Source organism: Lepidochelys kempii, chromosome 5, assembly GCF_965140285.1.
Source record: "Lepidochelys kempii isolate rLepKem1 chromosome 5, rLepKem1.hap1, whole genome shotgun sequence".
NCBI lineage: Eukaryota > Metazoa > Chordata > Testudines > Cheloniidae > Lepidochelys > Lepidochelys kempii.
This window is the reverse complement of record NC_136384.1, coordinates 81,506,723-82,083,438: the sequence shown is the minus strand read 5'-3', so window position 1 is coordinate 82,083,438 and position 576,716 is coordinate 81,506,723. Positions and strand designations below refer to the sequence as shown.

Here is a 576,716-nt window from a genome sequence, read left to right as displayed (position 1 = left end):
AAAATCACTTCAAGAAAAACCTGTTCAACTTCAGGGAATTTAACAAAAGGCCTCATCCAAACCCCATTTAAGTTAATGGAAAGTCTCCTACTGAGATTGTTATTTGACCAGGCCCCCAGTATACTAACATGATGTTAGTGAGGGAAAGCCTCACTGCTGTCAGATAATGAAGAAAGTCTTCATTTCTTGGCAAACAACATTCAAGATAAAGCTAGACAACAAAGAAAAGAAATCCAGAGTTTGTGAGTATTCTTACTCACAATATTTGTTAAAGCTATGATTAGAGGAAGAATATTGATTCTGCTTCAAAAAGAAAACACAGACTTGCTGTCCATTTCTAAATGGTGTGCTATTCATTACTGGAACACAAATCTTAAATATTTAAGATTCTCACAATAATTTCAAATTACATTTCCATATATCCCAAAAGTAGTGCAAGTCAGTTGGGTATAGTTGTTTGGTTTAGGCTTTCCTGTCTTCATCCTTGGTCCCACAAAGTTAAAATTGCTTAAAGAGCCAAACTATTATATATTCTATTATTCTGATGGTGGGAAGGCTTTTATGGCATCCCAAATTAAAAACAGAGCACATCATCCTGGAAATCATTAATCTAGTTCTGGTATCAATGGAGCTGATTCTTTACTATCACATTTTTTGAAGTATTTGATTGCACTTTAGTTTTGTGTTTCATATCGGTCTTTATGCCGATAAGAATAGTGGTTGAGATTTTTCAATGCATTATTGTTAATGGAAGATGTGTGGCTATATCCCCTGCACTGCTTTGAAAAAGACAACCGGTACCCTAGTATATGAGATTTTATGTGGAAAATATTTTGAGATTTACATTTTTCTCTTTTTTCTCAAAGAGTTTGAGGACCTTCTGGGTCTGGTGGTGGTTGTTATTTTCTTTGGAGCAGGGGGAAATAAGGCACAAAATAATTAAGTGATTTTATCAAAAGTCAAACAACAAATCAGTGTATAAGGTAGCTCTAGACCTATATCTCCAGATTTCCAAACCTGTGCACCAACCAAAAGTCTGCTCTGCTCATTATTTAATCTTACACTGGGTATCAGGCTTTTATCAAATAAAGTAGCATGTACTCCATGTGAAAATCACCTTGAGCGGATCTTGTGCATAGGCACTTCTACAGAACAAGGATATTTTTGCATATTTTAGTCCAAATTCATCTCTCAGTGACATCAGTGAAATCCTGTTGACTTCAATGGGATTACACTGGTGTGAATAAGATGAGAATTTGCCTTGGAATGGTTGTGGGAAGTTTTTTTCGTAAATCAAACTTTGTCATAGCTATGCTATAGCCATAATAAGTGTGACCTGCATGTAACCCCCTCTTTTCTTTACTATTTGTGCCTTTGGGAAAGGAGAAAGTTTGGCAGTCTAGAGGGAATGTGTCTTTTTGCCTTTGAGAAGATGCTAAGACAAGCCCCTGCACCTGTTTTATTTGTGTAGCTGACCAAAATAATATTTCCTTTTGTGGAGCCATGGAATTCAAATTTTTAAGTTGGCCAAACCTCATCAGAAATTCTTTCCAGACATCTTAGGCTATTTCCTGCAGTAATGTGCACTTGGAGATTTCTTTCATCTTCTGCCTATGAACAGCCAAAGAGAAACATTCTGAAACTTTGATCATTGGTCCTATCACATTATTTTAGAGAACAGATGAAAACAGAAGTGATAATTCATGACCAACTCTGCAATTTATGAGACTTAGATACTACAGTAACAGACATTACAAATCTGAAAATTTGTATTCAAGAAGTTGGGGAAGCAGCAGAATGGCTTTTAGCTTCTTAACATACCCAATGTGATGAGATGCAGTTTTCAGCTCTAGGCCCCAGTTCAGCAAAGCACTTAATCATGTGAATAATTTTAAGTATTCCGAGTATCCTATTGTCATCTGAGGGATTATGAACATGCTTGAAATTAAGCAAGTGATTTCCTGAACCAGGTCATAGTGCTGCTCAGCACTTTGCAGGATTGAGCCCTAACACATTTCTCATTTTAATTTTGAGGTCAGGAGACTGACCACAAAAGGGCATTGTGGTTACATATGGAATGGGATTCCCTATAGTGAGGGCACCATCAGTCTTCCTCACTGCTAATACTGGTGATAAGTATTAGGAGTGCATGCTTCCCTACTTTGTTCAACCAGCTCTGTTCTCTTCTTCATTTCTAGTTTTTAGATGTGTAGCAACCCAGCACACATAGATGTGATCAAACACAATTATGAGCCATTTGGTGGTCAAGATGGGGAGGAGTTCATATAAATATATATATATAATTACTCATGGCTCCTCTCTATCACATGGTCTCCAGTGGTAAAATTTCAGAGTAACAGCCGTGTTAGTCTGTATTCGCAAAAAGAAAAGGAGTACTTGTGGCACCTTAGAGACTAACCAATTTATCTGAGCATAAACTTTCGTGAGCTACAGCTCACTTCATTGGATGCAGTGGTAAAATTGTGTTAGAACACTCCTACAAAAGTGTCCAGTGCAACAACAGTAGAACATGTCAGACACAGTAGGTTTCTGAAGTTTAGCTCATTCAGAAAACATTCCCAAGTCCTTTCTAGTTTCAGTCACTTAGTCTTTGGTGTTACAGGCGAGCTCTATTCTACCCTTATTCATTCTGATCGGCGCATAGATGCTGTGTAAGCTTCTTGTAGACTAGTGCTGTCCCACAGAGTTCTCTGTCTAGTTTGTTAGGCTGACCTGGTCTGGTTTCTACATGGAACCAGGCCTATTCCATGGGTCTATTCTTTACTCTTCAGATTCCTATATTGTGCCCATCAGCATAGTTTCTGAGTTTTGTCTGGAAGCTGGGACTGCTGGTACGAGTTTCACTCAGAGGCATGGTACTAGTCTAATCCACCCTTTCCTGAAACACTCCACATTCCTGCTTGCTGGGCCACCTACCTTTCTGCATTCCACTCCAGTTCATGATGCATCAGCTACCATTTAGTATCTCATCCGATAGGTTTCTTTATTGTAGGGCCAGGTTAAGATACTTTCTCCTTATTCTCTAATACAAAAAGCCCCTTTGGTCCACTAGTCTGGACTAGTTGGTTACTCCCTTTTCTTTGGTGCCTGGACATCTGGGCTTACTGAAGACCCATCTGCTCAGGCTTGAGTTTGGGACAGCTGCTATCTCGATTTACATGCTCTTCTCCCTTTTTTGCTTGACCCCTCTTCTACATTGGGACCACACAGTCAGACATGTCAGCTAGTGGGCTGGCCTAGTTGCTCCTTTGTCTCCAGTACTTGGGCCAATGTCTGAGCTCTTCCAAGGAGCCCACACAATCTGTTAGGTTAAAGAAACAATAGAACATATTTAAATAGTTATAATTGAGGCCCAGATCATCCACCTTAGAACTGTATACCCTAGATCTTTACACAGTCAATCCACTTCAGTGGTAGAGATGACCTAGATGACCCTGGATTGCAAAACCCAGCCAGATGGTCTGATGGAACTCACCAGGAGGGGAATAAGGGAGCAAAGGAGCTGGGGGAAAAGCAGGAGCCATGAACACCAAGGTGGGGAGCAATAGCATCAGAACCTGAAGAGGCTCATTTGGAGAGAATAACCGGTACTGAGGTTTGGGAGGAAAGATTAATTAATTTGGAAGGTTTGTGGGGGGACAGAGTATTTAATGCATCAGGTGGTATCACAAGGTTGTCCCCTGAGAGTCTTTTCCAGCCTTAGTCACTGGCCACCACAACTCCAAATGATCTTAACTATGGTGCTTCATTATATCCCTTCAGCATGCCACAGTGTTATTTACACAATGTTTACAGTCAGTTACCCACTTCCCTACTTGCTTCTAGGAAGGGCAGTATAGCTAGTACTCCCTTCTTTCTAGCCCCCTACTCTTTTCCCTACCAGTTCCTTCCTGTCTACTTATATAGTCCCAGCTTTGGGACAGAGAGGGGGGCATTACTTCTACCCGGTCAGTCCCTCAGCTGTATTATCTACTCAGTTAATTGGCACTCTCTGACAACTGCCTGTCTTTTAATTAAGGCCCCAGTTAATGAACAGTGGTGGTGATTTGAGTGACAGAGTGTTCTGAGTCAGTACCTGACTCAGCACAAGCAGTTACAGGTGAGTTTATGTTTGAACTGGAAGCCAATTAATTCATAAGAGAAGAAGGAAGCCAACACTGAGAGGTAGTATTAGGAGTCAGAGTATTTGGTGATATGCAGAAGCTGACAGTTTTCTGTCTTAGTGTGGATATCGGTCACGGTATTATACAGGGTGTATAAAAGTTCCCCTGTCAGTGAGCTAAGGACCCCCAATTACAGCGACTAGCTGTCAGTAGAGCAGTCCTGGCACAGCCCTTAGCACAGGCAGGGAAAGCTATTGTTTACAGTGTGAGAGTTAATTGCTGCTTGAATCCCTGGGATAAGTTCCAATGGTAGAAATAGAAGTTTTGCCTGTTTACATGAGGGGCTCCACTGGTCCAGCTTTACGAATGGTTGTAATTGGGGCAAATCCCCAGTCTAGGCAAGGTCTAATTTAATGTATGTAGACTTCTGCAAATTTAAAATCCACCTTTTTTTGGATAAAGAATTGGAAGATCTAGCAAGGTGAAGTTGCAACTGAATTGTAATCACCCTGGTCCTGTGATGTCTTTTTATAATGCAACCCAAAGCTGCTCTGCCTTTTTTTTTTTATGCATAAACCAGTAAAGAAGTGTGAAAATTAACAACTCACAAATTACACAGGAATTACCTGCTTCTATTGTAATGATTTTGTGCTACAGTTGTAAACATAGTGCAGGAGACACCTGGCGTGGATATTGAAGTTGAGGAAAGCCACCACACTGCCCATCTTAACAACACAGAAATGAAATCAGGTTCATTACTCAACATGTCCCTCTTTTTTAGAGCTTCCTGTTGCAGGAAGACCTGAGCTACCCTGTTACTCCTCCTGTCCAAATCCTGGTAGGTGTGAACATTCCCTTCATAGATGATGAATGGCTTGTGGGAACACTTCCCCACTTGCTGCATAAAAATATCAGTGAAATACTCCCTGTCCTTTCCCTGCTCTTATGTTTAATCTCATCTGCCTCCTGAAGAAGATCAGGTCTGCCCAGAAATATAGAAAAAATAACTTGAGTGACATACAGTGTTACAGCTCATGTGCCAGTTGGTGAAAGCCACATGCATAACATAGTGCTGGTAAAAAAACAATAGCTATAAATATATTACTGATACACAATGATACATTAGTATAGTCAATAAAGGGTTTTAAAAGAGAGGTAGACTGAAACAGTCCGAAAAATTAGTTAATTGTAATCCATCAAGTCAACATGAAGGCTACTTCTAAATGCCATATGAGAATTTACAGAAAGTAGAAATACCAAGAACAAAAATGTAAAAAGGCAGAAAGGAAAGGAATAAAATTGCACAGTTGAATAAATCATGCAGGCCAAAAACTTGTCTTCTGAAAATGAAAGTATAACCAAAGTGATACTAACAGAATGAACAAAGACTTTGAAAAGTAAATGTAAAATGGAAATTAAGAAACAAGAATTTGAAGAAGAAATAACAAAATATAAAGACATACCATTTGTATTCTGAAACAAAACATTTTAAAATTGAGTCAAGGTTGCTGCTTGGCTGCATTTTCCAACAACACAAACCCTAGAAAGCAAGGGAATAAGGGGAAAGTCATTGGGCACCACATTTACACTCAGCTCTTATTCTCATCCTTAACTACTTCCATTCTACCTTACAGTCTACATATCCCTACTCTCATCCTGAATAACTTATAAGTACTCTGGGACTCTGACTATTCAGATTAGTCATCAGTTCATGTGTGTGGCTTTAATTAATTATATTGGAAGTAGTTCTGTAGGTGGTTTTGTATTGGTGTGTGAAAAGTAAGTGAGGTACAGTATCAGACTGCAAATGATAAATGTGAGAAAGGTTTTCCAAAATATTTTGGAAAACCTATGTGAATGGTTGATCTCTTAGTTATTCTAAATTTATTATGTTTTATGCAGAAATAAAACATTAAAACTACATATGAATATGCATTGGTATATTATGTTTATTGCTGGAATTCAGGCAGCACATTTTTGTTCAGTATAAAGGTGGATGTATTTATTATAAGAGTTCAGTTTCTCTCCCTGAGATGCCTGTCTATACCTGCTCCATCTTAGGGCCTGATTCATATCTCAGTTACTCCAGTGTAAATCCAGAGAAACTCAGTTGAAGTCAGATTAGAATCTGATTCTAAGATTTCATATTCCTAGTTCAAGTATATTTAAATGAAATAACATATTGGCACACTATAGAGATAAAGATAAAATAAAAGGCAAGTAGAAATTAACATGTTTGCTGGAATACTATTGAAAGCATCTCTAGGCTGGACCTAAATTTATATTCTAATGTATATTCTACAAGGTATTTTTTTATAGTTGATCAGTCATTTGTATGAAAAAAATTTAAGATGTGGCTGAAATGTGGCCCCTGTCGAGCTCCTAGCTCTCCAAGAAGAAAAGGAGTACTTGTGGCACCTTAGAGACTGACCAATTTATTAGAGCATAAGCTTTCGTGAGCTACAGCTCACTTCATCAGATGCATATCGTGGAAACTGCAGCAGACTTTATATATACACAGAGAATATGAACCAATACCTCCTCCCACCCCACTGTCCTGCTGGTAATAGCTTATCTAAAGTGATCATCAGGTGGGCCATTTCCAGCACAAATCCAGGTTTTCTCACCCTCCACCCCCCCACACAAATTCACTCTCCTGCTGGTGATAGCCCATTACCATTAAGCTATTACCAGCAGGACAGTGGGGTGGGAGGAGGTATTGGTTCATATTCTCTGTGTATATATAAAGTCTGCTGCAGTTTCCACGATATGCATCTGATGAAGTGAGCTGTAGCTCACGAAAGCTTATGCTCTAATAAATTGGTCAGTCTCTAAGGTGCCACAAGTACTCCTTTTCTTTTTGCGAATACAGACTAACACGGCTGTTACTCTGAAACCTGTCATATAGCTCTCCAAGGTAATTGCAAAGCATTTATATTCTTTAATGACCAGATTGGTGACTAGTGGCTATATAGAATTGCTATTATTTTTTATTTAAATTATAGTAATTCCCAGGAGCCTCAGCCAAGACCATGAACCCTATCTGCCCCTAAGCATTTATTATTTGGCAGATTTTTTTATATGATCATGGTTGATTGAGGAGTTTTGAAGACTGATAAAGGTTATTGCAGAGCTTAGAGTGTGAAGATAACCACTGTGCAGTTTAGAAGTTCCACATGGACTGCTACAAAATTTACCATCTAGCCACCAAAACAGTCAATATGGAGTTTTAATATCTATAGCACAGGCACAGACTGTGTTTGTGGACTCCTCGGACAACAGGGTTAGCTAGCAGAGTTTTCAGATCTTACAATATCTGCAGAGCACACTTGCAGTAAATTCCACACCAGAAAGGAAAGCTCTTACATACAACATACAGAATACATATTTGTAGAAAAAAATAAGGATTCTGAACATGAAAATGTTCAGGCTTTCACTGCACACATATATATAACAAGTAAGTACATAGGCCAAAACATTTTCAAGTTATGAGTGGATTTTTAAAACCCCACAATTTTCAAAAAGTAAAACTGCTATTTTTCTAAGCCCTTTAATTTGTAAATGGCTTGCCTGGTTAACCTCAAATTTCCCAAAATGATTCTCCTCAGTTTTGAAACTAACCATGTAAAATTTCAGGCCACATTTTTAGTTATTTATTTATTTTTAGTTGGAAGGGACTCAAAATCAGGCCTAGAATGCCTTAGCATTTCAGTCACTTCTGTAATTCCACAAGACTCTACTTTCTGGTTCTCTCCTTAATGCTTCAATGGCATTTTGCTTGTGCGTTTATCTAGATTTGATCTGCTGCATTGACAGAAATAAACTAATGTGGTATTCCTAAGAGTCAATGAGCTCTGAGGTATTGTCCCTGGAGCCTAGGATTGGGCATTTTAGCAACTAATACAGACTAATCAAGTCATTCTTTTGTCATTTTATTAATTCACGGCCAAACTGATATTTTTGGTTCTTAAATTAAATGTATCTATATTTGTATATTTGCATTATTTTTTAAAAGAAAAATTATTGGTATTTTTGTCCTCTCTGAAACCTCTTAGGTGTGCAGGAATCTGATACACAGAGGACTGTAAAAAGATCTAGTTCACATTGGTCATGTCTAACTCATTCTATGAAAGTTCTATGTATTATATTGACCGGTTTCAGAGTAGCAGCCGTGTTAGTCTGTGTTCGCAAAAAGGAGTACTTGTGGCACCTTAGAGACTAACAAATTTTATTTTTATATGGCTAAATTTGTTAGTCTCTAGGGTGCCACAAGTACTCCTTTTCTTTTTATGTATTATACTGTGGATTTTACATTGACATTAGAAATTAAACATCAGACTGAGCATTATTGGCCTAAACATTTGAAGCATAAAACACTGGTGATCAGCCCAGTTACCTAAATTTAATTTGTTAAGTGGAAAAATAATAATTACTAGGCAGAAGTCTCTCCCAGTTCACAATTGGAACAGCTGCTACACAGGCTATGTTTGAAATATTACTCTATTTTTTAAAATTTTTGTTTTTTAACCCAGGCACTGCCAACAAAAAATAAGAGATTTCAAATAAATCATTGGTAGCTTAGTTACTAGAACTGATAACATTAGTTATTGTGAATACACTATCTGATTGATTTAGTATATTCCTTCTATACATAAATTGATGGTAAGCTATCCTGATTCTTGAGAATGTATTTCTTATTCCTAAGCAATCGCCATATGGTTTAGACAAACAATTTTCAACCTGTGTGCTATTCTCACTTTGACTACTTGCTATTACTTATTTGTGGTAAGTAATTGGCCACCAAATTTACATGCTATTATTTCTATTTCCGGTTTATTTTTTAAACTAGGAAATAATGTGCAAGGGAAAATGAATAGTGAATAAAGAAGAGCAAGTAATAAATATGAGTACTGATGACTCTTGTACACACACAAATACCCAGATGTGAATACATATATATGTATAGTATGGCTTACTCCAAGCATTCAGATATTGTGAGTCAGGCTCTCCAAAATAATGAAATTGTGTTTACTCCACAATATTCATGCAAATACAGTAGTATTCACATGAGCGCCCATGAACAACAAATAAAACATGGTGAAACTAACCATCTAAGCAGAATTCAAATGAATGTTTTGTCTTTGCAATATTCAGTCAGCTCACCTGTCTTCACTGCATGCTGCTTTTGCTTAGTAGAAATCTAACTAGTTAGTAGTAGGAATGTATTTTTAAATCACATATACTGATTTTCAATTCTCACGAAGGGATTCAAACTTTCATCCCCCACTAGGCACAAGAATCATCTTTAGAAAATTGTATAAATTCAAACAAAGGAATGTTCAGATTCATATATCAAACACTAAGCTGTTTGTTTATATAGATTTAAGCAACAGTAAAAAATGCCTCTAGAAGAGCTCTATGCACCCTGAAATTTACTTAATCTTACAACAAATAATACATAATACACCAATGCACACTAAATGGTAGACAGTATCACCAAACTAGCATTTCCTCACCATTACTTTGATTATTTCTTGATTAGTTTCTGGGATTAGGTTAGATACTTCCTGGATCTGCTCATAACTTCACAAGAAAGATGCATAGATAATCTGCATATGCTTATTTTATCCCACAGTGGAGATTCTCCAGTAGCTCCACTCCCACATGACACTGTAGGGAAGAGTGCATGGGCAGGCACATATAAATGTTTATACCTGTTCTCAACAAGTCCCAAATCTTCAGGCCTGTATTTCCCCAGCTTTGTCTCTGACTCTGAGTGTGTGATAAAAGAATACTGGAATGTTGTATGGAGGAATTTAAAGGATTTGTTTTGTACAGACACATCAAAATGGGCCAGAACTCCAGCTTCTGAAAGTGAACATTCCAAATGGATTGTAAATTGAACTTGTCTAATTGGAAAATAAATGTGTAAAATTTGGTGATATGCATGTATCTTTCAGTTCATTTTTAATAAACATACATAGGGTGACCAGATGTATGTTTATTAAAGGGACAGTCCTGTATTTAAGTCATCCTGCAGATGTCCCGACTTTTTCTTAAAAACTGGCAAATTGTCTCATATTTTCTGTCGTTCACCCGCCCATCACCTGCCGCTGGCCGGATCCCTGCTTGCAAGCCACCTGCCCACCAGTGGTGAGTGGTGGGGGTGCAGTCCAGAGGCCGACGATGGGGGCGGGTGTTCAAGGATGGTGGCGGGGCAAAGATGCAGTGCATGGGCCGGCCACTCCTCCTGCTGGTCCATCAGCACAGGCCCCACTACATGCCAGCTCTTGGCCAGCAAGGCTCTGAAACCCATTCCTGCCGGCACTGGCTGCACACTGCAAGCTGCGGTGGCTGGTCAGTGCGGGCAGGTGCCAGGAGGCAGCCAGTGATGTATCGTCTCTGCTGCCCACCCATCGGCCCTTTATGTGCTTTCCCTCTGGCTGTCCTCTCCCTGCTTTGCCCCTTCATCCCCACAGCCCCGCTGCTCCTTCATATCCCCCATAGCAGGGTGCGTCCCGCTCTCAGCCCTGTGCAGAGAACCAGCCCCTGGTCGGAGTGCTCAGCTTACAAACAGCCTGGCTGGCAGGCTCTTTCCTTCCCCCACTGCCTCTGACTGGGCCGGCGCCCCGGGAAAGCCCAAAACCCTCTGGCCTTGGGCACTGGCCAGGAGAAGCCAAGCCCTGCATGTGCCAAAGCCCTGCACAGCACTGGCACGGGGAAGCCTCTCCTCCCCTCAGATAAGCTCTTCAGTGTGTGGTGGGGAGCAATTTCCAGTCTGTTCATGCCCCAAACCTGCAGGCTCCACAGCAGCCCCCAGGGCAGGGGCTTAGCACCCTCTTCGCCTGTTCCCCACCCAGGTTCTGCCCCTACGGAGCACAGGGCTGCTCTGTCTCCTAGGCACCCTCCCCTGCTGAGCCACCTCTCTGGCCGATTTCGCTGAAGCCCCTGCAGACAGGTTCGTTGGGCCCTGGTGCACAATGCATCCTTGGGCTTAATTCCTTCCTGCCCACGCTGTAGCCCAGGGACAGAAGACAGCCGGGTTATATTAGTGACCCGCAGCGCCTGGAGGTGCTAGCTGCCTTTTGACACTGTGCGCATAGGAAGGGACAAGTTGCTTCCAGCCACATGGGAGCGGTGCAGAGGGGAAAAGATGAGCGCTACAAAGATGCAGGCCAGGTCATCCCTTCCCCACATCCTGCTCCCCTGCAGATGGAAGCAGTTCCCATTCCTTCCCTCCCACCCTGTGCTGAAAGGCTGCTGCTGGCCACATTCTGGTGTGAATCCTGGGGTCCCAGCCAGGCATGGAAGGTGGACAGCACCAGGCATGGAGGGTCGGGTCTGTCAGTCATCTCCTCTGTATGAGAGGTGTATGGGAGTGTGTGTGTTACCCCTCCCCATGTGAACCCTGAAGCCTTAAAGATAAGAAGGTAAATAAAAAGAATCCAACTACGTAGTATTTCTTTTTAACACGGCCACAGTCAACTTGATGTTAATTTGAACATTTGTATGATTGATTGCCATTGAACTCACTTGTATGTGAGTAATTTTACCAGGTGTCTTGTATTCAGCATAGGGAAATATGGTCACCCTAAACATACATGACCTGTGTTTGTACAAATACGCGTTGAGGAACAGTTATTCATATGAATACCTATGTTCACAAGCAAACAAGCACATTTATGCACAAAGAAGATTATTTGTTATTTTCCTGTTTCAAATGTGTAATCAAATGATAGAATGAAACCACACCATGTAACTTAGGTGGTCAATCACCCAAAAAATAATGAATATTAAATAGTAGCAGAGCTCAATTTGCAGATAATCTGTAGGGTGTAATTTGTTGAGACAAATGATTTAATTAATAATGGACAGATCTGGCAAAATGGTTATTGACTCACAGATAGCCTTTTGTCCTGTTCAAAAGCTAAATTTGTCAAATTGTTGATTTATGAATTGTTCATCCTATTCTAATTAGTGGACTTGTCTGGTTGTGGCACACAAATCTGGAATGTTACATTGGCCCAGTCACAGGGTGTGTTGGCCCTTGATGGAGGTTGGGTTCAGCTGCAACTTTGACAGGCTTAGCTCCTCTTCCCAAGTGAAGGGCAAAGATCATATATGTGGCACATGTGAAAACGAATCGGGCCTACTGGGGGCTATGAAGGCTGCTTGTGTTCTGCTGAAGAGAGCTATTGCAGGAAGGCAGACTTGTAAGCAAATGGTCCATTAAAGGGTGGGAAGAATGTTAAGCTAGAGCCTGTGAGGAAACTTAGGAACTTTCTAGAGCTTGTAGGTAGAAGGGCTGAGAGAGACCTGCAGGGAGCAGGAACCAACTAAAAAGGTAAGAGAAGAAAGAAGTATGTGAGGAGGAAAGCCTCACCGAGGATAGGATTAAGAACCCTACATTAGGATGTGAGCCATCTACGAAGGCTGAGTGGAAGATTTGTATTGTTTTGAAGTTTAAGGAACCAGCTTCCTGAAAAAGGGGGAGTTACTGAGGAAAAAAAACTGCACTATGAAAGTTAATTCCCTGAGAAGGGGCAGGGACAGAGCTTGAAGCCAGACCAGGTAAGTCCTTGCTGTAGAGCGAAATTTCCAACTGTCAATTATGTAGGCAACTGAGTTGAGCCCATTGAGCCCATTGCCCAGGGTGAATTTGCCCCCCTGAGTTTATCTCAAAGTTATCTATAATGATCAGAAATTAATAAAAATCCAATAATTACTGCAAAAACTCTGAGATGAAGAAACTGACAAACATTTACACAGCATGACATCCTGTTAAACCCCGTAGGATGCAGTTAAGGAATGGCCATGACAAAAACCGAAAACCAAACCAAACAAACAAACACACCCTGCTGCTAACATTGGGTACTCAAGGCAGGCACATGGACTCCACATTTACATTCCATTAGCAAAGAGCTCAGTATCCCATTACGGAGTATTAGTGTAATACCGTGGTTCCCAAACTTGTTCTGCCACTTGTGCAGGGAAAGCCCCTGGCGGGCCACGCCGGTTTGTTTATCTGCCACGTCCGCAGGTTCGGCCGATTGCAGCTCCCAGTGGCTGTGGTTCACTGCTCAAGGCCAATGGGAGCTGCTGGAAGCAGCGGTCAGTACATCCCTCGGCCCACACCACTTCCAGCAGCTCCCATTGGCCTGGAGCAGTGAACCACGGCCACTGGGAGCCGCGATTGGCCGAACCTGCGGACGCGGCAGGTAAACAAACAGTCCCGGCCTACCAGGGGCTTTCCCTGCACAAGGGCAGAACAAGTTTGGGAACCACTGGTGTAGTATCTTGAGCCAAGATACAAAATCAGGACCGAATATAATGGAAAAAAGTCCGTCCGCCCCCCGACCCCCGCATCCTTGACAATAGCAAGCATTAGAATGTTACTCTTTCTGTCCTTTTGCATGCAACTAATCATTCTATCATCACATACAAAATCATTTTAAGTGACATGTTTATGAAAGAATGTATAGCTAAGTGAAAGATAATTTTTATTCCTAATAAATTATGTTAGTAAAAGAGTGCATTATCACTGATCCAAAACACTTCACCTAAATTGGCTACTTAGCAACTAATCTTTTTCTACTGAATGTAGTCTAAAGAGACTATGGGCTGGATTCTGCTTTTATTCATACCAGGGTAACTAAGGATAGAATGTAGCTTTACATCTTTATATATTTGAACTGTTGTTTTTTATAACTTTTTCAATGCATATGAAGACTGTTGGATAACACTTACATTTCTAGAATCTCTCAAGTGATTTATAAACCGGTAATGCATCTATCTCCTTCACATAGCCTACAGATAAGTGCTGCTCCTGTTTTAATGTATGTATTCATGCTGTAACTACAGATACATCATTTATTTTTTCACCATAACTTAACAATAGAAACAGTCACAACATCTGTGAGCAATTTAACATTTGAGAGAGAATACCATGGAATATCAAGGTCAATAACAAAAACACATACTGGATGGCTACTAGTCAGCAATCATATCCTGAACATGGCAGATGACTGGGAAGCTTTAATCCAAAATGCAGCAAAATACTGAGTTCATTTATATTATTATAGTACTAACAATGAACAAAAAAGTACAAACATTATTTTAAGTTAACTATAACTGTAAGCAGTGATGAGCTCCCAAAATCTTAACAACTGGTTCCCTCCTCACCCCACAAGGGCGTCGTGGCCCGCCCCCAACCCCCAGGACTCCTGCGCCATCCAACCCCCCACGTTCCTTAATGTGTCCCCCCCCAGGACCCCTGCCCCATCCACACCCCTCCCCTGTCCCCTGACTGCCCCCAGAACTGGGCAGGAGGGTCTCATGGGCCACCGTAGTGGGTGCCCACCCCTCCCTGCTCTGCCCCTAAGAGCCAGAGGGACCTGCCGGGGGCAAGGTGGGGAGTCCCAGTGATGCTTACCTGGGGCGGCTTCCGGGAAGCATCCGGCAGGTCCCTCTGGCTCCTAGGGGTGGGGTAGCATAGCTGGGGGGGGGAGCAGGGGGAGCGGCCGCTCCCCCCACTGATCACATCAAAAGTGGCGCCTTAGGTGCTGACTCCGTGGGTGCCCTGGGGCTGGAGCCCCTACGGGGAAAATTTGGTGGGTGTAGAGTACCCACTGGCAGCTCCCCGGCCCAGCTCACCTCTGCTTCACCTCCTCCCCTGAACACGCCGCCCGACCCTGCTTCTCTGCCTCCCAGCTTCCCGTGAATCAGGTGTTCGCGCGGGAAGCTGGGGAGGGCTGAGAAGTAGGCAGCAGCTTCGCACTCAGGCCCAGGGAGGCGGATGTGAGCTGGGGAGGGGAACGGTTCCCCTGCATGCCCCCCGGGTTACCTGCTGTGGCCCGGGAAGCCCTCCTCACGCTCCCCTGCCCCAGCTCACTGCCGCTTCGCCTCTGCCTCTGCTCCACCTCTGCCTCCTTGGGCCTGAGCGCAAAGCCACCGCCTGCTTCTCAGCCCTCCCTGGCTTCCCGTGAATCAGCTGTTCGCACAGGAAGCTGGGGGGAGGGGGGGCGGGAGGCGGGTGGAGAAGTAGAGTGGGGCGGTGCATTCAGGGGCGGAGGCAGAGCAGAGATGAGCTGGGGCAGGGCGGGGAGCTGCCGTGAGTGCTCCAGCCCCGGAGCACCCATGGAGTCGGCACCTAAGGCGCCACTTTTGGCTGGTTGTTAAATTTAAAAGCACTTTTAGAATAACCGGTTCTAAAAGGGCTTCTAAATGTAACAACCGGTTCCAGTGAACCAGTGCAAACCGGCTCCAGCTCACCATTGACTGTAAGTGGTTAGTCATGGAGCTGGTTGAATAATATTAAAGAATGACCTATAATTAGATACATTTTGCAATGTCATTCAAACTATTTCTTCCTGTTCACTCATTCTACTTATGCAAACCTGAAATACTTATTTGGGGTTAGCTTCTGCTTGGTTTTCATGTGGATGCACAGTGGTGAAGAGGAAATTACGAGCCTCCCCAATTTTTGCACAGCTCATGTAAGAGCTGGCCAGAATTGCAGTCCATACTCCTAGGGATTACTTCCTCACTTCTCTTCAGAGGTTCCCAGTGCCCCAAAGGGGAAGGGAGAGAAGTAGAGAGAAGTCAGAGCCATGTTTCAGCTCCCATCGCACCCATACTCTCTGGCAAGCGGAGGTGGCAAGCCACATGAAAAGAAATATGCTACACCTCAGGAAGGCCTAGATCTGTGTGGGAGCTCTAGATATGACCATTGAGGAGCTCCACGAGACATTTGTGCTCCACACTGCCACAGCAAAGGGCTATTAGGGTCTATATAGGTTCTTGTACATGCTCATCACCGTAGTGTATTGTGCAGCATGACCAACATCTGTCACAAGTTGTTTGACTCATTCTCTCCTCAGGGGGAGTAGTATGCACAGTGGAGTGTCTTATTTTAGTAGGGTTTTTTAAATCTACATGTTATGCATTTATGTTAGAGAAGACAAGCCCAAATAAATGCACCTTGCACTTGGAAAGAAGGTGGGGAGTTTTGTGATGGTCCTTAGTTCCTGGGGGAGTTCATTCCACAGTCATGGACTGACCCTGAGAAAGTTCTGTCTCCCACACAGACAAGTTTACCCTTATTGTAGAGAGTTCCATTATGCCAGAGGAGCAAAGTTGTTAATTATGGTCTTCATCCTGTAGTTTTGGATAGTCTTTGAGAAATCTTGGGCTTAGGCCATGAAGCACTTTGAATATAAGAATCAAGATCTGAAACTTGATTAAATATTCTATAGGGAGCTAGAGTAGAAAGTAAAGGACAGTTTTAATTTGCTCACAGTAACCTCTGTTGCTGAGCAGATGTACAGAATGTTTCAGTGTTAGTTGGAGTTTCCCATGGGTTGACGGCTTCATGCTCAGGTATACTGCATTGTTGTAGTCCATAGGTGTCAACTCCATGGGTGCTCCGGGGCTGGAGCACCCACGGGGAAAAATTAGTGGGTGCTGTGCACCCACCAGTATCCAAGCATCAACCGCCACCCCACCTCCTCCTTCTTCCCCTCTGCCTCCCCTACCGCGCTGCATCCCCACTCCTTCACCTACCTCCCACTGTTTCCCACCTGGCCACCTCCAAACAGCTTTAGCAAGCTCTGGGAGGGAGGGGGAGGAGTGGGAATGTGGCGCGCTCAGGGGAGGAAGTGGGGAAGAGGCGGGGCCGGGGCCGGGGATTTGGGGAAGGAGTTGGAATATTGCCAGGGAGGGGGCGGAGTTGGGACGGGGACTTTGAGGCTAGTTTAATGTAATGGCTCCTGTCATATCTGAAATATATAACATAATCGGAAAGTTCTTGGAGAATAGGTAGTTGCTGCTATAGTTTAGATAGCATAAACATCTCCACTATAAACCTTTTTTTCACCTTTTGGACAGAAATTTTCCCAGTTCCAATGTCTGCTTGAGTTTTGGGGGGTTTTTTGTTTGTTTTTTATGAAGTTAGAAAGAATATACTTCATCCATTTTAAGTATGAGCAGAAAAGTATACTATTCTAATATTTCAACCTTATTCCAACAGCTCTGCAGCTGAATCAGTTGGGGTAAGAAAGTTAAAATCTGGTATGTATCCCAAATACATAATGAAGAAGGAAGGTGGGGGGAATTCCCATGAAGGAAGTGGGATTGAGCTGTAATAGTGAGGCCCTGTATCATAGAATCATAGAATATCAGGGTTGGAAGGGACCTCAGGAGGTCATCTAGTCCAAACCCCTACTCAAAGCAGGACCAAACCCCAACTAAATCATCCCAGCCAGGACTTTGTCAAACCTGACCTTAAAAACCTCTAAGGAAGGAGATTCTACCACCTCCCTAAGTAACCCATTTCAGTGCTTCATCACTCTCCTAGTGAAAAAGTTTTTCCTAATATCCAACATAAACCTCCCCCACTGCAACTTGAGACCATTACTCCTTGTTCTTTCATCTGCCACCACTGAGAACAGTCTAGATCCATCCGCTCTGGAACCCCCTTTCAGGTAGTTGAAAGCAGCTATCAAATCCCCGCTCATTCTTCTCTTCTGCAGACTAAATAATCCCAGTTCCCTCAGCCTCTCCTCATAAATCTTGCACTCCAGCCCCCTAATCATTTTTGTTGCCCTCCACTGGACTCTTTCCAATATTTCTACATTCTTCTTGTAGTGTGGAGTCCAAAACTGGACACAGTACTCTAGATGAGGCCTCACCAATGCTGAAAAGAGGGGAATGATCACGTCCCTCGATCTGCTGGCAATGCCCCTACTTATACATCCCAAAATGCCATTATCCTTCTTGGCAACAAGGGCACAGTGTTGACTCATATCCAGCTTCTCGTCCACTGTAATCCCTAGGTCCTTTTCTGCAGAACTGCTGCCTAGCCCCTCGGTCCCTAGTCTGTAGCAGTGCATGGGATTCTTCCGTCCTAAGTGCAGGACTCCACACTTGTCCTTGTTGAACCTCATCAGATTTCTTTTGGCCCAATCCTCTCATTTGTCTAGGTCCCTCTGTATCCTATCCCTACCCTCCAGTGTATCTACCACTCCTCCCAGTTTAGTGTCATCTGCAGACTTGCTGAGGGTGCAGTCCACGCCATCCTCCAGATCATTAATGAAGATATTGAACAAAACCAGCCCCAGGACCAACCCTTGGGGCACTTCGCTTGATACCGGCTGCCAACTAGACATGGAGCCATTGATCACTACCCATTGAGCCTGATGATCTAGCCAGCTCTCTATTCACCTTACAGTCCATTCATCCAGCCCATATGTCTTGCTGGCAAGAATACTGTGGGACACTGTATCAAAAGCTTTGCTAAAGTCAAGGAAATACATGTCCACTACTTTCCACTCATCCACAGAGCCAGTTATCTCATCATAGAAGGCAATTAGGTTAGTCAGGCATGACTTGCCCTTGGTGAATCCATGCTGACTGTTCCTGATCACTTTCCTCTCCTCTAAGTGCTTCAGAATTGATTCCTTGAGGACCTGCTCCATGATTTTTCCAGAGACTGAGTTGAGGCCGGCTGGCCTGTAGTTCCCCAGATCCTCTTCCTTCCCTTTTTAAAAGATTTGCACTACATTAGCCTTTTTCCAGTCGTCCGTGACCTCCCCCAATCACCATGAGTTTTCAAAGATAATGGCCAATGGCTCTGCAATCACATCCGCCAATTCCTTTAGCACCCTCGGATGCAGCGCATCCAGCCCCATGGACTTGTGCTCATCCAGCTTTTCTAAATACTCCTGAACCACTTCTTTCTCCACAGAGGGCTGGTCACCTCCTCCAAATGCTGTGCTGCCCAGTGCAGTAGTCTGGGAGCTGAGCTTTTTCGTGAAGACAGAGTCAAAAAAAGCATTGAGTACATTAGCTTTTTCCACATCCTCTGTCACTACGTTGCCTCCCTCATTCAGTAAGAGGCCCACACTTCCCTTGACCTTTTTCTTGTTGCTAACAAACCCAAAGAAACCCTTTTTGTTATTCTTAACATCTCTTGCTAGCTGCAACTCCAAGTGTGATTTGGCCTTCCTGATTTCACTCCTGCATGCCCGAGCAATATTTTTATACTCATCCTTGGTCATTTGTCCAATCTTCCACTTCTTGGAAGCTTCTTTTTTGTATTTAAGATCAGCAAGGATTTCACTGTTAAGCCAAGCTGGTCGCCTGCCATATTTACTATTCTTTCTACACATCAGGATGGTTTGTTCCTGCAACCTCAATAAGGATTCTTTAAAATACAGCCAGCTCTCCTGAACTCCTTTCCCCATCATTTTATTCTCCCAGGGGATCGTGCCCATCAGTTTCCTAAGGGAGTCAAAGTCTGCTTTTCTGAAGTCCAGGGTCCATATTCTGCTGCTCTCCTTTCTTCCTTGTGTCCGGATCCTGAACTCGACCATCTCATGGTCACTGACTTCCAGGTTCCCATCCACTTTTGTTTCCCCTACTAATTCTTCCCAGTTTGTGAGTAGCAGGTCAAGAAGAGCTCTTCCCCTAGTTGGTTCCTCCAGCACTTTTACCAGGAAATTGTCCCCTACACTTCCCAAAAACTTCCTGGATTGTCTGTGCACTGTTATATTGCTCTCCCAGCAGATATCGAAGTCCCCCATGAGAACCAGGGCCCTTGATCTCGTAACTTCTGTTAGTTGCTGGAAGAAAGCCTCGTCCACTTCATCCCCCTGGTCTGGTGGTCTATAGCAGACTCCCACCACGACATCACCCTTGTTGCTCATACTTCTAAACTTAATCCAGAGACTCTCAGGTTTCATACCGGAGCTCTGAGCAGTCATACTGCTCTTTTATATACAATGCAACTCCCCCACCTTTTCTGCCCTGCCCGTCCTTCCTGAACAGTCTATATCCATCCATGACAGTACTCCAGTCATGTGAATTATCCCACCAAGTCTCTGTTATTCCAATCACATCATAATTCCTTGATTGTGCCAGGACTTCCAGTTCTCCCTGCTTGTTTCCCAGGCTTCTTGCATTTGTGTATAGGCACTTAAGATAACTCACTGATTGTCCTGCTTTCTCAGTATGAGGCAGGAGTCCTCCTGTCTTGTGCTCTCCTGCTCATGCTTCCTCCCAGTATTCCACTTCCCCTCTTACCTCAGGGCTTTGGTCTTCTTCCCCCAGTGAACCTAGTTTGAAGCCCTCCTCACTAGGTTAGCCAGCCTGCTTACGAAGATGCACTTCCCTCTCTTCGTTAGGTGGAGCCTGTCTCTGCCTAGCACTCCTTCTTGGAACACCATCCCATGGTCAAAGAATCCAAAGCCTTCTCTCTGACACCACCTGCGTAGCCATTCATTGACTTCCGTGATTCAACAGTCTCTACCCGGGCCTTTTCCTTCCACAGGGAGGATGGACGAGAACACCACTTGCGCCTCAAACTCCTTTATCTTTCTTTCCAGAGCCACGTAGTCTGCAGTGATCTGCTCAAAGTCATTCTTGGCAGTATCATTGGTGCCCACATGGAGAAGCAGGAAGTTGTAGCGATCTGAGGGCTTGATGAGTCTCGGCAGTCTCTCCGTCACATCGTGAATCCTAGCTCCTGGCAAGCAGCACACTTCTCGGTTTTCCTGGTCGGGATGGCTGATAGATGACTCAGTCCCCCTAAAGAGGGAGTCCCTGACCACCACCAGGAAACACAGGACAAACTTTTGAAGTAGCCTCAACTCAGTGTTAACTTATGAATGCACAAGTACTAGGCAAACACAAAGCTTGTGCTCAGTAATGCTTAGTTCTAGGGCTATCAATTAATCGCAGTTAACTCAGACAATTAATGCAAAACAACTTAACTAGATTTAAAAAATTAGTTGTGAATAATCAGTTTAAATTGCACTGTTAAACAATAATAGAATACCAATTTAAAATTTATTATAAATATTTTTGGGTGTTTTTCCTACATTTTCAAATATATTGATTTCAATTACAAAACCGAATACAAAGTGTACAGTGCTAAATTTATATTATTTTTATTACAAATATTTGCACTGTAAAAAGATAAACTAGTATTTTTCAATTCACCTCAGACAAGTACTATAGTGTAATCTCTTTATCATGAAAGTGCAACTTACAAATGTAGAATTTTTTTTATATAACTGCATTCAAAAACAAAACAATGTAAAACTTTAGAGCCAACAAGTCCACTCAGTTCTATTTCTTGTTCAGCCGAGTGCTAAGTCAAACAAGTTTGGTTAAATTTGATTTAAATTGTGGTTAATTGTAACTTTTTTATAATCTTGTGATTAATTGTGATTATTTTTTAATTGTTTGACAGCCCTACTTAGTTCATTGCCACCTGCATTTGCTAATGCCATCTGCACTCCATTTGTGCACAGTTATATTATGTATATGTAAATTCTGTCATTTCTCCAAATGTGGTTGTCTGCAAAATGTTGCATATGTAGCTATTTATTTATTTTATGCAAAGTAGTATACATGCATACAGAGGCCATATTTTGAAATTTTGGCCTACATGTCCATCCTGGAGACATGTCGGTTATTCATGGGGAGCAAGCAAGCGTACAAAAATAAAACCAGAATTAATTTTTTAAATAGCTAACAACTTAAAAGTCACAACAATTATTTAACCAAGGAAGCCAGAGTAAACAGCAACCAGGACACCAATTATTGAACCACACAGTCCAGAATCAATTAACCTCTGTAGATAATCCACTTTGTATAGTCAACAATATTAATTTAATGTTAGTACCCAGTATTGCTGGAAACTAGGAGATAAGCCAAGAATCTGGTATCACTCACAGTAAATGGCAGTGAAGCTTTCTTCCTTTGGCTTACAGCTTGCAAATAAAGTCCAATTTGGTTCTGATTCTTTTATTTCTCTTTGAACTTCCTTAGCTTTTTTTCTAATTTTGAATTCTTCTGACTTTGTCTCAGATCATGGTCTGAAATTCAGAGATGTCTCCCAATTGCAGCATTTAAAAAACAAACTCTCACATAGTTTAGCTATCTGCTCTACAGTAAGAGTAATGAAATTCTACCATGTTTTTCCTACGTTTCTGCGGCCTGATCCAAAGCCTTCAGAAGTCAGTTTAAACCACTGTTGAATCAAGACTATAGTGCTCTGGGATCTCCTTTAGGAAGACTTGAGAGTTTCTAATAAATGAAATCTAGGTTTATATTCTAAACTGTTCTTTTAAGATAAATTATTGGAAAACTGATGAGTGTTTCCCTGGATAAAGTCTGCAGGATTTGTCCATTAACTGTGGAGTTATCAACATAGCTACATATTTACTTGACGAAGTCAATATTCTGAAAAGCAGAGCCATTTTTATATAATCATTTTTCAGATTGTAACAATTATCCATTTTATAAAAAAAATACGCTGGGAAGTTAATTTTTCCATGCATATGAAGTATAAATGCTGAACGTTGCATGTATACATATACATATGCCTAACAAAGAGCCATCCAGTCAGATCCCAACAGCACATTACTAATTTACAAAAATGTATATACATGTGTGTCAAGTGCATTAAAATGCCATATGAAGTGTCTCAGGAGGGAGGGGAGACAAAATATACTATAGTCAGCAATGAATAAGCCAATGAGAAATCTTTCACATGGGCTATATTTCAAATAGGAATGGTAATACAATCTGTATTTTTGGATTAAATGTTACACATTTTATGAGGGTTACAGATTCTGTACATAGTTTGGTAAAGGGAGGATTAACCACTTTCTCCCTCAGCAAGGAACATTACACATCTGTATGCCCTTATTTTCCAGAAAGCCCAGCCACAAGGGGTAATATGGCTGGGTACAGTTGTAGTAAATGTTCCATCAACAGAGACTATAAAATGAGTGAGTTTGAATGCATTGATAGTTTTGTGTTAATTGAATCTAGAAACATATTGAATTTGGGATTATGTTTAAAGTCATTGATTAAGTGTAGGCTTTGCTAAACTATTTTGGACCATCTTTATTATATTATTACTTTGCATTGTGCTAGGGCCTAGTCATGGACAAGGTCCTATCATGCTGAGTGCTGTACAAACATAGAATGAGAAGATGGTCCCTATTTCAAAGAGTTTACAGACAGGGCCAGCCTTAGGGGTGAATGACCACCTGGGGTGCTATGGCCCATGCGATGTCCAAGCTCAGTGGAGGGGATGGGTGGAGTGGGCTGGCTCCCAGTCGGGGGAAGGGCTGAAGTTGCAGGGGGCATCATGCTCTGCGTGGTGTCCTGGCTCAGCAAAGGGGGCAGGTGGGTCAGGCCAGCCCCCGCCCGGAGGAGGGGCTGAAGTTGCAGGGGGTTGCCATGGTGTCCTGGATTGGCAGAGAGGGTAGGTGGGGTGGACCAGTTCCCAGGTGGGGCAGTCTGCACAGGGTGCCATTTTCCCTAAATTCAGCCCTGTTTATAGTTGTTGAACTTTGTTTTCATGAAAACCGTTTTTTCATGTAGAGAAATTCTAGCTATGACCATGACAAGTCTTTCTACTTTAACATCTGGCCTTTTACACCCTGAGTTTAGTAAATTAAAACAAAGGGTTGCTTAGTTTAAATGAAGGGGAAAAGGGCTTTTCGTAGCTCACTAATTTCTATGCTGACCCTTGATTTGTTGATTTTTTGCTCAGTCATGGCTCCTTTGACCTGTCACAAGACAATATTTTGATTTATTTTTAATCCACTTAAAATATCAAAATTAATCTTTTTTTTTCTGAAGCTGGTGAACTGTGGTGTTAGTGCTATGGGATGCGTATAAAGTTAAGAGCCCTCAGATGTTTCTCTTTTTATATCCTCCATAAGCATAACAAGCTGCAGTGGCACAGGAGCCAGCAAACAAAGCTGTAAACAGGGGAGTTTCAGTGGGAGTTTGAAAGGGGAGTTTGTATTGTGGTGTTTGTTTGGGATTTGTTTTTGCTGTGGGTGGTGGTCTTGTGGTGTGGTTTGTGTTTCCCAGAATAACAGGATGTAGGTGGGAAGGCTATGACCGATACAGAGGCAGCAGTGGGAGTGACCCATGTAGTGGAAGACACAATGAGGATGACTGAATGTGGAAGCTGCGGTATGTACATGATCCTGGAGGGGGTACCTGGTAAGAGTTTTGTCTGCATGAAATGCCGTCTGATAGAGCTGATGGAGGAAAAGATGTGAGGTTTGGAGATACAGGTGGAAAGTCTGGTTGAGTTTAGGAAGGGGTTTGAGCAGATTATGGAGCAAAGACATGAGGTATCTGAAGGGAAAAGCTCAGACTTGCAGATGGAAGCAGGACTGGGGAATTCTGAGGGGAGACTGGGTGAGGAAAGTGGTCAGTGGAAGCATGTGACTAAAAGAACCAGGCAGAGGGCTAGTGAAGGAGAAATAGAGCTCAAGAACAGGTTTGCAGAGTTGGAAAATGAAGAAGGGGCTCAGCAGGTAGTCAGTGAAGGTGGAAGGGCAAGGAAGAAGAGAAGAGTGGCTAGTCCTATAGGAAAAGGGGAAGAGTCAATGGAGACTGCACCAAATACGAGCCCCAGGAGGATATAGGATGGGTTGAAGAGGATTACAAGGGAGAATAGGAATGGAAAGAACTTGCAGCCAGAGGGAACAGGGGATAGACTGGAGAATAGCACCGTCACCAGGAAAAGGCAGGTCTTCGTGATCGGGGACTCTTTACTGAGAGGAATAGACAGGCCTGTAACCAGAGCTGATTCAGAGAATAGAAGGGTGTGCTGTCTTCCAGGTGCTAAGATACAGGATGTAGACCTGAGGTTGAAAAGGATCCTGAAGGGAGCAGGAAAGAATCCCCTAATTATCCTTCATGTGGGAACAAATGATACGGCTAGATTCTCACTGGAAAGTATTAAGGGAGACTATGCTAGGCTGTGGAAGTCGCTTAAGGAAATCGAGGCTCAGGTGATCTTTAGTGGGATTCTGCCTCTTCCTAGAGAAGGACAACAAAGATGTGACAAGATTATGACTATCAACAGATGGCTTAGGCAGTGGTGCTATAAGGAGGGCTTTGGGATGTCTGGCCATTGGGAGGCATTCATGGACAGAGGACAGTTCTCTCGGGATGGACTTCATCTGAGTAGGGAAGGAAATAGACTTCTAGGATGGAGGCTGGCACAACTGATTAAGAGAGCTTTAAGCTAGGAATTTGGGGGAGATGGTTGGGAGCTGTCTAGATAATCTCCACGCTGGATTTTAGCATTGAGAGGGAAGAAAACGATACAGCCATGGGTAGGAGAATGTATATAAGGAGGAAGGGCAATGTGGATACCAGTCTAACAGGTTATACTGGCTGTAGAATGACCGTGCTAATAGGGTACAGAATGTGAGCGAGGCCAAACAGCAAAAATTAAGATGTTTGTACACCAACGCGAGGAGCCTAGGTAACAAAATGGAGGAACTAGAGCTACTGGTGCAGGAAGTGAAACCAGATATTATAGGGATACAGAAACATGGTGGAATAGTAGTCATGACTGGACTACGGGTATTGAAGGGTATGTGCTGTTTCGGAAAGACCGAAATAAAGGTATAGGTGGTGGAGTAGCACTGTATATCAATGATGAGGTAGAATGTAAAGAAATAGGAAGCGATGGGATGGATAAGACAGAGTCCGTCTGGGCAAAAATTACATTGGGGAAGAAAACTATTAGAGCCTCCCCTGGGATAGTGCTTGGGGTGCGCTATAGACCTCTGGAATCTAATCTGGATATGGATAGAGCCCTCTTTAATGTTTTTAATAAAGTAAATATTAATGGAAACTGCGTGATCATGGGAGACTTTAACTTCCCAGATATAGACTGGACAACGAGTGCTAGTAATAATAATAGGGCTCAAATTTTCCTAGATGCGATAGCTGATGGATTCCTTCATCAAGTAGTTGCTGAACCAACTAGAGGGAATGCTATTTTAGATTTGGTTTTGGTATGTAGTGAAGACCTCACAGAAGAAATGGTTGTAGGGGATAATCTTGGTTCAAGTGATCATGAGCTAATTCAGTTCAAACTGAACGGAAGGATTAACAAAAATAAATCTGCAAGTAGGTTTTTTGATTTCAAAAGGGATGACTTTCAAAAATTAAGGAAATTAGTTAGGGAAGTCGATTGGACTGAAGAACTTATGGTTCTAAAGGCAGAGGAGGCTTGGGATTACTTTAAATCAAAGCTGCAGAAGCTATCGGAAGCCTGCATCCCAAGAAAGGGGGAAAAATTCATAGGCAGGAGTTGTAGACCAAGCTGGATGAGCAAGCATCTCAGAGAGGTGATTAAGAAAAAACAGAAAGCATACAGGGAGTGGAAGATGGGAGGGATCAGCAAGGAAAGCTACCTTACTTGAGGTCAGAACATGTAGGGATAAAGTGAGACAGGCTAAAAGTCAAGTAGAGTTGGACCTTGCAAAGGGAATTAAAACCAACAGTAAAAGGTTCTATAGCCATATAAATAAGAAGAAAACAAAGAAAGAAGAAGTGGGACTGCTAAACACTGAGGATGGAGTGGAGGTCAAGGATAATCTAGGCATGGCCCAATATCTAAACAAATACTTTGCCTCAGTCTTTAATAAGGCTCAAGAGGATCTTAGGGATAATGGTAGCATGACAAATGGGAATGAGGATATGAAGGTAGATATTACCACATCTGATGTAGAAGCGAAACTCAAACAGCTTAATGGAACTAAATCGGGGGTCCCAGATAACCTTCATCCAAGAATATTAAAGGAATTGGCACCCGAAATTGCAAGCCCATTAGCAAGAATTTTTAATGAATCTGTAAACTCAGGGGTTGTACCATATGATTGGAGAATTGCTAACACAGTTCCTATTTTTAAGAAAGGGAAAAATAGTGATCTGGGTACCAACAGGCCTGTTAGTTGACATCTGTAGTATGTAAGGTCTTGGAAAAAATTTTGAAGGAGAAAGTAGTTAAGGACATTGAGGTAAATGGGACAAAATTCAACATTGTTTTACAAAAGGTAGATCGTGCCAAACCAACCTGATCTCCTTCTTTGAGAAAGTAACAGATTTTTTAGACAAAGGAAACGCAGTGGATGTAATGTACCTAGATTTCAGTAAGGTGTTTGATACCGTGCCACATAGGGAATTATTAGTTAAATTGGAAAAGATGGGGATCAATATGAAAATTGAAAGATGGATAAGGAATTGGTTAAAGGGGAGACTACAATGGGTCCTACTCAAGGTGAACTGTCAGGCTGGAGGGAGGTTACCAGTGGAGTTCCTCAAGGATCAGTTTTGGGACCAATCTTATTTAATCTTTTTATTACTGACCTCAGCACAAAAAGTGGGAGTGTGCTAATAAAGTTTGCGGATGATACAAAGCTGGGAGGTATTTCCAATTTAGAGAAGGACCGGGATATCATACAGGAGGATCTGGATGACCTTGTAAACTGGATTAATAGTAATAGGATGATATTTAATAGTGAGAAGTGTAAGGTTATGCATGTAGGGATTAATAACAAGAATTTTAGTTATAAGCTGGGGGCGCATCAATTAGAAGTAACGGAGGAGGAGAAGGACCTTGTAGTACTGGTTGATCATAGGATGACTATGAGCCGCCAATGTGATATGGCTGTGAAAAAAGGTAATGCGGTCTTGGGATGCATCAGGAGAGCTATTTCCAGCGGGGATAAGGAGGTTTTAGTACCTTTATACAAGGCACTGGTGAGACCTCACCTGGAATACTGTGTGCAGTTCTGGTCTCCCATGTTTAAGGAGGATGAATTCAAACTGGAACAGGTACAGAGAAGGGCTACTAGGACAATCTGAGGAATGGAAAACTTGTCTTATGAAAGGAGACTCAAGGAGCTTGGCTTGTTTAGCCTAACTAAAAGAAGGTTGAGGGGAGATATGATTGCTCTCTGTAAATATATCAGAGGGATAAATACCGGAGAGGGAGAGGAATTATTTAAACTCAGTACCAATGTGGACACAAGAACAAATGGATATAAACTGGCCACCACGAAGTTTAGACTTGAAATTAGACGAAGGTTTCTAACCATCAGAGGAGTGAAGTTTTGGAATAGCCTTCCAAGGGAAGTAGTGGGTGCAAAAGACCTATTTGGCTTTAAGATTAAACTCGATAAGTTTATCGAAGAGATGGTATGATGGGATAACATGATTTTGGTAATTAATTGATCTTTAAATATTCATGGTAAATAGGCCTAATGGCCTGTGATGGGATGTTAGATGGGGTGGGATCTGAGTTACCCAGGAAAGAATTTTCTGTAGTATCTGGCTGGTGAATCTTGCCCATATGCTCAGGGTTTAGCTGCTTGCCATATTTGGGGACGGGAAGGAATTTTCCACAAGGGCAGATTGGAAGAGGCCCTGGAGGTTTTTCGCCTTCCTCTGTAACATGGGGCAGGGTCACTTGCTGAAGGATTCTCTGCTCCTTGAAGTCTTTAAACCACAATTTGAGGACTGCAATTGCTCAGACATAGGTGAGAGGTTTTTCACAGGAGTGGGTGGGTGAGATTCTGTGGCCTGCGTTGTGCAGGAGGTCAGACTAGATGATCATAATGGTCCCTTCTGACCTTAGTATCTATGAATCTATAAGCTCAATAAGCAAATTGCACACAGTAAAAGGGTGTGAATTCAGTAACTGCTTGCTGCTCTGAACTTAGAACACCAAAGCAGCTGCAAATCAGAGTCTTGCTGAGGTTAAGGGGGCTTTCCTTATGTTTGGAGCAAGCAGCAATAGCTTGAGACAAAGCTTCGTTTATGTCAGGATACATGAAAGGTTTGTTTTAGTCCATAATAATAATAAACATAAGAAGTTGTAGTTATGGGAATTAATCCTAAATTATTAACATTAAAAAAATTGATAAATCTGTCCTACAGTAAATTATGGCCTCTTGATGATTTCAATGGATAATGCAAATGTCAGCTCCTTTGTATTTGCCTGTCCTAATATTCAGAGCTCTGTAGTCTGGCACAGCTCTGTCCTATCTATCCTCCCCGAAGAGTTAAAAGGAAGAAAATTGATTACAGCTGCGCTAACCAGCGATTGACTCACACCAAAAATCCAGATCTAAGCAAATTGGAGCATGTTTGGTGTGAAGTTGAGCTTCATGGTTGGGCCTTTATTTCTCTACTAGGCTGATGCAAAATTCCAGTTTGAATCATGACCTGAACTTGAGAAAAACATGAGTCTACTCTTGTATTAGAACTTGATGGTTTAGGTCTGTGTCTGAGGGGATGGGCTGGACTGCCAAAAATGATCCCGGCCCACAACATCAGGGTTATCACTATTTTTACTCCCCAAGTAAGAGCTGGATTTTGTGTGGTGCTAGTGTGTGGGAGGGAGGCAGTAGTGACTCATTGATTAATGCGCGAAGCCTTCCTCCTGCCCTTGCATCTGTCTTGCTGAGGCCATGCACAATAGAAATGAAGTGCAGGGATTACTCCTGGGGATACAATCCGTCCCAAAAGAGATGGGAAGGAAATGGGCATTTCTAGACACTCCTCCATATGCAAAAGGATAATGAAGTGTATGCACTTCTGCTCATTGGAGAGGTATGGGGAGAGACTGTGCTCTAGGATACACAGTTGTGTCTTGGAGTGGGGTGATACAGTTCAGCACCTTACTCAATCTGTTTCTGTCGAGCACAAGAGAAACCTTTTTGTATCCAGGGCATAGATGTTACAACAATCCACAAGCTCAGGGTTTATTTTTTTTAAACACTTTGGTAATAAGCAAGCCAAATTAGTCGCAAATTCAGTGTTGAAAGCTAAACTGGAATTATACATTATCCCCTCTAGTAGCAATCTTCTGACTAAAAAGGAATAAAAACTTGTCTTTATTGCACTGTGAACTTGCTCTCTCTCTCATTTCCCCCTAACTACAGCAACTGGTATATAAGGCAGATGGATCCTCCCAGAGTCATACACATCTGACAGAGATTTGTTTGGTAAATGCCAAGTAACCAAGAACAGACATTTCTGAATGGGGGATAAACTGGGGTGGACTAAAAGGAGCAGACAGAACAGCCATATTGGCCTGAGGAAAAATAGAGTACTAGTAGTAGTAGTCCACTGGCACATCTCCCCGCTGACGGTCTGAGCTTAAGCCAAAGCTCTCACTCTGCTCCTCCACCACCTTCCAAAAATCTAAGGTGAGTGTATTCTGTACCCATCACATATGAGTACAAGAACATCTAAGAAAAGGTGATTCAGTTCAGCTTGGTATTTCCCTAGTAACACCAGCTGTAACTGTTTAAATTCTTATCTTTTCTCTTTTCAAAGATCATTCAGTGGACATTGACTAGTTCAGAGAAGTAACGGGACTTTGGTTTTGTTCAACTGTGTTATTGGTGTTCGTGACAGCCACCTGGTAACAGATTTAGTATTAGCAGCTTCAGAGGACTAACATGATGACATGGACTCCATGTCTGCCATCATGTACCTTTCAGTTGCAAATGTATCAAGTCCACTGGGACATATCTGTCTTGCCAGGGTGGGAAAAGACTCACAAATCAATTGGTGACCTCTTAGGATGGTGAAGAGGTTTTCACACATCCAGATGCAAGAAGTTTTTTAGATAAGTCAGTACCTGTCTTCTTGTGTGGCTTTACTTTCTATCTTTCTAAAATATTTCATTTCTTTGGAGAGATTGGTACTATAAATCTTTTGCTAAAACTTTTAGCTGTACTGTTTTACTTGATTTTGAGCACAAAATCAAGGTTTCTTTCCTTGGACTCCCTTCTTGAGTTATCTTCATTTTAATATAAAATAAATGGGAAAAAAACTAAATGTTTTGATTTCCTCTCTAGCTCCACCTTTCTCTGTTTCTTTCTGTGACTCTGATTATTTTACTGTACACTTAGGAATGACATAGGTAAAACTGATTTAGGAAAGCTACTGCCTTTCAAATCCTGGGATGTCTTATAAATATTTTTCCTGCTCTATTTAGCAGTCTGCCAGAATGTTAGGTTTTTTTGACTACCTTATTTCCTGTACCTCAGAACTGATGGTCTGTGTTATGTTTGGGTGATCTAATTTCTGGAGGCAAAAGATATATGTCACAGCTCTGGAAAATATTGATGTTTTTTTTCTCCTTGCTACGCTTCATACTAAACCATTCTAGCCCAAAACATACAAGCTTGCTCCAAAGACACAGCACCAAACAAGCTAGGAATGCAATTGTGCATGATGCAGTGATCTCATGCTGAATGTTATCTATGACTTCAGCAATTCTGCTGTCTCCATTCCTTGTATACTAATGGATTTCATTATGAATCAGTGGAAGTCTACTACTATGTTTTTAGATTTGCAGCTTTAGGTATCTATATACCCTTTTTTTAAATGCACATGCATAACTGTCAGTGATGCTAACAAGTGAAATGTACATTTATCAAGGGAAATATAGATTTAGTACTCTCCCTCTCAAACACTTTTAAGTTCATAATGAAGCCCAAGCCTACCAAGTGAATAGCTGCAACCTTTGGGCCTGATCCTGCAAATTGTTAAATATATTCTGTGAAGTCCTGAGGGTAGGTTCCACTAAGATACTTAAGCACCTAAACCCAAGAGTTAGGTAACTAAGCCCCAATTTTAGACTCCACTGCAATCCACAAAATTCCCATTGAACTCTGTAGGCACCTCAACTCATTTGGTGCCTACATTTTCCAGGTGAAAGTTCCCTAGGTGCCTAAGTTTTGGCCTCTGGTCATTTGTGTTGCTGCCCCCTTCTAGGCATCCAGATGCCTATCTCCTGCCTAAAGCTCAGAGTGATCCATGAACCAGGGGAAGACAGACCTGAAGTCAGGTGGCTTAGGCACCTAAGGTGTTTCTTGAAGGAATGAGTTAGGGACTCGCCTTGCTTTACACAAATCATCAGGAAGAGGAGATGGTAGTGGTGTTACCACTACACACTTATAACTTTTAGCTCAGAGTTCAGTGCACTCTCCTGCTAGGATTTGAACAGGGGTGTCTCACTTTTCTCTGCTTCTGCCAGGGAGTAGGAAAACTGAACCTGGATCTTCCACATCCCAGTTGAGTGCTGTAACCACTGGGATAAAAGTTATAAGGTGGGTACTGGTAGCAAAACCACCTCCTCTTCCTCCAGCTGCCTTCTGGGGAGCAAGGCCTGGAGCAGTGAACTGCGGCCACTGGGAGCCCTGATTGGCTGAACCTGCTGACGCAGCAGGTAAATAAACTGGCCCAGCACGCCAGGGGCTTTCCCTGCACAAGCGGCGGAACAAGTCTGGGAACCACTGCACTAGAATATGCATCTTTAACAAACTATTTGTAATAATTTTTCTAGGCTGTCTTAATGTGGATGGTCACCTGTTGTCTAGTGAAATACAGTTTTATACGTATCACTGCAAGAGAAGTACAAAGGGAGAAGAAAACTTAACTTGGTTTAATATTGATCTTCCCTGGTTGAGTTTGCCATGTCCTGTGTATCTCTAGTCTCTGACAAAAGTTATGAAGTGATTGCTTTAGGCAGCCTCTTACTGCTGTTCCAGTGCAGTGTTAATTAAGGAAAGAAGAAAAGCTGTCATGTCAGCTGCTGTCAAAGTGTTGTGAGATCTGGAGGGATGGTGTCTTGTGTGGCTTCCCTCTGCTTGTGTCCCTTTTCATCTGACCTAGATTGTAGGTACGAATATTTACTGTTGAAATAAAGGAAATGGAAAACCACTTTTACTCACTGGTGTTAAGTGACTATTTATGGTTTCCACCTCTTTAATATCTAGACTTATGTTTATCTTTTCCTTTTTGTGGCTGGTTGTATGCTCTGCTAAGCACCTAACTATTTTGAATGCTGGAATTGTTTTCATTATTTTATGTTACCTTTTTCCTACCCAGTGCTAGGTCCTTACTCTTTACATCATTTCCTGCTCATAATCCCTTTCGTCTGTAAATTTACACTGAAAGCACTAGAGATCTGGATGATTCCTGTTCATTTAAAATTATGTTCCAGCTATGTTCTCCTTTCCCTTCAGGGGATATTGTGGGGTTTTAAATTGAAATTTAACTTATCATTTTGTAATATCATATGCAGTCTTACTTTTTGAATGGAATGATTAGATGTAAAGCAGTGACTAATTACATCACATGAAGATGTTTTCACTCTGATGGTTTTATTACCACAACAATGGTAGTAACCCAGCAGCTCTATCATTTTTCTGTATCATTTGTATCACTCATGATAAAACAAACCAAATATTTTTGGTGCATGCTACTTTACGTAAAGTATGAACAGGGGTGATGCTAAGTGCTCTAAGGATTCAATTAAGGGTTTTTTCCAAGTAGTCTTCTTTTCATTAAATATTTAAGATTATTCAAACATGCAAACAAAAAATCTTACTTAGAAAAACATCACACATACTTTGCAAAGGTTCCATTTAAAAAAAAAAAACAGGTTGCTTTGAAGGACTTTCTTGTGATGCAGACCAATATAAACACAAATCCAGATGTGTTAGCACAGTGATGTGAAGAAAAACTCTCTAGTCTTTATTTACAGATTACAGCAAATATTTTAATAAGAGAGAGTGAAGAATGTTGACATTTCACCACTTAGGCCTCCATCAGAACAATGTCCTGAATGCCAAAATGTCAACATTCCTTGCAAATTTTTCTTCACATCAGTGGGCTGGGACAAACATCTGGCATCTTTTTTTCATCCTTCATTGCTGTTAGCTATTGTGTATATGAAAATGGGGAGGTGTGGCATCACAAGCACAGATGAACTTCTTTCAATAGGTCCTCTTTATTCAGGTGTATCCTCAACTGGTAGGAAAAGTTGAGTCTAACCAAACTCCTTAGATTAAAAACAATTTTTTCTTAGTTGTCTATCACTGTTTTAATATACTGTAATATCATAATATAGGATGAACACGGTTTAATTAAGTCCTCAACTGTTGTGTATATGACAGTGCTATAAATGAAACAGTTCCACTGTGCCCAAGCAAAGCAGCACTCACCCCTCTTGGGGACAGGTACTAGAAAATTAAGCCTGTTTTGCTTGATCTAAATTCTCTTTTGAGAATAGCAAATAGCCTGCCTGACATGCTCCAGTCCTTCTGCAAGAGTTTCAGAACGCTGTACCAGATCCTGTTACTACCTCTGGAGAGGGCTTCACCTTAATCTGAACCTGAGATGCTCAAGAGAAGATCATAGCAATACCAAAAAGGAATGGAAGTCAGAACTCTGAGTTCTAACATTAGATTAAAAAAATACATAAAGAATAGTAAAAACATAAGTTATCAAATGAGGCTACTGAAAAAGAATGTCAAAGCAGTTGTCCATGCTAGAAAAGTGAGTGGAGGTTAGGTCAGTATGTAGTGATTAACTGTTGCAAACACTCCAGCCATCGGGGTGGTGTATTGGTCAAGTGAAGTTACCATCAGAAGTGAAGTGAAGTTACCTTCAGAGTATGCAGCGGATGTTGGGCACATGAAAGACAGAGAATGGACAGCAGAGCTACCTGTATCGCTCAGTTACTTCTCGGGCTTCCATGAAAACCATCTTCATTCCCCAAGCTTTCCTTTTGTTTTCTTGATGTGATCAGCTGGTATACCTACCCTGTTCCAAAACAAAGTCTGCATGCACTGTATAGGTTCAAAACTCATTCTTATCCTGGGGTTTAATGTTATTAATAGGGTAACTCAAAAATAAAATGAACTTCAGCCCAAATTTTGTCCTAGCATTCCTTCCTTAGGCCTGCTCATCCCATAGGAAAAGGCTTCTATTTATTTGAAGGAGGCTTTGATTTTTTGTATAGGTGTATGATGGGGTGTTCCAAGCTCCCACTAGACCTGAATGGGTTAAGGAGAGCCTATGGGTGCAATCAGCCTTGCCCTGATACACCTGCAGTAGGTGTCAAGCCTAAAGGGAGTAGTTCAAAAGGGCTGAACTCTAACTCAGTTGGAGGTTGACTAGTAATGAGAGTAGATGGTTGGCTTTGAGTATTCAGTAGGTTAGCTTTCTGCTGAGCCTCAGGACTAACTGGGGGTAAAGGAGTCAGCTGAAGGGGAAGCTTACTAAGGCCCTAGAGATAGCCTAAACTACAAATCCAGCTCCAAGGAGGAGAGCTGAGGAATTCTTGTCATAAGGTAGGAAAGCAGGACTGTTTGAAATACAGTTTAGCTGCTTCTAGAGAGGGTTGGAGTGACTTTGAGAAAACACCTCAGTAACCACCTGGGAAGAAACCATGATGAGCCATAAATCCACAGCAACATTCACAGTTAATCATAACTGTGTTTCCATTTGCAATCCCAAATTTGAAAATGTATCCCAAGGTTATTAATGGACATATAAATAGTCCTGAACTGGAACTTAGGATCCAAACCCCCCTAGAGAAGAAGACCTGAAACCAAACTTGGCAGCTCAGGCCTATTTTTACTGTATAGGTGACTTAAATGATAGTGATCTACCACTTTCTCCATCACAACAAAACTAATGCTTGGTTTGCTTTGTGAGCTATTGTTTGTAGAGTATATTACGTAAAGTACCTTTCCCTGTGCCTAACTCTCTGTGTGTACTAGTTGGACTAGCACAAAACTGAAATCAAAATTTAAAAAACACATAACTTCATACTACATTATAGCAGTGTGAGTTACATTTATGACTTGGCCTAAAATGTATCCTGTGAATGCTGAGTACTAAAATCAAATGATTACTGTCCTGTGAAAAAGCTGAACTGTTACATTTTCCCTTTAAATAAATAACAACTGTCTGGATGCCTGAAGAGGATGTATCCCATCTGGCCCAGAACCCAGGGAATAGAGATGTAATGTATATTGTGGCACATCGGCCCACATAAAACTGTTATTCTGTAACACAAAGACGCTTTCAGAAAAGTGAAATTCAGCTGAATTATGTACTTTAAAAGCCTACCATGCTTTATAGTGTGGAAAGAAAACAGACCATCCCAGGATGGGTTTAATAAGCCAGTTACAATACCAGCAGGAATAATACTAACATTTACTCACCACTGTGTTTCACAGGCAAAAAAACTTTTATGGGCGGGGGGAGCATGTACTCCTCTAGCCCCCTACTTCAGTCACATGCATTACAAATGTAGGTCGATTACTAATCAGCATCAGTATCTGCAATGGACTCACTCACTTTCAGCAACCTCTGACCTTTACATGTTGTAATATAATTTTAACTAAAAATGGGAGAAGGGCTATAATCAATAAAAGGGATTGTTTTAGAAATAAGAGGTTCAAATTAAGAAAAATGCAGATATTCTGCCTTGTAGAGGACTTGCTTACAGTTTTTGAACTGTGGGTACAAAAAGCATGATGTAATTTCACTAGACCTTTAAACAGTGTAAAACTGTTTGACTGGTTGTGTGAATATCAGAAGAATTTATTATGAAACAGGCATAAAGAAAAAGTTGCTCTTATGGCAGTATATAGAATGTGGTCACTTTCTTTATACTGACATTTTGTCACTCTCATTGACATCAGCCCACGATTAAATAAACTCTAGGGCAACATTGTCCATGAGCAAATACATTCTTAAATGAAAACATGTAGCACTGAAATTCTTTTTATAAAAACATATTGAACATAATAGAAGTTTTCTTGGCCAAAAGCAGCCTCCAGTGGAGCTTTGGTTCTCTAATTTGGAGGCCTCTAACACGACCAGTTTGTGGGAAATAATTTCTGCATTTTGTTCACCTTGATATAAATGTAAAGGTACTTGGAATAACTGAAATCTGAAAAGAATGATCTTTTTGATAAATTAGGGAAAAGTTCCTCTTTATAAATCTGGGATTTTGTTATGTGTTCAACAGCCCACAAGGAATGAGGCTATGGCCACATCTACCCAAAGCTAAGGAGCTTTGGCAGAATTACAAGAACACTAGAGACTAGTAATACTACCAGTATATGCACTTACTGAGGAGCTGGACTGCATTTTTAACACCGATCAACCCCCATACATGCTGAACAGTCTGCCCACAGAAGGCACCCAGTCAGTTGTCTTCCCTGGAGTGGAAATTCCCGCAGACCATCATAATCTCTCCAGCCTACCCCCTAACTGAGTGACCCAGGTAGAGATAGTACTACAGGTGACCCTAGAGATCCAGCTTGTGAGTGTTGCAGAAGGGATAAAAAAGGCACTAGGTGGAAATACTGGGTTGTCTCTTGTCACAGTGCACAAAAGCATCCAATAAATAATCTAATCAAATGAAAGAACAGCTTTGACCCCATCTGCATAAATGTGCACTTTGCACTTCCACCTGATTTTTATTTGCTTTAACTTTGCACTGTAAAACCAATAAAAAATATATACAGAATTCCTGTTAGATGAAAAACTTCTTAAGTTGCAGATCTGTCTCAGCATACATTTATAATAAAATAATTACAGAAAACATAGTCCAGTCATTCAATAAATTTCATTGGTTACATAATATTCCTTTCCCTCCACCAAGCCCTGGTCTCAAGGTAGGAACTCAGTTATTCCTAATCCTGCTTCCCTGCCCTGTTGGGGCATTGTGTAGAGGTACCCTCTGTGGCTGTTAACATTTAGAATGTGTGTCTACTTCTGCATCCCACCCAGTAGTATGACGCTTTCCCTTACTCACAGATGTTGTGCAAAACACCCCTTATGCATGTTATAGGTATTTACTGTATGTCTATGTAGCAATCAGAGGTTTGATTGCAGTGTGTGTAGACATACTTAAGATAGCTCAAACAACAATAGCAGTGATATGTAGCCTCACAGACAGCTGCTCAGGCTGCACAACCCTGCCTGGGATCCTGCATATGTACTCAAGAGGTTAACTCATGCTGCTGCAGCTTCACTGCTATTCTTATTCAAGATAGCTAGATCAAAACTAGCTTGGGTGCATGTAATGGAATGCTAAATTGTATTAAAAGAAAAGGAGGTGGCACCTTAGAGACTAACCAATTTATTGAGCATAAGCTTTCGTGAGCTACAGCTCACTTCATCGGATGCATTCAGTGGAAAATACAGTGGGGAAATTTATATACATAGGGAACATGAAACAATGGGTGTTACCATACACACTGTAATGGGAGTGATCACTTAAGGTGAGCTATTACCAGCAGGAGAGCGCGGGGCCATTTCCAGCAGTTGACAAGAACGTCTGAGGAACAGTGGAGGATGGGGTGGGGAAATAAACAAGGGGAAATAGTTTTACTTTGTGTAATGACCCATCCACTCCCAGTCTCTATTAAAACCTAAGTTAATTGTATCCAGTTTGCAAATTAATTCCAATTCAGCAGTCGTTTCATGTTCTTTATGTATATAAATCTCCCCACTGTATTTTCCACTGAATGCATCCGATGAAGTGAGCTGTAGCTCACGAAAGCTTATGTTCAAATAAATTTGTTAGTCTCTAAGGTGCCACAAGTACTCCTTTGCTTTTGTGAATACAGACTAACACAGCTGCTACTCTGAAAATTGTATTATATTATTCAACCACGAGGTGGTGATGTGTATAACATACCTTTAGCTCACAAAAGCCATTCCTGGCTGTGCATTAAAGGATCTTATCATGAATACAGCTGGTGATCCCTCTGGGAGGGAAGCTTTGTAGCCAATCTGTCTGGTAAAGGAGCCTGATCTGCTAGTAGCAGTCCTGCAAGGAGTATATGGCATAATGTCAGAAGTACAGGCTGCCTAACTGGTACTAAAATAGAACAGAAGGAGCAAAGCAACAAAGGTTGCAGGATGGATCTCATCAACATGCCAATCTTCATTGTATCAAAGAACTTCAGCTTTGACAGACCTTCAGAACGGACACACTTGAAGCAGTATTTTTGCAGCATTTTGCATTACTACCAAACTCCATCAGAAAACTGGAGATACCCAGGTATCAACTTTAATGTAATCTATGGGGAAGCAGGCAGCATAGGGACCTTTTCAGCTGATTCCTATTTTTGCTAGTAAATCTAGCCTCATAGCACCATGGAAAAATACCCCTTTCTGTTAATGAACTCTGCAGCCTGGAGGGTGAGTTTGGAGGTGGGGGCAAATGATAAGCATGTGGGGCTGATCAATGACCCTTAGATTTGCATGGGTGGGATTCCCAAATTGTATATCAGTAACCTCCTATGCACTGCCTAGCTTTGCACCCAGCCAGCGGCATCCTCTCCATAGCAGTCCACACTTCAATAACAGCAGCCCTGACAGAAGATTTATCAACACTAAGCTAGTTAGTTACCAAGTGGTAGATATTGGGGATGGAAGCTTCCAGATGGTCATGACCACATACTACTTGATACTGATGGGAACTCTCATGCTGGTGTTCTGCTTCTGAAACTCTGGGGTGAGCTATGCACAGTTCTCCAGGATGAGGAGTTATATAGCCACTGCTGGTCATCCCAGTTTTGCAGCACTATCCTTTCCACCAGTTGATGGTGCTGGTTGACTGACCCCCACGAGGAGCACTCCAGGGAGTGAAGCTGTTCCAGGAAAGAGTCATGCAGAGTGGAGTGAAGCTGCTCCAGGAAAGAGTCATGCAGAGTTAGCTAGGCAATTTAGTCCTCTTCCTCCTCCAGTAGTACCTGCACAGCATCATGGTGGTAATGCAGGTGGCTGTCTGCCAACTCCTCCAAAGCCACCGTCCTGCATTTCTGTCAATACACCTGGAGGACCCTGTTCATATTAATGATGGTCAGGATTCCCCTGTTCGGTAGTGCCTCCTCCATGCCACCTGAAAGCAGTCTGAAAATGGTTCTGGCCTACTAAAATCACATGAATTATGGAATACCAGAAAAGGAATCATGAGAGTTTGTTTTTCTCAAAGTCCCAAATTCCATAAGTTTCTGATAGGTATCACACAAAGCCCCATGAGAAAAATTCCAGAATACATTGAGCCTGGTTGTGGAACTTTGCTCCAGGGGGGATCTGTCCCAAATGCTGAATGATTATCTGAAAAAGAGCTCAGAGGTGCATGGACCAGAAATTTTCCAGGGAAGCATATTAAGCTGGCATAAGCAAACTGGTGCAGATGCACTTTTTCATTATAGTTATACTAGTGTAATTAATTATAGCAGAAAAACTTCCCTGGGTAGTCAAGCCTTTGCAGGATCCAGGCCTAGTTGTGCCAGTCAGTGAATAAACTGTCAGAAATGACAGTTTAGTGTAGTATAATTTATATTTATATTCCATGCAAAAAACTACCCTGCTAAACTGGAATAAAGTTAAGAGTACAGTACCTTTGTGATTTTTTCTCCTTGTTGCCCCTCATGCTTGCAAAACTAATTCATTATCCTCCTTCAAAACCCTCCTTAAAACTTCCCTCTGCCATGAAACATACAAAAAACTTGGCAACGACTAGGCTGCTGGTGTGGTGAAGCCACAGCTTAATGTTCTGACCAATATTGTTTAATTTTTTGCTTGTACTTCTCCATCTGTCGCATCCAACTGTTGTCTCTTGTTTTATAGTTAGATTGTAAGCTTTTTGTGGTATGGACCATCTTTCTGTTCTGTGTTTGTACAGCATCTAGCACAATGGGATCTGGTCTGACTGGGGCTCAGAGCCACAGTGGTAAAACAAATATAATTAATAATAATGTATTGTAAAAACCCTGTATTATTAGCTGTAAATGCGTCTTAACCAAGATTTTTTTTCTGGGAATTTACTTACTTCTTAAAATACTCTTACTTCCTGGGCTGCATGCAGTGCAGAACAGGCCAGGGGTTCCAAAATAGCTGAGCCCCCCTGCCTGGGTTTTTTGGAGAAGCTGGATGTATGTATCAATAGCTATTAGCCAGGATGGGCAGAAATGGTGTCCCTAGTCGCCGTTTGCCAGAAACTGGGAATGGGCAACAGGGAATGGATCACTTGATGATTACCTGTTCTTTTCATTCCCTCTGGGGCACCTGGCATTGGCCACTGTCAGAAGACAGGATACTGGGCTAGATGGACCTTTGGTCTGACCCAGTATGGCCGTTCTTATGTTTTTATGTGTGGTAGGGGAAAGGGGACATGGGTTCTTCCCCCCATGGCAATGACTGTCCTCCCATATTCCTTTTTCCAAGCCCCATGTTCTACTCCTCTGTTCCTCTGGGTTGTACTCTCCAGTCACCTGCTTCCCTCTAGTTTGCATTACTGGAAGATGAGTGTGCTTGACACTTTGCAGGGGATAGTCAATACCTCCAAGGATCAGGCACTTAGTCCATCTGAGTTTCAGTTTCTCCATCAGTTAAATGGGGATAATGATATTTTGCTACTTCATAACTAATGTTTATAAAGTGCTTTATATCTGCAAAGTATTAAGTCCTCCTGGCTCCCAGCCCTGTGCTTTATCCACTAGACTATGTGGCTTTTGGGAGAGTGCCACCACCACCACCTCCTTTTCTAGTAGCTTTTCCAAATGTCACAAGTATGCATCTCTGACTAAAATTTCCTTTTTTGAAGGCACATTTTGTACAGAAAATTTTCCACAACCTCCATGGGTATGCTTTTCAGGCTTAGTGTTGGTAATTTTCTGACCTCCTTAAGCAATTTAAAATCAATACTTTAAATGACTTTCAAAATCAGGGAATATATATAGTGAAAAATATTTCACCAATTCTTTTCCACCTCTATCAGGTATCTAAATGTGATTCTACATGCTTAACCATAGACTTGGGGCCTTATATCTGCTTTGTAATTTATGACTACATAAAGTACAGGGAGTCTATTATAAGTCAGTAAACTAAAGGGGAACTTTGTTGTTATGTCTGTCTTTAAAGTAAAAGAATAAACCTTAAAACTTTAAGGTTCTTGGTATTTAATCTCCAGAATTACCTAGCATCTTCAGGTGTATCACTAAGGAAAAAATCCAGTAATTTTTTTCTATCAAAGAAATCTGAGCCAAAACATGCAAACCTGGAGAATATATGATATTTGAGAGAGGGTTTTGTGTCATCATTAATGGCTTGGAAGTGGGATGGCATTTTACTGAAGTCAGTTTTAAGTAATCTACTTGAATATTTACTGTGATTACTGCGAAGGTGTATGTGGAACAGTTAAGCAGTGAGGACTCTATCCTTTCTGTAGCATGAATTGCAGACTTACAAATACAAAATTAGCAACTCTACCATTTGAACTAAATGAGACTCCCCATTAACTGCGAGTATATTTGAAGTATTTGTATCTCTGGATGAACAGACTGACTTGGATAAAGATCTGATTTGAGCAATCACACAAAATGCAGTCTGAAAACAAACATATCAGGATTTAAAAAAATTGGTAACCTTTTCTTTTCAATTTTTCTGTGCTTCCTGATTTTGGCCACAACAAGAAATAGAAATGTACTGCAAGAAAAGTTATCCCCTCCAAACCAAAGTGGTTTGGATAAGCAACTTTTGGACAGTTATCCCAACTGAATTTCCCAGTCTTGTGATGTTTATGCAGAACTAGACATCCACTTTTCATACTTGCAATCACAAATGAGCAAGACCATGAATGCTCTGTAAAATAAAGAGACAGTTTTTCTTTTCAAATCCCATTTTTCTATCCTTTCTGCAAAACTCTTTATATTTAAGTTTCTTGCAACTTTTCATTTACCACCTCTCTCCATTCCCATTCCCATCCCAACAAAATACCTATTATCTTCTTCAAAGCTTCTCCTTTCCCATTTAGTTTTATATTTTTTACTTTCTTGGGAAGGACAGGAAATATTAATAAATATTTTAGTAATCCTTCCCCACTCCAAAAAAAAAAAAAGGAAAAGAAAGAGAGAAAGGCTTGTGTGTATAACATTTTCCTAGAGAGCCTCTTTTTTTTCTGGGAGCCAATCCTCCATCTCAGTAGAAAACAAGGAATGTGGGTTTGTGTTTTTTTCCCCCTCATCTATTTTTATTCCTTTCCTCCAGAAGATATTTATTTATACTTCCCTCTTTCTGTTCTCAAAAGATACATTGCCTTCCATGCCCCGTCCCACTTACAGATTTCTATTTCCATTTTCTTTATCTATCATTTATTTCCTCCTCCTTTGTTCATTTTTGAGAGTTGTGGCTAATTAGCCAATTACATTGATGAAAACATTTCCCAGTTTTCTTCTACAAAAGATTGAGGAGTTGATGCATAAGTTTCAGTCTGTCTCACATGGGAAATGGAGCAACACCACCACGGGCTGTATTCCAGGGAAAGTGAAAGTGTGAGAATTTTCAAAACTGAGCCAGAGGTATTCAAGTTTGTGGCCACTGCCTAGGCTAAGCTATGGATGTTCTTATGGAAACTTATAAGAAAGTTACTTTATAGCTGGAAACTGGAATAAACAAACACATTATGAACTATTGTGGCTTGCAACCACGGCCCTGAATTGAGGCAGCCTAGAACATATTACTCTAGCCCATTTCCTACTTGCTTACCCCACCCTTTTTGGGGGGGAGGGGGTGCTTACCCCAGGGACTCAAGAAGGGAGTAGTCGGTGTTGCCTACCACTAAGAGACTCAGGAGAGTACTTGGACTGCCCCATGAATTGCAGGTGCAAGGAGGGATTCTTGAGAACTTCTTCCCTATTGCACTACACCACAAAAATCTGGACAACATCTTTCCTCTAACAGTCTCTCAGCTTTGTGACTCAAAGCCATATGTGTTGCTTTGCTTTTTGTTACCTAACAATCTTTTAAGAAATCCATTCTTGAGGAAATGGACAGAAAGCTTGTCTGGATGTTTCTTTTTGTATAATGTAGTGACTATTCCGTTTACCTGTCAGTGAGAGAAGGGATTTAATGAATCTGTGACCCACACAACAGTGTGGGAGGAACTTAAATTGGTTTGCTCTGTGTATTTGAACAGTCTAGGCAAATATGGAACTTCCTCCTCCTTCACCACAAAAGGGCCCTGAAAATGGATCTGAGAAAAAGTGTTTCTAGAAACTTGTTCTTCAACGTATAAAAAGGAGAACATTCTTCACAGTGAAGGGGAAATTGAAGGATTATGGCATCCTGAGAGTTAGGACCGTTAAACCAGACTTATTTTCATGCCAGCACCGCTGGCACTTCCTACAGTAGTTTCAGCAGCCGAGTGTGGAGCCAGCCAGAAGAACAGAGGAATCCATCCAGGAAGACAGCTACAGTCCCAGATATTGATGCTGGAAAAAATACATGCCAGAACTTGGCGTCCAGGTCTTGACTCTTGCCAAGCACACCCTATGAGTGGCCACACATGTATTTGGCTTCCACAGCAATGCACACTGAGGAGTAGAATGAAAACAGGAGTACCGTAAAATCCATACTACCAGCAGTAAAAGGGGGGCTATCAAAGAGTCACAATTCTAAAAATGGCACATGTGGACCACTTTTCTTACCTGATGAACTTGCTATCAATTCTTTCAGTAGTTTGAATACAGAAAATGTTTTGGATAATCCAGGTAGGGCACACACATTACTAATATATTTGAGGAGCATTGTTTTGTAGGTAAATCCCAGGATGGGGAGTCAGGACTACAGCTGGTCAGGAATTTTGACACTATTTTTTTTTAAATGCTGACTCAACATTGACAGGAACATATAAATCTTCATGAAACTTTTAAGGGAAGTATGGATGGAATTTCTGGTCAAAACCAGAGACAGACAGACAGACACGCACACACACATATACATACTTTAATGGAAGTTAGGCACCTAGGCAATTTTCAAAAGTGTCTATGTGCCTGTCTACATTTTAGCACCTAAATACCTTTAAAAACCTGGTCCAAAATCTGGCCCAAATTAACATGTAATCCATTTGAAGTCAGACTCATTATAACTCCAGGCCATACTTTGAGTGGCAAGCATATAGGCAGCTCAACTGCACTGCCACCATATGCAAGTAGCTACAGACAAGATCAGAGGTGCTATTTATATTTGTCCTCCACTTTACTGCACCTGCAACAGGTTTATATTGTGAAAATGAGCACCTGTATTGGTGGAATGGATCTTTTAATACTTTGAACTCTAAATGGTCCCAGACCAAAACCCAAAATCCAACTTGAGAGATTTCAAAACAAGAACCCAAATCCAAATTTTGCATCCTGGACTCATAACTACTTTAAGTTTAAAAGTTGTAGATTTCTGAAGTCCCTCTCTCTGAACATGACTTAATCTCATTTGTCATCACCTATTCATCCCATACCCTTGATACCCATGTCCTTAACTCCACTCTAAAGCCTGTCCCCCTAACCCTCTGCCCTGGCCTATTGCTATGTGCTTCCTCCACTCCTGTTGCTGTGCTCCCATACGCTTTTGGATGAAGTCCCACACTGACTTCCTGCACTACAGGCTTCTAAACAAGTCCTTAAGAGCTTTCCAATCAAGCGTATATATGTATATCAGTCAAAAGTTATGGGACTTCAATCCTGAATGATTCAGATTCTGAATGATTCAAGACTATTTCTGATATATTGGGAAGTTCACCAGCAGACACCACCACAGATAACATCAGCAACATTTTTTCATCTCTTTCTCCTGATGCAACAAGGTGTGACATAACAGCAACTTTAAAGTGATAGTCTGAAACTATATAATGTCAGCTAGCAGAAAACCTCATGCTTAGGTGAATGGTTGTATGTTTATATAAAAAATCCATTTAAAGAAAACCAATTCCAGACTTCAAGATCTCATCTGCGAAGGGCCCTCTCCTCATCCACTCATAATCATAGAGTCATAGAAGTATAGGACTGGAAGGGACTTCTAGGTCATCTAGTCTAGTCCTCTGCACTCATGGCTGGACTAAGTAATAACTAGAGCATTCCTGACAGGTGTTTGTCTAACCTGTTCTTAAAAACTTCCAGTGATGGAGATTCTACAACCTCCTTAGGCAATTTGTTCCAGTGCTTATCTACCCTGACAGTTAGGACTTTTTCCTAATGTCTGACCTTGTGATCCAGTATGACCCCCAGATCCCTTTCCGCAGTACTCCTTCCGAGGCAGTCATTTCCCATTTTGTATGTGTGCAATTGATTGTTCTTTCCTAAATAGAGTGCTTTGCATTTGTCCTTATTGAATTTCATCCTATTTACTTCAGACCATTTTTCCAATTTGTCCAGATAATGTTGAACTTTAATTCTATCCTCCAAAGCACTTCCAACCCCTCCCAGCTTGGTATAGTACACAAACTTTATAAGCATACTCTCTATGCCATCTAAACCATTGATGAAGATATTAAACAGAACCAGGCCCAGGACTGATCCCTATGGGACCCCACTCAATATTCTCTTCCAGCGTGACTGTGAACCATTGATAACTACTCTCTGGGAATGGTTTTCCAACCAGCTGTGCACTCACCTTAAAGTAGCTCAATCTAGGATGTATTTCCCTAGTTTGTTTATGAAAAGGTCATGCAAGACCATATTAAAAGCCTTACTAAAGTCAAGATATAACACATCTACCACTTCCCCCTATCAACAAGGCTTGTTACCCTGTCAAAGAAAGCTATTAGGTTGGTTTGACAAGATTTGTTCTTGACAAATCCAGGTTGACTGTTGTTTATCATGTTACTATCTTCTAAGTGTTTGCAAATTGATTGCTTGATTATTTGCTCCATTATCTTTCCAGGTTCTGAAGTTAAGCTGTCTGGTCTGTGATTCCCTGGGTTGTCCTTCTCCCCATTTTTATAGATTGGCACTATATGTGCCTTCTTCCAGTCCTCTGGAATCTCTTCCATATTCTGTGAGTTTTTTAAGATTATTGCTAATACCTCAAATATCTCCTCAGTCAGCTCTTGGATATTCTAGGATATATTTCATCAAGCCCTGCGGATTTGAAGACATGTAACCTGTTGAAGTAATTTTTAACTTCTTTCCCTATTTTAGCCTCAGATCCTACCTCATTTTTACTGGTGTTCACTGTGTTAGATGTTCAATCGCTATTAACATTTTTGGTGAAAACTGAAACAAGAAAGACACTTAGCACTTCTTCTGTTTCAATGTTTTCTATTATTGTCTTTCCTCCCTCATTGAGTAATGGGCTGACCCTGTCCTTGGTCTTCCTCTTGCTTCTAATGTATTTGTAGAATGTTTTCTTGTTATCCTTTATGTCTCTAGCTAGTTTAATTTCTTTTTGTGGCTTGGTCTTTCTAATTTTGTCCCTACATATTTGTGTTTTTTTTATATTCATCCTTTGTAATTTGACCTAGTTTCCACTTTTTTGTAGGATTCTGTACTGAGTTTCAGATAATTGAAGATCTCCTGGTTAAGACAGGATGGTCTCTTGCCATACTTCCTATCTTTCCTACACAGTGTGATTGTTTTCTCTTGTACCCTTAGTAATGTTTCTTTAAAAAATTGCCAACTCTCAAACTATTTTCCTGCTTTGACTTGCTTCCCAGGATAGAATCCCCCCATTGTGTAAGTATGGCCTATGTTTTTTGTTCCTAGATGTATTAACCATATTAAAATGCATATTATTTGGTTTTTGCCCAGTTTACCAAGTGATCCAGATCTCTCTGAAGCAGTCACCTGTCCTCTTCATTATTTACCATTCCCCTAATTTTTGTCATCTGCAACTTGATCAGTGATAATTTTATGTTTTCTTCCAGATCACTGATATATGGTTCAATAGCATACAGTTAAGAAACATGGGATCCCACAGGAAACATACCTGATTGATGATAATTCTCCATTTACAATTACATCTTGAGACCTATCAGTTTAATCCATTTAATATTCTAGTTTTTTAATCAAAATGTTAATGTGATACCAATTCAAACGCCTTACATAAGTCTAAGTATATTACAACAACACTATTACCTTTATCAACCAAACATATAACCTTCAAAATAAAAAAAAAACCAACTCCACCAAGAATGGTTTAACCATATCTATCTTCATAAACCCTGTTGGTCTGAATTAATTACATTACCCCCCTTTAAATCTTTATTAATAAAGTCCCATATCAGCCATTCCTCTCTCTTGCCTGGGACTGATGTTAGGGTGACAGGCCTGTAGATATCCAGGTCATTCCATTATTTTTTTTTAGAAATTGTCACAACATTAGCTTTCTTCCAGTCTTCAGGAGCTTCCCCAGTGCTCCGTGTATTGAAAATCAATATTAATGGGTCAGCAAGCTCCTCATCCAGCTCTTTTAAAACTCTTGGATAAAAGTTATCTGGATCTGTTGATTTTAAAATGTCTAACTTTAGTAGCTTCTGTTTAACATCATACAGAGATACTAGTGGAATGGAAAGAGTGTTTTCTTCACCATATGATGAGACTGTATCTCCTTTCCCCCAGATACAGAACAGAAATATTTATTGAACACTTTTACCTTATCTGCATTATTAATAATATAATTATTATTTATACAATTAATAATATAATTATACCATTTTCATCTGGTAAAGGACCAGTACTATTGTCAGAATACTTTTCGTTCCCTATATATTTTTAAAACTCCTTATAGTCCTTAATTCTGCTGGCCAGAGATTTCTCCTTGTGTCACTTCACTTCCCTCATCAATTTTCTACAATTCCTAACATTCATTACTATCAGCATCCCCTTTTTTCCATTTGTTTATATAGTTATTTATTTTTTTATTATATTACAGCTGCATTTACTTCTTCTCTAAGCCAGGTCAATTTTTTTTTAACCAGCACGGCCTTCTTCCTTGATTATGGGTTTGTGACTTTGGGGACATTTAGTAAGGTGTTCTTAAATGATTCCCAATTATCAGTTATACTTTTGAATTAAATTCTTTCTCCCACCTGATTTGACTCAGTAGTTTTTAGCTTTGCAAAATTGGTCCTATTAAAGCACTGTGTGTGTGTGAGAGAGAGAGAGAAAGAAAGAGAGATAGAGAGAGAGAAATAACCGGTTTAGACTTTATTATGCTTGCACATTATAAATGTGATGATCACTTGTACTTAAGCTACCATTAATTTTTAGTTCTGTGATCAGTTCCTCTTTATCTGTTAGAGGAAGGTCGAATAAAGAATTTCCCTGTGTTGACTGCCACACTTTTTGAGTTAGGTAGTTGTCATCTATAATATTTAGAAATTCCAAGGATGTTTTCATACTGGAAGCATGAGACCTCCAGCGTATGTAACTCAGACTGAAGTCCCCCCATGACCATGCAACTTTTCCCCCAGCACATTATAGATAGGTGCATAAGGAGGCAGTCATTCTGTTCTCTAGTGTGACTTGTGGATCTGTAGCAGACACTAGAAAGTACCACATGTTATGCTTTATCTGTGATGGACAGTGTTTTCTGATGTTATCAGCTAGTGTTTAGGAGACGTCACCTCTGCTCACCCTTTGTCCAATATTTCCCCTGGGCCACAGTCACACCCTGGAGTGGTCTGCCTTTTGGTGGGTGTTGACTCAACCCTCTGATCAGGTCACCAGCCTCTACTCTCTCCAGGGTCACAGAGTCCCAAGGAAGACATGGGGTCCCCCACCCTTTTGATTTGCGATGGGACCTTGAGTCCATCTATTGACCCATGTGGGTGTCCAATACCAGCCTCAGGATTCTAAAGATTTTTACCCTCTCCTTCCTTTCCCAAAGGGGAGAGTCTGGAAGTGAAGGTTTTCATGTCATTCTTAACAAGGGGTGGGGACCAGAGGTAGGGAGGAGAGGCTAGGCCCTTCCATTCCACTGAGCTCCATCCCAGGGCCCTGTAAGATGCACCAATATCCAGCACTCAAGAGTGCTTTATGGCTGTCTCCATGGGCCACTTCCTACAAGCCACTCTCTTGCCAAAGTCTTACAGTTTGCCTCAAAGAAGTAAAAGAAAAAGAGAATAACTAACCCTTCAGTCCCTTTGGGCTTAGCAGGCAGGCTCTTTCTCTTAGGAAAAAGGCCTCTGTAGCACATTTCTTCAAGACCTTTCAGGGTAGGTGTCTCTCCCTGTCCTGTCAGGACCCTTCTGAACTATCTGACTCCTTTTTAAGCTCCACCTCCATCTACAGCATGCTCTCCAGATGGGGCTAGGTGAGGTCACCTGGGCCCAGGGTTGCTCCTTAACCACTTCAGTTCCAGGGCCAGGTTTATATACCCCCTGAGGACATTGATCCATAAGCTTCAAAATCATTTTCTTCTGAGTTATCAGTGACTTGGAAACAGATAATGCTATTTTTGACAGTGATACTCTCCCTCCACTTTTGCCTACTCAATCCTTCCTAAATAACCATTGATTTTAACATTCCAATCATGCAACTCATCCCACCAGTTTTCAGTAATACTAACTAGATTCAATTTATGCTAATATGTGAGCAATTCCAATTGCTCATTAGATTCCCAGGCTCCTAGCATTGCTGTATAAACAATCCAAGAATTTCTTCTCTTCGTGCCCTTTGGTTCCTTGATTACTGTTTTCTCAACATCCCAATTTTTTGCTAACAGTGTTCATATCTTCCATCTTCTTACCCTCCCCTCTTGGCATTAGTTTAATTCCTTCCTGATTATCCTAGCCAGCTTGTCCCCAAAGAGATTGGCCCACTTTGTATGGGGAGAGAAGGCTGAATGGTTTGAATGGCCTCCACCACCAGGGCCAGCTCTAGGATTTTTGCCACCCCAAGCAAAGAAATTTTTGGCCGACCCTGCTTTTTTTTCCATGCTCCCCCACCCCCAGCTCTGCCCCAACTCCTCCCCTTCCCAACCCATTCCCCAAATCCCCGGCCCTGCCTCCTCCCCCGGGCATGCCGCATTTCCCCCCCACCAGTGCTTCCTGCGGCTTCCCCCCTACCCCCCGCAACCCACCGCCCTAGCTCATCTCCACTCCACCCACTCCCTTCAACATGCCATCGCTCTGCTTCTCCCCTCTCCCTCTTAGGTGAGGGAGAGGCAGCGTGTTCAGGGGAGCAGGCGGAGCGGAGGTGAGCGAGGGTGGGGGGGAGTGCAGGAAGTAACGGGGGAGGGTAGAGGAACGGTTTCCTGACCCAGCTCACCTCTGCTCCACCACCACCATCTCCCCCGAGCGTGCTGCTGCTCAGCTTCTCCCTCCCTCCCTCCCTCCCTCCCAGGCTTGCCGTGCGAAACAGCTGTTTCACGTGCGGCAAGCCTGGGAGGGATTGGGGAGAAGTGGAGCAGCGGCAGCATGCTCAGGGGAGCAGGCAGAGCGGAGGTGAGCTGGGGCAGCGGGGGCACATTTTCTAGGGGCGGCATGGCCGGCGCCGGAATGCTGCCCCTAGAAATGTGCCACCCCAAGCACCTGCTTATTTTGCTGGTGCCTAGAGCCAGCCCTGTCCACCACTATTAAAGGGGAACAAATGTTCCACAAAAGCCAAACTCTACACCACTTATCTAGCCAATGATTCACTTCCAGAATCTTCTGCTTTCTGTCCTCCTTTACTTGTGGGACAGGAAGGATCTCAGAGAAGATCACATGGAGTTTTCTTCAGCACACTTCTGAGTTCCCTGAAATCCTCTATTATCTGCAAGATGTCCTGCAACACAGTGTTGTTGGTGATGGTTCAAATCAGCACTAATGGATCCTTACCTGTCAGCTTCAGAAGCCTATTCAATCAGAGTGACATCTCATGTTTTGGCTCCAGGAAGGCAGCACACTGTCCTGTTATCCACCTCTCCCTTATAGAATGTTCTTTCCATTCTTCTACTATTGGATCTCCAACACAGATTGTCTGTCTACCTTGGACCATTAAAGAATGATTTGCAGGCAAGCTTGATTTTCTAGAGGTTGGGCCATGCTGTAATCAACATGTGTCCTGTACATCTCTCTGTTCCTTTAGACCTCCTGGATCTTCAGAGACATCTTCCATAGTTTCCATGTTGAGGATCTGGTATTGATTTGAAACTTCTAGCTGTGTGGAATTCATCCTGCTTCATTTCTCTCTGGTGGCCACAGCTTATCTACCCTCAACTGTCTCCAACCATGAAGGATGATGCTGTGACCTTTTGGTCCTTCATCCTTATTCATTAAATTAACATACCCCCTACCCTGTCCCTTCAATCCACTGAATCATGTAATTGCTACACAGTCAATTCACTTCTACCCATTAAATCAGTACACACATCAGCTTAACTTTGGTTCACATTTGGAATATTGTTTTTATTTTATTTATGTGCAACCAGAAGGGCTAGAAACATTTTTTGTTTATGTAACCGTTCTGCCCGTCAGAGTTGGCAGCAACAAGGGCCAGGTTCAGTATCTAGGGGTTCCATTCCAATAACACAATGCAAAACTGGCTTGAGCCCCCACCCAGTGACCTGGGACAAATATATACCACCCCCGCTGGGCGCCTCTAAGAGGCAATACTTCCCCTCTCACAAGCACAGAGTCTGAGTGTAGCAAAAGCCTTTTAATAACAGAGAGAAACAATGTGGCATTATGTTGGGGAAACACCACAAACAGAATTCATAACACAACCCATGAGCAAAAAACCCACCCCAAGCAATTTGGGGCATGTCCTTTCCCTTTGGTTCTTGAGTCCAGCAACCCAAAGTTGCCCAAAGTCCCAAAAGTCTTTGTCCCTGGTCAGTGCAGCACCAGAGCTCAAAAGTTTATCTGCAGAGTTTTACCTCCCAACCTGGGTGGAGATGGGGGGGGGGCTTAAGGGGCACCTTACGTGGTCCAAAGCCGATTGCCCCGCTGGAATGTTTAGAATGTAGATAAGTTAGGTTTGAAAATGAAGTCACCCAAGTGCCAGCCACTTCAGATTGACCACTTTTGGTAGTTTTTGTGTGATCTCAGAGAGGCATAAGTGCTGATCCAGACCAAAATTGCAGTAGACACTCAAACATGCAAACTAGAAGATGTGACTGTTTTCTGGAATTTAGCTTGTTGTACATAAAGTTTATTTCCAATTATTCAGTAGCTGTTGGTAGCTATTTATTGCCAATTATTCAGTAGTTGGTAAATGCGTTTTTTTTCATGGACAAATGCTGCTCAGTAACCAAAGGCCTGATTGCTAAAAACAGAGTGCCATTTTTGCTCCCGGTTTGCCTACAATCCTATCTACAGATATTTTGACTATCGACTTGGCGTAAGGTTCCTTCTGTTCAATGAAGATAAGTCAAAAGAAAAGGTGTTTTTGCATCAAGGGTACTACTTGACCAAAACAAATATTCTTTATTGTTGGGAACGAAGCCCTTGCCTATGTCTGGGAAGTAAAAAAATAGTATATCTACCACTGTAGGATTTATCTTCACTGTACAAAATTCTCACTGATAACATTATTGGTCGAGGGACAGAGGCAAGCCAAAATACACAGTTTGAGTCTTGGCTTACTTATTGCCTCTTACATATATTGAGTCTAATAAAGGATGTGAAAATATAGCTAGAAATGTACCTCCTTTACTTTTGTAAAGAACTGACACTTACCTGAAAGAGGATGTAAAATTATTGTTATAACAGGACTGTGTCTATTCAGATCAGGTTGTTAAACAAATCCATACAGAAAGTGTGAGATTACCTACCTAGAAAATTGTTTAAGTGCAATTTAACTTCTGCATCAGTGATGTTGTCTCAATATGATACTATATTGAAATGAGACATAGCACTCATTGTCTGAGCATTCCAGTTAAACCTACAAACCTTGTTTGTTTGTCTGGCTCATGAGTCATTGGGGACATGTTTCAGCCAACCAGACTCAGATCTCTGTGAATGTCCAGGGATGGTTTCACAAAATAAGAGTGATATAAAATGTTGTGTTACTTGTCAGATGCATGACAAAAAAGTGGTAATGTGGCACTGTTGGTACCCAATTATTTTACCTAATTGTGCATGAGGAAAGATTGCTATAGACTGTGACCACTAATGGGACACTTCTCTCCTGAGCGCCTCCTAGCAGCTGGGTGTGGCACTGCAAAACTTTTCCTTGCTCCTGGTGCAGCATGTAGCTTGCTGACCTGACTAGGTGGCTCTTCAAGGGCTCAGCCCTCTGCCGAGTCACACAGTCAAAAACAGACCCCTTCCAGGGTAGCAAAGAGTTCAAACTGTCAGCCCTCAATAGAGTCTTCATCTCCATCTCTGGGCCTTTAAATCCCACCCTTCACTTAGACTTCTAAAAAAACCTTGTCCCCTTCTCAGGACTTAGGCCATTTTTAGGGGCGGGGTTGGGAGGGTTACTCAGGCCCACCACTACTTCAGGTCCCAACTCGGGGACCCTATGAAGAGCAGCCATCTACTGCTTCTTCAATTAGTTGCTGCTGTATTTCCTTAGCCCCTTGATTCTTACCACCTGGTCCCATTCCTCTTACCCATTACTTTAGGGTTAAAATTCTCAAGTCCTCTCACTCCCATGTCCAATAAATGCAATCCATGAAGCACTTGTGGCCAGAGAGGTGGCACTCTTTCTCACCCCTCTGGTCCCAGCCAGGAACTGCCCTCCTTTCATCTGAGCCTGCTGGACTCTGATTGGCTGCTTTCACATGACCTCTCTAAGCAGGCATGGAGGCCCACCTGCTCCTTTCTGGGGCAGGGTGGATTAGGACTGTAGGGCCAGGTACACTCTGTCACATGGACCTTTTGAAATAGCACTAGTGAACTGCCATTATGTATCACTGAAATTGGTTACTTGAGCTACAGGCCAGAAGCAACCTTTATTTTCTAGGTTATTTCCAAACGGTTCTTTTAAATAGTTTCCATCATAAAGGAAATCTGAAAGAACATCTCTGACAACTGACATCAGTTCACATCTATGGCATCTAGAGAATTTCTGAAGGAGAGGATATATTAAGTACAGGCATTCTTCTATTTACTTTCCTCAAACCAACAAGGAAATAGAACATTTTAATTAAGTTTCGAAAGATTGTTTGAAAATTGCTAACCTAGAAGGAAAGCCCTGAAATAATTTGCTATAGATTACTTACAGAACTACAAGCAATCCAGATGCCTCTATTAGGAATCAGGGTCTCTGGGCAACTTAATGAGCACAGCTGACCTGCAGTAGACTGCCTGCTTGGCTACATCACCTGACTGGTGGGAAGAGTCAGCAGACCGGCTCTTAAGCCCAGCACCAGAAGTTTGGTAGCCATTCAAAGCATTTGCCCACAGCTGTGATAGTGCCTTTACTTGCTTGTTCCAGCCCTGCTCCTGCCTAGTCTTGCTCAAGTCTCTGACCCTTGGCTCTGATTCCAGACTTCTGACTCTGGCTCTGACCCGTGGGTCCTCCTATTCCTGGCTACCGACTCTTGCTCTAGCCGCTGAGCACAACCATCCTGATCTCTGATACTCTAGCTCTCTTTCAAATCTGTTGTACATGGAGAATGCGAAGAATATGTTAAATTATATTCTCAAGTTTAAGACTGATACAAATATACAGCACAATTTAGTATAGCAGAATGTACAAAGCAGCTAAATGGGATGAAACTGCCCTACAACCAGACAGATAATAACTGGCATGGTGGGATTTTACATCCATATTCTGTGAATAATTAAGGGTGTGTTAGTCTTCAAATGCCCCCACCTTCTGCATAATCCTCAAAGATCTCTGTGACTTGACAATGTCTGAGCAAAAAGATGAAGTAAGAAGGAAGGAAATTGAAGTATTGCTGTCAGGGGCCCGGGGCTGAATGCCACTGATGCAAAACGTGACTTTCTTGTGTTCACATGCCACAGATACAGCAAAAACTAAGAAATTCTATTCTGCTCTAGCACCTACACAGTCCCACCAGCCAAACTCTTCATGGTACATTATCTGATTAACCTGGATTTCATCCATTAGATAGCCGAGCTGACCATTTCTTGCTTTGAAACGCTTTCAGTATACTTTGCAAATAATATTGGTCAGATACAATGCAGTCTTTCTGGAGCTTTGGTAGAAGGATAAAGGCTTCAACTTGTAAAGAGTGTCCAGATACTGTAGTGATGTGTGTATCTTAAATTCTAAGAATAATAGTGATTTAATGGAACAAAAATTAAGATATAATAAAGAGTGTACAGACACATGCTATACATAACTATCTAGCATTCCAGTGTGTATCTTTGGAAAGAGTTCATAAATCTGGATTAATAAGAAAAATACAATCTATGTCTAGTGATCCACTTCATTACAACTCTGCCTGCTCCTGATAGATCTCTCAGGTGAGTCGACAGTATCACATCATCTCAGCATCAGTAAAATATTACTGATAAGTCTAACAGGATGAGCAAATACCATGGGCATGAGAGCAATATAAACGCTAAGAGAGAGTGAGAGCAAACATGGACACTTGCCCATTGTCCAAGGGGAAGAGGAGATAGTATAAACCAAAGGTAGTCAATGTCTGTGTCACAACAAGGTTTAAAGCTCCATTGCAAGGGATCTAGGCTGTTGGCAGAATGTGGTGCTGTTCGAGATGGTTCTTCATCTTTCCCAGGAATGAAATGTTAGACACAAGGTGGTGATTGGCAAGATAGTTTATGTCAAGTGATGTCTTTTGAGTACTGGGTGGACTATTGAGGTTTGGAGTACCTTGCTGTTTTGTGGTCTCTCACCACTCCTCACACTTCCCCAAAAAATCTCTAGAACTATAACAAATTCCTTTTTGATGTCTCCCTGTAAAACACTTTGACTGTCTGTATCCTTTGATATAATCTTCCACTAAAAAATGTAGTTCAGTATTTAAAACTTTTGCTAATCAACATTCCCAGAATGCAGAGGTACGGTGTATAGGTGTTTCCTTTTGTTAGTGTTCACATCTAAGGATGGTCCCTTAGAATTCAGTGCATCAGACTAACATTTTCTATACCCGAGTTTCCTTTTTTTTTTAATGAATGGTTACAAATAATGAAAATATGCATAAGTATATTAGAGCACAGACAATATGGTCTTCTATTGGAAGAGGTGAAGAGTCTCAGGAATTAGAATAGTGGATGATCTTGCAGGTATCATAGGACTAATTCAGGGTGAGATTGGGATGTTGTGACAGTAAGTTTCAATTCTAGAGATGGTCAGATATTGTAAATACATTATAATGAATATTCCATTGAATTTGTAAGTGAATTTGCTTTGATTGTGTCCTCCTCCCTCCCACCCAGTGCCTTTTTGCATTTGCTTTCTTATTTTTATTCAAATTATTCTATGAATTTTATAGGAAGAAAGTTTACAGGCAGAAATGTTTTAAAAAATAGTAGATGTAAAGTGAATATTTGTAGACAATAGCTCTTAAATTTGAAGTTGCGAATATACACAGAGAAAACCTGAATTTTAAGAGTTACACTCATGCCATCAGTAACAGAAACATATTATGTAGCATATATATCAAAATTAACCTACATGGTTGGAATTTGATTTTGAATACCAAATACTCACAATAAACTCATGAATGAACTACAGATGAGGAGACCAAGGCAAATATGTTACATGATTATTTCCCTAAGACCACAAAGGATTTCAGTATCAGATCTAGAATTAAAATTCAAGAATTCTTGTTCTCAAACTTCGGGATCATATCACTTATGTATGATGGTCTAATATTAATGGACTTTTAATTAAATACTCATTTTTGCTGTATAAAATAAACTAATTCTCCATTTCAGTTCATTAAGCAAAAGATATTTTAAAGGACATGGGGTTCTGGAGCTCTGTTTCATACTACTAGATAACACACAGATCATCCAGTCTTAGCAGTCAGTCATGGTGCAGAATCCACCTGCTATTTTATAGCTCTGATAACTAACATTTATCAATATTGTTTAAGATGTCTCTGTATATGGTAGAGGGATCAGTTAGAAACCACTGCAGCAATGACAGTTTGCAAGCAGAATGAAATAAGAATCGGCTCTAGTTTTAATGCCTTAAGTTTTGCTTTGGCAGGTGGTCTGACCATCATGAGACAACTATTTCATGGTAACAATGTAAATGAGAGACACTTTTTCTAGCCCATTCAACAATTTCATGGTAACAATGTAAATGAGAGACACTTTTTCTAGCCCATTCATCCCTAATGGGATGTTTGTACCTTTATGAGCACTTTACAGTACAAGAGAACCATAGTGTAAACACACCTTTAGAGTCTTGCTTGTGCTTATGGATGTTTTGTAAACTGTTGACCATATTTAGTTGCAGTTGATTTATACAGCATTATACTGCATGATCTGTCCCACGACAGAACCTCCCTGGGAGGATCAAAAGTTTTAGCGTTTGGTCTAAAAGACAGATGTTACCAGGAAGGTGCTGCAATAAGTCTTAACCCTTAAACAAAGAATGATATAACCTTTCCTTATATTTTCTTAGGAATGAAAACAGCAATTATTTTTACCTTTGCAAGCACAGATGTCTGTAAATAATGCAATGCTTGTTTCCTGCGAGAAAGAGAAGATCAGTCCATCTGGAGCTGAGGGGGAATGAAACTATGAGACTATGTAAATCTGTAGTTAAGTAAATGTAAATTATATGAAAAAGAATGTTATTACCGCTCTGCAGCTGCAGTTGTGGTCAATTGCTGCATTAACCTTTCCTGTGTGTTTACAGGATGATAATATGGGAATTGATTGTTAGCAGATATGAAGTACATTTCATGATCCTTCTCCAACAGATAACAGAAACTAAAAGAAGATAAAGTAGAAATTATATTGAAACCATGTAGCTATCTCTTGTCTGAATGGGTGGGAGGATAAATTTGGAATACATGTATGCTACAATAAGCACAGTGGCATAGGAGGTAATTGTCCATTACCACATGATAACGCAACATAATCCATGTACTTTATTGTGCTTGAAAATAATAGCTCAAGTACCTCAAACTGTTTTGTTGTAGATATTACAATAGGTGTAAAAGTGCACTAGACATTTCCTCTGCAGCATCCTGAGCCAAAACTGGCTAATTTTACAAGCAAAATATTGTTTGGGTGGCTCCACACTAGTTACTAGCGTACATTTGTCTACAACACAGAATCACCAAACAATTTGGGTCAGTTGAATGACTCTGCTGAAGACTGGAACAGCCAAGCTGTTGCAAGTCAGGATATAAAGGCATAGTTGTAGTGAGTTACTTGCATAGTCCATGTCTGCATGCCAGACACTAGCCAATACTCTGTATGCTTCATAGTCAGGAAAACTACCAAAATTCACACCGAAATTCTGGTTAATAAAATTCCTCCCCAACAAAAAGGAAATTAATTAAATTCACCAGGTGAGTCTGATTTTCTTTCTTCTTGTATTTTTTTTCCTTTTGAAATAACTGCTTACATCTAAACTTAAACACCACTGGCAAACAAGGCCTTACCTCTACCTAGAAATATCTGTAGCAGCTGTGTCTAATGATTAATGGGAGACTGCATAAACTGTAAATGACCACGGGGTTCTTTTACTTCTCTGTAACCAAAGACATGTGGGTTAATAGTTCTCATTGATACCAAAATTAAATTGAATTGTAATGAACCTATTCTGGCAAAACAGCTCTTGTAAACCCATCTTGCTTCCTCAACATATTCTGGAAAATCCAAAAAAAAGAAAGTGAGACAACCCTATTTTAAGTAGTTTTAGTAAATGCACAGTAGTTATCTCAGAACTGGATCCAATATTTATCTTTTCCACTGTGCCCCATTCTAGAAGCCTACCAAGGAGTTCTTGTGTTAGGTCTTCAGTGCCAAACATGAAATTAATAGATTTTAATCTGGAAGGGTCAATTGTGATAATCTAGTCTGTCGTCCTGCATAACACAGGCCATAGGACTTCCCTCTACTAATTCCTGTTTCAAGTCAAATAGTGTGCTTGAACTGGAGTGTGTCTTTCAGAAAAACATCCACTCTTGATTTTAAAATGTCAAGTGATGGAAAATCCACCACAGCCCTTGGTTAATTCTTCAGATTGTTAATTACCCTTATTGTTAAAAACTGTGCACCTTGTTTTTAGACTGCATTTGTCTAGCTTCAACTTCCCCATATTGGATCTTGTTATACCTTTGTTTGCTAGACAAAGAGTCGTGTATTTGTTCCCCACATAGATAATGATAGACTGTGATGAATTCACACCTTAACCTTCTCTTCGTTAAGTTAAATAAATTGAGCTCCTTGAGTCTATCACTGTATAAGGCATGGACAGATTCTCCCCTTCCTTAACAGTGTAATTAGTAGAATCACCATTGAAATCCTGGGCAATAATGTAAATCAGAGGTGCAAACAGAACTAGTCACATAATGTTTCCAGGAACAATTACAGAATTCAGTTTTGTTCTGGTTTAGTCATATCAGAAATATGAATCAAAATGAGCCATCAGATCATCTCTTTTCACCTTTCAGGTGAAATAATTAACGTGTTTGATTTAAAATTCCCAAGCCTTTGGGGAATTCTTCACAATAATGTTCTCATCTCTGGTCACCGCTATTTTCTCTCAAATTTCATTCACCTTTACACAAACACATAATGAAAGAAAGTAAGTACCATCTGAGGAACAAAGAAAGTTATGCTGTTCTATATATGCTAGATAAAAGATATCTGAATTAATTGTACCATGGATTATACAACAAAATATCACTTTATATTGAGCTGGGTAACCCCAGAAACATCTGGGTTCATTTTTGAGGTATGCACCCAGTCCCATATTTTGCATATCTTTTTGCTAAAATTATTTTTTGCTTTGGCATTAGACTAATAGTGTTAAAACAATACTTTAATTAGATGACTATTTTGGCATGCACAGCTCTGCTTACGTCAGAAGCTCTTTGCCAACTTTTTAGCACAGCACAAAACTTATAAATAACATTGCGCTCTCTCATTCTGCTCTCTCATAATATAATTCTGAAGAGAAACATAAACAATCTGTACATGTTTATTAATGTAGTAATTAAATAAGATAAATGTTAGTAAGCAGATCTTTTACAAACATGCCGAGTCTCTCATGCTGAGCATGGGACAGATGAACTCTGCCTCTGTCCCACAGCCCATGCAAACCATGAAAGTCTTCCAGAAATGTACAGCTAAAATGTAAAGCACACACAGCCATAAAAAGCAGTAAAATGTACAAACTGTCTAGCTGTAAGAGCTAAAGATAGCTGGAAAGATGTTTTTAACATACAGGTCTACTTATAGTCATGGCCAATAGAAAATGACAAATGTAATAAATTGTGGAGTCTGTCATTTTCTTTCTATGGCAAGGCCATTGTTTGTATGTGTATTTGGGCCTCTGGCAGCTTACCACTCGAAACCAGTACAGGCATGCACTTAAGGCAAATCCACCTATTCGATTCATAGATGTAAGAAAGGAAAAGGACATATTTGATCATGGAGTTCATCTCCCTGCCAACACAGGACTGTTCTCTACACTACATTTTCTAGAGTTTTGTCCAGTCTAGTTTAAAAGGGCTTAGATAGTGAGGCTTCTACCACTTCCATAGGGAGATTATTCCCCAGCCTAACACTTCTTCTTGCCAAAAAGCTTTTCTTAGTGTTCAACCTACATTTTCCCTTTCTTAGCTGTATCCTGTTATTTCTAGTTATGCCCTTGTGTATCGCAGTAAATAATTCCTCTCTCTTGGCATTTACATGCTTCAGCTATTTACAGACTGTTACCATGTCCTCATTTAGTTATCACTTAATCAAGCTATACATACATATTTCACATTTAGCTCTTCATATTTTTCCTCATAAATCACAACTTCCTTTGTAATTTTTGTTTTTCTTCTTTGTAATGCCTTCAGTTTATCAAAAAGAAAAGGAGGACTTGTGGCACCTTAGAGACTAATCAATTTATTTGAGCATAAGCTTTCGTGAGCTACAGCTCACTTGCATCCGATGAAGTGAGCTGTAGCTCACGAAAGCTTATGCTCAAATAAATTGGTTAGTCTCTAAGGTGCCACAAGTACTCCTTTTCTTTTTGCGAATACAGACTAACATGGCTGCTACTCTGAAACCTTCAGTTTATCAGTAACTTTTGGTAATGTAGTGCCTAGAACTGATTGCAGTCTTCAAGGTGTGGTTGTACTAGAACCATGTAGAGAGAAACTATTACTCCCAGACTTGCAGTGAGATTAATGCCTTCACATATGTGGCTCATAACTGCGTAAGCCTATTTTGATAGTAGTCTTATTTAAATATCTATATAGTACGTACATAAGATGGGGTGGAGTTTAATATTATTTCAAAGAAGAAAGGAAAAGTGGGCTGAGAAAGCAGAACAGAGGGAACAGAATGAAAGAAGAACAAAAGACAAGGAGAGGTTTAAAGTTAGACATAATAGAGAAATAAGCTATTGAGTTAAGAGAGTCTCCATCTTACCAATCTCCAGCATTCACTCATTGCAAAGTATTTGAAATCAGGGGACTGATCCTGCAAATACTAAACATCACATATAGCTGAACTCATGGTAGTGAAGACTGTACTTATTAGTAGGTGTTTGGAGGATCAGACTTAACACAGTAACTGTAGAAACTTGTACTAAAGAGCTCTATACAGAAATATGCATGGGATCAGTTTAATGTACAATTAACCATCTTCCCCTACCAAATAGCATCAAGGCAACTCATATTGTACATTGGACTACACATGTAAAACATTCTAGCTAGGATTTTCAAAAGCACTCATCGTTGGTCTAACTCTGCTGCCATTGAAGACAATGGAAGTTTTACTGTGCACTTTTTGAAATCCCACCCACCACCTACATTTTAAGTATAGTGGCTAACACCATAATATTAAAACAGTGACCTTATTGTAAAGTCAGTGTGAAGCAGACCAGCACAAAAAGGAATCTAGTGTTTAAGAATCTGCCCTGAAATCTTAATTTTATTCCTACTTTCAGATATACAAATATAAGAAGCACAATTCACTTTTAGACAGTATTTTAAAATGTGGCTAACATGGAATGGCCATCAGGTATCATTTCTATTTTTCTCCAAGATTGAAGTTAGAGTAAAGTATCGTAGGTGCAAATGGAATAGCTGAAAACAGCAGAAAAACTGTGACAGTATTAAGTCTTCCAAGTGTTAGGTGTTGTTTAAGTTATACAAAGTGCCAAACAGGAGAAAATCAAACAACAGCTGTATGAGGTTGTGATGGACTCACCATGAAGGAGAGTTGCCCTAACAAAACAAAGTTTCCAGTTCAAATGATGAAAGAATCATAGAAATTAGAGATGGAAAAGATCTATTAGGTAAGCTTTTCCTTTACCCTGCCAGTGATTTCTTCGGTCCACTTCTAAATTACTCAAGCAATAAGGCTTCCACCACTTTCTTGAGCAAACTCTTCCACATCAAACTGTATTATACACTAAACTGGCAGGAAATATTACTTGATATATTCTTCTCCTTGCTCTGAATTTATGGTTTTGTCAATCTGTCCATGTATCCTTATTTAATCTTTCCTAATATATCATTCCCTGCAGTCACTTAATGATTTATGAATGCACCTCTCTGAATCCTCTGCAGTTTGTTGCTGTTTTTCTGTTGTTGAGGAGTTTAGGGCTGTATTTTCTATGTGTGGTCTGTGCAGTGCCATGGAAAGAGGATCTGTTACTTCCATAGGTCTGGATATGATGCCTCTGTGAGTGAAGCTCTATATGAGCGGGTGATTACAATGTTTAACTGCAAGGATAAAAATTGTCCACGGTATGGAGGGTCAGTATAATATCCCTCATAGTACCTGAGCCCTGCATTGAGGCTGTACAAGGGACCCCAGGCAACGTGGTCCAATGAGTTGCCTGCACACTCTCTGCATACTATAGAAGAGGGATCTGTGCAGAGTGCGATGAGAGGGGTGGGATAAGAGAGGTGCCATAGGAACTGTGACTGCATGGTGGTGATGGGGAGCTTTCATTTTCCCAGTTGTTTGTCTGGACAAATTTGGATACATTTATCAGAGTCCATACAAATAACATAAAAACTGTAACAAGAAGACATCCTATAAAACCCAATTTTTGTTACAGTATTTAGATACTCTGCTTATAAATGTCGTCTTATCTACATTTATACATGTGTCTTTTATTAGCAAAATGCTGACTAGCACTACTTTTGAATGACTGAGTGTTGAGATTGCTTGGCATCTCTCTCAATTCAATTTTGGTTCAGATGAACAGTGTTCAAAAGTTACCACAATCTGATGGGTGTTCAGCAGCCTATGTGAAATATTGCTCATTCCAGCTCTCAGGTTCATGAACACCCTTGACACTGACTCCTCTGGAAGTCTTAACAGATAAGCTAACGATCCAACTGCATGACACTAAAGTAATTTCTCATCCACCATTCATGATTTTATAGACCTCTATTATATCTCCCCTTAGTTGTCTCTTTTCTAAGATGAACAGCTGTATTCTATTTAGTCTGTCCATGTATGGAAGCTGTTCCATACCCTTGCTCATCTTTGTTGCCCTTCTCTGAAACTTTTCCAGTTCTACTATATCCTTTTTGAGATGGGGTGACAAGAACTGGACACAGAATTCAAGGTCTGGGCAGACCATGTATTTACATAGTGATATTTTGATATCTTCTGTCCTATTTTCTATCTCTTTCCTAATAGTTCTTAACATTCTGTTATCCTTTTGACCACTGCTGCACACTGAGTTGAAGTTTTCAGAGAAATGTCCGTGTTGACTCCAAGATCTCTTTCTTGAGTGGTAACAACTAATTTAGAACCAATCATTGTATACGTATAATTTGGATTATTTTTTTCCAATATGCATTACTTTGCACATATCAATGTTGAATTTCATCTGCCATTTTGTTGTCCCATTACCCAATTTTGTGAACTCCCTCTGTAACTCTTTGCAGTCAGCTTTGGACTTAATATGATTTTTTTCAAGATAGTTATCTGCAAACTTTTCCACTTAACTGTTGACTCCCTTTTACATTGTTCATTAATGAATATGTTGAACAACAAAGGTCCAAGTACAGATCTTTGGAGGATCCCACTGTTTAGCTCTCTCCAGTGTGGGACAGGACAGTATAAATCATTCTCCGCAGTGATGAATGATGCAAATAATTCATTTAGCTTCTCTGTAATAGTCTTCTCTTCTTACGGTTAGTTTTTTCATCTTCAGCAAATTGCTTCTCAAACTCTTTCTTGGCCTGCCTTATTATACTTAATCTGTGCTCCTTCCTATTATTCTCAATAGGATTTGACTTCCACGTTTTAAAGGATGCCTTTTTGCCTCCAATGACCTCCAGTACTCTGCTGTTTAGCCATAGTGGCATTCTTTTGGTGCTCTTATTGTCTTTTCTGATTTGGGGTATGCATTTAGTCTGAGTCTTTATTACGGTGCTTTTAAATAGTCCCCATGCTGCTTGCACGCATTTAACCTTTATGACAGCTTGTGATGGGGTGTCCACCCACACTTGCCCTGAAGGAATTAATGTAGGCTAGGAAGGGGGCCAGTTAACCAGGCCATAGCTGAGGGAAATCAGGTGTTTTAAAGAATCCCCTGACTGAACAATGAGGAGGAACGAGCTGGGCTGGGTTTATAAAGACAGGAAGATGGTAGTAGAAAGGAGGCTGCAAGGAAGTGGTCTGCAGTCCCTCCCTGGGAGAAGGGGAGGTGTGTTGGGGCTACAGAGGGAAATAGCCTACAGTTACTCCCTGGGAGGAGGGAGTTTGGGGGCTGGCAAACCCAGAAAAGAGGAGAAAGCAAGAGAGTTAGGAAAGGCTCAGGGAAAAGGCAGTAAGGTTTGGGATGGAACAGACCTTGGCTGCTGACTAGAGGGTCCCTGAGCAAGAACCCAGAATAGAGGGCAAGCCCAGATTAGCCTACCAACTACTGAGAAAGTGGCACCACTGGGCACTGAAGGGAAAGACACCCGAGCCCATTCCTAAGAAGAGACTTTGATACCCTGGAAAGGGATTGGTTGGAGGGCTGAGCCACAAACACAGAGCATCTTCCCTCACTGAGAGCCAGGAAGAGAAGGTAGGTCATGTGGTGAGAGGCAGAAAGGAGGTGTTGGACCTAGAATCAGATAATCCCCAGAGGAGGCTCACTAGTGGTGGGCAGACCACATGACCCAGCTCCTTCTAATTTCTGGCTAACAAGCATCTTCATTTTTGTGTAGTTCCCCTTTTTAAAGCTACATGTTACCATGTTTATAACCTTTTCCAGTCTTTCCATGTAGGAAAATTGACTGCTAGCTAAAAAGCTAACCTATTGGAATGTCTCCTATTCTCACAGCTTCCCCATACACACACACACACACACACACACTCTTTCTCCCTCTCAAACCATGTCTCTCTCTTTTTCTTCCCATCTATAAAATTTAATTGTAAGATATGTACTGTGTACATGTATAAGTAAAAAGATGTCTGGGAACCAAAATGAAGAAAATAAGAGCATTAGTGTCTGGGCAGCAAAAAAACCAAAAGGCTATTTTGAGTACACACTGAAAATAAAGCAAGCATCATCAATCTTTCAGCCCTGCCAAGATGCGGCAAGAGCAAAACATCCTAGCAAACTTTATTTTCTCTGTTTAGGGAATATTGTCAATAGTTCTCATGGTCCATTAGTAGGAAAGTATTTTATCATACTCTATCTTCAGGGTGGTTGCAAAATGTAGTGGGCACCATTCAATCTTGGAGCCTCATTCTCCCCTAGTCAGGCATAGCCCATGTTGTTTATACTACAGGCTTCATTTCTGTGTTTTCCAGATCAGTGTTCCAAAGGGGTTTCTGGTTTGACCCACCACTCTTCCCCACATTGTCAGAAGCTATGAATTCCACCCTCAGAACCTGTGGATCCCCCAAGATCTACTAGAATTACAGGTCATCTATCCATATAACTTGTGCCTCCATACTTAGTCTGGGGTACCAGAGACTTCCTGACTCCATCTGCCCCTCGAACCCCATAATATAGAGGGGCATTCCACCACCCATAATTGTAAAGAAGGGTAACATACAGGAACCTGCAAATCCCTGCTAAATTATATGTAAACCAGTTCAGCCTAACAAAACTACATGTAAAAGCATACTGGAAACCAACCTCCACACAGAAAACGTCATAGAAATCTAAATTCAGAAATTTGATGCCTATCCAAGTATACAAGGGACTCCAGGAAGTAGGGTGACCAGATGTCCTGATTTTATAGGGACTGTCCCAATTTTTGGGTCTTTTGTTTTATATAGGCTCCTATTACCCCCCCACCCCCACCCCGTCCTGATTTCTCACATTTGCCATCTGGTCACCCTACAAGGAAGCCACATGGCTCAATCTCCCTCCTCCTTTTTACCTGGTGGTATTTTCTTGTGGAGAAGGACTGGTAACCTGCTACCAGCCTCAGTGGCATATTTGGTGGGTGTCCTCACCTTCAGTGTCTTTGGAAAGATGAAAGGCAGAGCTAGTAAACACTAAAATTCTGGGTGGTATTCAAGGGATGTGATAAGCAATCTTCCTCCGACATGGGAGCAAGGAGTAGCACAGAGCTGCTCCCAAAAGGCTTTTTTCTAAATGACTGAAAGAAGGCATCTACTCCCTCTGAGTAAACAAGTCAAATTGACTCCTTACAATCCTTTTGAGACTAGACCACATGTGGTAGGCTTAGCAAGTCAGAGAATCAGAACCGATACCTTGTGTAACCAGTCACAGCCAGCAAATCCATCACAATATTTGATAAAGGAATGTGAAAATTTATCAATATATTTTCACTAATTTTAATAGCAACAAAAATGTTTAATGAAAAAGCTAGATTTCATAAAATTGTTCCAATTATGTTAAAGCTTTGCAAACTCAAAAACAAGAAAATTGACCAATATCTACATTATGAATATTTAGCCAGCTTTAAACAGGCAAAGCCATAGATAAAATTCAGGGGCCTGATTCCTCAATTTACCTGTCTGATTTAACCCTTCCTTTGTAAAGCACGTTGAGATTGATCAAGGAAAAGGCGTAGATTACCATTTTTTATTGTTCCCTAGAATTCTGCAGTAGAGGCAGTCTAGGGAAGAATATTACTTTTTCCTCAACACTGGCAAAGGTCAAATTTCAAATAAAAGAAAGAAACAGTCCATTAAGAAATTACAAATAACAAAACAATAATTTCTAGGCCTGTCTGGCACCTACATATAGTGACTGGCGCTCTCTAAATATGATAGAGTAGATGTAGTCATGCAATGTTTATGCTACTCAGTAAATAATAATTTTAAAATTTCCATTTTCTCGGATCCAATTTTTGAAAGGATTTTGGCATGAAGTCATAGGCTTTATGTGTCTTGTTTTTGTTCACATATTAGGGACTTATATATTCTTTCACAGATAGCACTACAGGATATATGGGGAAAAGATTTGGGTGATTCATTAAATGCAGGAGTTTGGCAGCACATATGGGGAAATATTTATAAAGCAGCTCAAGGAATAAGAGTGCAACAAATTCAGGTTAATATTCTTCACAGAACCTGTTGTTCACTATCCACATTTTATGGGGTTGGATTACAGACAGATGCTACATGTTGGAAATACAGCAAATTCATAGGTGCTTTTTTTAATTGCATTGAGTTGTCATAACTTTAATAATGATGCTGTAATTTTCTCAGTTCCAAGTCTTTGATGGAATAAGCATTCATAGAGATGCAGCTTTATAAAAAATATTTGAAAGCAGCTTATTTTTAACTTCACAATTTAGAAGCATACTTAAAGAGCAGGAACTGCACTCCAGCCATTAAGAAAAAATGTCAGGACTTGATTTCTAACGAGAGCTGTAATATCTTTTGGGTCAGTAAAGAAGTCTCTTCTCCAGGGTGGAATTTTTACCCCTCATGATTCCTGACAAGTGATCTTTGCCAAAAAACAGCATGGCTCTGGATTTTCTCTGAGTTAATTCATATCATGCATATCATAGACATAATAGTATTACCATTTACAAATTATTTGGTTCCCTCACAGTCAAAGTGATGACAACAGTAAAGCATGGCCATGTCATTAGTGTTAATGAGAGAACAGGTTTGTTTAATGTGAGCATCCAGTTAGACATTTTTGAGTCAAAACAGATAATGAACAATATTTTTCTTTGAAAAAGCTCTATTAACCCCTTCTGTGCTGATCTTCTGATCCAGCTGTTGCACTCCATTGACATTCATGGAATGTTAGCATATACCTTGTGCTATCAGAATACAGGAGCATAAGGAATGCTATGCCATGTTTAAATAACAGAATAGTATCTGACAGTTACTATTAGCAGATTCTTCAAAGAAAGAATCAGTTCTTACCCGTGGTAGAGAATTATGCCAAAACGTCAGAGAAGTACTTATGTCGCACTGCAGACATTACTTTGTATTTAATTAAAAAGAGAGAGCCCAGGTTTCCAGTGACTCTATTCCCATTCCTTTATTCAACAAGAAGAAGATGTGCTTTTATTGCCTTCTTTTAAGTAAAATCCTAAAGATTTGTTTTTGTTAGTCAAACCTTTTACCTTTGCAAACTCTCTCATTTCTGATTCAGTGGTGTCACAATAATTTTAGTTTTACTTTAGGAAATGTAAATTTTATGGCTTGCCCTAACTAGCAGTGTAAGTATTTTAAAATGATATTGGAGAACTGATAATCCTTTTTATTTATTTATACTGTATAAAAAGAGAATTAATTAGGCATTTGCCTGTTTGTTCTCAAATAGACTGAAGCCATTACAGTAAATTCCTCAGAATCAAATGCAAGTGACATAAAAATAGATCCCAAGAGGATGAGTGAAAAGAGATGGCCCGCCTGTAGCCAACCTACACAGCATGCATAAATAGTCTTGGAGCCATCAGTGGGTCAGAACAGTTAGTGGAGATGTTTGCCAAAGAGCCAGATGCTGCTGTTGGAAAGATATCAGCAACGTCTCATGTGTAGGGCCATGGGTACTGAAGAAGGAGACAAGACAGCAAATAAGAAAGAGTTCCTGGAGCTTTGATCCCTTTCAGAACTGTAATTCACATGACAATACTTGGTAGATAAAAACTGGGTCTTTGTTTTCTTATTCTGTGGACCCAAAGATTACTCAGTGTTAAGAGGTAGAGATCATATTTGCAGGAGGCTTGGAATTTTGAGAAGGTAGGAAAAAATGTGAAATTAAACAACTGAAACTGATTTGCACTGAATATGAGAACACATTCCCAGCACTTTCAGAATAAAATGTGTTAATATTCTGACTGCAAGTACGCTTCAGCAATGACAATAAGCCAAAAAAGCTACACTCAACATCAATAATATTTTCCTTTGAGTTATTTTCTACACGATAGTCTGCATATAAACACTATTTGCTGCAAACCAAACTCTACATTCATATGATGTATCCATTGAAGATAGGCAATATAGCTGAAGTTCACTGGTGAATAAGTCTTGATTTTAAGTCCCAAAACTTCTTATAGACAGAGCTGGTGGAGAGGCCAATAGTAAAGATTGCCTAACAATTTCCATAATAAGCCTCTGTTTTCAGTTGCTTATAACTTTGCCAGTATTTAACTCACTTGACTGACATTTCCAATGCTTGGTCCCTGGCTGGTTTTATTATTTTTAAAATTTTCATCAAAATGGATCAGCTATTTCTGAGAATGAGTTTAGGAAAAATAGCTAGTTTTGCTAATGTTAACTCCAAATGTTTCACTGAAGACCTCTGTTGGCTCCATGGTTTAGGGCAAGAACTTGAAATTGGAAGTGGGAAAGGTAGTACTAGGGTCAGAGAGCTGACTTCACTGTCTCAATGAAATCCATCCACATTTACAAATCTCTGAATATTGTCATTTGCACATGCTCAGTAGAGCTTCAGAGAGGTTGCAACTATGTGTGATCATGCTTCTTGTCTCCATTGACCTTCCCTCTACATTGAGCATACTCCAGATCCCACGAATCTGAACTCCTTCAGATGGGACATGGCAGCAGCCACCACCCCTTTGTTCTGTGAGAAGAAGTGCTATACTGGGAGCCAGGAGTTCATGTCCCAGCTCTTGTACTTACTGTTATCGATAATTTTATGCACTTCACTGCCCTTATTATTAAGCAAGACCTCATATCCCTGATCCCCATTTTTACAGATGAAGTAATTGAGATGTTGCACAAGGTTATAGCAGGCAGAGCTGGGAATGGAATAGAACTATGTCTCTAATATGGCACACCAATGTCTCACTCACTTAGCTATACTTCCTTTCAGAATTAATGTGTAAGATCTATGTACTTGCCTGTGCTGTCTGTAACTGCTAAACCACCCTCCTCTCCAAAGCCTGGAATAGATATCAAGAATCCTGAGTCCCTGCTATCTAACAAAGAATTGCATAATCCACTGGGAAAGCATATGTGTCACCCTCCTCAAGTGATTGGTCCACACAGAAGATGACAACCTCCTACTATTGTCAGCTACTCCATTAGTGCAAGTGGTAGAGGTCTGTGAAAGAGATCTAAGATCATGGACCCAGAGCCTGCTAATGGCCCATGTGAAGTTCAGTATAATTTCACATAATGGCATTTCTGTTTTTTAAATTTTCTTTTTCAAGAAAAAATAGGAAATTGTATAAGAAACACTATGTTTAAAGAACATTAAGTTTGCAAAATCAAGCACTGAGAATTAGGAAATGTTAGAAATATGGGACTCCATGCGACCTTATTTCTGCTGTCTTGTTGAGGCAGAAGATTATAAGAAGAGGCAGAGGTTATAAGGAGAGCAAGGGTGTTCTGTTGTTTTGGGGCACTAACCATAAACCCAGGAGAGCTGAGCTGTACTCCTGTGTCTCTCAGAGACTTCCTATGTGATTTTCGGCAAATCTGTCACAGTGAAAATGTATAAAGTGGCTGAATTAAGATTGCATGGGCAACATTCATTCTGTCATTTCCTGACTTTTGGTTGCTAGACTTCGAAATCTTAACATTCTATAGAAGTAGTTTTTTGTATGTTATTCACAATTCTCCCAATCCTAGAAACAATCCACCCACAGAATTCCCATTGACTTCTTCAACTGGAGTTCAACATGTTAAGTATATTCAGGTCTGGGCTCTTTACTTTGTAATAATAGCAGAGATTTTTGAAAGGTTTTTTGGTTCTTCTCTTTTTCTAAACAATAATTGCAGTTCAGTTAGTATTTTCATCATAGCTGAAACTACTAGATTACTTTTTTGTTTGACTGATAAAAATGTATACCCTCCGATAGAAGTATACTGTGCTACTACAACAGAGAGAATCTAGGAAAACCAAGTAAGTCAATCCTTGTGTGTTGGATCTCTGTTTATTTTCTTCATGTTTAAGATTAGTTGGGGTGTTGTTTTACTGTTACTAAAGACTGGTCTTGGCACTTGCATTTTCCCAAACTAAATTAAGATTATTTTACAACAGTGAGAGCAGAGATTGAGGAAACTGCTAAATTAATTCACTGATTTTTTTTAAACAACTTTGGGTTAAGGCACAAATCCAGGACTTCCACTGAAAAGGAAGGCAACTTCTGAAAATGTGTCCCCAGGTGTTTATTAAATATGTGTAAACTATGTTTGCAGAACAGTATACACACAAGATACTAAACCATGTAATCTTTCAAATTATCTGTTAACACAAATGTTAATATAAACCTGACATCAGCACTAGTCTAAAACTTTAGTCACTGAGAGAAGACTGATTTACATTACTGTCTAAATCATGTATCACTAAATTATGGTTTGAAAAACATTACACAACCAAGAGTGTGTCTGTGTCTCTCTGTGTGTAGAAAAGACCTAGGTAACATTTTTCATGCCGTGAATATCTATTTTTAGTTATTAACCTGATAAATAAGCTGCTCCTACAGGTCATGCTCCTACCCTGTGTCATGTAGCTGGATCTCCCATCTCAGGTAGTTTCAATGCCTGTTACTTTGATAATTATAGAAGTGTCACTTATTCATGTGTTACTTTTAGCCCATAGCAATGTTGTCCACACTAGTACTATGAATTTACTTATCCAGGACTAAGACATTCTGAATTGTCTGTTCAGAATAGTTCTCAAATGCAGAATCACTATGGGCTATGTCTACGCTTGGGAGCTGGCAGGTGCAATTCACAGCTCACATAGACATACCTGTGCTAGCTCTGCTCCAGCTAGTGCACTTAAAAATAGCAGTATACCCAAGGTAGCACAGGCAGTGGCTCAGATTAGCCACCCAAATATATAGCCGGGGAGTCCATTCCAGGCAGGTGTGTAGTTGGATGGTTAGCCCAAGCTGACACCCGTGCTACTCCAGTTACACTAATCTTTTTAGTGCCCTAGCTCAAACAGAGCTAGTATGTTACATCTACATGAGATGGGAATTACCCCTCCAGCTTCAAGTGTAGATGTAGCAAGACGTAGCAAGTTCTGTATGGGAAAACACGAGGCCATAAGTGTTGCTATGACATACGTTGTCCGTACCTTTCAAATTGCTGTCATTTAAACTGGATACTACACACAATTAAGTTTTTACTGTTACTGAGTCAGGCTTCCACATTTTCCTCATGCTGTAGCTTGTGTGTGTCTATGTCATAACTCAGACTGAAAAATCTCATTCTCCTTGTCTTGTGCACATATGTTGCTATGGACAGTGCCAGGGTTTTAAAAGAAAGGTGAGGGGATCACTGATAGGCAGCTCACAGAACATTAGGGAGGCCCTGTATTCTTTGGTCAACCTTTTTTGAGGCCCTTGCTACAGTGATACATTATACAATGCACAAGTACATACCTAGAGTCAGCTTCCTCCTCCCGGTCCCCTAGGAGAGGAGGAAGCTGACCCCACATAAGGGACAAAAATGAATCATACCCTGCAGTTCTTAAACAAGTGTTTGAAACAGTCCTGTCTCTGTAAGGAAATAATAGGGAATAGTACTTCTCCAGCTTCCTCACACAACTTCTAGTGTGAACTGGGAGTGCTATGAACAGCTGCTTTCCCTTTTCTGTTGCAGCTGCGCAGCTTCTTGCCTGGCCAGCTGCATCACTCCAGAGAGAAAGTAGCTTTGGCTCTTCTATTGTCTGCTTTCCTAAAGCATTGTGAGACCCCCAAGGAGTGGAGCATTAACTACTACTGCCACATCAGGAGAATTCCTGGCAGGGGGAATTGTAGATGGTTTCTTCCCTCTCTGTGCCACCAAAGCAATGCAAAAGAAAGCACAGTATCTACTCCAAAATATTGACCTCTTCATCTTTTTGACATAATGTGTTTGGCCCTCAGGACACCATGAGGTTAGCAGTATCCCCAGGAGTGAACTTCAGTAGAGACAAGGGAATAGCACCAATTCTTTTCTTCAGTTTTGTACCAGAATTTTAACAAGGAGCTCTCCTATAGGGTTTGTTGTTAGAGGGAAGTCCCTGGTCCTGCTCCAATCTCTCACAAGTAGGATTCCAGTCTTTTATAATTTCTTTCCTTAACCGTGTTGCCACTGATGTCAAATCCTATGTATCTCTCTTTGGTAAAGAGATGTTTTATACAAAAGAATATCCAATGGACTGCTCTATTTCTAGTTTCATTAATGAAGGAAATTTCTTTCTTTTTCAACGTAAAACATTCATTACAAAATAACTTTTTGGTGCTTTATATTTCTGGGAATCTCTCTAGCTGATTCTTTCTGGCCTTCACTCATTGTTTGGGTGAGACTAACTACCCCTTCCTACTGTTTGTGGTAATTAGCATTGTCCAAACAGTGCTTAAGAACGCTTTATAACGTCTGGCCAGAGAACCCTTACCTTGGCTAAAATTTACTTACATAAATTAATAGGCAAATACTTATAAATAACTAATTAATTAAAATCAGTTTGTGAATATTTTCAAATTGTAACTGTATGTGATGGCATTATAACCCTATGGGGTACGTGGGGAGACATTTTAGACCAGAAACAACCCGTTTCTGCTTTACAGTTTTTTTAAAAAAGTGGTTCTAGGAAGAGTATAGGCATGAGTACAGGCAATGGTCAAGAAGGAACAGCTGTTTTCCTCCCTTCAGTGATTGTCTGACGTGAAGGAAGGCAGGTGTGCTTCTGATCCAGTCAGTTGGAGCAGATGGACTTCCTTAGGGTATGTCTACACTAAGAAATTAGGTCGAATTTATAGAAGTCAGTTTTTTAGAAATCGGTTTTATATATTCGAGTGTGTGTGTCCCCACAGAAAATGCTCTAAGTGCATTAAGTGCATTAACTCGGCGGAGTGCTTCCACAGTACCGAGGCTAGAGTCGACTTCCGGAGTGTTGCACTGTGGGTAGCTATCCCACAGTTCCCGCAGTCTCCGCTGCCCATTGGAATTCTGGGTTGAGATCCCAATGCCTGATGGGGCTAAAACATTGTCGTGGGTGGTTCTGGGTACATATCGTCAGGCCCCCGTTCCCTCCCTCCCTCCATGAAAGCAAGGGCAGACAATCGTTTCACGCCTTTTTTCCTGAGTTACCTGTGCAGACGCCATACCACGGCAAGCATGGAGCCTGCTCAGCTCACTGTCACCGTATGTCTCCTGGGTGCTGGCAGACGCAGTACTGCATTGCTATACAGCAGCAGCAACCCATTGCCTTGTGGCAGCAGACAGTGCAATAGGACTGGTAGCCTTCATCATCATGTCCGAGGTGCTCCTGGTCGCCTCTGTGAGGTCGATCAGGAGCACCTGGGCAGACATGGGCGCAGGGACTTAATTTGGAGTGACTTGATCAAGTCATTCTCTTTAGTCCTGCAGTCAGTCCTATTGAACCATCTTATGGTGAGCAGGCAGGTGATATGGATTGCTAGCAGTCCTATTGCATCATGTTCTGCCGGGCAGGCAAGAGATGAGGATGGCTAGCAGTCCTATTGTACCATCTTCTGCCGAGCAGCTATGAGATGTGGACCATCTGCTGCCAGTGAAAGATGTAAAAGATAGATGGAGTGTATCAAAACAAGAAATAGACCAGATTTGTTTTGTACTCATTTGCAAACCACCCGTCCCCCGTCTAGGGGACTCATTCCTCCAGGTCACACTGCAATCACTTACAGAGAAGGTGCAGCGAGATAAATCTAGCCATGTATCAATCAGAGGCTAGACTAACCTCCTTGTTCCAATAAGAACAATAACGTAGGTGCACCATTTCTTATTGGAACCCTCTGTGAAGTCCTGCCTGAAATACTCCTTGATGTAAAGCCACCCCCTTTGTTGATTTTAGCTCCCTGTAAGCCAACCCTGTAAGCCGTGTCGTCAGTCGCCCCTCCCTGCGTCAGAGCAACGGCAAACAATCGTGCATCTGAGTTGAGAGTGCTGTCCAAAGCAGTCACAGTGGAGCACTCTGGGATAGCTCCCGGAGGCCAATACCATCAAATTGTGTCCACAGTACCCCAAATTCGACCCGGCAAGGCTGATTTAAGCGCTAATCCACTTGTCAGGGGTGGAGTAAGGAAATCGAGCCCTTTAAGTCGAAATAAAGGGCTTCATTGTGTGGACAGGTGCAGGTTTACATCGATTTAACACTGCTAAATTCGACCTAAAGTCCTAGTGTAGACCAGGGCTTAGTCTGATAAGGGGATGTTAATGGTTGTTCTCCATACAAAAGAAAGAGAGATGTAGTTAGAGGAGGAAGTGCTCTTAACACCACATGCTGGGGAAGGTATAGACTCAATTATCTGTTTAATCCATTTAATGTTCTGAATTTGTTTTATGCTTACTAGCTATAAAAAGGAAGCAGTATGATTCAGTCACTTGGGATATAAATACTGTTTGTCTAAGTAACTAGAGGGGGAGTAAAAATATCAAATTGAAGAAAGGGTATTTTTACAAAATAGAACTGTTGCGAGCTGTCTTTCTCATTGCCAGACCCTGAGACTTCAATGCTGTGTTGTGAAACAGATTGGAATGTGTATGTCCTTTTGGCACTACCTCTGGTTGGCAGTCAGACTGCTCCATTATTTTCTCCTTCTGTCTGTAGCTATAACTATTAAAGAGTGCGTGCTTAGGAGTGAAGAGACCAGATACCGATTTGTAAACTTTACTCCCTCTACACAGTATCATTAGGTGTCTTGGAATTGTTTCTTTGATGTTGACTGCAGGACACTAGCAGCCATGAAATGTCCGATCAGGCTGTTTGTAGAGTCAGTGGAATGCCTCAGCTCCCTGATATTCTGGTCACTTTATAACTTCCCCTCCCTCTGGCTTCAAAGAGAACTGTGGACTACTAAATCTGCAGAGAGCCTGCGTACTTGTAACCAATCCTCATGTTCTAAAAGGTCACTCAGAATGGCAACCTTTATATATGATCCACTTCATAATGCCATAATAAAAATTATTACTATTGCTTGTGAAACAAAAGTAAAAAATGTGTACAGCTTCCCTACCTCCCACAAACATGCAAACACAATCTACTTATCACATCATTGGGATTCCTTGAAGAACACCCGAAGAAGACCTTATTAGACATATTGAAGGGAAGCCATGGAGGGACCATTTGGAGTTTGGGAGATTAGTGTAGCTGAAGATATTACTCAGATAATGCTCATTTCTTTCAGATGCTAGTGATCCATACATCACTGACTCTTATTTGTATTCATGGAGCATGTATTTTGAGGTAGTGGTTTTTACTGATTGGATTCACAGCATATGCCTGTGCTGTACAGCTGAGTGTCATGTTGCTACAAAGTAGGAGGTAGGTAGCAACAATGGGTGGGATATGGGAATTTTTTCTTCAAAAAATCACACAATATAATTTTCAGATAAAGAAGAGCCCTTTGTACTCCAGCTGTGCCAGTGATATAAGCACAAAAGTAAATGTTTGGTTTTGAAATAGAAAGTGGGTGTGGTGTTAATGACTTGAGTGGAATGTGAATGTAGAGTTTTCCCAGGGACCTAGGGATTGAATCTGATCTTGCTTATGCCAGTGTAAATTAGAAGTAATTCCACTGAAGTCCACACAATTATAGTGTAAAACCGGTCTAAGTGAGATCAGAATTCAGACTCAAGTCCCTACATACTGAAGGGGAAATCTTTTTATTTTTGGCTGCAGTTTTCCAGACAAACACAGCTGCTCTTTTATCCTCTTCAATGTGATAAAACTGTAGCCAAGCAAAGAAATACGCTGTCCAAAGACTTGATTTTTTTTTAAATAATTGAATGCGATTAAGATAGTAAATTAATTATGTCAGCTCTTGCAAAGCAAATTCTTGCACTTGCAGCTTTGACATTCCAGAGATGAATGGTACAACAAATATCCATAGCCTATGTGTATCCAGCAAATACAGTGCCTCTGTGAAGAAAAGCTACATGTGACATCAGTCCAACAATAGAGTACCATCAGCTAGAAGGTGGGACTTTAGTGGTGAGATCACAGTATCTATCAGTCAGTTTTCTCCAGCACAAGTATCATTCTGAAAGCTGTGCTAGTTTTGATAGCTGCATTTTTGAGAATGGAGTGGGGGTGATGGGGAGCCACATTAGCACTCAGTGTTTCACAGTTTAGAAAGCTGTAAATGTAGCAAGATAGCTAAGCTTGAGTCTCAACAAACTTTCCTTAAAATTGAGATTCTGGAAATCCAGCAGGCTGAGCTGATCTCTTGTTCCCTCATGAAATCAAAAACTAAAACCTGGAAATTAGAGATAAAATGTGAGTTGAGAAAGAGATCATCGTAACTCACATAGAAAAAAATTAATCACTATTGGTCACGATGCTGCTCTGGGTCTCTTAGATCTCTGCATATTCCCCACACCCCACTGAACAATATTTCTAAGGATAACATGGTACCCTTAGATAACCCCTTCATGTTGTTTGCCCACAAACCTATCGCTATGAAACAATTTTTTAAACAATATGTACCTCCTGATATATGTCAGCTTTTTGTGTAGCAGTAGGAACTAGTGCAGGGTTGGTATTAATTAACCTTTGTTTCTGTGTAGGGTATATAGACAGCCAGTGAAAAGAAAGAAGAGCTGAATGATTACATTTACCAGTTTTCTTGGGGCTGCAATTTTATGGCTATTTTGGGAATGAAGATAGAAGTGGCTGCTATTTATTTAATAAAGATTCTAGTAAATTCCAGCAGCTGAACATGTAATTAGTCCATCTGAGATAAAAGTGGATATTTTCCCATGTCCATACTTTTTTTACTACATTTATACCCATCTCAATTCAATGCAAAGCTAACATAAGAATACAGCCATATTTCATTTTTTAATTGCACATGGACTTCACATTTTGACTTTTAAAAAAATTGTAAAAATATGTAATAGTATGCTGTTCTCAGAGGACATTTATAATTGAATTATAGAGTCTTGTTTCTGATCCAAGCTGCAAGAAAAACATTCTCATTTGCAGTTCTTTAACTGCCAAGCACTCAAATGGAATAAGAAACCAACTGGAATAAGAGTGACTAATTTAGTAAGTACTTTCTGGGAATAATTATGACATTTTGCAAGCAACAATTCTATATTTTTTTTAATTGGGTTCTTTAATTCCCCCAATAGAAACATCCTTGCTGGAGTTCCTAGACAACTTGCATTTTTTGTTTACAATATTTTTTTGTTTGCTGTTGGTACTCTGGACTCTATCCTATATGTGAGAAACTGAGAGCCCTCAGCTCCCATTGACTCCAGTGGGAACTGATGATGTTCAGCATCTTGTGGTTTGGAGCGTTAGATGAATTATACTACCCGTGAGCACCTTTTGGCAAACTATAACAGAAATGCAGTACATACATCTAAGTGGGTATTCACCCACAAAAGCTTATGCTCCAATACATCTGTTAGTCTATAAGGTGTCACAGGACTCTTTGCCGCTATAACAGAGATGTGTTTTAAATGTTTTCTTAATAAAATGTCTGATCTGCTGAATAATAAAACTAGGGTGACATCATGAAAAAAAGACTTCTTCTCAGAGGTAGTCATGTAACTTAATTGGCTCAATGCAATTTGCTCATTCATATTTAGCCTGAGACTTACCCTGAGAAATTTCAGCCCCTCCAAATTTTTTTAAGAGTTACATATTAGTGATGATAGGGGATGAGAATGAAATGGCTCTTTCAACTTTATCTGTAGTGTTGTGGTGCTATTATAGTTGTTATGTCCCATTTCCCATGGCAATAATCTAATGCCTTTAGAGGAACAGTTTTGTATTGATTCACTCAATTACTGTGTGGAAAAATTGGGTGTTCTTTCTTAGTATCCCTTAATTACAGAATGTTAAGCCAATCTTTGACTACAAAGGGCCTGATTCTGCCACCTTCGTTCATGTTGAGTAGTACCTTACTCTGTGAACTGTCCCTTAATGGAGTAAGGAGCTACTCAGTCTGAGGAAGCATAGCAGAAATGAGCTGCTTTGGTGCATTTCATTGATGTTTATTAGACCAAAAGATACAAGGATTATTCAGAGTACCTTCAGGTAGGAAAGGAAGTATCTTTCTGGCTAGTGAAAAGATTACCTTGACCTCTTAGATTTCCCTCTATTACTTATCCTCTGTGATACCCCAGTACTGCTTGCAGCCATTGCTATTTATCTGCGCAAGCAGGGTGGACTGTGAGTGCGCCTGAGAGTTGGGAAATTGGCCAGAATGGGAATAGTAGTTATAATCTTCATTAATTTACTGTAGTTTACAGAGGACTTTTTCTTATGCTTGCTGTTTTAAGGGTTAAACTACCTCTATACTTTTAATTAACTTCGTTTATCTTCAACGAGCAAATTAACTTCTGCAGTGAATGTAACTACCACAACGAAAAAACCCTCTAATGAAAATCAGATATCAGCTTAGAGGTGTGTCTGTTCAATGTAGAGATCTTAGTTCCATTTAGTACAAGTTCCAACAGGGCATGAATGTTAGGAAATAATTTTGTTTGTTTGTTGCCTGCTGGCACCCTGCTCAAAGCTATAGTGTGCATACAGCTACTTTTATTTTCATTTTGGATTAACTACTTATCAGAAGGTGGAAGAGCAACAAAACTGATCTAAGGCTGGGATTCACTGAGGGACTTAAGCCTTTATAATGCTGAGCAAAATTTAAGTGCCGAGGAAGTTTCAATGCCTACTGGGTTAGGTGGCAGTCAAGCAGTGGACCTAAATTTGGGACTTGGGTGCCTAAATCCCTTTGTGAATCAGGACCTACGTGTTTTGTTCAGTTAAAATGTCTGCTGAGAGCATAATATATAGTCTGCTGTGCTGGGCCAATATTGGCATTATGAAGACATCATATAGTTATGTAACATTGGGTATGTCTATGTTGGAGGGGCTAATGGAACATACGTAGAGCTTGCTCTGTAAAGTGCTTCTTAGTGTCCTGGACTCCCTCTGAAGTCTGTGGAAGTTAATGGTACTGAGTACCCTTCAGGGTCAGGCCCATTCTTTATTTGCATATCTCTGTACCTACAGAAATATTCAAAGGATAATTGAAAGTTTGATGAAAAAGCAAATGGCAAATTCTATAAGCATGAAGAGAGGGGAGAATGGTATGTATGAGACTATGCATATGTCTAAGCAATTTTAGAATCCAAGTTGCGGCCCTACAGGGCATAGTCTGTGCAATGTGGATACCCTCAAGAGTATTGTTAAAATTCTAGGCTATTTAAAAATTACTCAGGCCGGGAAAGATAGACATGCACACAGACCTCAAAGTGCTGTTCAATCTCAAGGGCATTTAAAACTATCTTATGGTAAAAAACCTTGTTATGACTAAACAAAATAAACTTGAAACATGCCTGGGAGCAGAAGGAAGAAAAGAATGGAAAGGGGTAGGTGACCTGGCTAAGTGAATTAATGTAGAACAGTGATGTCAGCCTAATGACTGCAATTGACAGGATCAGCCAATTAAGCTATGAGATCTTTCTTACTCATTTCTGTAACTTCAACAACCTGTAGTCCCATTAACTTCTCTGGCACCTCTCAGATAGCCCAATGAGAGTGGGGAGAAAATATAGCATGGGAAAGACCTCTCTGCAATTTCTTCTTCAGTGATGGGTCAGAACTTGTGGTCCTTGAAACTCCAGGCCCTGTGTAGCAGGGACAGTCACAGGCCCCTATATAGCTTGAGAGGAAACCTTTTTAAAACTGACTACCATGGGAAGAGAATGAGGAGAAAAACAATGATAACAAGGGCAGGATTGATGAGGAGACTTAAACTTCAATATATAATAATAAAAATCTTGAATCACAGAAAAAAGTTAAGACCCTTATTCTGAGCCTTTGAAGTTCTCCTGTCCTCAACTGAGAATTCATTTTGCTGAAAGTAAGCTGTGTTTAGTTCTCCAGATGAACTAAACAGCATATTGATTTGAATGACAATTATTGTATGGTATTGTTTTGTTTAAAAACTTCAGTAAGTGTATATATTTTAAGTGTCCATGAAAGGAGCCAGATTGACAGCATGAGAAATTAACGTATGAAGAGATGCTGGCCTCATTCCAGGATTAGAATGTGAATGAATAGCTGAATAAGAGCTCTGTGGAAGTGCAACAGCTTCTCTTTCTCACCAACAGAAGTTGGTCCAACAAAAGATATTATCTAACCCACCTTGTCTCTCTAGCTTTCCATTCTTAACCTTAATTTGTTACATGCAAAACCTTAACTAACTTTGACAAAACAAAATCAATCCAACTAAAAATGTCTCATAGTGTTCCTTTTGAGGGATTTTTTTTAAATCTGAGAGTAGGTACTTATCAGATACAACAGTTTGTGTTATAAGAATTTTTCACTTTTGCAAGAAAAACTCCAAACTGGATTTATTTTTAGTCCCAGGTCATAGATTCATAAAATCATAGACAGGTAGAGCTGGGAGGGATCTCAGGAGGTCATCTAGGCCATCCCCCCATCCCCATGCAGAGGCAGAATTAAGTGTAGTTCATCTAACCTGGTTTAAAAAAACTCCAATGATGGGAATTCTACAACCTATGTTTAGAAGGCTTGGACTGTGTGTGTTTAACCTATGAGAAATCAGTGATATTACGTGAATTCTGCACGTTTCTAGTTAAGACTTGAGCAATCTCTTCTTAGCAATCCATGAATAAAAACCAGCCACCTGGAGTCAAGCAGATTAACCACCTGAGGTGTTTCTTGTGAGAATGAGTTGGCTACCTGCTTCATTCCACAGAAGACAATGGGAGGGGAGAGGATGTGGTGGTGTAGTCTAGTGGTTAGCACACCCACCTAGGAGATGGGAAATCCTGGGCCCAGTTCTCCTTCTTCAATCACTCTCATTATTTATCAACAGTGGAACAGCTTCATCAGGACAGACTGAGGGTATCCCATATCAGAATGTCCCATAATTCAGTGGTTAAAGAGGTGTGGAAGACCCCTGCTTGAATCTTCTTTCTGGAAGAGAGGGAGAAATTGAACCTTGGTTTCCCACATCTGAGGCAAGTGCTCTAATCTCTGGCCAAAAAGTATAAAGCCACCACTACCAACTCCTCCTCTGGCAGCCAGATTTTGACTGGGACCAGATCCAGTGGGCAGACTCTAAGTGGTTTTACCAGATTAGGCCCTGCTTGTTACTTAGGTGTTTGGCAACCTATCTTTCCCCAGTTCATGAATCACTCTGTGGATTAGGCAATAGGCAACCAAACAGCTAGAGTAAGGCAGCAGTGAGCATTCTCAAAGATAGAAACATAGGCGCCTAGGGAATTTTTACCCTGAAAATGCAGGCACCCAGTGATTTTTGGTGCCTACAGCATTCAGCAGGAGTTTTGTAAATCACAGAGGAGCCAAAATTGTGACTTAAGTGCTTAAGTACCTTTGCAGATCTGGGCCCTAGATCTTAATGGCATCACCAGTCCCCTGAGACATCCCAGAATCACCTACGTGTCAAGGATCTAATAAGAATGATTTTTCATTAGTTTATAGACTAAAAAGCAAAATTAGATTTGATTTGTCTTTAGCTCACTTTATAAAGTGGGGTTTAGTCTATGAGATAAGAAAATAACTATTTCTCTTTACACATAACTAACCTGAGATTTTTCATTCCTTTGCAGGCCAGAACAAAAGTTTCAAACCCTTATTTTTAGACTGTACTACTAGTCAATGGTAAGTAGAGGCTCTTTCCAGCTGTTAAATTAATGATAGTTCATATTTTGTGCTTTTGAGACAAGGCTAAGTCATACTGTCACTCTTAACTAGTGCAAGTGCTGATAAAACTCCCATCAGGCTTGCCTGAAAGAAATTATGATGACATTTATCGTTTTTAATCTAAACCAAAGAAGCTTTATTAAAAAAACAGCTCTTTAGGAAGGGTAAATTTAACTTTGCATACAGAATTTGACTTGCTCTTTTGTTCACAGAGTAATGTATTCTCATACATTCAAGGAAATTAAAGTCTAGATAAGATTTCAGAATTAAAGGCCCTATCCAGCAGCAAATATTCACTGCCTTCCCAAACTTCTAAACCCCAGATAGTCTAAGATCCTGGCTCAGTGGGAGTTGAATAGGCAGGTGGATTTAATTAGAGACCTACAGTGAAATCCAGTTTAAACAGAAACACCTCCAGATTTGCAAGTGATGGATGTGGCTGGGAGGTAGAGAGCTACTGCGTTGTATACCTACCATGCTGAAAAACTACTTCAAAGCTCCCTCTCTCCATTTGCAGCAGTGAAGCAAGTGAGTTTCTGTGTGATCAAGGTCTATCTTTAGTCTACAGCTGGCAGTGCAGTTCATCCCAAATTTATCTTCATAAATGATCTGGAGGATGGTGTGGATTGCACTCTCAGCAAATTTGCGGATGATACTAAACTGGGAGGAGTGGTAGATACGCTGGAGGGGAGGGATAGGATACAGAAGGACCTAGACCAATTGGAAGATTGGGCCAAAAGGAATCTGATGAGGTTCAATAAGGATAAGTGCAGGGTCCTGCACTTAGGACGGAAGAACCCAATGCACAGCTACAGACTAGGGACCGAATGGCTAGGCAGCAGTTCTGCAGAAAAGGACCTAGGGGTGACAGTGGACGAGAAGCTGGATATGAGTCAGCAGTGTGCCCTTGTTGCCAAGAAGGCCAATGGCATTTTGGGATGTATAAGTAGGGGCATAGCGAGCAGATCAAGGGACGTGATCGTTCCCCTCTATTCGACATTGGTGAGGCCTCATCTGGAGTAGTGTGTCCAGTTTTGGGCCCCACACTTCAAGAAGGATGTGGATAAATTGGAGAGAGTCCAGCGAAGGGCAACAAAAATGATTAGGGGACTGGAACACATGAGTTATGAGGAGAGGCTGAGGGAGCTGGGATTGTTTAGCCTGCAGAAGAGAAGAATTAGGGGGGATTTGATAGCTGCTTTCAACTACCTGAAAGGGGGTTCCAAAGAGGATGGCTCTAGACTGTTCTCAATGGTAGCAGATGACAGAACGAGGAGTAATGGTCTCAAGTTGCAGTGGGGGAGGTTTAGATTGGATATTAGGAAAAACTTTTTCACTAAGAGGGTGGTGAAACACTGGAATGCGTTACCTAGGGAGGTGGTAGAATCTCCTTCCTTAGAGGTTTTTAAGGTCAGGCTTGACAAAGCCCTGGCTGGGATGATTTAACTGGGAATTGGTCCTGCTTTGAGCAGGGGGTTGGACTAGATGACCTTCTGGGGTCCCTTCCAACCCTGATATTCTATGATTCTATGATTCTATGACAGCCAGGGAGAATCCGACTGCCCATTATACAAGAGGAAGCAGGGGCTTTTATAAATATCTTTCCCTTGCCGTCTTCTGGAATGGACCTGACACCCATTATGGCACAATATTGTGATGAACATCAGTCCAGTTTGCACAATCCTACTCTATGCCAAGGAATCTAACCAATTACCTAAAGAGGTACAATGCTATGTACCCCTATTGCCAGTCTTTAGAGCCATCCATTAACCCTGCTGTTTACCAAATTTTATTTTCTAATGGAATGAAAGGAAGAAATCTTATTCTGAATCCCAGAGCATGACAAGTGACTTTTAGCAGGCAGTTTAGTCTTCCTGTAAAATGAAACCAATAGTCTCATAAATTTAGCTGCCTGATTATTTTGCCTTCTTGGCAGAATCGTAGCGGAATAATCAAAACCTTTTATTCTTACAACAAAGTCTCTACTTTGTAGAAAGAGCTGGATGGAAGTTTTGTTTTATCTAGGTTAACTTGTAAATTCTTCTTACATTTTTCATTTTTATTACTTGCCCAAACATTGTACTGAAAATAAGGAAATCTGCTATTATTATTAAAGGCACTGATAAAATTGGATAGAGTAGAATATAAATGTTGTTCTTGGTTCTGTAAAAATGGCCACTATATTCAGCTACTTTAAAACAAAACAAAAAAAAATACATTGATTGTATTTCACGTCCTGGACTTGTTCAGACCAGAGTGAGAAATGAAATTGGAATAAAATGGTACGAGATAAGGTATGTTCTGGGTGACTCCAGAGAACTACAGCTACAGTAAGCACGTGCAATTTAGCTACAGTTAATGTCAGGGAGCTAACTGGTTAGAACAGTGAAAATCCAGAATTCCCAAAGGTGCTTCACAGTATTGGTTACACAAGGTATTTTTAGGCAGACTTTGGCCTTTTCCTTAAAGAGTTCATACCAGGCATTTATTGGAACAAAGGGGAAGAGAAACTGGACAGGCTGAGAAGTCCGTGGGAGGGTGAGGAATTAAGATGATTTTCACATTTTTTCTGGCAGTTGGATGGAACAAGTTATCTCTTTAACTAGTTTTTATCTTGTGGTTGTATAAGCATCTATCACTATAGTATCTGCATATCTCCCAAGTGTGTGTATTTTTTTAAAAAAAAGACCATAATCTCCCTCTTTTCTTTCCCACCAAGTAGGAGTAAAATGCTTGAACAGAGTTAAGGGTGGACATTTGAGTGAGTGTATAATGTGTATAAGATGTTCAGTTTTGAACACAATGCTGTTATTAATCTTACTTCTTTTGGGAGTTAGTTCCTTAGTATCAACTCAGTAAAAGATTTGTTTCCTCCATTCAGGAGTCCCAACTAATGTCTGATCTACACTAATGTTGTAAGTTGATCTAAGTCACATTACTTCAGTTACATAAGTCGACTTATGTGACTTCACCAGGCCCGCTAAATCAACACCGCTGCATCGATCGCAGCAGTGCTGATTTAGCTGATAATGTAGACATGGCCTTATTGATCAACAATTTCATTATTCCAATGCAATGTTAGTTGTCATTGGTTGTTCACGGTCATCAAAGGAGAGAAGGCAATTGGGGCCAGTCCTATGGTGGGCTTTGAATATGAGGACAGAAACCTTGAACTGGACACCATATTCAGAGTGTCCTTGTGATATGCTCATGTTCTGTTGTTTAGAAGCTGGACTACAACATTTTGTGCTATTAGGAGGGTTTTTTTAAGGGCATATAGCTGATTTCTAGATTGCAATGATCAAGCTGGAAGGTAGCAAATACATAGATCATGGTGGCTAAATCTGAATCCAGTAATACAGTGCACACTCTTCTGGCCAGTTGTAGATGGAAATGGACCTTTTTGGGATCCAGTAGTAATGAAAAGTCCAAAGGAAGCCAAAGAGTGTGGCCCAGCAAACTGATCATGGTGCCATTTATCGTGGAAGGTGCAATGGAAAAAGTGACTTTCAAGGTACATCCCTTGCTCACCAGTGTCATTTCCAAATTGCCTATTATCTTTAGTTAGCTGGTCTTAATTCATTGACAAAGCCAGGAGATGGTGGTGTTTATATTTGAAATCAGAGATATAGAGCCGGTTGTTGTCTCCTAACCCCTTACTCTTCATCTCATGTTTTCTGAACTTCTCCAACAGCTACATATAGATGCTGAGTAGCAGTAATTGCTTTGCTGCATTGTTTTCATCATGACCCCAATATCTTCAAGCTCAGATAAGGTGTAGCATACAGCATTTCAGCAGTTTATCTATCTTTGCTGTAGAAAACATTGGCAAATAAGCATCTGCTCACATTGTGTGAGGGGTATAGCCAATTGATTATCAGCTATAGTCATTCTCATTCTGTTTCTAAATATTTTTAGTACAGTTACAGACAAAGGTAGAGCCTGAGGTAAGTATTTAATGCCTCTTGACACCCCTCATCCAGCTAGAAACTCAACATTTTGAAAACAGTTTTTGTTCTGAGCCAAGCAAAATCTATTCCTGTAAGATTCTGCAAAGCTTTAATTATTTTACCTAGACCATTTACAACCCACAACAAGAATAAAACAGCAGGAAGTTAGTTTTCTTTTGGCTTGGCCAAACTCCAAGGTGATGAATTTTTTGTTAAAATTGGTCTATTTTCCTAGCTAGTCAGCCTGAATTTGGAAAAGCATCCTTACTTTCACCATAAAACAGCAGAAAGGATGTTGTTAAAATTATATTTGTGATGCTCAGTAGCAACTTTGTTATAGGGCCTCAGATTAGGCAACTAATCTCTATAATTTGGTCTGATACTAAAAATCTGACAATATTTTAACAAACAGAAGTTGCTGACTTATCCCTCTGTAAGTACTTTTCCAGCTATATCTTTTGAAATATGGAAGCAAAATAAATAAATACAAATTTATATTAGCTTTTAACATTTAAGTACCTGTTTTGTTTTATTGTTAATGAGTTACAAAGAACTGAGTAAGAAGCACTCTATGATTTTTTGGCCAAAAAACCCCCTCTGATTTAAAAAAAATTCTGTTTAAAATAAACAGACAAACATAGCATATGTAATGAGCTCAGTTAGAGATTGGCTTGGGACCCAAATATCTGTCAGTACCACCAAGCATTTTCTCATCAACAGGGTACACTACTGCTGAAGCGTGAAGGGGGGGGGAACAAACATTAAGGAGGGAGAAATAAAACTACATTGTATGTTAAATGTTCTGGGAACTGGGGAGGAAAATGTCATGGTGTGTAGAGCTGTTTATGAATCATCCTCCTTGGATGTATTGTATGTTTACATATTAGGTGAAAGTATGGTATCAAGTGTGTATATATGTTCTAAATTTTTGGGCGGATTTTTGTTTTGTTTTTGTTTGGGTTTTTCTTCCTCCAGAAGAAGTTACTTCCTATGCTGTGGTATGTTAACTTCTCAACATTAGTGAGACCCAGGAACCAGTGTCATTAAGCCAATGCCAGATCGCAGATGCTAGGTATTACAACATATATCATAAATAATGGCAGAACCAAACTACAGGGATACTTTATGAGCCATATCCAACCCAACAGAGAGGATTCAAAGGACTAACAGATGGTGAAGACATCTGAGATAAAAAAACAAAAGGTAAATTCATTTTTAAATACTAACATTGTTTCTGTCCTTTAGATAGAAAATTGACAGTATTATTTAACATTTTAACAATCTGAATTTATTTTGAAGACTTGAGTAGGAAAAAGACAAGCATGTTTGTTAATGTATTGATTATGTTAGAGCTACGCAACTGGTTTCAGAAACAGTTGGCCGTGATTGTAGCAGCACAACAATCTTCACCCATGTGGAAAATCTGTTTAAATTAACATGAAATTATGTTTACGTATGCTTGAGCCCTTTATTTTCCTGAATGAGAACTTTTCTTTCTCTTCTATATATAAAAATGCTGTGTGATGACAAGATTGTGATGGACTGGGGACAGTAAGACTTTATGGCCTTAAGTAAGACTATAAAGACAGTAAGACTATAAAGAGATTGGTGATTAAATATATTTGCTTTCATCTTCAAATCTAGCCCAGGCCAACAATTATTTCAATTGATGTTACCAGTAGGCAGTCCAGTGTTCAGAATTAATTCAGTTCAAATGGAAAGAGATTCACATAGAACACTACTACAACTGAAAAGAATGAACACACTTCTTGGTGACCTCAACAAAGAGGCTGTGGATTGAACGGACATGGAGACTGAACTACATTTTTTGTATCTTTTATATCGTTATGCCTAAAAAGAACAGGAGGACTTGTGGCACCTTAGAGACTAACCAATTTATTTGAGCATAAGCTTTCGTGAGCTACAGCTCAAAGCTTACGCTCAAATAAATTGGTTAGTCTCTAAGGTGCCACAAGTCCTCCTTTTCTTTTTGCGGATACAGACTAACACAGCTGCTACTCTGAAACCTATCCTTATGCCTAGAGAGTTTGGGTCCTTTTTGGAATAGAATTAAAGTGCATTAGTACATTCTTTGTCAAGAATTTGGCACTTCTGCTGCCCATGATGTACCAACTTTGTGACTGAATAGAGAATTTCATCTCTAGAAATATTATTAATCCAGGAACAAAGTAAAGTTTAACATATATAAATTACCTGGTCTGGATGACATGCATCCTAAGGTACTGGAGAAATCAGTTAATGCAATCACTTTAGCAGAGATAACTATTTCTGAAAAATTACAGACAATTGGGGGAATGTCACAGGATGAGCTGGCCCTTTAACAGTGTTGGGACTCAGCTTCACCTGTGCCAGATGTAGCTCACCTCCCTGGGTGGAGGGGATGAACACAAAGATCATGTAATAGGCCTACTGAGAGATATAATGGCAGCCTGTAGTCATTCAGGCTCAAGGAGTTGCTCCATTAAAAACTGGTTGCACAGCTGGGATAGGCAATAGTGAGGTGGCCAAGGCTGGGTATGTAGGAAGAGGCCCTGGGAAAGAAAGACAAGGCATTTGGGGCTAGAGGGAAGAGTGCTCAATTATTTAGAGTTCCAGGGCCAGAAACTCATAATACTGGGTGGACGCACTTGCATCTGTGCTGCCAGCTTGTGGGGTGGTACAGCCACCTTGTCAACAGTGGGAAGAATTGATTAGAACCAAGGAGGACTGGAAGCTGAGTCCAGATAAGAGCTAAGAATTGCTAAGGAAGGCTTGTGCCTGGCTAGAATCTAGGTGAAAGACTATGTTGTGTTTCTTTTTAATTGACTCTGGAAGGAGTGGACCTTTGTGACTTAGATGGGGGGAGGGAGGGGTAAGAAATCATAGAATCCTAAAAATGTGGAAGCTGGTGGCTGACTATCTAAGAGGGGAAACTGAGATAACACACACAGAAAAACTGAGACAGTGGACAAACCTGCAGCTGGACTGGCTAATTCCCTGCCATAGGGAGATACCAAGAGATTGCAGAAATGAAAATATAGCACTGATTTTTTTTTCTAGAAAAGTCAGTTTTCCCTGCTTTTTGGTCAAAAAATATTTTGGTGGGAATTTTATGCTTTACTGGTGATGGTGTAAAGCGCTTAGGTTGACTTCAAACTGTAAGTAAGGGGAAAAAACCCTAAAATGATAGGGAAACATTTATGGAGAGTCCCATAACAAATAAGAGAAAGAATAGGAGAATTCTTGTGTAGAAACACAAAATATAGCAATAAGTACAACATTTTATGTGCAACTGTATTTCTTGATCTTTATTGCACCCCAAAAAATGGAATCGTTGACATATCAGATAAACAAATTTGGAGATATACTGTCAAGGTTCCTCCCCCACTCTGAACTCTAGGGTACAGATGTGGGGACCTGCATGAAAAACCTCCTAAGCTTATCTTTACCAGCTTAGGTCAAAACTTCCCCAAGGTACAAAATATTCCACCCGTCGTCCTTGGATTGGCCGCTACCACCACCAAACTAATACTGGTTACTGGGGAAGAGCTGTTTGGACGCGTCTTTCCCCCCCAAAATACTTCCCAAAACCTTGCACCCCACTTCCTGGACAAGGTTTGGTAAAAAGCCTCACCAATTTGCCTAGGTGACTACAGACCCAGACCCTTGGATCTTAAGAACAATGAACAATCCTCCCAACACTTGCACCCCCCCCTTCCTGAGAAATGTTGGATAAAAAGCCTCACCAATTTGCATAGGTGACCACAGACCCAAACCCTTGGATCTGAGAACAATGAAAAAGCATTCAGTTTCTTACAAGAAGACTTTTAATAAAAATAGAAGTAAATAGAAATAAAGAAATCCCCCCTGTAAAATCAGGATGGTAGATATCTTACAGGGTAATTAGATTCAAAAACATAGAGAACCCCTCTAGGCAAAACCTTAAGTTACAAAAAAGATACACAGTCAGAAATAGTTATTCTATTCAGCACAATTCTTTTCTCAGCCATTTAAAGAAATCATAATCTAACACATACCTAGCTAGATTACTTACTAAAAGTTCTAAGACTCCATTCCTGGTCTATCCCCTGCAGAAACCAGCATATAGACAGACACACAGACCCTTTGTTTCTCTCCCTCCTCCCAGCTTTTGAAAGTATCTTGTCTCCTCATTGGTCATTTTGGTCAGGTGCCAGCGAGGTTACCTTTAGCTTCTTAACCCTTTACAGGTGAGAGGAGCTTTCCCCTGGCCAGGAGGGATTTCAAAGGGGTTTACCCTTCCCTTTATATTTATGACAAATACAGACAATGCATGCTTAATATTTACATCTAGTATAAAGAACTAAAACTTCATAAAATGGGAAGGAGATAAAGATTGATAGAAAGTACAGAAGAAGTGAGAGCACACAGCATTGAGAGAAGTACTAAAAGACAAGAAAGAAAGTTACACAGCAGTAAACCGAAGAAAGAGAAGAAAAAATGGAGTGAAGGAAGATAAAGAAAAGAATCTCACATTAAATGTACATAAAGTTTGATATGTTTGTGTGCACACAATGCTATTAAATTGAAAGGAAATATGAATTGGTATGAATTTTGTTTTTCAGCTCAAAAAACCCCCACTCATATAAGTCAATCCAGTTCTGACTGAGACTGCCATCAAGGTTGTCAATTAGTTTAAATTCTTATGGTGTTTTTGTTTTATTTTTAATAAAGACAGTTTTGTCCATTGGGAACTGTTCCAAGAATGGGGCCACCAGTATCGTATACATTACTAACAAGCCCATCAGACTGTAACAACTCTCAGTCACTACTCATCTAGGCTTACTCATATTAAGAACCTTTTGCTTTCACATGCTGTCATGTGCAGTTCTTACTGACAAAGAATACTGTAGCTGTATCCTACTATATAGCACTGTGGACTTTTTTCTTCCATCAAATTAACTTTCTGTTACTCTTTTAACCTGAATGGCATTCTTATCTGTCACCCACTTATTCAAACAGGTCTTTTTGTAAAGTATATCACACTGTCTGAAGAAATCATCAGTTCCATGGGCTTCTGAAAATAGTCCTTTTGAATAAACTGTGACATTTTAATAATTTTCAGAGTCTGTCAAGTCTTTAGGCATCTCTTTCTTGCCTGTCCAAGAATAAATCTAGTAGTAATACCTCTCACTTCTGACAAGCCTCACCAATTTCTTTGACACTTCATGGAACTAGATTTCTTTATAGAAGAACAATGTTTCTTGAGACACTTCATCAGTAACTACTGGTTTCCATGTGTTATCTTTGACAGTATCACCCTGTTGAGTTAAATATTTGACATTTGTGTTTATAATATTGTCTTTATTATGGCTTTTACTGCTTCTCTCGCCTTCAAACTTGATCTGGTGCTGGCACCAATAGAAATATTTTCATTCTGAAAAAGGGTTCTGGTTCTTCTTACCAGTAGTAGTTAGTTCCTTCAACAGGAGTGTTTCTTAAGTCCTGTAAAGCTGAATAAACTCACAAACGTGTGTATTGTTGGTAATACTCACCACAGTTTTGGATTCTCCGATGCTGAGTGTAAATGATTCCTTACAGCTTTTTTGAAAGCCAAAAACCCCATCTTGTGAACAGAGAAGGCCAAGAACATATCCAGCACTGACCAATGAGTTAACTCCTGTCTGGAGTTAATGACATTTTGAAAAAAATGACTTTGAGATCCAGTAGATTCTGGTACATGTTTATGATGGATTTGGTAACTGTTTTGAAATTAAAATGCCTATTAAATATTTTAAAACTAAATAGTTTGCAAATGTACTAATTGTGGTGACATTGTCCCCAACCTTATTTGCATATCTTAAATATATCGCTAATAGCATCTCTGAAGCTAAAAAAAATGGTATTGTGAATCATCCAGTAATTCTACGTAGATTTCATAGATTTTAGGGCCAAAATAAACCATTATGATTATTTAGTGTAATCTGCATAGCTACAGGATTTTCCCTGTTTATTTTATATCACCTGTAAGTATACTAGGCTTTTCAGAGTAAGTGCTGGTCCCTGCCCCGAAAGTTTATAAACTACTGATGGATTTAAAAGACAAGTGTGTGTAGGTCGGTAGGTATGGGAGCAAGCAAATATATTGGTTACAGATGTATAATTACATGGATACTCAGTACACACATAATTACATCTTGGTGGTTCAAATGTGTTTATATTTTTAACATTTCTGTGTGAGGATGAACTTATTCCAGAATCTTCTCCTTTCCTTCCCTCCCCTTCTCTTTTCTTCTTCTTCTCTTTTTCCATATTCAACTTTTGTTTTTTTATCTCATTTTAGTTCTTTTTGTCTTCCAAGTATTGTCATATCTAACTTACACGTCCAACAACAAATTATATATAATGTATGTGCCCAAACTGAGTCACTGTATACCTTATTACTGTAACTCTTGTCCTTCACCCCATCTCTCCACCATTTATGACCCTCTTGTTGCAACACATCTAAAATTAGATTGCAAGCTTTTTGTGTCACATTTTGTCAGAAGAACTGAACACCTGGAACTCCAACTAAAGTTAATAGAAACCTTCTGGAAACGTTTATGTATTTCTGTAAAGTGCCTAACACAGGTTTAACCACACACAGACAGCCACAAAAAGACAAAGCAGAGTAAACATTTTATATAGACACTCATCTTTTATGGATTGCTAATAAGGAATAATCATCAATTTGTCAATCAATAACCAATAATTAATTAACAACTTGTAGTTGAAAGGGGTCAAAATTACAACTATATGTTGAACATAGAGTTTCTATGAGTTTCAATCAGTTCAATAATTAAAACCTTGAATAAGTCAGTTTTGATTGGATTTATTAAATAATCAGTTAGTTACAGCACATAATTGAAAGAGGCACATAGTTACCTACAATCTGAGTTCCTGCAGTCTCCGACAGTCTGCTCCTACTCTGTTATAGAAGTTCTAACTACCTGCTGTTAGCCTGTCATAATTATACCCCTAGGTTTTTGGGGTGTCTGCAGTTTTTGATTTCTAGTGATTCTGTATTCTTACCCAAATATATCTTGTTTTTAAATACACTTCAAGACTTCTATCATACTGCGTAAAGTCCTAACTGTGTAACAAATGCTGCTTACTAATTTTGTCAGTATGTTATATTTATATATATTCCTGTCTATTGCAGTTAGGACATTGCTTGGTCAGTCAGAAGAGCATGGCACTACATTAAAAGGTCACTATATCTTAGCAAGCTTGTATTTTTCCTTTCTTAGTATAACCATAGATGATTATCAGAGTCTGGTTCATGATCAAGCTATAGGCCTTCTAAAAGTCTGGTTCATAGGCCAACAGGCTTAATTCTGCAAACTCATACCTTCACTCACATAAGTGCAGTTGGACTATTCAGGTGAGTAAAATTATCTATTTCTGTACTATGACCCTGATCACCATAACAGCATCTAATGCATAAAGACAAAGTTCTTAGGCCCTGGTCCTGCAATAAGCAATGTCCGTGCAGACTCCTGTACCTAATGCAAAGCCCCTTGAAGTCAAGGGGGGCTCTACATAAAGCTCATTCCAGAATCAGGGCCTTAGTTTGTATATGTCTAGTGCTTGTACTGTTTAACAGACTCTTTTAGTATGTGCTTAAAATAAGTGTAATTCAGACAAAAAGCTAAAGACACACATGGATTTCTTTAAAACATTCTTTAGTCAGTACTATATACTGACAATGCTATTGCTATATGGGTATGTAACAAGTTTCAAGCCATGGCTTCCTGGAAAAGCCTGGAATAGTTTGTTCAGGGAAGTGTTGATTCAGGAACCAGCAGTGGTTGAGGTTGTCATTTTGTTAAATATCCCAAGGCAAACATAAAGAGGTTCTCTGAACTTAAACTGCTACATGGTGGTCTGTTTTACGTGTGTGCTTTATATTATGTCCCAAATAGGAAATTTTACTTTGAATTTCTTCAGAGTATTCTCTATCACTATGCTTTAGAATTTAGGGGTAGTCAATAGGCGTACCATGGGCCCAATCCGAACCACCACATGCTTTTGAACGGACCCCCCAAATCTTTTTTTCACTTATTTTTATCATTATTTTTATTATTATTTTCTCTGGAGTCTGGACCTTAACGATACCTTGACCAAGGAATTTGGACCTTGGCAAAAATAATTTATTACCCAGGTGTTGAGTTACCTGGTGCCTTATTTCAATTTCTCCAGTTTGGTGTTAAGTTAATTTGATTTTCTATTCTTTCTTAAGGTGGCATGGGGAACATTGCATATTATGGAGGCACCTGTCATGGTTCCATAGTTAAGGCTGAGTTTTGCACTTGAACCAGGGGTTCAACCTGTTTGATTTATATGAAAAATACAGTTTATTCTCCCCAAATTACCGCACCTACTCTGTGGGCGCAGAAAGTTTTTTTTTTTTTTGAGAATCAAAAGCAAATCAATCGACTTAGACTTGCAATTAATTAAAAAGGGTCCTTTAAGAAATTTAGCCATCTTGTCAGAATTTTTTTGATCCTGAATAGTCTTAATAATGGAATAATTCAGACTTCAAACTTTCCACATAGTTAAAACTCACTCAAATATTGCGCATATGCATTTTGAAGAAAAAAATTAGGATTAATGGTCACTTTTTTTCCATTATTCTTCATTAGAGAGTTTTGTTCTTCAGCAGACCTGTTAGTAGATTCCACAAAGAATTGGCTCTTCAGCATGGCTGCTGGCCTTATTAAGTCCTTGTTTCTCTCAGTGACTTATCTTATTTTGTTAATGTATCCCTTGACTCTAGTAACCAAAACCACACTGCGAGCATCAGCAGATTCAAGAATACTCTTCTTTTGATTCTTGTGATGTAGGCTTATACCTGTTCAAGGACAGTTAACATTCTGACAAGGGGTCTCTGTGACTTGTGTGACTATCTGCAGGTACTGTACATGGACTCAATTCCTCCCTACAAAACTAAGGACTATAGTGTATGGTATCTGATTATTGGTGAACATGGAGTATCAGGGAGTCTTTGTCTAGTGGTTTATCATACAGGCCAGTGGAGTCCACATTTTCAGCATATAGGGTAAATGTACTATTTCAAAAAAGTCAAAGGCTAGAAGCAGTACTTGAAGTCAAATTCTCTTTCCTGTTGAGAAGTACAATGGGAGGAGAGACCTCTTACAAATTCCCTGCTGGAAATTCCCCTGGACCAGGAGAGTCACTAGCAGTCACAGTGCCGGCATAGCTGATTCCTGCACATCTCTCCACACAGCCTATGGTGCAGGAGGTGTATCAAGCATAGATAGGAGTGTCAAGGAGTGGCTGGTGTGCACTACACCCTGGTTATCCTTAACTGGCATATCATCCCTTGTGAACCTTAGCCAGCTGGCAAAGTCCCAGGGAAGGAACAGCAGATGCTCCGAATGATGCTGGGCCATTTCAGAGCTTCTTCTGTGACTGCAGGGAAAAAGTTGGAGACGTGTCATCCTTTACCACCTCTCTGTAATGGCAGGGCTGATTCCAACATTTTGGTTTAAAAGTTGCAAATTGGGGCTTAGGGAACACATTTGTAATTTGCAATCAAATATGTTTTCTTCTTAGCACAGTTCTTTTAAGAGCTACAATTTAGAGCAAACAGGAATATATTTTGAGTTGACCAGGATATATGAGGTTGCATAGTTAACAGATGCAGTAAAAATAAACCTTCTGACACATTAGGAAATAAAAACAACAGCAAGGAGTCCGGTGGCACCTTAAAGACTACCAGATTTATTTGGGCATAAGCTTTCTTGGGTAAAAAGCTTATGCCCAAATAAATCTGTTAGTTTTTGTGGATACAGACTAACACGGCTACCCGCTGATTCTTGACACCATTAGGAAATAAAGTGCTGACTGGTGAAATGAGCCTCATGGATACAAGTGGAAATTCCTAGGTGTCTAGCTGAAAAATCTATGAATTCCTGCTCCTGCCCTATAAGGGATAAGCAAAGGGCACTAATTTGCAGCAATTGGAACTGTCTATTATCTGTTTTCATTGTAACAAATTTTACAATTATACACAGAACCATTATATTTCATATTTGTATTATAGCATAGCAAATAAGTTATTGGGGACATTGCTAGAACTTTCCTATAATTTTTACCTTACAATAATATTTGCTAATTTTCTCTTCCCTGACATATTTTTTAAATGATGTAAATGTTTCATTGCCATGCCATGTTTAAAAAAAAATGAAAACGCAATAGTCCATAGAAATTAATTAGGAAACTTCTTTTCACTAGCTCTGCCACACTTTTGCCTTGACACTGCATCATATATTTGTTAAAGAACCATCCAGAGAATATAACATTGCTTGGTGTTGTGTGGCTCTCTGAAAGAGAATTGTATGTGCGGAAATGGCAAAAACAATCTGGTGCATAATTAGGACCATAACTCAGAATTTATTCTGTATGTGTGTGGATTTTGTATGTAAAATTCTAAGTGTTATTTTAACATTGAGGTTTTTCTGTTTAATACAGAGACTTTTACGAGTTTTGGAAAGTACTTCGGCATTGAATTAGGTAATTCATTTGTGAAAACACAGGAGGCAGGGAAAGAGAGAGAGGTTTAAATAATGTACCCTCATTGGCACCATACGGAGGCCAAAAAACGCAGTATACTTAATGGTAGGTGACTTGGCCGTTGATTCTCCTGGAAAATTGTAGGTGTGGAGTCAATTCTGGTAATGTGCCATGAAATCAATTCCAGTATACCAGCTACCATTGATGGTCCAGCATAGACACAACAGGAAGCAAACCAATATGACTTTTTTTCAAAGTATGCTTGGAATACTTTGAAAGTACTAAAAAACACAATCTGCTAAAAACTTTTTGGAAGGGCACATTGCTGACCCTGCAAATCCTCAGCACTGGATTGTTTGAGTATTTTGAATATCACAATTTACTTGCCTATCAAGACATGGTAGGTGAGATGAAATTCAGTCACTAGTCTAGTAAATATTTTAGAAGGGAATTAATATGGAAAGAATGTCATCTGGTGAGAAGTGGGGAAGAGACAAAGATGAAGTCTAGATTGTCTGCTGTAGCCAGTTTCTGGTGATCACACAAGAATGTGGGGCAGACATTCAGGAAGCCAGTTATAGCATTCTGATTCTCTAGTGGATCTATGCCATCCCTGACCCCTGGAATAGTTATCACAGTCTGAGAACAGCTGTTTAGTTTTTCGGGAGCCACCTGCCAGCTAGGGATTTCCAGAGCACAGCAGCAGCACTCCAGCCATGCTCCTTCCCCTCCTTGTTATTCCATGAATGTTTAGGGGCTGACTGTGTTATCTCCACGCTGACAGGGACTCCCTGGAGGAATCTATAGCTATGGAGGTCTGGCCAGTTTCTGGCCCCTTTGTTCCGAGTGATTCAAGAGGGCTGGACTGGACAAGAGACTCTGGCTCAAAGTGAATAAATAGACTCTGCACTGGGAACCTGTTGTCAAAATTGAAGATATCTTCTGCTGACCTCAGAGCACCAGTTTAGCTTGCTCACATTCCCTTCACCTCATCCTGTTTTTGGTCAGTAAATCTATATCATTTCACATCCACTGGTTACACTCTACCCTTTGCTTTGACTCACACCCAGCCCTTCTTCCTTCTGTTGCTACACAGACAGCTCCCAGAAAGCAGTGTTTTGCAGCATGCAAGGATATAGGATCTCCAAGCAAATCTCCTCTGTAGCTTTCCCCCATCCTGTTGAGTGGAATCATGAAAGTCCTATTGCTTTTAGGGCTTTCTGAGCTTGTACACGCAGGGTGAATGGTAGGCGCTGACTCTCAGTAACTGTCTTGGCTGAATAATGGTGATTATGCAATAAGAAATTTTGTAAGTTAGTAATTTTGTGCTTTAACTATAACAATTTAGTGGAGCAAGAACTGGAAGTTTTACCAGTCCTGGACCTAAGCAACTTGATTTCAGACATTGCTTGACCTCTGATATTTAATTGCAAGAATTCAGACCTGTTGTAACTATGTATGAAATAAGGGGTTGTCTACATTTCCCACTGGATCGACTGGCAGCAATCGATCCAGCGGGGGTCGATTTATCGCATCTAGTCTAGACACGATAATCGACTGCCGAGCGCTCTCCCGTTGACTCCGGTATTCCACCAGGGTGAGAGGCGCAGGCAGAGTCAACGGGAGAGCATCATCCGTCAACTTACCGCAGTGAAGACACCGTGGTAAGTAGATCTAAGTAAGTTGACTTCAGCTACATAGCTGAAGTTGCGAAACTTAGATTAACCCCCAGCGTAAACCAGGCCTAAAACTTCAGCAGCAGATCACAGAATGAACAATGTACCATACTGTTGTTTTTTCTGTATGTAATTTATGGTTTCCCTTGTAGCATCTCGAATGCCTAGGTATAAAAAATTCAGATCTGATATTTTTATGATGTCATGATGAGACCAAATAGCTCAAGGGTAGTTCTCATAAAGAATTATTTCAGAAATCTGCTTCATATTACGTTTCATGGTATAGTTAGAGGTGGGCTTTTTGTGTGTGTGTTGATAATATAGATGTGAAATACCAAAGTTTTAAAATATATCCCAATTGCTAAACTATGATATTGTAATATTAAAAAGAGAAAAGAACATTTACCTAAAGGAAAAATAAAATGAAATATCTATTGCCCCCATTAAAATCTACAATTTGTGGGTGAAAAGAAAAGGAGTACTTGTGGCATCTTAGAGACTAACCAATTTATTTGAGCATCAGCTTTCATGAGCTACAGCTCACTTCATCAGATTCATACTGTGGAAAGTATAGAAGATCTTTTTATACACACAAAGCATGAAAAAATGGGTGTTTACCACTACAAAAGGTTTTCTCTCCCCCATTTTCTTTCCACCATGATTTCAACAATTTCCATCCCACCATCAACCTCAGCCTGGTCCAGTGCACACAAGAGATCCACTTCCTGGACACTACAGTGCTAATAAACGATGGTCACATAAACACCACCCTATACCGGAAACCTACTGAATGCTATTCCTACCTACATGCCTCCAGCTTTCACCCTGACCACACCACACGATCCATTGTCTACAGCCAAGCTCTGAGATACAACTGCATTTGCTCCAACCCCTCAGACAGAGACGAACACCTACAAGATCTCTATCAAGCATTCTTACAACTACAATACCCACCTGCGGAAGTGAAGAAACAGATTGATAGAGCCAGAAGAGTTCCCAGAAGTCACCTACTACAGGACAGGCCTAACAAAGAAAATAACAGAATACCACTAGCCGTCACCTTCAGCCCCCAACTAAAACCCCTCCAACGCATTATTAAGGATCTACAACCTATCCTGAAGGATGACCCAACACTCTCAAAATCTTGGGAGACAGGCCAGTCCTTGCCTACAGACAGCCCCCCAATCTGAAGCAAATACTCACCAGCAACCACATACCACACAACAGAACCACTAACCCAGGAACCTATCCTTGCAACAAATCCCGTTGCCAACTGTGCCCACATATCTATTCAGGGGACACCATCACAGGGCCTAATAACATCAGCCACACTATCAGAGGCTCGTTCACCTGCACATCCACCAATGTGATATATGCCATCATGTGCCAGCAATGCCCCTCTGCCATGTACATTGATCAAACTGGACAGTTTCTACGTAAAAGAATAAATGGACATGAATCGGAGGTCAAGAATTATAACATTCATAAACCAGTCGGAGAACACTTCAATCTCTCTGGTCACGCGATTACAGACATGAAAGTTGCGATATTACAACAAAAAAACTGAAAAACCAGACTCCAGTGAGAGACTGTTGAATTGGAATTCATTTGCAAATTGGATACAATTAACTTAGGCTTGAATAGAGACTGGGAGTGGCTAAGTCATTATGCAAGGTAACCTATTTCCCCTTGTTTTTTCCTATCCCCTCCCCCCCCCCCCCCCCGAGGTTCTTGTTAAACCCTGGATTTGTGCTGGAAATGGCCCATCTTGATTATCATACACATTGTAAGGAGAGTGATCACTTTAGATAAGCTATTACCAGCAGGAGAGTGGGGTGGGGGGAGAGAAAACCTTTTGTAGTGGTAAACACCCATTTTTTCATGCTTTGTGTGTATAAAAAGATCTTCTATACTTTCCACAGTATGCATCCGATGAAGTGAGCTGTAGCTCATGAAAGCTTATGCTCAAATAAATTGGTTAGTCTCTAAGGTGCCACAAGTACTCCTTTTCTTTTTGTGAATACAGACTAACACGGCTGTTACTCTGAAATTTGTGGGTGGTAGTCCAGGGATAAAATTAATACAAACAATGTTTTTCAGTTTTTAACACATAAGTCCCATCGAAATCTTCCAGTAAATAGCTAATTAATTATTAATTAAAAAGGACAATACCTAAGAACTAACCCCAGATCCCTAGAATAATAAAGTAGAACTATCCTCAGGATCAGAACTGGGTGAATACTGCATAAAAGTACTTGCAGACATTCCAAATATTCCTTGATATTATTCACAAACCTTCTTGTTTGTTGTCTGTAAACATTCACCAGAGTAATTTTGACTGCAAGAATGTTCATGAAAACAAAATTTTCACAAATATATGTGTGTTGATGCAAAGGTTTGTGCCAAGAGACTTATTCAATCCCTTTTGTTTATAAGTCTTAGCCATCTCATCAGGGAGCAGAAACATTATTATATAGCAAATACATAACACAGGGCAAATTGCAAATTATGAACTGCAGTTTTTCAGAGAATATTACAAAGAAACTCTATGCTGAAATTTTCATAATAAATGCATTGAGTTATTTCTAATTTGTAAAAATCAGCCTAATTTATGATTTATGAACAAAAAATGCTAGTTTTTCTATGAATAGTTTGCCTCGCTCAGTTCAGCATATGTTCTGAAACAATAAATCCAACTTTGCCATATATAAAATTTATTTAAGCAATGACTCCAATTAACAGGCTTTAGACAAATTCTCTCCATTTTCCTCAGTTGCTCCCACAATACATAGTTTTCTATTGTATTTTATCTGAAATTTTGGTAGGTACAAAAGTGCCACTGCTGTACTTTATACCAAAAAAAGCCCCATTTTCAAGATGGACTGTGCAACACTACTAACTGGTCAATCATTGTTCTGGCCCATTCACCCACTGTGGATGGAGACCTGGTCTTATCTTGCACTTTCCTCAGTGCAGTATACCAGCTGCTCTCCCAGCCTTTAAAGAGATGTTATTACATGTTTTAGCCCATTTTATGATCCCACCATAACATCTGGCCTGTTGGGAGATGGGAATACTGCAGCTCAGGTTTCAGCCGATTTTGATATATCACTACCACATGCTCATCTGTCAGACAGCCCACCAAGAATGAAAGAAAATCATTATCTAATATTCCTGTTTTTTCTAATGTGAAAAAGAGAAGTAGATAACTTCTGTGCAGAAAAAAATTAAGGCCGTCGTAAAAGTATTTTAATTTTCTAGTTCACTTTTAGACTTAGGTTATGATGGAGAAATCACATCTTTTCTGGGGTCCGGGGAGGGAGGGGAAGCTAAGGAGGGGAGCTTGTCCTGCTGTGAAATCACAGCACCTGATTCTGATCATAGTTACACCGGCATAAATCAAGAACAACATTGACCTAATTTCAGTTGCTCTAGATTTACACTGTATGTGAGAACAGAATTTGTCCCATAATGCTGATCTGAAGGAGAACTCCTAATAAAGAATTTCTGTAATTGTAATAACTTCTGTGGCATACTCTGATGTCACAAAAGGTATGATACCTTTGCTCAGTCTGTACATGATCCAGTAAAAAATGCAGTTGGGTTGTGAGGGTGCAAGCTTTTATTTGAAATCTAATATCTGAAATAATAGTAAACAATACAGAACATTACTGGTTAAGTACATTTTCTTATTTATTTTAGTTGTCGGCATATTTTTCCTTTTCACATTTTCTACAATGCACATAAGTACAGGCAGTCCTCGGACTTACAACACAATTGGTTCCTGAAAATTGCATTGTAAGTCGAAACGTCATAACTCAGAACCACAATCCACTCCATTGCAGGACCGAGCATTGTAAAGTCGAAACCAATGTCGTAAGTTGAATCAGGATGTCAGTTCAGAAACATTGTAAGTGCTGTTTGTCATAAGTCGAACATCGTAATGTCGAGGACTGCCTGTATTTTTTTAGAATCTTTTTTTTTTTAAATTCAAATACAAATGGATCCCTACCTGGACACTTTACCAGCTACAACATGTATTTAGTGAACCTAATGAACCCCCCAAATACACATCCCCCTTATCAACAATAATATTTCATGTCTGAGTAATATCCTTTTTTAAAAAAAGTCTTAAAATAACTTGACAGTGTTAGTCTTGAATTTTTATAGTACAAAGCGGGTTTTGACAAGAAAACTATGTGTTACAGCAAATTGATGTGAATGAGCACTGATATGAAAGATAGCAAGAAACATTACATGAGGCAGCTGAATGAAGAAAAAAAGTGAAGAAATAGGGCTTTAAGAAACTATTACAAAAAGAAAAGAGGCAACAAGAAGTAGGAGTATATAGTTTTGCTAGCTTCCATGATTTTATCATGTTTCACAATATTTAATGTTTTTCTTAAAGCTCCAGCTGCTGGAATCAAGAGATTGCATAAAAATTGCAACTTTCTTTTTAAAAATAAAAAAAGTTTCTGTCCTCATGGTTACAGAGAAAAGCTTGAAAATAGGAAGTTGCTGCACCCTAAAGTCTCAGAAACCAGAGGACTAATAAATTTAGGGTTCTTTCATTTTTATTTTCTAAATTTTATGTTTTAAGACAATTTTGTGAGTTTTGTGTCCTCACTCAAGATTTCTGAATATTTGGAGTTAAGAACATAAAAATGGCCAGACTGGGTCAAACCAATGGGTCATCTAACCCAATATACTGTCTTCTGACAGTGGCCAATGCCAGAAGCTTCAGAGGGAATGAATGTTACAGGGCAAATATTGAGTGATCTATCCCCTGTTGTCCAGTTACAGCATCTGGCATTTAGCGGCTTAGAGACACCTAGAGTGTGGGGTTGCATCCCTGACCATCTTGGCTAATAGCCATTCATGGACCTATCATTCATGAATTTATCTAATTCTTTTTTTGAGCCCAGTTATACTTTTGGCCTTCACAACAGCCCCGGTAATGAGTTCCACAGGTTGAATATGCGTTGTGTGAAGAAGCACTTCCTTATGTTTGTTTCAAATCTGCTGCCTATTAATTTCATTGGGTGACACCTGGTTCTTGTGTTATGTGAAGGGCTAACTAACACTTTCTCCACACCATTTATGATTTTAAGGGCTTCTATCATATCTCTCCTCAGTCACCAAGCTGAAAAGTCCTAGTCTTTTAAATCTCTCCTCATGGAAGATGTTCCATACCCCTAATCATTTGTGTTCCCCTACTCTGTACCTTTTCCAGTTCTAATATATCTTTATTGACATGGGGCAACAAGAACTGCATGCAATATTCAAGGTATGGGTTTGATAGTGGCATTATGGTATTTACTGTTGTCTTATCTATCTTTTTCCTAATGGTTCTGAACATTGTTAGCTTTTTTGAATTCTTCTGTACAGTGAATGGATGTTTTCAAAGAACCATCCACAGTGTCTCCAAGATCTCTTTCCTCAGTGGTAATAGCTAATTTAAACCCCATCATTTTGTATGGATAGTTGGGATTATGTTTTCCAATGCATTACTTTGCATTTATCAACATTGAACTTCATTTGCCATTTTGTTGCCCATTCACCCAGTTTTGTGAGATCCTTTGTAATTCTTTGCAGTCTAGTCTGGACTTAACTATCTTGAATAATTTTGTATCATCTGCAAATTTTGACACCCTAATTACCCCTTTTCCCAGATCATTTATAAATATGTTGAACAGCACTGATCCCAATACAGATCACTGAGGGACACCACTATTTAAGTGTCTCCAACTGTGAAAACTGACCATTTATTCCTACCCTTTGCCCTGGTCTACACTACGAGTTTAGGTCAAATTTAGCAGCATTAGATCAATTTAACCCTGCACCTGTACACAACCAAGCCATTTTTGACGACTTAATGGGCTCTTAAAATCGATTTCTGTACTCCTCCCCGACAAGGGGATTAGTGCTGAAATCGACATCGCCGGGTCGAATTTGGATTAGTGTGGATGCAATTTGACGGTATTGGCCTCTGTGAGCTATCCCACAGTGCTCCATTGTGACCACTCTGGACAGCACTCTCAACTCGGATCCACTGGCCAGGTAGACAGGAAAAGCCCCGTGAACTTTTGAATTTCATTTCTTGTTTGGTCAACGTGGCAAGCTGATCAGCACAGGTGACCATGCAGATCTCATCAGCAGAGGTGACCATGGAGTCCAAGAATCTCAAAAGAGCTCCAGCATGGACCAAACGGGAGGTACTGGATCTGATCACTGTATGGGGAGATGAATCCATGCTATCAGAACTCCGTTCCAAAAGACGAAATGCCAAAATATTTGAAAAAATCTCCAAGGGCATGAAGGACAGAGGCTATAACAGGGACCCACAGCAGTGCTGCATTAAACTTAAGGAGCTCAGGCAAGCCTACCAAAAAACCCAAGAGGCAAATGCCCGCTCGGGGGCAGAGCCCCAGGCATGCCGCTTCTATGATGAACTGCATGCAATTCTAGGGGGTGCCACTACAACTACCCAATACCTATACGTGGATGCCTGCAAGGGATGAGGATTTTGGGGATGAGGAAGATGATCGCGTACACCAGGCAAGCGGAGAAACCGTTCTCCCCAACAGCTAGGAACTGTTTATCAAGCTAGAGACAGTACCCTCCCAACGCAGGCTCCCAGACCTTGAAGGCGGAGAAGGCACCTCTGGTGAGTGTACCTTTGTAAATATAATACATGGTTTAAAAACAAGCATGTTTAATGATTAATTTGCCCTGAAGACCTGGGATGCATTCGCAGCCAGTACTGCAACTGGAAAGTCTGTTAACATGTCTGGGGATGGAGTGGAAATCCTCCAGGGACATCTCAATGAAGCTGTCCTGGAGGTACTCCCATAGCCTTTGCAAAAGGTTTCTGGGGAGGGCAGCCTTATTGCGTCCTCCATGGTAGGACACTTTACCAGAGCAGGCCAATAGCATGTAGTCTGGAATCATTGCATAAGAAAGCATGGCAGCATGTGGTCCTGGTGTTTGCTGGCATTCAAGCAACATCTGTTCTTTATCTCTCTGTGTTATCCTCAGGAGAGTGATCTCATTCATGGTCACCTGGTTGAAATAGGGGGATTTTATTAAGGGGACCATTCAGAGGTGGCCGTTCCTGCTGGGCTGTTTCCCTGTGGCTGAAAAGAAATCATCCCCACTGTTAGCCATGCCGTGGGGGCTGTGAAGCGATCATCCCAGAGAATTGGGTGTGTGTGGGGGGGGGTTAGTTGGGCTTGTGCTGCACGTTAACCCGAAAACATCAGCCCCTCCTTTTAAATGGCCAATGTGTCTTTTTCAGTTTGAATCTCCCTTTTTTTCCTCCTGCAGCTGCAAATGTTTCAATGCTTTAACTAGCATCTCCGTCCCAGAGGCTAGCGCAGATAAGAAGGCAAAAAAAAAATGCACTCGCGATGAAATGTTCTCTGAGCTCATGCAGTCCACCTAAACTGAAAGAGCCCAGCAGAATGCGTGGAGGCAGACAATGGCAGACTCCAGGAAAGCACAAAATGAACGCGAGGACAGGAGGGACGCATGAGAGGACAAGTGGCAGGAGCAACAGGAGAGGTGGCGGGATCAAGAGGAAAGGTGGCGGCAGCAGCATGATGCAAGAGGCAGGATGCAACATTGAGGCTACTGGAGAATCAAACTGATATGCTCTGGCATATGGTTGAGATGCAGAAAAGCCACAGATCGCCACCGCAGCCCCTGTGTAACCAACTGCCCTCCTCCCCAAGTTCCATAGCCTCCTCACCCAGATGCCCAAGAACATGGGGGAGGGGAGGGGGCACCCCGGGCACCCAACCACTCCACCCCAGAGGACTGCCCAAGCAACAGAAGGCTGGCATTCAATAAGTTTTGAAGTGCAGTGTGGCCTTGTCTTTCCCTCCTCCCCCACCCCACCCAGTGCTTCCCTTCTCCCCCACCCCTCCCAGGCTACCTTGGCAGTTATCCCCCTATTTGTGTGATGGATTAATAAAGAATGCATGAATTTGAAACAACAGTGACTTTATTGCCTCTGCAAGTGGTGATCGAAGGGGGGAGGGGAGGGTGGTTAGCTTACAGGGAAGTAGAGTGAACCAAGCTGGGGGGGGGGGAGGGAGGGAGGGGTTCATCAAGGAGAAACAAACAGAACTGTCACACCATAGCCTGGCCAGTCATGAAACTGGTTTTCAAAGCTTCTCTGATGCGCAGCGCACCCTGCTGTGCTCTTGTAACCACCCTGGTGTCTGGCTGCACGTAACCAGCAGCTAGGCGATTTGCCTCAACCTCCCACCCCGCCATAAACGTCTCCCCCTTACTCTCATGGATATTGTGGAGCACACAGCAAGCAGTAATAACAATTGGAATATTGGTTTCGCTGAGGTCTAACCGAATCAGTAAACTGTGCTAGCGAGCTTTTAAATGCCCAAATGCACATTCTATCACCATTCTACACTTGCTCAGCCTATAGCTGAACAGCTCCTGACTACTGTCCAGGCTGCCTGTGTACGGCTTCATGAGCCATGGCATTAAGGGGTAGGCTGGGTCCCCAAGGATAACTATAGACATTTCAACATCCCCAGTGGTTATTTTCTGGTCTGGGAATAAAGTCCCTTCCTGCAGCTTTTGAAACAGACCAGAGTTCCTGAAGACGCGAGCGTCATGTACCTTTCCCGGCCATCCCACGTTGATGTTCGTGAAATGTCCCTTGTGATCCACCAGTGCTAGCAGCACCATTGAAAAGTACCCCTTGCGGTTTATGTACTGGCTGCCTTGATAGGGTCCCAAGATAGGGATATGCATTCCGTCTATTGCCCCACCACAGTTAGGGAATCCCATTACAGCAAAGCCATCCACTATGACCTGCACATTTCCCAGCGTCACTACTCTTGATAGCAGCAGCTCAGTGATTGCACTGGCTACTTGGATCACAGCAGCCCCCACAGTAGATTTGCCCACTCCAAATTGATTCCCAACTGACCAGTAGCTGTCTGGTGTTGCAAGCTTCCAGAGGGCTATTGCCACTCACTTGTGAACTGTGAGGGCTGCTCTCATCTTGGTATTCTTGTGCTTCAGGGCAGGGGAAAGCAAGTCACAAAGTTCCATGAAAGTGCCCTTATGCATGCGAAAGTTTCGCAGCCACTGGGAATCATCCCAGACCTGCAACACCAGTCTGTGCTTGTTTCCCGGGCCCAGAATCGGTGTTCCATGGCATGAGCCTGCCCCATTGCCACCAGGATGGCCAAATTGCCGGGGCCCGTGCTTTGAGAGAAGTCTGTGTCTATGTCCTCATCACTCTCGTCACTGCGCTGCCATCGCCTCCTCGCCTGCTTTTGAAGGTTCTGGTTCTGCATATACTGCATGATAATGCGTGAGGTGTTTACAATGCTCGTAACTGCCGCGGTGATCTGAGTGGGCTCCATGCTTGCCGTGGTATGGCGTCTGCAGGAGAGCAGAGTTTCAGGGGAAGCGGTGGCTGGGTGACCACTTTTGCAGACCTACTGCACCGTCTGCTGCCAGGACACAATAGCTGAGTGGGCTGCATGCTTGCTGTGGTATGGCAAGACAAGAGCAGCCAAGCAGAGTTGCAGCGGAAGTGGCCCTGCGAGACCACCAGGAGAGCAGAGTGGCAGCGGAATCAGTCGTTCAATGACGGTGGTTTGCAGACCTATTGCACAGTCTGCTGCCAGGACACCACAGCTGAGCGGGCTGCACACTTGCCATGTTATGGTGAGACAAGAGCAGCCGAGCAGAGTTGCAGCGGAAGCGGCCCTGCGAGACCACCAGGAGAGCAGTGGCAGTGGAAGTGGTGGATGACGAAGGTCATATGGAGGACCTGCGAGGTGGATTCATAGCATCAGGAGAACAGGAGAGCAGAGTGGCAGCGGAAGCGGTTGTTCGATGACAACAGTTTGCAGACCTACTACACCGTCTGCTGAAAGCAGAAGGACGCCCGCATGGAAAAAAAGCACGAAACGATTGTCTGCCGTTGCTTTCATGGAGGGAGGGGCAACTGACGACATAAACCCAAAACCACCTGCAACAATGTTTTTGCCCCATCGGGCATTGGGAGCTTAACCCAGAATTCCAGTGGGCGGCGGAGACTGCGGGAACTGTGGGATAGCTACCCACAGTGCAACTGCTCCGAAAGTCGACGCTAGCCTCGGTACTGTGAACGCACTCCGCCGACTTAACGCGCTTAGTGAGGACACACACAATCGACTGTATAAAATCACTTTCTAAAAAATTAACTTCTATAAATTTGACCAAATTTCGTAGTCAGTGGCAGATTAATGATTTTGCCACCCCTAAGCCCTGAAATAATTGCCTCCCCAGCCCCATATGAACTTGTTTTAGTTTTTTTACAAATTCGTTTGAACCCACCAGCAGCTCCCAGCGGCCCCCACCCCAGCTCACCTCCGCTCTGCCTCTGCCTCCTCCCCGAGTGCGCCGCCGCTCTTCCACTTCTACCCCCTCCCTCCCAGGCTTGCCAGAAACAGCTGTTTCCTGCGGCAAGCCTGGGAGGGAGGGGGTAGAAGCAGAGCGGTGGCACGCTTGGGGGGAGGAGGCGGCAGTGGAGCAGAGATGAGCTGGGGTGGGGAGCAGTTCCTCTGCCCCCCCCAAGGGTTACTTCTTGCAGCCCTCCCCACACACACCCCCACCCAAGCTCACCTCCACTCCACTGTCACCTCCTCCCCAGAGCGCACCACCACCCCTCCACTTCTCCCCCCTTCCTCCCAGTGCTTTCACGTGGCAAGCCTGGAAGGGAGGGGGAAGGAGGGGAAACGCAGTGCGCCTGGGGGAGGAGGTGGGGCCGGGGATTTGGGGAAAGGGGTGGAATAGGAGTGGGGGGGCAGAGTTGGAGCGGGGGCTGGGGCTGCAAGCACTCACCAGCGCTGGGTAAAGTCGGCACCTATGGGTATTATAAATTTTCTGCCCCTGCAAATTTGCCGCCCTAGGCCTAGGCATTGTCAGCCTAGGTGATAATACGCTGCTGTTCGTAGCATAGATGTACCCTGTTTCATGTCTTTTAACCAGTTACTGATCCATGAGAAGACCATCCCTCTTATCCAATGACTGCTTACTTTGTTTAAGAGCCTTTGGTGAGGGACCTTGCTAAAGGTTTTCTGAAAGTCCAAGTACACTAGATTTACTGGATCACCCTTATAGACATGATTGATGACCTCCTCAAAGACTTCTAATAGATCTGTGAAGCATGATTATCGTTTACAAAAGCTGTGTTGACTCTTCCCCAAATTACTGTTTTCATCTGTGTCTGATAATTCTGTTCTTTACTATAGTTTCAGCTAACATGCCTGGTACTTACCACCCTTTAATTGCCAGGATTGCCGCGGGAGTTTTTTTGAAAAATTTGTGTTAAAGGTTCTCCACGGGGGGGAGTAGAGAAGCAGAGTGGGGCGGTGCATTCAGGGGAGGAGGTGGAGGCGGAGCGGAGGGGAGCTGGGGCGTGGTGGGCATGGAGCGGGGAGCTGCCACACCCACCAAATTTTCCCCTTGGATGCTCCAGCCCCACCTGAGTCAGCGCCTAAGGCTCCACTTTTTGCCGGTTGTTAAATTTAGAAGCCCTCATGGGACAACCGGTTCTAAAAGGGCTTCTAAATTTAACAACCGGTTCCAGCAAACCGGTGCGAACTGGCTCCAGCTCACTACTGGATGACCTTGAAAACTGGAGTAGTAGAAATGTGATAAAATTTAATAGTGCAAGGTCATGCACTTAGCGACTAACAAGAATCTTTGTTATAAGATGGAAGCAATTGAGGAGAAAAAAGATTGGTGTGTATTGGTCAATCACAGGATGACTATGAGCTGCCAAGGTGATGTGGCCGTGAAAAAGGCTAATGCAATTCTAGGATGCTTCAGGTGAGGTATTTCCAGTCGAGCTAGAAAAGTAGTATTACCATTATACAAGGTACTGCTGAAACCTCACCTGGAATACTATGTGCAATTCTGATCTCCCATGTTTAAGAAAGATGAGTTCAAACTGGAATAGGGACTGAGAAGGGCTGTTAGGATGATCAGAGAAATAGAGAACCTACCTTATGAAAAGAGATTTAAGAAGCTTGGCTTGTTTAACCTAACAAAATCAGTGATGGGGGGGGCGGGATTTGATTGTTCTCTATAGATTCATTGAAGGGTTAAACACCAGGGAGGGAGAGGTATTATTGAAGTTAGCAGCCAGTGTTGGCACAAGAATGAATGGGTAAACTGGACATCAATAAGTTTAGGCTTGAAATTAGATGAAGTTTTCTAGTTTCAGAGGAGTGAAATTCTAAAATAGCCTGCTAGAGGGAGCAGTGGGAGCAAAAAACCTAACTTGTTTTTAAGACTGAGCTAGATAAATTTATGGAGGGGATGGTATGATGGGATTGCCAGCAATGGCAAATGGCCCATCCACAACTGCTATTAGCAAATATCTCCAATGGCTGGAGATGGGATGCTAGGTGGGGAAGTCTGTGAGTTACTACAGAGAATTCTTTCCCAGGCGTCTGGCTGGTGGGTTTTACCCACATGGAAGGGTCTAAACTATTGCTATATTTGGGAATCAGAAACACATTTTCCCTGAGCTCAGATTGTCAGAGATCCTAGGGAGTTGTCACCTTCTGCTGTAGCATGTGGCTTGCATCACTTGAACTAAAGTAAATGGTGGATTGTCTGTAATTTGAAGTCTTTAAATCATCATTTGACGACTTCTGTAAGTCAGCCAGAGGTTAGGGGTCTATTGCAGGAGTGAGTGGGTGAGGATCTGAGGCCTGCAATGTGCAAAATGTCAGACTTAGATGATCATGATGGCCCCTCTGGCTTTAAAATCTGAGTCTAAATAATCTCGCTCAGATCATGCACCTTTAACTTTACTGCTTAATTGTCCTGCTAAAGGCAATATAAAATTCCTTTCAAGAGGAAAAATTATGAATGGCATTAATTCTAATGTATGGTAACACACTTTGGCAGTATCACTATCTTCTTACTGCGCTCTACTTGAAGTTGTTGCATAATGGACTTTGTACAGACTAGTCTTACACCTCTTTTTTTCACCATTCAGGATAGCGTTTGCCTTGCTGGTTGTGAAGGAGTGGGGGGGGGGAACTTCCTAAAGAAACATATTTATAGTTATGTAGGGAGCCAGGGTGGCTCCCCTCCGAATCAGAGGGTAAAGAGCCAGCCTCTGAGCCTGAGTGAGCGGGGCCAGGCCAAGCTTCCGCCAATCCCCAGAAGGGGAAGGGTGGGACAGGAAGTACAAAGGGCGGGGCCCTCTGCCCAGTGTGGGGAGCACCAGGGAGGGAGACAGACACAGGCTGCTGGCTGCTCCCTCGTGATCCTGCTGCTGACCCAGGCGAAGGCCTGGGCAAGGAGGAGCCTGACCGGGGGGAAGGCCTGTGGCAACCAGGGCTGCCGGCCGCTGAATACCCAGAGGACCTGGAGGGGCCCGGGCCAGCATGAGTCCAATACCGAGGGGGTGCGGGGGTGGCCCGCAGCGAAATATCTGGAGGATCCGGAGCTGCCCGCAGCGGATTACCCGGAGGAGATGGAGGGACCGGAGCGGCCCACCTGAGAGAGACCGGGTAGGAAGTAGCCCAGGGGCCCAACTACACCGTGGGGTGGGTGTGTTTGGTCAGCGGGTGCGGATTGCCCCGCTGACCCAGCGGCAGGACCTTCGCCTCCTGCCACTGTCAGGGCCCTGGGCTGGAATGCAGTGGAGTTGGGTGGGCCTGCGTTCCCCTACCCCGGCGCTCCCCTGCCGGAGGGGTGCACTACGGACTCCGGCCGGCGCTCCCCTGCCTGAGGGGCGCGCTACGGACTCTGGTCGGCACCCCTTCCCGCTAATTCCCCAACGCCCGGGAGGTGGGGCCGAGGCCTGCCACGGAGACCATTGCTCTCCATCGCCCCTAGGGGCTCGGAGGACCGACCGACGCCTGTCACAAGTTATAACACATTTACAAATTCTAGCCATGTCAATATCAGATACAATACAATAATCATTATAAAAGTGAGTTTTGTTTATTTTTAACTTCTAGAGAGAAAAGGTGGCTATGATTAAAATATTGGAGTGGAATTTGGGAGTGTAACGGGACAATAAAATTGGACAAATAGTTTATTCCCCGAAAAATGCATTTTTGGTCCACCCAAAAATATTGATGAAGTAGACCCATAGTTTCAGGTGATGAAACATTTTTCATGGTCAGCTTGTGTGTGTTCTCTCCCTTTATAACCTTTAGCCCAGTGATTAGGGCATTTTCCTAGGATATTGGAGACCCAGGTTTGAATCCCCTCTCTGGAGCAGAGGCTTGATCTCAGGTCTCCTTCCTCCCAGGTGATCATCCTAACCATAAGACTCGAGGCTATTCCCGTGTGGTTTACTCTCAACCTCTCCTATTAAAGTTGTTCCAGTTTGTATAAATACTTAAATATTCATGGGGCAGGGGGAGGGAATGCTGTGAAAATGACTCTAGCCTGGTAACTAAGGTACCTCACCTGGGAGGTAGGAGAGGTGGAGTCAAATCTTCTCTGTGCCTAATTCAGAGCAGGGATTTGAAGCCACATCTCCCAGGTGCATGCCTTAATCACCAGGCTATTGAGTGTCTCTCTCTCTCTCTCTCTCTCTCTGGCCCAATGAATATCTGAGTCTTGACACAGAGTGGACAACGTCAACAGGAGAGAGAGTGAGAGTGATCCACACTGGAATAGCCTCTAGTCTTGTGATTAGGATGCTCACCTGGGAGGAAGGAGACCTGTATACCTGCACACATTATCCCATCCCTCCAGTTCGAGTCTTGTACAATATCTGATAACTTTATATGCAGTATTATCATATGAACCTAAAATGTGTATATGCACACACCTCTGCAAAGCCTTAGCTTTTATTTCCTAAAACAGTCATGTGTAGCCAAATAATAAGCTTTCTGTTAAGAGTTCTCTTAATTCACCTCATGAGCTCAACTGTGCTAATTTATACACAAAATCCCTTAGGGAGTTTTTAGTTTTTTGGAAAGTACCCTTCAAACATGGACAGTTTGGCTGTTTGTTATTTCCTGCATATTTGATAGCAATATACAGTCTGTTTATTCAACAACAACAAAAAACATTAACAGCACTTATTATTATCAAGCATACTTCATAATGCACTCATGGAAATATGTCAGTAGTAGAATACATTTTAGGTATTTTTAAACCGTGGACATTTTAGAAACCACTTTTTATATAAAAACATAACTTCCCACTAACCAATAAAAAAAAAGATAAACAGCACATGCATAATAACACACTTGGAATAGATTTTAGCTTTTTCTAAGAGTTTAAAGAAACTCCTTAAACTCTTCTTGGAAAACACAGTTCATACACCATATAAAATGTTCCTTTACATAAGAGAATGATGCTCAAGACTTGGATTGCCATTTAGGACTGAGGTCATCTATCAGACAAATATTAGATATGGCCAAACCTCCTGGAATGAGATTCTCCAAATGTCTGGAACTATAGCATTTTGAGTCCCCAAAGTTAGTTTGAGTTGGTAAACAGTTCTTGCTTTAGTTTAAGCCCATGTCTTATTACAAAGAGTGATCAAGCTTTTTTTTTTAAGTTATGTACTTATAGCTGAAATTTTGAACAATTTATCAGCATTGATCAACATTCTTAAGATAGTATTTGAGAACACATTGTTACAATCGTACCACCAAGGTTGGGACCCTGATAAATACATTTTCCCTGGTTTAGAGACAAAGACTTCCTATATTCCTTCTGTTTGCTACTTCTGTTACTATAGGAGCCCTGCAGATTTGGAGGTGCCTTTGCCCCTTGGATCATATAAACCCTCCGGGCTGGGAAGTCTTGCTCAGTGATGAATCTACATTCCTATAAATTATTGCTGAGGAACTCATAGGGTGAGCCTGGTGGACATGACCTCCTTTCATGATTTATGCATTTGTACTCAATGATATGATTTGTGAGTACAAATAGAGAACAAAATGGCTGTGGGCAGAGGGTGGGGAGCCTATCCAGGTGTCCAGTGTGCTGCCCAAAAAAGTTAACCTACTCCCCAGAGCAGGACTGGAACCCTGTTTTTCCTCTTTCCACATGAGTTCCCTAACCACCAGGCTGTAGAGTCATTCTCTTCCCACTTAACCATGATGAGTATTCAAGCATTTTATTCAAAGTGGAACAGTTTTGACAAAAAGTCTTTTCCTGAATACCCTAGTGGCTAGGGCACTCACCTGAGATGGTGGAGATGCAGGTTCAAGTCGCTGCTCCAAAGTGGGGATTTGAACCTCCATTTCTGACCTCCCAGTTGAGTACCCTAGCTCTTGGGTGTAAAGGGGGGAAGCATCACCCCCCCTTTTGCAAATGGCGTCTCAATCACTTTATAGCTCTAATCCCAAAATGGAAACATTTTGTTTTGAAAATGTTTAAGTTGTTTGTTTTGTCATTTAGACTGAAACAATTCTCTGAAACCAACCTGCATTTGTAGAAAAAAAGTTCTCTGAAAATGTTCTCCTGTCTCTAGTACTGAGCTCATTCCAGAAGCCAATGGCTAGAGGAATAGGGTTGCCTCAGTTAGCAACCCTCAGGGTGTGTTTCCATTACAGGTGCTACAGCAGCATAGCTGCAATGCTGGAGACTAGTCTCCTGCTACACTGACAGAAGGGGTGTTTCCATTGCTAATAAATCCATCCCCTCCAGAGGCAGTAGCTAGGCTGATGGAAGAATTCTTCCATTGACCTAGCGGTGTCTAAACCAGAGCTTAGTTTGGCTTAACTATGTGAATTTTTCAACCCCCTGAGAGACTAGCTAGATGAGCTTAAATTTTAAGTGTCGTCCTGGCCTCAGTCGCCTCTTTCCAGTCTCAGGGTGGGGAAATGAAGGCAGCAATGGCTTTTTTTTTCTTTTTCTTTTTCTTTTTTAAATCTAAGGCACCAACATATGGCTGGCCCTGTTTGTGGGAAAGGGGGTAATTTGGCCCACTGTATTTATTTTTCATTATAATTTGTCTTTTGTTTTCTTTCTTTCTTTCTTTCAAAGTGGGGTGGCGTGGAAGGAGGGAACAAGGCTTTTGCTGTCTCATTCCCAGCTTTTCCCAGATCCCCAGAAGCTGTCCACAGGTCCTCCCTGTGAATCAGGATCTGCAGCTTCAGAAGGAAGGAGCTAGAGTGGGGCTGGGACAACTCTATGTACCACCATCGCACATTCAATCCCATCGGGATTCCCGATCTAAGACTATGCTAATGCGGTCAGCATTAATTTAGGCAGACTCTCCACCCACAATGTCCTCTGGTTGATTAAAAAAATTATGTGGTTCATAAATTATTTTGAAGGTAGCATTTTAAAATAATTAAAAAGGAATTTTAAAAGAGTAGGATTAAAAAGCTCTTGAAATGAAAGGGGAGAGAGAATGAGCTATATCAATATAACTGTGCAGATCTGTGATCCAGTTGTCTCTGACAACTGCAAAATTGTGAAAAAAAAATGTCAGTCAGAATTACAAATTATAGTTGGCAGCATTACTATACAACATTTAAAATGTTATGCTTCATTCCACAATTAATTCCTGTGACATAATTTATGAGAGGGACTTTGTCATCATCTTTGCTCTTCTGTGAATGATTAGAAGACTTTTTTTGGCACATCTCATAGACTGTAGCTGTTGATACTATAAACAAGAGATACTTAAAGACAGATGTCCAAAGACTCCACAAAAAAAGAAAAATTCCCCTTACATTCTTCAAGTACATCTTAGCAGCTGCAGTAGTTGGCATTGGCTATGAGATCTGTGCAACATTAAACTTTATGGTTTTCTAAGCATTTCAGGTACTATTTTATACCATTCCGTTGTATCAAGCTTTCCATTATTTTTGGCAGTACATCCTTAGGAATGTCTGCTTCATTCAAAGGCAGTGCTGGTGCCAGCCTTGCATTGGGAAAAGAAACTGAGATCGAAGAAAAATATTATAAAAAAGGGACAACAAAAAATCTTTCACAAATTCACCCTCTCTTTCAGAAGATGGCAGTTCTTGTGGTATATTTGAATACTTGGGAAATGCAGTGACTACATTGTATTTGCCAGCATTAGAAGCTTTTCAGCAAGCTTCATTCACGTAGGTGCTTTATTTAGTTGGCTAAAATACTGAGAAAAATCTGAACAGTTCTCAGAGACAGAAAACAGTCTTCATTCAGTCTAAAGAAAGCAAAAAAAAAAATAATAATAATTGGACATCTGTCACTGAAGCACCTGCTTTGGGCCCATCCCTTAGAAGAATGTTTTGGCTTAATAAATTGTGTGATGAACTAAACTACTGATAGTTTGGATGATGTTTAAAGTACTCTGTTTCTTAGCTTGATGTCTAGACTTATAGTCTGAGGTCAGCAAACAGACTTATTTAGCAGCAATGGGTTAGATTGTGCTTTTAGGAACAGGCCTGAGTGAGAGGTGGTGTAGGCAATAATACCCCAGGAGTAGCCCCAGACTGCACTGTGTCCCGACACCACTCTCTGACACAATTACCTCACCATTTATCCCTTGCTTTTGGTAGGGAAAGGGTAGTAACTTGCAGGTATACATGAGAAGCAAATTGCAACACCCCTGCACTACCTCAGCTGCACCACTGTAGTGGTCTGGTTGGGAAGTAACAGGAACATCACACCTTCATACACCTGTGTGCTCAGACCCAAGGTCCAGGGAGACCATTAAGGATGTAACTATGTGTGTGCAATTTCATCAGCTATGGGGACGTGTTCTTTCTCCATAATCACAGTCATAATCTAGCCTTAGATGGCTATTAGCAACCAGCGAAGGCCAGATTCTGCCACCCTTCCACATGTTAAATATTAGCTTACTCCATGAGTAATTATGTTGAAACAGTAGGACTACTCATGTAGTTATGTGTACTTGTCAGTTTGAATAAGGGTGGCAGAATCTGGCCCAGAATGAAGCAGTGAAATCTGAAAGCTGCAGGTAATAGTTCAGATGGGCCTCATTAGGGGTATGATATTTATTCTTCATGGAGGGCAGAAACTCCCATTAAAGCTAATAAGTGTCATGCAGGATGAGAACTGGGTCCTGTGTTATGCACTAGATTGAACAGATCCTGAACAGAGATTACGTGGACCTGATTCTCTTCTCATTGAAGCCAGTTCTACACCAGTATAATTCTACTCACTTTGGTGAAGTTTCTTCAGATTTATACATGGAAGGGGAGAACCAGTTCTGACATAAATTGTTATCCTGTGACAAGTGGATCTTTGAGATTTTGGTGTAAAAAGGAGCTTACTCAAAATTTCTGAAAAACTAGATAAATTAGCTACCAGCAAGAGATTTACAGGGCTCGCCTATATTCTGTCCACCCATAATGAATATTCATGTAGTGTATGGGAAAGCAGGATCTGGGACTAAAACGATTCAGTCACCTTTCCTCTTTAATTTATTTTTATAACTTCAGAACCTATCTATGTCACATTCCTCTGCGAGCATTTGTTATTAATCACATTTGTTATGGTAGTGCCTAAAGACCAGCCAAGAACGGGGCTCCATGAAACATAGTAGATAGTCCCTGTCCCAAACAACTACAATCTATCTAGACAAGATAGACACAGGGTGCAGAAAGAGGTATAACACACAAGCAAAGTGAACAATGTGATGACAGCAAATGTCATGTTAGGTCCATGATTTTTAAAATTTTGTTTATTTGTTTTGGGTGTGTTTAGTTAAGAGGGGATAAGCTAAATGGAAAGAAAGAGGAGACACTGAAGGAAAGAGGGTGAAGAAGGGCAGGTCTGAAGAGAAGCTGAGGTGAAGAGACTGTGAGGGAGGTCAAAGGAGATGGTTGGAGCAAACAGTTAATCAGCGCAGGGCAAAGAAAGTCCAGTCAAAACTATAGAAAGTTCTCCAAATGTGCAGAGGTCCCTGCTTTGGATGCTTCTGGTCCTACAGGCTGGAGTCTCTGGTTGGCTCCACTCAGTAGATTTCACCCTAGATTTCACATGACAAGCAGGAGGGGAGTCACTACCTGGGTCCTTGTGCCTCCGGAGTGTGTGTGGGAGGTCTTCCACACACAGTTTTGTATCCTGTGGGTCCCTAGACTGACTTTAACATGATTTCCATGCTTCAGCTATAATGAGCTATTGTATTTTTATAAAACAAGTGTTTTTTTAGACATTGAATTGGATGTAATTTCTGTACATTTATTACTCATTGTTAGGATTCATCATCTACCCTTGAGAAGCCAGGGATCTAACATTGGGGATTTGTCCAGCTAACAGATGTAAATTGTAACAGCGATATTTAAAAAAAAATCATGCTATATAATATTAACAGATTTATTTAGAAAAACATTCATGTTTCAGACACATTGGCCTTGTCTGCATAATTTAAATTCTCTGAGATTGGTTTTTCATGTGGTTCCCTTCTGACTGGAAGCATTACTCTTTACGATAACTAATAGTTTGTTATGCTCACTTGCTGCATCATGTCTTATTTAGTTGCAATGTGTAGAGTGCCCAACCATCCCTTATACAAACAAACAGAAAGGGGTATGGAGACATCTTTCACACTCAGAGATGTCATATCATCTGCTTACCCCTATCAAAGTGGAACAGATGGTCCCATTTGTTTATCTGAAACAATGCTGCAATAAAAGATAAATTGAAAGTTTGTAAACATACTATAACCATTGAAATACGGTACAGTATAATAAAGATCACTGCTCCCTTCGGGCCAAATTCTTTCCCCTTACATCAAATAATATCTTATTCAACAAGTAGTTCTAGGGAAATGAACCGGACTACTGAATATGAATAAGAATAGCAGAATCAGACCCTTGATAGGTATGGAAGTATCCAAGGAAAGACAACACTGTCATTTAGGGCTGGACAAAATTTTCCACTGAATATGTTTTTCAACAGAAAATTGGGGTTTTGAGGAAATGACAGTTTTAGCAAAAAGTATTTGCTTCTGCAATTTTGGGTTTTGTCAAAAAACACACACACATATTTACTCTGAAAAACAAAATATTTTTATTTGGAATGCTACTGCAGTACCTTATAGGAGTTGTAGTTTGGTTTGCTCATGTCCCCATTCTCCTCTATCTGCCAGGCTTCCCTGACAAACTACATCTCTCGTCTCTCTTTTTTCCACTCCAAGAAAGGTGACTATGGGACAATCACAGTAGATGTAGTTCATTGAAGGAGGCTGTTCTATAAAGGAGAATGGGAGCCTGGCATGAGGCACCATGCAGCATTTCCAAATTGAAATAGTTTCAATTTCAGAATTTGAATTTCTACCGAAAATTTGAAATTTTCCATGCGAAACTTAGACACTTTTTTTTCATTTTTGTCTAAATCTTCTGCAGGTGAAAACAGGACAAAACCAGCTCTACTTAGTTGAGGGTCATATTTTCCAATCTTGTGCTCCAACATATTTGTGTGTGTAAAATCCAGAACACTTGTATGGAATATATAGATGTGTATTTTCCCATCTTGCAGGTAAATGAGTGCTCAGTTACAAATACAAAATGTGTAGGCCAATCTGGAGGCCATTTTTAAAACGTAAAATATGTCCAGGATCATTAGAGGATGTGAAATGCTGCTTGTCCATGATACCTGAATGCATAATTGTACTTGGTTTAGCAAGAATTTTTATGCTAAGATTTTTCCATAAGCTTTTGTGTTTATTATTTGGAAGTATTTTGTTAACTTGATTCAAAAGAAGTAATAGAACTCTTAATCTCAGGCAAGTCTACCATGGTACAAACTTGAGGATATGCAAGTATTTTATGGAGTATTATGTACAGCAATGAAAAATGGCAAAGGTCAAATGACTCCCTACACATATTGGATTGCTCTGTGTTTAACAGTGTACATATATGGATCTCTGTGCAAAGAAACAGCAAGAGTGAACTTCTGCTATTTTTAAGGACTTGAAGGATCAGCTATATTCCATTTTTCACATGTATCCTTCATATGAAACTTTTTATCCCTTTCTTAAGACATAGGCATATTAGTTCTTAAGAGACAACAAAAATGTGAAGAAAAAGATGGGGAAAAAAGAAGAAAACAAATTCCAGACAATTCATCTGGCTAAAAAAATGGAATGCATCAAAAATGTAAAAATTCTACATGGCTCAGATGCATGAGGGGCTGCTTATACACACAGGAGTTTTAAAGTCACCTATACTTTGCAGGAACTGAACTCCAGACGAGCAGCATAAAAAGCATTTCCAGAACTTTAAGCCTCAGTGGATGAATCCCCACCTCTAAAACACAATGTTGCAACTGTCCTTGATTAGACTAGAGTCTAGACTTACCCTTGACCATACCTTAGAAACCAAGTTAGGGAACTGTAGTTAAACTCTGCTTTTAATACATTCCCAGGTAACATGCTTCTAACATGGTTTTGCAGCCCAGTGTTGGTGAGACTAAACTATGGCAATATTCAGTTTCACACCAAACTGATTGTCCAAACAATGTTAGAAACTAGCTGAGACTATGTTTAAACATGAGCCCCTTAACTCAGTTTCTAGACCTGTCTAGATGGAGCCTTTCTTCCTAAGGTCTCATACCCATTAAGTATTAAGGTCAGGCACGAGGATTTCCCAAAATATCTGAGTGGTTCTGGATTGTAACCTCACATACCACCACCATCTGATGAAGACCACCAAGATAAAGGCTAGGAATTATGTAATCCACAGTTATGTAATCCCCAAATTAACTAGAGCCAGTTGGAGAGCAGATGTTCACACCTTGCAGACAGCTCCCTCAGCCCTTATCTTCTCAGCAGCTGAACGCTGCACTCCACTATGATCAGGTAATGAATATATGAAACTTCTTGACATGCAATTGAATGCTGCTATGAGAATTGTCACAGGAGTGATGAAGTCAACACTGACAGGCTGGTCCCATCCTCATGCATATCTTACTACCATCTCTCTGAAGAGAAGAAGCAATAATAGGAGAATACAACAGCACAATAATGAATGCAGACTTGCTCATCTATGAAGATTTCCAGTGCTCCCCAAGATGTCTCCATACATCCAAGAATTCCTTCTGGTAATAGAGCTCTCAAAACCTCTGGACTGTCACCGAAAGAAAAGTAGCAGAGACTACGGGAAAACAGGGGGGTCAAGAGTCAGGACTTTATAACAGATCCTACACCAACTACCTACCTTCACTATGCTATTATAATATGGACCACAGTGAACCACATAAGAGGTGCATGTGGGCAATTACCTACTAGACAAGTAGAAAATTAAGGACAGCTCAATATGTGAATGTGGAGAAGACATCCAAATCATGGAACAATTAGTGAACCACTGCCCTCTAAGATCTTTCTCTGGAGGGTCAGGCTTGATTTATTCCATTGTACTGAAAGCCGTAGAGAAGATGACAAACTTGAATGTCAACCTTTAATGTTGCTTTTAAAATTCATCATACAAAAGAAGAAACCCATTAAATATAACCCTTTGTGATATGAGACCACATCTTAACTATCCAGGTGATTTTTCATTATTACCGTCTAAAAACATACCTCCCCCCAAGGGCTAGATAATGCATGTGTTGGAGGCAGTATGGAGGCATCTCCTGCAGTTCCTCAATGAACAGAGGTCATGCTATACTATTACATTCCTGTTGAGGAGTTCAGCATATTCCCATTTCAGCCAACATTGTCAGACAGCTCTACTGGCCAACATGTGGCGGGACAAACCCATTACTTTATGTACTCTTTTCTTTCAATGGGTTTGAATTCAGCCCAAAATAAGTCTTCTTAGAAATGTTAATCTTCAGTACACAGAAAACAGAGACATAAAATTACATAAATACATTTATCACACAGAGTTTGGTCTCATAAAAGCCAGGAGTGGAATCTTGGTCCACTGAGGTCAATCACAAAACTCCCATAGACTTCAATGGAGCCAGGATTACATCCCAGAAGTCTATGGATCATCAAGGGAATCTCCTCATAGACTCACACTGAAGTGTATTTATGAAAAAGTTTTATGGAAAACTATAATACCTCTTTGGCAATATCCATGCTAACATAATTTGGTGCTTTACTTATGGACACACTCTTTTTATTGGAAAAATTCATACCAAACATTTAACCAGTGACAAAGAGGTAGCAATGGTCAAACATAAGCCAGAATGGTGAATAAATAAGGTGTTTTACTTAGCTATTGATAATTCTCTTTAAACTCTCTTTTCAGCTGGTACTCTACCTTTCCCTATCAATGCAATAAGCCAATGCTTCTGCACCTGGGGAATGATCTATTTGGATGAATATCAATTATATGTAAACTGTATACAATAGTTATTGGAGAATAAACCCCAAAGAAAGGTCTTGGGTTAATAGTATCTTTACAGTGGTAATCACTGTATATCTCCTTTCATGCAGTTGGATATGCTTGGGAAGAATACTGACAAGCAGCTGAGAAAATAGAAGACTAAATTTTCTTTGCCTGTTTCTGTAAAAATATAGCTCTTTGTGTATGGTTTTTTTTAAATGTAGGCTTAATAAATGACCAGATAAATGACTGGATGTGCTGCTGTAAATTGATAGAAGACTCTGAGCCAGATTCTCTCCCCTCCCATTCCAGCAGCACAAAGAGACAAGAACCTGGCAATTTGAGAATTTCCCAAGCATGGGAGAGTTCTCATATGACATAAAGCTGGCTTAACCAGCATTTACTCATCCTGCACTGGTCTTGATGTAGGGAGCATGCTGGGTTGGGAGGGAGCAAGGCTGAACCATTGCGGTGTTTTGGTTAACCTCAGCTGGTGAACGGTTTCCCGACAGCATTTAGAGGAGTCTCCTGGCTGCTTTAATCTGAACTGAGATCAAGCCAGACAGAGAATCAGGTAGTTCTCACCAACTGCATAACAGTCTTACATCTCTGATATGCTATCTGGGTCTCACCCACCACAGAGGATCTGGCTGTCTCTGTTCAGAATTTATCCTTCAGTGGGCAATTATTGCATTCATTTACATTTTAAAAAGTGAGTCATTGAGAGTGATGGAAAGCATTAAATGTCAGAAGTCACTGACTTTAAACAACTGAAATGGGATACAAATGTTTCAATGAGAACAAAAAACAAACAAAAACAAAAGCTTTTCCTGCATTTTGTTTAATTACATTTCACAACACATTCTTTAACTACTTCTTTTTGTTTGGATAAAGTAGATTTTTCACAAATTTTTAGTTATAGGGAAAATAACTTGGTGAGTGTGTGCATATCCCTGCAATGGCTTATTTACAACTGGCATTGTATGCTTTTATTGTGACACTATGATTTTTCCCTGCGTTTTTTTATTTAGTTTCAACATTTTTTCTACCGTTTGAGAACTAAATGGATTGTAATATTTTGAATGTGAGAATAAGGGAGGGGGGAAAGGATTGTTACTTACTTGATCAGAGGAGTTTTCATGAGGTGGGTCTTGTGTCTCTCAGGTTGCGAGAAACTGAGTTTTCAATCTGCAATAAAGGCAAAAAAAAAAAATCTTTGACCGGACTCTCCCAAGAGGCTAGGCTTTTCAAAGATTCAGCAATATTTTTTTGGCTCTCCTTCTCCAACTCAGGGAGGAATTTCATGCAAATTTCCTGAGTTCATGTTGAAGAAGTCAGTTATTGGTGATCATATAAATTTGTAAACTCTGAATGTATGATATATTTTAAATGAACCTACCAGGTTGGCCAAGTAATGGTGCTGACCACAATTGTACGAAACTCAATGGATTCTATTTACGTGAATTCTCCTAACCCAAAACAAGTGGCTTAGGCTTGCACAAACCTCCAAATTCCAATCATCTCTGAACCTATCATGAACCTCTGTGATATTCACCAATCACTGTACCCTTATGGTATGGGATCTTCTTTCCTTTCGTACACAACCCATCCTCCTAACAGACTTCAGGGCTTCTTACATTTGATGTTTTTTGGAAGGCAATGAAACCATCTGCTTCCTTCCTCCTCCCAGGATCTTTAATGGGCATCAGTTGGACACTTATCCCATACTGTATCTTTGTAAAGGAGCCATGCTGTAGGCCCACCTAGTCAGTGAACGCTCTTACTCTCACTTCTGCAACAAGCTAAATGAGCTTGGGACCTGAAAGACACCTCAGAAGTCCCTAAAGGGTAGCTAAGAAAATCTTCTCTACTCCTGTGAAGCTTGAACTGGCAAATTGATTTGCCTACTTATGTCATTATGTTAGGGTCTCTTGAAAACATTCTGAGTGTGAAATTAGGATTTTCTATCCTGTGATAAGGGGATGCAGTGAGAGCCAAGAATTTTGGCAGTGTTGTTAGAAGAGTACATTAGAGTCACTGTTTCTACAAGGGATTGTCTGGGATTTGAAAGACTTTAAATTTGCAAAATAGGCCTGGAACCGTACAGGGATTCTAGATTGATTCTAGATTGATGGGTCTGATTCTGCAAACCAACTTCCAGGAGCATCAGATGTGCATCTGACAAGGCCCTGCTCCCTCCTCATGTCCAGGCCACCTGGCCAGTGGCTTGGCATGAGCAACTCTAAGGCTGGCACTGCATTTAGCCGTATGGAGTGAAAATCTATCAACTGCATGAAAAAACTTGTACAGATATAGACAGACATCTTCCTTTCCAAATGCAAACAGATGGACATCGTACCAAAAGGACTGAAGTATGCATCCGATTAAGTGAGCTGTAGCTCACGAAAGCTTATGCTCAAATAAATTGGTTAGTCTCTAAGGTGCCACAAGTACTCCTTTTTTTTTTAGATTGATGGTGTGCATTTTGCTTTCAGCAGATAATATACTCTCAATGCCTGGGAGAATCATGTTCAACATCATCCCAGAATCTATCAAGAAACAAACAGATCTCCAAATTAGAGAGGAACAAAAAGATTTTAGATCTTTGAGATCATGCACAGACAATATTGTTGTTCTCAGAACACACTGTGGAGTTGCAAGCACCTCTTGTGAGAAATATTTTTGATCTCCTGAAGGCTTTTCACAGCATACGCAGAGACAGATTTTGGAGAATTATGGCAAGTTATAGAGTACCAGGAAAAATAATTAGAATCAAGGATCTCTATGATAATGCCAAATGTGCAGTCAGAGATCGTAACAACATCAGCCAATGGTTTGTAGTGACAACTGAAGTAAGTCAAGGGTATAGTATGTTCCTACTATTGTTTGCACTGGTCATGGACTATGTCAAGAGGAAAGTAACACAAGAAGGCAACCTAGGAATTGTAAAGATAAATGAATAAAGCACAGTTGGATGACCTTCTTTTTGCTAATGACATAGTCCCCCTTAGTTCAACATAGCGCTTAATGGAAGAAAAGACCCAGCTTTTGGCAGACACAGTAAAACAAGTTGATTTGTTCATCAACAAGGGGAAGACAAAATATATGGCTATCAATGTCCCAAAATAAGCCATCAGAGTAGATGGAGAAACACTAGAAGTAAGTCATTTAATTTTTCTAGGCAGTGAGATGTACAATAATGATACCATGCTAGATGTCAAACAACTAATATCAAAAACAGCAAACAACTTGCATAAACTTGAAAGTATTTGGAAAAGTCACATGACTCGTGCTTACACCAAAATATGTGTTCTATTGAAACGTGAGCAATAGAGAAAGAAGCCAGGTTCTTCAACATTACACTCAGAAGCCTGAACAGACCCGTACAATAGCCTGTGCACCAGAGAGCAAGGGAGGATAAAATAAAGAAAGAAATCAAGAATAGATAGTCAAGTGACCTTGAAGCATCTTGAGTCAGTGCTCGTGATCAGAACTTGCATTCACTAGTCAGGTGCCTGTATAATCAATATATGTGGCAGGCATAGGTTTATTCAAACATCAAGCAAAAAAATAAGATGTGTCAAGGGCAGGAACATGCATCATGTGACATTGGAATAAGAACTTTAATTGAAAAAGACTGAGTGAAGGTACTGAATTAACAGTCTCCTGGAAAACAAATTACAGAATTAGAGAGTCAGCCAAATTGTTTGTTAGGGTGGTATAAGTAACATTGGATAAATCCTTAATTTTTATCTCATTCATGATGTAGCATGATATAGTGCTTGTTAATCATTTGTAGTGTTTTTTTACTCAGAAAACCATAAAGAGTATTTAGAAATCCTCAACTCTTTTTGGTTAATTACTCAAAAATACATTTAACTTGTTCAGCAAACTACAATCCAGACTTAAAACCCATTTTATAAATAATTGGAAATTGAGATGAAGCTAAATAATCACCATATGTCTGGTCTTCAAGTTCTCACTTGAGCATGGATCATGCCTATTACATACAGGCCAAAGTAAGCGGTGGAGTGAAGCCAGAGGGTATGTCAACACTGCAGTTAACACCTGCTGCTGGTCCATGTCTGCTGTCTCAGGCTCATGGGGCTTGGGCTACGGGGCTGTAAAATTGTGGTATAGACGTTCAGGCTACAATGCAATTTTACAGCTGACATGGACCAGCCACAGGTGTAGAATAGACTAGGGTGACCAGATGTCCTGATTTTATAGGGACAGTCCCGATTTTTGGGTTTTTTTTCTTACATAGGCACCTATTACCCCCCACCCCCGTCCTGATTTTTTACACTTGCTTATCTGGTCACCCTAGTATAGACATACTGTCACTGATCCCTGGGGAGCAACACAATGCAGTCTGCCTCAGAGGCAGAATGCCTTTCAGCTCTCCTGCAACAAAAGTCAGCATGACTGCTGCTGCCCCTTTCAGGGGGGCAGTTTGTTTCCCCCTGTTGTGATGGTCTTGGTCCTAAGGCTGGTGAATAGAAGTGGGTGAATCCCTAGGAATTAGGAACAGAGTAATTCCTGCATTCCTCAAATACAGGAACTATGTTTCTACCTAGACTGCAAGGATTCTTTTGTCCTCCCCCACCTGCCCCATATTCACCTATGAACCAGGCACAATCTGGCCCTGAAGGAAAAATCCCATGCAGTACAGAGAAATAGAAAGTACAGAAATGGCCAAAACCAACTGCATAAAGGGGGAAAAAAACCCAAACAGATTGATTATGCATGAAAGAGAAATTCAGGGTAAGAAAATGAGGCAAGAACAGAATAAGCTAACAAATAAGAAACAAAATTAACCTCGCATATTTTTTTTCTTTCAATCACTTTTGCATGAGCAAAGGCTGCAGATTGTTTTCTTCAGTTATAATTTTCTCTCTTTTTCTGTTTTAATTGCATTCATTGTTTTTTCTTTCTTTTGTTCATTTGGTTTTATGCGCTTTTTTGTTTCTTTATTAATCTAGCCTACTTCTCTGATGTCTCCTTTGATTTATTTTATTGGTTTAGTTATCTCTTTCTAACTCATTTGTTCTGTTCTGTCTATTCTGTTTCTTAGGCTATGTCTACACTACAAAGATAAGTCAACCTATGTTAGGTCGACTTACAGCCAACATATTCATTACTGCAGTGGCTGATGTCCACGCTACCCTTCTTCTGTCGGTGGTGCGTATCCTCACCAGGAGCAGTTCTACCTACTGAAGAGGGACGGTGTGGGGACTGAGAGCCAGGGCTCTCAGCTCCACATAGCTCCTCACCGGGAGCCCACCTACTCCCCAGGGCTTCTCACCTCCACATTCCCAGTCAGAAGTGTAGGGGAGCAGCCCAGGCTTCTTGCCTCTGTGATCCCAGCAACCCAGAAGCTGGCTCTCTTGTCAAATTGACAAGAATTACAGCCAATATCAGGAACTCAGTGTGTACACAGACACTGCGTTGCCCCTAACTACACTGACATAAGCCCTACACCTCTTGCTGAGGTAGTTTTATTATGTCAACATAGCAGGGGAGTTATGTCGATGGGAAGAGCATTTCAGCGTGTTCGCCACTGTTGTGTTCACAAAAGCTGACTTTTGTCAACAAAAGTGTGTAGTGTAGATAAAACCTTACTTTCATTTTCTTTTGCATCAGTTTTGTCTGCTGACAGTTCGGTCCACTTCCCCAAGCCAACTAATCAAGTTCAAGCAAAAGGGCAGAGACAGTAGCAGGCAAGGAGCAAATACTATTAAAGTTTTTAGAGAGGAAACCAAAGTATTTAAACCTGGGAGAACCAGGATCGAATCAAATAAACTGTGTCTACATTTTTAATACTTTCTTCTATTAAAATTTGAGCATAAACTAATAAAATTCTGCTTTTCAAAGGGCACAGTAGCAAAGGGAATATTGAAATCAAATCCAGCAAGACAAATAAATCAGATACCCCAGAACCAGAGTTTAGACATAAACACATTATGTTGGTGGAGAACATGTTCAGCCGGATCAGTTTGTCATATTACAAACAAAAAGACATTCCAAAAGGTCAGAAAAGTTTTATACAATAAACCAGGGAAATTTAACAAAATGACAGAACCCTAAAACTGCTTGTTTATGAATAAATAATTGGCATACTAGAAAAAAAAATCATTTAAGCAAATGTGTGATTCTCTTAAATAGACTCTGTTTTCTAGGGCTTTTCTACATGTTGTTTTTAAATTTGTTTTTGCATCCTGCATTGTTTATGTTACCTTCTGGGGAGAATGAAAATCTTGACTTTTTTTTTTGCCCTTTTCTGTTTTTAATAAAAACATATCTTTCTCAATTCTGTTCCTCATGTAGCATGACCCAGTGTTTGTGTGAGGCTTGTAATTTCCAAATTGTCCAGCTTCAGACTTAAATATTTGCTTCTATCAGGAGCTCTGACCCGACTTCACAGGGAATATTCATCTAATTCAAGATATATTTAGTGGCAGCCTGAAAGTGGAGCCACAGCAGGAAAAGATAATCGTGTTACCTTCCGTAACATCTCATCGGTGGAGGTTCTGAAGGCAGTAAGGGCAGTACGTAACATCATGTGTTAAAGGGAACCTTACTGCTATTGGTTGGTTACAGCCTGTGCAGTGTGCTTGGCCTCACTTTTTCTAGATAGTAATAATGGTTTTTATAGGGAGGGAAAGCTTTCAATAACCCTTAAATATGCAGTAATCAGCCCTTTCCTCAGGAAACCATCTCTGGGCACCAGCAATCTCTGTAACCCCAGCCCTGTCTCTAAACTTCTCTTCATGGGGAAAAGTCAATTGCAGAAACCTCAGTTCAATATCCCTGATCTTTTCTGTGTTGGCAACTGCATCGATACAATAAAGTTGGCAGACTCAGTAAAAAGCCAAGACCAACCGTAATGCTAGGAGGAAGGGCAAGTTTAGAACCAGAGCTCCACATACACCTTTCTACATTAGCCAGCAGAGTGTGTAGCCAGTGTCATTCTGTCCCATACGGCACCTCAGTCACACACAAAAATGAGGAATCCCCTTTGATACAGTGCACTTCTGCACCTCCCCTTTTCATGGCTGGTGGCTGAAGAGCCACAATCTGGGCATTATATTTGCTTGTGTACTTTAATGTATGTATTTTATATTTATGAAAGGAAGGAAGAAGAGGGATATTTTACCAAACTCACATAATCTATCATGTACTTCCTATATCTGTCGTAAGGCAAAACCTGGCCTCCTGAAATAGAAAATAAAAAACAAAAATAGCACTCAACAGGAGTACTATGGTGTCTATACACAAATGCAAGAAGCATGGGAAATCAGCAAGCAGTACCGTTAAATGATGAAGATTATGATCTACTGAGCACAATAGAAACCTGGTGGAAATAGTCTCATAATTGGATTGTCAATGTAATTAGACAGAAAGGAAAGAACAGGTGGAAGGATTGTACTATACATGAGATTTTCAAACAAGGAAGGAGCCTCAGCCACACATCTCCCATTAAAATTAAGTCAGTGAGATCTGCTGGGTGTTCAGCACTTTTAAAATTCAGATCACTTATTTAGATGCCTAAAAATGAATTTAGGAGCCTAACTATAGGCACTCATTTTTCAAAATCTTGGGCACAGCTTGCGCCTTAAACTCAGACATTACATAGCAAGTGAGGACTTTCTGAGTGACAAAAATAGAGAGGGACGAGTGAGAACAAGAGTAATGATAAAGTTAAGCACATCTTAGCGGTTATGCTAAATTAGTTTTGGTTGGTTTGTATTTCAAAGATCACTTCTCACAGGTTACACAACATTAGTGGATTTTGAGGAAGAATTTGAATGAGGATAAAAAGGTGGTTTAGCACAGAGTATTTGTGCATATTTGTGGGGAGACATGGGAGAAAGTGCAAATGAGGGAGTGGGAGGAGGTACTAAAGGGAATGTGGGGAATACAAAAAAAAAACAAGGTCAGAGTTATAGATTGAAGCAGAGTGGCCTTTCAACCAAGCATAAAGAATTTACAATGGTGAGCCAATGGAGGGCTGCAAATGGAGGAGTGACACAGTGTGAACAATGAGTATAAAGATGATTTATTTTGGACAAACTGAAGCTCGGCAGGGGAAATGCCTAGACGACCTGAGAGGAGGAAGTTATAGTAGTCAATGCTTGAGATGTTCAGGGTGTGGGCAAATGATTTAGGATGGGAAGGAAAACAGATATTTTTAAATGTTGTGGAAGAAGAAGTGAAAAAACATTTGGTCACTTCCTAATGTGGGGGCAGGAGTAGAGGGAGGAGTATGATAAACCATAGTTGCCTTGAACTGGGTGACCAAGAAGATGGGGATGCTATCAACAGCAATGAAAAATGGAAATAGAGGTGAGGATTGGGAGGGAAAATTGTGAGCTTGGTTTTGGTGATGTTGAACTTGAGATGTCAATGAGTCATCCACATGAAATGTAATTAGATGCAGGGATTAAGAGAAACAAAAAGAGCTTTAAAAATATATAAGAGGAAAAGAAGTATTAGAAAGAAAATAGGTGTAGTAAAAAGAGAAGAAATTCTAAAAATAACTTTTAAAAGTAGGCTTGTCTGTTTGATACTTCTAATGTACAGTAAGTAAAGTACTGAATAGGATTTTAAGAAAAATATTAAAGTAAGTCAAATTTGGGGCTTAAGGTATTTGATGGTTTCTCCCTAAGTAAGAATATAATGTGGCCTTAATATATCAGTTCATTTTCCATCCCACAAAGTTTACTAATCTATGATGCTAGGAAATGACATTTTTATTGCAAAACCTCTGCTACATGTGGGGTTTTTTTCCAACTTCCGGACATGTAGGGGTTGAGTCTCCATTCTGTTACAGGTTTCAGAGTAACAGCTGTGTTAGTCTGTATTCGCAAAAAGAAAAGGAGTACTAGTGGCACCTTAGAGACTAACCAATTTATTTGGGCATAAGCTTTCGTGAGCTACAGCTCACTTCATTTCCACCAGAATGAACTCCATTAGCAGAGTTTCACAGGCATAAATGTGGTATAATGAAGTGCAGACTTAGAAGCTCAGATTGCCACACTATGAGATTCTTCTCATTTAAGTATGGCTAATACCCACTAAATGCATAGCCGCAGTGTGACAATAACAATTACTTCAGCATGTTTATGATATCAGATTCTCATTTGAGAAAGGTTTCAGGGTAGCAGCCGTGTTAGTCTGTATTCACAAAAAGAAAAAGGAGTACTTGTGGCACCTTAGAGACTAACAAATTTATTTGAGCATAAGCTTTCGTGAGCTACAGCTCACTTCATCGGATGCATCACAAAAGCTTATGCTCAAATAAATTTGTTAGTCTCTAAGGTGCCACAAGTACTCCTTTTCTTCATTGGAGAAAGTATTTCATTGTGTACTATAGCATGTTTTCAGCTACATAAACGCAGTAATGTATTTTAGAAGTTCCTTATGTCTGATCATCATTATCTTTCAGCATTTCCTGTCGCATGTTTATATTCATTTAGCAGGTTTATTTTGTTTAGACCAGAGCCAGATCTTGTCCCATTGAAGCCAACAGGAATTTCACCAACAATTTCAGTGGGAGCAGGACTCAGTACTATATATGTATGGATAGAAAAAGTCAAACTTCTGGCTGAGAGGAACTGGATAACTCAGTGGATTCCCAGTCCTGCAAAGTGCTGAGGGCTTCCTGGAAGGTGATGAGGTTGCTTAGCATCTCAGCTAAGGCTCTGAGCATCTCACAAGCTCAGACTCATAGTCATTTCCTTTTTTTTCTAGGTCATGATTCAAATCAATCCATGACAGTAAAGAATGAAAATTGCTACCATTGGAAAATATTTGGTGGCTTTTGTGACTTACATTACAGTAACTTGTACCAATATATAAATTGCTCAAAGTACCTTCCAAAGGTGGAGAGTATTATTCTCATATTGCCAGTGGGGTTGCTGAGGCACACAGCTGGTTAAGTGACATCCACGATTCACGCAGGAGGAGTCTGTGGCAGAATCTGGAATAGACCCCTAATCTCCTGACACACTGTTCACTTCTTCAGCCATCAGACCATGTTGCCTCCCTGGTGTAGTTCATTCTAGTGTGGTGTCCACATCACAGAAAACACCCTTTATTAGAACTGCCATTAACTGACAACCTTGTTTGCAGTCTCAGTAGAAACACTCAAAACAGAAACACTGAAGACATTAAAACCAGACTCAACAAAGTACAAGAAAATATTTAGTAAGGAGTAATCCTGCTTTGCCAGAGGAATGGACTTGGTGACCTAATCATCCTCTTTCTATTGTTAATCTTTGATTCTCTGCATGGAACTGAATTACTTTCTCACCATGAGAAATGGTACCTTCAGGTGAAGGCTGCCTGAGTCACAATAATAGGGTAGTATGCGGAAACTTGAACTGGTCTTGAAATTGCTGTGGCTAAATGGAGGACTGTGGTCTCCAGAGCTGTCGATTTGGAACATACACCAGCACTACGTTTAAAAAACAAACAAATGCTACTCTGTGTGATAAAGTAAATCTATAATGTAGGCTAAGTTTAGCATCCCCTAATATATAAATATTCTTCAATTTTGAAACTGCTTAAAATGTAGATTTATAGCTGTTAATGCTGGTGTATGATTGCCACTCCTCACTACTTACAGCTCAGAGCTGTAAGGTGTTGAGCTCCTTTAGCACCTTCAGCTTTAGTAGGAGTTGAAGACGTTCAGCACTTTGCTAGATTGGGCCATAAGACAATTCTTTCTCCAACACTTGAGAAAATGCAATCCTACAGGATTGACTCCCTGTATTTTACTTATTTAAAACTTTGGCTCACTGAGAGAGTCTCAAGAGAAACATTTTTGGATCTTGGGAAACAGGAATGAGACAGTCAATATAATGCAGGGCACTCAGTCTAAAATAGCAGACGTCACTGAGCAATCAAAATCTCAGTTCTTTACACTGACGAGGCTTCTCAAGATCAGAGATCAAAAGCTTTTTAAAACTAGACAATGTTGGTGTCCAGTTTAATAGAACAGATAGTTTACTGCAGCTGTTGGGCACTGCAGCTCAAAAACATAGCCTCCCATAGACAGCTTTAACCCTAGGAATGCTGAAGATTTTGAATTCTCCAATGTGAATGAATGTCTCCCCTCCTTAACAAGTTTACATTTCCAGGACAGTTATTCACGGTTTTTGAATACAGTAACTGGAGACAGAAACACTAACAAAATCTCATCTAAATTGGCTGTGCACTCACTATCTTGGATGATTTCAGGGTCAGTAAGACAGAGGTGATAAATGAGCTACAATGCTTGAAAACCAATACATTCTGAGGCCCAGATGGGATTTAGCCAAGGTTCTTAAAAGATAATAAGGAGGAAAAATGTAGTCTGGTGGCAGTAATCCTGGAAAACTAGATTATTATGAAAGCAATTTTGGAAGTCTACAGGAGGAATAAAACTGACACATGCAACATGAGGTAAGCAATGTAACAGAAACTAAATTAAAAAGCAAGTGTAAGAATACTAATAACAACTAGCCCCAAGTATAAGAGCACCTGCTGAATGACCACTCTGGGTAATAAATACACCTCTCTAAGGGACCCGTCTCATCTTTGATTCTTCAGTGGTAGTTTTCCTAATTTGAAAATCAGATGTTCATTTTTAGTTTATTTTTTTCAGTTTCAATCATTATCATCAACAGCTTCAGGAAGGGTAGATTAAAGCCTGTCATTGAGCCTAAAACTTAGCTAACCTGGGACTTTCAAGATATCTCAGCCAGAACATATGGAAAGAGAAGGGAAAAAATTAAAATTGCAATACAGTGTGCAACTCGCCATACAGACTGATACTGGACTTCCAAGAAAAAGAGCTCTTTTCATGGTCCCAGGATGTATTCTGATTAATGGTGATGACTGTATACAGGAGCTCTAATTAATAGTAGTGGAAAATCACAGTTGAAATATAATTCTGAAACTCAAAATGTTTTTAGTGCGCTCTATACCACTGACCTCTCAAAGTCATTAGTAGAGCTGAGTGGTAATGGGATTTTCCATTCTGTGACAAATTGTGAGATTTTGAAAAAAAAAATTCATTCTGTAGAAGAACAAAAACAACAAATCTCAGAACTATGAGCAGAATGGTTCCAGGAGAATGAGCTGCCTAGTAGCTCAGAAGACAAGCTGGCAAGAAACCAGGCAGGGTTCCGTCAGAATTTTGTTAAAATTGAAATTTAGGTGCAATGTTTCAACAAAATGACATTTCAACAAAATGACATTTTCTCACAGAAAAATATTATGTTGGAAAATTTCCAACCAACTCTAGTCATTGGGTCTATGTGGTTTCAGAGCACCACACAATCATTATTGGGTTTTATCATTGTACACCTGTATGAGGTAGGGAAATATTATCCCCAATTTACAGACAAGGAACTTGGTAAGGGGTCAGATTGTGACTTGCCCAACACCACACAGCAAGTCTGGAATTGAACCCAGATCTCCTGACTCCCAGACCAGGGCCTTCCTTCCCAAATTGTTGCTTCCTCCAGCCTAAGTTGTTGGTTTAAATTTTCTTAATGCAATAAAATATAGAGAGAATATTAACAAATAGAATAAAGGGGAAGTGGATAGCAGTGATGATAAATTCGTAGTTAAAATGCAAATAATTGATAAGGAATGCTAAAGATATTAATGAAAAATCCATCACTGGTAGGGTTTAAGAACAATAAGAATGTTTTTTTAACATCAGAAATGAGAAGAACCCTATCAATGGTTATAGATCCATCACTGGATGGAGATGATAAAGTTGTCATAATGATGTAGACACGGCAGAAGTATTCAATAAATATTTCTGTTCTGTATTTGGAAAGAAGCCAGATGACTTATTCAGAGACCACAATGATGATGAAATACTTTCCATTACAGCGATAACTAGGGAGAATGTTAAACATCATCTACTAAAGTTAAACCATTTAAATCAGTTGTTCCAGATCATTTTTACCCAAAAGTTTTTAAAGAGTTGGCTAAAGAGCTCTCTTGATCATTGAGGTCATTTTTCAACAAATCTTAAAACACTGGAGGAGTTCCAGGGGACTGGAAGAAAAATAAAGTTGTGTCGATATTTTAAAAATTATAGGTCTGTTAGCTTGACTTTGATCCCTGGCAAAATTGTACCACACAACATTTGGAATAAAAAATTAGCATGCTACAAAATCAGTGTAACATGGATTTAAAATGACATCTCAAAATGTAATTGTTAATGGGGAATCATTTTTGAATAGATGTTTCTAATGAGATTCTGCAAGAATGGATGCTTGGCACAATGCTATTTAATATCTTTATGCATGATCTAAAAGAGAATGTAAAATAATTTCATATAGGGTTTTTAGATGACCTGAGGACTTGTAGAGTGGTGAATAGTGATATGGACAAGTCACTTAAAAAGGATGATCTGGATTACTTGGTAAAATGGGCTGAAACAATGTGGTAAAATGGGCTCAAACAAACAATGGGGTCAAACAAACAGTTTTAATGTGCCAAATTTAGTCATACTTCTAGGAATAAAGAATGTAGGTCATACTTACAGGATGGGGAATTGTATCCTAGAAAGCAGGGACTGTGAACAGGACAAGGGTTGATGATGGACAACCAAATGTATATCAGATCTAATGTATTGTCAAAGAGTTAAAGGTGTTTATAAACTCTCCAATATTCTTTGCTTTGGGTTATGTTTCTACTGAGACCCTGGTTCTACTTGATTCTATGACAAATGCCCAAAAGCATTAATTTTAAACTTGAAAGTTCATTGATAAAACACAAAAAAGAACAAGAGATTAAAACAAGCATTTATACTGAAACTGAAATTGAGTGATCATGCAAAACAATCAAAACCTTTAAAGTTTTGCCTTTTGGGGGCAGAATATTAGTCTCTTATTTTCAGAGCTACCTTTCCTTGATGAAAAGGAAAGGATTAATTTTACATTCAGTCCTGGTGTGCAAAGGGTATTTACTTCTCTATTTCTAATAGACAGATACAAGGAAGGGGAGAGAGAGGATAGAAAACGTGGGGGAAATATGATTTTTGTTGTCTCTGGAACACTGGATGGCTGGACAGTCACAAATAGATGCTTTGGCTGGCAGGTCAACCATGATACCTGCTGCTTGGATCCTGGATCATTCTTTTTGTCAGGGACATCGTCTGTTTGGATCCTTTCTTCTTAGACAAGGCAGGTTTGGATGAATGCACTATAGTCGATTTTGGGATTCAATGAAAAGCGAAGAGAGTGAAAGAGATGATCAGAGGCAAGTGGGGGAGGGCATAAAGCAACGCAACAAGAGAAGGGAAAACAATACAGGATTTTAAGTGCCTCTGCGGTGTAGGGAATTAGTGGTCCCCACTGAAGGACTGAGGACCGGATGTCATGGTAATTTGATGACTTTCAGCACTGACAGGTGAATACAAAGTTCCTTACGCAAGAGCAAAGCCAGCTGGCCTTCCTCTTGTGAAGAAAGTCCTTAGCTTGGTCTGCTCCATCAGTCTTGAGGGCAAGGAAGCTGCAATGAGATGCAGTGCTGCCAGGCTGGGATATGAGCTGGAGGAAGATGATCCTTTTTTTTCCAGTCTCTTTATAAGAGCCCCCAAAAGGGTAAAAGTGGACAACATATTTTATCCTCATTATTTTGTACCAATTAAATCCATTTCCATAAGGCCAAATTTGGCATAAGTAACTTTTTTCCCACATTTGCTTGTTTACCAAGTATGATCTCACATAGTCCTTGAATTATGTCAGTAGGTCCTGGTTGTTTAGACTAATATAGTTTCTCTGTCTGGTTTTCTTTCAACTATTATAACATTCATCATCAAAAACAACTTGACCTATTTTTCATGGTTATAGTAACATCTTATGAACTTTCACATACTTTTTACAGTTGAATTTAGGGTAACTTTGTAGGGTCCAATAATCACAAAACATCCCAGTGTGTGATGCTATGGCCAAAAAGGTTCATACTTTTCATGGATGCATAAACAAGGATATAGCGAGCAGGGAGATAGTATTACCTCAGTATTTGGCACAAGTGAAACCACTGCTGGGATACTGTGTCAGTTCTGATGTCTACATTTCAAAAAGTGTGTTGAAAAGTTGGAGATTGTACAGAGAATAGTTACAAGTGTAACCCTTCTGCCAGGCCGAGTTGATAGCAGCAAGGGCCAGGTTCAGTACATAGGGGTTCCCTCTCAACAACACAATGCAAAACTATCTCAAGCCCCCACCCAGTGACCTGGGAAAATCTTACACACACCCCAGATGCCTCAAAGAGGCAATACTTCCCCTCTCGCAAGCACAGAGTCTTGGTGTAGCAGAAAATCTTTAATAACATGAGGCAAACGACATCAGCATTAAATTGGGAAAACACCACAACTAGGGTTCATAAACCAAACCATGAGCAAAGACCCGTCCCAGCAAATTGGGCCATGTCTTTTCCCTTTGGTTCTTGAGTCCAGCAACACAAAAATCACCCAAAGTCCCAAAAGTTCAACAACCCAAAAATCACTCAAAGTCTCAACCCAAAGGTCTCTGTCCCTGGTCAGTGCAGCCCCAGAGTTCAAAAGTTTATCTGCAAAGTTTTACCTCCCAGCCTGGGTGGAAATGGGGGGGGTGGTGTTAAGGGGGACGTTACATGGTCCGAGGCCGACTGCCCCACCTCTCCTTGGGTTCTGCTGCAGCCTTCACCACAAGCCACTCCGCTCTGCTCCGCAGCCGTCCCGCCAGCCGCTCCGCTCCACCAGCCAGGATGGGCCACTCCAGCCATCCTGCAAACTGCTCTGCTCCACCAGCCGCTCAGGAATATAGCTTCAGGTCCCCCCACTACTTAGCACAGCACTCAGTGATTTCAGCTCTTAGTAATTTTAGCTCTTTAGTGATTTCAGCTTGTAGTAGGGAAGCCTCAGTGGTGGTGCACCATTAGCCCAAAGCGAATTCAACTCAGCAGCCTGTAACTAGACTCCTAATGAAATCAAAATTAGCTCTGATATTCCACAGTGGAGAGAGGTGGTGGTGGTGGTGGTGGAATTGGTGTTTCAGACCCTCAAAACAGGCCCATACCACCAAGTACAAATGCCTGTCCCCAGCCTCTCTCAATTCACTGGGTTTTTTGAACCCATGTACCTTGTCTAGCGAGTGCTACTTAGTTGATGGCAAGTCCCTCCGTCATAAAACGGTTTCACTGTCCTTGATTCACATAATCAGGGTAACAACAGCATTATTCTTCCTGCCCCAATAATAGAGAAACTGGGGATCCCACAGCAGCCAAAGTGACCATTTGGGCTGCTGTGGGCTCATGCTAGGCGGGGTGGGTGTGCCTATGTAAACAAGATCAGCCCCTGAAGTTCTTTTCCACAACTTGCAACAATTCACCACCAGATGTCAGGGTAGAGCTCATCCTGACTCTGCTTACACAAGTATGATTCAAAGACTGGAATACATGCCTTACAGTAACAGATTTAAGGAGCTCAATCTGTTTAGTTTGTCAAAGAGAAAGTTACAGTGTGACTTGATCATCGTCTATAAGTACCTACAGAGTAAAAGGTACCTGTAGAAGAAGGCTCTTTAGTAGACAAAGGCATAAGAGGATCCAGTGACTGGAAGTTGAAGCTTGACAAGTTTATACTGGAGAAGAGTTGCAAATTTATCAGTTCTCCATCATTTGAAATCTTTAAAACCAGGTTTGGATATCTTCCAAAAAGATACGCTCAGGTTCAACCACAAGTCATTGGCCTTGACGCTGGAATCATGGAATGAATTTCTGTGGCTTCTATTATGCAGCAGGTCAGACTGGATGATCATATTGGTCCCTTTTGGCCTTACAATCTATGAATATTTATGCTATAGCATATGTAGCATCATCTTAACTTCACAATATTTGCCCTTGCTTCTCTAAATTAAGGGACAACACCCTGTCTCTTCTTGGAATATAAGTATTGTCAAATCAGTAAGAGGAGTGACCTGAAGCTAACATGAGTACAAATTATAGCCACAATTTTCTGTTGTTCCCAGCGTGACACTCCAGTGTGTTCAGAATCTGCTGTAATTAGTGGGAGTTTTGCCAATTTAATGACTACAGTATCAGTCCCAAAAATAATGATTCCAAGAGAGGGACTTGTAGGGAATGAAAAAGAAACAGAAGAAAGATAAAGGTATACAGAGGAGAAGAGAAAATGAATAAATAAATGGAAGCTGAGAGCAATGAGAGGGTTCATCCAAAACATTTTGACAGGTTTCAGAGGAACAGCCGTGTTAGTCTGTATTCGCAAAAAGAAAAGGAGTACTTGTGGCACCTTAGAGACTAACCAATTTATTTGAGCATGAGCTTTCGTGAGCTACAGCTCACTTCATCAGATGTTTACCGTGGAAACTGCAGCAGACTTTATATACACACAGAAATCATGAAACAATACCTCCTCCCACCCCACTGTCCTGCTGGTAATAGCTTATCTAAAGTGATCAACAGGTGGGCCATTTCCAGCACAAATCCAGGTTTTCTCACCCTCCACCCCCCCACACAAATTCACTCTCCTGCTGGTGCTAGCCCATCCAAAGTGACAACTCTTTACATAATCAAGTCGGGCTATTTCCTGCATAGATCAAGGTTTTCTCACATCCCCCCCACCCCCATACACACACAAACTCACTCTCCTGCTGGTAATAGCTCATCTAAACTGACCATTCTCCAGGTTTAAATCCAAGTTAAACCAGAACATCTGGGGGGGGGGGTAGGAAAAAACAAGAGGAAACAGGCTACCTTGCATAATGACTTAGCCACTCCCAGTCTCTATTTAAGCCTAAATTAATAGTATCCAATTTGCAAATGAATTCCAATTCAGCAGTTTCTCGCTGGAGTCTGGATTTGAAGTTTTTTTGTTTTAAGATAGCGACCTTCATGTCTGTGATTGCGTGACCAGAGAGATTGAAGTGTTCTCCGACTGGTTTATGAATGTTATAATTCTTGACATCTGATTTGTGTCCATTTATTCTTTTACGTAGAGACTGTCCAGTTTGACCAATGTACATGGCAGAGGGGCATTGCTGGCACATGATGGCATAGATCACATTGGTGGATGTGCAGGTGAACGAGCCTCTGATAGTGTGGCTGATGTTATTAGGCCCTGTGATGGTGTCCCCTGAATAGATATGTGGGCACAATTGGCAACGGGCTTTGTTGCAAGGATAAGTTCCTGGGTTAGTGGTTCTGTTGTGTGGTATGTGGTTGTTGGTGAGTATTTGCTTCAGGTTGCGGGGCTGTCTGTAGGCAAGGACTGGCCTGTCTCCCAAGACTTGTGAGAGTGTTGGGTCATCCTTTAGGATAGGTTGTAGATCCTTAATAATGCGTTGGAGGGGTTTTAGTTGGGGGCTGAAGGTGACGGCTAGTGGCGTTCTGTTATTTTCTTTGTTAGGCCTGTCCTGTAGTAGGTAACTTCTGGGAAATCTTCTGGCTCTATCAATCTGTTTCTTTACTTCTGCAGGTGGGTATTGTAGTTGTAAGAAAGCTTGACAGAGATCTTGTAGGTGTTTGTCTCTGTCTGAGGGGTTGGAGCAAATGCGGTTGTATCGCAGAGCTTGGCTGTAGACGATGGATCGTGTGGTGTGGTCAGGGTGAAAGCTGGAGGCATGCAGGTAGGAATAGCGGTCAGTAGGTTTACGGTATAGGGTGGTGTTTATGTGGCCATTGTTTATTAGCACTGTAGTGTCCAGGAAGTGGATCTCTTGTGTGGACTGGACCAGGCTGAGGTTGGTGGTGGGATGGAAATTGTTGAAATCATGGTGGAATTCCTCAAGGGCTTCTTTTCCATGGGTCCAGATGATGAAGATGTCATCAATATAGCGCAAGTAGAGTAGGGGCTTTAGGGGACGAGAGCTGAGGAAGCGTTGTTCTAAATCAGCCATAAAAATGTTGGCATACTGTGGGGCCATGCGGGTACCCATAGCAGTGCCGCTGATCTGAAGGTATACATTGTCCCCAAATGTGATGGAACCCCGACCTGGGATATTCTATCTACTACCCAAGATCCATAAACCTGGAAATCCTGGGCGCCCCATCATCTCAGGCATTGGCACCCTGACAGCAGGATTGTCTGGCTATGTAGACTCCCTCCTCAGGCCCTACGCTACCAGCACTCCCAGCTACCTTCGAGACACCACTGACTTCTTGAGGAAACTTCAATCCATCGGTGATCTTCCTGATAACACCATCCTGGCTACTATGGATGTAGAAGCCCTCTACACCAACATTCCACACAAAGATGGACTACAAGCCATCAAGAACACTATCCCCGATAATGTCACGGCTAACCTGGTGGCTGAACTTTGTGACTTTGTCCTTACCCATAACTATTTCACATTTGGGGACAATGTATACCTTCAGATCAGCGGCACTGCTATGGGTACCCGCATGGCCCCACAGTATGCCAACATTTTTATGGCTGATTTAGAACAACGCTTCCTCAGCTCTCGTCCCCTAAAGCCCCTACTCTACTTGCGCTATATTGATGACATCTTCATCATCTGGACCCATGGAAAAGAAGCCCTTGAGGAATTCCACCATGATTTCAACAATTTCCATCCCACCACCAACCTCAGCCTGGTCCAGTCCACACAAGAGATCCACTTCCTGGACACTACAGTGCTAATAAACAATGGCCACATAAACACCACCCTATACCGTAAACCTACTGACCGCTATTCCTACCTGCATGCCTCCAGCTTTCACCCTGACCACACCACACGATCCATCGTCTACAGCCAAGCTCTGCGATACAACCGCATTTGCTCCAACCCCTCAGACAGAGACAAACACCTACAAGATCTCTGTCAAGCTTTCTTACAACTACAATACCCACCTGCAGAAGTAAAGAAACAGATTGATAGAGCCAGAAGAGTTCCCAGAAGTTACCTACTACAGGACAGGCCTAACAAAGAAAATAACAGAACGCCACTAGCCGTCACCTTCAGCCCCCAACTAAAACCCCTCCAACGCATTATTAAGGATCTACAACCTATCCTAAAGGATGACCCAACACTCTCACAAGTCTTGGGAGACAGGCCAGTCCTTGCCTACAGACAGCCCCGCAACCTGAAGCAAATACTCACCAACAACCACATACCACACAACAGAACCACTAACCCAGGAACTTATCCTTGCAACAAAGCCCGTTGCCAATTGTGCCCACATATCTATTCAGGGGACACCATCACAGGGCCTAATAACATCAGCCACACTATCAGAGGCTCGTTCACCTGCACATCCACCAATGTGATCTATGCCATCATGTGCCAGCAATGCCCCTCTGCCATGTACATTGGTCAAACTGGACAGTCTCTACGTAAAAGAATAAATGGACACAAATCAGATGTCAAGAATTATAACATTCATAAACCAGTCGGAGAACACTTCAATCTCTCTGGTCACGCAATCACAGACATGAAGGTCGCTATCTTAAAACAAAAAAACTTCAAATCCAGACTCCAGCGAGAAACTGCTGAATTGGAATTCATTTGCAAATTGGATACTATTAATTTAGGCTTAAATAGAGACTGGGAGTGGCTAAGTCATTATGCAAGGTAGCCTGTTTCCTCTTGTTTTTTCCTACCCTCTCCCCCCCAGATGTTCTGGTTTAACTTGGATTTAAACCTGGAGAATGGTCAGTTTAGATGAGCTATTACCAGCAGGAGAGTGAGTTTGTGTGTGTATGGGGGTGGGGGGGATGTGAGAAAACCTTGATCTATGCAGGAAATAGCCCGACTTGATTATGTAAAGAGTTGTCACTTTGGATGGGCTAGCACCAGCAGGAGAGTGAATTTGTGTGGGGGGGTGGAGGGTGAGAAAACCTGGATTTGTGCTGGAAATGGCCCACCTGTTGATCACTTTAGATAAGCTATTACCAGCAGGACAGTGGGGTGGGAGGAGGTATTGTTTCATGATTTCTGTGTGTATATAAAGTCTGCTGCAGTTTCCACGGTAAACATCTGATGAAGTGAGCTGTAGCTCACGAAAGCTCATGCTCAAATAAATTGGTTAGTCTCTAAGGTGCCACAAGTACTCCTTTTCTTTTTCCAAAACATTTTATAAAACTTAGTAGATTCCAATCTTGCAATGAAAGAAAAGAAGAGCTCAACCCAGGCTGCAGTTTGGATCAGGACATAAGCTTCTGCAAAGTTCAGGTGTGAGCCAGATCAGAAATTCCCCCGTTTCAAAGTGATCAGATCCAGGGGTTTTGTATGGTCCACTTCTTTACATAGATCACATATGATAAAGCATTGAAAAAGAAAAGCCCAGAGAACTTGTGTAACTTGCTAAAACAAACTAGTGGAGGAAGAGCACCACTTAAAGTAATCTAAGGGATTATTGTTCCCAGAGTAAATAAATCATAGAACTCCTATGATCAGTAATGAGAGTTATCCATTTAAATCCCTCTGCATAACCATAGGATAATAGCCTCTTTGATATGCAGTGACAGTAAATCCATCCCATAATGTTTCATGCCTCTTTTCAAAAGCCCCGCCAACCCGCATGTCTGCCATCTGTGACAGAAGCATGGATCCTGCACAGCTCTGCACTATTGTGATGAGCATTGCGAGCATGGGTGCCTGATCCTGCAGTATTTGCAGAGCTGCCAGAGGAGCCACGGGGAACATGACAATTCCTTCCAGGCTAGCTAGAATTGCATCGTTATGCAGGTATAGGATGATGAACAGTGGCTAGAGGACTTTCAGATGTGCATGGCCACATTCCTGGATGTGTGTGCAGAGCTTGCCCCAGCCCTCCAGCGCCATAACACTAGAATGAGAGCTGCACTGATTGGCAATTGCTATGTGCAGGCTTGCAATGTCAGATTGCTACCGATCAGTCAGGAATCAATCTGAAGTTGAGAAATCCACCAGGGGGTTTGCTGTGATGCAAGTGTGCAGGGCCATTAATTGCATCCTGCTACAAAGGACGGTGACTCTGGGCAATGTGCAGGACATAGTGGATAGTTCTGCAGCAATGGGGTTCCTGAACTGTGGTGGAGTGCAAATCCCTATTTTGACACCAGACCACTTTGCCCCTAAGTACATCAACATAAGGAGTTACTTTTCTATTATATTGCAAGCGCTGGTGGATCACAGGTCTGTTTTACCAACATCAACACAGGATGGTCAGGGAAGGTGCATCTTTAAGAACACAGGCCTGTTCCGAAAGCGGCAAGCAGGGACTTTCTTTCCAGACTGGCAGATTACCACTGGGGATATTGAAATGCCAACAGTGACCCTGGAAGACCCAGCCTACCTCTTATTCCCATGGCTCATGGAGCCGCACACTGGTTACCGCAACAGCAGCAAGGAGCACTTCAGCTACAAGGCTCAGCAGGTGCAGAATGACTGTTGAATGTGCCTTTGGCCATTTGAAAGGCTGCTGTGCCGTCTACTCATGAGATTAGATCTCAGTGAAAAAAATATCCAAATGGTTATAGCTGCTGCTGTGTGCTTCATAATATCCGTGAAGCAAAAGTTTCCGTCCAGATGGAGGTCAGAGGTGGAATGGCTGTCTGCTGATTTTGAGCAGGCAGATACCAGGGCTATAAAAAGAGCTCAACAGGGAGCTATATGGCTCAGGAAGGCTTTGCAAGACTATTTTAACAGTGAGCCACAGTAATGTGTGTTGCTGTAGTGTGTTCTGCCTGGGTTTTTTTGTTTTGTTTTTTTGCATCCCGGTACGAACCTTGTAACGAGTGCTCTGTGTGTAGTAATATAACATTGCAAATGCATCGATTGCTATTATCTGTGAACAATATCAGCCCTGACCAGCCTATGTTGTGAACTAGATGAATTAAGTTTCCATAAATAGACTTTTATTCCAAACCCATGCAAATAGACACATTTATAACTAAATGAAACTTTATTAATACAGGGAAAGGAACCTTTGAAGGGGAAAGAACAGTCATTTTCATTTCACAAACACATACACCAACCATATGTCTCACAGGTCAGTGTATGTGCGGCTGTGATTGTTTGTACTCTCCCCCAGGGTGGAGTGATAGGGCTAATGCAGTGGCCCCGGATACCACTGGGAATGTGGAAGGGGCGGGGTAAGTAGGGAGGTCCCAGAATGCTGTTCTCTATGGGCTGCAGATGGAGGCGAACACAGGTCTATTGAACCTGAAGGTCAACCAGAGTTTCTAGCATGTCTGCTTGCTGCTTGAGAAGTGGTAGCATCTCCTGCTGCACATCTCTCTCCTTTTTCTGTGCTTTTCTCCTCTCCACTCTATCCCTGTCCATTCTGTCCACGAGGGTGATCCTCCAAGCCCTGTGCTTGGTATCTGAAGCACCAGAAGCTTGCAGGATCTCTTGGAACATGTCACCCTGCGTCCTCTTCCTTCTCCTCCTCATTTGGCTGATCCGCTTCACTGATGTAGACAGAGGGACCCTCCAGGCCATTTTTTGCTGCAAAAGATAAAATGCACAGAGGTACTATTGTGAGTGTATTCACAAGATAAATGGGTGTACTGAACTCACTCCCCTTGATCCACACAAGTTACAAGCACTACATAGAGCAGAGCAGTAGTCCCAGCCATGGTGCGTATGGCCCGGGGGAAGAGGAGGAAGGAGGCAAGTTGGGACAATAAGGGCTGGGGGGTAGCTCAAGGATATGAGTATATGTGGATAGAACAATTGAACTAAATACTGGCACCGTTTTGCACAGGTGGTACTGATTTTAGCTGATATCTCACTCCTGAGGATAACAGAGACTGAAAGGGAACAGCTCTTGCAGGCGCCTGGCTGCAGACTGGGTCCGTATGCTGCTAGCCTGTGTGCTGCAAGGGTGCCTGCTGAAGTAATTGCTGAGTGGCATGGGAAAGTGTCCTCCTACAGCAGAAGAAATAAGGCAGCTCTCCCAGAAACCTTCGGCAGAGGATGCAGACTACCTACAGGAAAATTTCCTTGAGATCTCTATGGAGGATTCATGGGACATCCCAATGCACATAAACAAACTGTTCTGCAGGGCCCCCTCTGCCTAACTGAAGAGGGGAATGAGAAGCAGAGAACAACTCTGCCTCTACTGGTTATTTCACTACCTCTTCTAGCATGGTTAAAAAGCATAAATGAATAGATGTGTCCATCAGTTCATTATCAATATCAAAGCAAACTGCAAACTTCCCAGAGGTTCCTTCCCCCTGCATTTAGCTCACCTGTGCTGGACATTATAGGGTCTGGCTCGACTGCTCTGGAGTCAAAAACAGGTCCTGGCTTGCTGTGCCACTGGATCCCCTGATTGCCTGTCCCCCATACTCCTCCTTCTCTTCTTCCTCTTCCAACACCTCCTCCTCACTGTTCATGCCAGAGACCTGTGACTCTGGCTTGTCCGAAGTATCCACGGGGTTCTTGGGAGTGGTGGTGGGCGCTCCGCTGAGGATGGCATGCAGCTCTTTGTAAATAAGAGGGTTAAAAGGTGTTGAGTTAGCTGTCATTATATCACTGTTCAAAAAGGTTTGAAACTTCTCTTTTTTGACTCAATGTAGCTGTAATAAATTCTTTAGCATTAATGAAAATTAAGTGCATCCAAGGAGAGAACCAAATTCTGCTCTGAGTTTTTCCATGTGCAAATCAGGAGTAACTCTATTAAAGTCAGTATTGACTCATTTTTATTCACATTGCCATTTTCCACTACATATGCTTTCAGTGTATCATACCTGCTTGCCCTTATTTATTTATTTTGGATGGATGGAGCTGGCAAGATGATAAAACCTATTGGTACCCAGTGAAAGTAAATTGAGTTAACTGCATTTACAGTACTTTGAGAGTAGGATTTGAACCAGTTAAAGCTTTTAGTCATTTGTGTGTGTGTGTGTGTGTGTGTGTGTGTATAGAAAATTAATATCCCCCTTCTGCAAAAATAAGGTTTAAATAATTTAACAGTTAATGGGAACTACTTCAGCTCTTAATAGCATGAAGTCCAAATTTTGATTGCTATTTTCCTTCAGTGGTTCAAAGCTATCCAATGGTTCAAAGCAGGAGATGTCATTCTGAATGAAAATCTCTTACCTCAAATTAAAAAGTTTTGTGTAGTCACCTAAATTGTTAGTATGGTGCTCTTCCTTGCTTTATCATATTCATTATATTTGCCAATCAGGTTTGAATATGGGACTGTAGTTGTGTATTGGGGGATGTTACTGAGCTTACATTAAAAGAGGCTGAACTTAGCTCTAACTGGCTGACGTAAAATATTTGCACATAGAAGTTTCACATTACAGATTTTAAGCTGATCACTCTTAAAGGACTCAGTGAGTACTAACATACATAAAACTTCAGGAAAGGCTAAAATTAAGGTTAATGAAGTCTTCCAAAGAAACCTGTTATATCTGAGCTTGTGAAGAGAAAAGAAGGGAAGTTCATTCATCATCGCTCATCAAATGCAATGGCTGAAGAATAAATCTTAAATCGGTTTTTTGTTTCAAGGATTGTCTTTCCAGCAAGACAAGTAACTATGTTTAGACAAGGTGATATTGTGCTTTTTTTCATATTTCCATGTAAGGGGAAACAATTATTTCGGTTGTGGATGAAAAAAGATATTATCTCTTCATGGACCTATTCCTATGTAGCTTAAAACTTGGTTTTAAAATCCTAGGTAATCAATGTCTTGAAAGTAAATCAACTGAAAAAGTTGTCCTCTCTTCCTTTGTTTCTTAGTATTGGTCAATTTCTCTACACAATGTTAAAATGTACTTATGGCAATGGATATTAATTAGTGTGATGGGGCATCTGCCCCATACTGGTGAAGAAAGGGTTAAAAGCGGCCCTGGGAAGGCTGCGCAGCAGACAGCCAATCAGTGAGAGGCTGCAAGGAACAGCCAATCAGGGCAGAGCAGGCCCATTTATAAAGAGAGCTGCGGGACTTAGAAGGTAGTTTTCTCTTGGGAGCCTATGGAGAAAGGACTGGATTTCTGAAGGGTGGATGGAACTGCCAACACCCTGGATGGAGCAGAGGTGGGTTGGGGTGAGTGCTTGAGCTCTAGCCTGACTGGCTGAAAGACTGAAGCCCTGATACATGGGCAGAGAAGGTGCCTAGGGCTACAAGGAAGTGTCCCAGGGAAATGGATGGCTGGGGTTGAAGGAGATACAATGTGTGGCTACTGTATAGAGGGCCGCTGGGTTAGAACCTGGAGTAATGGATGGGCCTGGGTCTTCTCCCTTCCCATGCCACTGAGAGGAGTGGCCAGTGAAGGGCTGCAGTTTGCCACTGAGGCAAGTGGCGAGAACCTTGGGCTGCAGTTGGCCAGGGAGGCGAGTGGCTGGACAGAGGACTGCTGCTCACCTCCCCCCCAGAATTGGGGGAGAATGGAATTGGTCATGGCTGTGTCCTGAAGAGGATGCTGCAATCCTTGAGGTGACACAGGTCTGGAGAAGACTTTATGGCAATGAGACACCACCAGAGGAGGATGCCCTGTGAAAAGACTGAGTTAATTGCCAGCATACCCAGCAGGAGGCACCATGGTGGTGAGTCCCGGCCCTGTTACAATTAGTGAAGAAATTTGTCTTGGGGCTTATCATCTGGGCATCTTCTACCAATCAGACTTAATTACAGAATATAATTAAACTAATTTCTCAATAACCACTCCTAACCCCTATTCCCTAATATCACTAGGGTCTATCAAAACTAGACCAAAGAAATAGGTTTTATATTGTCCTCTGAGGCATGCCAACCCAGGCTGTATTGATCTACCAGAGGAAGCAGGTTCCAGAAACCAGCCTCTTGTCCTGAGAATACCGTGCTACCCATTATTGAAGGTTTGGTCTCTGGAAATGGCAGTGAGGTACTTACAGGATTATAAATATTATGATTGGACATAGGGAGAGTGACAATTCTTCAACTGGCAATGCAAATAATTGGCAATAGTGCCAATGTGCACAGTTTTTTATTGCAAGTCTCATGATATTTTTTGTTTTTAAGCCCAGAAACTTGAGCTCTATGATTATATAGGGATTTCAGCTTTCATTTTTTAAGTACATTTCTAACACTGGTAAAAATGTATAAACAGGAATCTTTCTGACTCAGAAATCAGAAGGCAAATAAAAAAACCCAAAATTAATTTTAAAAACCACTGATTTTAAAAACTGAAATAATCTCAGGATTTTAGGGGCCTGATTCATGAATGCTTAAGGGTGGGTACTGGAACTGCATCCAAAATTATTTGGATCCTATGATGGAATGTTTACCCCACACAGACCCTGAATGGGTGAATGTGGACCTGAGGGGTGAATTATGTTACTTGGCTGCACCTGAAGGGAGAGCCAGGCTTAGCTGGTCATGAAGCCCAGCTAGCAGGAGCAGGCTGGTTTGTATACAGAGTGAAAGTATGTAGCAGAAGGGGTGCTGCAGGTACAGAGGCCCCAGTTCTCTGGGAATAAAGAGGTGGTGGGGAAGAAGCCCTGGGATCCTCGCCTGACTAGAGAAGGTTGATGAGCACCCTGAAAGAAGAGGAGGATTTGGATTGCCATGGAGTGAGAACCCTAGGAGGTGTTCTGTGGTAGCACAAAGCAAGGGGAACTTAAAAGGTGCACGCTTGACAAAACTGTGCTCTAATATATTTTAAGTGCAACAAAATACTTTAGTGGAGATGATCAGAAAATGATGTTTTGAAATTTCTGAGAAATGGAAAATATTGACATGGAAAATTTTCCATGTCCATCTCTATACCAGACTATAACAAATGAGAGAACCTAATGAACAAATATACAATTTAGTCAAGAGATTGCAAAAATATCCAAACATGCCTGAGCTATCCAGAATAGACTCTTCAGCAGAGATATGTTGGGCTTGAGGGCTTTACAACAGACTCTTTCACAGACTACTCAATATTAGTGAGGTGTAATTCTCTTCAGTGAGAATTGAAACTCCTCTGGTTCAGTGTCCCCTAGGGACAAGTGGGAACTCACATCAGTAGCAAAAAATTGTTTTTGTAGGTTGTTGCTCTCCAGAAACAACTGGTGAGCTTTGTTGCCAACAAAGATTGTGCAATTAGAACCTGACTAACTATTCTATAGATTTCACTGTATTCCCCCATAGCTGCATAAACTCTACAATGATAAGCAAAAATTAGTGAAATATTCTTGTCTGTAATATAAGAAGATATGAGTCAGAATACACAGGTGGAGGGAAACTGAGTGAGAAGGTGACTTTCTAACCACAACCACATTTTAAGTGACCTAAGTAGCCCCGTGGTTTTAGTACAGGGTTGGGGTTTTTTGTTTGTGTTTTTTTTTGTTTACTTTAAGTCAATGACCACTTCTGTTTGGCAACTGATTTTTGTGAGTCCCTTGAGCAGTAATTTAAGAGAGGTTTCACCATACTATATTTACAAACAGGAATCCTGTTACTGGCTGCTGAAAAACAGATCTGGGGTGGAAAGAATCATCCAGTGCACAGCACAATTCACCACACTGAGAATAGAAATTTTGGCCGATGAAACAATGATAAGCCCCTTACAATTATGAAAAATGCTACATAATATTCTATATCCTTATAGAGCAAACAGGATCTTGGTTTTAAGAGGTTGGGTCAGATTCACCCAAACTGGTGCAAGGTTATATGGGTAAATATCACCACCCCTATACTAGCTAGTCCCCTGAACTCCACAAAGAATCCACCTTGAGGAAGAGAATGTGAGGCCACTATTCTTGCTTAATTTCTACTGGATCAGGACAGAAAAGTTTCCATCTGTCTCCTGGTGGAGGCTGCAAAGATGACCTGCTGAACCAGAACATCCCCAGTTGCTCTGGACATTCCACTCCCTGACCTTGAAAGATGCAAGGGACTGGGCAGGAAGCTGGGTTGTGGCTGATTTGCCCCACCACAGTCTTACCGCTGGTTGTACTTTACACTGATCAAGGGTTTATACCAACAGAAATTGGTATAGAGCCTGGCATTAATTTAGCCTCTTGTCTGAAAGACTCGCATAGTAATCTTATTCTCTGCACTTATTCAGTGCTTGTCATACATAGATTTAAATCACTTTCCAGAGCTGGATGAGAATTATTACAGAACTCTTTACTAAAAATCCTACTTACTGTTCTGATGAAGGAATATGATTGAATGATACTGAGTCTCTGCACACACACACACACCCACCACTTCCTACCTATAGGATGAACTTCAAAGGACAGGACAGTGTTTTTATACGGTTGCAATAAACTCAGTGGGGCTAGATTCTCATCCTAGTTATACTGATATACGTTCAGAGTCACTTCATTGACACTAGTGCAACTGAGATCAGACTGACTCAGTGACGGTTCCATTGTTACCACTTCATAACAGTCCTCTTTAAAATATATATATATATATATATATATATATATATATAAAGATGGATGTGATGTTCATATCTGCACTTTAATCAGAGAATGAAGGCATTTGATTTAAGTGTAGCAGTGAAATGTTAAAACTGGGTCAAAGAAGCCTAAGATCTTTCTCTGAATTCAAAACACACAGTACGTGAAACGTTCTATCCTAATCTGTAAGGGGGAAGGGGTGTAACTAGCATTTCCTCTTCTGTAAATTTTCAGACTGGAATGCAATAGCACATCTGTATGGAATTAACATGGCATCTCTCCCTGGTACACACAGATTCATGTGACTGCACAGCTAAAGGCTGTGATCTTGAGTCCTGATTTGTTTTACCTAGTAAAAACATCACAATTGATTGTACCTATTGGGTACAATAATTAACAAAGATATGATCTTTCTTAAAAAAAAGAGAAGTTGTCAGCCAGCCATGTACTAGTTTCAGCACTTACATCCTGTATTTGTGCTTCAGAGATGCTCTTCAGCAGGCTAAACACCAAACCAAACATTTACAGTTTTAGTCACTGCTAATAGATTCAGGACAATCAAGAAAATAGTGTTATACTTTATCTAAATCATATCTTGGAACACTTCTGATTTTCCAACATCCCAGTTGGTATTCAACTGGTATAAGCGAGTTGCTTTAAAAGTACAGGTTTCAGAGTAGCAGCCGTGTTAGTCTGTATTTGCAAAAAGAAAAGGAGTAGTACTTGTGGCACCTTAGAGACTAACCAATTTATCTGAGCATAAGCTTTTGTGAGCTACAGCTCACTTCATAGTGAGCTGTAGCTCACGAAAGCTTATGCTCAGATAAATTGGTTAGTCTCTAAGGTGCCACAAGTACTACTCCTTTTCTTTAAAAGGACAGTTGGTATGTCTGATAGAAACATTCCCCACAGATCTTTGGGTGTGATTTCATCATTGCATTATACCAGTTTGACACTGGTCAAGCAATATTGAAATCAATGGAATTACACTAGCATAAAACTGAATTAATGCAATGGCAGAACAGTCATATGTTGTACCATTAAAAGTTAATAATGTATTCCGTAGAGATTGAGGAAAAAATAATAAATGTATTTATGCAATCTTTTTAAAAAGTCACATCAACTACCAATTGGACTTCACATGTTGAGTACTTGCAGATTTGAACCCTATATAAATTTACTATCTGACAATATTTAAATGTGCAAGTGGGTCAGAAGTTAGATTTAATCTTCCTTGGGAATGTGTTCATCTGTGTACCCAGGGACTGTCACCATAGTATTTGTGTACTTCAGTTTGTCCTCAAGATATTAAACAATCAGATTCTGCCCAGAATTATATCCCATACACACCTACTGCAGTCAATGAGGCTGCAGTGTGTATAAGTTAGGGCAGAATTTGGCCCTAAAATGCCAAAATCCTGACAATTTTCACCTCATATTGTACTAGGAAAAGGTAAATTTAAGACATTACTATTTTATTTGTTCAAAATCCTCCTAATTACATCATGTTACTACCTAGCCTTGGGCTTACAGAGGATTTTCTGGACTGCCTCCAAGATCTTAGATCTGTGACACCACAGAGTCTAAACAGGCAGAATAGTGTTTGTGTGATACAGCTGCTGGGACAATGAATGCAACAGTGACATTCAGTGAAATAATGGGGGAAATAGAGTTCAGGCTATTACTCCGCATCATGTTATCTAAACTTGTGTAAAGTCAGGGGTATATTATTTCCTTGATTCTTTCAATTGAAACTTTTATGTATTTTTAGCTTCATGCAGCATAGAAAAGCCATGGAGTGTGGCGCTGAGGAAATTCTCAAGTTTTTCAGATGCCCAGTGCAGTCAATACATTGGAACATGTGACTTGTAACAATAATTTCCAGAACTCTTCTGCTGATCTAATTTTACCCAACATCAAGGATTATCTTGAAATTACAAGACTTGGCCTGAATGCAAAAGGTGATTATTGAGCTGATTTTAAAAATGCTGTAGAGTAAGTAATAGGCATAACTCTGTATGGATACACCACTAAAAATATAGGTTTGAACCCCATGGTCTCAATTCAATGAGATTTAGAACATTTACATTCTTTTTTAAGAGTATAACAATGAGAAATTGAGTTAGCAAGCAGTAACTACAAGAAGCTCACTATTATTTGATTAAAACCTGATCAGGCAAATTCACTGCCCCATTTCACTCCTGTTGCACCACTCAGGGACTAAAAACACCCATAGCACCCAAGAGGGGGAGTCCCACACTGTGAGGGAGTCTCCAGAGGGGGAGAAGTCAGTGCAGCCAGACCTACATCACCCATCCCCATTTTTTTGTGTGCAAACGATTGATTATGGACTTTACCCTTAGATAGAGGCACTACAGCTGAGCAACTCCTTTGTGTATTCTACTTTTTTGTAGAACTTGACTCCTTTCAAAATAGACAACTCTGTAAAGTATTTGAGTATTTAATGGGATGCTGCTAGCTGCCTGTTTCACTTGAGTAAGTATAAGCACACAGTATCCCTATAGCAATTCCCATTTTGTGCATTTAAAATCTGTTAACTCTTAATGGAAAGATGTGCTGCATTTCTTTCAGCAGCACATATGAAGGGCAACTATTTCCATCAACTGATGGACTTCTAAATTAAGAACATTACACATTTGATCTCTCACTTACAATTACTCTGCACACACAAACACTTATAAATGTCAGGTTTTTATTTTCATCTCTAAAAAAGTGTGGAGTGTTCATATGCAAAGTAACCAGTCAGTGCAGGACAGATTCAGTATGCAGTAGGATATGTTAGTACCTAATGTACATTAAGCTGTCACCCTCCTGTTTATCATAAACAGGACCTGTGTGCAGTTGCATTAAGGATATGCATAAATGATCTGGAAAGGGGTAAACAGGGATATGGCAAAACTTGCAGATGATACAAAATTACTCAAGATAGCTAAGTCCCAGCCAGACTGTGAAGAGCTACGAAAAGACCTCACAAACTTGGGTGACTGGGCAACAAATTGCAGATGAAATTCAATATTGATAAATGCAAAGTAATACACATTGGAAAACATAATTCCAACTATACATATAAAATGATGGGGTCTAAATTAGCTGTTGGAATCATTGTGGATAGTTCTCTGAAAACATCCACTCAATGAGCAGCAGCAGTCAAAAACAAAGAATCATTAAGTGACTAGATAGAAAATATATTACCTCTACATAAATCTGTGATATGCCCACATCTTGAATACTGCGTGCAGATGTGGTTGCCCCATCTCAAAAAAGATATATTGGACTTGGAAAAGGTTCCAAAAGGGCAATAAAAATGATTAGGGGTATGGAATGGCTTCCGTATAAGAAGAGATTAATAAATTGGACTTTTCAGCTTGGAAAAGATGACTAAGGGAGAATGATTGTGGTCTATAAAATTATGACTGGTATAGAGAAAGTAAATAACGAAGTGTTTACTCCATCTTATAACACCAGAACTAGGGGTCACCAAATGAAATTAATAGGCAGCAGGTTACAAACAAAAGGAAGTATTTCTTCACACAATGCACCATCAACCTGTGAACCCTTTGCCAGAGGATGTTGTGGCCAAGAATATAATAGGGTTCAAAAAAGAACTAGGTAAGTTCATGGAGGATAGATCCACAAATGGCTATTATCCCTGCCCATCCTGGTTGGTGTTCCTAACCTCTGTTTGCTAGAAGCTGGGAATGGGTGACAGGGAATGGATCACTTGACAATTTCCTGTTCTGTTCATTCTCTCTGGGGCACCTGGCATTGGCCACTGTTGGAAGACAGGATACCGGGCTAGATGGATCTTTGGTCTGACCAAGTGTGGCTGTTTTATGTTCTTATCTAAGGTGCTTGAAAATATTATGCATCACAAAACTCGATTATCTCTCTTGGTAACTGGCAGGACTGTGGAACAGTCCTTCAATATACTACACACTTATTTATTATTATGATGTATTGACTTATATCTTTTTCTATTGTAGAAAAATGCCTAGAGGCCTCAATGACAAGGCCCCATTTTGATAGGCACTGTGTAAACAATTAGTAAGGTGGTATCCTTTCTCTGAAGACTTGTGCTAAGATGACACATACCCAGGATAGAGAAGAGAGGCAGTCAACATATATAAAAATTGTATACACATGTATAATACATTGTTTAATTTAATACATGCACATCAAATACAACTGGCTACCTCTAACCCTATACATTTTTTCTGTTTTTTAATTGTATTTATTTAGGACTGCATCCACTCTGCCACTGGAGAGGTTCCAAAACAGGTAACGGAAATGGTGTGGTTCTGTTGCACTGGGGCAGGAAGGGGAGCAGGGGCAGGAGTCCAAGGGGCCATGTGGGGTGGCATAGAGTTCAGTTCTGTATAGGGTTATCACATCATCTCAGTGCCTTTTCCTCACACAACACAATGGTTTCCAACAGATTTTAACCCAGTGGCCCCCAACTTTTTACCTTGTGCCCCTTCTCCCCTCTATCTGTGCCCTTCCCCAGCCATGGTTGGGAGCGGTGCCAAGGTTGGAGCCAAAGCTGATGCTGGGGCTGGAGTTGTGGCTGGGTGGGAGTCAGAAGCCAAGGCCAGGAGCAGGGGCTGAAGCCAGGGATGGGGCCATGGCTGGGAGCAGAGTCGCAGACAGGCAGGGGCTGAGACTGGGGCTGCAGCTGGGAGCTGGGGCCATGCCTTGTGGGGGGGAGCCAGGAGCTGGGTGGCACTCCCTCCCAGCTTCCAATGGAGGCTGGCCTGGGCCGTGCTATGCCCCCTGAACTTTCCTCTATGCACACCTAGTAGGGTGCACCCTACAGTTTGGGGACCACTGTTTTAACCATAGTATCTTCTAGTCCTATAGGAGCAGCTGTTTAGTGAACGTTCTGGGGTATATGTATGTGGATCTGGTCCCTTTTGGTTATGCTAGATACTGGCCCGATTGGTCATGGTGTCTTTTCAGCACATGCTAGTAATTTTGAATCTTTGTTTTATCTGGAGGCAGACTGTATAACTGAAAGTAGCCATTTTCCAATGCATTCAGTTTCCATGTCATTAGCATTTGCGCCAGTTTTGGCTGCCACATTATAAAATAAAGAGGTATGGGTTATGGCCTTCCATTTTAGCTCCAGTAACTTGTCATTGTAACATCATCTTTGCCAAGTTACTGACTTCTGGATAGGCTAATGACATATTTTATTCCCAGTCCTTGTAAATTTGGGAGAATGTTCACTGATGAACTGAAGTGTGCAGTTTAATTTGATCTGAAAAGTCCATGTGTGGTGAATATAGAAACTGATGATTACAGATTTACTTTGTATCCTCTTGTTTGATGTCTGAAGTACATGGAACAGCTGTGTTATCAACTATCCACAAATATTAATTTCTATTCCTCTACAATAAACCCACTACTTGATGCTGCTGTGATCTGTGCTACTACTAAGATTTCCTTGTGGAGACTCTGTGGCATTAGCAGATCTCACACTTTGCTACGCTTTAATTTTTTTTCTCATGCCAACCTAGGCTATCACTTCCTTTTGCCACTTTTAACATTTTTCTTTCTCACAATCTTACCTGTATTCAGTGTTTTTGTTTTGTTTAATTATCTGGGATAGTACTATCTTTCCTTTGATCGTGAATCCACCCATTTCAGTTTTAGTGGTTTCTTTATGGCTGAGTTTGAGTTGCATTGTCCTGAGGCCATGCTTATTACTATATTATCCTCACTGTATCTTCCTTTATGGTATCGTCTTTTTGCTTTGTCCATAGGTAGATACTCATTGCTTAGATGCCTTTGTGCTTCTATCTCATCTTTCCTCTTCTGCCTCTTGAAAGGAAAGCATATCCACAACTTCTTTTTCTGGCTTATAGTTGGTTTTCAGTTTACACTGTTGCAGTTTAAGCAACAGCCTCAGAATCACTGGTGTACAATACAGCAGCTTGCTATTATCACTGCTAAAGTCTTTTCATTTTGCATAAATCTAGTGTGTACTTCTGCAAGTACTTTAGATCCATATGTGTTCCCCTATTTCCCTTTTCAGCAGCTCCACCTTTAGTCCTGATTGCAGTGTATCTCCAGGTAATTTAACCAGATGGATGCATCACAATGGCATTGAGGAACAGTAGATAAGACACTAGGACTCAGAGGTAGGTTCTCTATTGCTGATCTTGGGCAAATTTAAGCTTTGTACCTTGTTTTCTCTCTGTAAAATGGAAATTATGATCATGTTTAATGTGATTGTAAGTCTACAGAAGAAACTTACTGTACAAGATTGTTACTAAAAAGAAAAGGAGTACTTGTGGCACCTTAGAGACTAACCAATTTATTAGAGCATAAGCTTTCGTGAGCTACAGCTCACTTTGCGAATACAGACTAACACGGCTGTTACTCTGAAGATTGTTACTGTTTACTCTAGCTTAGAACTGCTTCCCTATCTCTTTTCTCCACCCTCCCACCCCATTCATTGGGTGAGTCTCACTTTTTCTCCTAGGAAAAACAAACATTTTGTTTCAAAGGATTAGTTACAACCCACTAGACAATTAAATTAATTTAAAGTATATTCTTTAAGTTTTACTTTTAAATGATTTAAACATGTACACAGCAGCTATGCAGACAAATGATATATATAAATATCCTGTTATATATATATATCTGTTATAATAAGAGATAGAAATCCAGTATTTTGTGCTCCAAATGTATTTGTAAACTAGATACTGTATAGGATAGCTCTCTTTACATGAGTGGAGTATCTCCCCTATCTGTGGTGATCAATGTAGCTTCACTGAAGTAAAGAGAGCTATGTCATTTCACACCAATTTAGGATCTGGCCCAGAGTGTGATGTAGCAGCATTATACACAAGTAGGCATTTACGTTGGATATGGTTAAGTCAGCTCCAAATACCAGTGATGTAGGCAGGTGCATGACACTGACCATGCATATGTAACATCTAATTTATTTTATCACTTTAACATATACTATTTTCAAACTTAGTCTAAGTTTTGTGTTATGCTCCTAGTATACTTTAATGAATAAATATTGGAAGATCAAAGTAGTGCAGACCTGCTGTAGCATTAGCAAAGTGGGAGCAAGGCCAGGCCATGGGTAGATCTTTGAAGCCGCAAGCTTTTTTAAAAAAATTATTATACAGTGAGGACCAACCAGATCTCATTCATTTGGGCAACTTTTTAAAGCAAGTTTTAAAGATCCCATATGGCAATGAAGAATTTGCAAAGTACTAGTACAGTGGTGACAAACAGTGTGATATATGAAAATGGGTAGGAAAACCTAACGTAACAGTGGAATTGGCAAGTTCATTTGACAGCAAGGGTAAAACAAATCATGAATTCTGAGGAAATGGTCCTGCAGAAATGTTTAGATATTGGTGAAAAGGGGTAAATTGACTCACTTTAATACCACATTATTTTTATGTCACTGTTTTATAATTCTTGTGAATGTAAAGTTACATGTGTGTAAATGGATAACTAAGCAATAAGGTGTTGCTTTCTCAAGTATCACCACATCTATACTGCCACTAATACCACCACACCAGTTACCAGTTTTAACAAACATGTCAGTGCTCCAAGACTGTTAACAGGGACAGAGATTGATTGCAAGAAACAATGGCAACATCACCACAGATGAGTGCAAGGGAGAGGAGAAGGGATAAAGTGAACTTAAGGAAAAGATATCTGCAAAATCAAGCTGGGTTTATAAAGAGACTAGTCAATTAAGTTGATTGGTCGAAGACACACCTCACCTCTGTTTACCAGAGCTGTATGTATAATCAAACATTCATGTATATTAAACATGAAGATCCCAATTCTGCCACTCTTACTTGCATTGAGGAATTGCCTTGCTCTGCAAGTAGCTCCACTGCAATCAATAGAAGGTTGTAGTCTGGTTCTGATCTTTTATATAACGTTGTATTTTTGTTATTTCACTGTCTCTTTTGTTCTGTGTCCCTTCATTGGTTCTTTCTACTATATACACCAATCCTCATGTGTATATAGCAGAATCTTTTCAGTGTCTTTTTCTCTTTTTTTTTTTCTATTAATCTCCTTTCCTTCCTGTTTTGATTAATGTCTACCTTCTTGTCTCTTTTTCTCACTTCCCTCTTCTGATGTTTTACTAGCTCCAGGGCAGAGTGGGGTTAAATCATGAAAGACTCAAAGCTTGAATCAGGTATTTGAGGTGAAGGGGGAACCAGTGGAGGGACTCCAAGGGTATATCTACATGGCAATTAAAAACCCACAGCTGGCCTGTGCCTGCTGACCCAGGCTCACATTAAGGAGCTGTTTATTTACAGCATAAATAGCTTGGAATCAGGCTGCAGCCCAAGCACCGGGACCCTCCTGTCTCACAGGGCCCTGGAGCCCAGGCTTGAGCCTAAGCGTGAACATCTACACCACAATTAAACAGCCCCTTACCCGAGCCCCATAAGTCTGAGTCAGCTGGCATAGGCCAATGTTGGGTTTTTAACAGCAGTGTAGACATACCCCAAGGAGGCTGCTGCTGCGCTCAGGAGTGTGAGCCAGGAAAATATTCAAAATGCTGTTGTCAAGCAAGGTTGCAGTACACAAGGTCCTAAATGAGGACGTTGCAGCAGTTAAAATGGAAATTGTGTGGTGAATGAGTTCCAGCTGTGTGGACAGAGAAGAAAAGGCCCAAATGTGTGGATCCAGCTAGAAGAGACAGATGACATCTAAGTTACAGGCTTGAGTAACCGCAAGACTGGTGTCTATAGTCTTGGAGAAGGAAGGGGATGGGCAGGAAAAGTTCAAGAGCCAAATTTTGGCCATGTTGATTTTAACACCTGGACATTGACAAAGGGATGTCAGAAAGACAGGCTGAGAACTCATTTTGGGCGGGGGGGAGGGGGAACTAGATTTCTGAGTCCTTGACACACTGATAGAAAAGAAAAAGAAGGCGGAGAACCAGCTGAGCAGCGGGGACAGCAGAGCAGCACACAGCAGGAGTTTGCCTGGGAGTTCGCCTGGAGGGAGCCCAGTGAGGCTTACGTCTTGCAAACTGCTCTGAGGAAGCTCACAGTAGGAAGGTGATATGGAAGGGGGGGGTTCAGCTGTTGTGACCTGCACTGAATGTGCCATGTTTGTCTTTCTTCCACAGGACAGAAGCGACTTTGTCTGTACAAAGTGCAAGCTGGTCTCCATATTGGAAGAGAAGATTGAAGGTCTGGAGCAACAGATAACAACCCTGCGTTGCATACGGGAAACTGAGGATTTCCTGGACGAAACTCAGGATAGGCTTCTAGGGGCACAAAGCTCTACAGATATAGAGCAGGTTGCACAGAGGAGCCAAGAGACCAGTGAAGAAGCTTGGCAACATGTGACCTCCAGAAGAGGTAAGCGGAATGTCCGGGTTCCAGTAACACAGACACAGGTAACTAACCGCTTTCATGTTCTCTCCACAGGTATCGTTGCGGAGAGTGGACCAGATGATATGTCTGGGGCGAGAAAGCAGAAGGAGACTCCGCTGGTTGGAAGGCATGAGATGCGCTGTCCTGAGGTTGGGGGTTCCACGACCACCACCCCCAAGAGGAGAAGGCGGGTGGTGGTGGTCGGGGACTCTCTCCTCCGGGGGACTGAGTCATCTATCTGCCGCCCTGACCGGGAAAACCGAGAAGTCTGCTGCTTGCCAGGGGCTAAGATTCGTGATGTGACGGAGAGACTGCCGAGACTCATCAAGCCCTCGGATCGCTACCCCTTCCTGCTTCTCCACGTGGGCACCAATGATACTGCCAAGAATGACCTTGAGCGGATCACTGCGGACTATGTGGCTCTAGGAAGAAGAATAAAGGAGTTGGAGGCGCAAGTGGTGTTCTCGTCCATCCTCCCCGTGGAAGGAAAAGGCCTAGGTAGGGAGCATCGAATCGTGGAAGTCAACGAATGGCTACGCAGATGGTGTCGGAGAGAAGGCTTTGGTTTCTTTGACCATGGGATGGTGTTCCATGAAGGAGGAGTGCTGGGTAGAGACGGGCTCCATCTTACGAAGAGAGGGAAGAGCATCTTTGCCAGCAGGCTGGCTAACCTAGTGAGGAGGGCTTTAAACTAGGTTCACCGGGGGAAGGAGACCAAAGCCCTGAGGTAAGTGGGAAAGCGGGATACCGGGAGGAAGCACAGGCAGGAATGTCTGTGAGGGGAGGGCTCCGGCCTCATACTGGCAATGAGGGGCGATCAACAGGTTATCTCAAGTGCTTATATACAAATGCACAAAGCCTTGGAAACAAGCAGGGAGAACTGGAGGTCCTGGTGATGTCAAGGAACTATGACGTGATCGGAATAACAGAGACTTGGTGGGATAACTCATATGACTGGAGTACTGTCATGGATGGTTATAAACTGTTCAGGAAGGACAGGCAGGGCAGAAAAGGTGGGGGAGTAGCACTGTATGTAAGGGAGCAGTATGACTGCTCAGAGCTCCGGTACGAAACTGCAGAAAAACCTGAGTGTCTCTGGATTAAGTTTAGAAGTGTGTGCAACAAGAGTGATGTAGTGGTGGGAGTCTGCTATCGACCACCGGACCAGGGGGATGAGGTGGATGAGGCTTTCTTCCGGCAGCTCACGGAAGCTACTAGATCGCATGCCCTGATTCTCATGGGTGACTTTAATTTTCCTGATATCTGCTGGGAGAGCAATACAGCGGTGCATAGACAATCCAGGAAGTTTTTGGAAAGCGTAGGGGACAATTTCCTGGCGCAAGTGCTAGAGGAGCCAACTAGGGGGGGTGCTTTTCTTGACCTGCTGCTCACAAACCGGGTAGAATTAGTGGGGGAAGCAAAAGTGGATGGGAATCTGGGAGGCAGTGACCATGAGTTGGTTGAGTTCAGGATCCTGACGCAGGGAACAAAGGTAAGCAGCAGGATACGGACCCTGGACTTCAGGAAAGCAGACTTCGACTCCCTCAGGGAACGGATGGCCAGGATCCCCTGGGGGACTAACTTGAAGGGGAAAGGAGTCCAGGAGAGCTGGCTGTATTTCAAGGAATCCCTGTTGAGGTTACAGGGACAAACCATCCCGATGAGTCGAAAGAATAGTAAATATGGCAGGCGACCAACTTGGCTTAATGGTGAAATCCTAGCGGATCTTAAACATAAAAAAGAAGCTTACAAGAAGTGGAAGGTTGGACATATGACCAGGGAAGAGTATAAAAATATTGCTCGGGCATGTAGGAATGTTATCAGGAGGGCCAAATCGCACCTGGAGCTGCAGCTAGCCAGAGATGTCAAGAGTAACAAGAAGGGTTTCTTCAGGTATGTTGGCAACAAGAAGAAAGCCAAGGAATGTGTGGGCCCCTTACTGAATGAGGGAGGCAACCTAGTGACAGAGGATGTGGAAAAAGCTAATGTACTCAATGCTTTTTTTGCCTCTGTTTTCACTAACAAGGTCAGCTCCCAGACTGCTGCGCTGGGCATCACAAAATGCGGAAGAGATGGCCAGCCCTCTGTGGAGATAGAGGCGGTTAGGGACTATTTAGAAAAGCTGGACGTGCACAAGTCCATGGGGCCGGACGAGTTGCATCCGAGAGTGCTGAAGGAATTGGCGGCTGTGATTGCAGAGCCACTGGCCATTATCTTTGAAAACTCGTGGCGAACCGGGGAAGTCCCGGATGACTGGAAAAAGGCTAATGTAGTGCCAATCTTTAAAAAAGGGAAGAAGGAAGATCCTGGGAACTACAGGCCAGTCAGCCTCACCTCAGTCCCTGGAAAAATCATGGAGCAGGTCCTCAAAGAATCAATCCTGAAGCACTTGCATGAGAGGAAAGTGATCAGGAACAGCCAGCATGGATTCACCAAGGGAAGGTCATGCCTGACTAATCTAATCGCCTTTTATGATGAGATTACTGGTTCTGTGGATGAAGGGAAAGCAGTGGATGTATTGTTTCTTGACTTTAGCAAAGCTTTTGACACGGTCTCCCATAGTATTCTTGTCAGCAAGTTAAGGAAGTATGGGCTGGATGAATGCACTATAAGGTGGGTAGAAAATTGGCTAAATTGTCGGGCTCAACGGGTAGTGATCAATGGCTCCATGTCTAGTTGGCAGCCGGTATCAAGTGGAGTGCCCCAAGGGTCGGTCCTGGGGCCGGTTTTATTCAATATCTTCATAAATGATCTGGAGGATGGTGTGGATTGCACTCTCAGCAAATTTGCGGATGATACTAAACTGGGAGGAGTGGTAGATACGCTGGAGGGGAGGGATAGGATACAGAAGGACCTAGACCAATTGGAAGATTGGGCCAAAAGGAATCTGATGAGGTTCAATAAGGATAAGTGCAGGGTCCTGCACTTAGGACGGAAGAACCGAATGCACAGCTACAGACTAGGGACCGAATGGCTAGGCAGCAGTTCTGCAGAAAAGGACCTAGGGGTGACAGTGGACGAGAAGCTGGATATGAGTCAGCAGTGTGCCCTTGTTGCCAAGAAGGCCAATGGCATTTTGGGATGTATAAGTAGGGGCATAGCGAGCAGATCAAGGGACGTGATCGTTCCCCTCTATTCGACATTGGTGAGGCCTCATCTGGAGTACTGTGTGCAGTTTTGGGCCCCACACTTCAAGAAGGATGTGGATAAATTGGAGAGAGTCCAGCGAAGGGCAACAAAAATGATTAGGGGTCTGGAACACATGAGTTATGAGGAGAGGCTGAGGGAGCTGGGATTGTTTAGCCTGCAGAAGAGAAGAATGAGGGGGGATTTGATAGCTGCTTTCAACTACCTGAAAGGGGGTTCCAAAGAGGATGGCTCTAGACTGTTCTCAATGGTAGCAGATGACAGAACGAGGAGTAATGGTCTCAAGTTGCAGTGGGGGAGGTTTAGATTGGATATTAGGAAAAACTTTTTCACTAAGAGGGTGGTGAAACACTGGAATGCGTTACCTAGGGAGGTGGTAGAATCTCCTTCCTTAGAGGTTTTTAAGGTCAGGCTTGACAAAGCCCTGGCTGGGATGATTTAACTGGGAATTGGTCCTGCTTTGAGCAGGGGGTTGGACTAGATGACCTTCTGGGGTCCCTTCCAACCCTGATATTCTATGATTCTATGACTTGTGGCACCTTAGACTAAAATTTATTTGAGCATCTGATGAAGTGAGCTGTAGCTCACAAAAGCTTCTGCTCAAATTTGTTGACTTGTGGCACCTTAGACTAACAAATTTATTTGAGCATAAGCTTTCGTGAGCTACAGCTCACTTCATCAGATGCTCAAATAAATTTTAGTCTCTAAGGTGCCACAAGTCCTCCTTTTCGTTTTGCAGATACAGACTAACACGGCTGCTACTCTGAAACCTAATAGTAGTCATGCTTCCACATAAGAGCACTTAGGGGCTTCTGAAAATTCAAGCCTAAAGGTATGTCTACACTAAAACTTATGGCTGACCTGTATCAGCTAGCTCAGGCTGCAGGGTTATAAAACAGTGTAGACATCTGAGCTTGGGCTGAAGCCCAGACTCTTGAACCTGGAGTTCCAGAGCCTGGGCTCCAGCCTGAGCCCAAACATGTATGTTGCAATTGTATAGCTCCACAAGCCAGCTGATACCACCCACTTGTGGGTATTTTTTATTGCAGGGTAGATGTACCCTGTGTGACTTTGGAGCCTAAATCCAACATTCAAAGGCACTTAGCACCTAAGTCTCATTGAGAATCAATAGATAATTCCTAATTTGCTCTATTGAAAGTGGGAGTAATCCACCAAAAACAACCTGACAGACTTTCTGGGACTGAAATATAAATCTCTAATTTTGATGTGTTTGAAATATAATTTCACAATTTACCTCTTTCAGTATTTTTCTTTTGCTCAGTACCTTGCACCCTATTTTAAAAATACTTAGGCTTCCCCTCATACAGTATAAGAGTCCTTTTAGGGAAGGGAAACTTTGAGTCACTGACAGTCTACTTTGATAGTCATCATCAGCGTGTTCCTGTTACACCTCTGGTGGCTAGGACAGTGATGAAGCTCCTCCACTCCTGTCTGCTTCAGGCAGTCTTTCAATGGTTCCCCAGCTGTGCCCCAGGTTTTTCAGCTTGGCTTCCACAGCTCTTGATATAATCATATCAAAGACTGTCAGTGACTCAAAGATTCTCTTTCCCAGCTTCAGCAATGGTATACTGATATCCTGTAACAGATGAATCTGGAAGGAAAAGAGCTAGACAAGTAGTAGCTGAAGTTCTATGCCATATCTTACCAATGGTGACACAGTTCATGAAATCTTATTTCCTCTCTGAGCAGAAAACAGACAAGTGTAAACTTAGATATATCAAACATTTCCAGTTGAAACTGTTCCATTTAAAACTGACTATTTTAGGGATGTACTCCCCCCCCCCACCTACTTGACTTTTTCCAAAAAAGGATCCTTTACTGGGGAAAAGAGTGGGAGGCGTTAAGTGTGTATATATAGTCCTAGTTTATCACCACTCTGAGAAGAGTGGAAAGTTTAATTTGTCATACTATTACTTTGCCATGTTATTTTCAGGTAGCCTCATTTTCACTTGCCTTCAAGTGTCCATCTTACTACTACTCTGGTGATGGAATCAGTTTCCATCCAAAGCACATGACTGATCCATCTCCAGTGCCTCCTGGAAATGATGGTGCTCAGATCCTCTTGGCTGCACTGTCAGTGGAGGACATAATTATAATGTCCTAGCTCCAGAAGAACTAGACCTTTGACAGTATTTGGTTAGCAGCACGGTATTCTTCCCTACATTAATTTGAAACAGCAGTGATTCTTTCTGTCTCTGAAGGCAGACATTGTCTCCAAAGGTCCCTTTCTCCACTTGGAAAGGTGTGACCTAACCTCATACTGAAAGACAGTTTTTACTGCAAGGGAATAATCCTCATCCCTTCCATGGGCCACCAGCCTGTATAATTCTTGGTGGTGCCCCAAATGGGTCCAAGCAGAGCCACCCCCTCCATAGGAGGGATTGGGGCAACCAGTCTGGGCCCTGCACTTTGGGGGGAAGGGGGTGCCCATGCTTCAGGGGGCCTGGCACTGGTAGCAGTGAGCAATCCAGCCCCAGCCTGCTCTGTTCTGGGCTGGATTGCTGGAAAGAGGCAGGGCAGGACCAAGCACTTGGGGGACTAGATGGGAGGGAGGGCTGGAGTAGAGGCAGGGGTTTGGGGGAAGGGGCTGAGTCACTTGCTGCTGCCAGCACCAGCCCTCCACCTCCCAGGCCACTGTGGACCCTGCATCCCCATGAAGCACAGGGCCCCACAAACTGCAGAGCCTGATGCCCCAGTCCATCCTAGGGACAGGATGGCTCTGAAAATTTAAGCCGAAATATTGGTGGAGCTGGGCCCATGTTCCTGACTATTGGTGGAGCACAGGCCCATATAAGTTGCTGCCTATGATCCCTTCTCCATCTCATCCCCACCTGAAAACAGAAGTAAAAATTTTCAGCTCTGTGCAGGTAGCCAGAAGCTACTTGGAAAAAATCCCAAGGATATAGCAGTAGCCATGATAGTGTGAGAAGTCTCCTCAATAGCATTTTAATCACTCAAGACTGTCATAATAAATTAAGAAAACAGCATATCCCCCTTTTACTATCAGAGCAATGACAAATGTTTGTAAACAAAAAGAACAACCCCCCCCCCCCGTTTTAGGTTGGTCAGACTCACAAACCTTTAAGGTGAATCTAGGCTAGTTTTTGAGCACTTGTTCAATTTTCAACAAATTTATGGTTTTGGGTGGAAACCAAGCAAACAGACAAGAAATCAGGTAAACAAGCTGATTCTTGTTTTGATGTTTGAGATGTATTTGAAAGCAACCTCAACAAGCAGGAAAATCCAAGCAAAGTAAAGAAAGTTTTGCAAATCTTAACTTATTATCCAGGCCTTCCAGAGAAGTCACCAAACTCTCATATAAATACACAAGGTTAAAAAAAGACAAAAGATGAAAATCTGATTCGCCTCTAGAGCGCTACAGTCCTGGTGTCCTCATTTAACTGCCAAGGTTTAGCTACTCAACCGCACGCCTCCTGGAAGAATAAACATTCATTGTCTGGGCTCCTCAACGCAACCGCTCCTCCCGCTGGACTGAAATTAGAACAAAGTCAGGCAAAAGGTCACGAGTGGAAAGAGAGCAATTACATGCCCTTTTCACCGCGGGTAACTGTCCAATTTCCTCAACAGACCTCAGCTGCAGGATATCTCCCACCACTGAAGGGGCTGCACTGCAGTTCCCGCCTTGCTGGCCAGATAACTAACCCCAGCTGCCCACCTCCCCCAATGGCAATGCCCCTTATGTGATCAGGTCTGTGGTCTTGCTTGGGAGGGTCGGTGCGTTCGAGATCCACTTCTGTGCCTCAGCGAGAAATCAATCCCCTTCGGGGGCAATTCTGCACCGACTAACTCTGCACACGTCGCTCTAACTCCGCGGCACCCCCACCCCGGCACGTGGCAGCAGAGGGTCCTCGCTACGAGAGCTTGCTTAGGAAAGAAAGCGAGGGACCAAGGCAGCTCTTGCAAAAGCAAAAGAGCCCCCGCCACAGCGCCGTCTCCTGAGTGCCCGCGGCACCGCCCCGAGACACTGGGGGAGGGGGGCGAAGTTATGGAACCGGGGAGCAAGGGGCCTGAATGAAACGACTGACACCCCACGAACCCCTCTCCTGCCTCCCCGCCCCTCCTCCTTCGCATAACCTCATCCTCGCCCATCCCTCCCCCTACGACTTCCTCTCCCCCACAGCCCCTCCTCCTTCTCCCCGTCTCTTCCCGCTGCGCCTCTTCCCCCACCCTGTTCTCAGCCCCTCCTTCTCCTCCCCCTGGCTGCAGCCCCCGCCCATCTCCGGTCTCACCCGCCCAGGCCCGCGCCCTCCTTGCTGCGCTCCCACGTGCTGGGAGCTGCGAGGCTCCCCACTGACTGACAGGCAGGCAGGCGGCCGCCCTGCCTCAAAACCCTCCAGCGCCTCGCATCCTTCAGCTCGCTCCTCCGCAGAGCGGCTCTCCGGTCCGCGGCTGCAGCGTCCGGGGGCCCCTTCGCCTCCCTGGCCTCGCCGCCTCTCCAGGATCCGTCTCTCAAACCGCCTGCTCCTCGGCCGGGATTGCTCTGCCCTCGGCACAGCTCCGGCGCAGCCTGCCTGTGCCTTAGTGACTCCTCGGGGTGCCGGGAGCTTCGCGGGGCCGGTCTGAAGCTCACCTCGGTCCCTGCTCTTTTGTAAATACAAAGCACGTTGCGGAGCGATGCAGCGTGGAGCCCAGGGCGCCCCGGCGCGTGCTCCCGCCGCGGCTTGCTGAAGGCGCTGTGGAAGAGGCGGCTGCGGTACAGTCCCTCCCGGGCAGGGAAAGAGGCAGCAGCGGCCCCCTGGCCCCCCAGCTGCCGAGTGCTGCGCTCTGAAGACGCCCCCGGAGTGGAAGTTTCAGTGCTTTGCACCCGGCCTCCCTCCTGGTCGGGGTTTCGAGCTGTCCAGTCGCAGGATGGGGAGACAGCGGGGGCTTTGCCCGCAGCTTTATTGCTTGTGGCTGGGCTGTGTCGCGCTGTGGGCGCAGGGAGCAGCCGGGCAGCAAAAGCAACAGCAGGTCCGGCCCGTGGGGGGAACAGACGCCATCTACCCAGCCTCGGAGAATCGGGAGGACGGGGCAGGGGCCGCCACCAGCCGGGTCCGCAGGAGAGGACAGCAGGATGTGCTCAGGGGGTAGGGAAGCACTTCACCGCAAACGCGCTTCCATGCAGCTCACAGCTACTGCACACAATGCAGCACAGCCACCCCCGGGCAGCCCCTTCCCGCTCACCTCCCTGCAGTCCACAAGCAGCGCCGTGTAACCCCTTTCGTTCAGTCCACAACTACATCGATACACCTCGCAATCCCGCCCGGCAGTCCACGCAGCCCCAGCCATGCAAGCCCCAATCCCCACCACCTCAGTGGAATCCATTACCAATCTGTGTAATCCCCACACAGCTACCTTCGCGCAGTTCACAGCGGTCTCCGTGTAACCTCTCCCCGCTTCAAAACCGCTGCTGGTGGCTCTCGTGTTTGTCTTCATCACACATGACATTTCCTTTCAAACTCACTTATTAGTCCAATTTAATGTTGTTGTTTTAATTCTCAATTGTGGCCACGATTTTAAAAAAAAGTACCCTCAGATACTGTGATTATGTTTGAAAAAATAGTTGTTTGCTTGTAAAGGTAAACGTGAAAAGGTGGTGCTAATAACAAGTAACAAATAGGGCTTCAATTTTGTGATCCTGGGTATTACAGCCTTAAAAAAAACTTTGAGGTAGACTTTGTTTTGCACGTTAAACGATGTGCTTGCAAAAGAGGATGGTTTTGTTTGGTTTGAGGAAGAATTTGAAGGGGGAGGGCTAGCTCAGTGGTTTTAAGCATTGGCCTGCTAAACCCTGGGTTGTGAGTTCAATCCTTGAGGGGGCCATTTAGGGATATGGGCAAAAATTGGGGACTGGTCCTGCTTTGAGCAGGGGGTTGGACTAGACGACCTCCTGAGGTTCTTTCCAACCTGATATTCTATGATTAATTTCGGTTTAAGGTGGTGGTGGAAGGTGCTTTTTCTTTGTTTGATTTTTTTTTTATTTTGGGTTGGAGGAAGGGGAGTTTGTTTGCTTTTGTTTGGCAGTTCATACAGTTTTTGTTTTGTTGTACCTGGACTGTAGATTCTTTCCCTTCTGCATATCTAAAAAACCTGGATGTGCCTTTACATTGACCGACATTTTTGTGTGCACATTTATTTGTATGTGTGTGACAGACCAAACGTGTGTGGCTCTAGATTCCACTCCTACTGTTGCCCTGGATGGAAAACGCTCCCTGGAGGAAATCAGTGTATTGTTCGTAAGTGTCTGACTTTAGGTTTTTACAGTCTCATGGGAAATAATCTTCTCTGAATTTTTCTGCTGCATCCAGTATAAGATAGTGGAATATATCTTGTAATTCATTTTGGCAAGTTCAGTCTTCTAGGTTACACTTCAAAAACGAAATGGTAGATTTAGTGGCTCAGAGTTCCCATAACCAAAACCTTAGGAATACCCTAAACAAAATACAGTGATGCATGGATCAATTTAGTTTAAAAAAAATAAAAATCATTAATTGAGTGATCAATACCGAAAAAAGAAAAATGTCAAGCAAATGGGATCTGAAGTTTTCTAAAACTTCTGTGGTAAATTCGGTATTGCAATATAATGATATAATAGGAAACTTTTTAATGTGTAGGGGTGTTCACTTATTTTCCTCCTTGTCATTTTTAGTTGTGTTTTAATTGCTATAAAGCATGGAGGCTCAATAATTATTGCACTGGCCATGCTAAATTTTGTACTGATAGATCTGGCTATTGTTGACATGGCTTGGCAAAAAAAGGAGAGTCTGCTGAGCAGTCTACTTAAGAAAAATTGTCTACCTAAAAAGGAAATTTAAGGGTTTTTGTCTGTTAAATTACTGTCAATTTCAGAAGTGTGCTTTTTGTTCTTTGAACTTCAGCTTTAATGAAAACTTCACCTACTCATCCTACCCTTTGACTAACCTGTGTTATTTTCTTACCTAATAAATATGTCAAATTTGCAATTCAAGAACACATTGCTCTCCAGTTCTGCTGTGATGTGCTTTGTAATGCCTCCTCTGACAAATCAAACATTCAGTGGGGGATGGGAGGAAAATATGTTGGCTTGTAGAAGTTAGAGATGGAAAAACCTGCCATGTCATTGAGGCCACTGCCTGGCAGCACATGACTACTGGTGTTTTCACTTTTGTTTATTTTACATAGTTAAGTCAGTCTTGTTAACATTATCTCCAACTATGCCAGATATCCTTGATCTTAGGTTCATAGAGTCATAGACTTTAAGGTCAGAAGGGACCATTATGATCATCTAATCTGACTTCCTGCGCAACACAGGCCACAGAATCTCACCCACCAACTCCTGTAACAATCCCCTAACTTATGTCTGAGCTATTGAAGTCCTCAGATTGTGGTTTAAAAACTTCAGAGTGCAGAGAATCCTCCAGCAAGTGACCTTAATGTTTTACAGGCAAAGGATAATTAGAAATTCAGAAAACAGCAATACCAAACTAGCTGTTGAATAATGGGAGCACCTGAGTGTGCTTAATTTAATGTATAATTTATGTACGGTATATAGGGACAAATTTTAAAGGTATTTGGGTGCCTAAAGATGTATCTGTGGTGCCCCATGAGATTTTCAAAGCCCCCGAAAGCCTAATTCTCATTTGTAATCTTCAAAAATCTGGCCAGTAGTGCATACTAAGGGCCTGAGCCTAGAATCTGTTCACATGCTAAACTCGAATTTGACTTTTATGTGACTCATTTGCTCAAAGGGCCCTATCCTGCTCCCAGTAAACTCAGCGATAAAAGTCCTGTTGACCTCAGTGGTGCAGAAATTGGGCCAAAATGACTACGCGATTGGGTAAATGGTTAGCACATGATGCTGTTTTTATAGATGTTTTTGATAGTTTAGGAACATATTTCTACATTCATACTCATACTTTTGTTGTGATCAGAGACTCCTTTAGAACACTTTGTAGTTACAGCCTTTTCTGGCCAAACTAAATGGCTATCTCCACTAGCAGTACCCCAGTGGAGATTCATCTTATACCAGCAAAGAGTTCTTTTGCTCATATAGCTTATACCAGTTCCCCAAATGAAATGAGCATTGTTAGGTTTTTGTTTGTTTGTTTTTGTGTCCCCGTCGCCCCCCACCCCCCCAACTCTAAATGCGTCTACATTGGGGCTTTTTGCCAGTTTTAAAAATATAAAGAATTATGCCCCTAACCAACCAACATTATACTGGCAAAAGTTTTTAGTGTAGACCTGGCCTTGCTCAGGAAATTGAGCTGGCCCATTTTTCTGTGGGTTAATGAATGACTTAAAAAATCAACTCTGGGTCTCTGGTATTGGCCATGTGTTGTAATTCAGATGCCTGACTCTTACTTTTCAGTTAGCCAATGAAAAAGGATTATGTTTTTTGCATTAATCAAGGCGATATTACTAATTTTAACAAAACAGTGAATTAAAGTGAATTCTCTCTTCCTCTCCCCTCCAATGGGAATTTCTTCAATGATTTTTGTTTCCAAATCTGCTCCCTTAGATAGTGATATTTGTTCAGCTTCTCCACCCTCAACTCCTATAAAAGAGTTGGTATCTATATAGTCTGATTTTTGAGTATCATCAGACTGAAAATGTCATCTTTCTGAGTCTACTGGAGTGATAAAGATGAATAAGTTTTCTGTGAAGAAAATCTCTTCAAGGTTTTTGTTGTGGTAACTGTCTGAGGACAGTAAAAAAGAAGAAGCACAAGCATGTGTTTATGGCTCAAATGGCACAAGAAGACTCCTTTTCCAACAAGGTCTTCTTTCAGCTTTCTTTTTATTTGGCTTTGCTGTTATATTACCAACATGTCAGGTTAGGAGCTGATTTCTCTCTGCTTAGATAGCTTGGAAAAGAGTCTCATGAGGTGGAACTATTTAATTTACCCATCCCAATTCTTGGGAAACCATGAGAAACCTATTTACTGATAATATGTCGGGTGGAATTTAGCATGGGGGTTATAATATACGTGAGGATTAGTTGAATTTTTGGTAGGCTATATTAACAATGTCTTATGTATTCCTTGAAAAGAGTTAATTTCAGCACGTATTACACCAAGACATCACACTGCATTGCAACTTCTATCTAAAAGTGTTCATCGGTTTAGAAACTATAATCCGGTTATTTGGTTAGAAGGTCTGAGTATTTCCATTATTTTGTAATGAATACATCCAATTACAGAGGAGACGCTGTACGTAACATTTTTCTGATTCAAATTCATTGAAGCTTAGGTCAGCAGAGGGTAATGATGTGCAGGGACAGTATATTCATAGATGGAAGTGGGAGGTTTTTGACGTCCCCCTGTGGTGCACCAGGTAACCAACTGAAGAAAGGTGTCCATGGGCTGAAAATGTGAGCTAGGGGTTGTGTGACTTTAATGGAGAATTTCAGGGGGCACACGTCAAGCTAGGCAGGATTTTTCACATTGATAAGGAGCTTCTGTTTTGAGGGGAAAGTTGGTAAGTCTCCTAGAGAGAACATTTTTACTTGGCTAATGGAGCAAGAAAACAATATACTTTATTTTTGCTTTGATAAGTTAGATTTCTTATTTCATTAACACTTTTTTTTTTAAGTCAGAATCCAGGATACAAAATAAATTTCCTTTGCTTTCTTCCATCTGGAAGAACAGAGTTTCTGTTTCTTTCCCACTCCCACAAAACTAATGGAGAGGTTAGGCCTTCGGAGATGTGGGTCTCCAAAGAACCATGGGAGCTGAGGTCATCCACATGTGGACTCTACGTGTGTAGTGTCTCTCACAAGAACTTGTTCTTCAATGGTATTTGTGTAGGGTGCTGCTCCGCTAATGTGCTGGGGCTCATATTCCGTCCCTTGTACAAAACCCCCCACAACATTTACTTTGTCTTAATCAGGACAGAGATCATGATTGGGCCCTTAGCATTTTCATGCTTGTTTAGTTCTGTGAGTGGAACATCCATTAGAGTCGGTGAGGAAATATGCATGCATGAAGATGGCAATAGATGGTTAATATTAGCACAGCCCATTACATAACATTTACGTACTTCCCAGAGAATTTCATAAAACTACCATCCAAATGACAATATGGAAGTGTTTGCATGTTTGTCTGATTTCATTAATTCTTTACAGGAAGGTTTATTTAAAGAGATAATACCACATCTGATAGACCCCAAATACGAACGCTGTCCTCCCTCAAAAGGTCAGCTTGACTTTTAAAATCCATCCTTAATCAGGAAAAAATAAGTAATTCTCCAAAATAAGGTCTGAAATCATTTTAAAATTAACATTTGTTTTAAATACATGACCCAAACAAAACCCATCCAATAACCTGAATTTGTAATATGTATTGCTTTTGTATTTAGTGAGCGTGAAGTGCAGTCAAATCTCAGTTTCCTACTTGGATTGTCTTTAGGTCATTCTGTCTAAAACTTATAGTTTTTACTCTATTCCATTGCTTGTTTTGGAGGCTATTGTTTCTAATTAGGAAAAAAAAGTGTGTTCCTCCTCCCAATTTTGGAGAGTTCTATTTTGGCCCTTTCCATCTTCAGAGTGTTGCTTTGCATTTGATCACAGAAATGATTTACCACAAATCAACTCTTTGTACTATGTTTGAGTTTTATTTTGGCATATATCTAACATTGTTTAACTGCATCTCTGAATTGAGCAATTTTCTGGCTTGGTTCAAGGCATTCATGTTTTCTGACTTCTCTTTCAAACAGTAAGTTACGAGTTTAGTTCATTAACAAGCATTTCTTTTGTAATTTAATTCTGAAAACATTCTTATTCACTGTTTTCTTAAATGCTTTCTTCCCCAGCAATTTGTAGAAATAGTTGTGGTGATGGATTTTGTTCCCGTCCTAATATGTGCACGTGCTCCAGTGGACAAATATCACCTACCTGTGGATCAAAATCTAGTAAGGACTTACAATATTTGCATTGCTTTTAGAGATCTCTCTTAAATTGATCTATAATAAGCATCCATTTTTCAAAAATACTTCAATGTATAGAACAAATACCTTATAAAATACATAGTCATCACTATATACAGACATGTAATTTATACTTACTGCTTTAGTTCTATCAATAGGCATTGCTCTGAGTGATATGACAAAAAGTGGGCATATTTAAACACACACAGATACCTTGAGTACATGCACATCTTGTAATACAATTTTCTAATTCTGAATTTTTGCATGAAAAGTTGGTTGCAAAATCCCTCTAGATGTTTAGGAGTTGCAAGTTGTGCCATATATTATTGGAGAAGTTATTTTCCCTAGATTTTGTTTTAAATGTCTTGATAATTTGTCACACAAATGTAGGCATATATACAAATTCTTTAAATGGCTATGTGTACATGTTTTTGAATGACACTGCTGTTAGCCACTTTTGGAAACCCATTATAATATTAAAATTAATCTGTATATATGTGTTCCATTGTAGTACAACAGTGCAGTATCAGATGTATGAATGGTGGTACTTGTGCAGATGACCAATGCCAGTGCCAGAAGGGGTACATTGGAACTTACTGTGGACAACGTAAGTAACTTCTCTGTTTCATGCTTAAATTTGACAAGCAGGGACCAATCCAACAGTCCTGGCTTATGTGTGTAGCTTGGAGTTTATAGGAGAGCAAAATAATCTAATTCTATGCATAAGGTTACATATGCAGAGATATTGTGCCATGTCTGAGGATGTAATACAGAAGTCCCTTGCTACATGGACCAGGTTGAGCTGCATCTACACTCCTGTCACGAGTCCTTTGCACCTCCCACAGAAAGATGTCAAAAATTACATTAATTTGGAAAACAATAAAATGATTAAAGAGAGATTGATTTGTGAGGAAAGATTAGAAGAACTGAATTTGGCCAACTGATTACTAATTAGCAGAGAATCTGATAACAGGTTACAAGTATTTGAGAAGTGAGACTGTTAATAAAAGAGGAGAATTGTATAAGGTGGTCTGTGGGTATGCAAGTAGAGGTAAACCAATGAAGTAAAAAGAAAAAGTAGTTTGAATAGCAGGAAAAAAATCTATGATGGAGACATAAGTGGAAGAGCATCCTAAAGAAATAGTGACAGCCCCATTGTAAGCCTGGGCAAAGCTCTGGAGAACATTTTGTGGGCAGCCTTGCATGTGTCATGTGATATGTTGGATGAATTTTCACATTTTTGATGATGATGATTTTGGGGTACTTTTCCCTTGAGAATTAGATAGTTCTAAAGGATCGTTGGTGGCAAAAAGTGCTTTGTTTGTTGCTTTAAAACCTAGGGCTTAAACCCTAGAGAGTCTTACTCAGGCCAGTCAATGGGAGTAAGCTTGGATCCTTAAGCACTGATCCTACAAAGAGCTGTGCATGGGCAGACCTCTGGGATTGCACAGAGCACACTGGAGGATCAGTGCTTTAGTTAGGGCTTGAGGATTTGGCTTCTAGACATAGGATTGAAAGTCATGTTTAAATTATAACATGAATATATTTAATTTAAACCATCATTGTGTTTTGAGATTTTAAAAAACCTTCTTGTTCCACAAAATATTGTAATTCATCCACTACGTGCTATAACAGCAACATAGAAGTTGCTTCATTTAATACATGGGACTGACATCTTGAGTGAAAAGTAATTCAGTTTAGGCCTTGATAAGAAATACAAGCTTTATCACGCTTCTAGATAATAGTACATTTTTATGTGTTTCCCTTTGTGATGTAGTGGTCAATCAAAGTGTACTATATGTGCATTTTTTCCAATTTAAAAGATTTAACAAAGAGTTGTTTTGGCACAGGGTAGTCAAGTGCTTTTATAACCTGTCCTAAGCTGTGGGGACCTGAGTTGGAAGACTGCCTAGAAACTTTAAGACCAAAATCTCTCTTTGCTGTTGCTCAGGCATGTTGTAAAGACAGTGGAACTGTCCTGTAGTTGCAATCTGTTCTTTCAGAGTACGTGATATTTCTGCGCAAAGCTGTACAGCCTTGGAAATAAGTGAGGCCTGATTTAAGCAGAATTGCTTTAAGGCACTAAAATTAATAATCTTTTCAGTATAACAGGTGAACTCTCTCTTTCACAGTCATATTCTGTTTATAAATGCTTGCTTTCCTAGAGGCCCAGTGAAAATTCTTGAGGGCTTAAAAAGGAAAGGTTGCTCTGAGGGAATTGCTGTATACCAGCAATATCACGCATTTTGCTAGGAAGTTCATACTTCATTGTTTCAAGAATATATATGACATTGATTGGATTCAGATGGATTTATAGGACACTCATTGTTTGATTCACACAAATTTTGTACATGGTGTGCATGTGCAAATTGTAACCCATCAGTAGATTTACTACTGGAGAAGGCAGATGATATTTCTTCTGCATTCCATTCTAGTGATCTACACCAAAAGTAGATCGCTTTAATTTCTGACCAGGACACCTTAGGTGACTCACTAGTGGAGGCTACCTGGAGATATGATGAATCATTGGATCTCCCTGGTGTCCTAGCCATGCCCACTTCTGGCCAGCACTACCTACTTTTGGGGTTGCACTGTCTGTCTGCATACTTGCTGGTAAAGTCGGAGTTTCTGATACCTTTGCCATTATAAGCACCACATCCTAGCAAACTTGCTGATGTTGGGACCCCACAGGCCTGGGATAACCGACGTATCCCAGGATGAAATATAATTATTATAGCTTTAGTTTTTGGGAAACTAGTTTATTTTTTTCCAGAAAAATCATTTTTTTAAATATATGAAGACTGAATGAATATATAGAGGTTATGCAATTAGCTTAATTGGGAAGGATTCCCTTTCTAACTTTATATTGGTGTCTAACAAATGGTACACCATGATTCTGTGGTGCAGTAAAACTGCTTTGATTGGTCCAGCCACTTGAGGCCTCGGCTTATGTAAGGGGATCCTGTAGTGCTGTGGAACTGCAGTAGCGGTTTGTACTCCACCTCTTTGCCTCCCCTCAGTTGCCTGTACAGGAGTGTTGCTGGGGAAATGGGATGGCTCAGGAAGAAACTTGTGCTCTAGCAATCCCGGACTGCCAGAAGGGCTCCTGGGAACCATTAGCAACCAGTGGAATTTACAACAGCTTTCAGGCTGCTTTAAGTCTTGCCTGAGAATAAACTTTATTTGTCAGCCTCAGAAGTGGGGAAACCCAAAGTCGACTTTAAGCCACCTTTGCCCACATACCTCCCATGCTGCCCAGGAGTTGAACTAAAGACAGAGTTCCAAGCATTAAAATATGGTTCTACTCTAAAACCAAAATATGTAAAAGGTGGCATCTTTTCATTGAAAAAATGAGATTGTTATGTGTTTTCAAGTTGTCTACTAATTTTATGGCAGAAATAAATTCTTACTACTATTTGTGCCTGTTAGTGCTGCACAGCCAGGCCCATTATTTAGCAAAGCACTTAAGCCTGTGCTTAATTTTAAGTAGCTACTTAATTCCATCCCCATTCAGCAGAGCTTTTTAGCATGTGCTTAAAATTAAGCACATTTAAACAGGTGCAAACAAAGGTGGAATTTGGCCTGCAAAATCTTTATTACTAGGGACGACATGTAAGAAGAAAAGAACCCAACATGGATTTCAGGTCCAGATTGAGTTTGTAGGGCAGTTAGAAAATCATTTTTACTTGTAAATTGAAAGAACTTTAACATTAGAGCTCATCAGAAACCAATAAAAAAGATCAAAAATTTTTTCATTGAAATTTGATTTTCATCAAGGATTTCCTACCATCTCTAATAAACATGGACCCCCCCATATGCTATTTTTACAATGGCACTTTTCAGATTTGATCAATATTTTAAAGAATTTTACTTTTTAAAAAAACTTGCGAAACTAATCCTAATTATAAATTCTTGTTTGGGATTAATGGGTAAACCCAATTTGATCTTTGTATAGCTAATAGTTTTTGAGTTCTGAATGAACAAAACATCTCCCTTAGCTTTATAGTAATTATGAAAAGTTTTAGTCTAAAGTTTTTGAGCAGATTTGACTGAAAACTGTCTTTGAGCCTTGACTATCTGCTGTTCTGTACTAATGCCAATGAGGTATATTTATTTGTTAATTTATTTTAAATAGATTACAAAGATATACTATTAATATTACATCAGAATTTCAACTTTTTTCAAACACAGCTGTCTGTGAAAATGGTTGCCAGAATGGAGGACGTTGTATTGGACCCAATCGCTGTGCATGCGTGTATGGATTTACTGGCCCTCAGTGCGAAAGAGGTAAGAAAAATAAGGAGAGAAAGGAATAAACAAATTTGAAAGCAAGTTTATAATAAGCCTTTTGTTCAAAATATTTTTCTTTCCTTTGTGACTGTAGCATATCTGGTTGGCAAACGGAAAATTACAATGCTTTTGTTGTGATTGAGAAAAAGCTGTGTTCTTATAGATTTCTCATTATCTTTTATCTAAATTCAATAGACAGTGGGCCAAACCCTACTGTCAGTTACCCTGAGTGCGCTGGGTCAGATCTGTTGATTGAACTGGAACCATAGAATTGTTACTGAGCAGAATTTGGCCCAGTTTTCCATACAGTAATTGTTTAAAGAAAATATATAGAGCTATTTATGCTGATGTGAGAGTGCCTTAAAGAAACATTTAAAATAAGAAAAAATGGATAAATTATAATAACTGTCTAAGGCCATGATTCTAGAAAGCATATCTATCCAGGAAAGCACCTCTTTAGGTGCTTTTCTGAATTAGGACCTAATTTAGTAATTTTATCATTTTACTATTATTACTGAAGAAGCCATCAGCTTATTTATTACAAGGATAGAAACGTCAGTCCTAGCCATGTCACTAGCAACAATGCTGGAAGTATTTAGTACTAAACATAAACAAAATTGTTTTTGGTTGAATTTGAACTATAATTGTCATGTTAATCTTGAAAGACAATAGTTCCATATATAAAAATTTAGAATAACGGGAATCAGGTGATCAGTTAACAGGTTTACAATATATTTCCCTCTCAAAATATGTTATACTTCAGTTTACGTTGCAGATGACAGCTAGGAGTATTCTCTTTATTTTTAAACCACAAGGCCTTCAAATGAACAATGTCAAATATCCCTGCCAAATACTTCTGATCTGTCAGGCAAACAAAAAGAACGCTAATACTAAATTGAGCTAAAAGTGAAATGTCACTCAACATACTTTCTAATTTAAAATGTTCTTGAAGACTGCTTTTCAAAATAATCACTAGAATTGTACGTCCTTTAATGTTATCCTGTCAGCATTCATTTAAGTTGATGCTGGTTTGCTTGGCAAAAATAATGTTCTTTGTCTTTCTCTGGCCCAGTTTATTTTCAGTGTGTTTGCAAATAACTTTTCTCATCAAAAAGCATAATGAAGAAGAGAGCAACAGAGATGTGAAAAGCTAATGGCTAGAATGCATTATCCTACCCCCTCATTAAAATACTCAATAGGATTGCCCTTTATAAAGTAGTGGCATTGTGCCTCAAGAATCTTTGATCATCCTATGTTGTTTTAAACACCTAAATTTAGGAGTTTGCTCTCCTGTAGAGGCAAGTACTTAGTTCCATTTGCGCAAGGGAGATGTACGTGCATTGATGGGGAAAATAGACTTCTTAACTTTGAGGTTCATACTGGGTTAAATTCAGACCTAGTATAAGGAGGAACAGCTTCCAGGGAACTATTTGTTTCAGCTTCAGTATATATATAGTGTTCAAATGTGATTAGAAAACACAGTATTTTACCACTTTTATATATCTTACACTTATTTGACACACACTGCATGTGTAACTTACATGCTAAATGGGTAGAAGTGTAGCAGGAAAAGAAACTGACACAAGGGGAGTAATATAGAGCAAGCCCTGATTCCTGCTATTCCTGACTTGTTTTATATACCCACTGAAAGGCAAATTACTAGAGGTTACAATACTTTGCCACAAGCAGCAGAGTGACATAAGTGATGAATTTGGCTCTTTGTGTCTAACTGCCTGTTGCTGTCAATCTGAATATCAGATTTTAAGAGTTACCACTATTAGATTAGTGTTTGGTATTATAATACATTACTTATCCAGTAAATCCCATGGGGACTATGAACTCCAGACCTAATTCTGGTATATTTTTGCTTTAGACTAATTAATGTGGAAAGTAATATGAAGCAGCAGTCTGTTGGGAATTATATTGATATATGTACAAATATGTGGAAATCCTCTTCATTGGGTAAAATGTGTGCACTTAATTTATATTGGATTTTCAAAGGAGCCTAAGGGAGCTGAGCATCTCAGCTTTAGTTCAGAGTGGAGAAAACTCATATACAAATTTAATGGTTCAGGTTATACCCAAGGGACATGAAGCTGTTATCTGAATAATAAAACATTGTTTTTGTTGCATTGGGGGGGAGGGGTGCTTGTGTGTGAATGTTGTTGTTTGGTTTCTCTTGAATGTAATAGCCTTGATTCTGATCTTTCTTATGCTGGTTTCAGTAGAATGCCAATGCCTTCAAAGGAATTACTCCTGATTCTCACCAGTGTGAGATCAGACTAAGACGTTCTGAGGACCAGATTCTGCTATCCTTACTCGGAAAATAGTCCCATTGACTTCCGTGGGATCCTTCATGGAGTAAATGGGCCAAAATCTGGCTGTGAAGATGGTTTTGGATTTTTTTTTGTATAGATTCTATGAGAGGAAGATGCTCCAGCTTATGTATTTACAGTTTTTGTTGAGTTTTAGATGTCAGTCCCAGAATCTGCTTTCTGACAATTCATTAGAAACTTTAGATTCAGATTTTCAAAGCCACCTGCGGGATTTGGATGGATAAAATTTAGACATCCAAATCTTTTAGGTGGCTTTCAAAGTCTTAGCCTGAGTGTACAGGAACAGAGAGTGACATGCCAGATAGGGATGACAATATCACCTGAGGTTTTAGCCTGCAGTATATAACTGACCAGCAAGAAAATTAGCTTAATTAAAAATTTCAACCATAGTAATTGTGTCCAAATTCTGCATTCTGTTACACTGCTGAAAGTACAAAGCAACTCCATTTAAATCAATGGAAGGAACTCTGAGCAGAATTTTGCAACATTGTTATATATTCTGGAAGTCATGAAGACTTTCTTCTAGCCTGATGCTGAAAGCAGAACCAGTATCATACTATTACACACTTTCCTTTGCTCATTTAATATCAACAAAGGTCTGACTGTGTGATCCTAATCTGACATTAATTGCTCAGTCTAAATGCATGCTTTCTGAGTAATATAATATCCTTATGTGAACAGGCAATATACCTTATAGGTGTGGTGGCATATTTTTGATCTGTGGTTTAAAGCAATCCTGGTAGATGTTTCTGAAATAATTAAAGATGGAAAAAACAATTGTGTATCGGTCTCAAGGTTTATTTTAAACAATGTATGTCTATGGATTAATGTACTTTATATTAGTAAAATTAAACTGGGGGGTGGGGGAAGAAACACTTCCTGAGGAAAGGGGAGAGAACAATGTTTTCAGGCACAACTTTAAAAATACTTGGAAGATATTTAGAATTTGTAAGTCTTCTCATTATGGGTGAAATTCATCAAACCGTGCCTAGAGCCTGGGTACAGTAGGGATTGATGGGAGTGGACAGAATCCAACCCCCAACTCAGTGAGCAGATTGCATGGCAGAAGTGCAACCACTGTGTGGCCAATATTCTAGCCTATGGGCTGGGATAGCAGTTCATTCTCCTAGTGCCCCCTTGTATGGATGTTTCTGACCATGTTGTATACAGATGCCATGGGCACATAGCTCACCCTCCATGCTCACCTTCAGGCTGATAAATCTGGCATTGGCAATGAGCCCACCTCTGTAGCATGCAAGAGGCATCTAGCTCTCCCTGTTGGTCTGCTCAGTCTGAGCCACTGTTATTTAGGGGGTATTGGAGAACTTAAGTGGTACGTGAGGACCGTCTGGAAAAGGGGAATTTCAGCCTGTGTTAATGGTAGATATGCTTGCTGTCTTTCAAAAAGGTTTTCCATGAAATATGAATATTGAATCATCTATTCCTGTAAAATAAATAAATAAGGATGAAGTCATGAGCAACAGTATTGCTCATTAAAAATAGTATCCCCAACATATATTTTGGTCATTTTAAAATTATGGGAAACATTAATCTCATGTGGTTTCTGTAAGCTAGCATACACAGAACTCTGTAAAATATAATGCGTGTCTGTTCTTTTCAATGGCAATTTGCAATTTTACATTTTTTCCTTTAGTAATAAAATAAGATTGCTTTACAACATGATGAAAAAGGCCTGATTCTTATGTACAGTGGTGGTAGTAGGCACCTTAATAATAGTTCACAGTAAAACAAACAAAACAAAACTCTGTAGTTTGCTTCTGAAACAAGCTTTTAAGCAACAGTCCTTAATTTTTAAACTAAAATGTTATAGTTAAAGTTTAGATGAACTTCCCTTGTAAATCACATTAGAGTTTTAAAAGACTTTGTCTTGTTTACTTTTTACATTACTGTATTTTCAAATGCATAGTTTTTATTGTTCTGTAAATTAAGGTCTTTTAAATTAGGTATTTTCCCCCTAATATATAACACATGTAGCTTTCCTTCAGATTGGCCTCCCAGACTCAGTTATATGATAAAACGTGACTGCTTGTTCAGCTATCTGGGCTCCTAGCAGACTAATTTCCGGGCTGGAGACAGGAGGCTAAGCAGTAACTAATGACTGGCATGATTACAGTATTTAACTTGAGACTAGCTGCTGGGATAACAAGAAAGCAGAACCTGTTTTGGAGAGCCTGCCTTATTTTCTTCTGATATATACAATGACCTTTTGTACTTACTATCAAAAGCTGTTCTTGTGGTCAACTCCTCCTCTTTGGTTTGAAGACACATTATGTTCAATCTGTTGGAAAGTTAAGGCACTTGATTTTGTCTGTTGCTTAAAATTGAATGAGTTATGAAAAGGTTATATACTGAAATAAATATTCTGCCCCCAGTCTCGTGTGTGTGTGTGTGTGTGTGTATGTATGTGTAAAATAATCCCCCCCCCCATTCAAAGCCCCAATCCTTATTGTATGCACACAAGTGGTTTTTACTCATGTCAATAGCCGCACTTACTTCTGTGAGACTACTTGAGAAAGGATTACTTGTATGAGTAAAGGTTTCTAGGGCCAGGCCCTTCATTCAAAGGAAGCTTGCATCCTTGTATTTCTGCATGCAGTGCTGTCTTTTAAAATTAATTATCTGGGAGGTATACAGGCCCAAATCGAAACTCAGAGAGTCTGAGGGAAAGAAGAGATGCTGGTTCCACTGTGGGCTACAGGGAGAAGGAAAGTGTGCTGGCCCCCTACCAGAGCACTGAAGAAAGAGAATCCTCAGGCTATGGTGCTGTTATGGAGGCTCACTGTGTGTGGACATGGTGGTGTTGGAAGGGATTGGGGAGTGGGAGTCAGTGGAATAGGATAGAAGTAAATGCCTCTTGATTCTTATGTGGTAGGTCGGACTGAAGTCTTCTATGAAAGCTCCTGCTTGTCCTACAAAAGGTATATCAAAGAGAGGGTCACACACCAGTATTCCTGATGTCTTTTATGGTAGCAACAGCATGGGAAAGAGAAGCAGTTCAACAGTGTCAGTGGATGTGGTGAAAAGTCCTTTTGGAACCGTTTAGAGGTCTTGGACTTTGGACTTGTTTAGTGCCTCAGAGATCAACAATTCTGGAGAGCCTGCAGCCACACAGATGGCAAAAGGTTAATTTTCAAGATACTTGTGTTAAATGCTAGTCAGCAATGCTATTGTACTACAGCTCAAGAAGGATATGTACTTTATAAAGTCATTTGCTTTATCTAAGTTGCCCACCATTGATCTGTCTCGCACGCATATGGCATCTGCAGAGCAACATTCTAGAGATGCAGTGGTAAGTCCATAAGCCATTTCAAGGTCTCCTCTGTGGTGCTGGGGATAACATCCATTTCACCTTTGAATCCATATTTGCAGCACTGCATTATGATGTGTTTGACGGTGTGGGTGTTCTCACCGCAGTCGCACAAAGGGGAATCTTTGATTTTCCACATGTGCGTGAACTAGCTGGGTCTTCCATGGTTTGTTTGGATGCAGTTCAGCGTGTTCCAGAGTCTGCATGGCAGGTTGAAACCAGGAGGGCAGCTGGATGGATCAGTAATAATATGCTTGTTTGGAATGGTGGATGAGTTTCAGGTACTTTGCCATTGCCTGGCCGGATCCAGAGACATGAAGTGGTCGTATGTGGTCCATAGAGATTTTAGCAGTTTCAGGAATTGTTGGGATATGTTGTCCATAACCTGCCAGATGGAAAGCTCAGGTAGTCTTTGGCATGTTTAAGTTCTCATGCTGTGCCTATATCTTGACAGATAGCTGGAGTTTTGATGCTTGCTAATACAGAAAGCCACAGAAGTGGTGCTGATTTTATAGTTTCTGTGAAGATTCACATGGTCTAATTCAAATACCTGTCCACAAGTTGGGTATGGCAGCTTCTTGTCCACACCAGTGCACAGTACTGTGCAACTGAGTACACCAGTAAAGGCTGATGTTTGTAGTAGTGGGGCAGTTGATCCCCAGCTTGTTCCTGCTAACTTTTGGATAATGTTGATGCAAGTCTTCACTTTGGAGGCTACTTTTCTTGAGGTGGTCAGTGTGCAGTCAAGAATGACACTGAGATATGTTGACTTTGGGCATACTGCACAGTTTCACTACAAAACGTAACAATTAGAGTGTTTGTGCAATTCTGTTGTCAAGGTGGAAAGAAGAGACTAATGATTTGCTTGAATTTGATCTCAACTTCCATTTTTGCAAGCACTCCACCATGATCTTAAGGTCAGATGTAAGGGTTACTTCAAATTCTTTAAAACTATGGGCCTCATTTGTGAGCGCCAAATCAGCAGCATACGCAAACTTCTGCACTGTCACTTCAGGCATATCTCTTGTGCAGACATTGAAAAGTGTGGGAGCAAGTACAGAGTCTTGCGATAGCCCATTACTCAGTGTGTGGCTTGCTGGTTTGATCTCTGAGGTATATGTACATCCTTCGGCTGCTAAGCATGGGATTCAGCCACTGGAGAATCCTCATGCATTGGAGAATTTTGGCCAGTTTCAGTAGCAACTTCTGTGCAGCTGGAAACTAGCTTCCTCCTTGGGTTGGCTGGCTTCCACAGCAGGGCCGAGTTGGTTCGGAATCATAATCTCCATCATTTTATAGGTTGTGCTCAAGAGGGAGATTCTCCTATAACTAGAAGGGTCATCTGCAGGTTTTCCAGGCCTTAGGTGTGCAATGAGCTTGGTTTTTCTCTACACACAGGGATTTTTTTCAGGATGCTGGTGAAAAGCTGCATCATCCAGTTCAATGGCAGTGGACCCAGAATATATGAGAACTTGGGATCGATGCAGTCTTTTCCCAGTTTTGTGACTGCAATGGTTGCATCAATCTCTTGTGAATGGTCCAGACCAGGGGGATGATGGAGTGCATGTGGATGTCACCTGCAGGAGTTGATGCCAGGCTTGTCTGTGATATTGATTATCTATTGGCTGTTTTGAGGTCTAAAGATGTTTAGCAATGATGCCATTAACTTTCACGTGTGGCCTAGTGGCATGTGCAGGATTTGTAGGCCCCCGGTGTCCTGGCAGGTTCCAGGTGCATTGTCTTGAGCGTGTGAAGTTTAGACCTTCTACACATTCAAGCCACCATTTCCAACAGTGATGCCAGGAGGGCTTGTCCAATTTCTGGGTCTCTACAGTCATCATATTTGTGCAGGAGCTCTTGGTTCTCTGCAGTCCGTACAATGGCCTGTGTCCCTAGGGGATGTTATCCTTTGTAGTGGTGATTAGGAGCTCAGTAAAATGGTCAAAAGTTTTCAGCATTGGGGGAATGTGGGAGATTGTATTTTCAACAATTGTAGTGAAGGTGGCCTGGTCTGCTTTTTGAGGTTCCAGTGCAGTGCCAGTTTTGAGTAGAGAACTGGGGTTTGAATGTCACTAGGGATTAGTACTGGTCTGTGCTGGTTGTTTGGAAAATTGTCAAGGGCCATCTGTGAAGCAGGTATTGGTGTGCCTATATCGTCTTTAGAGATGAACATCAGGTCAGGGCAGCTCCCACCATCCATTATGAACTATGAGCAGGTTTAGCACAACCAATGTTATAATTACCAATAGGCTAATTCTCTGTGCAACAGGAGGCACTTTTTATTTGCATTACTGTAGCACCTACCAACCTTACTTGAGATAGGAGTCTCATTGTGCTAGGTCAGGGGTCGGCAACCTTTCAGAAGTGGTGTGCTGAGTCTTCATTTATTCACTCTAATTTAAGGTTTTGCGTGCCAGTAATACATTTTAATGTTTTTAGAAGGTCTCTTTCTACAAGTATAATATAGAACTAAACTATTGTTGTATGTAAAGTAAATAAGGTTTTAAAAATGTTTAAGAAGCTTCATTTAAAATTAAATTAAAATGCAGAGCCCCCGGGCCAGTGGCCAGGACCCAGGCAGTGTGAGTGCTACTGAAAAACGGCTCTCGTGGGCACGCGTGCCGTAGGTTGCCTACCCCTGTGCTAGGTGCTGTAAATACACATAGTAAGAGTCAGTCTCTGGCCCAAAGAGCTTATCATCTAAATAGATTAGACAGGCAAAGGAAGTATTATTTTTTTCCATGTTACAGATGGGGTCCTGAGGCACAGAGATTGGAACTTGCCCAAGGTCTGTGGTAGAGCAAGGAATCAAACCCAAATTTCTCTAGTCCCAGCTCAGTGCTTTAAACACAAGGCCATTCTTCCGTTCTTCTTAGAATGAATAATATTTGCTGGCACAAATATGCTCCATGAGCGACCGTGTGACCAGTAGTGAAAGACCGTTTGAGCAGAAAAGGAGGAGAGGATAATATGGAAGACTTTTTTGTACTCAATGATGTCGTCATGTGCACCATGCTGCCCACCAGCCAGCAGTAATATTGTGACGGCTGCATACTTGCCTCTGGTGTTCCACTGACTTTTTTTTTTTAAATGACTTCTGTGTGTGTGTGTGTGTGAGAGAGAGATGGTGATTTCAGTGCATAATAAGCAGAACATTTACCAGCTGTAGTACAGTGACAGTTAACATACCAGAAAGAAAAGGAGTACTTGTGGCACCTTAGAGACTAACCAATTTATTTGAGCATAAGCTTTAGTGAGCTACAGCTCACTTCATCGGATGCATACTGTGGAAAATACAGAAGATGTTTGTTTTTATACACACAAATCATGAAAAAATGGGTGTTTATCACTACAAAAGGTTTTCTCTCCCCCCACCCCACTCTCCTGCTGTTAATAGCTTATGTAAAGAGATCACTCTCCTTACATTGTGTATGATAATCAAGGTGGGCCATTTCCAGCACAAATCCAGGGTTTAACAAGAACGTCTGAGGAAGGGGGGGTTAGGAAAACAAGGGGAAATAGGTTACCTTGCATAATGACTTAGCCACTCCCAGTCTCTATTCAAGCCTAAGTTAATTGTATCCAATTTGCAAATGAATTCCAATTCAGCAGTCTCTCGCTGGAGTCTGGATTTGAAGTTTTTCTGTTGTAATATCGCAGCTTTCATGTCTGTAATCGCATGACCAAAGAGATTGAAGTGTTCTCCGACTGGTTTATGAATGTTATAATTCTTGACATCCGATTTGTGTCCATTTATTCTTTTACGTAGAGACTGTCCAGTTTGATCAATGTACATGGCAGAGGGGCATTGCTGGCACATGATGGCATATATCACTTTGGTAGATGTGCAGGTGAACGAGCCTCTGATAGCATGGCTGACGTTATTAGGCCCTGTGATGGTGTCCCCTGAATAGATATGTGGGCACAGTTGGCACAGTTAGTCTCTAAGGTGCCACAAGTACTCCTTTTCTTTTTGCGAATACAGACTAACACGGCTGTTACTCTGAAACTTAACATACCAGGTTTATCTCTTTCAAGTTCGTTTTATTTGCATCTAGCTGACAAACATTTGTATTCAGCTGCTCAGTGGCTGAAGCTCTCACCACCTCAACAAGGGAAGAAGAGGGTGCTCTCTAACTCTGCTTTTACCAGAGGAAGGGGAGCTGTGCTCTTTCCTTTATTTTATTCTTTGCAACTGCTCCAATCTTTGAATGGCTGGAAGGTTTCAAGACCAGGCTGGGAGGTCTGTGTAACTGCTGCTGATACTGCTGGCAAAGTTTATTAATTTCTTACACTATAATTTTCTCCTTTTGTAGTCCTGTGACTGGATATGTGCAGGGCTTTTGCTTTATTCAGCAGTGTTTTCTATGTGAAGGACTATGTTTAGAGTTCTTTGTATAGCTGCTTCTGGAACAATTAATTCATTTTTTTCTTGAACTATGGTTAATTTATTTTGGAATACCATGACTGCTGATCTCTGAGAAAGTGGAACCTCTTTTCTACTCTTCTTTGTGAACATGCATTAGACAGCACCTTAATTCTTTTGTCAATACAGAGCTTGCCAGAGATGCCAGATTAACACTCCTGGAGACCTAACTCCTCTGTCTATCAATGGAATTGGTACAGAATAGGAAATGGGAGAGCAAGATTTTCTACTCTTTTCAATCTGTGTGCCTCAATTCTGACTTTGAGGGACTACCTCTGAGGGTAGTTTAGTCTCCATCCCCATTTAGTCCTTGGCCTCTGTGCTGAGAATGCCAAAAATGTCATAGTTTTCATTAGAACATCACTTGTTCAGCAGGAACTGTACAGAGGACCCCAATTAATATTGTCCACAGAATAACCACCACAATGATAGCCTCAATGAATTGGATTCATTTTAGTGACCTAGGACCAGATTTTTAAAGACATGTTTAAGTATCTGACTCAATCAGTGGGAATTAAGTTCCTATATAATGGGGCTGTCGATTAATCGCGATTAACTCACACGATTAACTCAAAAAATTTATCACGATTAAAAACATTGTGATTTTAATCATGCTGTTAAACAATAGAATACCAATTGAAATTTATTATATATTTTGGATGTTTTTCTGCATTTTCATATATATTGTATTCTGTGTTGTAATTGAAATCCGTGTGTATTAATTTTGATAAATATTTGCACTGTAAAAATGATAAACAAAAGAAATAATATTTTTCAATTCACCTCATACAAGTACCGTAGTGCAATCTTTGTCGTGAAAGTGCAACTCGCAGATGTAGGGGTTTGGGTTTTTTTGGTTACATAACCGCACTCACAAACAAAACAATGTAAAACTTCAGAGCCTACAAGTCCTCTCAGTCCTCTTGTTCAGTCAATCGCTAAGAGAAAAAAGTTTGTTTACATTTACAGGAGATAATGCTGCCCTCTTGTTTACAATGTCACCAGAAAGTGAGAACAGGCATTCACATGACACTTTTGTAGCTGGCATTACAAGATACTTACGTGCCAGATATGCTAAACATTCGTAGGCCCCTTCATGCTTCGGCCTCTATTCCAGAGGACATGCCTCCATGCTGATGACACTCGTTTAAAAAAAATGCGTTAATTAAATCTGTGACTGAACTCCTTGGGGGAGAATTGTATGTTCCCTGCTCTGTTTTACCCACATTCTGCCGTATATTTCATATTATAGAGGTCTTGGATGATGACCTAGCACATGTTGTTTGTTTTAAGAACACTTTTTTGCTGCAGATTTGACAAAACGCAAAGGAGGTACCAATGTGAGATTTCTAAAGATAGCTACAGCACTAGACATAAAGTTTAAGAATCTGAAGTGCCTTCCAAAATCTGAAAGGGATGAGGTGTGGAGCATGCTTTCAGAAGTCTTAAAAGAGCAAAACTCCGATGTGGAAGCTACAGAACCCGAACCACCAAAAAATAAAATCAACCTTCTGCTGGTGGCACCTGACTCAGATGATGAAAATGAACATGCATCGATCCGCTCTGCTTTGGATTGTTGTTGAGCAGAAACAGTCATCAGCATGGACATATGTATTCTGGAATGGTGGTTGAAGCATGAAAGGACATGTGAATATTTAGCACATCTGGAACATAAATATCTTGCGATGCCGACTACAACTGTGCCATGAGAACGCCTGTTCTCACTTTCAGGTGATCTTGTAAACAAGAAGCAGGCAGCTTTATCTCCTGCAAATGTAAACAAACTTGTTTGAGCAACTGGCTGAATAAGAAGTAGGACTGAGTGGACTTGCAGTCTCTCAAAATTTTACAGTTTTATTTTTGAATGCAGTTTTTTGTACAGAATTCTACATTTGTAAATTCAACTTTTATAATAATGAGATTGCACTACAGTACTTGTGTTAGATGAATTTAAAAATACTATTTCTTTTTTACAGTGCAAATACTTGTAAACAAAAATAAATATAAAGTGAGCACTGTACGCTTTGTATTGTGTTGTAATTGAAATCAATATATTTGAAAATGTAGAAAACATAAAAAATGTTTAAATGGTATTCTGTTATTGTTTAACAGTGCGATTAATTGTTTACTTTTTTAATCGCTTGACAGCCCTACAAAATACCTTTAAAATATGGCCCCTAAATGTGGAAATTGACCTTATCTCCTTGATTATTCCCTGAAAAATTATAGTTCCAGTGTTTCTGAATTTATTTAGCATGTGCTCTATAGAAACTTACCTCCTGTTTCAGGCACTTTGAGAGATTTTATGAAAAACAGAGTAACAAAAGAGAGCAAATGAGTGTAACCCACTCCCAAAGTCTAATATTTTCTGTACTCCATGTATTTTTCCTGTATTGGCACAAATATATCAAAATGCTGAAAGAGAGGGGGAAATAGGGGAAAGAGAACAAAGGAATGGAATGAAGATAAGGAGAGAATTTAACTGAGGGGATAAAAAGGAGGAAAGGCGGCAGGAGAGAGGAAGAGCAGAAAAAAAAAGGCTAGAATACCAGAATGTAGGGAAAAATCAGAGCAATCAAGGGAATATGTGTTTCCCCATTGTCCTTCAGCAAAAGGATGAGATTTCCACACCGGCTGTAACTCCACTGATGACTCTTGAGAGATCTTTCATGAAATTATTGCATTGTTTTCCTGGTCTTTAAGGGATTAGAAATTTGTAAGAAAAGGGACCCAGGTATTTCAAAGATCCAGTTGAGGCTTTTCCCTGTTATAAAATGTCATAGATTCATTGATTTCAATGCAGCTATGACAGTTTACACCAGCTGAAGCTCTGCCTCACAATAGATAGGAGTGTGTCTCCTTTGTCCTCTTACTTTCTTCTGAGAGTTGCTTTTTCTATCAGCAGCAAGAGCAAGTAGAAAATCACAGGTGTCAAGAGAAGAAGAAACAGGCAGGAATTGAATTTAATGGTATAAGCATGTCAAATTAAAAAAAAAATTGAAGAGCTGCCTTGATATAATGTATCTAAGTTTTATACAACATAAAAATAATCTGCAATGATAGAATATTCTTTCTGCTGGTTTCTTTCATAGTTTCATCATGTCAAGCATCACGTGATGCCACTGGCTTCTATTAATTGATGATTTCAAGATGTCTCAACTTATAAAGACTATAAGAGTTCGTGTAAATTTAACATTTGTTTTCCGTTTTCCCTGTACCAGAACAGAATGAGAGAAAAATTACATAACCTAGCTACAGTAAACTATAGAGTAATACTATACAGATTTCCAACATACACCCAATGAACCACCTACAGCCCCTACATATGGACATTCATGGGGGAACACTTTACCATACAGTAAGGCTTGTTATTCCGATTGTGACCACACAGTATTATATTTAGTATCAAGTATCTGAATTCTTCCACAGTAATTGGAGGCCAGAACAGTATGAGTACAAAGTAGGAGTGAAACACTACCATTTTGATTTAGTAGTGTTTTATGCCCACAACTTTGTACAGGTGTGGATGGCTATACATGATGCAAGATAGTGGAGAATCATGTGTGTTTTCTCTCCTAACCCAAATTTGTCGACCAGTATCCAAGACGTTCCTAGCATAACCCCATCTAGATGATTTGTTAAGACACTCACTATAATATGCACTTATTAGATAGTTATGTTAACCTCTTTGATAATATTATTATTTATGGAAATGATGACAGAACATTTTTCTGTTGCTTTAGGTATGGTTGGATAACTTACTAACAGTATTTTAGGCCTCCTTCACATTCTCTTTTTGGTACTTCTGAATAATGTGATGAAATATCCAGTCACAACCAGATCGGATGTGAAGTACACATTTGCCTTTTTAAAACATACCTATTCTAGTTCCTCGCTTATTTTGACATAGATGTAGGCAAGATATTTGGCAGAACTGGTTGAATAATAAAAACAGACCCAGTAATATTTTGAGAATAAAAACACAGAATTGGTCATTATTTGTTATTTGTGGATATTCAGATGAATCCTGGTCATTTATGAAAATATCTGAATATCAAATGTTTCATGAATCTTAGCAAAGTTGATTATGCATCTGAAAATGTGTTATTCATAATTTGTTACTCTCCTGTTAAAAAAGAAATTTGAAGTATCCAGGCAATATCATGTGACCAATCATATGACAAAAACAAAGACTAAATACTCAAAGTAAGCAGTTTATATAAACTAGTAAATTGAAAGTTATTATATGAAGTGATTTAGTGAATGAATAATTAATATATTTATAGAAATCAGGATTGTTTCAAAAACTATTCTATAACCAAAAAGGGGCTAAATTTATTCCATAGCACATATTAGTCTTACTGCAGTAGTGTCTATTGGAGGTGAGGGGGGAGCTAAAACCTGGTCAAAATAAACCAGAACTTTCAGACTGTGGTCCAGCAACCTATGTAGAGACAGGAAATTCCCTTCCAGTGTGAGCCTCAAAAAGGATGTTTGAGATGGAACAGATTGGCGGGAGTCCTTTTGGGAAGAGGTACTGGAAGAGCCAAATGTATTGGTCTTTTTGCTCCCTAGAGAGAACTGTATGCTCAGGCTGTCTCTTTTTGTGACTTGTCTGGAATTTAGAGAAGTCAATGCAGGGCCAGATTACTTGACTTCCTGGCTTTTCTGAATTTTAAATGTCATTGGTTATTTGCTCCAGATTTTTATTCTGTAAGTTTAGCAGCTGTAAATGATAGGAATATCACTGAAAACCTGAAAGTTCAGGGCTATCAGAAATGTAAAAAATGTCTCCTGCAACACACAAAGCATGCTATTAGTAGGATTCCTGCTGCAATTGCTATAGCTCTTGTTAGTCTATGCATAACTTCAATAAACGAGAATATTGCAGATCAAGTAATGTGTTTAAGAAAAATGGTTATTTAAAAATGCTTAGTTAGCTTCTCATGTGAGTCTTTTTGTATAGTGGATTTTTGAAACATCTGATCCCCTTGTCAGGATTAGCTGGGCAGTTTAAATTAGCCAATAGAATTTAATAATACCAAAGCAGCTTGAAGGATGAAAAGCTAAACAGATGTAATACATGCAAAGAGATGAGTAGAGCCCTTCATGGATTCAAAATTTGTATCTGCGTTCGATCTGAGATCTGCAAATACGGTCTGTGGATATGAAGTGGATATCTGCAGATTTGCTGGGCTCTAGAGATGAGAGATGAAATACTCCATTATACAGCAATGAGCTGTTAAAATGGGAAGAAAATGAGGTCTAGAATCAGACTGAATAGAATGAAAGCAGGCAAGATAAAGAATAAGGAGCTAGATGAAGTAGGAACCGACAGAGAGAGAGAAGGTCTTGACAAGTCCTTTGGCAAATGAAGGCTTCAGCATTTAAAGCCAGTTCACGATCAACTTTCAGAACATTAAGGACTGAGTAGGGTAATATTAACCATCAACACATTTTAGAAAGTTGTAGTGATGTATTGGGTGAAAACATAGAGATACTGCTAACCTCTTTGAGGTGTTAAAAGAAGAGGAGCAAGAACTTCAGATAAGAAATTGCAGAAGAAAGGAGAACAAGGGATAAACAGGACTAATGCTTATTAGATTTTTAATGGACAGTGACAAACCAGTATGAAGTAAGAATGCGGCACAGGAAATATTCTTGGAAAAGCATCTTCTTAACTAGCAATTGAGTGACCCAAAATAAGTGGGTATTTTTTTCTAAAGAGATCTTGATGGTTTAAGAGGGAAAATATGCAGATTGTTGTTGAATGTCCTTCAGATAAGACATAAGTAAATTAAAATGAGGAAGCTTGAGTGAGTGTGTATGTGGTATGTTAAAGAACAAAGGGGGTATAACAATGCTTTTGCCAAACAGATGAGCCCACTTAATATAAAAAATTCTGGATATTTGTTTTGCAGAATTAACAGATTTACTTGTAAATTCTCAAAGAATACATTCTGTACCTGGAGAGCAAGTGCTGCAGTTTGCAGGATGATTTGCTGTATTTTCCAATACATAACACAGAAGCTGAATCCCTTCTTTAAGTGCACAGTTCATCCCAGTCGTAATTATGGAGCCATGATTGGAGTCCATAGTGAAAGAGAGAAATACACACAGTAAAAAGTGCTTTGCTAGCCAGTGCTCATGAGTTTAATTCACAACAACCTCACTATTTTACAAGAAAATCAAGTTTAAAGGACTGTTTAGACTGCTGACTTTGTTAGCCTGGTGGTCATGAACATTCAGTTTCTTTACCTCAAATATAGTAGGCATCCAGTAGGAATTGTAAAGCTACAGCCAACTGTTAAGAAGTTTGTGTACCAGCTAGTCAACTTGTCATACTTCTAAAACTCACACATGAATTTATTTTTACTTTCTAATATTAATATTTGTATTACAATAGTGCCGAAAGACCTTGACCAAATTGGGGCACCATTATTGTTGGGCTGCACATATACACAGTAAGAGACTGTCCCTGCCCTGAAGAGCTTACAATCTTAATAGACAATGACAGATACAGCAAGTATTGTTATCCTCACTTTACAGGTGGAGAACCAAGGCACACTGAGATTTAGTGACTTGCCCAAGACCCCCCCCCCATTTCTCCCCCCAAGTCGGCGACACAGCTGGGAATTGACCCTGCTCTTCTGAGTCCCATTCTAGTGCTTTAAACACAAGCCACCCTTCTTCATACAAAATGCCTGTCTGACTCTCTATTGCATAAGTACAGCAATGGAATAGTTGCTTGACAATGTATTGTAAACATAATGGTGCTTTTAAAATTCTAGTTTGGCCTTGATGCTAAATATAAAAGTGTTGCTGTTATGCACAGATTTCTTGTGCATACAGGTTAATACTGTATCATAGAATCATAGAATATCAGGGTTGGAAGGGACCTCAGGAGGTCATCTAGTCCAACCCCCAGCTCAAAGCAGGACCAATCCCCAATTAAATCATCCCAGCTCATCGTCATCCCAACCATCCCATCTCATCATGGTTGTGTTTGGACATCTTTCTTGAGTTACAGAAATGTATGGCTAGAACAGACATTGAGGTCATCTAGTCCATCCCCCTCTCTGAGGCAGGACCAAGTAAACCTCGACCATCCCTGACTGGAATTTGTCTAAGCTGTTCTTAAAAACTTCCACATCCAGGGTTTCCACAATCTCCCAGTCCATAGGTAACCTGTTCCAGTGCTCAACTATCCTTATAGTAAGAAAACTTTTCCTAATATCTAACTTAAATCTCCCTTGTTGCAAATTCAGCTGATTACTTCTTGTCCTACCCTCAGTGGACGTGGAGAACAATTGTGCACAATCCTTTTTGTAACCTTTTACATATTTGAAGACTTATCATGTCCTCTCCCTGTCTTTTCTCTTCTCTAGACTAAACATGCCCAATTCTTTCAACCTTTCCTCAAAAGTTATGTTTTCTAAATCTCATAATTTTTGTTCTCTTCTGAGCTTCTTCCAATTTGTTCACGTTTTTCTTAAAATATGGTGGCCAAAACTGGACACACTACTCCAGCTGAGGTGTCACCAGTTGTGACTAGAGTGGAACAGTTACCTCTTGTGTCTTACATACCACCCTCCTATTCATAATCTCGTAATGACATACATTGGAAGACACAGAATCATAGATCTGGAAGGGACCTTGAGAGGTCATCTAGTCCAGTCCCCTGCACTCAAGGCAGGACTAAATATTATCTAGACCATCACTGAAAGGTGTTTGCCAACCTGCTCTTAAAAATCCCCAATGATGGAGATTCTACAGCCTCCCTAGGCAATTTATTCCGGTGCCTAACGACCCTGACAGGAAGTTTTTCCTAATGTCCAATTTAAACCACCCTTGCTGCAATTTAAGCCCATTGCTTCTTGTCCTATCCTCAGAGGTTAAGAAGAACAATTTTTCTCCCTCCTCCTTGTAACAACCTTTTATGTACAATAACTCCTTGCTTAACGTTGTAGTTATGTTCCTGAAAAATGCAACTTTAAGCGAAATGATGTTAAGTGAATCCAATTTCCCCGTAAGAATTTATGTAAATGAGGGGCGGGAGGTAGGTTCCAGGGAAATTTTTTTCACCAGACAAAAGACGTGTGTGTGTGTGTATACACACACGTGCACACACAAGTTTTAAACAATTTAATACTGTACACAGCAATGATGATTGTGAAGCTTGGTTGAGATGAAGTCAGAGGGTGGGATATTTCCCAAGGAATCCCTTACTGCTAAATGATTAACTGTCACTCAGCTGAGCCCTTAAGGGTTAACCAGTTGTTAATGTAGCCTCACACTCTACAAGGCAGCACGAATGAAGGGAGGGGAGACAGTGTGGCAGACAGAATCACACACCCTGTGTGTGTGTGTTTGAGATGCTCATTGTCCCTTTAAGTACATTGCCTTTTTGAGTAGATCAGCAAGTTGAGACAGTAGCTGCTGCCAGCAAGCTCCCTCCATCCTGAGGCCTGTCATGTGTCCCCCCTTCTCTATGGAGATGGGGTAAGCTGGGGGGAGGGGGACACCCTGACATTAGCCCCCCCATCCTTCTCCCCACACAGCGAGCAGGATGCTCCCGGGAGCGACTCCAAGGCAGAGGGCAGGAGGAGCACATGGCAGTGGGGGAAGGGACAGCTGACAATTGATAGACTGCTGGGCGGCTGCCGCACAGGGAACTTAAGGGAGTGGGGAGCTGCCGGTCCACCCTGGTTCCAAGTCCCCACCAGCTAGCTCCAACGGGCTGCTCTTTCTGCAAGTAGTGGACAAAGCAGGCGGCTGCCAAACAACGTTATAAGGGACGTTATAACGTTGTCATTGCGCAACTTTAAACGAACATGTTCCCTAATTAATCAGCAACATAACAACGTTAACTGGGACGACTTCAAGTGAGGAGTTACTGTACTTGAAAACTGTTATGTCCCCTCTCAGTCTTTTCTTTTCCAGACTAAACAAACCCAATTTTTTCAATCTTCCCTCATAGTCATGTTTTCTAGACCTTTAATAATTTTTGTTGCTCTTCGGTGGATTTTCTCCAATTTGTCCACATCTTTCCTGAAATGTGTGCCCAGAACTGGACACAATTAGGTGAGGCCTAATCAGCACGGATTAGAGCGGAAGAATTACTTCTTGTGTCTTGCTTACAATACTCCTGCTAATACATCCCAGAATGATGGTTTGTTTTTGTTTTTGTTTTTTTTGCAATGGCGTTACACTGTTGACTCATATTTAGTTTGTGAACCACTCTGACCCCCAGATCCCTTTCCGCAGTACTCCTTCCTGGGCAGTCATTTCCCGTGTATTAGATGACTTCTGAAGTGTGTTCTATTTGACCCTGTTCTTGAGATGTGAATGTCTTTCGTATCATTTGCTCAACAACTATTTTTAGCGTGCTAGCTCAAGCAGAGTTAGAGTGAGTCTGTCCATCCATGCTGGAAATCATACCTCCCAGCTGCAGTTTAGGCATACCCTTGGGGTTTGATTTTTTTTCCTGGGTATTGGGTACCCTAATTCCAACTGATGTCAAGGCAAACAGCAAGTGCCCAGTACTGCTGAAAGTCAGGCCAAGTGTCTCAAACTGAGCACCCAAAAATGGAAGCACCCAGAATAAGTGACCACTTCTAAAAATTTTGGCCCTCCTGTTTGTTTGTTCTTTCAAGTTTACTTGAAACTTCCGGGTTAGTACATTAGGGCATTAAAAGATGCATGATTAAGCCCTACATTCTGAGCTTGTAAGATCTTTCTTCAGACTTCTTCCCACAACGATGATGGATAGACTTGTATGCTATCACTTTAGGTGCGGTTAACTTAGAGTTGCTGTTGTTGTGCATCTATGTTATGAGGCAAAAGCAGCAGTTTCACCATTAGCGTGGGGTCAAAGCAATTCTATCAGTACTGTGGATACTTCATCGTCAGTGGATTTATAAAAACGTTTCCCTATGATCATAATTTAACTTCACAGTTTAATGCATGAAAATTTTTCCCACGTGTTCACAGCTTTATGTTTATGTAAGTCTTCATTTCATTTTCAAGTGTGGTATGGTAATATTACATGTCCTATACAAGTGGATGATGACAAAAGCATTCATCACTCTAGTCAGTGGATGAATAAATATATCCACTACACTTACTCAGAGTTCAGGCAGCATAGATTTGGTAATCAGTAGTTTAGTATAGCCTTGCAATGAACACGGGTGAACGCCTTTTTCTCTTCTTAGGAAACAGGTGGTTAACGTCTGTTAGGACTAGTAGCATATTTGAACAGATAACAGTAACTACATAATTTTACATTTCTCCCATACTGTACTGATTCTTAACTTGTCAGAACTAATTAGGATTAAGTGGCCCAGTTTTCAAAGGTGCTGCATACCTGCACCTCCCATTGACTTTAATGGGAGCTGCTGAGCACCTTTGAAAATCAGGGCATAATATAACTACCAGGCTATTCTTAGGCCTTTCATTTCCCTCAGGAAGGCCTAGAGAATCTCTTCAATTCACTGGACTTTCAAAGAGTTTGAGTTCAACTCAAAAGAGAAAAATCCATGCAGAGCTGATCTCCAAGCTTTCCCTTACATCAGGGCATAGGTGCTGGGGGTGCTACCACATCCCCTGTCTTGAAGTGGTTATCATCATATACAGGGGTTTACAGTTTGGTTCAATGGCTCTCAGCACCTCTACTATACAAATTGTTCCAGCACCCCTGCATCAGGGAAATCCTGAGTCAGAAAACCAGGAAGCTTAGTCTACAGATTACTCCTCAGAGAAGTCTTGCTGCTCTCTCTCTTTTTTTGGACAGGCTACAATTCTCAGGCCTCTGGGAGCCACTGCCTTCCAGGCCTACACTAAACATCTTCCTTTTGTTAGGAAGACTGTCACCCTGAATCCTGCTTCTTCCTTTCCATTCTTCTATTCCCTTCATAATTAATCCTTTATATGGGTTGGGCAGGATTGTCTCTGCTTCCATCCCCATACAGTATGCAATTTGCAGCATCTACTCTAGTTTAGGGATGAGTAATTCCATTCCTCGGTTCACTTTGCATTACTGAGTCCTGTTCCATGGGTTGTTCACTGCTTACCAGAACTTGGCCTTATAGTCATATTTTTGAGGATCGCATCTGATGTACAGCTTTGATCTAAAATGCTACTTTCAATAGCCAGGATATGAAACTGCGTCTGCTCTTTCCGTAATGTTCTAAATCTAAGTTGCCCTGCCATATCTGATAAGACTTTGAGAGAGTATTTAATCTGTTTCATTTTTTCATACCTTGAACATAAAATCTAGAAGAAAATTAAAATGAGATCTCTGTTAATTTTATGACCTAATTTCAACCTATTAGTAAGGTAAGCGGTAGATCATACTTCAATACATATTTTAAAACATTTATAACAACTGTCACATCATATCTATATCTCACATAGCAGTGCATTGCCCAAAAAGTTGACTGCTTCTAAGTATTTGCCTAATTCCCTCTTAATCTGGAATATCTGTAGTAAATGGAGAGTTAAGAAAGGCCTCCCAACTTAACTAAAAACATCTGATTATAAGAAAATGTAACAATGGAAGAGACATTTTCCAGTATAAAAATTCTACCATTTGAAACTTGAAAATGTTTTCTTTTCTGAGAAACTACTACTTTCTGAACTTTGGCAGACTGAAAACCTGAAGATTAGTATCCCAAACAGAAAAAAAATGCTGTTAAAACTTATACTGTACAGGTATTTCTTATTGACTGCTGTATGAAAAAAATACTACATTTTAAAGCACCTATTAAAAGAAAAAGTTCAAGCTCCATTTCAGAACTAGAATAAGTTATACAAATTTGTCAGTTGATAGAAATCTAATTTTCTATTTACTTGTCATTTAATTCTTTAACTTCCTTGAACATTGGTAGAACAGTAATTTATGTTCATACTTTTTTTTTATAGTACCCATGTGATAATCAGCCTCTTTATTTTTCTTATTGTAAGGACATATTCTGCTGTGCAACTTTGTAGCACTCTGATGTAAAGCTCCATAATGCCTCCATAGTCCTGCCATTGGAAGTGTCCTGGCATGGCTTAGAGCTGCTTTAGTTGCTCCCATGCTACTACACATCCCACTTCCCAACTAGGGATTGTGCCTGGAATGGAGGAAACAGTATAGCCATGGCATTCCTGTGTGCTGGCAATCCCCAACTGCTGGATCTTTATGACAAGTGGCTTTCACCAGTCATTGGCCCGATCCCAGCTAACCCTAGGATCAGGGGTGATGCAAAGCGCTCTCTTGCTTTCTTGTGCTCTCATGCCAAATGCAATTCAGACATAGCCTAGGATTGGAGTCACACTGTTACATATATTTGCCTAAATGATAGTTCAATTCATGTCTATTTGCATAAACTGAATTGATGTGGACAATCTACGTTCAGTAAGCATTCTTACAATCTATAGTAAAATAAAGACCATTGAAAACTAGAGAGCTTCTTATTAGTCACTTGATTGAGCAAATATAATTTAAATTTACTGGTCAAACAACGCTTGTTAATTTTAATTATTTGAGCTTTTTAAACTAAAAGGTGAAACTGCTCTGCTTATGTAAATAACAGTTCAAGAGCGTTCAGCTCGTTAAAACCAGAAGAGTATTTGGTCCACAAGAGTTTATCTCCAAAGCAAGCTTCTCTTTATCCATGTATATTTTTTACTAGTCTATCTCATATACCCACTCCCAGCCAGTTATGTGGGGGTAGTTTTCTCATAATCTAAATTAAGTATATTTGCCTATAATTATAATAGTTGAATCATGACACCCTGAGCACAATATCTTTAGAGCTACATAGAGATTTGCATATAATGTGTGAAAACTGTTATAGGTCTTTATTGTTATAAAACATTTCTATACTGCCGTAAATTCCCAGGGTGCTTTAAAAACACAAATAATCCATGTTTCCTGCCCCAAAGTGCTTACATTTTGAAGAAGACAAATACAAGAAAAGATATACAAGGACATGTCAGGGGAGGAAGGATGTGGGGTTTACTGAGGGGGGGGGAATGAGAAAACTGAGAACAGAAGCTTGGACACAATCTACCTTTATTTAAGTCCTATGGAAAGATTCTTACTCACTTCAGTGGAGTTGGATCAGGCCTCCTGTGAAATACCAATGGGGGAAGGGAGGCGGGAAGGGAGAAAGAGCATTTGGATTTGGGAGGTATTGTTTCACCTTTGTATTGGCTTATAATGGAACTTTATATCTCTGTAGAAATACTGATGCACCGATACGAAGCTTTAAACATGTTCAGGCTGCTATTCTACTAAGTTACTATTCTAACTGAATGAGTAATTCCATGCTTGTCAGCAGTGCCCGATTCTATTACAAAGTTGTAAAGTGGAAGTGGAAAAAGTATAGCCAACAGCGTTATGAACTGTGAGTGTGCGCGTGTCTTGTGGCGTGTTTGAGTCTGAGTGAAGTCACTTTATGCTCTCTAGTCTTTGCTTTACAGTTATTTTCAATATCAGTAAATAGAGGATTTTGGACTATCATTGGAAAATCCAAGATAATTGTAAAGCTCAAATTGTCTTTTAGCAGAAGGGGGTTTCTGAGGAAAAGTGTCTCAAAGAATTCAAACAAAGTAATGTATTAGTAGTGCACCGATTGGAATTTCAAATTATATACCAAAGACTAACTTTTACTTAATCTGACCAAAATCCCAGTGAAGCTACTGGGAGTTTTGCTTTAGTAGAAAATGCAGATTTAGGGCCACTGTTTGGATTTAAACACTTGTCTATATTTTTGCAACCCAAATGTTGTAGCATTGCGCTAGTACATGAGAACCAGAAAGGGAAACTGACAAGTACAACATAAAAAGTGAAAATGATTAGTTTGTTTTTGTTGTTGAAGTTGGGGGGAAAAAGTGTGAAAAGTGAATCGAGTATAATGACGAACAATTATATTGGATTTTAAAATGTCTTTCAGTTTTCATAATTTTGGCAGTGAGCAGTAACCTATGTCTCTTTAGTTTATTATTTTAACTGTACCTCACTTTAAATTTGAAGTTTAATCAAGGCATTAAAAGTTTTTTAAATTTGGTCCATTTTAAATTCTTGAATTTAAGAATGTCTCTTCCTTTACCACTGGTTAGAAAGCTATCATTACTTTTTAGAAATTTAGAAAGCATTTAGAAAGCTATCATTAATAACTAACAATCTATAGAGAAGAACTGTCCAGATGTCTGTTTTAGCATGTAGTGAGATTGAACATGTCTCCTGTGGGGTAAAAGCAGATCAGTAACATTGTTCTGAAGCTTGGAAAATACTGTGTTTTAGAGGGAAATCTGATTTCCTCCACTTCAGAGTAATAGGTTAGGGTATTGCAAAGGTGACATGTTAGCTCTTCATAGACCCAATTTGGTGAATTCAGAATTGTCTCCTTTTACCTTTTGTCCTACTTCCTGATGATTATCAACAGTGGTCCTACAGTCCCACTGAAGACTTTACATGAGCCTAATTGATACACACTGGAAGATCCTGTTGCATCCTGTTGTAGCATTGAGGCCAGTGGTTGCAAAATGAGGAAAATGTCCTTATTCCTGTCAGTAGAAAGGGTGTTGTGAATAAAAAACACTGACTGCTGTTTCTAGTGAACTATCCACTGAAACCAACAGAATGTCAGGATAACCAAGTTATGGTAGGCATCTTGGGGAATGTTCCTCTTCCAGCTGGACATGAGACTTTGGCAGCTGTGAAATAGTTAAGTCCCTCTGTTTTTTAATTTTTTTTTTGCATGAAATTAATTACTTTGAGTGCAGCTGCAGGACTTTGTTTAGAGGGTTTCTAGTTTGTTTTTGTTTTTTAAAATGTATATTTTCTCTAGTTTGAGCAGGATTTGCTATTGAAATAATGTTTCTCTTCTTTTTTTTCTTCAAAAAATTTGTGTGAACGTTGAAGGAATTCTCACATTGGTTAGAGCCAGGCATAGTGAAGTTGGTCTGTATAAGACACATGCTAATTCACCTAAGTCTTAACCCACAAAACCCCTGATATTTTAGTGTAGTGCCTTACTTGAATAGAGGCTCCCAATCATGCCTAACAGTGCCAAACTGTATGCTGACTAATATGGCCAAATAGGGACTCAGATGTAACCGTCAAACTCAGTTTTCACTTTTGACCTAGCAAGGATTTGAATATAGGTCACCAGTGGTAAAAAAAAAAGCAATAACTTTGAATCACTGGTCCACCTAGCAGGAAAATTTGAATAAACTACATACAGTTGCTTTTGTGTTTTGCAGCTATGGTGGGAAATGGGGGGGGGGGGGCAGATTAAAGTAATTGTCCTGACTGCTGCTTTACACCTGAATAATTGAAAAATGTCCCAATGTGAATCTCTAGGTTCAGAGGTTCTACGAATAATAAGTGTTAGGGTGTTCACTTAGTGGTACTGGTTCTGATCACTCTTACTCAAATGTGTAGTCTTTAATTAAATAAGTAGCTATGTTGTCTTCAGTGGGACTACTGGCATGAATAAAGATTTGGAGGGGATTTCTATATTCTATCTTCAGTATTCCAGGTGCTCGTTCTTTGTGCAGTCCTTAAAATTCCACCTTGCCTACTGGGGATTTCCAATCTTGGAGGGTGAATTCCACTGAATAGCATTGAGTTCCTAAAAAAACCAACACTCTCCCTGCAGAATAGGTGGCATTTTAAGTCTCCAGGATTAAATACATGGTCCAAAGGAAAGATTCCCATCCCCAATCCCCAGGGGCATAGCTAAGGCATTGCCCTGTTCACTATTTGGAATATCAAGTAATTCAAGGTTATAATGAACATTGGTCTGATTGTGCAGGGGCTGTGTTTTGCTAAGCAGTATCTTATTTTCTTAGTGGCAAATCTTGGCTTGTGAACCAAGTCTGAGTTACAGGTTTTTGTGTGGGGTAGGGAGGTTCAGCAGGGGTAGGGGAATGGAGGAATCCATTGCCATGGCGTAGCAGCATGGCAGCTGTTGTTGCACAATCAGGGTTACAGTGGATGACGTTGCTGCCATCTCCCACTCTTCAATGTGATTTGGTTGGTAGTCCGGCAGATCTCATCAGTGGAGCTTATTTGGATTTATTCTGGTGTAGCACTGCAAAATCTGACCCAAGGAGCTTTACAGACTTTTTAGCAGAAATTTATCTGAATACATTGGTGGAATGTTTGCTTTCCAATACGTAGAAAAGAAATGGTGACAAAGGATAAAGCTTACCATGAAAAAAATATAGCCTGGGTCTATATTCTCTCCTGTTGAGACCTCCATAATGGGGATCCCCATTAAAGGAAGGTCTGCAGCAGGTGCAGCCAGGGAGATTCCTTGGTGGTGGTGTACTTGTCCTGCCATGGATATCTGGGGACCATTGGGAGCCAGGACCAGTGCAGAGGCACAGATTCTTTGCAAATGGCCTTGGCCTCCCTCTGATCTCCTGGTATCCTCAGGGGTAGGGGCATGCCTGACGGACTGTTCTGCGGGCAGGGAGACCTCACTCCCCAGACAGAATGTGGGTTTTGTTAGATATTATGTGCATTGCAGTGGCACCTGGGAGTCCCACTGTGGGCCAGAACCCCAGTGTGCTAGGCATAGTACAAGCACAGAACAAAAAATACGCGTCCTTGCCCCCAAAGGGTTTACAATCTGAGTTTAAGACCAGAGATGATAGGTAGACACAGACAGACACATGGGGGAGCCCAAGGAAACAATTACACAGTATTGGTCAGCATGATAGGCAGTGGACCCCACACATCAAATCCTTAATCTTAGAATAGTATGTAGGAACTGCGGTGCGGTATAGGGGAACTTCGCAGAGATTTTCTTCTTATTTCATACTCCTCTATGGGCTCTGGCGTGTGTGTGCGTGCGCGCACGCAGGCAAGGGGCACGGTGGTGGTAATCAAGCCCTGAGCTTGTTTTAGCACACACTTTCTTGTGTGTTAGCTTATGAATTCAGTGTTCACTCAGTGTATCTTGATTATAAGGCAAGACTTAAGTCAGACACACACACAGTATATAGGAGCAATTATAAAATGATAGCAGGAGTTGGATGAAGGATGTAAACTTAAAAAAAAAATTAAAGTTCTTGCTGGAGCCAGGATTGAGAGAACATTCTTTTCCAAGGATAGAGACTTTGATTCCAAGCATGAAGCACTTTAGCGCTCATTTTATGATTCTGCAGTTCCATACGTCAAAAGTTAATTTCATAGCAGTTATTTCTTCCCTTTATTTCATCATTCATGATTTTTAGTTGGGCTCAAGAGCAAATATTTTTTTACATTTCTCTGCTTTTTTTATATCTTCACATTTAGAAAAAGTTATATATATTTTAGATGTAAGTTTTATATGTAGAAATTTGAAAGTGTGTATTTTTGTTCAAAAACTAAGCCAAGCTCAAACTAATAAACGCAACATTTTTTTTGAAAAAATTATTTTTTCTTGACACTGTGCCAAAATATTCCTCATGTGTTTAGGAAAAAAAAAAACTTTCTGATCTGCAGATGATATTTTGAAAATTGTAGTATCCTTCATCTACTTAAAGCTGACATAATATCAATTTACTAAAATGGATGTGCAAACCCTAGAATGTTGTTTTTGGAAAACAGTTACCTTCTTAGTTCCAGCAAAAGGAAAATGAGAATGTGCTTCGAATGAACCTGACAGTGTGGTAGAAACTGTAATTCTGCTAAAATCTATAAAGCCCACATATACTGCTGCATTAAATATGTTTTTTCTTTAAATTAAAATTCTCTCCCCGTTTTAATTGCAGTACATGTGTTAAATTGCCTAATCAATCACAGACATCCATTTGTGTGATGGAAAGTATTGCATCACAAAATACAGTCAGAAACAGTCATGTGGGATTGCTAGACTGGTAGTAAACTTAAGCTGGAAAATGAAATTTGTCAGCTGTATGGAGGAGTTTATGCCTTTGGAATAGATTTGTTCTATATTTTAAAATGTTTCAGTTGATTTAGCCTTTTTAGATATCAAAGTTTTATACTGATCTGTAATAACTTTTGTTTCAAATAATATTTTACAGAACTCAAGTGATTTTTCCGGACTTAGCTGAGTTTTTCAATGTTCAGAATGTTTGTTTAAAATGAATTGTATTAATAATTGTCTTTTATCTGTATCACAAACTTAACTGCATTAAATGTTTAAATTAAGAGTTTAGCATGTAGAATTGCTGAAAATCAGCAAACCCTAAAAAGGGAGACCTAATATTCAAGTTTTGGTTTATATAAAGTTCTTAGTCTAAATAGTTGTACTGCTCGGAGACTTTTAATTTCTCTTGAGGAAAAAAAAATAGTCCTGCCAAGTTTCTTTCTTTTTCCTAGAGACTAGCTCTTATTTTCAGCCAACAATCTTTTCTCCCCAATTTGTTGGATGTCACCTTTTGAGGAGAAAAAAAAAAACACTTTTTATTTATATGAGGCCTAAACCAGTACAATCCATCAAACTTCTTGTTCTAAATCTTTGAAACCTCCCTCATGGCACCTCCTCAATGTTTGCAGCTCAGTCTTACTGCAAAAAAAAAAAAAAAAAAAAAACCCCACAAAAAACACCTTTCCATATTAGAGTAATTAAAATATCAAAGGAAAAATAATTTTAGATAATCTTTAATAAAACAAACCTTGTTCCTTTCTAATGTTTAAACTTGTTTTTGCAAACTGCAGTTTGTGATCTGCAGATAGTGAACTCAGGCTGTACATGAAAGAATATTTGCATATGCATAAGTTTCAGATTCATTGTCTAACCTCAGTTACAAATGTATATATCATCAACCCCTTTTTCCTTGCTCAGATGAAAAATTAAGCAAGGCCAGGCCCAGTTTCCTCAACTTTTAATATGAACATAAAAATTCTGGTTAAGTTGTCAACCCTCCCCAAATCCATGAGAGAGTCCCAAATTCTGGTGGTACATTCCTTGGCCTGCTGACCTTGCTTGCCCCGCAGTTGAGTTGTGAATTTGTTTCATATGTTGTGATGTTATGACATTGCAGGATGACTGAGCAGTGTTGTTCAACACACATCACAGTGGGGTTAAATTAACTGACTGGCAAAGAGACCATGCAAGTCCCTGTCTACTGCAAAATCCCTTCTATATCCCTGAGCAGGTGTTTGTTTGCAGGTAGCTGTGTACAGAGACCTCTGCCCCCTTGACTTCTGTGGAGCTAGTTTACACACTGGCTCCATACATGAACATAGGGAGGAGTGTTGGGACAGGTTGAGGAATGAGAGCTACTACATCCCATGTAGGGTTTACTGTAGCGGCAGCAACTGCTACTTTAGCACGTAATAACAGCCAGGTAGGGTCTGCATCCCACAGCCTCTTAATTGTATTTTTCTCTTCCCAAGCATGGATTTCATCCTTCCACTCTGCCAGTATGGATTTAACTACCAACACAGTGCCTGGTGGTACCTGGACTCTGTAAGGGGAGTGAATTTCCCCCAGTGTGATTACTTGTCCTGTGGAATAAAATTAAGTGTGAGCCCTAATGGTGAGCCTGGTGAAGTGCTCTGCCACCCTTCAGTCCTGTCTAATTTCTGGATGCTTGAAGCATCTGTTTGTTATCTAATGGCAGTAATATGTGGGAGGGAGCTCTTGGGAGGTCCTTGGAGCCTTTGGTACAATTCTGTCTCCAAAATGAAGGGAGGGTTGAGATTTCCTTGCTCATCCCCTCCCTGGTTACTCCTAAATCATGCCTGTCAGACAGGATTTATCTCTGGGGATTATTAAAGTCCTTTTGAAGGGCAAATTTGGTTTAGATCTGGAATGGAACAGTTTGTATGAAGTGACAGTAATTTTTTTTAAGGTAGCGATGTCCCAGAGTCCCTATACAAGGCCTCGATTGCATTTTTGTATTGCATATACTGAACACTAGGCTTAATATTCTTAGTAAATCTTCAGAAATAGAAGTGTAAACATTTACAGCCAAGTACAGTTAAATATGTTTGTCAAGCCAGGCTACCTCCCTCTTTAGTTATTGTTATAAGAAAGTGATTGTTTAAATGAGAGAGAAAGTTAGAGAATCTGCAGTGAGTTCCTCAGTAATCATCTCTAGCACAGATACACCCTGTTTACCAGGGTTCTCATAAGCGTAGGCCCTAAACCACAATTCACTTCACATGCCCTATGGGACCCTGTTAGCATCAATAATCTCGTGTAGATGCTGGGATCTGCCAAAGAAGGGTCAGTTGCAGGGTTCGGACCTATATGGGAACAACTTATTAAAATATTGTGAGCACATCCATGCCAAGAAGAGGGCTCTATGCTTAGGTTCCCCCCAAATAACTTCTAATGGAGACTTTTTAAGTCTGTGGGGTGTCATTTATTTACTCTTTCACCTGCTCTTTCCTCCCTCCATCTTGCTGAGGCAGGCAGACATTTCTTTGTGGCTATTTAGGAGGAACGGACCATAATTGCTGGACAACAGCAATTAAACTGGGGAACTCATCGCCAGAAGAGGCGTCATTGCAACCAAGAGCTTAACAAAATTCAAAAAGGATTGGATATTGATATGGGTATCAAAATATCCAGAGTTGTCATAATTAATTGCAACAAATTTTGAAAGGCATATTAAACCTTGTGCTTCAGTGTTTAAGCCAATCTCTTCCTATTAGAGACCATGATGAGACCAAATGAGGGGTACACATCAGCCTACTGTGGGATTCTATACCTTCCTCTGCTGCATCTGGTACTGGCCACTGTCAAAGACAGGATACTGGACTAGATGGACCTTAGGTCTTATCCAGTACAGCAATTCCTATGTTCCCCACCATTAGAACAAACTTGGGTGTCAGGCAGGTTTATTTAAATAGCACAGAATTGATTTTTAAAATCCAATAAAATTCTAAGAAAAATATTTCTACATCTGTGTATATAGAGACTAATTGGGTATGTCTACACAACAAAGAAAAACCCACGGCTGGCCCGTATCAGCCTGCTCAGGCTGTGGGGGTGTTCTATTGCTGTGTGGACTTCCAAGCTCAGGGTGTAGCCTGGGCTCTAGCCCAGAAGTCTACACAGCAATGAAAGAGCCCGCGAGCCCAAGTTGGCTAGCATGGGCCAGCCGTGGGTGTCTAGTTGCTGTGTAGACAGGCCCATTGAGTTAATGCAGAATGCACATAAAGAACAGTAATGCTGTTGGTAATTTCAAAACAGATTTATAAGTACTGTATGCTCCTTCCATTTTCTCCATTCCTGTGCTTTCTATGCCAAGAAAAGCTCTTTTGTTTTTAAATTTACATTTTATTTATAATTTTAATCATTACAGAAGTTTTGTCAGTTTTCAAGTCACAATACATACTGAACTCAGACAGTTTTCTGAGACAAAGAAAACCACGAATAATATACATGACAGGAGTAAATCACCTTCTCTCACCAGGGCATTTAGACTTTAAGTAGCAAATAATTTATAGCATATGTTCCATCAGCGCTCTCTGGCAGAATTGTTCCAGTAGCAATACTGAAAACGGAACAAATGAAGAAACACCTAACAGTAAGACTTGAAAACCCACATGGAAAATCTGATTAATGGTTTTGTAGACTTTTAGGGCCAAAAGGGACCATGATGATGATTTAGTCTGACCTCCTGCGTAACATGGGCCATATAACCTCACCCAATAATTTCTGCGTCAAGCCCATAACTTTGGTTGAGCTATAGCACATTTTAGAAAGACACCCAGCCCTGATTTAAAAACTTCCCATGATGGATAATCCATTGCCTCCCTCAGTGTGTTATTCCAATGTTTTATTACCGTCATTTAAACATTTGTGCTTTGTTTTTAGTTGGAATTTTGTCTACCTTCAGCTTTCCACTGTTGGATCTTGTTTATGACTTTCTGTTAAATTAAAGGGCCATCTATTAGAAATCTCATCGTTATGTAGACACTTGTAGTCCACGATCAGGTCATCTCTTGACCTCCTTTAGGATAAATTAAGTAGATTGAGTTTCTATAGTCTCTCACTATAAGGCATGTTTTCCAGACTTTATATCCTTCTTATAGCTCTTGTCTGAACATTTTTCAACATCTGTTTTGAAGTGTGGGCACCAGAATTGAACACAGTATTCCAGTAGTGGTCTTGTTAATGCAGTATTCAAAGGCAATACTGCCTTCCTTCTCCTATCTGATATTCTCCTGACTATGTATCTAAAGATGGCATTCCTCTACTTAGCCCCAGAATTGCACTGAGTGCACATTCTCATTTGGTTATCTACTATTACCTCTAAGTCCTTTTCAGTGTCACTGCAATTTTAGAATGAAGTTAATTCTTTTACATGTAATTAGGAGTCTAATTAGAACAGAGTCAGACCTGACAGCCACTGGGGGCCGTATAGATGTTAGCATGATATCTAATGCTTGTGCCCTAGTATCCAGTGATATGGCATAATGGTTGCTTCTTGCCAATAGAGAACTCTCTGGTTATAACAACTTGAGTCCCATAGTGATTTGGGTTGCCTCCTCTAGGTTTTTCAATACATTACTCCCCTAATATCCCCCATCCTCTCACCCAGTCTCTCTGTGTTCTGGTCATAATCCCGATCTCCTTCCCCAAACTCCTCCATGGGAATGAGCCCGCCTTAGCTATAATGTTTGAGCAGTGTAGGGTAGGTGAGAGGATTTACATACCGAACCTTTAGGTCTTTTAGGAGAGAAGTGGGCTCCTAATTTACTTGAATAAGCCATGAGTTTAGCAAAATTAAATATTAGTCTGCTAGTGTTTGTGGGGGCCTGCAGCAGCCCCACATTCTCCTGAGGAGAACAGAGTTTTACATAGCAAAGCTTGTAATTATACTTCTGTCCATATTATAGTTGGTCCACATTATCCAATGTGTCCTCTTTGAAAAGTTTACTTTGGGGCACTAAAGTGACATACATACCAGACAGCACCAGCCCCCAACCATACTAATCTGTATAGAAGTGCTACAACAAGTTATGACAGTAAGATTTAGCAGACCTGATGAGAACTAGCTTTCAAAATTGAGACATCTAATAAATTGTCACTTCAGCGCACTAGAGATGGCATTCACCCCTGATGCAGCGGGCCAGGGCAAGACCATCCACACTGCTTAAACTTTGCAGAGGCAGTCTGCACACTGAGTAGCCACACAGGGTTGCTTATGTGCTCCACTGCAGGTCATGGAAATGGTTTCAATGCCAGCCCTGAATAGGCTGTTGCAGAAGGTTACTTTATGGGCAATTCAGAGATTGAACAGGGGATGGGCTGTATATCTATGTTCCTGTAGATGCAGGGACTCCAATACCTTGCACAACTGGTGCAGAAGGGCTGCAGCCAGTATTCCAACCTATTAAAGCAGTGGTTCTCAAACCATGGGTTGGGACTCCAAAGTGGTCATGACCTCATTTTAATGGGGTTGCCAGGACTGGCATTAAACTTGCTGGGGCCTGGAGCCCCCTTCAGCCCCGGGCAGAGGGGCTCAGGTTACCCCCCCCCCCCCGGGGCTGAAGCCCTTTGGCTTTGCCAACCCCTTCACCCCTGCTCAAGGCACTAGGCTTGAGTGGGCTCAGGCTTCAGTCCCCCCTGTTGGGATCCTGTAGTAATTTGTTTTCAGAAGGGGGTTTCAGTGCAATGAAGTTTGAGAACCTCGGCTGTGGGGACTTATGCAGCAGCCACATTAGGTTCCTTACCTCCACAACCAAAAATCCAAATGCTCAGACTTTAGTTAGGTGGAAGGAATTTTACCCTATATTTGATGAGAACTGTTTCCATTGTTCAATGGTAACCCACTGCTCAGTGTGTTATATATCCTCCTTTTAGTGACTTGTCCAGAGAGGATGAGAGTCTACTGCAGCTACAAGAATTATTCATTTATCTTGAGTGAGAGAAATTCATGCTGTTAATGTTGCAGTTCCCAGATTTTGTATTTGCTGATGAGCCAGCGTGGCGCTTGTTACACAGGAATTAATCTCTTAGCAGCAATGACCCTTTAAATTACTGCTGTACCTCTGGTATGATGTCTCTCGTTTGATATCATCAATGACGACAATACTTTGCAGGTAATACAACCCCATTCTGTTTTCACCTCATCACAGAGTGCTTGTACCTTTGGGCACTCGCATAGTCTGATTCAGTTTAATTATGTAAACCGTATTTTTCCACATAGGGTGGCTCATAGATATTCCTTTTTTCCACATACTTATTTTCCACCCCCCATGCCCTTTTAAGACAACTTTTCAGCTCCACATGTTTCTGAATCTGGTTGGTGTGGAGTTCTGATTGTTCTGAAGTCTCAAAGGATTTTTAACAATATTACTCCTGGTCATTCCTGTCATGACTAGACCTCATGCAGAGCAATGCTTAGGCTGCTGACAGTCAGAACGCAGGCACACATTAACTCAGCTTTTGATGCAGACATGAGTACCCATTTAGGAGTAGGCTATACCTCTTTCCTCAAACTTGGGGATAACTGCACTGAAGGAGGTGAGAGGGTAAAGTGGGTTCTAGCTGGGGTATCTCTCCCTCCAACATCCCCTGCATCCAGAACTGTTCCAGGGCAGGCCCCCATTACTCTGGAGGCACTTGGACTATTGGGTCTTGGGGGAAGACTTCAGAGAGAAGCCAGCCTGAGACTCTAGCCAGCAGCAACAAGATCAGCCAAAGCAGAGACCTCTGGACAGTCAGAGAACTCTGCAATTTTGACTGTACTTTCTGTGCCCTGTGCTGATTGGCTGTTTGCTCCAACTCTCTACCACCTCCTTCTTCGCAGTCAGTTAACCCACAGCTTCACTCTATACCTGCCCCTCTTACCCTCTAGACTCTGCCCAGCCCCCCTTCCTTTCCCTGTTCTTTCCATTTAACTTATCCCCTCCTAGGTTAAGCCAACCCATAACAAAAATCAGAACTGCCATGATGTTTGCTGCCACCACAGAGTGCACACTCCTTCCCCCACCCTGCATGTGTCTTCTCTGTTTAGATTGTAAGCGCTTTAGAACAGGGACCATTTACTACTCTGTGTTTGTACAGTGCCTTGCACAAGGAGGCCTTGCTCCTGTGGCCCTTAGGCACTATCATTATAAACAGGATTAATAATAATTTCCCCTCATTTAAAAAATAATAAATGCAGTTCTGGTAGTCATTTTGTATATAGCAGTATTTACAATTGGATGTTAGAATGGAAGTCTGCTCACTAAAGTAATAGTGTTAAAACCTCTTGCTGTGTATATGAAGAACATTGCCTTCACATGCCAAGGAGACTATATTTTGTTATAGCTCATACTCTGTAATTAATTGCAATACCTGTCTTTGTTAAAGAGCATATTATTTTCCACTGGTGAAATCCTGGCTCCATTGAAGTTAATGGCAAAACTTCCATTGGACTTTAATGGGGCCAGGATTTCACCCCATATCTTTACATTCTTATTTTCGGAACAGTTCTGTTTTTCTTCGGATAGCATTTGTATTTTCACAAAGTAACCTGATCATCGACAATGATTTGAAAGCTGAAAGCAATGTACCATGTGATATTCCCCTCAAGCTGCATGACACCTGCACAAACTTTCATGAAGGGAGTGCACAATGGTAACACATGATCGAGCTCTTTCCTAATCCTTAGCCTTTAATTAAAATTCAGGCAAGATTCACAATGAATTCATGGTACTGAAATTCCTGATGGGATTTATGGAATTTGTCCATATTTCAAATATTAGTCATTCCTGTATGAGTCTATTGTGTGACAAGGTCACTGTCTTCTCTTATCAATCATCGAGGTATATAACTTGTGTACATTTTAAGAAAATGCAACAGTCATTGGTTTGACAGGGAAGAACTTTGGCCCTCAGTAAAACTGAAACTGTTGTGGAGCTGATACACTCAGTATTTTGGAGGAGAGGGCAGACTGGGACCTTTTTAATGTCTAGCACTTCCTTTAGATAATGTAGGTATTGTAGCCAAAAAAAGTTGCTCTGTGTATTTGAGTATTGAAGAGAAGGCGGGGTAAGCATAAAAGTCTTAATATTTTAGTATAGTTATTCACTTGAGACTATCTAGGTGGATGCAAAAAGAAAAGGAGTACTTGTGGCACCTTAGAGACTAACCAATTTATTTGAGCATGAGTTTTCGTGAGCTACAGCTCACTTCATCGGATGCATACCGTGGAAACTGCAGCAGACTTTATATACACACAGAGAATATGAAACAATACCTCCTCCCACCCCACTGTCCTGCAAACCACTGAAACAAACCTCCCCCCCCCCCGGATGTTCTGGTTTAACTTGGATTTAAACTTTGAGAGTGGTCAGTTTGGATGAGCTATTGCCAGCAGGAAAGTGAGTTTGTGTGTGTATGGAGGTGGGGGCGGGGGGGTGAGAAGGCCTGGATTTGTGCTGGGGGTGGCCCACCTTGATTATCATGCGCATTGTGGGGAGAGTGGTCACTTTGGATGAGCTATTGCCAGCGGGATAGTGAGTTTGTGTGTGTGGTTTTTGGGAGGAGGGGTGAGAGAACCTGGATTTGTGCAGGAAATGGCCCAACTTGATTGTCATGCACATTGTGTGGAGAGTTGTCACTTTGGATGGGCTATCACCAGCAGGAGAGTGAATTTGTGTGTGTGTGGGGGGGGGGGGGGGTGGAGAGCGAGAAAACCTGGATTTGTGCTGGAAATGGCCCAACTTGATGATCACTTTAGATAAGCTATTACCAGCAGGACAGTGGGGTGGGAGGAGGTATTGTTTCATATTCTCTGTGTGTATATAAAGTCTGCTGCAGTTTCCACGGTATGCATCCGATGAAGTGAGCTGTAGCTCACGAAAACTCATGCTCAAATAAATTGGTTAGTCTCTAAGGTGCCACAAGTACTCCTTTTCTTTTTGCGAATACAGACTAACACGGCTGTTACTCTGAAATCTAGGTGGATGGAAATCCTCTACCCTCAGACTTTTCTTAACCCCTTTATATCATAATTTAGGTCCTGATTCTGCAAAGACTTATGCACACATTTAACTTTATGCACTGTGAATACACGCAGTGAAGTGAATGGGGCTAATCACAATATAAACCATATGGGCCTGATCCTTGGTGCAAAGGAAATGTAAAGTCATCTTAAATGGGCAGCTGAGAATCTCTGTTATGGGGGAATCCTGGGCTGGCATAATCAGCTGTCACCCTCTTTCAGCAACACAGCCTAAGGGATGTGCCACAGGAGGAGTGTGTATGGACAAATTACCGTTGCTTTCTGTTGGTCTGGAATGGCTCCTAGAGGATTGTTGTAAATCAACATAAATTTGAACAGTCCTGAAATGGCTCTGATTTACTTTGAGTGCTACAAGGATAAGGGGAATACAAGAGTGACTTTGAGCCACATTTCCTCCACTCCTCAGTCCTGCTCTCAGCACGGTGGATCTGTGTCTATGCTTTTACTTGTTAAATGTAAGGTACAAAGAAGATCAGTAGTAATCTAAAATAATCTCAAAATGAAATGCCATGGCTTTATTTCTAGAAGAATCCAAAATACCGCATAGATATTATGGGGAAAATATCCCTATTGTCCATTGCTGTATGAAAAAGGAGGAATATGCTAGTTGCTAAATTATACATCTGGTTGTGACAGATCATATAAATATTGAATTCTTATCCATAAATCACAACTTGTGAAGACAAGGTTATGCAAATCATTACAAACAAATGGGATTTAAAATGAGGAGGTTATGCTTTCTTTACTAAATGTTGTAATTCACCAACTTGATGTGACATCTGTAATTGCATATTTGCAAATGCTTGTCTTTTCCAGTAGTTCATCAGCATAGCATGTACAAGTTCCATTTTCCTTATCACTTCTGTATGAAAATAAATGATAACTGCATGCTTCTCACAGAATGCAATCCAGTTTAAGTCACTAGTTTGTACTAAGTATTTCAAATGGAATGCTAGCTGTGTGACTGTTTCTTGCATGACCTCATTTGAACTGAAGTGAGCCCATTGGTACCAGTGATCTAGATTTTCCTCTGGTAAATTGTAATTAATTTGCTCAGCAACTGGAAATCCCAATACCAGATCTCCTAGGAGTTAATAAAATGGTTTGTTTTTTTATTTTTAGCTTTTCATATATTACAGTATTAATTTTACAGCTGATTTTCATTCGATAATCTAAAAGCTCAGTTTTGGGGGGGGATGAACTCCCTTCATCTTTCAGCATCTTTCTCAATAATAGCTAAAATCTTGAACTGGCATTTACTTATTTTTACAAAAATTAGTGCTTCTTGTGGAAGGTTTCCTATTACGTCTGCATACAAGACCATGATTTAAATGTCAAAGATCTGCTGGTATTTTCTTTACATTGATATCTGTTGGAAAAAAATTAGTTCCCTCTGTGCTATGTGGGTCAGTTGGTTGAGGCAACATTGTGTTTGCATCAGACATTCCCTTTTTCCATTCTTCTTTTCCAGATTATAGAACAGGCCCCTGTTTCACTCAGGTCAACAACCAGATGTGTCAGGGCCAGCTGACTGGCATTGTTTGCACGAAGACTCTTTGTTGTGCAACCATTGGACGTGCCTGGGGCCATCCTTGTGAGATGTGTCCTGCCCAGCCTCAGCCCTGTCGTCGTGGCTTCATTCCTAACATCCGCAATGGAGCATGCCAAGGTAAGGCTTTTGATTTGGCTGTGCATGGTTACTGCATCGTGAATGTTGTCTAGAAAAGCTCATATTCACCTAAAACCAAATTACTGTTGTTTTTGTGCAGTGTTTGTTATTTCATAGATTGAGATTCCATGAATCTCAGAAATAATAAACACAGAAAAATTATTATGATTGCTGTTGTTCACAAAATTCTAATAGTCCTGGAAACGCCAAAGTTTTAGCTGGGATACATGCACCTAATAATGAAACCAATGGTATGGTGGGGAAAATACAAACCAAAAGAACATAATGAGAGACAAACACACAGGGGCTGTCTCTCACATCCACCAGCCATGGTATAATGCTAGTTACTGAAACCTGAGTGTCTCACTCTGGCCTTTGATTAAAGTAAAAATGCCCATGTAACTCTTCTAACTTTGAGTTATGTCTTGAAAAAAGAACTGATGGCCTCTTTGTTACTGTTGAGCAGTTTGCTCTGTAAAATGGTGGTTGGGGTCCTAGTTCTTTATCTTTGCTATTTACTTACCTATTTGCACAACCTTGGGGACACATAAACCACCAGTGGCTCCAACTACAAGATCTGTCAGTCAGTTGGGTTCAAAGGCTGAAGAGTGCATTAGCAGATGCAGTACCAAGAACATTGCTTTGTGAATGGACAGTAGCCCCCTGTGTCTTTGACTGGTAAAGAATGGTCTAAGACCTGAGAAGTCCTGTCAGACTCCTTGTCTGATGCACCATTCCTTTCTGCCTTTTCTCTAGCAATCAGTTACTGATTGTTCCACTCGCAGATGACCTCATATATATGATTAGGGCAGACATATCAAGAAAGCTTCTGTCTTGCCTGCTCTCTGTCTCTTCCTTTGATTGACTTCTTAAGCTACATGCAGTTTGAATGAAATGGCTAAAGATAGCAGAAATTCCAGATAATTAGGAGGTTACTTCTTTTCTGTTGCATAGGTGGTGGTAGTCTCAGGTTGAGATATGTAATGAATTAGACTGTTGTTTCTGTACTTTTCCTGCGATTCCTAGCAGCCAAGTTGGCAGAAATACTCTCCAGAGTACATAACTTCTGTACATTTTCTCTAGTTTGGCCACAAGGCACAAATAATACAGGATCTTGTTTGCGGTCAGTGTTCTAGGACCCCAAGGCAATCTCTCTTTCTGACTGTCTGGGCAAGTATCCACAGCTAGTGTGAGGTCTGACTCATTATCAGATCTGAAATCAACTGTTACTACAATACATGCATGGTTACAATCTGACAAGCCACTCTGACTGCTTATTGCATTGGGTATAAAGTGTTTCACAACTCTGCTTATAGCATGTAGTAATGGCACTTTACGACCTTTGGAAAACCAGGGTTATTCCTGTGTTTGTGATTGTGAATGGGGCTTCAGATTTTGTCACTGAAATATGTATGTCTCCAATGAAATCCTCAAACCCTACAGTCAATATGCAGCACCAAGAAGATGACGACACATGGATTTCTTTCTGTTTCTTTCATGGATTCTTATAATCATTGTATGCACTTTTACTTTTTGTAAAAATAGCATAAATGGGTATAGTCTATTAAAGACATGGGGGAAGTTTGTTACTGAGGGGAATCTCAAAATCAACCACATACACTGATCTGCCTGTGGGTGTCAATATCTTGTAAGTCTTACGACTTCCCAAAGCCATTTCAGAAAACGTGATTGGGTTGCAGTGGTCGCTGTACAGACAGATCCCCAGATGTAACTGAGAGAATGCCTAACACCGTACAAGAGAGAATGGTTATAACTAGGTGTAGCGAAGCGATGAATCACCGGTGCGGAGCCTCCTGCTGGTTGTCCTGGGAATTAGCTCTCCAGCCCTGGAGCGCCCTCTGCTGGCCAATGTCCTACTTGCCTCAGGCCCCCATGTCCCTCCCAGATCCCGGTGCCCCTTACCTCAGGGTTCTGCCCTCTGCAGTACCCCCATAGTCTCTGGATCTCCCCTCCACAGGGAACCCCCAACCCTCTATCCCCACCTTGACTCAGTGGCTACTGCCAGTCATCGTTTAGCCCCCCACTCTCTGGGGCAGACTGTGGTCCATAATCCACTCATCACTGGCAAGGAGGGTTTGGACCTGCTGCCTTTCCCTGCAGCCCAGTACCTGCTTTGGCCTTTCTGTCAGGCTCGCCCTCGGCCCTGCCCCTGTACCCTGAGCTCCCAGGCAGCCAAGTCCATCTCCCTCCAAAGCTGTCCAGCAGCCCTTTTACAGGGCCATCTGCGGCCTGATTGGGGCGTGACCCCAGCTGTGGCTGCTTCCCCAATCAGCCTAGCCTATTGGCTCCCTGGGGCAGCCCTTTCCCAGGGCTGTTTTAACCCCTTCAGGGCCGGAGCGGGTGACCACCCCGCTATACAAGAAGAACTCCTTTATCTAAATAGTCCAATATAAATACTTCAGTCAGCCAATAGAATGATTAAAGGATTAGGAAACTTGCCTTCTAGTGATAGACTCAAGGAGCTCATCTATTTAGCTTTGTAAAGAGAAGGGTAAGGCATAGGGTGACCATATTTCCGTATCCTGAATACGGGACACCTGATAAAATTACTCGTATTCAAGTGAGTTCAACGGCAATCAATCAGAATATGCAGTAGAACCATTCAAATTAACATCAAGTTGACTGAGTCCCTGTTAAAAAGAAATACTGCATAGTTGGATTCTTTTTATTTACCTTCTTATTTTTAAGGCTTTAGGGTTCGCATGGCGAGAGGTGACCCACACATCCCTACCCGCCACCCCACACACACGGGGAGAGGTCTCACACACACACACACTCTCTCTCTGGTGGTGACCAACTGTCCCGGCGCTCTCCGCCCTCTATGCCTGGCTGGGCCTCCTGGACGGACCCACCTCTCCTGGTACCTGGCGCCACATCTTCCTAAGGCAACATGTGTGGGGGGCACACAAGGTCATATGCCTCTTCCCTCCCCCCACCCACCCCCCGGTTTCTGTCAGGGTTCACACGAGAATGTGGCCAGCAGCAGCCTTTTGGCACTGTGCGGGCAGGATGGGACGGAAGGGGGGGGCTGCTTCTAGCCACAGAGGAAGAGGAGGTGAGGAAGGGATGACCTGGCCTATGTCTTTGTAGAGCTCATCTCTTCTTTCCCCTGCCATGTGGCTGGAAGCAGATTGTCCCTTTCTGCCTGCACAATGTTGAAAGGCAACTAACATCTCCAGGCTGCTGATGGTCATGGACATAAGCCAGCCCCCTCTGGCTACAGCATGGGCAGGAAGGGGTTAAGCTCTAAGGATGCATTGTGCACCAGGGCCCAAGGAACCTGACTGCAGGGGCTTCATGGAACCTGGCCAGAGAGGTGGCTCAGCAGGGCAGGGTGCCTAGGAGTCAGGGTCCTAGAGCCCAGTCTCCAGCCCTAGTCCAAATGTCTATATTGCAATTAAAGAGCCCCTTAACTCAAGCCCGCTGAGCCCAAGTCAGCTAGCACAGGGTTTTTAATTGCAGTGTATACATAGCCTTATTGATGATGTGGGGTGAGACAGCTTCCCATCCCAGCCAGGAAAGGGGGTTAAAGAGCTCCTGTGGGCACAGTCAGCATCTGCCCAGCACATCTAAGGCCTGTCCAGCCTGAAGGGGGTGGATCCTTAAAAGTGAGGATTCAAGCCCAATACCAGGTGGCATTCAGAGGGAAGCTCTCTAGCTTCACAAAGCAGAATTTGCTTAATAGGAAAGCTGCTTAAAGAGCCTCCGCTGCCTGGATCTGCCTGGAGCATTTGAAGAGGCAGAGGGATCATCTTTACTTTGTTTTCCTTTTTAAAGCCTCAGACACACTCGGTGTTAGGAACCCATCCCCCTGCACAGAGACTGTTTACCTTTTGCCTTGCAGGGAACAGCAAGGTGAGCCTGGACTGCTTTTATTTTGTTTATCTTTTTCATTTGAACTCCTTTTGCATCTAGAAGGGTTGCTTCCCCAAGCTTCACAGCTGGAGGCCCACACCCCACACTGCAAACCAACTCAATATCTACATCCAGCGAGGGACTTCTGGGATGAGAGAGGTGCTCACCCTCACCCTTGGGAGCACCCTAGACTGCAGTGGTTCTCAAACTTTTGTACTGGTGACCCCTTTCCCATAGCAGGCCTCTGAGTGTAACCCTTTATAAATTAAATCACCACTTTTTAATAAATATCTTTAAAAATATAACACCATTATAGATGCTGGAGGCAAAGTGGGGTTTGGAGTGGAGGCTGACAGCTTGCAACCCCCTATGTAATAACCTCATGACCCTTTGAGGGGTTTGAGAACCCCTGCCCTACAGGTTCAACCTGACACAGTGGCTGTACGAAACGTGAGCTTTGTTGAGAAATCATTGAATTCACTGAAATCCAGTCTAAATAATCCTCATAAGTAATAAAGAAGTTTTATATATGTTCTAAAATCCCTAAAGATGAGAGTTGAGGGTGGAAATGAAAGGGGGCATGAAAGATAAGACCAGATTAGTGATTTCTAATTGGGAGTGCCACTATTTGCCTCAGGAGGACTCTTCCTGTCACACACACACACACACAAAGGTCAGAAGAGATAGCACTAATCCATTTCTAGCTTTATTTAAGGATTGTGAGAAATGAAATTCTCCTCTTAAGTAGGTAATTTGGCCACTGTCATAAGAAAAAATTAATGGAAAAACTGGACACCGACCATTAGGAACTGATACATTATGATATAGAGGCTCTTTGATGTAATGGGCACTATATAAGGACACAGATTAGACAAATGTGGATGAGATAGACAGATAACCCATTTGAAGGAGTTGGAAGGCTGCATGGTGAGAAAGTTACATGAAAAAACAAAGAAAATCAGAACTTGCCAAGCCTGAAGATCTGGAGAACAAATTTACCTTATGAGGATCCATGAGTCAGCAAAGAATAACATCAAAGTCCCTGGTCCAGACGGAGAGGGAATTGGCTTGAGTACTAACTGAGGAGCTGTCCTCACTTATTACTAAATTGTATCAACAAGTGTATCACTAACTTCTGTAGGCTTCTATATACAGCTGTTAGCCTTTCTGAACTGCTAACCAGTTCTATCCTTATTTATATGTGAAAATTAAACGAGAATAAGGTATGGTGTGCACTTCCAAAGACTGGAGTTAATCAAGAATAGCTATCTAGAATAACCCCATGTAGGCAAGCCCTTACTTAAAGAACAAATAGCTATATCTATCCGAATATATATATAATCAGGGAAGTAAGTGTTGATCCAGATTATATGGTGTTAACTGATGTAATTTACACAGTGAAGGAGCCAAAGGCTGAGGTTGGAGCAGGAAAATCAACAAGAGGTGTAAAATAAAGCAGCCTGCCTTTATTTTTGTATGACTGTGGGCCATTCATTTCACTTCTTTATGCTCGTAAATAGGGATAAAAGCCTAGCTGGCTGGCTAGAGAGACAAGGTGGATGAGGTAATAATTTTATTGGACCAACTTCTGTTGGTGAAAGTGACAGGTTTTTGAGCTACACAGAGCTCTTTTTCAGGTCTAAGAGAGGTACTCAGCTGGGTGGCTGGCATTTTTTGTGGATTAATCAGTTATGTTTGCAGAGTGAGTAGAATGCTATAGATTTATGTATTCATTCATTAATGATACCATGGCAACCTAAAGAGGAATTTAAAAATAACCCAGATCTTTAAATCTCCCCATAGCAGTTCTTTTTGCTTCAACAATAGGTTTTATGACTGATGTTTAATTCAGGAGAAGACAGAAATGGCACCTGTCATGTTCCCATGAGATCAGATAGTCCCTCATCCAAAGTATTCAGACAAGAGACAGTCTTAGTTGAAAATATTTTCTTGCCATTACTACATGGCTGTGCAGCAAGGTAATGGCAGGAATCCCATGCTGGAAGATTTCTCAGCTCCTCCCTACATTCCTTAACAGTCCATTTTTTAGCTACTCCCTTTCCTCTTCAGACAGTGATTCTTAGCACCAGGGAGAGGAAATAGAGAGCTCCTACATCTTTGCCCCACTACTGAGTGGCTAATCCAATCTCAAGAGTTTTCTCAAACATCTTCCCTCCTACTGCCCATTGTTCTTATGAAAATGGGAAGGAGCTGCAGGAGATGATATGCTGAATAATGATATAGTGAGAATACATCCAGTCAGAGATGGCAGAATACATAAAAACTTCAAATTCATGATGAAAAACAACAGATATTAATTTCCTGATAGGTCAGTTCTGAAGAACTGCTGTGTGTGTTAGTGACTCTCTTAAAATAGATGTCCCCTTACCTGGGACTCCATCTGGCTCCCATTGAAGTTAATGCCATAGCTCTCAGGATCAGACCCCTAGTAACTGATAATACCTTAAATTATTAAAACAAGAAAAAAAATCTGTGATTTTCACCGTTTCTGCAGATTATTTACTTTTGCATTATTTTACTCATCTAGCACACACAGAAAAGGCTAGTCTTTTCAACTGTATTCTAGGCCATTTAGCATTCTGGTTCTCAAGCACCGGGTTAATTAAAAAACAACCAAATCTATTTTCATTTAAATTAAAATATAACATTCAGGTGAATGGTTTTGGGTTTTTTTTTTTTTTTTTTAAACAAAAAAGTTTTACTAAACAGAAACAAACCAAGCTTCTTCCCCAAAATTTAGGGTCTAAATCAGAGGTGGGCAAACTGCTGCCCGCGGGCCACATTTGGCCCGCGGGACTGTCCTGCCCGGCCCCTGAGCTCTTGGCCCGGGAGGCTGTCCCCCAGCCCCTCTCCCGCAGCCTCAATTCACTGCTCTGCCGGCGCAATGCTCTGGGCAGCGGGGCTGCAAGCTCCTGGGGCAGCGCAGCTGCAGAACCCAGCCTGATCGGGTGCTCTGTGCTGCGCGGCTGCCTGTCCTAGTACAGCCACGCCGGCAGCCAGCGGTGCTCCAGGTAGCGCGGTCAGGGAGCAGGGAGAGGGGGAGTTTGGAGTGGTGGTCGGGGGCGGGGGTTTGGGTAGGGGTCAGGGCAGTCAGAGGGCAGGGAACATGGGGGTTGAATGGGGGCAGGGGTTCCAGAGGGGTCAGGGAGAAGGGGTGGTTGGATGGGGCAGGGGTCCCAGGGGAGGGGCAGTCAGGAAGGGTTGGATGGGGCGGTGGGGGTTCTGGGGGCGGTCTGGGAGCAGGGGGGGTAGATGGGGCAAGGGTCTGTGGGGGGCAGTCAGGAAGGAGGGGGGTTTTGGATGGGGAGGCCGGGGAGGGAGGCAGGGGCTGGGAGGCCGGGGGCGGTCAGGGGACAGAGAGCCGGAGGGGTCAGATGGGGGCGGGGGCCAGGCCATGCCTGGCTGTTCGGGGTGGTACAGCCTCCCCTAACCGGCCCTCCATACAATTTCTGAAACCCGATGCTACCTCAGGCGAAAATGTTTGCCCGCCCCGGTCTAAACTATCTGACAGAATTTCTTCAAGTATATTTGACAGAGCCTCCATTTCCCTAAGCTTTTTCTTTTATTTGTAGGGTTCGCTGAGAAACTGTCCACTCATCAGAGACAGAGGCCGAAGTTGGCTAGGTTTTCAAAGGTGCATGTGTAAAGTTAGCAATGCAAATCCTGCACGCGGTTACCACTTACTCAGAAAACTCTGAAAAAGCAAAGAACCTTTTTTCACTTGCCAGATATTATCAGACCCTGAACACATGGAAACATTCTACCTAATCTTTAGCATATTGAATCTCTTGGTATATACAACTGTGCCTAAAGGATAATTCATTTAATTTTGTGTTTATGGCACCAAGAATGCTTTTTATTCATTTGGCCCTCAGAAGCATGAACAGTTGGGGAATGAATAATGTTGAAATTGAGGCATAGTTAAACCTGGCTGACGAGGTAGAACGAAAACACTCAAACCACCCGTCTATTTGATCACAAAATTGTAGTGTATGCAGACAAATGATTCCCATGGCTTAAAATGGTATTCAGAAAGTAATTCACTGAGTTAGCCATTTTAAGAATATATTGTATTAACTTTGCTCTCTCTAGTCTTTCCAGATTCCAAAAGGCTAATTGCATAATTCTGAAAACCCTTATTTGGACAAGCATGGGGAGGGGGTTGTGTGATGTGAAATACAAGTAGTAGTCTCATTGACTTCAGCTACTCCCATAAAAAGGAACTACTTGCAGGATTAGGCCTCTAGGTTGTATTTCTTGTAACTAACAATGGTGCTTAATGTATTCATTCACTTTATATTAAAAATGATTTTAAACAATTCCCTTACAGTGAAAATATAACACCTACCCCACACATTTGGATTAACATCTTTCCTAGAAGTTGTTGAACACGTAAGCCAGCTCATGTGATTGAGGCTTTGCAGGATCAGTACCTCAGTTAGCAAGACTGTATTCATATTTCTTCATTGGACATGTTTCCTTCTTTGAAAAGCAGTATGCGGTGTAAAATAACCATCCCCGAGGTGGCTTTTCTTTTCTCCCCTTTCAAAAATAATGGATTTTTTCCCCAAACCATTAAAGTTGTAAGTAATTAATGGAATTACTTGAATTCTAAAACTTTGTTCAAGGCCAGAGAGAAACCTTTTCTGTTTCTGGAACTTATTCATTTCCTGCTGCTACTGCAATTAATTTATAATTACTTAATATCTTTGGCTTATAAAGCAGTGAAGTGTACTCTTACGAGATTCAAACAGAGATTGTCTTTGTGAAGGCCACCAGTAAACTCAGATATTGCTGTTTTCAAATTAATCTGCTTTTTAACCACAAGTTTGCTGAGGTAGCATAATTTAAACAAGCAGCAATAACTGACGGGGTGCATTTATATTCAGCATCTTAAGTTCATTTTGAGGCATAAGTGTCAAAGGCCATATACAATAATTATGTGCTGGAGGAGGCTGCTGGGTAGGTTTGGTATGAGTGGAACTTATCTTCTCTCTGGATGCTGCTAAATCATACCTGCCAGGTCTGACTTCCCTGGACTCACGATTAGAAGGGACAGCTTTGCTTTCCAAATAGATCAGATTGCACTAAGTGATGTTTTTTTAAAAAGAATGTTCCCAGGAAGGATATGCTGGAACCCCCTACCCTTATAAGAGCGTCAGCAGACCCACAATCTAAATGATGTATTTGCACACTGCTATGTGAAATAAACTCAGGACAGTTACCAAAAAAAAGTATAAACACTTCCAGCAAATGTACTTAAAATAAGTTTGTTTGCCAAGGAGTGTTGCCTCCTTTCTTGGTAATGACAAACTGCTTTTACTTAAATGGTAAATCAGATGACTAGATCCCCAGATCAGTCACCCTACCTATCAACAACGCAGCAACCTGGGGTCATGAGGCTGAGGTTTTTTTTGTTTTGTTTTGTTTTGTTTTTTTGGCGGGATGGGAAAGGAAGAGTCTTTGTTAAAATATTGGCAGTGCATCACTGGAAAGAGTAGGGTCAGAGGAGAGTCAAAGCCAAATAAAATGGAAGTCAATGTGAAAGAAAGAATGAGGGAAAAGTAGATGCTTTTTGGAACCAGTTTTTTCTTTTTTTTAAAATACTTTTATCTTCCTAGTGCTTGATTTAAATAGCACGAACCAAAAATAACAAAACTAAAAACCTCCCTCCCACAAACTGAATAGGAGGCTGGCTGGCTGGCTGTGTATGGGAAACAGGGAGGTGACTGTCCACTGAGTGCTGTTAATGTGCAAATTAAACCAACTGAAAAAAATTGTGGAAAATATTTTCCCCCCCCCCAAATCCTTTCAGTTATAATAATCCTAAAGGGTTCTTTTAATAGTAATATCTAAAACTTCCTTTTATCTACAAGTGGCAAAGGGTCGTGTGGCACCTTATAGACTAACAGACATATTGGAGCATAAGCTTTCGTGGGTGAATGCCCACTTCGTCGGATGTCATGAGACAAAGCGGGCATTCACCTGCGAAAGCTTGTGCTCCAATACGTCTGTTAGCCTATAAGTTGCCACAGGACTCTTAGTCTGGATCTGTAAAAGCGGCAAACACGGCTACCCCTCTGATATTAGATACAAGTGAGATTTTTAAGTAGACAGTGTACTTTTAATATTGCTGGCTACTCTGAATTCTGTATTTAAATAATTGAAGGAGTAATCTAAAACTCACCCCAATGCACATAAAGCTCTTTGGTGCCTGGAGGCCTACTGGCCCTCATTGTTATGGCTTGTTTGGAAAATTGTCCTTGATATTTTAAAAAAATTGATAAGTAGTAGAAGCATCTGGGCTCCACATCTTCTACAGAAAAGGAGGCTGGTGGTAGTATGAAGACTTATTGTGACAAAAAGGATTATCTCAAATGCTCTTGTCAAAATCCTAAAACCAGTCCTTTGCATAGTGGAGTGATCAGAGTCAGAGAGACAGGACAGGGCAGGCCCATCCAAAAATGCTAAAGCCAACTGTGGGTATCTGACCTTAGTCTATGACTGCAGACAAAGGAATACCCTCTAACTTTTGAACTTGAACAAGGCTGGTGTATAGTACTTTGCTGTTGTAGAGTGAAGAAATTTGCACAGCTTTTACATCTGCTTATCTGTTTTTTTGAAATAATAAAGCAGTTTGTTTTTCAATTCCAACGTCTTTTATAATCACTAAGTGTTCTGTTCTGCTGTATGTGGGTTATACCCACATATGGGCTAGGAAACAACATGAGTTTGGACTCAGTTTCCTTCTCATTGCTCTCTCAGCAAGGAGCTGGGGAGGAGCATAGTTGCCCCAACCTTGATCCAGCCTACCTTCTCTGAACCCACAAATATGGATGTCTTTTGAGCTCCTATAGAGGAGTATCTGAGATTTTTGGAAACAAAGGTACCACGTAATGGAAATGCCTCCACGCAGTTAGGATCTGCAGGTTTTCACTCCCCAGAATTCACAGAAGTGGAGTGGAGCCTTTGGGCACTTAATCAAATTGTTTATTGTGAAAGAATTAATAAACATACAACTGCAAAATTTCATAGAGCTATAGTTTAAATGAACTTTTGAAAGGAGAGCTGTGAGAGCTTATGAGAGGCTAAGTATCTGAATGTATACATCATGCATTAGCTTGAAGCCTGCTTTCCCTACTCTCCCCCCACCCCCGTTTGATACAAAGAGTTCCTCTATATGGCTCTGGCCTACACTGGTTAGTTCAGAGAGATCTCTGTAAGTTACTCTGTATTATTTTAACTACTCCTCTGATCTAGCAGTAACAAATTCAGTCATTGGGGCTGTGCTGATAGTAATCTACAGAAATACAGGATGTTTTTGTCTATATGGAAAATGCTTTACATCTGTGGGACTATTGCACTTTAAAAGTATAGCATTGTAATCGATGTTTTTGAAAAGTTCTTGGCTCATACCTTATTGTGTATACTGTAAATAATTTTTTTTGCAGTGAATGAGCTTGTAATGACTAAAGTTATGGTCGTGATGTTGGTTCTCGTATTTCACTGTCAGGATATATGTTTTTTGTACTATGTTGTAATGAAGTTGGGAAGAAAACATAGTTTAAATTGGAAATAGTGCATGTTAAAGCACAGTAGAAATCTACTATAGATGAACTGCAAAGGAAGAATAAAAATAGAGTAAGTTTATATAAAAGTACAATTTAACAACTGTGGAGCTCCACAGTAACAAGTCTGTCAAATCTAGCAGGCCCTGAATGTTGCATGCTTAATCTAATATATCACAATGTATAGTTTAGGGGAAAGGGGAATAAAGCATGGGTGGGGTCAATGCCAGACAAAGTGGTCTCCAAATTCACGATGAGATGCAGAAGTGTGGTAATGCAAATAATGGTTATTTTTCAGAATATTTTCAAAGATGGAGCTGTCCATCTGTTTATCACAACTGTAATTCAAGCAATGTCTGATTTCAAGCAAACTACTGTTTTCTCTTGATAGATGTTGATGAGTGCCAGGCTATACCAGGGGTCTGTTCAGGAGGAAACTGCATTAATACAGTTGGCTCGTATGAATGCAAGTGTCCTGCTGGTCACAGACAGAATGAGGCAACTCAGAAATGTGAAGGTAAGTGTATAGTGTCTGAGAACATTCCTAAATGGTGATCATTGACTCAAAGTAAAGTGTCTCTTTGTGGTGTGGTTTTAGACACTTGTACAGTGGATCATGACTGGAGACTGGTAAAAAGAGAAAAAAAGTTTGCAAAGTTCTGGGTTTTACTACACAGCATTTTAGCTGTGTTTGATGTAGAGAGGCTCTACCGGTTGTACTTGTGCTGTGCTTTGTCATCCTCATTGGGTTCATCACATCATATGTATCTGCCTTGTTCTTCGTACTTTCTACTAGATAGTTTGGCAGCTTACCTGACAAACTGAATAAAGCAGAAAATAATTCTGTTCCAAAATTTAAAAAAATTAAGGAGAAAAGACTGAATGTACAGCATTTGGAAGCAATTGTATTATCATGATTTTTTTTTAAGTTCAAAATATTCTAGTTTTAATGGATATCATCAACCTACTGATCATAGTAACAGCTGATTTGATACTATGTAGAGTTTGTATTAAAGAAGGGGGTGGGTAAGTACAAGTCCCAAAGGAGACTACATACTTTTAGTGCAGTGGAGTTTAATTTTTGCTTTAATTTACCAATCCAGTTGAGACTCAGACATTGTTGGTATTCTACAAATAGAGTTTGCTTACTTGGTGAACACGTTGATTGGCTAAAAGCAAAAACTTTTTGAAGTTTCAAAGCAGTGTAATGGAAAATTGTTAAGTGTATATAGCTCTAGTGCCGTATATAATCTTAACCGTTCTAGTAATTTATGAACTGTTCATCTGAGAGGTGTCACTGTAGTTTGTACAGGTTAGATGTTCACAGCAGTGAAATATGTTTACAGTTAAAATTATTGCTTGATTTTTTTTTACCTTCTGATGCACATCAGTTTTATTTCAATATTTATTTATGTGAATTTACTGTTACGACGTGATTAAAAGAAACAAGAACATTAGAACTTTACTTGTTCTAGCGAACATTTTCTTAGAAAGCAAAGGCAACTTTACTTTCAAGTCTGATAGTAGAGAAAGGGCGGTCTTTTGGTTTGCCGTTAGGAGGCAGTTTAAGTAAGCTACTAGATTCTTTGATACTGAGTTGAGTTCATTTAAAAACAAACAAATGTGGTTAGATGTCTATGGCCAAATGTTGAAGTAGTCTTAGCTCGGTAGTTTTGCTTGCAGTCAAATACAGGGATACAAAATTCAAAGAGCAACACTATCAATTTGGAAATCACATTTCCATATGAAAATTCTGTGTCTATGTTATTATACAAAATATTTAATGTTATTAAAAAGACTAAAACAAAACAAAAACAAACAACAAAAGTTAAAGGATTTTGTTCCCTCTGCTTTTCCAGTTCATTTATTTTATGCATTTGACAATATTTTCTGTATAGCCAGTTTTCCTCTTTTGTTGGTGGTCAGTTTCACTTATTTTCTCCTGGTCTTCTAGTATGATGCCATTATGCTCATGTATTGCTTTGGGAGACACTTGTGTGCATTTTCTTCCCCAAGCCCTTCAAGAAAGTGTTAACCAATAATATTCAGAGTTGCTGTTGTTTCTGAATTTGGAGCTAGCCAGGCCTTTGCTTGTCCAGGCCCCAGCACCATGGCTGAGAAGCAACAGGAGCTGTGTGTATGTATTTTAGGTTGCCCCTGTGCAAATGGCCGGGGAATTCGAGAACCCTGGCCGGTGGACCAAGGGGACCTCCCTTTGGACCACAGAGACAAACAAGGATCAGGGAATATCAGGAGCCTTGTAGGGTATGCCTACATTGTATTGTAAACCCAGGTCTGTGGGACGTGGGCTTGTGGACCTGGTGTTTCTAAACCTGAACTTGAATGTCCACCTGGGCTTTGTAAACCTGGGCTTACAGTTGCTGAACTTGGGACTTACAGCCATGCTATTGTACAACACATGCCTACTGGGTGTGGTGTTGTGTCCCATCTAGTGGCACCGAGACCACTTAGAGAGAGTTAAATGAGTCTGCTCTACAGCCTTAGCTAATAGCAAGTTGGCTTTTTGCTTATGCTGTCGAGGCTCAGGCACTAATCTCCAGAGGTCCCTGGTTCGACCCCGCCTGCCGACGACTGGGGTCTGCTGGCGTTACATTATCATGTCCATGCTGCATTATGCATACCTTCGGACTCTGATCTGGTTTTTTAGCTGCAAAATTACAGGGCTTGGACTGATATTGCAGCGGGACTTCACAAGAGCCAGGCTTCATCTGGGTCTGGGCCAAGAGGAGCAACAGGGATAGCCTGACTCTAGAATACCTGGGTTTTCTTCACAGAAGCTGTGAAACAGCAGCTGGGCAAAGCAAGGAGCCAGGTGTTGGGTGTTTGTTTCCTGGGAACATGCAGGAGTCTGGGGAGCAGGTGGAGCGTGGGGTCAGAGGTTTGAAAGTCAGGCTTTGCCTTTGCTGGCCTGCAAAAATGTGGGTGGAGGAAGATGGGTGAACCCAAGAATATTTGTTACTGTGGGTCTCAACCTGCCCAGAAGCCTGTTCAGAACAACAGTAAGGAGGAGAGAAAAAAAAAATTCTGACTCCATTTAAATCAGTGGCCAAACTCTCTTTGGCCTGGGCTACACTGGGGCAGGGGGTTTTGAACTCCGCTTACTCCTCCTGCGAAGGTGGAGTACAGGTGTCGATTCGGGGATCGATTTATTGCAGCTCGATGAGACGTGATAAATCAATCCCCGATAGATTGATCACTACCCGCCCAGCCGGTGGGTAGTGAAGACGTACCCTTTGTCTAATGTGGGGTCAGGATTTTACCTTGGGTATTTTATTTAATGGGCACATTATTTCAACACTTAATTTTTTTAAAGTAGTCACTGTCATTATGCAAGTCTCTAAGGTGCCACAAGTCCTCCTTTTCTTTTTGCGAATACAGACTAACACGGCTGCTACTCTGAAACCTGTCACTTTTAATTGTTTCAATTCAGTGTTCCCTGTATTGCAGGTGCAAATGAGAGCATTTATGTTGTGATGATCTGGAGTTAGAGAATAAAGTAAAAATGTATAGTGCCTATTTGAGCGAAGGAAGAGAACAAATCTATCAGCTAATGGCCACATGTGAAAAGTTTGGTTTAAGCGACTTGCTACCATCATGCAGGAATTCTGTGGCAGAGGCAGGGATAGAATGCAGGTTTCCAGGCAGCATACAGCTGTCTTAACCATGAGACCATCCTTTGTCTTCCTGCAGTCTCCTGTTACATTCACTACACACTTCCCAAATTCTGCAACCAAAAAGGGAAGGGCCCTACAAACAACTGTCTCCTTCACTACAAAACCCTTATGCATCCCCAGAGCTAATCCATTCTGTGCACTGGAAAAGTCAGGGATCCTGTGGAAAAAGTAGTTTGTGATTTGTATGTGATTGTATCCTAATGCACATGCGCAAGGGAGGGGGCGAATGAAAGTTGCCCATGCAGCCTTAATTTTGACATTTTCTCCATTTTGAGTGGTTGACTTTGAAACCTTAATAATGTACTTTTAATGTAATGTTTTGTGTGCAATTTCCTTGTTTTGTTTTTAAAAAAAAAAAAAAACTGAAAAAACAGAAGTTCTATTTTGTGGCAACATATTGACACCAGCATGATTCATCAGCAAGATTGGAATTTTTAGATACCTTACACACATCTCTGCTTTGAGCTAATGGATAGTAATGGTGTGGTGTTATCCTCTGCATGGACAAGCGCTAGAGAAGAATAATACACAAATATACATCAGAGATTTTCACAAATATTTGCTGTCAGCAGAAGAATGGTGAGACTCAGAAATCTTGTGTTCCATTGCAGGCTGTGAGAGGTATGTATTTTTGTGGGTACAGACTCTTCTGTCCATTTGCCTAAGCTTGATCCTTCTGCTCTGTCCTCTCCAGTCTGTTCCTGTCTAGTCTCTTCTCTACTCTTGGCTTCTTGCCTACCCAGTCCCAGTCTCTGCTTTTCAGGCTTCTCATCCCATTCCCAGCTTCCTAGTCTTTCCTTTTGGACTTGCTGTCCCAATCTCAACCCAGTCTCTCCCCCTCCCCACACCAAGTCCCAGTCGTCTTGCCCAGTCAGTCCCAATTTCCCCCTCCCAGCTCTTCATCTGTCTCTCCCTTCCCCCACAATGGCTTCCAGACCCTGTCTCCCTTACTGGGCTTCTCATCCAATCTCAGCTCAGTTTTCCTTCTCTTGGGCTCCTTGTCACAGTCTCTTTGCCCACTCAATTTCAGCTCTTTCCCCTGACCTCAGGTCCTTGTCTCTCTCTCCTCCCCCATTCCCTCACCACTGGTTCCTAGTCCTGGGCACCTTGTCCAGCCAGTCCCGGACTCCCCACTTCCCTCCAACATCTGATCTTAATGTTCCCTCCTCCTCCCATGTCCTTCATTAGGTCCCAGTCCCAGCCTCCCAGCCCAACCAGTCCCAGTCTGCCCTCCTCACTCCATCTTACAAACTCGTGTTCAGCCAGTCCCTTGCACAACCAATCTCAGTCTCTCTCTCCAATTTGCAGTCAGTTCTTTTTTGAGTGTTTGCTCATGTCCATTCCATGTTAGGCATGTGTTTGCCATGTACACTATAGCGAGAGATTTTTTCTTCAGTGGTATCCATCGGATCGGCTCTAGTGCCCTCTGGTCTGTGTGCTTATGCGCTGGTGTAAGGGGTGCCGCTGGCCATGTGCCCTCTCAGTTCCTATTTACTACCCATGATATTTGCTGGAATGTCTAATCTTGCTTCAGCAAGGCGCCTATCAGTGTTATTTTGTTCTCAGTTTCATAGTTTAGTTTATAGTGTATATATTGTAAATAGTATTTGTGTAAATAGTTAGAACCCTCTCCCCTTATCATTAAGGTGCTTTCTTTGCCCCAGGGAATGGGCATGCCCTGGTCCCTGGGCTTCAAACCTTGTGCCTCCTGTGGCAAACCTGTGCCCATGAGCAACCACGCTCCAGTTGTCTGAAGTGTCTGGGAGAATCTCACGTGAAAGACTGCTGGCAAATTTGTTGGGACTTTAAATCTTGCACAAAGAAGGATAAAGTGATTAGACTTAAGGCTATCCTAATGGAAGCTGCTCTTAGACCGATTTCAGAACTAAGCTGCTCAGATCTGGCACCGAGTACTTTGGCCTTGGTGCGAAGCACTCCTCTGGCACTGTGCACATCCTGGCACCACTCTCCATCTCCGGTGCCAAGGAAGAAACGTAAAAAGCAGCCTACCGACAGAGGGTGCTCACCAGTGCCAAAGAAAGGCAAGCAGAGGGAAGGCAGTGGAGTGTGACCTGCGTCGGGTCACTCTTCCAGCCCGGTCCCATGGCAGCACAGTTGACTCCACTGAGATTGTTGAGTCTGGTGCTGAACCTCCTGCCGACGCCAGGAGGTCATCACAGCACCAGCGGGATTGTGATGCCTTCAACCTCACATGCCTTCGTTGCAGCCAGAGACTTAATGTCACTCCCAGTCCCACTGACCCCATTTAGGTCAGCTCCGGTGACTTTGAGCAGAAGGGAACATAGTGCTCCGAGTTTCTTCCCAGCACCAGGCTGTCTGGTACCCTTCAGAGAGAATCAATGTCTTCTCTCCTCTTCAAATTTCAGAGTAACAGCCGTGTTAGTCTGTATTCGCAAAAAGAAAAGGAGTACTTGTGGCACCTTAGAGACTAACCAATTTATTTGAGCATGAGCTTTCGTGAGCTACAGCTCACTTCAAAGTCATCCCTGGTCCGCCAGTGGTCACCAGGCATCAGGTCACCGGACATCCGCCAGTGGTCAGAGGCAAAAAGAGGTACTTCTCCCCTGTGGTTGTCTAGAGAGGATTCTTCATTTGAAGAATCTGGCCTTATGTTTAGCTTAAGAGCTATCAGTATCCATCCTACATGCCGTTGGACATCGGTGCGGGTCCCCATGCTGTTGCCTGGCCAGGAGGACAATGGTCTATGCAATGGCCATTCTGGTTTCCCCAGGATCAACTAACCTTTCCATTACTGTTATTCTTCGAGATATGTTACTCATGTCCATTACAGAACCCACCCTCCTACCCCTCTGTTGGGGTTGGTTGCCAAGAAGGATGAATACCACCGAGGGAAATATCTCTGGTAATGGTGCAAGTGGCATGCGCACACCTAACGTGGAATGGACATGAGCAACAGATCTTGAAGAACAACAGTTATGGACAGGTTAATAACCATTTTTTTTTCTCTCCAACCATTTCCAGTCCCAGTCTCACCAGACTCATTGTCTTCTCCCCTGCACCAGCTCTTACTACCTCTGTGTTTGAATTAGATGGCTTCCTCCTCCACACTGCCTAGGTGTCAGCAGAGAGGGATCATTGAGAGCACAGGAGAAGCAAGCTCCCTGCTCTCAATTCTGGTGCCTGGCCCCACTCCAGCCCACAGCAGCTGGGAGAAGTCATTCCCAGGAAATTTCTTTTGAGTCCCTCAGCTGGAGCACGCTTTGTCACTCTGTGGGGATGGTGCATGCACAGCTCAGTCAGCACTGAGAGCTCTGAGAGGTGCCAATGTGCTCATTATGACTGCAGTAAAAAGCTCAGAAGGTTCTAAGCTCTAGCAAGTCTCTACTGAGCATGTGTGAACTGTGATTTTCAAAAGCATATAATTTTGTGAAAATCTGCCCAAATTTGGCAGGGTTTGCAAACAGCACATCCCTGACACAAAGGCTCACCCCTGCCAAACTTGAAGTCCCTCCAGAGGGGTGCACTAGATGTTTCCAGAGAAAAGGTTGCCAGAATTTTTTAACATGGGCAAAACAGCATACTTTCCCCTAGTCTTGTTCTCAGAAACAGTTGAACTGTTTTGGCTAAAATTTTCCCAAAAAATTCAGTCTGAGACAGACACGAAGCATAAAATAAATAAATAAATTAGTCTGAATGGATAAAGTTTGAGGAAATTATAGGAAACTGAAAACAGGAGTTTATAATGGGAAGTGTTGAGCAACCATAGTACTTGGTAGTGTTGACAGCCCCACCTATTAAAAAATATTATGGGATATGTGAATAGAAACAGAATTATTTATGCTTGTAAAAATATTGGCAACACAGTATATTTTTTCAATGCCATCCAAGCCATCTTTAACAAGTCTCAGACAATAAGTAATCTGCCCAAAATCCAAAAGTATTTACTTGCAATCATATCACCAACAAATATATTAACATTAGAATAAACAATAATCAGAAATGTTGAATAGAAAATTTGAGAAAACTTGAACAGACTAATCTTCAGCTTGTCAATTGAAAAATGGAGTGAAGACAATTAAATGCTAAACGAATATACATTTTGTTTGGATATTGTGCCAGTTAGAAATAGTGTGTTTTGTTATTGTTTATAGCCATCTTGCCTCCATTTCTTTTTTAAATTGCTGAGTGGAGGCTTTTATTCAATGTAAGGTTCTATAATTTATGCCTGTGTACATTATACGTGAAGGGCAAGATCCTGTATTCCTTGCACACCTGCAATACCCAATAAAATCAGTGGGAGTTTTAGGGTGGACAAGCAATGCATTATAGGGTGGAAGGGAATGGAAGGCCTGACTCCTATGTTCAGTCTGGCAATACTCCCCTGGGAGCCAGTGGGAGTCTTTCTCAAGAAAAGGCCACAGGGAGAGGCCCAAAGAAGGTATTTTTAAAATGAAAAGGATAGCACCTGAACAAAGATAACATTTGTTGGTGACCATTATGATACAGTTTCAGATCAATGAATCAAATCTTGGTCCTCGCAATGTCTGCTTCACAGAGCCTTCAGCAGCTCTGTATTGTGCCCAGGCTCTGTAGCTGTTGATGCTTCTGCAGATCCTGAGGGGAAGAACCTCACTTTGAGTGTGTCTGCTGGCACTCACAGCCACCTCATCTCCAGGAGTAATGTCACAGACTCCACACGCCACCGTGATAAATATGACAGTTAGGTCGTTGGAGATGATGAACAGAATGAGCAGAAGGTGTAGTGCCTCCCCAATATCTTCCTAGCTGTCTGACTAAATGGGTCAGGCAGTGTCCCAACATGGCTTTTCAAAAGTGGAGCTGTCATCCAGGACCTCACATAGGGCTTCTTCCCTGTGGCCCTGACTGTCAGGATAGAGAAAGAATGCTTCTGCTTAATTCCCCTCCACTAGTCAAGGTGAGGATTTGTTAAATTTTCTGAGGACAAGGCCCCATTTTAAAGCCTTTCTCCACTCTGCGAGAGTCACAGAAAAAGTTAACAAATAGATTAGATGTGGCTAAAGCCAGACCTTAGTGGCACCCATTATTTTTAGTTTAAACTAGACAATGAATTGATAATACTGTATGTATGCATCCCCTTTACTATCAATTGGAATATTATTATCTAATTGCTCTTTGTACTAATACATTTAGGATTAGATTGAATCCCATTTTATGGCATCTTGTCACTGGCAATTGAGGCAGAAGAGATGCAAACAACTCATTCTTGACAAACAGTAAATAACTAGTTTCAAAATGAATATGTGCTAATGCTTGAGGTCACATTTTAAAGAAAATGGGTGAAGCTGTTATTTTGTTGTGTACTGCGCTCACTGTAACAGATGTGAAACACTGAAATCTATCAATCAGAGTTTTGCATGAGGGAGGCTTATAAAGTGGTTATATAATGGAAAACATTTGGGGTTTGCTGTAGATTTACAATCCAAATAGTTAGTGAAACCATATTGTAAACTTATTTGTAGAAGTTAAGATATTAAAGCAAGTTAATAAGCTCACAGAAAAGAATCACTTGCAGATTGGGTGATAAATATTCCCTGAAAAATAGTTTCCCCTTTTTCTTCTGTTTAACAGAACAGAGTAAAACAAAACCAAAAAATTCTCATTATGTCAAACAGTAAAAGGAAAGCAGTTTATGTATCATTTTAATGTTTAAACTATTTTGTTGTGTTTTTTCATTCAAGTCTGATCACTTGCTTAGTCGTGTCCCCCCCACCCGATGTTTCAAAAGGATATGCTTCTTTAAAATGACCTGTTCAGCATGGCATGGGGTTGCATTTTATTAGCGTCTTGGATGCCAGTGTATACAAATACTTACATGAGTTTATATTGGCTGATTGTGGGTCAGAAATCTGAACATGTAATGTTTGTGCCTGGCATCAAATAAAGTATACTAATGCCAAGAGGAGAACTTGTTCAAGGATATCCCTGCTTGTTAAGAGGGCAGTTAAAACATGCTTTGCATTTTGCTCCTTTAAATCATCCAAAGCTCTTTTTAATAATTTTTTTAAAAAAAGGCTATTCAACAATTCTCCCAGATAAGGTTCACAAGGACAAATGAATGAATTTGGTACAACCCTTTACTGTATATGGTGTTTAAATAAGGGAATATAGGCAGTTTAAGTCAGTGTACATGGAAGAACTGAAATTAGATAACAGTATGTGTGGTTTGAAGCACCTGTTGTTATTTCAAGTTGAATAATCAAAAAGGTTTTATTTCCTACCTGGCTAGCAGCCCACTGTACTAAGGTGGAGAGAAGGAAGAGCCTGTCTACATTAGAGATATTTGTGCTGGTGTAATACATCAACATTGTTATGTTGGTGCAATTTTTTGAAATTTTCCTAATGTAGACAGAGCTTAACATTCTAGCCCTTTACTCATCTTTGATTGTCCACACATATTCCACACTTGGGGTGCAAGCGCCCCATGCATACAGGATCAGATTATTTTGAATAGTAGTGCCCATTGGAGCCACTCCTTCAATATTCTTGCCCTCTGCCTTCCCATAGCACGGGTAAAAAAGATGGGGCAACTGCAGCTCATGCTCAGTTTCCTCTTGCCTCCTGTGTCTGCAAGACAGAACCACAATATCAATGTTCTTTGCTTATGAAGTTATTGGTTTTCAAGTTTGAAGTTTCACTAGTTAAATTATTAGGTTTTCTTTGATTATTTCATTTTTCACTGCAGTTAAGAGCAGTGTAACAGGGGTGTTGGACGGCCAGTCAGCCTAGTGGTTTGAGTACTTGACTTCCTGGCCACTGCTTTTGTGGGGAAGCTGGCTGGATGAGTGATAGAGAGAAAAGCTATTCTGCTGCACTACAAGACATTCTCCTTTGCAGCAGGAAGCCCTTGACTAGGCTAACATATAGAGCCAAATGGAAGCGATTCTCTGTCTGGGCAATGCAGTGTCAGCTTTCACCAGTAACAGACCCAGTACCTGTGGGGCTGTGGAATATTTCACCAGTAACAGCCTGAATACCTGCTATAATATTTACTCCACTTGAAACAAACCAGACTTTCCTTTAGTTCAGTTTGGGTGCATCTCCAGTGATATCCCCCAGTAATCCTCCTCTTCAGTGATGCATTGTTTTCTCACACTCCAGAGTGTTGAGATTTTTCAGAGGGCTTCCACGTATGTTTCCACCAGTTTGAGAGCCCCTCCTTCATGAGACCTCAATCTGGTTTTAATGGTATTGTTGAGTTCCCCATTTGAACTTTGGCTACATGCTGTTCTGCTATCTTTCCATGAAATTGCCTTCCTGGTGGTCCTCATGTCTGCAAGATGGATAGGAGAGATTCAGGCTCTCACAGCAGGCCCACCATATACAGGCTCAGTCAGGCCTCACCCAACATTTCTGCATAAGGTGATCTCAGACTTTGACATCAACCAACCTATTCACCTCCTGTTTTTCTTCCCCAAAACACATCCCTCTCCAAGCAGAAATAAACTCTGCACACTGGATGTTGTGAGGACATTAACCTTTTGTTTGGACACAACCAGACCATTCAGATGTTCATCCAGACTCTTTGTGATGTTTGCTGAAAGGGTTAAGGATCAACTGGTATCCACATGGAGGCTAGCTAAGTAGGCCTCAGACTGTATTTAGACTTACTATACCTGAGCCAAGAAAGATTCACCTGGACGGGTCAGCGGTAATTCCACCCATGCCCAGGCAACTTCTGAAGCCTGCCCCCGTATCAGAATAATGCAGAGCAAAACTGTAGAGTTCAGTCCTCACATTTTTCCCTGCTGCAAGCTTCCCTGCTGAATGGGAAATTTAGTAGGGGGGTCCTCTTTCAATGGGCCTCCTCTCACCTATCTCCTGACACTGGTATAACTGCCTACCTATCGCCAAGAGCGGAAGCTATGTGGACAGTTGCTTGAAGAAGAAATAATGATTACTTACCTTCCTGTAAATGTACTTCTTCAAGTTGTCTGTTGTCCACACAGATTCCATGTCCTGACTTCCATTCCTGCTGACCAGTACCTGTTCTAGGCCTTCTTATTGGTGAAGAAACTGAGTGCGGGACTGTGGCCTGAGTTGGCCACAGGAAGTGAAAGGGTGTGCAGGGGGTAGGTGCAGTCCCACCAGACACTGCTATTCAAAAGAATCGGATCTCATGCAGAGATGTGCATGTGCATCAAGTGCGGAATCTGTGTGGACAACACATCTCAAAGAGCCATAGTTTCCTATAGGGAAAGTAATCATTATTTCCTGGCACCTGACACCCTGAAAAATAGAGTGCATATAACAAAAAGTTATACACTTTAATTTACTGTAATATGAACATTACAAAGAGAGTTTATATTTCTATAAAAACATTGGTTGAAGGGGATAGCTTACTGGTCCAGCATATATGTTTTGACATAGAACCAATAAGCTCAGAAAGGTCACTTGTTCTTTTGGTTCAGTAAAAGATATCACATAGTCCTGTCTCCACCTTCCACCCACAAGAACTGATGCAGGTGCAAACATTTTCTTATAGCGTTGCAATTTATAGCTCACTGGCTTATGTTTTCCGCTGAGTAAAATGATCATGAGGTGGTAAGGAAATAGTTTAATAAAATCTCCTATATGTAGTCAGGCCAGTCTTTGGAATGATTTTAGTTAACAGAGTCATAGCATCAATTTAGCCTGTGTTTTGGGACTTGAGTACACCTTTTTAGTTTTTCTTTTCCCTCTAAGGCACTACAAGATCTGGACAAGTACTGATTAATACAGGGCAAAGTCCTGAGGTTTTTATTCTGGGCCAGATCATCCCCATGGAAGGGCATCTTGGAAGGAAATCTCCCTTTGTGCTGCTCTACCCTTCCTATCATCATCCATCAGAAGGCAAAAGGGAGTTGGTTGTGGTTTTCCCCTACAGAAAAGACTATGTGCATCAGCGCATCTGCTCTGTCCCCAAGTAGGCACTGGCTATGTGACTGGGCATGGTACCAGGGAGTCCCTGGCTGCAGCATCCCCAATGGGGAGGAGAGGTTGATGCAGAAGAGAAGCTATAACCCCACCTTTATATTATCTTCCTAAATAAGCTCTGTGGGGAGACGTATGTGTTCGTGTGTGTGTGGAATTTCACACAGCAGCCTGGTGTATTAGGGGAAAGAGATAACGTATATTTACGCTGCACATTTCTTTCAGCAGCGTGAAGAGTACATACCCTATATGCCCCCCTGACATGGGTATAAATAGCAGTGTAGATGGTGAGGCTCTGCTTGGGTGAATAGCGTACATCCTGAACCCTGTGGATATGTACCTACTCATCCAAGTAGTGCCTTCCTTAACCCCACCCCTCCCCCATCTATGCTGCTTTTTTTTTAACTATGGAGTGTTCCGCTGCTAGAGCCTTTTCCCATCACAGGGGAAAATTCCTGTGGTGGGGAAAGGCACAGGCAGTTCCCTGTTGCTGATCCTTTCCCCACTGCCACAGCCTTTCACTGACATGTGCAGTTACACACTGCTGTGTGGATGCAGCCTGCTTTTGACTGTGGCATGTAGCTACATATGTCCTACATGCCATCATCGATGGTAGCATGTAGACATAGCCATAGTCTGAGGGGCGGGAGGGATGAAATTGATGCATGGGAGGGACCAGCGATGCACAGATTTTGTGGGTGACAATCCATGCCTCAATCTTTACTCAGGCATTTCTTGATTAAAATTCCTTTTGCTTCAGTGAGAGTCTGAGTAAAAAATGGAGTGCCCAGTCCTACTGATGGTTACACCTGAAGTTAATGGAAGTGGTCATGTAAGCCCTGGTCTACACTAGGACTTTAAGTCGAATTTAGCAGCGTTAAATCGATGTAAACCTGCACCCGTCCACACAATGAAGCCCTTTATTTCGAATTAAAGGGCTCTTAAAATCGATTTCCTTACTCCACCCCTGACAAGTGGATTAGCGCTTAAATCGACCTTGCCGGCTCGAATTTGGGGTACTGTGGACACAATTCGATGGTATTGGCCTCCGGGAGCTATCCCAGAGTGCTCCATTGTGACTGCTCTGGACAGCACTCTCAACTCAGATGCACTGGCCAGGTAGACAGGAAAAGAACCGTGAACTTTTGAATCTCATTTCCTGTTTGGCCAGCGTGGCAAGCTGCAGGTGACCATGCAGAGCTCATCAGCACAGGTGCCCATGATGGAGTCCCAGAATCGCAAAAGAGCTCCAGCATGGACCGAACGGGAGGTACGGGATCTGATCGCAGTTTGGGGAGAGGAATCTGTGCTATCAGAACTCCGTTCCAGTTTTCGAAATGCCAAAACCTTTGTGAAAATCTCCCAGGGCATGAAGGACAGAGGCCATAACAGGGACCCGAAGCAGTGCCGCATGAAACTGAAGGAGCTGAGGCAAGCCTACCAGAAAACCAGAGAGGCGAACGGCCGCTCCGGGTCAGAGCCCCAAACATGCCGCTTCTATGATGAGCTGCATGCCATTTTAGGGGGTTCAGCCACCACTACCCCAGCCGTGTTGTTTGACTCCTTCAATGGAGATGGAAGCAATACGGAAGCAGGTTTTGGGGACGAAGAAGATGATGATGATGAGGTTGTAGATAGCTCACAGCAAGCAAGCGGAGAAACCGGTTTTCCCGACAGCCAGGAACTGTTTCTCACCCTGGACCTGGAGCCAGTACCCCCAGAACCCACCCAAGGCTGCCTCCTGGACCCAGCAGGCGGAGAAGGGACCTCTGGTGAGTATACCTTTTAAAATACTATACATGGTTTAAAAGCAAGCATGTGAAAGGATTACTTTGCCCTGGCATTCGCGGTTCTCCTAGATGTACTCCTAAAGCCTTTGCAAAAGGTTTCTGGGGAGGGCAGCCTTATTGCGTCCTTCATGGTAGGACACTTTACCACTCCAGGCCAGTAACATGTACTCGGGAATCATTGTAGAACAAAGCATTGCAGTGTATGTTTGCTGGCATTCAAACAACATCCGTTCTTTATCTCTCTGTGTTATCCTCAGGAGAGTGAGATATAATTCATGGTCGCCTGGTTGAAATAGAGTGCTTTTCAGGGGACACTCAGAAGAGCCCATTCCTGCTGGGCTGTTTGCCTGTGGCTAAACAGAAATGTTCCCCGCTGTTAGCCACAGGGAGGGGGGAAGGTTGAGGGGGTAGCCATGCGGTGGGGGGAGGCAAAATGCGACCTTGTAACGAAAGCACATGTGCTATGTATGTAATGTTAACAGCAAGGATTACCCTGAAAGAGTGTAGCCACTGTTTTATAAAATGTGTCTTTTTAAATACCGCTGTCCCTTTTTTTTTCTCCACCAGCTGCATGTGTTTCAATGATCACAGGATCTTCTCCTTCCCAGAGGCTAGTGAAGCTTAGAAAGAAAAAAAAACGCACTCGCGATGAAATGTTCTCCGAGCTCATGCTGTCCTCCCACACTGACAGAGCACAGACGAATGCGTGGAGGCAAATAATGTCAGAGTGCAGAAAAGCACAAAATGACTGGGAGGAGAGGTGGCGGGCTGAAGAGAGTAAGTGGCGGGCTGAAGAGAGGGCTGAAGCTCAAATGTGGCAGCAGCATGATGAGAGGAGGCAGGATTCAATGCTGAGGCTGCTGGAGGACCAAACCAGTATGCTCCAGTGTATGGTTGAGCTGCAGCAAAGGCAGCTGGAGCACAGACTGCCACTGCAGCCCCTGTGTAACCAACCGCCCTCCTCCCCAAGTTCCATAGCCTCCACACCCAGACGCCCAAGAACGCGGTGGGGTGGCCTCCGGCCGACCAGCCACTCCACCACAGAGGATTGCCCAAAAAAAAGAAGGCTGTCATTCAATAAATTTTAAAGTTGTAAACTTTTTTAAAGTGCTGTGCTTAAAGTGCTGTGTGGCATTTTCCTTCCCTCCTCCACCACCCCTCCTGGGCTACCTTGGTAGTCATCCCCCTATTTGTGTGATGAATGAATAAAGAATGCATGAATGTGAAGCAACAATGACTTTATTGCCTCTGCAAGCGGTGATTGAAGGGAGGAGGGGCGGGTGGTTAGCTTACAGGGAAGTAGAGTGAACCAAGGGGCGGGGGGGTTTCATCAAGGAGAAACAAACAGAACTTTCACACCGTAGCCTGGCCAGTCATGAAACTGGTTTTCAAAGCTTCTCTGATGCGTACCGCGCCCTCCTGTGCTCTTCTAACCACCCTGGTATCTGGCTGCGCGTAACCAGCAGCCAGGCGATTTGCCTCAACCTCCCACCCCGCCATAAACGTCTCCCCCTTACTCTCACAGATATTGTGGAGCACACAGCAAGCAGTAATAACAGTGGGAATATTGGTTTCACTGAGGTCTAAGCGAGTCAGTAAAGTGCGCAAGCGCGCCTTTAAACGTCCAAATGCACATTCTACCACCATTCTGCACTTGCTCAGCCTGTAGTTGAACAGCTCCTGACTACTATCCAGGCTGCCCGTGTACGGCTTCATGAGCCATGGCATTAAGGGGTAGGCTGGGTCCCCAAGGATACATATAGGCATTTCAACATCCCCAACGGTTATTTTCTGGTCTGGGAATAAAGTCCCTTCCTGCAGCTTTTGAAACAGACTAGAGTTCCTGAAGATTCGAGCGTCATGTACCTTTCCCGGCCATCCCACGTTGATGTTGGTGAAACGTCCCTTGTGATCCACCAGTGCTTGCAGCACTATTGAAAAGTACCCCTTGCGGTTTATGTACTCGCCGGCTTGGTGCTCCGGTGCCAAGATAGGGATATGGGTTCCGTCTATGGCCCCACCATAGTTAGGGAATCCCATTACAGCAAAGCCATCCACTATGACCTGCACATTTCCCAGGGTCACTACCCTTGATATCAGCAGATCTTTGATTGCGTGGACTACTTGCATCACAGCAGCCCCCACAGTAGATTTGCCCACTCCAAATTGATTCCCAACTGACCGGTAGCTGTCTGGCGTTGCAAGTTTCCACAGGGCTATCGCCACTCGCTTCTCAACTGTGAGGGCTGCTCTCATCTTGGTATTCATGCGCCTCAGGGCAGGGGAAAGCAAGTCACAAAGTTCCATGAAAGTGCCCTTACGCATGCGAAAGTTTCGCAGCCACTGGGAATCGTCCCAGACCCGCAACACTATGCGGTCCCACCAGTCTGTGCTTGTTTCCCGAGCCCAGAATTGGCGTTCCACAGCATGAACCTGCCCCATTAGCACCATGATGCATGCATTGGCAGGGTCCATGCTTTCAGAGAAATCTGTGTCTATGTCCTGATCACTCACGTGACCGCGCTGACGTCGCCTCCTCGCCCGGTATCGCTTTGCCAGGTTCCGGTGCTGCATATACTGCTGGATAATGCGTGTGGTGTTTAATGTGCTCCTAACTGCCAAAGTGAGCTGAGTGGCTTCCATGCTTGCCTTGGTATGGCGTCCGCACAGAAAAAAGGCGCGGAATGATTGTCTGCCGTTGCCCTGACGGAGGGAGGGGCGACTGACGACACGGCTTACGGGGTTGGCTTCAGGGAGCTAAAATCAACAAAGAGGGTGTCTTTACATGAAGGAGTATTTCAGGCAGGACTTCACGGAGGGTTCCAATAAGAAATGGTGCACCTAAGTTATTGTTCTTATTGGAACAAGGAGGTTAGCCTGGCCTCTGATTGATACATGGCTAGATTTACCTCGCTGCACCTTCTCTGTGAGTGACTGCAGTGTGACCTAGAGGAATGAGTCCCCTAGACAGGGGAGGGGGGGAAGCAAATGAATACAGAACAAATCTGGTCTATTTCTTGTTTTGATCCACTCCATCTATCTTTTACATCTTTGGCTGGTAGCAGACGGTGCAGAAGGACTGCATGCCATCCACATCTCATGGCTGCTCGGCAGAAGATGGTACAGTACGACTGCTAGCCATTCTCATCTCTTGCCTGCCCGGTAGAAGATGGTACAGTACGACTGCTAGCAATCCGTATCGCCTGCCTGCTCACCATAAGACTGTTCAATAGGACTGACTGCAGAACTAAAGAGAATGACCTGGTCAAGTCACTCTAAATTAAGTCCCTGCGCCCATGTCTGTCCAGGCGCTCCCAGCCGACGTGGCCAGGAGCACCTCGGACATGACGATGACGGCTACCAGTCGTTCTGTACCATCTGCTGCCACAAGGAAGGGGTTGCTGCTACTGTGTAGCAAAGCCGTACCGCGTCTGCCAGCACCCAGGAGACATAGGGTGACGGTTACCTGAGCGGGCTCCATGCTTGCCGTGGTATGGCGTCTGCACAGGTAACTCAGGAAAAAAGGCGCGAAACGATTGTCTGCCCTTGCTTTCCCGGAGGGAGGGAGGGAACGGGGGCCTGACGATATGTACCCAGAACCACCCGCGACAATGTTTTAGCCCCATCAGGCATTGGGATCTCAACCCAGAATTCTAATGGGCAGCGGAGACTGCGGGAACTGTGGGATAGCTACCCACAGTGCAACGCTCCGGAAGTCGACTCTAGCCTCGGTACTGTGGAAGCACTCCGCCGAGTTAATGCACTTAATGCACTTAGAGCATCTTCTGTGGGGACACACACACTCGAATATATAAAACCAATTTCTAAAAAAACGACTTCTATAAATTCGACCTTATTCCGTAGTGTAGACATACCCTAAGTGTTTTCAGGTTAGGGCCACAGGGAAGGACATCTGAAACTGGCCATCTATGAGGAAATATCTGAAGAGAATGTGTGTATAGAAGGAGGATTCAGTTAATAGAGTGTCCATTGTTTTAATGTTACTTTTTATTTAAAATATTATACAAAACTGGTCTCACTACTGAGTAGAATCACAGAATCATAGAATATCAGGGTTGGAAGGGACCTCAGGAGGTCATCTAGTTCAACCCCCTTCTCAAAGCAGGACCGATCCCCGACTAAATCTACCCACTCCCTTCCCTTCCCCTCCCTCAGTATGGAAGGCCAGATGAAACATTACTTGCTGACTTAAAAAGGGCAAAACTTACAATCCTTATCCAGGCAAAACTCCAGTTTTCAATGGGAGTGGTAGGAATGTAACACTGACTATTCAAACCTTTTTTTAAAACAGTAAGCTTTACAGCTATGAGGGTGAGATTTCAAATTCTCTGCTATATATTTTGGCCTTAAGTATTCACATGTACTTTTGTATTTTATTTTTTTAAATTTTATCTTCTGGCAGCAAGAATTGGAATAAATAGGAGTGTTCATGTCATGCTTTTTCTACCTTAAATGTATATTTCCCTCAGCTGTGTTGAGGACTAAATCCATTTATTTCTTTGCTAGACTATTACTTTGTATTACTCTCCTGTGTTTCTTTTCTAAAAGATCAGTAAAAGATCTACGTTTTGTTCATAGAGTATTTTGGGAGGCCAGAGCTAGCAGTTCTTACTAAGGCAGAACTCACATTGAAATAAATGGGAGTTTTCCCTGAATAAGGATTACAGGGCATACACAACAGATAACTACATAAAGAGACCCATTTGTAAATGCAACTATCTGTGCGTGCCTACATATACCTACATTCTGTACATAGCTTGGACACCTGTTTGGGGGGATTTGGCCCATAACATTTACATAGCACAGGGTTCTAATTTTTCTTATTTATTTATAGTCTTTATAGTATCTCAGTAGCTCATAAACATTTACAAATTTATCCTCACAACACCCTTGTAAAGTAGGGAAGAATTCTCCTCCTCCTCCTCCTTGTTTTATAGGAAGAAAAACAGGCAGAGACGCAATAAGTGACTTGCACAAGGAGACATGGAGAGTCTGTGGTAGAGCTAGGATCTCCTGAGTGCCAGTCTGGTACTGTAACCAGACAAAACTCCTTCCTATTTCTTTGGCATAAGCTTATTGATCTGCAATATATTAGGTGTCATCTTATGGCTAAAATTTGTTTTTATTTTGAAGACTTCCAGTTTATACATGACCCTCATTTTAAAAAAGAGATACATTTGACTCATCTGGTGGTGCTCATGGAAGTTACACATGTGGGTCCCGAGGAGAATGTACTCTTTCAGAGCTAGATTCTGCCTACTACTTCCATGGTGTTCAGTGAGGGGGAAGGGGCCCACCGCTTATGTGGACCACCCTGTTTGCCTGATGATCTACATAAGTGGTGGGCAGAATTACCATACTTGCACTTAAGGAAATGTAGGCACTGTACCCTAATTACTCCCTTGCAGGTGGGAATTCACCTCATCCCTTGAAGGAGTGTAGCAGTTTGTCCTCCCCCTACCCCGTCCTCCCCAGTATACTAGGATGCCGTAGGAGGCAGAATGCCACTGGTGTTCTTCTCCCGCTCTTGTGTGGTGTGGTTCTGCACCACTCACCCTGCAGGGCCAGGCCCATATGCGACAGACTAATTCTCTTGATGAAACTTGATACCAAAATGTAAACAAGCCTTTTAAAGAATAAAATTCTATTTCTGTTTTTCCTTCCTTGTATAACATACCAGTTCATTACACTGTGTGTGTTAAATTCAAACTTGACAGTACATTAGATGAGGTAGAATATAGCTAAAACACTTCCACAGCAGCCTTTTTCAGCATTCAGACATTTCTAAGACCCTTTTCTGATACGTTTGCCAAGATATTCATCATATCCTGCCTACTGTAAGCTTTACAGTAAAAAGCCATGAATTCTGTACGACAAGTGGCCGGGCTGTTTTCTTTGGCAGACAGATATCCTATTAATGCCTGCAGCTGGGATGTTTGCTGCACACGTTTAGAGCCAGGTCTTAACGGAGTTTGCTCAGTTTTATCTTCTTCGGTGCAACACCAGAAGGGCAGGCACTCAGACCTTAGGTTTGTTTCATACTTACAGCAATGTCCTCTTTTACAACATAAGTAGCATTTCCCCTAAAGCCTTAATTTATGTTTGTTCTATTGTGAACTGTGCAGCTCTTCCAGCCAACCAGTCTACTGGACTTTCTGAAGTAAAATCTTAAAATTTCCAGTCAGTGAGGAGGAGAATGATGTGCAGTCTGCCCCCAGCCTTCTAGCTCCTTGCCCTGGTTTGCCCAGTCTTCACACATTCCCTGCAGACTGGCAGAGCAGAGCTCCCTGTGTGGGCTGGGAGCAGGGGAGTGATAAAGCATAAGTATCTGGCCAGTCCTTTCCTATTCTCCTCACAGGGCCACGCTCCAGATTCTACCTCCTCATTACCTGGAGGGAAAGTGAGTCCCAAGCTGTAGTTAGAATTACAATAAAGGGTACAAAATTGTATAGCCTTTTAAAGGCTATGTTTATTGCACAGTAGAGATTTTGTAAGTAGACGGTGCTGCTTGTTAAAGTAGCAGCAACCCACCTATGTAAGATAAAGTAAAAATGAATGAGAAACGCCTAAGTTTCAACAAGCGCATGTTTTTAGAAGGTAACATTATACATGTAATTCAAATTATTTCAATCAATTTCTGTGTGTCACAGGTCTTTCCCACACTAAGTCAGCAAAAAATAAAAGCATCCTGCAAAAGACTGCTGCAGGTTTGGAGGTGTCTGTGAACGGTGCCAGACAGATAGTCCTGGACAGTGAAGTCTTGTATCTATTTGCAGAACCAGCACAGTAACAAAGATGGACAGTGTAATTTTCCTCATGCTACACTGCCATTGTGCTGGAACCTGATGTGCAGGGTTTGAGAGAGTAGAGAGCTTCTCTGTCCATGCAATCTGTGACATCTCTGCTGAAACTGACAACACAAGAGGAACTCTATTCAGAAAACATGAAAAAGATCCTTGTGGATGATTTGTCCTTGCCAGTTTTCCTTTCTGTCTGTCTTTGTGACATGGTGCCTTAATTTTTGTTTTTGTAGAGGGGATTATCATTCTTGTTTTTAACCAATTATCAGTTGTGATAGAAATGCACTGCTTGGAAGATACCAAGGCAAGACCTGCAGCCGGTTCCAGTTCTGCTATGATTTACACACATGGTTTCATTTCATTGGATTAAATCGGATGGTAACCCATTCGCCACATCATATATTTGGTCATAATGTAGTAAATTTATGCAAGATTTTGTAGATTTCCTGGGGGAATTACTTGGTTTGGATTTATACCACCATTTGGGATTCTGAAACCTCTGTGGTGATGTCACAAGTGAAGCTATTATTTCTTAGAAAGTTTTGATCTGGCAAAAATGACTTTTTTCTTACAAAATGCCTAAATCTCTACAAAGTGTGGATACCATGTATATTATAAGATGCCAGTTAAAAATTGCCACTGTAGGTTGGGTGCTTTGTTAAAATAAAAGACAATACCAAAGTAGTGGTATATAAAATCTAACTGAAAACAGTAAGTGAAAAGCAATAAAAATATGTCTAATAAATCTTTGCTCTTAGTGTTCTTTTAAAGCTTAAAGATTCTTCCTATTCTGATATTCTTTTTTTCCATTTGACAAATATTTTAAACTATATACCAAATGGATTATAATTCATTATTTTTATTTATTTATTTATTTATTCATTCATAATAATTTATGTAGCTGTTTTTGGTAGTCCCTCAGTGAGGTGTTGGGTCCTATGCAGAAACAAAGGACGATGCAATCTCTGTCCTAAGAGTTTACAAGCTAGCTCTATACTGTTTGTTTTATTACTGGTATAACAAAAGCCTCAGAAATTACGTGATCTTCAACAAAAATACAGTTAACAGCTGCTGCTGAATCAGCATAGGAAGCACAAGCAAAAGAAGTATTTAAAATATTTGGTCCAATTATGCCCTCTTCCTTCTTTTCTGCATGGAGACATGGGGTCAGCCACTGAGCTATGGGAGGAATAGGGAGATTGTTCCCCAGTCTGCCCTGCAGAGTTCCATAGAGAAAAGCAGTAAAGCACAAGGCTGTGTTTGTTTCTCGGTTGTGAAATACTGGATATATTTATAATAGTTTTTTCTCAGTTGTGGAGTAGTGAATTTTTTTAAAATCTGATATTTAGAATGTGGGGAATAATCACCACAAGTAAGGAAGGCAAGTAAGTGTGTTCAGTAAATTTATCATTCGAAACTATGGTGAGTCCTTTAAAGCAATATTTTAAATAGCCTAGTTGAAAAGATTATAATTTTTCACTTCCTCTGGTTAATATTCATAGTGTAAAAATGCAATAAAGGTCATATGATCCTCTAAGATATAAACTATGTGGATGCTTTGGTGGTAGAGCAATGATAGCTGTAAGGAGATGTCCCTTGTACAAAAAAAGTACCTAAAAATCCCCTGAAAATTTTACAGTGAACATGTTTCACCATGTTTTTTATTGGTTCCTTCACAGTACAACCATAGTAAGGCTGTGCATTTTTCTTTCCAGGTACAGTATGAGATTGTACCCTCCAGATCAGTGGCTCTCAACCTTTCCAGATTACTGTATCCCTTTCAGGAGTCTGATTTGTCTTGTGTACCCCCCAAGTTTCATCTCACTTAAAAACTACTTGGTAACAAAATCAGACATAAAAATACAAAAGTGTCATAGCACGTTGTTACCGAAAAATTGTTTACTTTCTAATTTTTACCATATAATTATAAAATAAATGGATTGGAATATAAATATTGTACTTACATTTCAGTGTGTAGTACACAGAGCAGTATAAACAAGTCATCTGAATGAAATTTTAGTTCGTACTGACTTTGCTAGTGCTTTTTATGTAGCCTGTTGTAAAACTATGCAAATATCTAGATGAATTGATGTACCCCCTGTAAGACCTCTATATACCCCAGAGGTATACATACCCCTAGTTGAGAACCATTGCTCTAGATCCACATTCATGCATGGAGGATTCCTTTGCGTCTCCACCTAGTGTGCTGTCATCCCCGTGACTTTGTCCCCACACTTCCTTAATCCCATGGGCACTCTTCATTCGTCTGGAGTCTCCACAGTGGCAAGGTTGAGGACTGGATAGAGTGGGGGAGATGAGATGCACATTGTACACTCATTGGGCCCCCAGTTGTGTTTCCGTAGAAGAGACAACACAGCACAGGGCTAGTTTTTTCCACGTTACTCCCCTTCCCCCATCTACCGGTGCAGCCATGACTAAGGAACCAGAGGTACTGCATGGGTCAGAGCCAGTGCAGAGCAATATGGATGATCCCTGGAGCTCTTCCAGGTTTGGGGCTGGGTCTCATGACTTTCTTTAGTGGGAGTGAAAATCCCAAGTCCTGAAGGGACTGTATGGGGGACCTCTGCAAATTGATCCTCTTTGAGAGTTCTTTCTTCATAGCTTCTTCCGCATACTTTATGAGAAATGATCTGGGCCCAAAAGTTTGTTTTTTTGGGGTTTGTTTTATGGGGTAAAACTCTCTTAATGTCACTTTGCAACCAAGAACTTAAATGCAGACTGAGCCAAAAACACCAACGTTTTCCAGGCTTTGGGTGGTGCAAAAGCCACAGAGTTTCATATGCTTTCAACTGGAAAACATAAGTCAGCCCAAGTTTGTTGGAAACTTGGCCCAAGCTTGCTCAGAATTCATCCCAGGTTTAATGTGAGCCAGGTTTCAAGTTTATTACAAAACCTGAAACATGGCAATTTTAATTTGGCTGCAGGTTACATTTAAGAGAGTTACTCAGAACTCCAATAACAGAGGTCACCATAAAAAAAAAAATCAGTGTGGAACTAGAATTACAAAACAACAAAAAACAAAACCATTACCACCAAAATGCCTATCTTAAAAAAATGTTAAGGTTGCAAAATGAAGCACTCAAAACTTAGGAAATACTTGATACTTGAAACTGCCCCCTTGTACCTATGCATTATGATGCAGTCTTTACTTACCTGATCACATAGTAGTTCTTCCATCCCAGCCTACTCCTCTCTGCTGCTCACCTCTCAGCATTACAGTCAGACTGTCTCCTCCCCCCCATGTGTGGGCGCCAACCTGGGGAGCATTGAAAACACAAGTGTGTGTTTAGCCCTTAGCAAATGCTCTCAATTCTGATATCCAGCACCACATCACTCCACAAGCTTTGCTCTGTTGAAAACTTGCTCCATTAACTTGGTGATAGGTCAGTTCACATGCGATGCGACCACTGCTTTCAATGGGACTGTTTGCATAACCAAAGATTAGTTCTATGAAAGGATGTACAAAGATTGAGTCCACTCTTCTGAAGATTACAGTACAGTTTCTTTGAACTACTTGAGGCTTGCAAAGCATCAGGAGTGCAGCTGGATTTGGCTAGCTGAGAATTCTCACAGAATGGGGAGCTCTTAGCAGGTGCAGAGCCATCATACTTGACCCCTATTCTGCCTTCCCATGTTCAGCCCTAGAGCAGGGGGAATATTTGGAGTAGGGCTGAATGGTGCTGCATCTCCACTATGCTCAGCTGTTTTATGGTCCCAAAGTGATCACAGCCAGCTGATGTGAGTTAGAGCAGCGTCCAGACTGCTTTAACCTACTTTAGGATTTAGGGTGGCACAGAACTGGAACATACAAGGAAAGCTGGCACTGTGTGATCAGCCAGCTTTAAACAGATGACCTGTTAGTGCACTGCAAACCACAAGTGCTCCATCGACCACAATTTTTGTACTATTGCAGTACGTTATTAAATCTGAGCTGCATTCTAACTGAATGTAATGCCCTTCATTTTTTAAAAAAAATCTCTTCTATGAAAAGCATTATATGCAAGTATTATGTTAATCACCTGCTTCTTCTTCTTCGAATAGATATTGATGAGTGCAGCATCATTCCAGGGATCTGCGAAGGTGGCGAATGTTCTAACACTGTGGGAAGTTATTTCTGCATTTGTCCACGTGGCTATGTCGCATCTACAGATGGATCCCGCTGCATTGGTAAGTACATCCTTCTGTGGGATCTTACGGCATTCTCAAGCCACTACTGGCCACTACTGTAGCTTAGAAGCAGGAGGTGGGGCTATTGGCTGAAGCTCTCCTCTAATGGGAACTTTTGCTAGGGGATCCACACTGTACACAGGCACGCTGGCTTTTCTGCCACAAAACCTAAGTCTGTTCACAGTATTCACAGTCCTGTTTAGAGTGCCACTGCAGGGCACCAGCTGCAGAGTTGGAGACTCTGCATGGCTCTCTTATGGCCCAGGACCCTCAACCAATACAGTAGAAATATGTTTTGGGTTTTTTACAGTTCTGTGCATCTGCAGCTGGGAGCAGGATTTGACTCTTAGCTAGGAAATAATAAGCCACAGTTGTGTGGACAGACATGAGAAATTAGAATCACACTCATTGCTTAACTCTGCTTCTGATGAAGTCAAAGGCAAAACTCACCTTGGTTTCAAAGGAGCAAGCTTGAATCCTTGCTTAATATTTCAAAGTCTGCCTTGCATAGGCGTACTTTACCTTCTGAATGCCAGCATTAGAAGTGCACTCATATAAACTTAGAAGACGTCTACAGGAAATGAAATGAATTGCTATTTCATTTGGCTTGAGTGGCCTTTTTCCATTTGTAAGAATAAAACAAAGATCAAATGTCATTAGGTTAGAGCTCTTTGGATCTGACTTTTCAAAAATCTGTTTCTGTCCTTTTTAAAATATGTGTTTGTTTTTAGATGTGGTAGTATGTGTCATGGATCTTTTCACTATGTTTGTTTTACAGCTGCATGTATGCCAAGCGTATGGTTTTAAATGTAATGTTGACTTGGCTGAAAATATCCTTTACCCTGTGCAATAAACCATTAGCTGTTAACCTACCATCATGTGTCACTTACAGTGTAATTTCTTGAGGTAGTTGTGACACTAAGAAGTAGAGTAGATGTTACATTTTCAGGCTCAGATCCAGCAAACACGTAAGTATGTGCATAACTTTGTGTTGAGTTGTCCAATGATGGTAAAGTTTCTCACACACTCAAGTGTTTGCAGGATTGGGGCATAATTTGCTTGCAGTATCTAGGTGCAAAATAAGTGAAGGGCAGAATGGCAGCCCATTCTATTAATTTAGGCGGAATCAGTGGTCCTAAAGAGTTAAAGGATGACTCGGTCACTGTCCTGTATTAAACAACATTAGACAAGGTTTGGGCTTTGATATACAGAGACATCAGCCTGCTTAGTACTTAAACAGAGCCTTTGCTGTGCTGGCAAATACATCATTAAAAATCCTTTTGATCTTTTATTAAAGATGCAGAAAAGATGGGAAAAACAGTTAAAGCATTTGAAATATAAAGTATTAAGTATGGCTTTCATTTTAAAAACATCCCTTGTTCCCTTTGGTGTTAGCTGGAGAGAGTTTTTAGAAGTGCTCCCCACCCACCCTTTGTTTGACAATCTCTTAGATGGTAATAACTATCCTGCTTGGGGAAAAGCAAACAGGTTAGTTGAACTAGGCTGGAGCTGTTGTTGCTGTTATCAATAAAGCCCAACCCCATTTCCTAGAAGACAGAACAAGACATACACACACAAGAGGGGATAGAAAAGAGCAGCAATGATTAAAACTATGCAGCTTGTTTCTGATGTTGACTTTCCCGTGTAATCTTGCTTTTGGAAAAGCCCAGGCATAACATGCTGTCGTATTAGCCACTCTGAGGCAAGGCAAATTTGTACAAGCATTGTGCGCTGTTCTTTTCTGCCTCTTGTGTTGCAGGCTTATAGTCTTGCAAAATATACAGTCTTGACCAGTTTAGCTGGATTTTTGTTAGAAGGAAAAAGTAGACTGATAGAAAAGACAAGAAATAAGGTGAGGAAGGAAGAAGCATACACAGGATGTGTGTGTGAGGAAAAAGTCTTACACCCCAGCTGAAGCTGGTGGAAGTGGCAGTGTCATCTGGGTCCCTCTTTTGGCCTGTCTAGTCAGGACATATTTCAAGATTAAGACAAAAACGATCTGGCAGTGTTACAATAGATGCTGGGGTCCCAGAAGACAGTGGGGCAGCCATGATGGTTGAGCTTGCTCCTTCCCCTTGTTTTAGTCAGCAAGTGTTGCACTTGTACTCCATTGACATTCATCCCTTCTTATTTTCATCCCAAAGTCTCTTTCTTAAGGATCTCAAAAACAAGTGCTGGGTAGATTAGCCCACCCCCTTATTATTTTGTCCACCAATTGTGCCTAGTTTCTTACACACCAGTTTTGGTTAATTGATTTCTGGTACCACACTTCTCTTGTTTGTCAGACCCGATCTTAACTCAGCCCTTGAGTTATATCAGTAGGCCTTTTTGTTTGGACTAATTCAATCTCCCTTTTGCACCTTTTCCCATCAACATTGATTGTTATATTCTGATATTTTATGAACTTCCACTCACTTTTTTACAATTTCACTATTAGGGTAAATTTACAGTTATTACAACAAGCCTTATAACTGTGAATTAACCTTTTTCTGTCAATTTAAAATAGACATTTGAAACCATTGGAGCAATTTTGGGTTCATAATTTTCTAGAATTTATTTTTAATCAAAATACCAAGTTATTTTTATGCAAATACCTATTTTTCCATTCCTATTGGTCTTCTTAACTTTCCAAATTACTTCAGTAATGCAACAAATCAGTATTTCAGACTGTGGCAGTAAAATAGTTCACTGCTTTTGAAGAAACTAGGGTATCATAATCATTGGAATGTCATATGCTGAATAAACCAAGCATTTTTAAAGGATAAATGCTCTTGTTTTATATTGTTTCCACTCAACTCAATAAAAATAAAGACAGAAGTCCAAATTTTACCTTCAGAAGCACACGTGATTCCCAATGAAGCCAGTGAGAGCTGCATATTGTGTGTGTGTGTGTGTGTGTAAAAATTTCCTTCTGGCTTGAGTTCTAATTTGGAAAAATAGGATATCCAACTGCAACAACTGCACTTTCTCCATGAAGAAAACTTATTAACACATCTTATAAAGTAAACAGAAGAGTCCTTATTTTCTCATTCTTTTTACTCTGGAAAAATTATTTGGCTCTTAAATTATTAGAGTTCATATTAAGTGAAAGAAAGCCTTCTGCTAAAATTAGATTTAAGAGAAGCCTGAATGGTACTTCAACAGCCAGGTGCAGTGTACTAAGTAAAACTTCGCTACATGAGAAAGTTGCTGACGTTGAATTTGTTGCATGAAATATTAATTCTTTGGCTTGGATAGGAATAAAACACACAGGAAAGTGTACTTCTAGGAGTTCGGTACTTCTGTACTTGCTACATGGTCTGTTTGAGCGGACTCAGGAGACCTTAAATCCATTACTGATAGAATATGACTTTAGATAAGCCACTTATCTTCTGGTCCCTCAGTTGCTTCACCTGTAAAGTTTGTCTCCAAAATATTTTTTTCCCTGACTGTGCCCTAGGAACAGGCAGTAGAGAGGTATGTTATGGAGAACAAGCACATATGTGCCCACACACACAGCTAGAGGGCATGGGTGCTGCTACACCCTCTGGTTTGAAGTGGTTTCCATCCTATACAGGGTTTAAAGTTTGGTTCAATGCCTCCCAGCACCCCCACTATAAAAATTGTTCCACCAACCCTGCATTAGGCTTGGTTCATGAAACTTTCAGTCTCCTGAGATCTATCAGAGACTGTGGTCATCACTGCCAAGGCCCTGTGCTGTTTCTTGTCCCACTTCCACTTCTAGCTATGCTTTCATACTAAGCAACATAAGCCCTTAGTCTTCAAGATTAGACAGTCAATATAGTTTTTAAGTGCTTAATGATTATAAGTGTGGAACTGAGTAGTCTTTTTAACTTGCTGCACCAAGTAGTTGGAATGAGGTATTCTTAAAATTATAAATTTCGTGTTTTAGGAGAAACACGAATTGCCATTTTTAATGTCATATTTGTTTGCTTCAGCTTGTACCTTTCTATTTTATAGTGCTGTATTGGTTTTTGTTTGTTTTGTTTTTTGGCTAACATTCTAAAACCTTATTTGAGGCTAAATCTGTAGCCTTTACATTTAAAAAAAGAAAACTGAATAAAGCCCCTAAAGTTCAACTGAACACTCAAAGAATATCTTGATAATAGTTCTTGGCATTTAGAAAGGCCCTGTGAATTTAACATGACACTGTCAAGACTTAAAATTAACACTCTGGACATTACCTCACTGTAATGCTTACATGAAGCTCAGATTTGATGTCAGTGTTTGTAATCCTCCATCACTTCTGCACATTTTTTGCTCCTGCTTATGTTTAACTTGGGAAAACAGTCTGATAAAAATTCACAACCTGTTTCTGCTGCCATTACTCACACTGAACAATACTTTTTCTTTGCTAATAGTCCTATTGCTTTTGGTGGGACTACTTATAGAATAAGATACTATTCATTGTGAGTAAAAGTGGTAGATTCTGTCCCTACATATTATATCATATATTACTTCATGAAAGAAACATCAAGAGCCACATTTTAAAAAATCTTAGCGCAATTACTCTTTTTGTTCGGACAGCTGCAGTTTTTCTCCATGCACGATTACCTGTGTCAAGCCAGTTCTAGAAAATGTATGCACATTTGTAGTTAGTCAGTGGAACTTCTTTGTGAGTAGAGCAAGGAAGGTTTGACACATCTTTTGCGCGAGTAATTTAGATGCATAGTTTTGAAAACTTACTCTATTATTAGTTCCAGTTCAATGGCTCTACCTGCCAAGTAAGGGTGTAGGGTGTGCACAGGCTTTATGTTGGGCTAGATTGTGCATCTGCAATACTCCCTTTGTAAGGGACAGCATGTAAATGCATTGCCCCAGGAGCAACACAGGGAGGAAATCATGCCTTGGAGGCTCCAAAAAGTAGCAGATCACTACTTCCTGGCCAGCAAGTTAGGCTGTGGAGCCACCCACTTCCTGGCCATATACTGGGGGAGGGAACAGCAACCATACAATATTTGCTTAATTCTAAATGCCCAGAGCAAAGGTCTGGGGAGGCTGCACAGGTTTGTTTGTGTATGGAGAAGCAGGGTTTCTTACTCTTCCCTATATTCCAGGATACCTGTACAATGTTCTGGCTAATAGAGATTAAATATGTGGTCATTTCCTTGAGGAGTCTGTGAAGGAACTTGAGGGGTTTCCTATGGCTAAAGTGGAAGTAGTGGAAGATGAGTTTGGTAGCAACATTTTGGATTAACGCAAGATTACTGTCACTGAAACATTATGGCATTGCAGTAAACCGGTTGTTAATAAACTTTGTCTGAATGTATTGAAATTTGTTTTTATACAGCTTTTCAATTGCTTTTTTTTGCTATTACTCCTAGTGTTTGCAGTCATTGGGGCAAATTTCTAAGGGACAGTTCATATTAGTGTGTTTTTTTTTAATTAATGTCCAGATCAAAGGACAGGCACATGTTTCTCCAGCTTGGTGAATGGTCGCTGTGCACAAGAACTTCCGAATAGGTTTACCAAAATGCAGTGCTGTTGTGAATCTGGTCGATGCTGGGCCATTGGATCTGTTCCTGAGATGTGTCCTGTGAGAGGCTCTGGTGAGTGTTTTTTGCTGCCCATTCCAGTTATGACAGAGGTTGTTGGAAGCATTTTAAACTACTTTAAAATCAAAGCTAAAAAAAAGTTAGGAGTTACATTATTATTCATTTTTGTGTTTTCAATATGGATGTTTCCATCTGTGAACCATTTTTTCTGGTCCATTATTACTTAGGACCAGTTTCTGTAACCTCCTTTTTTATCATTGGAAGTAGTTCTTGTGAATTGAGGAAGATTTTGTGGTCAAGCTCAAAGAGAAAATGAGTCTGAGGATCCATAGTTCATTACAATGTAAAGGAACAGATGCTCTCTTTTTCTATAGTTTCTTGTTTCTTTGAACTGGTAATGTACATGACATGAGTATATCACTTAATCTCTCAGCCTGGCACTCACATAGCAACTTTCCACATTGGTGGCGTAAATATGTTTTCATTTTACCCATGCTAAGATATCTGCGGGGCAGGGATTAGCATACTTTTTTATCCATTCCCTGCCAAAACTACACCAAAGAGCTAGGAGTAAATTATAACATGTCCTAATATTACTGTACATGGTATTAATTAAGTAACTCCTGTTGTGACTGTGAAAGCCTCATAAACATAAGAGTAGAAGAGAGAAGACAGTAAGTTCCAAAACCAGAAGTTGGTACTTTATTTTTTTCTTATGATACAGAGTTCTATAGTTCAGCATCATCTTTACACACTGAATTAGGCAAGACTGTTTTACTGTATGTCTCTCTCTGTGTTCTTTTTTTGTAGATGAATACCGCAGACTTTGCACAGATGGAGGTCCTGTAGGAGGTGGTTCCAGACCTGTTGGACCAGGAGGCAATGGATTCCTTCCTGGTGGAAATGGGAATAGCTATGGCCCAGGAGGAACTGGATTTATTCCCATTCCAGGTGGCAATGGCTTCTCCCCTGGTGTAGGAGGAGCAGGTGTTGGGACTGGTGGCCAGAGTCCCACTGGAAATGGTGCTATCATTACTGGGCTGAGTATGTTTCCTTGTTTATTTTTGGTTTTTTTTTAAGTTGTTTCCCTCTATTTTTGATTGATGAGTTATACCTTTATTGCTTATTGCTTGTGTTTCTTAGGCTTTATTCTGGAAATGAGAACATCTCTTTGAATACACATCCTTACTAATGCAATTATAGTCTTTCATGACGGTGGATTTTCTAGAGAGTTTAAGTCCCTTTTTTCCCAACAAAGATCACAAAACAGACATGTTTAATTTTTCTTTATTTGGGTAACAGAGATTAGTTTTCTTATTGGTCCTTCATACACTGTAACTACCTCTATCTTTTACAATCCCTTTGTTTACAGTTATGATCACCTTTTACTCAATTAGCTCCTCATTAAGTTGAATGCCTGTAGTGGCTTTAACTTCAAACTTCTGTACTATAGCCATTCATTGTCTATGTAACCCACACACCTTTTGGGTGCGGTGTTCTGTCCCATCTAGTGGCACCGAGACCACTTAGAGAGAGAGATTAATGAGTCAGCTCTACAGCCTTAGCTAAGAGCAGTATGGCTTTTAGCTCATGCAGTAGAGGCTCATGCATTTAGCTCCAGAGGCCCTAGGTTCGATCCTGCCTGCCGACAACTGGGATCTGTTAGTGTTACATCTACACATTTGGTAAAAATATAAGTTGAAGTAATATACACGTTATAAATTATACAGTGGTGTGATACATATATCATTCACATTTCTGGATCGTCTACAGTCTAGCCACTATTCCCTCTACCTGGGGCTTATTCTAGGACTCCAAACCCATGAGCAGCATCAGCTACCCAGGATTTAAAAAAAAAAAAAAACCTGCCAGAAAATTGTCCGCCAAATTCCACTTTCCTGAATCAGTTTCAGTCCCCCAAATTCCCAACTACTGGAAGTGGGGACACTAGATGGGGAGGGCTCTGACTTACTACGCAGAATTCTTTCCCAGATATCTGCTGGTGGGTCTTGCCCACATGCTTGGGGTCTAACTGATCACCATATTTGTGGTTGGGAAGGAATTTTCCCCCAGGTCAGATTGGCTGAGACCCTGGTGGGGGTTTGCCTTCCTCTGCAGCATGGGGCATGGGTCACTTGCTAATTTAAACTAGTGTAGATGGTGAATTCTCTGTAATTTGAAGTCTAAAAACCATGATATGAGGCCGTCAGTAACTCAGCCAGAGGTTAGGACTCTATTTCAGGAGTGAGTGAGGTTCTGTGGCCTGCAATGTGAAGGAGGTCAGACTAGATGATCACAGTGGTCCTTTCTGACCTTAAAGTGAGTCTGGCTTGAAACAGTTTTTTTTAATAAATAAAAACTTTATTTTGTTCACAGTCATAAAATCTATAATCTTGCTACCCTGCAGGGGTAGAAGAGGAAGTTTCATTCCAGAAGAAAGAGAATTCCAGCCTCCCAGTGGGAACCTAACATTCGCTTCTGGATCCTGAAGGATCTGAGGTGTCAGTTTTTAAAGCCCCCTCCCCGTTCTATATTTTTATATATAGAAAACCCATTACGTTATTTTTGGAGGCGTTTTACATTTATTAGTTTTAATTTTTCTCTTCCTCTCAGAATTCGACTTAGCATGATTAAAAGTTTACAGAGAGAGGGAAACAAGAAATAATTCAATAAATGCTTTAAAAATTATCTTAAACATTCCTAATATAGTTTTTCTGTAACATGTAGAGCATATACAAAATATATAATTACATGGTGTGATATTAAAGCACTCATTCAGGATGACCTGCACATCTCCCTTGTTGCAACTTGTGAGTAAAGCAGTCATTGCAGATTCATGATGCTAAAACCTTTATACCACGCGGTCATGTGTGGCCGGTACATATAAAATCTGTATGGTAGTAACATCCATGCGATACACTGTAGACCTGTTTTATCAAGCAGCTTTGAATAACTTACTTGCATACTGTTCACCAATCCATCGCAGTCAGTATTACTAGCATTCCAAACTACTGAGCTATCAGTACTTTTGAAACGAACTGCTAGAGGAAATCTTTCCTCCTTTTTCTTCCAAATGTGGAATTTTCCCTTCCCCCCAAAACTTATTGCTTTGGCCCAAGGCCTAGGATGAATAATAATCAGTTACTAATGCTTTCAGCAAATGTTGCAGGATCAGGGACTCAGTACAAAACAGTGCATGGAATATTAGGATAAATACACCATAAGTAATAACGTCATAGTAATGAATTACCTAAATCCAAACCCAATGATTCCTCTCTCATCACACATTCGATGTAAACAGTGTATCATAACCAAGGCCATTTGTTTAATTTTTTTCTAATGTTAATTTATGTCTTTGCTATCTTACTGTCCTATCAATAGTTCTTGGAAATAATTTTTTTTAAACTTCAAAGAATACTTAAACTCACTGATTTGTTTAAAAAAATTGTTAAAAACAATTACAGATTATGTTGTGCATGCCTATTTCACATTCTGATTCAGTTTTCTCATCTTCTGTAATCTGTTTCAGCAATCCTCAATCAGACAATAGATATATGTAAACACCACCCCAATCTCTGCTTAAATGGACGCTGCATACCAACAATTTCCAGTTACCGATGTGAGTGCAACATGGGATACAAGCAAGATGCAAATGGGGATTGTATAGGTAAGTGTAAATTTGTACAGTCCAATATTTAGTTTTTAAATCCTTTCCTATTTCATTTTTAAACCCATTTCTCTAAAAATGAGATTTTAATTTTGAGTGCATTTTATTGTTTTCTCCACAGAATGTTGTTAGTATTATTGGTCCTTGTGAAAAATAGTGTTGGAATCACAATTCTTTGTGCTGGGACAATGTGTAAGTTTTAAAGGAACAAGCTTTTCGACCAAAATTGCTATGTATCTCAGTAAAGAATAGATCTTTTTGTTTACTATATGTTAGTGTGATTGTTGGATCACTGTACATGTATCCTCATACTTTGTGGGCCAGATTCTGCTCTCATCTATACCAAAGTAGGTGAGAGCATTATTTGGTCCTGTATGTGTGTTTTACTCACTCTTGAATGTGAATGGCAGAGGGTTTTTGTAAAGATCCCAATTCATTAACAGAATTTATATACAGACTTAAATATCAAATGCATTTACATTATAGATCAAAATACTTGAAATTATCTGTGAAGAACTGAATTCAGCAGGATGTGTTTTCCCTTCAACTGCTGATGGCTTCACACACTTTTAAAAGGCAGAAAGAATGTATCTCCCACTCTATTTTAGTGGTTCGTGATGTCATCAGTTCTTATAAGGAAACACAAAACATGGGACATAACAACTACTAAGAAGAATTCTGTTTTCAGATATGTTGTTCGAAAAAAATATTTTTAAGTTTTAATCATTATTTCTGTGCCACTGTGTAAGAGAGAAAACTAGAGACAGCTATATGTGAAAAGATTCATGTCCCATTAGGGGAGACACTTCAGTTCATAATGGCAACAAATCTTACTGCTAACATATGTTTTCAGTAATTCCCAGAACACAGGACAAGAAAGGGGTCCTCTACAAAGGAGTCCTCTTTTGCCTCCAGTCTTGCTCTATGTATTCAGGATCCCTCTCAACCTGTCTGACTTCTGTTTGCTTACTGTGCAAAATTATTTCAATTACAGACGAGAATAAGTCATAAGTGGAGTGTGCAACAGCTCCTTGTGCCTCTGTCCTGGCTGGCAAGGTGGTTATAGAGCAATTTTTCTGGCATAATTAGGATTTACAGGAAAGTATCCAGGGAAGGATATAGTGGGAGATGCACAGAACTCCCCACCTTGCATCCCTGGCTGAGAGGATTTGGAGGGTTCATACTGTTGCTAAGCTTTCCTGCCCTGGATACCAACGTGAGTCTTCATAGTTGGGATTTGGATGTCAGGAATTGGTCTCTACTAGCTAAAAATAGGGGTATATTTTTGTGTTCATGTTGTAGTGGAGATTCCTGAAGGTTTTTCATTTAGCATCTGATCCTGTACCATTAAAATCAGTAGGAGTTTAACATTGACTTTAGTGAAAGCATGTTCAGACCCCTAGGGAGTAATGCTGAAATATGCTGAGCACATCCTGAAAGCTGCTATGTGCCCTGAATTGATGGATAGTTAAGGCCAGAAGGAACCACTGTGATCAACTGTTCTTTGACTACCTGTAATACATAGGCCATTGAATTTCACCAAGTGGTTCCTGCATTGAGGCCTTAACTTCTGAATTTCTATTTGGTGTGATTTGAGGGGGGGAAGCATATGTAGGGGAGAATTCGGTCTAAACATATGTTCTGTTAATTATTTGGGATGTATGGTATAATTTTTTACATTTTTATTAATATTTTGCCATTCACTCTTAAATGAAGAAAACAGAGTTTTGTACTGGCAAAAATCTGAAATGACAGCTACTCCAGGGATAGGAGTTGCATAGCATTAAAGGTCTATCCAGACAGCAATTCACATGATGACAAACTGTCTGGAGTTTGTGATATATAGTTGTTACTACAGCATGATCTTGATAAAAGCTTCATAGTTCATGGGGGAAATTATCCTTCATGAAGAAACACACTGAAATAGCAAGAGAAAATATTTTTCACACAACTTTGTACAAGCCAAGACTAAGTGCAGTGTCCAAGCAAAGTTTCATTCATCTTTGAAATTCCTTTCTTGCTGTAATGGTAAAAAGAGTTTTACTAAGACTGTCAACACTTTGTATTGTATATCAGCAACTAATGCATTAGGAATAAATAATTATAATAACAGTTAACAATAACAAAGGCCTTGTCTAAGAAAGCCTGTAGAGACACAAGCAGAGACCTTTCTATTTACAGTACACATCTTCCCATCGTATCGTAGAGATGTTAGGACTGTTTTTTTCAAATGTGCTGAGATTTCACTCTGGCATATCAGGTATGAATACTGGAAAAGTCACAACAAGGCCCTTTATTTTTGCCTGGGCTTTGAAGTGGGTGGAGGAATTGTGCTATAGGTTATATAAAGGGGTGTTAGCATTTGATTATGAACTGCTATTTGATAGTAGGGGTGAGCTGATTGAAGCACATATTGAGTTTTGTATAATAATTAGTAGGGTACTAAAAGCATGTGGGTGAACACTTATTTGTTCTAAATCAAAAGAAAATAAACTAAATAAAATAAGTAAACTAAAACAGAGCTACTTTTGAGGTAGATGGTGGAGTTACTCTTATCAGGCCTGCAGTTCCCACCACAGTAGAGTTATGGTGGGTGGTGTTTGATATGGAGATATATGGAAATATATGCTGTACAGTTTTCTTGCTTTATTTAAACATTTCCTCATCTCTTATCAGAAGAAATTGTCCCTGAAAAAGTGGACGTGAAGTGGCCATCTGTGGTCTGGGTTGCCCAGGTGGATCTAAATCCATTCCTGGATAGTGGGGTTATTGACCAAGCGTGTGATATGTGTTTGTATAGACAGTTGGAATCCTATGCACCTCTGTGTCATAACATCACCAAACATGGATGTTCAGAGTGCTAAACTCTACTTGAGCTGTTAAGACCTGATTCTCCTTCCACAGCAAGTTTAGGCTGATGTAACTCCATTGACTTCATTGGAATTACTACTGATTGTTGCCACTGTAAGAGGAAACTCAGGCCTTTAATGAAGTTTGTTATAAAAATTAAAATACACGCTACTTAAACCACTCATACACACAGGTGGATTCAAATATTACTTCAAGTAATATGAAACTGAAGTAAAATGATCGAAGTATCATCACAGACAGCTCAATTGCAGAAGTGGTCTGATAAGTGAATAAATTTTGAGTTGCAGTAAGATGAAAATAGAGTCAGATGGTGACAAAAACAGAAGATGCTATACCATTTTTAGGAGAATCCCATACAAAATCAGAAAATGAGGAAAGATTAGGTGTTGTGACAGGGTCGGGCCAGATGGCTATAGGAGAGTAATTTTTTGCTTAAAAAAAAAAAAAAGGTATTTTTTTATTTGCATAACACACTTACAAAACAACAGCATATGCAATGTGTAACACAGCAACCAATCACAATTGTTTTCTCATTAGCTTCAGGGGAGGGAAGTGTTCAAGCTTGCCTGGGCCCAGAGCGGGGGGCTTCCTCGACTCTCGTGGTCTTCCACCCTTCCGAGTTATGTGGTGGTCCAGAGCAAGGGGGCTTCATCGACTCTCAAGGTCTGCCACCCCCTCGAGTTACCTGGCGTCACGCCGAGTGTCATCAACAATTCCCTCCTCTGAAAGCACCCAACAAAAGGGGCAGGCTGTGGGGTGGACAACCCGGGGGGGGTGGGGGAGGACGGGCATGTGCACCCACGTGTGAAAGGACCCCTCTAAGGTGGTGGTGTCTGCAGCAGCAATGGCTGGGGCTGGGTTCCCTTACTCTCTCACCCAATCAGAGGGTCAAAACAAAGGGAGCCGGATGGGGACACTGAGCAGAGCGCCTCGGACAGCGCCCACCGCTCCTCAAAAGCATCAAGGGGGTCGGTGGACGCCGCCCAGAGGAACTCCGCCCAGCTACATGAATGGACCGATGATCAGAAAACGGCCCCACAGTCACAGGACACTCCATCGGCCAACCTCTCTCTGGTTTTGTAGATGGCTGTTTTAGCCAGGGCCAGGAGGAGGTTAACTAGGAGATCCTGCGACTTTGTGAGGCCGTGGATGGGGAGTGCATAAATAAAAAGGTGAGGGGAAAAATGCAACCAAAAATGTAATAAAAGATTTGTGAGAAGCCGGAACAGGGGCTGCAGCCTGGCGCACTCCAAATATACGTGCGCCAGGGTTTCCATCACACAGCAAAAGGGACAAGTATCCGGGATGGGGTTGAACCGCGCCAAGTACATGCCCGTGCTCACAGCTCCGTGAAGGAGCCTCCAACTGATGTCCCCGATGGGCCTTGGACCCAAGGTGGAATATAGGCTGGCCCACCAGGGCTGCTCTCCCTCCAAAGGTGGCAGAAGGTTTCACCACTTTGTGTTGGGGCGGGACAGTAGGGTGAGGGCGTGAAGGGTGTGGAGCACGAGCGTGTATAGATGTTTCTTTGGCGTGGTTTGGAAGCGTACCAGCTGCAGTTCATGCAGCCGGCTCGCAGTAAAGGGGTGAGGGGGTCGATTGAGTCTACGGGGCAGGGGTCCAATTAAAAGGTTCGGCAGGCCTGGGGTGGACGGGGCGTGTCCTCAGGCAGGACCCGATCGAGGTAAGCTCTAGCAGCGGGCAGCAAAGCGGCCTTCACCTGCTGAAGTATGCGCCGGGGGGTATGAGGTCTGGAGACCCCCATGCACTGAGCGAGCGTCAGGTGATCCATCCAGTCTTCCCGGTCGTAGTCCAGGTCTCCGACTCTCGTGACTTCTGCCAGGATCAAGCTCTGGTGCACCGAGCGGGACTCCGCCACCTGCACATGGAGCTGGGGGTTGTGTAGCAGGGACTCCGCGAGGAGGTCTGCCCCCTCGGTGGTCGCCACGGACCTGGTCGTTAAAAACAGTTTCCAAGTCCGGAGGAGGTCCTGGTAGAAGACTGGCAGCCCGGAGAGGTCTCGCGGAAGACCTCCCAGACAGAGATAAGAGTTGCCGGTCATATTGGAGTCCTCGGATGTGGCACAGGATGGTGTGCGCCAGTATGCTCCACGCCGAACTGCCTGTACCATAAAGGAGCCTCTGTAGGGCCTGGAGGTGGAAGACGCGGACCTGAGTGTGCAGACACTTCAGGCCCTGTCCTCCCTTCAGGGGTAGATGAACAACCCCTACAGGGGCCCAGTGTATTCCTAACCAAAAGAACACCAGAATCGATGTCCGGAGGTTGGTCAGGAAACCTGGGGCCGGGACCAGGGTGTTGAGCCGGTACCAGAGCATGGACCGGACTAGTTGATTAAGCACCAGCGCTCTCCCTCAGAGGGAGAGACATCTGGAGTAGTCCCGTCCATTTCCGGAGCCACTCTGTCACCCTGTCCTCTAAGTTTTCCCAGTTCTCTGGCGGAGAGGGATGCATGGCAGAAAGGTAAATGCCGAGGTAGAGCAGTGGACCTGTGCTCCACCGGACGGTCTGAAGCGCGGGTGGGAGGGAGCTCGCCTGCCGCCAGTCTCCTACCGCCAAGCCAGAGCTCTTGACCCAGTTGACCCGGGCGGAGGAGACTGCCGAATAGAGGGCCTGGCAAGCCTCCACCCGCGCCAAGTCGCCCGGGTCCTGGACCACGAGGAGCACGTCATTGGCGTACGCCGACAGGACCAGCCGCAGCTCCGGCTCCCGCAGCACCAACCCTGTCAACCTCCTGCGGAGGAGGCAGAGGAAGGGCTCGATCGCCAGAGTGCACAGCTAGCCCGAGGGGCGGCACCCCTGCCGTACTCCTCGCCCGAAGTTGACCGGTTCGGTCAGGGTCCAGTTGAGCTTAACCAGACACTCTGCGGAAGCGTACAGCACCCGGAGAAAACCCACAAACTGGGGTCCGAAGCCAAACGCCCGCAGAGTGCTCAGGAGGTACCCGTGGTCTACCCTATCGAAAGCCTTCTCCTGATCTAGTGACAGGAGGGCGAATGACAGACCGTCTCTACATCCGAGTTCCAAAAGGTCCCGAACCAGAAATAGATTATCAAAGATACTGCGGTCCAGGACAGGGTAGGTCTGGTATGAGTGGATCACATCCGCCAACACAGACCCTAGCCGCAGCGAGATTGCTTTCGCTACGATTTTGTAGTCCACGCTGAGGAGCGAGACAGGACGCCAATTTCGTAAATCGTGGAGGTCCCCCTTCTTCGGCAGTAAGGCGAGCACAGCTCGCCTGCATGAAAGAGGGAGGACCCCGCTCTGCAGAGACTCAGCCCAGACGGTGACTAGGTCTGGGCCGAGGACATCCCAAAACACGTGGTAGAACTCCACGGTCAGCCCATCCATGCCTGTAGGCTTATTAGTGCGCATACGACGGAGGGCTTCCGAGAACTCTGCCAGAGTGAGAGGCAACTCTAGCCGGTCTCATTCGCTTGCGCTGACCGTACGGAGCTCCTCCCAGAGCACTCTGCAAGTGCCAGGGTTGGTCAGATCTGGGAAGAAAAGACTTGTGTAGAAGGCTCGGGCCCTCCCACACATCTAGACCGGTTCCGTGAGGTGGGTGCAGTCTTCTGCCAGGAGGCAGGTGATGTGTTTCTTGGCCCCCCTCGTTTTCTCCAGAACATAGAAGAAGCAAGAGCCACGATCCATCTCCCGAAGGAGGCGGATGCGGGATTGAACAAAGGTGCCCTGGGCCCGATGGTCCTCGAGGGCCCGGAGCTCCTCCCGCTTCTCCCGGCACGCTCCACAGAGGAGCGGGTCTTTGGGGCTGGTGGCCAGACGCCTCTCCAGCTCTAAGACCTCCCGTTCCAACTGCTCTATCACCGCATTTCTCCATCAGCTGGTGCCCTGGGTGTAGTCGTGGCAGAAAAGCCTGGTGCGCACCTTCCCCAGGTCCCACCATTGCTGCACCAAGGGAAAGGCACGCCGCTGCCCTCACCAGGCCAGCCAGAATTCCCGGAAGGACGTCATGAAGCCCTCATCTAACAGGCTGTTGTTAAAATGCCAGTAGGCCGGCTCCAGCCTCTCCGCACAGAGGGAGGCTGTCGCGGTGGCTAGATGATGATCAGAAAATCATCATCTGGGGCCAGCCGAATGCTGGAGGAATGGGCTCGTGAGAGATGGAAGCGTGATAAATAAATGCGGTCCAACCGGGAGTGGCTCGACCGATGGGCTTCCACCCGGACAAAGGTAAACATGGAAGTGTCATCCGGGTGGTGGTCACCCCAGATGTCCACGAGGGAGTGATGTTCGACTATCTCCCGGATGGTGGTGGCGGCGGCGGCCGGGCTCTGCTCGGTCCCCGAGTGGTCTTGTTCGTCAAGGATGGTATTAAAGTCCCCTCCTAGGACCAGGCACTTGTGAGAATCTAAGGTGCCGAGGAAAGCGGACGCCCGCTGGTAGAACTGCAGCCGTTCCGGGCCCGATGTCGGGGCATAGACCTTAACGAGGTTAACCACGAGCCCCTCCATACGGACCCAGAGATGCAGCAGGCGGCACGGCCTTGGCAACCCCTAGCACCTCGAGCCGTAGGTCGGGGAGAACAGGGTCGCCACTCCAGCCTGTCGAACCGTGGCATGGCTAAAGTAGACCCTGTCCCCCCACTCCAGCCATCAACTGTCTTCGGCAATCGGGTCCGTGTGGGTCTCCTGCAGGAAAACCACAGAGTACCCTCCCTCCCGAAGGAAGGAGAGCACCTGGGACCTGCAGAGAGCCATCCTACAACCCCGGGTGTTCAACGTTGCGATGGTGAGAGGTGTCATGGGGAGGGTCGGGGGGGAGGGGTCCTCACTGGCAGGGACTCTCGCATCTCCCAGCAGGCCACGCAGCAGTCCGTGACCCATCCCGTAGGTGAGTAATTGTTCACAGAAGATGTGGACCCACTAGTAGACTGTGGCATCCTGCTTCCCCGTCCCTTTACCCTCCTGCATGAGGGCCCTTGTGGCCCGGAGGATTTGAGAAAAGTCCCCCCATCGCTGGAGAGCAAGTTGTACCTTGTTGCGGGAGCCGCGGACATCCTCTAAAAACTTCCGCAGCTCTCCTCGCAGCTCATGGGGGGGTGGGGTTACGGTTTCCCAGTTGTTCCCCAGCAGGGCCCTTGGTGCAGCCCTGTGGTCCACTAAAACGGACAAGCAGGGTGCGGACCCCCGACGGGGTGCCTGATGGGCTGGAGCTTCTAGGCCCACCTCAAGCTCTGGGGCGATAGGGGGCGGTGGAGGGAAAATAGCAGCTCCTAATGGGTGGGGGCAAGAGAACACAAAGACCGCTCCCTGGCAGTCATCAGTTGGGAAAGAGAAGGAGACAGCCCCGGGGGCGGCAATGACATTGCAGGAGGTAAATTGGGTGGGGTGGGGGAAGGGGCAGACGTGAGGTTCTGGGTTTCGGGAGGCAAGCAGCTGGATGGTGGCGCCTCCCGATCAGGCTCAAGAGTTAAGGGGGTGGGGAGGGAGCTCTCAGTGACACTGGGCGCGCGCTCTGTGGTGGATTTAGCGGCCACAGCATGAGGAGGTGGATTATCTTCTGTAGGGCCCCTGCCCAGGAAGGAAGTCGATTGCTCCGCACCAACGCGGGGTGCCCCTGGCGACTCGTGTCCCGGCCGCGTGGCGCCGGCTGTCACCTGAACAGGCTCGGTGGTTGTCAGTGGGGTGCCATCAGCGGCTGGGTTGGTGGAGGAGTCCAGGGGCTCCTCGGAGGTGGGAGCAGAAGCAGCAATTAAGGGGAGGGAGCATGGGGAACAGAGGGGTGGAGTGAGGTCCCCCAGATAGAGATATGCTGGCAAAAGGTCGTCCTCCCCCTGGGCAACCGGGGTCAGATCTAAGGCCTCGATCTCCTCGAACATGGAGGAGAGGACACTTTCCGCCACCGTGGGGTTCTCCCCACTGGAACCCGCCATGACGGTTGCCTCGGGGTTCACGGGGGCTTTGGGTAGCGTCAGGACAGAAGGGGCTTCCTTGAGGGTCTCAGAGGGGAGGGTCTCCCGTGAAGGGGAGACACTACCCTCCGGTGTTGCCATGTCTTTCCCGGCTGACACTGGTGGATGGGACACACTCATGGGCAAAGCGGAAGGTTCGGCATCTGTGCCCACTTTCCTAGTCTTCTGGGGGGCCTCCACCTCGGGTAGATGAGGCGGAGCTCGAGCCTTCTGCTTGCCTGGCTTCTCCTGGCCTAGGGCTCAGCCCTCCATGGCATCATCTGGGGGCTGGTTAGCAGGGGTCGTGTCAGGGGGTAAAGGCGATGGCTCAGGGACTTGTGGGTGGGAATGGTGGGGCAGCATAAGGGAGGGAGGATTCTCCCTGAGGCAGGCTCTCTCCCATGTCTGGTGGTATCTCTGCCCCACCCTCCTCCATGGGCCCTGCTAGATTGTTAGCAGTGAGGGCAGGGCTCTCCCGCTCGTCTGGGCGTTGTAGGGGAGGTGCCCCTTGGGCCTGAGCGGGAGTAGCGGTGGTCCAAAGAGGAGGGGGGGCAGGTTCAGATACTGGGCGGCCAGGGGCATCGGCAATGACGGGGCCGATGTCCTGCCGGGTCTTGGGGATCCCAGGTGCCCCTCCTTGCCGGGCTAAGGGGCAGTCCCTCCGGACATGCCCTGACGCCCAGCAGAGGTAGCACTGGGCTTCCCCTGCTTCCCCTGTGGAAAAGTACACCCGGTAACGGGCCCCCTGGTGGGGGACTAGGAAGGACCCTTCGAACGCCACTCCGTCACGCACCGCCAACGGCAGTAAAAGTTGCACTTGCCGGCGGAAGGAAAAAATGTGACGGAGGGTGGGGTCCTTGCAGCCCAACAGGAGAGGGCTGATAACAGAAACAGGTTTCCCCAGGGTGGAAAGGGCAGGTAGCAGGGCAGCATTGGGGAGAAAAGGAGGGACAGAGGTCAGGACCAGGTGGACGCCCAGGTCCTCTAGCGGCTCTAGAGGGACAAACACCGCCCCCACCCCCCGCCAGGCCCCTCTTCACTGCTTCCTGGGCGGCAGCCTCCGATGCTAAGAAGAAAACGACCTTTCCATACATTTTGGAGGCCGCCACAATGGCCGAGGGCCCCACCACCCTCACCAATGCCCGCACGTAGGTCTGCACGTGGAGCGAGGCGGGCAACAGGAGGCATCGGGCACCATGCTTCCTTGTCCTGGTGGGAAAGGGGCCCCAGCCGCTCTTGACGGTGGCGGAGGCGGTGGGTGGGAGAGATGACGAGGTGGCAGGCGGGGGGGGCTGCCGCTGCCTGGGCATACATTCTGGGGGCTGAGGGAGGGACATCCGCAGAGCTGGTGGAGGGGGCAGCGAGGGAGGATGCTGTGGTTGGTGGCGGGGCTGCAGCAGTGGGGGTGGCCCCTGCCATGGAGGGCCTGGTGGTTTTAGCGGGGCTCTTCCCCTTCTTCTTGCCCTGGCCTTTCCCGCTGGCTGGGGGGGCTTCCCTAGAGTCTGGAGAGGCGATGAGCATGGCAGCGGCGGAGGTCACTCCGGTGCCCTCCATTGCCAGTGCCCCAGCGGGGGCGGTGGCAGGTGATTAACAGGAATTGGGGTCAGGTAGAAAGTGACAAGCTGTGGGGTGGACAGTTCAGGGGAGGGGGGGGCCATGAACCACCGTACGCTTGTCCAGAGAGTCCTGTCTGGTTGGCTGGTGCTTCTGGCCCACGCAGTGGAATCAGGGCGAGCAGCTGAGTCCAGAGGCAGATGTTAGAAAGCCAGCAAAGATGGTGGAGTGGGGGGGTGAAGATCGTAGTATGGGGGTTGGGAGGACACAGATGGATTGGGGGGCAGCTCCGTGCCACATCCCCTGTGCCACCACAGACGCAATTAAAACACAGTCAAACTCCCCCCCACGAGAGTATAATTCAAAAAATTACTCAGTCTTACGGCCCCCTTCACGATGATTTGTAGTTTCCCTGGGTGATTTCTTCTCCAGCTTGTTGGCTGTGTACCAAGGCTTCCAGCGGGCCGAGATAAGAAAGGAATTCCAAACAGACAGCAAAACGGCTGGGTCTGGGGGTTTCCACTCCCCCCTCCGGATAGCAAAATCGGCAATCTTCCCCCCTCTCCTCCGGGGGGGTTCAGCTGAGGCAAATAGCTGAGCTCGAAAGCAGGCGTGCGGGGGGGAGTGCTGGAGGCCGACCAGCACGTAAACGGCAAGAAGAAAAAGCAACAAAAAATCAAACCAAAACAAAAAGCGTCTGGCCTGATCGGAGGGGGGAACTAAGGCAGGTTCAAAAAGTAAGAAAAATCCAGGCCAGGGGGCTTTAGGAAAGAATAGAAAGCAGATAGCTGGGGAGCAAGCAAAGGACGTCCCGTTTCCCAACAGGGAAGGTTCTAGAATAATCAGGAACCTTCTGGAGACCATTAAGACAGGTTGATTAGAACACCTGCAGCCAATCAAGAAGCTGCTAGAATCAATTAAAGTAGGCTAATCAGGGCACCTGGGTTTTAAAAAGGAGCTCACTTCAGTTTGTGGTGTGTGTATGAGGAGCTGGGAGCAAGAGGTGCTAGGAGCTGAGAGTGAGAACGTGTACTGTTGAAGGACTGAGGTGTACAAGCATTATCAGACACAGGAGGGAAGGTCCTATGGTGAGGATAAAGAAGGTGTTGGGAGGAGGCCATGGGGAAGTAGCCCAGGGAGTTGTAGCTGTTGCACAGCTGTTGCAGGAGGCATTCGAGACAGTTGCATTCCACAGGGCCCTGCGCTGGAACCTGAAGTAGACGGCAGGCTCGGGTTCCCTCCAAACCTCCCAGCTCCTGGTCAGACACAGGAGGAGTTGTCCTGGACTGTAAATTCAGAAAAAAGGCCAAGCTGACGGCTGCTGTGAAGCTCCAAGGCGAGCAAATCCACCAATAAGTGCAAGACCCACCAAGGTAGAGCAGGAACTTTGTCGCAGTGTATATAAGAAGGATTTCAATAGGGTCAAGTCCATCTAGGTGTTAAAATCTCAAAATGCTAATTGGAGGCTTCATTCTGCACTGATCTACATTTTGAGTAATTCGGTGGATTCCAGAGGGATTGTACAGGGTATATTGCAATTAGCATTAAAAAGTCAACAGTTACCAAGCAGAATTATCTGAGATCTCCTGCTTGAAGTATAGCAAAACAATCACAGTGTCTCAAATGCTATATTTCAGAGTAGCAGCCGTGTTAGTCTGTATCTGCAAAAAGAAAAGGAGTACTTGTGGCACCTGAGAGACTAACCAATTTATTTGAGCATAAGCTTTCGTGAGCTACAGCTCACTTCATCGGATCCGATGAAGAGAGCTGTAGCTCACGAAAGCTTATGCTCAAATAAATTGGTTAGTCTCTCAGGTGCCACAAGTACTCCTTTTCAAATGCTATAGTTAACTGTTGACTGTTGAATGCAAATGCTGTATGTCAACCAAGAGTTTGAACATGGGACTTTAAGTGGGAACTTAACAGAATGAAATATCCGTGCATAATGATATACATTAAATTAAATTAAGCTAAAGGACTTGTTCAAATCCAATTTGGATTCTCTTCTGGTTACTGAAAGAACAGGCTTGGGGCATTGGGAACAGCTACATTTCACTGTATGGGGTAAGGTTAATAATACAAAAATGAACACTCTTTCCAGACTATTATAATCTGTTTGGCTCCTCACCCAGGGAAAACCCCAAAGGATATTTTAAGAAGTTCAGAAAATTATTAAAGAATTTTCGTGGGGTAAGGCAGAAAAAGAAAGTATGACTTTTTTCAAAATGGTCCTGCCAGAACAAAAGGGTAGGTTTATACACAACTTCCAGTCCTCCAATTATATTGTACAGTTTTCATCATGAATCATTGTCTACTGTTAAAAAGATAAAGTTCACAACAATCCTTACTGGACTGATACTGAGCAGTCTAATGGACCATCAGTTCCTCTTTCTGAATTGATAGAAATCTGTGTTGTAGTAACACTTCCTTGTTATCACTGTATTTGCAAAAACATATTCAATAAAATGGTAAAAATATTGTAGAAGCATCAGTAGCAACACCACAGTTACAGTTGTGTTGAGATTTGTACTTACAGGTGGATTCAAATACCTGTATTTCATACTTTTTTTGTCCTCTGATTTGGCGCAATAAATGTTCAGAAAACAATCAAACTTTCAATAGAATATTTTAGTGAAATTTTTGCTCACTGTTGCCGATTAAATATTTAAAAATTGAGAGATGTGGGCAACAGAGGGAGTTAGTTGAAGTTGAAAAGGGAAAATGATGTGGGGAGTATACATGATGGAGGACTTTATAGTCTGAATGCTTATTTCCTTGCGTTTGACAATTTGCTTTGGTGGGGATATCCATTCTAGTAACCTGAACTCAAGGTTAACTTTTTTTTTTAGAATATTTTTAGCCTGAGCCCCTTTTATCACTAGCATGTAATAATATAGGAAAAACCCAGATTCATATTTAAATACAAGGAGTCATCTGGCACACATGGACTGAAAGGGATTTTCTAAGCTTAAATCAGTTATTTCATAGGGGAGTATTGTTTTCCTTCTCTGGGGTTTATGAATTCATTGATAATGAGAGTAGTTGGTAATGCATATGAATTTGCTTTGACAGTTAAGCAACTGACAAGTTTTGCTGAGAACTTTATTCTAGAAAAAAAAATCTTTTTTATACTAGAAACCATAACAAAGTAGAGGAGTATAGTGTATATATTTATAAATTGCTCCTTTCCTCCTCTCTACTAGGGCAGGACAAATACATAATAGAAGTTGTTGGAATTAGGATGTTAGACAAAACATTCATAAGAAACTCCAATTCAGAGTTTGACATACTATCAGTAGATCTACAGTTGAGGGGCTTTGTTCTGAAGAAATTATGAGCAATCCTTCTGGGCAGGCTGGCTGAGCACTGAGCCAAAATATCCAGAGGATGGATTGGTCCACTGCACATGGAAATAAAACATTCTTTATGGCCAAGAATTGTAGAGTTGCCTCTGAGTGGGGAGCTCATGTAAATACATACAATTCTATTCGAGGACAACAAATGGCTTATCCAAACATATATAGACTGAAAAGCAGTTACAGTCACTGCTTTCTATATTCTTTCTAATTCCTTGATTTTTTTCTCTTTTCTTCATTTTGCTTCGTTCTTTTGGCTTTCTTGCAGCGATGCTATCAACTGCACATTCAAATGTGAGTGTTTTAAAGAGCTAAATGCTTTTTGCATGAGGAGAAGGGCTGTCTGAATCCTTCATTTATTTTTTTCTTTTATTCTTTTTGCTATTTACCAGAGGGCCCTAAATTCATCCAGCCAAAAATATTGCTATAAATCAACTTGCTAAAAGCACTGTTCTGTGTAATCCAATATCTGTCTGAAATGTAGTATGTACTTGCAATTATTTACAACAATGTGAGCATTCACTATTGCATCCTGTGCAGTGTGTGTTCTTGCTTGTGCCTTAGCTAGTAGAAAAGCTCGACTGCTGCGATTTTCAGCCTCAGAACAACCCTAGAACAACACTTGTATGTTGTGGAACTCCAACAGCACATGTTCATTTAGAAAATGGATAAAAATAAATCACCTCATTTATTTACCTTTCCCATTCCAGCCAGTTACTTCCAACGTGTAATGAACTGAGATTTACTGTCAGATGTTATTTACAAAGTCCAAGTTTGAGATCATTTGGAAGGCAAGCAAACTACATCCCACCTAAGAGCCAGATTGTATCTGGCTGCTCCCAGGTGTGAAAGTGTGGGTAAAGGATACAACTAGACTTCCTTCATCCTTATGTTGGGGGCCTCAATAATCAGGATGCGGTGCACAGATATTGCTATCTCAGCTGGAATTCCTCTAAGGAGTCCTGCTGCTGTGTGGCCCTTCCACACACTCCCATAGTACATGCCATGTCTTAAAGCCATAATCTGACCTAAACTGTGTCTGTGCTGGGTAATACTCTTCTTTAAGTGCTTAGTGCTTGCTTGTTGCGTTGTAGGCACCTTATTATTCAAAAGAAAGAAAATAAGTGGTTGTTCAGTTAAACAATTGAATGTGAAGCTGAACAAAGGATTTTTCCCTTCTGTTAGGCTAGGAGTTTCAAATTCTTCATAGATTTCTTTTTCTCTTCTCTCTTTTAGGATACATTTAAGAGAGAGAAAATACTATTTGTATTCCCTTCCTTTTTGAAAATGTGATTTCTTAGTTAGACTAAGAATAGGTGTGTGTGTTTAGGGAAGTAATAATTTTGCACCAAGAATAGGCTTCAAACTTCAGTGTTTGACTGTTAATTACCTTATTTCTTCAATCATAAAATGCTGTGCTTGAAAGAAAATTTATGCTGTGAAATCTCTAATCGTCTTATTTTCTGCTGCCAGCAGATGTTGATGAGTGCACGTCAAACCCATGCACTAATGGTGATTGTGTTAATACACCTGGATCCTATTATTGCAAATGCAATGCAGGTTTCCAGAGAACTCCTACCAAGCAAGCTTGCATTGGTAAGAACATTTGTTTACACTTCTGCATACTCTATCAGATTCTATTGGAGTTCTGAAAATAATTATTAGTGTTCTCTTTTTCAGTAAACCATGACAGTGATGTAATTGCTTTTTAATTACAGTTGAAATGTTGGCCTACCCTTGAGTTAATTCTGTAGATACAATAATGGTTTAATTTTTGGTCTTTGCTGTTCATCTTTTCCTTCCGGTGACCCAGTTCACTTGGCTAACTGGTTTAAATTGGAGAATACACAGAAAATTAAGGCTATGCATATTTTAATAGACTAATTATTGAACATCACTATAGACTAACACTGTTCAATAGTCTTATAGCAGCATAATGAATGTTTGACAGTATAAAGCTATATACATACTGGGAGAATGAGGTCTTCTCATCTTCAAAATGTTTCTTTCTAGGTCATATTTACTGTCAGGCTCTTTTAAAAACAATAGCTAGTAATGTGTCACTTTTAGTTCCTTGATGGAGAGTCATCTGATGGAAACCGTGTAAAGTGCTGTGAGGTACAATGTTTTCTTAATATTGTTTACTCATTGAAACTCCTAGGCTTTTTTTAATGATGTGTTTCTCTCTCACTTAGATATTGATGAATGCATACAAAATGGCATTCTTTGTAAAAATGGCCGGTGTGTGAACACTGATGGAAGTTTCCAGTGTATTTGCAATGCTGGGTTTGAACTAACTACAGATGGAAAGAACTGTGTTGGTATGGAGCGCTTGTCTTTATATAAGGGTGAAGAGCCAAAGAGAGACTCTGGTTTAAAGTTTCTAGAAGTTACATTTCACACAGTATTTTTGATCTTCAAAGATGGAATTTTGTGAAATAAGATCTGGTATGAGGTGCCAGAGCCTCACTGGGGTCAAGTTGACAGTGTGAGGAGCTGCACCAAGTAGGTGGTTTATGGAGCTGCACCATCCCAAAGGGAGTTCAGGAAGGAACTGACCTTCGCAGGGTGCAGTCTCTCCCTGAGTGACCCAGTGCATAGGTGGGTGTGGCTGGAGTAGAAGGGGAAGTGAGGGTCAAAACTGTGATCCCATCTCCTCCACACCCCTACTTGCCCCCTTTAGGTTACGGTTCACCTCTGGAAGAATATCAAGAAAGCAGTCCTTGTGTTGTCCTGAGCAAAAACCCTGCAATTGTGATAGGTGTTTGTAAGGGTAGTACAAGCAGTAAGGCTTCTTGCCTGCTTTCCCCTCCTCCTAATTTGCACCAACATAAGGGCTTGTCACGGTTTATCCCCATAATGGGCTAGTGGCCTATTCATGTTTCTGAACTGTAAGTTTCATATTTTTAGATTTTAAACTCTGGCTGCGGGGGCTGTGTCTTGGTAGGAGTTTGTAGCGCACGTAGCACATTTTAGTTATTGCTGCAATAACTGTAATCATAATACATTTAATATAAAGGCATTTAGATGCTATAATATATTTATATAATTTCTTGTTAATGACTAGGAAGAAGGTTATACTTGCTGGTTCCTTCGTATTTAAACACTTAGCATAAATTGTTTCACTTTCTGATAATTTCTGATAGTCACACAGTTTAGTACAGAGTGGACCATGCAATTCCTGTTGACAGGGCGGGGCAGACTCTAATATGTGATGCAATCCACAGGTAATAAGATTTTCTCAGGAAACAGCATGTCTCCCTTTAATCCCGTAGCCTGAGTTTTACTACTTTGCCGTATTAAAGAAGATGGGTATTTTTATTTCTGTTAAAAAGTGTCATGAGAAACTTGCAGCTGCAACAAGCTTTGAATTCTTTAAGATAGTTGAACTTTGTTCTCCCTTCTCTTAAGGGAAGAGGAGTCACCATTTACTGCCAGGCCTTCTCTGTTGAAATATTCAGGGTAAATGATGTTCTAACTCTGATGTTTTGCTGCTTCTCTTTCCTCAAGGCTAAAGGGTATAAGTCATTTTCTGTGCTCTGTTTCTGCAGATCATGATGAGTGTACCACCACCAACATGTGTTTAAATGGGATGTGCATAAATGAGGATGGTAGCTTCAAATGTATCTGCAAACCAGGGTTTGTCCTGGCTCCAAATGGGCGTTACTGTACTGGTACGTATGATTGTGAGATAACGCATTAGGACAATCTTAATTGAAACCACCTTTTCCTGTCTAGTGAATCATGTAAGAATGCAAATCTTTTGTCACATGGACTTAATAATTTTCCAGTATCTTGCTAGTTTGGTACAGTAGGCATCTAAAGCTGCCTAAAATACTCATTGTAATTCTAGAAAGAAATTACAGAACCATGTAATAATGGTGTGCAAGATACAGTGGTTGTATGAATGACAAATTGGCTTGTGAAAATTTGTGGGAAATGTAGCTGTAATTTATTCTGTAAAACACTTCAAAAAAGAGTAACAAGAGTAGCAATATGAAAAAGCTTCAAAGGTTTTACTTTTTATGAATATTCAAAAGTAAATTCCCACTTCATTTGCTTGTTGCTCTAGACCAGGGGTGGACAAACTACGGCCCATGGGCCAGATCTGGCCTGCCAGCCGTTTTAATCCGGCCCTCAAGCTCCTGCTGGGGAGCGGGGTCTGGGGCTTGCTGCACTCCAGCTGGGGAGCAGGGTTGAGGGCAGCTGCACGCAGTTCCCGGAAGCAATGGCATGGTCTCCCTCTGGCTCCTATGTGTAGGGGCAGCCAGGGGGCTCTACTCTGCATACTTCCCCTGCCCCAAGTGCCACCCCCGCAGCTCCCATTGGCCAGGAACCACGGCCAATGGGAGCTGCAGTGGTGATAACTGCAGATGGGGCAGTGTGCAGAGCCACCTGGCTGCGCCTCCATGTAGGAGCTGGAGAAGGGACATGCCACTGCTTCCGGGAGCCTCTTGAGGTAAGCAGCACCCGGAGCCTGCATCCTTGAGACTCTTCCTGCGCCCCTACCCCAGCCCTGATCCCCCTCCTGCTCTCTAAACCCCTGGATCCCAGTCCGGAGCACCCTCCTGCACCCCAAATTTCTCATCCCCAGCCTCACCCCAGAGCCCTTAGCCCCCTACGGCACCCTGAACACCTCATTTCTGGCCCCACCCCAGAGCCTGCACCCACAACCAGAGCCCTCACCCACCTCCCACACCCCAGCCCCAATTTTGAGAGCGTTCATGGCCCGCCATACAATTTCTATTCCCAGATGTGGCCCTCAGGCCAAAAAGTTTGCCCACCCCTGCTCTAGAATTACATAATGTTTATTAGGACACCATCACGTAGGGCTAAACACAAGCTTCTTTGTGGAGAAAAGGAAAATTTTGAACATTTAAAGAATGGAGCCTAATCTAACTCCATTTAAAGACAACTGTGGAAGTTGGATTGGGCCTTCAGTAGAAAGGTATTTAATGACCAAACTTGTCTGTGAACATTTTTTCTTTCTGTACTAAAATTGGAGCTCTTATGTGAATCTGGTTCCTTTTAAAATAAACCTGTAGCTTTCCAGTTCACACTCAAAGGTTATTTTTAAGCTGTTCATTTAGATGAAAATTAGTATGACTTGACCATAAAAAGATGAATCCACACTTCTTTTTTTCAGTTGCACAGATATACACTGTCTGCAGACAAAAGAAAAAATGTAGGGTTAAACCATGTAATTTAAATCAAATTTTAGAGAAAGGGGGAAGAGAAATCCTGACTTGTTCTTATATTTCTGAGTTGCAAATTACCTGTAAACTTGCTGAGAATAAAGAAAACAGGGAAAAAGAAAGAGGCTGCCTGAACTAATGAATGGGATTCATGAGCAGAGGTTAGCTGGCTTTGATTTAACTCAAATGTGGTATGAGATTGGTATTGAGTAACAAAGTGTTAGTTCATAAAAGGAGAAGACTTCCTTTCCTTACTTCTTAAATAGCACAAATAAATTGTCAGGCTTGAGAGAGCAACAAAACTATAGTCTTACCAGGTTTTGAATTTTAAAAATCAGTTTTTATTTTAAAAAAATGAGAAATCCCCATCACCATGAAACAACTCCTAAAAGATTGACTGTGGTATATTAATGGTTGCTACAGGACAATGTTCTAGTACTGAACTTTATTACAATATAATGTTTTGTCCAACCATCTCATAGTGAATTCAGTACTTCGATACTGCAATAACAGGTGTCTTAGAAAAAACGAAGTGAGATAAATCAATATTGGTGACGCTCCATTTAGAGTTAAATAGAAAATCCAAATTGTTTCATTATACGGTACTTCACTGTGAAAATTGCATTACTGGCCAAAGTAAACCTCTCTTTACAGAGTTTGATCCTGCACCTTTGAAGTTAATAGGAGTTTTTTGTCACTGACTCCACGGGGAACAGCATCATGTCCTTAGTGAAGTTAAGTGAAACACTGGCTTTGCTAAAAGACAATTATACCATAATTATCTGTATTCTAACTTCAATTTTAAAACACAATATTACTGTGAAATAAATGGCGGAAAACAAAGTGAAAAATCTGCAATTGACAAGCTAAATATAGAATCTCTGATACCTCTAGACTCCACATTTTTTCTGAAAGTTTGTTTTAAAGTATATGCCCTTTGGCTGAGACCTTGCATATCAAGTTTAACAGGGAAATGCTAACAATCCCTCAACTACTATAGTACCAAGAAGCAATGCTTTAATGACATTTACTCAAAAATAACAATAAGTGAATTATGTTTCCCTCTGGGCAGACATTGATGAATGCCAGACGCCAGGAATTTGCATGAATGGTCATTGCATCAATACGGAAGGTTCTTTTCGGTGTGAATGTCCACCAGGCCTGGCGGTTGGGGTTGATGGCCGTGTTTGTGTAGGTAAGTGAGACTTCTTCAATGAAAAGCAATTAGGACTTCTTATTATGATATATCAAAGTATAATATTTTAAAAAAATCAAGACATTCTTCTTGTTAATGTTGACATTTGTTGTTGATTAAAATAATTAATTATGTAGGATTCATTCTGCCACATGGTTGATAGTCTGTGATTACGGGATCTGTGTCTTTTTAAATACATTTCCATTCCTGAGTCAGTATTTTCACTTGTACATCTCACCCTTTCCTCTAGTGCTGGTCACTTACCCCAAATCATTGGAAAAAATAAACCACTTTGGTCAGGGGAGGGGAAGGAGTTGTATTTTTTTGAATATATTGTTTCTCTCATTTTCACCTCTTTATCTCATCCTATGAAGATCAAGTAAAGCAAACAATACTCCAGCAGGAGAAATATAGTAAGTTATCATAAAAATGCAACCTAAGTAAACATGATTTTATATGGACTCATAAATATTTCATAATCACTGTGTTTGGTGGCATGAAATTATGCTGCACAATGTGCTGAAAATTAGAAGATAAAAAAGATTAAGGAAAAAACTGAGGTTCTCTGTTCTTAAACTGAGGGTATCAAATAATGTAGCTCTCAGCTTCATCCAATGAAAAATCTTATGATTACTAACAATCCTTGAAAGAATGAATTCCTCCTTTGAAATACATGATTTTTAGTGGCCCAAATCAGGTGTGTGTGAAGTCTGAAAAATCATCATCATCATCATCATCATCATAGAAATTAGAGATAGAAAGGATGTGGTAGGTCATGCATAATTGTCCCTGACTGTGTAGTCTCCAGTGATCACTCTAATCCAGCTTTAACTCAGTCAAACAATCCTTGTCCTTGGGAAACGTCTGAGTCTCAATGGTATGACTAGAAGCTGCGAATAATGAGAGAAACCAAATCTCTAAATCTGCTGTGGAGAAGGAGCGAACAATTCCATGCAAGAATTCCTCCTGAGAATTAGTCCTGCATACGGGAGATCATTGGTTTAGGGGAAGTCCATTTGCCCATTGTTGTGTATGCACACACATATGGCTTATAAACTAACAGGAAATAAACTAAAAATAACACAATACTGTAAATGTGCATGTTCACTGTGCTTAATGATGTGTGTTGGAAAAATGGAAATTTAGATAATTATTGGGTATTAGCAGATGTTGTCTGATGGCTTTTTATCAGCTTTCTTTTGTGTAGCTCGCTGTTTGCTATTACCGAGGGATCAGATCGGAAGAAGAATGTGGTGGTACTTCACCAAAGCTGTGCCCACAATCTCAAAATAGCCGGATGTTCCTGCTAAAATAATCAGCAGTGAAGTAGTTAATTTAGCCAACATTTAAATTGTCATAATTATGCTTCTAAGTTAAGATAAATGTAGTTGAGATAAATAATACAGCAGTTATCAGCAAACTTAGAACTATTCAATCAGATCAAGGATAAAGAGATATAAAGAACCAAGGTTGAAGCATTCTGTTCTCTGCTGGAATTATGGCCCTGTAGAGGTTTCAGAGTAGCAGCTGTGTTAGTCTGTATTTGCAAAAAGAAAAGGAGTACTTGTGGCACCTTAGAGACTAACCACTTTATTTGAGCATAAGCTTTCGTGAGCTACAGCTCATTTCATTGGATGCACATTATAAGCCTGCACAACTAAGAACAATCCTGACTCTGAACTGGGCCCTGGGGTTGGGATAACACAAAGGTGGCTTAAAACTAATGTTCGCTCCATATACTGAAGACGTAGCCCATTATTCCTACCTGCCTGTCTACAGACACAGGAAGATTGTACTGCATCAGTTAATATTTGGAAGGGTATCTCTATAACCATAAGGGCTAAGCACTTTTATATTATTTTAAAACAAAAATTTTAATTCTGCAGAAGCTGGGGGATTACCAAAATAAAACCACTACAGTGTTCCACCAAGTACCAGCTCAGTCTAACCCCTTCAATTACAAACTCCATTTAGAAACTCCAATAGGAAAAGTCTGCATGGTGCAAGGAGTGAAAGGAAGTTCATGTGAAAAGCAGAATGTTCTTTTACTCTATTTCTAAATGAGAATACTAAATATGTACTGTATTTTAATAAATGCAGGCATTTTATTATAGTTAATTAAACCTATGCTAAGGTTTAAACCAAGAATTAAAAGTAAGAATTGTTCTCACTGATGTTGCAGCCATGATATTTGCTTATATCATGTTAATGAATATTGCCAATAAAGTACTGAAATGAGCACAGACAGCCTGAGATGGTAAACTCCCAGCACCATTCTTATTGTGTTAGGGATTTCACAATTAGGGCACAGTTGCAGAGCCAGCTTTAAGTACGAGCCAGGCAGCAACTTTTTGTGGTCCACACATTTTGGGGCTCAGGCCGGTCTGATCTCTCACTCTGGCAGTGAGACAGTAGTGGGAAGCAACCCAGTGTTCAGTTTTCTGTGCTCTCCTTTACCTCCCACCCGCAGCGTTCCGGCAGTTTGGGGCTTTTACAAATTGTAAGGCCAGCTTGGCACAGTATTTCACATACGAGCATATACAGCTGCACATATCTATATAATAAGATTCCTTGTTTGGAGAAGAAGGAGGGAGGAATCTTATGTAATAGCTTTGTGCTAGCTTGTGGTGAATTTGGACTAACCATCAGTCTAAAGAAGACATTGATTATGGCACAAGGTCTCTTGACTGCACCAGAAGTTTTAATAGCACCATGATAGAAATTGTGCACAAGTTATGCTATTTGGGAGTTACTGTATCGGATAACTTATCTCTAGATAACAAGATTAATTCTGGCATCAGAAAGGCGTGCACCACGTTCGGCCAGCTGACCAAGCACGTGGGAACTAACATTGAACACCAAGATACAGGTTTACCAGGCTTGCGTTCTGAGCACACTGCTGTATGGTGATGGACTGCCTCCAGCAGGCTTCAGCAAAGGCTAAACATCTTACATACCTGTTGTTTTCACTGTATTCTAAATATGAAGTGGGAAATGTCCATGACACCGAAGTACTTGAGAAAGCAAAATTGCCAAGCCTAGTCATCATTCTCAAACACGTATCTCTGCTGGCTTGGTCATCTGCATTGAATGCATGCTTTCCAAAGGATCTCCTTTATGGAGAACTTGCAGATGCTCTAAGGCTACTAGGCCAACCTAGACACAGGTTCAAGGACATTTTGCAAAAAGAATTTGAGAACGTCAGCATCAAGCTGGGAATATTCAGTTAGCACAGGTTACACCGGAGGACTGTGCTGCAGCAGGGAGTCAGAGACTGAAAAAAAGTGGTTGAGAGAGAGAGGAAAGTGAAGAGAGCAAAGAGGAAAGCACAACAGGCCTCAAGTGCTAGTAGTGCCCTGGTTTCATCCCTCTGACCCTGCATCTGCATTATCTGTGGCAAGGACTGTTACTTGAGAATTGCCTTTTTCTAGCCACTTGCGATGCTATAGCATGGCACACAGTAACTGAATGGCTTTGGAGCTTTCAAGATGGGCTGCTGCTACTTATGATGAAATTCCAGAATTGCCACTTTGTGTCACTCTGAAGCCCAGAATGTCTATTCAGTCAGTGTGAAGTAATATAAACAGCTACATGCATGTTCAGAGCTCTTTTTGTTTAGAATATCCTCAGATCCTGTCATTGCTGGGATTTGCAATCTGTTGCCATCCAGGTTTTAAGTTGTTGGCTATTTTGATTTTATGAATTACAGCTGTGTGACAGCTACGGAAAGGCATCTATCTATGTCATACCAAGAATTCTAGACAATTGTGATAGCAGAGGTAACTCAACTAATCAGTACTCTTACTCTCCAGTTGATTTGCATAGAGTAATTTCATTGGGTGTATGAGGGAGACTGCAGAGATGAGGGATTACTTGGCCCAACTGCCACTGTTCAGCCTATGCACGAATCAGCACAACTCTGCGAGAACCACATACACATTTGACCACCTCACTCATAGAGCCATACCCATGGGTTATCACTAGTACCTCTTAAAGATATACCATAAATATTACAGTTTCAACAGGAAATGCCCTTAAGATGCCAAGAAATCATGAAGCAGATTCATGACTCATTTGGGAATTTCAGTTTTACAAAAAGATGATATAATTGTTCCAGACATAAAGTAGGTTATTTCAAATAGTGTGTAACAAAAATTTCATTCATATGTAATCCTCTGGATAGAATTTCAAGGAGCCTGTATGGTGTTTAGAAAGTTGTATTCCAGGATCAGACACAGGAGCTTTCTATCTGACTATGCTACATGATTCATTGAATGATCTGAATAATATTATTCAGACATTATAGCTCCCAGAAAAGTATTTGTAATCTGAAAGTTATCACATTACATAGGGCTGATTTTATTTTATTTTATGTTAGTAGTACTCACAATGTCATAGGCATTTTGCTGAAAGGTGCATCAAAGAACTTACAATCAAAAGGCTCCTTTCTGCCACACTTACACTGAGTACTATCTTGCTTCAAGAGTAATGTCACTGAGTCTGATGGGACTTTTCATGGAGTAAGTTACTGTACAATTAAACATAAACATGCAAAATCAGCCTCCAATGACAGATGAGTTTGGAAAGAACATACACCACAGACGGGAACATATACTTGGAATGGGAACATTCAGATAACTATTTAGAGCCAAATTCTGTTCTTCGATGCAGGCACTTGGCTTTCAGTGGCTTATAAGTGAACCATCCTGGGTACAGGACAAAATGTATCCCTTTCACTGGATAAGATTCTGATTTCAGTTTCTTATTGAAAGAATATTCGTTCATATCCTTCCTAGTCTAAGAATACATAATTATTTCTCTGCCTCACCTTTCTTAGATACTCACATGCGCAGTACATGCTATGGAGGAATCAAAAAAGGAGTGTGTGTCCGCCCTTTCCCTGGGGCAGTGACAAAATCTGAATGTTGCTGTGCCAATCCAGACTATGGCTTTGGAGAGCCATGTCACCCATGTCCTGCCAAGAACTCAGGTAAAGTTGCATAATTCTTCTGATCTCACAGCTAACATAGACTAATAAGTCTGATTCAAAGCAGATTCATAGCATTTGTTTTCAAGGTAATCTAAACTTGTAGTATTTAATGTGAACAAAAGAAGAATGTTTTTCTATGTTCTTCCATGCACAGTGCTGTGTAGAGTGACTTCAGACCTGTCCAGACTATGTGAGAATTCAGGGAGTAGACACCAAGCTCTAGATAGATGCAGCAGGGCCTCATAATTATCTTTAAGTGTAGGGTGAGCCAGAAGAGGTTATGTTGGATAGGAGAAAAGGTACCTTACAGGCGTTGGACAAGGAGCTGTAGGTTCCCTAAAAAAATCAGTCCAGTGTAAAGTACAGTCACTATTCAGTTTTGGTAGTGGGGTTGATGTTCAAACCCCCCCCCCCTTTTTTTTTTTTAAATAAGAACTAGTTCACTCATCTTTAGTAACAGGAAAATGCAGAGAACATGAAGAAACAGTTTATTTGCCACAAATTCCCCTTGAAAACAGTATTCATATCACCATATTTTGGAGAACAGTCCATGTTGCTTTCTGGGGTGACATTGCCCTGTTGTGAAGCTGTCGAGGAGATGGTACTTTTGAGAGGATAATACCATAGTTTTCCTTTTAGTGTTTCATTCATGATGTCACAATTTTTATTCAAGTATGTACTTGGAGGTTTAGAACTAACTTTTTTTATACAACTTTTGTTTCAATTGAGTAGCCGAATTCCATGGCCTGTGTAGCAGTGGAGTAGGCATTACTGTGGACGGACGAGGTAATGTTGCATTTTTTTTCTTTATATATATGAGACATGAAAAATAATGAAAGTAAAACAAATATTCAAAAGTATAATTCAGCATTTGAATTTTTCATAAGATACAAGTGGCTAAAGGCTTTTTTCAAGATATGGTATGTTGTTTTAAATATGGTACAACATTAAAATAAATCAAAGGTTCCTAAGAAAGGATGAGAATTGTTCCCATCCAAGTCAGTAGTAAAACTCCCATCACTTCAGAGGGAGCAGGATGAGACCCTACTGGAGTACTTTCAGCAATAGAATCATAGAATCATAGAATATCAGGGTTGGAAGGGACCCCAGAAGGTCATCTAGTCCAACCCCCTGCTCGAAGCAGGACCAATTCCCAGTTAAATCATCCCAGCCAGGGCTTTGTCAAGCCTGACCTTAAAAACCTCTAAGGAAGGAGATTCTACCACCTCCCTAGGTAACGCATTCCAGTGTTTCACCACCCTCTTAGTGAAAAAGTTTTTCCTAATATCCAATCTAAACCTCCCCCACTGCAACTTGAGACCATTACTCCTCGTTCTGTCATCTGCTACCATTGAGAACAGTCTAGAGCCATCCTCTTTGGAACCCCCTTTCAGGTAGTTGAAAGCAGCTATCAAATCCCCCCTCATTCTTCTCTTCTGCAGGCTAAACAATCCCAGCTCCCTCAGCCTCTCCTCATAACTCATGTGTTCCAGTCCCCTAATCATTTTTGTTGCCCTTCGCTGGACTCTCTCCAATTTATCCACATCCTTCTTGAAGTGTGGGGCCCAAAACTGGACACAGTACTCCAGATGAGGCCTCACCAATGTCGAATAGAGGGGAACGATCACGTCCCTCGATCTGCTCGCTATGCCCCTACTTATACATCCCAAAATGCCATTGGCCTTCTTGGCAACAAGGGCACACTGCTGACTCATATCCATAGTATAGCGTAGTTAGCATTTAAAAAGAATACTTAAATAAAAAAGAAAATGTTATTTCTGTTCAATAGTGTAAGCTTATGGGCCTAGTTTTATCATTTTACAGGCTCTGATTTTTAGTGTCTTGCTGAAGTTGTAAGTAACGTGAAGTGCGTAAGCAGAGTTTGTAAATTCTCTGAGATGAATACTTTATGGTTTACTGACTGTATAAGCTCCACCAGTGCCACTTGGTGAGACTGAAAATCTCACAAGAGAAATAACCATTTTCCGCAATGCTGCAGTTTCGAACTATGGGAATTTGTATGAGGTCCTCTGTGGAGGTTACAGTCTTTGTTCAGTACCTAAAGGCTGTAACTCCTCACAAGGGATATAAGACCGATTGTAGTCTTTGCAAGGTGCCTGCAGAAGATTAATCTCTTCAAAATGGATTTTAATTTATATTTTATCCCTGGGAGGCCTGAACAAAATTGTAACCTTTGCTGTGGATCTCATACAAGTGAAAACAGGTTCGCAGAGGACCCTGCTGCTGCTTACTCTGAGGAACTTGGCTTGCTTAAACCATCCCCCAAAGCAGGGGAAAACTGAACCTCTTCAAACCGGAACCTTCTAACCCAACCAAAGCAGTGTTATCCTCCTCATCTGCTCCCTTTATTGAGAGCAGGCAGGAAATCCCTCTTACAGACAATTCTCATTCCTAGTCAAGTCCATTTGTCTCTCCATTCTAGTCATACTGACTTTACCACACTGCAGTAACAGTCACCCAACCCTGCTCCCTTCATTCTATTCATGAATAGAATAGAATAGAATAGATCCCTTCATGATCAAGGGACCTGGTTGCTCCCTGAAGACATCAGAAAAGTTAGGGCATAGGTGGGTACTGAACTTCTACCAAAAAAAACTCTCTTAAGGGAAAAGGATGGCCTGGACCTGTTAGGGGAAATCTGTGCTGCAGGGAGGTAGGATGTAGCATGAAATGTGCCCAACTGTTCCCCAAGATTTAGTCAAGGTTAGTGAACTTTGGTTATAGATTTGTAATAACACCATAAGTAGACAAGATTCCACTGATTTAAATTTTCTTATGAAAGCTTTGGATATCTTACAATCTTTAATGCAAGGTTAACAAAGTGTTTGAGTATGTATCTGTGTACACGTAAATTGCAGGCCAGATACTGATCTCAGATCATAGAATATCAGGGTTGGAAGGGACCTCAGGAGGTCATCTAGTCCAACCCCCTGCTCAAAGCAGGACCAATCCCCAAGTAAATCATCCCAGCCAGGGCTTTGTCAAGCCTGACCTTAAAAACTTCTAAGGAAGGAGATTCTACCACCTCCCTAGGTAACGCATTCCAGTGTTTCACCACCCTCCTAGTGAAAAAGTTTTTCCTAATATCCAACCTAAATCTCCCCCACTGCAACTTGAGACCATTACTCCTTGTCCTGTCCTCTTCTACCACTGAGAATAGTCTAGAACCATCCTCTCTGGAACCATCTCTCAGGTAGTTGAAAGCAGCTATCAAATCCCCCCTCATTCTTCTCTTCTGCAGACTAAACAATCCCAGTTCCCTCAGCCTCTCCTCATAAGTCATGTGTTCCAGACCCCTAATCATTTTTGTTGCCCTTCGCTGGACTCTCCAATTTATCCACATCCTTCTTGTAGTGTGGGGCCCAAAACTGGACACAGTACTCCAGATGAGGCCTCACCAATGTCGAATAGAGGGGGACGATCACGTCCCTCGATCTGCTCGCTATGCCCCTACTTATACATCCCAAAATGCCATTGGCCTTCTTGGCAACAAGGGCACACTGCTGACTCATATCCAGCTTCTCGTCCACTGTCACCCCTAGGTCCTTTTCCGCAGAACTGCTGCCTAGCCATTCGGTCCCTAGTCTGTAGCTGTGCATTGGGTTCTTCCGTCCTAAGTGCAGGACCCTGCACTTATCCTTATTGAACCTCATCAGATTTCTTTTGGCCCAATCCTCCAATTTGTCTAGGTCCCTCTGTATCCTATCCCTGCCCTCCAGCGTATATACCACTCCTCCCAGTTTAGTATCATCCGCAAATTTGCTGAGAGTGCAAACCACACCATCCTCCAGATCATTTATGAAGATATTGAACAAACAGATGCACCATTGTTAATCAGCACCAGTGTAAAAGAAGTTTAAGTGAGATAACAATCAGGCCCGGCATCCTTGTTGTCCTTTCCAGTGTTTCTGAATGGATCTATATAAGCCACAGGAATCAACATATAGAAAGAGTAATGTTTTGTTTTGTTAATGTGGAAAAAGTCCTGGATCCCATGAGATGAAATGTGCAAAGAATGGCTCTTCGGCCCTGAATCCATAGTCACTGCACTTAAAAAATATTTTGTGTTAGAGGCATTTCTGTGTGCAACTATTCCAAGATAAGATGTTTCACAGCATTAAATGTGTAATATAGCTGCATTAATTTTCTCTATTATATTGATACAGATATTAATGAGTGTGCATTGGATCCTGATATTTGCTCCAATGGAATTTGTGAAAATCTACGTGGTAGCTATCGTTGTAATTGTAACAGTGGCTATGAACCTGATCCCTCTGGAAGGAACTGTGTTGGTAAGTTATTTGAGGTATTAATTAATTATTAATGATTAAACTCACGTTGATTTTAGTGGAAGCAGGAGAGGGCCTTTAGTATGTGAGAGAAGTGGCTATTACCTTTAGCTACAATGAGAAAGCACTAAATCTCTTTAGAAAATCTACCCCTTTCAGTCTGTATATTCAGGAGCAACCGGTACTCTATGGGGACCACAGCATGAAATAAATGTCTCCTGAACCTCCTCTTCTGGTCTTCAAACAACATCCCAACCTCTCCAGGTTTGTCATCAGAAGCAAGCTCCCCACAGAACAGACCATACCAACTCAAAGCAGCACCAGACTCTGACAGAACAACAGATGCAAAACCTAGAGACACATCTCCAGTGTTGCGATGGTCAACACCTCCCACATGGGTCCTATGCAAGCCTATCACAATATGTAGTGTACCTCATCCAGTTCACTAAATGCCCCAGTAACAAGTATATGAGTGAAATGAGACAATCACTATGCTCTCTAATGAATTCACACAGAAAAATGCTAAAAGACAAAAACACCATATCGACTGTGGGTTCACCTTTTCACAAGGTGATCATTCTATATCTGACCTCTCAGTCCTCATCCTTAAAGGAAACCTGCACAACACCTGCAGATGACAAGCCTGGCATAACTTTGATAGACACTAAAAATCATGGACTGAATAGAGACACTGGTCTATTACAGCAGTCTATAACCCATTTAAACCACACACCTCACCCTGAGCTTTTCCCCCCTTTCTCCTTTTCGCCCATGACTGGAGAAGGGTTAACTGGCCACTTCCATTTGAAAGGTCCCATGAAATACCATAGAATCATAGGACAGGAATGGACCTTGAGAGGTCATCTAGTCCAGTCCCCTACACTCATGGCAGGACTAAGTATTATCTAGACCATCCCTGAAAGGTGTTTGTCTAACCTGCTCTTAAAAATCTGCAATGATGGAGATTCCACAACCTCCCTAGGCAATTTATTCCAGTGCCTACCCAGCCTGACAGGACGATTTTCCTAATGTCCAACTTAAACCTCCATTGATACAATTTAAGTCCATTGTTTCTTGTCCTATCCTCAGAGGTTAAGAAGAACAGTTTTTCTCCCTCCTCCTTGTAACAACCTTTTACGTACTTGAAAACGGTTGTCATGTGTTAACACTAAACAACCTGTTCTAGCTTGTACATAGCAGTGGCACTCTGTGGACATTTCCCAGACCTGAAGAAGAGCTCTGTGTAAGCTCGGAAGCTTGTCTCTCTCGCCAACAGAAGTTGGTCTAGTAAAAAATATTACCTTGCTCACCTTGTCTCTCTAATTACGTAATTGTCCTTTTTTGCTTCTTTTTAAAAAATTGTCAGTTAAAGAGGGGGATAGAACTTTTCTTTACTGTAACATTAACCTTGAGAAATCAAGCAGTCAAAACACAGGAAATACCAAAAGGTTGCTCCTACGGTTTTAAGTTGCACATACATTGTATGAGAGGAAGGATGGCTTTGTTAAAGCACTGAACTGGAACTCAGAAATGCTGAATTATTTTCTCAGCTCTGACACAGACTTCCTGTGTGACCTTTGGCAACTCACTTGGAGTCCAATTCAATGTCCACTGAAGTATGTTGGAATCATCTTATTGGTTTTGACTGAAATTAGATTAAGCCCTTAATTTCTCTTACATCCCCAGCTGTATAATAGCACTTTCTTCACAGGAAAATTGGGAGGATAAAGTGTTTGTGAGGTGCTAAAATACTACAGTAATGGGAATCACAGAATAACTTTTTAAAAAAATAAAATTTTATATTTTTGTTTTCATTGTTAAGCATAAGCAGTTTACAGTAATAATGTCTGTTAATGTATATTATAGAAGATTTGCAAAAGTCTAAAGTAAGGTTAAGGAGCAACATTAACTTTTGGGTTTTCTGGATTTTTTGGTGCTTGGCTTCCCAGCTTTAATGTTAGCTTGTGGTAATATATCTGCTATCAGTCAGTAGATAGGTAGAAATATGTACACTCATGAAACACTCACGGTTGCGATATTTCAGTGTGTGATCAGTTGGAGTGTAGCAGAGTATTTTTTATACGTGGATATTAGTGTAGGTGTTTCCTACTGTACCTTCTCTGATAGCAAATATTTTGCACAGAAAAAAGGAATAGCACAGTGATGCAACTCTTAATGAAATTTGGTTAAAAGCATGTTTAACATCACTACTGGCTGCCAAACAGACAAATCCGAGTGCAATAATCATGGCTGTTTATAAACAGCCAAATATCCCAAAGTCGCCATGTTCGCCGGAGGACATAAAGCTGTGCTTTCCTGAAAAACTGATATATACTGACAAACTAGTTGTGACAATTCTTAAGTGTAACATAGAATATGGGGTAAGAGGAATTTGAAGGTTTATTAACTTCTTGAAACCAAGTATTGGCATTTCTCCTTGTTCAGATACAAATGCGGAAAACTGAATGTGAGACATACAACTGCTGCTGAGAGTACAGTTAAAATAATACTTGGAGAAAAGGAGGGCAGACTTGTTCATTAATGTGTCCACCTGATCTTTTCCAGACATTGATGAATGTTCAGTGAACAGACTGCTGTGTGACAATGGCCTGTGTCGAAACACACCTGGAAGCTACAGCTGTACATGTCCAAAGGGTTATGTATTCAGCAGTGAGACTGACACGTGTGAAGGTAAAAATGCTGAAGTGGGAGCCATCTGGATAGTGTTGATCTAATCAGTGATATTATAGTATTGGCATTTGAGATGAGCAGAGAAGACTCATGGTGATACAAAACAATGAAGGGAAGGAAAGGCCTATATTATGGTATAAATCAAAAAATGCATCTTGTCATTGCTCTCAGTGGAATTATTTTAGAATGATGGGGCATGACTGAATTTCCTCCAATATAGCCAGTTCATTTTCTACACAACAGTATGTTTTGTTAGACAGAATACTTTGAAGAGAAAGTTTAAAGAAAATGCACATTTATCTCTTGAACATTCTGTGAATGCAGATCTCTGGTTTGTGGCCTTGATAAAGGTGTTTGTTTTAGTTCCAGAAGTCCAGTCTTCCTCATCTTCCCCGATGTTGAACAAGAGAATATCATGTAGGGCTAAATCCTGCTACTATTGATGTCAATAGCTATATTTCCATTGTATTAAGTGGATCCTGGATCTGTGCCTTACTGACTATTGATATTGTTCTTTTATTGCTGCAAAATATTTATATTTTTAAAATTGTCATTGCTCTCTGCCCTGAATGATACAAATATCACACAATATCACAAATGATACAATTAAGAATATAGCCACTGGAAGCTAGTGAGAATGTTTTGTGTCCAAAATCAATTTTGCATTAATTGGGCTGATAAATGAAGTTGGTGCAGAGGTGTTAATTTCTGTTTTATTTTGAACAGAAATGTATAATGCTACCAGGAATAGTGGAATTTTGGTAACTTTCAGTGTTGTTTTTGGGTTGGCCACTTGAATTATACAATTCAATATTATCACAGTAAGGGATTTTTCACTGTGAATTGCCCTTTTCCAAAGGGAATGGTTTGCAAGTTGAAGGCGTCAGCTTTGGAATACTTAGAATCTCATGAACCAGTGGTTCAGTTCCTGGCAGGATCAACTCAGTCCCTTTCCATTCAAAGGGAATTGTGTTCCATGCAGTCATTGAAAACTGAAGTTCTGTCTGCTCTCATTGTGTGTTAAAGATCCAACTGCACTCTTTTCAGAGTAGTCTTTTCCTATCAGTCATATCCAGGGATTTATACTGTACTGATCCCTATGCTGTCTTAGAATACTATACACAGTATTTAGCTAAAATTTATTCTTGAGAGTTTTAAGCTTTCATATTTTTTAAAAATAGTTTTAGCAGTGAAAGTGATTTTTCTCTCTATGCTTAATATTCTAGAGTCTTGAGTCTGCTGCAGACAGACATTATATTACCAAGAGAGATGTTACATTTGCTTCTTCATCTTGATATTTAACTTCAAAGCTTAACTCTGACCATAAACTTGCTAATGTATTGAACAATTTACCGGGACACAAACAACTGAGATGAAATAATTGAAATGTAATTATAAAGGACATCTCCATCCAGTTTGGGTTTTCAGTCTGAGAACATAACAAGACACATTACCATATTAATTCAAAACAAAACTAGGCCTATGATCTAGGTGTCACTGTATAAAATTGTGATAGGGTTGGATTTTCAGGGGAGCATTCAAGGAGATATCAATAGAAGCCTGAGAGTCATTTCCAATCATCAAGAAAATTCAACTCATAACTCTAAAGAATGGACACTTTTTAACTTGTATCTAAGTTTAAAAGGTGCATTAACTAAATTAATGATCAGTTTAGCCAGCCTGCATCAAATATAAAAATACAAATAGTGAGCAAGTTTGATTTATTTAAACTTATACAACACAGTGCTTCTGACTATAATTCCTGGTATAACATTTCAATATAATAGGGACTTGGGGTATAAGGAGATATTTCACAACTACAGCAAGCAATGTCTGATAGGCAGGGGAGGGGAAGTGTGCAGACAAAATTGTAGCCCAATTAGTCGATTGTTATGTAAATTAAAATGTACTTGTACTCTGCCACTGAAAGAAAAATTATTTGAGTGATCATTCAAGATTCCTTAAAGTGATAACCGGTCACAGATAATTTTTTGCTCTTGGGATTCTAATGAATAAACTAAACTCCTGTTTGTTTACCTACAGCAACTTTGAATGTTCATAAGAAAACTTCTACATATTCATAAGTAAGCAATATATCATGATAGGGACTTGCTATGGTTACAGTATTTATGCTCCCCTGAGTACCAAGACTACATGGGGCTAGCACTGTTTGTTACACCAAAAGGAGCTAGGAGAAGCTAAGGTTGTGGCCCATCCACCCCTTTCAGATCAGTCACCAGAGCTGGTTTGCTACTTGAGGGAAGCACATCCTTTACAGAGAGCAATTGTGATTGAGTGGCTGTGCTGTCATGTGCAGTTTCGTGAAGTTTTGTGTCTCAGTGAGACGTACTTCTTCTGCACTGCCCTCCACAGAAAGCAATCTTTGTTTGGTGGGGCACATTTGACCCTATAGTATTGACTACTGCTGTTACATATGTTCTATTTTAAAATTAATGTAAATTTTGGAATGATCAGTAATGCTATTTATTTGGAATCTAATAAACCCAGAATATTAAAGATATTTCTGTCTACTTCCCCACTTGGTGAAACTGACTTGGTACCTCATTCCCCAAAACTTCAGGTTTAATATAAACCTGAACTTTTGGGGAAGTTTTCCTTCTGAACATAATTATTTTAATCCAGACACCCTAAAATATATTTTGTCTACAGCAGGAGCTGAAGTGTCTTGTCAGTTATTGTTAATACACTTTTGTGTGCATATTAAATTATATACACATGCTTTATGAATGATCTGTTTTATCCATCTAAATCCCATAGTTAGAATGAAGTTTAGATTTAGCTGATTAGGCAAAAATGATCCAGTAATGGTTTGCATAAAGCTGTCTATGAAACTATATAAAATCTATTACACTTTTTCTAACATTGAGAGGCTTGGCAGTTTGAGGAATAAATTCATCTCACTCTTTTTTTTTTTTTCTCCTTCCAAATTCTGTTTTCAAAGAAATGGTAAGCAGTTCAGTTTACCTTACTAGCTGTAAAGTTTTGCTCTCAATAGTAACTGGGTCATGCTTTTACATTACTCAGATGCATGCTGTTCAACAATATATAGTTTTAATTAATATAACTTTCAGCAATAACCATAATGAAACATTAAAGCCTGTGTTGTTTTGTATTCATAAGCAAGTTATGAAAACTTCGCAAGTTGTTTGTTGTTGGGTTTGTTTGTTTGTTTTGTGCCTTGAGAATCTGTGAAAGTAGAAATTTTTTACAACAAGCTCTGTGGTTTAGATTGTGTTTCCAGAAATATAAACCAGGCGTGCTTTGAAGTTTATTTCGAGGAATGTACAGTGGATTGTTTCAATTTTGGTTCTATGACACAATATATATATGTACCATACTTAAAGAAAAATATTTGTTTAAAAATGGTAAATATTTTCACATATGTTTACTTTGCATTTTAAAAATTAAAAGAATATTATCAACTTAAAGTCACATTTCTGTGGAAATATCTTACTTCCTATTGTTACAATTAACAGATAAGATTATTACAACAAAGAGGGAAAAACATTATTTCCTGTTTGTTTACTTTGTGCATATGATACTCATTGACCTCAGTTCAGCAAAGCACTGAAAATGGAGTTCTGCACATTTGAGTGCCTTGCTGAAAGGGGGCCCTTGTAATTTTTCCCCTGTATGATCATTTAGGCTATCAGTCAGTTTGTTATGCAAACAGTTGTATATGTGATTAACTTTCAAAATGAGTGGTCCTGTTGACTTCAGTGGAAGTTAAGCATGTGCTTAAGTGCTTTGCTGAATTGGAGCCAAAACCATGTCAAATGCACAAAGTAAACAAACTGGAAAAAAATAGAGATGGGGTGGGTGGGTTTGTGTTTTGAAAAGCTCTAGCACTCTGGTGGTTTAGAATAGGGACTCAAAATTTGGCAAACAGGTGGCCTTTATGTCAGTACTGTGCCTTCAGCTATCCCTGTGAAAATCTGGACAAATTATAAATGTTAGAAAAATCTCAGTTCACACATGCTCAATACAGATTTCTTAGATTTTAGCACCTAAATTCCCGGGATTCTGTTAGTACTCAACATTCCCCAGTCCAGGGTTGAGAGGAAGGACTTTCCCTGCAGTTGCAGCTCAGGGCTACTGAGGACAGGCTAGGTCTTCATGTCTGAACTGACAGGAGAGATCCTATTTCTTTTGTGTTCTCAGTGACATCCTTGCTGTGCCCAGGGAGCATGAAGGAAAAAGATGCCCTCTTCTAATACAGAGGGGACAAGAACCAAACCCGAGGGAGGTGGGGAAGGGTAGCAGGAGCAGTGGGAATAGATTGGGACAAGAAGCCTGGGTGTGGGGAATATAAACTGGAACTGGAGGCTGACAGAAAGGAGAGGGAAACTGGGATAGGGACCGGAAGTGAAGGGTGGAGACTGGAACTGGCTGGGAAAGGAGACTGAGAACCAGTGGGTAGGGAGGAGGTGAGACAGATCTCCTAAAGAAATGCGATGCCGTAGGGGCAGAACTGTGACTGGCTTGACAAAGAGATAGGTACAAGGAGCCTGATGCTGCAGGAACAGGACACAGATTGAATGAGAAAGGAGATAGGGACTTGGAGCCAGTGAGGATGGGGAATGTGGGTGGTAAGAGTGTTTGTGTGCAAGTGGAGGAAAGTGTGGGGAGAGAGAGTTTGGTATAGGAGCCAGGAGGGGTAGAATTGGGACTGGCTGTGCAAGGAAACTGGGGACAAGGTGTTGGGATGGACTGGGAATGACTGGGCAAGGAGATTGGGATGGGAGAAGTGCAGAAGGGTGAAACTAGGACTTGGTGGGCAAGGAGACTGGGATTGAGATATGAGACCTGAGGAGTGGAGACTGGAACTGGCTCTGTGAGGAGCATGGGACTAAGACAAGGAGCCAGCGGAAGGAAGAGATAGGTCTGGGACAGACACAGCTTGTAAGGGACAAGTAGAAAATGTCACACTTGTGGGGAATAATCAGAAGAGTCTGCCTGCTAGAACACACTATTCTCCAGAGCCTGGAATGAAACCCAAGATTCCTGAATCTCACTATTGCTTTGCTGCCAGCAAATATCTGTGTAACCCTCTGGAAGCTTGTGTGTATCATTCCTCACTAGTGCTAGTCCATTTAGAGGATGGCAACCTACTGTTACCATCAGTTACTTCTCTAGTGCAAGTGGCAGAGGTTTGTGTGCTGGATCTAAAGCAGGGGAGGGCAAACTACAGCCCGTGGGCTGGATCTGGCCCGTCAGGACTTTCAATCTGGCTTGCAAGATTGCCAGCCCCATGGCACAGCGGGGCTAAGGCAGGCTCCCTGCCTACCCTGGCCCCATACCGCTCCCGGAAGCAGCCAGCACCGTGTCCCTGCAGCCCTTGGGGTTTGGGCAGCAGGGCAGAGGGCTCTGTGCACTGACCTCACCTGCAGGTACCACCCCCCACAGCTCCTGATGGCCAGGAATGGGGAACTGCGGCCAATGGGAGCTTGGGAGTGGTACTCACAGGCAAGAACAGCACGCGGCGGAGCTGCCTGTTCCCCTCCTCCCCCCCCAGGAGCCACTGCGGGAGTGATGCGGGCCAGGGCAGGCAGGGAGCTTGCCTTAGCCCTGCTGCACACTGCTGCCACCCCGGAGCCGCTTGAGGTACGCGTGCACCCGTACCCCAACCCCCTGCCTTGAGCCCCCTGCCACACATCTCCTGCACCCCAATCCCCTGCCCTGTCGCACCCTGCACCCTTCCTGCACCCCAACCCTCTGCCCTGAGCTCCTTGCCGCACCCCTCACCTTTCCTACCACCCCAACCCCCTGCCCTGAGCCCCCTTCCATACTCCACACTCCCTCCCTCACCCGAAACCCTGCCCCAGCCTGCATAAAATTTCCCCACCCAGATGTGGCCCTCAGGCCAAAAATTTTGCCCACCCCTGACATAAAGGTTCCAAATTCGCTGATGATCTGTGTGGGTATCAGTATTATTGCAGATGAAGGAATTTGTTTTTTCAATTTACTTTTTTAAAAACCTAGGAAGTTGCACACAAAAAATATGTTAAAAGAACATTATTAAGGTTGCAAAGTCACTCAGAGGCTAGGAAATACTAGAATTAAGGTTCCTGTGCAACCTTAATTCATCCCGGTGTAGTGCACATGCCTTATACAGTCACATACTACATATAGGTTGCATACTTTTTTTCAACAAGACCTCTGCCTCTTTCAGTGCACAGTATGGACCTACTCTAGGGATGAATCAGGTTGTTTAGAGAATGAGACTGTTGTCTATAGGAGCCCTGCTTCATTTGTTGCAGAAGTTGGAAAGTGTCGTGAATGTGGAAGGCTATTGCAGGAAGAGGAAGGGGGGGTCTCATTAAGGAAGCTGAATGTTTCCATGAAGAATTGGATTCTATCCCTGCCTCTGACATAAAGTTCTTGTGTGATGCTAGGCAAGTCACTTAAACCAAACTTCATGGATGGCCACTAATTGCATGTTCCTTGGGTGCTGACTTCAGACCGTTAGTCTGGTTTGCAGAAGTTCTGAACACTTGCAGCTCACATCAGTGGGAGATGTGCTGTGAACATATAAAGTGCTCTATAATGCTAACTACTCTGAAAAATCAGGCCGTAGGCATCTCAAATTGAGCACCTACAATAAGTAGAAACTTTTCGCTTTATATGTCTGGGCACATCTACACTTCATTGTAAACCCGAGTCCGTGAGACCTGGGCTTGTGGACTCAGTGTTTCCAAGCCCACGCTTGAGCATCCACACTGCATTGTAAATCTGAGTTGATAGTTGCTGGACCCTCAGTCTCACAGTCATGCTAACGTGTCCGTACTGTACTATGCAGACCTAACTTGGGGCTGTGGGTTGACATGTGTGCATACTACAAAATGATGGGACTTGGATCCAAGTCTCAGTAGGACTCTGGGTCTGAACCCACCCCCTAGCAGGATCCTAGGACCTGGTCCTGAGTGCTTGCAGACTGATTTGTGAGGGAACAAAAAAAGGACTTGGGTTCAGACCTGAGTCAGAGTCCAGGTTTAGTGTGCAATGTAGACATGCCCCCTGTGCCTCAGTTTTCTAGCTATAAAAGGAGGGTAATAATGTCATCTTTTATCTCACGAGGGCATTGTGAAAGTCAATTAATTAATATTTGCTGAAGCATTGAGATACTCGAGTGGTGTACACTATAGAAAAACCCATGAGGAAATTAATAATTCACTCTTCAGAGCAGGGTTTGAATAGTGTGCAGTAAATAAGATGCAGGGCTACACACCTACACAGCAAGAATAAAACAAAATATTGAATAGCTGTTCATCAAGTGGGCGCTATCCATCCTGGTGCACTGAATGAGGCAGGGTTCCTAGGGAACAAAATAACATGTGATCATGTAATTAAAGACTGTATCAACAGTGAACAGTATGCACAACCAGTATGCACAAGTGCGGCAAATTAATGTTGCACAGGAAAACTTAATTCTGGCATTTTCTAACTTTAGAGTGCTTGTCTATGCAACCTTAATGTCTTCAAGATTGATCTAATAAATCAATATATATTGAATATGTGTGTGTGTGTGTAATATACATATATGCATGTGTAGTATACTATATTAATAGCAAAAAAGAAGACTGCTCTGTTTCTCCTAGTAGTCCTTTGAAAGGGAGAAGCTACATGTCCTCACACAGTTGAGATACCCTCATCTCCCTATTTGTTTTTTCAGTTTTAAAGAATGCATAGCCATTGAAAGCAAGGTTCGCAGAAGTACCATTACATGCAGGTTGTCCAAAGTTAGTTCTATCTTGGGACTCATTTAGCAGGTGGTGAATATTTAAGATATCTCCAGTATCACTCTGTGATCTGCCTCCACCAAATTCCTTGTTCCTGCTAGTCATATGGGAACAAGAATATTGAATTTATTCTCAAAAGCAGCTGCTCTGTATACTAACATAAAGCATTGTCACTATTCAAAAACAATTCATATCAAGGGCCAAGTCTTGATCACTTTATTTAGTTGAATAGTCCCATTAAGTAAAGAGAGTGGGTTTTGTCCCTAAGTACAGTATGATTTGGGAGGACGGAGAGAGAAATCAGTTTCCTAAAGGTTTCAGATTTCTAGATGTGCTCCATCATTTTAATAACACAGGTGATTCAGTGAATAGTTTAAATTCATCATTGTTCTTATGACCTCAGAAGCCCATAAACAGATAAATGTGTAGAGAAATGAAGACTTGATATGGCATACTACACCAAATAGAAAATGAAACCTTTTGTACTACTTCTATAAAATAAGTGGAATAGTTGGTTTTCCCTTGAAAATCAGCCATTGGTACGTTTCCTGTTTCCAATACTTACCTCTGTCCTTTATTTAATTTTTAATTAATTTGTGTCAGGCTGTTTTAGGTTTATGGGCTTGGCATTACTGTCACTATTTGAGAACATAAGCATGGACCCAAACTGTTTAATTCCTGACCCATGACAGGAACTATCTGTTAGGATTATGAGTCTGATTTGATTTAGGATCCAAATCTAAAACAAAATTGGTGAACTTCAAAAAGGCATAATTGGTGGTTGTTAGGAAGAATTTGCTGTTGTTTTTTTTTTAATTTAAAAATTAATTTAACTTTTTAAAAAAGGCTAATGCTGACAGCAGGAGTCTTATTCTTACATGTGGACAGGCCTTAAAAAAATCCATGTGGGTGAAAGTGAGAAGGAGAGTAGCTGGAGTGGAATACTATTTAGAGTATTACAGTTTGTCTTCTTTCTTGAGCACTTTCCAGGACTATGGAATTGCAGCCAGCATTGTAATACTTTGATTCTGACAAGGTTTTCTTAATTCTTCCAAAGCCTCATGGAGCCTAGATGACAGAAACAATAAGGCCTTTGTTTGTGCACAGCGTGTTGTGCCTGGGAATGCATTGCTTTCCATGGAAAAAGGGTTTTGATTTCTCACAGGACAATTGTAAATTATTCTGGAAAATGTTTTAGTCCAAATTCTTGGAAGTTTCTGTCCTTGTAAGAAAGTGTTAATTAAATAACACTTACAAAATATGCAAATACTCCTTTACATATGCACATACATACACAGTGCTTGCCCGAGCATACTCTGTACCTCATCAAATAAATAAATAAATAAGCCAGATTTACGAGACATTCTGGCATATTGTGGTTCATGGCTTCATTTATACAGCACAATATTTTCCAGAAATGCATGGCTGTCCTAATGGTACCTTTTTCCTTCTGGATTATAGATATAAATGAATGCGAAATCAGCCCGTGTGTCAACAGTGCCTGCAGGAACAATCTTGGCTCTTTCAATTGTGAGTGTTCACCTGGCAGTAAACTGGATTCTACTGGATTGATTTGCATTGGTGAGTGTATAGATAGTTTTATTGTTATTAACACAAAGGGAATTGATTACACTGATTAAAGAAACTGAGAAATAAACAAGAGAGTCCTGGTAATTTGTACTTGGTAGTAGACTAGCATATCTGACTGTGAGGCATTTTGGATTTACTTTCTGAATAACATTGCTCAAATCCAGACCAGTTTGCCTGTTTCCTTCGGAGCAGAGGATACTAACATAACAATTTCATTGATACTATTTCACCTACACAGGTACAGGCTGCTATGGTCCATGCATTTTATGATTGGTGAGAATCAATGGGGAGGTTTTAGGTCCATTATTGACAGATATTGTTGTTGCTTCTCTCCAAGAGAGCTAGATGTCAGTTTAACCAGTGGGTGGTTAATCTATTGCTTATACAGCCATAATTAAATGATGTTGGCCTTCCCAATTACTGCACTGCCTCACACCTTCCTTTTTTGGGAAAGGATATTAAGTAGGACATGTCAAGACAGTTCTGGATTCATCTGGAACACTCTTCCTGGATCTTTGTCTATCCGGTAACAGATATTGCTATGGTTTGGGGATAAAATATGTATCATATTAGTATCAGTGATTGATGATCTCCAGGTAATGGAAAAAAAGTCAAGTGTCATTAATTTTGTTAGATTTAGCGGCAGCCTTTGAGATGGTTGATCACAAGGTGTCATTCGCATAGCTGCAGAATCTGGCTTTGGGGATATTCACCAATGGCTCTGTTCCTACTTTTCTGAAAGGTCTGAAAGCATGGTGTTTGGCAGACCCACATCCACCTCAAGTGCCCACAAGCTTCCATTTTGTCACCCCACTTGTGCAATATTTATTTGAGGCCAGGAGGGGATCTTGTGAGAGGAGTTGAGCTGGAGTCCCAGTGGTGTTAGGATGACACAAAGCTCTAAGTCTCCAATTTGTTTGATCCTGATATAACAGTTTCCTTGCCTTTCCAGTGCCTAGCTAAGATAGGAACCTGGATGAGAAAGATTTGTCAAACACTCAGTCCAGAAAAGACAGAGATGATACTGGTTAGCAGGGAGAAGGAATTTAAGGAATTGAGAAGAGTTTATGATCGTTCCTCTGATGGGTTGGTGTGTCCACCTCTTAACCTTAGATTACAAACCTTTTTGGTATCTTTGGGCCCTGGACTTCTTAGATACCCAGGTAGCAGAAGTGGCTGCATTTTGGGCCGGGAGGAGAGGGCGCATCTGTGGTTAGCTAAGAGGTTGTGTTCATTCCTTCATGTGAACCTCACCACACTCATCTGTGCGTTTTTTCTGATTATTTTTTAAGCTTTCTCATGTTTCCAGATACAACACTGATGTGACATAATTAAGGGCCAATACTTATATTGATTTGGACCTTACTACAGAAGTAGTCCTGTTGATTTGTTTAGTATTATTTGGATAGTGAAGTCTGCTTAGCTTCAGTAATTGTGGCAGAAACTGGCCCTAAAGTGAACGGAAGACATTGTTTGGAAAATGAAAACAGACAAACATTGGTAGGAGGAGCCAGATATGGTTTAAACAATATATACATACATTCAATATATTAATAACTTAACCTGAAAGTGAACATAATGGACCCAATGATGAAGTCCTCAAACTTCCACTGACTTTGATCTGGGTTCTGTCTGTATCAGGATTTAGACATTTATGTAACGATTAGAGTGTTTATGTAGGAGCAAAAGGGGTTTGGAGGCAGAGCAAAATTGACAAGTATGGATTTACAAAATTAGGACCTAATCCTATAATTTTTAGCCAGGCAAAATTGCCATTGGCTTCAGTGGTGTTGCAAGAAAGGCAATTTGACCTTGGTTATTCCTGTGTAAGGATTACAGGACATAGCTCTTTTATTCTGAAAAAAAACTTGATAAATGCTCTTGTCAAATATAAGTAGGCTTGAAAGGATTAGATTTTTGTAAATGTCTTGTAGATTTCAGTAAATGTCTGTAAACATCTATTTAACCCTACACACACACAAACCAATGAAAAAATATTTCCATTGATGATGATCGAAATTTACAGACAGACAAAATAAAACTGCTGCCTGAGAACTTTAGAGTTTGATTTTAAGGATATTTTGTATATTTTTGACATCTGCTGTTGACAATTTGTGTATTAATCATTGTAATGCTTTAACTTTTTGAATCTCAGCATCTGTCATTAAATAATTGTCTGACCCCCACACCTGTGAAATTTCCCGCAAATATGGAAATTGATAAAAACTGAAAAAATGCTTAAAATCAATATTATCTGTCAAAAATTCTGCCAAACCTAAATAGACGCCGTTTCAAAAACAAATAGGCTAATGAAACAACTTTTCCCCCTGACCTCATGCCTACAATGAAAGGCCTGGGTCCTGAATGTACCAATACTCTCTTGCCCCATTGTTCTTTGCTGTGTGCTCCTGTCAGCTTTAAGAAAAGGAGTACTTGTGGCACCTTAGAGACTAACCAATTTATTTGAGCATAAGCTTTCGTGAGCTACAGCTCACTTCATCAGATGCATACTGTGGAAACTGCAGAAGACGTTATACATTAGACATCAACCCCAACGCCCCTACTCCACCCGCACCACACTGACAACATCCTCACCTTGTGTGGACTGGGCCGGGCTGGGGTTGGTGGTGGGATGGAGGTTGTTGGGGTCGTGGTGGGGTTCCTCGGGGGCTGCTTTTCCATGGGTCCGGATGGAGAGGATGTCGTCAGTGTGGCGCGGGTGGAGTAGGGGCGTTGGGGTTGATGTCTAATGTATAATGTCTTCTGCAGTTTCCACAGTATGCATCCGATGAAGTGAGCTGTAGCTCACAAAAGCTTATGCTCATATAAATTGGTTAGTCTCTAAGGTGCCACAAGTACTCCTTTTCTTTTTGCGAATACAGACTAACACGGCTGTTACTCTGAAACCTGTCAGCTTTGACACTAATCATAGAATATCAGGGTTGGAAGGGACCCCAGAAGGTCATCTAGTCCAACCCCCTGCTCGAAGCAGGACCAATTCCCAGTTAAATCATCCCAGCCAGGGCTTTGTCAAGCCTGACCTTAAAAACCTCTAAGGAAGGAGATTCTACCACCTCCCTAGGTAACGCATTCCAGTGTTTCACCACCCTCTTAGTGAAAAAGTTTTTCCTAATATCCAATCTAAACCTCCCCCATTGCAACTTGAGACCATTACTCCTCGTTCTGTCATCTGCTACCATTGAGAACAGTCTAGAGCCATCCTCTTTGGAACCCCCTTTCAAGTAGTTGAAAGCAACTATCAAATCCCCCCTCATTCTTCTCTTCTGCAGGCTAAACAATCCCAGCTCCCTCAGCCTCTCCTCATAACTCATGTGTTCCAGTCCCCTAATCATTTTTGTTGCCCTTCGCTGGACTCTCTCCAATTTATCCACATCCTTCTTGAAGTGTGGGGCCCAAAACTGGACACAGTACTCCAGATGAGGCCTCACCAATGTCGAATAGAGGGGAACGATCACGTCCCTCGATCTGCTCGCTATGCCCCTACTTATACATCCCAAAATGCCATTGGCCTTCTTGGCAACAAGGGCACACTGCTGACTCATATCCAGCTTCTCGTCCACTGTCACCCCTAGGTCCTTTTCCGCAGAACTGCTGCCTAGCCATTCGGTCCCTAGTCTGTAGCAGTGCATTGGATTCTTCCATCCTAAGTGCAGGACCCTGCACTTATCCTTATTGAACCTCATGAGATTTCTTTTGGCCCCATCCTCCAATTTGTCTAGGTCCTTCTGTATCCTATCCCTCCCCTCCAGCGTATCTACCACTCCTCCCAGTTTAGTATCATCCGCAAATTTGCTGAGAGTGCAATCCACACCATCCTCCAGATCATTTATGAAGATATTGAACAAAACCGGCCCCAGGACCGACCCTTGGGGCACTCCACTTGATACCGGCTGCCAACTAGACATGGAGCCATTGATCACTACCCGTTGAGCCCGACAATCTAGCCAGCTTTCTACCCACCTTATAGTGCATTCATCCAGCCCATACTTCCTTAACTTGCTGACAAGAATACTGTGGGAGACCGTGTCAAAAGCTTTGCTAAAGTCAAGAAACAACACGTCCACTGCTTTCCCTTCATCCACAGAACCAGTAATCTCATCATAAAAGGCGATTAGATTAGTCAGGCATGACCTTCCCTTGGTGAATCCATGCTGGCTGTTCCTGATCACTTTCCTCTCATGCAAGTGCTTCAGGATTGATTCTTTGAGGACCTGCTCCATGATTTTTCCAGGGACTGCGGTGAGGCTGACTGGCCTGTAGTTCCCAGGATCCTCCTCCTTCCCTTTTTTAAAGATTGGCACTACATTAGCCTTTTTCCAGTCATCCGGGACTTCCCCGGTTTGCCACGAGTTTTCAAAGATAATGGCCAATGGCTCTGCAATCACAGCCGCCGATTCCTTCAGCACTCTCGGATGCAACTCGTCCGGCCCCATGGACTTGTGCACGTCCAGCTTTTCTAAATAGTCCCTAACCACCTCTATCTCCACAGAGGGCTGGCCATCTCTTCCCCATTTTGTGATGCCCAGCGCAGCAGTCTGGGAGCTGACCTTGTTAGTGAAAACAGAGGCAAAAAAAGCATTGAGTACATTAGCTTTTTCCAGATCCTCTGTCACTAGGATTCCCTCATTCAGTAAGGGGCCCACACATTCCTTGGCTTTCTTCTTGTTGCCAACATACCTGAAGAAACCCTTCTTGTTACTCTTGACATCTCTGGCTACCTGCAGCTCCAGGTGCGATTTGGCCCTCCTGATATCATTCCTACATGCCTGAGCAATATTTTTATACTCTTCCCTGGTCATATGTCCAACCTTCCACTTCTTGTAAGCTTCTTTTTTATGTTTAAGATCCGCTAGGATTTCACCATTAAGCCAAGCTGGTCGCCTGCCATATTTACTATTCTTTCGACTCATTGGGATGGTTTGTCCCTGTAACCTCAACAGGGATTCCTTGAAATACAGCCAGCTCTCCTGGACTCCTTTCCCCTTCAAGTTAGTCCCCCAGGGGATCCTGGCCATCCGTTCCCTGAGGGAGTCGAAGTCTGCTTTCCTGAAGTCCAGGGTCCGGGGCAAACTTTTTGGCCCGAGGGCCGCATCAGGTTTCTGAAATTGTATGGAGGGCCGGTTAGGGGAGGCTGTGCCTCCCCAAACAGCCAGGCATGGCCCGGCCCCCGCCACCATCCGACCTCCCTGCTTCTTGCCCCCTGACGTCCTCCCCACACCCCAGGGACTCCTGCCTCATCCAACACCCACTGTTCCCTGACGGCCTCCCGGGGACCCCTGCCCCATCCACCCCATCCACCCTCCTGCTCTCGGCCCCCTGACCACCCCCAGATCCCCCGCCCCTAACTGCCCCCCGCCACCCCATCCAACCCACCCCCCTTCCTGACTGTCCCCCGGAGCCCCTACCCCATCTGACCGCCCCTGGACCCCTCGCCCCGAATTGCCCCTGCCCCTAACTGCCCCCTACCACCCCATTCAACCCCCCCCTCCTTCGTGACTGCCCCCCGGGACCTCTGCCCCATCCACCCCCCCGTTCCCCGACTGCCCTCCGCCACCCCATTCAACCCCTCCTCTCCTTCCTGACTGCCCCCCTCCCGGGAGCCCTGCCCCCATTCAACCCCCATTCCCTGCCATCTGACCGCCCTGACCCCTGTCGACGCCCCTGACCGCCCCCCGAACTTCCCTGCCCTCTATCCAACCCCCCACTGCTCCCTGCTCCCTTACCGCGCTGCCTGGAGCACCGGTGGCTGGCAGCGCGGCTGCCCCAGGACAGGCAGCCGTGCCACGCAGCACAGAGCACCAGGTCAGGCCGGACTCTGCAGTCCCACCGCCCAGAAATGCTTCTCTGATATGACAGTAATGTGAAAGTGTATTGATAGAGTGAAAAAGAGACTCTAATGAGACTAAAATAAATAGACAAATACAGATATATTAGCATGATACTGGTCTCACACCAATTTTACTTTGGTGCTACCCCTGATTTATGCCGATATCAGAGATCAGAATCAGTCCTTATGACATGAGTGATCTGAGGGTTTTTTCTTTTTTTCTTTCCCTAATGATTAAGGATAAGATGAAGCCATGGATTCTGTGACTTTCAGAGCCCTCTGTGATATTTTCCACTCAGGGCAACGGGGCTGGAGCTGTCAGTCCATGGGCCAGAGCTCCCAGCCACTAAAGGCGAAGGGGGCACCCAGAGCTGTCAGCTGCTGCAGGCAGTGCGGGCCCCAGGGCTGTAGCAGAGGCCCCAGAGCTGTCAGCTGCCACGGCTGCGGGTGCTGGACCCCCCTGCCTCCCACACCAGGGCTAGGGCTCTCATGACCCCACTCAGGGCTCAGGCTTCAGTTGTCCCCCTGCCAGAACCCCGGCCCGCTGATGATTTTTAGTAAAAGTCAGACAGGTCACGGGCTTCCGTGAATTTTTGTTTATTGCTTACAACCTATCCATGACTTTTCCTAAAAATAGCCATGAGAAAATCTTAACCTTACTAATGATGATAGAAGTTATTTAAAATGTAATTGTTACACATCACATGGCATTTAAGTGAAAATGTACAACAGTTGTGTTAGAATAATGCTAACGATATAGTACCAAAGCTAATTTTATTGTTTTAGTGCACCACTCCCAATGTATGCCAGACTGAAGCACTGTTGCTGAATTTCGCTATCACCCTAGAATGAATGGGTCCAGTTTATCTGTTCTGTGGAGTGGGGACTTTGGTCTCTAAAGGATGGCAGTTCTGCAGCTATCATAAACACTATGTTTTAAAAAGCTGCTTTTACTCACTGGTTCATTTTACTTTCACATTAATAGTATTCCCAAATGAATGTATCCAGGGAGGACAATTTTGTAAATGGAGTTGTAGTCAGTCACCTACTGAGAAAGGAGAGTAGTATTTTTTTTTCAAGATGGTGTACTTGACTGGTGGTATAAATGCTACATTGCCATTTTGAGAAATGTACATACAATAGGGATACTGTCATTTGTTCTCTTTGAAATAACTTTCTATGCACTTCTGAGTTATGGTTTGTGAAATTCTGACACCGGTCAACCATAGTGCACAAAGCAGTAGGCTGCCATCTGCCTGTAGCATGGATATTTATTTATTTCAAGGTAGAATCAAAGAGATGCGAGTGGCAGAAAGAATGCTTTGATGCTGGGTAATAAATAACTTTCTCACCAGAAAAAAAGTCAGTGACTATCCTTTGTAAATTTTGTCTCTGCAAGAGAGATTGTGTAAAATAAAGGAAATTAACTTTTATTTTATTTTTATTTATAGGCTGAAATAAGGTAAGACCAGCAGGTTTTGGCTGGAAGATCCAGATGCAGCTGGTATGAGGAAAATCACCTGCTAGCTGTATAATTTAAATCATTTTGACAATAGCAGTTTCTCAGATATACCACCAGAACAGTATTTGCTGGAGGATTTCTGCCTACAGTGGACAAAGGGATGCAAAATGCTTCTGATAGTGCTACTAAAAACAAATCTACACAAAATTCCTCTAAGGCAATCTCTTCTACATCTTTTAAAGGGCATGGCCTCCAGCTATTAATAGGCATGACAGGGTGAAGGACCCTGATTCCATTTTCCCCACCTGGGGTGTCTAGGCATCGTTGGCAGCTCTAACAATACCGCACAACTTTGTGTTCTGGGAGCACAACAAACAATGGGTGAAATCCTGGTCCTATTAAAGTCAATGGCAAAATCCCATTGACTTCAGTAGGGCCAGGATTTACTTTGATTTTAAATGGATATAGGAAACATCAGAAGCTGGTCTATAACATTTTCTTTATGCCTACCCTTTTGAATATTTAAATCGTATTTGTGCTAAGAAAAATAATGTTATGACATAAGTTAACATCCTCTAACCATAGATATATTAAAGATTAATATTGGAGCATAGCGGTGTAGAGATAAATAAAAATACAGCTTAGTTCAGAGAAAAGTAAAAGAAATTGAATAACTCTTCCTTTTTGATAAATGTTCTTTCACCTTAAACAGATTTGAAAATAAAGTCTTTTTTTGGTTAACAGCTCCCGTTCTTTTCTAATCCACTGCAGATAGTCTGAAAGGAACGTGCTGGCTGAACATCCAAGACAGTCGTTGTGAAGTAAACATTAATGGTGCTACACTGAAATCAGAATGTTGTGCTACTTTAGGAGCTGCTTGGGGCAGCCCTTGCGAGCGATGTGAACTAGGTATGGTTCTAGGCTGTAATGTCTTCCAGCTTTCAGGGGAAAGGATAGATGTATCACTGGGTAAAATAATGGTGCCTCAATTGAATCATCTTTCTCATCAGAGTATTTTCAGTAGAAGAAGAATAAAATGAGAACAGTTGGTTAGTGTAACTTTTAACCCTCACTGTGTGAAACCCTTTGTAAACCATGAAGTCCGCCCATAAATTACATTTTTAATTGATTTCTACAAGGATGAGTTTTCATTCTCCCCATAGCGTGCCTGTGTGTGGGCAAGGTGAAGGTAGCAAAGAAGAGAAATATCTAGTGAAAAATCTGTATTCCTTCGGTTTCTTGAAGGGTCCAAAAATGCAGGTATTTAAAAACAAGCAACCTTTGTACTGACTCTGTTGCTGCTTTATACAGGGTTGTTTTAGCCATCTTGGTCCCAGGATGTTAGAGAGATGAAGTATGTAAGGTGATATCCTTTTTTGGACCAACTTCTGTTGGTCATAGAGACATACTTTCGAGCTTACACAGAGCTCTTCTTCAGATCTGGGAAACTAACTCAAACTAAGTTAAATACAAGGTGGAACATATAGTTGAGCATAAGTAGTTAACCATTCAGGGTGAAGTAGCCTGCTAACACCCCTCCAATCATGGATGGGGTGGGGAGGAGGGAGGCAGCTGGGGGAGGCGGGTTGTTAGTGGATTATAGATTGTTATAATAAGTCATAAATCAAGTGTGTCTATTCAGTCTGTGATTCCACCTCATGAAGTGTTCACCCATGGCTGATATGGTGTTTTTGCCTTTTAGCATTTTCCAGTGAGAGTTCTTTTGAGAATGTACTGAGTGGTTTTTGCCTTGGTTCCCTTGTTTGGATATCTTGGGAAACATGTATAAGGTTCTTGGGGTGGATTCTTGGGGGATGAGTTTGTAGAGTTTCTCTTGGAGTTGTTTGGGGGAGGATTTTATGATATCCTTAAATTCCTGGTTAAATTGTGGTGTGGGATCTTCTCTGAATTCTTTATAGTAGGTGGTGTCAGAGAGTAGTCCATTAGCCTTGTTAATACAGTCATCGCGGTTGAGGAACCCAGGGACACCCACCATATCTGGCCATAGCAATCTTACTGAAGGAATTTTGGGACTCATAGAAACCATCTTCAAACCACTCAACAGACAAAGGGCCAGTTTCCTCCAGGACACAACTGACTTTCTCCACAAACTCCACAACATTAACAACCTCCCTCAGAACACCATCCTTGCCACCATGAATGTCACCTCCCTCCCTGCACCAACATCCCTCACAATGATGGCATCGCTGGCTGCCTCAAATGTTTACACGACAATGGACAATTCTTAGATAGCCAGTGCAAACACATCGCCAAACTCATCCATTTCATCCTCACCCAGAACAATTTTACATTCGACAAAAAACACTTTTGGCCAAACCATGGGAACAGCCATGGGTACTTGGATGGCTCCGCAATATGCCAACCTCTTCGTGTGCTGCCTTGAGGAAGAATTTTTGGACAAATGCACCATGCAACTACTGATATCGTTGAGATGCATCAATAATATTTTCATCCTCATTTCCACAACAACTTCAACAGCCACCACCCATCCATTGAACTCTCTCTGGAATTCTTCAACAGAAGCATCAGCTTCCTGGACATAACAGTCAGCTTCAACAATGGAACCCTGCAGACAACTACATACAAGAAACCCACATACACACCACAACATCTGTTTATCTAAAACCAGGCAGTCAGATACCACAGAATATGTTCCGAGAAAGTCAGGGATATACACCTTAACACACTCCAAACCACCTTCACCAAGAATACTCCACCAGAGAAGTAGATTGCATCATGGAGCAGGCCACCCAAATACCCTGAGGGAACCTATTTCAATACAGAAATAAAACCCTCTCTGACCACGCACTCCTAGTTGTCACTTACTACCCCACATTGGAACCCATATGGGGTAGCATCAAACAATTACAACCCATACTTAATGAGGACCCCATCCTGAAATAAATCTTTCCTGAACCCCTTCTTTTGGCCTTGAAATAACCCTCCCAACCTTTCCAAGCTCATCATCAGAAACAAGCTCCCCACAGACCAGGACACACCAACTCAAAGCAGTACCAGATCCTGACAGAACAACAAATGCAAAAGTGGTGGACATATCTCCACTGCTACATTGATCAACACCTCCCTCAACACACCTCTCAAGATCAATGGGTACAACACATGCCTATCACAACATGCAGTGTACCTCATTCAGTACACAAAATGCCCCAATGACAACTATGAGGGTGAAACCAGACAACCATTACGCTGCCCCCCGACCTTTTCCCCCTTATGACTGGAGGGGTGTTCATGGACTATTTCACCTTGAATGGTCCCTTGAAATGTGTGTTAGTGACTTATGCTAAACAATCTGTTCCACCTTGTGTTTAGCTGTGACACTGTGAATATGTCTACACTGCAATTAGACACCCAGGGCTGGCTCATGCTAGCTGACTCGGGCTCATAGGGCTGAAGCTAAGGGGCTGCTTAATTGCAGTGTCGATGTTCAAGCTCAGGCTGCAGCCCAAGGCAGTGACCTTTCCATCTTACAGGGCTCTACAGCTCACCCACCTTGTTTCTCTACTATTGCTGCTTGCAAAATAGCATAATTTCTAAATCTCCGAGCTTAATATCCTCTGGGACTGGAGATTGAAAGCAGGAATATTGTCTGAGCTCCCGATGTGTGAAAAAGGAAGGATCACAGCAGTTGTTTTAAGGAGCAGGACAAATGGGAAAGAGACAGAATTAATTTATATGCCCTTCTATCATTAAGCTAGTCATGCCACTTGCTATTGAGATAACATCAGGGCATTTCTGCTCTTTCTTTTTAAATGAGCCCTTAATACTAAGAATATGCCACTGTTCCACTTTGTTAGGCCCTTAGTATAAATTTGAGGGGGAAAAGGTCACAACATTTCAGATTATGATTAACTATTAAAGTCGTATAATTCTGAAAATAATTGTTCCTTTTTTTTTGTTTCCAGATGCAGCTTGCCCAAGAGGATTTGCCAGAGTTAAGGGAGTTACCTGTGAAGGTGAAGTAATTCTTTCTTACTCAGGAGTGGCACACTTTATCCGGTTTAAAAAAAAAAAAAAGAGGATTCATTACATTACATCCCTGTTGTTGGAGAAGTTAATCAAATTGACATTTGGTGGCTGCCATTACAGTCAATGGTGACTGTTGGAAAGTGTTGCCCTATCCTAAGGTATTGGAGAAGCAAAGGAAATCAAGGAAATTTCTGTTCAGATGATACAGAGCAGATGGAAACTTGATGGGTCCAGCACCCTCGGTTTCCCCCTAAATAAACAGAATCTCTGTTACTTTATCCACCCTCACCCCCAGTGCAGGAGACCTTTCCACAAAAAAGGAAATATGGCTGGGGGTGTGTTTATACCATGGTGATTCACAGGTGTTGGAACAGCCCCCAGGTGGCTGCCAGGTGTAAGAAAGAACAGTCTTCAGATCCTAGTATTGTATAACTGAAAATGTTTTGATTGCCGTGACATAACTTTAAATCCTCAATAAAGCTGTAGCTACCTTAATAAATTAAGAATGCAAATTTAAACTTCTTTTTATGCTTCATTTCACATCAGATGTAAATGAGTGTGATGTTTTCCCTGGTGTTTGTACCAATGGACGTTGTGTTAACAGCAGAGGATCATTTCACTGTGAATGTCCAGAAGGCCTGACGCTGGATGGAACAGGTCGAGTGTGTTTAGGTAAAAACATGGTCACCTCTTACTGTTCCTTAGCTCTGTGACTGACTTCTCATGTTCTTTGCACAGTTTAAAATAGTCCTATAGTTTCTGGAATGCACTGTTCCTTGAAAGGTATTTTTTTTAAGTTCATGTTTATATTTTAATTTGTGTCTGTTTAATACTCAACACTTCCGCCAGCTTAGGGAGGTCTATATAAGAGGTGCTAAAGATAGACATATCTGGTTTAGGGCTTGTTTTCACTGCAGTGTTAGCTCAAGGTCTAGCTTGAGTGTTGCCTCTACCCTGACTCCCTTGCACACACAAAAATCGCTCAGATGAAGAGGAGTTTTAAACTTGAGCTAGCTGGCCGGTCATAGGGTATGGGTTGAAGCTTGAGTACTGCTGATGCTCATGCTAGGAATGCAGTTGGGATGCAGCAGCTCTGTGCTGCTAATCCAAACACTCTGTGCTGCTCAAGTGTTGTTTTGCGGTATGGCTGCTCTCACTTGAGGTAGGCTTATCTGAAAGGAGATGGCTTGTCTTTACTGCAGTGTTAGATCAAGTTTTTAGATTTCAGCATTTAGTCAACAGAAGAAACTGACGCTCTGACACAGAAAAGAAGACCTTTAGGTATCAAAAAATGTAAACCTCTGTGCTTTAAAAAATTAACCAGTTGAAGCTATATTATTCATTGCTTCTGTTAACGCCTTCTTTCTTGAATTAGTTGCAAAGCATGTCACACATGTGGCTCACAGGGGCTAAGGAACTCATGTTCAAGCATAGTAGTTACAGCGAAATCAGCACATTGTTCTTCCTTGTGGCTCAGAAGGAAATACTAAGTTTAATACATACTGCAGCTATTGTAGGCATGTGATTTTCCTAATCAATGAGTCAGTGTTAACATTACATTTTATAGTTTTCTAATGGCCAAATCTTGAACCTGTTAGCAAATCCTGTGGGATAGGACTTTGTCCCCTAGAATTGCAAAAGTGATGGGACATGTAATTTTTATCCGCAGTCCAGAAGTAGGGCATGGCACACCCTTGCAGAAAGGTCATAGCTTATACTTCTGGATTAGGGGAAGAACAGTGGACCTGATCTGTCTCTGCCTCGTGTGCAGTGTGATACACATAGAGCCACACTGTTTTAGGACACCTAGACCTTCTGGAAGATTATCAGTTTCTATCTGGAAATTCAGGTTCAGAAAGCATCATTCTGCTTTTGGCAGAATATGTTTTCAGTGCTCGGTAATCTGCACTGCCTGGCTGTCTGTTTCCAGGTGGAGTGTAAGGTAATGATTTGACCTATAATGTCCTAAAAGTCTTGGGACCTGCCTACCTGAGGGACAGCCTCTTTCTCTCTAGGTCATATTACCACAGTTATGATCAGAAAAAGCCTTTGATCTTGATTCTCCCCATTGTAAAAGATAGGGTCTGCTTGCAAAGCATTCTCTGTAAAGGACCCTTTCCTTTGGAATGCTCTGTCTCCCAAGGTCTGAAATAGTCTTCATATGTTGACATTCTTGGCATGCTATGAAGCCCATCTGTTTTCAGGATGTTGATGAAGGGCTGAGAAGAGGCAGTTGAAGGTGGGATTTGCTTGGTGGGGGTTTTAGTCTGTACTGGTCATGTGAATGATGCGATCTAATGATGTAGGAGATGGGGTGTGCTGCTTTGGTTAATTTTTACTTTATACCTCCTTTATTATTATTGTTTTTAAATGTCGGTCCATGGTGCACAGAGCTTTCAATGTGCTCCATTTGGTGTGGAGTTTATATAAGACTGACATCTAAATAAATAAATATAGAAACTCTTTAGAACTCTACCGTAAGGAAAGGGGCCTGTACCCATATCTCATCATGGTGAGTTGTAGAGACTCACTGCAGCAATTCCAAACACTACGAGGGGAGGTCCTGGACACAAGGGTCTCTGTAGCTTTTGTATACTTTTGGTCCTGATTGCATACATATGCCTCAGGGTGCTGTATTAAAAACAGAGATAGTATCAGGAGTTGGATATGAAATCTGAAGTTGTTCCAGTAGAAATGAGAATATTTTTCAATGGATAGAAAAGGAACATTTTTTTCCATTAGAGAACCTGCATTTTACATAACCGAGAAGCTATAAAACCTGCATTCATATGCCCCAAACTCTTGTATCATATTAAATAAGACTTTTACCTTGTAATTTAAATGGACATTTATTGGCAAAAGCTTGGCAAAATACAGTAATGGACTTAGGTGATTTGTGATTAAGTACATGTTTAAATTAAAAGTCTGAAACATTTTCATGCCACACTCTTCACCTCTGTCCAACAGCTGTGAGCTTCACACTGCTGCTTGCAAATTCCCTGTTTGGAAATGGAACGGGACCAGTGGATGCAGATGGGGAAACTGGCAGCCAAAGAACTGTGCACTTTGTATAGATTCTGGAGTTTGTGTGGCTTTAGTGGAGTTAATGCAGTTCTGGTGGCTGAAGTATGAAGAGCAACATTTTTACTATTTTCTAAGAAAGGAAAATTATTTTTTAAACTGAGCATTTTGTAGAAACCAGCTGATTTTCCTTTTTGGATTTTTGGCTTAGAGTGAAAAATGCATGTAGTTAAAAATTGAAATCAGGTTTCTGGCAGGTACCAGGAAAAATAATTTAAAATTAATTATTTTATTTCAATTTTTAGAATGTCTCAGCATGGATGACTGTGGCTTTCTAAGAGATTGTCCAAAGTGACATGCTCCAGTAGTTTTAAATTGTCCTAGTTTTTCAGCCACTTTCAAATTTGTGAGCTTATAATGCTTTTTGGAGGGCTCTACTGCTTTATTGTTATAGCCTTACATTTGCACTTCCTGTACATTTCTCCTAGGGAACTCCCATTCAGTTGGGAAGTAAGACAACCAGAATGTTGTTATAGCAGCTCAAAACATATTGAATACATTTAAAAATGTAATATCCAAAGAGAGAGAGAGAGAGAGAGAATTAGAAACAACATCCCATTTGGGAGTGGAGGTGGGGGACTTAATTAAGAGGGAAAATTCCACTTGTCAAGTCCAGGAAACAACAAAATAAACCTGTGCTGGGCAAGTCAATGGACTCGGGCAAGAGAAGTTTTCCTTAAAATTATTCCAGTATGGTACATTGGGGTATTGACTTGCCTTGGAGGCTGTGGACTGTTGATGAGGGTATAACAAGCTGGCTTACAGTTTCTGTTACCAGGTTTAGGGGGGTTTTCTTCATAGAACGATATTTCCTCTGATATAGTGAACTTGAGAGAATATATATTTTATATGTATGCTTACTCTTAGTTTAATTTTTGTTTGTTTAGGGAGCTCCACATCCACTCTGGCCATTTATATAGGTTCCTGCTGGGGAGCTGAGCTCTTTTGAAAATCTGGCCCTTAAAGCTTGATTTTTTACAGGACATGTGTAGAATGGTTACATGTATAATAAGCTCAAGGACAGGGAGGGACTGCAGTATTAATGGGAGCACTAATGCTCAGCTGCTTTGTCACTCCTGCATAGAAGCAGATGTAAGACTAGAGCAAGAAGTGCACTGCTAATCTTCTCATTAACTGGATAAGCAGTACACTTAGGATGTCTCTGACATGCCCATGCCCTATACCCAATCCATTTTTATCACAGTAAGAGATCAGCAGCAAAAGCTTTTGAGACTTATTTTCAGTCATTTTAGAGGACTCTGCCTAGTGTTTAACCACACTTGCACCTATGTGTACTCTTCACTCAGGCTTGAAAGTGCAACCCACCTTGCACTCCCTACTCTGCATCACACCTGGATTTGCAGGATCAAGGCCTTCATATTTTCCTTTACTTTAAGAGCAGTTGCCATGCTTCAAGGAATTCCCCTCCACCCCCCATTAAAGACTGAAGTTGAGCAAGATGGCAATCCTGTTCATTCTATGTTAGCTGTAGTTCTATTTATGCTATTAGTTAGCAGCAGCTGATGTGAATAAGTAATTTGCTTTTCAGGGGGAGAAGGGGAGTTGAAGATAATGTAGAGTATCTAAGGGTGAGGAATTGTTGGAGCGGGATTTGAGCTTTTGCATTGCCTGATTTGCTGGTAGTAGTTTATAGTGAATTATATGTTGCACTTTAGTAATTAATTCTGGGCATTAAATCTATTGTATCTTTAAGTTATTTTCACTTATAGCATGTGGCTTGGTGCTCTTTTTTTTAGCATGTGTATATAAAAATCAAAGCTTTGATAAGAACTCAGATATGCATATAGTGAATGTTAATGTATCAAAGTAAAAGGAAATAACTCAAAATCTAATCTAGCAAATATGTTTGTTTCTGGTATGGACTTCCATTTTCCCATATTTGTTTGCTCACAGAAAATCAGGATGTGTGTGTGTGTAATTGGCATCTTTATGTAATTTTGTACAGTAGGTTTGGCTTAGACTTTTTTCCATGCTTGGTAATGTTATTCCCAGCATCTGTAGGAAAGGTTACAAGGAGCAGTTTGATGCTTGCAATTGGTGGATGGAGGTGAGAACTGATAGGAGTGACTTTGATTTTAAAACAATATATATTACAACCTTATCTTAAGTCCACCACTTCATTTTGCCAGGGTTTAACCAATAAATGCCAGTTTAAATTACATGGCATAAGTCTTCTGTTAGACTACCTAGGCAATTTGGGCTACATGATGCATTCCTGAAGTAAGTTTACTTGCTGCAAACTGCTTAATGTACTACAGTGGTTTTAATAAAAAGAAAAGTAGTACTTGTGGCACCTTAGAGACTAATCAATTTATTTGAGCATAAGCTTTCGTGAGCTCACGAAAGCTTATGCTCAAATAAATTGGTTAGTCTCTAAGGTGCCACAAGTACTCCTTTTCTTTTTGCGAATACAGACTAACACGGCTGTTACTCTGAAACCAGTGGTTTTAATGAAAGCAAGTATGTATTAGCAATGTGGTCGCTCGGTCGCATGAGCAGAAAATAATTATACATCTTGAGGGGTCATGGAAACCATGAGGATTACATTTCCAGTTCTTACATTTGTGCTGTAAATTGTTTTAAATCAAGATGCTTATACAGGAAATTTACACAGGAAATTTATATTATTTTGAAGGATTTGCATGGAAAATATATCTATAACTCATCTGTGTCATTTTTAGCTCTTCCATCTTCTCTCATCAGTCCTTCATTTCCCCTGTTGAGCATTAAAAAAGCCAGACAATGCTTATTAAAACCTAATTCCTGGTCTAGTCTGTCATATGACCGATTCATACAACATATTTTGTTTTGGAGCTGTAGATTGGTTTTCTCTCCATATCAACAGCGCTCTTTGTATCCTAGTCTGAGTTGTGTTACTTACACAGTGCATTTGTCTTCATGTTTTGCCTTGCACACTGAAACTGTCCCCCTTTTCTGTAGAATACACAGTTTCTTAAGGTCTAACCTAATTCCCATTGATGTAAATGAGTATCTTTCCATTAACTGAAGTCAGTGACAAAAGTTCTATTGGCCTGAATGGGCATAGGAGCAGGCCCTTAGTACTTACACTATTCTGCAGTTGCTAAATCATACACTGGTACTGGCAGAGTTCTGGAATGCTAACAGAGCATTGTCACAGATTTGTCCATCAGGTTTCAATTTGGATGTTTAGAAAAGTAAATCTGGGAGGAATCCGAACTGGAAAGGGAAATCAATAAAATTAAATGCAGGATTATGAGTTCAGAAGAGTCAACCAGACCTTTTTTGCTCTGTTGAAAAAAATAAAGATGTAGGTTAATAACAAACTTTGGAATATGCTGTTATGTATTTTCTTGAAACTTCTATAACTCAGTGCAGAGATTTGATAAGCCCCCTGCCGTGCCCTTTGGGCTTATACAGCTAGCCAGATACCTCTAGGAAATGGGTATTTCCAGTATGCTTGGAATCAGTACGTATATGTGGATGTCTTGGTGATGACGAATCTTTCAGTAAACTTCTGAACAATATCATAGAGGCTTACAGTAGCGTGTTTTCAGCATTTCTATTACGAACACTATTTGTCAGGTATTCATGACTTGCACTTAAAAGTTCCCCTCCAGGCTAGAAATGAACATTTAGCGCTTAGCTATAAAATGCGTTTTTTATATTGATTTAATCCTTTAAATTAAACAACTTTCTTAAAAAAAATTTGAGTTATTTCTTGGCATGATGAAAAAATGCATAAGAAATTTGTGAAAAGAGGGAGACATTCTGACATGCTTTACTGGGAGATTTTTGGCATGTTTGGTGTGTATAACACTGTGCAGCTTATTTTTAATGGGTGAAACAGGTAAGCTTGGAAAAACGTACACATGCACTTTCTGCCTTAAAATACGCACACACACACACACACAACTACATAAGTAAATTAGAGATGTAATGCTTCTCTAGATAGTATAGTATGCAGATGTAGATTTTGTAGGTCCAATTGGTGTATGTACCTTTTTGGTAGATCCACCCATTTGGATACACATTAGAAAATTTGTCCCTAAATGTGAACTTCCATTAAAGTATTCTAGGGTTTTGTTTTGGGTTTTTTTTGTTACTACTTTGAGCTATTAACACAAGGCCAACAAAACCTAGCAGAACCTGCACCAAATTTTGCTTAAACCTGTATCTAAAATCTTCTGAATTCTTCATGGTATTAATCCAATATCACCAATTTTAAAGAATAGCTGATTTTTACTATATATGCCATACCATATTTATAAATTAGAGTATCTTTGAACCATGAATAAATATACTTCTGCTTCCTACCAAATACACACAAACAATCAACGGAGCACATTCATATCATGGCAACACTATATCTTGATGTTGTAATAATGCAAAGGTACATTTGCATTTTCAGAGTAACAGCCGTGTTAGTCTGTATTCGCAAAAAGAAAAGGAGTACTTGTGGCACCTTAGAGACTAACCAATTTATTAGAGCATGAGCTTTCGTGAGCTACAACTCACTTCATCGGATGCATACCGTGGAAACTGCAGCAGACATTATATACACACAGAGATCATGAAACAATACCTCCTCCCACCCCACTGTCCTGCTGGTAATAGCTTATCTAAAGTGATCATCAAGTTGGGCCATTTCCAGCACAAATCCAGGTTTTCTCACCCTCCGCCCCCCCCCCCCCCCCACACACACACAAACTCTCTCTCCTGCTGGTAATAGCCCATCCAAAGTGACAACTCTCTTCACAATGTGTATGATAATCAAGGTGGGCCATTTCCTGCACAAATCCAGGTTCTCTCACCCCCTCACCTCCCTCCAAAAACCACACACACAAACTCACTCTCCTGCTGGTAATAGCTCATCCAAAGTGACCACTTTCCCTACAATGTGCATGGTAATCAAGGTGGGCCATTTCCAGCACAAATCCAGGTTTTCTCACCCCCCCCCCTTTTTCCTGGGGAGACACACACACACAAACTCACTCTCCTGCTGGCAATAGCTCATCCAAACTGACCACTATCCAAGCTTAAATACAAGTTTAACCAGAACGTCGGGGGGGGGGGGGGGGTAGGAAAAAACAAGGGGAAATAGGCTACCTTGCATAATGACTTAGCCACTCCCAGTCTCTATGAAGTGAGCTGTAGCTCACGAAAGCTCATGCTCAAATAAATTGGTTAGTCTCTAAGGTGCCACGAGTACTCCTTTTCTTTTTGCTAACATTTGCATTGAAACCTTGTGATCTGCACCTCTCTGGAGATACTTTTACTCAGTGTGAAACAATACAAATCTAGAAATCCATCAATAATGTAACATTAACAACAATACATATGCATCTGTGTAGTTCGTATGATGGAATAGCAAGCACGCATGTTGGTGTCTCAAGCACAGATCTGATCTTGTACTCTCTCTCCCTAGAGCTATAAAAGGCTGAACATCATGCATGCATAATTCAAAAATAACTGTTTATAGAAAATTCAATAAATTTAGCAAGGTTACTCTGTAACATGGTATAATTGCCTTTGTTGTATGAAATGTGCAGATATCCGCATGGAGCAATGCTACCTGAAGTGGGATGAAGATGAGTGCATTCAGTCTGTACCGGGCAAGTTTCGTATGGATGCCTGCTGCTGTGCTGTTGGTTCTGCTTGGGGCTCAGACTGTGAGGAATGTCCTAAGTCTGGCACCAAAGAATATGAAGCTTTATGCCCTAGGGGACCTGGCTTTTCCAACAGAGGAGAAGTTCTAACTGGCAGGCCATTTTATAAAGGTAAAATCCATACTTCGCTGCACATAGCTTACTGGAGTTGAAAATGGGTGTTATTTGTATCTGTCAATCCTTAAAGGGAAAACACCAAGGTTTGTATGATTAGAGATGTTATCAATTATATAGCATTAAAATTAAAACATAACAAATATTAGTTCAGATAGTCATCTCCTTCCCCTCCATATGGGGAATGTGTTTTGTGGCAGCATTCTGAATATACTGGAATGGGGGTAAGATGAGAGTCTGGGAAGCCAAGTCAAGGCAAGAGATTAGGACGTAGTCACGGTTCTTGAGCATGTGAGTGGAGAGGGATGGATATGTTTTGGAGATGATGATGTAGAGGAAAAACCTGCAGGATTGAGCAACAGCATCCATTTTGGATGAGAAGGAAAAAAGTGGCTGAGATGATACTGAAGCTGAATATTTTGGTTTGAGAAGATAGTGAAGACAGTACCAGCAGTGATAGAGAAAGGAAGGGGAAGGCCACTGCCCTTCCCCTCTGCATGCTGCCTAAGTGGCTCTTGCTTCATTCTCAGACTGAGAGGGTTGGAAACTGCCTAAGGAGCTGGAGATGAGATATTTATTGATGCCCGAGTGAGGCCTGGGTTGGGGAGGGAGAACTGTGGATTGTTACATTCTTGGAAGGTATATGTGTGGCCAGAAGTGGGGTTAGGGGGGATGGAGGTGAGAGGTAAAAGAGGACAGAAACACTAGTTTCTCCCTCCCACAGAAAATTAAAGACTTGAAGTAATAAGGATATTCTCACCTTTTCTATCCTGATTTCATTTTTATGGTGAGATCATTCTGAAATATTTTTGAACAAGCAAAGCCTTTGTCATGAAAAAAACATATTGTTTGGAGGAACTTTAACATTTTGTCATTATGCATAACCATTCATCAGTTCTGATATTTAATTGTTACTGTCCTTACTCAGGTAAAACTATTAAATTCAGTGGAAGTTAGCCTGAACAAGGATTAAGCACTAGTATTTTGTCCAGGATTTAGCTCTGCTTTTCTGTGCCTATTGTTTTCTCTTGTACTTGTACCAGCACTTTCCTCTGCACATACTGATGTCTCCAGGCTACAGTTTGGTTCCATAAAATGGATGCTTCTTAGTTAAGGGTATTCATCCAGTAGAATGGTACCTATAAGTAATGTGTAGTGCTCATCAGAATGTGTTTAGGGCCTGAGTGGCTCTTGTGTGTACACAAAGAGCCTCTTTTATAAGCCCTGTGGAAGGTCTGTTACAATTGCAGTCCCTGTGCTATGGAGAATGTGAGGACTGCTCGCTCCATACATTGCAAGGGACTATTTTGCCCCAACGAGGAGTGAAAGTATGGGACTATAACCCCCGCCATTCCACTATACTAGTCTGCAAAGCTGCTAAAAAGTCCTCATTTGCTCTGGGAATCTTGGAAAGAGTTTCAGGGAGCCGCAAACTTTCTCACCAAGTTACACCTGGGCTGGCATGGCTCCTCAGTGCTTCTTAGGCTGTGTTTTATAGGCACAGTTTATTGCACAGGGTTTCCTCATTCCCTTTCCTGCTTTGTTTTGAATTCACAACCTCACAGTGGTAGCTGAAGTTCAGTTTCTAAAAAAGAATGACTTTCAGCAGCAGGAATGAAGCAACAATGTCTTACGCACTGCCAGGTTTATTTTGTGAGATAACAAAATGGTGTTCAGTATACACTGTGTAGAAATGAATGGGAAATTACCACTCTTGACACAGTTTCCTTGTTAATCATTTAAATGTTCTATTTTATTTTTTTTTCATAGATATTAATGAATGTAAAGTGTTCCCTGGTATGTGCATGAATGGCAAATGCAGGAACACAATTGGAAGTTTCAAGTGTAGATGTAACAGCGGGTTTGCTTTAGATATGGAGGAAAGAAACTGTACAGGTAAGTCTTACATTTTCCCCGGTGTTTAAAGGAAGCTGCATCCATTTTGCTCACTATCCAGACCTTGCAGTTCGTGGGAGTTTTCCCCTAGTAAGAAAGGCAAAATTCGGCTGTTAGTGTGAACCTCTTGAGCTTCTCTTTCAGTGAGGGATTCTCTAATAATTGTGTCTTCTGATTTATTCTCATACACCAAAACTTTGTTAAATTACTGTTAAAGTTGCTTGAGTCAAACTCCTTGAAATGAAATCACTAAAATTCAAGAAAATCACCAGTTAAGGCAATATTAACATCCCTTACCACCTAGGCATCGTAATACCAGGTGGACTCAGAGACTCCTTACTTCCACCACAAACTTACTTTCATTTGCAAAATGCAACCACTCAAAATGCTTATGTCCAGTTCCTTACAATCATGCTCACATATGACATCAGGCATGATACTGACAGACATATAATATGTATTATTGGTACTTAAAAAAATCTGAAGTCAGAGTTAAGCTAGTAAGCTTGTGTGATTGAGGACCTGGATGTGTGCATTGTGAGGGATTGGAAATGAAAGCGATTTTATTCTGGAGCTTAGGAATCTCTGTGTGTGTGTGTGTTTGGGTTGTTTGATGTGTGTGTAGTAAGGCACGTGAGGTTGGTCTGGATGTTAACGTTCCCTTTCCTGGTGTTTTCCTTGGTTTTCTAGTGATTGTATTTTTAAGTTAATGAGAGGTCAGAGAACATTTTTTCACAAAAGTTTTTTTTTTCCCACCTTTTCATCGACATTTTTTTCAGATGAACATTTTCTTTCTGACCAGCTCTAGACTTAATGATCTTTTAATGTGTGTTTGTGTTTTAAATTACTAACAAAATGGGATTAGTGGGCAAAATCTGCAGGAGGCCAACCGTGCAATGACATGAGAGGCCCACTGCAGTGAATTTCTGTCCTGCAGACTTCTGCATGTGGTATATGAATTACTGTTGTGTTACACAAAGGGGAGCGAGAGGAAATGAAATGGAGGAAAAAGGGAGAGGATTTTATCCATGGTGGAAGTGTAAAAAATGTGTGAAGTGTTCAAAGATTCCCTCTTCTCTCTGTCTCCCCATGTCCCTCCTCATCCCTGCCTCCCCAGCTCCATGTGTGTGTCTGCCTCCTGCAACTCCTCTATAAACACTTGAATTTGTGCATTCCTAGTTCTCTGAACCACCTATCCAGATACCTCCTCTCTACAGTTCCCTGACCACTTCCATACCTGATGCCCACAGCCCCCATTGTGTCCCATATGCTCTATTCCCGTCTTCTTCACCCCATCTTCCTTGGACCTCATGGAGATCTACACCAGTTCTCTGCTTCCCAATCCTCCACACTTCTCTGGGGCTCTTCCATTAATCAGTTCAATGTTTTCATCTATCTATAACCCTGTTTTCTGATTTCTTTTCCACTTGTAAACTTTTTATAATTTTCCATTGTTTTACACATTTTTACAGTATTTAAAATCATTTAAAAAAGAGACTTCTGTATATTAAAATAATTAATGGGACCAAGGACTGAGGGTATAGTGGAAAGCACGAACCAGGGAGCCAGTCTGGGTAGAAGGATTGGAGAATCGGGTGAGGCAGTTGGCTAATGAGAAAGGCAATGGCCATTGGGCTGAGGAGTCAGTGAGGAGCATGTTGCTCAGCTGTGCTCCCCAGTCCTGCACATCCTGGTACCCTGCATCCCTCACCCTGTTGTATACCCTCTTCAGACCAACTCCTCAACTGCCCACCTTGCTTCCCTGGCTCCTTAAATGGAGCCCTTCCAATCCATTAATGCTTCCACCTTTGTTTTCGACAAATGTGCTGTGGTTCACTGGACCAAGCTGCATATTTAGACATGACTAATAAAGTACAGCAATCCAAAAGAGACATTAAACTGCAAATCTAAATGTGAAAGGAGTCATTTTAACTTCCTAACTTCTAAAGAGGTGAACCAATATACTTACAACTTTCTAGAAAATTAACTTTCTATCTAGGAGTAAGTACTGTGAGTTTAGATATTCCTGATTTTGCTTACATAATATATGAAAGTAATCCCCATATTACTGTAAATCGAGGGCTTTGGAGCTGTGCTCTGGCTCCGCTCCATCTCCAGGCAAAAACCTGCAGCTCCACTGCTCTGGAGCAGCTCCGCGCTCCAGCTCCGGGCTCGGCTCCAAAGCCCTGTGTAAATCTCAATGCCTCTTTAGCTATAGAGTCAACTGACACCTCCATAATAATGACAATCCCAAGAGGGGTGATGATAATTAGAGTTTTTCTATAACTTTGCAATTCTTGGTATGGTGCCTATTGCATAAATATCATGCCATCAAAAATATGATCCGAAAATGATACCTGATGGAAACCCACTTGTCACAAGGTTTCAGATCTAACTTAGATTTCTGAAGTCACCTTGTTCCAAATCTTCAAGGACTCAATTTATCACTGAATCATTCTTTTAAAATATTAAATGAAATATTTGAATGGCCACGAGTACATTTCAGATTTCACTGGCATGAGTCACTTCTCCATTTGCATGTAAAGCAGGATTCACTTTAAACTGTTTGATTTTTTTCTCTTCATTTAATGTAAAATAGACATTGATGAGTGTCGTATCTCCCCGGACCTCTGTGGAAGTGGTACCTGTGTCAACACTCCAGGCAGCTTTGAATGTGAATGCTTCGAGGGCTATGAGAGTGGATTTATGATGATGAAGAATTGCATGGGTAAGCGTTGTCAGAATGTATTGCAGTCCTTCTATTTACTATTTTGGAGCCTGATATTTTAAACTATGTGCACTAATGCACACTTAATTAGTATCCATAGTTACTGTGACTGCATGTATAAATCAGGTCTGACCATGCACAGATGTGCAGTTAACGGTACAAATACCTGTATTGTGCATGCAGTTATGGTAATAGTCTACATGAATTAGGTATACAATTCCCTGCACACATTTTTGCACATGCACATATTAAGGAATCATAGAAATATAAATCTGGAAGTGCCTTCATGAGGTCATCTAGTCCAGTACCCCAAACTGAGGGAGGAACAAGTACCACTAGACCATCCCTGGCAGGTGTTTGTTTAAACTGTTCTTAAAACCTCCAATGATGGGGTTCCACAATCTCCCTTAAAATTCTATTTCAGTGCTTAACTATCCATATAGTTAGAAAGTTTGTCCTAATATCTAACCTAAATCTCCCTTGCAGCAGATTAAGACTGTTATTTCTTGGCCTACCTTCAGTGGACATAGGAAACTACTGATCACCATCCTCTTTATAACAGCCTTTAACATATTTGAAGACTGTTATCAGGTCCTCCCTCGGTCTTCTTTTCTCAAGACTAAACGTGCCCAGTTTTTTAAATCTTTCCTCAGGTCAGGTGTTCTAAACGTTATTAGTTTTGTTGCTCTTCTCTTGACTCTGTCCAATTGTCCACATCTTTCCCAAAGGGTGGTGCCTACAACTGGACACAGTACTCGAGCTGAGGCCTCACCAGTGCCTACTGGAGTGGAACAATTACCTCCCATGTCTTACTTACAACACTGCTTTTAATTTTCCTGAGAATTATATTAGCCTTTTTCGCAATTGATTTTTATTTCCTAAGTGAAGTACTTTGCCCTTGTCTTTATTGAATTTCATCTTGCTGATTTCAGACCAATTCTCTAATTTGTCAAGGTTGTTTGAATTCTAATCCTGTCCTCCAGTGTGCTTGCAACCCCTCCCAGTTTGATGTCATCTGCAGACTTATAAGTATGCTCTCCCCTCCATTATCCAAGTCATTAATTAAAATATTGAATACTAGTGGACCAAGGACTGTCTCTTGTGGTACCTCACTAGATACATCCTCCCAGTTTGAGAGCAAACCATTGATAACTACTCTTTGAGTACAGTCTTTCAACCACCTATGCACCCACCTTATGGTAATTTCATCTAGGCCACATTTCTGGAGTTTGCTTATGAGAATGTCATGGAGGATTGTGTCAAAAGCCTTACTAAAATCAAAATAGGCATCTACGGCTTCCCCCCCATCCACTAGGCCAGTAACCCTGTCAAAGAAGAAAATTAGGTTGGTTTGGCATGATTTGTTCGTGACAAATCCATGCTGTCTATTACTTATTACCCTATTATCTTCTAGATGCTCACAAATTGTTTGATAATTTGTTCCAGTATTTTTATAGGTATCCAAATTAGGCTGACTGGCTTATAATTCCCCTGGCCCTCTTCTTCTGTCCCTCTCCTTCCCCACCCAAGATAGGTGTTATGTTAGCCCTCATCTATCCTCTGGGAGTTCTCAAAGATATTTGGTAACAGTTCTGAAATTGCTTAAGCACCATAGGATGAATTTCACCAGCTCCTGCCAATTTAAATCCATCTAACTTTCCTAAGTATTCTTTAACCTGTTCCATCCGTACTCTGAATTTACCTAAATATGTTGTTTGGTTAATACTCTGATTGGTGAGCATTCAAACAGAAATTGTCTTTGCCTGCTTTCTGTTCCTTTCAGAATATCTCCTTCTGAATGATTGAACTTCATAGTAATTTCTTACAAAACAAGAGAGTAGAACTCATTCAAGAGCCATTACTGTACAATTTAATTGCTTACCATATTACAGGAGGCGGAGAAGAGCAGTAATTACTTCATTTTAGCCTCTTTGTGAGCCTCAGAATCTGAATTACCTCCTAATGCTGACAGTTGCTTTTCCCTTCTTTCCCCCTTCATTAAGTTCCTTAAATGCCTGTCATGTTTCCTTTCAGACATAGATGAATGTGAACGTAACCCTCTCCTTTGCAGAGGTGGCACTTGTGTGAACACAGAAGGCAGCTTTCAATGTGACTGTCCTTTGGGACATGAGCTATCACCATCACGTGAGGATTGTGTGGGTGAGTTTGTTACCTGAGGATGGCATGTATCTGTGGTATAAAAGCTCCTTGTGACTGACAAGGATGTGGCTCCAGGAATATCTACACATTCCTGTCCTTCCTTGTTTCTGAATTCCTTCAAATTGAAACCTCAGGGCTTGACACTAAAAAGTCCTCAGTACACTAAGCATCCATTGACTTCAATGGGAATTGAGGGCACAGAGCACCTTGCAGGAAATGTTCTGCACTTCACAGGAGTGGACTTACAGAAATTATAAAAGAATCTTGTCAACTTTCAATTAAAATACATAAAAGCACAGAGTAAACTGCACAAAAATTGGTTCCTTTAGGAAATGTAGCTCTCCTCTCCATGTGCGTGGAGTACATTTTTGCTTTTTCACCTCTTCTATGAAATATCACTTGTTCAGTTGCAGTGTTGTTTTGTTACGTAGTTACTTCCAGGGATAATTTAAAGTATAGTCTCCGTCCATGCTTCCTTAGTGGCTCTGGCATTCCAGCAGCCATTTTTGAATGGTAAGTAATTGAACTGAGCAATTCTTCTTTTTCAGATATAAATGAATGTTCCTTGAGTGATAATCTCTGCAGAAACGGCAAGTGTGTGAACATGATTGGAACATATCAGTGTTCCTGTAACCCCGGATACCAGGCCACTCCAGATAGACAAGGCTGCACTGGCAAGTGTTGAATGCCTCCACCTTCATACTTTTATGTCATCTCTCTTTACATTTAATTTCCTGTTAAAACCAGTCAGAGCCAGCTTTTGTCACTATCCAAAGCAGCAACTCTTGGGACCCTCTCTACTCCAAGAGTTATGAAAAGAGCAGATTGTTTCAGTTTAAATATAGAGGAAAGAAGAGTGTGTTGCCATGCTGCAAAACCTCTGCACAACAGTGTGAGGAAAAAGCATTCTCATGATACTAATCCAGTCAAATCTCAAAAGATTTAGCTAAAGTCCAGATGGTAGTGGTCAATTTTATTCACTGATCAAAAACAGCAAGGGGTCCCATGTCACTGCTTTTGTTACTGATTTGCCCCATTATCCCCTTCCCCATCACATGTGGTACATACAGTTTTTTTTAAATGCAGCACTGTCACTGTAAATACTTTGATGGGAGAGTCTTTCTGTGTTTTATAACTGCGATTCTGTAGTTTAACCTTTGTTTATAGCACTACTGAGTTATAATAATTGGTAGTATGCATGTACTGTTAGGTTACCTAACTGAAGGGTTTTGACACAAATTCGTGGTATGGTTCAATGCTTTCACCTAGAGGTCTTATTAGAGTCTCTCAAATTTTCTTTCTACAATGTCTTCTGGTACCTTGTTTCCTTTCAAGTTCTCATCTTTACTTTCTTTGAATATTAGAGCAAGAAAATCAACAAATATCAACAAAAACAATGCCTAAAAACAGTCACTTGCTTCTATAGATAAAAATGAGTCATGAAGGACGGAGGGCTAACTAAACTGTACATCAGTGATATAAAGTGAGAATAGAAATTCAGAATGAGCTCATTTTTTAAAATAATTCCCTTGCTAAATAAAATGGCAAGCAAAGATGACTTCTCCTTGTGAAAACAGAGTTGTCAAATAATGTAGTCCAAATATTATTTTCCCAGATATCGATGAATGTGTGATCATGAATGGAGGCTGTGACACCCACTGCACTAACTCAGAGGGCAGCTATGAATGTAGTTGCAGTGATGGCTATGCTCTCATGCCAGATGTGAGAACATGTGCAGGTAAGCGAGGGGATAAAACAACATTATAGTATTTTCATGAGACTTCATTTTAAAAAATTCTTACATCATATCTTGCAGCAAAACAAAACATATTATTTTAGCAGATCCTTATCTGTATGTGCTGTACAATGATCTACTTTCATTCCAGATATTGATGAATGTGAAAACAACCCAGATATCTGCGATGGTGGGCAGTGTACTAATATTCCAGGAGAATATCGCTGTCTTTGTTATGATGGCTTCATGGCTTCTATGGACATGAAAACCTGTATTGGTAAGTACCTACAAGTTATATTTTAGCAGTTATGTTGTTGTGTGTATTTCCTGATGAATCACTACAAGCAGAATCAAATTGTGTAAGAAAAAATTGCTGAAAACAAAAATTTATAGTTTTGCTTAAGAAACAATCTTAACTGCTTTCCCCTGAAGAGAAAATATTTTTTTAAAAGTCTTTCTTTAAAAGTGAGATTAATCTAATTTGGGTCCATTAACACTAAAATGCCTTACTCATAATCTAAGTATTACTGCACGGTATCACTACCAGGCAGAGGTAAGGCTGTCTGGGTGCTTTGACTCATCATTTCCATAATGTAACAGATTTGAATTTCCTGAAAGTGGTACCTTAACGCTGAACTTCCTGGGTTTGTAATGCTTGGTTTGGGATAATTACATCATCCCTTAATTTTTTTACCCGTAAATTACTGATGTATACTCTCAAATTTAACTCTGTTTTAACAGTTCTTTCCAGTTTTTTTGATAGGAAGGTGGGGTGGGGGGAATACACACGTTCATAAATTACATACAGAAAACCTGTGAAGATTTAAGGGTACAAAGTTATGCACTTAAAATTTAGGTGATGCTGGAGTTAAGGTTGCCTATGTATTCCATTAACTGAACTACTGAAACTTATACTAAGCAATCATAAGGGGTTTTGTAGTGAATTTATTTATTCAGTTTGATTGAATTGTAACAATAAGGAAGATCGTGATGACGTGTTTTGATATGCAGAGTCTTAGTAGCCTTCATTTTATACATATGCTAGCCTTCTGAGAGAGGAAAATAGATGAAAAGTATCAGTGACAATAGCTCTATAACAGGGCGATCTGCTCCTTTAATAACCCAGGAGGGAGGCAGGGAGCAGCTGACCCTACCCCAGAGAGAAGCCACACAGACAGGTGCTGGGAATCAGATGATGCAGCTGATCCACACCTCAGGATTGTCCCACACTCTCATCTGGAATATAAAGGAGAGCTCAGCCATGAGGGGGGCGTGGGGAGAGTCAGGAGAGAGGATAATCTCTGGCAAACTGTCAAGGTTCCTCCCCCACTCTGAACTCTAGGGTATAGATGTGGGGACCTGCATGAAAAAACCCTCCTAAGCTTATCTTTACCAGCTTAGGTCAAAACTTCCCCAAGGTACAAAATATTCCCCCCATTGTCCTTGGACTGGCCGCTACCACCACCAAACTAATACTGGTTACTGGGGAAGAGCTGTTTGGACGCGTCTTTCCCCCCAAAATACTTCCCAAAACCCTGCACCCCACTTCCTGGACAAGGTTTGGTAAAAAGCCTCACCAATTTGCCTAGGTGACTACAGACCCAGACCCTTGGATCTTAAGAACAATGAACAATCCTCCCAACACTTGCACCCCCCCTTTCCTGGGAAATGTTGGATAAAAAGCCTCACCAATTTGCATAGGTGACCACAGACCCAAACCCTTGGATCTGAGAACAATGAAAAAGCATTCAGTTTTTACAAGAAGACTTTTAATAAAAAATAGAAGTAAATAGAAATAAAGAAATCCCGCCTGTAAAATCAGGATGGTAGATATCTTACAGGGTAATTAGATTCAAAAACATAGAGAACCCCTCTAGGCAAAACCTTAAGTTACAAAAAAGATGCACAGACAGAAATAGTTATTCTATTCAGCACAATTCTTTTCTCAGCCATTTAAAGAAATCATAATCTAACACATACCTAGCTAGATTACTTACTAAAAGTTCTAAGACTCCATTCCTGTTCTGTCCCTGGCAAGAGCAGCATCCAGACAGACACAGACCCTTTGTTTCTCTCCCTCCTCCCAGCTTTTGAAAGTATCTTGTCTCCTCATTGGTCATTTTGGTCAGGTGCCAGCGAGGTTACCTTTAGCTTCTTCACCCTTTACAGGTGAGAGGAGCTTTCCCCTGGCCAGGAGGGATTTCAAAGGGGTTTACCCTTCCCTTTATATTTATGACACAAACAGAACTGGAGACTGCAGGCCGGCCCCATGGAGCCACTCTGGGTTGGAAAGGGCCCTCCTAGCAGCTGCCATAGGACCCCCCCAGTCTGAACCCTTAACCAGACAGTTGCTAGTACTGCTTTTTGTATACTTTTCTCACTTTGCTTGGGAAAACAATAAACAGGTCACTGAAGAAAGGGACTGAAACCTAACCAGATATTAAATCTATGTGGAAACCCTTCATGAAGACCAAATAGGAAACCTTTGCCACAACTGCTCCCAACCCATGAGAGTTCCCTAGACATATTAGGGCCCCCTCTTCAATCCTCTCTGATTGGGACTCCTCCACTGAGACCCTGGAAAATGCAGAAGAAGTCCTGCATTGAAGTCCCAACAGATCAGAACTACAGGGATACATCTGAAAATCCCTGGAAATCTTACGGGCCAGTTCACTTCCAACTTCCCTCCCACCACCCCTATTTAAAATTGTGCCTATTGTAATTTATACTTATTTTATTTCTTTCAAAACGAAAACAGAGAAATCACCAGCAATGCCTTTTTATTCTCACCATAGTAATTCCCTTCATTGGCATACCCTAGTGTTACCATTTCATTTAAAGGGAGGTATAAAAATATTGGGCAATATATTTGGAAAGTTCCATCTCCCCTAACATTACTGAATTGTTTAGTAATATGAATCACGGCATCTTTATGAATTTCCTCATTTGACTGTTTGCCATTTACCTGATTTTAATGCTTGTCCTAATATAGAGGATTTGCTGTACCTCATAGTTATAAGCCACATTTTAATCAGGGGTAAATGCTTTCATTTAGATTTTACTTATGTTTCAATTATTATTTTAGTTTTATTTTTTCTAGTGACACTCTGAGGCCTAAAATACATTCTCACATATGTCATTCATCAAAATTTTAAATGATGAACAAACCTGTGAAAACTGAAGTCAGTTTGCAGATAATTCAAGACTACAAATAGGGCTACATTTGTTACATAAATTGTTCTCTGGAAGAAAGTCTTAATAGCACGGTTACAGTATGATGTTCATGTCTGAGTGTTTTTAAATTGATTTTACATTATTCTTTTAACAAATAATCAATTTCACAGTTAAATATTCAACTCTTTTATCTATTTTGAAAATGCTAATGTAATTGTGCAAGAATATCATCTCTACCTCTTTAGAGAATTGCAGAAATGAAGTGAGGAACGGTTGAAACGTAGTGTGTTGAAGACTAATATTACCTGTCAAATCTCAAGTAAACCTTGAATATTTTACTAATAGAATTATTGATTACTTCTGACTTTGATTAAATTCACCTGAAGGGTGAAAATATTTTCCTAAAATAGATAATGCTATTAAATGGCTGTAATATTCAAGTAATAATTAAACTATATCTGCAGATGTGAATGAATGTGACTTGAATTCCAACATCTGTATGTTTGGAGAGTGTGAGAACACCAAGGGATCCTTCATTTGCCACTGTCAGCTAGGATATTCAGTCAAAAAGGGAACAACTGGATGCACAGGTACAGAATATTTCCAGCATTTGTGTTATGCATTATAATTGTTATATTTTATCTTCAAAGTTTTAGTCTTTGTCACAGTGGGTAGCTCCTAAATGGATTTCACATATATACGTGTATGTATATTTCTGAGATGCATACATGCATTAGTTTTAGAGAAAAATTCTACATCAAGTAAATCTAAATAGCAAGAATAAGGTAAAAGGAGAGAGAATAAAAGAAGGTAAAGAACAGAAAGTGAAACCACATGCAGTCCTTTATTGAACCATCCTAGCAGCTGTACAGTATTAAAGTAAAACAGACTCATATTCTACAAATCCAGTAGTGGAAGAAAATCCTTCCCCTGGCTACAGAGCAGCTACTATGCTACACTGTTTGATGGATGCTATTTCAGCCTAATGACTCTCATCCTACTCTCTATGCATTGTCATGCCGGAGGCTTCCATGACACCTACCCATCTTACCCTCCATTTTTCTGCTGCTAAACATCATCCTTTCTACTGCAAATGGGGATGTCCATAGCTGCATAACAGGCAACTGGATATCTCCAAAACTGTACTTCTTAGGAAAGTTGGCAGTAGATACTAAATGGAAGCAAAGTTTTGATCACAAAAGAGGAGGGTTTCCCTGAGTTATTGTATCAAATAGAAATTTCAGTTTGCTCTTTTACTTACTGTTTTTGCAATGTTTGGTTTTGTGCAAGACTGACATTATTATGGTATGTATAAAACTGAGAAACAGAGATCTTCTGGAATGTACATTTTTGTTATATTTGAATTATGTCTGTTTTTAAAGATATTTGTTTTTCTCCTATTTATCAATTATTTGAGTCTAACAAGAGTAACATATGGTCTTAGATCCTCACAAGTGCTATTAATAGGGACCATTTTACATATTTTTGTCTCTTTTTTTCTAGCGGAGTGTAGTAAATACTTTTCTGTATATTCCACAGCCGTCACCCACTTCCAGGAACTAAATATTTTTTTCCTATAACTTGGCCTTTTGGGATTTTTTGCGTAATTGTCAAATCCTTTTTATGAATAAGATTTGCATGTATGCTCAGAGCTCTGATGGGCACATTTTTAAACAAATACAAATAAATAACATTTGTGTAAGATTACATGAATATCAAATAAAAACCTGATATTGTAGGAAATAACAAACCCAGTTTTAATATGTATTTGCAGATAAAGAAAAACCTGGAAATAAAATAGACTATATACTTTCCAGTAACACAAGCTATAAATATGAAACAACCTGCTTAAATCATTATACAGTATTTTTATTTTGAAACTATGCAACCGACATATGCAGTATGTTAGAAAAACATCACAAGTCAAATTTCCAGTAGCCTTGGCATTGAACTTTTATTGATCAATTTTTTTTTGCCTTAGATGTGGATGAGTGTGAGATTGGTGCCCACAACTGCGACATGCATGCCTCGTGTGTTAATGTCCCAGGAAGCTTCAAATGCAGCTGCAGAGAAGGATGGATGGGGAATGGCATTAAATGTATTGGTGAGTGTGTAATTACTGATGCATTTGTTTGGCTGAAAAGTTTTTAAATTGGACTCACTTGACTGTTTGAAAAAAATCATTTTATTCCTTCACATGTAAAGATCTATGGGCAGATAGAGAAATAGGATTCTTGTATTTCATTTATTTTTTTTTTGTTCTGTGAAGAAAAAAGTTTGCTTTCATCACAAACTCTTGTCTGTCTAGCAGTTTACTTTAAACAACTTAATATGAAATGATTCAAGTCAGAATACTTACGTTGGCTTACAATATTGGAAAGAAATGGAACACTTTAGTGCAGACATCTTTTGATGCATGTCCAGCTTTTGTAAGCTAAATTCAATAAATTATAGAATGGAGGATGAATTTAATATTTTTTCCAAAGCTTACGAGTAAATGTCAAGATGTGTAAAACGTTAAGTTCATTAAAAACAAATGGAAGAAACAAAATGTTGTGAGATTCTGGACCAGTGACTCAAAGAAGATCAGTTTCTATAAGTGAAAGGAAACTTAAAACCCATCTCTTATTGTTCTTTTTCTGTCTCTGCCACTGGTGCTGAGTCACCTTGGGCAAGTCACTTCAGTTCTCTGTGCATCAGTTTCCCCATCTGTAAAATGAGGCTAATGGTACTGACCTCTTTTGCAAAGCACTTTAAGATTTATGGGTGAAAATTGCTGTATAAGAACTAGGTATTATTTTATTATTTATTTAAAAGATAGCTCTTACTATTATAAGACAGCACTACATGCTAGATTTACAAAGGTATTAGGCATCAGTGGATGCAGATAAGCACTAAGTCTGATTTATAGAAGCCCCTTAATGAATTAGGCGCCTAAATTCCACTGATTTTCACCCGCATAGGTGCTTTTGTAAATCTTGCTCAGGTGACTATCAGTGTCTTACGGTGGCTAAATACCTTTGTAAAACTGCTCCGAAAGCTCACTACGGTTAAGCCATTACTGAGAAGAAGGGAAAGCCCCTCCCCTGCAAGCTTTTTTGTGCAAATTATTATCTGAAGTTTCATTGCATCAGAAAGAATTGTTGTTCTTTGAGTTGCAGATGTGTGCTCCACTTGCCAGATACTTTTTTCCTGCAACAGTTCCCACCAAGGTGGCACATGCACCCTGCTCCTCCTCAAGGCCCCTCCCTATGTAAGAGCGGTGCCGCCCTGACTCCCCTTAGTTCCTCCTTACTGCCAGTAGCCTAAGTCAGAGCTCCTTGTGTAGTTCTCTCCTCATGGTTTATTACCTGCGTCACAGCTACTGGTTGGGACTTTTTTAGTGGAAATATTTAATAGGAGTCAGTACCTGTAGCATGGTGTAGTGTTAGTTTAGTAGCACATATGCAGCATTCTCCAGGTTTTAAGCACTGTTTTGATTCCAACTTCTCTAACAAAGTACCAAAATTCAAGTTATTTAGGGTATGTGTCATTTGAACTGCAATAGCTTGTGCTTGGAACCACTTCATTCATGCATATAAACTTTATTGTAAGAGGAAAATTTTAAATTAAATCAATTGTATATTAAGCAAGTATCTCCTACTGGTGTACAGCATTGGTACAGGTGCCCTCCTGGCTATAGTAATCAACTTTGTGGTTTTTGCTGTGTATCAGCTAACAGATTAATTGCGTGTGCAGCATATTACCTGCTATAAATATACAGTTTTATTCTTTCTAATGTCTTGGTTTTCTTCTGCTGTACAGATCTTGATGAATGTTCTAATGGAACCCACAAATGTAGTGTGAATGCTCAATGTGTGAACACTCCTGGGTCATACCGTTGTGCCTGTGCTGAGGGATTCACTGGAGATGGATTCACTTGTTCTGGTAAGGAAGATCTAAGAAGTTTCTTGTAAGGGTAGTGTGGATACTGATTTTTTTCCCATTTTTTAGAAGCTTTGCAAAATTAGGACTAACTCCCAAAGGTGGAGAGAAGATTGTAAGAGCCTCTGCCACACAAGATGCAGGTCAAGATCCCTCCAGATCATTCAAGAAACTTGCTAGTGTGACCCACATACCTCCTGCATGTGGTGTTCTGTCCCATCTAGTGGCACTGAGACCATGTAAAGAGAGAGATCAAATGAGTCTGCTCTACAGCCTTAACTAAGAGCCAGTTGGCTTTTAGCTCATGCAGTAGAGGCTCATGCACTAAGTTCCTGGTTCGATCCTGCCTGTCAATGACTGCGGTCTGTTGGCGTTACACTAATAGAGACTCCTGGCTCTCACTTCAGCTTGTGTACCAAATCTGCAGGTGGCTGATTGGCTAGTGTTCTTGTCTACCCTACCCTCCTCCTCCTCCCCGCCCATCAGCCTGCTGTCACCGGTAAACTCTCTAGCCAGGAGCACACGCCGCTCCAGCTCCCCATTACACATCCTGTCCCTGTTGGCAGGATCCCTGTTGCAGGGGCTGCGGAGGGCAGCATCTGTTTTCTCTTTAGTATGCCAGTTTGGTGAGGATTTGATCATTATCATATGAAAAGGTTTTTTTAAGTCAGGTTAGAATTGAAAAATATATCATGTTGGTTCCTTTGCATTTGCTAATAGTTGGCTTTGAATTTCTGTTTTAAGAATGAACCTTTTCTCATATGGTAACTGAAAATCATCTGAAGTATTGAAGATTATCCTGATTTTATATATAAACACTGATGAGATCCTGTGTTTGCATGATTACAGTTTTGTCACCCCTTCCATGCATAATATAGACCTGCAGTAACATCTGTTTTCTTTTAAGTACTAGCATATTTTGTCCTGCTATGAGTGCAGGGGACTGGACTAGATGACATCTCGAGCTCCCTTCCAGTCCCATAATTCTATGATGTGTAGAATATGCTATAACGACTAGAAAGTAATGTTACTGCATGCTATACTTTTCAACTAACCTAAATATAGACCCAAATTTACTTCCATCCTAAATAGACACTGTCTTCTTTCTGTTTATTATGGTCAGTTGTTGACTTCATAAGTGCAAAATCATTAAAATATTCTTTTAATTGTAGTAGATGTAGTTGTAGTTGATAAATATGTGGTTTTAAATCAATGTTTCCCCCCTTCTGTTTATATGCTTTATTCTGGGTCATTCTCATATATTTTAAAACCTAGTATTTTAATATTTTGTTTTCATAATTTTGAGAGCGAAGCATTAATGAATAGAACGAATAAGCTGGATTTAGTATCTGGGTTCACTTAGTCTGGGTGATCTGAGTCATTTTTCATGTGGTTACACTGACTGCACTCTTGAACAACATTCCGATATATATGAAATGTTTATAAATCTAAATGATGCTAGCAAAACAGTCACATTTTAAAGGCCAAATATTGAAAGAACACCTGCAAAAATTAGCGTACTATGATATATGCCCTGAAATGATAGTTTAAACCCACAGACCCCACTGGTATTCAGTTTGTATATGCAAATAGTGTTTGTGTACGTATCATTTGCTCACACAGTTAATAGGGTTAAAAAATTGTGTGGAAAAGACAATTTACATTTGCATAAATAGAGATTTTTCATTTTGAAAATTTGCCTCTAGAAGTGCCTTATCTGAATAAATATTTCATTAGTGTATTTTATGATACACGTTTATGACTTCAGAAATAAAATATCCACCTTATTGTTTGTCAGAACTTGCCACTATTGGGTCTGGAAAACTTACATTGGTTCAAAATTAGATACTGTATGGGAAAATCTATTAGTGAAAATGTGAGTACATGGAGACCCAATGGGGTAAAAGATATTGGAAATAGTTGTTACCTTTTGTTTTTCTACATTCTTTTATATTCTGTCTTTGAATGGTGTATCTGCTTTGCTTTATATCAACAAATGTTGAACAGAATTTATTTGAATGATGAATGGGAAGAAACAGACTCACACTTGGATTATAAAATACATCACAGAAATTTAATGGCTGCTTACCTCTTCTCCTGCAGATATTGATGAGTGTGCAGAAAATGTTAATCTGTGTGAGAATGGACAGTGCCTGAATGTCCCTGGTGCATATCGATGTGAGTGTGAAATGGGATTCACTCCAGCTTCAGACAGCAAATCTTGCCAAGGTAAGTTACCAGTACTTCAACCTTGTTTTCTGAGTTTGGATTGGCTGCTGTGAAGGAAACCACAAGAAGTGCTGGAAGAACCTCAGCCTGGAAGCAGAATACACACAACATGCTTCATATGCTTCTCCAGCAAGGATTATGTTGCTGCATGAATTATGGTGAAGGTAGCTTTCATCTCTTATGAAGTTTTCCTGGTCTTGAGCCAAGAAACCTGGAGTAGAGGTTTGGCTCAACAAGTTTGTTTTCCTTATTCAGTTCTCTTGTTTTTGTCTAAGTGAACAGTTTGTGGAAAAACTCTGCTGACCACTGTTCTATTTAATACATTTATACAGGAAATATAAACTATTCTGATCACCACTCTATTTAATAAATGTATACAGGAAATTTGAACTGTGCTGTTCACTACTGTGTTTAAGTTACAACAATCCTAAAATTTCTCTTTGGAATTTTTCTTCTACCCGCTTTCTCTCTGTTGTATGTACTCTATTGTCTGAGACATAACTTTTAGCTGACAGTGATTTCACTCCATGTAGTGGTCTGAGGTCATCTCTCACTTACTATAACAGAAGTGTATGCGGACTCTGTTGTAGACTGATTTCTGTGTACTGAGTGCTCCAAAACTTTTTAGATCTTGTTTTAAAACACAAACATGTTAGTAGAACCTCATGACATCTTGGAAAGTGTAAACCTCTTGAAGAGACATCTAAGACCAGATTTTTAAACGCATTCTCTAAAATTGCACCCACAATTTTGCACATGCAGACCCCCATATATATACATAAATCAACTTTTTCAGCAAACGTGCTACTGAATATTATTTTTGTATTCCGTTTAAATTATTTTAATAAATTATACTAAGGTTAGGCCTTAAAATAGGTTGTCAATTTTAGCTTTAATTTTAAATAGGTATATTTTAAAATATAAACCTGTATTTAATTTAAATTAAATTCATTTTTATTTTTTATTTTTAATTTTCAATTTTCATTCACCCTGAGGCACATGTGCAGACATATTAAAACAGCCTGGACTTGCATTAATTTGCCTTCTCCATTTTCCAGGTGTTTATGAAACTGGGTTGAGCCTATGTCCATGTCTCCAGTTTGCTCTTGGAGGTTATATCTACATGACAGCTAGACACTTGCGGCTGGTCCATGCCAGCTGACACAGGCTTGTGTGGCTGTTTCATTGCTGTATAAACTTCCTGGCTTGGCCTGGAGCCTGGGCTCTAGGACCCTGTGAGGTGGGAGGGCCAAACCCAGAAGTCTACATAGCAATGAAACAGCCCGCAGCTCGAGCCCCAAGAACCTGAGTCAGCGGGCACAGGCCAGCCGCAAGTGTCCAGCTGCTGTGTAGACATATCCATAGTGTTTCTGGAAAGATGGGAACACTATGGGTATGTCAGCTCAGGAACTAGGGAGTGGTTAGCCTACTGCTCTCTACTTGGTGTACTTTGCATTCTTTCAAGGGGAGTTTGGTGAACTTTACACACATGCTTATCTACATGTGGAAACTAGGAGAATGGCAAATGATCAATCCCTATAATTTGTATTTGTTTAACAATGTGCTTTTCTTTTCTTTTTTCTTTTTTGTATATTTCTAAAAAGTAATTTAATAGTATTTTGATTTTAAAACTTTCTTTTTCATTTGGAATCTGGGGGATTAATTCCTGATAGCACAACTTTTCTTGCCAAATAGAAATACTGAACGTTCACTTTATATCTGAAGATTATTATAACAAATATGACAGGAATAAGAGATGTGGTGTCTTTAAAGCTACTCTTCAAAAATTCCTATGTTTTAACTTCTAAAGTATACAAGCAGTGCATCTGATTTTTCCAGAAATTCTATTAGTGTTTTATGTGTTTTTCGAGTGTTTTAGTTGTTCTTAAGATAGTGGACACTACTATTATGATGATTTGTAACTACTTGCTCTTCCTCTATTCCTTCAGATATTGATGAATGCATCTTCCAGAACATTTGTGTTTTTGGAACCTGCAATAACTTACCAGGCATGTTTCACTGTATCTGCGATGATGGCTATGAACTGGATAGAACTGGAGGAAACTGTACAGGTATAGCCAGTTCCATACAGAAATGTGGCACGTCTTTCGAAGAGGTGTTTAATGTACCAGTTCATCTATCTTTGCATTTTCCCTGCTGGATGAACATGGTAAAATCAGTTGATGACTAAATGGGTACATTTTAAACTATTTTTAAACTCTTTTTAACTATGTACAATTAAAAGATTCAAGCTCAAAGAATAGTTTATTTAAGAAAACAAGTACCAAAAAAAACACAAAAGTTTTTCTCCTATGCTTTCATCTATATTCCAGACTTAGTCACCCTTTCCTTCAACCTACATACTTCTCCCAAGCAGAGTTTTTTGTTAGCATGTATGTGTAAACATTCGTGTGTGTGTGCACGCACGCGCACGTTTTTAATAAAAATAAAAGAGTATGAATATGGTCGTTCTTAAGTATTCATATACAATTTAATTAAGATACTAGCTGGATTTATTATAAAGATTCAGAAAATATCTCTGGTAGTGGACCTCAATCCTGGCTGAGCTGTTTCAGCAATCCTTCTTTCAATCTGGTACTTGTTCTCTGTTTGATAACTGCCAGATGTGGACAAATGTGCACTAAGGAAGTAAACTTTTTTTTAAAATGTTCACTGTTAATTAAAATGTATGGAACATAATTCTATAAACATATATGGTGCTTTGCAGACATACAATTAAACATGGTCCATGAGGCTCGTCTGTTCCAGTTTAGACAGACACAATGCAAACACTTTTAAGTATTAGGGTAAGAGTGGGAGCAGATTCTGTAAAGATCAATGATGAAAGGCTAAACAAAAGAAGTGAGTTTTAAGGAGGGATTTGAAGGAAGACAAGGAAGTTCCTTGATGCATTGGAAGAGCAGTTGTAAGTGTGGAGGAGTAACATGAATGCTTCATAAAACTGAGAATGGATAAAGCTTCTACAGTTTATTTTTAGAAGTCTGGACCAGACTGTTCTTGTATTGGAAGTGGCACAGAAATCAAAGTTTTATAATAAGTTTTTTTTTTTTTTTACTCACACTTTTTTTAAAAACGGGAAAGGGGGGCGATGCAGGGTGCAGGCAGCAACAATGTCCGATATAGAAGGTGTTGCAATGGTGCAACTTAATGAGTGTGGAAAGCCCTCCATTGTGCACGGCAGACACAATCATTCTGTTATAACGGTATAATTCGCACATTGTCATGTTCTGTACAGCTTAGATACTTCAAGTAAGAGTGGACCCTATCTCATTCATTTTATTTTACATTCCATTTTCTTGGATTGCCTCAATTATTATTAAAAAATTTATTTGAGCATAAGCAAATAAATTTGTTAGTCTCTATGGTGCCACAAGTCCTCCTTTTCTTTTTGCGGATACAGACTAACACGGCTGCTACTCTGAAACCTCTGTTTGCCGATCATATAACTGTGATATACTCCTTATATGGATTTCTCAGACATGCTACTAATATTAAGAGTAATATTTTGATGAGATCTATAATTAGAAAGAACTCGTACAACATTGTAATTTTTTTCAAACACTTTGGGACTTCCAGCATTTCCTTATTTACTCAGTACTAGAAATTATATAACCTAGTTTATCCAGTCTCCAGTTAACCAGGTTTCCTGGTTAATTAAAGCTGTATTATGTCCTCTGGCAGAAATTGGTACTATGCATTGCTTCCCCCATTGGACAAAGTGCTATACAGCAGAGGCCTGCAGCGGGACTGGGATCCTGCAGGACCTGCTTCCATAATAGTGGGAGTGGGTAAAATGTATTTTGTTGCAGAAGGGATTAGGTGGGCAAAAAAAAAAGACCAGTAATTTGCGGGAAAACACTTTAAAACTTTCAATACTTAAATTTAAGTGAGGTTTAGAAAGAGGTTTGATGTCTATTATACGGAGTTAAAGTATTTTTACATGGTTTAAGCAAGATTTGTTTTATTCTTTTAGTTGTAAAAATTGTGTCTGAATTCTATTTATATATTAACTGACCACTTTTGTTTTTTATTTAGTAGCCTCAGGGAATCGGTCCCTCTTACGGGGTCTATGGTTTTTGCAGGTGGGAGTGGGATAAAAATGCAAGAAACAGTGTGGAAGTGGGAGAAACAGGATTGAAAAAACAGTCCCATGCAGAGCTCTACTATGTAGTGCTATACGTTATTTTGGTTAAATTAAGAAGTGGACAAAAGTAATGTTTCTATTAAATGTGTAAGTGTAGAAATTGTTCCTGAGTGTTTCTAGAAATGTCATTGCTTCAACTTCAGCTAAAAATAAGAGGTTTATCTTTCTCTCTCTCATTTGAATCATCCCCTCACATCGTTCCCCACATCGTTCTTCCATTAAATCAACAGATTACAAATGTAGCTTTCCCATTTTAGATATTGATGAGTGCGCTGATCCCATTAACTGTGTTAATGGTCTCTGTGTGAATACTCCTGGGAGGTATGAGTGTAACTGCCCACCAGATTTCCAGCTGAACCCAACTGGAGTAGGTTGTGTGGGTAAGTGAAAACTATTTCACGTAAGTATGAACAAGAGACCGCAGATCCAGAGGCCTCTTGTACTGATACTAGATCATTTGTAAAGATAGAGGGCCACATTTTGCCTTGTTTTGCATCCTGCTCAAAATCAATGAGGGCAGATTTTGGTCCAGAAAATCTGAATCTGTTACTGTCATGTTATATATCAAACCATGCTCCTAAATATAGATTTACCAGTTTTAAATACTGTAAACATTGTCCATTTTCTTAAAATACATTTTTTTGTATATACCAGAGTGTTTGTTATTTTCATTACTGATTCCATTTTCTGGATGGACCCATGTTTTTGATTTTAGTAATTGAGTTTTAAATCCAAGAGTTCTCATGGGGCTGATGTACACTTCCTCTGAAGTAGATTTTCAGGACTTGGCTCACTGGTGTGCTTAAACCTATATTGGAATTAGAACTGCATGTAGTAGCCATTTGGATTGAAACCAACCTGTGAAAGACACACTTCAGTGCAGTTTGTGTAATTCTCTCTGCTTTACTCTGGCTTAAAGTAAGCTTAAGTTTACTTGTCCCTTTGCAACATGATATAGAAAGATAGTCTTCTGATTACAATATTTACTGGAAGTCAAGCAGTTCAGGTGCTAGTGTAATGGGTGTCACAGACTTTTTGTGTGACACTTGGGCAAATCATTTAACCTTTCAGATTGGAAATGTCACCAAAGGCCTCTTCACTTTGCTTTCTGGGGATGTCTTGGGATTTTTTAAAAAAAATTTGTATCTATAGTAATTTTAAAAAATGATTATGTTTGCTATTGGTCTAAGTCAAATAAATAAAACCTGATTAAAACTTTTGTTAAAGAAATGTGAAATTCTGTCGGAATGGATTCTGCTGCTCAGCTCTTCCCTCGTTCTACTTTTCCCTGTAGAATTCAAAGGGGCTCACTGTCATTGCTCAGGGTACCAGGCCACCAGCAGAACAAGTTGGCAGCTCAGCTTATCCCAACCAATTTATTTTACAGTTTCAGGCTGTGATTTTCAAAGGTACCGAAGAAAGTTAGGTACCCAACTCCCTTTGAATTTCTGTCAGATTTGGTTGCCTGACTCCACTAGTTTATTTTGAAAATCCCAGACTCAATTTTTATTCATTTTTTGAGCTGTTGAAATCTAATTTCAGCATCTAGTTCCCCTTTCCATCTCGTGAGCAGAGGACTCACTAGAGCACTGAGAATCTAATCTTCTGGGTCCTCTGGTGCAGCACATTTCTACTAGGATACCTCTGGCCTTCCTCAGCCAGAGGCTTCTGTCAGGCAGCTTTTCAGAAGCTTCTGAGGGTGAGTCCTGCCCTGCCAGTTGCCAGCTGACCCTCAATCTGCCAGAACACGGGGCTTTCAGTTGGATCTGTGTTTTGGGGCTCAGCCCTCCTCTCGAACTTCAGCTCTGGCATGGGGAACTTGAGTAAGAGCTCCAGGATTTATCCAGAAACATTTTCAAAGGGGAAGAGGACCTATACAGCCTGTTCAGGGGTAACTCCAGAGTCCCCCGTGCACCCCACCACCTAAAAAACCCCAGAAGCCAACACCCCCGACTGAATAGCTAACTTGTAACTTTAAAGAGCAAATGGGAGAAAAGTCAAAGTTTTTAAATCTTTTTCATTCCCACTCTGAGGAACCGTTTGCTGAGTCTTTTCTCCTGCACAAAGACCTTTTCACAGTATTTTCTGTCAGACTCACTGCCTCTCACACAGCCTGCAGCATGTCTGGGTGTGCAGAGAAGAGAAGAAGCAACTCTGACTGCAGTCTGCTACTTCTTTGAAGCTCTGTCTCAGGCATCAGCAGACAGGGAATTGCACATATCCTCACTTTTCTGGTACAAGGGTTCCAACTCTCAGAGGCGGGAATGAATCTCTCCCTGACCTCCCTCAACAGTCTGGACTGCTGGTTATAGCGAAAAGAACACTCCAGGGAGTTTGTACCCAGACTAGAAGTACCTAAGAACTTAATTTCCTATGCAGCTGCACCTGTGTAGGATTACAGAAGGGTAAGTGAGAAATCCTTTTGCATGGGTAAAATTAGATCAGTGTGCTACTACGGGAAGCACTTTTTAAAACAAGGATAGCCCTTTGGTGTGGAGAAGCAATAGTTCATTAGAAATTCACTAATAATATAAAATCATCATCATCATCCTTCCTCATTTTCCTTCTCCAGCAGCTCTTCTCCTGGAGGATTAGCTATCTGATTCATACCATGAACTCTAAAGGTGGACACTCAGAGCTTTTCCACCTAAGTACTGTGATACTATAACCTGCAAGATAATACCCATAAACAGACCAAACAGAGGAAGAAGTTCTCAAAACTAAGGGAAAATATCTTCCTCTCCAAATAAAGTTGGATACAATGTTTCCCATGCTCTTGATCTTTGAGGACATCATAGGATCTGAATGGGAACTGGAGGATAAAACTAACGTTAAAGAAAACATAGAATTTTCATGAACTGTGGGAACTAGCGCAGATAGCAAAAATCAGTACAGGTCTAATCTCATCAGAAAAATACATTGTTCACCTTTCAGAAGGGTTTTTTCCCCCAAAAGATCCCATAGACCATATGAGAGAGGGTACTCTACACAAATATTTTTAATTCTCACCTTTTGAATATAGTCAAAAAGATTCCCTGTAAGAAAGATTTACTTGGTGGCCACCAAATGGCTCATTAGTTTAAGGGTGTGATTCTCACCTTGGGTATGATAGGTCCAGGGTTCAAATTCTGGCCAAATCTTCACAGCAGTATATAGAATATTAATTCTTGGCAGTCAGTGTGATTTACAGAAAGAGCAATGTCCCCAGTCTCAGTGGCTACACAGAAGCTATCTGTATGCCTGAATACAGCAGAAAATCAACCCAAGTCATCACAGGAAGATGAGTCCAGAGGATGTGCTGCCACCTAACCCAATTTATATTCTGAACTCTTACATATACACACTGTGGAAGCAAGCCTTACAGGATGGGGAGTGTAACTGGAAGACAAATAACAGGAGTTATGGGACCAAGAAAAAGAAAGCGTCATCCTTCTTAAATGCACAGTTTGTGCTGTAAAATGTCTACAAATTGCCTCAAAGGATACCACTTTCCAGTTCTATTCAACAGCACCACCATTGGCGTGTCTGAACAAAAACCAGAAATGAGCCATAATTCAAAGCTCTTCTCAGAAGCAATGGAAATAATGTCTTTGACAGAAAAGAATCTTGTGTTTTGCAAGGCAATTCATGTGAAGGGTAATCTGAAACCAAAAATAAGAAAAAAAGAACCATGGTCATCCTGATAAATCCGCACTAATTTTTGGACTTGATAATGCCAGCCAAAGCACCTGGAGAAAAGATTAGACCAATTGAATCAGGGGCCCATTCTTCATCCTGAGATGCTGAGACCATCTTTGATTGAAATTTTATGCACTAAAAATGAAGTGTAATTCAACGGGAATTGTCTGTTAGGGAGATTGATACAGTTTTGGTATCTAGACAGGACTGAACCAGAAAATTCAATTTATTTAGACATCTGGGAAACTGTTCCATGAGACAGTCAAGACTTCATCTGCAAGGTCTCTAGCGGTAACACAAAGAGGAATAGTCTCGGCCTTATCAGAGAAAATTTGCTGAACAGTATTGTGATCCTCATACAATGCATTTACCAACTTCTATAAAGTGGATTTCTGTTTCTCCGTAGAGTAATCCTTTAGTGGTAAAGTGCATCATGGGCCAATGCCCAAAAAATTATTTGAAATTACAAAACTTATATGAAGGGAATTTATATTTGTCTATTATTCTACTGAAATAATAAATAGTAATGATGATGATTGTTTGATTTCTTCCTTCCCTACTCTGATTCACTACTTGCTGTTTCCCCTTAGTGAAGAATGAGGGGAGAATCTACGCAGCAGAATGGAAAATTTTTTACCATAATTTTCTTTCTATTCCTTCCTAATTCTACCAACCCTAGTTGTTTTAATGGCCAAGCTATAGTTAGTAACAATTTTTTTTTAAAGTCTAAAGGAACACTACTAATACACAAAATTTCCTTAAAGTTAATTAATGCAGTTTCAGATTGTTGTCTTGCTGCCAATAACCAATTGTTGAAGAGTTTTGAAAGAGTTTGAAGCACTCTTCTGGTGGCTTGAGGTGAAGGGTAGGGTTGTGTCCTGTATTCCTGCCCTCAAGAGCAACACTGGCCCTCCTCTGAATTCTGCAGGGAAGAATCATTGCCATTCATGGAGCATAAAAGGGAGGAGCTACTAACAAAAAGAAAACTCCGGTAAGAAATTTTCCATTCCCCATATTAAAATACTGGGAATAGTAAAAGTGCTATACCAGTATATGCTGTGAATTTTGAAGACATGCAAACTGGTGTTTAAGAACCTTTAAGAAGAAGCAGCAGCTATATTGACCATCACCTTCATTACTCTTGATACCCCTGAATATTAATGTGCATTAGCTTTTTTACCTTACCAGTAACTCAGAAAGATACAGCAGCCAGGGCCTTCCATCCACTAGTAGCAAGCTTTAATATGATTGTTTGATTGTTCCTTCATCCAGGCTGGAAAGTGCAACTATAGCTGAATGTGTTTTACATGTAGATAATCGTGTTGGCAATTGTTACCTAAAATATGGACCCCGAGGGGATGGCAGCCTATCCTGCAACACTGAAATCGGCGTTGGAGTCAGTCGCTCCTCATGCTGCTGCTCTTTGGGGAAGGCCTGGGGAATCCCCTGTGAGACTTGTCCCCCTGTAAACAGCAGTAAGCATTTTTAAAAATTTTCTTACAAAAGGTGCTAATATGAAAAAGTACTTACAATAATTTAGTGTATGACAATAAACAGACTATTAAAATATCTGGCAAATTACTTCATAAGCTTATTCTCTAACAATCTTATTGTTGAAGAAAGTCTCCATCTTATTCTCAAAGGTGATGCATAGGCCATGGATCTCGGAATCAAGAGACCTGAGTTTTGTTCCCAGCTCTGCCACTGACTTGGTGCCTGTTCCTGCACCAGTGAGGTCAATGGGACCAGAATCAAGCCATCACTGGTGACCTTTGGCAAATCACTTCACTTTTCTGTGCCTCATTTTCCCTTGCAAAAATGGGAATAATGGATAAAATTTTCAGATGTTCCTAAGTAACTTTCACACTTAGGTGCTCTTAAAATTTTATCCATTAACTGCACTTTTGCAGGTGAGGAATACAGGTACTTACATCATGCTTCTTATCCAGAGAACTCCAAGTGCTTTATAAAAGTGAGCATCATTGAATAAAATTTTTCAAAAGTGCCTCAGTAATTTTGCCCAATGATACTTACCTTTGAAAGCACTCGAGGTTTTAGGTATGAATAGTGCAATGTAACTACTAAGCATTATTATTTTTATTATTTATTAAGTTATAATACTATACAGTCTAATTTTAACAAATACTCATCTCTGTTGTACAGTAGTAATAATTTCTAGGCCCTAGTTAAGATGGTAGCCACTTTCTACTGGGCATTACGCAAAGAAGACACAGTTCCTGCCTTAGAGGAGCTTACAGGTTAAGGCCTCGTATGCATGGTTACCAGTGTTATCTTAGACTTTCCAAGATGGAAGCCTATGCACTTCCTTGACTTTATACACTATGATTAGTCCAGTGAAGTCAATGGGACTATTTGTAGTGTGTATGTCATTGCAGGTCAGAGTGCTGTTAGGTTAAAACAAGTTAAACGACAAGGGGCAGGGATCGTGTTTGTGCACTATATTTGTACAGTGCCTAGCACAATGGGGTCCAGGTCCTTGACTGGAGCTTCTTGGTGTTACTGTAATGCAAATAAAAAATAATTATGGCATTTAAAATACCATTGAAATTATAAATTATCCTTAATACCAGTGTTTTATTCTACAAATAAGTAATAACCCTTTTTTTCCTCTAGCGGAATATAATACTCTGTGTCCAGGGGGTGAAGGATTCAGACCAAATCCCATCACTATTATCTTAGAAGGTGAGTTCATCCTGAATAATGGCTGTTATGGTTGCAACTTGACAAAAGGTGACGTTTTCAAAAGTTTTCACAATAGGAGGATCATTGATGAAGTGTTCACATTCATTGAATCGGAAAACCACTTATTAACATGAATAATACTAGAGTGGCAAATTCAAACTGGTGCTTGTGTGAGCAGTTACCCAATAAGGATACTCAAAACCCATTTGAGTAAGTAAATTTGGTGTTTTATAGGTGAAACAGATTTACATATATTTTGTCCACCTCATTTATTATACAGGCCTTCAACATTTGCCCCCCAAAGCAAAAGACAACCTAACAAAAAATATAGTTTAATCAATAGAAGGTTAATGTTGCTGCAAACATCTATCATAGAGTGAAAGCCTGGTCCAAGTGAATTTCTCATGCACTTTCAGCATGCAGAAATGAAGTGTTAGATAACAAACTCCCATAATCAATCATGGAAGCTGAACTCCTTATGTTCATCATGTTGAAAATTTGCTACAGAATATGTGGGATAATCACATTCCCTCTTCCCTTTGATAATAAAGTACAGATTTAGAAGGAAAAAACCCCAGTGAAGATTAACAGTTACTAGCTGGTAACATTCCAATGGGATGGTTAAGATCTCTTGTTCCTTTACATTTCAGAGTGAGAATATGGCCTTTTCTCTCTTTACAGATATCGATGAATGCCAGGAGTTGCCAGGTCTCTGTCAAGGTGGAAACTGCATCAATACTTTTGGCAGCTTCCAGTGTGAATGTCCTCAAGGCTACTACCTCAGTGAAGAAACACGGATCTGTGAAGGTGAAATTCTGCAGTATCTTGTCCCACACCAATACACACGTTTGCAAATATTTTGGTCTTTCAGAGTTTTTCTCCGGATGCAGAAAATTTCATGCATAGAGAGTAGTTGATTGCAGATTCATTTTCCATACAGAGTGTAATGGTAATCTTCATAGCTATTATGATTCCCTAATATATTGCCTCTCTCGTTTGTAAATACAAACATACGTTTGTGGTACTGACACTAACAAAGAAAACGTGTGTGCAACTTCACAAGCTTCACCTTGTGATGTTTCCTCGTATTTCTGTCAAGTGGGAATGTTTGGGGGGATTCATGTTAGGGTTGATCTAAGAACTGGAAACTCCTCAGAGCCTGCTGTTATCCCATCTAGACCCTGTGTGATGATCCCTTGCTCCCCTTCATCCTTAGATCCATTACCCCTCTCCTGCAGATAGTAGGAGGTGTACAGGAGTAAGACTCCTTCTGAGTAAGTGCATCAAACCTAGACAAATCTTATGAGGCATATTGTAGGTTCCCCTAACCCCATCCCCATAAGCTGTGTAGGGAGCTTGTCAGGCCCCATCAGCCTCTCTAGCCCTTAAGAGTCTCTTAGCCTACCTCCCCTCCAGAAACCTTATGTGGCTTATCTCAGGCCCTCTACCTCCATGGTGACTTTTTGTAGTAACCCCCCTCATCCCTCATTTGGGGGTTGGACTAGATGACCTCCTGAGGTCCCTTCTAACCCTGATATTCTATGATCCCAAATCCACCTCCTACCTCTGCAAATACTAGGAATCCCATTCATTCTGACAAGTCTAAACAGGATGGTTATTCCTTGCCCAACTACGATATTTAGGTTTTTAAGGCTTATTAAAGCCTATTTATGCTTATCGAGTGTGGTGGATCCCTGCGGTTGAGGGAGTTTTTAGGGCCTTAACAAGATGCCTAAGGCTTGCAAGGGGATGGGATGTCTCGAGCATGTGTCCCAAAGTTTTCAGGGTGCTGGTGGGCATTAAGACTTAGAAAGGGGCTCCAGACTACATTCTTAAGTCTATAGGAAGGGTGAAATATCAATAGTTCTATTGCCTTATTGCCCCCCCACCCGCTGCCACATAATCCTGTGTTCATCTGTTCCTATGCTCCCTTTAATTTTCTGTCCCTACTCCCCACTCTGCCAACACCCTTCATGTCTCCCTTCTACATTGCCCTCTGCTCTGCTGCTTCAGTGTCCCTCTAGTCTCCTCCCAAGCCCCACACTTGCATCGCCAGTGCACTTCCTAAAAAGTGCACAATGGGAAGAGGTGAGGTGTGGAAATAGTGGTCTAGCAGGGGCTTGTGAGGGCAACATAGCAAGGAACATTCCTCCCTTGAGTATATGAATCCAGTAAACTTTTAATTGTCTCCCATTTTCTATTCTCAAGCCTGGCTGTGGTGGAAATAAATACATTTTAGAAGAATAGTTTAGCTAGTGACAACCTTTTAAAATATATCTTATTTTATGTACAATTTGTCTGATTAACTTCAATGGTATTAGACAAATTTTCCCTCAGGATTGGCTTACATTTTGAGGTCTGTCTTTGCATGGAAAAGGGACAGAGACTTATTGTTGTTTTGAAATCAGTGCTTAGGTCTCTGCAATCATTTGCTGGCATACTTTAAACTCATTGGAGCCATTCTGATGTTAGTATTTAAATGTTAATAAGTTGGCAAATGAGAGTTTAAGTAACTAAACTTTGTTCTTTTGTAGTAGATCTCAGCTAGGTAAATTCAGTAAACTACGTTTTATTTCTCCCCTTCTTTGGTTTTTTGGGCAGATTTTTTGCTACCAAGTTTCAAGAATGTTAAAAGAATTTTTAACTGTCATGATCACTTCTGTTTTAGGATGTCATAAATAAGTTACCGCTTCTTCAAATCATTTCAAATTTGTTCGGAAAAATCCTACTACAACTTCTGACCAGCCTACCAATTCTGAGGCCAGCATTCCTTTATTCATTGCGTTTAGGTGAAGAGTGAAAGCAAAATTGGGTTTGTAATGGAAGCTCTTATTTCAGACGTAGCTATGGAGTATGCTACGCTGGTTACACACCACAAAGAAAGATAAGACCTATATCTTAATGAGGTTACAATATCAATGTAGCTGTAATGTGATAATGGAGGGTTACACACAATAGGGAAAAAGATAGGGTGAGGAAGGACAAGGGTTACAGCAACAAGATTATGTAGTTATTCAGCATATGCATGTGCATTTCTAAAAATGTGTTTTGAATAGATATTGATTTTCTCCTTTTAGCCACCACAGTAGAAGTGAATCTGAAGGAGGGATTTGAATGAAGAGAGAGTTATGGGTTGGTGGACCACAGTAAGGAGTTAATTCCTTACATGAGGGGTGGCATGGAAGCATGGTACTGAAATGCCTCTGGAAGTGGCAGGCAAATGAAATACTAAGGCTCACATCATTAGTGGAGTAGATGGGACAGGAAGTGACTCAGCTTCAACAAATCTTGAATTCTTGACAAGTGCTGTCTTCCACTTCAGGGATTGGAGGAAATCAAACATACAGGAGAACAATAATACATTTCAGCTGCTGCTACAAAAGCCTGTTTAAATCAAAGCTGAGCAGTTTGCTGAGCTTCTTTGTTATGTTGGAGTAGTTTAATATGGACTTATTCCTTATAATTATTTAATTGGGGTTGTTCCTCTTGTCTCTTTGTGAACTGTACTTTTTCATTTGTTCTCTCTAGATATTGATGAGTGTGTTGCACATCCTGGTGTCTGTGGCCCTGGGACCTGCTACAACACGCTAGGGAACTACACCTGCATCTGTCCTCCAGAATACATGCAGGTGAATCGAGGACACAATTGCATGGGTATGTAAAACTTGTTTACCTGACATGCTGTAGTGATCAGAGCTGTTTTAGACCTCATCTGGCTGCTTAAAATCTTCCCTGCAAGAAGGCTGACTTTGAAATCTTAGACGTTTATAGCTTCCTTTAAGTGCCTTATCAGAACATAAACTTAAATGATTGCAACTGCAATGCTTAAAAGCTCTTGAGACGATATCACCTTTTCTAACCTTTATTACAAAACTGCCACGTCAGATATCCATGAAAGAGTGTGGTGTTGTGTTCTCTAACAGAAGTCAGAGCTTTTCATTTTCACACATAATTTTTTGTATGTATATTTGGCTTCCAGCTGGTGAGTCTGCTAGAAAATGGGTCTTAAGAACAGCTATTTTTTTTTAAGTTTCTTTGCAATTTTTCTCTTTTCTAAGGCATCTGTGACCGAATGGAGATGGAACTGTATCATCTTGAGCAAATACACTCATCTAAAGTAATAGGGAGACAAAGTATAATTTAATTAAGGTGATTTAATCTGTAGGAAAAGTTTTTTTTTTAATGTATGCTGCTTGCACTCTCAGGGTCACTCTGAGTCAGAATTCATGAGTCACAGTGGCTAGGTCAATAGTTGAAGGGATTTGACTTTTGGCTGAACTACTTTGTTGGTTACTGCAATGGGCCAGCTTTTTCTGGTGCACCCCCTCATGTCCTAGGGTCACCCTAAGGCAGCCTGCCTTAGTTTCCCCTTTTGGAATGTTCAAAAAAAACTTCTCATAGGTTTTTTCTTGGTCAAAAATGCCCCTCTTTGGGGACTGGGTTTATTAATATAAAATTTTACTGTAGAGGCTGCATGGTGAGCTTCATGGTCTGCAGAGAAAGTGACAAATAATTATCTTGTCTTGGACCCACCCACCGTCAACCTAGGCTTGATTTACCATGAAGGCAATGGAGCCTTCTGAACCGGTTTCGTACCAGACGTGGAATTTGTGCTGCAGCAGAATTTCAGTGGCATTTTAGAGACAGTCCACTATGTCAATGTGGGCAGCCACAAACTATGGCACACACATAGTTGAGGACTGCACAATGACTCAACTTCCTGGAGGTCTTCATGCTTTGAACCTCATTGATAAGAACACTGTGGCTTGGCTTGACTGGATTGCATATTCCAAATAAATATAAACAAACTAAAACTCAAAATCCCAAATCAAGTCAATTCATAAGCCCACCCAACACAAGGTTTCTCTTTCTCCTCCCAGGCCTCCATGCCTGGGGCAACTCCCTTGGTCTTGGGTCTTCCCTGAAGGAGCCTTTCCTCACTCCTGGAGGGACTACCACAGATTCCTGAACTTCTCCATTCATTGCAGTCACCTGCTGCCCTTTATAGGGAATTGTCTGATTCAACTCAAGTATACTTCGTTCTGTAATCAGGGTTGGCTGGCCCTAGTCCTTCAGCCCTTAAGGGGAGAACCACCCTGTTGCAGTTACCTTGTAACTCTGAGTGTTTTACCATGTAGATATGAGAAAGAGCTTTTGCTATAGAAGCTACAATGGAACCTCCTGTGAGAATGAACTGCCCTTCAATGTGACCAAGAGGATGTGCTGCTGCACATACAATGTTGGAAAAGCCTGGAACAAGCCTTGTGAGCCATGTCCAACCCCAGGAACAGGTAAGACTTCCCCTAACAATCCTGTTACATTAACTTCCACATCATCTTAGTTCCCTCTCTGTATCAGTTAGTGTGAGTTTCAGTTAAGATTATGCCATTGTCCAAAGGGAATGCAGAGTGATGCTATTCATGTTAGCTGCCAGCAACAATACTTAATCTTCATGGGCTAGACTTGAGTTCAGGCATCTGCCATCATGATCCCAGGAACAGGGTGGCCATGGTTGAAAGTCTGACATGGTACAGTAATGGTGTTGGCACAAAGCAGCTGCAACCTCCTCTCTGACCTAAAGACAGTCAGTGTTGCCCAAATATTGAGCAGTGGTGGATGTGGCCAAGAGAGCTGGGTGATATGACAACTCCGTTCATCCTGGCTGAAGCCTCTTCCAGGGAGGTGCCTAGAGAGCTCATGACATGAATTAAAGATGTTCCTGTTGGCTGCAGGTGGGAGTGAGGGCAGGCAGCAACACCAGTATCTGACCTTCCGTGGGTGAGTTGTCCCCAAGGGAGTAGGAAGGTGTTGATTGCATCCCCCATCATTGGCAGAATGAATCTGGCCTGGGGGCTACAAGGACCACACAAGTTTTTGTTTTAGGTAGAATGGAGCACACTGCTGTGAATTTGTTAATTTTGGATCAGTTGCGTTCTTAATAATTGCCAAAGCACTCAGAGCCTTGTGTAGGCGCTTTTATGGACATAAATCTAATTATAATTGAAATTAAAATATGTGTCTATAACAAATTGTAATATAAAAAGCCACAAGGTACATGCCAAAAGGAATGTCATGAGCAGTGCCTTTTTTCCATGCATGTACGCTGCCATGTAGACAGCTGCAGAATTCTCACTTGTAAAGCTGCTGCCTAAATTGCCACCCAGAAGGCTTGGAAGAGAGATACGGTCATGCAGTGACTGAGGTGGCCCAAGATGTAGATAATACGGTGATTTCTGGAAGAGGTGCTGCAAGAGCAGAGCCCCTACTCCAGTGGAGTAGCTGAGCTCAGCAATGCTGGCACCTCCTCTAGCTGTGGAACTGCTAGACAGATCTGCTATAGACTGCTAGTCTAGATATATATATCATAGACTGCTAGTCCAGATATAGACTGCTAGACTGTGAGGGACATTCTCTTGTAGACTGTTAAAATAGTGGCAGGGCAAGTTTGCTATGGGGCTGGGCGTGCTGTCTCCTCTCCTGTCTAACTTAGAGACTCTGCAGCTGGGAGTGTGCCACCCCTATGGTATTCCTGTCTCCACCAGAGCACAGGCTCAGCTCTGGCAGAGTTTAGGAACTCCATAATGCAAGCTCCTCCACCTGCTTGGTTTTCACTTTAACAGTTTGTTGAGTGCAACCCACTTCTCAGGCATTCACCCACCATCCCAGACCTGACAGTCTGTAAACTCCCTCTCCCTGTCAGCTGCTGTTACATGTTCCCCTTGGAAGGAGAGGAGCTCAGAGCCAGCTTGTGGTCACAAGCTGAACAGTGAGACTTCTGTGAATGGGAGAGAGGGTAGTGGGGTGGAGGGCTCTCTGCTATGCAGAGCCTTACCACGTAATTCTGGGAGCTGCATAACCTATGTCTAATGTGCATGAACAAGGGGCCTTGGTCATTTGTCTGCTTTGTGTATTATCTGATGTTATTTTCTCAGCACCCTGCAAAACTAGTAATCAAATAGAAAGACCATAGTGCATTTGTCAACATGATAAATTCCCACCAGAATACCTTTTTCATCCCAGTGTATGGGATTTCAGGAAAAGTGCAGTTGAATGTTTTTTGCATCCCATGTTTTTCTGAAGCTCAAAATGAGGAAGGAACGACTTCCTGGATTACAACACCAGCAGGAAAATCATCAAACCTATAGTAATTCGTGGAATGCATAAACAAACACCGACATTCAACAATCGAGCAGAGGTCTCATAATGTATTGGGATAAAAATAATCACTTGTATAGCAAAAGACGCCTTTTATTATGTCATTGGTTTTGCCCCTAAATCGGTGATACTCAATCTGCAGTTGTAGTGCTGCATGCATCTTTAGTGGAGTCCATATAACTGAAGTGGTCTTTTTGTTTGCCTTGTCTACCACATGGCGAAGGACAGAATGATACCCAAATGGATCAGAACCGCTTGGGACACCCTGTCCTACAAGCAGCCAGGAAGGAGCAAAAGGGGACCGAAAGGAGAAACGCTTTCCTTCCTTCCTTCCTTTCTGTAAGCAGGAGTATGAAGAATGAAGAGAAGAACTCTTCTTCTAGCAACCAAATGTGCGAAATGAAAGCAAGCATGAGAGATGAAATACTGTGTTACAGTCGCAGAAAACAACTGCAATAAGATCATGATAAAAATATAGTTTCACAGTGTCAGGATCGCATACATAGAGTATATATGGCTGTGTGGACACCATTGAACAAGAAAGTGTCTCTGTAGCTGTTCTTAAATGCTCTTTAAAACCTCTCTGCCTGGGCAATTCTGCAAATAGTTACAGAGTTAAAATATCTCTGTTTCAGGACTTTGCCTGGTTGGCTTTTCTCCTTTAGATGTTTTTGCCGCAGTTCAAGACATTTCTGAACCTCTAATTCCACTAAGGAAGGAGTTTGTGTGGGGGGGTATCAAACACAAATTCCAGTTGTAAATGGTTGAATAGCTACAGTTATTCTGAGATAATGAGTATGTTCTGAAATCTGGGTGTAGGCTGCACATCACAGAAGCAGAGGTTATGGTGCATTGACCGTAACCAGCTTGCTGGCTTCAGCCCAGTAACTCATTAAAAGTGTTGTTATGGTTTGATGAGAACTATATTGTTCCTCTCAATGAGCTCAGCCTTTACATCTTCTCTTTCTGAATAACTCTTATTTTTTTGTTTGTTTGACAGCTAGTTTCACTCTCTCATGTATTTGAGTAACAAAGATTATATAGTTTAATGTTGCACATGCATGTGAATCACATCCATTAACATTAGACAGGCCTCTAACCTTCAAAAATAAGTGCTCTTGTAAGTTTTTACCCTCTCCGCCACTTCTCATTTATGACCAAATTGTATCTGATTAGTTGGCTCATCATTTGAGGTATAAGTAAATCATGAGGGACGAGTTACTGTTAACTCTTGCTGTCAGTTTTACTTGATCTTACTGTCTTTATGAAATGTAATGTAGTAATAAATTTAGTATATGGTATTTGAAAATTACATACAAAAATCTAAATTTAAAAATGTTAAGGTGGCAAAGTCAAGCAATCAAAAGTTAGGAAATGCCAAAATTAAGGTTGCCTTTGCATATGCATTGCAAAAGTCTTTAACTATCCAATCACATACTATTTTTTCCTGCATTATGCCTGCTCTTGCCCTGTGCACACACAATGCTTCCAGAGGCCCCCTAACAATCTATTAATTGTTTTCACTTTCAGATAGCTGGTCACCAGCAAAACATTTAGAAAAGCCAATTTCAGCTGAAAGCTTAGGGCCAAATTAAGATTCCAAAAGGAGTTAACATGGCTGCCCCTGGGGCAGCCTTGATTTGTCCCAAAGTTTTCAGATGAAATTGGCTTTTCTAAATGTTTTGCTGATGATCAATTATCTGAAAGTGAAAATAATAAAATTTAAGGCCACAAGGGGACCACTGTTAGGCTTCTTGTATAGCCCAGGCCGTTGAATATCATCCAGTGACTTCTGTATGAAACCCCAAAACTTGTGATTGAACTTGAACATGGTAAAAATTTGAAAAGCATTGACATGACTGAGTCAATAGTACTAAGGCTTCTCAGTGCGTAAATGAGCGTACATGACTTAGGTGCTATTGCAAATTTAACCCTTTGTCTTTTAGAAACATACTACTTCTTGATTTAATGACTCCCAAGTGATGGAGAGTCCACCACATCCCATGGAAGGTTGTACTAATGGTTAATCAGCCTTAACTGCTGAAAATTATGCCTTATTTTCCCATAATGTTAGTAGAATGGAAACTTAACACCAGAAACTATAAATCAGTTTTCATTTTAATGCTGATGTAATGACTGAAAGAAAAGCGTAGTAACATTTCAAAATTAAGTGTCAAATTTTGCCCTTAAATACATCAGGAAATGAATAGGAACTGTATGTTCACATCCCCAGGGCAGAATTCGGCGGTAACTATTCAGACAGTAAAGTTATTTTGTCCCAGCTCCGCTATTTCACTGCAAGATGCACGAGGCTACCAGTATCAGTGTTTTACAGATTTGACATAGTGAGAGAGGCTTCCTGTTGTGCAAAACTACGCATGTTGATCAAAATGGGTCCATTTTTCCCTTTTAAAAGTTCACCATGTATTGTGAAGGTTTTCTTATGAACATTGCTGTGCTGGTAAAGTCTTATTGACTCAGAGGGTTAATAAGAAATATTTTACTAACAGAGGAGGTATGCTGTCACACCCTGCACTAATTGATTCCATTAAATGCTGGAAAAAAGCTTACTTACAAGTAACTGAATTAATCTAAATATATTGCCACTGCAGTTCCACACTGTAGGATTTACATGCCTTGCCCTGAAAGCCATGGCTCAACAGATAATAGTAAAAGCCATTAGGGTTATCTACATCCCTCATCCTCAAGATGCCTTGGAAGAGAGGGAGTAGTAGTCCCCTATCTCTCCCTGAGTTCCTTGCCATTTAAATTACAAAAATCTCTGAAGAGAAAAGGAGAATAGGAGAGACCAGTGTGGAGTGTTGGCCAGAGTTAATGTAGTCAATGAAAACTAGTTACTGTTAAGTTACCTTCAGTTTCCCTAGTAAAATTGCCTCTGTAGATCCTCAACTGTAGGAGATTAGAAAGTAGTAACAAATCTCAAGAAGTAGGCTGAGGAGTGCTACTTAAACAGAAAATGAAGGCCTGCTCTCCCAAACTCAACATCTGATATAGCTTCAAATGGAGCAAATAATGATATATAGAAGTGTGAATGAATTTCTGAGTGGTAGCTGCACTTATTGGCAAATTTGCTTTTAAATTTTACTTAGAAAAGCCGCAGTAGAATTGACTGGAAGTGCTCTTGGAAAGCTGAGGAAACTTAAAAAATAATTATTGAGGGACTTATACATATTCTTTACAAATGCATAATTTATTTCATGTTTAGCGGAATTTAAGACCATATGTGGGAATATTCCTGGCTTCACCTTTGACATCCATACTGGCAAAGCTGTTGGTAAGTTTTACTAAATGTATTTTCAACAAGTAATGTTTTGCCGCATAGTGTGTCATAGCAATATAATAATACTGCTATGAACTCTGTATACCAACTGTATGTAATAAAACTCTTAATTCCATCATGGAGTTCTGGTGACATCATGAATTGCAAGAGTATGTGGTTTGTTCAGGTCACTAGAACTCATGTTTACTTGGATTTGTAATTAATGTAATTTTAATATAACAGTTGTATGAAAAATTCTCCCTTCCTGCAACTGGCATTTTATATGCTTTCCTCTCTCCCTTTGGAGCTGTATAACCTTCTGCATTTCTCTGCTACATCCTGACAATTTCAGAAAAGTGCAGTAAGTTTAGAATAAGATTTTTATTATATATCTCAGTTTTTATTAAGTATTTTTCTAGTGCCATGCCTTCTTATACTGCTATCATTTCCTTTCCCTCTCCATCCCAGTATATGGTTACAACTGATACACTTTAAAAGAATAATTACCTATAAGAAACTTCCCTCTTGAGTTTCTTTGGGACTTTTCTGCATTCATAACACTTTATACACTGGAAACAGATATTTAATGTTCAGTGTTATCCCATTCCCGTATCTCTTTTCTTCCTTTTTCCAGCTTCCTAACTGATTGATTTAAATCTATAATCCAAATCTTGAGCTTCTTTATTGAATATCATATAATTTATTTGCCCCATCATTCACAACAGCAGCATGTTTAGGGTTTTTTCTACACACACACACACACACACACACACAATTTTTAATACATATATAATATATATTAAATGATGCTGAATAGCTGCAAGCAGAGTGAAATATAGAGAATCCATGGGGTACATCAAGCCATACAATACTCTGTGTGACTAATGCATATCCACTTTCAGATATTGATGAATGTAAGGAGATCCCAGGAATCTGTGCAAATGGTGTTTGCATTAACCAGATTGGCAGTTTCCGCTGTGAATGTCCCACAGGATTCAGCTACAATGACCTACTCTTGGTCTGTGAAGGTGATTTGAATGACAGTTTTTTTCTGTTTTGTCCCCACAAGCATGCTTATTGTAAAGGGGAGCATCAGGGCAATAATTCCAATGCTCTTATACCTTAGGAGGAACAAGTTGTGGGTATTCTTTCAATGGTTATCTCATAATGACCATAGGAGGCACTTGTCTTTAAAAAACAAATGTATGTGCTAGCCAGTTTTTGACCGTTTTTGTTACATTGGTTTTCACGAAACCTGCTAAGTCTTAAACATGTTTCCTTAACAGTCACTTCTCCTTTCTAGGCCAGGCATTGTTTTGTTTTCTTATTTACCTTTGTGAGTGAATTTAGCACTCCTGAATGTGAGAAATAACAGCACTGTCTTGAACATCACGCTTTTGCCAATGCATCTCATTTTTGATCTACTCTTCCAGTACTCTCCTAGGCAAAGACGTATTAGTCATATCCAGTTGTGCAATGTTGTTATGACAATAAAACATGGGAATTAAAATTAGATCACTGTCATAATTTTCACTTGTGCCCTAACCTTGGATTTGAATTCAAGTCTGGAGGTGAAATCCTGCCTCTGTGGGAATTTTGCCATAGGCTTCAGAGGAGTCAAGGTTTCACCCCATAAGATTAGAATACTAACACACTGCATCACTTTCCTAGTGTTTTAATTAAATTATTATTTTGTTAATTATATAAAGTTACATAGGTATATTTATGTACCCAGATATTAATTTTATTTATTTATTTATCTACACAGACTTTTACAGTTCCACTGTCAGCACAATGCAGAGGGGTATTAATTTAGATGGAATATACAGCCCCAAAGAGTCAAAGATGGTAACTTGGTTGTGGAAACTGTTTAATGTTAAAATGTTTTAAACAAGGTTTAGGGTTTGGTACACAGAGACCGTAGACTGCTTAGTTCGATAGCAAACACACAGGTCAGAACATGTCTCAGGATTAGGATGAAGAAGATCTGGGGTCTGAAGTGATGGGAGAGAGAGCGGGGCAGCCATGATGGGGCATCCTTCGCCTTCTCTTGTCTTTTCATCAGCCAGTGTCACAGTAACCCACTTTTGTCCCCCATCTATTTTTTTTTTTAAAGGATCCATCCCCTCATTATTTTGTTTACCAGTTAGGCCTAATTTATAACACATCAGTTTTGCTTCATTGATTTCCAGTTCCAGGCTTTTTTTGTTTACCGAGCATGATTTTAACACATTCCTTGAGTTATATCGGTAGGTCTTTTTGTTTGCTTTTGTACCTTTTTCATCATAGGTTTTGTTGTTTATAGGTTGTTGTGACATTTTATGAACTTTCATTTACTTTACAATTGAGCTCACAATTAGGGCAAATTTGCAGACCAAATTATTGCAACATAATCCCTTTTTTATGAACCAGTTCCACATCAGGTCAGACTTCAGTTCATAAAATTTCAATTATAAACAAGAATCTGATTTTACTTTGAGCATATACGGGGGAGAAAAGGCACTTGGTTATATTTTAAATTGCAAATATTGCATTTTTTTATTTTAAAACTGGAATTTACACATTTTACTTAATTAAATATTACAAAAAATTACAGTAAAACCTTTCAGATATTAACAAAGCTAAAAACTTGCAACTTTATAGCTAAAACAAAACTTAGATCTGGTGCTGTTATATGTTTTAAGATGTTTAAAAACAAACTGGCTTTTATTACTTTTTTGGCTGTATGCCCAGAATGGGTTAAGATGGAAAAAACTTTCTTTCCTTTTCCTCCCCCGATTACACAGTTAAAACTATTTAAAGCTGCACATTTACACAACTGTAAAAAATTTAATGCACGAGTGGTTAAACTTGCTTATTTGGGGAAAAACTTTACCCTGATGGCATGTTTACCTAAGTATGTTGCCTTTTTTAAAAAGAAGCAACAAAATGATGTCTTTGGAACTGCTTTTGCATTCATGAGCCTTTTGCAATGCCCAAGAGTGGTAAAAATTTGCAGGCATTTTTAGACTATGACAGACCCTGCCCACCTGCTTCATCAACATTTGTGAGGACAACATGGTCATTGTGGCTAGTTACCCCAATAAGGGGATCTAACCTGTAAACACTAGCATCGTCCTATCTTACATGCACAAAACATCAATAATAATTACTGACATTAAAAACTAAACAGGAAAAATAATTGCAAAACCCAAAACAATCACAAGAAGGTTTGGTTCTGCAAAACTCCGTGTTTTGAGGGGCTTCTTGAAATTTAATTCACAGTCAGTGCAGTAGCAGCGCTGAATTAAGCTGGCATTCTGCTAACAGGAGGGTTACCCAAGATGTACTTTTAGTAAAAATTGCTACACTACAACTACACTTCATTTTTGCCTCTTTTAAAAAATGCCTTTACATTAAACCTTTGAAGTTTTTACCATTTACAAAAACTACAACCCCTAAATTAAAAGAAAAAGGGAAAACAAAACAAAGCACTTGTAAAAAGGTTAAAAAATGAAGTGCTATAAAACAATTGAATAACCCTTTAAAAAAAAAACAAGATTAAAAGCATGCAAAGCAAACTGTTAAATTACATTCTGATACTACTGGGGTTTTCCTCTAGTTTAAGGCTGATTTTTTTAAACACATTTTTGACAATTTAAGTTGTTATACTGTAAAAATATGGCTTTTATCCAAAATTGGCAAACCTTTTTCTTTCCCTGCTGCCTCACGTTTTGTACACCCTTTGCAATGTACACACACTTTCTCGTAAGGGTTTTTTAAATACACTGTTTAACTTCTGCATTGTGTCAAGAACTTACCAGTTTTTTTACACATTTTAAATTCCTAGTTTTGTTTATAAACCCTTGTTTTTTAAACCAACTTTAAAATAATTGTCTTTTTGCCAAGTTGCCAGCTTTTTGAGTATGTATTAACCCTTTAGACTCACCCAGGGACATAAAATGTATTAATTTAGATGGAATCTATGGACCTAAAGAGTCAAAAGTGTTAACATGACTTTTAAACTGTTCAGCATTAAACAGTTTTTAAAAAGGTTAGGGTTTGGCATACTGACCTTAGTCTGCTTAGTACCATGGCAAACACACCATTAAAAATCATTTTAACCTTATCTTAAAGATACAGAAAAGACAGAAGAACAACTAAAGAAATGTAATGTGTTAAATAAGGCTTTTAGTTTATTAACACACTTTGGGATATTTTCCCTTTATCTGGAGAGAGTTTTTAGAAAGAAAAAAAACCCTTGTTTGACTGGGTTTTTTTAAGATGGCATTGAAGATGGTAATAACTGTCCTTTTGTGGGGAAAAGAGAAATATTTAGTTAAAATGGGCTGGACATGTTGTTGTTGCTATTGTTATTAAAGTCAGATTCCATTTCCTAAGAAGATAAAACAAGACAAATATACATGAAAGGGAAAGCGAAAAGAACAACAAAGAGAAAATGCAGCCACTGTCTACTGTGGTTGCCCTTCACAGTTTCACTTACAACCTTACCACTGGAAAAGCACAGGCACCACATATGGTCTTATCAGCCACTCCCTGACCTAGCAAACTTGTACCAGAACTGGGCTGCTTGGGGCACTGCTTTTTGCTGCTTCTCTATGGGCACAGACTTCAGTTGTGTTAAAAGATATACAGTCCTGACCAACTAAGCCAGTCTCCTATTAGACAAAAGGAACAAGGAGAGAGAGTGATGAAAGAGAAGCCATAAGGTATAGAAGGAAAAGGACTTTGGGGTGAGGGAGGGAGGACAGACAAAGGACAGACAGTCTCACATGCCAGATGCTGTTTGAGATTTAGCTGGAGGTTCGGTGTCATCTGGGTGTCTCTCTCTGGCCCGGGCTGATCAGGACATCTCTCAGGATTAGGTTGAATCCGATCTAAGGTCTCAGGAGATGGTGGGGATAGCAGCCATGATAATGAAGCTTGCTCCAGTTGCCAGTTTTTCTCCCAAAATCATTTTTTAAGGACCCAAAAAGGGATTGGTGGGTGGAATAGCCCATCCTACTTGATTTATTAGTTAGGCCTAATTTCAGTTGATTGATTTTCAGTTCTGCACTTTTTTTGTTTACCAATTTTTTACATAGGTACCCTGAGTTATATTAGTAGGCATTTTTGTTTGGACTAATGTAGCCTTTTTTATTTGCTTTTGCACCTTATTTCATTAACATATGTTGTTATAGGTTATTGTAATATGTCTTGAATTTTTACTTTTTATAGTTAAGCTTACAGTTAGGGTAAATTTGTAGGCCCAATTATTGCAACAGGGCTTAGATCCATAAGGTCTGATTCTTTCCTAACCCTGGTTTTTCATTGTTGGAATTCTATTAACTTCAGTTCATTCTGTTGACTGGCTTACACTGGTGCAAGTGAAAGGAAATTCAGGATCAGAATCTCCATTCTCCATGTTATCCTTCCATGGCACTAAAAATATCTGTACTCTAGACCAAATAAATATATTGTGGCACTTGACATTTGAATTAGGATTCTTTATGTTTCAGATATTGATGAGTGTAGCAATGGAGACAATCTCTGTCAGCGAAACGCAGACTGTATCAACAGTCCTGGGAGTTACCGCTGTGAATGTGCTGCAGGTTTCAAACTTTCACCTAATGGTGCCTGTATTGGTAAGAAATCAGTTGATTCCACTGCTTTGCTTGAATCCATTTGTATCTATCACATTTACATGTTTCCTGTCGAGATGCAAGAGAAACTTTTTTTTTTTAGTTTGCTTTTCAAAACTATGTAAAAACTTTACGATCTAGCCATATTTCTCTGTTCATAATAAGAAGAAACTCCATGAGATTTTAAAACAACTTTCTTGAGGTCAAGCTATTGCTAGAATATTTTTGAGACCTCAAAATGTATAGACAAAAGGAAAGTTCCTATAAAATCAGTTTTGTAATGATTCTGTTTTGGTTATGAATAATTCTGAGCATGATTTAAATAATTTACTAACTTTGTAAAAACATGTTTGTGAAAAATGAATGATAAAAATCTATGTCACGTGTTTTATATTTTTGTTGTAGATCGCAACGAATGTTTGGAAATTCCTAATGTTTGCAGTCATGGCATGTGTGTGGACATGCAAGGAGGTTACCAGTGCATCTGTCATAATGGTTTTAAGGCATCCCAAGACCAAACCATGTGCATGGGTATGGAAGGGATATGCTTTGAGTTCTAGACAATGGAATGTATTTAGAATTTGAATCGTATTAGGAGGTTATATTTCTATTAAAGTACTGATTTCATATATTAAGTATCAATGAGACAAATTAGAATTTCCTTTAAGAAAGTGCAAAGTGCTTTGAAGTAAAATATGCTTGATCCTTGTTTCTTCTTCAGGGCTACACATCACTGAATAAAATATAAAATCAGTGTTCATAAAGATGTGATGATGAAGTCTTCATATTGAAGGGCACTTAATATGATTAAATCCCTGTTATTATTGTGCTCTTATGGTGATGTGAAAGAGATGTCACTAAGATACATAAATCACAGAACCATAGGTTCTTGTCCTTGACCTTTTGGTCTGTTTGGATTTTTAGAATTGTAGACATTATATTATTATGAACAGGTAATGCATGTATGCAGCTCCCTTTGTGTCACTTTTTGGTTAATGCTTTGAGAAAACAGCCAAATATAGCTTCTGCAGCTTTTGTAAATAAGCCTCGTGTAAATTCTGGCTCTAACTAGGAGTTCAGTGTCCCTCTGGAAATATAGGAAGTATTCCAATTTTCTTATTATACAAATATTGGAAACTTCTTCATATGCTGCTGTGTCCTTGTGTATCTTCCTTTTCTCAATTTTTTCAGTTGAATCACATTCAAATTATTTGTGCAGGGTACTTGGCAACTGACTTGTTCTAAGTCCAAATATCCAAACTTTGATTATTTAAAAAAAGTAACAGTAACCTTTTTCATAACTCTCGTAACTTTAAACTAACAGTTTTTAAGGTTTCAAACATAAATCCTGAAAACAACTGCATATAGTAAAAATATCCCTATGATCCTGCCAACTCTTACAAAAAATTTCAAGTCTCACCTTCCACACTACAAAAAATAAATTTAAAAATTCTGCAAAATAATCATGAAAACTGCCATTTTTTCTTAAAAATACACTAGAAACTAATACTTGAATAAAGAACCTTTGCAAGATCCTTTTGTGTGCATACCATATTAACAAACAACTGGGAAGACAAGTTCCTGTCTACAAATTTATTTGTCTTTGCAGATGTTGATGAATGTGAACGCCATCCATGTGGAAATGGAACTTGTAAAAACACAGTTGGATCATATAACTGCCTGTGTTACCCAGGATTTGAGCTCACTCATAATAATGACTGTATGGGTAAGTACTTTAATCCAGTACTTCAATTTCATTGCTGCTACTTTGGTGTCACATGGGGAGGTATTTAAAGAAACTTAAAAAACCCCTAAACCATAGTCGAAACTGACCAGGGTACTAGCAAAGGCAAGGAAGTACAGAAAATGATACTGTTACCTCCTTTGTGCCCTTCTGTAGATAACACTTTCTCAACAAATCATTATTTTGGATATCATTGAAAGAATTTTCTTGTGTCATTCTTTAAAAAGATGCAAGCCCTGACTCTTTGGTGCACTGGAACTGCTTTGCTCTGGTCCGATAGTGCAAAGCCGTCCCAGCCACTGGAGGATTCCTCTATGTTGAAAAACCTTCGAGTAGTGCTGCCATAGTGGCTTTTGTGCCATCCGCCTCTTGGCTTCTGGCATAGAAGGAAAGGAGGCATGACTGATATTCCCTTACACTCAACTGATCCCCAACTGCTGTGACGGTTCCTGGGGGCCATTGGCAGCCAGCATAAATCACATCAGGGACTGGTCCAGCATCTTCAGCGGTTGCAAATATGGCTCAAAGTATCTCTTGCCTCACTCCCACTGGAGACTTGTGCTGAGCATTCTTCAGCTATAGCAATGATTCAGGGCCATTGCTGAAAATGATACTTCATCTCAAGTTGTATGGCACTGTTCCTTATTTACAATACAGGATGTTTGCCCAATGCATTAATAACATCTAAATAAGTGGTTCTCAGTAGTCCCTTGCGTCCCAGTCACCACACAGCTGTGGCCCATGTGACGTTCTCAGGTCTGTAAATCGGGTGAGGTGGGAGGGGGACCTGACCTGGGTGCAGAGCCAGCAAAGGGTACAAAAATGGGTGGCACAGGATCAGGCCCAGTGGTATCAGCCCCAACCCCAGCAGGATCGGTCCCAGAAGCATTGGCAGGAGACCAGGATGTTCAGCACCCCCCTACTCTGCAAGATTGCAGGTCCAGTGACCTCAGCTGGAGCAGGCTCCCTGGCACCAGGTCTGCAGTGGCAGGTGGACAGGGTGGATTGCATGTGTCAGAGTACAGGTGCAGAGTGGGTGGTGCAGGGGTGGGAGTGCTAGGGCTGTGGGGGTCGCAGGCAGGGTCTGGGGCAAGGGGTGGGAGTGCAGGGAGTTAGAGATGTGGGAGAGGGTGCAGCTGGTGCATGGGGGACAGACTGCAGGTGGGAGGACTGGTGGCTGGGGGCAGTCCTTGGGGGAGATAGATGCTGGGGGCAGTTGCTGGGTGGTGGGGGGGGGGGCTGGATGCTGGAGGAGCAGTCCCTGGGAGAGGTATTCTGCCCTGGAGAGGGCACCCTGTCTCTACAGGGCAGGCACATTTGCCAGCCCAGTGTTGGGGTCTGAATGCTGGAGGAGCAGTCCCTTGGGGTGGGGGGCGGGGGAGAGGGCTGGATAAATCCAGGGCAGTCCTTGGCTGTGAGGGCACCCTGCACTGGGCAGTGCTCTCCATCTTTGCAGGCAGGTTCTGGGAGTATGCCCTCTGGGCACTCAGACCAGCTCTGTGGAAGTGAGGGTGGCAGTACACCATGCCATGCTACCCTTACAGTAAATTAATTAATTTTAACAGTGAATGTTTTGACTTATTTTGCTAAATTAAAATGCTCTTGGTAGACATTCGTCAGTGTTGAAAGAAAGGTACTATATCTATTTGAATCATATTGCTGTCATATAACAAATACGAAACCTTATTTTTTTAGTAGTATATATATTGTGTGGATGCGGCCCACATAACACATAGAGAGCTGCATGTGTGTCCCACAATGTTAAATAGGTTGAGAACCAGTGATTCAAATAAATAATTTTCTTCTTACAATTGTGGTTTTTCTAAGTTAGCTCACTTCGGTACCTCTTTTCATTCATGTTGATACATTGCAAAAGTGCTCATGATATCACTGCCTACAAGTTAATTTTTTTCTTTTTGCTTAAGTCACAGAACGTTCTTCTGGAAACTTGGGTTCTGGACCCCTTATTATCATTATTATTATTATTAAGACTTCCTCCCCTCCCTTTATACTTCCCACCTCTAGACTAATAGCTTGTCACTCGCCCACCTCAGATTTTCATAGCTGAACTTCCATGCCAGTGTGAAAGAGGGAGTGCCCTCAGTATTAGGGAAAGAGGGAAACACCAGTGCCAAGGAAGCAGTCTCTATTGGCCTCCCAAACTCTCTTGCCCTCCCAAGATTACTTCATCTACCCACAGTCACTGAACCCATTTTTTTATTTTCCACTGCATGCATCCAATGAAGTGGGTTTTAGCCCACGAAAGCTTATGCTCAAAAAAATGTTAGTCTCTAAGGTGCCACAAGTACTCCTCGTTCTTTTTACAGTCACCACTGTTTCCAGAGTACAGCTAAGTTTTTGATAGTTTTCTATAACCATGGTTCCTGGATCATCTTTTTTAAGAGGGAGATTAAAGCCTTCCGGGACTGGAGAACAGAGTAGGTCAGTTGACATCCTCTCCTCTAAGGGGAAAATAAGAGCCTTCACACAGGCTGAACAGAGGAGAAGAAAGTCTTTAAATTCCTTCCAACTCCTGGAGAGAACCAAAACACAGTCTATAAATCATTTTTACATCCTTTTCTCCTCCAGCAGAGGGGAAAAAAGCAAAACTTGCTGCACATGGGCAACAGAGAATGCAGCTTTAAACAGAAGAAAATCTACAGCACTGAACTGAAGCCCCTTCCTTTTGTGTGGCAGAATGGCTGCTGATCCACTCCCAGTAGCCCCAGCAGCTATCCTCCTCTCTCATAATGGCTCCATGCTGTTTTCAAGGAGGCTAACAAGCTCAAGTTGATTCATAGCCCGGGGTCATTCATTACTATTCGCCTTCCTGCCCTGGAGCCCCATGGCATTCTCCCTCAGCCATGCCCCTGTCCACTGAAGGACAGCATAGCTCATCACAAGGAGATAATAACCAACTACAAATATCTGAATGGAATAAATAGCATGGAAAGAGAAGAATGGTTCCTGAGCTGTAACCAGTAACACAGAAATTGCCATATTGCATCAAATCAGTGTTCCATTTAGTTCAGTATTCTGTTATCAACAGAAACCAGTATGAGATGTTTCAGAGGATGGTTGAAACCTCTGCAGTAAGCTATAAGGATTATATACCTGAGAGAAGAGTGTTTAATCTTCAAGTCTCAAATTAAAATATTTTTAAATAACAAAGAGTAAGTTGTCTCTAAACCAACTAGAATTAACAGCTAGCATCTTATTCTACCTGACACACACACTTTTCCTTTCATCCACCCCATACTTTCCCATCTGCACTGTCCTTGTTCACGTGTCTTTTTAAATCTGTTACTAAAATGGCTCTGTAGAGCTAATTGGGTATTTCACCAGTGCTCAGTCTCCCACTTGTTGTGGTCTCCTGAACTACAGAATCAGCTTGCAGGACGCAGGATGATTCAGTGCTGTCTGCAATATACATTTTCAGAAATGTGAAAAATAATAAAACAAGTTCAGTGAAAACATGAGCACATCTAAAACGCCAGATGAAATCCAAAATGCCCCATGTAACATTTTCTACTCTGTGCATGAAGTTAGTATCACACAAAGAGTCACTTGGCAGCAACTGAACATCTCCAGATGCAGTAGCTGATGTAATGCTGCAAGTTTAAAAATTGTAATACCCTATAAAAGGGGGTGTTGTTTAAACAGAACATATGCCTTAATGTACTGAAGTGAGAGTTACTTTCCACTAGCTGTCAACTGTTCCCTTGCTGCTCAGATTTGTCTCTTCCATGGAATTATATATTGCAACTTTAGTGTGTTTATACCATACTGTATATACTGTGTCTGCATATACATTCTAACTGTTAGGCCTCTTGGAAAGGCTCAGCCTCTCTCGTTTATTTACAGATATTGATGAGTGCAGTTCCTTCTTTGGTCAGGTGTGCAGAAATGGACAATGTTTTAATGAAATTGGTTCGTTCAAATGTTTATGTAATGAAGGATATGAACTTACTCCAGATGGCAAGAATTGCATTGGTATGTACTAAACCAACCAGAGATTCCAAACTTCTCTGACTTGAAATAATCAAACTGTTGGCCCCATTTAGAAGTAAATATTACAATCTGAATAGCTAAGATAGAATACTGAGAACAAAAGACTTACATTAAGAAAATTGGTGGCAAAAGTGTGAGGGTTTAGAATAATGTCAATTGTTTTCCTTTCCCGAGCTCGCTTAAGTCGATGAAGTCAGGAAAGAACCTATAGGCTCATAAAAGACAACCCTCTGGCTTACATCTCTGTTGTGGATGACAATAATATCAGCCATTGTTACATAAACATAAATAATTCACTGTTGCATTAATTTCAAAATTTCCACATCCTTATATATTCTATTTATTCTTTTAAGATACTAATGAGTGTATGGCACTTCCTGGTGCATGCTTTCCTGGTACTTGTCAGAACTTGGAAGGGTCATTCAGATGCATCTGCCCACCAGGATATGAAGTGAAAAGTGAAAGCTGTATTGGTAAGGCTGTTACTGTTACTTCTGAATGATTTACCAATATAGCAGACTATCTGGTGCAGATCTGATGAAAAACATGTAAATATTGTTGATGAAAAGTCTCTTCTATTTTAGCAAGTCATGATGACAAGGAATAAGCAGCAGTCATCAGCAGCTGTCCTTTTAGCCAGCAGGCAAGATATTATGAGCTGTAGTGAGAGAAAAGGATGTAAGGACTCAATGTTTTTCATTAATCCAAATTAAAAAATATTTTGTCTAATGCTCAAAGAATTTCCAGTCTTTCTTTCTTTTCCTAATCTTTTTTCCAAATGAAAAAAGAGAGACTATCTACTGAATATATACAGTGATTACAAAAATTATAATTTTTGGCAAGCAGTGCATTAAACGGCGATTCGAAGTATCTCGTATCATAGAATTGTGACGTTTAAAAATCTTAATAAAACTATTGAGCTACTTTTCCCTATGGAAACAGAGTTTTCTAAATCAGTTTCTCCTAACAGATGTTTTCTGTTTTTGAGTCTTACAGCCCGTGGGAGCATATGCATCAAGATTTCAATCCCAAATTCATAGCAGAGATGGTGAAACAGATCTTTGTTTCAGTTTTAGAAGAATAACTTTGAGAACCCTGTTGAAAATCAGTTCAACGCTTTAACGTCACCTTTCTTTTCTTGTTTTGTGGAGGAGAAATACAGAACTCTGCTCCAGTGCAGCAGCAAATTGAAACCATAGTTACCAAATTAGAAACAATACCCAAACAAGTTCAGTCCTCATCAGGAAAACTAAGAAGAGGGCTAGCATGAACCTAAAAGTAAATTTATATATATTTATATATATATGTTAAAATTAATCCTACAGTATCCTTACTGAAAGTCTTACTCAGGGAGAACGCCTACTGAAGTCAGTGGGAGACTTGCTCAAGTAAGGTCTGAAGAAAACCTCTGTTCATACTTCAAGATTCGGTCTGTAACAATTTAATCTATCTAAATCTAGGAACAGTGGCAGATGTCAAAGACACTGTAGATTTTCCTCTTTTAAAAGTATGATATATTTTCTAAGATCACAAGTTTTTCATGCAAGTATCATTCTACATTGTTCAGTTTGCCTGCTGACTTCGCAGCTCCTTTTGGCTGCTGCTGCCTATATTAACAACTGAGTTTAAGATTAATCCAAATCACCTACAGTTATAAAATCCTTCTAAATGAAAGTTGTTGCGTCCCAGGAATATCACTGTTTAAGACCATGTTTAATTTCCTCTCAGTGTCTTGTATGTTTTTGGACAACACCACAGTAAAACTGTAAAATATTCCCTTTAATCAACTTTCAGTTCCAACAAAAAACAGAATTGCATATTCCTACTTTCTTCATCCTGCCGTGTTAAAAAAATTCTGTTAATATCTTTTGCTTGATATAGTGTCATTTTTATTAATATTTTGACTAATATCACAATATTTTGTAATCAGTTTATTTTATGTTGCTTTTCTAATGTGCAGCCTTCTTTGTAATGCTCTGTTACTGTATTTGAAATTTGTCCATTATTGCTAAATTCAACTCATTTACACCTGTGCAACTAGAGTTCGATGTGTAAGTGAAGGCAGCGTTACTCCTGGGGGGTTCTGTACCAAACCATTACAAATTCTGCAAAATTCTGCAGATTTTATTTGTCAAAATAATGCAATACAATCACACCAGTTTCAATTGTTTTGGTAAGTTTTTTTGAACTACAATACAGAAAAAATGTCATAATAACTATTCAGTATTTCCTAAACACATGAACGTTAAGTTACAAATACTTAGTAACTAGTACCCTCCATTCCAGTTATAATCCTGGATTTTCATTTAAATTACATTAGAGAACACCAAACAGAAAGAAAAAAAAAAGTAGAATGTCATTTTAAATTGCTCAGACTTTCACACATGAAAGTCATACAGTTTTGCTAATCATTGTCCTGGACCTAGCTGGGTACTTTGAGAAGTGCTTGGTTCTGATTGTCCTGACAATTATTGACTGCTTGGTAAATGTTTTATTTGCCCTCAAAAGTCTTTTTTATTTTTAAATGGGTAAGTAAAAATCTAACCCCATTGTACCACTTTGGCACAGGAAAAAAGTGAGAAAGTGCATAGATCTTCCTAGCTGATTCCCTCACTGTCATTTATAAGGCTTTATATCACTCTGGCAATGTAGGGCCTTAAAACTTCTACAAGTTTTTATGCTCCTGGGGGAATTACTGAGAATGGGAACAGTTAACTAACAATAGAATAATTAACAGTGTTACTATGCAGACAGGTTGCTACATTTCTCCCTCAGAGAATGAGATCAATTAACCATCAACAACAACATTAACAATGTTTTTTTTAACAAAAGCTATTTTCTTTAACTTATAAACAAACAATTTTCAGTAACATGATACTAATATTTAATTGTTTTTTCAATTCTCAAGAAGTTACATTTTACTAGGCAGGCAGACTGCTACACTTCTACCTCCGGGACAGAGCCTTCCTCCTGGATACCCGGCTCCGCACCCCGCAGCCACAGTATCAGGAGAGAGGGACAGTGTCTCTCTCACTTGTTGGCCAACCCTGCCCCCTGACGGTGATAGTCTCCCCCACAGGCACGCATGCGAGTCCCCCTCCTCCCACAGTGATTTGCATCTCTGAAGCTGCTCCAGGCACCCTAAGCTGCGGGGAAGAGACTCGTGTCCCCCTGCAGATTTTCTTTGAATTTTTCTGCATGAGGGGAACAGAAATATGAGGGCCATATGAATTCTGCTCCCCTGCATTGGTGCAGAATTCTGTCAGGAGTACAGTGTGTCTCCATGCACGTGCAGTTATATCAGATGATGTACCATAAGTCAGTAATTGTAATTTTTTCTAAATGTCATTAGTTATCATCATTCTCTCTCAAGACCTGGAGAGCATTTTGATCCTCTAATAAGAAGATTTGATTTGACTAGAAGTTTACAACATGCATGACCCCTGTGAGAAGCAAAGACTAATGAGGGGAGTTGGTCAGGCTTTTAGGTTGACCAGCTGGAAATCCACCCAGGCCTGCAAAAGTTCCAGACCCATATTGCTCATTGAAATAAATGTGACTCGGTATCTGTTTTGTAAATTTTATTAAAACTGTTAAGCTAAAATCAAATCAAGAAAACATATCACCAAAGAGAAGTTATTAATATTAAAATAAGAATCAAATCAAGTCAAACCAGAAACAGTATCATATGATGAGTATTCTATGATGTTAGGAACAGCAGTTAGATCTATGAATTCTACAGTTGTTTGAGAAGACTTTCCCAATTGAGAATGTCTGGCCTTCCTAAGAAGTGCAGGTAATGGCTATCAGCTTGCCTTTTGAGGGTTTGGATCTCTCTAGTTCTATGCTGGAGAATCTGAAAAGGACCAGAAACACAAGAAGATCCCTAGAGTTCACTCATTTCACCTAGACTTAATCTTTTAAAATATGTGACTACTGGGAAATTACCAAAATAATCCATTCTAACCAGGTGATCATGTCTTCCCAAAGTTGAGTATGTCAACTCTAACTTTGCTGCATGAAATTGTGAGTTCATATCAAAACACTGGTTCCTTCTGCTAGGAATCTCAGTACTTTTGTCACGTTTCACCGTTCTGCTCACCATTTCTTCAATGCCATTATGCATCTGTGGCCAGAATACAACTTCTCTAGCTCTCCTTTTTGATGTGGTCATTCCAAGGTGATCTTTGTATATTCATTCCAATGTTTTTCTTTCCCATCACTCTGTGGGAACCACAAGCTCTTGCGAGTGTATCTGCCATTACTTAGTGGTGTCCAGGTTAGAACTTCAGGATCACATCATAGTTCTGTATTTTTTAAAGTAGTCACAATATCCTTGATGGTGCTTCTCCAAGCCACTTTTTGTGTATTGCAATCAGAGATTTATGATTACTTTCTGCTTTGAAGCTATGGCCATAAAATTGTGAAATCTAGTACATCCATCTGCCAGACCTAATGTCTCTTTTTTTCAATTTGCAGATATGTCTTCTTTGCAGCCATTATAGGCATACATGCATACAAAACTGGTAATCAGTTCCATAACACTTTAATAGTACTACTCCCACCCCTCCTTTCAAGGAACATGTGGAGAGTTTGTTGTCTTTCGGGGGGCCAGAAAATTGCAGCTCTGGAGCTGCTATCAGAATGTTGTTTAAATCATTGTACTCTCTTTTGTGCTCTGGCATCCGTGCCCATTATGGTATCAGTGTTCGCTTTCATGACTGCTAGATTCTCTAACATCTGTCTCATAAAGTGAAATATTTCTGGAGTCTAATATATTCCAAAAGGCAGTTTTAGGAAGCAGTATCTGCCAAATGGTGTGTTGGAAGTGCAGTTCTCCTTTGTTCCTATGTGTGCTCCACCATAGAATGTGCATGTGTTCATGCGCTCTTGCTCAGAGATTTTGGTTAGCAGTGTCCGCACCTGCACTCTTTATATCCTTGGATTGTGATGCAAGGATATATAGGGAGAGGCAGACATACCGCTGCTCCAGTTCCTTCTCAACTGCCCTTTACTCGAGACAGAGCATAGTGGTGTCCACTGTGAACTTCTCAGCTCTTATCTTCTTAAGAAAATAAGAATTTTCTTCCTAATTGTTGTTATTTGCTTTAGCATGTGTTTGTGTTTCTGCCCCTCTCCCCTGATCACTTTGCAGTCAGGGTCTTCTACCCTCACTCTTGTTGTCTACAACCTCCCTGCTTGGGTTATGCCAAAGATCCAGGGTTTCAAACCCTGCCAGAGCTGCCACAGGTCTTTCCCCCTCAGCAAAAAGCATCCCAGCTGCCTTGGAGAGTCATAGGTCTCATCTAAGAGCAAGGTCTGCACGAGGCTTAAAAGCAGATCTCACAAGCTGAGGGAGGATAGATTGACGCTCCTCCTGATGGAGTGCTCATTGAGACCTGTGGGGGGTTCCAACTCCCTTTCCCCATATCTTGGCCTCGGTCACTTAGTCCAGACTGGTCACTTCAAAAGACCATAAGGCGGATTCGGAAGTGAAACACTCAGAGGTAGAAAACCCATTCCCCGGAGAGAGACTCTCCAAAAGGGGAAAGTCACTTCTTTAAGACACGGAGCAAGGAGACTTTGCGTCCCAGTATGAATACTGCTAAGGTTTCTGCAGGCCCCAGTACCAAGATACCAGTACCCAACAGAAAAGACTTTTGGTATGCCTCGTGCTGAGATGTCTTCTAACAAACTACCGTGAGTGGCACCATTGTTGGTACTGGAACGGGAGACCTCTAGGAGACCCCTAAGAAGCCTTCTTCAACCAGTGCTCCAGTACTGCTCTTCTATGTATGCAGCCACAAGGAGCACATTGACCTTACCTCCACACTGCTCCCAATACTGTCCACCTCAGGTCACATTGCACTCAGACTGTAACTTTTCATTATCCCCACTGCCATCTCAGGTTCCCGTTAGCACTGTGAAAGAATCATCGAATATTAGGGTTGGAAGAGACCTCAGGAGGTTTTGGCCCAATCCTCCAATTTGTCTGGGTCACTCTGGACCCTCTCCTTACCCTCCAGTGTATCTACCTCTCCCCCCAGCTTAGTGTCATCTGCGAATTTGCTGAGGGTGCAATTCATCCCATCATCCAGATCATTAATACAGATGTTGAACAAAGCTGGCCCCAGGACTGACCCCTGGGACATTCCGCTGGATACTGGCTGCCAACTAGACATCGAGCAGTTGATCACTACCAGTTGAGCCCAACAATCTAGCCAGCTTTCTATCCACCTTATAGTTCATTCATCCAATCCATACTTCTTTAACTTGCTGGCAAGAATACTGTGGGAGACCGTATCAAAAACTTTGCTAAAGTCAAGATATATCACATCCACCGCTTTCTCCATATCCACAGAGCCACTTATCTCATCATAGAAGGCAATCAGGCATGACTTGCCCTTGGTGAATCTATGTTGACTGTTCCTGATCACATTCCTCTCCTCCAAGTCCTTCAAAATAGACTCCTTGAGGACCTGATTGATGATTTTGCTGGGTACTGAAGTAAGACTGACCAGTCTGTGGTTCCCTTTTTAGCCCATGTCCCCATTCAGGACATTTGCAGGGCTGCTGCATGGTCTTCAGTTCACACGTTCACCTCACATTATGCGATCGTCTCCCAGACAAGGGAAGACACCGGGTTTGGTAGGGCTGTGCTCTTCCCTGAGAATTTGTGAACTCCTTCCCACCTCCAACAGATATAGCTTGGAATCACCTATTGTGGAAAATAAAAAAGCAATCACTCGAAGAAGAAAAGACAGTTTACCTTTTCCATAACTGGTGTTCTTCGAGATGTGTTGCTCATGTCTATTCCAGATCCTGCCCTCCTTCCCCTCTGTCGGAGTTGTCTGGCAAGAAGGAACTGAGTGTGGGGGAGCACACAGCGCCCCTTATACCGCACCATGGAGGCACCACTCCAGGGGTCGCTAGGGGCACTCCCCTATGGGTATTGCTAGGGGAAAAACTTCTGGCACTGGTGCATGTGGCGAGCATGCACACCTATTGTGGAATACACATAAGCAACACATCTCAAAGAACACCAGTTATGGAAAAGGTAACTGTCTTTTCCTCTCCCATGAAGCCCTCTTAGTAACAGAGGAACCTAGGTTTGCCTTCATAAGGAGTACCCAAAAGGATCCCTCTGGTACCATCTCACCATTTCGAGCCTGAGTGTCCTTAGGTTATCCTGCATCCCAGCATACAGTCTTCTCCCGCTTGGTACTGATACCGCCCCACTGCCGATCTCTGGGTCTTTTTAGTAGGACATGGGGAGGATAATTCCTCAGATTGGGATTTTTCCATCCAGGATTCTGCCTCCATTGCATTCCGACTCCATTCTCTGGAGGTAGTGCCCATGCCATCCCTGGCAGGAACCCCTGTGAAGCCCACTCCCTTTCTTTATGCAGCACTTCAGTGGGCTTTCTGAACCCATGATCTACAGACACAGACTGGTATTATAGGATACCTCCCATAAGAGGCCCCATCTTTATCAACAGACATAGGTACCATACGAATCTCCTCCCCAGGACGAGAGGAGCAGGAGTTAAAGGTTTAGAAGGTCCTCCTCCTTACCTGATGAAGTGTCTATGGCCCCAACTCAACACTCCCTATGGGGCAGTATGCATTCCTCCCCCAGGACTAGGTCATCTATTAATGAGGTTTTACAATCACCACCCTGTACTGTATGGCAGAGTCCTGCTACCATCATGCCTAGTTGCAAGAGAGCAAACAAAAATATTATGTACTGGCCAAGAGACTAGAATGTATTTTCGCCCATCCCACCCCCAACTCCTTGGTAACGGATGCTGTCAACCAGATCAGCCAATAAGCTTATTCCAAATGGACTCCCTAGGATAAAGAGCTTAAGAGTCTGGACCAGGGGCGGACAAACTTTTTGGCCTGAGGGCCTCATCGGGTTTCCAAAATTGTATGGAGGGCTGGTTAGGGGAGATTGTATCTCCCCAGCCAGCCAGGCATGGCCCGGCTCCCCCGGAACTCCTGCCCCATCCATCACCCCCTGACCACTCCTGGAGCCTCCACCCCTGACTGCCCTCTGCTGCCCCATCCAACCCCCCCCCTCATTCCTGACTGCCCCCCCCGGGACCTCTGCCCCATCCAACCTCCCTGCCCTCTGACCGCCCCAACCCCTATCCTCCCCGACCTGACCACATCCCCGAACTCCCCTGCCCTCTATCCAACCTCCCCTGCTGCGCTGCCTGGAGCACCGGTGGCTGGTGGTGCTACAGTCACGCTGCTCAGAGCACCGGGTCAGGCCACGGCTCTGCAACTGCGCTGTCTGGCTGCCCAGAGTGTTGCGCTGGCAGCGCACTGAGGCTGCGGGGGAGGGGCTGGGGTCTAGCCTCCCAGGCCAGGAGCTCAGGGGCTGGATAGGAGGGTCCCATGGGCCAGATGTGGTCCGCGGGCCGTAGTTTGCTCACCTCTGGTCTGGACCATCTGGGCCAAAAGAGGTATTCATTGGCTGCTCTCCAGTTTAGGGTTGTGAATCATCAGGCCTCAATGGCAAAATATGATTCTACAGACTATGCTAAATTTACATATTTTAGTGACTACCTGTCACAAGATCAAACAGAGCAGTTTCAAGCTCTCATCTTGGAAGGCCAGATGATTGTGAAGACTTCCCTTCAAACCTCCCTCAACGCAGCTGAAACAGCCTCACATTTGATGGCAACTGGCATCATCATGTGATGAGCCTCTTGGCTACAATCCTCCAACTTCCCCAGGGAGGTTCAGAATACAGTGGAGGACCTCCCTTTTGAAGGGTCTAAGCTCTTCAGTAGTGACACCAACAGTTCACACCACTCCTTGAAGGATTCCAGGATGACTCTGTGATCCCTTCGGATCTATATGCCTACAATAAAAAGATGATTTAGCAAATCGTAGCTTGCTCAATGTTCTCAACCTTTTAAATACCAGACCTCTACAAGATATGCAGAATTCTTACAGACGTAAGAAGAAGGGGCCCTCTTCAACGGTGACCTCCCAGTCTGCACCTTCCATCAAATGGCCATTTTGATAGCATGGTCAAGGGTCATGAACCACCCCCTTTTCTGGATCTCATGTTGCATAAAACCACTCTCCATCTGCTCTTTGTGGACGATCTCCCCTCTACCTGCCTGGGAACTCATCACATCAGAAGCTGGATCCTAGAGGTGGTTTCCACAGGATATTTCATTCATTTCCATTCCATCCCCCCTGCCCATTTCCCTACCTCTTCAGGGACACTTCTCACATGGGTCTCCTAAATCAGGAGATTCAATCTCTACTTTTGGGAGTGACTGAGCCATTTCCCCCCAAAATTTGTCAGAAGAGGGTTCTGCTCCAGGTACTTCCCAGTTCCCAAAAGGAGAGGAGGGTGGAGGTTGATACTAGACCTCATAACTATGTATATCTTTTTATCTTTTTGCAGCCTTTCAAGATATTGACCCTAGCAACATTAATTCCATCCTTAATTCCACATTGTCCTCAACCTTTAGGCTGCACACTTTAATGTAGCTAAGCACCCATCTCATGGTTCGTTGTTGGTACAGAGCATTACCAGTACTGTGCCTTCGCCTTTGGCCTTTCAGCTGCTCTGAGGACCTTTATAAAGGTCCTCTCTGTCATTGCAACTCAACTGCAAGGGGACGGGGGAAATAACCATCTTTCTGTATCTGGGCAACTGAATCCTCCTTGAGGTCCAGTCAGAAACAAACATGGCCCTAGTCTTATTTTACATTCTGGGCCTTTGTCTAAGCCTGGAAATGTCTACCCTAACACTGGTACAGCACACAGACTTCACTGAAGCCACTCTGGACTTAGCCACCAGAGCATACTTACCTGCAAAAAGGTCTACCACGGCGGCCATGCTTATCTCCACTCTACAGCAGAGCCCAAATCCAAAGCAAGGGCTTGCCTGCAGCTCTTAGACCACGTCAGCCTGCATGTTTGTGATGCTCCATGCAAGACCTCACCTTCAGTGCTTTCAGACCTGGCTCTGAATGGTTTACATCCCCGTCAGTCTTTTCAAGTGAGTGACCATACCTCCAAGAGTTCTCTACTCTCAGTTGGTCCTCTCAGAATTTGTGAGGGAGTTCCATTTTTGCGTTCGTCCCCATCAAGGGTCGTCATCACTACGGATGCCTCTCTACTGCATTGGGATTCCAGGCTCCACAGCCCACAGCAAACTGACTCCTCAAGAAGCTTGTCTCCACATCCATGTTCTAGAATTCAGGGCAGTTCTCTATAAGTGCCAGTTTTTCCTCCACAACATTGAGGGCCGCTCAGTCAAGGTAATACTGGACAACAGAGCAGCAATGTACTATATAAATCACTGGGGGAGAGGGGGGGAGCAAGATCCTAATACTTATGTGCAGAATCACTAAGACTGTGGAACTGGAGCGTATCCCACTGCGTCGCTAGCTCAGTGGTCTACCTTCCATGCCTGCAAAATGTATCAGATTCCCTGAGCAGGCACTTTCACCAAGCGCAGTTCCTGGAGCTGCTTCTTTCTCTGCAAGTGTCATTTTGCTTTCCTCTCCCAGGAGGTCTCCTGATACAGGACTTGAGCACCATAATGCACCCCAATCTGTCATATCTGCACCCTAGAGCTGTGGTTCTCAGGCATAGAACTGGGCCGCTATCCCAAAGTGCAGTCTGTACTCCTGAGTAGTAGATAACCAGTCATGAGAAAAACCTACCTGCAAAAGAGGAGGCACTTTCAAGTCCGTTGTAAGCATGAAATGGGGGGTGGGGGAGTCAATTTATGAGTATGCCAAGGTGCCAATTATATTTTTAAACCTGAAGTCTAACGAATTAGGTTTGCCACTATATAATCAAATCCAGTAGGATAACCCCTTTTTATTGGGTCCAGGGAGCGTTAGTTTACTAGATCAACTTTTAACTCAAACAGTATTTCTCAAATCAGGACTTGCTTATTCTTAACCAACCAACAATTTATTAATTCACCCAGAACCACAAAAATATGTAATCAACCGTTCACCACTCAGATATAGACACAACCAATTGTATATACCACACACACAGTACAGACCTGCAAGAAATTATTACACATAAGAGTTGAGGCTCAGAAGTTATATTAAAGAACCATGCAAATTACCAACATTTCTTATTACATTTACTTATCAACAATTCTCAATTATTTAGTACCTAACACATCACATATCCAAGGGTAGATTTGTCTTTAAGGCACTTTGAAGAGTGTGGTTACTTCTGTTTGACTACATTAGTCCAAAAGGGACACGTTTTGAATATTAAAAATGATTGCTTAAAACAATTCTTTTCAATCTCTCTTAGGTCAATTTTCTTGGATTTATAAAGGAGTTAAAATCTAAAATATGTTTACTTGAATTCTCACTAGAGAGTGTAGACTCGGCAAGATAACCTACAGTTATTTATATTAACAAACAGAAGGGGAAATACATTCAGTCTTTGAAATGAAATCTCACCACTTCTTCTTATCCTCTTAACCCTGGGATGGGGGAAGAGTCCTTTCCACACAGCTGGTCTGGGCATCTGTCACATTTAGGATTGTACAGTTTCTTGTGTTAGGTTCTGTCAGTTCTTTTAAGCATATGGTGAGCTCAGTTTTATATACCCTAGTTTCAGGGTTTGTTGGAGGGGGACACCCTCTTATTCCTACTGGATACTTGCCACGTTAGTGGTTAGGTTTTATGCAGTGTAGTTGTAGCCATGTCAGTCCTAGGATATTAGAGAGACAAGGTGGGTGAGGTAATACCTTTTATAACAAGTAATACCAGCTCATGTGTGTTACCTGCTTGTAGAATGACTTATCCACTTCCTCTTCCTGATTTGGTGGTCTAGACCCCCACCAGGATATCGCTACTGTTCTTTTTCCTTGTTATTCTCACCCAGAGACTCTAGTTAGGTCTGTCACTCACTTTCCCTTGGACCTCCAGGCAAGTGTATACGTTCTTGATGTACAGTGCATCACTTCTTCCTTTTTTTCCATACCTGTCCTTTCAGAACAAGCTGTATCCTCAATGCTGATACTCCAATCATGGGAGTTGCCCCACCAAGTCTCTGTGATGCCAATTCAGTCATAATTTTCTTCATGTACCATGACTTCCAGTTCATCCTGCTTGTTTCCCATATTCCTTGACTTTCTATACAGACATCAAAGATATTTTGCAGATTGCCTTGTTGCTTTTCTTTTTTGCCTTTTTAATGCAGTTGCGATTTCTAGACCCTTCTCCAGAAGTTAGCTCCTTCCCCTTGTCTTTGTTACTTGAGCCTAGATGTGCGTTTCCTGGATTTTTGTCACCATATCCCATAGGACCTAGTTTAAAGCTCTCCTTATCAGGTTAGCCAGACGACGTCCAAACATGCTCTTCTCAGTACTCGATAGATGGAGCCCAGCCCAGCATAGTAATCCTCTTTCCTGGAACATCAGCTCATTGTCAGAGAAGCAAATGCCGTCACACTGACACCACCTGCATTGCCACGTATTTACTTCCACAATTCGATGGTCCTTGCCTAGACCTTTTCCTTCAACAGGGAGGATGGACGAAAACACAACTTGTTCCCCAAACTCTTTCATCCTTCTTTCCAGAGCCATGTAGTCTGCAGTGATCCACTTATGGTCATTCTTGGCAGTATTGTTGGTGCCCATGTGGATAAGTAGGAAGGGGTAGTGGTCCGAGGGCTTGATGAGTTTTGGGAGACTCTCAGTCACATCCTGAATTCTAACTCCAGGCAAGCAGCACGCTTGTCGGGATTCCTGGTCTGGATGGCAGATGGATGATTCTGTCTCCCTTAGGAGAGAGTCCCCAACCACCACAACCCTTCTCCTCCTCTTGGGAGTGGTGGTCGTGGAACCCCCATCCTTAGGACAATGCATCCCATGCCTTCCAGTCAACGGGGGTCTTCTTCTGATCCCTTCCCTCAGGTGATCCTATCAAGGCATTCTCAGCAGTAGTACCTGTGCAGAGAGCCTGAAAGTTGCTTACCTTTATCCGTGTTGAGGGTATATTGGTTCTCCCCTTTTTCTTCTTTTCGAGGAACATGCTCCCAATTTTCTTCCTTGTTCTTCAGTCCCCCCCATGCTGCCTTCTCCAATTCTTTGGCATGCTGTGCCCGCAATACCAAATCCTGACTTCTCTCTAAGAAGTCTTCATTTTCTTAGATGCAATGCAGGGTTATTACATAGGTCTCTAGTCCTCTAACCTTTTTCTTCCAGTATGGAGACCAGCTTGCACTTTGTACAGACAAAGTCACTTCTATCGTCCAGGAGAACATGGCACATCCTATGCAGGTTTCAACAGCCAACCTCACTATCTATATTTCCTGCCTTGTAATGTATCAAGAGCCTCTTCAGATGTATTTATTGCTCCCAGAAGCTTGAAAGGCAAAATCCTGTGTGGGCTCTCCCCCCAGGCAAACTCTCTCCATTTGCTTCTCCTCTGTTCATATCTTACTTAATAATTAGAACTTAAAAAGTATTTGTAGTAGAGTAAAAATTCCTTTATTTTTCTTTGTTTAACTTATAACATGTTTAAATCCCACATGTTTAAACACACCTAGTTGTGTTTTTTTTTTAAAGTGATTGAAAGTGAAGGGTTTAAAAGAAACATTTGTATATACTACAAATCAATAGTGGCTGCAGAAAACATTCATAAATATTAATGTGTGCATGTGCCATGGGGACTCCATTCTTTCTGAAGTCGGGCAAGAACATTTAGAATGCAGTTGCACATTTAGACTCACTCAGAACTTGGGGAAAAAACACCTTTTTAAAACTCTTCTTTGTTTCATGTTTCCAAAGAATCTTTTTCCTTGTCCTAAAATATCTGCCCCCATTGTGGTTTGAAAACATTTAACGTTTATAGTATCAATAAGACGTGCCCAAAGTGACGTCTGATGGCACAGGAAGGATACAGATTCAGAAGACAAAAAGCAGACCCTGTTAGAACTGTACGGGATAATGAAAACCAATAAACAAGTGGAAAATTTCACATTTCAATCACTATTTTAAAAAGGAAAGAAGGGGGAGCTTTAATGTGTCTGTTTTGCTGCTTGAACAGAGTACTGAGTGTGGCTGAAGTCAAATCTTTTCAGATATCAAAGAAATACACAAAATTGATGCCAGGTGGGCTAATGATGAATCTTTTCTCCTATTATTTTGCAGATATTGATGAGTGCAATGAAGACCCCAACATCTGTCTCTTTGGCTCCTGCACTAATACTCCAGGAGGCTTTCAATGCATCTGTCCCATAGGCTTTGTGCTGTCTGACAATGGACGAAGGTGTTTTGGTAAGATGCAGGGTTAAAGCATGTTATCACTGACCGCAATAGTTAACAGAAACTTTGCAAGAAGAGTGGGGACTCTTTAGTAACCTCGCACTGGTCGTCAGGATTGTTGCCATGTCATGCTCTTATTACAAGTTTATTATGTTAAAACTAAATTGATTAGGTCCTCCCAGTAAAATAAATGTTTGTCACATGGTGCACCATGCTCTACGGAAGACAATAAATCTCTCTTACCTTCTGGTACAACTTAGCAATACAACCAACAGTCACTGTGCCCTTTAATCCTTTTTATAAAACTAAAGAACTCATTGGTTCTTTTAAGGGTGGATTCCCTGCCCAGATGGGCTCCCTTTGTGGTTATAAATAGCATGGGAGGCACAGTGTCTAAGCTTCTACACTGGCTTCTACACCTTTCTCCCCACAGCCCCTAGCATTGGGATGCCATTCACCTCTGCCAAGATGGTGTACTGTCCTGCTGGAACCAGCACTGGGCCAGGGTCTAGAGCAGACAATCATGATTAGCACCATGCTCTGCTGCATCCAGCAAATGCTAGGCCAACAGGAAACTTGCCTTCAAATTTTGCAAGAAATCCTTTTCTTTGTGTACTCCAAAAATACTACTTTACTTGAAGGAAAACTACATTTGAGTCTGGAGCTCAGTTCCTTGTTCCCCAGGCTGAGGAGCTGTAAAGGCAGAAGTGGAGGTATTTTTTGCCTGTGTAATGATGGTTCCTGCTGTCCTGCAGAGGGTGAATAATGTGCAAGAAAGTCTTAGACCTGGTATACACTAAAATGTTAGGTTGACCCAGCAATGTTGCTCAGGGATGTGACAAATCCACATCTCTGAAGGGCGTAGTGAAGCCAACCTAACCCCAGTATAGACAGTGCTAGGTCTACGGAAGAATTCTTCCATTGACCCTAGCTACTGCCTCTCGAGGAAGTAGATTACCTACGACGATGGGAAAATCCCTCCCCTCAGTGTAGGTGGTATCTACACGGACGTGCTACAGCGGCACAGCCGCAGCACTACGGTGGCACCGCTGTAGTATTTCAAGTATAGACAAGCCCTTAGTCCTCACTTCAACACTGAATGCAGCAGACAGCAGTTGTGGATAAAAGGGTTGGTATCCTGTTGTCTGGGTGGGAGATGTATTCTCTAAAATAATGGTGAAAACTCAGGCCTAGAATTATCACTTTCATTTTCTGATACTTCCTTCTCTAATCAGGCAGGAGTCTGTCATATAGAATGTGTGGGTTTTTTACATACCTAGCTTATTACTGTTGCTTTTTTTGTTTGTTTTTCTAGATACCCGGCAGAGCTTCTGTTTTACTAACTTTGAAAATGGGAAGTGCTCTGTCCCAAAGGCTTTCAACACCACCAAGGCAAAATGTTGCTGCAGTAAGATGCCAGGAGAGGGATGGGGTGACCCTTGTGAGCTCTGCCCCAAGGAAGAAGAAGGTATATATCATGGTTTATAATACGTCTAGGAAAAGACTGAAATGTAAAGTCAAAATAGTGCCTCTGCACAGCTGTAAATTAGCTTCCAGCAGTAGTTCTTGTTGCTTTGGGACAGGGGGAAAGGCAAAATGTGGGTTAGTGCCCAGAAACACAAAAGCTGTCACTGCATTTGGTTTGTTACCCTACTGTTTGGTTTACAGTAAACAAACTGAGGGAGAAGCGTTAAATGATTATGTGCTAAGATAGGGTTACCATACGTCCGTATTTTCCCAGACACGTCCAGCTTTTTGGTTCTTAAATCACCATCTGTGAGGAATTTTTAAATATCTAAAAACGTCCGGGATTTTGCATTATTATTTTTCCCCAAAGAAGAGTTGATCATTCAAGAAAGAAAGTGAATGTTGATCACTCAAGAGAGTGCCCGCTTTTCCCCCCTAGCTCCCAGTGCTTGCGCCGCGAAACAGCTGTTTTGTCTAGCGGGGTAAGGAGGAATGTGGCGCGCTCAGCGGAAGAGGCGGGGCCGGGGATTTGGGAGAGGGGGTGGAGATTTTGGGAAAGGGGTTGGAATGAGAGCGGGGAAGGGGTGGAGTTGGGGCAGGGCCAGGGATGGTGGGACACGAGCAAAATTTCCCCCCTGCATGCAGTGTCCTCTTTTTTGAATGTTCAAATATGGTAACCTTAGCTAAGAAAGCTGCTCTGTAGACTATGACACAATTACTCAGGCTTAATACTAGTAAAGGATGTTGCAGTTGAAACTAGCAAGAAGGGAAAAATGCAACTCAATAACAGGGAAAATATATGGTAAGAATATCTATCCAAAGCACACTCTTTTTCATTGGTGTTAATTAAATTTAGCTGCCTTAATGGTTTTGATTACTTTCATCTATTTAGCATGTTTGTTTATAATTGTTTAAAATGTTCCTATACAGTTGCTTTCCAGGATTTGTGTCCCTACGGCCATGGAACCATCCCTGGGATTGATGATACACGGGAAGGTATTGCTTTGTTTCTGACACTGCTTAGAAAATCTTTAATTCCCAGTTAAGTGAGGCGCTATTGGGTAATGCTGTTTTGTTCTTTCTGGTAAAGCTTTTTTTTATTTTGTGTTTTTTTGTTTTGTTTTCAAGGGTGAAAGAAGTTTTGGAGCACTGAGCAAACTTACAAGATATATTCTATTTTTGAAACTGCATAGTTATATTTTGGCCCAAGACATATAGAACAAGATGCTTACTTTTTGGTCATTTCCTGCTTTTCATTAGAAATGTAATATTTAATATAAAAATAGTCGAGTTCGACAGCTGAAAGATAATAGTTTACATAGTTTTCTATTTTTCAGATGTCAATGAATGTCTTGAGAGCCCAGGCATTTGTTCAAATGGTCATTGTATCAACACTGATGGATCGTTCCGCTGTGAGTGCCCAATGGGATACAACTTAGATTACACTGGAGTGCACTGTGTAGGTAAGTACTGATTCTACATTACGCAGACTGTACATTGGCAAGGATAGCAATGCTTAAAGTTCATAAACTTAAAATACCACTTAGCCTGTGTCCCAGTTCTCTGAAGTTTGTGTTTTATTTATTTCATCCTAGATACTGATGAATGTTTGATTGGCAATCCATGTGGAAATGGCACATGCACTAATGTGATTGGTAGTTTTGAATGTAACTGTCATGAAGGGTTTGAGCCAGGCCCAATGATGAATTGTGAAGGTAAATCATGATTTCCTCCGTTTTACCTCCTCTTTTTCTCTTATATTTAAAGTATTTTATTTTCCATCCAGCGTTTGCACTATCATAATGTGTGTATTGGGTTTTTATTACAAAGTCAAAGTTATAAGTTAAAAGGAATGTCTCCTCTTGAAATATGCCAATGAAAAATAAAGTCTAGGGTTCTGAAATGAGCTGTGTAAAAGAAAATGTTGCAAAAATAGCACTTTTCATGACCTAGCTAGTGTGGTGCAGTGTAACTCTGCTAACATTCCTTTTGAAGGAAAAGTTTTCTCCTCACCCAGCTCTAGAGAAATATGTTACCTGATAGAAGTGTTTCTAAGAATAACTGAACCTCTTAAATTTCCTCATCAATAGATTGTAACGGCCATTAACGTGGCATGTGAGTGCAGATAAGTGTGTTCATTTTATTAGTCAAATACGCTGCTTCTTAGTTTTTCCCAAATTTTAGGGTGTGGCCTGCAGAGATGGAGGGAGAGAAGGGACATAGATAGGCTACTCAACTGTTCTCCAGAGTCTCAGCTTTAATTTGAAAATAAGGGTCTAGCTGTTATAGTCGCAAAGAAAACCTTGGAAATGTGACCAGAGTGTAATTGGTTCAAAAGTGTTCGCCTGAGTTTGCAGAGAACCTGACACGATAGCTTTGGAGTGTGACTTGCCCCATTTATTTCAATGGGTATTAAGTCAAATGCCACTAATAATACTTTACTTGTCAACATTAACTATTTCATTGCTCAACAAAACATGTAAGAAAGCAGAGAGAGAGGATCATATTATGAAGATCTATACATTTTGGATAGGCCTTTAACAACACATGGTGGGTCTGAAGGAGGGCATGATTAGTTTACTTTCCTGAATAGGGACTCAGCTTTCAGAAGCTTTGGAAATGCTGGCTTATCACATCCTTGAAAAGACTGTCTATTGTAAATAGTTCCATATAGTAAAATCCCAGCCAAAAACAAAACAAACCAAAATACAAAAACACCTACAACTCTAACCTTAAAGGTGGCTTTAGAAGTGTATATGTTAAAAAATGCAATATATATGAGGATACCCTGGATACATTTATTTTTTGTTTATGCTGCCTCAGAAATACACAAAAAAATTCCCAGAATGAAGCATTGATTTCTAACACTTTTTAGATGGTAACACAGAAAATACGGGTATAAAGAAAGTTCCAGTGGTGCTATTACAATTAAGCTGGAACATAGCATTCAGTCTCCCTTTTCCTTACTATTCAGACATAAACGAGTGTGCTCAGAACCCTTTGCTGTGTGCTTTTCGGTGTATCAACACTTACGGTTTCTATGAATGCACCTGTCCGGTTGGCTATGAACTGAGAGAAGACCAAAAGATGTGCAAAGGTAATTAACTTTAAAAAAAGTTTTAGAAAGTAATGGCTATTGAAATGTAATTTTTCCCAATACCTGTTACCCAGTAATAGACAAAGTACGGTCAAAAGTTTTTCTTCAGTGCATCCTGTATCCAGCCTTTTTAATAAAATGTTGCAGCAGGACCTACCATATGATGCACCAAATTGATACACTCAGCATTGTGTCCAAGACAGAATATCACCTGGTGGGCCCTTGTTGTCTCCACTTGTCACAATAACTTAGATCAAGATGGAGCATTTCATGCTGGAAGATGTCCTCTCTGTAACAGTGTTAAAGATGAAGGTAGCTGGTATTTGCTTGATTATATGCAAATTACAAGGGATCTCAGGGGCTTTTGATTAATTGCAGTGCTCACATGCCTCTCCCCACCCCCCAACCCTCCCAAGTAGCCTGTCACCTCGTTTACTCTTAATAAAAACAGTTTGGGGTTAAGAAGAAAAATAAAAATAATATTTTCTGAACAACAAATACTAGTTGTCTTCTACAGTTGAACCTATGAGAAAGCATTCAGACTAGGTCTTTATTTGAAATACAACATATACTACATTTTTTTTCAGACCTGGATGAATGTGTTGAAGGTCTCCATGACTGTGAATCAAGAGGCATGATGTGCAAAAACTTGATTGGCACCTTCATGTGTATCTGCCCTCCTGGAATGACCCGTAGACCTGATGGAGAAGGCTGCATGGGTAAGGCTTGGGAAGGGAACACTTCACATATTGCTCCAATATTAAAATGAAAAGTTTATAATATACAAGTACATTTGGAAAATAACTAGTCGGAGCATACTATGGTTAGGTGTCAGAATTATATATTTCTTCGGAAAGTAATTGAGATAACCAGAGTCATATTTCTCTCAAGCAGTCCAAGCGTGGAAATTTTTAAATACAAAGAGATACAGAAAATTTACTCTGTGTTGTACTGCTTGACACTGGAGTATTGGTATAAAGTTGTTACTCTGACTTTGAGACAACTCCGGTTATCTTTTGGAAAAAGCCAACTCCTTAAGGGATATTATTATCCTTTTGTGACTTGGTTGTTTTCTGCATTGAAACACTAAAGGGGATAATTTTTTGCACAATTTTACCCATCCAAACCTCCTGCTAAAATTGTGAATTATTGAATTGTATGCTAACAGGGAGACCTCCAAAGTCATAAATGGCAGCTAGGTGCTAATTAATTACACTCTTTGCTACTTGACTGTGGTTTAGACGTAGTAATTAGAGGCACAACTACTCAGAACTGTATCCGTAATATTTTGTAGGCACAAAAACAGAAGTACGGATTGCATCTGTGCTCAGCTACATATACCCAAACATCTGTTCGTGAGGATGGAGACACAAGGCCTCTTGAACCTTCCACTTGACAAGTCTATCCTAACCCTGTTCCATCCAGTCTTTCCTTATTTTAGGGCTTGATTCTCTAATCTTTACAGTGAGTAATTCTTACACTAGAAGTCCCAGTGATCTCGGGACTACTTACCATAAATAAGAGTTGCTGAATTTGGCCCTTAAGACTATTTTTGTTTCTTTTTTTGTGTGGCCCACCTTTGCTTTCAGTGTATAGGGTTGTAAGAATTAAGTCTTAAAATTGCTCTGACTACCCATGAAAGCGTTTAATTAGTCAGCCAAAAAGCATCTCTTTTAATAGTTCTCTAAATAGGAATAATAAAAGTAGAATTATTGTAGGTAAATAAGAAATTATATATTTGCAAAAATCTATATTAATAGTAGAGAAATTATATTTTATGTAGGTTTCAGAGTAACAGCCGTGTTAGTCTGTATTCGCAAAAAGAAAAGGAGTACTTGTGGCACCTTAGAGACTAACCAATTTATTTGAGCATAAGCTTTCGATGAAGTGAGCTGAGCTCACGAAAGCTTATGCTCAAATAAATTGGTTAGTCTCTAAGGTGCCACAAGTACTCCTTTTCTTTATATTTTATGTATCCAGCTTTTTCAGAGTTAAGGGGTAACAATCTAGAGCAAAATACAAACATTTTGTTCCAGCCATCAGCAGCAAAGAATTCATAGAAATTAAAAACCACCCACAATTCAGAATAATTCTCTTATCTTAAGATGAATAGGCAAACAGCTTCCCTTGACCATTACTGTAATTTGTTTAGAGGGAAAATAGATAGCCAAGTGCTGCTGTGTCTGGAATCAGAATTTTTCCCTTGTAATACTGCAAATCCATTGACATTCTGAAGCTTTCTGTGTTGACAAATACTGGAATTTATCTCCAAGTTTAAAAAAAATAGTAATTTTTTAGTTCTCTTAAACATCCATCCTGGTAAAATCTCTCCTTACAGAATTCCTCTTATTTTATTGTGCATTCAAGGAAAACAGTCTTCTTGAATCATAAAGCATCAGTCTATTTGCTAGTAAGAAATCAAGAATTGTGCCTTTATGAGAGAGAAGGCTGTTGGATTCAAACCTACCTCTGTTTTGCCCTGAGCAGCCAAACCTTCCAGTGTTCTTTTAAGCACCTATGGAAATTATGGTATCAATTTGTTTTTTGCAAGCTAATATGGGAAAAGGAAGGAGCAGACACTTTGGGATTATAAACCCTATTTTAGGAAAGGCGCCTAAGCACATGCTTAGGTGCCCTTCCTGAACCGGCACATTTTATAGAATCGTGGTCATGTGACATACTCTTTAACTATTAACTTTCTGTTTCCTAATGGCTCTCACTATTTTATTTTGAATGACTCTCTTCATTAGTGTATTAAATTTCATTGTAATGCTAATTGCTAGACAGAGTTGTAGTGCAGTTGGCTTATGCCATGGTTCATTGAAAACTTACTATATTTGGTAGAAAATTGACAAGGTTTATCTTTCTAAGTTGCTATATTTTTCCATACCTCCTTCAAAGCACATAGTGTGCTGAGTTCTCAACAGAAGAGTGAACATCAGCTTTTGGAGGCTTACTCAGCTTTTCTTTTGGCCATACAAATGTATTAGTTACCAAAATGTTTGAATTTTTTTTGCCTGCTGATTAAATAACTCTGACAAACAGGTTTTTAGTCTGTCAATTCAGATAAGTTTTAAATCACATTTATTGTGTGTATATGTGTGATATTTTTGTAAAGATGAAAATGAATGCCGTACCAAGCCAGGTATCTGTGAAAATGGTCGCTGTGTGAACATTATTGGAAGCTACAGGTGTGAATGTAATGAAGGATTCCAGTCAAGCCCATCAGGCACTGAGTGCCTTGGTAAGTTGATTTCCTTGGCATACATTTCCCATTACATGAAAAAGTATAAACTCAGTGCAATAAAATGGAGGTGGAATATTTAAATAAAAAAATAAAAGCACTGCTTGCTAAGATTTCTACCAATAATGCAGACCCTGAGTACTTCACACATCTCTTGGCTGTGTGTATAACAGATTAAATAATGATCCTTGATCTGTTTTTCAGGATTAAGATAAATTGAGTTTTCAAAGAGAAAACAATGATTTATTTTATTTCTGGAAAAAATTATAATTAACAGTCAGGAAAAATGACATCAAATGGTGGTTTCATGCCAAAGGAAAATAGTTTAGCATCAGCCTTGCTTACCCTATATGCAATGTTAAGTAATAAATCTCACATTAAGAGCAAAATATTTCTAATTATTCCATTTATGAGCCAGATACTGCTGCTACAGAATTTGAATGTTAGATCTGTTCTACTGTACAGTTTTGTGTAAAAGATATATGTACAAGCCATTACTTTTCAATAACTATTTTGATCAGTTTTTTCCTCATTCACTGTTTTGCTAAATGGAGATTATTATAGTATGAACATTTAAAGTAAGGACAGGAAATGTTACTGGCAAAATTCTATATGTCATAGGCTCTAATTTCAGTCTGTAAATGAACATTTTAAATAAATTCTAAACAATTAAAAGGGAGGTGATGCAAACTTGAAGGATCTTATGCCTGCTTGGAAACAATAAGAAAGTTTTAGGATAGTCTAATAACCTAAAGAGGAAGGCAAATGAATGCAGACACTGATAACGGGGGAGAGGGGCAGGAATGGTTGATGAAGCTATTATTGCATGCTGAAGAAAGGAGAGTGACTAAAGTTGTTGACTGTCAGGCAGGGGCTTAGTTTGTTAGATTCTAGTAACTTCTGGAAGACAGAAGGGCATCTGATAATATCTTGGATTTTTTCAGTCTTCATACTGTTGAATTCACAAAGGGGTTTCCCATGTTAACTAGTAAAAATGAAAGCTACCATTCAACAGAGCAAACAACTGGTTATTGTTTAATACTTTTGGTATTACCAGACATCAGTGTATGAATTTATCTGATTCAAAAGGCTTAATATTTTAAGAAGTGATACGGGAAAAAAAGCAATTGAATGAACTGAAGTAATGAAACCAGATAATTCCTCTAAAGCAAACTACAATGATTGTCAAGAATTGTTGAGATATAAGGATTTATGCTTCTCCCAAAAAATGCAGAAAATCAGTTTCTTCAAGAGTAAATGTGCCACTGAATGAAACTGGGTTTCATGATCCTGCTTGTGAAACATTTTCAAGGGAAATGTCTTCATCCAAATGTAGTTGCAGTGATAATTTAAGTCCCTGTTCTAAACCTACGAGCAGATCTTCAGCATCGATGCAACCACCATCAGCATCATGACTAGTTGGTTGAACAGGTGGACTGATATCCCTCCTTCCCCATCCTACACAGGATTCCAGGCTAGCTAAAGAGGGGAGTAAGACTAGGTGCTGCCACATCTGACTTTTAGGCACCCTGCTGCCTAATGGAATCTGCCGCTCTCACTTAGGCACCTAGGCTGTCTATACTGCACATGGGAAAAGTTAGAGCAGAGTCCCCCATTAACTAGCCAATATGATATGCTGATGAGAGGGATGTGGCCTAAGCCCTGCCCCTCAAAGAGAGTTAGATGCTTAAACAGGAGGTGCCTCCCTCCAATTGGGCATTTCAGCTGTAAACTCTCTCCTGGATTTAGGGCTGACCTGGCTTAGGTGCCTGAGGTAGAGGAGGGTATGTGATGGTGCTTTTAGTCAGTTATTGCCAGTGGGTAGGGCACTCACCAGAATGTAAGAGACCTAGATTCAAACTCCCGTTCTGCCTGGTGTGGAGAAGGGCTTGTGCCCCACCTCCTAGGAGAGTGCCCTTGCAATGGGATACTCTGGGATGGGTCTCTTCTCCATCTCTCCTGTTAGGGCACTCACCTGAGATGGGGGAAGACCTGGGTTCAAGTCCCTACTCCAGTGAATATTTAAGTATTTATTGGAACACCACCACCCTCCTCTCAGCATACCTACTGGATCGAGCCTTGAGGATTAGGCAGGCAGGGGAATGCCTAGTTTGTGACTCCCACTGGGGCTTAGGCGTGAATGAGGTGCTAGGCGTCAGGACTCAGGTGGCTTTGTGCATGCCCAGCAGCAGAAATGTAGGCACTTGAGGTGTCTGTCAGTGGAAACAATGTCTAGGGACTTAAGGAGCCTATAGGGCTAGATAGCAGCTGGGGGGGGGGGGGAGGATTAACGATCTAACTTTTGGATTTAGGCACCTAAAGTAGCAGTTAGGTGCCTAAACCTCTTTGTGGCACTAGCCCTCTGTCATTAAATTTGCATCCAACTACCATAAGTACTTGAAATTTGCATTGAGAATATGGAGACCTTTGCTCAACATATCAGATCAGTGATCTCTGTAGTTCATGACATCATCCGTATCAGGCTCCCCCATTTAACCTGGCATTAAAATGAAGGTGCTGGTAGCAGACTAGAAAAAAGAAGGCATCTGTGCATCTCTGCTTGGATGGCTAGGTGGTAAGAGCCAAGAAAAAACACCAGATGAGGGAAGCCCTTGCCAGGATATGCTTTCTACTAGAGCAGTGTTTCCCAAACTTGATTAGTGACCAAATGGAAAGAGGATGGCTCAGGCTATTAATCACAGTCTAACATCAATCCCAAGGAAATACACTGCTCTTTTGAATTAAATATATGAACAGATATTTTCAAAAATTTACATTTTGGGAGAGTGTTCTTGGTGCTGTTTCCATTCAGTGCTTTTAGGGTCACGGTATCACTGAATGCATTGTGCTGGGTATTTCTTTATAATTAAAGCCCAATACATTTGCTGATCAGATTGTGCAGTCTTGTGTCAGAGTTCAGTTTAGTTTAAGTATGAATCAAAGCTTTGTATGAACTCCAGGTCAGAATGTACTCAATGAGCTCTAGCTTTCAACATTTCTTGCACAATACACCTATTTAGTAGAGCAGTAGTTGACTTCAGTTATTTCTTAGTTAGAATATAGAAGAAAGTGAATCATATTGACATTATCAGCGTATGGCTCCACAGTAGGAAAATTCAGTCACAGGTATAAAGTTTTACTGATATTTAAATTAGTTAAGCATAAGCAGAATTAAAATTGATAGCCATAGGCTTTAATCAATGTAACTGCACTTGACTTTATTGCCTTCTGTACAGTTTTTTGGACTGACTGAAACCCAGTAAGATTTCAAGATAGCTAAATGTGGACTGTAATAAAATTATGTGGGGGAAAAAACAGTGCAATGATTGCTTGTCTTTAGTAAATTTAGTTAGATGACTATGGGTAAAAAATTTCAAAAGCACCTAAATGATTTAGGAGCCTAAATCCCATTGAAACCCACTAGCAGTTAGGCTCATAAGTTGTTTACGGGTTTCTGAAAAATTTTCTGTATAGCTACAATTATTAAAGCCAGTTTTCATAAAGTAATCAAAAAATCCTTTCTCCTTTAAACAATGGATGAATACGGGGCTATTAGGTAAAGGCTATAAAGTAATTCCCTAAAGGACTGAAGTAATATTCAATAAAATATATAAATACTTTACATTTCAAATTATACCCCACACTAAAATCTGCTGCTCAGCACAGACTTTATTCCATGACTCAGGTCCACCTTCTAGCTTCATGGTAGCTATGACACCACCACATGATGTATGCTGGGATATCACAATTAGTTACCTAATTTCCTTAATAAATATTCGTAGGTCCCTCTTTAAAACAGTGAAATTCAAAAGCTTTAAGTCAGGAACCTCTCTTACCTAACTAGATACACTGTGTTTACAGAAAATAATTCTCTTCCAAGCAAATTGGATCTTGTTAATCTCTCTAAAGTTGCTGTATTACAGGTTATATTTTTTAATGAAGAGACCATTTAATATCACTGTGTAATTATAGCTGGTGGTTCAAATTAAGGGGAACAATAAAGGCATATCTAAAAAAACCCTAACTTATGCAGGGAAGTGTAAGTTATAGTTCTTTGTACCTGCTGATTCTATTCCTCAGTAGATTTGCACAGACGATGATCAGGCAATTTGCTGTCACCTGTCCTCCCTCACAGTAACTAACAGAACAAATGTAAGATTGAGTAGTGCCCCACCAGCAGAAACCGTTCATCTGAATCAGTTTAGCCCTGTGTCTTTCGGGGTTCCCCAGCAGAGAACAAGTTAAAATGTGTTCTGTTCCTAAACGTCCCTCGTGGTGGATTTTCTTACACTGCTTAGGGGTATGATGGAGATACTATGCTTCCACAAGCCAGTGCAAACCAGGAATGCATATGATCCATGGTGTATCACTTTTAGTAAAATACACCTGATTTTTACTATGAAAGGAAATATTTTGCCAGTGAAAGAGCTACTTTCAGAGAACAGCCTGCAATAAGGAAATCCATTCCATTTTAACTAACAAATCAATCAGATGACACTGGTCCTATTACTAGTGTCAGTATCGTCTGTGTAAAAAATTATGCTAATTGGGGGGATATTTAGCATGCTAAGACCATGTTTACACTTAAGTTTGCCAGTTTATTTTATCATTCACACAAGTAAGCTGCTCTGCCAGGTTCACTGGGGGATGCTCCAGGATGTATTATTGTGAGACATTACTGATACCAGGTCTCATGTAACCACTGACTCACTTGGGGAAGCCCTAGCAACCCTTTAAGAGCAGTAGATTGTCAAAATATTTTTAGGGTAAGGTAAGATAAACCATATTAATATGCTAAAATGCTCCCCAAAAACTGGTTGCTATCAGAGTCACTCAGCACATAAATCTGGGCTCATTGCAGTTTTCTTTTCTAGTTCACTTTTAAACGCATTCATATGCAACAATAATGGACCATAATAGTATCAGTGAGACTTCCTGTTTAATACACATCCAGCTCACATTCTTTCTTGACCCCTCCACTCTCTCCTTTCAGATAACCGCCAAGGATTCTGCTTTGCTGAAGTTTTACAGACAATGTGCCAGATGGCTTCCAGTAGCCGTAACCTTGTCACCAAGTCAGAGTGCTGCTGTGATGGAGGGCGAGGCTGGGGTAACCAGTGTGAGCTTTGTCCACTGCCAGGAATCACCCAATATAAGAAACTGTGTCCACATGGACCAGGATATACAACAGATGGAAGAGGTAATTGTGGGAAGAGGTAGAGGAGAGGAAATAGACAAAGATAACACAGAAAGTAACATGCTTTCTTAAATCTCTGAGATATTTAGCTGAAGTTACCAGCATTTCTGAAGTTTACTGCAAAATTGCTCAGCTTCGTGTTTTCTACACATTCAATAATAATTTATTTCATATGCTTTTCAATGGGCAGCACCTACAAATCCTTACCTAGTACCTGCTGTGGGAATATTCACATAAGCAAGGATTTGCAGAATTGAGTCCTAAAGCAGGAGACGACGACTAATAAACTGAAAGGCTAAAAGTTGTCGAGAACAGGGGTGGGCAAAATACGTCCCGCGGCCCAGATCTGGCCCGTCTAACATTTCTGTCCGGCCTTCTCTGCCCCTTGCGATCTCGAGTCCGGACCGCTAAAAGTCCCACGGCACAGCGGGGCGCTCAGGCAGGCTGCCTGCCTGCTGTGGCCCCACACTGGTCCCGGAAGCGGCAGGCTGCTGCTAGCATGTCTTTGTGTGCCCCTTGCGGGGAGGAGGAGACGGCTCCATGTGCTGCTCCCAGCACCATCCTCACGGCTCCAATGGGAGCTGCAGAGGTGGTGCTTGCGGGCGCAAACAGCATACGGAGACCCGCTCCCCCACTGCAAGGGGCGCACAGAGACGTGCCAGCAGCAGCCTGCCGCTGCCGGGAGCGCCCCACTGTGCCGCTGGCTGGGAGCTGCCTGTGGTAAGTGCCTCCTGGCCAGAGCCTGCACCTCGCAGCCCCTTCCCCCACCACAACCCCCCGTCCCAGATCAGAACCCCCTCCTACACCAAACTCCCTCCCAGAGTCCACACCCCTCACCGTCTCCTGCACTCTGCACCCACCTGGAGCTCCTCCTGCACCCATACTCCCTCCCAGACCCCGCACCTACTCCATTAATATAGTAGAAATGTGCGGCCCATGACGACTTACCAAAATTCGTGGAGCGGCCCCCCTACGAAAATTATTGCCCACCCCAGTCTAGAAGCTGTTACATGCTGCAAAAGGTATACACATGAGCCAAAAGGCATCAACAACTGAAACCTGCAGCTACACAATAGTTTCATTGTACGATCTACATATTTCTTCAAAGAAAGCATAAACGTGTTTTTAATTCTTACGATTGATTTGACTTTCTTTTAACATAATCTAAAGAAAATTCACTTCTATTAAATATAGACATTGTGTAAATTAAGTTTGCAGAACTGGAGCTTGGTTTCTCAGTACATTAGCAAGAGAATTAGGTTGGACCAAGTTACAGAGTTCAGATCCAGAGGTAGAACAGAATTTAACAAAAATATGAAGGGTGATTGGATTGGGCCCATCTCTAATGACAAAGTAAGGAAATAGGAGTTTGTAGTAGAAGCATGTTGGTGGAAAAGTAGGTAGAATATTAGGGTAAAAAAAAGAATCTGTATACACCCAGTACTGTTTCAATGTCCTGTAATTCCATCAGGGTCAGCAAGCTGGAGTTTATCACTGAGAACAAGATCATTTTATCACCTCTCAAAAAAGGCAAATGAGAGAATTTTAAAACAAAAGGGGAGGGTAATGAGCTTGGTTTTAAAAATTAGATGTTTCTAGATTGAATTAGACTACAGATGCTACATTCATATGTGATACTAATGAGCTTCTGCTTAATCATATTTTAAAAGGTGACGTGTATATTTCTTCTCCAGATATTGATGAATGTAAGGTCATGCCAAACCTGTGTAGAAATGGCCAATGCATCAACACAATGGGTTCCTTTAGATGCTTTTGTAAAGTTGGCTACACCACTGAAATAAGTGGGACATCCTGTGTGGGTAAGGTTATCACTGTAATGTTTAGTATTTTTGCTAATCCAACAGATTTTTTTTAAAATGAAATGTTTATTTTCTTAGTGAAATTCCCAGGTAAATTCTTTAAAGCCTCAGAATACAAAAATTCTCTCTTCCTCTCTTCACAAAATATATTTTAGTCTTCACACTTAGTTTTAGGGAGCCTTGAGACCTGATTTAACATATTACAGTTCTGCTAACCTAGTGATATTTCAGCAACAACCTGAATGAGATACCACTGAACTGGCCACTAACCAGACAAATCATGGTTTGGGGAATAAGCTTTTGGCACGTAGAGGCTAATAATTAATTGCTCGAAAGGACATGTCAGGAAGTTACCATTAATTAAGACTAAAGGGACCACAGAGTGGCCCTGAGTGAAAGGCTTTGTCTTTAGAAATTAGTTTCACTGTTCTAGCTGATCCTCAAAGCAAATGCACTATTGCTTCAGTTATCCACCCTCTCAGGTTACTTCAATGGTAGCTTGCATCTGTAAAGAAGAGGACAATTAGGAAGCAAGGAAAGAATTATAAAAATAATTTGGAAAAATTAAGAGATTTATTTGTGCAGCTGTTCAGTAGCATCCTTGTAAGTAAATGAATATTTTTTACTAATTACTGATTCTCCTACTTAGATCTTGATGAATGCTCCCAGTCTCCAAAGCCATGCAACTTTATCTGCAAGAACTCAGAAGGAAGCTACCAGTGCTCATGTCCCCGTGGCTACATCCTGCAAGAGGATGGAAAGACATGTAAAGGTGAAAAAAGTTGTCAGTTACATCTAGATTCGTTATTTTATGGGATGGCTACTTTATAAATACTAGGACTGTCAAGCAATTAAAAAAATTAATCATAATTAATCACACTGTTAAACAATAATAGAATACCATTTAATTAAATATTTTTGGATGTTTTCTACATTTTCAAATATAACACAGAATACAAAGTGTACAGTGCTCACTTTATAATTATTTTTGATTACAAGCATTTGCACTGTAAAAAAACAAGAAATAGTATTACGTGAATTAAAAAATACAAGTAATGTAGTGCGAAGGAGTACCTGTGGCACCTTAGAGACTAACAAATTTACTTGAGCATAAGCTTTTGTGAGCTACACCATTCCAGGGGACATGCATCCATGCTGATGACAGGTCAGGCTCCATAACTATCCAAAGCAGTGCGGACTGACGTATGTTCATTTTCATTATCTGAGTCAGATGCGACCAGCAAAAGGTTGATTTTCTGGTTAGTGTTCTAATTTCGTGTTCTGTAGTTTCTGCATCAGAGTGTTGCTTTTTTAAGGCTTCTGAAAGCATGCTCCACACCTCATCCCTCTCAGATTTTGGAAGCCACTTCAGATTCTTAAACCTTGGGTCAAGTGCTGTAGCTATCTTTAGAAATCTCACATTGGTACCTTCTTTGCATTTTGTCAAAGTGTTTTTAAAATAAATAACATGTGCTGGGTCATCATCCAAGGCTGCTATAACATGAAATATATGGCTGAATGTGGGTAAAACAGAGCAGGGAACATACAATTCTCCCCCGAGGAGTTTAGTCACAAATTTAATAAACACATTTTTTTAATGAGTGTCATCAGCATGGAAGCATGAAAAGGCATATGAATGTTTAGCATATCTGGCACATAAAGACCTTACAATGCCAGCTACCAAACTGCCATGCAAATGCCTGTTCTCACTTTCTGGTGATACTGTAAATCAAAAGAGGGCAGCATTATTGCCTGTAAATGTAAACAAACTTGATTGGCTGAACAAGAAGTAGGACTGAATGGACACTTGGGCACTGAAGTTTTACATTGTTTTGTTTTTGAGTGCAGTTATTATGGAACAAAAAAGATCTACAATTGTAAATTGCACTACAGTACTTGTATGAGGTGAATTGAAAAATACTATTTCTTTTGTTTATCATTTTTACAGTGCAAATATTTATAATAAAAATAATACACACTTTGATTTCAATTACAACACAGAATACAATATATATGAAAATGTAGAAAAACATCCAAAATATTTAATAAATTTCAATTGGTAGTCTATTGTTTAACAGTGTGATTAAAACTGCAATTAAGTTTTTTAATCATGATTAATTTTTTTGAGTTAATCACATGAGTTAACTGCAATTAATTAACAGCCCTAATAAATACCCTCAACTCCATGAGGTGATATAACAGCTGCAGCTCCCAGGGAAATCTCTGGTCCAAAGTCAGTGGTGATACAGAAGGTGGTATATGTTGCATGTCAAGTATAAGTCGTGTACAACTTTTATACCAAGTTGAATGCCAAATTAATGGATTTGAAAAAAACGGTAGAATGACTCAGGAAAAGCCTTGCACTAATTCCAACTGCAGGAGGAAGCTAATGCTAATTTACCTGAGGTGCATGATGATCAGAAAATGAGTGGCTAACAGGCCTGATTTGCCACTTCATTACACTAGTTCTACATGTGTAACTTTTTGTTAACAGAGTAGAGAATCAGGGACAACACTATTTAACTTGCTCCAGCATGTACTTCCCTGATGAATATGGATTTATGCTTCAAGTGATAAAGAAATTAATATTAAGTTAAAAAGGAAGTACTTTCACATGATGATCTTGTTTAAAGAGAACAAACATGGTTACATCTTTTTCACTGAGTCTTACTAAGAGAAATCTGCTACTTTCAGATCTTGATGAATGTCAGACCAAACAACATAACTGCCAGTTCCTCTGTGTCAACACTCTTGGGGGCTTCACTTGTAAATGTCCACCGGGCTTCACTCAACATCACACTGCTTGTATTGGTAAGAACACGTTAACACTAAGTTTCTGTACATTTCTCTTTGTTATAAAAACAAGGGCAATATTTAATATGAGCCTATTTATTTTGTACCACAGATTTATTAATATACAGACTATTTTATTTCTCAGTCGTTCAAAAAGGCAGATAATTATGAAAAGCAAAAATATCTGAAGCTCATCTACAATAAGCATTTTTGTAGTGACTATTTGTAGGTAGTTACTGTATATTAATTCTAAATGTACCCACATGAAGACAGAGGTAAAATATTAAAATCTGACTTAATCAAAAACAGATTAAAGAATTTTTTCTTTCCCTTGATAGCTACAGATGTCTTTAAAAACTTTAGCATATATATCTTACCAACTAAAGCCATCCTCATGTGTAGTGTACACAGTTGGGTCAAATGTTTAGAAGACCCTCCTTTTTCCTCACCCAATCTGTACCTGTATTTTGCACCAGAGACTGAATCACAGTACAAGCACAAATATTTGAGTATTTATGGCTCTAAGTCTGCAAATTAAGTAATTAGACTGGCAAGTTTAGTAGGTGCAAACTACACCTACAAAAAGGTATGAATATTTACCCTGTATGTGTAACCTCTTAACCCCATCCCTTATGTACTTTCTTTCTCCTCCTTTATCTGTATAAATATTTTTTGTTAAAAATCACTGCATTTTTTTCTAGATAACAATGAGTGTGGTTCACAGCCATCACTTTGTGGATCAAAAGGAATCTGTCAAAACACTCCTGGAAGTTTTAGCTGTGAGTGTCAGAGAGGCTTCTCTCTGGATTCTACTGGATTAAACTGTGAAGGTAAATTCTGAAGGCCATACATTCTCTGCTAAGGCAGAAATCTGCAGTTCGTTCTTATATGAGTAGTCCTACTGAAGTCAAATGGAGTATTTGCGTGAGTTGCAACATCAGACACTTAGCCTTAGAGCAGACAAGGAAAAAAAACCAGGAATGTAGTTCAGAAGATTTGTATCGACAATTTACTTACCCTACTGGTTTGTTGTGCACACTCACAGTTCAATTTGCCAGTAGTAGCATAAGCAGAATCCTGAGTACTCTGCCGCAGAACAACTACTAAACTTCTCAGCTGCAGCCCCCACATTCCATTGCAACAGTAATGTATGCTCTCTCCATAAAATACCCTTCATTCCTGCCCCCACACCTCTAAACACACCCAGTTTAGCTCATCATTGAAAATACTCAAAAGACACATATAACAATTATTTCTGAAGCTAAGGTTTAAAGTTTTGCTCTCCTGGCAGCCCAGCTTTACTCCCTTAGTCTCAGCTCTCATGTTATCCAGGCAGCCCATCTTAGAACCAGCTTCCCAGCCTCTCCTCCCATGTGCACCAAGGAAGTAGTGAGCAATTTATCTTCTCAGTTACTATGCATTTTTTTCAGGCAGCCTAACTGCTTGCCTACACTCCTGGGAGCAAGCTGGACTCCAGTTCTGGCTCCATGGAGCAGTGAAAATATTTAACAGAAAAATTTTGGTTTCAATCAATTTCGCAGCTCAACAAATGTTCAGTTTGGAAATTGTCAAAACACCACATTTTGACATTTTTAAATGGAAAAATTTCTGTTTCAAATTAGAGTAATTTTTGTAAATGGTTTAAATTCAAACAAAGTTTCAGTTGACCCAAACCAACATTTTTTCCAATTTTCTCTTCCCCAAAATATGATATTTCAACTTGCCATCCCCATTCCAAATGGAAAACAATTTCCTGACAAGCTCTAACCGAAAACCAGTTCCTTTGTAGGAAAATTAGAGCATAGGTGGCAGCTGCAGCCAGATCTCAACAGTGCAGCAAACCGAGAGTATTGGTGCCTGATGGCAGCAAAGTGAAAAGTTCCACGGCAGAAATGCTGAATTCTCTGGTATCTTGGAAACATGCCAAATTCCATGGCTATTATTTTAGGCTCTCTCCAGGCTCAGGCAGGTGACACTGCATCAGTAAATTTTAAAAAAGTGAACAGATTATAATCTTCACAACCGTAAGCACTAGAAACATTCTATTTTATATGAAAGTTGGGATTTTGAAGCAGTTTTCCACAGGAATCTTGGAATATGCATGGCCCAGGGGTAGGGTTTTAGCTTGAAATGTGTGACAATAAAATAAAGCAACTTTTTAGAATATGATAAAAAGTGTTTTCCCAGCCACTGTTTATAAATGGCTGGAATAGGAAGAGTCAGACATAAACATGTTAAGGTGTTCTAAACCAATGTTTCACCCCTTTTTTCTACAAGATAAATGTCACGTGAGTGCTCTTTTTTGGTCATAGTGAATATGATGCTAACCATTTACTTACACAGTGTTTGGGATTTTTACAGAGTAATACACAAAAGCTAGAGCAATTAAAAGACTGCAGTGTCAATCACCACAAACAATATTTGAGTTTCAAGCACCGCAAGTCTGCCTCAAATTTTTGGAGATCACGAGTAGTAAATTACATTTCTAATTACAAGATTGAGAAATATAATTGGGAGTTTGATATTCTAGTGAACACAGTAGACATTTGTTAGGCTGCTTACAACTTGCTGTTAGGTGAAACTTTTAATTAATGTGCATATTTTTTAAAATAGGAGACTTTCATACAGAAAGAAAAGGAGTACTTGTGGCACCTTAGAGACTAACAAATTTATTTGAGCATAAGCTTTTGTGAGCTACTGCTCACTTCATGTGCATCCGATGAAGTGAGCAGTAGCTCACGAAAGCTTATGCTCAAATAAATTTGTTAGTCTCTAAGGTGCCACAAGTTCTCCTTTTCTTTTTGCGAATACAGACTAACATGGCTGCTACTCTGAAACCTTTCATGCAGAAGTGTTTTCTTGCCTTCTCTTTTCCCTTATGGCCATCCCCTTCACCTTTCTTCGCACTTAGCCCTGAAAACTTTTAATTTGGCTTTCCTCACTGCGTATAGGTAGACAAATTAGATTACCTCTGTGCTTATTTTACATGTTTGTATTTCTAAGTGCCTTTCAGACTAGCAACAACAACAAAAAGTCCTTGCAAAGCAAGTTATTGGAAACTGGATGTATGCCCTCTTGTGACTGGCAGTCTAGAGAAGTCTTGGCACGTAGTCCCAGTTCTGGAGGAAGTTCTGATAATATTATTTAATTATTCTAAATCTAGTTCTACAGAGTTTGTGGAAGTCTGCAAGCAGTCCTGCAAATTCCTGCACACTTCACTCACAACTGCCACTCGTAGGTTCCCCTCTATTGAAGCAAAACATCCCAGATGCATTACTATGTTCAAAGGCATTGTTTTCAATTCAGATAGCATATTGGAACATAACATGCTGAAGCACCTTTCATTAAGAGCTTCTTGCCTGTTTGCAATTAAAAAAAAAAAAAAAGTGGATTTGCATCTCAGATGCACACAATGGTCATAAGGGTAACATTTCCAAAAAGCACCCAAGTGACTTAAGAGCCTATGTTCCTGACTCACTTTTGAAAAATGGGACAGACTCCCAAATCATGTAGGCACGTCTCAAAATTTTATGGAGCTCCTGGACTCCATGGGACATTGAAAACCCTGCAATTTGTCCTACGCGCATTCAATGTTTTTCAAGCTGTTGGATCGTTTATACAGCAATTACATAACTTGATAATCTCACTTAATGGATATAATAGTTATCTGAAGGAACACAGTTATTGAAGACACAAATCTTAAAGAGAACATCGGGACTGTGCCCTATAGAACCCACTCCTGCTAGGTACTGAACATCAGCCTCCCAAGAAACACTCAGCACTTTGCAGGATCAGGTCCTGTGCATGTATCCAACACATACCAAACACACCATATGTAGTTACTGTGGATGGGCCCAGTCTTGCAACTTATGAAAGCAAATACTTCCATTAGCTTGTGTAAGGAGCCAAATTACAGATGCAGCTTCAAGCTTGGGTGAAGAATCTTCTATGGATAGAGTATGGTCCTTTAATTATAGTTATTGAAATAAGTTGTGTGTGGTGGTTGCGTGGGGTTGGTTTGCTTACTTGTTGTAGGCAGTTTGTGTAACCATTTCTTCTTCCACATTTTTTTTTTTTTTTTTGACGGGGGAGCAGATGTGAATGAATGTGATGGAAACCACAGGTGCCAACATGGCTGCCAGAACATCCTGGGTGGCTACAGATGTGGGTGCCCACAAGGATACATTCAACATTATCAGTGGAATCAGTGCGTGGGTAAGAACGATCTCCTTTTGACCCAGACGTTACATAACAACGACGAAACACTTAGATTTTCAAAAACCCTATGAACATCTTTTAGGTTCAGAGGTACCTACATTAAACTTGTGTAGATCCTCTCTGACTTACGAAGTTGAAAGGGGTATAGTTGCATCAAATCATGTCAGCTGACTGTTACTGCCTTGCAAGGGGAGGGAAAGACACAAAAATTCAAGATAATTTCCACGGAAGGCCTGTAAAGCCCTTGCTAGGAAAGAGTTAGCACTTTAGTCAATAGCTGTAAAGTGCTAAACAGACACAGATAACCACACATGTACAAACCTTTCAATTGATAGAATAGCAGCAAAAGAAGCAAATGAAATTAAATAAAGACAAAGATTAACCATAATGAGTCGTCCCCCCGCAACCCCAAGCACTCAGGATTCTGTAAAACAGAATTAGCAAGAATACAATAAAAACGTAATAGAACACCATATTTTTCAAATACAAAGACAAACAGATGATATGATCCATATTTCTTTTAAGGGCAAGAAAGATGATCAAATATAGGGTCAGCAGTACCCACTCAATAATACTTTTGGGAGAAAAAAACTTTTTTTAATAGTGGGGAGGGATGAAATTACAACTTCACTTCTAAATCACGGATTCATATCTATCTCAAGGTTTGTAATGATCAAGAGATTTTCCTTATGGAAAAATCCTATGGATAAAAGCAATATGGCTTAATGTAAATTCTATAGCAATCTACAGAAATGAGTACAAATGTCACCTTTCTATGTGCTTTTTTTTAAAAACCATCCTGCAGCAGAAATTAAAAAAAAAAAAAAAAATTATGCCAGAGCTAGATGTCAAAAGAAAATAAGAGATAGTTACAAAAAGACCTATAGAAAACTAATAATAATTCCAGAAGGGTTACCATTTGATACCCATTTGTTTGGTAATCTATGGCAGTGGTTTTCATTTGTGGACCCCTCAAATATTTCGTATGAAGGTGCGGATCCCTTCTTAGATGTAGTCTGCAGACCCCCAGGGGTATCGCAGACCACAGGTTGAAAACCACTAATCTGTGGTATAGGGAATGAGTTGGTGTTTTCAGTCTAGTAGAGAAGTTAAGAACTGAATGTGAATTACTAAAGAGGCAGTTATTCTAGCCATTTGAAATACTTTGGTTCAAGGTTTGAGTATATTGGCGGAGCAGTGCATTTCCACAGCCCATTCTGTATTTGTTCTCATAAGAAACAGAGGATATTCAGATCCAGGACTGTCAGGCCAATAGTCACACACAATTAACTTTTTAAAGAACCAAAGATGCATAAAGTATATAGCATTTAATTTAAACGATAAAAAGGATCTCAGAAATGCTTATATTGAGCAGATTGTTAGTTTTTCAATTAGTTTTAATGTATCCACTTACAATAAAAGTTTACATTTTTATAGTAAACGGTGTTTTGTCTGGCACATCACCAACCGGAAAGCTCTATAAACAGGCATTTCTGATCTTCATTGATCGGGTTGGCATGGGCCAGCAGAGAGTTGGGGCCTGGAAGGAGGTATGGAGCCCCGCCCCAAGTGCTGCCTCCACAGCTCCCATTGGCTGGGAACTGTGGACGATGGGAGCTGCAGGGGCAGCGCCTGCAGGCGGAGGCAGCACACAGAGCCACCTGCTGTGCACCTAGGAGCAGTCAGGGAGCCACCTTAGGTGAGTGCCCCCTGAATCCTGCCCCGAGCTGCTTCCTGCCCCCAAACTCCCTCCCCAAGACTGCACACCGCACCCAAGCACTACACCCAAATTCCCTCCCTCTTAGTTAACTGGCATTTTTCACTTACCGGCACCTCCCATTCCCCTAGCATGCCAGATAAAACAACTTTTACTGTATATTGTAGATAAAACAATCAAATAGCATGAAAATAGGATTCATCATTATTTCACATTGTTTTATAAATTACGAGAATGGATATGCATTACATGAATGGGAAATTTAAAAACTAGTGTACAAATGACAACAAAAATTATTTTTAAAATACCAAAAACTTCAATTTTTCAAAGTCAGACATCAGAACAGCAAGAAAGGTGTAAGGAAATGGGACAACAACAATGTTCAGTTCAAGAGAATTCACTAGGATCTGGAAATGAGTACTCTAGATTTGAAAGAGCTCTGAGAAACTTTCAGTATCTAGTGAGGAGAGTTATTTAAGATTCCAAAAGGGAGTAGAAGAACCTAATAAAGTGGGGGAAACCTAATAAAAGTTCATTCACTTTAACCTCTCTTGATGCATTTATAGTCTCTAGCTATTCATGAACACTCCATTCATATGTGAAATCAGTTAGGTTCAGAAAGTTTAGAGCTTAAGGGACCTTGTCAAATTTTTTTTGTGGGGAGCGGTTTACAAAGAATTGAATCATTTCCACTGCTCTGCTGCTGCTTTTTGTATAGCATGTTTGTCTCTCCAGTGGACATTTTGAGTATATCATGATTTGACTATTGTGGAAATAGTTTGAAAATCCAGTTTAAAAATTTTAATGGGACTCTCAAGTATGGTAAAGAGTCATATCATCATATGCTTTAAAATGACCTAATATAGATCTACAACAACAGGATATACCAGAGGGAAGTGAAGGTGCAAAAAAGTGCTAAATTCATGACTATTTTTAAAACAGTCTTTTAAGTATTACTTCAAGTATTATTCCTACACATTGCAATTTCAAAATTATTTTTCTATGGAATCACTTCATGTGGTGCACCTCAATGTAAACGATAAGATTAATTTCTATTGCATGGTAATTTGTCTGCATACCACAGCTGCACAGACACAGAGAAATTCTTACTGTGTTATAAAAACAACTTTTTCTCCCTTGTTCATTTTGTTGCTGTATATCTGATTTAGTTTCCCAATTAGGAAAGACATTCCACATATAAATGTCAGATCTAATTATATCAGAACAACACAACCTGGTTACAAATCTACTAAAAGCGCTTTTGTTGGCAACATTCCAGCTCTGCTAAAAATGGCAATAAAATACCAAATAAACTTGTGCCAAATGTAATTTCTTGAAGCATTTTTAAAACCATGTACTGTTTAGGATATTTTAATGAACAGAGATACAGTATATCTGTAAACATACGTTTAACATGTTCATGCAGGATTCTGGTTACACCTAATTTCTCTCCAGTGAGATACAAAGTAAATTGTGATCAAGGATTCTAGAGTCATGTGAAGCTTGCCCTACCAATGTATCACTCTCTCACTGAGGAAAGATGGCCTTGTGTGTTAAGGCACGGAATATGAAATTTCTGGTTGTGACTTGCATTGTGTATTTGAGTGGGTCAGTTATTTGCTCTGTGACTCAATTCCCCAGCTGTAAAATGGGGATGTTAGTATTTTCCCTACTTCCCAAAGATTTTATAAGGATAATCCTTGGGAAGCACTCCAATACTGCAGTGATTGGGTTAGATACATACCTAGACAGACTGACTTCCATATGCAATGGATGAACATTTGGTGACTTGCACAACAATCCATGCGGCAGATCAGAATGATACTGCTGGCAGTCTCTTCTGAGAGTTTCCAGAAAATCCAGATGAGGATAATTTACTTGATTATCCCCCAGTGTGCTCTCTTTTTACATAAGGTTTTACTTATAGCCTGTCAAAACAAATTAAAGAGAAGATGATGAGATGCCCAAACAGCCATCCCATTAATACTGTGTGTGTGAGATAAGCTCTGGTTTCTTTCTTTTAGAATATTCTAAATCCCCCACCCCCTCCTGCATAAAATAGTTAAGATCATCCAAGTCCTGCAATAGAATTATGGGTGAAGCACTTCGTCTTTGCATGAACTCAAATGGCTTTATTTTAATGGTTGAGGAAACCACAAAAATACTCTTCTCCACTACAGATTTATCCTCACCTAATAGTATCCTTGGGGGAAATGTGGTGTTGGTGGAAAGCAAAAAAGAACAGCAAAGAACATGATCCTGAACTAGCTGAAAACATCTCAGTGGAAATTTGAGTTTATTACTTCCAAAATACAGATTTGAGGACCTCTGCAGCATTTGATACCTAGCTACCGTCAGAGATGGATCAGTGGTGTAGTAATTTCTAAGAAGGAGGCTGAGCCTGGGCTAATTTGAATGTCAGGGGGCGAGGGGAGGCTTACAGCTTGCATTTGTAGTAAGAGTTATAAGTTGGGAAGGACTACATTTGGCACATGCCCATGCCCTGTGTGGGGCATTAGAAATTCTAGCAATACATATTTTTCCCTCCCTGGACATCATAAGCTGTTTATGACTACAACCTGCCACGATGGTATCTTCTCAACTGGATAAACAATCGTTTATTTTGCTTATTAGATGAAAATGAATGTACCAACCCTAGTGCTTGCGGCACCGCTTCCTGCTACAACACACTCGGAAGTTACAAGTGCACTTGTCCATCTGGATTTTCTTATGACCAGTTCTCTAGTGCATGCCATGATGTGAATGAGTGTTCCTCCACTAAAAACCCCTGCAATTACGGCTGTTCCAACACAGAAGGTGGTTATCTCTGTGGCTGCCCTCCTGGATACTACAGAGTTGGACAAGGGTGAGTCTCTTCCTCCCTCTCACAAACATTCTTCCTCCCAACACTTATGATGATTGTATAACACATTGTAATAAGTGGTCACCATAAAAAGCAATGGCTATCAAAGTAAGGGCTGCAGAAAACGCAGCTGGCAACAGAACTAGTGCAGGAGCACACAGGGCCTCCAACAACTCTGCATGCTACAGTCCATACAGCCCTATGGCAGTCTCTACAGTAGGCCTGAAGAAGGTGGATTTGTGGCAAAGGCAAGCCAGGAGATGGCTCGAGGCCAGTGTGTTCGAGCTAGCTGGTGGGGGCTTGGAACCAGGGTGGACCGGCAGCCCCCCATCAGCTCCCCACTCCCCTAAATTCCCTGTGCGGCAGCTGACCAGCAGGCTATCAATTACCAGGCAGTTCAGCTGTCCTGCCTGTGCTGCTCCAGCCCTCTGCCTTGGAGATGCTCCCAGGAGCCTCCTGCTTGCTGTGTGGGGGGAAAGTGGGGGAAGAGAAGGGTGCTAATGTCAGGGTGTCTCCTGCCCCCCCCCCAAACCCCAGCTCCATAGAGCAGGTGGGGACACGGTAGGGCTCAGGATGGAAGGAGCTTGCTGACAGCAGCTGCTGTCTCAACTTGCTGATCTACTTAAAAGGGCAGTGTACTCAGAGTGGGGTCAGCATACTTAAAGGGGCAATGCGCGTCTCTCACTCACACACATGGTGTATGTCTCTGTCTCTCTCTGCCATGTTGTCGCTCCTCCCTCCATTCATGCTGCCTTGTAGACTGTGAGGCTACATTAACAATGTGTTAACACTTGAGGGCTCAGCCGAGTGCTAGTTCATCATTTAGCAGTAAGGCATTCCCTGGGAAATATCCCACCCTCTTACTCCATCCACCACCTCAACCAAGCTTCACAGTCATCATTGCTGTGTATAGTATTACATTAAATTGTTTGTTTAAAACTTATACTGTGTGTGTGTGTGTGTGTATAAATATAAAAAAAATAGTCTTTTGTCTGGTGAAAAAAATTTCCCTGGAACCTAACCCCCCTATTTACATTAATTCTTATGGGGAAATTGGAGTCACTTAACATTGTTTCACTTAAAGTAGCATTTTTCAGGAACATAAGTACAACGTTAAGTAAGGAGTTACTGTAGCTGTCATTCCCCTTTTGGTGGCAGTACATTGTGTATTTGGAGCACTTTTACAAATGGAATGGGGATATTCCTCATCTAATTGTACCTTTCCTTCATCCTATAGATGAGGGAACATCTATACAATGATTAGTAAGGAATATCTATTGCACTGATCAAGACAAAGCAGAAAAAAGAGAGAATGAATAATACAAAATGAATATAATAGCCCATTAGCTTCAAATAGTAGTCAGAACATTTACTTTGGATGCCAAATGTCCTGTTGGAGATCTATTCTTTGTGATGTATTAATGTTCTGTGTATTGAGAATTAGGGAGCTCTATAATGGTCTCTAGCAACAGATAACCATCCTTTTTTCAGCATGTTACACTATACAGGACAAATTTTAAAAAATTATTACACGGACATCCTAGGGGGAAATAGAGCTATTGTGTAACAGTGCAAGGGATTACGTGGGCTTTTCCCCCATCTAAATGAGGAGGACATAAAACTGAAGTTAAAAGAAACATGTTATCTGTCTGTGAACATTTTGAGAAATGGGTCACTCATATGATCATCCCTATTCAACAGCCATTGTGTCTCAGGAATGGGATTTAACAAAGGCCAGTACCTCCCTCTGGGTGGAGATGTAGATGAAGAAAATGCTTTGTCCCCTGAAGCATGTTATGAATGCAAAATCAATGGTTACTCCAACAAAAACAGCAGGAGGAAAAGAAGTGTGAATGAAACTGAGCAAGCGGAGGTGAGTGAATACCATAATAAACTAGCTAATATATATACTTAACACTGTCCTGGAATCAGAACTACTCCATGGTATGTCAAACACAACACAGCTGACACAAGGAGGAGTGAAGTTCTATTACCATAGTCATTTTGAAGTTCCAGATGACTATCTGTGCAGCATTCTGTAGTCACAATAGTGCAGGCTTATGTGGCCATCGAGTTTTTACAATATGATGATTAGCTTCTAAACCTGAGCTATTTATATATGTGCTTAAGGGTAAATTAATCATATTGTGATGTAATTGCCAATACCAGAGAACCACTTCTGGATCAGGCTCAAGACTTTCCTTATGTGTTAGTGTATTTTTGACAAATGGAAATGAAGAGATGGGATCAGTGGTTGACTCCCACCACAGGATGTATTTTGGGCATGTTCCCTTGTTTTCGTCAATTTTTATTGAGGTAGCAAGAAGCCTTAGGGCAAAAAGCATACCTATTAGGTTATGTAGCGCTAGTTTGGGAGACAGACTGCCCATTACAGTGGAGCTTCCCCTACCCCTTACAGCATCATGCAGCAAATCAGTGGTTATCTGTATTCCAGGATGTTGTTTTATGCCAGTAATGAGAAACTACTGATTTGGTTTAAAAAAAAAAAAAAAAAGCAACCAAGGGATATAAGTCTTCTCATAGTTTTTACAAGGGCTCTGATTGCAGATGAAAAGCATTATGGACGATTAAAGTAAGTTTTTACTGCTAGATTTACATAAGGTAGTAGTGATTAAGTTTCTTACATAAGCAAAGCTTGGAGCGCCTCAGCCAGACCACAACCCTGACATAAGGAGTTATTATTCCCACTCTTTGATCCATAAAAGGTTGGTCATAGCATAGAAGTGGCCTCGACCACTTCTGGAGAGGAGGGCTGTTGCATGGCATTGTTCAAATGTTGATCCATGGATTGGCTTTGATGGCAGTTTCTGAAGAGCTTGTTAGTGCTGCCATCCCTGCCTTACAAGGGGTTGTGTGTGGACTCGGCCTTAGTGACAAGAAAGTAGAATGTGGAATGAAAACATCTGAATTTTACCTAAATATCTCAGCAAAGAGGAGAGCCTTTTGTGCATGTCTAAGATAAAACATGCTTTTGCTAAGGAGTCCCATGAAATAGTGGCAGAAAGAGGAGAATAAATTTCCTCATTTAGATCTGGGGGAGGGGGTAGTATCAGTTAGCCACATTAACAATTGTAAGAGAAAAGTGGTTTCTTGGACTTAATACTTCTGATGATGATGATGTACAGTTACCTGATGACAGTATGGTACCACCTAAGTCATTACTTCACTCCTATCTAATGTGTTCATCTTGTTACCAAGCTATCCAGTTATTTATGTTCCATTCATAGCAGTGGAACATACAAGCACCTTCCAAAAACGTAAAAAATCCCCTCATACAGCATTCATTTCTCATCTAGTTCACTGTACCCTAGTCTCGTTACTATAGCTCTCACATGGCAGTAAGCCATATTGTTATCTGGTGCTATTAGCCTTATGTGAAATCCCCTAATTTACTTTGGAATTTTCATAGTAAATACATATATTTTGTTTAAAAAAAAAAAAAAAGTTGGGATTGGCTGGGTCTTGTTGACTAGCCGCATGCCTGAGGTTCAATGAACAACTTGTCGCAGCACCTGCAGCCACCCTCAATTTGCTTTGTTTAATCTACAGTGCATAATAGTATGTAGTGTGATAGGATTTGACCCTTTTTGAGGGCACCCTGTTATAGATGCAGAAGGACTTGAACTGCTAACATTCTGCTGTGCAGCATGAGAATAATGGGTACCCCAGTCATTTCCTGAGAAGTAAAGATCTATCAAAAAGAGAGAAGCAAGAGAAAGACTTCCCAAAGAAGTCGCAGCCTTTTATAGCTCTTTCATTAGATGAAGAACAGTTTTCACCGACAACCACCAGCCTTTTGTTATAACAAAACTATTAGATTAATTTATCTCTCCCCCACCCCCAATCTGTATTCACATGAAACACACTGGGGCAAATTCAAACTCCATTTGTGTTACATCAAAGCAAAATTTCCCCCTTTGGGAGGATCAGTTTGCTAGTAGTGCAGATTTTTTTTCACTACTCTTGTCACTGGCAGCTGCTGAACATAGTTTCTCAAATGCCAGGATGTAGACTCTCACTGAAGCTTCTATACAGAAAACATTGTTCAAAGAACTTCCAGTATAGCAGTTCAGAGTTCCATTCTGTTTCCATACTCTTTCACAGTGAAGTTTGATCAGGTATTAAGAACAGGTTGGAAATGTTGGGATATTTCCTGTTTCTTTTCTGCAGTTAAACCAGGACTTTTTTTGGAGCAAGCATGAGATGATGTAAACTCTGAGGCAAGATTGAAATCTGAACCCTCTGTGGATTTGGGGCTGTAACTTTAATTATTCTGTAAAACCTGCGTGAGAAGCCTTAAAGATTTACAGGGTGTGTTATGTGGAACTGAGTAGTTCTCCCAGTTGGAAAGGATTTATAAAGGGCTTCTTTCACAGCTGCAGTTTTTGAGAGAGGAATTAAACTGTTACTAATCAAACTCATTAATTTGCATTGCTTTAGGAATAATATAGTGTGTGTGTGTGTCTCTCTCTCTCTCCAACTATCCTTTTCTCTTTCACTTCAGATTGAGCAGATTAGCTTGGAAAGCTTAGACATTGACTCTCCTTTGAAGATGAGGTTGAACTTCTCTGAGCTTGGTAACAAAGAACACATTCTAGAACTCATGCCAGCTATACAGCCCCTTACCAACCATGTCCGCTACATCATCTCCCATGGCAACGATTATGGCATCTTTCAAATCCATCAGAGGGATGGATTTAGTTACCTGCACACAGCTAAGAAAAAGTCAGTGCCTGGCACTTACACACTGGAAATCACTAGCATTCCTCTATACAAGAAGAAGGAACTAAAGAAACTGGAAGATAGCAACGAGGACAACTACCTCCTAGGAGAGCTTGGAGAAGTGCTCAGAATGAGACTGTGGATTGAACTCTATTAGCCACCTCTTCTAGACTTAATCCAGTTCTTGAATCACTTCTGTTCATCTATTTATCCACCTGAGCATGTCTACTTTTCAAAAGCTTTAAGGAGTCATTGGACTTAATTTTTTAAAAGGAAAAAAAAAAGACCTCTATCTTTCCACCCTGCCAAGTCTACAGAATGACCCTTGCAGGAGGAATGACTGACTCTGCCATGGTCAAAAGTTTGATTACAAGGGCAACCATGGTTACTGTATCCTTTATATAACCTCAATTTAAAGTATATTAAAACTAAAGTTCAAGAGGTCAACACATGGCACTAAATGGCACAAAAATGTGAACAATTTTTTCCTGTTAGCAGTCTGTAACACTTTGGGTATTTTGCTATAGGTGCTAATTAAAAAAATATAGATGTTTATTTATTTTAATGCAGTAATATATGGAGAAATTACAAACTATGTAAACAAAAGGGAAACTCATTTGTTTTTCTTTAGATTTATAAATTTGAGCTATTTTAGAGGTATTCTTAAAAAAAAATCCAGTAGATTTGAAAAAGGTTTCCTTTTGTGTGCCAGTTGTCCAAATACTTTTAAAAATACATTTCCATGCTATTACCAGTGCTCTTTCAGCTCTGACACCACCCTCTAAAAGACATTTAAAAGGATGCTTCAAAAACATTGACTAGTCAAAAAAAAGTCTTAAATTACAATATTAGTCTCTGTAAAGATGATTCTCTCTCACTGCCTGTCATTAGGACTTTATTCTGTATCAGCCACACGAAATAATGGGAAGCTGAGGCACAACCACTGTAGCAAAATACCTTGACTGCTTGTGATACCATTAGCATTGCAGGCCAACCTGTACTGTATTTCCTTCCGATAACCTCAAGGTACCACATGTGCTACCACAACACCTCATTCTCACAAAAGGTGCTCTACATACTTGCATTACTGTAGGCAGCTGAAAAAAAAAAAGTATTTCCTTTGAAGGGAACACCTGATGTTTCACTCGGTTTGGTGCTGGCTTGGATTAATGGTGCATTTACTAGGATTGAGCTGTTTCAGGACTGCCATATGTGCAAACTAATTACGCAGTGCAGACCAGGAAAATATATTTGAAATCATTTTTTTTTAGAACTTTCATTAATACTGTAGTTATACACCATATGCCTCATTTTATCCTAGCCTATTTTGTAAGAAAGATGTTTGTACATGACATTTAGTTTTCTTTAGCAATTTTTTTTAATGTTGTACCATTCTGTGTTACATGTATGTCTCCATGGTGCTTTTTTTTTTTTTTGACAGCTGGTGCCTGTAACTCGTCATAGAACAGAACCTCATTATGTGAAATAGCCAAAGCACATGCAGACTCCAGGTTTATTTCAGTCATGTAGCCATGCTGACTAAAGACAAGTTACACTCTGTTGGGTTTTTGGGAAGGAGAACCCTTCTAAATTTTAAATCAACTGTTTGTGAGATTTATATTTTTTATTTGTAGGTCTGTATCACTATGACAACACTTTTCTTGCAATAAAGCTTATTTTGGGGTAGGTGTCTTGAATTGTACATGTATTTTAAAAGAGAACACCTGCCCAACTGCATAGTTGGATGGTGTCACTAATGAATGGCAGAAACAGCAGTCCATGGAGGTGCATTCTTCCCCTGGCTTGATACTAACTAGGTTCTTCAGGACACACTGGTAACTATGTTAAATATTCTGTCCTTGCACAGTGTTAAATTTATCCCACAACATTAGAAAAACCTAATTCAAGTCTGTCTCCCTTATACTGCTGTCCATCGGGAGTAAGTCCAGTGAAATCTCACACTGACTTTCAACCTTTACCTATAAACTCTGGGTTCAGTATTTGACCACTACAATCTCAATTATTTTTAAACAATGCTTCATAAGTGTACAACATTAATTATGTCCTAGAATCAGGTAGCTAGATTCATAAAGAGACTTGGATACTTAAGTCCCAAGATCAGGCACCCCTAGTAATAACAAAAGGGGTTATTAGAGGTGGCAGGGTTTGAACAGGGATCTTTCTTCTCATTGGCAAGGACTTGAAGCAAGGGCTCCCAGGGCAAAAAGTTAGGAGGGAGGTCCCCTACCCACTTGCAAAAAAGTACACAGGCATCTAACTCTGAGGGGTAACAGCTGAGAATCCCAAGCAGAGATACACACAAGTGCAGATTAGGTGCTGTACTCCCTGAGAAGGATCAGGTTTAGGACACATCCTCCCCTAGTATCTCCCACTGACTACCTTTGGCAGGGAGCTGCCTAGCGTCCTGGCTTCTGTGAATCCCATTTTAGAGGTCTGTCTTATTTGCTGTATAAGGAGCCTGAGTGCTTAACTTAGGCTTTCTAAATCTCAGTGATTTTTCTAGGCACTAGCATCCTAAACTCCTTCAGGAATCTGAGCCAGAGACTAGAACATTCCCAAAGAATCCATTCCAAATTTTACATAGAGCAAGTGCATGCTTGGTGCTTCAGATAATACAATTGATGGAACATGAACATATGGCTGGACAGTAACAGCAGCAAGGATGGAGGAAAGCAGCATGAGACAGAGTACTGGACCGAGAATCAGGAAACCTGGATTCTGTTACTGTCCTACACTTTTACCCTGGGCAAGTTCATCTACATAAAGAAACTACTGTGAAATAGGGATGGGTGGGAATTTAGATAGCTATTCCACAATAGCCTCCCATGTGGATACTCTTATTTTGCACTAAGATTGCACTGCAATTTAATCCAGTTCCAAAAGTTAAAGTTAATTAAACTACACATGGACACTTTGTCTACATGGCAGGGAAAAAAAAGCGTGTTCTTAACTTGTTTGCTAACTGGGCTTTAAGAAATGGCACTGAAGACAACAGCTCAGCTTTTAACTTTTGTTAGTAAAGTTCAGTCCCTGAACTGCTAGCCAAAATTAAAAAGCTGAGCTGCCATATCTTCACTGCCATTTTTAAACCCCAATTAACATTTCTTTCTTGCAGCGCAGACATATTCTCAGTGTGGAATAGGAGTGTCCACAGCATGAGCTATTCCAGGCAACTTCCTCAAGTAGCTAAGACCTTAAACCCTGTAGCTCAGATTTCTCAGTCTCTGAAGTACAAATGACTTCAAATGGAAGATGAAGAGACTCCACATCTTGCAGCACTAGCCCTACTTACCCTCACTGCTACTCAGAGAGAAATGGAACTTGGCTTTTATCATAGCATAGCTTTGACTTCTATAGTGCCATGGTTATTCCTATATTAGATGTCTAATTCAATAGTATTTAACTGGTTTTCACTAATATACATAATTGGTCATTTCTTTTCCCTAAGTGTACCATTTATTTCTAATATAAGATAGTGAATGGAATCAGTAATAACAACAGGTAGTAAAATACTGCATGAACAATGAGAATATTAAATTGCTTTTCCCAAGTGTTGGCACTAATACTGTTTGCAGATTGTTTAAGTAAAAGTCATGACAAGTTTAAGAAATCATGCACTTAAATTTAACTCTAGGGAAAATAAAGAGCCAGGAAGTACGGGAGAACCGTTGTAATAAATATTACCTTTTGCCAATTAGCTGCAAAGAATGATTGAGCTATTTACTCTTGAGATAGTCTTTCCTAAAATGTGCATGTGTTCAGATCCACGTGGCAATTGTTAGTACTGCAATTTAAATACTGCAGTATGAAATTACCTGGAACCAGTTATTTAATACTAGCTTTGGATATATTGTCATGGAAGCTGTATTAAAATTCAAACCTGCTCCTGGGAAGAGTGACTGAAATATACACTAGTGAAAGCCCATCTGAGGCTTTGCAAGTATATCTAGTGATACTGATATTATCATTCTTTAACTAGTTTCCAAGAAAGCTACTCATGCTTCCAATGTGGGAACTCTCCAGAAGTGCTTATTGCAGTAAGAGCCAAGAGTGTGAACCATGGAGAGTGGTTATCTTTTGTTGCTGATCGCTATTGCTATTTGCTTTCCATTATTAGCATTCTTGTTAACTGTTCCTTAGAGGATACAGCATTTAAGCATTAATGTATTTTATATGCACTACAAACACTTTGGGCTATATAATATGCTGAAATAGTGTATTTTGCGTGGTCACCAAGTGAATAAGATTTAATTATTTTTTTTTAGGGGGAAAAAAAGAGTACCAAATTCTGAGCTCATTTTCCTATGTAAATTTTAGGTAACTCTACTGATGATACAGTGGGCACAAATTAAGATTCTTACCTTTTTACCAGTAGAGAAGATATAGCAAGCTTGGGTCAATATTCTCTATCCTTATAATGGGGCATATGGCTAGAACCAGGAATATCTTTAAACAACAACAAAAAAAAAATCCATTAACTGCACATACTATATTCCAAAGTTACACTGGTATAAATTAGCTCAGAATCTGTCCGCAGTTATTTTAACACCCACCCACACTTAATGCTAGTGTCTTTTCATTTTAAAATGATCTCTAAAAGTGATGGGACGTGATTAGCTATAAGCTAATGTAAAATGTCGATCCCCTAGAAACCTATAAAAACAATAATGCATGCAGTTAAAAGCAAGTTGAGAATCTCCCTGTTATCTAAAGGAAGTTGCAATATTATACATGTGTTGGCAAACTGGAGTAAAGTTCTGGGCCACACAGTAGCCTGGTCCCACCAACAAGAAATCGGTCCATTGCTGAGTGGTAATCTTTACCTACAGCGAGCAAGCAATGCTGTGTCAGAGTTGTGTGTTTGTTGCTGGGGTTTGTTTGGTTTTTACACACACACCACCTCCCCCCCACCCCACCCCACCCCCAGCTGAGCGGCTGAATTTTACATTAAAGCAGAAATTGTAAAATGCACAAATGTATAATAATCTGTTCAAAAGCTGCTATAAAATTGCAAAGGTCTTTTCAAATGTAGGCATTATCCTGATTTTACAGATTGACAGGCTTAGGAAATTGAGGCACAAAAATGTTAAGTCACAAGACAACCTAGGACTGGAGTCAGGACTCCTAGGCTCCTGCTGCACTCACTGGATCAATTCCTACATTGGGTAGGGAATAGTAATTTACAAGTATGTCAGGTTTTTAATGCTGGATGAATTTTTAAATCCTAGGGCTAAAGAGACTCCTGTATATGAAACACAATTACAATGTGGAGGTTTTGTTAGATATCCATCAATGGCAGCACCATATCAATCATTGCCAGCTTTCCAGGTCACAGAATCAACAATATCATCAGAATTCCTCCTTCATCTCATGTTATTTCTAGCCCCAAAATTCACTCTAAGATCTTGTCAGCATCCCTAACTATTTACCCACCCCCGAGGGAAAATCTATTAGGAAGTTGCCAGAACGCTATTTCAATTCCTGTGTCAGATAATGAACTCTGGGGAGGGGAGCTGAATTGTACCCGAGAAGATTTACTAGTAACAACAGGATCAAGGAAAGGCGCTGAAGCCCCTTTAAGTATTTCGTTTTGGACCAATGCACCAGGCTGACATCTGAGTACTACATGCATGTCCTCCAGGCCTACAGTACTTGGAATAAATACATTCTGGGCCAGCAGAAAAGCCAGAACTCTGCACATCTGTTCTAAATTTAATTTTCTTCCACTCCCATTAAAGTCCTAAACACCAGGTTGAATTTGGAATAGAAACTCTGGTGGATATAAATTTTCATCACTTGGAACTGTGCACGCTTCTGTGAGCCCGGCGCTTCCCTCAAGATTTTTTTCTGGGAGACACTTTTCAGCATGGCTGCTTTGCACCATTCTTCTATTTCTGCAATCCAACCTTATTTGGAGCAGTAACTTCATTGCAGCTTTCCATGTCCTATCCTGCCGTTCTAGGCTAAAGTGGTAGATGTGAAGAGAGGCTTTTAATTAATAAAAATATGTTGGCATCATGTAGGTTTTTAACATCCTGGTGGCTGGATCCTGCATCACTGAAATCAATAGGACCTTCACCATTGACTTACATAAGCCCAGGCCCCTAGTTCTCTCTGTATGGGGATGACGACAGGAAAAGTTCATATTTCCGTTATATTCTTCTAGAAATACGCTCACCATTAATAAAAGTAATCCTCTTTAGTGTTAGCTACTGCCAACCTGAGTTTCAACTGGACGGAGCAGGCTGTCAAAAGACTATCAATATTCTTCAGCAACACCAAAGGATTTTAATCAGAACAGTGAAGTAATTTTAATTAGTGGAAAATGTAAATGCTTTCATGGACTGCTAGAATGGTACTTTAATCTGTTAGTACAGTATCTATTTTTAAGAGTAAAGTTATTTTATTTATTACTATCATCAGCATGCTTATAATTCTAATGGTTTGCAGGGTCAAGATTTAATTAACTCCGGGCAAAATTTGGATATCTGTGATAAAAGTTGGAGGTAAATATCTGGATTTCAAGGCTTTTAGGCCCAAATCAAAGGTATTTAGGCACCTAACTTGCAGGAGAGCAACCAAACCGGATCTAAGACGAAAGATTTGAAAAAGTCAGACATGTTTAGTCTTGAGAAAAGACGACTGGGGGGCATGGGGGGGAAGAAGCCTCATAACAGTCTTCAAATGTGCTAAAGGACTGTTATAAAGAGACCAGTGATCAATTGTTCTCCATATCTACTGAAGCTACGACAAAAAATAAGGGGCTTAATCTGCACCAAGGGAGATTTAGGTTAGATATTAGGAAAAACTTTCTAACATAAGCTCTAGAATAGGCTTCCAAAAGAGGTTGTGGAATTCTCGTCACTGGAGGTTTTTAAGAACAATTTGGACAAACACCTGTCAGGGACAGTTTAAGCATACTTGGTCCTGCCTCAGCACAGGAGGCTGGACTGGATCACTTTGAGGTCCCTTGCAGCCTGACATTTCTATGCTTCTGTTATTTAAGGTGTTATTTAAAGTATTTAAAGTTGAACCACCACGCAGGTACAAGACTGATTTTTTTAATACCCTCATTACTCAGCTAAATCAAAACAGATTTTCATCAGGCCACTGAAAGTCATCAGCTTTGTCAATGGTTTATCTTCTTGCCTAATTTAAATTTTCTACATAGAGTTTGGAACAACAGCTGATCAAGAGATCTCTCACATATTTTATTTATGAAGTGAGCTGTAGCTCACGAAAGCTTATGCTCAAATAAATTGGTTAGTCTCTAAGGTGCCACAAGTACTCCTTTTCTTTATAGGCAAAGTATTGTTTTCACTCAGCACTTACTTTAAAACAACAAAATAACTGCTTCATTCTTTCTCCTCCTTTTATCTTTCTGGAAAACCTGGAAAACTTCAGCCAAAAAATGAAAGTCTGAGAAAGTTATGAACAACTGATACAGGGCAATTTATAATGAAAACATTTAAGCAGCATGGGGCTACCATTACATCTATAATGCCCTAGTCAAGAGATGGTGGTAGGAATGTGATGAATGGGCAATAGCCATCTACAAATATCTGAAGTTTAATTCTTCATCCTTGATGTTAACATTTAACAAAATACAATGGGTTATTTAGTAGGATATAAATATAAGTAATATGGTGACATTATTCAACAAAAACTTTCCGTTGTTTATCAGAAAAAATTTCCTGACAGGCCTTTGAGTGTGCACGATCACTTGTGTGTACAAATGATAGTTTCTATGTGCAAATAAACTGCAATCAATTTTGCATGTGTACACAAATATGAAAGAAAATACAATTGATAATGCATTAAGAATGACTGTGCAAGTGCTTTTTGATGGAAAACTGAATGCACCCAAATGCAACTGGATATACAAGCCTATGAATATTTGTCAACTCTAGTTTTAAAAGGGTCAATTCTCTGAAAATCTAGTTTGGGGAACAACATATATTGGCAGGGGAAGGATACACTAGGACTTCTCTCCTACAGACCATCTCTAACTGCTATAAATCTATATTTTCAAGGCCATTAACTAGGACACAGTAGGCACCACTAAAGTCTTTTTTCTTTAATGCATATTATGTATAAGGCCCTTCCTTTTTGGTTTTTATTTTTTCCCGGGGAATTTAATCAGTGTTTATTACTACAATAACAAAAACAGATGAAAATTGGTGCAAAAGCTATTGATTTTTCTGGGTAAATATTGGGGTTTATTTTGGTGGGTGGAAGGACAGGGGAAAAAAGTATTCAGTAGATTAATGCTTTGATGAACACAATTCAATGTGGTTTGCTGCAGAACTAAAACAACTCAAAACACAATGCCACCTCTCACTTTAAGAAAACAATACATCTCTAATCCCCAAATAAAATTTTTCATTTGAATAAACAGTTTACTGTTGTAGACTTAGAACTATTAGCCTATAAATATTTACATTTAATAATTGGGCCACACCATTTGCAGCGCATACACTCAACTTCATCCTTTTATCCTGTTTTTGTTTTTTAAAACTTTTGAATACTTCCTTGTGTTCTAGAACATGTTCTGATACAGATTTTCATTTTCTTCCCATTTTAGTGTTTCAAATCTGTGAACTGTTATCCGCTAACTGGTTAAAACGTGTACATGGTTGGCATGAGATTCATCAATACTCTCAGATGTGCACGCACTACAGAGCTTGCGTGCATGCCTGTTTGTTTATTGTGTGCATCTTCTAGACTAATACATAGCCTTATTTCAACAGGCAGCTTTGCATATACACCGACTACTGTATTATTGTAATACACATATTTCATGCAATGTATTGTATTTTCCTAATAAAACAAGTTATTTTATATATACATGAATGATACAAAAATAGGGTGAAAATCGGGGAGGGGAAGAATACTTTTTGTAAAACCCGGGATTTTTTTGGTAAAAATTGGTTTAAACTGAAAATGAAGGAGCTTAATTATGTGCCAGCTCTCATTGCATTTCAAATGGCTTTAAGAGATTTTGAAATAGTAAATGTTTTCCCCTCCCCCCATTTTTTGCAGTGTGTGGATGATCTGTTATTCATCTTGTTTGCTTATGTTTTTTCCTTATTACCAAAGAAAGTGTTGAAAAAAGCAGCAAGGCTAACGTGTACTGGCTGCCTCTACAAATAGCAGAAAATGAATGCTTCGAAAACAGCACATATTAGTCATTCTGGTTAGTGAAGAAAGCACCCAATTAACTTTTAGTATGTAATGTAGACACCTTCCCAAAGAAAACATGAACATGCTTTATAGACAGAAAGGGCCTGAGCCTGTACCATTGACATGAGTGGAAATTTTGGCATTAGCTTCAATGGGAGCAGGATCAGAGCCAGAGTTCTTAAAAACAGTAATGAAAGTTTAAGACATGATTCCAGAAAAACACAAGTCAAGGGAAAGTTATCATCAAGATGATTACTGCTGTCTAGTTTGTGTGAATTTGTGTTACGAAACAAGAGCAAAGGCCGTGAATGAAGAGTTAAAAAGTAGGAGAAGAACGTGTGTCCACTCACTTTAAAAGGTCAGTAGCCCAACCTAATCTTCACCAGCAGAGCTACTCAGACCCACAGGATCGCCAATGGGGGCTCAGTATGGGAAGTGGTCAAATAGCATTATAGCCATTGTCTACTAAAGGTAAGTCTTCTGCAAATACTGCTCAAACTATTTCCCTTTCTAGGAATTGTTTCTGGTCTGAGTTATGTATGTAACACAGAATTTCCATCAGAATTTGTATATAAAATACAGAAGTATAACTCACTGGATCAGCCTCTTTCAGGTTAGCCACCTCTCAAATGGGACCACATAGTGCATCATACTTCAATGGTCAAGAAGAGGGGAATACTGAAACAACAAATATTAATTTTAGGGAACACTGATTAGGCAATTTAGTGTCCCTCTCTCCTGCATACAAAAAAACAAGGAGAAGGATAAGCAGAAAAAGGAAAACCATCTTAAAGATACTTTTTCCCAGGCCCTCAAAACATTCAAGGGGATTAGGATTAGGATGTAAGGGAAGAATCAGTGATGCTCAAGATCCTCTCAAAATCTACAGTTGTACATACAGTCAAAGAAATGGAAGTTTCTGCTAAAATGATCAGCCACTAAATAATTTAATGTTATTTATATGGTCATCATTAGCCTTCAGGGACAATATGCTACAGAGGAAAAGGGGGCAGTTCACACTTCTTAGAGATAAGGGCAGAAATAATCTGCAAACTCAGTAAAATAGCACTTCTACTGGTCAGATTAAAAAAAAAATTTAAATCATTAGGACTATAAATAACTCAAATAAAAGCTTTGATTCAGCAGAAATTGATTGGGTCAAAAAGGAAGGCTAGTACACACCATTATTTACTAGCTCAGCCAAAGAAACTTCCCTTTTACATACAGGCACATTGTAATCTAGACACCCCTACATCACAACAAAATACTCACGGAGTTTTCATATCCGAAGGCTTCAGTTTTATGCTTGATCATTAAATTACAGTGTACACCGTCTGATTTGTTGTCAGGCACTGATATTTAGTCACCAGTGAGAAAATTACCTGAACTTCTTGTGCCTATTAAAAATTTAAAGCTAACAAGCAACATATGCCCCCTGAATACTTATACAGTAATAAATCCCACCTCAAACAGATGCATTACTGTATATATGGAAGCCTGAAAACTATTCTCCATAAGTAATAAGAACATAAAAACGGCCATATTGGGTCAGACCAAAGATCCATTTAGCCCAGTATCCTGTCCTCTGACAGTGGCCAATGCCAGGTGCCCCAGAGGGAATGAACAGAACAGGTAATCATCAAGTGATCCATCCTGTCGCCCATTCCCAGCTTCTTGCAAACAAAGGCGAGAGACACCATCCCTGCCCATCCTAGCTAATATGCATTGATGGACCTATCCTCCATGAATTTATCTAGTTCTTTTTTGAACCCTGTTATAGTCTTGGCCTTCACAACATTCTCTGGCAAGGAGTTTCACAAGTTGACTGTTCGTTGTGTGAAAAAATACTTCCTTTTATTTGTTTTAAACCTGCCGCCTATTAATGTCGTTTGGTGACCCCTAGTTCTTGTGTTATGAGAAGGCGTAAATACTTATTTACTTTCTCCACATCGGTCATGATTTTATTGATCTCTATCATATTCCCCCTTAGTCATCTCTTTTCCCAAGCTGAAAAGTCCCAGTTTTATTAATCTCTTTCATATGGCAGCCGTTCCATACGCCTAATAATTTTTGTTGCCCTTTTCCAATTCCAGTATATCTTTTTTTGAGATGGAGCAACCACATCTGCACACAGTATTCAAGGTGTGGGCATACCATGGATTTATATAGAGGCAATATGACATTTTCTGTCTTATGATCTATCCCTTTCCTAATGATTCCCAACATTTTGTTAGCTTTTTTGATTGCCGCTGCACATTGAGTGGATGTTTTCAGAGAACGATCCACAATGACTCCAAGATCTCTTTCTTGTGTGGTAACAGCTAATTTAGACCCCATCATTTTATATGTATAGTTGGGATTATGTTTTCCAATGTGCATTACTTTGCATTTATCAACATTGAATTTCATCTGCCATTTTGTTGCCCAGTCACCCAGTTTTGAGAGATCCTTTTGTAGCTCTTCACAGTCTGCCTGGGAATTAACTATCTTGAGTAATTTTGTATCATCTGTAAATTTTGCCACCTCACTGTTCAACCCTTTTTCCAGATCATTTATGAATATGTTGATTATTATGAATATCTGGGCCCAGTACAGACCCCTGGGAGACATCACAATTTCTCTCTCTCCAGTCTGAAAACTGATCATTTATTCCTACCCTGTGTTTCCTATCTGTTAACCAGTTATCAATCCATAAGAGGACCTTCCCTCTTATCCCATGACAGCTTACGTTGCTTAAGAGCCTTTGGGGAGGGACCTTGTCAAAGGCTTTCTGAAATCTTAGTACACTATATTCAATGGATTCCCCTTGTCCGCATGCTTGTTGACCCCCTCAAAGAATTCTAGTAGATTGGTGAGGCATGATTTCCCTTTACAAAAACCATGTTGACTCTTCCCCAACAAATTGTGTTCATCTAGGTGACTGACAACTTTGTTCTTTACTATAGTTTCAATCAGTTTGCTCAGTACTGATATCAGGCTTACCGGCCTGTAATTGCCGGGATCACCATTGGAGCCCCTTTTAAAAATTGGCGTCACATTAGCTATTCTCCAGTCATTTGGTACAGAAGCTAATCTAAATGATGGGTTACAGACTATAGTTAGTAGTTCTGCAATTTTTTGCATTTGAGTTCCTTCAGAATGCTTGGGTGAATACCATCTGGTCCTGATAACTTATTAGTTTAGTTTATCAATTTGTTCCAAAACCTCCTTTAATGACACCTCAGTCTGGGACAATTCCTCAGATTTGTCACCTAGAAAGAATGACTCAGGTTTGGGAATTTCCCGCACATCCTCAGCTGTGAAAACCAATGCAAAGAATTCATTTAGTTTCTCCACAATGGCCTTATCGTCCTTGAATGCTCCTTTAGCATCTCGATTGTCCAGTGTCTCCACCGGTTGTTTAGCAGCCTTCCTGATTCTGATATACTTAAATTCTTTGCTATTACTTTTTGAGTCTTTGGCTAGCTGTTCTTCAAATTCTTTTTTGGCTTTCCTAATGATATTTTTACACTTCATTTGCCAGAGTTTATGCTTTCTATTTTCCTCACTAGGATTTAATGATTTAAGGATTTTAATTTCCACTTTTGTGCTGGAAATGGCCCAACTTGATTATCATACACATTGTAAGGAGAGTAATCACTTTAGATAAGCTATTACCAGCAGGAGAGTGGGGTGGGGGGGAGAAAAAACCTTTTGTACTGGTAAACACCCATTTTTTCATGGTTTGTGTGTATAAAAAGATCTTCTGTACTTTCCACAGTATGCATCTGATGAAGTGAGCTGTAGCTCACGAAAGCTTATGCTCAAATAAATTGGTTAGTCTCTAAGGTGCCACAAGTACTCCTTTTCTTTTTGCGAATACAGACTAACACGGCTGTAACTCTGAAACCTTTTGAAAAGATACGTTTTTGCCTCTTCCTGCATCTTTTAACTTTGTTGATTAGCCACAGTGGCATTTTTTTGTTCTCTATGTTTTTTAATTTGGGGTATACATTTAAGTTGAGCCTCTATTATGGGTCTTTAAAAAGTTTCCATGCAGCTTGCAAGGATTTCACTTTTGGCACTGTACCTTTTAATTTCTGTTTCACTAACTTCCTCATTTTTGTGTAGTCTCCCTTTCTGAAATTAAATGCTACGGAGTTAGGCTGCTGTGGTGTTTTCCCCACCACAAGGATGTTAATATAATTACATTTACGGTCACTATTACCAAGTGGTCTAGCTAAAGTCACCTCTTGGACCAGATCCTGTTCTCCACTTAGGACTAAATCAAGAATTGCCTCTCCTCTTGGGGGTTCCAGGACTAGCTGCCGGATACCAGTCTAACAGGTTATACTGGCTATAGAATGACCGTGCTAATAGGGTACAGAATGTGAGCGAGGCCAAACAGCAAAAATTAAGAGGTTTGTACACCAATGCGAGGAGCCTAGGTAACAAAATGGAGGAACGAGAGCTACTGGTGCAGGAAGTGAAACCAGATATTAGAGGGATAACAGAAACATGGTGGAATAGTCGTCATGACTGGACTACGGGTATTGAAGGGTATGTGCTGTTTCGGAAAGACCGAAATAAAGGTAAAGGTGGTGGAGTAGCATTGTATATCAATGATGAGGTAGAATGTAAAGAAATAAGAAGCAATGGAATGGATAAGACAGAGTCCGTCTGGGCAAAAATTACACTGGGGAAGAAAACTATTAGAACCTCCCTTGGGATAGTGCCTGGGATGTGCTATAGACCGCTGGGATCTAATTTGGATATGGATAGAGCCCTCTTTAATGTTTTCAATAAAGTAAATACTAATGGAAACTGCACGATCATGGGAGACTAACTTCCCAGATATAGACTGGAGGACAAGTGCGAATAATAATAATAGTGGATGGATTCCTTCATCAAGTAGTTGCTGAACCGACTAGAGGGGATGCCATTTTAGATTTGGTTTTGGTGAGTAGTGAGGACTTCATAGAAGAAATGGTTGTAGGGGATAATCTTGATTCAAGTGATCATGAGCTTATTCAGTTCAAACTGAACGGAAGGATTAACAAAAATAAATCTGCGACTAGGGTTTTTGATTTCAAAAGGGCTGACTTTCAAAAATTAAGGAAATTAGTTAGGGAAGTCGATTGGACTGAAGAACTTATAGATCTAAAAGCAGAGGAGGCCTGGGATTACTTTAAATCAAAGCTTCAGAAGCTATCGGAAGCCTGCATCCCAAGAAAGGGGAAAAAATTCATAGGCAGGAGTTGTAGACCAAGCATCTCGGAGAGGTGATTAAGAAAAAGGAAAAAGCATACAGGGAGTGGAAGATGGGAAGGATCAGCAAGGAAAGCTACCTTATTGAGGTCAGAACAGGGATAAAGTGAGACAGGCTAAAAGTCAAGTAGAGTTGGACCTTGCAAAGGGAATTAAAACCAACAGTAAAAGGTTCTATAGCCATATAAATAAGAAGAAAACAAAGAAAGAAGAAGTGGGACCGCTAAACACTGAGGATGGAGTGGAGGTTAAGGATAATCTAGGCATGGCCCAATATCTAAACAAATACTTTGCCTCAGTCTTTAATAAGACTTAAGAGGATCTTTGGGATAATGGTGGCATGACAAATGGGAATGAGGATATGGAGGTAGATATTACCATATCTGAGGTAGAAGTGAAACTTAAACAGCTTAATGGGACTAAATCGGGGGGGCAGATAACCTTCATCCAAGAATATTAAAGGAATTGGCACCCAAAATTGCAAGCCCATTAGCAAGAATTTTTAATGAATCTGTAAACTCAGGGGCTGTACCGTATGATTGGAGAATTGCTAACATAATTCCTATTTTTAAGAAAGGGGGGAAAAAAGTGATCCAGGTAACTACAGGCCTGTTAGTTTGACATCTGTAGTATGCAAGCTCTTGGAAAAAATTTTGAAGGAGAAAGTAGTTAAGGACACTGAGGTCAATGGTAAATGGGACAAAATACAACATGATTTTACAAAAGGCAGATCGTGCCAAACCAACCTAATCTCCTTCTTTGAGAAAAGTAACAGATTTTTTAGACAAAGGAAACGCAGTGGATCTAATTTACCTCGATTTCAGTAAGGCATTTGTTACGGTTCCACTTGGGGAATTATTAGTTAAATTGGAAAAGATGGGGATCAATATGAAAATTGAAAGATGGGTAAGGAATTGGTTAATAGGGAGACTACAGCGGCTCCTACTGAAAGGTGAGCTGTCAAGATGGAGGGAGGTTACCAGTGGAGTTCCTCAGGGATCAGTTTTGGGACCAATCTTTTTATTACTGACCTCGGCACAAAAAGTGGGAGTGTGTGTTAGCCGACGGCCAAGGATGTTTGGTGAGGTGCCAGCTATGCCTGTTTATACCATCCGTGACTTTAACCGCTAGGACGTACTGTCCCTTCGCGGCGGGCAGCCCGGGCTAGGCTGACGGATGCCCCAAGGTCCTAACCACCCGTGACTTTAACTGCTAGAGCTCAGAGCTCCTTCGCAGCGGGCAGTCAATACTGACTGACAGGTGCCCCAATGGCAGCACTAAGAGCCTCTCCACACCCGTGACTTTAACTGCTAGAGCTCAGAGCTCCTTCGCAGCGGGCAGCCAGGATTGACTGACAGGTGCCCCAAGAGTTTGCCCCGTGGAGGCGGCACAACTCAACGCTAGGCTCTTAGTACTCTCACCTAATGGCCAGGCTTTAGAGCCAAAACAGCTGAGGTTCTTTAATTGTGTTGGCTGCTTTACAGTAAACCAGAGAAAACAAGTCAGGCTTATGCACAAATGGTTACCAAAATGTATTAAGCTAGATTCTAATCATGTGGTTACAAAATTGCTAGTGCCTACTTATTTAAATGTAGAGATGTTACACACACAAAGAAGTTACAAAACACACACACAAACACACACACAAACAAGTTACAAAACTGAAGCCACAATCCCAAAGAAAGAAAACAAAGTATAGAGCTCTATTTCAAAATATGTGTACACTAAAGATAGGAGATCAGGTGCGGGTGCTTCTTACCCTCCTTGCATCTCTTGATTCCAGCGGTGCCAAGCCAGGATCAGTCACTCAATTCCGCGGAAAGACAAATAAGGGACAAGGCATAGGGACCCTCTTAGCTGCAGAAGCCTTGGGAGGCTGTCACTTATCTGACCAGCAGATAGATAGTGAAAAGCACTCAAAAATCATGGTGCTGTAGGTCCCCTACTTATACCTCTGTACTCCTTTATTCTCTTTCTCCTTTCTTATGCCAAATTGAGGCTGGTCTGTCTGGGTGACGCCAGCTTTCGCAAGAGTAGTTTACACTTGCAAAGGAGAGAAACAATAAGTTTCGACTACTGGACATTTCTTTTATCAGGGTAAATATTTTCCCACCTAGGATGTTGGTGTGTGTGCATCACGCTATTTAGTAGGGGCTAAGAGCCATGTCTGTCACAGGGCCTCTGCCTGCTGTGAGCTTAATCGTCGTATCTGTTCCCAGAGGCACATTGTAGCAGCACACCTGTGCTTTCACAGCTTCAAAGGCTGTGCTGGAATATATGTTAAGTGCCCTGTTCCGGCTTCCTCCTGTGTTTCCAGCAATGCTGGTCGGGGGGGGGGGCGCTGTCTGTCTGGCTACAGTGTGCTAATAAAGTTTGTGGATGATACAAAGCTGGGAGGTATTGCCAATTTAGAGAAGGACCGGGATATCCTACAGGAGGATCTGGATGACCTTGTAAACTGGAGTAATAGGATGACATTTAATAGTGAGAAGTGTAAGGTCATGCATTTAGGGAGTAATAACAAGAATTTTAGTTATAAGCTGGGGACGCATCAATTAGAAGTAACAGAGGAGGAGAAGGACCTCAGAGTATTGGTTGATCACAGGCGACTATGAGCCGCCAATGTGATATGGCTGTGAAAAAAGCTAATGCGGTCTTGGGATGCATTAGGCGAGGTATTTCCAGCAGAGATAAGGAGGTTTTAGTACCGTTATACAAGACACTGGTGAGACCTCATCTGGAATACTGTGTGCAGTTCTTCAGGTCTCCCATGTTTAAGAAGGATGAATTCAAACTGGAACAGGTACAGAGAAGGGCTACTAATACGATCTGAGGAATGGAAAACTTGTCTTATGAAAGGAGACTCAAGGAGCTCGGCTTGTTTAGCCTAACCAAAAGAAGGTTGAGGGGCGATATGATTGCTCTCTATAAATATATCGGAGGGATAAATACCGGAGAGGGAGAGGAATTATTTAAGCTCAGTACCAATGTGGACACAAGAACAAATGGATATAAACTGGCCACCACAAAGTTTAGACTTGAAATTAGACAAAGGTTTCTAACCATCAGAGGAGTGAAGTTTTGGAATAGCCTTCCAAGGGAAGCAGTAGGGGCAAAAGACCTATCTGGCTTTAAGATTAAACTCGATAAGTTTATGGTGGAGATGGTATGATGGGATAACATGATTTTGGTAATTAATTGATCTTTAAATATTCATGGTAAATAGGCCTAATGGCCTGTGATGGGATGTTAGATGGGATGGGATCTGAGTTACTACAGAAAATTCTTTCCTGGGTATCTGGCTGGTGAATCTTGCCCATATGCTCAGGGTTTAGCTGATCACCATATTTGGGGTCGGAAAGGAATTTTCCTCCAGGGCAGACTGGAAGAGGCCCTGGAGGTTTTTCGCCTTCCTCTGTAGCATGGGGCACAGGTCACTTGCTGGAGGATTCTCTGCTCCTTGAAGTCTTTAAACCACGATTTGAGGACTTCAATAGCTCAGTCATAGGTGAGAGGTTTTTCGCAGGAGTGGGTGGGTGAGATTCTGTGGCCTGCGTTATGCAGGAGGTCGGACTAGATTACCATAATGGTCCCTTCTGACCTTAGTATCTATGAATCTAATCTCCCTGAGCATTTCACAGTCACTATTTCCATCCTGGTCAGGTGGTCAGTAATATATCCCTACTGCCAGCATGGAATTACTACCCCCAGAGATTCTAGGGTACAGTTTGGTTCATTTAAGATTTTCCTTCATTTGATTCTATGTTTTCTTTCACATATAGTGCCACACCCCCACCAGCGTGACCTGTTCTCTCCTTCCGATATATTTTGTACCCTGGTATTATGGTGTCCCACTGATTATCCTCATTCCATCAAGTTTCTGATATGCTTATTATATCAATATCCTCATTTTATCCTCATATGAGGCACTCTAGTTCACCCATCTTATTTAGACTTCTAACATTTGTATATAAGCACTTTAAACACTTGTCACTTTTTTGCTGTCTGCCATTACATGATGTAATTGAATGAGACTTTTTCATTTGACTGTTTTTCATCAGATCCTACCCGTATTTTATCATCTTCCATCTTCTTCTCCATTAATCAATCCTCCCCTAAGGGATGTCTCTGTCCGAACCACGTGCTCCTCCCCACCTGTCGGCTTTCCCTCAGCCCTTAGTTTTAAGACTGCTCTATGACCTTTTTAATTTTAAGTGCCAGCAATCTGTTTCCATTTTGGTTTAGATTGGGCCCATCCTTCCTGGATAGGCTCCCCCTTTCCCAAAAGTTTCCCCAGTTCCTAATAAATCTAAATCCCTCCTCTCTACACCATTCTCTTATCCACGCACTGAGACCCTACAGTTCTGCCTAAGCGGCCCTGTGCGTGGAACTGGAAGCATTTAAGAGAATGCTACCATAGAGGTCCTGGACTTCAATCTCTTACCTTGCAGCCTAAATTTGGCCACCAGGACCTCTCTCCTATCCTTCCCTATGTCATTGGTACCTACATTGATACCACGACCACCGGCTCCTCCCCAGTATTACACATAAGTCTATCTAGATGTCTCAAGAGATCTGCAACCTTTGCACCAGGCAGGCAAGTCACCAGGCAGTTCTTCCAGTCATCACAAACCCAGCTATCGATGTTTCTAATGATCGAATAGCCCATTACTAATACCTCTCTCTTCCTAATAATGGGAGTTCCCTCCCCTGGAAAGGTATCCAGTGCAAGAAGACACCACATCATCTGGAAGAAGGGTCCCAACCAGTGATGAGCTGCCAAAATCTTAACAACCGGTTCCCTATAAAAAGTTCTGATTTAAGGGATGTGCCCCAGTATGTATTTTTTGTAACAGTTACCATACGTCCGTATTTTCCCAGGAGGAAATTTAAAAATTCCTCCCGGACGGTGATTTAAGAACCAAAAAGCCTGACCTGTCCGGGAAAATACAGATATATGTTAACCCTGCCTAAAGTTCTTTTTTAAAAAGATGGGCCTGAACTAGAAATGAGCTCCGTTTCACATATGTAGGTCCCCACCACTCCCTGGGGGTGTGCTAGGGTGACCAGATGTCCCGATTTTATAGGGACAGTCCCAATTTTGGGGTCTTTTTCTTATATAGGCTCCTATTACCCCCCACCAGCGGTCCTGATTTTTCACACTTGCTGTCTGGTCACCCTAGGGTGTGCACATGTGTGGGTCCCAACTGCTCCCTGCCCCCCTCATTGAAGCAGGTGTGCAGGGTTACTGCCCTGGGAACTGCAGGGCACCAGCGGGGCCAGCCGGAGACAGGGACGTGGGGCAGGGCTAGCTGGTGGCAGGGGGTGCAGGGCTGGCTGCAGGCCAGGGCAAGGGGTGCAGAGCTGGCTGGAGAAAGGAGGGTGTGGGGTTGGCTGGAGGCAAGGGGGTGTGGGGCTGGCTGCGGGCAGGGCAGGGGGTGCGGGGTTGGCTGGAGACAGGGCAGGGGCTGACTGAAGGTAGGGGCTGGCTGCAGGCAAGGCAGGGGGGTGCAGGGCTGGCTGCGGGCAGGGGCTGGCTGCAGGCAGGGCAGGGGGGTGCAGGGCTGGCTGGAGACGGGCTGGCTGCGGGCAGGGCAGCGGGTGCAGCAAGGGCTGGAGACAGGGGCTGGCTGCGGGCAGGGCAGGGGGTGCATGCAGCAGGGGTTGGCTGGATACAGGGCAGGGGATGCAGCAGGGGCTGGCTGCAGGCAGGGAGTGCAGGGCTGGCTGGAGACAGGGCAGGGGGTGCGGGAGTGGCTGGAAAGAGGGGCAGGCTGCAGGCAGGGTCTGGCTTCGGGGGTGCCTGGAGACAGGGGGTGCAGGGCTGGCTGGAGACAGGGCAGGGGGTGCTGGGGTGACTGGAGGCAGGGGGTGTGTGCGGCAGGGGCTGGCTGCAGGCAGGTGGTGCGGGTGTGGCTGGAGACAGGGGCTGGCTGCAGGCAGGGGGTGCGGCAGAGGCTGGCTGCAGGCAGGGTGGTGGGTACTCACGGGGAGAGCAGCAGGACACAGCCCAGGCCCCACCAGGCAGCATTGGGAGCCCCAGGGCCACGGGAGCAGCAAGAGGGCTTGTGCCCAGGGCCAGGCAGCAACCCACATGGCTCCCACAGCGCAGCGCCCCCGGCAGCTGGAGGAGGAATTACATCACTTCCGGGCCGGAGCCCATCAAAGCCTCAGCACCCCCTGCAGGGAAGCGGGTTAACAACCGGTTCTAAAACTGCTTCAAAATTTAACAACCGGTTCGCGCGAACTGGCTCCAGCTCACCACTGGTCCCAACTATGGGATCATTTCCCTCTGCTCCAGCTGTATGTTCTTCTTCCCTGAGATGTTTATCCTCCTCAATAGCACAGAGGCTGTCAGACTGGGTGTGGGACTGTTCTACTGTGTCCCGGAAAATCTCATCTATGTACCTCTGTCTCCCTTAGCTCCTCCAGTTCAGCCACTCTGGTTTACAAAGCCTGTACACGGTCTCTGAGGGCCAGGAGCTCCTTGCACCGAATGTCAAGGTTCCTTCCCCACTCTGAACTCTAGGGTACAGATGTGGGGACCTACATGAAAAAACCTCCTAAGCTTATTATTACCAGCTTAGGTTAAAACTTCCCCAAGGTACAAACTATTTTTCCTTTTGTCCCTGGACTTTATTGCTGCCACCACCAAGCGTCTAACAAATATAACTGGGAAAGAGCTCACTTGGAAACGTCTTTCCCCCAAAAATCCCCCCAAGCCCTACACCCCCTTTCCTGGGGAAGGCTTGATAAAAATCCTCACCAATTTGCATAGGTGAACACAGACCAAACCCTTGGATCTTAAGAACAATGAAAAAGCAATCAGGTTCTTAAAAGCAGAATTTAAATTGAAGAAAAAGTAAAAGAATCACCTCTGCAAAATCAGGATGGTAAATACCTTACAGGATAATCAGATTCACAACACAGCCATTTAAACAAAAGAGAATCCATCGCATATCTAACTAGATTGCTTACTGACTTTTTACAGGAGTTCTGACCTGCATTCCTGCTCTGGTCCCAGCAAAAGCAACACACAGGCAGAGACCCCCTTTGTTCTCCCCCCCACTCCAGCTTTGAAAGTATCTTGTCTCCTCATTGGTCATTTTGGTCAGGTGCCAGCGAGGTTATCTTTAGCTTCTTAACCCTTTACAGGTGAAAGGGTTTTTCCTCTGGCCAGGAGGGATTTAAAGGTGTTTACCCTTCCCTTTATTTTTATGACTGGGCAGGTATTCGTACATGCTGCGTTGGGTGCAATAAACTGGACAGCCCCCCATTCTGTTGCTGAACTTCTGCCTGCATTATCTTTTTACTCCTGAAGCTCGTTCTTTTGTTGTTCTTTTTTATTAGGGGGTGTTTTGGGTTTTAAGTTTAAAGAATGGTAAGTATCTAGCCCCTGCAAAACACACACACACACACACTCCCTGTGTAAACTCCCTCGCAAAACTCCCATTAGCCATTCCTGTTCACAACGCCTCTGGTCACTAAGGAGCAGGTTTTTTAAAGCCCTGGTCTTCCTAGGTAGCCCACCCCCTGGTTAAGGGTTGATGGGTGCAAAAAGGCTTAGGGATCAAAGTCTTGTTAAGAAGCTCTCAGCCTTGCCTAGGTCATCTGTATTGGACATAGGCTTTTGCTTCAGTTCACAGTTTGACATGACTGTTTGTTTGCAGCTCTTTTTCCAATACATTTTAATTGGTTTACATGTCCTGGTGGACACCAACTTCTTCCTCTAACCCACTTGGTTGGATTACTCATTGCAAATAATTTATCTAACAAATGTAGGCCTTTCTCTTTTCCCAAATTATTTATGGATAAATTATTCAAAATAAAAGCTGCTTTGACAGGACCACCAGAACATATACTCTCAGATACTGTGCTACTGTCATTTTTGGGAAACCTTTGCATGCCAGAAACCTTCTTGTAAATAAAAAGCTTGTTTACCTGGATGTTCAAAAATAAAGGGTCATGCATACCAGCAAAGCAAGTCAGTAGGATTTATTTGCAAGAACACTCAGGGATACTTTTTATGGGGTCACAAGTAGAACTGGAGGAATCATGGTGCCAGATTTCCTTAATTCTCTTGCTATTGAAGAAAGCTTATCTGAAATGCAACAAGGCTAGTAATTTGTTCCTCTCTATATCTGAAAATTTGAGATTTTTGTTTAAAACAAAACACAAACAAAAAAACAACATGCTGCACACAAACTCACTCTTTTGTTTGCCTTTCAGCACATGAACCACTTGCACCCCAGTCGGCTCTACCCCCAGCTACGATGGGTTTGTATCTTGTTCAGCTGGCTAGGTAGATCACTCCCAAAAGCCTTGTTGCACTCAGTACCATCAAGCAATATTTATGTCATTGCTTTTACACTTGAAGCGTTCTCATGCCTTAGAAGAGGAATGCTTAATATCCCTGAAGCTCAATAACTGTACACAAGTCTGACTGCTCTAAAGTGTCCAATAACTTCAACACCCATACTGTCTTCCTGGTGGTGAGCTATGGTTTTGTCCATTTTGACATTGTTTTTTTTAAAAGTGATATTCAATTAAGCTGCCCCATGACCCACTTTCATCCCAGGGGTGTAAAACCTTATGTAAAATAAATAATTACAAGAGACATTTTGGGGAAATGAGTAAAAGTATTTGGCCAATCAAGACTTAGGGTTGGTCTACACTACACAGTTAAATTGACATAAGGCAGTTTATGTCAACCTAATTACGTCAGTGTTTACATTACAGCCTGCCTCCCACTGATGTAAGTGCCCTACTACACAGACATAACTCCACCTCCACGAATGGCATAAGGCTTACAAGCTTAAGCTTACATAAGGCTTATGTTGGCGTAGTTAGGGCGACACAGTGTCTGTGTAGACATTGCGTCCCTTACATTGGCTGTCTTGTCAATTTCATGGCAGGAGCCATGAAAAAAAAACAAACTCCACAAGAAAGCCCCTGCTCCCCTGGATAGCTGGACCCAACACCCAGCTGTGAGTCAGGATGAGAAGCCCAAGCAGTCCCCCGCTCTCTGGGAGCCCCACAGCCTTGCCAATTTCAGGGCTCACTAAGCTGTGAAATTGACAAGGCTACCTGGCTCCAACAGAGAAGCTGGACCCCGCTTCCCAGTGGTGAGAAGCCATGTGTGGCTCCCTCTCTGCTCCTGGCAGGGCATGGGGAGCAGGCAGCCCACCTGAAGCCTGTGAACCTGTAGGGCAGCCAGGCTCCCTACGCTGCCCCTCGGAGGTCAGTGGAAGCATTCCTTGTGAGGACACACAGCACTGACGCAAGGAGAATAGTGTGGACATTACTGCAATGGCTGTAAGGTTGACTTAAAATGTCAGTGTCTCTCTACACTACAGATCTAATACCCAACTCTCAAGATGCCAATTTTTTCAGCTAATTGTTTCTCCAATGACGGTAGTGCTTTAGCTTCACTGACCTGGTTTGCTAAACCATGCCATGCATTTATGGTTTCCCCTGAGAAAAAAAGCTTTCTGGAATCTGTTTTTAATTGGTTGCTCTACAGTTTCCGTGTAGGTCTCTATCTTAGTATTTGCTTTACAGTGAAAAGATTAACTAGTGGGTTTTACATCACCAATGCCTACTTAAACTTGTATAGTCATTTCCCCCATTTTTCCCTCTTTGGAGAACAACAGTGTCATGTTAAAGATTTCCCAGCTCATTCATCCATCCTGGCACCAGCTTTTATAGGCTTCATATCCTTATACTGGCGATGATGAGAACAGAGCATAATTAGAACAGCGCCATTCCTTCTGTAATTGGAAACAATAATGGATGTTTGGCTATGTAAAACCCTATAGTCAGAGACTTGTAACACAGCTGTAAAAACTCATTGAAGCAAGCGAGCATATAAGGTCATTGTGGAGTTATGTAGGGATTTTCTCCCCAAAATTCAAATATATATAATTGGTTCAACCACTGTAAAGTTATATAGCTCTTTTTTTTTTTAAATTTGCCTGTTTAAAAAGAATTCATTCACAAATTCAATTAAAAAGTAATTAAATTGGTTTTTAATGGAGCATAATCATTTAAAAGAAAACATACTAGGACAAAGTCTTTTTACTATGGTCAAGATGGTGCTTCAGAATCAGCCATTGTTGATGCACAGTACATTTTTAACCCATCTTCCAAAAGGATTGTGTACATGGCCAGCTGTCTATCAGGTCAACAATCCATGATCCTATTAAAGATTTAGTCAACAATATGTAATCAGAATGAGGGGTTCATTTAGGTCGAAGAGGAGTTTTAAATCCTCTTCCAAAAATATGTAAGCTATTCAAATGAAACTACATATTAAAAACAATGTTAAGTGTCTGCCTTCTGCTTGAGAAACTCTGGGAAATTCAGAGTTAAGTATGGCAATTCAATTCTAAATTAATTCCCTTAGCTGCATGATATTCTAGTAGATCAATAGTGCCCATCTTTTGGTAGAACTGTGGAATTTCAGGGCTAATCTGTTTAGACAAAAATTTCTGCTGTTCTAGCTCTGTTTGTCACTATCTTACTGGCAGGGCTATTACTGCCGAACTGCAAAAAAGCACACTGTGTTGCCCAACACGCTTCCAAATGCTTTGTAGCAGGGTGGATTTGATTTAAATCACTAGTCAGAAAGACTTGATTTAATTATGGAGTTTTACATAAAAGTGCCTTCTTGTTGGTTGTTATAACCTTAATACATATTCTTCACAGGTAGAGGAACTTCATTAAAATATTCCCAAACTGGGTCTCTTTTATGGCGTGCTGCCATTATAGGTTTTCCCTTCTAGTGAGAGAATGGTATGGTAGATCTAAAATCAATGAAGGCTACACTCAGAAAGACTTCTGGAATATGCTGCTCAAACAGTTTCACTTTTGTTTTAACTGCCTGTCCCTCCCTTCTCACATTTATCTCTAGACTTCTTCCCCTTGTCCAGATCTATTCTGCCTCCAACAATCTTGTATTCGTTGAACTTTCTGGAACTTTGCACTTTTAGAGAGAGGTAAGGGATTGACTCGTACACAAATCTGAAGAGGGACAATAGGGTTGAGGTCTGTTATTTCTCACTTCTATATATTTAATTTATTTATTTAAAAACATTTTTGCTGTTAACAAGCATGTTATCTCTGGAGAGACAAATCCACAGTTTGAGAACTGCAAAACTAAGCATCTCTGATGGTATCGTCTAGACTGAGCACTGAGTCCCATTGGGTAGACAGAAAGATTAACCTAAATAATCTACACAGAAGCCCCTGGAACCCCATAAGATTGGGTCGCTAATCCATGAACTATTGGAACTCGTTTACAAAACTTTTCTTAAACATTACATGAATATATTGTCTCATTCTACAGAATTAATAATCCCTATTCCATGATGAGATATCGGAGCTATAATGTATCTTAATTAAAACTATGTTTAGATATACTTTTTGAGGGAAAAACTTTTTCTCAAAAAAATCTGATTTTTTTTACATTTTTTTTTAAATCATTGATTTTTATCCACCCAGCTTTGTAGGGATGGCCCCTTCTGAACCATATACAACATTTCAGGATTATAAAACTCTAAGCATTTCATGTTACTCATAGGAACATCAGAATGGCCATACTGGGTCAGAATAATGGTCCATCTAGCCCAGTATCCGGTCTTCCGACAGTGGCCAGTGCCAGGTGCCCCAGAGGAAATGAACAGAACAGGTAATCATCAAGTGATCTATCCCCTGTTGCCCATTCCGCTAGGAAAACCATCCCTGCCCATCCTGGCTAATAGCCATTGATGGACCCATCCTCCATGAATTTATCTAGTTCTTTTGTGAACCCTTTTAGGTGTCTTGGCCCTCACAACATCCTCTTACAAGGAATTCTACAGGTTGACTATGCGTTGTGTGAAAAAATACTTCCTTTTATTTGTTTTAAACCTGCTGCATATCAATTTCATTTGGTGACCTCTAGTTCTTGTGTTATGAGAAGGAGTAAACAACACTTCCTTATTTACTTTCTCCACATCTGTCATGATTTTATAAACCTATAGCATACCCCCTCGTTAGTTGTCCCTTTTCCAAACTGAAAAGTCCCAGTCGTTTTAATATCTCCTCATATGTTCCATAACCCTAATAATTTTTGTTGCCCTTTTCTGTACCTTTTCCAATTCCAATATATCCTTTTTGAGATGCGGCGACCACGTCAGCATGCAGTATTCAATAAGTGGGCGTACCATGGATTTATATAGAGGCAATATGATATTTTCTGTCTTATGATCAATCCCTTTCCTAATGATTCCCAACAGTCCGTTCGCTTTTTTGACTGCCGCTGCACATTGAGTGGCTGTTTTCAGAGAACTATCCACAATGACTCCAAGATCTCTTCCTTGAGTGGTAACAGCTAATTTAGACCCCATCATTTTACATGTATAATTGGGATTATGTTTTCCAATGTGCATTACTTTGCATTTATCAACATTTAATTTCATCTGCCATTTTGTTGCCCAATCACCCAATTTTGTGAGACCCCTTTGTAACTCCTCGCAGTCTGCTTTGGGGCCTTAACTATCTTGAGTAGTTTTGCATCATCTGCAAATTTTGCCACCTCACTATTTACCCCTTTTTCCAGATCATTTATGAATATACTGAACAGCACTGGTCCCAGTATAGACCACTATTTACCTTGCTCTATTCTGAAAAATGTCCATTTATTCCTACCCTTTGTTTCCGATCTTTTAACTCAATTTCCATGTCCTCATAACTAAATGAAGTCCTCACAATGTGCCTTTGTGAACTGTCTAAACACAGAAAGAGAGAGATCCAGGACCTCACAATGTGCCTTTGTGAACTGTCTAAACACAGAAAGAGAGAGATCCAGGACCAAGAGTTTCTCAATATCAACACCTCATTGAGAGCTGGACTGCATTGGGACAGCCTCTAGTCTAGCACCTCTATTGGTGTCAGTAGTACATGGCAGAGGCTAACTGCACCAGAAATCCATTTAACCAAACAGACACATTCTTTTATGTCTGTTAGCCACAAGATGCAAAGAAAATTATTTCTCAGTATCCCACAAAATAATAAAACCCGTTCCATCTTGGTACAGCTGGTCTTTGGCAACACAGTAGCCATCCTGGAATCCAGTTGTCAAGCCAAGAGGAAGTCAAAGAAAAGTGCTGGAAAGGAAACTTGATAGTTACAAATAATTTTTTCAGCTGGTGAGAACACCAATGTAAGTTTTAACAAATGTGCCCACTTCAAAATACAAGAGTTTGTAGAATATGGAACTAACCACACATCAATCTCGTTTTCTTCTGAAGTGGGTTACATCTACCACTTCCTCAGTCTAGACTCCTTTCATAGGATGAGAAACAACACCTGCTTCATGGAACATTGTATAAAAGAATATGGTTACTCATTATCAAATTATTGATGTAAATTCAGCATGCTTAATAGCATTCTCTTCATTGAAAGAAGTTGGAGAACATCCAGAAATAGGCGAAAAGACAGAATGTTACACCCAAAATTGTATTCAAGAGATTCAAAAGCAAAGCTAATCTTGATCAGGACATATGCTCTTGCAGAAGATACATTCTAGAGGAAGAAGAAAAATGCAGACTACAATAGGCCAGCATTTGGAATGAGCATTGCCAAACCACATAATCCAAAGAGCATAATTCCCACACAACTGAAGCTAAATAGGGAAAAAAAATAAATATTTCCATACTAGCTTGTGGGACAAATGCCGGTGAAAAAGGAAAACCTAAAATGGACCTCAAGCATTTTTATAGCTTGGTTATGGATAAAACAAATTCTTCTGCAGAAACCACCACAAATTTTATTATTTTATATATACACATTTTTATATTCTTGAAAGATGCTAGATCAGAAGTGGGCAAACTTTTTGGGCCGAGGGCCACATCCGGGTGGGGAAATTGTATGCAGAGCCGGGGCAGGGGGTTGGGGTGCGGGAGGGAGTGCGGAGTGTTGGAGGGGGTGCGGTGTGCAGGAACGGGCTCAAGGCAAGGGATTGGGGTGCAGGAGCGGTGCGGCGTTCAGGCAGGGGGCTCAGGGCAGGGAGTTGGGTGCAGGAGGGATGTGGGTGCGGTAGGGGGCTCAGGACAGGGAGTTGGGGGGCAGGGTGCAGGAGGGGTTCGGGCTCCAACCTGGCGCCGCTTACCTAAAGCTTCCTGCATACCTGCCCTGACCCCACGCGGTGCCACTCCGGGAAGCGGCTGGCACCATGTCCCTGCGCAGCCCCTGGGGGGTCCCCCCCACAAGGCTCTGCGCGCTGCCCTTGCCACGCCTCCAGGTACCTCCCCCGAAGCTCCTATTGACCGCAGTTGCCTGTTCCCGGCCAATGGGAGCTGCGGGGGTGGGAGGCGGTGCCTGGAGGCAAGGGCAATGCATGAAGCCCTCTGCCCCACCCCAGGCACGTGGTGCCGGCCACTTCTGAGAGTGGCGCAGGGCCTGCAGCACCATGAGGGGCAATTGCGCGGGCCGGATCCAAAGCCCTGAGAGGCCAGATCCGGATCCAGCCCGTAGTCTGCCCACCCCTGTGCTAGATTGAGGTCCCGAAAAATGAAAGTCACTTATATATCCACACACCAAGCATATGATGGGCAGAGTCAAGGCAGCAGCTTTGCAAGCTCCCCCTACTGCTTGGCAGAATTTCCTAAACCTAACGTAGAAGGAAACTCTTCCAGGATTAAAAGGGTAGTTCAATCTCATGATAAATCCCTTTCAGTCCTTGGACTCTGCTGAAACTACCAACAAAGATGTCTGCTATTAATAATTGAAGAAGTTTGGCCCAGAAGCGGACACTAGCCTCCTAGAAATTGTTATCAGGTTTTGTCAGATGACTGCAACTTTCAGTCACCAAGTACTGGAGTAGCTAACTAAAGGCAAATAGAATGTCAATACATCAATTTAGAAACAACAATTTAGAAACTTCCTTCCCTCTTTTCTTTTATGTATCTGGGCTCAACCAGAAGGAAAAGCATATTATGAGATGATAAAACCCTATATGCTTCTCTCCAAACATCAAGAAATCCTCTCCAGAAAAAACAAAATCCTACCACAGAGTTGACTAAAAAAAAAAAAATTTTCAATTTTGTTCTTTACAGAATACATTTTTCTTTTTTAAAATAAACCTGTTTAAAATGAAACCTGAAAGTAATACAATATATGTTAAGACCTAAAATTATAATCTCTTAAAATATTTAAGTAAAAAACAAAATATGCTGAATTCATGAACTTCTACCAAAAACGCTTCGTTAAAGGCTGCTAATTTTAAAAGTTTGAAGGACAGCCTAAGTAAAGTAGGTTTCAGAGTAACAGCCGTGTTAGTCTGTATTCACAAAAAGAAAAGGAGTACTTGTGGCACCTTAGAGACTAACCAATTTATTTGAGCATAAGCTTTCGTGAGCTACAGCTCACTTCATCGGATGCTGTAGCTCACGAAAGCTTATGCTCAAATAAATTGGTTAGTCTCTAAGGTGCCACAAGTACTCCTTTTCTTTAAGTAAAGTAGGAGACTGTTCTCGTCTTCAAGAGACTTAGAAGAGTAGGAACGTAAGCCCAAATCACTTTCATTTAGACATATTTGAAAATATTTCAGGTCAGCCTGGGAAAAATCAGTTTAATTCACTTACTACAATTAATCCCTGTTTAATAAATCATTGAGTTGTAAATGTGAAACATATTTTGATAAGAGAAGTTTATGTACCCAAAACATTTAAGGCTGAATTGTTTTAAAAAAGTTTAGGTTTTGTGTGTTTGTTTAAATTCTAGTTACCATCCTAAGGCAGCTGGATACAAATAGTGAGCCAAAAGTTAATCAGTCACCATTTTCTAACATACTATAAATGTACAATAAGAATCTGAAGCTATACACTTTCCTAAATAAAGGTATATAGTTTTGTGTAACCTCTTAGGTAGCAAAATGATGTACCAAATCTAGTGTTAAAGCCTCTATTTAGATGTAAATCAATATGTTTTAATAATTATATCAACCAATGAGAATGTGCCTTTCTTTAGAAAAAACTGAAGTGCAAATGATAAAGTTGATTAAAATTAACCATTTAAATCAAGGCTCTCAATTTGGTGATTTAAATCGCTGATTTAAAATTCCCTTGATTTAAAATCAATCCAGCCTGCCATCACCAAAATAGCTCAGAAAGCTATATACAGAAAGAGAATCTATTATGTTTCTTTTGGCACACCTAAGAGTGAAAAACTACATGTCCAGACACAAAATACATACAGATTCTATTTTGATGTAGACATAATAAATAGTGAAGAGGATAATGCAACTGACCAAAGACAAAACAAGAATTCTCCAGTGTCCAAGATTCAGAGCAGAAATAAAAAGACTCCCTTTTAAAAAAGAGAAAGCTCCTGATAAAAGCTCATTAAAACCACAACAGCAGCCTCTATAATGCAAGAGATGTCAAAGATTCCACAACTAAATCATCCCTTAAAAAAAGGGAACAGTTTAGAAAACAATGAGAAACAAGCTGTATGTAGCCTTTTGAAGTCCAATGCATTTACTTTTTAAACCTTTTCATGAGCCCTAAAATTAACTTTAAAAAGTTAGATTAGAAGCTGTGGAAAGTGAAGTTTTTTAATTCTCCCCAGAACAGGCACATCACAAGGAGCAGTAGAATAAATCTGCGGACAGTTCTCTATCAACATACCTCAACCCTTCTTTTGGCTTGATTTTTTACAGGACTTTAATTAATGAAATATTAGTCATTCAGAGCATATTGTTTAATACAAATTCAGAATTAAATCCCCTTTATAACAGGTATATTACTTCTTTCATTCTTTAATCTATTATGTAGTCTCATACATAGAAGTCAGGCTAAACAGATTTAAACCAAAGGATTTAAATCACTATTTTTATCATGATTTAAATCAGCAAGCAGGAAACCTTGATTTAAATCAATTTTAATTGTGTTTTGTATTTGTACTTCAGTTATTTTCCCAAGGAAAGGTTTATTCCAATCGGTTGGTAACTATTAAGATGTTGATTTACAACTAGTCTTTCCACTAAAACTTGGTGCTTCTTTTTGCTAACCAGGAGGATATAATGCATCTATACACATTTATTTAACCAATTATATAGCTTACCTTACATGTATTCAGATTCTTAAATTTTTACATGTTTATGTTAGAAAATGGTGAATGAAATTTCTTATTTACTAAATGATTAATTTTTATAATAAAATTAATAAAAATTAATAAAAAATATGTTAATTTCTATTTGCATGGATATTCAATTAAACATACACAAATATTGCATTTTAATTTCTTTTTATTTAAAAACTATGAACTTTTTTCTCTTATGTATCCAGAGCTTTTATCAAACATGTTTTGCATGTAAAACTGATTTATTAGACAGTTAGTGTAGTACAGTGAACTAATTGTATCTGGTCACCATGTACTTCAAGATTTCAGAAGTAGTAGGTCATCTTCTCGCCCCTAGTTTTTATTCATAGATTGGAAGGGGAAAACAAGCTTTTTCTGCTTCGTCAACTCCCCATTGGTTTCTTAAATTGTAATGAACTAGTCATTGAACTGAACTAGTTGAATAAACTGAAATGAAGAAAATATTCTCTCTGCAGAAGATACTACTGCTGTCAAAAACTGGTTTAGCACTCAGCAAACTGGTTCCAGGAGCATAGCCAGTGACTTCCATCAGTTCAGTGACTTGACTTTCTTTAAAACTTTTGTCAGAAAACACGTACTACTTAATTTTTTTTTGTATTTTACTTGAATGATTTTAATATTGTATAGTATATATACAAACACACACACACTGTATTTTTTAGAGAGAGAGAGTCAGTAAATAAGCGTAGGCCTTAACAGGGGATGTGAATTTCAAATAGTGCATTTGTAAATAGGTGTATTTAAAGGATATTTTTAAAAATAAATCAAATAAACTCAATATTTTAAAAATGGATTTTTATCCACCTTGGCAGTAGCTTAAGTAATAGCAGTCACATTTCCAGGAGACATTCTCTCTCCTAGAGTCAGCTCTAAAACAATTTCTTACTCTTCTACCAACTTCCAAAGAAACAGGACGGAAGCCTGTCAATCACATTTCTCTGGATTCCCTAGATCAGCCATGACAACAATTTAATGAACCAGGTACAATAAAAGCCTTATGTACAAGACTGGTTACATATCTGGTAACTGACTAGTTTTTATTTCAGATTTCAGTTGAACTGAAGTACAGCTACAGAAACAATTCTCATTTGAAGGACTAAACTACTGAGAAAGGGATATTTAGATCTAAACTTTGGACTGCAATAACTCCATGGAGGTGGAGATAAAGGCATACTGCTTCCACGGTGAGATTTTCTGCCAATCCATGAGGTAAATTTAAACAAAATACAAAGACCATCATCCAGAGAGTCTAGCAACTATCCGCTTCCTAAGAACTGCACACAGCAGTGCTTCATCAGTTACACAAACAGCATTTTCTAGGCTGCCAGCGCCAAGCAGGGCAGGTACCAATCTTTCCAGAGGATTAAGAATGCATTTCTCTAGATCACAAAACAGAAAGAGAAACAGATGGGTCAGCGTGCCATCAGAGGAGAAATCAGCGATGTGGAGTCTGCACATATTCTTAGTACAACTTGTTTATTTTACACTGTATATACACACTGATCCTTAAACAAAGGTGGTTACTAATGGCACGCCGGCAATGCCGTCTTTCCAAGCTTTCAGCCAAAACATAAAGCCCAGTATGCAGGGAGTAATTTTACCTCAAGAACTGACACTAGTTAGAAAAATCAAGGCAGAGAGCAAACTCTCTTGCTATTTTCCACAGCTCTCCCAAGAAAACTCACCAAGACCACAGCATTTTCTTCCAAGGTTTATTAATTTGTTTAAATGCAAAGAAAAAGAATGTCAAGACTATGTGCAACAGCACTGCCTGCTGGCCACTGCTGTAACAATATAAACTACAGTTCTGATGTAGAATTAATTTATTCCATCCCACTAATATCCTCTAATATGGAGAAATATTCTCAGATTTACTTACATTGATTTTACAGATCTCTATATAGATTTTACTGAATTTGATGAGTACATTATTTTCTTCTCCCTGGACAGACTTGGGAATTACACAGCTTGAGTCTTACCTTTCCCATGAAATGACCCATTTTAATGGGCTAACAATACAGTTCTAAACCATTTTTTAAAGGAAAAAGTAAATTCTTTTAAAAATAGTATTGGTTTAAAAAAAAAAATCACATTCAAAGGGAGGGAATATATTCCTGGAATTTACATCAGGAGACTGGAAGTCAGGATTGTTGAGTGTTGTTCCAAAATCTCCTCCCCCCCCCCCCCCCCACAATTATCTTATTTCTCTGTGGCTCACAGTAAAATGAGTATAATCCTACTTACCTACCTCCTTCTCAGGGATATTGTGAGCATTAATTTAATCTCTACAGCATGCTAAGACTCCGAGATGTAAACAGTTATAGAAAATGGTTTATTACTATTAGTAGCTAAAGTAAGGCTCCCCTAATATAAAAAGGGAAATAGATACAAACTCAGCAAACAGCCATAGAAGGGTCGATTGCCTATACCTGTCACAATTCTGTTTGTTAACTACCATATTGCTGAGATTATAGTAATACAAGATGGTTTTGTTAATACTGTTTTATCCTGGGAAAGTTAAATTTGTTTACGATGTCTCTGGAATGATGCCACATAGAACAGATATATTAGCAAAGTAGACAGTAAAACATAAATGAATGCTAGAAAGTTGTGTGTCAGGACAGAATTAGTTTTGTTTAATGACCTAATGATTTCAAGGTCAGCCAACAGCTCAGTATGGAAAAAATCAGATCTCTGTTTTCTGGTTAAATGGAGATGCCCTGGTTCTTGGAGTTGCTGAGCACCCACAACTCCGATTAATGAGAATAAATAATTATTTGTATCATGGCACCCACAGGCCCCAGTCAAGAATGGGGCCCTATTTAGCTTGGTGCTGTATGAACATATAGGAAGGAAAAGTCCCTTCCTCAAAAAGCCAGTAATCTAATTTCAGACAAGATACAAGCGAGTGTAAACAGAGATGTTTGGCCTCCAGCTGCCAAAACTTAAGTGTGTTTCTGGTCATCCTTACTATATCTAAGAGCATATTATTGATAGCTGGAAGAAATGAGGAGATTTTAATCAGAGTAAAAACTGTCAGAATGACCACTCAAGCATCCAATAGTAAGCAAAATGAAATTCTATATAAGGTTACCCAAAAATCCCATGGGAAACCCACACTTCACTCTGTGGGTTAGCCTTGATTTCACATAATACAGTGAATGGCTGTTGTTGGTTTACGCCATAAAATGTCATTTCCTTTGAGGTACAGGAATTGTTGGCAGGAACTATATTTTGTTTTACTTTAATTTCTAGGTTATGGTTGCTGAAATTACTGTTTCACTACAACCAATGATGCTTTGAGTTTGTGCTGTTGCAATTTACACCCATATTTTGGTTTGGTTTTTACCACTACTATTCATCACAGATTAATTACATTAAAAAAAAAAAAAGCCTGACATTTTATAAATCACACGGGCTAAGACTGGATCAACTCCATTCTTTAACACACACACCCCTCACATAAATACCTTTTAAAGCGGTATTAAAGGAAGTTATGGTACAAAGGAACAGTTCAGAAAACTTTTTAATTAGCATCACCATGGTTAAAATATCACAGGAACCTGCATGATCCAGAGGATTAAACATACATGGTTGGGAGAGAAGAATTATTGAATTCTAATACCAGCTGTACCACTGACTTACCATATGGCTCTCTCCAAGTCTTACCACTCTGACTCCATTTCCACATCTGTAAAGACAGGCATAATACATTGTACTTTTACAGGTGGTGCAATAGTTAATATTTGTAAAGCACTTAACAATAAAAAGTGGTACACAAGTACTGCATGACTAAAAATTACTCTCATGCTTAAGGGATTGACAGCAATATAAATATTATTCGCTCAACTGCTGTAGGACTTCTGTTTTGTTTTTTACGTTTTCACCTAGCCAGAACATGGAGCACTTCAAGGTGAAATGAGAAAAGCCTATGTACGTCTCCTGCTCTCAGAAATTTATTTTCCATTTGCCTCCTTAATTGTTTCTAAAGTAAAAATGCTTCACAAAAGAACTGAAAGAAGATTAATCCAGGACTGTGGTTGATAGTCTTTTCGCGGACTCCAAGGTCAGAAGGGACCATTCTGATCATCTCATTAGCCCTTCTGTAGCACAAGCCATGGAATTTTGCCAAATAATTTCTAGCGCAGATCTTTTAGAAAAACATCCAATCCTGATTTTAAAATGGTCAGTGATGGAGAATCCATCACTGGCCTTGGTAAATTAATTCCAACAATTAATTACACTCACTGTAAAATAATGTATGCTGTATTTCCAGTCTGAATTTTTTCTAGCTTCAACTTCCAGCCTGTGTGTTATGTTATACCTTTCTTTGCTAGACTCAAGAGCCTATCATCAGATATTTGTTCCCCATGTAGGTACCTATAAAGTAATCCTTTAATCATTCTCATGAACCTTCTTCTCTGAATGCTCTCCAATTTATCAGCATCCTTCTTGAACTGTAGGCACCAGAACTGGTAGTCTATCACACCAATGCAAAACAGAAGAAAAATAACTTCTCTACTCCTAGCCAAGTGTCCCCCGTTTATGCATCCCAGGATCACATTAGCTAGCCCTTTTGGCCATTGTGTAGCACTGGGAGCTCAGGGTTCAGCTGATTATTCACCACAACCCTCAAATCTTTGTTTCAGGGTTTCTTCTTTCTCGCTCTATAAAGGTATTCTTAGACCAGCTCACCAACATTAATGAGGTTGGAATTAGCCATTCGAGACAGAATTACTGCCAAGCCCTTTGAAGAAAATAGAAGTTTTGACCATGTGAAGTACCCTATCCATCCTTTATGACTGAATGTGGTATCTCCCCAAGAAGAATAAGAGAAGGCAACGAAAAAAAGAAAAGAAAAGGTATCTAATATATTCCTTTTCTCCAAGAATATGCAGTCACAACTATTAAAGTTTAGAAGACTACTGTATGTCTAAAATTTATTCTAAATACTACAGATTATTTATTCCCTCGCATGCAAAAGAGACAGCTTATGTCGACAGGGAAACTATGCATACACACTGGAAGAACCGCAAACAAAGTGAACAAATTTAATATTCTATGTTGCAGTCTCACCCTCACTCCTTAAATAAAATAACTTAACACAACAGTGCCATCTGGTGTTGCAAAGTATAGTCTGAATTTCTGAAAAAGGAAAAGGAGGACTTGTGGCACCTTAGAGACTAACCCATTGATTTGAGCATGAGCTTTCGTGCGCTACGGCTCACTTCATCGGATGCATACTGTGACTAAGGTGCCACAAGTACTCCTTTTCTTTTTGCAAATACAGACTACCACGGCTGCTACTCTGAAACCTGAATTCCTGAAAGTAGATTCTCCCAAGAAGTGTGGTTCCTACTACTTCCAGGAAAATCAAAGATGTTTACTTTAATAATGCTATCAGAAACTTAGTTATTGATTGCATAGTGCCAATCATGTGTTACAAAGAAGAGGTCCCTGCTCTAAAGAGCTTACAGCCTAATATTTACCCACTCTCATGAGCACTGGACTCCATTCTTCTCCACGGGAAAGAGGAGTCTGGTGGCACCTTAAAGCAGGGATGGCCAACCTGAACCTGAGAAGGAGCCAGAATTTACCAATGTACATTGCCCAAGAGCCAGAATAATACGTCAGCAGGTCCCCCCCCCCCAAAAAATCAGCTCCCCCTCTCCCAGCACCTTCCACCCAGTGGCAGCTGCACTGGTCAGCGTTGCCCCCCCCCCCCCGACCAGCTGTTTCATGACATGCAGGAGGCGGGGGGTGGGGGGAGAGAGGAGCGAGGGCATGGCAGGCTCAGGAGAGGGGGTGGGAAGGGGTGGAGTGGGGGCAGGGCTCATGGCAGAGCCAGGGGTTGAGCAGTGAGCACCCCCCAGCACACTGGAAAGTTGGCATCTATAGCTGCAGCCCCGGGGTCCGTGCCTATACAAGGAGCCGCATATTAACTGATTAAACTTGGTTTTATGCTGGAAATGGCCCACCTTGATTTTCATACACATTGTAAGGAGAGTGATCACTTTAGATAAGCTATTACTAGCAGGAGAGTGGGGTGGGAGGAGGTATTGTTTCATGGTCTCTGTGTATATAATGTCTTCTGCAGTTTCCACAGTATGCATCCGATGAAGTGAGCTGTAGCTCACGAAAGCTTATGCTCAAATAAATTGGTTAGTCTTTAAGGTGCCACAAGTACTCCTTTTCTTTTTGCAAATACAGACTAACACGGCTGTTACTCTGAAATATATTAACTTATGAAGAGCTCCAGAGCCACAGGTTGGCCACATGTGCCTTAAAGATTGAGCTTTTGTGGGTAAAAAACCCACTTCTTTAGATTCATGAGTGAAAATTACAGATCCCAAATAAATCTGCTCTGTAATGTCCAGGCATCTGAAGAAGGTTTCTTTACCCATGAAAGCTTATGCCCAAATACATCTGTTAATCTTTAAGGTGCCACCAGACTCTGTTGTTTTTGTGGACAACAGACTAACATGGCTACCCCTCTGATATATGAGAAAGAGGGAATTCCAGGCCTTGCTCGTTAACACCATGTGTTTATCCCCAATATACTGATGTTACTAAGTCATTTTTTATTATATGAAATTCTTTAGGAATTTTGTAAGTATAACACTCATGCAACAATATATAATGTTTTGCACTTACAGAGCACAGCACCATAAGAAATTATCAAAAGACTATACAAAGGAGGTGAATGTAATTATCTCAGTTTTCCACATGGAAAGTTTTTAATCTTTCTTGGTGAGAAGTCTCTGGCTATACACAGGGTTGGGTTTTGTTGTTCTGAATAATTAAAAAAAAAAAAAAACCCATTTCCTTCCCTCCCCCAATTTTATAGCAGCCTACATTTTAGCTTTTGAACACCACAGAAAACAGAACAGTATGCAAGAAAAAAGAATAATCCTATGTAGGGGAGTGAACTTGTTATATACTCTCCTGTTAATTAACAGCCAACCAACTACTATTTAGTTCATCTGATGCATTCCAAGGAAACACACTGAAGTAGCTATTCAAAAATATTTAAAAAATAAAAATCTACAAATTAAAGTAAACCAGGAAAGGGTGATTTGATTTAGCAGTATCCCCAGGGAAGAATTAGGCAGGGGAGATCCCATGATCACGAAGGTGGTTTTCCCAGGGTGAGGCTCATCCGTTGCACTGCGGGTGTGCTGACCTTTGCGATTTCCCCAAATGCGTGAAACTCGACTGCATAATTTGTGGTTAGTTATACCAGAGCCAGGGAACCACCCCCACAACACACACACAAACTTGCCAAGATCCTCGGGGACAGCCAAATCCTCAGAAGCACTTGAGCTGTACTCAGCGCACATGAAGGGAGTGGGGAAAGGCATAGAGAGCTTTCCATAACACTGCGCCTGAGGGCAGCTACAGGCTAGGCCTTGGTGCAAGTTGAAGCAACCTCCACGCTGCTTTAATTTGTGCTGGCTAGAACTGCGCAGCACAGCACCATCTCCCACCACTCTTCCTCCCCAGGGCCTCACCCACTATGCCAGCGCGGGCAGCACTGAGCTGCCTACGCCCGCTCGAACCTGTCAGAAAGGGGAGTCGCCAGCTGACCCTCTTTAAATCAGCTTCCCATGCCCTTTGTGCAGCAGGGCCGGCCCAGGGCGTTTTACTAACAACTTGCCCCGTGCTCTGTTAGCACCTTCACGCTGTGTACTCACCAGGGCGGCTGCTTCTACTCCCTTCTTTCCCTTCGCAGCCTGCCCGCTGCGAGCCACGTGCGGCTCCCGCCCGCCTTCTCCTGGGCGCTCCGTTGTTGGCTCTGCCCCTTTCTCCGCAGCTCTCCTTTCCTTTCATCCCCACTACCACGCACTGTGTTCTCATGCCTCTGCCACTGCCCTCCCTGTTACCCCCGGGCACTTGTCCTCTCCCCCACTTACACCCACCGTCCCTCCACAGCCCGCACGCGCCCAAACTCTTCCCCCCGCTGCAGGAGGCGGCGTGCGCGCCCCTCCAGCAGCCCGGAGCACCGGCCTCTGCTCCTGCTCCTCGTTGGGGGAAGGGGAAGAGGAGGTACGGGGCTGGCCGGGTTTGCTCTGCCTCCTACTTCTCCAGCCTTCCCTCCCCACGTGGTAGAAGCGGGAGGCGACGCTTTCCGCGCCGCGAAGGAAGTCGCTGTGAAGCGAGACAGCGCCGAACCCCCCTCCCCCCGAGAAATCTCAATGGCGGAGATGGAAGAGTTTAAGGGGCTGCTGGGCTTCCTCACCGCACCCAGTAGGGGCAAGAGAGGAACCACCGCCCTCCTCTGAGCAGCCAGGCTGGAGAAGGGGTGCGGCTGTGCGACCCAGTCCCATCCTCCAGCCCCTCAGCAAGATTTTCAGCAACTTTTAAACGGAGGGCGGAGGCTGTAGGGCAGGGGGTTCTCAAACCGGGGGGGGGGTTATTACATGGGGGATCGCGAGCTGTCAACCTCCACCCCAAACCCTGCTTCACCTCCACCATTTATAATAGCCTTAAATATATATTTAAAAGTTTAATTTATAAGGGGGGCGGTGTCACACTCAGAGGCTTGCTGTGGGAAGGGGGCACCAGTACAAAGGTTTGAGAACCACTGCTATAGGGACTGCCTAGCCCTCAGCCACTGGCAGGTACTTTACCTTGCGGGCTTTCGATGACTCAAGCAGGGGTTGCGGAGTGCTCCTGCTCAGCCACCCAACAGCGGGGCAAGGAAGTGCCCACTGCCCTACTCTGTACAGCTCCCCCCGTGACACTTTATGGAGGTTATATAATGCCACGCCTATGCTTGTAGAGAACACTAAACTTTAGTTTATGGTCAACTCACTGCCTCAAGTAGGGAGAGGTTTGAACTACACTAAGCAACTGTGAGAGGGAAGCTGTAGACAGGACTGGACTTATTGGGTGGGAGTTCACTACGCAGGGCACTATGGTCAGGAAAGTAGTTCACAGCATCAGCATCTCTGAGTTCCCAGCCATCAGCCTCTGCTCCTTGGCCACCCAGCTCTGAAGGCATGCCACCCTCAGTGCCTGTCAAAGTTCCTTCCCCACTCTGAAGTCTAGGGTACAGATGTGGGGACCTACATGAAAACCCCCCTAAACTTATTTTCAGCAGCTTAGGTTAAAACTTCCCCAAGGTACAAACTATTTTACCTTTTGCCCTGGGACTTTATTGCTGCCACCACCAAGCATCTAACAAATATATAACTGGGAAAGAGCCTGCTTAGAAACATCTTTCCTCCCCCCGCAAATCCTCCTAAACCCTACACCTCCTTTCCTGGGAAAGGCTTGATAAAAATCCTCACCAATTTGCATAGGTGAACACAGATCCAAACCCTTGGCTCTTAAGAACAATGGAAAAGCAATCAGGTTCTTAAAAGAAGAATTGTAATTGAAGAAAAAGTAAAAGAATCACCTCTGTAAAATAAGGATGGTAAATACCTTACAGAGTAATCACATTCAAAACTGATAGAGAATCATTCTAGGCAAAACCTTAAGTTACAAAAAGAGGAATATACATTCCATTCAGCCATTTAAACAAAACAGAATCTAACGCATCTCTAACTAGATTGCTTATTAGCCCTTTATAGGAGTTCTAACCTGCATTCCTGCTCTAGTCCCGACAAAAACATCACACAGACAGAGAGAACCCTTTGTTCCCCCCCCCCCCCCCCACTCCAGCTTTTAAAGTATCTTGTCTTCTCAGTGGTCCTTTGTCAGGTGCCAGCGAGGTCATCTTAGCTTCTTAACCTTTTACAGGTGAAAGGGTTTTTCCTCTGGTCAGGAGGGATTTAAAAGGTGTTTACCCTTCCCTTCATATTTATGACAGTGCCATACTGCTGCTGTCACTGGCCAGGTCTTCAGAGCTAGTTGTCATCCAACAGTCCTGGCTGCAGTGTTTTCCCCAGGAATTGAAATTTGGGGTCAGGGCCGATGAGGAGTGAGACTGTGAGAGTGAAGGTGGGCTGTATAGCACCATAGTAAAAACAGAAAAATGTTTCATGACCATTTTATTAGATTTAACTCATGTTTTAAAATCATCACACAAAATTAAAGTTAGCTACTTAAGCCTTCTGTGAAGCACTACATCTACATCCTTCTTGGTTTCTTGTTATAATTTTGCACAACTCTATTAATGAACTTCTTGAATAAATGTGTTCATCTTTAGTGGCTTCTTGTGGGTCCGGTACTTCCATTCCTTCAACTGATATGCTCATTAGTTCATTCACATGATCAGGCAGAAGAGGACTTCTTTCAGAACACAAAATTCTATTCAATGATGAAAAAGAACACTGAACCGTAGCTGTTATGACTGGGAGTAGCAAGAGATGAATTCCTACTTCTTTCATCCCAGAAAACAGCATAAAGATTGGGTCGAGCAACTAGTGATGATAAAAAAAGAAGTTGAAGTCAAATCTTCATTAATTCGTGGTATGATATTCCACTCTGTGTTCAAATTCTCTAATCTGTCCTGAGCACATGGCAGCCCCATTGCTGGTAGTGCCTCACTCTACTCAACTGTCATGTTTTATAGGACAGGAATCTGTAAAAGCTATGTAAAGGTTGAGTAGAATCTAGAAGTCACTGTTGTAGATTTTTAAGAATAAAGTCTGTGTACTTTTTCAGTTGTCTGAACAAACATTTCTTGTCCTCTTCACTTAAGGATTCAATATAAATGCCTTCATTAGCCAACTTCTGGATGAAGTCTTTGCTTCTTCCAGTACGTTTTTAATGGATAGCTCTCTGATTGAGCCAAATGTAGCTTCTATTGCTGGACAAATATCTACTACTGTTGTAGCAAATGCCTGGATGGTTTCAACAGTAGACTTACAAGAGAGAGAATGGCAATAGTCTTCTTTGAACATAGTAGCAAAAGTAATCCACCAGCCTCACTACTTAGATCCATCCCATCTTGGTAGACACATTCCAAAGCCAGTAACAACGGCTGGAGTAATTTTAAGACAACAGCCAACGATCGCTCATGAGAAAGCCAGAGGGTTTTCCCAGGTTGGACTAATTTGAACTTCAGTCCCAGTGTATTTTCCAAGACACTCAGTATTTTTGGACTCTTGCTGAAAAAAAAAAGAATATAATAACATTAAATTTATAGCTTTTTAAATGTCTTTTGACGTGTCTGCAGCTCATACTAGCGCTAGTTGGAGTAGATGGCCTCTGCAGTGTGTATAGGAGACATTAGGGTTACACTTTTCTCTGAACTATGCTTGTTCTCCACAATGTCTTCCAGAGCAGTTTGCAGCTCCATCAAATACACAAGGAACCATCTGTTTGGGGTCCAGTCGACAAGCATTTAACTCTTCTAAAATGTGGGCTGTCACAGATGCAGCCGATGTGTCTTTTATAAAACTTGAACATCTAGAAATGCATCTACTGGCCTACCTCTATCAAGATAACGTACACAATAACAATACTTTGTGTCCATTTGCATCAGTGCATTTATCAGCTGCAATTTTTTTGCATGTGGTGAGAAAGTTCTTCACTTTTTCAACTGTTGAGTCTCACTGTTTCACCACATGCCTCTAGCAAGTCAGTTGAGTTTCTTGCCGAAAGATAGTGAGCATTTGCTGGTCTTGTTCGGAACCAGTGTTCAACTTCAGGATGAACAAGTGACAATGCACTTAACATTGGCCTCCAGTTTGTAGTGTGTGGTATCTCTTGCTTAAATAGCATGTATGATGCCACAACCATGTTTGTTCACATGAACTGTGTTGTGTCTCCAGTATTCTTAACAGCCTCATTAACACTCACCGGTGTTGTCCTTGGTCAGTGGAGACTCAGAGTTCAGAGATGCTTTCACATGAGTTCACCTCCCAGGTGCGGGGCAAGAAGGCATCTTGCTTGTTCCTTCAGCTGCTCACAGTTCGCTCTGGCCACTGTTGTTCGTTGTGCTACCATTCACTCCATTGCTCTGTTGCCATTGACCCTGTGCTGTAACCTTCTGCTGCCACCTGTGACCTCTGTGAGTTGGTATCTTGAGGTTCCACACAGAAATCTCAATGGATTTCAGCTGAGCTCTCAGTGGGAGATCTGGGCCATCTCTTCCACAGAAACACTGTCCCACAGCAGGTCTAAGCACTTAGACCTGATCATCAGTGATTTCAGCTGTAGTGGTCACTTAACAAAACAAAAGATTATCTATGGAGCCTAATCAGCTCTGTCTTAAAACACGGGAGAGGCACAGATCAAATAGTACTTGTGACTCATGCAGACCATCAAGCAAAACACCTGTCCCCACCCTCTCTCGATGCCCTCAATCAGCACAGTAAGTACAGTTCTACTGCCCCTTTACTCATACAATAAGAAAATTTCATTCCCTCCCCGCATTCAAGTGATTTGTAACCCAACCCCAACCAAAAACTATCACTTGGGCAACACAGCTGTTTGCTGGATACCTAGGTAGACTAGGGGTATGTCTACACTACGAAATTAGGTCGAATTTATAGAAGTCGGTTTTTTTGAAATCGTTTTTATATATTCGAGTGTGTGTGTCCCCACAGAAAATGCTCTAAGTGCATTAACTCGGCGGAGTGCTTCCACAGTACCGAGGCAAGCGTTGACTTCCGGAGCGTTGCACTGTGGGTAGCTATCCCACAGTTCCCGCAGTCTCCGCTGCCCATTGGAATTCTGGGTTGATATCCCAATGCCTGATGGGGCTAAAACATTGTCGCGGGTGGTTCTGGGTACATATCGTCAGGACCCCGTTCCCACCCTCCCTCCCCCCGTGAAAGCAAGGGCAGACAATCCTTTCGCACCTTTTTTGTCTGCTGCCAGCCAAAGATGTAAAGGATAGATGGAGTGGGTCAGAACAAGAAATAGACCAGATTTGTTTTGTACTCATTTTCCTCCTCCCCTGTCTAGATCACACTGTAGTCAGTCACAGAGAAGGCGCAGCGAGGTTAATCTAGCCATGTATCAATCAGAGGCCAGGCTAACCTCCTTGTTCCAATAACAACGATAACTTTGGTGCACCATTTCTTATTGGAACCCTCCGTGCAGTCCTGCCTGAAATACTCCTTGATGTACAGGCACACCCTTTGTTGATTTTAGCTCCCTGAAGCCAACCCTGTAAGCCGTGTCGTCAGTCGCCCCTCCCTCCGTCAGAGCAACGGCAGACAATCGTTCCGCGCCTTTTTTCTGTGCGGACGCCATACCAAGGCAAGCATGGAGACCGCTGAGCTCATTTTGGCAATTAGGAGCACATCAACCACCACACGCATTATCCAGCAGTATATGCAGCACCAGAACATGGCAACGCGATACCGGGCAAGGAGGCGACGTCAGCGCGGTCCCATGAGTGATCAGGACATGGACACAGATTTCTCTGAAAGCATGGGCCCTGCCAATGCATGCATCATGGTGCTAATGGGGCAGGTTCATGCTGTGGAATGCCGATTCTGGGCTCGGGAAACAAGCACAGACTGGTGGGACCGCATAGTGTTGCAGGTCTGGGACGATTCCCAGTGGCTGCGAAACTTTCACATGCATAAGGGCACTTTCATGGAACTTTGTGACTTGCTTTCCCCTGCCCTGAAGCGCATGAATACCAGGATGAGAGCAGCCCTCACAGTTGAGAAGCGAGTGGCGATAGCCCTGTGGAAGCTTGCAACGCCAGACAGCTACCGGTCAGTTGGGAATCAATTTGGAGTGGGCAAATCTACTGTGGGGGCTGCTGTGATGCAAGTAGCTCACGCAATCAAAGATCTGCTGATATCAAGGGTAGTGACCCTGGGAAATGTGCAGGTCATAGTGGATGGCTTTGCTGCAATGGGATTCCCTAACTGTTGTGGTGCTATAGACGGAACCCATATCCCTATCTTGGCACCAGAGCACCAAGCCGGCGAGTACATAAACCGCAAGGGGTACTTTTCGATAGTGCTGCAAGCTCTGGTGGATCACAAGGGACATTTCACCAACATCAACGTGGGATGGCCGGGAAAGGTGCATGATGCTCGCATCTTCAGGAACTCTGGTCTGTTTCAAAAGCTGCAGGAAGGGACTTTCTTCCCAGACCAGAAAATAACTGTTGGGGATGTTGAAATGCCTATATGTATCCTTGGGGACCCAGCCTACCCCTTAATGCCATGGCTCATGAAGCCGTACACAGGCAGCCTGGACAGTGGTCAGGAGCTGTTCAACTACAGGCTGAGCAAGTGCAGAATGGTGGTAGAATGTGCATTTGGACGTTTAAAGGCGCGCTGGCGCAGTTTACTGACTCGCTTAGACCTCAGCTAAACCAATATTCCCACTGTTATTACTGCTTGCTGTGTGCTCCACAATATCTGTGAGAGTAAGGGGGAGACGTTTATGGTGGGGTGGGAGGCTGAGGCAAATCGCCTGATTGCTGTTTACGCGCAGCCAGACACCAGGGCGGTTAGAAGAGCTCAGGAGGGCGCGGTACGCATCAGAGAAGCTTTGAAAACCAGTTTCATGACTGGCCAGGCTACAGTGTGAAAGTTCTGTTTGTTTCTCCTTGATGAAACCCCCCGCCCCTTGGTTCACTCTACTTCCCTGTAAGCTAACCACCCTCCCCTCCTCCCTTTAATCACCGCTTGCAGAGGCAATAAAGTCATTGCTGCTTCACAGTCATGCATTCGTTATTCATTCATCACACAAATAGGGAGATGACTACCAAGGTATCCCAGGAGGAGTGGTGGAGGAGGGAAGGAAAATGCCACACAGCACTTTAAAAGTTTACAACTTTAAAATTTATTGAATGACAGCCTTCTTTTTTTTTGGGCAATCCTCTGTTGTGGAGTGGCTGGTTGGCCGGAGGCCCCCCCACCGCGTTCTTGGGCGTCTGGGTGTGGAGGCTATGGAACTTGGGGAGGAGGGCGGTTGGTTACAGAGGGGCAGCAGTGGCAGTCTGTGCTCCAGCTGCCTTTGCTGCAGCTCAACCATACACTGGAGCATTCTGGTTTGGTCCTGCAGCAGCCTCAGCATTGAATCCTGCCTCCTCTCATCACGCTGCCGCCACATTTGAGCTTCAGCCCTGTCTTCAGCCCGCCACTTACTCTCTTCAGCCCGCCACTTACTCTCTTCAGCCCGCCACCTCTCCTCCCGGTCATTTTGTGCTTTCCTGCACTCTGACATTATTTGCCTCCACGCATTCGTCTGTGCTCTGTCAGTGTGGGAGGACAGCATGAGCTCGGAGAACATTTCATCGCGAGTGCGTTTTTTTTTCTTTCTAAGCTTCACTAGCCTCTGGGAAGGAGAAGATCCTGTGATCATTGAAACACATGCAGCTGGTGGAGAAAAAAAAAGGGACAGCGGTATTTAAAAAGACACATTTTATAAAACAGTCGCTACACTCTTTCAGGGTAAACCTTGCTGTTAACATTACATACATAGCACATGTGCTTTCGTTACAAGGTCGCATTTTGCCTCCTCCCACCGCGTGACTACCCCCTCAACCTTCCCCCTCCCTGTGGCTAACAGCGGCGAACATTTCTGTTCAGCCACAGGCAAACAGCCCAGCAGGAATGGGCTATACTGAGTGTCCCTGAAGAAAAGCACCCTATTTCAACCAGGTGACCATGAATTATATCTCACTCTCCTGAGGATAACACAGAGAGAGAAAGAACGGATTTTGGTTGAATGCCAGCAAACATACACTGCAATGCTTTGTTCTACAGTGATTCCCAAGTATGTGTTACTGGCCTGGAGTGATAAAGTGTCCTACCATGAAGGACGAAATAAGGCTGCCCTCCCCAGAAACCTTTTGCAAAGGCTTTAGGACTACATCTAGGAGAACCGCAAATGCCAGGGCAAAGTAATCCTTTCACATGCTTGCTTTTAAACCATGTATAGCATTTTAAAAGGTACACTCACCAGAGGTCCCTTCTCCGCCTGCTGGGTCCAGGAGGCAGCCTTGGGTGGGTTCGGGGGGTACTGGCTCCAGGTCTAGGGTGAGAAACAGTTCCTGGCTGTCGGGAAAACCGGTTTCTCCGCTTGCTTGCTGTGAGCTATCTACAACCTCCTCCTCCTCCTCTTCATCCCCAAAACCTGCTTCCGTATTGCCTCCATCTCCATTGAAGGAGTCAAACAACACGGCTGGGGTAGTGGTGGCTGAACCCCCTAAAATGGCATGCAGCTCATCATAGAAGCGGCATGTTTGGGGCTCTGACCCAGAGCGGCTGTTCGCCTCTCTGGTTTTCTGGTAGGCTTGCCTCAGCTCCTTCAGTTTCACGCGGCACTGCTTCGGGTCCCTGTTATGGCCTCTGTCCTTCATACCCTGGGAGATTTTGACAAAGGTTCTGGCATTTTGAAAACTGGAACGGAGTTCTGATAGCACGGATTCCTCTCCCCAAACAGCGATCAGATCCCGTACCTCCTGTTCGGTCCATGCTGGAGCTCTTTTGCGATTCTGGGACTCCATCATGGTCACCTGTGCTGATGAGCTCTGCATGGTCACCTGCAGCTTGCCACGCTGGCCAAACAGGAAATGAGATTCAAAAGTTCGCGGTTCTTTTCCTGTCTACCTGGCCAGTGCATCTGAGTTGAGAGTGCTGTCCAGAGCGGTCAGAATGGAGCACTCTGGGATAGCTCCCGGAGGCCAATACCATCGAATTGTGTCCACAGTACCCCAAATTCGAGCTGGGAACGTCAATTTAAGCGCTAATCCACTTGTCAGGGGTGGAGTAAGGAAATCGATTTTAAGAGCCCTTTAAGTCGAAATAAAGGGCTTCACTGTGTGGACGGGTGCAGGTTTAAATCGATTTAACGTTGCTAAATTCGACCTAAAGTCCTAGTGTAGACCAGGTGTAGACCAGGTGTGAATGTAAATACAATCTGGTCCTGAAGCCTTTCCCCCCAGCCCATCACTAGCTGTCAGGGAGGGCTTATTTAGACCTTGCTTACAAATCATAATTTGAAATTAGTAGGTTGGCCAACAGCACCAAAGTGAATGCACTGACATGGTCATAAAAAACCCCCCAAAAAACAGCTGTATAAGGAAGCTAGTCTATGATAATACTTTTCAAATCTATTACACTTTTTTAGATTCATGTATTTTATCACACACTGTATATGCTTTTAAAGTGTGTATTAATGTTTCAATTTCAATTCAGATTTCCAAACAATCACTGAATTGACAACACTACATGTAACTAGTTCACAAAACGGGGGGGCGGGGGAGGGTTGGGGAAATTCAGGGCAGGCATGTAGGGAAATCCCTGCCTGGCTGTTTGCTCAGCAAGTGCTGAAGCAGCCCCTGGTACCTAAAAGGAGCAACTGTAAGCAATCCACCTGTGGTTTGCCTTGACTAGGAAAAGCTGTCCATGTTTAGGTTTGCCTTGGTTAACAGCTATACCTGATCTGAACTTGACCTTTTTCCTAGTGTAAATGCAGAGCTTCAGTTTAATTTTAACTGGTCATGTGCTACCCTGGATAGTCACCTAGGACTGCATTGATAAATACATACATTACACTGCTCTTGGGAGCAGCAGCAGACAGCTGTTATTGGTGAGACAGGAGACACCTGTGCTATGCTATCACTTCTAAACCACATTTTGCTACAAGCAGTAGAGCTCTGCTGCCCAGCTATGGATGAAGGTAGGGCCAGAGCACATTGTCACTACTGGGGTCTCCAGAGCCTACCCAAAGGAAATCAGTGAAAATCATGCTGCTGCCAAGCTTCCTCAATCTTAACGAACATTTTTTAAAAAGCAGTTAGATAACCTAACCAAACCATTTAAAAACCTCTAATGTTAGCCAGTTATCAGAAGCATCGGGGCAGAGTTTATTTACAGAGCTAATAAAATAAACTGAAAGATGACACATATGAAAAGCAAATTTTATTTAAGTTTTTAAACCACCACAACCTGGTCCCCACAGAAGGCAAAGGTCACAGCAATAATCTTCCTTTTCCCCAGATAAACTTTTTTTTTCCCTGCATAGGACAACTCCTTAAAGCAGTTCTCTGCCCTATGAATCCAACAGCTTTGGTACCTACCATTTTTCTGTAGAGGAGCAAAGAAATTTGCAGACAGCTTGAATTCTGCACCCCAACAGAAGAGTAATTGTAAAGGGCAAAACAAATACTGCTTTGCAGTTCACCTTTAACTCAGTTCATATACCTCAGACAGCAACTTTGTGTAGGCATGGGTTGATTGCATAGATCTTGAAAATGGATCAAAAAAGTATTTTATTTCCAACAGTCAGGAACTATTTCAACAAAGTAAAGGCACAGGATAGGTGTATTCTGGATTCACCAGGGATTCTTTTTGCAGTAAGAATTCTTGTTCTCATCCAATCATTCATACTAGGAATCGGAAAAATTCCAAAATGAATTAAGAAGGCTAAGTCCTCCAGCTCTCTTGGGGGAGTCATGGCTTTGAGAGCTCAATTATTTGCCTGGCTTCTTTAAAATAAGATGAGGAAAATAAGAGTTCTGATTCTTATTTGAGCTTTCTTAGTTTTCCAATTAGAAGCTTAGAAACTTGGGAAGTTAACATGACAATTTAAATGATAGAGATAAAATTAAAACTCATGAGCAGGTAAATAAATTAATGGTCTCTTCTCTCTATATTTTCACTAGAAAGCAATGAAAACGTAGCGTTAAAACACAATAGAGAGAAAGGGGTAAAATGGAAATATTGGGGGTTACTCCAAAGAAGTCTCCAGTTTGTCAGAAAAAAAATATTTAGGAGTTGCATCTAATACGTTCAGAGGCAAAGAAACAAAAAAGCATACCTATTGTGAGTACATTTTCAAGTATCTAATATCACATTTAAACAAATAGATTACCAACATTCTATATACTGGGGTAGGTCTGCATTCTTTCTAGTGGACTTTGAGGAATGTACAGTGTTTTGGTGGGGGGGGGGCAGGGAGAGGAGTTATTTTGTGTAAACATATCTTCCCTTCAAAGGTTTGGCATTCGGCTCAGTAAGGTTAGATGCTATTCCTTTCTAAGCCAATTGACATCATTAACTTGGTAGAGAGTAGGTCTGCCATTTGACACCACCACCAGTTGTGCCCCCAAACCATTCACTGGCGGCATGGTAAATTAGAAATATTATATTTAGTGTAATAGCGGTCATCTGACATCATTACAAAATTGCAGTACACAAATTCACATATCAGGAAAGGACTGAAAATACTGCAAACATTTTTCAATAAAAATAGACTATGTTGGACAATTTTATTGAAGTCACTTCCTTTTATTGCAGTGTCCCCTTGTACAAAGTAGTAACTGCAATATTCAATGTTAAAACATTAGAAAAGCATGTGTGACAGTTACAGTACAGTATTATCAAAATATTACATTTTCAAACCCAGTGGATAACTAAATACCCAACCAAGCTCAAATCTTTAAATTAATTCCATAGTTCATTTTTAAATATGTAATGTCAGGAAAGCATATAAAAAGAATGTATGTAAAAGAAAAGAAACCTAAATACAGTCAAACAAATGAACAAAAAAATAAATAATTGATTTCTTCAGCTATGGTTGCTCCTTCTAAACCCATAAAAAGAAATTTCATCAACAGAAATAATGCAATTGCCATGCGTTAATGAGAAATTATATATTTCAAGTCATTAACAATGATTGGAACTTAAAAAAAATTTGGCTTCAAAATCAAAGTTTATATAGACTAAATAGAAATCGGAATGACTGTCACTAGCTAATATCTGTTGCTCACAATTACTAGTAACTGTTGAAGTTTATTAGAGTGTTACAATAAATCTTGAAACTGTTGATCTGGTGTCTAGTGTTAGTGAAGTTTTGAGAGTGCATATGTGAAAAGCATCCTACATTATTTTACAGACTACAATTCCCTCCCCATCCCCAAATGCATATTTAGATATATTTTATACACATATATGCATGTATGCACACACTTCATTTGGTTCCTGCATTACAGATAACAAGCAATGGTTTCCTGAATGGACAAAACTTTAAATAAGTGTACCTGTGCACATTTTCAAGATAGCAGCACTAAGTTCATGCCTTATTGTCCATCTGTTTAAAAACAAAACAAAACAAAAAGAACGAAACATGGCAACGATTCCATGTTCACTGAATAAGGAGACATCCCTACCACCTCAACAAGCACTGCAAAACCTGTAACAGACACAATGAGGCTGTTACATTTTTTTTCTGTAATTAAACAGCACTATTAGAATTTGTTTGATTATAAATTGTGTCTTAACCAGGCCCATGTTAGCATTAATTTACTTTGTACTTGGCAGCAAAACATGCTGCTTTTAAAAAATTGAAACAATTTAACCAATTCAGATCCAGACTGGTAGAAACCAAATGCAAAAATGGAGATTTTGTGACTTACCAATGACCTGACTACAGCATGCACTGTGGATAAAGCGTAGAACACATCTCCAATTGTCACTACTTCACGCTGTATCTTACTTCACAATGACTAATAGCTTTTTCCTTCAAAAGGAACTATGAGTATTTAATATAATGCTATGTTAAGCATAAAAATAAACCTTTTCTAAGGATCATCTTCAATGAAAATCATTGAAACACTAGCAATGTGACCCAGTAACATTCCCAGTACTAATATCTAGAGGTTGCAAAATGTTTTAGGCAATCCTTTCCTGAAAAATATATAGGAATTTAAAAAATAGTTCATATTACTCACCTTTGTACAAAGGCTCAAGTGAAAATTTTTATTTTTGTGTTAGAAGACTAAATTAGAAAGTAGTCAAAACATACACCGGAAGGACACAAAAATTGGCAGTTTTTATTAAACATGAAAAATGTGTAAAGTATCATGTATGATGGTCTAAATTTCTAGATTAAGCCTGAGTATTTATTTAGTAAGACTAAATGTGAGGTCTGACAACTGAATGAACTGACCTAAAAACAGCTCCCCTAATAACCAGTGGTCCAGTTAACCATTTGATGAAAGATTCCAAATTTTAGTTTTTACATTTTATATTGGATGGTGTAGCGAGATTCCACATAGTGTTTACAGTATTCTGTTAGATGGCATCACATTGCTCATATTTGCTCCTTCAAGCCTTAGGTTAACACTTTCTTCAAATAAACTAAATGACACCAAGATCTGAAGGCCAGGAATTAAGACAGGTCCTCTTCTTTAAAAAACCTAAAATAATCCAAAAAGCTATCTTCAGCCTACAACAGGAATACAGTTACATATTAGAGCTAAAGACTGACACACTAACCTTCACCAAGGTAGCCAAAGTTATATGCATCTCAAATTTTGAATGGAAAGAAGGGCACAATGTCAAATCTGAGAAAAAAAGGTCCTCCCATCATTTGTCTAGCGCAATTAGTTTTAAGGGTACAAGTTCAGTAGTACAAAGTCTTGGACAATAACATTATGATTTTTTTATTCCAACTGACCTGCCCTACCTTTGTTTCAAATCTAACAGGTATCCTTAATACATTCTGAATAGAAAACACAGTACTAAAAATAATAGCTTGATGGAAGACTGAAAAGCAGCATTCATTTTATTGCAAGATGGAAGAGACTAGAAACTAAAGGACGTTTGAGCTAAAGTCTTAGTTGAAGGCAGATGTTGACATTCTATCTAAATGTACAAAATTGGGTGTATAGATGCAGTTTGGTTAATTTCAGAAGGCACCTCAAGGCTAAAAGGCTTTTATAAATCTATAATCCTTTCACTGATCAAAAATAAAAACACTTATTGCTGCTATTCAAGTAGCAAAGAAAAAGCTTGTTTTGTTGTTCTTCAGTCTAACAAGGAATCCTCCCCCATTAAGCAAGATTAAGTTATAGAAGAATTTGAATAAAACTGAAGATTTCACAACTTTAGAAATATAGTGACTTTCCTTGTGTGCTTTCAAGTCAGTAGAACAGTGAAAGAAGTGTCACTTTTTGCCTTTGTGATGTTAATAATCTTAGTCACTCTCTTCCAGGCACTGAAGTACCATTTCATCACAGTTGCACGTTGCGCAGTGTTTAGGAATAGAAGGTAAGAACACTCTGATGATTCCCACGAACGAGAAGGATTGGTGGCAGGTCTTTTGATAGAACCTCTAACCAGGCCATGTATAGTGCACTAGATACTGCACCTTTTCGTGCAACTGGCAAACTCCTACAATTTGAAGAACAAAGAAAAAAGCAAATGGAAATGAAGAATGGTTTAAAAAGCAAGTCAGACTACTAGTAGTACTGCATAAATACAAAAAATACAATTTGAAATAATAAAAAGGTAGAAATTACTAAATGTTTAATTCTAACCCATTTCATAACCTTTTGTTTTTTAGACTACATGTAGTCAGTTCACAATCCTGAGTGCAAAGAAATTAATTAGTTCTGAGCCAAAACTGTCTTTAAAAAAAGACACACTCTGCTACATGGACTCAATTGTAACTTTTTTTTTTGGGCATCTCAAGTTTCACCTTAAGTCTACCCACTCCTGAAATTTTCCAAGGGTGGGGCTGGGGAGGTGATGGAATCAGCATTTCACTCTTGTGGCTTCATTCAGAATGTTTCTCCAGGCGAGGAGAACCACAGTCACTCTCCAAATCTTGGCCAAGATAATGCTTTTGCTTCAGACTGCAACAGTCTATAGTCACATTCTCTGCCACCAGCCCCTCCAGAGTATTGGTGGAATCCTTCAATTCTTGCCTCACTGGAAACAGTTAAATCTTTATTTGTATTGCTCAAGTTTCATCTTTTTACTGCTTCAGAAAGCACTGAAACCTTACATGACTTTGTACAGAGAGCAGGATGTGTGAAATTAAAAAATTTCTATACTGAAAAATTTGTAATCCAATTGCACTGTAAGTGGGGATGACAGTACAAAGAATATGCAGAGACAGGTATGATTCAGGCAAATGGGATATATGGTAGCTGTAGATAGAAGATCTTTGTTTTTAAAGAGCAATTTGAAGGCAATGGAGAGCAATTAATACACAAGCAGCAGAATGCCTGTAAGTGTCACAAGCCAAATTACAAAGCATTCTCTCTCTAATTCTACCTTGTACTCTAAAAGACTGTACCTAGGATAATACACAAAATAAGTTGTATTACCTGTGTAACCGATATAGTAATAGAGTTACTGTATCACTGTGAAAATAGTATAAAAACAGTCAACCTTTACTTACATTACAATTACATTAGCTGTGCTTGAATGTTCTTTCAGCAACTCATTTAACCTAATCTGGCGGTAGCTCTGTAATTAAAAAGGAAAAAAAATATCAACCCAAACTCGTTAGGGAGATCTATTCATTATTTCAACAATCCAGAATCAAGTACAATTCTTATTTATGCAAGAAATGTGCAAAAGGAGGTCAAAATGGATTGCTGTGTTGTTTAAAATAGTGTATCATTCCCTCCAACTTTTAATAAATCACTTGGGTTTGTAAAGTAAACATATGTCCCTTCTGTCCAAACTTCTACCCGCTTAGTTGCCTAGAACAAGAGAGGTTGCTGGATTCCTTCTAAGGTTCTGTTCTTGAACACTCATGTCAGTTTCTAGCTAGCAACTTATAAAAGTAAAGCCCTCACCCCGAGAGATTTCTGGCTGCTGGAAGGGAAAAGAAGATTCCTTCCTATTTCCGTATTCCCCACAGACATCTACATCCTAGAACCACCTGTTGTGAGGTTCCACTACTCTACCCTCCCTCAGCATTCTAGATATTGCTGTGCTGGCCTGTGCCTGCTATCCAAGACTCCTGTACTAATCCACCCCTTTCTCAAGTCACCATTTTGGGTTCTCCTCTTCCTCTTCTCCTCCCAGCTCCAGCACCTGCTTCTCCAAAAGTCAAGTTTACCTAATTCTTGTATTTGCTCTGCTTCCACAGGATTCTGAACAGCAGGAGTAGACCATAACAGCTGTTAGTCTCCCTGTGTTTATATTTGCAGAAGCAATCAAACTGGCTACAGACTCAGGAAAGAACATTGCATTGGTCCATACCCACACAGGTTATCTTTTTAATTATTGGGACTAGAAATCCCTTTTAAATTAAAATTTCTGCAGTTACTGATGACTTAGGCCCCACGGGGAACATTTCCTACTGTCCAATGATGAATGAGCAAGTGGAGTTTTCAAGCCTTTTCCCACCTGAATTCTCTCACACCACACCCACTTTGTAATAGAGCAAAGAAGCTTAAAAAAAAAAATCAACTCATTAAAATGGGGTATATGGGACACAGTAGGATCACCACTCTATCAACAGCCAACACAATAATTAAAAGTTATAAAGGGATACCTTAGTTTTGTAAAGCTCAAGTTCATTATCTGTTATTCTCCAAGGCTCATCTTCTTTCATTTTATCTGCAATGTCTTGTTCTTTATCATCTTCATGAAGTCTGAATGGCTCAACCATTTCTTCAAAAGCTGCAATACTAGAAGGATTTTTAACCAATATTCACATTAAAAATAGATACTGTTACTCTTTTCTTTGCATGTGTCAACTGTGATTTTCCATGCAACAGAAAAATATTCCTAAATATAAGTCAACTCTTGTATGGTTTGTGATTAACTAGTAGAAGTAATGTCAACTGAAATTCTCATTCCTGTGTTTTGATATTAGAAACCTGCTGGTTTGTGAAAGATAAATAAATAAATAACACCTATGAATATTAATATTTTAAGCAGCTGTTAACTATCAAACTTAATAGTGTGGGAACTGTCTTTTAGATTTCAAAATTTACATAAAAATTGATTTGTTTTTTCTAACAATCTAGACTGAAGATCATTAACAGAGAAGGAAGTGCCAAACTAGCTTCAACTCCATATAGAAATGTAAGAAAAACGTTTTAAAAGAAAATTATAAGCTTCAAGAGGGAGAGTATCATCCTTCTAGAAATTTGATGATATAAGGAAATGAAGAAGCGTAAAAAACAAACACCTATCAATTTAACTCAAGTAGATATGAGAGAAATTGGAATTCAATTACATTTTGATGACAAAAGTTTTGGTTAAATACATTTTACACTTTTATTATTCTACGTAGATCACACAACACATGATCTCAGAGTGAAGAAATCAAACTAACTCCATGGGTCACCAGTATTAAATGAGAACAAAAAAAAAAAAAAACCACAAATACTTCTGTTATCATGCAGTCACTATAAACTCTATTTCTGTGCTAAAAAACTATCTGTAGATACTTCACAATTTAGTAAAATTCACTGCAGCATGCGTCATAAATACTGGAACTCAGCACATTCTGGACACACTCACTCTTACCCCAGGCATGCTTCTTACCTAATGGGGATATGAAAAGGTGACAGACAGACTAACACCATCCAGAAATTTCTGTGGGAATTCCCAGCAGCTCACTTTAGAGTAACTTTAAATCCACTTTGTGTTACTGGACAGGCACAAATGGGATTTCATAGGGCAGAAGACCTGGCCCAGTACATTTATCATGGATGGGTCATACTGCAGAGATGCCTGAACTCTACCACATCAGGGGCCATTTAGGGAATTTGCTCAAGACATGCACAAGGCTCATATTTGCTGTGCATATTAAATTTATCTGAGATCAAAAATGTCCCTAACTGTACAGCTAAAGATAGAAAGCTAAACAGCCTGATTTTCAAAATGGTTAAGCAGTTCCTCCATGGCTGAATTTTAACACTCTGTACTTTAGGCACCTTTGGAGTTAAATTCTGCATCACTTTGTGCCAATTTCTGCTGTAAATCCCTGAAGATTACATACATGTGTCTCAAAATGCTTTACCTGCCCCCAACCGCTGTCATATCAATTAGGATATTTAAAAGACAAACACTGTTGACAATCTAGGAAGCTATATAGTTTGCTCATCTACAATATATAGTTTCAGTATAAATATTTTATCAAAAAGTTTCTGATAATGAAATACTTATCCATCAAAATAATGAATATGTACAACTCATTTTAGGAATTCTAGACAAATATTTCCAGCACCTGCCAGGCTATGTTGAAAAGCAACTGGCTCAGATTACTCTGCTACAAGAATTTTCAAAAGACATTTGGACACACATTTTATAACTTTTATACACTGGACAAGATTTCAGGTGGAAGATGAAGCTCAATCTTCTGATCTCTTAGGTCTTATAGGACATTCCATCATAAAATGGCACTAGCAGTATTAGGAATCAACTGCAGGCAGCCAAATTGTTCAAGCTTGAGAAACAGAAATATTTAATGATTCTTTGGATAAGAAAATTTCAGCAGGACTTGGATTTTCTCATTCATTCACTGAGCTGATTAATACTGACATACAACTGATTTAAAGATCAGGCTATACACATCATTTTGGGTTTAGAGATGTATATGACTATGGATAAGATAAGCATACACTAGTTTTATCTCCATTTCTACCATCTTTCAATTAAGGTAGAATTACTGTAGTTAACTCATTTTGTTGGAATTAGAATCTAGCACTTTTGTGGTATCTCGCTAATTAGGAGATTCTAAACCAATACTGAATTCGTGGCACTAGGAGCTCCCCACCTGCACTGTTCTCTGAAAGCTTATGTCTTTGTAACCATGTAGTTTACTTATCAAAATACATACGTAGAGAATTATATGCTTTATGCTTTTTGTGTTAAACAGAAAAATGAAGAATGCAACTAGTAAATGAGGTGTCTTTCTGGAACATTTTCAACTCACTTTTCCTTCTTTGGCTTTGTATTAATGTCTCCAAGTACCATGATGTCTGAGAAGTCTATCCGAAATTTGCTGAGCAGAGTAGCCATCCTAAATTTCAAAAAATTTAGATATATATTATATAATATATTTTGTCAGTTAACATTTTTATAGGGCTGTTTTTACAGAACAAAGAGACATCGACATTCACTCCAAAAGCGATCTAATTTGGAACTACACAGGTAAGCATAAAAACAGAGAATGAGGCAGGGCAAGGGTTTCTACAAAAATCATACAGATGCTCTGTTTAGACATTGGCATGTCTGGACAGCTCATTTAAAAGTATGCTTAATACAAAGTATTTAAAGTTTTTAAGGAACTGAACACTTCACTGAAAACTGCCCATAAAAAACTGAGACACCTGAACACAAAATAAATGTTTAGTTTGTGATCTGTTTATCACCAGACGTTGGGATTTCCTGCAACAAAAATTACATGCAGTCTCCATATGTTTAAGAGTAATTCAAACAAAAATACTGCTTCATCAGAGGTTGCAGGAGGAGATTTAGCTCAGCCTTATGTACTTAAGCCAACACAAAACTTTTGGACAACAGAATCAATCCATCAATCAATCATTCTCATTACGCCAAAAGGTTCATATACCATAACTTATTTGTAAACCAGACAGCTGTTTTACAGAACAGAACCAACAGATTTTCCAAACTTTTAATTCCCATCACTAGAAATGCAGCATTAATTTTCTTTAAGTGTTAGGGTTTTCAGAAAAATAACTAGGGGAACTTTTTAAAAAATAAAAATAAATTGCTGTAAACAAACACACACACTATAGTAATGCTTTCTGAGAACTAGTTGCCTTTATATAATCATACCAGGATGTACCTGAGCATCCCGAACTGTCTGGAACATAGTACGCATTGGGGCCATACAAAAACCTTTGCATGGCACCAAATATTTGGAGCAGAGGTTATAAAAAGACTGTAGTCTCAACCTCTTCAGTCCTTCTGCTAAACCCAAGAGTCCTATGAGAGTAGAACTCTAAGTAAAAGAAGAAGATGGGAGAGAATTGTGATTATGTAGAGGTTCTTGAGGCGCTGTAGTTACTATAATAATTTTCTTCTTCTTCCAAGTGGTCTCTTTCTTGTTAAATTTTAAGCAGGGACTGGTGAACTGCCCTCCAAAAGTAAACATCAGATCTAAATGCCACATTAAGAGGTTAGTGGTGTGTTAAAGTGTGTACAGAATTTCAGGCAGCAGCCTTACAGATATCTGTGATGGAAACATTGAGATATGCCATCAGTGCCACCGTAATTCTGACAAGAGCGATCTTTAAGGCCCTAACGTACCTTTCAGTTTCTTGAATGCCTTCTCATTCTGTTCAAGGATATTTACAGTACGGGTGCAAAAATTTACCACTTTTTTTTTTATAAGCATGTCCAATCTTAAACTAAATAGTCAAACTCTTCTGTAATCACCCTTGACTGTCCTGTATTACTTTTTAGGGAAGGAATGAGAAAAACTTGTAAATATCCCACAGTTCAGTAGACCTGCCTTAATTTAAGGCCCAATTCTGTGACCTTTTCTTACTAAGTTGAGCTAGGGCTACCAATTTGAGTCCCTGTTTCTTTACCGTATTAAATGAGATATCTGGCACCTATCCATTTTGTATCTAGGTGTTGCCCTAACCTAACAGACTATTCTAACCTTGCAGAAGTGGGGTAGTTAACATACCATCATAATGGTTCTTAGACTTATCTTGTGAATGCAAGTCAACATTTATGATCTGTTGTGGTTGGTCATATTAGTTTCAGCTCCCTTTAAAAACATAGCAAGAAACAAAGTATTTGCCAAATTGGAAAAAAACACAACAATAGTAAAGGCAACATTTTCTTTATGATTACATCTCTAAAGCTAAAAGTAGCTTAAAATGTTTCAAATGCTATTTGTTATTTTAAACAACATGATCATGTGCTATGTTAACTAGTACCAATAAATTAGCATTCAGGTACCTCCCAATTCAAGTGTAATAGGAAAAGGTCATTATTAAATAAGAAAAACATTTACCTATTGTGCCTGATTACAAAAAGTTCCATAATACCATAAATGTTTTATTTAAAATTAAGGTTAACTTACGCTCGCCTGTCATGATCGATCCTGTTTATTTTTCCACCAATAAACACTCTGATCTTACAGTCTTTCCATTTTTTCTTGGTTGTCAGAAGATAAGGAATCAACAATGTCAAACCTGCATTAGACCACAATATTTAGAAATACACTGAGTAACTAATATGCAGTGTCAACTTTCTATTTAATAGTGTATAGCAACAATTTATATATGGCAGGAGCAAAGCTCCATGTTTGTCACAGAGGTCATGGATTCTCTGCTGCGGCCGGTGCACCTGGCCTAGGGGCTGCCTGAGCAGCTCGGGCAGCCCCGGGCCAGGAGCACCGGCTGCTGCTGTGGCAGTTTTGGCCACCTCCGCCCCTCTCCGCCTCCCAGCAGCAGGAGTTTGGGTGTGTGGAGGGGGCTCAGGGCTGGGGTGTGAGGCGATGAGGCTCCCGGGAAGGGTGACAGCAACCCCCCGTCCCTCCCTGCAGCTCCGATTGGCCGCGGTTCTCAGCCAATGGGAGCTGCAGATCGGGGGCTTGGGGCGGAGAGGAGGCTGCACATGGAGCTAGGAGCTGGGGTTGCCACTTCCCAGGAGCTGGGTAGGGAGCCTGCCCCAGCCCCACCAACCCCCCCTCCCCAGCACAGTCCATGACTTTTACTAAAAATACCTGTGACTAAAACGTAGCCTTTGGCATGAGTGATACCCATTACCAAGTGCTTTTATCATCATTACAAATTATCTTACCCCCATCATCAAAAAGCCACCAGACATCAATAGTATTTTTGCCTTGTTTCTTCTGAAACTGAGAGCTAGCATCAAGAAGTCTTTGGTCAGCCAAGTTTAAAGGAGAACGTGGGCCTTTCGAGTCTAGCAAATTGAGAAAAAGAGAATTTGTAAAAGATTTAAGAAAAACTGTGGCTTAATCTCAAACACAGAATTGTAGTATTGTTAAATCTAACGTCAGTACTGGGCAAATTTGTTGAAACAATAGCAAAGAATAAAATTGTCAGACACATGGAAAAATATAAATTGTTGCGCAAAAGTCAACATGGTTTCTGTAAAGGGAGATCATGTCTTACTAATCTATTAGAGTTCTTTGAGGGGGGTCAAACAAACATGTGGACAAGGGGGATCCAGTGAACATAGCTTACTTAGATTTCCAGAAAGCCTTTGACAAGGTCCCTCACCAAAGGCTCTTATGTAAATTAAGTTGTCATGGGATAAGAGGGAAGATCCCTTCATGGACTGAGAACTGGTTAAAAGACAGGGGACAAAGGGTAGGAATAAATGGTAAATTTTCAGAATGGAGAGGAGTAACTAGTGGTTTTCCCCAAGGGTCAGTCCTAGGACCAATCCTATTCAACTTATTCATAAATGATCTGGAGAAAGGGGTAAACAGTGAGGTGGCAAAGTTTCCAGATGATACTGAACTGCTCAAGATAGTTAAGACCAAAGCAGACTGTGAAGAACTTCAAAAAGATCTCACAAAACTAAGTGATTGGGCAACAAAATGGCAAATGAAATTTAATGTGGATAAATGTAAAGTAATGCACATTGGAAAAAATAACTCCAACTATATATACACAATATAATGGGGGCTAATTTAGCTACAGCTAATCAGGAGAGAGATCTTGGAGTCATCATGGATAGTTTTCTGAAGACGTCCAAGCAGTGTGCAGCGGCAGTCAAAAAAGCAAACGGGATGTTAGGAATCATTAAAAAAGGGATAGGAGAGTAAGACAGAGAATTGCCCTTATATAAATCCATGGTACACCCTCATCTTGTATACTGCGTACAGATGTGGTCCCCTCATCTCAAAAAAGATATGCTGGCATTAGAAAAGGTTCAGAAAAGGGCAACTAAAATGATTTGGGATTTGGAATGGGTTCCATATGAGGAGAGATTAAAGAGGCTAGGACTTTTCAGCTTGGAAAAAAGAGGAGACTAAGGGGGGATATGATAGAGGTATATAAAATCATGAGTGGTGTGGAGAAAGTGAATAAGAAAAAGTTATATTATGGGAATAAGTAAATAAGAACTAAGGGCCACCAAATGAAATTAATGGGTAGCAGGTTTAAAACAAATAAAAGGAAGTTCTTCTTTACTCAAAAAGAAAAGGGAGTACTTGTGGCACCTTAGAGACTAACCAATTTATTTGAGCTTTCGTGAGCTACAGCTCACTTCATCGGATGCATACTACTTTACTCAGCGCACAGTCAACCTGTGGAACTCCTTGCCTGAGGAGGTTGTGAAGGCTAGGACTATAAAAGGGTTTAAAAGAGAACTGGATAAATTCATGGAGGTTAAGTCCATTAATGGCTATTAGCCAAGATGGGTAAGGAATGATGTCCCTAGCCTCTATTTGTCAGAGGGTGGAGATGGATGGCAGGAGAGAGATCACTTGATCATTGCCTGTTAGGTTCACTCCCTCTGGGGCACTTGGCATTGGCCACTGTCAGTAGACAGGATACTGGGCTGGATGGACCTTTGGTCTGACCCAGTATGGCCATTCTTATGTTTTCCAATATTTGTATTGTTAAAAAAAATTCTGACTTTAAAAATATTTATTTTCAGACTTTATAGTTTGTTTAAATGGACTTGTAAAAATGCACACTGAGATAAGTTTAAAGAGTTTGCAGACTTCTCCAGCTAAACCTACTGTTCTGAAAGATTAAAAACTAAACAGGAACAACAAGCAGACCTTTGGTAGATGAGCACAATTTGCAAGACCTTCTCTCTCTCTCTCTCTCTACACTTATAGCTCCATCAATCTGATCCAAACATCAAAAAAAACATACTTCAGAGCAACAGTGGGTGCTGCTCCATGCATCTCTCATACTGAAGAAAAGACCTGCTGCTCTTGTTTCACCAAAACACATCTGTAGGTTCTTTAATATTGTCAAGTTTTTTTACCAAGACAAAAATCGTAGAAAACTACAACTTCTGAAGTATTATTTTAATTTCTTACATTTAAAAAAAAAAAAGAAAGAAATATATAGTTAAATGCATTAAGGAAGTTAAGATTGTAAACAGACTCCATTTTGATGCTGAATATGTATGTAGTATTTTACGTACAGAATAAGATGTTTTGCAGGTTCCAGGGCTTAGAAAAATTTTACAAAACATTTAGTTGCTGTAATTAAAAAGGTGGAATTTTTAGTTAGATAATGAGGCTATAGATATAACTGAGAAAGAAACTAAAATGACTTTCTGAATAAACCTAACAGACACAGAAGTGAAATGGATGGATTAAAAAACAAAACAAAACACCTTTCTACCTCCTTCTCAGTCAAAATTTAGATTTGGATACAGCAGCCAGCCACTTTACTTGGTATTTAGCTTCTAAGCCAAAAGGTATGAATTTGATTTTACAAAACCCAAAAATATTCCTGATGTGAACTAAAATTGACTGAATTAATACATTTATACAGAGCTTGAATTAGGTCAGTACACAATGGTACAAAGCACACTGGCACTTCTCCCAAGCCACCATCTTGTGCTCCACAATCTCTGCTTTCATTTAAAAGAGGTAAGTTCTCTAGTGTTTATAATTCTGAAGAAATCCTCCCTTCACATTTGAGGTTAACTGATTAAGCAATGTTTGCCTGACTCTGTGGAGAGCCTGGAACAATAATTCTGAAAAGTTGAATAGTCCCATTCATTTCACTGAAGTATTCACTAAGATGCCCAAAGTATAATATTGATAACCGTTTCATTGCTTGTGGAAGCATAAAGTAAGCTGCATAGTTTACTGAGTGATGTCTCAAATATTATAATGATGATCTTATTAAAATCTATACAGAAAGGAAAGAATTAGAAGTTTGGCACCAGGACTGAGCAGCATTTCAGAGAGTACAACTACCTTATTCCTCCCCTCCACCCCAAATCAAGGAACCCAGAGAGGCATGTGAGCCCCACCAAGGAACCCAGCAGACCTCATGGACACATTCAAACCCCACTGAGGCAGAACCAAGTTCAGGAAACCTCATAAGCATGCACAATCAATCATATTTTGAACGTATGCACATCTAGTATGTGCACTGCTTCTGCCAATTCATGTGAAGAAAGCTTATTTTGTGAGAGGACTTAAGAGTACCACCACCTTTTTCTACCACCACAATTTGACCCCTGAATTTCCTAATCCAAGTTAAACAGATATCCAGGATACCATCCAATGGTTGATACTCTATATATAAAAGGAGTGAGAAAAAAGAAAATGGAAGGTAGCAGTATGGAAAAAATGGATTGTAACAAAAAGATGGAAATGCCTGCCTTTTTTCAACAGTGGTTGTGTTGGAGTCTTGCCATCTTCTTCCTCCTCTGGAAAATGTTTATAAAAAATAAAAAATAAAGGTTAATATCCTTTGTGGAGTTAATGAAGATAAAAGTAGCGTACACATTCAGAAAATGACACATAAAATGAAGCAGCACACCGTGAGAAAATAACCACAACATGGATGAGGATTAACATATCCTGCAATAATGATTAGCTCTTTAAAATGTGTTAATACTTCACATAGCCATAGAGTTTGTCTTCAAAAAAGGACAAGAAAAACATTTCCTCCATATATGAATGCAAGGTGTCTTGACTCATTTTTAAAAATGTTCTTTTAGTGTGCATTTAATTAAATGTTCTAGTTTAAGCCCAACATTTCTTAACCTTGGTGGCTTAGAGTTAAGCTTGCATATAAAGATTTGACCAAATTTTCAAGAAGTTCTGCATTCCTACAGTTCTCATTATCGCTACAAAAAATGACAAGCTTTTTATTTAGGTGCCTAAGATCTTGGAGCCTTACTTTATGCATCAAGGTTTTAAAAATTTTGCTTACACTTTCTAAGTGACTACTCAAGTAATATGCAGACAGTGTAAATGCCTGGGAAGGCCAAGAGAAAAAAAAAAAACATTGTAATTCAACTCTGTAAAAAGAACGGTCCAATCTCACAGCTCACTAGAAGTTACCTTTATGCAGACCAGGAGTTTTTTCACTGGATGGTGGAGAAAAAACCTTAGATGTGTCTGTTTCAGTCTTTTTGCTATAGTCCACATTTACTACAACATCCTTTGAACTTGGAGATTTCTCTTGAGAGGACAGTAATTCTTCTGTGACGAGATAAATGATTAATATTGATATCATTTCTGATTGCAACATTAAACTTACTTTTAGCTTGTAAAAATGATGTTTTATGGATAATTAATGATATAATAGATTAGAAGAAAATCAACTGGAGAACAGTTGGAGAAAATCAACTGTTTTATACAACTTCATGAACAGCAACAACATGTTACATACATAGAAATTCTACCTCTGAAAGTAAGAATTATTTTAGCTTAGTCCCAGATTATACCTTTTCAAATTCTATAGGCATTGAACTACATCACTCTGTAGACACAGAGCTAATTCACCTCTATGGAGCTGGAGAAAATAAGGGGTTTGAATCCTCATATTTACATTATGTCAAATTGTTAGTATGAGAAAGGAACTGAAACCTGGGGCCTTTGGTATAAAATAGATCCTAAAAATTTATGATCAATTTCTATCTCAAGCTGAGCATTTTTCCAAAAATATTAAAAGTCACAATACTATAATTCCATAAAATTGCTTGCTGAAGGTGGCTTGTCCAAAATCTAGTGAGTAAGAACATTTCAGCAGACAAGAACCTCATTTCAGCAGACAAGCTCAGACAAAGGCCTTTTTGAACAGAAGATGACAATAATAGAGGTAGTTAACTATTGACGTAATAGAAAAAGGCACAGTAATGTTAAAAAACCTGGTCAAAAACGGATTTCTCAGCTAGAAGTTATCAGTTAAGTCAGCAATGGCTCCAGACAATTAAGACTGCCTTAAGTTTGAGACCAGTGGTAAAGCTGTCAGGAACATATGATCCCTTCCATGAGGTATTAGATTAGTGAGGGGTGGTAGAACTGCCTACTATGAAGATTGCCTGACACTTCCCACTATAAGACATAGTCCTCAGTGGCTTATAACTAAAGCTATGTTTTTGTCATGGGTATTTTTAATAAAAAAAAGTCACAGACAGGTCACTGGCAGTAAACAAAAATTCACTGCCTGTGACCTGTCCATGACTTTTACTAAAAATACCAGTGAATAAAAATTAGAGGGGGAGGGACTGCCCGGGGCCCCGTGGGTTTGTGGGGAGGGCAGCCTGGCTGCTTGGGGCAGCGCCCGCAGGTGGCAGCACATGGCCCAGGACCCCTGTAGGTGCTGGGGGGGATTAGCAGGGCTGGCAGGCTCCCTACCTGGCTCCACCACTTTGTCACCCAGCAGCAGCAGAGAGTTTGGGTGTGAGAGTGGGCAGGGGGTTGGGGCACGGAATGGGGTGAGGCGGGCTCTGGGAGGTGCTTACATGGGGGGCTCCCCGGAAGTGGTGACATCCCCCTTGCTCAGCTGCTAGGCGGAGGTGTGGCCAGGCAGCTCTGCACACCACCTCCACCCAGGGCACTGTCCCCGCAGTTCCCATTGGCCACAGTTCCTGGCCTATGGGAGCGCAGAACTACCTGGCCACACTTCTGCCTAGCAGCTGAGCAAGGGGGATGTCACTGCCTCCAGGGAGTCTCCCAAGTAAGCACTGCCCAGAGCCTGCTTCACCCTGTCCCGTACCCCAACTCCCTGTTCCCCTCACACACCCAAACTCTGCTGCGAGGGGGGTGCGGTGGCCCAAGACTGCCCCAGCAGTGGCCAGTGCGACTGGCACAGGGGCTACCTGAGCTGCCCCTGAGTCAGGAACACCAGCTGCTGCAGAAGTCATGTAGGTCACGGAATCCATGACTTCCATGACAAACTCGCAGCCTTACTTATAACTTTACCAAACTTTAACTGTTTGGGCTAAAGTTTTCCATGCCAATTGTCTGCCTCAGAATGAATTTTTTGGGAAAGTTTTAGGCAAAATGGGTAAGCCACTTTAAAAGAATGTGACTAGGGGGAAAATAGGTTGTTTTGACCATGTTAATTCTGTCAAACTTTTATTTGAAAGCCTCTCGTGCCCCTCTGCTTTAGAGTGGCCTTGAAGTTTGGCAGTGGATGGCCTTTTTGTTAGGGACCTGCTTTTGCTGTCCTCTACGAAAATCCACCCAAATTTGGTCAAGTTTTAAGATTTTGACAAATCTGTTTGCACAACACATACTACTTAGATTATAGCAGCTAAATTCCATGAAGATTTAATCTGCACTGGTCACACTCCAGCCTAGGGATGAGAAGGATTTTCCCTACGATTGCAGCTCTGAGCTGCTTTAGACTGGAACCCAGTGGGTTGTGGGCAAGACTGAGATTGGATGGATCCAGGTGGTGGGAGTGAAGACTCAGAACATAAAAATGACCATACTGGGTCAGACCAAGAGTCCATCTAGCCCAGTATCCGACAGCAGCCAATGACAGATGCTTCAAAGGAAATGAACAGAATAGGACAATCAAGTGATCCATCTCATTGTCCAGTCCCAGCATCTGGCAGTCAGAGGCCTAGGGACACCCAGACCCTGGTGTTGCATCCCTGAACATCTTGGCTAATACTCACTGATGGAACTAGCCTCCATGAATTTATCCAATTCTTTTTTTAACCCAGTTATAGTTTTGGCCTTCATGACATCCTCTGGCATTTAGTTCAAGGTTGATTGTGCATTATGTAAAGTACTTCCTTTAGTTTGTTTTAAACCTGCTGCCTATTAATTTAATTAAGTGATCCCTGGTTCATATGTGGTGTGAAAGGGTAAATAATACTTCATTATTAACTTTCTCCATACAATTCATGGTTTTATAGACCTCTATCATATTCCCCCGCACTTAGTCATTTCTTTCCCAAACTGAAAAGTCTCAATCTTTTAATCTGTCCTCATATAGGAGTAGGACTGGCTAGGCAAGGAGACTGGGGACAATAAGCTGGGTGTTTGTGGGGTAGACAGGAAGCCCCAAGGGTGAAAACTTGGACTGGCTGATCAAAGAGACTGGGATGAAAACCTGAGGAGTGGAGACTGGAACTGGCTAGGTGAGGAGCAAAGGACTGGACTGTTAGATGTGGGGTGGGGAACGGATAGGACAAGGGCAGGTTGGAGGGGACGGGGCAGCAGGGATCACACTCGGGGGGAATGGGCAGAAGCTCTGTGGTAACTAGAGCACACTCCACTACCGAGCTCAGAATGGAACCGAAGAATCCTGAGTCTCACCATTCTTCTCTTATCAGCAAATATCTGGGAAACCCTCTGGCAAAATATTTTATCTTTCCTCTAATACTGGTCCACACAGAATATGACAACCTACTTCTGCTATTAGTCGCTCAGTTAGCTCAAGTGGAAGAGGCCTTTGTGGTGGATTTAAAGGTTCCAACTCTGCTGATGACCCATTTGGTGTCAGTATGACATCACATGATAAAATATTTTTTATTTTTTAACCTAGGAAATTATACACAGGAAAACTACACTAAAACAACACAATTAAGGTTACAAAGTCAATAAATGCCTGAATTAAAAATGAAACCCTGGGATAGTTTTTAATTACATCATCTAATATCTAGTTAAGTGCTTGATTTTGCCACCTTAATAATGTTCTTTTAACATAATGTTTAATACAAATAAAAACTAAGTCTATAAACTACTTTCTTTGAATCACCATTAATTTTTTGCATTAGAAATGTATTATCTTTATTGTTTCCTATTTATCCAATGCCGATGTATCATCTCCAGGCTTTTTATGTCACTGGAATGGAAAAAACTTGCCATGAAAGAATCCAAAATGTCTTTGGTCATGCAACTTTTGTTAAATCAAGTTAAATTTTCTAGACTGCGGATACTTTTTTAATATGCAATATTGATTTTCTGGCCCCATTTGAGTTTGAACATATATTAGTAAAATATTAAATCCTTGGGGAAATTTAAGTATGTAGGTGGTTACAAACTGAAGAAAATAATGTATGTAGACCTGTTTCTAAAAGAAGTTAGAATACGAAACATAGAACATTTATCATTAAAAGCAACCCATCAGTAACAGAAGTCATATCTACTCCATCTAGTTTTATTTTGTACAAGGTTAACAGAAGTATTTTTAAGTTGACAAAATATTAAAAGTAATTATAAACACTAAATCTCTATATTTTGCTTGTAGGCATAACAAACAGTTTATAGAACACTTAACTGCGTAAAATTTGGCTGTTCTATTTTTCTCTTTTTCTAGGAGGCAAAATAAAGCGTACCTTGTCCCTGAAGGTGAGAAATATCCAAACCTTCCTTTAGGCGGATGACAACTACACCATACTGAATGTCAAAGGCATCACTGTAAAAGGGTAAAGAAGTTGCATTTTTGTCGTGTTCTCTTTTTCTTTCTCAACAATCCCAATTGAGATTTTTCTCTTGGACTTAAGCTTCATGTACGTAAATTGTACTTCACAGATTTTAAGTCCCAAACTATTAAGCCACTTCAGAAGACTGAATACCATATGCTGAAGTGTAATGGACAGCAACTGTCTCCATTTCACTTCGTTTCTAATATTGCAAACAGTGATCAAATGAAATACAAACAAACCATTCTAAGCTCCATGGGAAAGGTGAAAGCGTGTGTGTGAAATTTAATCCTTTTGAGCAATACAGGACAATTTTTTTCACCAGAAGTCCCAAAATATTTTATAAGAGATCCCCTAACTTGAGAACTACAAATTCCAGAGCGGTCTCTGAAAACTATAGGCACTGAAAGAAGTTTCAAAAATACACAAAGTAACAATTAATGAATGCAGTGTGCATGGAATTTAATGGTAACTATTTTTTTACAAATTACAGCATTCATAATAAAGAAGTCAGGTTTCAAGACAAGTTCTAGCTGACTCTGGTTTCCATTATGTGTAACTTACAGGAAAAAATTCTCTCCTTAAAAAAGCAAGGAAATTAAGAGAACAGACTTTCTTAATGAAAAATTAGGCTGTAAGTCTGATTACAAGTTAGGAGAGTCCAAATCAAAGTTCCAGTAACAAAGGAGCTTACCCATATTGCACGTTTTATTTTTATTTGACATTAATACTTAGTATATAAAATGTCACAGCAACAGAAGACATCCAACCAATAATGGCAAACACTTCTTGAATCTCTGTTGCACAAACACCCTAAATATAGAAGGCTATTTCTTCCAACACAAGTGGATTCACAAGCTCACATGGAAATCACCAGACAATGGAAATCACCAGACAGACCATGTATGTATATTTAAGAGATGGGCATCTTGGTTGAGGGATATCAGAGTTAGCAGAGGAATAGATGTTAGCCGAGATGGAAAAAAAGAGCAACACAGGCACAAAGCAGTTCAAAGGCAAAGAAATGCAGATCAGATTCCACCTTGCAACTGTTCCAGTGTTTTACAGGACCAGACTAAAGAAAGTCTGGAAGACACATGGTCAAATTGGAAGATGGCAGGAGAAATAGTGGGCCACCAAAAGAAGGCAGAAGAAAGATGCATGGATTATATCTGGAACATGGGCAGTGACTGACTAAAAGAAAGTTCTGAAGGCAAAAATGTAACAGTGCAAGACAGGTAGAAATCTTTGAGGCTGATGCAAGATACAGAGAAAATTACAAAGAAATAAAAAGAGATGCAGGTAAAATAACAATGCCTGGGCTCAGGAGAAGGCTGCAGAGGCAGCAGCACAGAAGGGAGAGTACAAGCAGCACAGAAGGGAGAGTACAAGCTTTCAAATAGTGAAAGACTTCCCAGGAAAAACCAGACTGTCAGAGGTCTCTCCATGGACAGATGCTGAAAATGCATGACAAAAAATCTAGAGGCTTGAAAGAAGATTTCCATTCTATATTAAGTTGTTCACAACTTATGATCACGCACAGGGTCAAGAGAAATGCTAACACTAAGTTAGAAATAGCAGAGTGATCAACAACACCTGATGAAATTAAAGCCACCAGAGGCCTCACATCGGGGAAAGCTCCTGGGGTTGACAAAAGTAATAGCTGACCATCAATAATACCTACCCACATTGAAAAACAGCACTAGAGTACTAGATTTACTGAGGCGATTTCAATATTAATTATTTAAAAATGATGTTTGGGAATACTTGGAAACAGTTCAAAGTTTTTAGATGAATACTTTGAAATAGCAATGATTACACTCTGCTAGAGGTACAAGCAGTTCTTCAGATTATATATTCTTGTTTACTGTATTTGGTAAAAAGAACAGTTCTGCATTTTGTACTCACTGAAATAAATTGATATAGGTTTCCACATCCCTCATGTCAGCTTGTTTCCAATCTTTCTTAAATCCAACAACAAGAGTGTTTGGTCTCATTCGACCCAGACCAGCAGCCTAAGAACAAAGCCAATCAAGCATTTTTAAAATACTAAAAAATATTATATTAACTGAAGGTAAAATAAGAAAATGTTCTTACTTGCACAAAACAATTTTTTTAATAAAAGCTTTATAGTAGTAGAGTGAAAATATTGCATAATTATGATGCAATTTCAATATGTATGCTTGAAAGTGTAAAATATAAAATGCAAAAATGTCTGTACTCTTCTGAGGCCAAATCACCCATTAGCTCAAACAAAAGTGCAAGAGAAGGGTACCTGCATTAAGTACTGTCCCCCATCTCTCAAATCCTCTGCATGTACTGGTGCATAGAAGGCCTTCATTTTGTTTTTAATAAGCCACCGCTGATATCTGGCCAAGTCAGTTGACAATTCTTTAATGGCTTGTCTGCGAGGGCCCTTCAAAAAAAATGTACTACTATTAGTCCAAAATGCATTTTAGAATAATCACTACTGGTTATTTTCTGAAAAATAGATTTCCTTTGTACAGTTGCATGAGTGCATTGATAATTAACCCAAAATCAAATCTAATACACTTCAAGTTCAAAAGATATTTTTGTCACTTCAAAACAAGAGACCTATCAACATAAAGTAAAATTGACTCAGATGGCAATAATAGGTCTTCCTTTCTTAGATACATGTTCCTGTGCTTTACTGGAACAAGAATTCTCAAGCTCCAGTTGCTTCACCAGCAGGCTTGTCCTCTGCCATAAAAACAACAAGGGTATTTTTGTTTTGTTTTTTGTAGCAAAAAATATAGATATAGGCATAGTTATAGGTTAAGTACACATCAGGTTTTGTGTGGCTGCTTGTGTCCCAGCAAGTTTAACTGAAATTGGTGATCTGTTTTAATTTCCATATAAAGATGCTAGTCTTCTCCCCAATGGCAGCCACTACCTTAAATAAACCCAGATCTCAGCCACTTCTGATGGGGTCCTGTGGCATGCAGTTGTTTCCTGCCAGATTCACTAATACATGAAGTAGTTCACAACAGAATCTGGTTAGTTAATCCTGGAGCACCTCAGATTACAATGGCAAGGTGAGAGGCTCAGCCACTCTGACAATTGCCTACAATTTAAACACATACTCCTTCCCCTCTATGAATCCTCCCTTAACATCTACAACTAGCTGGACCCTTTGCCAGTCTTTTGTAGTTGAGTTAATTTGACTCAATTACCATAACCCCTTCAAAACTCGCTGAACTTCCATCCTGCTAACAAACCCTCTTAATTCTTCAGTTTTTAAAAATCACTGCCCTTATCAGAATAGTAAAGTGTTCTGTTTAAAAACAGCACTGAAACAAAACTTTGAGCTTGAAGATTTTGACTCCAGTGATTTGAAGGGAGCACTAACCCAAACTGTGGGTATCTTTAGCTTTGGAGAAAAGCTTCAAATACAAAACAAAATTTAAAAATAAAGATCTAAAGAAAATAGTCTAAACGTGGTAATTTACACTGGTATTTTTACAGAAACTCAAGAGAGTTAGGTGCCCAGCACCTATTAAATTTCAATACGATTTGAGTGCTTAAATCTGGGCTCTGATGCTAAGAGCCAGGTGGGCAGCTGTGAGGAACCGCAGATGGATCCTCCACCTGCTCTGAGTGGGGGGCCTGCTTGGGCCCCACACCCAGGTCAGGTGGAGGGTCCACTGCGGCTCCCCACAGCTACCTGCCCAGCTCTTATCGTTTACAGGCTGCAGCTCCGAGCTGTAGGGAGGCTGGGTCCCTCCACCTGCCCTGGGCAGGGTGCTGGGACACTGGGCATGGGGCTTCTCAGGCCCTCTACAGCTGCCAGCGTGGCTCTCCCCAACCTGGCTCCAGCCGGAGGAGAGGGGGGAGGTGTGGCTCGGAGCTGCAGCCCAGCCATGGTAAGAGCCAAGCAGGCAGCTGTGGCGGCCCCTCCACCTGCCCTGGGCATGGGGCACAAGTAGCCCCCAGGCAGCTCCACAGGTTTCCCCCTTCCCTGTGGGTAGGCCAGCCAGGGAGCCACGGTGGACCCTCCACCTGCCTGCAGTGCAGTGGGGGCGGGGGGCGGGCTGAGAGCAGCCCCTGGCAGTGTCCCTGTCCCCCATGCTCCCTGCCCAGCCAAGGGCAGGTGGAGGGTCCACGACTCCGTCCAGGCTCCCCACAGCTGCCCCCAACCAGGCTTCTTCCTTAAGTTGGCATGTTATACTAAAGAAGTAAAAGCAAACTGGATAACACGGAAAGCAAATATCAACCTTATTTAGCCAAGCATGCTTTACCCCCCAGGATTAACGAACTGAAACACTGTTTATCTTTAAGCATCTTTGTGTCCAAGACTGTTCATTTTATAAAGTTACAAAATTATTCCAGGGGAGGAGAAAAATCTAGCAGTGATGTACATATTAACATTTTGAAGTTATCTGCTATGCTAGCATTTCTAAGGCTTGCACGAAATTACAATATACTTTGTGCTATTATGAAAGAGAAATCCCATGAGAGGTTATCAGTAAATCTCAGCTTCCAGAGAAGTGGGAAATTTGACACTTTACATTTGAGAATAATAGAAGTAGTTATGGAAAGAAGCCAAGTTAGCTTATTTTTTTAAAATGCAGAAAAAATACTTACCATGTGTATATGACCACAGATCATCAAACCCACATTTTTTGTGAAAGCATGGACAAGATGAACCAAAGCAGGACGTGAGTTTGGAGCACCTGTCATAACAAGGCATTGAGGCCTAGAGTTTTAGATTTAAAAGAAGAAAAATTAGAATTCACTTATTTCCTTTGTATTGATAAAAACAACTTTTAAGTAATTTGCAACTGACTTTAGAATTGTGAAGATACATATCTTCACAGATCTCAGGATTGCAAATGCATATATTTGGAGTGAGAAATGGGGCATATTAATTACATTATGGAAAATTTATGTAGCATTGACAACCTTTAACAACCATCAATTCTTTTTCCCTGCCTGCTTATTTCATCAGAAACCAATGAATGGCAATATCCATCTAAATCCGATACATTTCAAGGAAATATGTGGACAAATTGGAGGAAGTCCAGACAAGAGCCACAAAAATGATTCAAGGTCTAGAAAAACATGACCTATGAGGGAAAATTAAACAATTTTTTCCGATTTTTTCAGTCTGGAGAAGAGAAGACAGAGGTGACATGATAACAGTTTTCCAGTACCTACAAGGTTGTTATAAGGAGGAGAGAGGTAAATTGTTCTCCTTAACCTCTGATGATAGGACAAGAAGCAATGGGCTTAAATTGGAGCAAGGGTAGTTTAACTTGGACTTCAGGAAAAAATTCTTAACTGTCAGGGTGGTTAAGCACAGGAATAAATTGCCTAGGGAAGCTGTGGAATCTCCATCACTGGAGATTTTTTAGAAAAAATTTAGAACAAACCTTTCAGGGATGGTTTAGGTAGGGCAGGAGACTCGACTAGATCACCTCTTGAGGTGCCTTCCAGTCCTGTGATTCTATAAATTTTACTGAATTTGGTATATAAAAGTACAGAAACAAATATTCTTCAAACTAATAAGGAAAAATCACTCTGTTTATCTGTAACTTTCAGATTCTCTTTACGTAAACAGTCAAGATGTTCAATAAAAAAGTTAAAATAAAGAAATTCAGACAATAAAGCCCAACGTTCTGTCAAGTTACTGAAGTGTCTGGCATGAGTGATGTGACCTGGCCGGTACTAAACCTGCTGAATAAGGAAGAGTGGATTGTAATTGAACAAGAAAACAAAAATATGAATGCCTATCAGCACAGGAGTCATAAGATCACTTGTCAACACCTTTCATTTTCCCTTTTGTGGGGAAAAAGGGAACACAGCACAAGGAGTAATGTTTGTTTTCTCTAACTTTCATACACAGAAACCCTGACGTAAAGATTTAGCTAGCCCTCATTTTGATAGCTATATTTATACAATCACTACATCCACAAACCAGCAAGCTTCCCCAATCAAAACAAGTAGGTAAGTCTCAATCTTGCCAAGACATAACAAATGTCTGGGCAGGGGGGTTTTTTTGGTTTTTCTTTTTGTTTAAAAGAACCAATAGCAACAAGGGTTGTCATTTTAATACCAAGTCATTTTAATACCAAGGCAAGTCAGTCTTATAACTGACTGTTCTAAATACCAAAACATTCTCTACTATAAACTAATTAGCATTTGAAATAAGAAAAATTATTTCCTACCCTAGAAAACAAAATCATAAAAAGTATTTCCAATCCAATCTTAAAGGCCTGCTCATTAGCAGAAGTATGTTCACTCTTCACATTAACACAAGTAGGAAACCACTTTTGGAAATAAACGTTTGATCTAGGCAGTTAAGTGATAACTAAATTGATGTATAAAGTCAAATTCCACTGCCAAATTCATCCAGTTTGCATATTGCTGACAGTTACAAAATTATCTTAGTTTATAAGTTAAGAAGCCTCTTACATCTTCAGCAGTAACAAAGAATTTACAATCAAAACTCAGCTGCCAATTTTGTTGTTTATACACAACACAAAATAGTAGCCAACTTATTTTTTTAAGCTATATTAGCTCAGCAGTGATGACAGCATTTCAGTGAAGTAACCAGAAACTTAAACACACAGGGAGAAATGTCATTTTAATATTTTATAAAACCACGTTCATGAGACTAGCAGGATTGCCTATTAGTATGGTTGCCTGACACTTCCCATTATAAGACTTAAGTTTTCAGTAGTTTATACCTTTGCAAAATTAACTGTCTGGGCTGACATTTTCCATGTAAGGCTGATTTCCATCCCCATAACTAGGGAAACCTTCCACGTCAGGCTGATTTGTTCTGAAAAAATTCAGCCACTGCAGTGGAGTCATTTCCAAGAAAAAGGTTAGAGACATATATGTTGTTTTCCTCATTTTATTCCATAATATAGTTACTCCACTATGGAAATATACTAATTATTCCAGAATAGTTTTCACATAAGGAACTATTCCAAAATAGCTATTGCAGAAGAGCTTGTTCCACGATAATTATTCAGGTCAGTTTTCCCATTATCCTAATCTTACCACCTTGAAATCACACAGTATTTTCTCATTATATGCTCCCTTCACATATGGGCAGATTTCCAAGGAATTAGCAAGATTTCTGCATCCCATGGCTGCAAATCCTCCAAGATTGTGTTGCTGTTGCAGTCTTTGTCAAGAATGAACATGCTGCCAGAGGCAGGAGTAAAGGGAAGCTGAAACACAGCCTTGTGATGGATGTTCCTGTCCCAAGATCCAAGCATGTGTTAGAATATCTTAGACTTAGAGATTTAAAGCCAGACAGACAGTTTCAGATAAAGAGTTGTGGATTCTGGAAGCATCAAAACCCTGTTTTGCTGAGTGCACAGTTTAGTGAAAAGAGATTTTTCTAACTTCTACACTATGCCTCGAGCATGAGCATATCTGTTACCTGAAATTTTTTATATGGTCTTCCACGCCTGTAAGACGAACAGAATGCTGCAGTGCACTTAGGTAAGTCAAGGCTTGTGTAGAGGATCCCCAGTTCACATCTGTGGGAAGATTTGTTTTAAAAAATTTAATATTATGCCACAAGTTATTTTGACTAATATAAACCATTTTCTCAAACTAAAAATTTAGTGTCTGATTATTTAGCTCCAACATCAACTGAAAATTAGGTAAAATCAAATTAAAATTAGAGTATATTCCTACTGAAAGCAGGCTAAAGTAAACCCAGCTTGTGTTTAAGTTAAGGGAAAAAAACCAGTTAAACTCTACTGTAAAGAGGATAATTCTGTAATCAAATCAAGTTTTCTAGATAACTAGACGTTTCATATTATATAGTCAAATTTAGAAGTTACTTAAACTGACCTATTTCAAAGAATTCTATGGTGTTTGACAAAAGCTATGAAATCTTTGTACAAATAGGTTTTGTAGCTATGCTACTCTACAGCAAAAGGAAAATTTAGCAAGGTAAGCATAGTTTGTCTGTTGATTTAAAACTAAAATCATGACAAAAAAACTTGGGTTAAGAAACTATCCTTTTAGATTATCACTGTTTAAGAGAAATTGAATGCCTACAGTGTAATGAGTTTACTAAAATTAAATAGCTATAGAAGTCTGGTCTTTCATGTTCTCATGCAAGCAGTCCAATTTTTATAATTTAAATAACTACTAAGTAGAATTTCAATTCTCAAAAGCAGAGTGTGGACAAGTATGGGAGGGGGCTCAGGGCTGGGGTAAGGGCGGCACTTACCTGCGGGACGGGCTCCTACCAGCATGTCCCTGTGTCTCCTAGCCAGAGGGCTCTGCGCACTTCCCACTCCCACAGGCGCTGCCCACAAAGCTCCTATTGGCTGTGGTTCCTGGCCAATGGGAACTGTGGAGCCAGTGCTTGTGGTGGGAGCAGCGTGCGAAGCCCCCCAGCCACCCCTCCCCCTAGAAGCTACAGGGAGGCACGGAACTGGGTGGGGAGCCTGTGAGCTCCACCCTGCGCCTGCGGGGGTCCTGTCCCATCCCCCAGAGCAGCCCCTCGGCCCAAATTTTAGTTAGGGGCATATAGTAAATGTCATGGACAGGCTTTAAATTTTTTTTTTTTTTTTTTTTTTTTTTTACTACCCGTGACCTGTCCATGACTTTTACTAAAAAATACTGGTGGCTAAAATGTAGCCTTACTCATAACTCCTCCAAAATGCACACACTACTTCCTCTCAAATTATCTTTGACAGATCGAGTACGTTACCTTTCAAATCTATATAGTTAATGTATGTGAGATGCTTCTCTCTTATTTTGAGAATAGAGTTTCTTCTGTAATTAACCGTGCAAATAAAATTGTAAATTTAAAATACAAAAAAACTACAACATTTAACAAAAGTAAGTAATCAGAGTTTCTCAAATTTGCCCAGATTTTTTTTAAAATTGAAAATCACATACCTACCTGGTTTCTTGTAAGTGACATAAATATAGAGTCCAAGGACTATGACATATGTTAGCAATGCTGCCCACCAATTAATGACGAACATCACTATGCAGCAGAGTATCGCTCCAACAAGAGAAACCCACATATTGTAGTACTTAAAAGCAGGACGCCAACCTAATCAAAGCACAAATACGAGAAGTTAAAAAATTTGAGAGAGAGAAAGCGCGAGCATAAAAACATATTAAAAATTCTGGCACACATTTATCCTTAAAGTTCATCCAACAACTTGCAATATTTCAAAGAAAGCTTCATCTATGTTATTAAGGACAGGAGCAGAAATGATTATATGACAAGTATAGGTCACTTTTTAAAAGGTGGAGTTTGACATTATTTCTGTGCTAGATATTCCTAGCAATCTGGTGAGTGCGAGTATTTGGCACAGAAGTCCATACATTACTCAAGTTTGATTTTTGCTCTGTAGTATAACCTTTAGAAGATGGTACAGCATGAATCACAATGCAAATGACTGCATGCCATGTTAGTTGGTGCTATCCTTTCAGTTCCGCATTATCACTCCAGTTAAGCTAACTCGTACTACTAGCTAACTACTTTTAATGTTTTTATTTATTTGGATAAGAGCAACTCCTGAGCATTGAAAGAAAAAGGACAAATATCATATAGCCGGACACATTCAGGAAGAAAGTGTAACTGTCAAAGAGAAGTACTGAGGCTGCCAGAGTTTGACACCATGAGTTGCTGACAGGCTGTTCAGAAAGAGGTATTAGGATCATCTATTCTTATAAAGACAGCGGTGACTAATGGAGTGTCTTTAGGCTTGGAAGCATTAGATTTTTAAAATCGGTAAATATCAGTAAACATCTATTTCACTGTACACACACAAACTGACAAAAATATTTCCACTGATTATCATCAAATGTACAGATAAGGAACACTGCTTGAGAATTTAGAGTTTGATGTAAGGATATTCATTTTTTGTGTATTTCGACAGGATGTTGAGCATTTGTGTTTTAATGGTTACAAAGCTTTATCTTTTTGAATCTGTGTCTACTGTCGTTAATAGTCTGACCCTACCCCCAGATTCCTGCAACTGAAAATTTGAATTGATAAAAATTGAAAAATGCTTAAAACTCATGATTTTGCACAACTGACAAATTAAATAATATGCTTAAAAATAAAACACTGATTTTGTCCATATGAATTATGAAAACATAAAAATCAAATTCTGCCAAGAATATTAGTCTTTTAATACGGCTAACCTGCAAATACTGCATCATCATTTGTGATCTACACATATGCTTTCAGAAGTGAATATACCCATACAGCTTGACGTACAGAAAATTCAAAATATGCCTGCTTATTTATATATGTAATTTAGCAGGCTCAATTGTAAATAGAAATAGGATTTACATATATATGTGGGCTTTCAACATATTAATTTAATCACTTGTGTGTATAAGCAATAGAATAAAAAACATGTGCACAAGGTTGCGCAAACACAAATCGAAGGCAACTTATTGAACATTTGTAAGTTTGGCCCCAAACAACAAAGATGACTTTTTAAAAAAGGCTCCAACCTAAACTCAGTAGGCTAAAAACTGAAATAGAAATTCCTATTTATGTTGAATGCAATTCTTTTATAGGCATGGCATAGCAATACTTTTGTTACAGATAAAATAAAAATTGAAGCGTAACAGCTTCGCTGCTGTATTTCTTGCGATTAGGGTCATCAATTTTTAAGCCCTGGGGCAAAGGAAACAAATAAGAATACCATAAGGTATTATTTTCCTGAGGGGCAAGTAGTCTCTACAAACAGGATTTTTTCACCAGTATTGCTTAACTCCCTTCCCACCAGCATCACCACATAACCCCAGTGACACCCAGTGTCAATGGGAGGGAATTAAAGGACAGCGAGTCCTGGTCCAATGTTTTGTTAGGAGAAACCATCACTCCTTCCTAGAAGGGCCTTCCTATCTCATTGAGGGCTTTAGTTTTCTTACGGCTTCCTTGTTCCGAGGCATAGCTCTTGACTCCATTCATCACCTGCTTAATGAGCCAGCATTTCACTCTCTCTCTCTCCCCTCCCCATAACAACCAGGTGTGACCTTAAGGCAGTTCCCTTAGAGACTGAGTCCCAGTCTCTTTGCCTAGTGAAGTTTTACTCCTTTGTAGTTCAGGCTAAGATGAGGCAGTAGCTGGGCACTCTCAGAGGTCAAGGAGATATGACGGGTATTCAGAACATTAGAAAATTCAAGCCAGTTATTCAAGAACCTAAACATGAAAATAGGCCATGTCTATACACAGGGTTTAATTCGCACTGTGTTTTACATAAGCAGCACTGACTGCATACACAGAGTCAATTGTTTTCTGATTCAATATGTATCAGTGTCTACGTGGCTGGGACTTTGTGCAATGATAGCAACAACAGTACTGCCAGAATGCGGAGGTATAGAACACCAGGAGCAAATGGACAGGTCTTGGCCTTGTGCCAGTATTTGAACTGGAAGGTGATATCTGTTCTACATGAGCAACAGAGAACACACAGATAGGTCAGTTCTGGCATCATGCAAAGCAGCATGGGATAGCAGCGGGTAGCCTGCCAATCTAATGAGAATGAGTGATGTGTGCACATGAACATAAATTCACTGCATATTGAGTTAGTGGATTATAGAATACATATTAACTGACCAGTTAGTATGCTTTAAACCTTTGCATCATGTGGACATAGGTCATTCAAGTGTGTACTCAGTAATGTTAGTGTGGACTAAATCCTCCATGTAAACAAGCCCTTATGCTCCTAACTTAAAGCACCCATTTTTTGAAAATCCTGGCCTTAGTCCTTAAACCAGAGCTTTCAAAACAAACGGAGGAACAAAAATCAAAGTTCTCATCACATTTTACATACTGCACCCACACACATGGCTTAGAATTAGTTGTTGGAAAGATTATTAGGAGGAAAAGACATCTTACTCAGGTTCCCAAGCTGTGACAGCTACAACCACAAGCCTCCCATATGCATCAGACGAAGTGCGTATTCACCCACGAAAGCTTATGCTCCAATACGTCTGTTAGTCTATAAGGTGCCACAGGACTCTTTGCCACTTTTACAGATCCAGACTAACACAGCTACCACTCTGATACAAGCCTCCCATAGTTACCAAAGAGGCTGCTCTAGTGTCAGCCTTAGGTGGGGGTTTGATTCGGCTAGTCTAGTAATTTTTCTAAGTTTATTTTATTAAATTATTGAATTATTAAATTAATAACTTCTATGCAGGAATACTTTGTTTCTACAGTAGCTTTAAAATGTGTTAAACCCCCAAATATGAAATTCCTACCTGGAGATTTTGCAAGTGAGGCATGGAATACAGAGAAATTAATTAAGGCATATGAAGCCAAGAAGAAGTTGGAGATTATTGGAGCAATGACATTCAATTCAGCTGTAAAAACACAAAGAAAAACAAATAGTTATTAAGCTTGTTATCAAACTGCTTTAAAAATCCCAGGGCCAAAAGTTTGCAACAAGGGCCTCCTTCTCTCTAGTGGAAACAGTAGATTTGTTAACACATTTTATTTTAATTCAGATCTATATAATGGTCTAATACCATAAACTGCTCTAAACAATTTCTCTGCAATCATTTCAACTACTACAGAGAAAAAACAAACACATAAAACTAAAATCTGCTTCAGAAATAGCCTGTTCTGCCACCAAAAATCACCATCACCCTTGTGTTTCCAGCCACACTCACTTTTTAAGGAGATTTCTAGAAAATCTGTTCTCTCAGTTTAAGAGTCCAAATATTAATATGTTCAATTATACCTTGATAAAGTCTAGTCTAATCATTTACCTCTCTCTTCCTCAGACACAGTCAAAGAAATAAGTTTAGTCTCAGTTTTATTTTCTCACAGAATCACGATAAACTTTGAATTTAAATGTTTCAAAGCTTTCAATGTGAGTTACAATTCTTTGTGATCAATTAATGTGCAGCAGACATTTGTTTAAAATATTCCCTATTTAATTTGCAGACATTCAAGGAGTACTAAAGTTTTTTGAAGTCAAATTTTGTTTGCTATCTGACTACACTGTTTGCTAATTCAGGTTATTTACATTTTTTTCAAGAATTACACAATTAGCCCATGAATATTAAGTTTTCATTAGTCTGCAGTAGTGTTGGAATGTGAGAGGGAGACAGATTGCAGTTTAACAGAGGTCTGTGGGAGCTATAACAGGTGAAATCATATACCTGTGGGCAAATGGAGAAGAATATTTGCCTGACTCCCACCTTAACAGAAGACTGAAGCAAGGCTGTTACTGTTACTGCTGATGTGACCCTTTAATGGCGTATGTGTGTGCGGGCATGTGCGGTGAGGGGAGGGGATATCCTTCCTTCTGCAACTGTTGAGGCTGTCCCAAGAGTAAAGAGGGTCTTGGCAGATTCAAGTAGAGGTTTGGAATTTGAGACGCACCATCTAGGCTCCCTGTAACTCGTCTCAGTGCAACTGCAGACAGACAGAGAGGGAAGCAGCCTCTGTCCTCCTCTGCACAGAGAAGAAAACTCACTCCCCTCCCTGCCCTTTTCCTTCCTAAAAGGATTAGGAGGTGGAAGAGTAGGGCTCTCCTTTTCACCTGGATAGAAAGCAGTAGTAGTAGCTATCACTAGTCATTTCCCACGACCACGAAGGACTGAAATAAAAAATACAGCTATTCAAGAACATGACACTTTAGTCTACTAGGACCCTCTTCATTCTAATGAAACCGCCAGACCACATGTGGCAGCAGTGATAACTTGGTCTTTCCTTCCTCCAACAGCCCTCAAAAATGCAGAATAAGCAAGATGGGGGAAGACGTAAGAGTAACAGCAACAGTTTTTAACATAAGCAGTCCTGGAAGGGGCTAGAGGATGATGTGGAAGATCTTCTATCTGCCCTGCAAGGAATGTGTTATTACCTGGGCTGGCCCCCACCTCTGGCAGCACCAGGAGAATTTTGCACTTCAGTGGTTCAGTGGAGAGCAAATTTTAAAGTCCTCTATTTGTGCAAGCTTGCCCCTTACACAAGCACAGATTAGTGATGTTTTACTGTCTAGTATGTATGTATTAAAAATCTGTAAATAAATATAAAAAGCTTTCACTTCATACAACAGCTCTCTATAGTAGACTAATGAATAAGAAGTCAATACAATAGGGTTGGGAAAGGATTAAAAGAAAAATCTGATTAGCTAAAAATCTGAATATTAACTGTTACCTTCCCACACTAGTTGAGACTGAGGCCTTGTCTCCACTACCAGGGTAAGTTGACCTAAGTTACGCTACTCCAGCTACATGAATAACGCAACTGGCGTCGACATAGCTTAGGTCGACTTACCGTGGTGTCTTCACTGCACTGCGTCGACAGGAGATGCTCTCCCATCAACTTCCCTTACTCTTCTCAGGCAGCTGGAGTACTGGAGTTGACCGGAGAGCACTCTACTATCGATTTAGTGGAAGACCCGCTAAATCCACACCAGCTGCATTGATTGCAGCAGCATCGATCTCCCCAGTAGTGAAGACAAGCCCTGAGATGAATCTGAAGTAACTTCCGAATATGTGGGAGAACAATCCTCAAACTCCATCCACTGAACAGGTTTCCAAACAAGCCAACACCAAAAATTTTTAAAATAAAATTCTATCTCCAAGACTCCATGGACCCTGTCATCCAAACAAAAGACAGTACAGCATTTTACAGCACAAAAAGATTCATAGATTCATAGATATTTAGGCCAGAAGGGACCATTATGATCATCTAGTCTGACCTCCTGCACAATGCAGGCCACAGAATTTCACCCACCACTCCTAAAAAAGACCTCACACCTATATCTGTGCTATTGAAGTCCTCAAATTGTAGTTTGAAGACCTCAAGGAGCAGAGAATCCTCCAGCAAGTGACCCGTGCCCCATGCTACAGAGGAAGGCGAAAAACCTCCAGGGCCTTCCAATCTGCCCTGGAGGAAAATTCCTTCCCGACCCCAAATATGGCGATCAGCTAAACCCTGAGCATATGGGCAAGATTCATCAGCCAGATACTACAGAAAATTCTTTCCCGGGTAACTTGGATCTTACCCCATCTAAAAACCCATCACAGGCCATTGGGCCTATTTACCATGAATATTTAATTACCAAAACCATGTTATCCCATCATACCATCTTCTCCATAAACTTATCGAGTTTAATCTTAAAGCAAGATAGATCTTTTGCCCCCACTACTTCCCTCGGAAGGCTATTCCAAAACTTCACTCCTCTGATGGTTAGAAACCTTCATCTAATTTCTAATCTAAATTTCCTAGTGGCCAGTTTATATCCATTTGTTCTTGTGTCCACATTGGTACTGAGTTTAAATAATTCCTCTCCCTCTCTGGTATTTATCCCTCTGATATATTTATAGAGAGCAATCATATCTCCCCTCAACCTTCTTTTAGTTAGGCTAAACAAGCCAAGCTCCCTGAGTCTCCTTTCATAAGACAAGTTTTCCATTCCTCGGATCATCCTAGTAGCCCTTCTCTGTACCTGTTCCAGTTTGAATTCATCCTTCTTAAACATGGGAGACCAGAACTGCACACAGTATTCCAGGTGAGGTCTCACCAGTGCCTTATATAACGGTACTAAAACCTCCTTATCCTTGAAAGAATGCATTCAAAATTTTTTACTCCAATTTAAATTAACTAACCAATTAATATGAATCCAAGAGCAATCAAGAAAGTCAGAATATATCCTCGTAATGGTTCATTGTTCTTCCCATAGCCTTTAGCAAACATGAGAAGACCTGGATAGATATTGTCCTTGCATAAAGCCTAAGAAAGAAAATACAAAGTTAGCAAGGTTTAATTAAGATAAATTTTACATGAGATACACACTAATGCATTCAATGAGGGCTAGTGTTGTCTAGTTAGAGCACGGGGTTGGGTGTCAGGACATGCTGACTATTCTTTACTCTGCCTTTGCATTACTGTGTGATCTTAGGGTATGACTTCACTACCCGCCGGATCGGCAGGCAGCGATCGATCCAGCGCGGATCGATTTATCGCGAGAGGCGCAGGCAGAGTCGACGGGGGAGCAGCAGCAGTTGACTCACCGTGATGTCTTCACCTTGATAAGTCAATCTAAGTACGTCGACTTCAGCTACGTTATTCACGTAGCTCAAGTTGCGTAACTTAGATTGTTTCCCCCCCGTGTAAACCAGGGCTTAGAGCAAGTGACCATTCCTGAGTTTTCACCTCTATCAATACAATGAGGATAATATTTTCTCTTTTGTAAATCACTGACATTTGTCACGGGACAGCAGTAAAAAAAGTCACAAAATTAATCTTTTTTTTTTTTTTAAATACTGAACCAGGAATTTCATCAAGATATGGAAAATATTCTCAAAGCTACTCTCTCTCTCTGCTTTACTGTAGTGCTTTTCTGTCAAACCTTTCTTATCCTCCTTCGCTATCTGGCTTCCTGCTGCAGGGTTCTTGGGTTTGGGGTTTTTGTTTGTTTGTTTTTGTTTTTAAGTGTATGGTATCCTCGCATGATCCTCAAACATGAAGCATTCCTACAGTAACAAAACTGCAGTTATTACACACACACAGCTGGATGGGGCATTATATTTAACTCTGGAGAAAAAAAAAAAAACACACCCCACAGAGCCCTTTATTACATACCTCAACACCACAAGTGAGAGGAAAAAATGTGTACCAAAACAGGACCTTTCAGCTCCAGCAACTAATCAAGTGTGAAGTCATTTATAAAAGATATACAATACCCATTTCATAGTCTTGCTGAGTGTTTGGTATAAAAGTTCCCTGGGAAATAAGTTTTACAAACTCTACAATTTTACTCAGTTATTGTTACAATATCTTTAAGCATTCTGAATTGCAACTAACTGCAGTGCATTAGCTCCAAAAAGGAACCATCAGTAGATATGGAGGATATGCAACTACCAACAGCATTAAAAATTAATTTAGTGCTCACTAAAAGGAGTCAAACTATCAGCTTCTCTATCCACAGAAAAGGTACAGCAAAGAGCGGAATAAACCACTCCATATTGCCAAGCAACATTCCCTTAGCTCTGACCTAGTCGAACCACCAACAAGTGACAACCTCTTAACCAATTCAATCCATGGCCTCAATGCAAGGACAGCCAACACTATCACCACCTAAAGCAGTAAACTGAATACAAAACTCTGCACTGTAAAATAATTACGTCATCACTTACTGCATAGTAAACAACTCTGGGCTTAAGTCTTGGCAGGTAAAAGCTTTCCAATTTATCTTGAAGTCTAAAACTTTAAGGGCCCTATACTCATATGGAAGAGGCTGCATATGATCAGCAGCACCACAAATCTGCATAAGATCTCATTGTGGCAATATTTTTTCCTTAACTTCTAGATCAAACACATTAATCTTTGGTTGCTTCTTAACAGTTTACCTTGCTTTTCAACAATAGGACATTTTAAGCTGACCTTGAATATACCACTGAGCTGTGGTAAGCAGGATTCTTTCCCAAGCAAGTGTCAAGAGCTTCTGCAGAATTGAAACCTTCATTTTTTAGCCCATCTGGTTGCTAAAAAAATTTCAGGTCACATTTTGAAGGTTTTGTGTAGTGCTTTCTTCCAGAGAGTCTGTGCAGACAGGTCCATTGCCTCTGCTGCTGCTCATAACTTAAGGCTACGATTATGTCACGGAACCAGAGATTTCCACTGACCTCCATGACATTTTCTGCCCTGGGACTGAAGCTCCCAGCCAGCCCTGCCCACGCAGCTGCCCAGCCGCTGGCAGGTGGACCCCTTGCAGCTGCCCAGTGGTTGCAACCAGGGCCAGTGGCTGGGGGACCCTGCAGCTGTCAGTTGCCTGGGGTAAGGGCACCCCGCAGCAGCCCAGCCCCAGGGGTAGGTGGACCCTGGAGCTCACACCCATGACATTAGTAGGGAACATGGGAGCCCCAGCAGCAGTGAGTGCTGAACCCACCTACCCCTTTTGTCAGGGATACTTTTAGTAAAAGTCAGGGACAGGTGATGAGCTGTTATTTTCCATGACCTGTCCCTGACTTTTACTAAAAATATCTGTAACAACTCAGCCTTACTTAGAACTTTGTCACACTACAACAGAGTGGAAAATGACCACACTGTTGTCAGTTTTAACTGCTTATATTCAGAGTCCAGTGGGCAGTGAAACTGTTAAGAATGAAGTCAAATTGAGTCTGTTGCTTCTTGGCAAGCTTTGACACCAGCAGAGGTGGGCACAGGAATGAATCACTACAGAGGAATCTCAAGTGATATGAATCAAGACACTAATATACAAAAGTTCCCTGTTCCCAATATTCCAATTTAAAACTGATTCAAGTTCTTTTGTTATGAAACAAAGACATTATATCAGCTTACCTGAAAAATCTTAGGTGCACTCACTAAAGATGCCAATGCGGAAGAAAGGGTGGCTGAAAAGATGCCAGCAGAAATCAATGGTGCAAATCCTGATACCATGCTCATTACCTGAAAGCAGGATATAAACATTTTAATTTATTTTACATGTACCAAACAGAATGGACTGAACAAACATCTCCCTCTAAATAAAACAATTTTAATAAAAAAACTAAAATTATGTAGACAAATGTTTAGTTGAATGCCTTCAGAACTGTTACAATTCACTCAACACTGTCTGCAGAATTTTGTCTCTTACTTCTGCAACTCCTAGATTTTTTCAAATACCATTTACCGTTCAAAGTATGGAGAATATTACAGGACAGTACACGCTGGCTTTTTTATTCCAACAACTCTTTTTTTTTTTTTAAGTCATATGTATGATTTCTTAAAACAGACTGTTAGCTGCTCTGTTCAACCAAGTCTGAGCTCTGCAGCTAGAGAATCTGGTGGGTCAAATTTACCTGCATACCAATCTTAAGTGCATCAAAAAATGTCTCATTAATGGTCTAAGGAAAGAATTCACTTTCCTATTAGTTACATCAATAAGAGCAATCATAAGTCAAAAGAGAATGCAATTTTAAGAGAAGTATTTTAGCTGTTTATAAAATACTGTATTTTATAAGGTGTGGCTTCAGACATAGAAATGTTGTCCATTTGACAGAAATTTCTGATACCTAACATCCTGAGGAAGAGAAAGTCGCATTGTTGAAGAGCTCTCCCTAATATTAGTCTCAGATTTTAGACTGTGGAAGCTACACCTGGAAGGTGACCAGCATCCTGGAGACTGAACCTCTTAAAATTGATAAATAGGGAAACTTTCAGTTAGACTCTTCCTCATGGAAATTATCCCCACCCTTCTCAGGAAGATCATCCCTGCTTACACAGCTGCTAGAAGCTAGGGGGAAGAACTGTTTAAAAGGAAGAAGGTTGGTTTGTGGAAGGATACTTGTCCGTAAGACTGAACAAACGGCGTTTTCCACCTAAGGCTAGAGGAACACGCAATTAGCAGAAACAGAGAAGACACTAAAAAAAAAAAAAAGAGGGCCCAGGTGCTGTATGGGAAAGAAATCAAGTTGTCATAGTAGCTAATAGAGGAGTGTTATGACTAGCAGTAGCAAGCAGTTAGGCACACAAATCCCCACCTCCCCACCCCATATATGGAAGGCCAATAGAAAAAAAAAAAGCCAAAAAATTACAGGGAAGTCTGATGGAGGAGTGAAAGAATTAGAGCCTCACTTATATGGCCTGAGAGAGAAAACCAAGCAGAACTAAGAAAAAGCCCTAGTCCTGTGGTACTTAAACTTGGATGGAGGAGAAAGTATAAATTCAGGCTTCCCCTTTCTCGTGAGAAATAAGAATAGAGAAGGAAAAAACAAAAACCACTCCCCACAGGTCTGATTTCCTAGGGCTCTGGGGTCTGTTATTTGGTGGAAAGGGGAAGGAAGAGAAAATGAGAATCCCTAAATGTCAATGGATCTAATACTTAGTTTGCTGGAGGAAAGAACAGTACTAACGTGGCCATGAGATCCACTCCCAGTTGCTGGTGTTCATTAGAGCTTCAGCAATCCAGTGTTTTAACTATATGAGGTCCAGTCTGACAGAGGAGACAAAAATTATTTCCCTCCCAGGTCCAGGAGCTTGCAATATCTGTGGATGGTCCAACATTTTCTTGCAAACATTTATTTCATAGATTCTAAAGACCAGAAGGGACCACTGTGATAATCTAATCTGCTCTCCTGCATAACACAGGGCATAGAACTTCCTTGAAACAATTCTTGTTTGAACTAGAGCATTTATGTTAAAAAAAAAATAAATAAATCCAATCTTGGTTTAAAAATGGTCATTGATGGAGAATCCACCACAACCTTTGGTGTATTTTTCCAATGGTTCATTACCCTCACTGTTAAAAAAAAAATTGCACCTTATTTCCAATCGGAATTTGCCTAGCTTCAGTTTCCAGCCATTAGATATTGATATGCCTTCATCTGCTGGATTGCATCTTCAAACATTTGTTCCCCATATAGGTACTTACAGGCTGAATCACCCCTTAACCTTCTCTTTGTTAAGCTAAATAGATTGAGTTTCTTGAGTTTATCATCATATGGCACATTTTCCAATTCTTTCAATCAGTCTCGTGGCTCTTCTCAGAACCATCTCCAATTTATAAACATCCTTCTTGAATTGTGCACTTTGGTAAGTGCCTCTAATTAATCTTCCTTCTTTTTGTCTTTCAATTCTTCCATCTTTCTTCAAAGAAATAGGGCTAGAAATAAAAGTAGTAGAGGACCAAGCAAAGATTATACTTTCAGGAAAGGTGGCCAAAAAAAAAAAAAAACCCCAAGAATACAGCCTGGAATTTTATCAAGAGAGAGTGAGGAGCATGTGCACCTCTCTGCTTCCTAGTCACTGCAGCTAGAATGCTCACTGAGAGATAAGTTATGTCCTAGTATGGTAAAAGAGGGAATGTATAACAAAAAGCTTCAGTACCTAATCAGGAAGACGAGTAAGGAGATGCTACTAGGATGTTACCTAACAGAAGACTAGAAGATTACCAGAACTTGTTTTTAGTTAGGCAAATGCTACTCAGTTTAAAATAAAGATGTGATAGTTATTACAGCGCATTAAAGATAAAAACACAGAAGATAGCAAACAAGGTAAAACTCAATATTTACAGCTGAAAAGAAAGGAGTAAATCTAAAGACACACACTTTGGTACCATGTGAGAAAAATAAACTTTTGCTAGCTCCATATATCCTCAATGCAAAGGATTCTTTTTGAGTAAATTTAAGTTGTTTGTTAATTGCACTAACTATGCATTATGATTGCTTAAACAGATTGTTAGTGACCAACAGTTAGTCTCTACCCAATAGCTGTATGATGCCTAACATTTTAAGTTTGCAGTTTCAACTTAGTTCTAATAGATCAAGTATCTACATTAAATAAAGAGGCCATCATCACAATTAGTATACTGTTTGCAATCTCAGACAAATAAGGAATATTTTCAATGAATAGGTCATGGAAAAGAAATCTGCCCATAGTTAGAAATAATTCCGTGTTAACATGTAATCTTTCCATTTGTAGATGAATATAATATACATCCTCCTGTGACATGACTGCTTAATGGAGGATTTCCAAGATGCAGTGCTGTTAAATCAGCCATCTTTCATGTGCTGCCCTTGAAATCTTCAGATTGTACCAGAGGTCTGGCATTTTGGCTGGATCTCAAGTTACTCTCCAGTATATGGCCACAGTTTGGTAAACACAACAGCTTTTTCCTTCCCCCAAGAGATTGCTTTTTTACAGGAGCTCATTTATATATTTCTTTCATTATAGTAGGTCATACAATACTTCTAAACAAGAGATATAACAAACAGCTAATTTCATTCCAATGGCTCTTTATGATACAAAGATTTTAATAAACTCTTTTGAAATTCTTGTTAATTATGGCAAAGATGCTACTTTAAAGGCCTCTTCAGTCATGACACCTCACAAAAAATTACAAGTGACAATGTAAACAAGTCAGGAACTTTTTGTCCTGTATGTTCTCTCACACTGGTATACAATAATGCCTAAGGAAACTAAGATGTGAAACTACATATTTAAGAATGGTTACAACTTAACACTGGAGCTACTGTTCTGTGCATAAGACAGACTGAGACCAGTTGAAGACAGACAGACTATTGTACCTTTGATAACATCTTGAAAATCTGATTGGCATTTTCAGTCACTGGGCGAAACCCAACATTTGTACCTTTCAAACACAATATCAATGTCAGAATGAGATCATTCATCACTTGCACTGAATGAATACTTTTTTCATCCTAGAAACCTTACCCTAGTTTAGTGACCAGGGGAGCAGTGGGGTAGGGAAGGAAATCTGTTTCAAATTTTAACACTGTGTCCAAGTGTACAGATTGTTTTTACATTCATAATTTATGATGAAGACTAGAAACACCTCCCGTAATAGTTCATTGTTTAAAGGAAGAAATGAAACTAAAAAAATCTTCATGCATTGTGCATATTTTAATGTACACTTATCAGGTATGTTTTATATATAAGCACGTGTTAATTATAGCTATATGTTCTTGAAGTTCAAATGCAATTTGATTACCAAGTAATGAAACTGCCATGCTCCCACAAGTCATAAGATTACTGTAAGGGTCATTACTTGCTTTGGAAGACACTTTAGCTGTTATGAAATTAGAAAAACTTGGTTCTAGAACACAAATTATCACTTGATCTCAGAAAATGGAGTTTAGGCATGGAAAAGATTGCATGGAAAAGAAAGCTGATGGAATAAATATTGCAGCAAATAGGTTAGAGAAACAATAGAGGATTTACAGATGTGAGTTTCTACATTATAGAAAAAAAGATTAAAATAATCATTTTATTAAAGATCAAGCATCTCACTTTTGAAACTCCAATATATTTACTGGTAAGGATGACAGAGAAGTCTTAAACATATTGAAAAATGACTGCTGATATATTAGCAAATTTATTAATTTTCCTACTGTGTTACTAGGCACTTTGAATTGTCTTGAAATATTCAAATTCTTGTATGGAAGGGATGAAGCTGTACACCACATATGATTGGGATTCAGTTTATTTACCATCACAAAAACTAACTACAGATGTAATACTGAAACAATCACATTCTGTAAAATCACTATTTTAAGCTGGTTGAAAGTTTGAAAGGTTGAAAGTACATATCAAGTAACTTAGAGACAAAAAAAAAAAAAACACAACCCTTACAAGAATGCTTAATCGTCAAGGAAACAAGCATTGCACAAACCCAGGATAGTCAGTATTAAGGTTAAACTTGATCCAGAGGTTTATGTGGGAGGGAATCTACTAACAAAGGCTGATCACCTCTACCTTCATATTTCTTTCCATCCAGTTTAAATTGTTTTGCCATTCAAGGGCCTTCAGTCTACCACATCTTCAGGCATTCAATATAATTCTGTTCTAAATTTCTATTTTCTGTTCACTTTCCAAGCTGTGATTACCTACATTTGTGTACTGTCTATTATACTCCTGGAGGAATTCTTTCCCAAAAATAAAAAATTCTGCAAAACTCTGCATATTTTATTTATCAAAACAACACAATATAATCATGCCAGTTATACTTATTTTGGTAATTGATTTCAAAAGATTTGTCAGCAAGTATGTGTGTAACAATACAGACAAAAAGATTCTGATAATTTTTTTTTTTGGGGGGGCAAAGATTCCTTACTCGGCATATTAATACAGAACTTTGCCTAATTAATTTAATTTACAATACAGAACAGCACCTGTCAGAAGCAGTGCAAAGGCTTGGGGGGAGTCAGGGGCAATGGACGAGTTGACTGAGAAGAAAGAAGCCTAGGAGTGAACCTGGAGGGTGTTGGGTGTGGGTCAGAGGTTTTTCTTTTCAGTGGAGGAGTGGGATTGTTAGGGTGTTGGGAAGCTTTCCCCATGCAGACCTTGGCTGACCCCAAGCCTCTCCCATTCAGTCAGGCACTTTGCCCCTGTCCCTGCACCCCCCCATTCCCATGGGCCTCTGCAGCCCCTCTCCCCCCCATCCCCAGGCTCAACGCTCTCACCCCACTAGCTCCTAAGCCCATTCTCCAGGCTGTCCCCTGCCCCACTAGCCATTCTGAACCTCAGTGTGACCAGCCCCCCAGCAGCCCTGTGTGCCCCACTCTGTCCTAACCTGGCTCTGCGGGCAGAGTGCTGTGATGAACTCTACTCCTGGGGGAACTCTGCAGCACTGGGCACAGAATTTTGTATTTTCCTGCATAACATACATTTTGCCTAAGAAGAAGTGTTGCAGTTCTGCCTTTTTCCCCACCAGAGGCCGCTGTGGCACTAGAACGTAGCATGAATGCAGCTGCAGCACTTAGGCAAAACTTATTTTATGCGGGAAAATACAAAATTATGCAAGACAGATGAATTTGCGCAGAATTCCCCCAGGAGTACTATTACTTCTGAATATTGGACATTTTATTTCTTACTCAAATGTTGTGCGGTTCTCTCTCTCTCAGAGACATTGATACAACTCATTTTAATGCTAAAAAAAATCTGTTAGAATCCCTGCTACTTGCATTATATAAATTTCAAATACATAATAAATAGCTAATAAAATACATTTCAACTTCTATTTAGTTGAACAAGAATTCATTATTAGGCAGTGCCCAGCTCTATCCGCAAAGGATTCCAAAGCCAGGGAAAGACCTCCTTCCTAATTTAAAAAACAAAAAATAAAAACACTACAGAAATCTATGACCTAATTGTTTGAATTGGAACTCTTACAGGATACCAAGTACCAAAGCCCAAAATAACTCATCTACAGGGTAATTATGGAAAGAGTAGTTCTCTGTATCCTAGGGTTGAAGACACTACAGGCTTGTTTACACTTACAGCACTGCAGCGGCACAGCTGCGCTTCTCCCATCAGGGTAGGTACTTTGCCCCCACAAGAGGCGGAAGCTATGTTGACGGGAGAAGCCCTCCCATCAACATATACTGACCTAACCTTTGGTATAGACCATACTAACTACGTCGCTCAGAGAAGTGGATTTTCCATGCCTCTGAGAGATGTAGTTATACCAATATAAGTTTGTAGTATGGCTTATTGCGGCTCCTTTGCCAAGAATAGATGCTTCAAGTTACTCTGATGCTGATTAGAAGAATTCGGAAGTCCATTCCAAATCTGAAAGTGATAATGTCCAATTCAAAAATCATTTTTAAAAATCCAAAATTCAAAGCTGAATTTAATGGAGGAGACAGCCAAACAAAATTACTTGGAACAAACATCTAATAAATTGATATTATTTCTAAGCAACTTATATGAAAGGGAAAAGGAAACTATGATTAGTGCCTGAGATAGCTGTCTATTATTCATACCGTTTTCTGTACATGTTCACACTTCAATGTAAATTAAATTATCAAATGGAAGACCAATACAAGCAGAATTTTAAAGATCATTTTACTTCAGCAACTAAGTTATTAAAAACAAAAAATGGTACTTGTTTTACTGTTGCCTTTCTCAGCATGACAATCACACACTGGCCAGTTTCACTTTCTTAATGAGATTCTCATTAGTTTCATTTTCTAGTGGACATGCTGGGTGATGCCAACAGAGCAGGGGGAAGTGTTTTTTAAGCACATTTGGAATTTTGAAGAACTTAATGAAAATATTCCTGTTTTTCTTAGATTTTGTAAAAGTCTCTATTATACTAAAGTAAACAAATCGAAGTTGAATGCTGCTCTGAAGAATTGGATTCTATCCCTTCCTCTGCCACAGAGTTCCTGTGTGATGTTAGACAAGCCTTTTAAACTAAGTTTTTCATGGTTGACCATTAATTGTGTTCTGCTCATTTTCTGGATGCCCAGATTTGCACATGTATTGAGCACTCATATTACAACTTTGAATATACAAGTGCTATAAAAATGCCAAGTACGCTGAAAAAAAAACATCAGATCTCAAATAGGACACCCAAAGTTAGTTGACAATTTTGGCCTTAACATCCCAACCTGCTCAATAGGGATAATAGTACTACCTCTCACAAGAATGTTATAAAGACAAATTAATTAATGTTTGTGAATCACTCAATCAAATAATCTGGTGAAAGCACCATTGAAATGCCATGAGGAAATTAATTTTGTATTCAGTGAAATTTTTGGATAGTGTATGTAATAACGCCTGGGCTCACATATTAAAAGGTGGAGAAATTTTAAATAAATTATCTGTTCATTTAATGAGGCAGGGATCCACTGGAAAAAATAGTATGTGATCATGTAATTAAAAACAATCATAATGCATATGGCACAAGGGGCCAAATTAAAGTTGCACAGGCATCCTTAACACTGTTATTCCCTAACTTTCGAGTGCTTGACTTTGTAACTGTAATGTTATTCTAACAGTTTTTTGGATGCAACACGTATTTATATTAAAAATAAAATTGAGGTACCAGTTGTGACTACCAAGATGAGGTCTGGTTATCGTGTACACTTTACACAAGCCATACATTTTCTACACTTAGGTAGATTTTCACTGTGACATTTCACACAGGCTGTATGTCCCTTGAATGCATTTAGTTCGATTTCTTTTTGTACAATTTTAATACAAAGTGACCTACTTGTATTTAATCAGTGTTGTTGTAGCCATGTCGATCCCAGGATACTAGAGAGAGAGAAAGTGGGTGAGGTAATCTCTTTTATTGGACCAACTTCTACTGGTGACAGACACATGCTTTTGAGCTTACACAGAGCTCTTCTTCAGGACCAGGAAATATACAGAGAGAGTCACAGTTAAATACAAGGTGGAACAGATTGTTTAGCATAAGCAGTAAACACATCCTTCAAGGAACCATTCAAGGTGAAGTGGCCCATTAACAGCCCTCCAGTCACAGGGGGAAAGGGAGAGCAAGGGACTCTGTGCACATTTCCTAGTCTGAAGAGCTCTGTATAAGCTTAAAAGCTTGCCTCTGTGACCACCAGAAGTTGGTCCAATAAAAGATATTACCTCACCCAACTTGTGTCTCTGATGTATCTATGATAGTCTAACTCTTTTTATTAACAGAAAACATTTTAGCAAGATTTCACTGAACAGAAAAATTGGCAGAGATCTATCTTGAGTAGATCTGTTGCTACAGGTAAGTTTTTTAAAACTATTTTAGATATCAGGTCTTTTTAGATGTGTTAAATGCCGATGTGCAGCAGACACATTGAAAATCTTGACCCTGGAATTCACTTTCCCCATGCCCATGAGAACCTACATTTATTTATATTCCAGACAAACTGCAATGTTCATTGTTTTTCTTTGACATTCGGCAACAGGCCGGGTGGGGGGGGTGGGGGTGGAGAATTAGGCTGTAGAATGAGTAATTTTGATGACTGAATCGTAGAAAATTAGAGCTCCATCAGGCATATTATTGTGATTACTGACCATTTTAAAAAGGACACCATTAATTTAAATTTTAAGTGACATTTCTGTCTGAAAAGTAACTGGCAATAAAATTAGTTTGGAACAGATTGGCAGAATGAAAGTTGCCTGTATTTTCAATTGTGTGTATTTAAATAGCACTGTGTGTTTCCTTTAGGATTTATCTATATGGGGAAGTTGACCTGCATAATTATTGTAAATATGCTCACTTCAAAGTTGAATTGTTTTGTATACAAATATATATCTCCAGTATAGCTCCTGATGCAGATAGTGTTCTGGAATAAAGAAAAGTGACTTTATTCCAGAATAACTACTCCACTCACACAAGGAATTAAAGGGCTTCTCTACACTTACATTTTATAGCGCTCTAACTTGCTGGTTCAGGGGTATGAAAAATCACACACCCACCCTGACCACAGCAAGTCTGAGCGCTTTAAAGGGCTAGTGTGGACAGGTTCCGAGAGCTGGGAGCCACACTCCCAGTGCTCTGAGCTAATCCCCTCGTGGAGGTGGATTACCAGGAGTGCTGGGAGACCTCTCTCCCAGCATTCACGCGCGACCACACTCACACTTCAAAGAGCTGCTGTGGGAATGCTCCCCTGGCAGCACTTTGAAGTTTCCAGTGTAGCCATGCCCAAAGTCACGTATTCCAGAATACAGCGTCCACACAGGGAAGTTACTCTGGAATAGTTATGCCGGTCAGTTTTCCCTTATAGGCAGGCCACTGTCCCCTCCACACAATCAGTTTCACCTGTTTGTGGGTTTTTCACAAAGGAACAGGGAGAGAAATAAATATAGCAAAAAATAGGAAAAATGATTGTAAAGTCACAAAAACTGGTGTGCGTATGGGGAGAAGGAAGCACAGAACTAACCTCTTAAACGCATATGCTAAATTTCAATTTAATGGGTTTCCCTTTAAGTATGGTAATGATTTAATTTTTTAAAAAGATAAACATTTTTAAATTTTTCCTTGAACTCAAACATATCCTGGGAATATCAGCATGGTAATAAATGTTATAACTTAAATTAAACCAAGAATAAGGATGAAGATAGAAGAAAATTTACTTAGAAAAATGAGGGAATGAACAGCAGTATTACCAAAAAGCTTTTCACTTGTTAGAAGATAAAAGGCAAGGGATAGTTAAAGTTAATGACTGCAAAAGCTCTGTTAGGTTGCATACACCTATCTGCTAGAAAGGTTTAATGGCTCAGAACTTTAAACCATGAACGTTCTGAAACCTACCACCCACACAATTTGCTCATGTCAAGAACAGGGATCTACTCCAATTATAGTATCTGGAGATAAAAGTAAAATTCTTTAGTACAAATGTACCTTGCCATTCATGTATACAGAACAATGAAAATGCCTCACTAAAGAAAGCCTTTAAGAGACACACATGAAACAACATTTACCAAAAAAAAAAAAAAAAAAAAAAGGGACTTGTTTCCTAAAGAACAAAAACGTATTCTAGACTTTCCTTACATTTACAGTAGATGGTCTATATTTTAATCTAGGCTTATTTCACAAAATTTACTATACTCAATAAATACCACCTTTCCCCGCCCCTCCCATCCCCCAAAAAAACAAAAAAACATTCAATTGATGCTCTCTTAAGCCTTAAAGCGTCTCTCACCTGGAAGTCATTCAGCAGACCATAGGGACACTGTGTCTTCTGACAAGATGAGAAATCAAAATTTAACTTGCAAGCGGAAGTAGTGCAATTCGTCAGTTCGGTAATGATGGTGCTATTGATGTTACCTGTGGCATCCCGAACAACACAAGAACCTAGTGTGGACCCAAACAAAATACAGGTTGTCCAGTGGCAATTAAACAGTCTATTTAAAAAAAAAAATCTATGTCAAGTTCAATTCTCTTTTTTTTAGGAAGTATATTCTAACGGTTCAGCATTAGAAAACAAGAGCATTTCCTTTAAATTACTCCTGACATTTAACAAACACACGTATGTTTCATTTTCTTGGATGGAAAAGTAAACAAGAAAACATCATGCATTAGTTATTGCATAATGTTTTAGCAATATCATCAATACAAAGCACTTGCAGTTCAAATGTGTACATTATTTTACTTTTTAATACATTAACATAAGCTATCGGCTTTTGTTGGCTGCATCTCAAATAAGCAGAGAAATTCTATAAAAAGATTTGCTTAATCCATAATTAATAAAAGTAAAGAAAATAACATAGAGAAAAGTTAAGATTATAAATATCACCAGTTTTAAAATGCCCATATTATTTTTGTTTTCCTGTGCTGTGCATGTCAATTTCTTGGGCAATTTTTATTTACAACTGGTATTGTGTACCCTCATACATGGTTCTGTTTTCACTCTTGCTGTTCTCCATTTGTTAGTTTTCATATTATGAGTGCTCAGTCACGTTTTGCACAGGCAATACATTTGCAATTTTATTTTCTCTTTTCTGGAAAAATGTTTTAAAAGGCTGTTTTATCATCTACATGAGTTTAAAACAAAAAACAAAAAACAAAAACCCCAAACCTGTGACTGAGACTGGCCTGATGGGGGCAAAGGAGATGTAGGTTGAGTGGGAAGTGCCACCTGTTGGATTGCTTTGGGGCTAGAGTTTTACTGCTGGTTTTTGGTTTTGATAGTATTTTAATAAAACCAAGAGGCACCTATATAAGTACCTTTGTTCTAAATTACAAAAAGTTTTACACACACTTTTAAATCATCATTTACCATTTTTTAAAAAGGCAGTCTAGTCTAACATAGACATGTTATTGAAAATGTGATGTCGTCCCCCCACACACTAATAGTTTTAGCTAGTCAGGCTGTTATAACTTAGTCTGAAACTGTCTATATATTCTCTCGCTCGGATATTTTATACTGGCAGGTGCTCAGAAAGAAAATTTCCTTTCACCACCTGTAATGCCATTCTTATACACTCACTTCAAAATTTGCTTGTTTTGAACAAAAATGCATTATTCAAGTTCTCCATTTCTCAATAACTCAAAATCAGCTGATGCCATAATAGTCTGTACATATTAAGTAGCTTGTTAAGATGCCCACTGCAGGCCAGCTAATTTGTAGGATTAAGAGTAACACAGCTGACCCAAAAAAACAAAAAACAAAAACAAACCACACCACTTAGTGGGCAGTAACAATAGTAAATAAAAGTTTTGAGGGGTTTTTTTTTTTTTTTTTAAAACAAACTCACTATCTTTTCTAACGAAGTTTCATCACTCTGATAGCTGTAGTCTTTAATTCACTCAAGATTATAATTAATCATTTGTGATGCCCCAGCTAAAGGCCAATAAGAAATACTGTGGACAGTACAAAGAATAAGTAGATCAGCATCCAGGTAATAAATGGAGTTACACCTGTTTAACAAGAATAAACTAAGCTATTAATGAACTCAGTTTCAAAAACCCTGCTATATAAAATATGCAGATCTCTACTTTGACATTTATAGCTCTTTTATCTTTAGCAAAATGGTTATTGTTTAACCTTCTATATGTAATTACTGGAATTAAGTTAAATGGATCTTGGCTAATGGCTAGTATCTAGTATTTAAGGGAAAACAGATTTATTTAATTAGGAGTTTTAAAGACTGAATTAAGGGAATTCTCTTAGTCTTTACTGATCTGCAGATCAAGTTTCTTCAAAGAAAGAATGACAAGAACGTTTTAGGAATGAAAGAAAACACAGCATGTGATATCTGATGGCTTCTCCTCTGAAAAGGAAATATTTCACTGGTATATTATCTCTGAAAGTTACCAGAATGAGATTTAAATTTCTAAGATGATGCTCAGTGATTTCAATTTATTTTTTTGTTGAAATATTTCTGTATATATCAATCTCTCTCAACCATTTGGGCTGAAATTTTCCATGCCAATTACCTGCCTCAGGCTAACTTTTTTGGAAGATGTCAGCCAAAACACTTAAGTAGTTTGAGAATGAGATTAGTGAAAAATACACTGTTTTACCCATATTAAAATTTTCACTGATCTTTACTTTGAAAAGCTCTAGAGCCCCCATGCTTTGGATAAGGGTCTCAAAGTTTGGAAGGCGGTGGTTTTTGCATCAGAGATGTGCCTCTTTTGCTGTTCCAAAGTTCATCAAGTTATAAACCTTTAATAACAAAAAACAAAAACACCAGTTTGCACAATTTAAGTAAAGACTTATTAGATGATTGCAGCTGAATTCCACAAAGATTTCATTTGCACTGGCATGCTCCAAGCTCAGAGCTGAACAGGACCTTCCCCACACTTGCAGCTCTGGCCTGGGTACCAGAACTGAAACCTGGGAGTCCGCTGCATTCTCAATAGTCGGTCTGCTGTCACCCAGGCAGCACATAGGAGAAAGCTGCCTGATTGAAATGAAGAGATGGCAAGAGCCAGACTGGAATGGGACAAGACTAAATTGGGTCTGGGAGTTGGGGGAGAATGGGACAAGAAGCCTGAAGAGCGGAGACTGGAACTGGTTAGGTACAGAGAGTGGGACTGGAATGAGGAGCTAGAAAATGGAGAAGAGTCAAGGACACATTGAAAGGGACAGGGGAGAATGGTCCAGGAATACTATAGCTCCACCTCCAGAGGATGGAATGGAACCCTTGCTTAAGTGCCACAAGTCTGTGCGGTGGATCTAAGAGATCCAACCATGATGAACCATGTCCATATGGTTGCCACATGATAGAATTTGTTTTTCCAGTTTGCTTTTATAAAAACCTAGGAAAATACACACATCAAAATGACATTAAAAGAACATTAAGGTTGCAAAGTCAAGCACTGAAAAGTTAGAAAATGCCAGAATTAAGGTTGCTGATGCAACTTTAATCTGGCCCCTCATGTGTATGCATTATGATAGTATGTGTTCATGTAATTAAAGACTATTTTTTCCCACAGTACCCATCCTTCATTCAGAGCACAAGAGGGACTGTACTCTTGGAATCAGTTAGGGTTATGTAATGAAGACGACATGTTGTTTGTAGGACCACTGCTTCATTCGTTGTAGAAGTCAGAAGGCAGGTAGTGAATGAGGCAGGGGACTGCAGGAAGAGAAAGGAGTTAAGACAGTTGAATGCTGCTTCGCAAAACTCTATTCTATTCCTGCCTCTGCCACAGAATTATGATGCGATGATGGGAAAGCCACTTAAACCAAACTTTTCAGAGGTAGCCACTATCTATGCTTCATTTTCTGCATGCCCAACTTGATAGCCTGGGTCTGACTTGCAGAAGTGCTGAGTGCTCACAGTTGCAGCTAAAGTCAATGGAAGCTGTTCTTCAATATGTGAAGTACTATATAATGCTATGTACTCAGATAACTCAGGTCCTAGGTGTCTGAAATTGGGTACCCAAAATTAGTGGATAATGTCAACCTTAATCTTTGTTCTTCAATTCCATATCTGTAAAATGGGGATAATGCCACCTTTCATCTCTCCAGGGCATTGTGCAAATTAACTAAATGTTTGTGATGCACTCAATTACTATAGTGATGGGCACCACAGAAAAGATCAAGCACTCAAAAGTTAACAAATGACGGAATTAAAATTGCCTATGCAACCCTAATCCTGCCACCTTGCATATATGTATGATGCATCTTCCAAAATACGTCTACACTGTTTTCCTCATCATGGCTCCTGTGTCTTATTCAGTACCCAGAATAGCTAGCTGCCTCCTCAGCCAGTACTATCTATTTAACTTCCTTTAGTCCTCCTCATTTAATATATGACCCAATGCCTTATTTACTGCACACCATCCACATGTTGCACTGAATACAGAGCAGGTTTTGTTTTCTAATGGAGCTTTCTATTGCACTAAGCACCACAGTACTTCACTCATTAATAAAATGTGTTTTCAGAACACCTACACCCCCCACATGTATCAGCCCCATCAGACAGGTGCAGAGTCGAGAAAGATGTTAAGACCAAGATTTAACAGGCTGTTCAGTTTCAGATGCCCAATTTTATACATGGAGTGCCTGACTTTTTCAGACATGCTTAGCACCCACAGCACCCTCTGATTTCAACTAAAGTGACAGCAGCTCACGACTGCTGAATCATCAGGCCAGGCTGATTATCCAGGAAGTAACAAAATTAGCCACTTCTAAAAATCCTGGTTTAAATGACTTGTCTCACAATTAGGGATGTAAGAGTTTAACCTGTTAACCAACAATCTTGATGCTTATCGGTTTCTGTTAATGGTTATACTCTGCCCAGGGTCCCGGCTGCTGCTCCTCGCCTGGGGTCCCTGTTGCTGCCCTGCTTGCCCAGGGTCCCTCTGGGCTGCTGTCTCGGCTGCCGGTGTCCGTCCCAGCTGCCAGCCTCGCACCCGAGGTCCTGGCTGCCACCCTGGTGCTGCCCAGGATCCCGGCGCACCCGGGGTCCCTCCAGGCTACTGTCCCCATGGCCAGGGTCTATCCCATACTGAGACCCTGTGAGCGCTAGGATGCTGGGCGGCAGCAGGGTGGCAGCCAGGACCTCGGACACAGCAGCAGCAGGGACTGCTGGACACAGCAGCAGCAGCAGAGCCCTGCCTAAAACGTAACACTTCCCTCACCCCTAGTTCCCCAGGTAAACATTTAACCATATAACAGATAGTTTTTACATGTTATTTACATCCCTTCACACAATACATAGGAAGCCTGTGGTAGAGACCAGGACAGAACCCAGTTTTGAGTCCTGGTCTCCTGCCTTAACAAAAAAGGCTATTTTTCACTTTGATTCCCCTTGCATCATTCACAGAAGTTGGAAGGTGTATAGTGAATGAGATGGGGGTGGGGGGCGGTCCATTAGACAAATCACCTAATTGATTACACAAAGCTCTGCCTCATTCATCACCCATCCTTATGCAGACTGAGGCAAAGGGTCCTTGCATAGACAATCATAACTTTTGCATTTCTTAACCTAATTGTTTGGTTTTGCTAACATAACATTCTTTTAATATAAGTCTTGTATTAAATTTCCTGGTTTTAATAGGAGATGGAATTCATGTTTTTCCATCATCACATGAAACTTAGGTTTTAAAATGAAATGTAGGCATACCCTGTGACAGCAAGTCTCAGACTGAGGCTTGTGCCATAGCGCTAAAAACAGCAATGCAGATGTTCGGGCTCAGGCTGTAGCTTGGGATCTGAAGCCTAGGGAGGAAGATGGGCTTCAGAGCCAGAGCTCCAGCCCAAGCCACAACATCCACACTGGTGTTTTTAGCATCATAGTGCAAGTCTGAGTCTGCAGATCCGGGCACTGAAACTCATGCCACCAGTTTTAAAATGCAGTGTAGCCAGACCCTTATTGACTTTCACCATCTCCAACACATAATCAAAAGGGTTTGAACGCAAGACCTTTAGATTCAGATTCACAGCACAGAACTCTACTTGATCTAAAAAGGAGGAACAGATAGCAGATAGGCTATTATTCTTTATGTGGAACAGCCACCAGAAAGCAACAATAATTTGGCATTGAGTTACATAGATGTGCTAGTCATGAGAATGTTATCGAAGTTTAAAGGGCTGTAACATGGGTGGATACCAAGGGTTAGAGCAGCAGCAGCAGCCGCCAGAGATTTGACACATTAATTCTGAAAGACTGCGTAGCTAAGGAGATGAGCCTTAACCTGTGAGCAACCTGGGTTTTTTTCTGCCAGAAGTGATGATATGCTTAATATTTAGTGTTGTGAAATATTAAGGCCAATCAACAGAACAGGTAATTGAATTCATGGTCTTCCATTGAGCTCAGACTCCCAGCCCAGTGGGCCATTCCCTAGATTAAGGGGGGCGAGGGGAGGAGGAGGAGAGGAGGAAGAGGGGATAAAAAGAGTGGCTTCTCAGTGAGGCTTTGGATCATGCCCAGTGCAGATGAAATGTTCAAAGCATTAAGGACAAGTTCTACTCGGCATATAGAAATAATGATTTTCTGGGGGTTATCCCAAACTTCAGTCAAATCTGGGTGAATTTCCCCCAAAAAACTGTTAGTTATAGGTATCACTATACATTCTGCCTATAAAGCTAAAAATATAGCTACAGCAAAACATACCTCAGGAATTAATAAGTAAAAAAATCAACTATTTACCTACAGATATCGCCATTCCTATGTAAACCAATGTGGTAATTACAATGGCCAACAGTGTTCCTTTAGGTATGGCTGATTGGGGATCCTGAAAGAAACATTTAAATGAATACTTGCAGTACAAGTAAATATGCAAACTGTACATTAAGCAGTAATATAACATACTACTTACTGCAAGATCACCTGAGATATTTGCACCAGCCAGAATGCCAGTTGCAGCAGGGAAGAAAATAGCAAATACAGAAAAGAAAGTTTCACCGTCTCGGAAATCTGGTCCAAAATTCTCAGTAAGTATTTCAGCTGTTAGAGAAAGGAATTTTTTAAAATTATTATCTTATACTGTGTTTGTATAGGATCTCAATATTTACCAATTCCACCTAAAGCAGTTATGTGAAAGCAAATAAAAACAGTCAAACTAACCATGAATCAAGATCATATCATTTGCATATAAAATTACGGAAATGTCTAAAATGGCAATATTTTATACTTGGAAACCCTAAGAATGTCTTTCCAGCCTCAAAATAATAAAGTCAGCAAAACAGAACAGAAAAATCTCTTAAAGTAATAATAAAAATAAAATACCTAGTTCTGACATACTGAATACAATTTAAAATGAAGCTAAGGATGAAAATTACCAGGTTTAAAGAAGTTTTAGGAATGTGAATACGTAAAGTGTATGGAGGAATTAGGAAAAACTGGGCTATCCACAATGAAACTTTTTTGGGGTTAGAACTCTCTCACTTTGCAATACTGAAATACAAGAAGTACAGCAACATAGAACTACATTTCAGCAAAACGTGATTTTTTTCTATGAAGCTGTTTGTATTCAAGATATTCAGTGTTATAGCATACCTTTATAACCAAAAAAGCCTTTAACCTTCTTGTTATCCAGTGGAATAAATGTTCCTATGATAAAATCACCAATAGCAAGTAGCAGGATCACCAGCAGAGTAATCTGTGCCTGAAATTTTAAAAATTACAATCAAAGTCAAGTATCTACCATATAGTCTGTGAACTGAAAGACTTGGTCCCAATAGGTTACAAAGATTTAAAGTAAGTCCATTTTCACTTATTACATTCAGATAAGTCATGTGGAAAACAACAGGACAAAAAAAAAACCAAACACAGGGAGGAAGAGTGAGCAGGAACTCACACATTTCTAAAAAGGAGAATTATGAGAAAGTTAAGAATTAAACTGGCCTTGAATAAAAAGAGATAAGTCCTAATAGTCTGGGACAGTGAAATGATCTTTACTAATGTCTACAACTAGGTGTAAGCAATAAAAATTGATTTCTCCACATATTCTCCTACAAACTGCTACTGTATATAAATAGTGATTAAGTGACTACGATAATTAATAATCATTAAGTTTTTTTGTGTGAGATTTCAACACTTGATATTACTGAAAAATCAAGGTTAAGCACAGTGGTTTTACTTTAGTTGTTTCAATCAATTCAGACTAATTGCATGAGAATCAGAAAATCAACATAACTGGGTTGCAAAAAGTAGAGAGGAAGATTTGAATTCAAAAGAGTTTTCATTCATTTTTCTAACAAAGTTTTGCAAACAAACTTGATTTTTAAAAAGTCAATTTTGGGGCACAAACTGCTTGACAGCATCATGACTCCTATTGTTTGAATAATTATATTTTAAAATATTCCACAGACAAAAAGAGAAAGTTTTCAGCAATATGCTGTTTTGGAATTTTACAGTTGAATTGCAAAGGGGAAAAACAAACAGTTTGCTGTGCCCTTTGAATTTTCATAACAGAGTACACGATCTGAGCTGGAAATCAGTCATGTGATAAGATCCACTCATTCCACCACAGTGTTAGGCTCCCCTCTGCTTGATTGCTGCAGCAAAATGCGAGGACTTCAGAAGGTTAAATCCTAAACTGAAGCTATAGAAACTAAGTTGAAAAAATTAAGACCACTACAGAAAAAAAAAGGATGTTTGTGGAGATCAGTCCTACAAACAATCTGATATAGAAAGAAGGCCTGCTCCACTGCAAACGATATGTTCAATGATGAGAAATAAAAGTTCCAGGTATAGAAGCTAGTTTTCCTTTTCATACATTGGTATCCACTGGTCTTGCCATTACCCATGGGAAGCAGGGAATAGTAAAAAGCCAAATCCTATAGAAGGAAGTATCAACTATAAAGCAACAAATCCCTCTACGAAGAAGGAGCACTGCTTTTTTTTTTTTTTTTTTTTTTTAAAAACACACATTTATTTGCTTGCTTTGTTCAAATTTCAGGTGGCCAGACTGCAAGTCTCATTGGTCAAAGTCTTGCTTTTCAGCCCAAAACTTTAATAAACTCTTTGCAGAATACACTTTAGTTTATCTAAAAGCGGTCTTACAAACCGACCATGAAAAGCACGTAGTCATTTTATCTTATCGCCAAGAAGAGGAGTCTCAAATTTAAGAGTCCACTTCACATCCAATGCTCAAAGTTTATTCATGATATTTGGACCTGAATATGTAAGGAAAATATGGCTCTCATTTCAACTCATTTGTCTGTCCATGCACAGTCAGGTCATGCCCTCAAATAACCTGTTCTTCTACAGAAGAACTGAAGATGGGATTTTATAAGACAGAACTCCCAAGTCATTTACCCTTACAACTGAACTAAACTGCTATACTGAAATATGGCCAGGCATCCACTGGGGCAGTGGTTCCCGAACTGGGGTTCATGAACCCCTGGGGGTTCACAAAATGTTACAGGGGGTTCTCAGGAAAAAATTCCTGAATGGTGGACAGGCAGCATGGGACCAGCAGCCCAGAGCCCCTGGACTTCCAAGAGCTAAGCAGATCAAAGCGAGTATATCTATCATACTGAGGAGATTTAAACTTCAAGACTCCTTATAAGAAACGGAAAGGGAGGTGGCTATTTTTTGATGTTTTTAAAATTAAATAGGCAGCTTGTGTGGTTTTTAAAATGATTAAGAAGAACAAGTTTAAGCTTTGTTGTAACATGCGTTGTTTGCCTGGACTGCTCAAGACCTGAATGCTTGTGAAGGAGGAACTCTTTGAGTTGGCTGCTTAAATACCTTCATACTGTTTCACGTCTGATACTCCTTGAAGAAGCATAGGAGCCTTGTCTTATAACAGGCTTATTCTAAGTAATACAAGCTACGAAAGTGTGATCTTGGAAGAGTGTTGCTTTTTTCATAATGTAATAAATAATAATAATAATAATAAATAAAGTGTGTAATAAGCATGTCATAAAAACAAATTTTATATTTCCAAGATCACTGCTTTTATAATTTATACTCAGGTAAAGGAGAAAATCCCTGGAAATATTCATTTTTAGGAGGGGGTTCGCGAGACTTGACATTTTAGTGAAAGGGGTTCACAGGTTGTTAAAGTTTGGGAAGCACTGAACTAGGGGAATATAAAAAGGGTCTGCAGAAAAGGGTTTACAGTTCCATGTTTCTATTAGTCTCCTCTGTACAAGATTGACAAACCAACAGGGTTTGGGGGGGAGGGAGGGGCATAGTTGTCTGCTGCTATGACTCTGATTAACAACCCCAATGATGGAGAATTGAATCTTTAGGTAAACAGGGTTTAATCCCTCAGGGAGGCCATCCATAAGAAGGTAGATTTCTCCAACAGATTCTGAGGGGATTTAGACCAAGGTCTACATATTATGTAAATGATTTTTACCAAATGCTCTTCCTTGCTCTAGATTTTAGAGATTTGAAAAGAAAGAGTACCACTCAAAGGTACCCATACTTGTGATTTAGACTCTCAAGCTGGAATATCAATCTGTGACCATCAAAGGGATTTAGGGCTCAAGGTAAAGCAAAGCATTCAGAAACAGATTCTGGAGTTTGCTATCGGTTTATTAGCCTAAGGAACTAGAATCTGGGAAATCAGTGTGGTTTTTCAAACCATTTTGTGAATTAGCAGATGGATGTCCACCCACACAAGTGGTCTTCCATGCACCAGAATGCCATTATTGAGAGCAAAATATTAGTACCTTGCTGTTGTTTTAAGTTGCATATAAATTTAGATGAAAAGTGTTTGGAGAGCAGATTATCATCAGAATATTTAGTTTAGCTCCCACTTGTCTGCTGCCTCCTTCTGGTAACTGAGCCAATTGGCCGTAAGGTAAGTCATGCCCAGGGTACAAGTTGCTCTGACAGGCAGGCTCCGTTCCTCCAGGAAAAGAAATATTCTAGTGGTCTGGTGGTTCAAGTTTGTTTCTCGATGGCACAAACATAGTATGTGGGCATGCATATACCATAAGCCATTGTTGTCCAGTTGTTATTTTTGCTGTGCAATGTGAAAATATTGCTAGATATTTTAGTATGATGGCTTCAAAAGTTTTGCCGATTACTTTGAAGGCACTAACAGAGATTGAAACAAGTTAATGGCAAAGATTCAGGAGTTCAGCATTGTCCACTGGACTTGTTTGTGCACAACACTGACATGAATAAGTACAGACTAACATGGCTACCACTCTGAAACCTATAAAACAATAGACATTGAAGACTACCTGAGCAGAGTACTGGAAAATGATTATAAACTTCATTTATATACATTAATAAAACTATTTTTCAATAGAAATTGAAATGAAGTGCTTAAAAAATTAGCTCAAAAATTGGCAACATCCAGAGAACATACTAAGAATTTGAGGTTCTGTTTTGTGTTTAAGTTCTTTGTGAACTGCTGTTGGCACTGCTACTGGATTACCTGGAGAGACATTCCCTTTCCCTGGATAAGCTACTGCTAAAAATGCACTTAAAATGTACTAAGGATACCCTCTTTCTTCATCTGGACTATAAAGATCACATCAGCTTGGATAACAGGGTCAGGAATGAGGATATGCCAAATAATATGTACATCAACACAATATTGCCATTTTCTGTAACTAAGAATTCACAGGAAACAATGATGACCTGATCACCTACCATAAGAGGGAAGATATGATTTTTGAGATCTTTTGTGGTTAAGAATGTAGATCAATTCATTTCTTGAGTGATTCAGGGAAGATATTAAAATGGCAGATGGCTAGGCTGCACTGACACTGTGGGGAGGCATACAGAAGGGACACTGGGAACAAGCAAAGTAGAAGGTGTGCTAAATTGCTCAGACATATCTAGTAGAAGATGTGGTAAAAGTGGCAAGCTGGGCTAGGGCAGGCCACAGCGACTGCCCCACCACATGTATGAAAAGTAGATTCAGCATACAGAATCCTCAATCTGTCTTTAAAAGGAAACTTGGTCTTCTAATTACCAAAAATCTAGTTCATTTGAAATTTCCAGCATTCAAAGAAAATTCTCACTCCATTGCAAATGTTTGTAGAGATCAGTGGGTCTGAAGTTGCTCTTTCAGGTTGAGGGAATGTAAGCTAAGATCAGAGTATGGTGCAGTAGAAATATAAAAAAAAGTCAGGCAGAAGGAAGAGATGGGAACCTAAATTTCATTGTAGTAGACTGAGCAGGTCTAAACCCATGAATAACATCCAGATTAATAGCTCTCCAATGAGAGAGAAAGAGGACAATTTATGTGGTTACCTAACTGTATTATCTACCGAGTTGTGGACACTATCCATATTATATGCTGACTGTAAACCTTTATGTGTGTGGGTCTCTCTCTGGCTAGCTTGAAGGGGTGTTCCCCTTTAAGAGCTCCCTTACAGCAGGTGGGTAAATAGGGGAAAGATTACAAGTACGTACAGAAAGGGCAGGAAACAGTTGGGGCCAGGTTAGGACTAGGTCACTGAACTGCCCTTTTTGCTGTCTGGAAAAGTGGGGAGATATTTATAACCCATGCAGACTGGTAGATACCCTCTGTACCAGGATTGGGTTTGCAGCACTCACTCTTTGTACTAGCCAAAAGAACTCTGTTCCCTTTTGACCCACTGTGGGTATTATGCTAGTTGCCCCTTTCCTTTGGGAACTAGGGAGGAAATTTTCCTCACTGACATGGGATGGGTTGGGTATTTTTTCCTTCCCCACAGCTGGTCTAGGACTCAGAGCACTGGAATAGGGAAGTTAGGTTGTAATGTTGCAATTAATATGTAAAACTTGTGGCAGATGTCCAGTGCAGGTACTCAGTATAGATGGAAGGGATACAGTTATTGGATAAAATGGATTGGAAAAGGATTTGAAGTAAAGCTTCCCATAAGGGAACTGAGTAAGAGGGGCTGGGGGCTCCTACATCTCATCAGCTGAGAGCTGGCCCCCCTCCTTTTCCTGACCTCCTTTAAAGGAACTGAAGAAACAGCAAGGAGCCAAACCCCTCTTTCCTACATTCTACAATTTGTTGCCAGGTACTCTCAGACATAATAACTGAATACATTTATGATCTATTTAAACTACATCCATGGCCTCTTCTTTTTATTTCCGACAGATAGAGAGAGGTGTGTACTAAAGTACAAATGTATATTAAAAAGTAACAGAATCTGGAACAGAACATACATAATACGATTATTGAGCTCCTCTAGGGTCTTCATACAAGTAGTGTCACCATTTTAAATTTTAGGTCATAGTTACTTACTTTTGCTTCCCATTCCATTCCTGCTACAGAGATACCTAACAATATAAGTACTGTGATGGCTCCTATAATTCTGATGTCATTCATCTCATCCAACATAAGTGCATCATTTTCCTAGAAGAGAACAATTTTAAAGACAATTACATACAGTGCAGAATGTATTTTTCCTACTACACAATGTAGAGGGAGTAGTGGTTTAGAAAGTGAATAAAAATAGTTTACCTTTATACCATTGATTCAAACCTGCTGATGTCGGTAAGCAAAAAATAGGACCAGCTGAAGATTGTTCAGAGGCTTAAATGAAATAGCTAATGGCCCCATTCACATGAAAATGAGTGAACAGGCAGTGACTGCTTTCAACCAACAGAACGGATATCAGCCAGCAACCTTATTGACAGGTTCCATAAAGAAGCCAGTCACAGAACTAACATTCACAAGTTACTCGTTGCTGACAGCGCAAACCCTTCCACAATGCCGTGCCACTACTGCTCTTCATGATATAACTGCTTTGTAGATAGGGGGTTCACTGTTTCTAGAGCTTTTCTTCTGGCACTTCTTTAGTAGTAGCTTTTTTCTACTAATATGTCTAAGAACTCAATTACCATCACTTAACTCTATATTACACCCGACTTCTGAATGTATGAGAGCCTGTGTGACATCTCTGGCTGCTGCTGTTGTGAAGGAAAACCTTAACTCATCTTCCTACCAATGCAAGATCATCCTTTGTATTACATTTACAAAGGTTCTGAAGTATCTAGGGGTGTGTGTGTGTTTTTGTTTTTTTTTAACTAGTTTTAAATGTCCCCAGCAAAGAAACCTCCACCACTTCCTTTCATAGACTATTCTACAAACTAATACAATTTAGAATTGGAAAATCCTTGCTGGTATTCAGATGGCATTAAGAAAAGGAACATTTACACCCCCAGCCCACTCCTCTCATACTACTGTGAATAACTACTCTTCTTCCTTAATGTTTACACCTTTCAAATATTTGTAGATTTATGTACCCCAGCATCTTTAACAGTTATTTGCCAAATTATATACATTTAGCTCTTTAAACCCTTAATCATTGCTGTCACTCATCTGAATTATATACAATTTGCCAATAGCTTTATGGTAATGTATTGCCCCAAACTGAATAATCTATTATATGCCAGGTGTGGTTATATCACAGGAAAGAGAGAGAGACTGATTATATAAGCTCCCTGTCACTATGTGTACTGATACCTCTGTGTATACAACCCAGAAAATGCACTGGCCTTCTCTTGCTGCCATATTGCTGCACAGACATGTTCAGTATTACTCCCAAGTCTCTACCTACATTACCACATTCCAGGTTCTCTCTTCTCATTAAGCATGAATTTTATGATTTTTCTCAATCAACTTCTGTCCCAGGGAAATGAGATTGTACTTGTGATTTTTAGTTAAGTTCATTCTATTATTTTCTGCCCATTTTTAAATCTTTCTAGATCCTTTAAAAGAAGCTTGGGAACATTCTACTAGACAACCATACATTTTAAGCTTTAAAAGGACTGCTTGACAACAACAAAATGCTTATTAGTAACTCATATTTCATCAGCCTTTTTTCTAAGCTGTCAATTTGATTTTTATTACAATTTTAGCTTAGTCCCACTCTAAAAAGGCAAAATGCAAAAAAATGTATTAATATCAAACTGAATGTCATCATTCAACAGTGTATTAATATGAGAAGTAATATTGTAGCACATCCTAAAACCGTATCAATACATGCTGCTGTTAACCGTAATTAATAAAAATTAGCATAAAGTCAGGGTAGTCATACAGATTAGCAAATGCAATCTATTTACCTGCAGCAGTTCTACAACTGTCTCTGCAAAACCAACCACATACATAGCTACTGCAACAGCATTAGCAAATGCGAAGATTAGGCCTATTGCGCCACCGAATTCAGGTCCCAGGCTTCTGGAAATTAAATAATATGCTCCTCCTAAAGAAAAATGATATGAAAATGCTTTAGAACTCTGGACAGCAACTCTGGACAGCAACAGAGCTGTAATTATTCATGTGGGCAAGAAAGTCACTAGCAGCAAGGAAATTCTTAAATCTTAGGCACTTATGATAATACAAATAACAAATCTCAACTACTTTCCTTATTTCTGTTCAAAAACTCAGTATGTAACAGATAGTGACAACTTATATCTAGAGATTATACTTCCCCAAGTTACTAAAATTACTTAAACCTGGTGCTTTACATCATCACCTGAGACATGCATTCACCAGAAATGCTTTGTCAGTCTTACTGTTCAAGCACACAACTGATTTGGAATTTTACAGATACTTGCTTGTCTGAACAGGCGAAACTATTTTGAAGGATGGAGGAAGATTGAATGCTTTGTTACTTAGACACACTTTTACCTATAGATAACATGGAAGTAGACTTTTCCTCAGTGAGGACTTGTGCCTCTAACATGCACTGAAAAAATTATGACTTGTTTGTAAATCTGTTTATAAATACATATTTGGTATGGTGTTTGATTTTTTTTAAATAATCCATCAGATACATTGCTCTAGATTAGCATAAACATGCATATATAGTCAAGAAATACTATTTTGTTTCAATTATTACATGCTACAAAGTACTTGCTCCCTAGGCTGTTCAGAGCTACCCTGAAAGCAGCTTGGCTTTACACCCACTGGGAACAACAAGAGATGGCCATTCTGAAAGGAGTAGTTTTGGCTACTAACAGCCACATGAAGCTTCATTCCTATCAAAAACTGGAGGTTATAATCATTTTAAAAAGAGGACAGATCTTCATGGAATTCTCTGCAATATTATATTATATCTAAAAAAAATTTCAATTAGGAAGCACAACTTCAGATCATTAATCCTAAAAAAGTTCTTCAAAATGTAACCATTGCATGAGATTTCAGCAAGTTTGTACTACATGAAAATTTGAAGAATCTTCATTATAAAGATCATTTGGGACTAAAACATGGTTCAACATTTCTTTTGGCCTTCCCCATCCATCAATTTTAACTCCAACTAAGTTAACTTTACTTGTACATTCTCAGAAATTTCATTTTGTACTCAAAACCTAAGTGCTATAATTTTGAGGAGGCCAGCTATGGACCTGACAAGTCTGGGCATATCTTTCTAGATTTTCAAAATGTGGCATTAAGTGAAAATCCCCTAATTTGCAATAAGAAAGAATTTCTAAAAGATCTGTTTAAAGTCAGACAGCCCTTTAGTTCTCTAGTATTAAACAGGTAGAATCTATAGGAAATGCTGGAAATAAATATTGACTGGTATAGCACACAACTTGATAGAAAGTAGTCAAACCAACTGTGCAGAATGACTTATTTCTTGTTACCTGTCTAGAAAAAAGAAATTCTCACAAATACAAGAAATCCAAGTACAACAGTATATTAACATATGAATTCCAGAAGAATGAACACTGAAAACAGTTATATCTGATAAAATCCTTTGTTATCCAGTTTGAAATATATTCTCAGTGTCTTAATTTCCATGCACAAAAACTTTTTAAACAGAAAATGGGGCACTGGAGGCTAGATGGAAGAGTAACATCTGGGAAAAAAAATAGCAATTTAAAGAAATTTGACACTACAGAAATGTATGTTTTAAAAAAAAAAATTGCTCAATGGTTTAAGAATAAGTCTGCAGGCAAACAACACACATTCCCTTAATGATATCTCCCTATACTGGCCTTATCAGCAAAAGGTAGCCTTTGCATGTCATATTTCTATATTTTAATACTGACCTCTGATTGAAAATTTGTCTTTTATGTCTTTCAGCAACAATCTAACCTTTTATATAGGGTTTCATTTACTTGGACACAAAACAAACAAAAAAACCCGAAAAACAAAAAAACCCAACCTGTATCCCACTTAAAGAATACAACTTTTGCAAGGAAAAAATCCTCAAATTTCCATTTCAACACATAATTGGAGGTATGGGGAAATACAGAGCAAAACTCCATTAATTTCACAGAGTTGCAGATAATGGATGTTTTAAGTTGAAGATCTCATATTCTGAATCCAGTAACGTGTCAACTTCAGACTAGGAAATATTAACTACGTGTGCCTAAAAGGATCAGATGGGGGAAGAGAAGGAATAGATTTAAAAATAAATCCTAGAGTCTACATTCTAGGTTTGGAAAGATTAATATATGTAAATGGGTTGTAAACTACACTCTGGTTCTTTTATTATCTGTAAAGTACTTTAGCGCTCAGATTAAAAACAGTTTCTTATTACAAGACACAGGGTATGGCACTATTACCAGAAGAGAAGCAAGAATATAGCTTTACTCTTTAATACACAGAAGAGAACAGTGTTAAATGTGTCAATTCTAATTAACAGCTAAATGACAAATGACAATTTTATGCTTGTGACAAGGCTAACGTTTAGTTGTTGGTGTTCCTGCTATGTCTTATTTGCTCTGCAATGGTGGCATTTTTTGGTTAGTCTCTAAGGTGCCACAAGTACTCCTTTTATTTTTGTCTGTATGTCTAATCGTGAAGAGTTTTTTTTGTAACTGCTACTGCTTTACTTTGTTACTGGTTTTTATAATAAAATGGCTGACTGACTACTGTGATGAAATACTTTTGGAGCAGAGTAATCACCAGTGAAGTCTTTCCCTGCACCTTAAGCTCTTACTGAAATTATTTTGTAGGTACATAGTTGCTGGCTACAGGACAAGCATGCATGCTAACAAAAATGCCAGTCTCAAACCAATACCCTCTGAAGAGAAAAGCATTCAGATTATCTAAATGGTAACTTTTCAGAGCAATTGAACTTCTTTTGGAAGAGTCTTCCACCATAAAATTATGTGTTTCCAGGAACTTGTATAGTTCTGAAGAGAATAAACTGAAATACATCCTACTACAGGACAAAAACAGATGTTTTCTGAAACCATAAATATGTTTTTACCAGGAAATACATAAATCTCATCCAATGGATTCATCTATAAGAAAGAGTTAAAATTGCTTTTATTTAACCAAGCCATGTAACAGAAGTGGGGGATATTTAATAGCATACATTTTTGAAGGAAAAATACTTTTTTTTAAAAGACATCATTACTGAGCAAATATATGAGCATTTTAGCCACAGTTAAAGTACAAAGAACTGTTTACAAAAGTAGTTTTACCTCCTCTTACAAATCCATTGGTAGCTATTGCTGAAGTAGACATTCCTGTGATAGTTGTCACAACAGTTGCCATTGCAATAACCAAGACAGAAAGAGCTTTGAAAAGAAAAAAATAGTTACAATATATTAAAAATTAAAGCTAGCTTCAGAAAAATACACGTGCCTTGTACTTCATTGTGTCAAACTTAGAATCATAGAATATCAGGGTTGGAAGGGACCCCAGAAGGTCATCTAGTCCAACCCCCTGCTCAAAGCAGGACCAATTCCCAGTTAAATCATCCCAGCCAGGGCTTTGTCAAGCCTGACCTTAAAAACCTCTAAGGAAGGAGATTCTACCACCTCCCTAGGTAACGCATTCCAGTGTTTCACCACCCTCTTAGTGAAAAAGTTTTTCCTACTATCCAATCTAAACCTCCCCCACTGCAACTTGAGAGAATGTACTTTCCAAACAGGTTTGGATAACATTAAGCTAGGCACAGCTCTTGTACAGGTATGGAAGAAATCTTCTTCTCTACTCCACCACCCAGAGAGCAGGGCAGCTTTGCTCCCTAGAACCTGCTACAGAGGTGAGGCTTACTGTAGTCCAGTTCCGGACTAAGCCATCAAGGCTAAATTAAAGTATAGGTGTTAGCACATACACTCCATATCTATCAATCTCCTTTTCAGACCTAAGCTAAAAAATATGTAACTCACTCTGAAAAACTATGAAAGAGGAGTCAGATTAGACATTCTAGCAAGTTTTTCATTTAGCTTCTTAAGAATTTTATGATCATGCTGAGTAACAGGCGACATATCTGTATTATTCAGCCCCCCTTCCCCAATTGCTCTAAATGCGTTATCAATGATCCATGATTGTAGAAGTTACCCTGTCTCCATACATACAACTGCATTCGCTAAAACTAAATAAGATGTCACATTTTTTAAAATTGTACACATACCTATCCCAGCCTGTCCTACAATCCATGACAGTCTGATGAAGAGCATCACCCCCCAAATATTCAACATACATCGTACCTAGGAAAACAAAACACAAGACATAATATCTTCTCATAATTGCATGGTTTTAACATATACAAAGAGTTATTTTAGCTAGGTATTGCAAACAAAATGTATTAAGCCTACAAATAAATTCATACTTAAAATTTTGAATGGATTAGTTGCTGTAGCAAAACCCTTTTTTCCCTCCTAAAATGTTTTATGACTGAGTGACATTTTTAGGTATATACAAGAGTTACTGGTTTGGTTGGATGGAGTTTTTCATCTTTTATATCTTGGGAACAAGGAATTGTTTTCTGATCACAGGTTTCTTACCCACTCTATCTAGATCAGGGATGGAAAATTACACTGATTCAAGAACTGAAACCTAATATTTTTGACCTAGACCAATTCCAGAAAAAATGCCAAATTGGTCACAGAGAACAATGAGTTTCTCTTCCTCACTAGAGTATACACCATTGCAAAACTGACAATCCCAACTTTCTAATGGTCTATTGGAGCACCGGTTCTAGTCCTCTGCTGCTTTTGTTGTCTTATGTAGTGTCCTTTGTTCCTCCTTTGTTTTCAAACAAGGACAGGCACAGTTTAGTTATGGCAAGAGCTGGAAAAGCCTCTGGAACAGGCCATATTGCTTCTTCTGCAACTCTGTCATTCTGAACATTTTGTTTCAGAATCCTACTGTTCTGCACTCAAATTTTTTTTTAAAAGGCTTTTATTACCTGTGTGTGTTTTGATTTTGTTTTTTTTAATTTCTCAACAGAATAGTATAAATAAAGAATTTCCATTTTGCAGAATTTCAGTAATAAAATTAGCACAGAGTCTTAAAACAGATAAACAAACATTTCACAACATTGCCAAAAGAGAACAATTTAATTAACAAGTGAGTATATACTGGGAGACATGTGCCTCTCTTCAAATCCCAGGAGCTCCAAGAACAAGCAGCATGTCTAGGGATTTCCCAAGATTCAGAAAGCCAATTCAAAGGCCTTTCAGTGAGACATAATTGGAGTGGAAACACAGATGCATAGCTGGGCTCTAACTATTTGTCTGAGTAGCATATCCCAAGTAGACAAGAATCACTAAAAAGCACGGTTCTGAGGACTTTGTCCAAGATTACAAAGCAAATCCTCAACCCACTGTGGAATGTAGAGGTGGGTCTTCCAACAACCTTTTAATTAAAAGTTTCTGGGGGAAAAAAAGTGTGCATTTCCCCAATATATATTTCTGGGAGGGGGAGTTTAACACCCATTTCAGGACAAGATTTAAACAAATGTGTTACACACTGAAGCACTAAAAAGATAGCAAAGATTACTTTTCAATACCTCCCCTCTAAATTTTTTACTTGTTTTTTAACCTTTGATTCAATTATTTTTAGCAAAACAGATCTGCAACTGACCTTTCATTCTTGCTGAAAAATACACTCACTCAAAATATGTAAAGTAACTGGCAAGGTCAGTTATGTATTAAAAGGCTTGGCATACTATGTATTTACTTACCAATACACCTTTTATCCAGCCAAACTTGACTATTCCCTTAATGTCTGCAGTATAAGTAGCATCAGCTTCCCCAGGTGGAGTCCCTTCTTCTCCATTTGCATATCCATCCTCAAAAGGTTCCTGCAGAGAGGGCGGGAATTTTTAAATAAATTTTAAAAAGTACCTCTATATCCTTTAGCAAGTGTCCAAAAGGTGATTTCAGAACTGGACACTCAATCAAATTTGACTCAGACGTCATTATTAGTAAAAGTGATCACAGACAACAAATTATTAATTTCTAAGACCACATCTATGTAGTGTTCTAGTCACAATTTGTGACTATTGTACACATTTTCATGCTTCAGTAATTTTTACAGTTTGGATATTTGAAATCCCTACAAAAGATGTTTAAAATAAAGTATGTTTTTACTTGAGGCAGTGAGTAAGTCATGCCACTGAAAGCTTACCATAGTAGTTGAGCAGTACCTACAAATATTAACTGTAGTTATAATCAAATTAGTATCAATTTTTTTATTGCAACCATGCAATCTATTACTGTGTAGATTAGTGCAAGCATGTTATTCAAATATTTTTCCTAGATTTATAAACTGTCTTCATACGCCTTCAATCTGATTTAAAAGATTAAGAAACACTCTCGTAAAAGGACCAAATGGCACCTTCATCATCATTTAGTTTGACCTCTTTCCTAAACACAGGCTATAATATTTCACCCAATGAAATATTCCAGCAGCAGAGGCAATTATTCTTCCCTACTACATAAGTGAACACGACTGCGCCCAATAACTTGTAAATGAACTCAGAGGATCTCTTTCAGAAAAGACAGCTAAACTTGATTTAGAATTAAGAAAATGAAGATGATGAATTGATCACTTCTTTGGTAGTCTGTGCAGTGGACAATTACCTACACTGTAAAAAGATTGTATCACTTACCAAGAAAGTTTCCACACAATAATCAACTCCCCTCTAAGTCACACCCAATCCCCTTTTTAAACTAAAAAGAGAAGAGAGATGGGTCTTGCAGAATGCCCTGAAGATCCAACACTGAGTCCCACAGTGCAGACGTCCTTTACTATTGCCTAGCACTCAAAAAGAATGTTGAGTGACCAAGTGGTTTTGCTTTAGATAACTAGGTAAATGTTTCTTTTAGTAAGCATAAGAAATATTAAAAGTAATACCCAAGGAATACAATAAATATGAGGTACATTAGTAACCTAAGATACCATCTTGGCCACTATGGATGTAGAAGCCCTCTACACCAACATTCTACACAAAGATGAATTACAAGCTATCAGGAACAGTATCCCCGATAATGTCACGGCAAACCTGGTGGCTGACCTTTGTGACTTTGTCCTCACCCACAACTATTTCACATTTGGGGACAATACATACCTTCAAGTCAGCAGCACTGCTATGGGTACCCACATGGCCCCACAGCATGCTAACATTTTTATGGCTGACTTAGAACAACGCTTCCTTAACTCTCATCCCCTAACATCCCTACTCTACTTGTGCTACATTGATGACATCATCATCTGGACCCATGGAAAAGCAGCCCTTGAGGAATTCCACCACAATTTCAACAATTTCCATCCCACCATCAACCTCAGCCTAGACCAATCCACACAAGCGATCCATTTCCTGGACACTACTGTGCTAATAAGCAATGGTCACATAAACACCACCCTATACCGGAAACCTACTGACTGTTATACTTACCTACATGCCTCTAGCTTCCATCCAGTGCACACCACACGATCCATTGTCTACAGCCAAGCTCTAAGATACAACCGCATTTGCTCCAATCCCTCAGCAGAGACAAACACCTATAAGATCTCTGTCAAGTGTTCTTAAAACTACAATACCCACCTGCTGAAGTGAAAAAAACAGATTGACAGAGCCAGAAGAGTACCCAGAAGTCACCTACTACAGGACAGGCCCAACAAAGAAAATAACAGAACGCCACGAGCTGTCACCTTCAGCCCCCAACTAAAACCTCTCCAGCGCATCATCAGAGATTTACAACGTATCCTGAAAAATGATCCCTCACTCTCACAGATCTTAGGAGACAGACCAGTCCTCGCTTACAGACAGCCCCCCCCCCCCCCAACCTGAAGCAAATACTCTCCAGCAACCACACAACAAAAACACTAACCCAGGAACCTATCCTTGCAACAAAGCCAACTCTGTCCACATATTTATTCAAGTGACACCATTATAGGACCTAATCACATCAACCACGCCATCAGGGGCTCATTCACCTGCACATCTACCAATGTGATGTATGCCATCATGTGCCAGCAATGCCCCTCTGCCATGTACATTGGCCAAACCAGACAGTCTCTATGCAAAAGAATAAATGGACACAAATCTAACATCAGAATCATAACATTCCAAAACCGGTAGGAGAACACTTCAACCTCTCTGGCCACTCAGTAAAAGATTTAAGGGTGGCAATTTTGCAACAGAAAAGCTTCAAAAACAGACTCCAGTGAGAAACTGCTGAGCTTGAATTAATACGCAAACTAGATACCATTAACTTGGGTTTGAATAGAGACTGGGAGTGGCTGGGTCATAACACATATTGTATCTATTTCCCTACGTCAAGTATCCTCACACCTTCTTGTCAACTGTCTAAATGGGCCACCTTGATTATCACTACAGAAGGTTTTTTCTCCTCCTGATAATAGCTCATCTTAACTAATTAGCCTCTTACAGTTTGTATGGCAACTTCCAACTTAGATTGTGTACACACACACACACACACACACACACACACCCTATTTATCTTCTTACTATATGTTCCAGTCTATGCATCCGATGAAGTGAACTGTAGCTCACGAAAGCTTATGCTCTAATAAATTTGTTAGTCTCTAAGGTGCCACAAGTACTCCTGTTCTTTTTGCAGATACAGACTAACACGGCTGCTACTCTGAAACCTAAGACAACTATAATGTTTAAGGATGACCACTACAGAAATGATCCTTAATACTGTTCTTAATACTATGCAACATCAGTGTCACCTCATACCGTGTTAAGAAAGAAGCTTGCATCCCAAATTACCTCCAAAAAGCACTTTACAAAGTATAGGCTCAGGCTTGCTCTCAACGAAGTGAAGAGCAAGACTCCCTTTGCTTTAACAGGAGGAGTAGGCTCTATTATATGCAAGACACATTCAGTTTCAAAGGCTTTAACATTATGAACTTAAAACACAAGTCAGGAAGTTAGGGGTCTCACAATGAACTAACTTGTCCACATAGCAGAAAGGTACTTTATAGTCCTACCTTGTAAATAGTATTTCAGCAAAAACAACTAGTGAAAAATCTGTGGTGCTGCTGGTCTATAGATTGCCCCTTGGCTGATGTCAGGCTCTTGACTGCTAGGAGGAGAGGCTCATCTGCATGCCACTACTCCACACCAGTTGAAGACGACAAGGGGCTTGTCTACACTTACATTTTATAGCGCTCTAACTTGCTGGCTCAGGGCTGTGAAAAATCACCCCCCTGACCACAGCAAGTTTGAGACCTCTCCCCCAGCGCTCACACTCTCACTTCAAAGCGCTGCTGCAGAAGCGCTCCCGTGGCAGCACTTTGAAGTTTCCAGTGTAGCCATGCCCTTAGCTTCAAACAGCAACGAAAAAACTCAAATACACGAACTAGATAAACCACATTTGTACATCCCAAGGTAATGGAGAAAATAATCAAGCAAACACCTAGAAGATAATAAGGTGATAAGTAACAGTCAACATGGATTTGTCAAGGACAAATCATGTCAAACGAACCAAATAGCTTTCTTTGACAGGGTAACAAGCCTTGTGGATAAGGGGGAAGCAGTAGATGTGGTATATCTTGATTTTAGTAAGGCTTTTGAAACTGTCCCGCAAGACCTCATCATAAACAAACTATGGAAATACAGCCAGCCTAGGTGGAGATACTAAGGTGAATGCGTAATTAGTTGGAAAACCATTCCCAGAGAGTAGTTATCAGTGGCTCACAGTCAAGCTAGAAGGGGATATTAAGTGGGGACCCACAGAGAGCGGTCCTGGGTCCAGTTCTGTTCAATATCATCTTCATAAATTATTTAGATAATAGCACAGAGAGTACACTTAACAATACCAAATTGGGAGGGGTTACAAGTGCTTTGGTGGATAGGATTAAAATTCAAAATGAATTGGACAAACTGGACAAACTGGAGAAATGGTCTGAAGTAAAAGGACTAATGTAAAGGAACAATCCATTGCACACATACAAAATGGGAAATGACTGCCTAGGAAGGAGTACTGCAGAAAGGAATACGGGGGTCATACTGGATCACAAGCTAAATATGTAACACTGTTGCAAAAAACAAAACAAACAAAAACAAACAAAAACACACCATCATCATTCTGAGATGTATTAGCAGAAGTGTTGTAAGAGACACCAGAAGTAATTCTTCCACCTCTACTCCACACTGATAAGCCCTTAACTGGATTAGTGTGTCCCATTCTGGGTACCACATTTCAGAAAAGATGTGGACAAACTGAAGAAAGTCCACAGGAGAGCAACAAAAATGATTAAAGGTCTAGAAAACATGATCTATGAGGAAAGACTGAAAAAATTGGGATTGTTTAGTCTGGAGAAGAGAAGACTGAGGGGAGACTACACCTGGGGGGGAATTCTGCACCCCCGCGCAGAAAAATGGGGGAGCAAAGAAATCTGTGGGCGAACGCACACCCCTTCCCCAGCAGCCCAGGCAAGTCTGCTGGGAGTAGCCAGCAGCAGATCACCATGGGGGGGAACTGCATGTGCGTGCGTCCATGGAGACATATTAAGGGGGTACGACTGGGCGGGTGCCTGCATGGGAACCAGTGAGAAAGACTCACTCTGTCCTTCTCGCTCACTGTTGCTGCATCCCGGGCTTGGAGGAGTAGGGCTGTGTGAAGCAGGCTGTCCCTGAGGCAGAGCAGAAATGTAAAAACTAAGCAGGCAGGCTGCTAATGTTCCCATTTTTAGTTAATTGTTCCCATTCTTAATCAATTAAGGATCCCTTACCTTGCAAGAGTGATATAAAGGAGGCTTATTGTAAGTGACAGTAACGGAATCCTCAGTTAGGCCTTGTCTACACTGCCACTTTGCAGCGCTGCGACTTTCTCGCTCAGGGATGTGGGAAAAACAAAAACAAAAACAAAAAACCTTCAGCGCTGCAAGTTTCAGTGCTAGTAAAGTGGCAGCGTAGACAGTGCACCAACACTGGGAGCCACGCTCCCAGCGCTGGTAGCTACTCCCCTCACGGAGTTCTCCCAGCGCTGGTGCCACGACTACACAGCCACATTAAAGCGCTGTGGCAGCGCTTTAAGGTTGCTGGTGAAGACATAAGGGTATGTGCTTTCTTTCTCACTTTTTTCCTCTGTGCCAGAGAGCGCACAGCTCAGGATCTATTTTACTTATCCATTTAATTAAAAAATAGATATATAGATATAGATATATATGCAGGACAATGATTAGCAAAACTGTATGTGTAAAAGTCTGAGCAATTTAAAGCAACATTCTACTTTACAGAACACCAAAATAGAAGTAATGTAATTTAAATGAAAATCCAGAATTATAACTAGAATGCACGGTATTGGTTACCAAGTATTTGTAATTTAACTTCCATGTGTTTAGGAAATGCTACACAGTTATTTGTGATTTTTTTTCTGTACAGTAGTTTAAATAAATTACCAAAATAAGTGAAACTGGTGTGACTATATTGCATTATTCTGACAAGTAAAATATGCAGAATTTTGCATTTTTGGCACAGAATTCCCCCAGGAGTAGAGGGCATAACCTTTTTTAAGTTTGTTACAAGGTGGAGAGTGAAAAATTGTTCTCCTTAACCTCTGAGGATAGGATAAGAAGTAATGGGCTTAAATTGCAGCAAGGGCGGTTCAGGTTTGACATTAGGAAAGTCTTCCTGACTGTTAGGGTAGTTAAGCACTGGAAGAAATTGCCTAGGGAGGTTCTGGAATCTCAGTCATTGGAGGCTTGTAAGAACAGGTAAGACAAACACCTGTCAGGAATAGTCTAGTTATTACTTGAGTGAAGAGGATTGGACTAGATGACCTATCGAAGTCCCAACCAGTTCTACATTTCTATGATTCTATGATATTACCCAAAGGGAAGGGGGCACTTTCAGCCGGATGTTCTTCACAGAAAGGTAATTACATAGCAGAAATCATCTTTTCCCTCCAGATGTTAGAGCCCTTCCTCTAAGAAATCACAATTTTTCTGAAACAAACATCAAGTCTAATATCTATACTAGGACTACTAGTATCCCCGTATATCACCAGGCAGCATTACTCAGACCTACAGGGGGATACCTTGGACCACAACCCCTAAGGTTGTGCTCTCCAGCTATAATCCTATAATATCAAGGGAAGACAAATTACCAGGGTGCCTGCATAGCAGATAACTAGAAAGAGAATTTGCCTCTTTGGAAGTAAAGACAGAATAATTCCCTCAAAGAGTGCTTTTAGAGCACAGTAAGAGGGCCTACACAGGTAGGCAGGGCAGAGTGGCTAGTGTGCTATGAATTCACACCCTAGCTTACTCCATACTAATTTCCCTGTGTAGACAAGCCTTTAGGCTCCAAACTGTAAAGGGTGGTCTAGATCAAGTATTCTTGAGCACCCTGAAATTATGGGAAGAAACCCCAGTTGTGGCGGCTATGGCTGACGCTGCCTACCTCCCCCTCCTCCGAGAGTGTTTTGTTGGAAAAGAGGACTGTCTCCATCTTCTGAAGTTCTAGGATTTGCACAGAAACCAGCTCTCAAATGCCAACATTTACTGATAAGCCAAGAGATGCTAAATTTCCAAAATATATTAGTAGGTTCTATTTTAGTATGACTATATCATCCATTGATAGTAATACCTATCTATCATGAGCCTATTTAAGAGCCAAGATCTTAAGTAGGAGTCCTAGATATTTATAAGCAGAAGACTTTAACTGAGGAGATTTGGAAGGAAAGGGTCCACTAACAGAAGGATCACAAATACCATAACTCAAGCCCATCTAAAGTGATTAACACCATAACCCTAATGGATCACTTTCCATTTTAGTTCTTTCTAGGTGTCATGAGTCACCCAGTGGAGACTGTGCTGATCTTTAAGCCAACTTTAAGAACACTTTACACTACCGAGTGGCATAAAGAGGCCCTCGCTGAAAATATTTAGGCCCCTCCCCCGTTTGTTTTTTTTTAAATAATGAAAAGCAGAAAGACAGTAAGCTTAGATTTAAAGTGAACACCACAAAATTGGCTCTGGATGTCTCAGTGCCCTACAAAGAGGAAAGACTGGATACTGTACTAGTGAGCAAGCTCCCCCAAAGCAAAAAATTTTGCACTGACAACAATAAGGAACTCATTATCTGATGTAATTCACGCCTGTGTTTATTTCAGTAACTATGCTGCTTTGTGATGGGGAGGATGGGGTCCTCTAATACAAGAGGCCAGGAAAATTGCCACCATCTGCCCTAATCTAAGTTCTCACCAGATTTCCAATGTCAGAAATCTGTTTTCTCCCCAGACCTCTTTTGGGCCCCTCTGACTAAAGTGAGTGACCATGGCAGTGAGTAGTTTGAGCAATGGCAGTGATCACATTTCTATTTTAATACTCTCAGATATGAAGCTTAGAAAGCCATCTATACATCTTAAGAGGATTCCTGAACAAAATGTTTTAATAATTGAGTAAGACAAAAATGAACTCTTCATCATTGCTCTGAAATCCATAATTGCCAAAAATACTATGTATAAATACTTTTATGCAGTCTTTTGTTATAGAAAAGCACAAAACTGCTTGCAACTTATTTAATTTTAAAAATCAAAACAAAAAGGACCCAGGTGTTTATATTATCCAAGCAGTTTTTATGCTTTGGCCAACAGAGGACCATCAACATTTGATGACCTCTTTTGCTTTCACACACACACAAAAAAAACCCCGCCCTGTTTCTAATAAGAAACAAAAGAACAGAGTGTTATTGAAAAGATCGGGGGAATTCTAAGAGGGGAGAAAAAAGAATTTTCAGGATTTTCAACTGTCCCACAGTACTCAAATCACCAAGCACTCCCCTGAATTTACAGTGGACTACTTTTAGTGTGATTTTATCAAATCCACACTACTTTGTTTTATATTTAACCATATAGGAATTACAATTTAAGTTTAATCTATTGAACATATTTATATTCTCAGAATCCTTTTAAGACTAATAAATACCCTCCATCACTATTATGTGCAATAAACTAAGTAAGTTACAGCAATACCACGGCTTTCTCATCTTTTTTTGGTAGATTCTACAAACAGCTGAACATTTAAGAACTTTACTAGTAGAGCCCTGTGTGGATACAAAAATGTGGATCTGCATCTGATCTGCAGCTGCCAGAATCAACCTGCAATCCACTAGCTGTCTTTTACCTGTATCTGCATCCACACCCCTGTCTCACAAAAGGATAGTGTTGGGTGGGCGGGGTCTCTAGGAGAAGGGGCGGCGCAGGGTGGAGGGCTGGGGAGAAGGGGCATCACATCACGTGCTGCTCCCAAGGGCTCAAGAGCAATGGTAGTAGTACATGTTGCAACACAGCAGGGCAAAGAGGTGGGGTGCCAGAGCCCCACCCGCTTAAATCCCCGCAGCTAGGGGCAGGCCCTGTTGCCCAGGAGCGCGGCCCGTGCTGCTGGGCCGGGCCATGGTGGGGACGCTGGTGCTGTCCGAGGAACCTGACCTGCTAGACAGGAAGTGGCGCGGCAAGTGGGTGCTGGACAGCCCCGACTCCAGCCTGCCACCCAGCCCAGCCACTGGCCCTGAGCATGCTGCAGCCCCCAGGCTGCCCAAGCCAGATGCCACAGGATAGGCGTCGCTGGCGAGCAGAGCTTTGCGCGGTTGTATCCGCATCCGATCCACTATTCCCAAAAATGGTCCATGGATATCTGCAGATTTGCAGGACTCTATTTACTAGCTTTTAAACCAATTTCATGGTCCTCTTTTTTTTTTTAAAAAAAAGGATCATAGCTAGCTTTTCAGTGAGTTATGAACTATCAAGTCAGCACTAAATTATGTATATTATGAATAACAGATTGAAGTTTTGTCCTGTAGGTCTTGTCCTTCTCTACTATGTAATGTTCTGTAGGGAAGTATTTACAAGTACATGAATTGTTTAAAGGTTATTGTTGGTTATCAGTGCCAGTGGGTGCCTTTTTAATAATGCACAAATGAGAACAGTGAGACATTCTGAAAGTCTGTGGGTGCAAAAGAATTCCACTGTTTAAGAAGCCAAGCACAGGCTTACTGTTTTTCATGTTACAGATTAAGAGTTTGTTTACAGGGGGAGTTAGTGTGCAGCAAGCCAGGGTCTGAATCTACAGTGCACCAGCTGATAATGCATTAATTCACCGTGTAGACAAGCATCCCTACTGGGCCAGGGATGGAAGGGGCTTCCTCATCCCCTGCATGGAGCAGCCGGGGCTGAGTCAGGATCATACCCACCCCCATAAACCTCCACTGGCTGCAGGAAGCTCTGCCTTCCCCCCCCCCCGCCCCCCACTTCCTGCCCCCATTACTCCTCAGCCATAGTGGGTCACTGTACAGCTGTTCCCCCATTTGCTCAACCCCGTGCACCTAGACCCCACCCCCTTGCACCCAGAACCCTCCATTGAGTCCTCCGTTCCCCAACCTCCTGTATCCATCCCCCCCACTGATCTCAGCCTCCAGCTTCTGGACTTGCACCACTGCACCCAAAGCACCCCCTACTGAGCCCCCCCAATTGAACTTGAACCAATGAGCCCTCCATACCCAGACCCCCACCCCACTGAGCCCCAATCAGCTGCACCAGACCTCCACCCCACTAAGCCCCTTTCCTTCAGCACCTGGACCCCCTGAAGAGTCCCCTTCCCCCTGCACCTGGAACCCAAATGAGCCCCTGTGCATAGACATGCACCTGGAGCCCCCACTGAACTGCCTGCACACAGATTGCCCCACTCAGAACCCTCTCAATCCACGCCTGGATCCCCACACACTAAGCTCCTCCACACCTGGATCATGCCAGGCTGAGCCTGCCTGCCCATACCCGGTGTGCCTGGCACAGAGGGGCAGGGCCCCGGGGTGTTTTCTGGGAGAGGGTTGGGTGCAGCGTCACCGCCAAGTCCTTGTCATGGGGGAGGGCGGGAGTAATTATTAAAGGTAACATTCCATCATTATGTACTGTAACTAGTACTATTTTATAAACCATACACATTCAAACAGGATCTTAAGAAGTAAATCAGTTACTCATTATTTACCAGCTTCACAGGTGAAATCTTCTTAGCATATGCACAACATGCTTCAGATGGCATGTGATCAGGATGAAAAAAAAAGACTTTAATCTCAAATCAGTGAAACACCTACAGGTAAATGTTTCTATTTCAACATATCTCCTCTGCACACTCTCTCTCATCCATTGAGCCCCAGATGCACTACACTAAGGTGAATACAAAATCCTGCAAGTAATCTGACATGCTCTTGGTGCTGATAATTCCATTAGCTGCTGAAGAAAATCTTGGATTAGAGAATGTATTTAAAAAGAAAACTACATATTAAAAAAATTGATCAGTTAAATAGAAAAATATCTTATTCCACATAGCAGCTTGGATTGCCATACCAGAGCAGTTTCGTCCATCAATGGTATTGCCAGATGCTTCTGAAGATGGTATAAAAAACCCCCATGTCTTGGAAAGTTACAAATAACATGCCCATAAAGGAAGTCTCTTTCCAACCCTTCCAAATTATTATTTTAAAAAGTTACAATTATTGTAGTGCCAAAGGATCAACTGAGAACATAGAATCATAGAATATCAGGGTTGGAAGGGACCCCAGAAGGTCATCTAGTCCAACCCCCTGCTCGAAGCAGGACCAATTCCCAGTTAAATCATCCCAGCCAGGGCTTTGTCAAGCCTGACCTTAAAAACCTCTAAGGAAGGAGACTCCATTCTAAATGGAGGGGCTCCATTCTAAATTTTTCGTACCTACTCAGGTCTTACTGTTTGCTGCACTGAGGTATATAGGTTAATTATGCAATGTATAACTAGCCAAGCTCAAGAAGGGCTTATATTCAACTTGATGGTATCTGTCTGGCTGCCTGCGACTAGATGGATTGACTGGATGCAACGTTCAAAAGCTAAGATTTCAAGGAATGTTCTAGGCCAGTGATACTCAGTCCTAAGTGGTTCAGGAACCAAATTAGAAATCAACATTACCCAAAAGTAGCATGAATTCATTGTTTCATTCACTATGTATTCATATTTAAAAACAGTATGGCAGGGGATTAGTTATATCTTCCTAACAGCAAAACAACTGACCAAGTATTATTTTATCAACTACAATTGGTTAACAACATAGTAAAAGCATCCTGATTGGTTAATAATTAAAAAAAAATCACATAGTGTTTTAACACGTGCTGCAAAGAGCTGCAGGAGATATATTAAAGAGCCACTTGTGGCTCGCAAGCCTCAGTCTGAGTATCATTGGACAGAACCCTACTGATTTGGGACTGAAAAAAAATGGAAAAACAGAAAGGGGGGGGGAATATGAGGGACAAAAAGCCCCTGCAAACTCTTGAGCATAACCACAGTTTCAAGCATCTCTTCAGTTGTCTATAGATCAAAAAATTGGTTGATGATACCCAGCAACACTTCCCAGCACAAGACCTCGATTCATTTCTGGACCATCATAGGACCTAATCACATTAACCATGCCATCAGGGGCTCATTCACCTGCATATCTACCAATGTGATATATGCCATCATGTGCCAGCAATGCCCCTCTGCCATGTACATCGGCCAAACCAGACAGTCTGTACGCAAAAGAATAAATGGACACAAATCTAACATCAGGAATCATAACATTCCAAAACCAATAGGAGAACACTTCAACCTCTCTGGCCACTCAGTAAAAGATTTAAGGGTGGCAATTTTGCAACAGAAAAGCTTCAAAAACAGACTCCAGTGAGAAACTGCTGAGCTTGAATTAATATGTAAACTAGATACCATTAACTTGGGTTTGAATAGAGAGACTGAAGTGGCTGGGTCATTACACATATTGAATCTATTTCCCTAAGTTAAGTATCCTCACACCTTCTTGTCAACTGTCTAAATGGGCCATCTTGATTATCACTACAAAAGGTTTTTTTTCTCCTGTTGATAATAGCTCATCTTAACTAATTAGCCTCTTACAGTTTGTATGGCAACTTCCACCTTCTCTGTATGTATATATCTTCTTATTATATGTTCCATCCTGTGCATCCAATGAAGTGGGCTGTAGCCCACGAGAGTTTATGCTCTAATAAATTTGTTAGTCTCTAAGGTACTCCTGTTCTTTTTGTTCATCTCTGCTTACCCTCCCAATAATTTAACATGTTGACACATTAAATGACTTCTCTCCCTGATAGAAAAAAGAATGGCGGCAGGAAAGAAAATATGCAGGGGAGGTGCACACAGCCTGTCATAAATATAAAGGGAAGGATAAACACCTTTAAATCCCTCCTGGCCAGAGGAAAAAACCCTTTCACCTGTAAAGGGTTAAGAAGCTAGGATAACCTCACTGGCACCTGACCAAAATGACCAATAAGGAGACAAGATACTTTCAAAGCTGGAGAGGGGGAGAAACAAAGGGTTCTCTCTGTCTGTGTGATGTTTTTGCCGGGACCAGAGCAGGAATGCAGGTCAGAACTCCTGTAAAGGCTAATAAGCAATCTAGTTAGAGATGCGTTAGATTCTGTTTTGTTTAAATGGCTAATAAAATAAGTTGTGCTGAATGGAATATATATTCCTGTTTTTGTGTCTTTTTGTAACTTAAGGTTTTGCCTAGAGGGATTCTCTATCAGTTTTTAATCTGATTACCCTGTAAGGTATTTACCATCCTTATTTTACAGAGGTAATTCTTCTACTTTTTCTTCAATTAAAATTCTTCTTTTAAGAACCTGATTGCTTTTTCATTGTTCTTAAGATCCAAGGGTTTGGGTCTGTGTTCACCTATGCAAACTGGTGAGGATTTTTATCAAGCCTTTCCCAGGAAAGGGGGTGTTGTGCTTGGGGGGATATTTGCGAGGGGGGGGGGGGGAAGACATTTCGAAGTGGGCACTTCCCCTGTTCTTTGTGTAACACTTCGGTGGTGGCAGCATTTAACCTAAGCTGGTAAGAATAAGCTTAGGGGGGTCTTTCATGCAGGTCCCCACATCTGTACCCTAGAGTTCAGAGTGGGGAAGCAACCTTGACACAGCCCCTGCAATGTGAAGGTAGATATGGAGTACACAGAACCCCCCCCATATGGGGGAAATGATTGGGGGAGCCGGTATTATGGAAGGGGGGAAAGGTGGACACAGAGCTCCTCACATGGGGTGAAGGGGATAAATGAGTTCACACAGAGTCCCTGCCAAGAGAGGATAACAGGGGATTCTGAAATGGATGGAAGGGGAACCACAAAGAACTCATGGTATGGGGGGGGTGGGGCAGGACAGACTGGAGTACTTGATATGGATGAAGGGCAGAGTAGGGGCACACAGTCCCAGTGATGGGGGAAGAAGGAAGGACCCAGGTATGGAGGAAGGGAGGCAGGCATGAGGAAAAAGGAAAGAATAGGGGTGCATACAGCCCTGGGCATGATGTACAGTGTGGTGCCCAGGTATGGAAGGGGGAAATGGAGGGCACAGAGAGAGCTTGTGGAGAGGAGAGAAAGAGATGGAGAAACAATGATCTCAGCCTACAGAAGCTACAATAAATGTGGCCGCCAAGTTATACATCCTAACATTATTTGGATTCTTTTTGACCACTACAGCACAACGAGCAGAGGTTTTTATGGAGCTGCCTACTGAGACAATTCAGGGTCTTTTCCTTGAGTAGGTACAGTTAATTTAAAACTCAGCAATGTGTATGAATCAGTTGTGTATTATCTTGCATGTGCAACATTGAATTCAGTCTGCTATTGTGCTGCCCATTCACCCAGATTTGTTGTGTGTCTGGAGTTCTTCATGGCCTTCGAGTCTTGAAGAACCCAACTTCATCTGCAAGTTTTGCCACCTGTGGCTTGTGTCCCTTTACAAGATATCAATATTAAAAGCTGTTTCTAATATAGAAGCACTATTAAGATTTTATTGTGCTAAAAATTAAATAATTTATTCCTTAACTAGATTTTAATCCATGACAAATTTTAACTCTGAGTACTAGCAAAAGGAAGTTTGATCACAGTATGTCTTTACAAAATGATGTTTCTTTTTCTTAAAGTAAAGGTTTTATTCTGCTTCCTGGATGTTTTATGGAAGGTCTTTTCAGAGAGGAAGAGGGCAGGCTTGAGGACAACGGCAAACATGCTTAAGCCCACTCTCCACCCACCAACGTACATCCTTGCCTACAACTTCAACAGTATTAGGTGAGGTCTCCCAACTTCTGGACTCTACTCAGGATCCAAAGACACATCCCAGGCAGTGAAGAATCCCCTTAGTCTGGTCTCTCCAGGTACCCATTGCTCCTCTTCTCTGTGCTTCAGGTTTGGAGAGTGATGGAGTTGCCTGAAGCCAACCCCACCTAGCACCTGTTGTTCCTCACCTTCCTTTGGGCCTCTCCCAAAGAGTGATCTCAACTCCAGCAGCAGCAGCTATGTCCTACTACATCACTGGTAAACATCCCCATGTAGTACCTGGGGAAACAGCAATTACAGGAGTTCCCTCACAGCAGTGTAGGAGGATCATCATATTTACGCAGGAAAGAGGATATTCAATGGACATCATCATCAAAAGTGCAAAGCAAGCCAGCTGGGTGAGATGGGGGGGGTAAAATGGGACAAAAACAAAACCCCACTATCCTTTCAGTTTTATAAATATTAGGTAAAAATTTTCAAATAGAATTTTCAAGTTGACCAGGTATCTTTAAGTGAAGGGACTTTGACGCATCTAAAGTACAACTATATAATCACAATTAATTATTCAGGGATGATCTCTTCTTAAATTACAAGATTAGCTATTTACCCTAAACCTCCCATTTGTTTATACAATTTTACTCCAGTTCCTTAACAGGAGTACTTGTGGCACCTCTCTCCAGTACTCTCCAGTCAGCATAATTAAACCACCCCCTAAAAAGCAGCAGTAGCTATATCGCCAGAAGAAACACACCACCACCTATGCTGGCTAAATTTATGTCGCTCGGGAGGGGGTCCCACTCCCCTGAGCAATATAAATTTTGCCACTTAAGTGGTAGTGTAAATATGGCCAAAAATTCCAAAACAGAGCAGAAAGAGATTAACTGTGAATAAAGGAGAAGAAAGTCCTTTCTAAAATATTTTAGGAGAGGGTGAGAAAAAAACAACACACTCACTGTTGTCACATAAGAAATCCTGTTGCAACTAGAAAGAAAATAATAATTTAAGATTATAATATTTGATACCATTATTAAAATAGTTAGGTTAATTGCACTGATCAGAACTGGAAGTTTTTTAGTCAGTTATAAAACACAACTACAATCCTAAATAAAACTTCAGAGTTAAGATTAAACTTAAATTGAAAGTATGGAAAGGCATAATTGAGACATACAAGCAACCACAGCTCTTCCCCTCCATACTTACATTCTAAAATTACTTTTTGTAAAGCAATTTTTCTAATAGCTTGAAGAAGTTTACTGCTAGAAGCTGAGGACATCTTGCATATGAAAAAGTCCTGCTGATATCATGACCACTACATTAACATCCTCCCAACCAAGACTTTGGGGGAAGGGAGGAAAGTGACTGAAGGGTAAAATAAAATGAAATACCTGGAGGGATTTTAAAATGGAAGGCTAGGCTCAGTTTGTGGGTGAAGTATTAAAATGTTCGCCAAAGAATACTGAAATCTATTGTAAAACCAAACAGATGTCATACTTTGCATTGCTCTGTCACCACATTAATGTTTGAACTTATTCAAGTGTTATAAATTGCCTGATCTATACCGAAGAGGAATACATTACACTAGCTTTATGTTTAAATGATCCTCATCTAACTGGTGGTCCTGGGAATCTTAGAGAGAGGGGAATACTGCTTTCAGTATGTCATATGTCTATCTGGGAACTTGTGAAGAGGTCTCTGCGGATAGCATGAAAAAGCTAAATTTTCACAACCATCTAAAAGAAAGATTTACCACTTAAAATCTGTATTTAAATGACTGGCTTGAGACTTCTACCAACTCATTTTGGATACTTCTGTTCCAGCCATGAGATAGGATTAGGAAGAATATGAGAAATGGATTAGTAAATTCCTATGGCAGAGCAACGTCTGTTTTTTCAGACAGAGGGACACCAGCAAGAGCCAGATATGGCCTGCAATACCAGCACACATGAAAATAGGCTGCCAGAACCTGAAAATCACGTGCACTCCATTAGTAAAGTTTTCCAGCCTTGGCTGGATATATCTATCTGTTGTAATGGAATAGCAAGGCATAATTGTTTTAAAGGAATTCCGTGTGTGTGTGTGTATTTTAATGGAATATATATATTGCAAGCTAATTCCCTGGGATAATTACTCAAGTCTGAAGATGTTCTCAACACTATGATATTTCACCTTTTGAGACTAAATAGTACAACATGTACCCTACTATTGTCTGATCAGAAAGACTGTACTCCACCATGTTCTGGAAGTGGAACCAAAGCCCTTGAAGAAAAGCTGATTTCCTGATAGAATTAAGTTCAGTGTTACAAACATTAACTGATGTTTTTATACAGCTGAGACAGAAGAAAACTGAAGAAAATCTGGCAAAAAGTACAAGTCACTGTTGCCTCTTTGGATCAGGCTTTTTTAAATATCTAGACATAGCTTCAACCTGCAGACCTAAGTGGAAGTGAACAGACATTACTGAATACCTACAGAGATGGAAAAAAAAATTTCTACAAGTTTTATTAATTTAGATGTTGAGTATAAATCTCAAAATTGGGAGTAACAAAAGATTTCCATGCAGACAACAGCAGTCTGGGATTGTTTTTTAAAAAATATTGTAGTAGCAGTAAGAGCAAATCCTCCCAAAAGTGGGTCAGAGTCTCCAAAATAAAAGTTAATTGAGCATTCAGGAACCAGAAATGCAAAGAAGTTGTTATAATTCTCTAAGAGATGTTGACAGAGACTTACAGGGATGGAGCAGATTTATAAGCTTTTGACCAGCAGATTTATAACCTCTAAACTACTTAGCAGTATTGCTTTAACAAAAGTCGGGTTTAATATTAATTATTCCCCCAAGTTTCCTAGCAGGCTAGTAATGCTGCCGGTAGCATTCCTGGCAAAGTATGGCAATTTCCTTCTGTACTTGTCAATCCTGGTGCTAAGAGTGCTAATCCTATAGATTTAGCAATTGTTCCCATTTTCTTCGTTTTGACCAAAATGTCAGTCTAACCTAATTCTGCTTGAGACAACTGATCCTGAACCTCTGGGGAGAAGCCCAAACTCCTGCTAGTATGATCTAAAGACTGTCCAGTAGATTCAAACATTCAAAACTGCCCAATAGACTGCTCTAAAAGCTACTGTTCAAGTCTTTCTAACACACACCCAAAAGGGCTGCCCACAGGACTTCAGCAAGAGGGACACTATCCAGAAGCATTCTTATTTCTTAAGTGGATGGGAAGGACCCCAACAATCACAGTGGAACAAATCAATACTGAAGGCTGAGACTCCACTGGTTATGATAAATTTTGGTACGAATGACATTGCTTCGGATGACACTTGAAAGGTCTCAAGGACTTTGTAAGAGCTGAAAGAAAAGAAAAGTACAAGTGATTTTTGATATCTTTCCTGTCCCATCAATGACAACAAAAACAGGAGATACTGCAGGTAGGTTGTTAGTTATGCAAGTGCTGTAAAGTAGAGTTTTGGTTTCATAGAACATTGAGCCTCTTATATATGGCTTCTATCTCAGTAGAAGGCAAAACAACTTCTGAGTGACAGAATAGCTAAACTAGTCAGGAAGGTGTTAAACAGAGCAAAGTACACAAACATAAGTGTCTCAAGGTATCATTGTGTCAGTTCAGACACAGGACCTGAAATGTTTATAGACGGATGTTAGGGTCTGTTACAGACCACCAGATCAGCATTGAGAACATGACAAACAGCTCTTTCAACTTCTGTAATGTATAAATGTATAAAAAGAAAAACTACATTATCATGGAGGATTTCAACCTGGGGTACATATGCTAGAGTTCCTGTGCTGCCACTCCTTGGAGTTTCTTAAAAAATTAAGAAGCTAGTAAACTCAACTCAGGGTAATTCTTCATTAAACTTCACTGTGATAGAGAATGATGAACTAACCACCAAATTATAAAGTAGCAAGTGCCAGTGATTACAACATAACTACATTTATGTGCCAACCGAATATAGTTTCGATCAGTATTTTCTATACTTGGCATTTTGAAAAGGCCAATTTCCTCATGCTGAAAGGAATTGTGAGTAAAAGTTTAAATAAAACAATGTGAATGATAATAGGAAGTTGTATAAATCCACAATTCCAGTGTCACTAAAGAAGACTTCTTTGGTTAAAAAGAAAAGTGGAAGGACTAGAACTTTCACCCAAGAGTTTTAGTAGCCATTAATATTGATGTTTAGTTGACCAATGGAAACAATCCAATGGATGGGTGAGGTGATAAAACAGAGAAGGAACCACTACTATGAAAACTAGGAGTGCTAACAAGAACACAGATGTTTTAAAACTCATTGGAGTCTCTAGGAATTCTTATTTTACTGAGAAATTGAAACAATACAAAACCTGCTAACCAATTACATCATTCAAAAGCTTCCTAGCCATGTTTCTGGTGATTGCTGTATTATTCACAGAGTTCCCAGTACCAAATTATCCTTTCAAAACAAAGTACTGTTTCACAGGAATCTGAGCTCCTCTTCATAAACAATGCTCTTAATAACCAAAGGCATTAAGGCAAAGCTCAACTCTCAACAGCTACAAATAAAACTGGGATGGTTTGACCATGTGACTAAATGTTTTATAAAGTCGAAACTACCTATTATAGAAGATTTCACCTGGCATGTGTTCTTTACGCACAGATTTTAAGCCAAATGACTTGCACCAGGAACATTGCTAAACATTATAATTCATGTTACTGGTCTCAATTGTGATTAGTTTCTCTTCATTTTAAGTGGAAGTGTAATGCAATATTACAACAGTATTGTCTCAGTCTCCTGAGCAGTCAGTAAGAAGTAGAGCAAAATCCACTAACTGATAAAAGCAAATGCAAAGAGTTGTCTGCAGCGACAGTGGACAAGTTACCCACATAAAAGTGATCTTTTAAGAGCACACACTGTTCTTAATATTTGGCTCAATGAACATTAAAAGGTTTCCTTTCATCTAGGATATTAACTACCAGATGAGGTTTAGCAGCCACAGGACCAAAAATCTTGGTTTTAGGGTATAATTTCTTCCCTACAACTACTTATTTAAAATACACTAGCAGACTTTTTACTTCATCTTTTGACCGCAGTTTCCACTGATTTAAAGATGTTAGCTTTGTGACAAAAAGAACAACACTATTTTAAACTGAAAACAAGCATTGCTTTGACTAAAATTAAGTGATTTTAAAATAGGCAGAGAGAAAAGAGCAATTATAAAATTTAAAAGTTCAAATTTAAATCAAATCCAAGGATTAACCCGCTACCATCTCTGCGATCAGCAAATATTTTGCAGCCCACAACTCAATACCATTTTTTAACAGAATGAGTATTAAGGATCCTCTTGTTTTGGAAAGATAGGATATTTTACAAACACTTGGTAGTCATTTTTATTTAATTATTTCTAAAAGGAAAACAGTGATCAGTTTTTAGAAGTACTAAATATCCATTCACATTTTTCCCAAGTTTACACCAAGCTGGTGAAACTGTGGCCACAGTTATTCAAGAACCTTGGCTCAAATAATAAGTCAGGTGCTATTCATCCTAGTGGGATATCCAGACAAATTGCTACTGAGACATTGGATTTTATAAAAGATGATAGGTGCCTCCTGTATTACTCTTCCTCACCATCAGCACTAAGTCTTAAAAAAGGATAAATGCCCATTGAAATGCTCATTAGCAGATCCTGTCAACCAACCAAGAAGATAATGGATTTTCTCTTCAGAGTCTGGATACCATCTGTTTTTCTCCCACACAGAAAAGGATGCAACAGTTCTCTCATATAAAAAGGTCAAGTAGAAAAATGAGTGACAATCTAGAATGAAACAGCAGCAAAGACTGCATGCACTTAGAAATCCATCCTCCATGCTATGCAATTTATCAAGTTATTCTGAAGCTGAATATCTCCAGTTGTAATCCCTTGTGAAAGCACTGTGCACTTAAAAAAAAGCACAATGCCCAGAAGAGATCATCCCAATGTTTAAAAAAAAAAAAATAAGAGTTGGGAAGAAGAGGTAGATATTTTATAAGGAATGGGGAGCTGACTGGGAGGCAGCTGAACAGAGAAAGAATCCAGAGGTGGAAGTAATAGACTGTTGTCCTTCAAAAAAATAAAAGGAAGTGAGATTAAATGTCATTTAACTGAAGATACTATCTGTGCCAGTTCCTCATTCCCGAGTCTTAGCTCCTTAGGGAAAGTCTATCATTCATGCACTAAACTCTACTACTGCACTCAAGAATCACATTCTAGAGTATGATCAAAACCCAATGTCATGGCTTGGCTTGCCATCACTTCCCATGCCCTCTGAACATTTCTTCATCAGCAGAGGAGCTCTCACTAGAGACTGTGCTTCTTCAGCCTTTGCTCTAGCTTGTTAGAGTTCCAGGGGAACTGTTATTTTTTTTAACTGTCCTTTATCTTCCCTTCTAGTCAATTCTCAAACAACTATACTAAACAGAGGCCAAAGCTTTTGAGTGCATGTCTGTGGTGTTTTGACACCTCTTTTCCCTCTCAATACACAGTACAGAAACATTTTTACTTGCCATCTCACTTCTTATTTTTGTTTCAGGGTGTTTCCCCTCCCCTCCCCTCAGGTTGTGGTTTTGTTTTGGGTTTTCTTTTTGGCATTTTCCTAATGCCACATCATGAGATGTATTTTTCTTTGGACATTTCAACATCAGTCCCTTCCCGGAGGTCAAGTTCAGAGCAGAAGCATGGGAGTAGTGAGCTACCACTCACAGAAGATTGTGCAAGTGTTCGAACTACAATCACACATGCTCCACTGAGCTCAGTTCCCTGTCAGGGGGCCTCAAATGCCCTACTAGGCTTCTTGGACTGAGCTCCTTCTTGACTGGAAGGGGGGAAAGAGTGTGGTCCTCTTCCAAGTGTTCCCCCTCACAGTAAATTACGCTGTACTTCATGATGTGATCCTTCCTTTCATGCTTTGATGAGCAGTGAAATAGTTGATGAGGACATATCCTCGGGCATCAGAGTCAAGAGGACTACAAGAACAGATCTCAATGCTTTTGTTTCAGGTTCAGACAGATATCACTGCATTATTTAATCTTCAAAACAGGGACTGAGTAAATTTTCACAGCCAGTGTCACAAAACAACAGGTTTCAGAATAGCAGCCATGTTAGTCTGTATCCGCAAAAAGAAAAGGAGTACTTGTGGCACCTTAGAGACTAACAAATAAATTTGTTAGTCTCTAAGGTGCCACAAGTACTCCTTTTCTTTTTGTGGTCACAAAACACTTTTCTGTACAAAAGCTTTAGATCCGGGAGAACAAGGTGGCAGCTCAAAAGAGGTGGCGAAATACAGTGCTGCTATGTACTCCCCTTATTCCTAATTAAAGCCTGTCCTGTTCTCTGTACACTAGTATCAGGTATGCTATTTGGTTCAGCACCTATTTCAATTCAGTGACTACCAAAGCATTTGGCACACAAATTCCTGGATGGTCCAGTATATGAGTAACCTCTCTTCTTTTACAGGTACAGTATAGCATTTAAGACTGCTTAGAACCTTTAAACCTTATCAGTGCAACGAAGTGTTAGAATCAGACTACTCTGATCATTGCATGTCTACCTCACTTGACCACATTATGCATATTTGTGGCCCCTGACAAGCATCACCCAATGCACTAGAGAGAGATCAGAAACACCTGCAAGTCCTGCTTGAGGCACCCAAGGAAGATTTTTTTGTAGGTCAGTATGGGAGCCAGGCTGAAAAGCTTCAAAGGCCAAAGCTTTAAACTGACACTTAATGTCAGTGAAGACAGCTACGCCTCAGGACTCAGTTCCAGTAAAGCCCACATCAGCACAGACCTCCCTTCCATATCCCCCTAATCCCAGTTGTCTAACTGTCCCACTGAAATGCCCAGCACTAACACTGAATTCAAGGGCTCTGTCATGCAACTGCTTAGATACTTGGAGTCTGTGGTAGGAAATTTCAGTTTACTGAATGAGGCACAGCCTTCTTACAAGAGGCTCACCTAAATCAAGGCAAACCACCCCTCCTATATCAAACAACCAGTTTACATCAAGGAATCCTAATTTTACTCTCCTGTATTCTCAAGCTTGAAGTGCAACAGAGAACAAGAAGTCAGGTCTCACTGGATGTTCCAGGTGCCGCAGTCACTCCTGATCCTCCAATATACTACCACAGATTCCCACGGTACTAATTTTGTGTTCATCACTCCATATTAGTGGAGAGTTAGGATTTCTCCATGCAGTCAGAATGGTTTTTTTTTGCCTCCACTGATGTTCACAGTTGGGAGAAGGGGAAAGAGGAGAGAGGCATTCAGCATATAAAGCTCTGGCCTCAACCCCAATGTACCAGTCCCTCTTATACTGACGCTTCACAAAGCCCTTTCAAGGCTCCCCCTTGAATAGGGGCAGGATGAAGACAGTAACTCACCCTATTTGGACTTCGATGAGTCAGAGGATCCTGATGTAGTCCTACCATCCCTACTATAGAGGAACAGAAACCTTGACTTTACAAGGGAGGACCTCATTCTCCACCAAACCTCTCCCCAAATTCTTACCAAAGTTGTCCAAGATAATTGTTGAAGCCAACACAGTAATCTACAAGGGCCATAACTGAGGTACCCAGGAATCCCTATGAAATATGAATTCTGCCCTTACACCCATTTTGAATCAGGTGACTGACTTCTCCCACAGCTGCCTCAGTCCTGAAGGCAGACAGAGGGGAGAGAAATAAAGCCTACATAGCCAAAAGTCAGGTTAAGCTTTGTAAGAAAAGCACTATCCTGGTCAATTCTCTTATCCTCAAAGGCACACACCTGACTTATCTTGAGGAATGGGCAATATTGGATACCATATATGGTGACAATGGACACACAGACAGCAGTGAATGCCCAAACGTCTTCAAGCACCTGGGTTCCTAGAAAAGTTCCAGAGAAACTGGGTATCCACCTTAGATCAGAAAAAGGCTGTTTGGGGAGCATGTAGAGTGTTTACAAGAGGAAGACAAACATAGCATTGCATTTTCTAAGGCCTGCATCTCACCCCAGGGGTCCTTCCTTCCAGAGTAGGATAAGGTAAGTTTTGCATCAACTGGCTTCCAGTGTTTGCTGAGCCTTTAGTCAGCACACCATTACCTGGACCTTATTCTCAGAAGCAGACTGGAAGCCTTTTACTCCCAATGATCCCTGCTCAACTCAGACACAGACATTGTTCTGTGGGGCTATGAGCTTAGGTTTCAGAAAGCCATCCTGACTGCATGCATTTCAGTTCCCCCAAACCCCATATCTCCCTCTCCCCACAAAAAAACACCACAATGTTTTTGTGTTTATCAATACCAGGAAGAATTGCTGCAGGGAAATCCAATCTGGCCTGGCAAAGAGCAATCAAGGCAGTGCCACCAGGTGAAAGACAAAAGGGGGTTTACTCTAGATATTTCCTGACACACAGTCCTCAGGAAACTGCATCAATATCTAGCCAAAGAAGTTCAAGGTCACTACCCCAAGAACCATCACCCCTTTTCTAGATAAGAGAATGACTGTACATCCTCTGGACTTTGAAGATGCTTACAAGCATATAGAGATACTTCCTTAACAACAGTAGGATTTGCTGAAGTGAGAACAGCACTGCCAGTTAGGTCTTGCCTTTGGCATAAACTGCCTTTTTTTTTTTTTTTTTTAATTAAATGCATTCTTATCCTGTGTAGATACTTGGACAATTGAGGGATTAGAGACAACACTCTGGTGAGTGCTGAAACATCAATCTGTGTTACTGCAGGGGTGCTGGAGTTGTTAGAATTCAAGACTGACTGCTGGGATTCTGGTTGTTATTGGTAGGGCTCCGTGTCTGTCACAGAGGCTGCGGAAGTCATGGATTCCTTGACTTTTTGCAACCTCCATGACTTCTGCAGTGGCCAGTGTGGCTGGCCCCGGGGCCAGCTGATCAGGTGGCCCCAGAGACAGCCACACAGGCGGCTGCTAAGGCAGCCCCGGGCAGCTAGCCCTGGATACCACCCGACCAACCGCCGGTGAGGCCGGACCTGGGGACTGCCTAAGCAGCAGTCCTGGGGGCAGCCAGAGCAACCACTGCTCAGCAGCTCCCGCGACAGTTGGTGCCGCTGGCCCCAGGGCACCCCCCACCCCAGAGCAGCACCTCCCCCCGGGAACCTCCCAGAGCAGCGGCCCCCCACCTAAGATTTAGTCAGGGATTTTTATAGTACAAGTCATGGTCAGGTCATGGGCTTTTACTAAAAATACCCATAACTAAATTATAGCCTTAATTATTGGGATTCAAAGCCTTCCAAGTAGTTTCCATGGCAGATCACTATTAAAAGGCTTTGAAGTGGACTTCAAGGTCCTAATGGAAGAAAAAAATACAAGTACTTTCACATCACATTTGGATAGCTAACAGACTCTAAGCCTCTTTAGCATGATAGGAGACAAGAAGCAATATTTAATTTGAAATCCATTCCTAAGACACCTTTTGTCCAGACTGTAGTGATGACATATTTGTACACCATGAGAGGAACTATGAATACAGAACTCTACACACTGAGAACATGGTCTATCCAGAAACAGTAGCTGCACATCAGATGTCCTGAAAATGCAAGCAGTCAGAACCTTTAGAGACCTAGTATTACAAAAGGTGGTCCTGGTTCAAGTAAACAAAACAAAGACACCAGGTCGCACCTGCTGGAAAGAGCTTTATTTTAGAAGATGTTCAAAACTGCCACATACATGGCAGAGAAGATCATCATCATGCAATTGATATTACAGATTCTTACAGGTGATCCTTAGATAAGGAAGAGACAGCATAGCTTTGACTAGTCAGGGACACCAGAGAGGAGTTTCCTTACTACTGACCCCTACAAGCTGCCAATCTCATGGCATGAAGGAGACCGCATTAGCAAAGAATGTCTTCACCTATAGATTTCCTTTCCACTAGCCCAACTCACAACATAGATCCTGCAATACTCAGAAGACAAAATGCTCAGTGACCATATACCGGCCGGCCCAGACAGATTTTCACCTATTACAGATAGTTAAAGGCAATCCCATCAACCTGAGAATTTGGACTCAGATCCCCCAGCCTAGGGGCTCTTTCCGTGACAAGGCAGAGATCATTAAGCATAAAGAGTAACATTTTCAAAAGTGTTTAAATAACTTAGAAGCCTATATCCTCCCATTGACTTTCAATGCCACTTAGACACTTTTGAAAACATTACCTGCCAATTCCAAGCCTACTGCCATTTTCAAGGTCATCTTCCATACAAACCTGTAACTCCAAAGAGAGACAGTTTGCAGGGAGGTACAATCAGGCCCAAGTGGACTCCTTCTACTTTAGGGATTCTCAAGATTTTTCTTTCTGAACACACCCCCCTCTCCCCAACATGCTATAAAAACTCCATGGCCCACCTGTGTCACAACAACTGTTTTTCTGCATATAAAAGCCAGGGCAAGCATTAGGGGGGTAGCAAGCAGGGCAACTGCCCAGGGCCCCAGACACAGGGAGCCCCACAAAGCTAAGTTGCATAGGCTTCGGCTTCAGCCCCAGATTGCGGGGCTCAAGGCCCTGGGCTTAGCCCCATGTGGTGGGGCTTCGGCTTTCTGCTCTAGGCCCCAGCAAGTCTAATGCCAGCCCTGCTTGCCAGACCCCCTGAAACCTGCTCGCAGCCCCCAGGCCCCTGGTTGAGAATGACTGCTCTACATAGCTCACAAAGACTACTGGTTCTCTACCTGCAATCCCAACTGAAAGTCTAAACTCCATCCTAGTTTGACAGCTATTACAGACTAACACCTTAGCAACCCTGGCCATCAAGTTAACATTGGGATTGACACTTTTTTTTTTTTAAAAATAAAACTCCCTATGCCATCTGATTATTAATGTGGTCCTGAGAAAGCTGACAAAACTTTATATTGACCCATTCAGTACCTGCAAACTCAGGTTTCTTCTATGAACGTCAGTTTTCTGGTGGCAGAAACTTTAGGGTCTTAGGGTCTCTCAATCTGAGCTATTTGGCAATTTACCTTATGAGAGATTATAGGATAAGGGAGTGCTGCAGACTCTCCAGAATGCCTCTCCAGAGGCAGTATTGGAAATGCACATTCACTGGGTGTTTTTTAAAAAAACAAAAACAAAAAAACAGGGGTACTTCTTCCATGCTTTGCCAACAAAGTTAGTTCTACCAATGTGAGACATTGCTCATAGAAGATTGAGTGAATATTCAAAACACATGTTCTCTTGCCTCAGGTTCCCTTCACTGGAGTCCAAATACATACATGGCCTCTGTGGAGTGGACTTCCTCAGGGTATCATATGATCCACTGAGCTTCTTCAGCTTCACTTCCCTTGGAGGGGGCTCAGATGCCCTATTCGACACTGTGGATATATCTATTCCACAATTAAACACATGGGGGTTAGCCAGTGTCAGCTAAGTTAGGCCAGCCACGGGAGTTTAATTGCAGTTAGCCACAGCGTGTTAGGCTCCTTCTTGAGTAGGGGTGGAAAAAAGGGGAAGTACTCTCTCAAGCCCACTAACCAGTGATGCCAAAAAAATGCTGTCACAGTGTATTGTGCAGATCTTCATACTATGAACTTCATTCAGTCTTCAGCTTAGAATTTAGAACATTTCACCTCATGTTCTTCAAATCTCTCTCCCTCTCCCCCCAGTGGCATATACTTAACAGAACTAGCTCTTACATGGTTTTAAGGAAAAACATAGTGAAAGTCAGACAACAACAAACAGATCCACAGAACAGAACTTCTCTGCAGTTTTCTTGTCAATCTTTCCCCACCCACCCAATAACCCCTCATTTCAATTCTGGATCTATGTTCAACAGGGACTAGCACTTATGCTAAGCAGCATTTTAGTGATAGGTATAGGGACAGGCATGAGAGCCGTGAAGTCATTTTTCCTAACACCCTATAGTAACTCAAGGGGAAGAAACTGTTTTAAAGGATCAAGTCACTAATCAGATCAGCAAAGGACATACTCATCCACCCAAAGTTGAGCTTGGCTATCTCACCCACCCTCTGACCTGTCATTATCTGAACACAAAAGTCTGACAAATTCAGCATGTGGCACCCTCTAGGTCTATTTCAATATGAGACTTGGAACACAACAGAAAGCAACTCATCCATTTGAATTTACTAATTCCTAGTGCTCACTACCTCAGTGATAAGGGTATCTGAAGCTGAAAACAGCTCTAAATTACATGTGAGCCTTTGTTTCCATTAGTAGAAAGTTAGGCTGATCAACTCAAGTATCATCCAGACACCAAACCAGTGCAACTGTTCAAATAACCATGAATTTTATACATCAAATAGTTTCAGGTGTTACATCTTTCCCCCTCCCCCAGTCACACAAATTATAAAAACCACAAAAAAAAAAAAAAAAAGACTTTTAAAATGTGTCTTCCTCCACCCACCGAGTGATCTATACCAGAACCACACAAGCAAAAAAGGAAAGAATGGATACAAAGTATTGTAAAATATAATAAACTAAAATAAGACAAGACTGTTTTCCCCCTCTAATCTTTCAAACACCGCAATACTGACCTCAATGAGTAGGTCTACACTGTAGCTGGCAGAAAGATTACCAGCGCAGTAGACACCCTTGTGCTATTATAGTTCAAACCTGTACACTAAAAATAGCAGTGTGTACACTGATGCACAGGCAGACGCTCAGGCTAGCCACCTAAACTTGGACTCACCCGATTCCCTAGGTCTATCTCCACCAGTGCAACAATGTCAACACTTAAACTAGCTCAAGCTCACCTAGTGCAAGTCTGTTTACCCAAGCCAAGAGGCTTGCTCTCAGCTGTAGAGCAGACATACCCAAAAGACACAAGGACTATTTACATGAGCGGCACTACTAAGTTTTTGTGTAAGGGAACTGTTGCCCCCTTACCAAGGGTCAGTGGGGGTGTTTTGGTTGGCTAGCTCCCAGTACTAAAAGGGGAAGGGTCTATGGGAAATCAGGACCCTGAGACTGACAGTCCCCAGGAACAATGGGGAGAGGCCAATGCTCCAGCTCAGCCTGAATGACAGGGCGGGCAGGATAATCAGGGAGTCAGGAGGCCAGGGATCTCCCATCCTCCGTGTGAACTGGATTGGCCTGGGTCAGACAGAGTGGGGCCGAGCTAAGGAGAAAGCAGGGGCCCAAGTTGAGCTCTGGAGCAGAGCTGTGCCAGATCCAGAGGGACCAGAAAAGCACCCCAGAGAGAGCGCAGACCCTGTCCTGGGAGCAGAGCTGCAGCCCCAAAGCCAGAGGCACGGCCTAGAGAGAGCAGACTTGCCCTGGGAGCAGAGCTGTAGCAACCAGAGGCAGAGGGGCCAGAGAAGCAGCCCAGGGAGCTGGAGGCAGAGCAGCAGCAGCAGCGCTGAGACAGAGCGGCGGAGCTGGGGCTGGAGCAGTCTGGAGCTGGGTGCGGTGAGCAGCTGGAGAGAGCAAGGGGGACCCTGGCTAGCGGGCCCAGCACAGGGAGATGCCTCAGCCAAGAGGCTCTGCAGGCCAGGCTTGGATTGTAACCTCGACAGGGCGGGGACAACACTGGGAAGAAGGGTCCTACCACTTAGAGCGTGTGGCCACCACCAGAACAAGTGTCCAACCCACAGCATCCCTGCAGCACAGCCAGGGCCTGAGAAGGCGGCCTGGGACTTACAAGGAACAGACTGTGAACTGCCCTGACATTCCAGAGACATTGTTTGTGATGTTCCCTGCCACAGAGCGGGTTGATGTGTTTCCTTTAACCTTTCCCATTTTTTCTTATTCTTTTTAAAATTAATTGTTGATTAAATAACTTGCATTTGCTTTAACTTGTATGTAATGGTCAGTGGGTCAGAGAAGTGCCCAGTACAGAGAGAGTACCCTGGAGTGGGAACACCCTAGCCCTGTCCTAGGTGACCACAGCAGGGTTGGGGGTCGAGCCCCCCAGGAATCCTGGGCCCAGCCTTTTTGGGGTTACGAGGACTCTGCCAGACAGGAGAGTGGAAGGGGAGTCCTCAAGGGCAGGGAGGCCACTGGCTAAAGGAAATGGGAGCGAGGACTCAGATCCTTTCGCTAGCCCACTTCACCAGGGTAGTGCAGAAGCCAGGAAAGTTCCTCACAAGGGCGGGACTATTCCCCTGCTTACATTTGCCATGTCCACATGTATATGAAGATAGTTACAGTTGTTGTGAGAATCACAAGTTATAATTTTTAACTGTATTAGATTAATATACCTTTTGAATTACAAAAAAGCTGGAGAACACCCTTCACTGATTGCATACTTGAACATGCAGATGTAATAAAGACATTGTCTAGTGATCTGAACCCATGACTGAAAGTCAGAAGCACCTGAAATTGGGGGGAGGGAGAGGTTGTTTATTTTCGTAGGGTTTTAAAAAAACAAAAAACAAAAGACAACAGGCGAAACTGACAGGACCACATTATGCCATCTGTTTCTAAACTCCACACCCCAATGATTTAAGAAACGGCAGCACTGTGTGGCCTCCAGATGGGTATATAATTGAAGCACGTAGTTGTGGTATTTCTAGAGAAGTAAAGACAGAGGCATTAGATGCAGTTATACATAACATATACATGTATTTAGAATGCCCAAGTTCCTTTATCAGACCAACTACTTCTGTCAGACTTACAGAAAGTGAAACGGTGAGGGTATCTCTAAAACTAAGGATGATACTTCCCGACCTGACAGGAGAGTTGAGAGGATTTACTTGCTACTATCTATTAGGTGCTTTGAAGGTGAAGCACACTGAAGAGCTAAATATTATTTAATGTGCAGTGTTCCAATTCTAACAATTATCTTTTCATACATTTGTAATACCAGATTGTTCAAAATTAGAGGAAAACACATATTACCTGTACTTTTTCAAACACATAACTTGTTATTTCCATATCAAATTTCTTTACAGACACTTGTCTACACCAAGCAACAAACTCATGACAAGTTTTAAAACTATTAAATTTGAGATTTTTGCTTTTTTTTTAAAAAAAAAAAAAAAAAAGCAAAGCAAAGCATAAAAATAAAAATGGTTAAGTTGTGAAGTACTATCTACCCATATATATCCCTGCTCCCTCCCTACCCCCCACCCCGGACCAAGATAATAACTCGGGTAGCATTTTACTAAGATTTCTAATAAAATGCGTTTGAGGGATCATGCTTGTTTAGAACCAACATGCAGTTTCACCCCAAAATGTAGCTTAAGGAAGTTGAAAAGCTCAGGAAATCATAGGCTTAGAATTAAATTGCTTCTTCAATTGCTATGCTGTAATCAAAGCTGTAAAATCCTACCGAACCTCTGAGGTTCAAATTCTAAATTTTATGGTTTAAATTAACTTGGATTGTGATGGAAAGAATATTTAAGCACTATCCCTCTTCCTATCCCCCCCAAAAAAGAGATTTTTTTTTCTCCACCCTACATGTTGGACCAATACCAGATACCACACACACACTCTATATGTTGTATTCATGAAAGAAACCAAAACAATGGTAAATGGCCACACATGTTCCACATTAATTTATAAACAGGATTCTAAGAGAGAGATACATGAATGAGAAAAGACAAGAAAGATGATAGGAACAACAGTAATGTTTACTTGCTACAGATAAGACAGAAAATACACATACAAAATAAAGTTTTATGAAGGAAACAGAAAAACATCACATTTCAAAGAAGTGTGTTACATCACATTTCAAAGTAATGTGTTAGTGTTTACATTTGACACGTGGAAACTTCAGCACTTTTGGTGATACAGTGGTCTATTTAAGTGGCTCTAGATCAGAGGTGGGCAAACTACGGCCCACGGGCCACATCCGGCCCGCGGGACCGTCCTGCCCGGCCCCTGAGCTCCTGGCTGGGGAGGCTAGTCCCCAGCCCCTCCCCTGCTGTGTCCCCTCGTCTACAGCTATGCCGCTGCCACACGGGCAGCACTCTGGGCGGCAGCGTGGCATGGCTGCCAGACATGGTGCTTTGAGCAGCATGGTAAGGGAGCAGCGGACAGTTGGATGGGGCAGAGGTTCGGGGAGGGAGGCATTCAGGGGACAGAGAAGAGATGGCAGTTGGATAGGGCTGAGATTCTGTGGGGTGGAGGCATGGGACAGAGGGTTAGATAGGGGATGGTGTCCCGGGGCGGTTAGGGGCCAAGGAGCAGGGGGGAGTTGGATGGGTGGGGGAGGAGGCCAAGCTGTTTGAAGAGGCACAGCCTTCCCTACCTGGCCCGCCGTACAGTTCTGCACCCCGATGTGGCCCTCGGGCCAAAAAGTTTGCCCATCCCTGCTCTAGATTCAAGATTTTAACAGGACTCAACAAACCTGCTCTGAACTGCATGAAACACAGCAGTTGCCTCTTCCCACTGCCTGAGGTCAAATGTTTGACCCTATCTATTTTTTATGAAGTTATGACTTGAGAATTATACCATATAATTTGTTCACAATGTGTGTTACTCCTAGTAATCTTTAGCAGGAGTTATTTAATGCATGCAATGAGAATTTTTAAATTAAGTACACAAAATTCAGAAGGAGTAGCTCAATGGTGCAGACTATATGAGCTAGTGCCAAATACAATGCAGCATGAATTTAAAATAGGCTAAGCTCTAAAATTAATTTAGGTGAAATTCTATTAGAAATATGAGAAAATGAAATAGATACAACTATAGCTTTGTGGTATGCAGTAATCAGTAGTACAAAGGGGGGAAAGTTACTGAAGACAAAACAATGCTATTAAGCACAACTGCTAATACAAAGCATTGAGAGCTAGGATGAAAAGAGATCAGAACACACAAGTTTCCTTATTTTTATCAACAGACAGTCTTGGCAAATGCGGATTACTTTTTGTTAATTTTTACCTAGACCAGAAATAGTCTTTAATTAGTATTTAAAATTCAAAAGTCTCTAACCCATGTCCACATACCAACCAAGAGGCAGTTTCATTCAGCAAGATATCAGCATCTGAAGATATTCAGAGACTATAAAGCCAGGATGGGCCATTGCTATAATTATCCAACCCCATAAACTTCCCTTGATTTCTGTTTGAACTGGGATATCTCTTTTAGAAAAGCACATCTATATGCTGTGCAGAAGCTTTAACCATTATGTCTCCAATAACATACTGACTACTCCAAAATGTGGCAGAACCTTACAGTTCTGAATTTAAAGTCTTGTTATATCTAGTACCCAGTAGAATTTAAAGGAACCACTGAAGCAGACAGACAAGAAAGAGACTCAATTACAATAATGAATCTGCCTTCTCCTTCTCTACCAAAACACTGTTGAATTCAAAATAAAGGGTAAAGAGTGTTCCATGTGAGCTCTTCTATTTTTTGTGTAAGGTCAGTAGTAGCAGCTTTGATGATCTAATGACATGCTGCACTTGGGAGTGGGAATCTCTTACTTGTAATTACCTTTTCCCTATCTACCCGATCATAGATTCTCCTCTCAGCTGCAATAAAACCATTTCATGTATAAATTGTGACTGGCTCCTACTGCCCGGCGTCCCAACTCCTGCATACCTTTAATATCTTTGCATGACAAGTTGTTGCTGTTTCCGTTTTCTTCCCAACATAAATCCACATTTATCTCAAGCCGGCTCGTGGACAACGGGAACAGACACCGAGAGGGTGAGGGGGCGGGGGGAGAGAGAGGGGGGTCTTCCAGTTGTTTCTCCGTTAGCCAAATTCAGACCGGGGGAGGGGGAGCGAAGGCTTCCTATTTCAACCCAGCGGCCCCTGCTCAGCGCAGATCTGAGTTATCCGGCCCCCACGTGGGAAGAGGAAGGAAGCGAAGGGCTCTGAAGCACCCGGGCTGAGGAATGGCGATATCTGCAGTCTCTTACCTTGTCCAGCTCATCGTGCAGCTCGGCCAGGCTGGGTCGGATGAGCTTCTCGCCCAGCTCGGCGGCCGTGTGCCGGTAGTGATCTATCCTGGGCACGGCGTCCATGGTGTTGTGGCCGAAGGTGCGCAGATAGTAAGTGTTGGTGTGGGTATCGTAGTGATGATGCCCCCCGGAGCCGCCGCCGCCCCCGGAGTGGAGGCTGCCCTCGCTCAGCACCGTGTCGCCGCCGTTCTGGAAGCTGACGCCGCCGCCCTCCAGGCCCCCGCCGGGCTCGGCCGGGCTCTCATCACCGGCCGATGGGTCTACAAAGTTCACCCGAAACCTGCCCTTGGCTTCCTCGCTGCCCTTCACCGCTGCGCCGCCCTGCCCGCCAGGTTTCTGGGGCTCGTCCGCCGCCGCCCGGCCAGAGCCCTCCGCCACCAGGTCCACCTGGAAGCGGCTCTGGCTCGGGGTGGGACCCAGCGGTCTGCACAGCGCATCCCCGGCCGCTGCCGCCAGAGACAGCCCCGCTTCTGGCTCAGAGTCGGCAGCCGGCGCATCCCCAACGCCAGCCGGCAAACGCGGCGTTTCCTCAGTCCCTCCAGACCCCGCTGCTGCCTGCTGCTGCTCCCGGGTGGAGCCGGACAGCGGCTGTTTCCCCTCCATGTCTCCGGCTCAGGGCGCAGCGAACGAGCGACAGCCCCGGCTGCCTCTGAAACCTGAGCGGCGGCTCCGCTGCTTTAAACGTCCAACCACCAGCCGGGCTGCCCCGAGACCACGCAACGCGCCGCGCCCGCCCCTCGGCGCCTCTCCCCTCCCTCTGCCGCAGCGCCAGGTGATGATGATGCTGCTACTGCCGGGGCGGCTCTTCTCTCTCGCCCGCCCGCCCGCAACAAGCCCCTAACCCCGGAGAGAGGGGCAGCAACAGCCGCCTTGCGGAGCGCTCCGCACCGGACCCCGCCCCCTCCTCCTCCCCCGGCACCGACCGGGCGCCCCGGCTGAGGAAACACGCGGTGCCCGCTCCCCACTGCGCTACCTGACCTAAACCCAGAGCCACCCTGCCGCCGGCGAGCGGCGATCCCCACACCCCGAGCCAGGGCCCCACGCCGCGGCACTGACACCCCGAGCAGGAGGCGGAGCGGCGCTCGCCCAGCCCCAAAGCACGGACAGCGCCGCGCTGCGAGCAGCCGGCAGAGCTGGCCGGGCGCAGCCAATCGCCGCTCCCCCGCGCGGCTGGGTCTTTAAAGCGACACGAGGCCGGGCCACCGGCGGAAGTGGTTCCTTCCCAGTTCTCGCCCTCGGGGGCTGCTGGCGGCCCGTCCGCTGGGACTCGCTGGCCTTC

The 576,716-nt window shown here is 40.9% G+C and overlaps 3 protein-coding genes, 1 long non-coding RNA gene and 1 pseudogene across 6 annotated transcripts; 3 read left to right on the top strand and 2 right to left on the bottom strand.

The window, feature by feature from the left end:
* The first annotated feature begins 162,399 nt into the window (after positions 1 to 162,399).
* On the top strand, positions 162,400 to 167,950 carry LOC140911943 (uncharacterized). Its single transcript, XM_078853006.1, has 3 exons — positions 162,400 to 162,524; positions 162,900 to 164,738; positions 167,947 to 167,950. The coding sequence occupies exons 2-3, from the start codon at positions 163,615 to 163,617 to the stop codon at positions 167,948 to 167,950; spliced, it is 1,128 nt and encodes a 375-aa protein (XP_078709132.1). The 5' UTR covers positions 162,400 to 162,524; positions 162,900 to 163,614.
* Positions 167,951 to 170,670: 2,720 nt separating this feature from the next.
* Positions 170,671 to 424,873, top strand: FBN2 (fibrillin 2). The gene is made up of 65 exons (XM_073344871.1): positions 170,671 to 171,100; positions 172,167 to 172,249; positions 176,801 to 176,899; positions 177,426 to 177,521; positions 181,106 to 181,201; positions 219,691 to 219,888; positions 231,745 to 231,870; positions 256,656 to 256,781; positions 262,178 to 262,330; positions 263,087 to 263,320; positions 265,806 to 265,943; positions 281,136 to 281,255; positions 281,855 to 281,980; positions 283,211 to 283,333; positions 285,927 to 286,049; positions 290,887 to 291,039; positions 291,772 to 291,825; positions 295,227 to 295,352; positions 297,915 to 298,040; positions 307,262 to 307,381; positions 315,472 to 315,609; positions 318,645 to 318,695; positions 319,255 to 319,380; positions 327,342 to 327,569; positions 329,343 to 329,468; positions 332,068 to 332,196; positions 334,231 to 334,356; positions 334,905 to 335,030; positions 335,972 to 336,094; positions 336,243 to 336,368; positions 339,730 to 339,855; positions 341,247 to 341,369; positions 343,070 to 343,192; positions 345,293 to 345,418; positions 347,368 to 347,490; positions 349,841 to 349,963; positions 354,575 to 354,736; positions 355,896 to 355,964; positions 356,646 to 356,771; positions 359,493 to 359,618; positions 361,103 to 361,255; positions 366,346 to 366,414; positions 367,302 to 367,427; positions 371,898 to 372,023; positions 372,426 to 372,551; positions 373,630 to 373,746; positions 377,629 to 377,757; positions 378,129 to 378,248; positions 391,943 to 392,068; positions 393,372 to 393,524; positions 394,454 to 394,519; positions 394,861 to 394,986; positions 395,119 to 395,238; positions 396,498 to 396,620; positions 397,208 to 397,339; positions 399,739 to 399,864; positions 404,858 to 405,064; positions 406,756 to 406,881; positions 407,531 to 407,653; positions 409,576 to 409,692; positions 410,376 to 410,504; positions 413,770 to 413,889; positions 418,244 to 418,475; positions 420,174 to 420,345; positions 422,998 to 424,873. The coding sequence occupies exons 1-65, from the start codon at positions 170,883 to 170,885 to the stop codon at positions 423,370 to 423,372; spliced, it is 8,703 nt and encodes a 2,900-aa protein (XP_073200972.1). The 5' UTR covers positions 170,671 to 170,882; the 3' UTR covers positions 423,373 to 424,873.
* An 8,142-nt stretch (positions 424,874 to 433,015) lies between these two features.
* LOC140911567 (uncharacterized) lies at positions 433,016 to 462,682 on the bottom strand. The gene is made up of 3 exons (XR_012159046.1): positions 462,506 to 462,682; positions 458,457 to 458,502; positions 433,016 to 433,097 (listed from the first exon to the last, which is right to left on the bottom strand). It is a non-coding gene; the product is annotated as an uncharacterized LOC140911567 (long non-coding RNA).
* On the top strand, positions 461,912 to 462,051 carry LOC140912186 (U1 spliceosomal RNA; annotated as a pseudogene).
* Positions 462,683 to 473,956: 11,274 nt separating the features above from the next.
* Positions 473,957 to 576,208, bottom strand: SLC12A2 (solute carrier family 12 member 2). Of its 3 annotated transcripts, none has more exons than XM_073344868.2 (27): positions 575,396 to 576,208; positions 542,207 to 542,326; positions 540,653 to 540,728; positions 539,715 to 539,810; positions 536,397 to 536,536; positions 534,574 to 534,684; positions 528,918 to 529,026; positions 528,238 to 528,365; positions 528,069 to 528,153; positions 521,663 to 521,814; positions 511,065 to 511,172; positions 508,370 to 508,493; positions 505,007 to 505,108; positions 501,672 to 501,827; positions 500,187 to 500,286; positions 497,375 to 497,486; positions 495,045 to 495,185; positions 494,678 to 494,784; positions 492,683 to 492,762; positions 488,445 to 488,585; positions 487,757 to 487,804; positions 484,229 to 484,351; positions 483,507 to 483,618; positions 481,380 to 481,466; positions 478,986 to 479,121; positions 477,879 to 477,946; positions 473,957 to 476,863 (listed from the first exon to the last, which is right to left on the bottom strand). In XM_073344868.2, exons 1-27 carry the CDS (start codon positions 576,038 to 576,040, stop codon positions 476,728 to 476,730), a joined length of 3,543 nt encoding a protein of 1,180 aa, XP_073200969.1. In that variant the 5' UTR covers positions 576,041 to 576,208; the 3' UTR covers positions 473,957 to 476,727. The 3 variants fall into 3 exon arrangements, with proteins under 3 accessions (XP_073200969.1, XP_073200971.1, XP_073200970.1); XM_073344870.2 differs by lacking the exon at positions 575,396 to 576,208 and adding an exon at positions 575,073 to 575,340; XM_073344869.2 differs by lacking the exon at positions 487,757 to 487,804.
* Between the last annotated feature and the right edge of the window lie 508 nt (positions 576,209 to 576,716).

What these genes read in the sequence shown, in the direction of transcription:
- LOC140911943 (XM_078853006.1), top strand. Translation starts at nt 163,615, where the DNA reads ATGTCTGTGAGGGGAGGGCTCCGGCCTCATACTGGCAATGAGGGGCGA.
- FBN2 (XM_073344871.1), top strand. Translation starts at nt 170,883, where the DNA reads ATGGGGAGACAGCGGGGGCTTTGCCCGCAGCTTTATTGCTTGTGGCTG. An exon ending in CCGCAATGGAGCATGCCAAG is followed by an intron (nt 219,889 to 231,744) that starts GTAAGGCTTTTG and finishes TTCTCTTGATAG; the next exon opens with ATGTTGATGAGTGCCAGGCT. An exon ending in AAGTGGGACATCCTGTGTGG is followed by an intron (nt 406,882 to 407,530) that starts GTAAGGTTATCA and finishes TCTCCTACTTAG; the next exon opens with ATCTTGATGAATGCTCCCAG.
- SLC12A2 (XM_073344868.2), bottom strand. Translation starts at nt 576,040, where the DNA reads ATGGAGGGGAAACAGCCGCTGTCCGGCTCCACCCGGGAGCAGCAGCAG. An exon ending in TCTTGGATTCATATTAATTG is followed by an intron (nt 505,109 to 508,369) that starts GTTAGTTAATTT and finishes GTGTTTTTACAG; the next exon opens with CTGAATTGAATGTCATTGCT. An exon ending in TCTGTGGTCATATACACATG is followed by an intron (nt 495,186 to 497,374) that starts GTAAGTATTTTT and finishes TTTTTTTTGAAG; the next exon opens with GGCCCTCGCAGACAAGCCAT.